Raw genomic sequence first — 487,837 nt, 5'->3', positions numbered from 1 at the left:
GTCTTATTCCTCCCAGACACATATTTGGTGCAATTTGCTCCACGTGAATCTTTTACAAACACATGAATTAGGGATGTTGGGATTTTTACTTTTGTTTGAAATTTATTCCAGAAACTGAGAGAATCTGTGACTATACTGAGGTCATACAGGTAACAGGGGTGTGAGGGGAGAGTACACAGGACAGCAGAAGGGGTGCAGATATGGGGAGAGGGAAAGTAACGTAGGAATACAGAGCACACAACAGGGGGTGTAACAGCTGTACAGGCCACTCCCTTGTATAATAGGACACCACGGCTGCTCCTCCTGTATAAGGCAACTCAGGCCTCTCCCCCTGTATAGAACAACAACATAGGATGTTCCCCCTGAATAGTAAAGAGAAACAGGCCATAATAGGCACCACAGGCTGCTCTCCCTGTACAGTAGGACTCCGCAGTCTGCTCCCACTGTATAGTAGGACACCACAGGCCACTTGTTCAGTATAGTAGGACACCACAGGACACTCCCCCTGTATAGTAGGACACTACAGGTCACTCCCCTGGTATATAAGGACACCACAGGCCGCTCTCCCTGTATAGGACACCGAAGGCTGCTCCTCCTGTATAGTAGGATACACTGCAGGCTGCTCTAACTGTATAATAGGACACCGCAGTCCGCTCCACATGTAAAGTAGGACACCGCAGGCCACTCCCAGTGTATAGTAGGACACCACAGGCCACTCGACCAGTATAGTAGGGCAACACAGGCCACTTCCCCTGTATAGTAGGACACCACAGGCCACTCCCCCTGTATAGAAGAGTGCAACAAGCTGATACCGCTGTATAGGAAGGCACGACAGGTTGCTCCCCCTATATGGTAGGACAACACAGGATGCTCCCCCTGTATAGTAGAGTGCAACAGGCCGCTTCCCCTGTATAGTAAGATACCACTGGATGCTCCCCCTGTATAGTAGGACACTACAGACTGCTCCCCCTGTATAATAAGACACCACAGGCTGCTGTCCCTGTATAGCAGGACACAACAGGCCGCTCTTCCTGTATAGTAGGACATCACAGGCCACTCCCCCTGTATAGTATTGGACAAATCATGCCAATCCCCCTGTGCAGTAGGACAATGCAGGCTGCTACCACTGTATAGAACACCACAGGCTGCTCTCCCTGTATAGTAGGACACCACCGGAAGCTCCACCTATATAGTGTAGGACACCACAGGCCACTCCCTCTGTACAGTAAGATGCCATTACCTTCTTCTGTTTGACAATGCAAGGTTGCATTTTTCGCGCTTGAGTTAAAAAACTGTTCCGTCAAGTCCTTTCTCCCTTATATAATAATACTACCACATATAAGTGTGTGGTGAGAGCTGTTTTTCCAAGCTGAAGTATCACTAAACAGTCCCCTCTTCTCTTTATATTATTACAACATATCAGTCTGTGGTAACAGCTGATTTAACCCCCCTTATATATCACTGTAGTCCCTTATCCTCTAAATATTAATAATATAGCGTTCTGGCTAGGCTGTTTTAGTGGGTGACCTGCCCGATTTCAAAGGGCAGAATGCACCCTGCCCCTTTGGCGGCGCCCTGTTGGCAAACCGCTAAAGCAACATGCCGGGTGGTGACCCCACCTGCGGACTGCAGTGCCCCTCGGGTGGGAAAAATTGCGGTGCAGCGCTCACCACTGGTGAATATTCACAGAGAAGGGAGAGCTTGGGGGCAGCCTAACTGGGTCCCCAAGAGTGATGAACAGGGGGCGAATCATGCGCCCTTTGCAGGCGAGCGCTCAAGTGCCATACCCCTTGCCGAACCTAGAATGAACACTAATAATACCACATATCAGTGAGTGCTGGAAGCTGTTATTCTCCCTCATATATCACTGTACAGACCCCTCTCCCCTATATTATAATAATACCACATATCAGTGTGTGCTGGGAGCTGTGTTATTCCCCCTCATATATCACTGTATAGTCCCCTCTCCCCTATATAATAATAATACCACATATCAGTGAGTGCTGGAAGCTGTTATTCTCCCTCATATATCACTGTACGCTCCCCTCTTCCCTATATAATAATAATACCACATATCAGTGTGTGCTGGGAGCTGTGTTATTCCCCCTCATATATCACTGTATGGTCCCCTCTCCCCTATATAATAATAATACCACATAGTGTGCTTGGAGCTGTGTTATTCCCCCTCATATATCACTGTACAGTCCCATCTCTATATAATAATACCACATATCAGTGTGTGCTGGGAGCTGTGTTATTCCTCCTCATATATCACTGTACGGTCCCCTCCCCCTATATAATAATAATACCACATAGTGTGTGCTGGAAGCTGTAATATTTCCCCTCATATATCACTCTACGGTCCCCTTTACCCTATATAATAATACCATATATCAGTGTATGCTGGGAGCGGTGTTATTCCCCCTCATATATCACTGCACGGTCCCCTCCCCCTTATATAATAATACCACATATCAGTGTGTGCTGGGAGCTGTGTTATTCCCCCTCATATATCACTGTACAGTCCCCTCTCCCCCTATATAATAAAACCACATATCAGTGTGTGCTGGGAGCTGTGTTATTCCTCCTCATATATCACTGTACGATCCCCTCCCCTTATATAATAATAATACCATATAGTGTGTGCTGGAAGCTGTAATATTCCCCCTCATATATCACTGTACGGTCCCCTCTCCCCCTATATAATAATAATACCACATATCAGTGTGTGCTGGGAGCTGTGTTATTCCCCCTCATATATCACTGTACGGTCCCCTCCCCCTATATAATACCACCACATATCAGTGTGTGCTGGGAGCTGTGTTATTCCCCCTCATATATCACTGTACGGTCCCCTCTCCCCTATATAATAATAATACCACATATCAGTGTGTGCTGGGAGCTGTAATATTTCCCCTCATATATCAGTGTACGGTCCCCTTTCCCCTATATAATAATACCACATATCATAGCGTTCCCGCTAGGCTGTTTTAGCGGGGCGCGGCGCCCTGCCCTCCTTCTGGAGGGCAAAAAGCACCCTGCCCTCCAGGAGGAGGGCAAAAAGCGCCCTGCCCTCACAGCCTGCGGGAGCCGTTCTCACCCGTGGGACGCAGTGTCCCGCGGGTGGAGAAACATGCGGTGACCCGGTCACCGCCGGAGAATAGACGCCGGGCGCATGCGCCCGGCATCTATTCTCCCTGTCTGCAGGGCTTGGGGGCTGCCCGGCGTGTCCGTAAGTGCCGGGCACGCCCCCAAGAGTGACGAAAAGGGGACGCGTCTTATAGACACGCCCCCTTTTCCGATGACCACGCCCCCTTCTCGGTCGCGCGCGTGCCCTCTCTAGCTCCGGCGCCCTGCCTCCCGCCGGAGCTAGAAGGAACACTATATCAGTGTGTGCTGGGAGCTGTGTTATTCCCCCTCATATATCACTGTACGATCCCCTCCCCTTATATAATAATAATACCACATATCAGTGTGTGCTGGGAGCTGTAATATTTCCCCTCATATATCACTGTACGGTCCCCTTTCCCCTATATAATATAATACCACAGATCAGTGTGTGCTGGGAGCTGATTCAAACCGCTCGCTAGAGGCGTTCGCATGCAGCCGCTCAGCTGCTAATATTTTCATAGGCTGTGAGCGCACGGTAAGACATTAGTACGCCCACTATGTCTTAGCGTGCGACGGCAGTGCTATCGCAAGACAGTTTAATGACGCCCCCCTTTCCTTTGTAGCACACGTCATCTCCAGGAAGTATATGTAAAATCAGTAACATCGAGTGCCATCGGAGCCGCTCGCATCACTTGTGGTTGACCCTACCCCGCCGCAAGCACTGCGAGTGCTTCAGTGTTTAAACAAGCCAGGTGACGTGTACAGTGACGCAGCCTTGTAATTATGGACACCAAAAAAAAGCCGCTTTGACGCTCAGACACAACTGAGTTCGCACCACCACTCCCCCGTTTTCCTGGATCTTCCCCTGTCACCACCCACAAACGGCACATTCTGTCACTCAGAATAGCGGGCCGTCTGTGTATTACAGTGATCGCGCTGAGTGAAAACAATTGTGGGTACCAGGGACCCCTCACTTTAAAAAATTGGGGTCCTACTTCACAGTTTCTGGGTCCCATCACATATTATGGGGAGTGAGGGCAGGCAACAGTTGGGACAGTGCTGCGGGCAGGTTGCAGTTGGTGTAGAGGGCCTTGAGGGCAAAAAGCAGTTGGGGTAGAGTTGGAGGTATAGGCAGGGAAAAGTTGGGGTAGAGCTGGGGGTAGAGCGAACTAAGGGCAGGCAGTGCCACGGGTAGGAAGGGGTAAGCGCACACAGCAGTTGTGACAGTGCTAGGGGGCAAGTGTAGAAAGAACCTTGTGTAGTACTGGTGGGCAAGGATGGAGTAAGGGTAGATAGCAGTTAGGGCGATATAGGGCATGTGTAGTACTGGTGGGCGAGGATGGAGTAAGGCTAGATAGCAGTTAGGGCGATATAGGGCGTGTGTAGTACTGGTGGGCAATGATGGAGTAAGGGTAGATAGCAGTTAGGGCGATATAGGGCGTGTGTAGTACTGGTGGGCAAGGATGGAGTAAGGGTAGATAGCAGTTAGGGCGATATAGGGCATGTGTAGTACTGGTGGGCGAGGATGGAGTAAGGGTAGATAGCAGTTAGGGCGATATAGGGCGTGTGTAGTACTGGTGGGCAAGGATGGAGTAAGGGTAGATAGCAGTTAGGGCGATATAGGGCGTGTGTAGTACTGGTGGGCGAGGATGGAGTAAGGGTAGATAGCAGTTAGGGCGATATAGGGCGTGTGTAGTACTGGTGGGCAATGATGGAGTAAGGGTAGATAGCAGTTAGGGCGATATAGGGCATGTGTAGTACTGGTGGGCAAGGATGGAGTAAGGGTAGATAGCAGTTAGGGCGATATAGGGCGTGTGTAGTACTGGTGGGCAAGGATGGAGTAAGGGTAGATAGCAGTTAGGGTGATATAGGGCGTGTGTAGTACTGGTGGGCAATGATGGAGTAAGGGTAGATCGCATTTAGGGCAGTATAGGGCGTGTTTTGCGACCACTGCTTATACTATGTAGTTACATTTTACTTTTTATTTTCACACTTCTGCCAAAGTTTACTTATATGGCAAATGATGAGGTATTATGATTTTAAACACCAACATATTCTAGCAGTGTACCATCAAGCCGCACTCTAAAAACATTTTACTCATGGAGCACTCTATACATAAACATTACACAGGCTACAAGCTGCTAGAACTACAACTCTTCCTGCAGATGCCTAAACACCAGGCTGATGATGTGTTTAATGAGAACAAAGTAAGACTGGCAGGACAAAGGGGTATAGCTAGGGGTCCTAGTGCCCCTGGCAAAGGAAGGGACTGGCGCCCCCCCATATTTTCCCCTACCACTTGTGCCCTGTGATTGGTGTGTGTGTGTTTTGCCAGCCCTAACCTCCCCCTAGTGCCTAAAACTAAGGGCCTGATTCAGAGCCACTCGCTGTTTGTGAGCGCACACTCTGAATCAGGGCGAGGAGTGTTTTATTTATTTTTTCCTGTCCACTCGCTAAGCAGTGGGTGCCCACCCACAGGTAGTGCGAGCGGGCAGGAGATGGTCGCGTTTATCGTGACCATCGGCATTGCGAGGAGACCCTAAGGTAGGGTCTCAGCACTCGCAATGCCGAGTGATGTCAGTAGGGCCGCCCACAGTAGGGCCGCCTTCGGGAACGCCTCCGTTTGTTCAGCCACCCCCACTACCTGCCTACAAAACGGGGCGAGCTGTCGATCAACATCGACAGCCGCCCCGTTTTGCTGCGAGCCCCGGAGTGAGTGAAGGTCTCACTCGCTACGGGGCTCGTGCGTGCGCACTGGGGCACCATCGACCCGCTTGCGAGCGGGTTTGAATCAGGCCCTAAGCCATAATCGTAATACTTACTATTGGGATTCCGGCGTCCCAACAGCTAGGATAATGACTATAACCCGTGAGGGGTGTGTAGAATTCAGACAGGATGGGAAAATGAGGGGAGAGCGGTGGATTTGGAGAAGAGGGGAATCTGGGATATCCTTGCTACAATTCACCCTCCACAGACCACATCGCACACACATACACTGGGAGCCTACACAACCTTGTGCACCCTGACACAGGAACTCACTTAAATGCTGTCATGCATGTACACACGTGCATGGACTTATGGGAGATACCAGCTTGGTACCAGAAGAGTATTCTGAGAATATACAGTATTCACCAAAGTGGGCTCACCTGTGATTTTTCACCTCCATTGCAGCCCAGTGTGCAAGGGCAGCAACTATGCTACTACAAACGTGGGCACTAGTTTTTCTCCAAGCAGCCAGCCCATCCTAATGAGATCATCAGCTGGGAGGAGCAGCAGGACTTTCTCAGCCAATAAGAAGCCTCCTGCTCCCAGCAAGTAGGTGCAGCTGCCGCATGGAGGAAGCGGATCAGCGCCCTGTCCTCTGTGGAGTGTTATTTTGCACATCCTGTGTATGTGGGACCGGTTCCGACTGTATCACCTATGTGGCGTCATGCGCGGCTCGGGAGGAGGAGCTTCACTGCAGCGCAGGGAGGGCTTGTAAAGCCTTCCACTGCACTGCTAGGCTTATTGAAATTATGCCCGAGACTTAACCGAGCGGGCAGGGGGGCAGCACATGGTGGTGGCCAGGCAGTGGGGGGTTAATGGGCGGAGCCTCAGACAGACTAATTAAAACTACTGTCTCCAGCCCAGGCTTGGTGACGGATACTTTCTGTGTGCTTGATGTGAGCCAGCTCAGACGCTAACCTTCCTCGGCTTTGCAAGCCGCGGAAGGTGGAAAGGAGGAGGAGGGGAGAGTCCGGCTGAGATTGGGGAGAGAGAGCTGAGCTCCCTGTAATCACCGCTCTGCGCTCTGCTCCCAGCTCTGCAATGAGTGACCGCGTGCAGACGTTACTCTGAGTCTGACCTGGGACAGGGGGAATGCAGGGTGGAGACGCTGCCTCACTGCTGCTGCTGCTCCCGGGTAGTGGGCGAGGCTTGACAGTCCCAGGTCGGAGCGTGGTGGGATGGCTGGTGTATGACTGACAGGTTAGACTTAACTGCTGTAGCCAGAGATTGGGAGAGGAGACGCCGCATGGTGGAGACTATTTAATGAGACGCCGACGGCTATTGGTTGAGAAGACGCCGACGGCGGTGATTGACTTCTGCACAGAGCACAGCCCCACACAGCGCCTCCTGCAGGACCCTCACAGTTTTTAAAATCGGGTACGCAACTTCCTGTAGTGCGTAAATACGCGCTATAGTGCATATTTTGTGAACACTGCCGATGCAGCAGGGGGGCTGATCATCAGTACACCGCACACGCTCCACTACGCTCTGCAAGTGGGGGAGTAATGCCCATGGGGGTGAAGTAGTAATATCCCCAATGGGAGTCTACATTTTTTTTTAAATAAAATATTATTATATATTATTTTAATACGTGCAAAGAGTTATATACTGGAACCGCACTGAAAAAATACTGCTGGATTATTTGAATTAATATCTCTTAAATATACCTGAGATAGACTTGATAAATACCACATGTGTCAATGTTCCTAATATGGATCATAAGACCACAGTCAAGACCTGTCACTAGGAAAGTCTATGGTGCTCCCCAGAGTCAATATCTAAACATATGAGCCAAAAAAAGAGAAAAAGGACTCTTGGTGGGGGCACACAATAGGTATAGAGATTAGCAATTAAAAATCAATTTTTATTAAACACAATATAAAAATTAGCAACTGAAAATAATTCAACAAACAAAAAGACATACAATACATGTATACATAATAGTGTTCACTCTAGCTCCGGCGGAAGGCAGGGCGCCGGAGCTAGAGAGGGCAACCTTATGCGCCCGAAAAGGGGGCGTGTCTATAATACGCGCCCCCTTTTCGTCATACTTGGGGGCGTGCCCGGCGCTTACGGACACGCCGGGCAGCCCCCAAGCGCTGCAGAAAGGGAGAATAGATGCCGGGCGCATGCGCCCGGCGTCTATTCTCCGGTGGTGACCGGGACACCGCATTTTTCTCCACCCGCAGGACACTGCGTCCCGCGGGTGAGAACGGCACCCGCAGGCTGTGAGGGCAGGGTGCTTTTTGCCCTCCTCCTGGAGGGCAGGGTGCTTTTTGCCCTCCGGGAGGAGGGCAGGGCGCCGCGCCCCGCTAAAACAGCCTAGCGGGAACGCTACATAAATGAAGGGAGATGCACTCTCCACTGTGGATTTGAGAAAAGCCAGGTGAGATGGTAATAGGATAGTATAGGTATATATATGCGCCTCTCCCCTATATAATAATACCACATATCAGTGTGTGCTGGGAGCTGTGTTATTCCCCCTCATATATCACTGTACAGTCCCCTCTCCCCTATATAATAATAATACCACATATCAGTGTGTGCTGGGAGCTGTGTTATTCTCCCTCATATATCACTGTACAGACCCCTCTCCCCTATATAATAATAATACCACATATCAGTGTGTGCTGGGAGCTGTGTAATTCCCCCTCATATATCACTGTACGGTCCCCTCTCCCCTATATAATAATAGTACCACATATCAGTGTGTGCTGGGAGCTGTGTTATTCCCCCTCATATATCACTGTACGGTCCCCTCTCCCCTATATAATAATAATAATACCACATATCAGTGTGTGCTGGGAGCTGTGTAATTCCCCCTCATATATCACTGTACAGTCCCCTCTCCCCTATATAATAATAATAATACCACATATCAGTGTGTGCTGGGAGCTGTGTTATTCCCCCTCATATATCACTGTACGGTCCCCTCTCCCCTATACAATAATAATACCACATATCAGTGTGTGCTGGGAGCTGTGTAATTCCCCCTCATATATCACTGTACAGTCCCCTCTCCCCTATATAATAATAATAATACCACATATCAGTGTGTGCTGGGAGCTGTGTTATTCCCCCTCATATATCACTGTACGGTCCCCTCTCCCCTATACAATAATAATACCACATATCAGTGTGTGCTGGGAGCTGTGTTATTCCCCCTCATATATCACTGTACGGTCCCCTCTCCCCTATATAATAATACCACATATCAGTGTGTGCTGGGAGCTGTTATTCTCCCTCATATATCACTGTACGGTCCTCTACCCCTATTTAATAATAATATAATATATACAGGACACGTTACCTGGCTCCGGCTGTCAGGAATGTCTATGACAAAATGGCAGCTAAATCACCTGTGGCCCCGCCCCCTCTGCTCTGTGACTGGAAGATTATAAGAAAATGGCCGCCGGTCACCGTACATGAGGACACCATTAGACTATACTGCTGTTACTCTAGTGATGAAGCTGGTTGCTAGTTACAGGACGTCTCTCCTACTATGTGGCGCCTGATTGGATACTCGCTGCTGCCAATCACCGCACAGAGGGGAATGAGAGGAGGGCGGTGACTATGATATGAGGGGCGGGGCAGGTAGTAGCCATAGCTACACGGGAGATAGAGAGGGGCGTGGTTATGTATTGGGGGCGTTTTTTCTATTACAGGAAGAGGCAGAGAGCGGCTGGGAGCAGGTAATTGTATTTATTATTATTATTATTATACAGGGGGAGCAGACTGTGGTGTCCTGTTATTATTATACAGGTGGAGCAGCCTGTGGTGTCCTGTTGTTATTATTATTATTATACAGGGGGAGCAGTCTGTGGTGTCCTGTTATTATTATACAGGAGGAGCAGCCTGTGGTGTCCTGTTATTATTATTATTATTATTATAATACAGGAGGAGCAGCCTGTGGTGTCCTGTTATTATTATTATACAGGAGGAGCAGCCTGTGGTGTCGTGTTATTATTATTATACAGGAGGAGCAGCCTGTGGTGTCGTGTTATTATCATTATACAGGAGGAGCAGACTGTGGTGTCCTGTTATTATTATACAAGAGGAGCAGCCTGTGGTGTCCTGTTATTATTAATTTCATACAGGAGGAGCAGCCTGTGGTGTCGTGTTATTATCATTATACAAGAGGAGCAGCCTGTGGTGTCCTGTTATTATTATACAGGAGGAGCAGCCTGTGGTGTCATGTTATCATTATACAAGAGGAGCAGCCTGTGGTGTCGTGTTATTATTATTATACAGGAGGAGCAGCCTGTGGTGTCGTGTTATTATCATTATAAAGGAGGAGCAGCCTGTGGTGTCCTGTTATTATTATTTTACAGGAGGAGCAGCCTGTGGTGTCATGTTATTATCATTATACAGGAGGAGCAGCCTGTGGTATCCTGTTATTACTATTATGCGGGAGGAGCAGCCTGTGGTGTCCTGTTATTATTATTATACAGGAGGAGCAGCCTCTGTTGTCATGTTATTATCATTATACAGGAGGAGCAGCCTGTGGTGTCCTGTTATTATTATTATAAAAGAGGAGCAGCCTGTGGTGTTGTTATTATCATTATACAGGAGGAGCAGACTGTGGTGTCCTGTTATTATTATTATACAAGAGGAGCAGCCTGTGGTGTCATGTTATTATCATTATACAGGAGGAGCAGCCTTTGGTGTCCTGTTATTATTATTATACAGGAGGAGCAGCATGTGGTGTCATGTTATTATCATTATACAGGAGGAGCAGCCTGTGGTGTCCTGTTATTATTATACAGGAGGAGCAGCCTGTGGTGTCCTGTTATTATTATTTTCATACAGGAGGAACAGCCTGTGGTGTTGTGTTATTATCATTATACAAGAGGAGCAGCCTGTGGTGTCCTGTTATTATTATACAGCAGGAGCAGCCTGTGGTGTCCTGTTATTATTATACAGGAGGAGCAGCCTGTGGTGTCATGTTATCATTATACAAGAGGAGCAGCCTGTGGTGTCGTGTTATTATTATTATACAGTAGGAGCAGCCTGTGGTGTCGTGTTATTATCATTATAAAGGAGGAGCAGCCTGTGGTGTCCTGTTATTACTATTTTACAGGAGGAGCAGCCTGTGGTGTCATGTTATTATCATTATACAGGAGGAGCAGCCTGTGGTATCCTGTTATTATTATTATACAGGAGGAGCAGCCTGTGGTGTCCTGTTATTATTATTATACAGGAGGAGCAGCCTCTGGTGTCATGTTATTATCATTATACAGGAGGAGCAGCCTGTGGTGTCCTGTTATTATTATTATAAAAGAGGAGCAGCCTGTGGTGTCGTGTTATTATCATTATACAGGAGGAGCAGACTGTGGTGTCCTGTTATTATTATTATACAAGAGGAGCAGCCTGTGGTGTCATGTTATTATCATTATACAGGAGGAGCAGCCTGTGGTGTCCTGTTATTATTATACAGGAGGAGCAGCCTGTGGTGTCCTGTTATTATTATTTTCATACAGGAGGAGCAGCCTGTGGTGTCTTGTTATTATCATTATACAAGAGGAACAGCCTGTGGTGTCGTGTTATTATCATTATACAAGAGGAGCAGCCTGTGGTGTCCTGTTATTATTATACAGGAGGAGCAGCCTGTGGTGTCATGTTATTATCATTATACAAGAGGAGCAGTCTGTGGTGTCGTGTTATTATTATTATACAGGAGGAGCAGCCTGTGGTGTCGTGTTATTATCATTATAAAGGAGGAGCAGCCTGTGGTGTCCTGTTATTATTATTTTACAGGAGGAGCAGCCTGTGGTGTCATGTTATTATCATTATACAGGAGGAGCAGCCTGTGGTATCCTGTTATTACTATTATTATGCGGGAGGAGCAGCCTGTGGTGTCCTGTTATTATTATTATACAGGAGGAGCAGCCTCTGGTGTCATGTTATTATCATTATACAGGAGGAGCAGCCTGTGGTGTCCTGTTATTATTATAAAAGAGGAGCAGCCTGTGGTGTTGTGTTATTATCATTATACAGGAGGAGCAGACTGTGGTGTCCTGTTATTATTATTATACAAGAGGAGCAGCCTGTGGTGTCATGTTATCATTATACAGGAGGAGCAGCCTTTGGTGTCCTGTTATTATTATTATACAGGAGGAGCAGCATGTGGTGTCATGTTATCATTATACAGGAGGAGCAGCCTGGATTGTAAGATGGCGGGGCTGGTGGTAACATGGTCACACATTAAGGTGCATAGTGTGATCAGATTTCTGTGTATAAAGGGCACATCAGCAGCTGTAATTCATCACCAGCTTATTGGGGTGTACGGTGACAATGTCATGGTAACAGGTTTGGGTTTGGTGATAATGGCAGGACATACATTCAAGATGAGAAGCCAAGAACATCCACTTAGCCAACCACACACGTGTGTTGTTACAGCGCTACCATTGGGAGGTACTGGACCATCCTCCCTACTGCCCTGACCTGGCACTAAGTCATTTCCATCTCTTTGGACCATGGAAGAAGGACCTGGGTGGAAGGCAATTCACAGCCAACTGTGGATAAACAATCTGTACCAAGGCCATACTATTTATTATACGTATATGTACAAGGTGAATACATTTACGCAATGAGAGGTCTTGTTACTTTATTTTTTGAACCACCCTCGTATATACCAGATGATACATAACAGGAGCTGGGGAAGGATGTGTGAGAAGGACACAGACAGGCCATGTAACAAAGGGCTGCACTCCCTCAGCTGAGACTGTCTGTCAGGGCGTCTTGTTATCCTGAGCAATAGAGACTCTCAGACAGCCAGTGGCTGTGACAGTCCGCAGAGCGTCACTGATTATCCCCCAGGACATGTCTCACCCCATCTTACGCTGCACACACACGACCGGCAGGCTGGTCACCAGGGATCGCAAAATACGCACTATATCATGTTTTTACGCGCTACAGGCACTGTGGGACTCAGTTTCTAAAAATGAGTGGGTCCCGCAGGACGTGCTGTCAGTCACTGGTCTGTGCTCACCGCAACAGCCAATGGCAATAACAGCCCTCAAAGTCTCCCCAACCAATCACAGGTGGCACAGTTTTCTTGTCCAATTGCCGCCCGAACCCTGCAGACATCCTCCCTCTGCCTCCTACCCTTCCCCCGGCAGTTGCTATGATGTTATCGCGGGCTCCCGCTTGTGACTGCAGGGACTGCTGTCTCCTCCCTGGTAAGCTAACTGGGGGGATTGCCTGTATGACCCGCGGGCCATGGCTGTATTGTAATTGGCCCTGCAGTGTCTTGTCATGCAGGGCCGGTTCGAGGGCTGTTCCAGTGTGCCTACACCTGGGCACATGATTTGTGATAACCCCCCAGCCGCCGGCAACAGTGCTGGGGTCTAGGGCAGGTGACACTGTCAGTGTGCCACTGGCCAGCCTACTCTGCCTCCAGTCTGCCCACCCCGGAAGCCGCTAGGATATTATTGCAGGCTGGTCCTTGGGATTGTTGGTACTGCTGCGCCTCTCCAGTAAGCCGGCTCCCTGATGGCACTGCCTATTTCATCTGCGGCTGCATCATAGTCGGCTCAGAATTTTCTGGTCACACAGGACAGCCACCACTGAGACCTTGACTTGTGCTGAACCTCAACTGTCAACAACAGTACGAGGGTCCAGGGCAGGTGACATTGTCAGTGCGCCACTGCCCAGCCCACTCTGCCTCCATCTGCCCTGCAGCTTCAAGTTCCTCTGTCTGGGCCTGGCTGCCGGCATTGCGCCCCTCCTGCCATTATGCGAAGACTCCCAGGCTACAGACTTATCAGCATTTCGGCCTCTCCCCACAGTCCATGGACAAAACTCAAAAGTAAGCAGTTAACCCCCTTCTTGCCTTCCACTACTGCCCCAGCTGCTATCTATCCTTACCCCTCATCCTAACCCCAGTACTGCCTGCCCTTATCCCCCCATTACCCCCAGTACTGCCCCAGCTGTTATCTATCTTTACCTCCTCCCTACTCCCTGCACTGCCTGTTGCTAACCCCCTCCTTGCCCCCAGTACTGCCCTAGCTGCTATCTACCCTTACCGCTCGCCCTAACCCCATTACCCCCAGCCTTTAACCTCCATTACCCCAGCTGCTATCTATCCTTACACCTCACCCTAACCCCAGTACTGCCTACCCTTATTCCCCCATTACCCCCAGCTGTTATCTATCCTTAACTCCTCCCTACTCCCTGCACTGCCTGCTGCTAACCCCATCCTTGCCACCAGTACTGCTACTGCCCCAGCTGCTATCTACCCTTATCCTACCCTTACACCTCACCCTAACCATAGTACTGCCTGCCTTTAACACCCCCTTACCCCCAGTACTGCCCCAGCTGCTATCTATACTTACTCCTCATCCTAACCCCAGTATTGCCTGCCCTTAAGCCCCCCTTACCCCCAGTACTGCCCCAGCTGTTATCTATCCTTACCTCCTCCCTACCCCCAGTAGTGCCTGCCGTTAATCCCCTGCTTGCCCCCATTACTGCCCTAGTAGCTAACCCTATCCCTCCCCCTAACTCCCAGAGCTGTCCCATCTGTTGTCTGCCCTCATCCCCATAATATGTGATGGGACCCAGAAACCATGGAGTAGGACCCCAATTTCTTAAAGTGAGGGGACCCTGGTACCCACAATTTTTTTGCGGTCAGCGTGATCACTGGTCACACATGACACCTACATCTGAGGTGCTGTAATTTGTGATTTTGTCATTTGTGCAGAGTGACTGATGGAATTCTGAATTGCTTAACCCTTTGTCTTCTGGGCTGCCTGCTCTCCTATTTCTGTTATTATCCTCTTCTGTTCCCTTCCCCATCCCCTGTGTTACTGCCACCTCTACAGCTGTTACACCCTCTGCTGTGTGCTGACATAACTGGGGAGATGAGGGGATCTGTATTCAGTGATATTTTGAGTCTCCCCCAATACACAGGATTACACAGTAGTGAAGAAGACATCCGGTGAGTGTGAGACAAAAAGCAGCCATCCCTGTGTGTCAGGAGGACTGAGCAGGACCCAGAGCCCCATCACGGTGCCTCCACCTCACTCACTGATACATGAGAGAGACAATGACCAGAAGATCCTGGATCTCACCAATGCGATCATTCAGCTGCTGACTGGGCAGGTGACAGCTGGAAATGGGACATTATACAGTAACACCAGTGGATGTGTCTGGGTGATGACTGGAGAGGTGACTGCTGGGAATGGGACATTATACAGTAACACCAGGGGATGTGTCTGGGTGGTGACTGGAGAGGTGACTGCTGGGAATGGGACATTATACAGTAACACCAGGGGATGTGTCTGGGTGATGACTGTATCATTGTGTGTGTCAGGTTCCTATAAGGTGTCAGTATGTCACTGTCTATGTCTCCATACAGGAGGGGGAGGATATAGAGGAACACAAGGGTCTGTACAAGAATATGATGATGGAGAATCACCAGCCTCTCACATCACTGGGTAAGAGAAGACTGACATTTAATATAGAGGGGAGAGCAGCTATGGGGGCCCTCCTATATACACACATCATCTGATAATCACATAGATCCAACATACTCAGTCACTGTGTGTCTCCTACAGATGGACCCAGTAACAGAAATACCCCAGAGAGATGTCCCCATCCTCTTTATTCACTGGATTGTATAGAGGAGAATCACAGGGTCCCACAGGAGCATCAGGTAGGTGGGATTTAGGGTCTCACCAGTATACCAAAGTGACAGTCACTATATGATGTGTAGAGATGCTGTGTGTGTTTTATCCACTGATATTGTACTGTTTATTCTCAATCAATGAAATCAAACATTTTTACAAGAACACAATTTCTGTTTAGGGTACAGCTCAGACTAATAAGGTAGAAGATATAGAGGGAGAAGAAGAGACGTATGTGACTGATATGAAGGTTGAAAATATAGAGGGAGCAGAAGAGACATATGTGACAGATATGAAGGCAGAAGATATAGAGGGAGAAGAAGAGATGTATGCAACTGATATAAAGGCAGAAGATATAGAGGAAGAAGAACAGACGTATGTGACTGATATGAAAGCAGAAGATATAGAGGGAGAAGAAGAGACGTATGTGACTGATATGAAGGCAGAAGATATAGAGGGAGAAAAAGAGACGTATGTGACTAATATGAAAGCAGAAGATACAGAGGGAGAAGAAGAGATGTATGTGACTGATAAGGCAGAAGATACAGAGGGAAAAGAAGAGACGTATGTGACTGATATGAAGGCAGAAGATATAGAGGGAGAAGAAGAGACATATGTGACTAATATGAAAGCAGAAGATACAGAGGGAGAAGAAGAGACGTATGTGACTGATATAAAGGCAGAAGATATAGAGGGAGAAGAGGAGACGCATGTGACTGATATGAAAGCAGAAGATACAGAGGGAGAAGAAGAGGCGTATGTGGCTGATATGAAGGTAGAAGATATAGAGGGAGAAGAAGAGACGTATGTGACTGATATGAAGGCAGAATATATAGAGGGAGAAGAAGAGACGTATGTGAGGTGTGATCAGCAGTGTAAGGAGGAGGAAATCCCTACAGATATCAGCACAGGTGAGTAATAAACACATTACAGAAAAAAATCACATATTCTCCTTTCTAAGTCACTTCAACAATCTCTTATCATACACCTTCCACTGTCAGTACAAACTAATGAGGAAAATGTATTTGTCCAGTTGGGGAGTTGGGAGCCATCAGCCCCTATTATACTCCTGCTCTCCCCCTCACATCATGTCACTGTGTTTTACCAGCCCAGAGATCTGACCAGTCTCCTCCCCACTCTCTCTGGTGTATCTCATACATCAGGAGCCATCAGCCCCTATTATACTCCTGCTCTCCCCCTCACATCATGTCACTGTGTGTTACCAGCCCAGAGATCTTACCAGTCTCCTCCCCACACTCTCTGGTGTATCTCATACATCAGGAACCATCAGCCCCTATTATACTCCTGCTCTCCCCCTCACATAATGTCACTGTGTTACCAGCCCAGAGATCTGACCAGTCTCCTCCCCACACTCTCTGGTGTATCTCATACATCAGGAGCCATCAGCCCCTATTATACTCCTGCTCTCCCCCTCACATCATGTCACTGTGTGTTACCAGCCCAGAGATCTGACCAGTCTCCTCCCCACACTCTCTGGTGTATCTCATACATCAGGAGCCATCAGCCCCTATTATACTCCTGCTCTCCCCCTCACATCATGTCACTGTGTTTTACCAGCCCAAAGATCTGACCAGTCTCCTCCCCACACTCTCTGGTGTATCTCACTTACTGAGATATAGATCACAGCAGGGTGCAGCTAGTATGACCTGTGTGTGATATAATGTATAGACCATGCCTGCACTCTGTTACACATACTGAGTTGGAGATCAGGAGAGTGTGAGGACACAGCAGGATGCAGCTAGTATGTCCTGTGTGTGATATAATGTATAGACCATGCCTGCACTCTGTTACGCATAGTGAGATGGAGATGCGGAGAGTGGGAGGACACAGCAGGATGCAGCTAGTATGACCTGTGTGTGTGATGTAATGTATAGACCATGCCTGCACTCTGTTACACATACTGAGATGGAGATACGGAGAGTGTGAGGACACAGCAGGGTGCAGCTAGTATGTCCTGTGTGTGATATAATGTATAGACCATGCCTGCACTCTGTTACACATACTGAGATGGAGATATGGAGAGTGTGAGGACACAGCAGGATGCAGCTAGTATGACCTGTGTGTGATGTATAGACCGTGCCTGCACTCTTTTACACATACTGAGATGGAGAACCGGAGAGTGTGAGGACACAGCAGGGTGCAGTTAGTATGTCCTGTGTGTGATATAATGTATAGACCATGCCTGCACTCTGTTACACATACTGAGATGGAGATATGGAGAGTGTGAGGACACAGCAGGATACAGCTAGTATGACCTGTGTGTGATATAATGTATAGACCATGCCTGCACTCTGTTACACATACTGAGATGGAGATCCGGAGAGTGTGAGGACACAGCAGGATACAGCTAGTATGACCTGTGTGTGATATAATGTATAGACCATGCCTGCACTCTGTTACACATACTGAGATGGAGATCCGGAGAGTGTGAGGACACAGCAGGATACAGCTAGTATGTCCTGTGTGTGATATAATGTATAGACCATGCCTGCACTCTGTTACACATACTGAGATGGAGATCCGGAGAGTGTGAGGACACAGCAGGATACAGCTAGTATGACCTGTGTGTGATATAATGTATAGACCATGCCTGCACTCTGTTACACATACTGAGATGGAGATCTTATCATTAGAGAGTATGTATATGTATGGGTACAGCCGGGCATGTCTTATAGCTACACAGTATGGAGATGTTGGGGTACAGCCGGGCACGTCTTATTATAGTTACACATCATGGAGATGTTGGGGTACAACTGGGCACATCTTATAGTTACACAGTATGAGATGTTGGGGTACAGCCGGGCACGTCTTATTATAGTTACACAGTATGGAGATGTTGGGGTACAGCCGGGCATGTCTTATTATAGTTACACAGTATGGTATAGCTCTGCAGGGAGGCTAATTCCCATATAATTATTCTGTTCCCAGCAGATGGACAAAGCAGCAGGAATAACTTGGGGAGACGTCTCATATTATTTCCAGATTGTGACCTAGATGATAACTTCTCTCAGGACTCTCCAGGAGAAAACCACATTACCCCCAGTATACATCCAGCATCTCACAGTGCAGATATGGCATCTGATCCCACTAACCATGATAAATGCTCCCCTGATAATCCCAGTAGTGTTACACACAGCTCAGAACACACAGGTGATAAACCATTGTCATGTTCTGAATGTGGGAAAGGATTTACCAAGCAGATCAGTCTTTCTATACATCAGAAGAGAGTTCACGCAGCTGAGAGGCCTTTTCTGTGTTCTGAGTGTGGGAAATGTTTTACACTTAAATCAGTTCTTGTTACACATCAGAGAAGTCACACAGGTGAGAAACTATTTCCATGCTCTGAGTGTGGGAAATGTTTTACACAGAAGTCATATCTTGTTAGACATCACAGAAGTCACACAGGTGAGAAACCATTTCCATGTTTTGAGTGTGGTAAATGTTTTACACAGAAATCAAGTCTTGTTTCACATCACAGACGTCACACAGGTGATAGGCCATTTTCATGTTCTGAGTGTGGGAAATGTTTTACATTTAAATCAGACCTTGTTAGACATCAGAGATGTCACACAGGTGAGAAACCATTTCCATGCTCTGAGTGTGGGAAATATTTTACACAGAAATCAGATCTAGTTACACATCAGAGACGTCACACAGGTGAGAAACCATTTCCATGTCCTGAGTGTGGGAAATGTTTTAAACGGAAATCAAATCTTGTTGAACATCAGAGAAGTCACACATGTGAGAAACAATTTTCATGTTCTGAGTGTGAGAAATGTTTTAAACATAAATCAGCTCTTGTTACACATCAGAGAAATCACACAGGTGAGAATATATTTCCATGTACTGAATGTGGGAAATGTTTTACATTTAAATCAGATCTTGTTACACATCAGAGACGTCACACAGGTGAGAAACCTTTTTCATGCTCTGAGTGTGGGAAATGTTTTACACAGAAATCAGCACTTGTTCGACATCAAAGACGTCACACAGGTGAGAAAGCATTTACATGTCATGAGTGTGGGAAATGTTTTGCACAGAAATCACATCTTGTTATACATCACAGACGTCACACAGGTGACAAACCATTTCCATGCTCTGAGTGTGGGAAATGTTTTACACAGAAATCAGAACTTGTTAAACATCAGAGATGTCACACAGGTGAGAAATCATTTCCATGCTCTGAGTGTGGGAAATATTTTACATGCTATTCAATACTTGCTTCTCATAAGAGAACTCACTCGCGTGAGAGGCCATTTTCATGTTTTGAGTGTGGGAAATGTTTTACATTTAAATCAGATCTTGCTACACATCAGAGAACTCACACAGGTGAGAAACCATTTCCATGTCCTGAGTGTGAGAAATGTTTTACACGTAAACAATATCTTGTTGTACATCAGAGATTTCACACAGGTGAGAAACCATTTCCATGTCCTGAGTGTGGGAAATGTTTTGCACAGAAATCACAGCTTGTTATACATCAGAGATGTCACACTGGTGAGAAACTATTTCCATGTCCTGAGTGTGGAAAATTGTTTACAAAGAAATCAGCTCTTGTTGCGCATCAGAGAAGTCACATAGGTGAGAAACCATTTTCATGTTCTCAGTGTGGGAAATATTTTACACAGAAATCATATCTAGTTACACATCAGAGATGTCACACAGGTGAGAAACCATTTCCATGTCCTGAGTGTGGGAAATGTTTTACACAGAAATCACATCTTGTTAGACATCAGAGAAGTCACACAGGTGAGAAACCATTTCCATGTTCTGAATGTGGGAAAAGTTTTACACGTAAACCATATCTTGTTGTACATCAGAGAAGTCACACAGGTGAGAAACCATTTCCATGTTCTGAATGTGGGAAATGTTTTACACTTAAATCAAATCTTGTTAGACATAAGAGACATCACATAGGTGAGAAACCATTTCCATGTTCTGAGTGTGGGAAATGTTTTATACTTAAATCAGTTCTTGTTACACATCAAAGAACTCACACAGGTGAGAAATCATTTCCATTCTCTGAGTGTGGGAAATGTTTTACAACGAAATCTGCTCTTTTTAGTCATCAGAAACTTCACACAGGAGAAAAACAATGTGTATGAGCCTATAGAAATATATAGAAATTGCAGCTGTATTTGCAGTACTGTAATATCATTGGGAATTATCAGAACAAGCATAAATACAGTTTTAGCCTAGATTGCTGTCCCTGCTTGTTGAAGGGTAAATTACATTTGCATTATCACACTTTGGGTCTGATTCAGCAGCGGAACCAAATGCAGCTGCAGTCTCTTACAGATCGCAGGTACTAATATATGCTAATGCCGAGGTACAACCACCATAACCACACCCACTGCTTCCTTCTCATTATCATCCAATGTCACCCTCCTGTGTAATCATCGGTACCATCTCCGCACATTAAGCAGTCACACAACATTTGCATCAGGTCTGACCAGCCGCAAACACTGCAGCTCTCCTGACATGCAGAGAGGTGCAGCTGCCATCGCTATGGCTAATTTATACATGCCCATGACATGGTGATCACACACACAGACACGCCTGCATGACATGGCGATCACACGGACAGACACGGCTGCAGTTTTCTGTCCACCCCCCTGCTACCGCCCTGAAACACTGTCACCCTGCCACTCTGTATATGATGAATTCCTCTGTGCGTCCGTAATAGCAATGTGATCGCTGTGTGTGCGCAGTGTGACTTATACGTAGGTGTGATGGGAGACAATCGCTCTATCTGCGTAACTATCATCATTGTGTCCTCTGCTGAATCAGCCCCTATATACTTTATATTACACTTTATTATATATCCACACAAATGTCACCAACATAGGGCTCCAACAGGTTCCTCATGTAATGGCTTTCAGCTTCCTTATTCTATAAGATTAGAGGTTCCCACACTCCGCTATTACAGGCCAGGTATTAAGGATAATCCATGCTTGAGCACAGGTTACTTAATTTAACCATTTGGACTGAAGCATGGATATCCTTAAGCTCTGGCCTGTAATGGGGGAGTTTGGGAAGTTCTGTATTAAATTATTATTGTGCTAGTGGCCTATTTGTGAAATAACAAGACCACATGATGTAATATAGGGACATAACTAATCTGTCACCATGACAATGTGTTGGGGATGTAATATGGAAAGTGGGAAACTATGACATCATGTGATGACTGGGCTGTATGTGACAGGGTGAGATGGGTGATATAATGAAATATGTAACCTCTGATTTTATCTCACTGGATCCAGTATTCTCTGGTTGGGTTTCCTGGTAAATGGATCTCTAATCTCCTTACAGCAGTCTGATGTCTAGGTTACAGAGGATCTAATTAGAATTAAGCAGTTACACTATTCCAAAGGATAAGAACATTAAAATCATGATCACTTATGTAATTTATACATTATTAGGTAATGTTGTTAGTGTAGGGACATGGGAAGCTGCTGGTCCTGGTATAAACCACTAACAGTAATGTCCATTAGGTGCATCAGGCTCCCGGTATCCCCAGCAGAATACAGATGTGAGCAGGGTACATAGTAATGGAGGAATAATACAGGGACATCACAGGTTAAGTAGGATCAGTACCGATTGTCCTCAGTATGTCCTGCACTGTTATAAACCTACAAAAATATGAGCTCAAAGAGTTTGGTAACAAGAAAACCAGACACCGCACGGACCTGTCTGACGTCCATTTTGGGTAACACAGCTGCGTGTGGCGCTTGTTTGTTAGTATTTACCACACTTTTTGACCTGAATGTTTTTGTACATTGTTAGTAAAGCTGAAATAGTGCCCAGTTGTCCTCTTGGTGGTGCACATGTTCTGTGATGGCCTAGGTGTAAGATCTAGTGATTTGCTGTAAGACGGGATTTAGTGGAAACACTGATGTTACCAGAGATGTCACAAGGAAGTATAGAGGTTTCTGCATGAGGGTGAGTTGTGTCTCATGGGCTGGTCACACTAGGCCACAGCTGGCAAAAGAAAATAACAGAGATAGGGACAGGGCAGTTAGCTATTGACCAGGGTACAAGCCAAGGTCAGGGCCACCGAAGAACAAATGTCAGGCATAAGCCGGGTCAGTATTGGTCAGTCAGACAATTACTATGGACCATACTCAATTAGGCTGCGAAAAGACATCATTTTTGCAGGTTTGACTTATCCCTGTATTCAATTTTCATGACTTTTCACCGGAGCGAAAAGGTGGCAAAATAAAGTGCAGAACTGGGGTTTTGGGGTACAAACTTAAAAAAAAAAAACACCCTACACCCCTTGGACAGTCCCCAAAAGATGTTCTGTGTTAAAGAAAAATGTAAAAGTACCACAGGAATCCACAAAAAAGGTACTTTCATTTTGGGGGCGAAAAAAAAAAAAGTTGGGGGACAAACTTCTACTAGCAAAATAGATTTCAGGGGGGGGGGGGGTCCCCAAGTATGCCCCAGGTGTTTTTTTTAATTGCAGGTGGTTGCATCAGGTGGATTTTTTAAAATTTTTAAAACTTCACATTAGCCACTTTAAAATATGCCAGTACTCATTTTCTTGTACCCCAAATTTGATGGGACACCTTATTTTCACCCCCAAAATACTGCTAAATGCTATTCTTCACCACTTGTGCAAAGACACTAAATATCACCTATTGAGACCATTTAAAGATCCCAAATACCTTTTAGCAGGGCTATTCGGGGGTACCCATAGTGAACCCCCATGTCAGAGCATCTTTTGGAGGGTGTCAGACTGATTTGGGCAAAAATGACATGACTTTTTGCTGATTTCGTTTTTTTGCCGGGTCCCGTTTTCAACTATTTGGAATGATTACGGGGATACGTGGGGACGAGCGCGATAAGTTTTCGACCCTGCAACCTGTGATGACGCGAAAAGTCCGGCAACTGACTTTTTGCTCCAAATTGAATATGGCCCTATGTCTCATTCTGAACTGGATATAAACTGACATAAAGCTGTATTACTCTGTCACTTTAGGTACCAGTGATTATAGGTATATATTGGGGGTGATTATAGGTATATATATTGGGGTGATTATAGGTATAGGGGTGATTATAGGTATATATTGGGGTGATTATAGGTATAGGGGTGATTATAGGTATATATTGGGGTGATTATAGCTATATATTGGGGTGATTATAGCTATATATTGGGGTTGCACCATCTCTCCGTATTCCTAGGTTCTTGTTATGCAGTTTTTTATTGTTTTGTGTTTTAGCTTTATCCTAACTTTGCTCTTAGTATCTTTATACTGTGACTGTCTTAGTATCCATTTCTCATACCCAAACAAGAAAGGTTTTGTCTTACACGTGTGCCCCTCTCTCCTGTCTCCTGTCACTGTGACACCGCTCTAGTGTTGGGGATTTGCTCTCTGATGGGCACCTGCATGGATACACTGGCCTGGCCTGTTATTACCTCCTATCATGGTATATATCAGCATTATGTTAGTACATATGAATTAGATAATATGTCATCTCTATTGTATGTGTGCCATGGAGGGAATGACAGCACTGTGCGAGTATCATATCCTGCAGCTTATAATACATGAGTAATACAGAAATGACACATTGTACACAAGCCATGAATAATAACAGGAATTGCTCTGTATGAGTAACTGGACGTTACAGGACTATTATGTGCAGGATGTTACTCTCATCATTAATGTAAGGACCATATTATACCAAAGAGAGAAAGCCAGGACAGCTATTCCTCATGGATGGCTCCTAATACGTACAGACCCCACCTGATGGAAAATGCCAGGATGCTGCACATCTCTGAGCGTTGGATGTATGATCTGTTATCTATATACAGGTGCACAGCACAGCGTCACTACACCAGTATGCCGGGAGCCTCACATCATTACTCTGTTCTGTTACCTAGCTGTATCCATGTCAGTCTTGTCTGATCATAGCTGTAATGGAGTTGAATGAGCTGACATACTCTGTGCTGCTGTTACCATTCTCTTTTTAGTTACAGATTTCCAGCACCACCCACATTATCTGCTGCTTGTGTGTCTGCCCCCAGGTTTGCAGGATACAGCAGCTGCTCATTTTATAATCTGCTTTTCTTGCATTCACACAATATTATAGTAATCTGTGGTATTATATATGCAATAAATAACATTCCAAGTGTTACTACAGGAGGAAACTATATTGTAATCTTGCAATAAAATGACTCTGATGTAGAAAATTCTGCCTCACTGCTGTGTTTAGTATAACTTGGGTGTAAAGGGGCCTATCCATTAGAAGATCTTTCTGATAGACAAAAGACAAAAGATTTACCATTTGAAAACTCCTGGGGCTGCTGTGACAGATATCTGACATGTACATGACAGATTTTTTGCAAACAACGAACGATATCGCATGACATCATTCTGGGAGTGGATTTTTTTTTTTTATGTTTCTATTCATTTACATTAAAAAATCTTTCGGCGTTTACCGCAACAGATATATCTAATATCTGTCAGCGATAAACGATAATTGACCAACATGTTGGAGAGACAAAAGACCAAATTTGTCGGCCGCGGGAGTGCGCAATTTTATCGTTCAGAGCCTACTATCCATTAGCAGATAAATTGAACGACTGAACGAAAAAAAGTTCATCTTTCAAATTTATCTGCTAATGGATAGGCCCCTTAAAGGAAAGGGCGAGGTGTGGGGGGAATGAGGGGGAGGGTGATATATAATAATATAATGGTCAGTAATCGGGAAATATAATTAATTGAAAAAAAAACTACAAATGTAAGTAAAGCCCATAATGTGGTGTAATGGGTACAAGGACCTGTGTATAATGTGGTGTAATGGGTACGAGGACCTGTGTATAATGTGGTGTAATGGGTACGAGGACCTGTGTATAATGTGGTGTAATGGGTACGAGGACCTGTGTATAATGTGGTGTAATGGGTACGAGGACCTGTGTATAATGTGGTGTAATGGGTATGAGGACCTGTGTATAATGTGGTGTAATGGGTACGAGGACCTGTGTATAATGTGGTGTAATGGGTACGAGGACCTGTGTATAGTGTGGTGTAATGGGTATGAGGACCTGTGTATAATGTGGTGTAATGGGTACGAGGACCTGTGTATAATGTGGTGTAATGGGTACGAGGACCTGTGTATAATGCGGTGTAATGGGTATGAGGACCTGTGTATAATGTGGTGTAATGGGTACGAGGACCTGTGTATAATGTGGTGTAATGGGTACGAGGACCTGTGTATAGTGTGGTGTAATGGGTATGAGGACCTGTGTATAATGTGGTGTAATGGGTACGAGGACCTGTGTATAATGTGGTGTAATGGGTACGAGGACCTGTGTATAATCTGGTGTAATGGGTACAAGGACCTGTGTATAATGTGGTGTAATGGGTACAAGGACCTGTGTATAATGTGGTGTAATGGGTACAAGGACCTGTGTATAATGTGGTGTAATGGGTACAAGGACCTGTGTGTAATGTGGTGTAATGGGTACTATGTGTATAATGTGGTGTAATGGGTACGAGGACCTGTGTATAATGTGGTGTAATGGGTACAAGGACCTGTGTGTAATGTGGTGTAATGGGTACTATGTGTATAATGTGGTATAATGGGTACGAGGACCTGCGTATAATGTGGTGTAATGGGTACGAGGACCTGCGTATAGTGTGGTGTAATGGGTACGAGGACCTGCGTATAGTGTGGTGTAATGGGTACGAGGACCTGCGTATAGTATGGTGTAATGGGTACGAGGACCTGTGTATAATGTGGTGAATTGGGTACGAGGACTTGTGTATAATGTGGTGTAATGGGTAAGGACCTGTGTATAGTGTGGTGTAATGGGTACGAGAACCCGTGTATGATGTGGTGTAATGGGTACGAGGACCTGTGTATAATGTGGTGTAATGGGTACGAGGACCTGTGTATAATGTGGTGTAATGGGTACGAGGACCTGTGTATAATGTGGTGTAATGGGTACAAGCACCTGTGTATAATGTGGTGTAATGGGTACGTGGACCTGCGTATAATTTGGTGTAATGGGTACGAGGACCTGTGTATGATGTGGTGTAATGGGTACGAGGACCTGTGTATAAGTTGGTGTAATGGGTACAAGGACCTGTGTATAATGTGGTGTAATGGGTACAAGGACCTGCGTATAATGTGGTGTAATTGGTACGAGGACCTGCGTATAATGTGGTGTAATTGGTACGAGGACCTGCGTATAATGTGGTGTAATGGCTACGAGGACCTGCGTATAATGTGGTGTAATGGGTACGAGGACCTGTGTATAGACCTGCGTATAATGTGGTGTAACGGATACGAGGACCTGCGTATAGTGTGGTGTAATGGGTACGAGGACCTGCGTATGATGTGGTGTAATGGGTACGAGGATCTGTGTATAAATGTGGTGTAATGGGTACGAGGACCTGTGTATAATGTGGTGTAATGGGTACGAGGACCTGTGTATAATGTGGTGTAATGGGTACGAGGACCTGTGTATAATGTGGTGTAATGGGTATGAGGACCTGTGTATAATGTGGTGTAATGGGTACGAGGACCTGTGTATAATGTGGTGTAATGGGTATGAGGACCTGTGTATAGTGTGGTGTAATGGGTACGAGGACCTGTGTATAATGTGGTGTAATGGGTACGAGGACCTGTGTATAATGTGGTGTAATGGGTACGAGGACCTGTGTATAATGCGGTGTAATGGGTACGAGGACCTGTGTATAATGTGGTGTAATGGGTACGAGGACCTGTGTATAATGTGGTGTAATGGGTACGAGGACCTGTGTATAGTGTGGTGTAATGGGTATGAGGACCTGTGTATAATGTGGTGTAATGGGTACGAGGACCTGTGTATAATGTGGTGTAATGGGTACGAGGACCTGTGTATAATCTGGTGTAATGGGTACAAGGACCTGTGTATAATGTGGTGTAATGGGTACAAGGACCTGTGTATAATGTGGTGTAATGGGTACAAGGACCTGTGTATAATGTGGTGTAATGGGTACAAGGACCTGTGTGTAATGTGGTGTAATGGGTACTATGTGTATAATGTGGTGTAATGGGTACGAGGACCTGTGTATAATGTGGTGTAATGGGTACAAGGACCTGTGTGTAATGTGGTGTAATGGGTACTATGTGTATAATGTGGTATAATGGGTACGAGGACCTGCGTATAATGTGGTGTAATGGGTACGAGGACCTGCGTATAGTGTGGTGTAATGGGTACGAGGACCTGCGTATAGTGTGGTGTAATGGGTACGAGGACCTGCGTATAGTATGGTGTAATGGGTACGAGGACCTGTGTATAATGTGGTGAATTGGGTACGAGGACTTGTGTATAATGTGGTGTAATGGGTAAGGACCTGTGTATAGTGTGGTGTAATGGGTACGAGAACCCGTGTATGATGTGGTGTAATGGGTACGAGGACCTGTGTATAATGTGGTGTAATGGGTACGAGGACCTGTGTATAATGTGGTGTAATGGGTACGAGGACCTGTGTATAATGTGGTGTAATGGGTACAAGCACCTGCGTATAATTTGGTGTAATGGGTACGAGGACCTGTGTATGATGTGGTGTAATGGGTACGAGGACCTGTGTATAAGTTGGTGTAATGGGTACAAGGACCTGTGTATAATGTGGTGTAATGGGTACAAGGACCTGCGTATAATGTGGTGTAATTGGTACGAGGACCTGCGTATAATGTGGTGTAATTGGTACGAGGACCTGCGTATAATGTGGTGTAATTGGTACGAGGACCTGCGTATAATGTGGTGTAATGGCTACGAGGACCTGCGTATAATGTGGTGTAATGGGTACGAGGACCTGTGTATAGACCTGCGTATAATGTGGTGTAACGGATACGAGGACCTGCGTATAGTGTGGTGTAATGGGTACGAGGACCTGCGTATGATGTGGTGTAATGGGTACGAGGATCTGTGTATAAATGTGGTGTAATGGGTACGAGGACCTGTGTATAATGTGGTGTAACGGGTACGAGGACCTGTGTATAATGTGGTGTAATGGGTACGAGGACCTGTGTATAATGTGGTGTAATGGGTACAAGGATCTGTGTATAATGTGGTGTAATGGGTACGAGGACCTGTGTATAATGTGGTGTAATGGGTACAAGGATCTGTGTATAATGTGGTGTAATGGGTATGAGGACCTGTGTATAATGTGGTGTAATGGGTACAAGGACCCGTGTATAATGTGGTGTAATGAGTACGAGGACCTGTGTATAATGTGGTGTAATGGGTACGAAGACCCGTGTATAATGTGGTGTAATGGGTACGAGGACCTGTGTATAATGTGGTGTAATGGGTACGAGGATCTGTGTATAATGTGGTGTAATGGGTACAAGGACCTGTGTATAATGTGGTGTAATGGGTACAAGGACCTGTGTATAATGTGGTGTAATGGGTATGAGGACCTGTGTATAATGTGGTGTAATGAGTACGAGGACCTGTGTATAATGTGGTGTAATGGGTACGAGGACCTGTGTATAATGTGGTGTAATGGGTACAAGGACCTGTGTATAATGTGGTGTAATGGGTACAAGGACCTGTGTATAATGTGGTGTAATGGGTACAAGGACCTGTGTATAATGTGGTGTAATGGGTACAAGGACCTGTGTGTAATGTGGTGTAATGGGTACTATGTGTATAATGTGGTGTAATGGGTACAAGGACCCGTGTATAATGTGGTGTAATGGGTACGAGGACCTGTGTATAATCTGGTGTAATGGGTACAAGGACCTGTGTATAATGTGGTGTAATGGGTACGAGGACCTGTGTATAATGTGGTGTAATGGGTACGAGGACCTGTGTATAATGTGGTGTAATGGGTACGAGGACCTGTGTATAATGTGGTGTAATGGGTACGAGGACCTGTGTATAATGTGGTGTAATGGGTACAAGGACCTGTGTATAATGTGGTGTAATGGGTACAAGGACCTGTGTATAATGTGGTGTAATGGGTACAAGGACCTGTGTATAATGTGGTGTAATGGGTACAAGGACCTGTGTGTAATGTGGTGTAATGGGTACTATGTGTATAATGTGGTGTAATGGGTACAAGGACCCGTGTATAATGTGGTGTAATGGGTACGAGGACCTGTGTATAATCTGGTGTAATGGGTACAAGGACCTGTGTATAATGTGGTGTAATGGGTACGAGGACCTGTGTATAATGTGGTGTAATGGGTACGAGGACCTGTGTATAATGTGGTGTAATGGGTACGAGGACCTGTGTATAATGTGGTGTAATGGGTACGAGGACCTGTGTATAATGTGGTGTAATGGGTACAAGGACCTGTGTATAATGTGGTGTAATGGGTACAAGGACCTGTGTATAATGTGGTGTAATGGGTACAAGGACCTGTGTATAATGTGGTGTAATGGGTACAAGGACCTGTGTGTAATGTGGTGTAATGGGTACTATGTGTATAATGTGGTGTAATGGGTACGAGGACCTGTGTATAATGTGGTGTAATGGGTACAAGGACCTGTGTGTAATGTGGTGTAATGGGTACTATGTGTATAATGTGGTATAATGGGTACGAGGACCTGCGTATAATGTGGTGTAATGGGTACGAGGACCTGCGTATAGTGTGGTGTAATGGGTACGAGGACCTGCGTAAAGTGTGGTGTAATGGGTACGAGGACCTGCGTATAGTATGGTGTAATGGGTACGAGGACCTGTGTATAATGTGGTGAATTGGGTACGAGGACTTGTGTATAATGTGGTGTAATGGGTAAGGACCTGTGTATAGTGTGGTGTAATGGGTACGAGAACCCGTGTATGATGTGGTGTAATGGGTACGAGGACCTGTGTATAATGTGGTGTAATGGGTACGAGGACCTGTGTATAATGTGGTGTAATGGGTACGAGGACCTGTGTATAATGTGGTGTAATGGGTACAAGCACCTGTGTATAATGTGGTGTAATGGGTACGTGGACCTGCGTATAATTTGGTGTAATGGGTACGAGGACCTGTGTATGATGTGGTGTAATGGGTACGAGGACCTGTGTATAAGTTGGTGTAATGGGTACAAGGACCTGTGTATAATGTGGTGTAATGGGTACAAGGACCTGCGTATAATGTGGTGTAATTGGTACGAGGACCTGCGTATAATGTGGTGTAATTGGTACGAGGACCTGCGTATAATGTGGTGTAATGGCTACGAGGACCTGCGTATAATGTGGTGTAATGGGTACGAGGACCTGTGTATAGACCTGCGTATAATGTGGTGTAACGGATACGAGGACCTGCGTATAGTGTGGTGTAATGGGTACGAGGACCTGCGTATGATGTGGTGTAATGGGTACGAGGATCTGTGTATAAATGTGGTGTAATGGGTACGAGGACCTGTGTATAATGTGGTGTAACGGGTACGAGGACCTGTGTATGATGTGGTGTAATGGGTACGAGGACCCGTGTATGATGTGGTGTAATGGGTACGAGGACCCGTGTATGATGTGGTGTAATGGGTACGAGGACCCGTGTATAATGTGGTGTAATGGGTGCAAGCACCTGTGTATAATGTGGTGTAATGGGTACGTGGACCTGCGTATAATTTGGTGTAATGGGTACAAGCACCTGTGTATAATGTGGTGTAATGGGTACGTGGACCTGCGTATAATTTGGTGTAATGGGTACGAGGACCTGTGTATGATGTGGTGTAATGGGTACGAGGACCTGTGTATAAGTTGGTGTAATGGGTACGAGGACCTGTGTATAATGTGGTGTAATGGGTACGAGGACCTGCGTATAATGTGGTGTAATTGGTACGAGGACCTGCGTATAATGTGGTGTAATGGGTACGAGGACCTGCGTATAGTGTGGTGTAATGGGTACGAGGACCTGTGTATAGACCTGCGTATAATGTGGTGTAACGGGTACGAGGACCTGCGTATAGTGTGGTGTAACGGGTACGAGGACCTGCCTATGATGTGGTGTAACGGGTACGAGGACCTGCGTATGATGTGGTGTAAAGGGTTCGAGGACCTGCGTATAGTGTGGTGTAACGGGTACGAGGACCTGCGTATGATGTGGTGTAACGGGTACGAGGACCTGCGTATAATGTGGTGTAACAGGTACGAGGACCTGCGTATAATGCAGTGTAACGGGTACGAGACCTGCGTATAGTGGGGTATAATGGGTACGAGGACCTGCATATGATGTGGTGTAATGGGTACGAGGACCTGCGTATGATGTGGTGTAATGGGTACGAGGACCTGCGTATGATGTGGTGTAATGGGTACGAGGACCTGTGTATGATGTGGTGTAATGGGTACGAGGACCTGTGTATGATGTGGTGTAATGGGTACGAGGACCTGTGTATGATGTGGTGTAATGGGTACGAGGACCTGTGTATCAGTTGGTGTAATGGGTATGAGGACCTGCGTATAATGTGGTGTAATGGGTACGAGGACCTGCGTATAATGTGGTGTAATTGGTACGAGGACCTGCGTATAATGTGGTGTAATGGGTACGAGGACCTGCGTATAATGTGGTGTAATGAGTACGAGGACCTGCGTATAGTGTGGTGTAATGGGTACGAGGACCTGCGTATAATGTGGTGTAATGAGTACGAGGACCTGCGTATAGTGTGGTGTAATGGGTACGAGGACCTGTGTATAGACCTGCGTATAATGTGGTGTAACGGGTATGAGGACCTGCGTATAGTGTGGTGTAATGGGTACGAGGACCTGCGTATGATGTGGTGTAATGGGTACGAGGACCCGCGTATAATGTGGTGTAATGGGTGCGAGGACCCGCGTATGATGTGGTGTAATGGGTACGAGGACCCGCGTATGATGTGGTGTAATGGGTACGAGGACCCGCGTATGATGTGGTGTAATGGGTACGAGGACCCGCGTATCATGTGGTGTAATGGGTACGAGGACCCGCGTATAATGTGGTGTAATGGGTACGAGGACCCGCGTATAGTGTGGTGTAATGGGTACGAGGACCCGCGTATAGTGTGGTGTAATGGGTACGAGGACCCGCGTATAGTGTGGTGTAATGGGTACGAGGACCTGCGTATAGTGTGGTGTAATGGGTACGAGGACCTGCGTATAGTGTGGTGTAATGGGTACGAGGACCTGCGTATAGTGTGGTGTAATGGGTACGAGCACCTGCGTATAATGTGGTGTAATGGGTACGAGGACCTGCGTCTAATTTGGTGTAATTGGTACGTGGACCTGCGTATAATGTGGTGTAATGGGTACGAGGACCTGCGTATAGTGTGGTGTAATGGGTACGAGGACCTGTGTATAGACCTGCGTATAATGTGGTGTAACGGGTACGAGGACCTGCGTATAGTGTGGTGTAATGGGTACGAGGACCTGCGTATGATGTGGTGTAATGGGTACGAGGACCTGCGTATAATGTGGTGTAATGGGTACGAGGACCTGCGTATAGTGTGGTGTAACGGGTACGAGGACCTGCGTATGATGTGGTGTAACGGGTACGAGGACCTGCGTATGATGTGTAACGGGTACGAGGACCTGCGTATAGTGGGGTGTAATGGTTACGAGGACCTGCGTATGATGTGGTGTAATGGGTACGAGGACCTGCGTATAATGTGGTGTAATGGGTACGAGGACCTGCGTATAATGTGGTGTAATGGGTACGAGGACCTGTGTATAATGTGGTGTAATGGGTACGAGGACCTGTGTATGATGTGGTGTAATGGGTACGAGGACCTGTGTATGATGTGGTGTAATGGGTACGAGGACCTGTGTATAATGTGGTGTAATGGGTACGAGGACCGTGTAATGGGTACAAGGACCCGTGTATAATGTGGTGTAATGGGTACGAGGACCTGTGTATAATGTGGTGTAATGGGTACGAGGACCTGCGTATAATGTGGTGTAATGGGTACAAGGACCTGTGTATAGTGTGTAATGGGTACGAGGACCTGCGTATAGTGTGGTGTAATGGGTATGAGGACCTGTGTATAATGTGGTGTAATGGGTACGAGGACCTGTGTATAATGTGGTGTAATGGGTACAAGCACCTGTGTATAATGTGGTGTAATGGGTACGTGGACCTGCGTATAATTTGGTGTAATGGGTACGAGGACCTGTGTATGATGTGGTGTAATGGGTACGAGGACCTGTGTATAATGTGGGGTAATGGGTACAAGGACCTGTGTATGAGCCTGTCTGGGTCACAGCGTCTCCCTATGTCAGTAATGTGTATCTGCTCTATGTCAGTCATACAGATATAATAGGACAATACCACCTTATACATGGACACATGTAGTTGCCCCTCTGCACATTCCCCACCTTTAGTTACAGGACTGGAGGAAGTTACATTATTGCTGGAACCATCTATGATAAATCTCCACATTTTCTCACATGACAGCATTAATAACTAGTGTTACAGATGTTTGTATTATAGTAGGGATTGGACATAAGGAGAACATAGTGTCAGTGTAATTAGCATTCATCACACATTGTTTAGTCCTAAGCACTGATCCCGGAACATCGATGGTTTCCGATGTTACCACACAAGACTCCTCGTCGTCTCCTCAGGGCTGGCTGAGCTGACTCCTCCTGTTACTAATAGTGGTGGACTGGCTGCTGCTGTGCTTCATGCTCTGCAGTGATCACACATTGCTCCACGACCCATGTGACTGCTCTGACAGACTGTGAGCTTAACCAGTCAGCCGGGCACTCAGTCATTGGCAGGCAGTGATACGCTGAGTGCCACCCTCCCGTCATAGACACAGTGACAGGCTCAGAGTGACTGCCGGCCACCCAAGATACCTGCTCCTGTGCTGCATGGCTGACTGATAATGCTCTGCATTAGGCGGGGAAAGGCCGCGGGAGCGAGTTACAGTGAGCCAACATTGGTACAACACTATTGTGAGGAAACATCGGAACCTCACCATCTTTGGATAAACCATTAACCACTAAAAACAAACCAATCAACTCCCATCATTACCTTATAGCTGACCATAGTGTTATAGCCACTCAGCTATATTTGGTGAGGTAAAGCCTATAGGTCCATTCATGGCTCATTTGGTTTCCATCATGTTTTTTTTTTTTTTTTTTATAAACCTTTTTTTATTGGTATCCAAAATACAATGCAAAGAAAAAAAAACATGGAGATTAGTCAACATAATGGGTAATATACATTAAAAAAAGAATATTTTTTTACTAGAAACACAGTAGTATAAACAAAATACACCAGTATATAATTAAAGTAATAACAATCATTGCAAATCATACAATATGGAGTATTAGTGGCATATGATGAAAATCGAAAGAAGGTTTAGTATTATCCTCTATCTCACACTCCATAGCAACCATAAAAATAAGGTGCAAATACCAATATTTCAACATTAAAAAAAGAGGGACAGGACTTCCGGTGGGCGGACCAAACGACCTGGCCGCACTTTTAATGGGCTCCCAAGCCGGCTCCATATAGCCGAGACATAGCGCCGCCGGAGAGACTCACTGCCTCACCTAAAGCCACCCTGAGGTCTCTGGGATAACGCGGGTAAGAGCGGCGCATGCCCCGGCCCCCCGCACTGCCCCACAACACCGGAGTACAGCCGCATTGGAAAAGCGGCACTGCCCGCGGCCGCCATCTTGGATCGCGGCCGGGCATAATTTCTCCCCTCCACACTTTCAGCAACAGCCACCGGAGCTATCATTGGACCCATAGGAACAAGCGGGACGCCTGGACACCGTTTCAGGGACGCCCCTCAGTTACAAGCTCCCCGCTGGCCACACATCACCCGCGGCCGCCATTTCTTGAGACCTGACTAAGCTACTGCAGCAAGCGCTTACCTCCTTTCACAATCCTCTCTGTTTGCTGCTCACACCAGGGAGCAGGGTGGTGTAGCTGGGTCCTCATACTGTGATCTTGTCCTGTCTGGTCCAAGGATAGTGCTCACAAGCCATACTATAAGTTTTAATTTACAGACCCAGTGTCATATATATCCTGAACACCTGGGGCTCCCCCTAGTGGCTCCTGATTAAATCGCACATCACATCCCTATACCATGGAGAAGTTTGTGGCCAGACCACAGCGTGCACCTAAAGGTCAAACTACTAAAGGGAAAGACAAAAATGTAGCTCCATCATCATCTCCTGACTCTCCTACTTCACCTCCAGCTGACAATATTCTGGACGGAACCTCTAAATTGACTCAATTTAGTACCGCCTCAATAGCTAAAGCCCAAGAAATATCTGAGCTTCTTTCTCCCTTGCTTGACAAAAAACTGTCCGGCCTCAAAGAAGCTATAGAATCAGCAGTTTCGCAACTTAAGGAACATGGTCGACGCTTTACGGAAGCAGAACAACGTATCTCCAATGTTGAAGATGAGCTAACAGAGGCACAAAGCGTAATACGTACACAGGAATCAGCGATCTCTGCTATGCAGGAAAAATTGGAAGACTTAGAGAATAGGAATCGCCGCAACAATTTAAGGTTAATAGGCCTACCGGAATCTGTTAAGCAAAGAGATCTCATGGATTTCGTCTCTAAATGGTTACCCTCTGAGCTCAATTGCTCGGCTTCTTCCAATACCCTCATCATAGAACGAGTTCACCGCATAGGCCCTGACCGTGCTTCTGACCAGAGAAGACCTAGGCCTGTCATAATGAAAATGTTGAACTACCTAGACAAAACTCGCATACTGGACGCCTACCGCAAATCAGAAGGCCTCACCTATCAGGGACACAAATTGTTGTTGTTTCAGGACTTCTCGTATCAAGTAGCAATGAAAAGAAGGGAATACTCCACTATTTGTAAAGCATTATTTGATCTGGGACTGAGATTTGCATTAATGTACCCTGCGAAGCTGAAAGTCCTACATAACGGCAAACAACACTTTTTCGATTCTCCATCGTCTGCAAAGACTTTCCTGGACTCTCTAACTGACCAAATCACTCCTCAAAATGATATCGTGACTTAAGAAGATACATTTAATTGTACAAATCCGTCTCCTATCGCAAACATGGAGAGTTTGTTATTGGAAATATATATCTTATGCTTGTTTTCAAGATTTCTGGTTATTTTAACAACTGCTAAACGTCAACGGCAGAATTGTCAAGATAATCTCTGGTTTGTTGTTTTCTCCCCTTCCTTTTACACATTTACCATTCCTCCTCTTTTATATCCCCTTTTTTATTTTCTTTTATTTCTTTTTTTCAATTATCGATACTTTTATACCTCACTGGGTTTAAATAGGCCCGTAGAGCCTTATTTTTTGGTTCTTAAAATTTTCAAAAATTGTAAGACTGCATTATGTTTGTTATATTCCATACATTATGGCAGGTCATGTTTTTGTTTTTGTTTTATGTGTATTTTTGTAATGGCACTTTCAAGGTTTTACTGCAGGCGCTCTCTGCATGCTGGGACTGAGAGCGTGATGGTCTATTTATGATGGTTCATTTTTTTGATCTACAGAACAGGTATAGGATAATACAATGTCTCACTCTATTGCTGATCTCACTAAAACACAAAAAAACATAAGATTTTTAACTTGGAACGTAGAGGGTTTAAACACCCCGATTAAACGGCGTAAAATACTACAACAACTTAAAAAATTTAAACCTGACATAGCAGTGCTACAGGAGACCCATTGGAGACAGGGTGACCCTAATACTCTTAGAGACTCATGGATAAAAGATTATACAGCTGCATCTTTCACATCTAAAAAAAGAGGGGTGCTGGTGATTTTCCATAAATCTTTAAAATACACAGTTGTAGACTCGATCCTGGACACCGAGGGCAGATTTCTTTTTCTTAAACTGAATTTAGAAGGTGAATTAATCACGCTTGTCACTTTGTACGCTCCCACAGGTCACAACAATGCATTCTTCTCCGATCTCTACGCCCGACTCCAGAATTGGGCAGAAGGCGCCCTCGTCATAGGAGGAGACTTCAACACTACTCTTTCTCCTAGTCTGGACAGAACGGGAGCATCCGGTGAGTGGCGGGGCAGCACATCTCCAACGCTACAACTACTAATTGAATCCCTCGCCCTAGTAGACCCATGGAGACACCTCCACCCCTTAGCACGTGATTACACGTTTTACTCCCACCCCCACCACTCCTCAGCTAGATTGGACTTCTGGCTGGTCTCAAGCTCATTAATTAATAGGATTCAAACATCTCATATAGAAAACATAGTCATCTCCGATCATGCGCCTACATGGTTCACGTTACAACTATCTACCCCCAAAACATCTTCCTTCAATTGGAGATTCCCCTCATACTTATTCACTTCTCCAGACTTCAAAAAATACTTAGAACAACAATTTCTTAATTATAATAATGATAATGCTTCTCATATTGGCGACATATCATTGTTCTGGGCCGCATCTAAACCAGTAGTGAGAGGGCATATTATGGGATATGTTTCCCATAAACGCCGTAAACTTAACACACGTTTCACGGAATTGAGTAACGCCCTATCACAATCGTATGCCATTATGCTGCAAAATAACAACACAGAGACACGGCGGAATTATTTGAATAACAAAAATTTATATGACACATTGTGCACTGAAAGAGCCCAATATTATCTAGATTTCCAGAAACATCGCTATTTCCGTTGGGGAAATAAAGCGGGCAAACTGCTAGCTAATATAGTGAGAAGTCAGAAAACATCCTCTCCCATTCTTTCTCTTAAAGGTCCCCTAGGATCATTACATACCAACGAGGACATTGCGGCCTCTTTCTTACAATATTACACAGACTTATACTCCGCACAGGATGATAACCCTGTTCTGGGGATGAACTTTTTGAAAGAGGCTAATCTACCTTCCCTCTCTGAAGAGGCCCGCGACTCCCTAACAACTCCTGTTTCGGAGTTGGAGGTTGCTCTAACTATCAAGTCCCTGGCCAACGGAAAGACACCCGGCCCAGATGGCCTTAGTGCCGAGTACTACAAAATATTAAATCCACTTGTAACCCCTCATTTAGTTTCCTTATTTAATTCAATATTGAAGGGAACCTCAACACCACCAGACTTTAACCAGGCCCGAATTATCCTTCTCTTGAAACCTGAGAAAGACCCTACGCTGACCCAATCATATAGGCCAATATCTCTGCTCAACCAGGACTTCAAAATCCTCACTGGTATTATCGCTCAACGTTTACAATTAGTATTGCCACATCTCATACACACCGCACAAACTGGGTTTATGAAAGGACGACACTCAGTGATCAACGTCCGACATTTGATTGCAGGATTAACTAAATCTCACCAAATGAGAAATAACCAAACGCTCCTTGTCAGCTGCGACGCTGACAAGGCCTTTGATAGGGTGTCGTGGAACCACCTACTGCGCATCTTCCAGCTACAAAATTTTGGTCCCGAATTTATTACATTATTCAAAACAATATACCACACCCCTATAGCATTCCTAACAGTTAACGGCCTGAATACTCCATCCCTTAGACTACATAGGGGAACCCGACAGGGTTGTCCCCTATCTCCTTTATTATTTAACCTGGCTATAGATCCTCTTATCCGCACCTTTTTGCTATGTCAACAATGGCAGGGAATAAATATCGGAAATAATACTTTGAAAGTCTCCGCGTATGCGGATGACTTATTACTGTATTTTGAGAACCCACATTCTGCCATACCTAAACTCCTTCATATCCTGAAAAACTTCCATATTATCTCTGGTTTTTTGATAAATTATAACAAAACAGAGGCCTTGGCCCTACACTCGGACGTCACAAAAAACTGGAAAAATTCTTTCCCATTTAAATGGGCCAAAACAACTCTAAAATACCTAGGCCTTAATATCCCGGCACATCCCTCCGCCCTATACTCAGTCAATTTCCCTGCTTTAATACAACGTACACTTTTAGATTTTAAAAAATGGAAACATCTCCCACTCTCATATCTCGGTAGATGTCAATTAATTAAAATGATATCTTTTCCTAGGATTTTATATCTTTTTCAGATGCTCCCCTTGCTTCCTTTAGAATCTGATTTAAAATTGATTAACAAAGCGATCAGCAAGTTCATTTGGGCGAACAAAAAACCCAGGATTTCATTATTCAAACTCAGACAACCACCTGCTTTAGGCGGAATTAATCTCCCTTGCTTAAAATCTTATGCTATTGCGTCAAATTACCGATACGCAATTGACTGGATTAGAGGAACAAATGGATTTGCTGACACGCTAATAGAGCAATCTTTTAGTGTTGAAATGCCATTAGCTAGTTTGCTACACACACGACCCTTGTCCTTTCCACCTCACGTAGTACAAAATCTACTACTACATACTACATGCTTGGCTTGGCGCCGAGCCAGAACTCAAATGAGAGTCCCTCCCAATGTCTCCTTGTTCCTTCCTATCGGCCATAACCCAGGGTTTGATGCTGGTTTTCTAACACAAACTTTCAAAACCTGGAACACACAGGGATTGCGTTACATATATCAATTATTGGATCTCTCCACAATGACTATTTACTCTCATAACCAAATACAGGAAAAATTTCCCTGTATCCAAATCCCTTTATTTATATATTTCCAAATACGTAGTTATGTCAATACTTTACTCCCTAAAATTCCCATTATACCTGGGAAAAATGGTTTGGATGATGTGCTGTCTCGCTGCCTCTCTATGTCATTTTCCACTTCTATGCTATACACCTATATACGCCGGGAAATAAATTTGGAAGTGGAGACGGTGGGATTTGCCAAGTGGCATTCCACATTCCCTAACATACCCCTATCCACCATTTTGAAATCTTTTGTTAGACTCAATAAGCAATTAATTTCGGCTTCATACGCGGAAATGCAATATAAATTATTGCATCGTGCCTATTTCACCCCCAAATTAAGACTCATCACAGGTACTTCCACAGACTCAAATTGTTTTAAATGTGGTCAACCTGATGCAGATCTAATGCATTGTATGTGGCACTGTGCGGAGGTACAGAGGTTCTGGTCCTTGGTACACACCTATATTTCCACCAAGTTGGGAATTGCCTTTGAACTAACACCCGAGTGGGCTATGTGGGATATTGTACCATCATCTGGATCATCCTGTGCCCCTGGAGGTGCCCGTCTATTACTAGCAAAGATTGCAGCAGCTGCAAAAAAAACAATATTATCTCAATGGATATCCACTGACACTTTAACACTCAGTCTTTTACAACCTAGAATTACGCACCTATTTAATATGGATTGGTTAGAACTATCCCTTAATAAAGACAAGGAAGCAGAGAAGTTCTTTAATATTTGGCTCCCATATGTTCACACATTAACACCTCAGGTTAAAGACACGCTTCGAGCTGCAGTTCAACTTACAGCCTGGTATAATGAAGAAACCTTGTCTTCAGGTGAACCACCATTTTAATTCCTGTATTGTTACGTTCCTCATGGATACATTGTATTGCACATCACTGTTGTGGTCTTGTTGATGTCTTGCCATTTTCTGATCAATATGTTATATTGTTTATTGCGGTTTTACAATAAAAATATGTTTAAAAAAAAAAAAAAGAGGGACAAATAAAAATAAGGGAAAAAATGAGAGAGAGAGAAATTGAAGAAACTTTATATTGTTACTTTACTATAGATACAAATGGCATAGAAAGAGATTATCATTTGGTTGTTAAGAAATATTCCATAGACAAAAAACTTACGGTTTCACATGTCCCATTAAACTTCAAAAAGCAATAAAATTACGATCATTAAGGCTGACGCCTTAATGGACGTGCTCCTTGCGTAATACAGATATGGTATGCCATCACACCATGTGGTTAACTGCAGATGCAGCACTCTCTTCCCTAGCCCTTCCCCATGAGGCCATGGCCTTTTTTCAGGTGCACTATCTAATGTCTCTATTTATAAAATGGTGGAGGGAGGGCACCAATGCTCTATCTGGCAAAGGGAACCAAGAAGTTTAGTTAAGGCTCTGGTGTATTCCAATGAGCACACAATTCTGTGAATTAGCAGCTCCACCATTTTGTGACTGACAGCAATCTCATTCTGTGAGAGTGCTGAATCTGCCATTAACCACAGGGTGTGTTATAACGTAATTAGCCCTTTGTACAATCCTTCCTATACCTTCTAAACCTTTATACGCTCCTGCCTATACCTTCTAAAATTGTCGCTATTTGCGTACGCAGTCATACAGTAAATTAATGCCTTCAGACTTTGAAATGTGTTTCCAACGCACAAAGGATATTATTCAACATAAAAACAGTAGTATACACGCTGTGATCTAAAGACAATTTAGCGCAAAGAAATTATACAGACCCAAGGTACAGCTATACATACGCACGCGCACTGGGACTAGTTACCGGCATCAACAAGAAACCTCCGTCAACAGCATCAGCATGAAGACTCTAGATTGGAGTCTGTATGCACATTTATACCCTTACAGGGATAAGCAATACAATAGGCAAGTTTGGCATGATTCCATTGCTTCTCCGTCACGGTGCTTCTGTTACAGGACATTTAACAGGTCGATTCAAATGGACACAGATCAGCCTCCGACAGCCTTTTGTCTCCTTTTTCCTGCCGCATGCAAATCTAAGCTGCTAACATTACAAAGTACATTTTAGTGCTTTAACTCTCTACAGTCCATAAGTTGAGAACGCATGTTGCAATCTTCTCCCCCAATGACACCTGATAGCTGTTGAGACAGAGTAGATCAGTACAACACCAAACATGGTTAGCTTATCATGTACTAAACCTTAGATCTAAAATAGTCTTTATTTCACAACATTAGTAATAAATGAATAAACCTTGAATATTTCACTTTGAAGCTATGGAACCTTTTATGTGAGTGTGCAGTGTGTAAGTATGGGGTTTGGGAAAAGACGCTAGTTAGATTTATGTAGTGAGGACTTTATACTTGGGGCAGATGTGTACGCATGAAGCTAATAAACAGCGTTCGCATACAGGATATTATGCATTCGCTAAAGTGCGTATTTTTAATGTGTGTATGGGGTATGGTGAAATATGTGATCGCTAATAATTGCATCGCCATTGTATTACGCAAGGAACACTTCCACTAATGCGTCAGCCTTAATGATCATAACTTCATTGCTTTTTAAAGTTTGAGTGGCAGAAATTCAATAGGTTTTGTGAAATTTCAGATCATGTCTAAGAAGCCCTAATGGGACATGTGAAACCGTAAGGTTTTCTTGTCTATGGAATTTCATTGCTTTTTTAAAATGTATTGGGACACCAATGTGTTTTCCACAAAGATACAATCAATAGTCACCAAATCAAATTGGACCTGATAGTTCCAAATGGCTGGATACCACTGATATAGCACTAGAAAGAGGTACCGCTGGATCTTCCTTCTTGTAACACCATAAACATGGAGAAATATAAGGAGAGAGTAGAATAATAGTGCAGTATGCCCTGAAAACGATGGTTTTAATAACAGATGTACACTTACAGGAAATATATGAATAAAGAGCATGTAACAAATCCAATGAGTGACTGCGCCCAGCGTCCACGTCAGTGTGTAGATATCAATCCCAGATGTAGCCAGGGAATAGTAAGTTCATCACTCCGGATGTGGCGATCCACTGTGATGAAATACACATAGACTGGTGACAGGTGCCGCAGTAAGTCCAAGAGGTGAGCCTCGGGGATACAACTTATTACTCAATACTTTAATAAAGGAACGATCATAATTTGTAGGGGCATAAATATCACATAAAGTGTAAAGAACACCAGAAAGCGTAATCTGAGGAATAACAAATCGGGCATTTAGGTCAGATATCTGCTTTTCAACTACAAATGGGAGCCCTTTCCGTATAAGAATAGCAACTCCACGCGCTTTAGAGGTATACGATGAACAAGCTACAACCCGTTGTCGCAACACAGATAATTTCACATGTTCCGAATCTGTCAGGTGTGTTTCCTGTAAAAAAGATATATCGGCTTTTTTCAAATTGAGATATGAAGTTATTTTGTGACATTTCACAGGGGAATTGGGGCCTGATTCAGACCCGCTTGCGAGCGCATAGCATAGCGCTCACAAGCGGGTCGATGGTGGCCCAGTGCACACGTGCGGTGCACAAGCCCCGTAGCGAGTGAGAACTTCACTCGCTACGGGGCTCGCAACAAAATGGGGCAGCTGTCGATGTTGATCGACAGCTCGCCCCATTTTGTGGGCGGGTCGGGGCTCGCCCCTACCCGCGGATAGGGAGGTAGGGACTCGCCCCATTTTGTAGGCGGGTAGTGGACTTCCTGCTCTATTACAGCAGGATTTCCACTCGGCATTGAGAGTGCTGAGACCCTACCTTAGGGTCTCCTCGCAATGCCGATGGTCGTGATAATCGCAACCATCTCCAGGCCGCTCTCACAAGCTGTGGGTGGGCACCCACAGCTTAGCGAGTGGGCAGGAGAAAAAAATAAATAAAAATCCCGCCCTGATTCAGAGCGAGCGCTAGCAAACAGCGAGCGCCTCTGAATAAGGCTCTTAATGCCTTGGACATTCCAAGAACACACTCTAATATTATTCAATATTTAGGGAGTTTAGAGAAAATAGCGCAGACATCCCACCCAAAAAAGCACGCCATCGCATTGCTATAGAACAAAAAACATCGATTTTATTAGTTGTAACATCTCCCCAATCTTGGAAAAAAGATGAAAACAGAAGAAAAAAAAGGAAAAGAAGGAACCAGAGAAAAAAAAAGGAAAAAATGTAAATAAAACAGAAATAATCCACGGTATGAATACAGTTAGAGACATACGAGAACACGGAAGAGCCGCGCCCCCCGTAATAATGTTGATAAAAATATATAGAGCAGTGGTGTCAAACTCGGGCCCTTCAGCTGCAATGGAACTAGACATCCCAGCATGCACTGTCAGAGTTTTGCTATTAGGACTTGCTAAAATTGTGGCAGGGCATGCTGGGATATGTAGTCCCACAGCAGCTGGAGGGCCCGAGTTTGACACCACTGATATAGAGTATCAGAAAGAAATCTATACATAGGCATATCAATATCAGATGTACAAATAATAATATGCCGGAATATTTCTAACATGAAAAGCACAAAAGTCTAAAGAGAAAAATCGGTTAGAATTACATCAATTTTAAATATGCTGCAAAGTTCCAACAATGATATCCCAGGGCAGCAACATAAAAGTGCAATAATATAGAAACACCATCATCGGAAAACACACAACAGAATCAAAGTATTAATTGTATTAGAGCAAAGCAGTATCTGAGAGTCCAGTACAAAAATCTGACAATAAGCAGAAAATGATACTTAGCAGGTATATAAAGGAAATCTATCAGTCAGGATTAGCCATGCGCTCTTCCTCCTCCTCTTCCATGTATGCTCGGGCATCGGCGGGCACAGTAAAGTCTTTAAAATCTTTACCTTGGAAGATTCTGAGCTTAGCGAGATAAAGAAGAGCGAATTTCCTCTGTGTCTGGACAAGCTTTGAGCAGATAGGGTTCATCTCCTTGCAGGCCCTAGTGACTTCGGCCGATTAGTCTAGAAAAATGAGCAGGCGATGGTTATTCCACATGATCCTGTCTTATGAGCAGCAGACCATAAAGTCATTTTATGAGCAGAGGGCCTGATTCAGAGCTGAACGCTCTGACCAGAGCACTCACTCTGAATCAGGGTCCTCCTCCATGAAAATGGAGCGGCCTCCTGGCCGCTCTCATAGCTGTGGGTGACCACCAACAGCATATGCGAGCGGCCAAAAAGATGGTCGCGATGGTCTTGACCATCATGACCATCGGACTTGCGATGGAGACCCTGTGGTAGGGTCTCCCTGCCACAAGCCCTGGAGTGATTTTGGCTCTATCAGAGCCAAAATCACTCCCACTGACATCACTAGTGATGTCAGTGGGGTCGGCTTCAGGCGGTAGGCGTTCCCATGGGAACGCCTCCATCTGGCAGGCACGCCCCCAGCACGCCCACCAAAGGGGGCGTGCTATCAATCAACATCGACAGCACGCCCCCTTTGGTGCGAGACCCGGAGCGATGGAAAGCCCGTCGCTCGTCGGGTCTCACGCATGCGCACGACGGAGCTCCCTCCGTCGTGCGCATGCGCAGTGGGGAACATTGACCCGCTTGCGAGCGTCCTGATGCTCGTGAGCGGGTCTGAATGACCCCCAGAGTTCAAGCAACAAAGTATCACTGTGCGTGGGTGTGAGGAATCGGAGAAAGATCCTAAACTGTGCGCCCTTTCAACAGTAAAGTCAGGTATAACATCAGCAACTCCCAAAATCTGTGGTAGATCAGAGGGTAGGAATTTGATGAGGTCAGGGCCCTCAGACTTTCTGGAAGGCCTACCTCACGCAAATTATTCTGGCGGCAATGATTTTCCAAGTCATCTACTTTGCCGATTAGCTGGTAGCTGAATTTTTGCAGGGACGCTGCCTGTTGTTTCAATTCAAAGATATCTTGTTCATGCTCACTAATCTTCTGTTCGTTAGATACCGGTGGAATCAAGTTGGGATTTTACCTCTTTCAGAGCTGCCGCAGACGTAGCAGACTGCTGTTGCAAAATTGGGGCCATTGTATCCTTAATTGCTCTCACCATATCTTCATAGACTAATGGAAATGCAGGGGAGCATCTGCTTGGGGCAGGGTGGAGTGTGGTAAGTTGGTGGTACTCATAGAGGACGTCTGAGAAGGCTGAGAGGACATCTTGACTAGCGATGAACGCTCTGCAGGGATAGCAATATCTCCACGTTTACCCAATTTGTTTCTGAGGGTTTTTCATGGGGTAGGGGCGATTAGGAATTTCTCCATGTCCCGTATTGATAATTAGGAATGTACTATATAAATTATGAGCACCACTAGTAGCAGATGAGGTGTAATAAAGCAAAACAATAGTAGTTCCGATAAATAGGCAAGATATAGATTGGGATGGATACCCTTGCGCACAGAGTAGGTGCTTGTGTAACTAAGGTAAGTGCTTCTGCCATGAGTGGGTAAACTAGAAATTGGGTTGTGTAGCGCTCAGACATATTGCTAAGTGGTATTGTATCAAATGATTGGGTGATGTGGAAAAGAATGGGCCCAAAATGTTGCAACATAAAGTTTACTGGTCTCAATAGACGGCAGCATTAAACAGAATATTGGTTATGTACAGAGAGATGTAGCAATCATAGATGTGGGTTGGTTGGTATGAACAAATATTGTAATGTGCACAATGATACAAGTGGGGCTATCTCGGACATGCAGGATGCAGCAAATCAAAAACAAATGCAAAACAAAACAAGTCAATGTGTCAATGTCCAGTATGCACTCATACTCCCTGAGGAAGGAAACATAAGTTAGGAACCAGAACCAGGCTGCAGGGCCAGTCTTGGTTTTAATTATAGGGGGAAAAAACTGCATAGGGGGTCCCCCTATAATTAAAACCAGCACCGGACCCTTTCTAGTGGGGGCTAATGTCACAGCCAGGGGAACCCTTTCACCGGGCCCCCCAGCCGCAGCATCAGTCCTGACCGCTAGTCAGCCCAGACCAGGGATCCCTGGGGAGTTGGGGACCCCCCCAATAATTTGTGAGACGTTATAAAGGTTATAGGAGGAGGTCATATCTGGCTAGCCGATCCGAAATAGGTCACATATAAACTGTAGAATGATTGATTATAATCGCAGCTAGCTACATATTGTGAGGCAATCGTGACATACAGTCAGATGCATAAATATTGGGACATTGACAGAATTGTCATATTTTGGCCTCTATTCACCACCACATTGGCTTTGAAACGAAACAAACAAGATGTGCTTTACCTGCAGACTTTCAGATTTAATTTGAGGGTAATTACATCCAAATCAGGTGAACGGTGTAGGAATTACAACGGCCTCTATATGTGCCTCCCACTTTTTAAGGGGCCAAAAGTAATGGGACTATCAACTCAAAAGCTATTTCATGGACAAGTGTGGGCTATTCTCATTATTTTATTATCACTTAGCAGGTAAAAGGTCTGGAGTTGATTCTAGGTGTGACATTTGCATTTGGAATCAGTTGCTATCGACTCTCAATATGAGATCCAAAGAGCTGTCACTATCAGTGAAGCAAGCCATCATTAGGCTGAAAAATCAAAACAAACCCATCAGAGAGATAGCAAAAACATTAGGTATAGCCAAATCAACTGTTTGGAACATTCTTAAAAAGAAAGAACGCACTGGAGAGCTCAGCAACACCAAAAGACATGGAAGACCACGGATAACAACTGTGGTGGATGATAGAAGAATTATTTCCCTGGTGAAGAAAAGCCCCTTCACAACAGTTGGCCAAATCAAGAACACTCTCCAGGAGGTAGGTGTATATGTGTCAAAGTCAACAATCAAGAGAAGACTTCACAAGAGTGAATATAGAGGGTTCACCACAAGATGTAAACCATTGGTGAGCCACAAAAACAGGAAGACCAGATTAGAGTTTGCCAAACAACATCTAAAAAAGCCATTACAGTTCTGGAACAACATCCTATGGACAGATGAGACAAAGATCAACTTGCGCCAGAGTGATGGGAAGAGAAGAGTATGGAGAAGGAAAGGAACTGCTCATGATCCAAAACATACCACCTCATCAGTGAAGCATGGTGGTGGTAGTGTCATGGCATGGGCATGTATGGCTGCCAATGGAACTGGTTCCCTTGTATTTATTAATGATGTGACTGCCGACAAAAGCAGCAGAATGAATTCTGAAGTGTTTAGGGCAATACTATATGCTCATATTCAGTCAAATGAATCAGAACTCATTGGACGGCGGTTCACAGTGCAGATGGACAATGACCCGAAGCATACTGCAAAAACAACCAAAGAGTTTTTTAAGGCTAAAAAGTGGAATGTTATGCAATGGCCAAGTCAATCCCCTGACCTGAATCCGATTGAGCATGCATTTCACTTGATGAAGACAAAACTGAAGGGAAAATGCCCCAAGAACAAGCAGGAACTGTAGACATTTGCAGTAGAGGCCTGGAAGAGCATCACCAGGGATGAAACCCAGCGTCTGGTGATGTCTATGCGTTCCAGACTTCAGGCTGTAATTGCCTGCAAAGGATTTGCAACAAGGTATTAAAAAGTGAAAGTTAGATTTAGGATTGTTTAGTTTGTCCCATTACTTTTGGCCCCTTAAAAAGTGGGAGGCACATATAGAAACCGTTGTAATTCCTACACCGTTCACGTGATTTGGATGTAATTACCCGCAAATTAAATCTGAAAGTCTGCAGTCAAAGCACATCTTGTTTGTTTCATTTCAAAGCCATTGTGGTGGTGAATAGAGGCCAAAATATGAGAATTCTGTCGATGTCCCAATATTTATACACCTGACTGTACATCATTCCTCTGCAGAGTTAGGAAAGAACTGAATAATCACATAAGTTTCAGCAATATCTGTAAGTGAAGTTACCTATAATATACCGCAAGAATCAGGACATAGGAACCTTAACATTTACATAAAGGAGACTATTAACAGTTTCCATATGACTAAGTTCAAACTTTAGTAACTACAATTAAAACCCGGGCACCTTTTACCATACTGCACAATCCAAAAATAACTACATGCAGTAGTCTAGAATAATTGTCTGTGCACAACTAGGGGCGTTGGGTTCAGGTGTTACTTTAGTACCTAATGTGTTGTAGGAAAAGTTGTGATGTGAAGATGCACTAACAATTTCCTCCACAGTCCGAGGCAAGTGCAAAGGTGATCTATTGTTCCAGATTAATAACATTACCCGGGACCTGCGTGTACTATTACTGTGTGAACCTTTATTGTAATGCTTTTACATAGATGTATTGTACTGGTTTTAATAGCTGTACTGCTATTACATGGTAGTAATTGACTCCTTAGGGAGATTGTACTGAATAAAATCCCTTTTGGTTGTTCAAATACAAGACAGTATACTTGTTTGCCTGCATCTTACTAAAACCAAGCCGAAATTCTGGTGGCTGTTGACTACGGTAAGAACACTCTGCACCACACCACAGGTTGGGTAAAGGGTGTTAAATTATCAGCTGCAGCACATTATCCCCTTCGGCACTGTGGAGGATCATTTTTACATCCAGAGTGTCAAGGACCTCAGGGTCCTGCTCTCACCTCCCATCCTCTAGGAGCCAGCTGCCGGGCTGCCAGTCTATGACCTCTGCTGTGATACAGGTGTAGATGACCAACCCCAGCTCTCCTCCCCTGCTCTCACCTCCCGTCCTCTAGGAGCCAGCTACTGGGCTGCCAGTCTGTGACCTCCGCTGTGATACAAGTGCAGATGACCATCCCCAGCTCTCCTCCCCTGCTCTCACCTCCCATCCTCTAGGAGCCAGCTGCCGGGCTGCCAGTCTATGACCTCTGCTGTGATACAGGTGTAGATGACCATCCCCAGCTCTCCTCCCCTGCTCTCACCTCCCGTCCTCTAGAAGCCAGCTGCTGGGCTGCCAGTCTATGACCTCTGCTGTGATACAAGTGCAGATGACCATTCCCAGCTCTCCTCCCCTGCTCTCACCTCCCGTCCTCTAGGAGCCAGCTGCCGGGCTGCCAGTCTATGACCTCTGCTGTGATACAGGTGTAGATGACCATCCCCAGCTCTCCTCCCCTGCTCTCACCTCCCGTCCTCTAGAAGCCAGCTGCTGGGCTGCCAGTCTATGACCTCTGCTGTGATACAAGTGCAGATGACCATTCCCAGCTCTCCTCCCCTGCTCTCACCTCCCGTCCTCTAGGAGCCAGCTGCTGGGCTGCCGGTCTATGACCTCTGCTGCGATACAAGTGCAGATGACCATCCCCAGCTCTCCTCCCCTACTCTCACCTCCCGTCCTCTAGGAGCCAGCTGCCGGGCTGCCAGTCTATGACCTCTGCTGTGATACAGGTGCAGATGACCATCCCCACCTCTCCTCCCCTACTCTCACCTCCCGTCCTCTAGGAGCCAGCTGCTGGGCTGCCAGTCTATGACCTCCGCTGTGATACAAGTGCAGACGACCATCCCCTGCTCTCACCTTCCATCCTCTAGGAGCCAGCTGCCGGGCTGCCAGTCTATGACCTCTGCTGTGATACAAGTGCAGACGACCATCCCCAGTTCTCACCTTCCATCCTCTAGGAGGCAGCTGCCGGGCTGCCAGTCTATGACCTCTGCTGTGATACAGGTGTAGATGACCATCCCCAGCTCTCCTCCCCTGCTCTCACCTTCCATCCTTATAGGAGCCAGCTGCCGGGCTGCCAGTCTATGACCTCTGCTGTGATACAGGTGCAGATGACCATCCCCAGCTCTCCTCCCCTGCTCTCACCTTCCATCCTCTAGGAGCCAGCTGCTGGGCTGCCAGTCTATGACCTCCGCTGTGATACAAGTGCAGATGACCATTCCCAGCTCTCCCCTGCTCTCACCTCCCATCCTCTAGGAGCCAGCTGCTGGGCTGCCAGTGTATGACCTCTGCTGTAATACAGGTGCAGATGACCATTCCCAGCTCTCCCCTACTCTCACCTCCCATCCTCTAGGAGCCAGCTGCCTGGCTGCCAGTCTATGACCTCCGCTGTGATACAAGTGCAGATGATCATTCCCAGCTCTCCCCTACTCTCACCTCCCATCCTCTAGGAGCCAGCTGCCAGTCTATGACCTCTGCTGTGATACAAGTGCAGATGACCATGCCCAGCTCTCCTCCCCTGCTCTCACCTCCCATCCTCTAGGAGCCAGATGCTGGGCTGCCAGTCTATGACCTCTGCTGTGATACAGGTGCAGATGACCATCCCTAGCTCTCTTCCCCTGCTCTCACCTCCTGTCCTCTAGGAGCCAGCTGCTGGGCTGCCAGTCTATGACCTCTGCTGTGATACAAGTGCAGATGACCATTCCCAGCTCTCCTCCCCTGCTCTCACCTCCCGTCCTCTAGGAGCCAGCTGCTGGGCTGCCAGTCTATGACCTTTGCTGTGATACAAGTGCAGATGACCATCCCCAGCTCTCCTCCCCTGCTCTCACCTCCCGTCCTCTAGGAGCCAGCTGCTGGGCTGCCAGTCTATGACTTCTGCTGTAATACAGGTGCAGATGACCATCCCCAGCTCTTCTCCTGCTCTCACCTCCTGTCCTCTAGGAGCCAGCTGCTGGGCTGCCAGTCTATGACCTCTGCTGTGATACAAGTGCAGATGACCATCCCCAGCTCTCCTCCCCTGCTGTCACCTCCCGTCCTCTGGGAGCCAGCTGCTGGACATTGTGAGTCTGTGACTTTTTTATGCAATTGTGTTACTGTATATGAATATATGTATACCTATTGACATGTGTGTATATGAGTCTCTGTATGTACCAACAATATGTATGTGTATCTTGTTTTTGTTTCTAGACATTTGCGTACTAGTGTGATGAATTGGGGGTGTTCCGCATGGAAACGCTCCTTCCCCGATCGGTTGCAGGGGGGGGGGCACAGCTAGGAACTTTTGCCCTGGGCTTCACAATGTCTACAACCCACATCTTTGATTGCTACATCTCTCTGTACAAGCACCAATATTCTGTGTACCGCTGCTGTCTACTGTGACCAGTAAACTATTATCATGCAACATTTTGGGTCCATTCTTCTTTTACACATCACCCAATCATTTATAACAATACCACTTAGTAATAGGTCTGAGCGCTACACAAACCAGTTCTCTAAGAAATAGATCAGAAAACTTTCTTCTGACTACAGGTCCTTGTATCCATTACACCACATTACACGCGGGTCCTCGTACTCGTTACACCACATTACACGCGGGTCCTCGTACCCGTTACACCACATTACACGCGGATCCTCGTACCCGTTACACCACATTACACGCGGGTCTTCGTACCCGATACACCACATTACACGCGGGTCCTCGTACCCGTTACACCACATTACACGCGGGTCCTCGTACCCGTTACACCACATTACACGCGGGTCCTCGTACCCGTTACACCACATTACACGCGGGTCCTCGTACCCGTTACACCACATTACACGCGGGTCTTCGTACCCGTTACACCACATTACACGCGGGTCCTCGTACCCGTTACACCACATTACACGCAGGTCCTCGTACCCGTTACACCACATTACACGCAGGTCCTCGTACCCGTTACACCACATTATACGCAGGTCCTCGTACCCATTACACCACATTATACGCAGGTCCTCGTACCCATTACACCACATTATACGCAGGTCCTCGTACCCATTACACCACATTATACACAGGTCCTCGTACCCATTACCCCAAATTAGGGGCTTTACTTACAATTGTAGTTTATTTTCCCATGGATTATATTTTATTACTGAACATTACTATCAAAATATACAAAATATAGTATCATTATATATCACCCTCTCCCTCATTCCCCCCACACCCCGCCTTTTCCTTTATACACAAGTTATTACTAAACACAGCAGTGCGGCAGAATTTTCTACATCAGTCATTTTATTGCAAGATTACAAGAATATAGTTTCCTCCTGTAGTAACACTTGGAATGTTATTTATTGAATATATAATACTACAGATTACTATAATATTGTGTGAATGCAGCATGAAGAGCAGATTATAAAATGAGCAGCTGCTGTATCCTGCAAACCTGGGGGCAGACACACAAGCAGCAGATAAGGTGGGTGGTGCTGGAAATCTGTAACTAAAGAAAACTGTAACTGCAGCACAGAGTATTTCAGCTCATACCACTATGATCAGACAAGACTGACATGGATACAGCTAGGTAACAGAACAGAGTAATGATGTGAGGCTCCCGGCATACTGGTGTAGTGACGCTGTGCTGTGCACCTGTATATAGATAACAGATCATACATCCAACGCTCAGAGATGTGCAGCATCCTGGCATTTTCCATCAGGTGGGGTCTGTACGTATTAGGAGCCATCCATGAGGAATAGCTGTCCTGGCTTTCTCTCTTTGGTATAATATGGTCCTTACATTAATGATGAGAGTAACATCCTGCACATAATAGTCCTGTAACGTCCAGTTACTCATACAGAGCAATTCCTGTTATTATTCATGGCTTGTGTACAATGTGTCATTTCTGTATTACTCATGTATTATAAGCTGCAGGATATGATACTCGCACAGTGCTGTCATTCCCTCCATGACACACATACAATAGAGATGACATATTATCTAATATATATGTACTAACAACATGCTGATATATACCATGATTGGAGGTAACAACAGGACAGGACAGTGCATCCATGCAGGTGCCCATCAGAGAGCAAATCCCCAACACCAGAGCGGTGTCACAGTGACAGGAGACAGGAGAGAGGGGCACACGTGTAAGACAAAACCTTTCTTGTTTGGGTATGAGAAATGGATACTAAGACAGTCACAGTATAAAGATACAAAAAGCAAAGTTAGGATAAAGCTAAAACACAAAATAAAAACTACATAACAAGAACCTGGGAATAGGAAGAGCTGGTACAACCCCAATATATACCTATAATCACCCCAATATATATACCTATAATCACCGGTACCTAAAGTGACAGAGTAATACAGCTTTATGTCAGTTTATATCCAGTTCTGAATGAGTCATAGTAAATGTCTGACTGACCAATACTGACCCGGCTTATGCCTGACGTTTGTTCTTCGGTGGCCCTGACCTCGGCTCATACCCTGGTCTATAGCTGACTGCCCAGTCCCTATCTCTGTTATTTTCTCCTGCCAGCTGTGGCCTAGTGTGACCAGCCCGTGAGACACAACTCACCCTCATGCAGAAACCTCTATACCTCCTTGTGACATCTCTGGTAACATCAGAGTTTCCACTAAATCCCGTCTTACAGCAAATCACTAGATCTTACACCTAGGCCATCACAGAACATGTGCACCACCGAGAGGACAACTGGAGTCTATTCCAGCTTTACTAACAATGTACAAAAACTTTCAGGTTAAAAAGTGTGGTAAATACTAACAAGCGCCACACGCAGCTGTGTTACCCCACATGGACGTCAGACAGGTCTGTGCAGCGTTCGTTTTTCTTACTTGTTACCAAACTCTTTATCTCATATATTTGTAGGTGTATAACAAAGCTTGTATGGTCCTTTCTGTGATTTCCTCACTACCAAATAATCTCCATCTCCTGACCCTGCACATTACTGGTGGTGCCACCACTGTGGGATGTGAGACAGTGCAGGACATACTGAGGAAAATCTGTACTGATCCTACTTATCCTGTGATGTCCCTGTATTATTCCCCCATTACTACGTACCCTGCTCACATCTGTATTCTGCTGTGGATATCGGGAGCTGGATGCACATTACTGGTGGTGTCACCACTGTGGGAGGGGAGACAGTGCAGGACATACTGAGGACAATCTGTACTGATCCTACTTATCCTGTGATGTCCCTGTATTATTCCCCCATTACTACGTACCCTGCTCACATCTGTATTCTGCTGGGGATATCGGGAGCTGGATGCACATTACTGGTGGTATCACCACTGTGGGAGGTGACAGTACAGGACATACTGAGGACAATCTGTACTGCTCCTACTTATCCTGTGATGTCCCTGTATTATTCCCCCATTACTACGTACCCTGCTCACATCTGTATTCTGCTGGGGATATCGGGAGCTGGATGCACATTACTGGTGGTGTCACCACTGTGGGATGTGAGACAGTGCAGGACATACTGAGGACAATCTGTACTGATCCTACTTATCCTGTGATGTCCCTGTATTATTCCCCCATTACTACGTACCCTGCTCACATCTGTATTCTGCTGTGGATATCGGGAGCTGGATGCACATTACTGGTGGTGTCACCACTGTGGGAGGGGAGACAGTGCAGGACATACTGAGGACAATCTGTACTGATCCTACTTATCCTGTGATGTCCCTGTATTATTCCTCCATTACTACGCACCCTGCTCACATCTGTATTCTGCTGGGGATATCGGGAGCTGGATGCACATTACTGGTGGTATCACCACTGTGGGAGGTGACAGTACAGGACATACTGAGGACAATCTGTACTGCTCCTACTTATCCTGTGATGTCCCTGTATTATTCCCCCATTACTACGTACCCTGCTCACATCTGTATTCTGCTGGGGATATCGGGAGCTGGATGCACATTACTGGTGGTGTCACCACTGTGAGAGGTGACAGTGCAGGACATACTGAGGACAATCTGTACTGCTCCTACTTATCCTGTGATGTCCCTGTATTATTCCCCCATTACTACGTACCCTGCTCACATCTGTATTCTGCTGGGGATATCGGGAGCTGGATGCACATTACTGGTGGTGTCACCACTGTGAGAGGTGACAGTGCAGGACATACTGAGGACAATCTGTACTGATCCTACTTATCCTGTGATGTCCCTGTATTATTCCCCCATTACTACGTACCCTGCTCACATCTGTATTCTGCTGTGGATATCGGGAGCTGGATGCACATTACTGGTGGTGTCACCACTGTGGGAGGGGAGACAGTGCAGGACATACTGAGGACAATCTGTACTGATCCTACTTATCCTGTGATGTCCCTGTATTATTCCCCCATTACTACGTACCCTGCTCACATCTGTATTCTGCTGGGGATATCGGGAGCTGGATGCACATTACTGGTGGTATCACCACTGTGGGAGGTGACAGTACAGGACATACTGAGGACAATCTGTACTGCTCCTACTTATCCTGTGATGTCCCTGTATTATTCCCCCATTACTACGTACCCTGCTCACATCTGTATTCTGCTGGGGATATCGGGAGCTGGATGCACATTACTGGTGGTGTCACCACTGTGGGATGTGAGACAGTGCAGGACATACTGAGGACAATCTGTACTGATCCTACTTATCCTGTGATGTCCCTGTATTATTCCCCCATTACTACGTACCCTGCTCACATCTGTATTCTGCTGTGGATATCGGGAGCTGGATGCACATTACTGGTGGTGTCACCACTGTGGGAGGGGAGACAGTGCAGGACATACTGAGGACAATCTGTACTGATCCTACTTATCCTGTGATGTCCCTGTATTATTCCTCCATTACTACGCACCCTGCTCACATCTGTATTCTGCTGGGGATATCGGGAGCTGGATGCACATTACTGGTGGTATCACCACTGTGGGAGGTGACAGTACAGGACATACTGAGGACAATCTGTACTGCTCCTACTTATCCTGTGATGTCCCTGTATTATTCCCCCATTACTACGTACCCTGCTCACATCTGTATTCTGCTGGGGATATCGGGAGCTGGATGCACATTACTGGTGGTGTCACCACTGTGAGAGGTGACAGTGCAGGACATACTGAGGACAATCTGTACTGCTCCTACTTATCCTGTGATGTCCCTGTATTATTCCCCCATTACTACGTACCCTGCTCACATCTGTATTCTGCTGGGGATATCGGGAGCTGGATGCACATTACTGGTGGTGTCACCACTGTGAGAGGTGACAGTGCAGGACATACTGAGGACAATCTGTACTGATCCTACTTATCCTGTGATGTCCCTGTATTATTCCCCCATTACTACGTACCCTGCTCACATCTGTATTCTGCTGGGGATATCGGGAGCTGGATGCACATTACTGGTGGTATCACCACTGTGGGAGGTGACAGTGCAGGACATACTGAGGACAATCTGTACTGATCCTACTTATCCTGTGATGTCCCTGTATTATTCCTCCATTACTACGTACCCTGCTCACATCTGTATTCTGCTGGGGATATCGGGAGCTGGATGCACATTACTGGTGGTGTCACCACTGTGGGAGGTGAGACAGTGCAGGACATACTGAGGACAATCTGTACTGATCCTACTTATCCTGTGATGGCCCTGCATTATTCCTCCATTACTACGTACCGTGCTCACATCTGTATTCTGCTGGGGATATCAGGAGCTGGATGCACATTACTGGTGGTGTCACCACTGTGGGAGGTGAGACAGTGCAGGACATACTGAGGACAATCTGTGCTGATCCTACTTATCCTGTGATGTCCCTGTATTATTTCTCCATTACTACGTACCCTGCTCACATCTGTATTCTGCTGGGGATATCGGGAGCTGGATGCACATTACTGGTGGTGTCACCCACTGTGGGAGGTGACAGTGCAGGACATACTGAGGACAATCTGTACTGATCCTACTTATCCTGTGATGTCCCTGTATTATTCCTCCATTACTACGTACCCTGCTCACATCTGTATTCTGCTGGGGATATCGGGAGCTGGATGCACATTACTGGTGGTGTCACCACTGTGGGAGGTGACAGTGCAGGACATACTGAGGACAATCTGTACTGATCCTACTTATCCTGTGATGTCCCTGTATTATTCCTCCATTACTACGTACCCTGCTCACATCTGTATTCTGCTGGGGATATCGGGAGCCTGATGCACATTACTGGTGGTGTCACCACTGTGGGAGGTCACAGTGCAGGACAAACTGAGGACAATTTGTACTGATCCTATTTATCCTGTGATGTCCCTGTATTATTCCCCCATTACTACGTACCGTGCTCACATCTGTATTCTGCTGGGGATATCAGGAGCTGGATGCACATTACTGGTGGTGTCACCACTGTGGGAGGTGAGACAGTGCAGGACATACTGAGGACAATCTGTACTGATCCTACTTATCCTGTGATGGCCCTGCATTATTCCTCCATTACTACGTACCCTGCTCACATCTGTATTCTGCTGGGGATATCAGGAGCTGGATGCACATTACTGGTGGTGTCACCACTGTGGGAGGTGAGACAGTGCAGGACATACTGAGGACAATCTGTGCTGATCCTACTTATCCTGTGATGTCCCTGTATTATTTCTCCATTACTACGTACCCTGCTCACATCTGTATTCTGCTGGGGATATCGGGAGCCTGATGCACATTACTGGTGGTGTCACCACTGTGGGAGGTGAGACAGTGCAGGACATACTGAGGACAATCTGTACTGATCCTACTTATCCTGTGATGGCCCTGCATTATTCCTCCATTACTACGTACCCTGCTCACATCTGTATTCTGCTGGGGATATCAGGAGCTGGATGCACATTACTGGTGGTGTCACCACTGTGGGAGGTGAGACAGTGCAGGACATACTGAGGACAATCTGTGCTGATCCTACTTATCCTGTGATGTCCCTGTATTATTTCTCCATTACTACGTACCCTGCTCACATCTGTATTCTGCTGGGGATATCGGGAGCTGGATGCACATTACTGGTGGTGTCACCACTGTGGGAGGTGAGAGTGCAGGACATACTGAGGACAATCTGTACTGATCCTACTTATCCTGTGATGTCCCTGTATTATTCCTCCATTACTACGTACCCTGCTCACATATGTATTCTGCTGGGGATATCGGGAGCTGGATGCACATTACTGGTGGTGTCACCACTGTGGGAGGTGAGACAGTGCAGGACATACTGAGGACAATCTGTGCTGATCCTACTTATCCTGTGATGTCCCTGTATTATTCCCCCATTACTACGTACCCTGCTCACATCTGTATTCTGCTGGGGATATCGGGAGCTGGATGCACATTACTGGTGGTGTCACCACTGTGGGAGGTGACAGTGCAGGACATACTGAGGACAATCTGTACTGATCCTACTTATCCTGTGATGTCCCTGTATTATTCCCCCATTACTACGTACCCTGCTCACATCTGTATTCTGCTGTGGATATTGGGAGCTGGATGCACATTACTGGTGGTGTCACCCACTGTGGGAGGTGACAGTGCAGGACATACTGAGGACAATCTGTACTGATCCTACTTATCCTGTGATGTCCCTGTATTATTCCTCCATTACTACATACCCTGCTCACATCTGTATTCTGCTGGGGATATCGGGAGCTGGATGCACATTACTGGTGGTGTCACCACTGTGGGAGGTCACAGTGCAGGACATACTGAGGACAATGTGTACTGATCCTACTTATCCTGTGATGTCCCTGTATTATTCCTCCATTACTACGTACCCTGCTCACATCTGTATTCTGCTGGGGATATCGGGAGCTGGATGCACATTACTGGTGGTGTCACCACTGTGGGAGGTGACAGTGCAGGACATACTGAGGACAATCTGTACTGATCCTACTTATCCTGTGATGTCCCTGTATTATTCCTCCATTACTACGTACCCTGCTCACATCTGTATTCTGCTGGGGATATCGGGAGCCTGATGCACATTACTGGTGGTGTCACCACTGTGGGAGGTCACAGTGCAGGACAAACTGAGGACAATTTGTACTGATCCTATTTATCCTGTGATGTCCCTGTATTATTCCCCCATTACTACGTACCGTGCTCACATCTGTATTCTGCTGGGGATATCAGGAGCTGGATGCACATTACTGGTGGTGTCACCACTGTGGGAGGTGAGACAGTGCAGGACATACTGAGGACAATCTGTACTGATCCTACTTATCCTGTGATGGCCCTGCATTATTCCTCCATTACTACGTACCCTGCTCACATCTGTATTCTGCTGGGGATATCAGGAGCTGGATGCACATTACTGGTGGTGTCACCACTGTGGGAGGTGAGACAGTGCAGGACATACTGAGGACAATCTGTGCTGATCCTACTTATCCTGTGATGTCCCTGTATTATTTCTCCATTACTACGTACCCTGCTCACATCTGTATTCTGCTGGGGATATCGGGAGCCTGATGCACATTACTGGTGGTGTCACCACTGTGGGAGGTGAGACAGTGCAGGACATACTGAGGACAATCTGTACTGATCCTACTTATCCTGTGATGGCCCTGCATTATTCCTCCATTACTACGTACCCTGCTCACATCTGTATTCTGCTGGGGATATCAGGAGCTGGATGCACATTACTGGTGGTGTCACCACTGTGGGAGGTGAGACAGTGCAGGACATACTGAGGACAATCTGTGCTGATCCTACTTATCCTGTGATGTCCCTGTATTATTTCTCCATTACTACGTACCCTGCTCACATCTGTATTCTGCTGGGGATATCGGGAGCTGGATGCACATTACTGGTGGTGTCACCACTGTGGGAGGTGAGAGTGCAGGACATACTGAGGACAATCTGTACTGATCCTACTTATCCTGTGATGTCCCTGTATTATTCCTCCATTACTACGTACCCTGCTCACATATGTATTCTGCTGGGGATATCGGGAGCTGGATGCACATTACTGGTGGTGTCACCACTGTGGGAGGTGAGACAGTGCAGGACATACTGAGGACAATCTGTGCTGATCCTACTTATCCTGTGATGTCCCTGTATTATTCCCCCATTACTACGTACCCTGCTCACATCTGTATTCTGCTGGGGATATCGGGAGCTGGATGCACATTACTGGTGGTGTCACCACTGTGGGAGGTGACAGTGCAGGACATACTGAGGACAATCTGTACTGATCCTACTTATCCTGTGATGTCCCTGTATTATTCCCCCATTACTACGTACCCTGCTCACATCTGTATTCTGCTGTGGATATTGGGAGCTGGATGCACATTACTGGTGGTGTCACCCACTGTGGGAGGTGACAGTGCAGGACATACTGAGGACAATCTGTACTGATCCTACTTATCCTGTGATGTCCCTGTATTATTCCTCCATTACTACATACCCTGCTCACATCTGTATTCTGCTGGGGATATCGGGAGCTGGATGCACATTACTGGTGGTGTCACCACTGTGGGAGGTCACAGTGCAGGACATACTGAGGACAATGTGTACTGATCCTACTTATCCTGTGATGTCCCTGTATTATTCCTCCATTACTACGTACCCTGCTCACATCTGTATTCTGCTGGGGATATCGGGAGCTGGATGCACATTACTGGTGGTGTCACCACTGTGGGAGGTGAGACAGTGCAGGACATACTGAGGACAATCTGTGCTGATCCTACTTATCCTGTGATGTCCCTGTATTATTCCTCCATTACTACGTACCCTGCTCACATCTGTATTCTGCTGGGGATATCAGGAGCTGGATGCACATTACTGGTGGTGTCACCACTGTGGGAGGTGACAGTGCAGGACATACTGAGGACAATCTGTACTGATCCTACTTATCCTGTGATGTCCCTGTATTATTCCCCCATTACTACGTACCCTGCTCACATCTGTATTCTGCTGGGGATATCGGGAGCTGGATGCACATTACTGGTGGTGTCACCACTGTGGGAGGTGACAGTGCAGGACATACTGAGGACAATCTGTACTGATCCTACTTATCCTGTGATGTCCCTGTATTATTCCTCCATTACTACGTACCCTGCTCACATCTGTATTCTGCTGGGGATATCGGGAGCCTGATGCACATTACTGGTGGTGTCACCACTGTGGGAGGTCACAGTGCAGGACAAACTGAGGACAATTTGTACTGATCCTATTTATCCTGTGATGTCCCTGTATTATTCCCCCATTACTACGTACCGTGCTCACATCTGTATTCTGCTGGGGATATCGGGAGCTGGATGCACATTACTGGTGGTGTCACCACTGTGGGAGGTGACAGTGCAGGGCATACTGAGGACAATCTGTACTGATCCTACTTATCCTGTGATGTCCCTGTATTATTCCTCCATTACTACGTACCCTGCTCACATCTGTATTCTGCTGGGGATATCGGGAGCCTGATGCACATTACTGGTGGTGTCACCACTGTGGGAGGTGACAGTGCAGGACATACTGAGGACAATCTGTACTGATCCTACTTATCCTGTGATGTCCCTGTATTATTCCTCCATTACTACGTACCCTGATCACATCTGTATTCTGCTGGGGATATCGGGAGCTGGAAACACATTACTGGTGGTGTCACCACTGTGGGAGGTGACAGTGCAGGACATACTGAGGACAATCTGTAAATAGTCATGATGACAGATTAGTTATGTTCCCATATTACATCATGTGGTCTTGTTATTGCACAAATAGGCCAATAGTACTATAATAATCTAATACAGAGAGTTTTCCAAATTCCGCCATTACAGGCCATGGTTTAAGGATATCCATGCTTGAATCCATATGGTTAAATCAAACTGACTGAGGCACTAATTGAGTAACCTGTGCTCAAGCATGAAATTCCTTTAAGTCTGGCCTGTAATAGTGGAGTTTGGGAACCTCTGATCTGATAGAATAAGGAAAGTGAAAGCCATTACATGAGGAACCTGTTGGAGCCCTATGTTGGTGACATCCGTGTGGATATATAATCAAGTGTAATATATTAGTATATAGGGGCTGATTCACCAGAGGACACAATGACGATAGTTACACAGATAGAGCGAATGTTTGCCATCACACCTGCGTATAAGTCACACAGCGATCACACTGCGATTACAGAAGCAAAGAGGAATACATCACATAGTGAGTGGCAGGGTGACCGTTTGGGGGAGGTAATGGGGGTGGACAGAATTCTACAGGTGTGTCTGTCCGTGTGATCGCCATGTCATGGGCGTGTGTCTGTGTGATCATCATGTCATGGGCGTGTTTGTCCGTGTGGTCGCCATGTCATGGGCGTGTATAAATTAGCCATAGAGATGGCAGCTGCAGCATGAGACCTCTCTGTGTGTCAGGAGAGCTGCAGTGTTTGTGGCTGGTCAGACCTGATGTAAATGTTGTGTGCCTGCTTGATGTGCGGCGATGGTACCGATGATTACACAGGAGGGTGACATTGGATAATAATGAGAATGCAGCAGTGGGCGTGGTTATGGCGGCTGTGCCTCGGCATTAGCATATATTATCACCTGCGATCTGTAAGAGACTGCAGCTGCATTTGCTTCCGCTGCTGAATCAGACCCATAGTGTGATAATGCAAATGTAATTTATTCTTCATCAAGCAGGGACAGCAATCTAGGCTAACATTGTATTTATGCTTGTTCTGATAATTCTCAATATTACAGTACTGTAAATACCGCTGCAATTTCTATATATTTCTAGACGCTCATACACATTGTTTTTCTCCTGTGTGACGTCGCTGATGTGTAACTAGATATGATTTCTGTGTAAAACATTTCCCACACTCAGGACATGAAAATGGTTTCTCACCTGTGTGACTTCTACGATGTACTACAAAATGTGATTTCTGTGTAAAACATTTCCCACACTCAGGACATGAATATGGTTTCTCACCTGTGTGACTTCTCTGATGTGTAACAAGAGTGAATTTCTTTGTGAAACATTTCCCACACTCAGGACATGGAAATGGCCTCTCACCTGTGTGACATCTCTGATGTATAACAAGATCTGATTTCTTTGTAAAACATTTCCCACACTCAGGACATGGAAATGGTTTCTCACCTGTGTGACTTTTCTGATGTGTAACAAAATGTGATTTGTCTGTAAAACATTTCCCGCACTCAGGACATGGAAATGGCCTCTCACCTGTGTGACGTCTCTGATGTATAACAAGATCTGATTTCTCTTTAAAGCATTTCCCACACTCAGGACATGAAAATGGTTTCTCACCTGTGTGACGTCTCTGATGTGAAACGAACTGATTTGTGTGTAAAACATTTTCCACATTCAGAACATGAAAATGGTGTCTCACCTGTGTGACTTCTCTGATGTTTAACAAGAACTGATTTCTGTGTAAAACATTTCCCACACTCAGAACATGGAAATGGCCTCTCACCTGTATGACTTCTCTCATGTACAGCAAGTGCTCCCTGCTGTTTAAAACATTTTCCACACTCAGAACATGCATATGGTCTCTCACCTGTGTGACGTCTCTGATGTATAACAAGAGATGATTTCTGTGTAAAACATTTCCCACACTCAGAACATGGAAATGGCCTCTCACCTGTGTGACTTCTCTGATGTACATCAAGTGCTCCCTGCTCTAGAAAACATTTCCCACACTCAGAACATGAATATGGTCTCTCACCTGTGTGAATCTTTGTATGTCTACTAAGATAACTTTTCAGAGTAAAACATTTCCCACACTCAGAACATAGAAAAGGCCTCTCAGCTGCGTGAACTTTCTTCTGATGTATAGAAAGACTGATCTGCTTGGTAAAACTTTTCCCACAATCAGAACATGAGAATGGATTATCACCTGTGTGATCTGAGCTGTGTGTAACACTACTGGGATTATCAGGAGAACATTCCTCATGGTTAGAGGGATCAGAGGATAGATAAGCACTGTGAGATGCTGGATGTATACTGGGGATAATGGGTTTTTCTCCTGGAGAGTCCTGTGAGAAGTTATTGTCTAGGTCACAATCTGTAGATAATATGAGACGTCTCCGCAAATTATTCCTGCTGCTGTGTCCATCTGCTGGGAACAGAATAATTATATGGGAATTACCATCACTGCAGAGCTATACCATACTGTGTAACTATAAGACGTGCCCGGCTGTACCCCAACATCTCCATACTGTGTAACTATAAGACGTGCCCGGCTGTACCCCAACATCTCCATACTGTGTAACTATAAGACGTGCCCGGCTGTACCCCAACATCTCCATACTGTGTAACTATAAGACGTGCCCGGCTGTACCCCAACATCTCCATACTGTGTAACTATAAGACGTGCCCGGCTGTACCCCAACATCTCCATACTGTGTAACTATAAGACGTGCCCGGCTGTACCCCAACATCTCCATACTGTGTAACTATAAGACGTGCCCGGCTGTACCCCTACATCTCATACTGTGTAACTATAAGACGTGCCCGGCTGTACCCCAACATCTCCATACTGTGTAACTATAAGACGTGCCAGGCTATACCCCAACATGTCGATACTGTGTAACTATAATAAGACGTGCCCAGCTGTACCCCAACATCTCCATACTGTGTAACTATAAGACTTGCCCGGCTGTACCCCAACATCTCCATACTGTGTAACTATAATAAGACGTGCCCGGCTGTACCCAACATCTCATACTGTGTAACTATAATAAGACGTGCCCGGCTGTACCCCAACATCTCCATACTGTGTAACTATAATAAGACGTGCCTGACTGTACCCCAACATCTCCATACTGTGTAACTATAATAAGACGTGCCTGACTGTACCCCAACATCTCCATACTGTGTAACTATAAGACGTGCCCGGCTGTACCCCAACATCTCCATACTGTGTAACTATAATAAGACATGTCCGGCTGTACACCAACATCTCCATACTGTGTAACTATAATAAGACGTGCTTGACTGTACCCCAACATCTCCATACTGTGTAACTATAATAAGACGTGCTTGACTGTACCCCAACATCTCCATACTGTGTAACTATAATACGTGCCCGGCTGTACTCCTACATCTCCATACTGTGTAACTATAATAAGACGTGCCCGGCTGTACCCCAACATCTCCATACTGTGTAACTATAAGACGTGCCCGGCTGTACCCCAACATCTCCTACTGTGTAACTATAAGACGTGCCCGGCTATACCCCAACATCTCCATACTGTGTAACTATAATAAGACGTGCCCGGCTGTACCCCAACATCTCCATACTGTGTAACTATAAGACGTGCCCGGCTGTACCCCAACATCTCCATACTGTGTAACTATAATAAGACGTGCCCGGCTGTACACCAACATCTCCATACTGTGTAACTATAATAAGACGTGCCCGGCTATACCCCAACATCTCCATACTGTGTAACTATAATAAGACGTGCCCGGCTGTACCCCAACATCTCCATACTGTGTAACTATAATAAGACGTGCCCGGCTGTACCCCAACATCTCCATACTGTGTAACTATAAATAAGACGTGCCCAGCTGTACCCCAACATCTCCATACTGTGTAACTATAAGACGTGCCCGGCTGTACACCAACATCTCCATACTGTGTAACTATAATAAGACGTGCCCGGCTATACCCCAACATCTCCATAGTGTGTAACTATAATAAGATGTGCCCGGCTGTACCCTAACATCTCCATACTGTGTAACTGTAATAAGACGTGCCCGGCTGTACCCCAACATCTCATACTGTGTAACTATAATAAGATGTGCCCGGCTGTACCCCAAAATCTCCATACTGTGTAACTATAATAAGACGTGCCTGACTGTACCCCTACATCTCATACTGTGTAACTATAAGACGTGCCCGGCTGTACCCCAACATCTCCATACTGTGTAACTATAAGACGTGCCCGGCTGTACCCCAACATCTCCATCCTGTGTAACTATAATAAGACGTGCCCAGCTGTACCCCAACATCTCCATACTGTGTAACTATAAGACGTGCCCGGCTGTACCCCAACATCTCTATCCTGTGTAACTATAATAAGACGTGCCCAGCTGTACCCCAACATCTCCATACTGTGTAACTATAAGACGTGTCCGGCTGTACCCCAACATCTCATACTGTGTAACTATAAGACGTGCCCGGCTGTACCCCAACATCTCCATACTGTGTACCTATAATAAGCCGTGCCCAGCTGTACCCCAACATCTCCATACTGTGTAACTATAATAAGACGTGCCCGGCTGTACCCCAATATCTCCATACTGTGTAACTATAATAAGACGTGCCCGGCTGTACCCAAACATCTCCATACTGTGTAACTATAATAAGATGTGCCCGGTTGTACCCCAACATCTCATACTGTGTAACTATAATAAGACGTGCCCGGCTGTACCCCAACATCTCCATTCTGTGTAACTATAATAAGATGTGCCCGGCTGTACACCCAACATCTCCATACTGTGTAACTATAATAAGACGTGCCCGGCTGTACCCCCAAAATCCCCATACTGTGTAACTATAACACATGCATGCTCTATACATTATATCACACACAGGACATACTAGCTGCATCCTGCTGTGTCCTCACACTCTCCTGATCTCCATCTCAGTATGTGTAACAGAGTGCAGGCATGGTCTATACATTATATCACACACAGGTCATACTAGCTGTATCCTGCTGTGTCCTCACACTCTCCATATATCCATCTCAGTATGTGTAACAGAGTGCAGGCATGGTCTATACATTATATCACACACAGGTCATACTAGCTGTATCCTGCTGTGTCCTCACACTCTCCATATCTCCATCTCAGTATGTGTAACAGAGTGCAGGCATGGTCTATACATTATATCACACACAGGTCATACGAGCTGCACCCTGCTGTGTCCTCACACTCTCCATATCTCCATCTCAGTATGTGTAACAGAGTGCAGGCATGGTCTATACATTATATCACACACAGGACATACTAGCTGCACCCTGCTGTGTCCTCACACTCTCCGTATCTCCATCTCAGTATGTGTAACAGAGTGCAGGCATGGTCTATACATTATATCACACACAGGTCATACGAGCTGCACCCTGCTGTGTCCTCACACTCTCCATATCTCCATCTCAGTATGTGTAACAGAGTGCAGGCATGGTCTATACATTATATCACACACAGGTCATACTAGCTGTATCCTGCTGTGTCCTCACACTCTCCATATCTCCATCTCAGTATGTGTAACAGAGTGCAGGCATGGTCTATACATTATATCACACACAGGACATACTAGCTGTATCCTGCTGTGTCCTCACACTCTCCATATCTCCATCTCAGTATGTGTAACAGAGTGCAGGCATGGTCTATACATTATATCACACACAGGTCATACTAGCTGCACCCTGCTGTGTCCTCACACTCTCCGTATCTCCATCTCAGTATGTGTAACAGAGTGCAGGCATGGCCTATACATTATATCACACACAGGACATACTAGCTGTATCCTGCTGTGTCCTCACACTCTCCATATCTCCATCTCAGTATGTGTAACAGAGTGCAGGCATGGTCTATACATTATATCACACACAGGTCATACTAGTTGCATCCTGCTGTGTCCTCACACTCTCCGTATCTCCATCTCAGTATGTGTAACAGAGTGCAGGCATGGTCTATACATTATATCACACACAGGACATACTAGCTGCACCCTGCTGTGTCCTCACACTCTCCATATCTCCATCTCAGTATGTGTAACAGAGTGCAGGCATGGTCTATACATTATATCACACACAGGACATACTAGCTGTATCCTGCTGTGTCCTCACACTCTCCGTATCTCCATCTCAGTATGTGTAACAGAGTGCAGGCATGGTCTATACATTATATCACACACAGGTCATACTAGCTGTACCCTGCTGTGTCCTCACACTCTCCATATCTCCATCTCAGTATGTGTAACAGAGTGCAGGCATGGTCTATACATTATATCACACACAGGTTATACTAGCTGCATCCTGCTGTGTCCTCACACTCTCCATATCTCCATCTCAGTATGTGTAACAGAGTGCAGGCATGGTCTATACATTATATCACACACAGGACATACTAGCTGTATCCTGCTGTGTCCTCACACTCTCCATATCTCCATCTCAGTAAGTGTAACAGAGTGCAGGCATGGTCTATACATTATATCACACACAGGACATACTAGCTGCACCCTGCTGTGTCCTCACACTCTCCATATCTCCATCTCAGTATGTGTAACAGAGTGCAGGCATGGTCTATACATTATATCACACACAGGTTATACTAGCTGTATCCTGCTGTGTCCTCACACTCTCCATATCTCCATCTCAGTATGTGTAACAGAGTGCAGGCATGGTCTATACTTTATATCACACACAGGACATACTAGCTGTACCCTGCTGTGACCTCACAATCTCTGTATCTCTATCTCAGTATGTGTAACAGAGTGCAGGCATGGTCTATACATTATATCACACACAGGACATACTAGCTGTGTCCTCACACTCTCTATATCTCCATCTCAGTATGTGTAACAGAGTGCAGGCATGGTCTATACATTATATCACACACAGGACATACTAGCTGTATCCTGCTGTGTCCTCACACTCTCCATATCTCCATCTCAGTATGTGTAACAGAGTGCAGGCATGGTCTATACATTATATCACACACAGGTCATACGAGCTGCACCCTGCTGTGTCCTCACACTCTCCATATCTCCATCTCAGTATGTGTAACAGAATGCAGGCATGGTCTATACATTATATCACACATAGGACATACTAGCTGCATCCTGCTGTGTCCTCACACTCTCCATATCTCCATCTCAGTATGTGTAACAGAGTGCAGGCATGGTCTATACATTATATCACACACAGGACATACTAGCTGTATCCTGCTGTGTCCTCACACTCTCCATATCTCCATCTCAGTATGTATAACAGAGTGCAGGCATGGTCTATACATTATATCACACACAGGACATACTAGCTGCACCCTGCTGTGTCCTCACACTCTCCATATCTCCATCTCAGTATGTGTAACAGAGTGCAGGCATGGTCTATACATTATATCACACACAGGACATACTAGCTGTATCCTGCTGTGTCCTCACACTCTCCATATCTCCATCTCAGTATGTGTAACAGAGTGCAGGCATGGTCTATACATTATATCACACACAGGAAATACTAGCTGCATCCTGCTGTATCCTCACACTCTCCATATCTCCATCTCAGTATGTGTAACAGAGTGCAGGCATGGTCTATACATTATATCACACACAGGACATACTAGCTGTATCCTGCTGTGTCCTCACACTCTCCATATCTCCATATCAGTATGTGTAACAGAGTGCAGGCATGGTCTATACATTATATCACACACAGGTCATACTAGCTGCACCCTGCTGTGTCCTCACACTCTCCGTATCTCCATCTCAGTATGTGTAACAGAGTGCAGGCATGGTCTATACATTATATCACACACAGGACATACTAGCTGTATCCTGCTGTGTCCTCACACTCTCCATATCTCCATCTCAGTATGTGTAACAGTGCAGGCATGGTCTACACATTATATCACACACAGGAAATACTAGCTGTATCCTGCTGTGTCCTCACACTCTCCATATCTCCATCTCAGTATGTGTAACAGAGTGCAGGCATGGTCTATACATTATATCACACACAGGTCATACTAGCTGCACCCTGCTGTGTCCTCACACTCTCCATATCTCCATCTCAGTATGTGTAACAGAGTGCAGGCATGGTCTATACATTATATCACACACAGGACATACTAGCTGCATCCTGCTGTGTCCTCACACTCTCCATATCTCCATCTCAGTATGTGTAACAGAGTGCAGGCATGGTCTATACATTATATCACACACAGGTCATACTAGCTGTATCCTGCTGTGTCCTCACACTCTCCATATCTCCATCTCAGTATGTGTAACAGAGTGCAGGCATGGTCTATACATTATATCACACACAGGTCATACTAGCTGTATCCTGCTGTGTCCTCACACTCTCCATATCTCCATCTCAGTATGTGTAACAGAGTGCAGGCATGGTCTATACATTATATCACACACAGGACATACTAGCTGCACCCTGCTGTGTCCTCACACTCTCCGTATCTCCATCTCAGTATGTGTAACAGAGTGCAGGCATGGCCTATACATTATATCACACACAGGAAATACTAGCTGTATCCTGCTGTGTCCTCACACTCTCTGGATCTCCATCTCAGTATGTGTAACAGAGTGCAGGCATGGCCTATACATTATATCACACATAGGACATACTAGCTGTATCCTGCTGTGTCCTCACACTCTCCGTATCTCTATCTCAGTATGTGTAACAGAGTGCAGGCATGGTCTATACATTATATCACACACAGGACATACTAGCTGTGTCCTCACACTCTCCATATCTCCATCTCAGTATGTGTAACAGAGAGCAGGCATGGTCTATACATTATATCACACACAGGACATACTAGCTGTATCCTGCTGTGACCTCACACTCTCCGTATCTCTATCTCAGTATGTGTAACAGAGTGCAGGCATGGTCTATACATTATATCACACACAGGACATACTAGCTGCACCCTGCTGTGTCCTCACACTCTCCATATCTCCATCTCAGTATGTGTAACAGAGTGCAGGCATGGTCTATACATTATATCACACACAGGTCATACTAGCTGTATCCTGCTGTGTCCTCACACTCTCCATATCTCCATCTCAGTATGTGTAACAGAGTGCAGGCATGGTCTATACATTATATCACACACAGGACATACTAGCTGTATCCTGCTGTGTCCTCACACTCTCCATATCTCCATCTCAGTATGTGTAACAGAGTGCAGGCATGGTCTATACATTATATCACACACAGGTCATACTAGCTGTATCCTGCTGTGTCCTCATACTCTCCATATCTCCATCTCAGTATGTGTAACAGAGTGCAGGCATGGTCTATACATTATATCACACACAGGACATACTAGCTGTATCCTGCTGTGTCCTCACACTCTCCGGATCTCCATCTCAGTATATGTAACAGAGTGCAGGCATGGTCTATACATTATATCACACACAGGACATACTAGCTGTATCCTGCTGTGTCCTCACACTCTCCATATCTCCATCTCAGTATGTGTAACAGAGTGCAGGCATGGTCTATACATAATATCACACACAGGACATACTAGCTGTATCCTGCTGTGTCCTCATACTCTCCATATCTCCATCTCAGTATGTGTAACAGAGTGCAGGCATGGTCTATACATTATATCACACACAGGACATACTAGCTGTATCCTGCTGTGTCCTCACACTCTCCGTATCTCCATCTCAGTATGTGTAACAGAGTGCAGGCATGGTCTATACATTATATCACACACAGGTCATACTAGCTGCATCCTGCTGTGTCCTCACACTCTCCGTATCTCCATCTCAGTATATGTAACAGAGTGCAGGCATGGTCTATACATTATATCACACACAGGATATACTAGCTGTATCCTGCTGTGTCCTCACACTCTCCATATCTCCATCTCAGTATGTGTAACAGAGTGCAGGCATGGTCTATACATTATATCACACACAGGTCATACTAGCTGTATCCTGCTGTGTCCTCACACTCTCCGTATCTCCATCTCAGTATGTGTAACAGAGTGCAGGCATGGTCTATACATTATATCACACACAGGTCATACTAGCTGTATCCTGCTGTGTCCTCATACTCTCCATATCTCCATCTCAGTATGTGTAACAGAGTGCAGGCATGGTCTATACATTATATCACACACAGGACATACTAGCTGTCTCCTGCTGTGTCCTCACACTCTCCATATCTCCATCTCAGTATGTGTAACAGAGTGCAGGCATGGTCTATACATTATATCACACACAGGTCATACTAGCTGTATCCTGCTGTGTCCTCACACTCTCCATATCTCTATCTCAGTAAATGTAAAATAACCAGTTTGTATCTCTCTAGGAATTAATATCTTCACTGGAGGTTAGATACGCTCTAACCTCTAAGGGGATCTACTGGAACATGCAAAAGAACCAGCTGGACTCAAATGAATCAGCAAAAACACAATGGAACAGAAAAATCCACATTTTAAACAATCGGGATCCACCATTACCCTCGCTGTGGACCTCCAGGCAGAAAATGTAATACTTTCCTAAAAGATAATTATACAGGTCTGGTTCATATCTCTGGTAAAACAGAATGAAACCAGTACAAGAAATCACATTCAAAGATGTTATTACCATCAGTGATCATTGATAATGTCAGGCAGTAGTGGTCAGGAAGGATCATGGGTAATATCCCATTGAAGGGCATGGGGAGGACCATCAACAAAGGTCATTTTTGAAGTGGACAGTAAAGAACATGAGTAGCTGGTAGAAGACAAAGATATGATGAGTGTGGGGAGGAGACTGGTCAGATCTCTGGGCTGGTAACACAGTGACATGATGTGAGGAGGAGAGCAGGAGTATAATAGGGGATGATGGCTCCTGATGTATGAGATACACCAGAGAGTGTGGGGAGGAGACTGGTCAGATCTCTGGGCTGGTAACACACAGTGACATGATGTGAGGGGGAAAGCAGGAGTATAATAGGGGATGATGGCTCCTGATGTATGAGATACACCAGAGAGTGTGGGGAGGAGACTGGTCAGATCTCTGGGCTGGTAACACACAGTGACATGATGTGAGGGGGGAGCAGGAGTATAATAGGGGCTGGTGGCTCCTGATGTATGAGATACACCAGAGAGTGTGGGGAGGAGACTGGTCAGATCTCTGGGCTGGTAACACACAGTGACATGATGTGAGGGGGAGAGCAGGAGTATAATAGAGGCTGATGGCTCCTGATGTATGACATACACCAGAGAGTGTGGGGAGGAGACTGGTCAGATCTCTGCGCTGGTAACACACAGTGACATGATGTGAGGGGGAAAGCAGAAGTATAATAGGGGCTGATAGCTCCTGATGTATGAGATACACCAGAGAGTGTGGGGAGGAGACTGGTCAGCTCTCTGGGCTGGTAACACACAGTGACATGATGTCAGGGGGAAAGCAGGAGTATAATAATAGCAAATGGCTCCTGAATCCCCCACTGTGCATATACATTTTATTCATTAGTTTGTACTGACAGAGGAGGGTGTAGGATAAGAGATTGCTGTAGTGACTGAACAGAGTATGTGACTCTTTTCTGCAATAAGTGTTTATTACTCACCTGTGCTGATATCTGTAGGGATTTCCTCCTCTTTACACTTCTGATCACCCCTCACATACGTCTCTTCTTCTCCCTCTATATCTTCTGCCTTTATATCAATCACATACGTCTCTTCTACCTCTATAACTTCTACCTTTATATCATTCACATACGTCTCTTCTTCTCCCTCTGTATCTTCTGTCTTCATATCAGTCACATACGTCTCTTTTTCTCCCTCTGTATCTTCTGCCTTCATATCAGTCACATACGTCTCTTCTCCCTTCATATCAGTCACATACGTCTCTTCTTCTCCCTCTGTATCTTCTGCCTTCATATCAGTCACATACGTCTCTTCTCCCTCTGTATCGTCTGCCTTTATATCAGTCACATACGTCTCTTCTTCTCCCACTGTATCTTCTGCCTTTATATCAGTCACATATGTCTCTTCTTCTCCCACTGTATCTTCTGCCTTTATATCAGTCACATATGTCTCTTCTTCTCCCTCTATATCTTCTGTCTTCATATCAACAAGATCTTCACTCTGAATGACACATAAAATAATCAAGTCTAATTTAATTGAGAATAAACAGTAAAATAATCAGTGTATAATACACACACAGATTCTCTATAGATCATATAGTCACAGTCACTTTGGTATACTGGTATCTACCTGATGCTCCTGTGGGGTCCTGCGACTCTCCTCTGTACAATCCTGTGAATAAAGATGATGGGGACATCTCTCTGTGGTATTTCTATTACTGGGTCCATCTATAGGAAACACAGTGACTGAGTACATTGTATATATGTGCTTATCAGGTAATGTGTGTATATAGGGCTCCCAAACCTGCTCTACCCTGTACAATAAATGACAGTCTCCTCTTACCCAGTGATGTGAGGTGCAGGTGATTCTCCATCATCGTGTCCTTGTACAGACCCATGTTCCTCTATATATTCCCTCTTCTGCATGGAGACATAGACAGTGACATCCTGACACCTTATAGGAACCTGACACACACAATGATATAGTCATCTCCCAGACACATCCCCTGGTTGTACTGTCATGTATTATTACTACAGATATAAGTGATGTTACAATGACACTCTCAGATCCCCTCACCTCCCCAGTCATGTCCCTGTATTATTACTATAGATAAAAGTGATGTCACTGTGACACTCCCCTGGATTTAGTCGTCGATCCAATTAGACATGACAGTCGCATCCACGAGTAAGTACAGCTATATGCCACACTTACGGTCCCACCACACACATATAAATATCCATGGTTGCGGGGCTAGATCGGGCCATGAGTGGAGCAGGTTGCAGGTTAGTTGGTGGCGATAACTCAACCCTTTGCGTCTACTTGAATCAAAGCCATAGTATTCCCAGTCATTTCACTCCTGTCTTTGTCTTTAATATAGCATATACACTAGATAAGCTCACTTAAAAAAACAGGGATCATATTTAAACGTGCACCACCGAAAGATGTAATTTGAAATCTGAGAGCTCTCATGGTAAAGGTTGTTTTAAATTACAAAAAAACCCTCTATTTACTCAGGTAGTTACTGTAAGAGGCAATATGTGTATGTGTGTGTGTAGGTGGTCGAGTGATAAGTGAGGGGTTATATTTTGCAACAAAGGTTAGTTTCTTTGTATCACTCTATATCAGCTCTAAGAAATATGATGATAGAGAATCAGCCCTTAGTCACATCTCCATCTAACACCACTAGTAATACATGTGTCCTGTTATTCCCTAATAACTACAGGGTTATTACATCTGATGCTCCATCTACCACTGATCTGTATTATTGTATTACTGAGAATCAGACCTTAGTCACATCTCCATCTAACACCACTAGTAATACATGTGTCCTGTTATTCCCTAATAACTACAGGGTTATTACAGCTGATGCTCCATCTACCACTGATCTGTATTATTGTATTACTGAGAATCAGCCCTTAGTCACATCTCCATCTAACAGCACTAGTAATACATGTGTCCTGTTATTCCCTAATAACTACAGGGATATTACATCTGATGCTCCATCTACCACTGATCTGTATTATTATATTACTGAGAATCAGCCCTTAGTCACATCTCCATCTAACAGCACTAGTAATACATGTGTCCTGTTATTCCCTAATAACTACAGGGTTATTACATCTGATGCTCCATCTACCACTGATCTGTATTATTGTATTACTGAGAATCAGCCCTTAGTCACATCTCCATATAACACCACTAGTAATACACGTGTCCTGTTATTCCCTAATAACTACAGGTTTATTACAGCTGATGCTCCATCTACCACTGATCTGTATTATTGTATTACTGAGAATCAGTCCTTAGTCACATCTCCATCTAACACCACTAGTAATACATGTGTCCTGTTATTCCCTAATAACTACAGGGTTATTACATCTGATGCTCCATCTACCACTGATCTGTATTATTGTATTACTGAGAATCAGACCATAGTCACATCCCCATCTAACAGCACTAGTAATACATGTGTCCTGTTATTCCCTAATAACTACAGGGTTATTACAGCTAGTGCTCCATCTACCACTGATCTGTATTATTGTATTACTGAGAATCAGACCATAGTCACATCTCCATCTAACACCACTAGTAATAAATGTGTCCTGTTATTCCCTAATAACTACAGGGATATTACATCTAATGCTCCATCTACCACTGATCTGTATTATTGTATTACTGAGAATCAGCCCTTAGTCACATCTCCATATAACACCACTAGTAATACATGTGTCCTGTTATTCCCTAATAACTACAGGGATATTACATCTAATGCTCCATCTACCACTGATCTGTATTATTGTATTACTGAGAATCAGCCCTTAGTCACATCTCCATATAACACCACTAGTAATACATGTGTCCTGTTATTCCCTAATAACTACAGGGATATTACATCTAATGCTCCATCTACCACTGATCTGTATTATTGTATTACTGAGGATGATATTAGTGGTATTTGCCAACCAAGAGGAAATTGTTACCTACATGTGCATCTAAATTGGCAAAAAAATGTATGGTATGTACTAAGGGTCACATCTGTGAGAGAACCTGGCAATCGGGTCCCTTGTTTCATCCTCGTCTACCCAGAGGCCAGACTTTGTGAGAGAGAAAAGATCCAGACTAATATATAGTAATGTTCTTTATTGTGTTATTTATTAATGTGTGACATCCTGTACAAGGAGACGGCTGGGAGACGGGAATAATAATAAATCACAGGATAGTGACAATCTTACCTGTGGAAGTGTTCTTATGTCCACTTCAAGTGTCTGCAATAATCAGAGGCTTGGGTAAAACCCCTGTATAAGAGGGAAGAAACTACATATGAGATAAATAGAAAATGTCAGATATCAATTACCTACATAACGCATAAACACAAACAGGACCTAAATAAAGCATAACCACAAATAGCACCTACATAGAGCATAACCACAAATAGCACCTACATAGAGCATAAACACAAACAGGACCTACATAGAGCATAACCACAAATAGCACCTACATAGAGCATAACTACAAATAGCACCTACATAGAGCATAACCACAAATAGCACCTACATAGAGCATAACCACAAATAGCACCTACATAGAGCATAACTACAAATAGCACCTACATAGAGCATAAACACAAATAGCACCTACATAGAGCATAACCACAAATAGCACCTACATAGAGCATAACCACAAATAGCACCTACATAGAGCATAAACACAAACAGGACCTACATAGAGCATAACCACAAATAGCACCTACATAGAGCATAACCACAAATAGCACCTACATAGAGCATAAACACAAATAGCACCTACATAGAGCATAACCACAAATAGCACCTACATAGAGCATAAACACAAATAGCACTACATAGAGCATAACCACAAATAGCACCTACATAGATCATAAACACAAATAGCACCTACATAGATCATAACCACAAATAGCACCTACATAGAGCATAACCACAAATAGGACCTACACAGAGCATAACCACAAATAGCACCTACATAGAGCATAAACACAAACAGGACCTACATAGAGCATAACCACAAATAGCACCTACATAGAACATAACCACAAATAGGACCTACACAGAGCATAACCACAAATAGGACCTACATAGAGCATAACCACAAATAGCACCTACATAGAGCATAACCACAAATAGGACCTAGCGTTCCCGCTAGGCTGTTTCAGCGGGCGCCTTGCTCTGCCCTATTTTTGAAGGGCAGAAAGCACCCTGCCCTCCAGCGCGGAGCCCTGCTGAAACAGCCTTCGGGTTCCGTCCTCCATCCACGGGCTGCAGTGTCCCGTGGGTGGGGAAAACGGCAGAGCGGAGGTCACCGCCGGTGAACGGATTCCATCACAGTGACCGCAGTGCTTGGGGGCTGCCCGGCTTGTCCGTAAGTACCGGACATGCCCCCAAGAGTGACGAAAAGGGGACGCGTCACTTTTCAGTGACCATGCCCTTACTCTAGGTCTGGTTCCCTGCCTGTCACCGGACCTAGAGTGAAAACTAAGGACCTACAGAGAGCATAACCACAAACAGAACCTACATAGAGCATAACCAGAAATAGGACCTACATAGAGCATAACCACAAACAGGACCTACATAGAGCATAACCAGAAACAGGACCTACATAGAGCATAACCAGAAATAGCACCTACATAGAGCATAACCAGAAGCAGGACCTACATAGAGCATAACCACATACAGGACCTACATAGAGTATAACCACATACAGGACCTACATAGAGCATAACCACATACAGGATCTACATAGATCATAACCAGAAATAGGACCTACATGTAATCAGAGCAGCGATATAATAAATCAAGAAGCATCACAAAAAACATGTAAAGGATGACAGATCATTAATGACCCGGTTGGACAAGAACTCCGGCAACTGCTGACTGACACTAAATGGACGCGTACGCGCAATGTAGCAAATTTCAGCAAATCTCTATTCAAAAACATGGTTGAGATTCAGGTGAGAGGGAATACTATATGGAGGTGTTGGAATGGGCATTTCAGTGCAACACAAAAGGTACTGCTGCCCATTCCTACCATCACTTTGGTGGCAGTCGCCTTGCACGTCCGCTCTTTCTGTACGCCAGTCACTAATCTGCTCAGGGTTAGTACTGCTCATGGGCAGGATGCGGGGGCCAGGTTAGAGGACAGAGCTGCAGACAGAACTGTAGTGATCAGCCTAGCACCCTGCTCCTGTCACAACCCATGCAGTTCCTTTTTCCTGTCTGGGGTGTCACTAACTGATCTGGTGGTTCTAGCACACTATGGTATGTATCTCAGCAGTTTGTTGCATTAGCAAGTAATATCACATATCAGTGTGTGCTGGGAGCTGTGTTATTCCCCCTCATATATCACTTACAGTGCCCTCTCTGTTATATAATAATAATAATACCACATATCAGTGTGTGCTGGGAGCTGTGTTATTCCCCTTTATATAGCACTGTACAGTTCCATCCCCCTATATAATAATAATACCACGCATCAATGCCCGCATCCCCCTATATAATAATAATACCACGCATCAATGCGTGCTGAGAGCTGTGATATTCATCCTCATATATTACTGTAAGGTCCCCTCTCCCCTATATAATAATAATACCACATATCAGTGTGTGCCGGGAGATGTGTTATTCCCCTTCATATATCACTGGGCCTGATTCAGCATTTATAGCAATAGCAACTGTATACGCAGATTCAGCAATAGTTACTGCGCATTCACCACACGTGTGCAGCGATAACACTGCCATTATGGACGCAGAGCAGAATCCATCGCAGAGTGAGTGACAGGCTGTAAGCGGTTTGGGGTGGTGACGGGCGAGCTTGTCCGTTTGAATGGGCATGCATAAATTAGCCACTGCGATGACATACACAGCTTGAGTACTCACGGCGTGACACAAGGCTTGAAGTTCTGCGTAGGGTCTGACGTGCCTTAATTGCGTGATGGGCCGATGTTCGTCAATGTTACCAATGTTTACACTAGATTGCAAGGTAAGACGGATGTGAGTAAACAGAAGTGGGCGTCTTAATGGCGGCTGAGCTTTTGCAATTACTAACATTGTCGCAGTTTCAATGCATGCGTATTTGCAGCTAAGAATGCAGTTGAGAGCCGTGCTGAATCAGACCCACTGTATGGTCTCCTCTCACATATATAAAAATACCACATATCAGTGTGTTCTGGGAGCTGTGTTATTCCTCCTCATATATCACTGTACGGTCCCCTCTCCCCTATATAATAACAATACCACATATCAGTGTGTGCTGGGAGCTGTGTTATTCCCCCTCATATATCACTGTACAGTCCTCTCTTCCCTATGTAATATTGACACCACATATCCGTGTGCGCTAGAAACTGTGTTATTCTCCCTAATATATCACTGCACGGTCTTCTCCCTAAATAATAATAATAATATCACATATAAGTCAGTGCTGGGAGCTGTGTTATTCCCCTCATATATTACTGTATAGTCCCCTCTCCCCTATATTATAATACCACATACCAGTGTGTGCCAGGAGATGTGTTATTCTCCCTCATATATCACTGTACAGTCCCCTCTCTCCCTATATAATAATAATACCAAATATCAGTCTGTGCTGGGAGCTGTGTTATTCCCCCTCATATATCACTGTATGGTCCCCTCTCCCCTATAGAATAAAACCACATATCAGTGTGTGCTGGGAACTGTGTTATTCCCCTCAAATATCACTGTACAGTCCCCTCTCCCCCTATATAATAATACCAAATATCAGTGTGTGCCGGGAGCTGTGTTATTCCCTCTCATATATCACTGTACAGTCCCCTCTTCCCTATATAATAATAATACCATATATCAGTGTGAGCTGGGAGCTGTTATTCCACCTCATATATCACTGTAGAGTTCCCACTTCCATATATAATAATACCACATATCAGTGGGAGCTGGGAGCTGTGTTATACCCCCTCATATATCACTGTACAGTCCCCTCCCCCCTATATAATAATAATACCACATATCAGTGTGAGCTGGGAGCTGTGTTATTACCCCCTCATATGTCCCTGCACAGTCCCCTCCCCCCTATATAATAATAATACCACACATCAATGCGTGCTGAGAGCTGTGATATTCATCCTCATATATTACTGTATGGTCCCCTCTCCCCTATATAATAATACCACATATCAGTGTGTGCCGGGAGATGTGTTATTCCCCTTCATATATCACTGGGCCTGATTCAGCATTTATAGCAATTGCAACTGTATACGCAGATTCAGCAATAGTTACTGCGCATTCACCACACGTGTGCAGCGATAACACTGCCATTATGGACGCAGAGCAGAATCCATCGCAGAGTGAGTGACAGGCTGTAAGCGGTTTGGGGTGGTGACGGGCGAGCTTGTCCGTTTGAATGGGCATGCATAAATTAGCCACTGCGATGGCATACACAGCTTGAGTACTCACTGCGTGAGACAAGGCTTGAAGTTCTGCGTAGGGTCTGACGTGCCTTAATTGCGTGATGGGCCGATGTTCGTCGATGTTACCAATGTTTACACTAGATTGCAAGGTAAGACGGATGTGAGTAAACAGAAGTGGGCGTCTTAATGGCGGCTGAGCTTTTTCAATCACTAACATTGTCGCAGTTTCAATGCATGCGTATTTGCAGCTAAGAATGCAGTTGAGAGCATTGCTGAATCAGACCCACTGTACAGTCCCCTCTCACCTATATAATAATACCACATATCAGTGTGTGCTGGGAGCTGTGCGATTCCCCCTCATATATCACTGTACGGTCCCCTTTCCTCTATATAATAATAATACCACATATCAGTGTGTGCTGGTAGCTGTGCTATTCCCCCTCATATATCACTGTACAGTCCCCTCTTCCCTATGTAATAATACCACATATCAGTGTGCGCTAGAAACTATGTTATTCTCCCTAATATATCACTGCATGGTCTTCCCCCTAAATAATAATAATACCACATATCAGTGTGTGCTGGGAGCTGTTATTCCCCCTCATATATCACTGTATAGACCCCTCTTCCCTATATTATAATACAACATACCAGTGTGTGCCAGGAGCTGTTATTCCCCCTCATATATCACCGTACAGTCCCCTCTCCCTCTATATAATAATAATATTATCACATATCAGTGTGTGCTGGGAGCTGTGTTATTCCCCCTCATATATCACTGTACGGTCCCCTCTCCCCTATATAATAAAACCACATATCAGTGTGTGCTGGGAACTGTGTTATTCCCCTCATATATCACCGTACAGTCCCCTCTCCCCCTATATAATAATAATAATACCACATATCAGTGTGTGCTGGGAGCTGTGTTATTCCCCCTCATATATCACTGTACACTCCCCTCTCCCCTATATAATAATACCACTTATCAGTGTGTGCTGGGAGCTGTTATTATGGGACCCCCAGTGCTGCTGTATGAGGAGACTGTGTGACAGTACAGGGTATATAGCCCAGGCCTCCCCCCACTGGTATATTCTATAGGTACAGGCCACTCCCCCTGTATAGTAGGACACCACAGGCCGCTCCCCCTGTATAGTAGGACACCACAGGCCGCTCCCCCTGTATAGTAGGACACCACAGGCAGCTCCCCCTGTATAGTAGGACACCACAGGCAGCTCCCCTGTAGGACACCACAGGCTGCTCCCCCTGTATAGCAGGACACCAAAGGCTGCTCCCCCTGTATAGTAGGGCACCACAGACCACTCCCTCTGTATAATAGGACACATTACCTGCTGCTGCTGGACACAGAGACGTCGCCTTCCCCGCGCTCTATGTAACTCCGCCCACTTCCTGTCGTCACTTGTTGTTAATCTGTATTAGGCTTTATCTCTGCTTTGTAATTTTAACAATCTGATTGGCTCCTCGAAACGTCACTCACCTCATTATCAGGGAGGAGTGGAAGACTGCAGCCATAGAGACGGCGGGTGGGCGGAGCCGTGTTAATCAGCCCGGTAATCCTCTCTAGAATGACAGTCTTCTCTATAATACATGTCCTCAGTGCGGGAGGGCGGCGGCCATTTTCCTGTATACAGTCCAGCTGCAATATCATGTTCCCTGGCCCTGAGGTTACATTAGGAGCGGCGGCCATTTTCTCCTGGTCTGAGGTCTCCCTCCTCCTATCATTCCCACAGGAAGCAGCAGGGACAGGGAGCAGCCAGTGTTGTGTCTGACAGCAGGTAATTATATTATTATTATTATTATTATTATTATTATTATTCTTCTGTTGGCTGAGCAGACATTGGTGACACTTTGCTGTACTACAGGGAGACCAGACACTGTTTCATTGCTGTAGTACAGCTGGAGCAGACTGTGGTGTTGCATTGTCACTGTGCAGGTAGGATACACTCTAGTGTCCTAATTTTCTAATGCAGGTGGCGCAGACCCTGCTGTTACTATAGCACAGGTGGTGCAGACTCCATTGTTACTATAACAGGTGGTGCAAACTCCATTGTTACTATAACACAGGTGGCGCAGACCCTGATGTTACTATAATGCAGGTGGTGCAGACTCAGTTGTTACTATAATACAGGTGGAGCAGACCCAGTTGTTACTATAATACAGGTGGCACGGTCTCCGTTGGTACTATAGACTCTGTTGTTACTATAATACAGGTGGTGCAGACTCTATTGTTACTATAATACAGGTTTAGCAGACTCGGTTGTTACTATAATACAGGTGGTGCAGACTCTTGTTACTATAATACAGGTGGTGCAAACTCCATTGTTACTATAATACAGGTGGAGTAGACCCTGCTGTTACTATAACAGGTTATGCAGACCCGGTTGTTGCTACAATACAGGTGGTGCAGACTCTGTTGTTAATATAATACAGGTGGAACAGCCCCAGTTGTTACTATAATACAGGTGGTGCAAACTCCATTGTTACTATAATACAGGTGGCGCAGACCTTGTTAATATAAAGAGAAGGAAATCGGGAGCGCTGATAATTTGTTTTAGTATCATACAAGACATCTAACAAAGATCACAAATCCAAATTCTAAGAGATTATTAACTCTGGATCTTTAATAAAATATTCTAAAATATTGACCAATAAAATTCTGCTTGTGTCACTAAGTAGTAGCATTTATCATATTAAATACAAACATAAAAACAATTTCAAAGTAAAAAAGAAACAATTGTTGCAGATCAAGGAAGAAGAAATCCTGTAACTCCTGGTGGAGGATAAATATATATGTTACACGTCCAGTTATTGTAACAGAAATCCGGATAATAAGTATGTTGGATAATGTTTCCCGGGATAATGGATGACCCGTATATTTGTATGCAGGATGAAAGGTTGAATAAACTTTATATAAAGCGGGTAATAAGTCTTATTTGTGGTTAGAGGTTCTTACCCGGTAACCTCCTGTGACTCCAATCCTGTAATAGTCAGGGGAAGGAGCACCCGCTGTCTGCTCCACAACTGATCCCGGCCGGTAACCTCCTGTGACTCCAATCCTGTAATAGTCAGGGGAAGGAGCACCCGCTGTCTGCTCCACAACTGATCCCGGCCGGGTAACCTCCTGTGACTCCAATCCTGTAATAGTCAGGGGAAGGAGCACCCGCTGTCTGCTCCACACCAGATCCCGGCCGGGTAACCTCCTGTGACTCCAATCCTGTAATAGTCAGGGGAAGGAGCACCCGCTGTCTGCTCCACAACTGATCCCGGCCGGGTAACCTCCTGTGACTCCAATTCTGTAATAGTCAGGGGAAGGAGCACCCGCTGTCTGCTCCACAACTGATCCCGGCTGGGTGACCTCCTGTGACTCCAATCCTGTAATAGTCAGGGGAAGGAGCACCCGCTGTCTGCTCCACAACTGATCCCGGCCGGGTGACCTCCTGTGACTCCAATCCTGTAATAGTCAGGGGAAGGAGCACCCGCTGTCTGCTCCACAACTGATCCCGGCCGGGTGACCTCCTGTGACTCCAAACCTGTAATAGTCAGGGGAAGGAGCACCCGCTGTCTGCTCCACAACTGATCCCGGCCGGGTGACCTCCTGTGACTCCAATCCTGTAATAGTCAGGGGAAGGAGCACCCGCTGTCTGCTCCACAACTGATCCCGGCCGGGTGACCTCCTGTGACTCCAATCCTGTAATAGTCAGGGGAAGGAGCACCCGCTGTCTGCTCCACAACTGATCCCGGCCGGGTAACCTCCTGTGACTCCAATCCTGTAATAGTCAGGGGAAGGAGCACCCGCTGTCTGCTCCACACCTGATCCCGGCAGGGTAACCTCCTGTGACTCCAATCCTGTAATAGTCAGGGGAAGGAGCACCCGCTGTCTGCTCCACAACTGATCCCGGCCGGGTAACCTCCTGTGACTCCAATCCTGTAATAGTCAGGGGAAGGAGCACCCGCTGTCTGCTCCACAACTGATCCCGGCCGGTAACCTCCTGTGACTCCAATCCTGTAATAGTCAGGGGAAGGAGCACCCGCTGTCTGCTCCACAACTGATCCCGGCCGGGTAACCTCCTGTGACTCCAATCCTGTAATAGTCAGGGGAAGGAGCACCCGCTGTCTGCTCCACACCAGATCCCGGCCGGGTAACCTCCTGTGACTCCAATCCTGTAATAGTCAGGGGAAGGAGCACCCGCTGTCTGCTCCACAACTGATCCCGGCCGGGTAACCTCCTGTGACTCCAATTCTGTAATAGTCAGGGGAAGGAGCACCCGCTGTCTGCTCCACAACTGATCCCGGCTGGGTGACCTCCTGTGACTCCAATCCTGTAATAGTCAGGGGAAGGAGCACCCGCTGTCTGCTCCACAACTGATCCCGGCCGGGTGACCTCCTGTGACTCCAATCCTGTAATAGTCAGGGGAAGGAGCACCCGCTGTCTGCTCCACAACTGATCCCGGCCGGGTGACCTCCTGTGACTCCAAACCTGTAATAGTCAGGGGAAGGAGCACCCGCTGTCTGCTCCACAACTGATCCCGGCCGGGTGACCTCCTGTGACTCCAATCCTGTAATAGTCAGGGGAAGGAGCACCCGCTGTCTGCTCCACAACTGATCCCGGCCGGGTGACCTCCTGTGACTCCAATCCTGTAATAGTCAGGGGAAGGAGCACCCGCTGTCTGCTCCACAACTGATCCCGGCCGGGTAACCTCCTGTGACTCCAATCCTGTAATAGTCAGGGGAAGGAGCACCCGCTGTCTGCTCCACACCTGATCCCGGCAGGGTAACCTCCTGTGACTCCAATCCTGTAATAGTCAGGGGAAGGAGCACCCGCTGTCTGCTCCACAACTGATCCCGGCCGGGTAACCTCCTGTGACTCCAATCCTGTAATAGTCAGGGGAAGGAGCACCCGCTGTCTGCTCCACAACTGATCCCGCCGGGTAACCTCCTGTGACTCCAATCCTGTAATAGGGGAAGGAGCACCCCCTGTCTGCTCCACAACTGATCCCGGCCGGGTGACCTCCTGTGACTCCAATCCTGTAATAGTCAGGGGAAGGAGCACCCGCTGTCTGCTCCACAACTGATCCCGGCCGGGTAACCTCCTGTGACTCCAATCCTGTAATAGTCAGGGGAAGGAGCACCCGCTGTCTGCTCCACACCTGATCCCGGCCGGGTAACCTCCTGTGACTCCAATCCTGTAATAGTCAGGGGAAGGAGCACCCGCTGTCTGGTCCACAACTGATCCCGGCCGGGTAACCTCCTGTGACTCCAATTCTGTAATAGTCAGGGGAAGGAGCACCCGCTGTCTGCTCCATAACTGATCCCGGCCGGGTAACCTCCTGTGACTCCAATCCTGTAATAGTCAGGGAAGGAGCACCCGCTGTCTGCTCCACAACTGATCCCGGCCGGGTGACCTCCTGTGACTCCAATCCTGTAATAGTCAGGGGAAGGAGCACCCGCTGTCTGCTCCACAACTGATCCCGGCCGGGTGACCTCCTGTGACTCCAATCCTGTAACAGTCAGGGGAAGGAGCACCCGCTGTCTGCTCCTCACCTGATCCCGGCCGGGTAACCTCCTGTGACTCCAATCCTGTAATAGTCAGGGGAAGGAGCACCCGCTGTCTGGTCCACAACTGATCCCGGCCGGGTAACCTCCTGTGACTCCAATTCTGTAATAGTCAGGGGAAGGAGCACCCGCTGTCTGCTCCATAACTGATCCCGGCCGGGTAACCTCCTGTGACTCCAATCCTGTAATAGTCAGGGAAGGAGCACCCGCTGTCTGCTCCACAACTGATCCCGGCCGGGTGACCTCCTGTGACTCCAATCCTGTAATAGTCAGGGGAAGGAGCACCCGCTGTCTGCTCCACAACTGATCCCGGCCGGGTAACCTCCTGTGACTCCAATCCTGTAACAGTCAGGGGAAGGAGCACCCGCTGTCTGCTCCACAACTGATCCAGGCCCGGTAACCTCCTGTGACTCCAATCCTGTAATAGTCAGGGGAAGGAGCACCCGATGTCTGCTCCACAACTGATCCCGGCCGGGTAAAGTGAATAGTATTGCAGGCTGTGACTCCGCTCTGTCCGGTGCTGTATGTGACAGTGGATATTAGTGATAGAAGATGCTAGAGAGCTGCTGGATTCGCCATGTAGCGCTGAAAGCACGGTTAAAAAAACGGTAATCCGGTGTCAAAAACAAGTATCCCAACAAGTAGAAATAGGTCGTGGTGAGAGTATCTAACGCGTTTCTCGGCCTTGTATAAACTGACCGTTATCTCACAAGCAATTAATCTCACTCTCAAGGACTTGTGAATTAATTGTATAATTCTGTGAACCTACAATGTATGACAAACGGATGGTTCATCCTGATAGAATCACTACATCAATGTGCTAAATGTATATAAACATAAAATATATACATACTGGCAGGAATGTAATGTATAACGGTGTCCTGCCAGTGTGACTAAGTGACGGTATAGTACACTAGTCATCTGTGTCATGTGCAGGAATGTAATATATAACGGTGTCCTGCCAGTGTGACTAAGTGACGGTATAGTACACTAGTCATCTGTGTCATGTGCAGGAATGTAATATATAACGGTGTCCTGCCAGTGTGACTAAGTGACGGTATAGTACACTAGTACATCTGTGTCATGTGCAGGAATGTAATGTATAACGGCGTCCTGCCAGTGTGACTAAGTGACGGTATAGTACACTAGTACATCTGTGCGATGTGCAGGAATGTAATGTATAACGGCGTCCAGCCAGTGTGACTAAGTGACGGTATAGTACACTAGTCATCTGTGTCATGTGCAGTAATGTAATATATAACGGTGTCCTGCCAGTGTGACTAAGTGACGGTATAGTACACTAGTACATCTGTGTCTTGTGCAGGAATGTAATGTATAACGTTGTCCTGCCAGTGTGACTAAGTGACGGTATAGTACACTAGTACATCTGTGTCATGTGCAGGAATGTAATGTATAACGGTGTCCTGCCAGTGTGACTAAGTGACGGTATAGTACACTAGTCATCTGTGTCATGTGCAGGAATGTAATATATAACGGTGTCCTGCCAGTGTGACTAAGTGACGGTATAGTACACTAGTCATCTGTGTCATGTGCAGGAATGTAATATATAACGGTGTCCTGCCAGTGTGACTAAGTGACGGTATAGTACACTAGTCATCTGTGTGATGTGCAGGAATGTAATGTATAACGGTGTCCTGCCAGTGTGACTAAGTGACGGTATAGTACACTAGTCATCTGTGTCATGTGCAGGAATGTAATGCATAACGGTGTCCTGCCAGTGTGACTAAGTGACGGTATAGTACACTAGTCATCTGTGTCATGTGCAGGAATGTAATATATAACGGTGTCCTGCCAGTGTGACTAAGTGACGGTATAGTACACTAGTCATCTGTGTGATGTGCAGGAATGTAATGTATAACGGTGTCCTGCCAGTGTGACTAAGTGACGGTATAGTACACTAGTCATCTGTGTGATGTGCAGGAATGTAATATATAACGGTGTCCTGCCAGTGTGACTAAGTGACGGTATAGTACACTAGTACATCTGTGTCATGTGCAGGAATGTAATGTATAATTGTGTCCTGCCAGTGTGACTAAGTGACGGTATAGTACACTAGTACATCTGTGTCATGTGCAGGAATGTAATGTATAACGTTGTCCTGCCAGTGTGACTAAGTGACGGTATAGTACACTAGTCATCTGTGTCATGTGCAGGAATGTAATGTATAACGTTGTCCTGCCAGTGTGACTAAGTGACGGTATAGTACACTAGTCATCTGTGTCATGTGCAGGAATGTAATATATAACGGTGTCCTGCCAGTGTGACTAAATGACGGTATAGTACACTAGTCATCTGTGTGATGTGCAGGAATGTAATGTATAACGGTGTCCTGCCAGTGTGACTAAGTGACGGTATAGTACACTAGTCATCTGTGTGATGTGCAGGAATGTAATGTATAACGGTGTCCTGCCAGTGTGACTAAGTGACGGTATAGTACACTAGTCATCTGTGCCATGTGCAGGAATGTAATGTATAACGGTGTCCTGCCAGTGTGACTAAGTGACGGTATAGTACACTAGTATATCTGTGTGATGTGCAGGAATGTAATGTATAACGGTGTCCTGCCAGTGTGACTAAGTGACGGTATAGTACACTAGTCCTCTGTGTCATGTGCAGGAATGTAATGTATAACGGTGTCCCGCCAGTGTGACTAAGTGACGGTATAGTACACTAGTACATCTGTGTGATGTGCAGGAATGTAATGTATAACGGTGTCCTGCCAGTGTGACTAAGTGACGGTTTAGTACACTAGTCATCTGTGTCATGTGCAGGAATGTAATATATAACGGTGTCCTGCCAGTGTGACTAAGTGACGGTATAGTACACTAGTATATCTGTGTGATGTGCAGGAATGTAATGTATAACGGTGTCCTGCCAGTGTGACTAAGTGACGGTATAGTACACTAGTCATCTGTGTGATGTGCAGGAATGTAATGTACAACGGTGTCCTGCCAGTATGACTAAGTGACGGTATAGTACACTAGTCATCTGTGTGATGTGCAGGAATGTAATGTATAACGGTGTCCTGCCAGTGTGACTAAGTGACGGTATAGTACACTAGTCATCTGTGTCATGTGCAGGAATGTAATATATAACGGTGTCCTGCCGGTGTGACTACGTGACGGTATAGTACACTAGTCATCTGTGCGATGTGCAGGAATGTAATGTATACGGTATCCTGCCAGTGTGACTAAGTGACGGTATAGTACACTAGTCATCTGTGTGATGTGCAGGAATGTAATGTATAACGGTGTCCTGCCAGTGTGACTAAGTGACGGTATAGTACACTAGTCATCTGTGTCATGTGCAGGAATGTAATGTATAATTGTGTCCTGCCAGTGTGACTAAGTGACGGTATAGTACACTAGTACATCTGTGTCATGTGCAGGAATGTAATGTATAACGTTGTCCTGCCAGTGTGACTAAGTGACGGTATAGTACACTAGTCATCTGTGTCATGTGCAGGAATGTAATGTATAACGTTGTCCTGCCAGTGTGACTAAGTGACGGTATAGTACACTAGTCATCTGTGTCATGTGCAGGAATGTAATATATAACGGTGTCCTGCCAGTGTGACTAAATGACGGTATAGTACACTAGTCATCTGTGTGATGTGCAGGAATGTAATGTATAACGGTGTCCTGCCAGTGTGACTAAGTGACGGTATAGTACACTAGTCATCTGTGTGATGTGCAGGAATGTAATGTATAACGGTGTCCTGCCAGTGTGACTAAGTGACGGTATAGTACACTAGTCATCTGTGCCATGTGCAGGAATGTAATGTATAACGGTGTCCTGCCAGTGTGACTAAGTGACGGTATAGTACACTAGTATATCTGTGTGATGTGCAGGAATGTAATGTATAACGGTGTCCTGCCAGTGTGACTAAGTGACGGTATAGTACACTAGTCATCTGTGTGATGTGCAGGAATGTAATGTACAACGGTGTCCTGCCAGTATGACTAAGTGACGGTATAGTACACTAGTCATCTGTGTGATGTGCAGGAATGTAATGTATAACGGTGTCCTGCCAGTGTGACTAAGTGACGGTATAGTACACTAGTCATCTGTGTCATGTGCAGGAATGTAATATATAACGGTGTCCTGCCGGTGTGACTACGTGACGGTATAGTACACTAGTCATCTGTGCGATGTGCAGGAATGTAATGTATACGGTATCCTGCCAGTGTGACTAAGTGACGGTATAGTACACTAGTCATCTGTGTGATGTGCAGGAATGTAATGTATAACGGTGTCCTGCCAGTGTGACTAAGTGACGGTATAGTACACTAGTCATCTGTGCGATGTGCAGGAATGTAATGTATACGGTATCCTGCCAGTGTGACTAAGTGACGGTATAGTACACTAGTACATCTGTGTCATGTGCAGGAATGTAATGTATAACGGTGTCCTGCCAGTGTGACTAAGTGACGGTATAGTACACTAGTCATCTGTATCATGTGCAGGAATGTAATATATAACGGTGTCCTGCCAGTGTGACTAAGTGACGGTATAGTACACTAGTCATCTGTGTGATGTGCAGGAATGTAATGTATAACGGTGTCCTGCCAGTGTGACTAAGTGACGGTATAGTACACTAGTCATCTGTGTCATGTGCAGGAATGTAATGTATAACGGTGTCCTGCCAGTGTGACTAAGTGACGGTATAGTACACTAGTACATCTGTGTCATGTGCAGGAGTGTAATGTATAACGGTGTCCCGCCAGGGTGACTAAGTGACGGTATAGTACACGAGTCATCTGTTTCTGAGTACACTAGCCTGCTATTCCAGGTGACGGTATGGAGCTACAGTACTTTTACCTGCTTTTCCGGGTGCTGGGATGGAGCTCTGAGTATATTAGCCATCTGTTCTGGGTGCTGGTATGGAGATAAAGTACGTTTGGGACTTGGTGCCAAAATACAGTTTTGAGTGCATTAGCATCCGTCCTAAGTGCCGGAATAGACCTCTGACCATCTTTACCAAATGTTACAGATGGCGGATGGAGCTCGGAGTACGTTAGCCAGCTTAGCTGAGTTCCAGAATGCAGCTCTGTGTACGTTAGCCATCTGTTTCAGGTTTCACTTTAGTATGTTAGCCAGCCATTCCTGGTGCCGGTAAAGAGCTCTGAGTGTGTAAGCTACCTGTTCGGGAGCCTAGATGGAGCAGTGAGTACTTCTGCTGTTCTTTGTGCCGGAATAGAGCTCTGATAACCTTAACCAACTGTGTCAGGTGGTAGATGGAGCTGTGCGTACGTTAGCCAGCTGTTTCAAGTGCCAGAATAGGGCTATGAGAACCATCTCTTCCAGCTGTCCCATTGGGTCTCCCAGTACCTTAGCCATCCATTCTGGGTGTCAAAATAGGGATCTAAATACTCACGCCCTTTATTGCAGCTGCTGGAATAGGTGTTGGAGTAGTAGCTATATCTATTTGCCAGAACAGGTGTTAGGTTACTAATTCCATCTCTTCCAGCTCCTGGAATAGATGTCTCAGTACCATAGGTGGACCTAGAACTTTGTCCCCACAGCAACATTTTGAAGGGACCCCTGCAGAACAAACCCACTCTGAGGGAGGGAATCTGCATACGAGGGGTCCACAATAACAAGTCACCCATTAGTCTGCCCCCAATACTGGAACACTGTTGATAACATCATCATAACTAGGGAGGGAGCTATTAACCCTCTCACCTAGGAAGGCTCAAGCCAACCATGGTTACCAAGTCACTAATAGAGGGAGGGCACCTGAGAAGCTGGGTCAGTGAACTTCTGAGAAACAATGACCAAGACTCTATGGCTCTGGGATTGAGGGGATTTAGTGGTCACTCAGTGTAATCTTATGTTTTTATGGACAACATGATAGCATAGTGGACAGCATTTCTACTCCGCACTGGGGTCATGGATTTAATTCCTGCCCAAGGTCCTGTCTGTCTGGATTTTGTATGTTCTACCCGTGTTTACATTGGTTTCTTACACTGGTAGGTTAGTTGGCTTCTGTCATAAATACATATTAAAGGGAAGGGAAATGGGAAATGTCACCGCACAGGTTTCAATTCACCGTATAATAAAGTAATTAATTATATGGGATAAAAATAATTGCTATTGTATCCACTCTATAATCAATTATTCCCCTCAGGGTATGTGTAGAATTGTGGAGGTGCTTCTCAGAGTAATTAGAACAATGTAAAATAAAATGTGGGAGGTCTGGGCCAGCCACAAAAGACTCTATAGAGAGAGCACGCAAAATAGCAAGTTATCACCCATTATTATCTGACTAAAGTTTAACCTTTAATTGGATTGTTAGAAACAAAGTAGAATTGAACTCACACTTGCATATAACAGATATAGACAAGTTGACAAAACTACAGTATATTGTAATCACTGTAGTTATTGGTCATTTAAAGGTGAAGTATTACAAAAATTACATAGATACATCACTAACATAAATGTTAAAAGGTCTTAATGTAAAAAACACCAGGTACAGAATAATAAAACAAAATTTGTTCCCTATGTAGGACATGAGGTGATCACCGTCAATGATAGATCTACAACAAAAACCCCTAAAGTAAAGAAATAAAAGTTGGGTGTATCTAGTTATGCAGCTAGGCTCTGCTGTTCCCCCTCATACAATGTAGAGGAGAGGGAATGAGATCAGAATCTTTATCCCAGACTTCTCTATACACCTTTGAGATTTGATTGTTTCAATACTTGTATTTCCCAGTGATTCTCATACCAACCTAAGAATCCTCTCATTGATTGTCCAATACTTGTGGCAAGACAACCAACAGCAGAGATTGGGGTTGATGAAGTGGATCACTGTTGACTTCTTTTCAAGGGGTGATTGCGCTAGCAGATCTCTCATTCCCTCTCCTCTACATTGTATGAGGGGGAACAGCAGAGCCCAGCTGCATAACTGGATACACCCAACTTTTATTTCTTTACTTTAGGGGTTTTTGTTGTAGATCTATCATTGATGGTGATCATCTCATGTCCTACATAGGGAGCAACTTTTTATTTATTATTCTGTACCTGGTGTTTTTTACATTAAGACCTTTTAACATTTATGTTAGTGATGTATCTATTTAATTTTTGTAATACTTCACCTTTAAATGACCAATAACTACAGTGATTACAATATACTGTAGTTTTGTCAACTTGTCTATATCTGTTATATGTAAGTGTGAGTTCAATTTTACTTTGTTTCTAACAATCCAATTAAAGGTTAAATTTTAGTCAGATAATAATGGGTGATAACTTGCTATTTTGAGTGCTCTCTTTATAGAGTCTCTTGTGGTTGGCCTAGACCTCACACCTTTTTTTTTACATTGTTCTTTCATAAATACCCCTAGTGTGTATGTGTGTGGGCTGTCCATGTGGTAGGAAATGTCGATTGTAAGCTCCACTGGGGCAGAGAGAGATGTCAGTGACTAAATATTCCCTGTAAAGCGCTGAGTAATATGTGCGCACTATATAAATAACTGGTAAGAAATAGCTTCTAATAATTATATTTATTTCTAGATTTCTGTACAGTGAGGAGTCAGATCCTTGTTACTAGACGTCACGTGAGTGTGAGACGTGTCCTCTATAAATCACTGATCACTGAGGATGGACATGAACAGGAATCACATGACTGAGAGGATACTAAATCTCACCCTGGAGATCATCTACCTGCTGATTGGGGAGGTGAGGGGATCTGGGAGTGTCACAGTGACATCACTTATATCTATAGTAATAATACAGGGACATGACTGGGGAGGTGAGGGGATCTGGGAGTGTCACAGTGACATCACTTATATCTATAGTAATAATACAGGGACATGACTGGGGAGGTGAGGGGATCTGGGAGTGTCACAGTGACATCACTTATATCTATAGTAATAATACAGGGACATGACTGGGGAGGTGAGGGGATCTGGGAGTGTCACAGTGACATCACTTATATCTATAGTAATAATACAGGGACATGACTGGGGAGGTGAGGGGATCTGGGAGTGTCACAGTGACATCACTTATATCTATAGTAATAATACAGGGACATGACTGGGGAGGTGAGAGGGTCAGGGAGTGTCACAGTGACATCACTTATAGCTACAGTAATAATACAGGGACATGAATTGGAAGGTGAGGATTATCTGGGAGTGTCACAGTGACTTTTTTTAAAAAACAAAGAGAAAAGTAGAGTCTTTTACTACGGTGCACCATTATGTCAGTCCACATTAATCATTCCTTAGTTAAAACATATTAATCTTTATTTATATTCAATTAAAATTATGACATTTAAGGGTTACCACAACTGACAGGGGTTGTCACAGTGACATCACTTATCTATAGTAATAATACATGGACATGACTGGGGTGGTGAAGAGGATCTGCACTCAAAGTATCTTTTTGAATACACAGGATTACATAGTAATGAAGAAGACATCTGATGACTGTGAGACGTCTGGCAGTCATCCCCGTGTGTCAGGAGAACAGAGCAGGGCCCAGAGCCCCATCACGGTGCCTCCACCTCTCTCACTGATACACAAGATAGACAATGACAAGAAGATCATCGAACTCACCAACAAGATCATTCAGCTGCTGACTAGAGAGGTGACTTCTGGGACATTATATAGTAACACCAGGGGATGTGTCTGGGTGATGACTGGAGAGGTGACTGCTGGGAATGGGACATTATACAGTAACACCAGGGGATGTGTCTGGGTGATGACTGGAGAGGTGACTGCTGGGAATGGGACATTATACAGTAACACCAGGGGATGTGTCTGGGTGATGACTGTATCATTGTGTGTGTCAGGTTCCCATAAGGTGTCAGAATGTCATTGTCTATGTCTTAATGCAGGAGGGGGAGTATATAGAGGGACACAAGGGTCTGTACAAGGACGTGATGATGGAGAATCGCCGGCCTTTCACATCACTGGGTAAGACGAGACTGTCATTTATTGTACAGGGGAGAGCAGGTATAGGGGCCCCCTAAATACACACATCATCTGATAAACACATATATATAATGAACTCAGTAATTTTGTGTCTCCTACAGATGGACCCAGTAACAAAAATGCCCCAGAGAGATGTCCCCGTCCTCTTTATTCCCAGGTTTGTACAGAGGAGGTTCACAGATTCCCACAGTTAGATGTGATTTATGGTCTCAATAATATACCAAAGTGACTGTTCATTGTATGATATGTAAAGTGGATGTATTTATGCCCGATATGTAATAAGACAATGCTTTTATTAGCTTTTTTAAATATTGGGCATAAACAGGATCAGAAGCTCTGGGTTTTGCAACCTATCACTTCATAAATAAACCTTTATAAGTCTAATGCACTGGAGTTTAGTCTCGAGTAATGACATCAGACAATATTAAAGTGTTATTTTATTGTTTTGTTAGGTTGACGATTTGGCTAATATTAAAATAGAAGAGACAGAGGAAGAAGAGACATATGTGACTGGCAAGGCAGAAGATATAGAGGGAGGAGAGACGTATGTGACTGATATGAAGGCAGAAGATATAGAGGGACAAGATGAGATGTATGTGACTGATATGAAGGCAGAAGATACAGAGGTAGAAGAACAGACGTATGTGACTGATATTATGGCAGAAGATAAAGCGGGAGAAGAGACGTATGTTACTGATATGAAGGCAGAAGATATAGAGGCAGAAGAAGATACATATGTGACTGATAATAGCACAGAAGATATAGAGGGAGAAGAAGAGACGTATGTGACTGATATGAAGGCAAAAGATACAGAGGGAGAAGAAGTGACATATGTCACTGATATGAAGGCAGAAGATATAGTGGGAGAAGAAGAGATGTATGTGACTGATAATAAGGCAGAAGATATAGAGGGAGAAGAAGTGACATATGTGACTGATATGAAGGCAGAAGATATAGAGGGAGAAGAAGAGACATATGTGACTGATAATAGCACAGAAGATATAGAGGGAGAAGAAGAGACATATGTGACTGATAAGGCAAAAGGTATAGAGGGAGAAGAAGAGACATATGTGACTGATATGAAGGCAGAAGATATAGTGGGAGAAGAAGAGATGTATGTGACTGATAATAGCACAGAAGACATACAGGGAGAAGAAGAGACATATGTGACTGAAAATAGCACAGAAGATCTAGAGGGAGAAGAAGAGACGTATGTGACTAATGATAAGGCAGAAGATTCAGAGGGAGAAGAAGTGACATATCTGACTGATATGAAGGCAGAAGATATAGAGGCAGAAGAAGATACATATGTGACTGAGAATAGCACAGAAGATATGGAGGCAGTAGAAGAGACTTGTGTGACTGATAATAAGACAGAAGATACAGAGGGAGAAGAAGAGACGTATGTGACTGATAATAAGACAGAAGAGAAAGACGGAGAAGAAGAAACGTATGTGACTGATATGAAGGCAGACGATATAGAGGCAGAAGAAGATACATATGTGAGGGGTGATGAGCAGTGTAGAGAGGAGGAAATCCGTACAGATATCAGCACAGGTGAGTAATAAACACTTATTACAGGAAAAAAGCCAGACATTCTCTTTGCTCAGGCACTTTATGGGGTGGTCACAGGATATAGAGCAGATGCCGGCATCTTGGATGAAAACAGATGTTTATTGAATCAAATCAAATGTCCTTAAAATGACAGTACTACCAGGTGAAGGTAATAGAATACACAGAGCATACAGATGCTTTCATAGTTTTAGCTGTAACTAATCCAGGCTACTACTCAAATTTTACTTGTGAATCAGTCGGGATGTTTGTACAGTAATCCCCCTGACTTACGCTGGCTGCCTAGCGCTTCTATAGAGCACTGTTTTTATTATATGGCATTTTTCTGTTTTGCCCTTGTAAAATAATTGGATTTTACACTGAGGCTGGACATGCATAATATTGTACTAGTGGAGCCGGGTTTAGTTTACACGTGAAGAGAGCTGGTAACATGATTGGAGACCGGTGTGGTATATAAGGTTGATATTCATTATGTGGAAACTGAGAAATGTTGACGTGATAGAATGTGAAATGTCCCTGGTTGTGACTTACCGGCTCCCGGCAGCAGCGGCGTATCCAGAGAAGTCTTCCGGGTCCGGGCAGTCATGTGACGAGTAGTTTCAGTGCAGACATCTGATGGAGTGGCTGTTCCGGGAGGTATTCTTCCCTAACCCTGAAGTGAGTATCTTGGAAGTTATGTTTTCTTTTAGTTCTATCATCAGGAGAAACTCTTCTAGATGATTATATAACTAAAAGTTACCCACTTCATGTCCACCTACTGCCAAGGGTGGTAACTGAAGCGCTGACAGCGCCAGCTTTATATTCCAAGGCTCTGGATGCATATATGGCGGCTGTATATGTTATACACCCTGCTAGAAAGTCTTTACTTTTGGAATCAGAGCCAACTTTCTCAAATTTATTTGTGGGAAAATGTACGTTAGATGAAAACTCCAAGGGACCACCATGGCATCTATTAGGAAGGCTGATTGATCCTTGACCTTGCAACAACACCTGGCCATTTTATTGTTGAATTGAGAAACCATTAGATCTATCTCTTGCTGACCCCCATATAGTTATCAGACTGTTAAAGGCTTCTGGATGCTGAGACCATTCCCCTGGAAGTATAAACTGGCCACTCTGAAAGTCCATCTTCCAACTCTCTATTCCTGAAATAATACTGCACATATCGCTGGAACATGAATCTCCGCTGAAGATAGGATCTGAAAGGATTCTCTCATTGCCAGGGACCTTTTTACAGCTCCCCTGATGATTTATGTATGCTACTGCTGTAATGTTGTACGACTTGGTTATTATAGGTTTTCTGTTGGCAAAAAGACCCTGGCTAGTTGGGTATTGAACACTTCAAAACTTTCCTGCGTTGACTGGGAAGCATCTTGGAATTTTGGTAGTTGGTAACCCAGACATGGAACTCTAGGACGTTTACTGTCCTTATCAGATCTACTTGAAGAGCCTCTATTGACTTTGCTTTGAAAAGCAAATCATCTAAATAGAAAACCAGGGTTCGCAAAATACGCGATATAGCGCGTTTTTACGCACTACAGCAAACTGGGGACCCAGATTTAAAAACTGATCAGGTCCTGTAGGACCCGCTGGCTCTGTTTGTGCTGTTGTAGCCAATGGCTGCGCTGCGACGTCTCCCCCAGTCAATGGCTGCGCTGCAGCGTCTCCCCCAGCCAATGGATGCATGGCGTCTCCCCCAGCCAATGGGCGCGCGGCGTTTCCCACAGCCAATGGGCGCGCGGCATCTCCCCCAGCCAATGGGCGCGCGGTGTCTCCCCCCAGCCTATATGCGCGGCATCTCCCCCCGCGGCGTCTCCCCCCAGCCTGTATGTGCGGCATCTCCCACCAGCTTGTATGCGCGGCATCTCCTTCCGCGGCGTCTCCCCCCAGCCTGTATGTGCGGTGTATCCCACCAGCTTGTATGCGCGGCATCTCCCCCTGCGGCGTCTCCCACCAGCTTGTATGCGCGGCATCTCCCCCCGCGGCGTCTCCCACCAGCTTGCATGCGCAGCGTCCATCGGGCAGCAGAATGTCAGTGGTACCGGGACCCTCCGGCAGCCTGCTCTCCTTCAGCAAGCTGAGCGCGCTGCACACAGGAGGCAGGGAAGGTGTACACTGCATGGGACAGGAGGAAGCTGTAACAGTGACCCGGCTGGGGGCTCCCAGCAAAAGCAATGAGGTAAACACTACCCCATGTGCAGTCTATCTTTACCCCCTCCATACCCTCAGTTCTGCCCCAGCTGCTATTCTAACTATTGCCTGCCCTTAACACCCTCCTTGCCCCCCAGTACTGCCCTAGTTATCTACCCTTACCACTCCCTACACCCAGTATTGCTTGCCCCTAACCTCTTCCTTGCCCCAGTACTGCCCTAGCTGCTAACAACTCTTTTCCCCTATATGCCTCCCATACTGCCCCTGCTACTATCTACACTTGCCCCCTCTCTACCCCCAGTGCTGCCCCAGCTGCTATCCTGACCCAGCTCTGCCCCTAACCCCCTCCTTGCCCCCCCCAGTACTGCCCTAGTTGCTATTTACCCTGGCCACTCTCTACACCCAACACTGCCTGTCCCTAACCTCCTTGCCTGCAGTACTGCCCCAGCTGCTATCTACACTCACCCCCTCCTTACTCCAAGTACTGCTTGCCACTAACCCCCACCGTACTCCCCAAGTACTGCGTCAGCTGCTATCTACCATTGCCCCTCACACAACCTGCCCCTAGTACCCTCCATGCCCCCCAGCACTGTCGCATCAACTGTCTGCACTTACCCCTCCCTACCCCCAGCCCTGCCTGCCCTTACTCCCCTATAGCTGCAGCTCTACCCCAACTTCTCCCTACCTTTACCCTCAGCTCTACCCCAACTGCTTTATACCCCCCAGCACAGTCCCAACTGGTGCCTGCCCTCAACTCCCATAATATGTAACGGGACCCTGAAAAAGTGGTGTAGGACCCCAATTTTTTAAAGTGAGGGGTCCCTGGGACCCACAATTTTTTCCACTCACCGCGATCACTGAAAACAATGGTTAATCCAACAGATGTTACCTAGGCTTACCATGCCTTTTGTAAAAATGTGAGGGGCTGTGGCTAATCCAAAAGGAAGAGCCCTGAATTGGAAATGTAATCCCTCAAGCAAAAATCGTAAAAATACATTGATGGCTTTCCCAAATAGGTATGAGGAAGTAGGCATCCTTGAAGTCTATACATGGCAAAAAGTAGTCTGTCGATTCTGTTTGACTGTTCTAACATATTCCATCCAGAATCTGTCTTGCTGTAGTTTAAGTCCTTTTAATTTAAAATTAGTTTGTAAACTCATATCTGGTTTTTGAACTAAAAACAGATTGGAATAAAATCTAATTTCTCTTTGACTTTTTGGTACTGAGACAACCACTCCTGAATCTAAAAGAACCGTTATTGATTGATCTAAGGCCAGACACTTCTGTTTGTCGTTTAGTATCCTTGTTGAAAAGTACCTTTTTGGTGGAGAAACTGAAAGGCTGAGGATGTAACCGCTTTTTATTATACCTGTCTCCTGTCTGAAGAGAATCTTCTAGTTCCTGAATGATAGAAGACTGGCACTCAAAACAGACACTTCACGGTGTATGCCCTTCCTGTCATGCTGACCTATCCTGGAGCCTAGGCACTAGTTTTCCTACCTGCTCGTCCTGACAATTGTGAAGATGAAGGAAACAACACTGATCTTTCCTTTAATATCTTGGTTCTAAATAAATCATCAGATGGTGTCTCCTGATTTTCAAGATCCAAAAAGTCAAAGACCTGACACACTGCTTTAACCAAGTCATCCACACCCTGAACACCTTCCTTTTTCTGTTAAGGATTCTTCCGAAGAATCATCAGACTCAGAAAACGCAGACAATATTATACGAAGTAATTACACATCGTACATACAGAGAAAACAGAATATTATACTGAGTAATTACACAGACTACATACAGAGGGAACACAATAAATATCTGGATAGAAATGATGAGACTTGTCAGATACTTATCTCAGACTTCCGTCCATGTGCGCAGTCCCTGAGAGGAGCTTTCCCAGCAATCATCACTTGACCTTCTTTCCAGGTATCAATAATTTATTGTCACATCCACATTACAAATGTATCCACGAAATTGTGAAGCAAGAAACTCACAGATAAAAATACCTAAAATACAATAAAAGTTAAGAATTTAAGATAAGAATCGCAGAAGGAAAAAAACTGTTCCAGAGTCTGCTAGTTCGACACCCAATACACCTAAATTGCTTACCAGAGGGCAATAAAGAGAACAGAGTATGACATGGGTGGCTAAAATCGGCAACAATCGCTTTTGGAACACACATTTTAGCATAAATTTCTTCTAATCTAGGCAGGGATTGGCTAATGGTTCTTTCAGCTGCTTTGACCACCCTAGCTAAAGAACCACGGTCCGTACATTTGGAGTTGCCATACCAATAGTAATGGAGTACGTTAGAAGACTCAATTATACAGCGATCAAAATGTACAAGTAATGGGCTTGATAAACCACTTGCTCTAAATTTCCTTAGGAAGAAAAGGCGTTGCAGAGCATTCCCAACTACTGATGAAATATGTGACGACCACAATAGGTCATCAGAAAAGTTGATTCCTAAAAACGTAATCCCACTAACCCTCTGAGCCATTTAAAAATAAGGCTCGGGGGGCACTTTTCCTACTTATTCTAAAATCTATCACTACCTCTTTGGTTTCTTTTATTATTCAGCAGCAAATTATTACCCTTAATGAGTTGATCCACTTCTGTCCTGTAGCTCTCCTCATCCCCATCACTGATTAAACCCACTATCGTGGTGTCTTCAGCAAATTTTATAATTACGACTGTGCCATGTGCTGCATCTCTTCTGGGCTGCCTGATGGTAAGCCTGACCTCAATGTGTTACCCATTTGGTCAAGGGTAGACCCTGGGTACATCTGCTGGCTAATCTAACCCTTTTAGAGAGAAGGCTGTTGCCGTGTATCCAGCCACCCCTCTTTCATTAGGCAGGGTGGCCTTTCCACATACTTCTGGCTGCCGGCTGACAATTTGTATTGGTCAACAGCTGACTTTACCATGTAGAGCGTGCCAGTATCTCCAGTGCTGGTCTCTTACTGTGATATGCCTGCTGTGCAGAGATTCCTTGGAAGTACTGCCTCAAAATGTCCCAGCTGCCTCTGTTAGGGTGGGTACACACCTAAATGACCGACACACACTTAAAAGATTTAATGAATGACGTGCAGCATAGCCAATCACACGATATCGCATGCAACCATGGGAAATCAGGCATACACACTGCACGATATGCGTGATTTGTCATCCCAATCTGCCCAAAATGGGACAATATTGTGCAGGTGTGTACCCAGCCTTAGAACTCTGTTTCCCCAAGCTTTTCATAGGCATCTCATTAGGATCCATCTGCTCAATACTCTATCTCCTTCTCTAACTAGGCCATGGTCACCCTGGCATCCACCTTAACTATGGCCTTCATGGCAACAATGTTGTCGTCTGTGGTGGCAGACACAGGTGGGCTGCAGCGCTTCTCGTCTTTCGGGACCATCTCCCATGCCGAAATTCTGCAAACCACTAAAACAGTGATCCAGGATGGTGCTTTCTCCCCAAAAGCAACTTGTAACCGGTCACAATTCTCCTGCTGTTGCAGACTACTCTTGTAGTTGTAGAAGATCATGGCTCTCCAGTGGCCTCTGCTGATCTCCATAAGGAATTTGTAATGGAAGTGAACAAGCTGACTACTTTGGTGTGCAGTGCTGCTTATATACAGTTCTGTGCTTTAACCAGAGATTACACTTCAGAACCAGTCAGATTTTGTCTATCTATGCTCTGCACATCCACAATCTTATTGCACACCCCCCACGTGCTTGATATTGAAAGCATCACAAATTATTAAAATATACAACATGTAAGTTATGCTATATGTATAACACACCTTAATGTCAGAAACTGAGTTATGAATTATATCTTCTAACATTTTGAATTTACCCATGTCAAGTACATTTGGAGATTTTTCAGCATAATCTTTATTGATCAAAGTAAACTTGTTATTTTATTCCCAGCAGATGGAGATAACAGCAGGAATATCTCGGAAGAATGTCACATTTTCTCAACAGCCTATACAATAGAAGATAACATCACACAGGATTCTCCAGGAGAAAAGCCTATTACCCCAATTATACATCCAGTACCTCACAGTGGGGATATGTCATCTGATCCCTCTGACCTTCAGCAATGTTCCCCTGATAACTCAGATACTGTTATACATAGTACAGCTTTTAGCATAGCTGCAATCTCTCCCTGTTCTATACATGGCAAAAGTTTTACACAGGACACAAAGCTTGTTACCCATCAGTCAGCTAAGGCCGTTGTGAAGCCATTTCCATGCTCTGAGTGTGGGATTTTTTTTACATATAAAACACATCTTGTTAGACATCAGAAAAGCCACACAGGTGAGAAACCATTTCCATGTTCTGAGTGTGGGAAATGTTTTAAATATAAAATAGATCTTGTCAGACATCAGAGATTTCACACAGGTAAAAATATGTTTTCCTGCGCATACTGTGGGAAATATTATGCACATAAATCAGAAGTTATTACACATCAGAGAAGTCACACAGGTGAGAAACCATTTCCTTGCTCTGAGTGTGGGAAATGTTTTACACAGAAATCATATCTTCTTGTACATCAGAGAAGCCACGCAGGTGAGAAGCCGTTTTCATGCTCTGAGTGTGGTAAATGTTTTACACGGAAGTTTTTTCTTGTAACACATCAGAGAAGTCACACAGATGAGAAAACATTTCAATGCTCTCAGTGTGGGAAATGTTTTACATATAAATCACATTTTGTTAGACATCAGAGAAGTCACACAGGTGAGAAACCATTTCAATGCTCTCAGTGTGGGAAATGTTTTACATATAAATCACATCTTGTTAGACATCAGAGAAGTCACACAGGTGAGAGGACATTTTCATGCTTTGAGTGTGGGAAATATTTTACAGAGAAATCAGATCTTGTTAGACATCAGAGAAGTCACACAGGTGAGAAACCATTTCCATGCTCTGAGTGTGGGAAATGGTTTACTTATAAATCACATCTTGTTAGACATCAGAGAAATCACACAGGTGAGAAACCATTTTCATGCTCTGAGTGTGGGAAATGTTTTACAGAAAAATCGGATTTTGTTAGACATCAGAGACGTCACACAGGTGAGAAGCCATTTCCATGCTCTGAGTGTGGGAAATGTTTTACACGGAAATCAGATCTTGTTAGACATAACGTACATCACACAGATTAGATATTCTCATGTTCTGATTGTTGGAAAAGACAGAAATCAGATCTTGGTAAACCATTCCTTATTTTCACTGAAGAAACTGTGTTAACAAGTGAAAATGTATTTAAAAAAAATATATAACTATTTAGTATATCTTCTGACCTGGGTACTTCAATGGCCTTTGACATTTCTGTTTCATGATCCAGAAAGTTCATAGCTTGTATTACTGTCCTCATAGTGCTTTTTTTGCTTTTATCTATTTTGTAAGATAATAAGGAGAGTTACCCTGCAGTGTGTATAGCAGTTTTTGGAATCTGATCACCTGAATGGTATAAAAGTTTGTAGGAAGACACAAAGAACAGTAGCCAAAGTGATAACAGTCCTGTCATCTAATAAGAGACCATAAGGTCTGAAACCTGACCGACAAGTTCCTGCCGCCCACCTCCTTCCCTCTATGTAATAACTATTATATGCTGCAGGGGGGCCAGGTGCCCACAGCAATGGGAGGATAGAAACAGTTACAGTATATCAGGGAAGTATTTGTTAGAAAAAGAAATAACATCAGGACACAACAACTGTGAGGACTGTCCTATGTGTGGGTGTCCCTGGTGCTGCTGGTGGTGTCCCAAATTTGTGTATATTTCTATGTATGTAAATAATTATTCTCTCTCATTTCTTCTCTTTTCTGAGCTTAGAGGATGAGGCTATAAAGATCTTTTTCAAACTTAATATTGTGCAGTATGTACTAATATATTTATACTTGCTACATTGTAATCTGTAGTTTTATTTCTCTGGGTTTCCACGTGAGAAATTCAGCCAATCATCTACCTCCAGTATTTGTATCCTAATGTCATGTACTAATTAACTAAGCCAAGTATCACTAATAAATGCTATTTTTTATTTACTATGTCTGTTTGATGTTTAATCTATAGACAGATATATGTAACACACACATTGTGTACCCAACCGGTGTTACACAACCAATTATTTTTTATTTACTGTTGATATTGTTTTATATATCGTACCTTAAAAATAATAAAAGGTCCACTTACATCATGTGTGGAACAATTAATGCCATGTAGCAATTGGATCACTTCCACTACAAAGCTTTCACAGATCAGCAATGACAGATAAAGTCTCTGGAGGTGAAATGCATCAGTCTTAACACTTAAGGTGGATGCTGAGTGTGCTCATAGGGAGCTGCTATGTGAGTGAGGTAACCTTCCTTACAAATGGTTAAAGTAAAGTAGAAGAACACTCAGCGCTCACCTTCCATGGTGTGTATGGGGTAACTGGTGTATAAAACACTCAGCGCTCACCTTCCGTGATGTGTATGGGGTAACTGGTGTATAAAACACTCGGCACTCACCTTCCATGGGGTATAAGGGGTAACTGGTGTATAAAACACTCAGCGCTCACCTTCCATGGTGTGTATGGGGTAACTGGTGTATAAACACTCGGCACTCACCTTCCATGGTGTGTATGGGGTAACTGGTGTATAAAACACTCAGCCCTCACCTTCCATGGTGTGTATGGGGTAACTGGTGTATAAAACACTCGGCACTCACCTTCCATGGGGTATAAGGGGTAACTGGTGTATAAAACACTCAGCGCTCACCTTCCATGGTGTGTATGGGGTAACTGGTGTATAAACACTCGGCACTCACCTTCCATGGTGTGTATGGGGTAACTGGTGTATAAAACACTCAGCCCTCACCTTCCATGGTGTGTATGGGGTAACTGGTGTATAAACACTCAGCGTTCACCTTCCATGGTGTGTATGGGGTAACTGGTGTATAAACACTCAGCGTTCACCTTCCGTGGTGTGTATGGGGTAACTGGTGTATAAACACTCAGCGTTCACCTTCCATGGTGTGTATGGGGTAACTGGTGTATAAACACTCAGCGTTCACCTTCCATGGTGTGTATGGGGTAACTGGTGTATAAACACTCAGCGTTCACCTTCCGTGGTGTGTATGGGGTAACTGGTGTATAAACACTCAGCGTTCACCTTCCGTGGTGTGTATGGGGTAACTGGTGTATAAACACTCAGCGTTCACCTTCCGTGGTGTGTATGGGGTAACTGGTGTATAAACACTCAGCGTTCACCTTCCATGGTGTGTATGGGGTAACTGGTGTATAAAACACTCAGCCCTCACCTTCCATGGTGTGTATGGGGTAACTGGTGTATAAAACACTCAGCACTCGCCTTCCATGGGGTAACTGGTGTATAAATACTCAGCGCTCACCTTCCATGGGATAACTGGTGTATAAAACACTCAGCCCTCACCTTCCATGGTGTGTATGGGGTAACTGGTGTATAAAACACTCAGCCCTCACCTTCCATGGTGTGTATGGGGTAACTGGTGTATAAACACTCAGCGTTCACCTTCCGTGGTGTGTATGGGGTAACTGGTGTATAAAACACTCAGCGTTCACCTTCCGTGGTGTGTATGGGGTAACTGGTGTATAAACACTCAGCGTTCACCTTCCATGGTGTGTATGGGGTAACTGGTGTATAAACACTCAGCGTTCACCTTCCATGGTGTGTATGGGGTAACTGGTGTATAAACACTCAGCGTTCACCTTCCGTGGTGTGTATGGGGTAACTGGTGTATAAACACTCAGCGTTCACCTTCCGTGGTGTGTATGGGGTAACTGGTGTATAAACACTCAGCCCTCACCTTCCATGGTGTGTATGGGGTAACTGGTGTATAAAACACTCAGCACTCGCCTTCCATGGGGTAACTGGTGTATAAATACTCAGCGCTCACCTTCCATGGGATAACTGGTGTATAAAACACTCAGCCCTCACCTTCCATGGTGTGTATGGGGTAACTGGTGTATAAACACTCAGCGTTCACCTTCCGTGGTGTGTATGGGGTAACTGGTGTATAAAACACTCAGCCCTCACCTTCCATGGTGTGTATGGGGTAACTGGTGTATAAACACTCAGCGTTCACCTTCCGTGGTGTGTATGGGGTAACTGGTGTATAAAACACTCAGCGTTCACCTTCCGTGGTGTGTATGGGGTAACTGGTGTATAAACACTCAGCGTTCACCTTCCATGGTGTGTATGGGGTAACTGGTGTATAAACACTCAGCGTTCACCTTCCATGGTGTGTATGGGGTAACTGGTGTATAAACACTCAGCGTTCACCTTCCGTGGTGTGTATGGGGTAACTGGTGTATAAACACTCAGCGTTCACCTTCCGTGGTGTGTATGGGGTAACTGGTGTATAAAACACTCAGCCCTCACCTTCCATGGTGTGTATGGGGTAACTGGTGTATAAACACTCAGCGTTCACCTTCCATGGTGTGTATGGGGTAACTGGTGTATAAAACACTCAGCCCTCACCTTCCGTGGTGTGTATGGGGTAACTGGTGTATAAACACTCAGCGTTCACCTTCCATGGTGTGTATGGGGTAACTGGTGTATAAAACACTCAGCCCTCACCTTCCATGGTGTGTATGGGGTAACTGGTGTATAAAACACTCAGCACTCGCCTTCCATGGGATAACTGGTGTATAAACACTCAGCCCTCACCTTCCATGGTGTGTATGGGGTAACTGGTGTATAAACACTCAGCGTTCACCTTCCGTGGTGTGTATGGGGTAACTGGTGTATAAAACACTCAGCGTTCACCTTCCGTGGTGTGTATGGGGTAACTGGTGTATAAAACACTCGGCACTCGCCTTCCATGGGGTAACTGGTGTATAAAACACTCAGCGTTCACCTTCCATGGTGTGTATGGGGTAACTGGTGTATAAAACACTCAGCGTTCACCTTCCGTGGTGTGTATGGGGTAACTGGTGTATAAAACACTCAGCGTTCACCTTCCGTGGTGTGTATGGGGTAACTGGTAAATAAACACTGATAGATTTAAAACAGACTCTTCAACTGTCTTATCACCGGGCAGAGCTCGTTATATGTGTCAAAACTCTCGGTGGGGATATCCCATTGTTACATCAGCTGATGTGGAGAAATAACACTCAAACCAAACAGATAAGTCAGTTTTCAGGTTCTCTGTATTAGATAAAGTACACAGGTTTTATAGGCGTTCTTACAGATAGGATAATCTCACAGTGTAACATATACAATTATCAGAAAGTGCAAACATTCATTAATTCTTGGCAGTTCATTACTGAGAGCCCATCAATTACCCCACAGTCATGATTATATCTTCTCTATTTAAGAAAGGGAGTCTAGTATAGAAAGGGAGTCTAGTATAGAATGGAGTCTAGTATAGAAAGGGAGTCTAGTATAGAAAGGGAGTCTAGTATAGAAAGGGAGTCTAGTATAGAAAGGGAGTCTAGTATAGAAAAGGAATCTAGTATAGAAAGGGAGTCTAGTATAGAAAGGGAGTCTAGTATAGAAAGGGAGTCTAGCATAGAAAGGGAGTCTAGCATAGAAGGGGAGTGTAGTATAGAAAAGGAGTGTAGAATACATGTTTGGGAGTCTAGTATAGAAAGGGAGTCTAGCATAGAAAGGGAGTCTAGCATAGAAGGGGAGTGTAGTATAGAAAAGGAGTCTAGAATACATGTTTGGGAGTGTGTTCATGGCACTATCTGCACATTTTAAACATCTGCACATTCCAATGCTCTGATTCTCTGAAGGTCAGCAAAAAAAACCTTCACAGTATTCTGTAATTTTCTCTTCTGAATACTTAAAGGCGTTTTACCCGGAGGCTTGTTCACAAAGGAATGGTAGAATGTGTCTGGGCATTCCTTTGTGAACAAGCCTCCGGGTGAAATGCGCGTCATTCACGGTCACGTGACCACCACTGTAAGATTCACCGCAGGCTACACTCTCCTGAGCCGGACCAGACGTCTTACTTGTGGGCTGCAGACACACAGCGTCTACCCAGGCACCTAACAGCTGATCACAGACACGTAACCGCCATTGCGCGATCCACTACAGGCACACACTCTTCTGAGCCAGACATTCAGGTTTTGCCTGTTGGATTACAGACACGCAGCATTCTTCAGCTGACAGGAACAGAGCACAGCGCAGAATTCCCTTCTCACAGTGCAGAATACACATGGTCAGACAGGTACCTTCTCTATCTCTCCTGGTAGTGGTAGTGGTTTGACTGCTCCTGGGCGCATTTAAGCCCTGCAATGCCCTAAATGGTAACTGGGCTCATCTAACACCTGGCAGAGCTTTAACAAACCCTATCATTGCTGTTGTTTCTATAGACACCAGTCTCCTCGCTCTCTCATCACATGGCTTGCACTACCCCCATGTGAAAGCAGAAGTGGAGAGATATTTAACAGTGTCTTACTTTAACTTTTTCTTATCTATGCTTTGATGAATCATAGGATAATGATCAATATATTAATCTCTCAGTATTCAACATGCATATAATTGACTTTTATTTCTATGTGACACTGCTCAAGAACTATTGACGCATTATAAAGGATACTGTGCCTTTTCTGAATAGTGATTGGATTCATGATATAAGGCTGTCTGCATAGCATTAGAGAAGATATAGGTTTCTAATGTCATATGCTAATGATCACTGTTATCCATCATCTTTCTGCACAAATAGAAGGTTTTATATTAGAGATAACTCAGAATACATTGTACTATCTGCCTGTGCTTGCAGGGATACACAAAATGTTATTCTTTTTCTCCCTCACATATGGGATAGAGGAATAGCTCTATGAATATTTTAGCCCCACTTTTTCTGTCGTAGAAAGAACTATCCCTCTCTCAAGCAGGATTTAGTATAGATTTGTCTATTTTTATATTTATATATATATATATATACTTTTCTGGTTGAACTACAACTATTATTTTCTCTTTGGTGTCTTGTGCACTATTATTTTAAGAGTATTATTACAATTTACGTTTTAATTTATCAACTTATCATATTCAATTAACTTTCATCATTTAAGAGAGCCCCACAAAATAGTCTTCTTGTCCTGTCTGTGCAGGAATTCTTTCTGCTTTATGAGGGTACTTAAGTCAGTCTTGTGGGTGGGATATACCACATAAGTGGGCTCACCCTGGGAGTAGTGACTTATGGCAGCAGCACGTGCGGCCTGGTCTACCAGTCTCTTGCCATCAGCTTCGGGTGTAGTGTCTCCTGTATGTGCTTTTATCTTTATCACTGAAAGCCTTTAGGGTAACTAGAACGCAGTAGACAGTGCTCTGATATGGATAACATATCCTGTGTGTGTAACTCCATCTACATTGTATCTGGAACCATCTACAAAGAGAGCAAGGTCGGCATCTACAATAGGAACATCTGAAATATTAGATAAGGACAGTGATTCCTGCTTCATTAGTTCAACACAATCATGATTGTATATTTTCAGTGTCCTCCTTGATGCTGTCACTATCACTGTCATTGTTATTTGTACTTCTATCTCTTGAAACCTGCGGGAGCAATGATGCAGGATTCAACACTAGACCTTTTAAGAGTGACATTACTTGTACAACAAAACTACCTCATATTGTGTAATCCTAGCAACAGACAAATGCTTTGTTCGAGCCCTACTGAGGATCTTTATAACCCCATGTGGTACTATAAGGGTTAAGTGTCCTAACACTATGTTAGCACTTTACAGGATCTAAGTGACGAGAGTTTTCATGTGATTGTGCAAGGACCCCCTGAGCATGTGAGTTAGACCCATGACAAAACAGTATAAAGGCTCACTATACTCAGGTACAGCTAATGCTAGTGCATTAATGATGTCTTGTTATACAACATAAAAACTTCAATTCATTCAAGTGTTTTAATTAAAGCGGACTCTGTTGTATAGGTCCCTCTAATGCATCATACAAAAGTTACCATTTATTTTCATAAGGTATCCCGCTTCTTTAGATACCCTACAACATTTACTGTGCAGAATATTCAGTAATGCTATTATTTCATACAAACAATCCTGCTCTGAGTCAACACATAAAAGTAAATTGTCCACATATTGTATAACGATTGTGATTGCACTGGCAGGAAGCCAATCTTTTAAAACCAATGACTGTCTTTGAGTATTCACTAGGGCTTGTAGCACCCCCTTGTGGCAGTCTAGTCTAAGCACATTGCTTTTCTTGCTGTGTAGAAGCAATAGTTGGATTTCTTTTGTTATTGGGATTGAAAAACAGTAAAACTGTGAGGTGGGTGATATGCCATTCAACACGGTGTGCGGATTAGGTACAGTCCATGTGCGGATTAGGTACAGTCCATGTATCAAGCTGTAACCTTTTATTAATCTTTCTTAAATCACGAATCATCCTAAAATAGGGAGATTCATCTGGAATTGGTGTCTTCCTTTTAATAGGAAAAAACTAGTTCCGACTGAAACGACATTCCCTAAGTACCCTACTTTCAGGTTATCTACCTGTTTGGTTACTGCAGCCACTTGATCTGGTCTTAAAGGGTATTGTTTAACTTGCACTTGTAGCTTTAAGTTTCTTTTCCATGGGCTGGATGGGCAGTAGCCTTACATCCATTTTACCCTTTGCCCATAACATATCAGGGACTTTAGCAAATATCTCATTTAATTACAAGTTTTCAGTGTTAACATTAATGAGATATGTTAGTACATTTCTTGTATCAAAGGTTATTTTTCCAAGAAGTCCTGGTTTGAAAGTTAAGTCACTTCCCCATCTTTGTATGTTATTGTGGCATTTAATGCTGACCATAGATCTGCCCCTAACAGATTAAGTGGACAGTCATCAGAGACTATTACACCATTATTTACAATAATCTGCAATGGATTTGTCTTCTGTAAATACTGTATTTGGCCATCCAGGCTAGTGGCCAGGAGTACACAGGAGAGCAAAAGTTCTGGCGAGATTAATTTGGACTGAATAAAACTTTTAGCGGCTACAGATGGATACAGTATATTGTGGGCCACTAAGACTGGTTACATTGGGAAGTATGTGACTCTGGGGGCTATCTTCCTATACTTGTCTATGTGTTCTGCACTGGATTCACTGAGACGAGGGCAGTGAAAACACAAACCATTCTACATATAAGTTTGGGATCTTTGACTACGTGTAACATTAGATAACATTGTAGCAACAGGGGACGCTGTTAGCCTCATTTTTTTTTTTGAACGTGCACCAATATTTTGCCCAAATGGCACTAACTGTTGTCACTTTCCTGATGATTGCACAACATAAATAGGCTGTGGTGCTCGCTTGTCCTGCCTGTCCTTTCTCATTATATTACAGACAGTACATTGTCTATTAGTCCAATAATGACACCCTCTACACTCACTTCTCCAGCATTTTGTAACATTGCTGTTAGTAATCAGTGACAGATTAATTACGTCCTTATAATACCACAATCAGAAAACTTTTATACATACTTATGTATTGTACTGAGACAAAAGCCAATAGCAAAAAAAATAATAATAATTTTGATTTGCAAATGTCACTAACACTAAGACAAGAACAATTATGTCGTACCTTCAAATATTTAATATCTCACATCACATTTAGATTTTATTGAACATACACATTAATTTATGTATCTTCCACGTTAACTACTTCTTGAACCTACTAATCCCCATTCATAGCTTCTTTTTACATTTAATATCATAAACAATTTATCTCTCTCCACAATTTAACTTGAGGACATTCACACTTCCATGTATTTTTCCTACAGGGATCTATATATTTCTTAACCCCATCCCAACTTCTGGTATCTTTTCTGGGTTCAGTATATGATACCTTCAGTCTACAAACTCTGCAATTTACAGCACCACAATGCTAAATCATCACATGCCTGACAATCTCTATTGGGCATAACTATTTCTTTTTAGCAATATCATTTTTCACTGAACAATTTGGACCTACTGTCCTTATAGGTGTCTCTTAAAAATAATCCTTAAAGGGCATACAATTAATCTCTTATTCCTTTCCTTGTGACTCTTTCTCTAACAAGATCTGTTCTGACACTTTTATTTAATTCCAAAGTTTGCCTTCAAGTTTGTTACTCTTTATGTAGGGGCCATATGACTTATGTATCCGTTGTAATTTAATTGGGTCAAGTGTGTGCCATTTCTGTGTATGCCAACCTTATTAAAGAGTTTGGACATCCCTTCTGTCACCCCAGGACTTAAAACTGTGCATATCTGTGGGGGTCTGACAGTTGGACAGGTGCTTACTGTCTGTATTACCCATATCTTTTGGTTTACAAAACCCTTCTCTGTGGGTTTACAAAACCCTGTTCTATTGTATGAGGTATCTCCTACTTAGGGGATGAATACCAGACAGTCTTATTTTTTCTGTTACTAAGGTGGGTATCCTTAGTAGATCTGGGCAAACTATAACCGTACCTTTGGGATATAGATTGACTGACTGGTAAATTAGTTATAAACAAATCCCAAAATTCTCCTACTCTGGTCTGGAGATAATCTCCGTCAATATGGTAATCTACCAAAAGGCACTTCTATGTTTGTTTATTCTATATCTGGAAGTAAAAAGATCACAAGGTGTATCAAGGGACAATATTCATACCAACCAAAGAAACCAATTATCAAACTGTTAAATAATAATAACACATTTGCATTTCTCGCATTCAAATCTATAAGGACTATAGTCTGTATACATTTTTAAAGGTTCATTAGACATGTAATTTCATAAAATAAAACCCAAAGCAAAAACAAGAGCCTGAGACACATAGATATCCGTTCCTGAATCCCTAAGCAGACACTGGAGCTCACAAAACAGTGGGGTCTAGCTTAAGTTATAAGAAATCCTTACTGTGCCATCTAAGTAATGCAGCAAAAGCGGTCATCCCAATTTTCTGGAATTCCTGTGACCCACCCACATGTAAAGATTGGTTCCAGATCATTGATTATTATTTATCAATGGAGGATCTTATACCTCTTCCCACCAATAGGCCACCTTCTTTTACCACTACTTGGCTGCCATGGTTGGAGTATAAATCCTCAGCGGAGTATAAAATGATATGTCTCCAACCGTATCTATCCCATAATATGTCTTGGCTTCCTTATTTTTTTATAGATTTACTCTTTTAATATAAGATGACCCTCCCCTACCACCCCCCATCTGATAGTTTTTCTGTACTTTTCTTTTTCTATATTTTATTTTGTTTATTTTCCACTATAGTTATTGTTCTTTATATAACTTTATATTGGTTTCCAATTGCTATACATTTTGATATGGATTTACTAGTCTTTGTATGATTATATATATCTGTATGTTTGCTTTTTGGAACCTTTACTAAAAACAGATTGCACAAAAAAGATATCCATCCATAATTTCAAAAGAGGTATGGTGAGTCTCAGGATAGGATATGTTCATCAATCTATAGGTATATTACCAGCCCAGATACGGTTTTCCCTATATAAGGTCTCAAGGGACAACATATACAGATACAGGGATATTATACTATGTAACAGGTTCCTGTTAATTGAGTTTAGGCTAAATATATAATTCAATATTGTCTATGATAACCCTCTGATCGAGGTAATGTTTAGAATTAGTGGAGTTAATTGGGGATTTCTATTTCATTGATATCACACAATTTCATATAATATCCCTTCACAGGGGAGTAATGTGCACACATATATGGATTCATATGGCAGATCTTAGCATAAATCTTCTCAATCAGCATAAACAGATGCATATGAAGGAAATACAGTGCTCTGTGCCATTCCCCTACCCTGTCCCGGTGCCTCCCCCGCTCTGTGCCCTGCACCATTCCCCTACCCTGTCCTGCTGCCTCCCCCACTCTATGCCCTGCTCCATTCCCCTACCCTGTCCTGCTGCCTCCCCCGCTCTGTGCCCTGCACCATTCCCCTACCCTGTCCTGCTGCCTCCCCCACTCTGTGCCCTGCTCCATTCCCCTACACTGTCCTGCTGCCTCCCCCACTCTGTGCCCTGCACCATTCCCCTACCCTGTCCTGCTGCCTCCCCTGCTCTGTGCCCTGCACCATTCCCCTACCCTGTCCTGCTGCCTCCCCCGCTCTGTGCCTTGCACCATTCTCCTACCCTGTCCTGCCTCCCCCACTCTGTGCCCTGCACCATTCCCCTACCCTGCTGCCTCCCCGCTCTGTGCCTTGCTCCATTCCCCTACCCTGTCCTGCCTCCCCCACTCTGTGCCCTGCTCCATTCCCCTACCTTGTCCTGCTGCCTCCCTCACTCTGTGCCCTGCTCCATTCCCCTACCCTGTCCTGCTGCCTCCCCTGCTCTGTGCCCTGCTCTGTTCCCCTACCCTGTCCTGCTGCCTCCCCCTCTGTGCCCTGCACCGTTCCCCTACCCTGTCCTGCTGCCTCCCCTGCTGTGCCCTGCACCATTCCCCTACCCTGTCCTGCTGCCTCCCCCACTCTGTGCCCTTCACCATTCCCCTACCCTGTCCTGCTGCCTTCCCCCACTCTGTGCCCTGTTCCATTCCCCTACACTGTCCTGCTGCCTCCCCCTCTGTGCCCTGCACCATTCCCCTACCCTGTCCTGCTGCCTCCCCCACTCTGAGCCCTGTTCCATTCCCCTACCCTGTCCTGCTGCCTCCCCTGCTCTGTGCCCTGCACTATTCCTCTACCCTGTCCTGCTGCCTCCCCCGCTCTGTGCCCTGCACCATTCCTCTACCCTGTCCTGCTGCCTCCCCCACTCTGTGCCCTGCACCATTCCCCTACCCTGTCCTGCTGCCTCCCCCGCTCTGTGCCCTGCACCATTCCCCTACCCTGTCCTGCTGCCTTCCCCCACTCTGTGCCCTGTTCCATTCCCCTGCCCTGTCCTGCTGCCTTCCCCCACTCTGTGCCCTGTTCCATTCCTCTACCCTGTCCTGCTGCCTCCCCATATAGAGGCTGTTTTTGCTACATATATAACCACCTGGAGAACTTTGTGTAGTGTGGACACAGTTGTTAGTAATTATCCTACAAGTTTCCCATGTGTATGTGTGAGGGAGGTCGATGGCTATTATGGTTCACCAATGTCACTGACTAATGAGGCTTCATGCACTATGATGATGGCTTTGGAACATTACCCAGCAAAGGGCCATATTCATTTCTTTTTACCTCTGCGACAAAGTTCCACCTACCGGACTTTTCACCGACATTGTGTGTTTTGGACGCGAAAACTTACCATGCGCGCCCCCACTTTTCGCCCTATTCAATTCCAAACCAGACAAAAACGGCAAGCGGCGAATTCAGAACAGGCGGAAAGTGCTGTCAGAAATGGGGAAATCAGCCTGAACCCCCCAAAAAGATGCTCTAACATTGGGATCAATGTAGAAGTGTTCCAATAGCCCTAATAAAACTATTTGGGGTACTGAAGTTGTTTAATATTCTTGTTATTAGCGTCCTTGTTAAAGTGGTGAAGAATGGCATTAAGCAGAATTTTTTTGTGAAAATAAGTAGTCCTGTCAAATTTGGAGTACTTGAAAATGGGTGCTAGCATATTTTAAAGTCTCTAAAGTGAAGTTTTCAAAAACTTTGCCAGTCCCCCCCACTAGCTGCCTCCCTGCAGCGGCAGACGAAAGCTGGAGCTCACTCCTAAGCTCTGACTTTCGGCTCCCGCAGACAGCACTGTGGGAGGGATGTCATGACGTCTCTCCCATAGATCCATGGAGACGCTGTCGGACTAGACGGCAGCGGGCACAAGAGCGGGGCTTAAGGTAAGTATTGTGTTTGTGTTTTAATTGTATTTTTTTCAGAAGCGCCAGAACTGGGGGCATGAGTATAGGTGGCATTACTACTGGGGGATTACTACAGGGGGCATTACTACTGGAGTCACTACTATAGGGGGCATTACTACTGGGGGGATTTACTACTGGGGGTACTACTATAGGGGGCATTACCACTGGGCACACTACTATTGGGAGCATTACCAATGAGTGCACTATTATAGGGGGCACTACTACTGGGGGCATCACTACTATAGGGGGCACTATTACTGGGTGGATTACTATAGGGGGCATTACTACTGGGGGCACTACTAATGGGGTTATTACCAATTGAGGCACTACTATAGGGGACATAACCAATGCGGGCACTACTACTGTGGGATTCCCACTGCAGGTACTACTAATGGGGGCACTGCATGGGGGGCACCACTACTGTGGCCATTGTGGAAGGGGCACCACTGCTGTGGGCATTGTATAAGGGGCACTACTACTGTGGGCCTTGTGTATAAGGGACACTAATTTGGGCATTGTGTAAAAGGGGCACCACTATGTGTCATAACATGAATAAGGGACTACTGTGTGGCCCAATTTGAATTGGGGATAATGTATTATAAAGGGAATTACTGTGTGTGGCACAATGTATTATACAGGGCATTACTGCGTGTAGCATGTATTATACAGGGCATTACTGCATGTGACATAATGTGTTATAAAGGCCATTACTATGTAAGGCATATTGTGTAAGGTGCTTTACTGCGCATGGCAATTATTCGCCATAAGGGGAGAGCTTGGGGGAAGCCAAGCACCTCCATAAGTGCTGGGCACACCCCACAGTGTGATGAATTGGGTGTCTTCCGCAAGGACATGCACCCTTTCCAGAAGCGCATGCAGAAGAATGCCATCTAAAAAAAGTTATTTCTTTATTTTGGGGGAAGGGGGGCGGTCGTAGGATGCAAGCGGTCGTTCTGAAACAGGGCGGCCGCTTGCATCCTGAACGGCCGCCTCCATGTCGGTCGTTAGGCTGTGGGTTAACACCATCACGACCATCGGGGCTTAAGGTAGGGTCTCGTCAAGCTTAAGCCCCAGGGAGCTTCCTGCTCTGATCGAGCAGGAAGCTCCCCACTGACATCACTGATGATGTCAGTGGGGCCGCCCCCAAACAGCAAGCGTTCCTACTGGAACGCCTTCGTTTGGCCAGGCACGCCCCCGGCCCGCCCAGAAAACGGGGCGAGCTGTCACTCAACATCGACAGCTCACCCCGTCTACGACGAGACCCCTAACGACGGATCACCCGTCGTTAGCCGGGTCTCGCGCATGCGCACAACGGAGCCGGCTAGCGCAGTGTAGGCTGGTCTCCTCTATCAGTTATTAATGTCATCCTGGTATTGTGTTACCTACACATATGGGGAATACGGGTAACAGACTCCGCACACAAGTCATGTAACCCCTATATGTACAGAAAGAGTTGCAGTTATGGCCCCATATACAGGTCCAGCTGACCAGGCTGACTACACCGACATCTAAGCACAGGACTCAATCTTTATCATGGGTGGCCAACCAGTCGGAGGCAAAGAGCCAAAAAATATATGTAGTCAACCGAAAGAGCTGATAGCATGCGCGTGTGTCTTAGCTGTCACAAGACCACGACCCATTTTTGTGTGCACGCCTTTGGTATGACATTTGCAGGAGCATGACCTTGTGTCACACCACCCTTTTTAGTCACGCTGGGGGCGAGCCCAGGACATTGAAAATACACATTTTACATAATCTTCTCAATATACATTTTTCACTGTTCAAGTGACAAAAAAAGCCAGAGCAATATAGAAAACATTGAAATAGCCACGTTCACATAATACACAGAAACAAGCCAGATCCACATAAAATACAAATCCACACAAAATACACAGAAACAAGGCAGATCCACAAAAAATACATATTGAAATCCAGAAAAACATAAAATACATTGAGAATGCCAGTGACCATTATGCTGTGCCCCCTGTAGTTGTGCCCCATATGCAGTGCCCCCTGTAGCTGTGCACATTATGCAATGCCCCCAGTAGTTGTGGCCATTAAGCAATGCCCCCAGTAGTTGTGGCCCTTATGCAATGCCCTCTGTAGCTTTGCCCATTATGCAATGCCCCCTGTAGCTGTGCCCATTATACAATGTCCCCTGTAGCTGTGCCCATTACACAATGCCCCCTGTAGCTGTGCCCTCTATGCAATGCCCTCTGTAGTTGTGCCCCTTCTGCAATGCCCCCTGTAGTTGTGTCCCTTAAGCAATGGCTCCTGTAGTTGTGACCCTTATGCAATGCCATCTGTAGTTGTGTCTCTTCTGAAATGCCCCTTGTAGCTGTGCCCATTATGCAATGCCCCCATTAGTTGTGGCCCTTATGCAGTGCCCCCAGTAGCTGTGCCCATTAAGCAATTGCCTCAGTAGTTGTGGCCTTTAAGCAATGCCCCTGTAGCTGTGCCCATTATGCAATGCACTCTGTAGTTGTACCACTTCTGCAATGCCCCCTTAGAGCTGTGCCCTTTAAGCAATGCCTCCAGCAGTTGTGCCCCTTCTGCATTGTCCGTTGTAGCTGTGCCCATTAAGCAATGCCTCCTCTAGCTGTGCCCCTCCTGCAATATCCCTGTAGTCGTGCCCCCAGCACTAGCGCTCCCCCTCCCAGTCCACACCCCTATGAAGAAACGTACCTTCACGCTGGCACCACTCCACGCCATCAGGGTTCCTGAGTCCCGCCGTCGCTGCTGCTTCTGCCGCCTGCTGGATCTAACTGGATCCAGCAGAAGTGCGGACTCCTCACATGGCGAGTGACATCAGGACACCACCCGTGCATTGCATTACTGGGAACACTGGCCTCTGAAGCGATCAGAGGCTTCTTTAGTCTCTGATGGCTTCAGAGACCAGTATTCTCAGTAAATATTGGGGGGTCTGCAGAGGCGCATTAGAAGCTCAAAAGAGCCTCATGCGGCTCGAGAGCCGCGGGTTGGCCACCCCTGATCTATAGTATCACTGAGCCCTTGTGGGAACAAGGTTTGTAATGTAAACATCCATAATGCCTCTTTAGCACATAAGTTCCTGAGCCTGTCTGCGCCCCTGCTTGTCCTCCACACATGCTGCACCCCTACATGTGACAGGTCTTCAGAAGCGCAGCTGTGATTGGTAGCAAAGTGCTGCGATACACTGTGCGGCTGGTGACCCTTTACTATGTTCATCTGTGTTCCCTGAATCTAGATTTCAGGGAGTGAATGGTACATCCAGCATACTGTATGACACAAAGGCTTTTATTATATTATTATATACATTAATGTACACAGCTTTTACAGTAGTTAGTATCGATGCAGTACCTAATATACATTAGTTGCATCAATCGGCCATAGTGTAAATAATCAGCGGCTATTTAATATCCAAAGCATATAAATGTGATATAGGTGAATAAAATGGTGAGAGCATAAACCACACTGTGGTCAGTCACCAGGAGCGTCTGCAGGTCACATATACAGAGCTGATAACACTGTAGCTGTATGTGATGGTAGCACAATAAACACCAATTGGTAGGAACTATTGGGGTCCCATGAGGATGTAGAAACTCCAACTAGGATGAGTCTCCCCAGATTAGTATTTATTGTGCACATTATTCAGATGCTATTCATTGTGTTTTCCCTCTACACACCTGGATTGTGCTCTGTGCAGCACTTTGGGTCCATGAATATCAGCTCATTGAAGTTGTATTTCTCCTGTGTCTAGTTCTCTGATGTCTATGAAGACCTGATTTCTGATTAAAACATTTCCCACACTCAGAGCATGGAAATGGTTTCTCCCCTGTGTGACGTCTCTGATGTTTAACAAGATCTGATTTCTGTGCAAAACACTTCCCACACTCAGAACATGGAAATGGTTTCTCACCTGTGTGACTTCTCTGATGACTATCAAGACCTGATTTCTGTGCAAAACATTTCCCACACTCAGAACATGGAAATGGTTTCTCACCTGTGTGACTTCTCTGATGTATAACAAGAGCTGCTTTATATGAAAAACATTTCCCACATTCAGAGCAAGTAAACGGCTTCTCACCAGTGTGTGTAATCTGATGTCTAACACAAAGAGATTTCTGGGTAAAGCATTTCCCACACACAGAGCATAGAAATGGCTTCTCACCTGTATGAGTTCTCTGATGTGTAACAAGATCAAATTTATGTGTAAAACATTTCCGACACTCAGAACATGAAAATGACTTCACACCTGTGTGAGTTCTCTGATGTGTAACAAAATCAGATTTTACTGTAAAACCTTTCCCACACTCAGAGCATGGAAATTGCTTCTCACCTCTGTGACGTCTCTGATGTGTAACAAGATGTGATATCAGTGTAAAACATTTTCCACACTCAGAACATAGAAATTGCTTCTCACCTGTGTGACATCTTTGATGTGCAACAAGATCAGATTTCTGTGTAAAACATTTTCCACACTCAGAGCATGGAAATGGCTTCTTACCTGTGTGAGTTTTCTGATGTCTAACAGAAACTGACCGACATATAGAACTTTTACCAGATTTAGAACAAGATAATATTCTATTACCTATATGAGCTGTACTGTGTGTAGCAAGTTCTGAATTATCAGGAGGAGAACGTTCCTCATGATTAGAGGGACCAAATGACATATCTGCACTGTGAAGTGCTGGATGTATATTTAGGGTAATTGGAGTTTCTCTTGAGGAATCCTGTCGGATGTTCTTATCTTCTATTTTAAAATCTGGTGACACGATGAGATCTCTCTGCGAGGTATTCCTGCTTGTGTGTCCATCTTCTGGAAACAAATGTATAAGAATAAACAACTTACATTGAGAGCAAATGTTCTTGGATATCACAGTGCTTTCTTAAGCTTAACATGTCTAACACTGAGCAGATTGTCTTCCCACCATCTGGCGTCCCCTCACCTCCATCGACAACCTCACCATCTCTTCTATCCCACAAGTCTGCTGTCTTGGAGATATCCTTAACTCCGCCCTCTGCTTCCATGCCCACATTCAGTCCCTCTCCCAGTCTTCCACTTCTACCTTCAAAATATCTCCAGGATCAGACCCTTTCTTACCCTAGAGGTAACCAAGACCCTCATCCACTCATTGTTCATCTCTACAAAGGGCTACTTCAGCCACCTCCTATGTGGCCTCCCCAACACCCATCTCTCTCCACTGCAATCTGTCCTCAACCCAGCTCATCTCCAAACTACAGCTTCTGCCTCCCCTCTACTACAGGTCCTACACTGGCTCCCCATCCCCTTCAGAATACTTTCAAGCTCCTTACAATCACCTATAAAGTCACCATATGTCTTCGCCCTTCATTTCTTTATAAATCCCTCCCTCCACACTCTCATCACCTACAGTACTTTGCTCTGCCAATGCCTGGCGTCTCGCCACCCAACTCATTATATCCTCCCACTCCTGCCTCCAAGACTTTGCCTGTGCTGCTCCTCACCTCTGGAACTCTCACTCTATCAGACTCACCACCTCTCTCCAAAGTGTCACACAGACAGTACTATTATAGTTTGAATCAATCATTGTAGACAAGCATTGGTGGAAGGACTGTGCAATAATAAGTGTGTGCTTATAGCTTTGTGTGTGTATACATGGAGTTTGTTGTGATGTGGGAGTATATGGTTTTAGAGTGCAGGGAGGAGACTGGTCAGATCTCTGGGCTGGTAACACACAGTGACATGATGTGAGGGGGGGGAGAGCAGGGGTATAATAGGGGCTGATGGCTCCTGATGTATGAGATACACCAGAAATTGAGGGGAGGAGACTGGCCAGATCACTGGGCTGGTAACACACAGTGATATGATGTGAGGGGGGAGAGCATGAGACTAATAGGGGTTGATGGCAGCTGACTACCCCACTTTGCAGATACAATTCCCTCATAAACTTTTACATTGATGTGGTGACTGAGTAAGTAAGGAGAATATGTGATGTGTTTATAACTCACCTGTGCTGATGTCTGTAGGGATTTGTTCCTCCTTACACTGCTTATCACTTCTCATATATATCTCTTCTTCTCCCTCTATATCTTCTGCCTTCATATCAGTCACATACGTCTCTTCTTCTCCCTCTATATCTTCTGCCTTCATATCAGTCACATACATCTCTTCTTCTCCCTCTATATCTTCTGCCTTCATATCAATCACATACGTCGCTTCTTCTCCCTCTATATCTTCTGCCATATTATCAGTCACATACATCTCTTCTCCATCTGTATCTTCTGCCTTAATATCAGCAAGATCTTCACTCTAAATGATCCATATAACAATAATGTCTGATTTAATTGAGACTAAACAGTATAATATCAGTGTATAAGACACACACAGCTTATCTATGCATCATGTAGTGATAGTCACTGTTGTATACTGGTGAGACCCTAAATCCCACCTACCTGATGCTCCTGTGGGATCCTGTGATTCTTCTCTGTACAATCCTGTGAATAAAGAGAACAGGGACATCTCTCTGGGGTATTTCTGTTACTGGGTCCATCTGTAGGAGACACACAGTGACTGAGTACATTGTATATATAGATGTGCCCTTACACATCTTTGCTGCAGTCGAGACAAAAAGCCCCTTACGGAACGCCAAGTTCCATGAGACACTGCTAGCGCCAGGTGACTTTTTTGCAACTTTTTTTGCTGAAAATCCATCTAAGTGACAATGCAAAGAAACCAGCAGATTAATTGACATGCAGCACTTGTATATCTGTGTGCGACTGAGTCTTTGAATCTGTATACGAAGTGCTACAATGTAGCGGCCGCAGCTTTTTTCATTCCAAGTTCCGCTGTGCTTCATATACAGACATAGGTGCAAACAGATATACAAGTGTCACATATCACATTAATCAGCACAGTCTGCTGGTGTGTCCTAGTAGCACAGGACCTGGTGGCTCACTCACACCAGGCAAGTCACACTGGGCCTGATTCAGACCCGCTCGCGAAAGCTGTGCGCTCACAAGCGGGTCGATGTTGGCCCAGTGCGCTTGCGCACGACGGAGCCGGCTCTGTTGTGCGCATGCGCGAGACCCGGATAGCGACGGGCAAGCCGTCGCTCCGGGTCTCGCTACAAAGGGGGCATGCTGTCGATGTTGAGTGACAGCACGCCCCCTTTGCTGGGTGGGCCAGGGGCGTGGCTACCCAGACGGAGGCGTTCCGTCTAGGGCCGGCCCCACTGACATCACAAGTGACATCACAATGAGACCCTACCGCAAGGGTCTCGTCGCAAGCCCGATGGTCGCGATGATCTTGACCATCGAGACCATCTTCCTGGCCGCTCGCTATAGCTGTGGGTGGTCACCCACAGCTATGTGAGCGACCAGGAGGCCGCTCTAAAATAAATCGAAGGACGGCCCTGATTCAGAGCGAGCGCTCTGTCAGAGTGTCCGGCTCTGAATCAGGGCCACTGTGTTCTGTTATTTAGGTTAGATTTGAGGACACATCTGTATGAAAGATGCTCAACTTTAGCAGAGTTGCATGGGACCAGAGTGAGCTGCCAGGCAAGTCACGCTGTGGCGTATTGAGGACAGATGTAAGACGACACATCTATAAGTGATTATCAGGTGATGTGTATATAGGGGGCCCCCATACCTGCTCTCCCCTGTACAATAAATGCCAGTCTCCTCTTACCCAGTGAGGTGAGGGGCTGGTGATTCTCCATCATCACGTCCTTGTACAGAGCCCTGTATTCCTCTATATACTCCCCCTCCTGCATGGAGACATAGACAGTGACATCCTGACACCTTATAGGAACCTGACACACACAATGATATAGTCATCACCCAGACACATCCCCGGGTGTTACTGTATAATGTCCCATTCCCAGCACTCACCTCTCCAGTCATCACCCAGACACATCCCCTGGTGTTACTGTATAATGTCCCATTCCCAGCAGTGACCTCTCCAGTCACCACCCAGACACAACCCCTGGTGTTACTGTATAATGTCCCATTCCCAGCAGTCACCTCTCCAGTCATCACCCAGACACATCCCCTGGTGTTACTGTATAATGTCCCATTCCCAGCAGTGACCTCTCCAGTCACCACCCAGACACAACCCCTGGTGTTACTGTATAATGTCCCATTCTAAGCAGTCACCTCTCCAGTCATCACCCAGACACATCCCCTGGTGTTACTGTATAGTGTCCCATTCCCAGCAGTCACCTCTGCAGTCACCACCCAGACACATCCCCTGGTGTTACTGTGTAATGTCCCATTCCCAGCAGTCACCTCTCCAGTCACCACCCAGACACATCCCCTGGTGTTACTGTATAATGTCCCATTCCCAGCAGTCACCTCTGCAGTCATCACCCAGACACATCCCCTGGTGTTACTGTATAATGTCCCATTCCCAGCAGTCACCTCTCCAGTCATCAACCAGACACATCCCCTGGTGTTACTGTATAATGTCCCATTCCCAGCATGCCCCTCTCCAGTCATCACCCAGACACATCCCCTGGTGTTACTGTGTAATGTCCCATTCCCAGCAGTCACCTCTCCAGTCACCACCCAGACACATCCCCTGGTGTTACTGTATAATGTCCCATTCCCAGCAGTCACCTCTCCAGTCATCAACCAGACACATCCCCTGGTGTTACTGTATAATGTCCCATTCCCAGCATGCCCCTCTCCAGTCATCACCCAGACACATCCCCTGGTGTTACTGTATAGTGTCCCATTCCCAGCAGTCACCTCTCCAGTCACCACCCAGACACATCCCCTGGTGTTACTGTGTAATGTCCCATTCCCAGCAGTCACCTCTCCAGTCACCACCCAGACACATCCCCTGGTGTTACTGTATAATGTCCCATTCCCAGCAGTCACCTCTCTAGTCATCAACCAGACACATCCCCTGGTGTTACTGTATAATGTCCCATTCCCAGCATGCCCCTCTCCAATCATCACCCAGACACATCCCCTGGTGTTACTGTACAATGTCCCATTCCCAGCAGTCCCCTCTCCAGTCATCACCCAGACACATCCCCTGGTGTTACTGTTTAATGTCCCATTCTCAGCAGTCACCTCTCCAGTCATCACCCAGACACATCCCCTGGTGTTACTGTATAATGTCCCATTCCCAGCAGTCACCTCTCCAGTCATCACCCAGACACATCCCCTGGTGTTACTGTATAATGTCCCATTCCCAGCAGTAACCTCTCCAGTCATGATCGAGACACATCCCCTGGTGTTACTGTATAATGTCCCATTCCCAGAAGTCACCACTCCAGTCAGCAGCTGAATGATCTTGTTGGTGAGCTCCAGGATCTTCTGGTCATTGTCTCTCTCTAGTATCAGTGAGTGAGGTGGAGGCACCATGATGGGGCTCTGGGTCCTGCTCAGTCCTCCTGACATACGGAGACGGCTGCTGGGTGTCTCACACTCACTGGATGTCTTCTTCACTACTGTGTAATCCTGTGTATTGGGAAAATATCAATGAGAAGGTCAATTAAACCACCTAAATGAGACGGTTTATTCAGGTGATCAAATTGCATAAAATTCAAGTAGACTATTTTACAAAAAAAACATCTTATAACAATCTCCCATATATATGAAAATGTGGAGTATATAGTATCTCTAGCAGCCCCAAAAACTTTTTTGTAAGTGACAGAGAAAGAACAACATACTGATAGCAATGTAATACATACCAACTACAGTGAGAACTGTGGGATTAATACTATATCCGAGAACGACTCCCTGCTGCTCGGATATTACTATAGATATAAGTGATGTCACAGTGACACTCCCAGAACCTTTCACCTCCCCAGTCATGTCCCTGTATTATTACTATAGATATAAGTGATGTCACTGTGACACTCCCAGATCCCCTCACCCCCCCCCAGTCATGTCCCTGTATTATTACTACAGATATAAGTGATGTCACTGTGACACTCCCAGATCCCCTCACCTCCCCAGTCATGTCCCTGTATTATTACTATAGATATAAGTGATGTCACTGTGACACTCCCAGAACCTTTCACCTTCCCAGTCATGTCACTGTATTATTACTATAGATATAAGTGATGTCACAGTGACACTCCCAGATCCCCTCACCTCCCCAGTCATTGTTCCTGTATTATTACTATAGATATAAGTGATGTCACTGTGACATTTCCAGATCCCCATTCATGTCCCTGTATTATTACTATAGATATAAGTGATGTCACTGTGACACTCCCAGATCCCCTCACCTCCCCCAGTCATGTCCCTGTATTATTACTATAGATATAAGTGATGTCACAGTAACACTCCCAGATCCCCTCACCTCCCCAGTCATTGTTCCTGTATTATTACTATAGATATGAGTGATATCACTGTGACACTACCAGATCCCCTCTCCTCCCCAGTCATGTACCTGTATTATTACTATAGATATAAGTGTTGTCACTGTGACACTCCCAGATTCCCTCACCTCCCCAGTCATGTCCCTGTATTATTACTATAGATATGAGTGATATCACTGTGACACCCCAGATCCCCTCACCTCCCCAGTCATGTCCCTGTATTATTACTATAGATATAAGTGATGTCACTGTGACACTCCCAGATCCCCTCACCTCCCCCAGTCATGTCACTGTATTATTACTATAGATATAAGTGATGTCACTGTGACACTCCCAGAACCTTTCACCTCCCCAGTCATGTCCCTGTATTATTACTATAGATATAAGTGATGTCACTGTGACACTCCCAGATCCCCTCACCTCCCCAGTCATTGTTCCTGTATTATTACTATAGATATAAGTGATGTCACTGTGACATTTCCAGATCCCCATTCATGTCCCTGTATTATTACTATAGATATAAGTAATGTCACTGTGACACTCCCAGATCCCCTCACCTCCCCCAGTCATGTCCCTGTATTATTACTATAGATATAAGTGATGTCACAGTAACACTCCCAGATCCCCTCACCTCCCCAGTCATTGTTCCTGTATTATTACTATAGATATGAGTGATATCACTGTGACACTACCAGATCCCCTCACCTCCCCAGTCATGTCCCTGTATTATTACTATAGATATAAGTGATGTCACTGTGACACTCCCAGATCCCCTCACCTCCCCAGTCATGTCCCTGTATTATTACTATAGATGAGTGATATCACTGTGACACTCCCAGACCCTCTCACCTCCCCAGTTATGTCCCTGTATTATTACTATAGATATAAGTGATGTCACTGTGACACTCCCAGATTCCCTCACCTCCCCAGTCATGTCCCTGTATTATTACTATAGATATGAGTGATATCACTGTGACACCCCAGATCCCCTCACCTCCCCAGTCATGTCCCTGTATTATTACTATAGATATAAGTGATGTCACTGTGACACTCCCAGATCCCCTCACCTCCCCCAGTCATGTCCCTGTATTATTACTATAGATATAAGTGATGTCACAGTAACACTCCCAGATCCCCTCACCTCCCCCAGTCATGTCCCTGTATTATTACTATAGATATGAGTGATATCACTGTGACACTACCAGATCCCCTCACCTCCCCAGTCATGTCCCTGTATTATTACTATAGATATGAGTGATATCACTGTGACACTACCAGATCCCCTCACCTCCCCAGTCATGTCCCTGTATTATTACTATAGATATAAGTGATGTCACTGTGACACTCCCAGATCCTCTCACCTCCCCAGTCATGTCCCTGTATTATTACTATAGATGAGTGATATCACTGTGACACTCCCAGACCCTCTCACCTCCCCAGTTATGTCCCTGTATTATTACTATAGATATAAGTGATGTCACTGTGACACTCCCAGATCCCCTTACCTCCCCAGTCATGTCCCTGTATAATTACTATAGATATGTGATGTCACTGTGACACTCCCAGATCCCCTCACCTCCCCAGTCATGTCCCTGTATAATTACTATAGATATAAGTGATGTCACTGTGACACTACCAGATCCCTCTCACCTCCCCAGCCATGTCCCTGTATTATTACTATAGATGAGTGATATCACTGTGACACTCCCAGACCCTCTCACCTCCCCAGTTATGTCCCTGTATTATTACTATAGATATAAGTGATGTCACTGTGACACTCCCAGATCCCCTCACCTCCCCAGTCATGTCCCTGTATTATTACTATAGATATAAGTGATGTCACTGTGACACTCCCAGATCCCCTCACCTCCCCAGTCATGTCCCTGTATAATTACTATAGATATGTGATGTCACTGTGACACTCCCAGATCCCCTCACCTCCCCAGTCATGTCCCTGTATAATTACTATAGATATAAGTAATGTCACTGTGACACTCCCAGACCCTCTCACCTCCCCAGTCATGTCCCTGTATTATTACTATAGATATAAGTGAAGTCACTCTGACATGCTCAGATTCGCTCACCTCCCCAGTCAGCAGGTAGATGATCTCCAGTGTGAGATTTAGTATCCTCGCAGTCATGTGACTCATCACTGCACAGAAATATAGGAATAAATATAATTATTAGATGCTATTTCTTACCAGTTATGTATGTTGTGTGCACATATTACACAGTGCTTTACAGGGAATATTTAATCACATCTGTCCCTGCCCCAGGGGAGTTTACAATCTACATTTCCTACCACATGGACAGCCTATACACACACACACACACCAGGGGTATTTATGAAAGAAGCCAACTAACCTACCAGTGTGGCTTTGGAGAATGGGAAGAAACCAGAGCACCTGGAAGAAATCAATGCAAACAAGGAAAAACCTACAGAATCCACACATAGAGGACCTTGGTTGGGAATTGAATTCACGACCACAGAGCAGAGTAGAAATGCTGTCCACTACGCTATCATGTTGCCTATATAAATGTAAGAGTACACTGAGTGACCACTAAGTCCCCTCATTCCCAGAGCCATAGAGTCTAGGTCAGTGTTTCTCAGAAGTTCCTCTGCCCCAGCTTCATAGGGCTGCTCACTGACCACCACACGGCATTGCTGGAGGTCACACCAAAGGTCCTCTCATGGCCAATAATCTTGATGCAGGGAAGCCACCTCGGTCCCGAAAGACCTACTATTTAATCTTTAATTTGTCCCTACTGTACCCTTCAATGAGTTTCAATGGGACATAGAGAAAAATACCCTACAGAGAAAACTTAAACTCAAAGAATTTTTTAAAGATCAAGTGATGGAAAACAAGGATCAAATTCCTTCTAAATTGAAAGCTGTGGGCCCCCGCTGCTCTTTTGAACCCCAATCAAACTCCAACATCAAAACATACGTCAGAATCTTGGACCATGAGTTAGCGAGCACTGAAATAAAAAAAGTTCCGATTCACCCTAACCGCTCTGTCTTGGAACGCCAAGCACTGTTTGCATTATCCAACAACAAAAATCTTATAATCCGCCCTGTGGACAAGGGCGGCGCTATAGTGCTGCAGGACCTTACTGATTATCGATTAGAAGCTGAATGCCAACTTTCTGATAGAGATGTGTATTCTAAGCTTCCTGGTGACCCTACAGCATCATGCAAGAAAAAAATAATGACTATTCTTCAACAGGCTATGGACTTGCAATTGATCACAGCAAAACTTATAGAGTCATTAATTCCAGCTTTTCCAATAGTAACCCCTGTTTTACTTGATTCCTAAGATCCACAAAGGCATTGATCCTCCGCCCGGATGCCCCATAGTCTCGGCTAGGGGCTCGCTATTACAGCCCTGTGCAATTATTTGGGATAATTTATTGCAGCCCCTTATTCAGAACAAACCTTCGTTCTTACTTGATACCACCAGCTTGCTGGAGAGAATTAAATCTATTGCTTGTGTACCTAAAACTTGTTGACTTATAGGAATTGATGTAGTCTCTTTATATAATTAGATTCCTCATGATTTCAGTTTGGTATTTGTAAAAAAATCACTGGAATTGCTACTAACAACTTCTTTATCTATGATAAAAGCTTTTTCCTACAGACAAAGGGCTGCGCTATGGGTTCTAGCGCAGCCCCGGTCTATGCGAATATCGTAATGTTTGAAGTATAGCGATACACAGGTTGTTTAAAAGATATTTTCCTACTCTTGTTTCATTGATGATCTGCTCAATTTTTGGAGTGGAGAAGGACATGAGTTCCAGCTATTCATGGAAAATCATAATAAAATCAATTAACCTATTAACATGAGTAGGCAAGAAATTCATTTTCTAGATGTCAAAATAATTATTGATAACAACTCTATAATTACAACATTATACACAAAACCCACAGATAGAAATTTGCTGCTACAAGTGCAAAACTGAGAGTCTGATCCGGGGGCTCCCCTACTCACAAATGATTGGGGTGAGGCGTATCAATAGTGATCCTTTGAGAGCCAGCAATCAACTAAATGAGCTTATTGAAAGGTTTTATGCCAGAAGATACTCACGAAAAGCCTTAGAGCAAACTAAAGCAAAAGTTATGGTGCTTAATAAGAGATCAACTTTTATCACGGAAAGAGAGGAAAAATTCTTCTATTCCAAAATTTCCTTGGGTCAACAGGTTTAACACAGCGTCCCAAGTGATTAACCAAGTTTCTAAGAAACATTGGCCTATCATCGAATCAGACAGCAATTTACATCTTACTGGTGCCCAGCTTATGCCAAGTTATTCACAAGGAAGCAATTTGCGTGATCGCTTGGTGAAGACCGATATTTCTAAGTTGAATGAAAATCCCTCAACTAGGTTCTTTACACATGCAAAAGTGGGTTGCATTAAATGCCCGTGTATCACATGTCAATATCTCATTGTAGGTAATTCGGTTTCGCACCCCCATAGTGGAAAAAAGATCTCCATCAAGTACTTATTGAACTGCAATACAAGTTATGTGGTTTATCAAGTCATCTGCCCATGCGGCCTCACCTACATTGGTAAGACCGAAAGGAAATTTAAGGAGCGTATGGCGGCACACCGCTCCGCCATTCGTCAAGCCCTAGAATCAGGCACTAGTGAACAGCCGGTAGCTCGGCACTTTGCCATATTTAAACATCCCTTGGCCAGCATACGCTACCATATGATTGACCACCTTCCCCCCCTTTGCGTGGAGGTGATCGAGCTTCAAAATTATTACAGTGTGAAGCACGTTGGATATCCCGTTTGGATGTGGTCCATCCTAGGGGCCTAAATGAAAGTATTTCATATGATAGTGTTTTGTAACTTTAATCTGTCCTCATGGAGCCTTAGGTACAAAGGCACTATAAATTCATTTAGTAGCCCAACTGTGAGTTCTCCAATATCGCACTGATGTGTCAGCTTTTCTGACTTTGTGCGTATAATGGTAACATAAAGTTTATGTATTAGCTTCTCTGTGGGCTTTTTTCTTGATATTGGTCCAAGATGTCAGCTGTTAGGGGTCTCTTTAGCTTGTAGCGACTAAACTTACCATTACTTAGCCCCCAGCTGAGAGCCATGTGATTGGTGCAATAGGCAGTCATGTATGTGTATTGTGTTTCTTTACATGTCTTTTTATATGTACTCATTTTTGTCCATTAGGAGTTACTTTAGTAACCATGGTGATGGTGTCATAGGTATGAGCGTCCACTGACAGCGTGATGACGTCATCCAACAGCACCGCCGGGCGGGTGCGCAGTCCCAGAGCCGGGGAAACGGCTTCACGTGTGATGAGATGCCTGTATATAAGGTATGTTTGTGTACAGCTTTGTTATCTTGAAAAAAGTCTTTATTGAACTAAAAGGTTGATATACCCCACCGCCTCTTGTCAGCTGTTGTTGTATGCTGTGAGTGCCGCACCTTCCGTTCTCTCTCTCTATATACACACACACAGCACTGGGCCATGATGTATTTGTCTGACCATAAATGATACAGATAATCACTATATACGTCTCCCATCACACAGCTGGTCAGTGCTGAGGGGTTATTGGCCCTGGTTAGACCAGGCTTTATATCCTCTTTATGTTACGTTCTGTGTATTTCCTGACTTATTGCGCTATACAGATAACACCTCGGTCATTTCTTACTGACACTATTACAGGTTACACTTTATTATTAGTAGGGTGAGTGCCCCAAAAAAGAGAGAACTTTCTGCTTTTGCTATTTGTATAATGATAATGCAGCACCAGAGCCTGCTCCACCTGTATTATACCAACACTGGGGTCTGCTCCACCTGTATAAAAATAATGCAGCAGTCTGCTCTAGCTGTACTATTATAACAAAAGGTTCTGCTCCACCTGTATTATACAAGCACTGGTTTCTGCTCCACCTGTATAAAGAGAATACAACACCAGAGTCTGCTCCAGCTGTATTATAGTAACAAAAGGTTCTGCTCCTCCTGTATCATACCAACACTGGGGTCTGCTACACCTGTATGATAATGCAGCACCAGAGTCTCCTCCAGCTGTATTAGAGTAACAAAAAGTTCTGGCATCTGCTCTACCTGTATACTCAAAGTGCAGCATTAAAGGCTGCTCCAGCTGTATTATAGTAACACCAGTGCACCAGTGTCTGTTACACGTGTATTATATAGAACACTGGTGTCTGATCTACCTGTATGATTATAATGAGGCACCACATTCTGCTCCCCCTGTATAATAACAATAAATACCATCACCTGCTGCTTATTCCTGCTGGGACCGTCACCCGGAAGTAGCAGTTATACAAGAAGACACGCCCCTCTATATAGCCACGCCCCTCTCTCCTCCGTGGGGCTAAGGCTACTGTCTGCCCCGCCCCTCCTATCATAGTGCCCGCCCTCCTCTCGTTCCTCTCAGTTCGGTGATTGGCAGCAGCGAGTAGCCAATCAGGCGGCACAAAGTAGGAAGGACGTCCTGTAACCAGAAGACCCCCTGCACCTGCCGCTCACAGCTTCATCACTAGAGTAACAGCTGTATAGTCTAATGATGTCCTCATGTACGGTGACCGGCGGCCATATTCTTATAGTCTCCCAGTCACAGAGCAGAGGGGGCGGGGCCACAGGGGCTTTAGCTGCCATTTTGTCATAGACATTCCTGACAGCCGGAGCCAGGTAACGTGTCCTGTATATATTATATTATAATATAGGGGAGAGGGGACTGTACAGTGATATATGAGGGGGAATAACACAGCTCCCAGCACACACTGATATGTGGTATTATTATTATATAGGGGAGAGGTGACTGTACAGTGATATATGAGGGGGAATAACCCAGCTCCCAGCACACACTGATATGTGGTATTATTATTATATAGGGGAGAGGTGACTGTACAGTGATATATGAGGGGGAATAACACAGCTCCCAGCACACACTGATATGTGGTATTATTATTATATAGGGAGAGGGGACCGTACAGTGATATATGAGGGGGAATAACACAGCTCCCAGCACACACTGATATGTGGTATTATTATTATTATATAGGGGAGAGGGGACCGTACAGTGATATATGAGGGGGAATAACACAGCTCCCAGCACACACTGATATGTAGTATTATTATTATATAGGGGGAGGGGACCATACAGTGATATATGAGGGAATAACACAGCTCCCAGCACACACTGATATGTGGTATTATTATTATATAGGGAGAGGGGACCGTACAGTGATATATGAGGGGGAATAACACAGCTCCCAGCACACACTGATATGTGGTATTATTATTATATAGGGAGAGGGGACCGTACAGTGATATATGAGGGGGAATAACACAGCTCCCAGCACACACTGATATGTGGTATTATTATTATATAGGGAGAGGGGACCGTACAGTGATATATGAGGGGGAATAACACAGCTCCCAGCACACACTGATATGTGGTATTATTATTATATAGGGGAGAGGGGTCTGTACAGTGATATATGAGGGGGAATAACACAGCTCCCAGCACACACTATGTGGTATTATTATTATTATTATTATTATATAGGGGGGAGGGGACTGTACAGTGATATATGAGGGGGAATAACACAGCTCCCAGTACACACTGATATGTGGTATTATTATTATATAGGGGAGAGGGGACCGTACAGTGATATATGTGGGGGAATAACACAGCTCCCAGCACACACATATGTGGTATTATTATTATATAGGTGAGAGGGGACTGGACAGTGATATATGAGGGGGAATAACACAGCTCCCAGCACAGAACGAGGCTGAAGTTATCTTAATTTTCGGACAGCTTCTTATTCACTTTGTGCTCCAGCAATTTATTCAATACGTTTTATTAATAAAATTAGATCTAGTTAGATCACTATGTTAAATTTGTATTAACAAAAAATTGTGTCTCTTACACAAATTGAAATTGTAATTGTCCTGGTACAACAAGGACTTGGGCATAAATAGGTTGGTTAAGTGGACACAGGCACCAGATTTTGTCATTTTGAATAAGATGCTGTAGTTGTGCAAGTGTTAAATCGCCTTGGTCAACAAATCCAGCATTGAGTGACAGGAAGTGCTGTTTGTGGGTGGTGATGGCGTTAAAGGGGCGTGCATAAATAAGCCCCTATGACGACATACGCAGTTTGAGCCCTAGATGCACAGAGGAAGTTTAGTAATTTCTGAGTGAGGTATGGTCAACCACTATTGTGCATATGTGTTCGATGATTCTCGATGTTTTCGCTGTCTTACAAGGCATTGTGTATGTTGCGATCACATTCATTTGCATAATTTGGCAGCGTCCGGATGCGTGCTTTTGCAGACTTGCAATCTGTGCTGATTCTGGCCCATTATACAGTAACACCAGGGGATGTGTCTGGGTGATGACCGGAGAGGTGACTGCTGGGAATGGGACATTATACAGTAACACCGGGGGATGTGTCTGGGTGATGACCGGAGAGGTGACTGCTGGGAATGGGACATTATACAGTAACACCGGGGGATGTGTCTGGGTGATGACTGGAGAGGTGACTGCTGGGAATGGGACATTATACAGTAACACCGGGGGATGTGTCTGGGTGATGACCGGAGAGGTGACTGCTGGGTATGGGACATTATACAGTAACACCAGGGGATGTGTCTGGGTGATGACCGGGGATGCGACTGCTGGGAATGGGACAGTATACAGTAACACCAGGGGATGTGTCTGGGTGATGACCGGGGATGCGACTGCTGGGAATGGGACAGTATACAGTAACACCAGGGGATGTGTCTGGGTGATGACCGGGGATGCGACTGCTGGGAATGGGACAGTATACAGTAACACCAGGGGATGTGTCTGGGTGATGACTGGGGATGCGACTGCTGGGAATGGGACATTATACAGTAACACCAGGGGATGTGCTGGGAATGGGACATTATACAGTAACACCAGGTGATGTGTGTGGGTGATGACTGGAGAGGTGACTGCTGGGAATGAGACATTATACAGTAACACCAGGGGATGTGTCTGGGTGATGACTGGAGAGGTGACTGCTGGGAATGGGACATTATACAGTAACACCAGGGGATGTGTCTGGGTGATGACTGGGGAGGTGACTGCTGGGAATGGGACATTATACAGTAACACCAGGGGATGTGTCTGGGTGATGACTGGAGAGGTGACTGCTGGGAATGGGACATTATACAGTAACACCAGGGGATGTGTCTGGGTGATGACTGGAGAGGTGACTGCTGGGTATGGGACATTATACAGTAACACCAGGGGATGTGTCTGGGTGATGACTGGAGAGGTGACTGCTGAGAATGGGACATTATACAGTAACACCAGGGGATGTGTCTGGGTGATGACTGGAGAGGTGACTGCTGGGAATGAGACATTATACAGTAACACCAGGGGATGTGTCTGGGTGATGCCTGGAGAGGTGACTGCTGGGAATGGGACATTATACAGTAACACCAGGGGATGTGTCTGGGTGATGACTGGAGAGGTGACTGCTGGGTATGGGACATTATACAGTAACACCAGGGGATGTGTCTGGGTGATGACTTTAGAGGTGACTGCTGGGAATGGGACATTATACAGTAACACCAGGGGATGTGTCTGGGTGATGACTGGAGAGGTGACTGCTGGGAATGGGACATTATACAGTAACACCAGGGGATGTGTCTGGGTGATGACTGGAGAGCTGACTGCTGGGAATGGGACATTATACAGTAACACCAGGGGATGTGTCTGGGTGATGACTGGAGAGGTGACTGCTGGGAATGAGACATTATACAGTAACACCAAGGGATGTGTCTGGGTGATGACTGGAGAGGTGACTGCTGGGAATGAGACATTGGGCCTGATTCAGCAAGGAACATAAGTACTAATTCGCATGCACCCGGCCGATTGTTGTGTTATGCACATGCATATGCATCGCATTGCACGAGCTAGCCACTGCGACCAGGGAAGCGATCACAGTTTATACACAGACCCAGCATTGAGTGACAGGAAGTGCTGTTTGTGGGTGGTGATGCCATTACAGGGGCATGCATAAATAAGCCCCTATGACGACATACGCAGTTTGAGCACTAGATGCACAGAGGAAGTTTAGCAATTTGTGAGTGTGGTCTGGTCAACCACTATTGTGCGTATGTGTCCGATGGTTCTCGATGTTACCAATGTTTTCGCTGTCTTACAAGGCATTGTGGATGTAAGTAAAGGTAATGGGGCGGCATTATGTACCGCTGGGCGTCTGCATTTTGTGCTGCGGTGGCATTGCGATCACACATTCATTTGCATAATTTGTCAGCGGCCGGGTGCGTGCGTTTGCAGACTTGCAATCTGTGCTGAATCTGGCCCATTATACAGTAACACCAGGGGATGTGTCTGGTTGATGCAGTGATCGCAAATACACGCTATAGCGCATATTTTACCCGGTATTAAGGCCTCGGGACTCACTTTTAAAAAAGAGCCGGGTCCCTGGGGACGCGCTGTGCCGCTGCCAATCCCTGTCAGGCTGTCAGAGATTGGCCGCAGCACAGCATGTCTCCGGTGACGCGGCCCAGCTACCCTGCATGCATTGCTAAAAGCACCACTGTCAATCAAATAGTCACCGTTCGTGAGCCAATTGGAGCTCACGGACCGGCAGCCAATCAGCAGCAGATAATCCTTGGCTGAGAAGATGTACTTGGGCCTTATTGAGCACTTGATCAGATAGATTGCTTATTATTTCTTTTTGTTCATCTCTTCAGTGGTGGCACATCTTCCTTCCACTATGTATCTTCTCTCCAGTATCTTCCTTCTACTATGTATCTTCTCTCCAGTATCTTCCTTCCACTATGTATCTTCTCTCCAGTATCTTCCTTCCACTATGTATCTTCTCTCCAGTATCTTCCTTCCACTATGTATCTTCTCTCCAGTATCTTCCTTCCACTATGTATCTTCTCTCCAGTATCTTCCTTCCACTATGTATCTTCTCTCCAGTATCTTCCTTCCACTATGTATCTTCTCTCCAGTATCTTCCTTCCACTATGTATCTTATCTCCAGTATCTTCCTTCCACTATGTATCTTCTCTCCAGTATCTTCCTTCCACTATGTATCTTCTCTCCAGTATCTCCCTTCCACTATGTATCTTCTCTCCAGTATCTTCCTTCCACTATGTATCTACTCTCCAGTTTCTTCCTTCCACTATATATCTTCTATCCAGTTTCTTCCTTCCACTATATATCTTCTATCCAGTATCTTCCTTCCACTATATATCTTCTCTACAGTATCTTCTCTCCACTATGTATCTTCTATCCAATATCTTCCTTCAACTATGCATCTTCTCTCCAGTATCTTCCTTCCACTATGTATCTTCTCTCCAGTATCTTCTTCCACTATGTATCTTCTCTCCAGGATCTTCCTTCCACTATGTATCTTCTCTCCAGTATCTTCCTTCCACTATGTATCTTCTCTCCATTATCTTCCTTCCACTATATATCCTCTCTACAGTATCTTCTCTCCACTATGTATCTTCTATCCAATATCTTCCTTCAACTATGCATCTTCTTTCCAGGATCTTCCTTCCACTAGGTATCTTCTCTCCAGTATCTTCCTTCCACTATGTATCTTCTCTCCAGTATCTTCCTTCCACTATGTATCTTCTCTCCAGTATCTTCCTTCCACTATCTATCTACTCTCCAGTTTCTTCCTTCCACTATATATCTTCTATCCAGTTTCTTCCTTCCACTATATATCTTCTATCCAGTATCTTCCTTCCACTATATATCTTCTCTACAGTATCTTCTCTCCACTATGTATCTTCTATCCAATATCTTCCTTCAACTATGCATCTTCTCTCCAGTATCTTCCTTCCACTATGTATCTTCTCTCCAGTATCTTCTTCCACTATGTATCTTCTCTCCAGGATCTTCCTTCCACTATGTATCTTCTCTCCAGGATCTTCCTTCCACTATGTATCTTCTCTCCAGTATCTTCCTTCCACTATGTATCTTCTCTCCAGTATCTTCCTTCCACTATATATCTTCTCTACAGTATCTTCTCTCCACTATGTATCTTCTATCCAATATCTTCCTTCAACTATGCATCTTCTTTCCAGGATCTTCCTTCTACTATGTATCTTCTCTCCAGTATCTTCCACTATGTATCTTCTATCCAGTATCTTCCTTCCACTATGTATCTTCTCTCCAGTATCTTCCTTCCACTATGTATCTTCTCTCCAGTATCTTCTTCCACTATGTATCTTCTCTCCAGTATCTTTTTCCACTATGTATCTTCTCTCCAGTTTCTTCCTTTCACTAGGTATCTTCACTCCAGTATCTTCCTTCCACTAGGTAGCTTCACTCCAGTATCTTCCTTCCACTTTGTATTTTCTATCCAATATCTTCCTTCCTATTTCTTTCCTTCGTTCTCTTTCTTCCAGTACCTATTTTCTTATTTTCTCTCCAGTATCATTCCTCGTCTCTTGGTGTGTCATGGGAGCGCTGTGGGCGTGTCATGGGAGTGTTGTGGGCATGTGACTGAGGGGTTTGCATACATAGATGTTCAATCGCTCAAATTGGAGATGATAATCTGCCCCACCATAGGTCTGGTGCAACCGATGGCGGCGTCTAAAGACACCCCAGGCAGTATTACAGCGCCTATGGATGGTCATACTGAGTGTCTCAGTCCTGGCTCATTCGGACGCACAGATATACACCAGGGAAGGGCTTTGTAGCACCATTTGGATATAGTCACACATGGGCGAGTACCGATAGACCAGCTGTGGGCTCTTCTTCGCCCAACTCTGAATCGGCCTCATTGTCTCTGTAGTGAAAAAATCATTATTGTCTCTCTGAGATCTCCAATTTATTCTTTCCAGATTAGTTTTTTTCAGAGTGGTCCATGTCCTGTCTGTTTTCCTCACAGCTGCTCTGAGCCATCCAGGTCCTGTCTGTGTTCCTCACAGCTGCTCTGAGCAATCCAGGTCCTGTCTGTGTTCCTCACAGCTGTTCTGAGCAATCCAGGTCCTGTCTGTGTTCATCACAGCTGCTCTGAGCGATCCAGGTCCTGTCTGTGTTCCTCACAGCTGCTCTGAGCGATCCAGGTCCCGTCTGTGTTCCTCACAGCTTCTTTGAGCGATCCAGGTCCTGTCTGTGTTCCTCACAGCTTCTTTGAGCGATCCAGGTCCTGTCTGTGTTCCTCACAGCTGCTCTGAGCGATCCAGGTCCTGTCTGTGTTCCTCGCAGCTGCTCTGAGCGATCCAGGTCCTATCTGGGTTACTCAAAGCTGCTCTGAACGATCCAGGTCCTGTCTGTGTTCCTCACAGCTGCTATAAAAAGATTCCAGACTCCTGATTTTTTTATGTATTTTGCTTATGATAACACGTAATGTATTTGTGGCATATAAAAGTGCAATAAGTAGCATATAGCTGTAAAGCTCAGCTACCGGGAGTCTTTATAATGGAGTAGTGTGTCATATATATGTGCGAGTAATAATAACATATTGGTGATATCCCAGGAGAGAGTTATGGGGGAGTTCCGGAATCATTCCCAGAGCTTGTGACAAAACCTTAGCAATGCCCCATTCTGATTATATATGTATTTATGCATGGATGTTATTTCTATGTATGTATGCATGTATGTAATATGTATATCTCTAGGAAATAGAGTGAATAGTGTCATTTGTGTAATTTATATTTTATGTGATTATAGGGTCTGACATTGTCTGTTTCTAGGGTGACATTAAAACAGAATCCAAATTATCTGGAAAGCCCCCGTTTCTGTCCCATTGTTATGTAACTGGATACCTGTAATGACAGCTGTGGAGTCAGGAGCATAGTGACATATAAATTGTTGATGAAACAAAACCATAGTGCAGGCAATGCAGAGAAGCCAGGAGTGATACATGAACCGGACGGGAACTGGGGGTAACAGAAACCTGGAGGTCTGCAAAGCTGGATACAAACAAGACCCATATGCTGCAGAGTGGGTGAGTCAGAGTCACATACAGTAATAGGAGGGACAGCTTGCAGAGACCCAGCTGGCTTTAGCTGCACATAGTATAGGCTGGAGATATACAGAGTGGGTACAAACAAGAACCATATACTGCAGAGTGGATGAGTCAGAGTCACATGCAGTAATAGGAGGGACAGCTTGCAGAGGCCCAGCTGGCTTTAGCTGCACATATTATAGGCTGGGGATATACAAGCTATATACAAGGAAAGGCAAAAAGCTGCAGAGTAGATTAGACAGACTCACAGACATCAGTGGAGCTGCATTTTGCAGAAGTCCAGTAGACAGGAGATCAGGTTCAGGCCATGGAGTACAATCCATTTAAAACAGTCAATAACCAGCAGGGTGCATAGTGAGGGGCAGGAATAAATAGTATCTGAGACAGGTGCAGGTGGTTAAACAGGGGAGTAATATTCCTGCATGTGAGGAGACAATGTCAGAATACATCAGCAGCACTTCTGGTGGCACAGAGGTGCTGCAGGCCAGATTCAAAATAAAGGACAGTGAGGGTCATTCAGAGTCGGTCGCGAGCGCTAAGCGCTCGCAACCGACTCGATGTTGCCCCACTGGGCATGCGCACGATGAAGCCGGCTCCGTCGTGCGCATGCGCGAGACCCGGCTAGCGACGGGCGCGCCGTCGCTAAGGGTCTCGCACCAGATGGGGCGAGCAGTCGATGGTGATTGACAGCTCTCCCCATTTGGTGGGCGGGCAGGGGGCGTGCCTGCCCAAACGGAGGCGTGATGTCAGTGGGGAGCTTCCTGCTCGATCAGAGCAGGAAGCTCCCTGGGGCTTACGAGTGCCCAGACCCAACCTTAGGGTCTGGTCGTAAGTTGCGATGGTCTTGACCATCGCGACCATCACCCATGTCGGTCGCTAGAGCTGTGGGTGTTAACCCACAGCTTAGCGATCGACAAGGAGGTGGTCGTTCAGTATGCAAACGGCCGCCCTAATTCAGGGCGACCGCTTGCATCTAACGACCGCCTCTGAATGAGGTCCTGTGTCCTAACACCAATGTAGCTTATTTCCAGTGGTGCAAAGAGCATCTGATTTTGTGTCTGGGAGGAATAAGACCTCCGGCCAGGAGAGGAGCATTGATGCAGTACAGTGTTGTATAACGGCCTCTGAGAAGTCTTATGGGGCTGGGTCACAGGGACCTCTGACAGACACTGACCAGGGCTCTATGGCTGAGGGGATAGGGGAGACTTACTGGTCACTCAGTGTTACATATCTGACTGTGTTACATGTGTTCTCTGTGATGTGTATTATATTCTATTTATTCCTAGACAGTCCTGCTGTGAGGAACCAGAGTCTTTATTACACATCACACGTTCTGTATTCTCACTGATTCACTGAGGATGGAAAAGGACGAGAGTCACAGGACTGAGAGGATCTTACATCTGACCCTGGAGATCATCTACGTACTAACTGGGGAGGTGAGAGGATATAGTAATAATACAGGGACATGACTGGGGAGGTGAGGGGATCTGGGAGTTATACAGTGACATCACTTATATCTATAGTAATAATACAGGGACATGACTGGGGAGGCGAGGGGATCTGGGAGTGTCACAGTGACATCACTTTTATCTATAGTAATAATACAGGGACATGACTGGGGAGGTGAGGGGATCTGGGAGTGTCACTGTGACATCACTTATATCTATAGTAATAATACAGGGACATGACTGGGGAGGTGAGGGGATCTGGGAGTGTCACAGTGACATCACTTATATCTATAATAATACAGGGACATGACTCGGGAGGTGAGGACATCTGGTGGTGTCACAGTGACATCACTTACATCTATATTAATGATACAGGTATGTGATTTGGGAGGTGACGAGATCTGGGAGGGTCACTGTGACATCACTCTGACCTAGATCGCTCAGAGCAGCTGTTCTCAGTCCTTGGTATCAGTCCTGACTGTAGTTGGGAGTTATTACATTTCACATATTATGTTATTTTCTTTCTGTCATTGACACAAAGATGTAGCAGCAGGAGATATTATATACTGTACATTTTCCTGTATATACTAGATTGTTGCAAGACATGTATTTGTAAAATTGTCTTCTTGTATATTATGCAAAGTGATCACTTGAATAAACAGTCCCATTTAGGTTTAATTTACCTTCTCATTGATGTCCTCCTCCAATACACAGGATTACACAGTAGTGAAGAAGACATCCGGTGACGGTGAGACACTCAGCAGCCGTCCCTGTTTATCAGGAGGACTGAGCAGGACCCAGAGCTCCATCACGGTGCCATCACCTCACTCACTGATACATGAGAGACACAATGACCAGAAGATACTGGAACTCACCAACAAGCTGCTGACTGGAGAGATGACTGCTGGGAATGGGATAGTATACAGTAACACAGAGGAGAATCACAAGATCCCACAGGAGCATCAGGTGGGTGAAATGTAGGGTCTAAAGCTGTGTGTGTTATACACTGATATCCTACTGTTTAATGTCTATTAATGAAATCTAAAATTAAAAACTATTTCTGTTTAGTGTATAGCGCTGACTAATATTATGATAGAAGATACAGAGGGAGAATATGAGACATATGTAACTGATATGAAGGCAGAAGATATAGAGGGGGAAGAAGAGACGTATGTGACTGATATGAAGGCAGAAGATATAGAGGGGGAAGAAGAGACGTATGTGACTGATATGAAGGCAGAAGGTATAGAGGGAGAAGAGACGTATGTGACTGATATGAATGCAGAAGATATAGAGGGAGAAGAAGAGACGTATGTGACTGATATGAAGGCAGAAGATATAAAGGGAGAAGAAGAGACGTATGTGACTGATATGAAGGCAGAAGGTATAGAGGGAGAAGAGACGTATGTGACTGATATGAAGGCAGAAGATATAGAGGGAGAAGAAGAGACGTATGTGACTGATATGAAGGCAGAAGATATAGAGGGGGAAGAAGAGACGTATGTGACTGATAATAAGGTAGAAGATATAGAAGAAAAGACGTATGTGACTCTTAATAAGGCAGAAGATATAGAAGAAGAAGAAGACATGTACGTGACTGCTTTGAAAGCAGAAAATACAGATGGAGAAGAAGAGACGTATGGGACTGATAATAAAACAGAAGATATAGAAGAAGAAGAGACTTATGTGACTGATAATAAAGCAGTAGATACAGAGGGAGAAGAAGAGACGTATGTGAGGGGTGATCAGCAGTATAAGGAGGAGGAAATACTTACAGATATCAGCACAGGTGAGTTATATTCACTTACTACAGAAAAAGTTGCGTATTTTTCTTGTTCAGTCACTACAGCAATCTCTAATCCTACACCCTTCTCTGTCAGTACAAACTAATGAGGAAAATGTATCTGCTCAGTGGGGGAGTCAGGAGCCATCAGTCCCTATTACTCCTACTCTCCCCCTCACATCATGTCACTGTGTGTTACCAGCCCAGAGATCTGACCAGTCTCCTCCCCACACTCTCTGGTGTATCTCATACATCAGGAGCCATCAGCCCCTATTATACGTCTGCTCTCCCCCTTACATCATGTCACTGTGTGTTACCAGCCCAGAGATCTGACCAGTCTCCTCCCCACACTCTCTGGTGTATCTCATACATCAGGAGCCATCAGCCCCCATTATACTCCTGCTCTCCCCCTCACATCATGTGTGTGTGTGTTACCAGCCCAGATATCTGACCAGTCTCCTCCCCACACTCTCTGGTGTATCTCATACATCAGGAGCCATCAGCTCCTATTATACTCCTGCTCTCCCCCTCACATCATGTCACTGTGTATTACCAGCCCAGAGATCTGACCAGTCTCCTCCCCACACTCTCTGGTTTATCTCATAGATCAGGAGCCATCAGCCCCTATTATACTCCTGCTCTCCCCCTCACATCATGTCACTGTGTGTTACCAGCCCAGAGATCTGACCAGTCTCCTCCCCACACTCTCTGGTGTATCTCATACATCAGGAGCCATCAGCCCCTATTATACTCCTGCTCTCCTCCTCACATAATGTCACTGTGTATTACCAGCCCAGAGATCTGATCAGTCTCCTCCCCACACACTCTGGTGTATCTCATACATCAGGAGCCATCAGCCCCTATTATACTCCTGCTCTCCTCCTCACATCATGTCACTGTGTGTTACCAGCCCAGAGATCTGACCAGTCTCCTCCCCACACTCTCTGGTGTATCTCATACATCAGGATACATCAGCCATTATTATACTCCTGCTCTCCCCCTCACATCATGTGTGTGTGTATTTGAAACACAGGATTATAATGATCCACGTCATAGAGAAATTATAATACAGTCAATAAAACAGGTCCAAAAACATGGCAATCACCATTCACAAGATCTGATTGGAAACTTCAAATGATGCATCTGAATGCCTAGATCCTTGGTCACTGTTGGTAATAGCTGTTTGTGCTTTGTTATTTGTATTTTACAGGGTGTCCTAGTGAGAACGTGTGTGTGTAGTTTTGGGTGAAACTCCATATACAATACTGTGCAAAAGTTTTAGGCAGGTATGGAAAAAAAATGCAGCAAAGTAAGCATGCTTTTAGAAATAGAAATGTTATTAGTTTATTTTTATTAATTAATAAAGTGCAAAGTGAATGAACAGTAATCTAAATCAAATCAATATTTAGTGTGACCACCCTTTGCCTTCAAAACAGCATCAGTTCTTCTAGGTACACTTGCACAAGGTCAGAGATTTTGTATGATTATAGTCAGGTGTATGATTAACCAATAATACCAACAGGTGATAATGATCATCTCTGAGAAATACAGGCAGGTACTTATCCATCATGCAATACCATCAGGGAGGCGTCTGATTGGCTCCAAATATATTCTGCAGCAGGACAGCGGCCCCAAACATACAGCCATTGTCATTAAGAACTATCTTCAGCGTAAAGAAGAACAGGGAGTCCTGGAAGTGATGATATGGCCCCCACAGAGCCCTGATCTCACCATCATCGAGTCTGTCTGGGATTACATGAGGAGACAGAAGGATCTGAGCAAGCTACATCCACAGATCTGTGGTTTGGTCTCCAAGATGTTTGGAACAACCTCCCTGCCGAGTTCCTTCAAATACTGTGTGCAAGTGTACCTAGAAGAATTGATGCAGTTTGAAGGCAAAGGGTGGTCACACCAAATATTGATTAGATTTAGATTCTGTTCATTCACTTTGCATTTTGTTAATTGATAAAAATAAACTAATACTTATATTTGTGAAATCATTCTTACTTTGCAGCATTTTTTCCACACCTGCCTAAAACTAGCATAGTGCTGTATATTCATCATATATCCTCTGAACTCATATAACCTCTGCAACCGCTCACACAGCCCCACCTTGTTCTGGCCTTTGCTAGGCTACCAGGACGCTGCATGATATCATCATGTCAGCCGCACTGCCTTCTGGTCCCGGCTGTTGTCTGGCTGTTTTCCCTTACAGTGGATTTACGCAGATTAGAGGGCTTGTCCCAGCGGGCATGCTGATTGGGTGTCTGTTTATGTAAGAGGCAGTGAGGACATAACCTCTCTGTTATAGCATCCTGTCCTTGGTGCTGACCTGCTCCCTGATACCTCCTGTCTGTTACTGGAATCCTGACTCCCCTTGCACCTGTTCCTGCCTTTGTGTGCCTCCTGCTTGTTCCTAAACATCCGGACCTTCCTGCACCCTGTCCCTGCTTCCTGTCCTGATTTCCTGATCTTCAAGCTCAGTACCGGTTTCATTCTTCTCCTGATTGCTGACCCTGATCTCAGCTATTGCCTCCTGGTTCTCAGCACCAGTCATCTGGCTCCGGTTTCATTGCACCCTGTTTCCCACTCCAGCTTACTCTCTGCTGCCACCTGGTTTCCATCATAAGCTCCTACTATCTTGAGTATAAGACCTGGAGACATCCAAGTATCTGTGAGAATATAAATATCTATGGGAAAGGCAGTTGCTATAGGTGACGACCTCTTTAGCCAGACTCTAGTTTATGTGGATCCCTGGGTGTGCCCTAACAAAAGGGACTTTCATTAGTACAAGATATTATATGTAATAAGTTATTAGTGCATTTATTTACAGAGGATGTAAAACCTTTACCTACAATAACACAATATAATGCAACATGTAAATATCAACATAATATCAATAAAATATGTCTCACTTTAACAGTCACTTAAATATATTTCTTCTTCAGGGTCCATAGGGGGTCCACAGGGTTAACCTTGGGGTGTAAGTTGGGAACCAAATCCGGGCACCACGCAGTTAAACCTTTCAGCTCCCAGGATGCTCTGGGTCTACTCTCCCTATAACCCCGCCCCCAAGGCAGAGGCACCTCAATTTTAGTTGGTGCCCTGCCGGAGTCGGGTCACCCTTAGCAGCTCCTAAGCTTATTTTATTTAAAAGAGTTTTAATTTATTTTATTTATTTTTCACTACTCTTCAGAGCGGTGGCATCTTGGACGTCCAATGGATAGTCTGATGCTGCCGCTCTGAAGAGTAGTGAAAAATAAATAAAATAAATTAAAACTCTTTTAAATAAAATAAGCCAGTACAGATCTGGGGATTGTGGCGGGACCCCAGAGTCTGTACTAGCCGGGCTCTGGGGACTCCCACGACTGCTGCCGGAGCAGCGGGGATCAGGTAAGACGCTGCCTCCGGTCTCTGAGGACCGACTGGAGGCGATAGCGGCAGCGGGCTCCCCCTCTGCAGAGGCATCCCCCGTGTGACCGCTAGACCACCAGGGAGTTATGCCGGCAGCGGGAAACGGTGTCCCAGGGGTTAATTGCTAGCCAGGGGAGGCAGTCTTCCCTGTCTAGCGGCTCCTCCCCTCAGCTCAGGGCGCCTTTCCATCGTAAGGTCTGGCGTCCCTGAGCTGCATTCCTCCGCGGGCCGCGCTTCCTCTGAGGTCTCCAGGTGGGCATTTTCTCTGTGGTGCAGCAGCAGAACTCCTAGGATAACAGTGAGCCCAGTCCCCCTGCGTACCTGGCCGTTTGGGTGCGTGTACACAGCGCTATAGCATTCCTAGACACTGAATCTGGGCAGTTGAATGTAGCGACATTTGTAGTATATTATATGTAATGTTTATGTATATATCAGTGTTCGCAAAATATGCGCTATAGCGCGTTTTTATGCGCTACAGGCAGAAAGGGACTCAGATTTAAAAAAGGAGCGGGTCCCGTCCGACGCGTTGTCCGTGTCACTTACATATACCCTACCAAACTTAGTGCTGGGCTGCCTTTGCTGCTCTTGCTACATGTGGTTGGCAGCCAACAGCATGGTCTTGGTCACCTCTGATTGGCTGAAACTCCCGTCCTGGCTTGTGATTGGCAGGGAGCTGCTGCCAGCCTGACGCGCCGCCTCTATAGTGTCCATGGAGCCTGCTGCCGCTGCCAGCTGTGAGTTAGTGACCTCTCCGGCAGTCAGCTCGGGATCAGGAGGGAGGTTGCTGGCGGGGTCTGGCCGAGCAGTGTTCAGGTCCCCCTCTCTCAGGAGGCCCCCCGACCAGCGACAGTGCCAGCCAGTCTGTGTGGGATCCGCGACGCTGCTTCATTGTCACTGGTATCTCTCCCGGCCGGCTCAATAAAGTTGTTGTTTTTTTGGCCGCAGTGCGAGTGACGTCACGACGTCCGCGCACTGCTTGGGAGAAGATCAGCAAGTGAGGAGCCTGTCGCCGCTGTCTGCAGGAGTAAGCAGAAGATGCAGCCCAGGTGAGTGTGGGGTTATGGAGAAATACGGGGAGGTTGTGGCTGCTCCTGCAGAGAGATGGGGGTGTGGGGGAGGTGCCCGGCATGCTGCTGGGAACATTTATTTGGGAAACTCTGACTTCTGCTGCAAAGACTCAGGTGGGCCAAGGCTTCTACAGGGACAAGGGGGTGCTATGGATTTTGCAGAGACAGGTGTGGGGGGGGGGGTTCAGCTGCTGGTTAGACACGTGGAGAGGGTGTCTGAGACATAGGTTGATCTGTGGCTATGGAGAGACGGGGATAGGGATCTGTGGCTATGGAGAGAAGGGGGATAGGGATCTGTGGCTATGGAGAGACGGGGATAGGGATCTGAGGCTGCTGGAGAGATGGGGAACTGAGGCTGCTGGAGAGACATAGTAGGATGAGACAGCTGAAAAAACAGGAGGGAAGAGGCTGTGGCACAATAATCTTCATTAAGACACCAATTTAAAAAAACAAAAAACATACAACCTGTGTTATATGATGATGACGACATTGGTAATATTCCTACTTAAACAGGCATCTTCTGGCCCATGCGATTGTCTACATAAATAGTGCATACCATCTGAAGCCATCATCTGACCAGGAAGGATCCATTTCTTTAGAGACCCCATTGCAGAGGTAGGAAAAGACTCAAGCCAACCAGCTTGTACCAAGTGGGGAGGGATGAGATGGGGACAAGAAAAATTAGTGTGATGTGCCCCAAAGTTTCTGTTGTCGGCCCTCGCTCCAACCCAGCTCTGCTGCTGCTGTCCAGGAACGATTCTTTTCTCCACCCTACAGAGCCAGCAGCAGCATGCCCAACTGTTACTGCTCTGCTGCTGGGGACAGAGGCTGGAGATGAGCAGCATTAGCGCTGCCCAAGAGAAGGCTCCGGAGTCTGCCCCCCCCTGCAGGAGTTCAGGTAGGACCTCATGGAGGTGTGGGAGGAGGCGGAACACACACAACTGGCACAGCCAGGGGGAAATCGCTCACAAGAGAGAGAGGCCCCCGTCTTAAGTGCCCCATGCCCTCCGAAGGCTTTATCTGGTCTTGGCCAGCTTTCATTGTGTTATATAGTGTGGCATCCCAACTTTCTCTCTACCGCCACATGGGCTATCCCCACAACCCTGCGTGCCACACAGCACAGGGCATCCCCACATCCCTGTGTGCCAGGCTATGTACTAAGGGGAACTCACAGGGACAGTGGTTGCGGTAACCGCTGTCCCTGCGAGTTATACACCTGACAAATTTTAGAAGTCTTTCACAGAAGTGAAAGACTTCCCCGGGAAAAGCTGACACTGCGCATGGACACAGTGTCAGCTACCAGAGCCGACCGGGGGCTGCGGGGGAGAGAGATTGAAAGATCTCTCTCCTGCATCTGGAGCCCTCATAGGCTTACAGTAGTTTACACCATGTGGAGATAGTGTAAACTACCGGGACTAAACTCCAAAAAGTTTTGCTTTTTGGAGTTTAGTACATAGAGGTCAGATCGTAGTCCTCATTGATAATAATGATGAAGTGCTAATTAGCACTTGCTGGAGATTTCTGTGAAAAACAGCTGTATACATGGAATCATTATGGTTCAAATCCTGACTGCAGCATCTTGACACAGGAGGAAATCCCGATCGTCAGAAGGTAAGTATTAAATAACCTATTCTACCCCCTAGCCCTAACCCTCCCTTAGGGATGACTAACCCTAACCTCCCCCCCAAGTGCTTAACCCTAATCCCCCCGCTAAGTGCCTAAACCTAACCCCCCCTTCCCCGCTGCCTAAACCTATGTCCCCCTCGGGGGTGCCTAACGCTAACCCTCCCTCGCCCTAGCCTAAACCTAAACTCCTGGGGGAGTGCCTAACCCTAAGTCCCCCCCCCGGGAGCCCTTAACCTAACCCTAAAACCCCACCAACGTCCCTTCGATCGGGATGCTGGGCGTCAGGCTCCCGGCGTAGGTCTAATGTCAGGCGTCGGGATAGCGACGCCTGTCATTTGACACTTGCCGGGACATGTCAGTCGGGAAGCCGGCTGTCGGTATAAGGTCCGCCGGCTTCCCGACTGCATACTGTATACATTAACCCCATATAGTCTGTGCTCATTTCATAAGTTTTATTGATTTGGGTGCTGTCATGGCCATGGGGGCTGGGGGGAGATGCCAATGATGACACTAATGGGATGGGGAAGATTAAGGGGTGTTTGGTGACTGACTTTCCATAGTGTACAGTATGTGTAGGGCATTTGGGGTTGTCTCATGGCATATGGGGAGCTCAAAACCATAATTTGTGATGGGACCCGGAAACTGTGGAGTAGGATCCAAATTTTTTAAAGTGAGGGGTCCTTGGGACCCACATTTTTTTTTGCTTAACCCGATCACTGTATATTTCTGCATTGTATGTGACTTATGCTAGCGCTGACTGTCTGTGCCTTATTCTCTCCACTGTCAGTATATATCTATCCCTTTTCTTTACAATCTGCCCTAATACAGGTGTACCTAGGGTGGTTCTGAGACCTCACATATATATACTTGTCAATATTTGTGAGGTTTGTCACATACTGTTGTGTGCTGCACATTGCCATATGTTAGATGGAACTGTGTGTTGCATACGGTGATAATGGGTCCCTGCAGCTAATCCTAGCGCCAGTCAGGACCAGTATAGCGCTGCTTGATATTTCCACAATGATGATTGTTTGACCAGAAAATGGAGCACGATATACTGCACCCATTTTTTGCTATCCTGCAAGTCATGTGCTGCAGCTGTGAGTACGGAGGATTTGAATCAGAAAGGGTTATATATTAGGTGCCATCAGGTGCCGGGCCCCTTAAAGGACCCCCTTAGGCAGGTTCTTCCTCAAGACCCTGGCCTCCATTGCAGATTGCCTGGCAGCCCCCATAGTTGTAACCCACTTGGGGTTAACTTAACATGCTACCCTTCCCTCTCAGGGTATCTAGCAGTTCTTGCACTTTACCTCTGTGACACAGACTCGCTTCATACCAGGGTTTTTCACAGTACATGCAATTCCCTCAGGTTCCACAACAGTCTGTCATTTCCCTGGCAGGGATTACCAAAACAGCCACCCTGGGTGGATGTTGTTTCTACGAAACACAAAATGGCGTAATAAACGCCCAGAGGTTACTTCCCAGTGTACACTGCTGGACTCCTATCCCTCTCACACGAGGGGGAGCCTAAATCCAGTATTAATATCCCTGCTTTGGTGCTGGTGGTCAAGTCCATTCTAGTTATAGAGTATGTCAATCCTGCACCTAAATCAAATCACCCTCAGTTTAAGCATTAAGTGTCTTCGGCTGTGATCCCCTTCTCTGACCAGCGGGTGGATCACATGGCGGTAGGCTGGCTATCGCCAGATAAGAGGTATCAGAAAGCGTTTGGCCTCATGTTTCCCATTCCCTGAGGGTCATTACAAATAATAGGAATCACCTCCTGGGGTGTATTTTCATGTTACTCGTCTGATTAAGAGCGCTACTACGCCTCCCTTCCCTGCCCGGACGGATTCTATGGATCTGTAGGTAGTAACTTTACCTGAAATCAATATACTCGCTTTCAGGGGCTGTTGCCCGTCCAACCATGGCTATCGCATGGGTGGCTAATGCTATTGAGTGCTGGGCTGATGCATTTGTAGAGCTTTTTCCCTCAAAAACTTCTGGGGATCAGATGTCTTTTGTTGCTCACATAAAAAATGCAGTTTCATATGTTGGAGTAACAACATTGGATGCCAGTGTCCTAACCTTCAGGGTTTTGGCTGCGACTATCTGCTGCCATACCCTATGGCTGCACTCATGGAAGGCAGAGGTGGACTCCAAGATAGGCCTTAAAAATGGATACTCTATATTGAGGAGATTTTGTTTGGTCCTGACCTTGACCAGATTGTAGCAACATTGGCAGTATCACTAACGGCAAATTTCCGCTTTCAACAACTCCCACTACAAGGCCTCGGACTAAATCTGTTAAGTCTTTTTGTCCTCAGGGACAACCTAAAGGCCAGTCTTTTCCTAGGCTGTCGGCCTCCACGAGGGCAGCCATACCCGGTACCGAGCAGACCTGGACATCCAGACGCCCTGCTTCTATACCTAAGGATAAACCTTCAGCCTGACAGGACAGGTTTTCATCTGGGGGATCCCAGAATGAGATACCGACTTTTTCAGTACGCCCAATGCTGGTGTCAAGTCACCACGGATGCTTGGGTAAGAGTTGAAGACTCTCACGGGTACGCCCTCTCATTGCTCAGGCGGCCTCCCCACATGTTTTGCTACACAGGCCCTTCTTCAGACCCGAACAAGGCCTTACAAATCCAGAAATCTATACAGTCCTTGCGGTAAGCAGGGATAATTATGCCAGCCCCACTATCTCAGCGAGGGACTGGTTATTCTATTTTCTTTCTGGTGCAGAGGCCGAATGGTCCTCATTGGTCTATCCTCTATCTCAAATCCCTAAGCCAATGCCTAAAGGTGCCTAGGTTCAGGAGGGAACCCCTACAATCCATCATCCGAGCTATGGAACCTGGGGACTTTTATGGTATCGCTGGATATTCAGGACGCGTACCTACAGGTACCTATAGAGCCCTCTCATCAGTGTTGGATAAGGTTTGCTGTGCCACAGCAACACTTCCAATTTTCAGGCTCTGCCCTTTGGACTGTCCACAGCCCCACAGGGATTTACCAGATTTATGGCTTTTATGACAGCCACCTGTTCACTGTATCCGACTACTCCAGTATCTGGATGGCCTGCTCTTAGCAGGATCACCAAGGTACTTTAAAGCCATTTCCAGTTAACCATTGCTTTCCTTCACAAGCACAAATGGTAATTCAACTGGTAAAAAGTCCTCCCTGAATCCCTCCCAGGGTATGATTCATCTGGGAGCCCTGCTGGATTCTCAGAATTGGAGAATCCTTCTGACGTCAGACAAGATCTCCACTCTTCAACTACGAGTGCGCGGAGGTCTCCACAGCCAAGTGTCATTATACTCTGTAATGCGGGTTCTGGAATCCAGGGTATCTACCTTCCGAATGGTGGAATATGCTCAGTTTCAGTCCAGGCCTTTGCAAAACTGATCCTCTCCAGATGGAACAGGTTTCTCCATCGGATCACTGTTCAGACGATGATGCTCTCTCCGGAGGTGTGTCTGTCTCTATCTGGGTGGCTATAGCCATCTCATCTAGGGTAATCCTTACAACAGATGCCAGTCTCTGGGGCACAGTGACTGGTGCACATTCCTTTTGGGACTGTTGGATGTCTGTCGATTCTGCCCAGCCAATCAACTTATTGGAACTTCAAGCTGTCTTGGGCCCTTGCTCTGGCCTAACACACACTTCACGGTAAACCTGTAAAGGTTCAGTCCGACAATGTCACAACAGTGGCTTACATCTAGGAGACACTCGTAGTTGGGCAGCAATGACAGGAATGTCATACATTCTGACATAGACCAAGGGTCTCCTCCCAGCCATCTCTGCAGTGTTCATTCCGGGAGTTCTCCATTGGGAAGGGGACTTCCTCAGCCATCACAACATGCATCCCGGGGAATGGTCTCTTCTCCAAGAGAGGTTTCAACTACTAGTGAGCAGAGGGGGCCTTCCAGAGGTGGTCCTCATGGCCTCCTGACTCTATCACACACTGCCGGTGTTAGGGTCCAGAACTAGAGGTACTGAAGCAACCTTTGGTGACGCGTTGTCAGTGAAGTGGACCTTCCAATTTGTGTTCTTGTTTCCTTCGGTCTCCCTTCCTCGAGTACTTTGGAGGTTCAATCGAGACAGAGATACTGTCCTGCTGGTGGCTCCAGATTGACCCAGACATCTCTGGTACTTTTCGGAGTCTCTCCATCGACACTGTTCCTGCTGCCTCAATATCCGGAACTGTTGTCTCAGGGTCCTTGCCTTTCCCTGGACCTGGATCGTTTGTATTTGACTGCATCCCTACTGTGGTCCTAAGTATTCTTTTGGCTCTGTCATCGGGATGTTTAGAGCATCTAGGCCAGCTTTTGCTGGGATCTACCACAGAATATGGCATACATAATTCTTATGGTATTGTACCTGTAGCTACGATCCTTAGGTGTTTAGGATTTCCAGAAGTTCTGGCATTCCTTCCAGCTGGCTTGGGTCAAGCCCTCCACCTGGCCTCCCTGAAAGTGCGGGTCTCTGCATTTTCAGTATGGTTCGGTTGTGGAATAGCCCAACTCTCGGGTATCCAGATCCTCCTTCACGGTGTTTTCTGGATTCTACCTCCCTTTATCCCCCCTAGGGGCTCCTGGAGATTTGCCGTTGGTTCTTCATGCCCTCCTGGGACCTCCATTTGAACCACTAGTTTTGATAGCCCTTACGTGGTTTATGGCTTAGACTCTTTCTTATGGCGTTTGCATCTGCCAGGAGAGTGTCGGAATTGGGAGCATTCTCATGTGGCTCCCTCTTCTGGATATTTCACCAAGACAGGGTTATGAGTCGCACTTGTCCTGTGTTTTTTCCTAAAGTGGTTTTTAAGTTCCATATTATTCAGGAACTTACTGTACCGACATTTCAGTCTCCAGTCCTATCAGCTGGGCTGGCCTCATTGACTGTGGTCCGGCCTCTCAGGATCTACGTGGTCCATTCAAGTTCCTTCAGGAAATCAGACTCCTTATTTGTCGTCTATGGATTTCACAGGAAAGGATGGCCGGCCAATAAACAAGCATTGGCTAGATGGCTTCGTATGGCTATCTCAGGGGCCTACACATAGGAAGGCCTTTCTGTTTCTGTTGATGCTTATTCTACTCGGGCTGTGGGCCCCTCGTGGGTGGCTCGCTGTGACGCCTCGGCTGTTCTGCCTTGCAAGGTGGCCACTTGGTCTTCTGTCCAAACCTTTCTAAGGTTCTATGCATTGGATTCCTTTGCCTCTCAGGATGCTTCCTTTGGGCGATGGATTCTCCAGGAGCATCCCCACCCTTATAAGGACTGCTTTGGGACATCCCCAAGGTCAACCCTATGGACCCTGAAGAAGAAAATGAGATATGGTAAGAACTTACCCTTGTTATCTCTCTTTCTTCGAAGTCCATAGGTTCCACAGGGCACCCACCCTGACGTACCTGGCTTCATATGAGCTGTGTTACTGGTCACTGGTTTCCCATCTCCTTCTCTGAGTATGGTTCTTCAGTGTTCCAGACTTCTCTTTCTTTCCTCCTCTGGCCTTTGGCTACTTGCAAACTGAGGTGCCTCTGGCTTGGGGGCGGGGTTATAGGGAGAGTGGATCCAGTGCATCCTGGGAGCTGAAAGCTTTAACTGCGTGGTGGCCGGATTTGGTTCCCAACCTATACCCCAAGGTCGACCCTGTGGACCCTATGGATTTTGAAGAAAGAGAGATAACAAGGGTAAGCTCTTACCATATCTCTCATTTTCTGTGACACTAATAAAACCAGAGCCCGGCTCTACAATCCTGTGAGTCTCATGCAGACCCAGAAAGAAAACTAATTCTGCTAGAAATGTGCAGAGAACATGCAGAGCCTTAATGTGACTATTACACAGGCGTGGTGATGTGACTATTACACAGGCGTGGTGATGTGACTGTTACACAGGCGTGGTAACGTATTACACAGGCGTGATGATGTGACTATTACACAGGCATGGTGACGTGACTATTACACAGGCGTGGTAACATATTACATAGGCGTGGTAATGTGACGATTACACAGCTGTGGTGATGTGACTATTACACAAGCGTGGTAATGTGACGGTTACACAGGTGTGGTAACGTATTACACAGGCGTGATGATGTGACTATTACACAGGCGTGATGATGTGACTATTACACAGGCATGGTGACGTGACTATTACACAGGCGTGGTAACGTATTACATAGGCGTGGTGATGTGACGATTACACAGGCGTGGTGATGTGACGATTACACAGGCGTGGTGATGTGTCGATTACACAGGCGTGGTGATGTGTCGATTACACAGGCGTGGTGATGTGACTATTACACAGGCGTGGTGATGTGACTATTACACAGGCGTGGTGATGTGACGATTACACAGGCGTGGTGAGGTGACTATTACTATTACACAAGCGTGGTCATGGGACTATTGCACAGGCGTGGTCATGGGACTATTGCACAGGCGTGATCATGGGACTATTGCACAGGCGTGGTCATGGGACTATTGCACAGGCGTGGTCATGGGACTATTGCACAGGCGTGATCATGGGACTATTGCACAAGCGTGGTCATGGGACTATTGCACAGGCGTGGTCATGGGACTATTGCACAGGCGTGATCATGGGACTATTGCACAGGCGTGGTCATGGGACTATAGCACAGGCGTGGTCATGGGACTATTGCACAGGCGTGGTAATGGGACATGGTAATGGGACTATTACACAGGCGTGGTCATGGGACTATTGCACAGGCGTGGTCATGGGACTATTGCACAGGCGTGATCATGGGACTAATGAACAGGCGTGGTCATGGGACTATTGCACAGGCGTGGTCATGGGACTATTGCACAGGCGTGATCATGGGACTATTGCACAGGCGTGGTCATGGGACTATTGCACAGGCGTGGTCATGGGACTATTGCACAGGCGTGGTCATGGGACTATTGCACAGGCGTGGTCATGGGACTATTGCACAGGCGTGGTCATGGGACTATTGCACAGGCGTGGTCATGGGACATGGTAATGGGACTATTACACAGGCGTGGTCATGGGACTATTGCACAGGCGTGGTCATGGGACTATTGCACAGGCGTGGTCATGGGACTATTGCACAGGCGTGATCATGGGACTATTGAACAGGCGTGGTCATGGGACTATTGCACAGGCGTGATCATGGGACTATTGAACAGGCGTGGTCATGGGACTATTGAACAGGCGTGGTCATGGGACTATTGCACAGGCGTGGTCATGGGACTATTGCACAGGCGTGGTCATGGGACTATTGCACAGGCGTGGTCATGGGACTATTGCACAGGCGTGGTCATGGGACATGGTAATAGGACTATTGCACTGGCGTGGTAATGGGACTATTACACAGGCGTGGTAATGGGACTATTGCACAGGCGTGGTAATGGGACTATTGCACTGGCGTGGTAATGGGACTATTACACAGGCGTGGTAAGCATTTGCAGTTACAGCTTTTCTTTCATTATAGCTCTTGGATATTTCGCACCTCTTCTGCCGTCCTGGAGGCAGCAGTATTTTATTTCACCTTTATATTATGCAAACAATTGTTTTATTATTTTAAACCATATTTCAGCTTAATCATATTCACATCCTCCTTTCACATTGCAAATTAAGCTCTTGCACAGGCACTTCAGCTATTAAAAATAAATATGTACCAAACAAACACATGTAGAGAGAGAGAGCACAGATTGAGAAATGTTAGTTACAAATTGTACCTTTTTAAACGTCTTAAATTCATCACTTAGAGGGTTTTTTTATATTAACCTTATTTTGTTAAAACATTAATATTACTGTACATTTATTATATTCCCAACAGGTGGAAGTAACAGATGGAATATATCGCAGGACCATCTAATTATATCTCCAGATTCTAAAATAAAAGATGACATCAGACGGGATTCTCCAGTTCTCCACAGTATAGATATGTCATCTCATTCTTCTCATGTGTCATGTTCTCCTGATAACTCAGATATCGGTATATCTATTACAACTCTCAGAGTAGATAATATTTTTCCCAATAATATAAATGCCACGTGTTCTACAAAGAAAACAAAGCGTATTACCCATCAACCTGCTAATATATATGTGAAGCCATTTTCATGTCCTGAGTGTGGGAAAGGTTTTCCATATAAATCAGTTCTTTATTCACATCAGAGAAGTCACACAGGTGAGAGGCCATTTCCATGCTCTGAGTGTGGGAAATGTTTTAGACATAAATCACATCTTGTTCAACATCAGAGAAGTCACACAGGTGAGAGGCCATTTCCATGCTCTGAGTGTGGGAAATGTTTTAGACATAAATCACATCTTGTTATACATGAGAGAAGTCACACAGGTGAGAAACCATTTCCATGCTCTGAGTGTGGAAAATGTTTTACACTGAAATCAGCCCTTGTTAGACATCTGAGAAGTCATACAGGTGAAAAACCGTTTCCATGCTCAGAGTGTGGGAAATGTTTTACACACAAATCAGATCTTGTTAGACATCAGAGAAGTCACACAGGTGAGAAGCCATTTCCATGCTCTGAGTGTGGGAAATGTTTTACCTATAAATTCAATCTTGTTACACATCAGAGAAGTCACACAGGTGAGAAACCATTTTAATGCAGTAAATGTGAGAAATATTTTACACTGAAACCAGATCTAGTTAAACATCATAGAACTCACACAGGTGAGAAACCATTTCCATGTTCTGTGTGTGGGAAATGTTTTAGACAGAAATCACATCTTGTTATACATGAGAAGTCACACAGGTGAGAGGCCACATGCTCTGATTGAGAGAAATTACATTAAAGTCAGATCTTGCGGATTATTATTCACACACATTTAAATGGGAAAGTCTGAGAGTGAAAATATTTTATCTAAAGAGCAAATCTCATGCCTAATTTGCTGAGATGGGCTCTTCAATCTCTCACAAGATAATATACACTCATTGTCACTATGCAGCGTGTATGGTCACTTTTGGAATTGTATCACCCAAAATAGCATAAGAGTGCACGAGAACATGGACCATGCTCCAGGGACTTGGGGTAAATTCATAGTGACTTGTAATGTGACATTGGGTCTAAATACCTGACAAACACGTTCCTGCTATAAGCCTCTTCCCCCACCTGCAATAACCTGTGATATACAAGGATGCCAGGTGCCCAGAGAAACATGATGTCATAAATGATCACTGTGATGTCATAGGTTTGTTTTCCAGAAATAAAGAGACCAACACAAATTGTTCTTCGGTTAGTGGCGCCATCACCAGGACACCACAAATGTGAGGGATAAGGACTGTCCTATATGTGGGTGTTCCTGGCGCTCTGGGTGGAGTCTGATTATATTTGTGTCTATAATAGGACCGCGCTCCCTCTCCTGAGCACAGAGGATGATGCTATATGTACTGGTAGACTAATAAATGTGGTTTAACATCTTGTAGTGTTATTGTTCTACCTTTTATATCACTTTATATTTTATGTTTGTTACATTAATGGGCTATAATCACTCGGGGCTAGATTTGTGATATAGTCTTGTTATAAAACTGTCCCTAGTGTCTATGGCAGCGCTAGTAAGGGGATGTGTGTGACATCACTGGCGGGGGTGTGATGTAATAACAGGCATGGCTGGTGCCAAGAGGAAACAATGGAGATCAGACATCAGCACCACTGACCTGCAATAATACTATATAAAATCTGCACTGCTATATCCATATAATATAGTGCAAATACCATGAAAAAAATTAATACAATTTATTAAAATAATCATAGGTTAAAGGACATTAAATGCATGGGTCCCAGCATCAAAAATATAAAATAGCATAAACAATACACAAATGTAGACAATAATTATGCAATAATTGTCACAAAAAGAACCCTTGTTAAAATCCACTCAATATGGTGAGGTATTAACGTGTAGATGTTCTTTATGTCCAAAAAGGCATCACCAGAGTTCCCAACAGTGGAAACTAATGTACAGTCAATTGAAGATGTTGATACATGTGACAAAGAGACACTTCTCTGTTAAATATTATCTTCACTGAATAGTAACAAAGTTCTAACATGTATTCCAATGTGTGTATGTGGAGATACAGAGGTAATGGATGTGTATTCCAGGTAGCTTACCCCAATAATTAGATGTGGTGATCACCCAATTCTCCATCTCCTAGTTGTTTTAAGGACTGGTGCTGTCTCTGGGATCCAAGTATAATGTGAGCGTCTCTGTCTACTCACTTGGATGAGACTGCCATCTCTACCCTATGAGAGCAGGTGACTGCCGAGTAATCACGTGGTCCACTGTCACGGCTGCCGACACTTGAGACTCCTGGAAGGAGTCGGGCCTACTGGGCACTATAAACTAAGGTGGTTTTAGGAATGACCTTTTCATAAAATCTCAGTAGCACGGAATAAAAGTAAATAGAATTTTTTCACAGGCAAAAATATATAGCAATGTTTCACATAAAGTCCCAACAACACAGGGGTTCAAATATGCAGTAATTAATATAGGAGCAAACCTGTATATGTAAATAAAGTCTTTGATGCACAAGAACTAATGTGGTAGGGAAACCCCGAGTCCAATATGAGGCTAAGACCTCAGGATGGCATAGAGGACCTTAACTAGGGTTGAGCCGTGTAGCGTGATAAAAATCCAGAGCAGGGTTGAGCCCTGCAGTGTAGTGAAGATCTGGAACAGGGTTGAGCCCTGCAATGTAGTGAAAGTCGGAGCAGGGTTGAGCCCTGTGATGTAGTGAAGATCTGGGACAGGGTTGAGCCCTGCAATGTAGTGAAGGTCGGAGCAGGGTTGAGCCCTGTGATATAGTGAAGATCCGGGACAGGGTTGAGCCCTGCAATGCACTGAGGGACCGGAGCAGGGTTGAGCCCTGCAGCGTGACAAGGATCCGGAGTGGGGTTGAGCCCCGCAATGTATTGAGGGTCCGGAGCAGGGTTGAGCCCTGTGGCGTGATGAGGATCCGGAGCGGGGTTGAGCCCCACGATGCACTAAGGGTCCGGCGACGATAACGGTGCAGTTGACAACTGTAGCAAAGTTAACTACAATGTCCACGGAAGTAGAAGACAACAGGCAGAGTAAATAATGCAGCAAGGAATGGAACCACAGCAATAGAGCAGAATAACAATACTTAGGCAATGGCGATGCTGAGCTCTGTAGTGCGGCTGGTAAACTATCAGAAGTTTAACCGGAACACGGGCAGAGATAGCAAAGTCCACAGCAAACCACAGGCACAGCGGGGATCTGGCAGGAGTCCAAGAAAGACCTGAAAGTAACGTTGCACAGACACTGAGACACAGTAACAGGCTTTATACTAGAGGTCTGTGATCCATAGGAAGTTCAGAACATGTGACCTAAATGGAATCAGGTTTCAAATAATAAGCAGTCTACGAGATATTGCAATTGATTTTGATGCTTACGTGAATCCAGAATCTTATCGATCTCAAACTCCACACCTTCAGAAGTTGTTATGGGAGGTACTTTAGGCAAGCTGTCATGAAATCGATTAAGAATCAATGGTCTAAGCAAGGAGACATGAAAGGAGTTAGGTACATGCATGGTTGGAGGTAACTGTAACTTACATGCTACTGGATTGATAATTTTTACAATATGAAAAGGCCAAATACCAGGGAGCAAACTTCATAGTAGGTACTTTAAGTCGAAGATTTCTAGTGGACAACCAGACATGATCCCCAACAGAATGTTTAGGAACAACCGAACGTTTTCTAGCAGCAAAAATGTTATAATTATGAGAGGCTTTCCTAAGACACTTATGTACCTGTCTCCACATTCCAGAAAAATGTTGGAGAGTAGCTTTAGCTGCTGGAATGTCCACTGTAGGAATTGATTGAAGCTCAGGGATGCCGACCATAGTTGGCGAAAAAAGGACTTACACCTATAGCAGATGAATAATGAAAGTTATGGGCAAACTCAGCCCAAGGCAAAAAATCCATCCAATCATCTTGAGAAGAGGAAATATACATTCTCAAGAAAGTTTCCAAATCCTGGTTTACTCTTTCGGTTTGTCCATTTGACTGAGGATGATATGCAGAAGAAAACTGTAATTTAATTAGCAATGTTGAACATAAGGCCCTCCAAAAACGAGCAAAAAACTGGACACACCGATCAGACACTATCTCAGAAGGAAATCCATGAAGACGGAATATCTCTTTAATAAATATTTGTGCTAATTTGGGGGCTGATGGAATTCGAGCCAAAGGACAAAAATGGGCCATCTTGGTAAAACAATCCACCACTACCCAAATAACCATACACCCCCTAGACTCAGGAAGATCTGTGATTAAATCCATGGAAAGATGGGTCCATGGTTGGGTAGGAATGGGTAGTGGATGGAGAGGACCTACAGGAGACTGACGGGAGGATTTATGTTGTACACACTTAGAACAAGAACGTATAAACTATTGGACATCTTTTTTCATGGAGGACCACCAATAAGAACGTTGCAAAAATGAGTACATTTTATGAATCTCTGGATGTCCAGAGAAATGAGAATTTTGAGCCCAAGAAAGAAGTTTACCTCGTAACTCAGGTGCCACAAATATCTTCCCAGGAGGAGGATCAGGAGAGATGGAGGTTGAAGAAAAGGCCAGAGGCTTTATTATAGGGTACCTTTGATCCTCATTTTGTTCTTTCTCTTCCAACATTGACCGAGAAAGTGCATCTTCCTTTTTATTCAATGAACCTGGACGATACCTGTGGGCAAAATCAAAACGAGAAAAGAAGAGTGCCCAACGAGCCTGTCGTGGGTTCAAACAATGGGCAGTCTTCAAATACAACAAATTCTTATGATCTGTAAAAATAGTAATGGAAAGCTTTGCGCCTTCTAATAAATATCTCCATTCCTCCAATGCTAACTTAATAGCTAACAATTCTTGGTCCCCAATGGAGTAATTACTCTCAGCGCTGGAAAACTTTCATGAAAAGAATCCACAAGATACTGTTCTCCCATCTGCAGCCACTTGTGACAAAATAGCCCCAACTCCTTAAGTGGAGGCATGCACTTCCAGCATAAATGGTTTCTCAACATCAGGTTGAACTAGACAAGGGACCACAGAAAATGCATCTTTAAGAGTCTGGAAGGCATCCAATGCCTCTGGGGACCACACTTTGGGATTAGCCCCTTTTGTTGTCATAGCAGTAATTGGAGCCACAATCGTTGAAAACGCTTTGATAAACTTTCTGTAATAATTGGCAAAGCCTAAAAATCTCTGAATAGACCTTAATGAAGTGGGCAAAACCAAATCTTAAATAGCCTTCAACTTCTCGGGGTCCATCTGAAGTTCGGAACCAGAGATAATATACCCCCAAAAAGGGTATAACCGGAACTTCAAAAACGCACTTGGAGATCTTACCATAAAACTTATTAGCTTGAAGACGACTTAATACCTCTTTGACATGGGAAAGATGATCAGAAAGATTCCTGGAAAAAAATCAAAATATCATCAAGATAAACAATAACAAACTGATAAAGTATATCTTGGAAAATTTAATTAATAAACTCCTGGAACACCGCGGGAGCATTACATAAGTCAGAAGGCATGACGAGGTTCTCATAATGGCCATCTTGCGTATTAAACGCAGTTTTCCACTCATCTCCTTCTATAACTCTGATCAAGTTGTAAGCTCCTCTTAAATCAAGTTTAGTAAACAGTCAAGACCCCTTAACTCCTTCAAACAACTCTGTAATGAGAGGCAAAGGATATTTGTTTTTTACCGTGATCTCATTTAGACCTCTAAAGTCGATACATGGACGAAGACCACCATCTTTTTTCTTTACAAAAAAGAAGCCCGCTCCAGCGGGAGATGAAGAAGGACTGATAAACCCCTTTCATAGGTTATCTTGCACATATTCTGACATGGCTTGAGTCTCAGGAACAGAGGACCTGATTCAGACCCGGTCACAAGCGCAGAGCGCTCGCTACCGGGTCGATGGTCACCCACTGCGCATGCGCACGATGGAGCCGGCTCCGGCATGCACATGCGTGAGACCCGGCTAGTGACGGGCACTCCGTTGCTCTGGGTCTCGCCCAAAGGGGCCGAGCTGTTGATGTTGAGCGACAGCTCGGCCCGTTTGGTGAGCGGGCCGGGGGGGTGGCTGCCCAAACGGAGGTGTTCCCATGAGAACACCTGCCGTTTGGGGGCGGCCCCACTGACATCACAAGTGATGTCAGTGGAGAGCTTCCAGCTCTGTTAGAGCCGAAAGCTCTCTGGGGCTTGCGATGGATGAGACCCTACCACAAGGGTCTTGTCGCAAGCCCGATGGTGTTGACCATCGCGACCATCATCCTGGCCACTCGTACTAGCTGTGGATGGACACCTACAGCTATGCGAGCGGCCAGGAGGCCGCTCAAAAAAAAAAAGACGGGTCTGATTCAGAGCAAGCGCTCTGTCAGAGCGAGCAGCTCTGAATCAGGCCCAGAGCGAGGGTACACTCGACCTTTGGGTGGCATTTTACCAGGAATAAGTTCAATAGGACAATCCCAGGGATGATGTGGTGGAAGTTCGTCTGCCGCCTGCTCAGAAAAGACATCAGCAAATTCATGATAAGGCTGTGGGAGAGAAGGTGGAACATCTACTTTCACTTCAGCCAATCGTACCACATGAATCAAACAATTTAATTTGCATTTAGGGCTCCAAGAAAGAATTTGAGAACAAGTCCAATCAATAGGAGGGTTATGAAGCGTTAACCATGGTAAACCAAGAACTATATCATACATAGAAATAGGTAATACCAAAAACTAAACTTTCTTCATGCAAAGCTCCAACCCTCAACTTCACAGACTTTGTTTGATATGTAACATATCCATTAGAAATTCTAGTCCCAGTTAATTTGACAACAGGAATTTGCAATTCTTGAACCAAAGACAATGAAATAAAATTGCCAGCTGCTCCAGAATCTAGCAATGCAGAAAACTCTTGACACGGAGAACCAAAATCTGGAATACCCACAGAGATTAAACAATCCTTTTTGGGGAAAACTTTTGAAAGCACCCCTAGTTTGACTTCCCCTCCATCAACTAGGGATGACCGTTTTCCCAGCCTTATTGGACATTTAGCCAAAAAATGTTCTGAGGATGCACAATACAAGCACAAATTAGAACACCTCCTACGTTGCTTCTCCACTTCAGACAACTTAGCTTTATTATTTTGCATAGGCTCATCAGATGTATCATGAAAGGAGCGAGACTGGGTAAGAGAATTCTTAGAACCCTCAGAGCGACTCCTCTGAACCCCTTGTTCTCGCATACGCAAATCAATTTTAATAGTGAATGAAATTAACTAATCAATTTCTCAGGAAGATCCTAAGTCACGAACTCATCTTTAAGTCTCTCAGAGAGACCATTCTAATATGCTGCTCTTAATGCCTCATTGTTCCACTTAAATTCTGCCGCTATAGTTTGAAAACAAACCACATACTGACCAACTGGAGATGTTCCCTGTTTTACTCGTAAAATGTCACAGATGCGGCCACTGATCTTCCAGGTTCATCAAATATCCTTTTAAAAGTAGAAACAAAAGCTTTGTAATTAGACATTAAAGCATAATTTCTCTCCCATAAAGGAGAGGCCCACTCGAGAGCAGCACCAGACAATAATGACATAATATAAGCCACTTTAACACGAGAGGTGGTAAAACTTTGGAGTAATAATTCAAAATGAATCTCACATTGGTTGAGAAATGCTCTACAGGTTTTTGGATTACCATAAGAGGTAGGAGTCGGTAAGCTTAGGTGAGGAGCAGAAACCCTTAATGTACTTGTAACAGGAATCTTAGGTTTATCAAGACGTGTGGAAAGATCCTGTAAACATTGCAAAACTTGAACTTTAGTATATTCCTGTACTTCCAGACGGGCGGTCAAACCCTGATGCACCTATACCCCAGTAGCCTGTTCCAGATCTGGATTCATTTTTAGGTCTGTGCAAACTGTCACGGCTGCCAACACTTGAGACTCCTGGAAGGAGTCAGGCTTACTGGGCACTATAAACTGGGGTGGTCTTTGGAATGACCTTTTCATGAAATCTCAGTAACACGGAATAAAAGTAAATAGAATTTATTCATAGGCAAAAATATATAGCAACATTTCACATAAAGTCTCAACAACACAGGAGTTCAAATATGCAGTAATTAATATAGGAGTAAACCCCTATATGTACATAAAGTCTTTGATGCACAAGAACTAATGTGGTAGGGAAATCCAGAGTCCAATATGAGGCTAAGACCTCAGGATGGCATAGAGGACCTTAACTAGTGTTGAGCCGTGTAGCGCGATAAAAATCCAGAGCAGGGTTGAGCCCTGCAGTGTAGTGAAGATCTGCAACAGGGTTGAGCCCTGAGACGTAGTGAAGATCCGGAACAGAGCTGAGCCCTGCAATGTAGTGAAGGTCAGAGCAGGGTTGAGGCCTGTGATGCAGTGAAGATCCGGGACAGGGTTGAGCCCTGCAATGTAGTGAAGGTCGGAACAGGGTTGAGCCCTGTGATATAGTGAAGATCCGGGACAGGGTTGAGCCCTGCGATGCACTGAGGAGCAGGTTTGAGCCCTGCAGCGTGACGGGGATCCAGAGCGGGGTTGAGCCCCACGATGTACTAAGGGTCCGGCGACGATAACTAACGTGCAGTTGACAACTGTAGTAAAGTTAACTACAATGTCCACGGAAGTAGAAGACAACAGGCAGAGTAAATAATGCAGCAAGGAATGGAACCACAGCAATAGAGCAGAATAACAATACTTAGGCAATGGCGATGCTGAGCTCTGTAGTGCGGCTGGTAAACTATCAGAAGTTTAACCGGAACACGGGCAGAGATAGCAAAGTCCACAGCAAACCACAGGCACAGCGGGGATCTGGCAGGAGTCCAAGAAAGACCTGAAAGTAACGTTGCACAGACACTGAGACACAGTAACAGGCTTTATACTAGAGGTCTGTGATCCATAGGAAGTTCAGAACATGTGACCCAAATGGAATCTGTTTTGAAATAATGAGCAATCTAGGAATCCCACAACCTGACAACACCTTGGAAACAGATGATCACTTTAACTCTCTATCCCCTGTATGTGGGGAACACCAGCAACCAGGATAGTTCCTCCAACGACCACAATGGAATTTTGGCAAATGTAGTTTATCTTTATGTACTGAAATAGTTGCAGTCCTGACACACTGTAGTTCCCGACTGTCACGGGACAGTATGTTAGACGGTTAGAAAATACCAGAGCCGCTTGTATGCGTCGTGGTGAATCCACTTGGTGCAGGCTTCCTTAATGGGTCTCCGCAATCTATAGCAATGTGGTACGATGTCACAATATTAAAGGGCTAGTGAGCTAGGTGTGCACAGTCTACCTTATGCGTTTCTTTACACCTGGTAATTTTGTGAGAGGAAACACTACTGAGGTTACTTATTGTCCCTACAGAGGGATACACCTGTGTGTATCACATACAATGATTAATAAGTTTGAACAATGTTGTTCACAGATGTATCGGGGGTACACACACGCCAACATGTTCACGATATATCGCCCAGTGTGTACACAGCTTTATTAGGGTGGAGGAAAGCCGACTGGTGCTCCTACATACCCTTGGGTGAAAGGGAGACAGAGACCGGGAGTCCCACTAACTATACCGGGTCTCCACAACTGGTGCCTTTACACCACACCCTCCGAATAGACAGAGACCGGGAGTCCCACTAACTATAGTCTCCACAACTGGTGCCTTTACACCACATACCCTCCGAATAGACACAGACCGGGAGTCCCACTAACTATAGTCTCCACAACTGGTGCCTTTACACCACATACCCTCCGAATAGACACAGACCGGGAGTCCCACTAACTATACCAGGTCTCCACAACTGGTGCCTTTACACCACATACCCTCCGAATAGACACAGACCGAGAGTCCCACTAACTATACCGGGTCTCCACAACTGGTGCCTTTACACCACATACCCTCCGAATAGACACAGACCGAGAGTCCCACTAACTATACCGGGTCTCCACAACTGGTGCCTTTACACCACATACCCTCCGAATAGACACAGACCGAGAGTCCCACTAACTATACCGGGTCTCCACAACTGGTGCCTTTACACCACATACCCTCTGAATAGACAGAGACCGGGAGTCCCATTAACTATACCGGGTCTCCACAACTGGTGCCTTTACACCACATACCCTCCGAATAGACAGAGACCGGGAGTCCCACTAACTATACCGGGTCTCCACAACTGGTGCCTTTACACCACATACCCTCCGAATAGACAGAGACCGGGAGTCCCAGTAACTATACCAGGTCTCTACAACTGGTGCCTTTACACCACATACCCTCCGAATAGACAGAGACCGGGAGTCCCACTAACTATACCAGGTCTCTACAACTGGTGCCTTTACACCACATACCCCCAGAATAGACAGAGACCGGGAGTCCCAGTAACTATACCGGGTCTCTACAACTGGTGCCTTTACACCACATACCCCCAGAATAGACAGAGACCGGGAGTCCCAGTAACTATACCAGGTCTCTACAACTGGTGCCTTTACACCACATACCCTCCGAATAGACAGAGACCGGGAGTCCCAGTAACTATACCAGGTCTCTACAACTGGTGCCTTTACACCACATACCCTCCGAATAGACAGAGACCGGGTCCCACTAACTATACCAGGTCTCTACAACTGGTGCCTTTACACCACATACCCTCCGAATAGACAGAGACCGGGTCCCACTAACTATACCAGGTCTCTACAACTGGTGCCTTTACACCACATACCCTCAGAATAGACAGAGACGGAGATTAGGAGGCACACGGAGTGCATAACCCAGGCGGCTCCCTTTGCACAGAGACGGAGGTAAAAACGACTAACTGCATCTATTATTTATATTAAATAACAGCTGCTACAGATCTGTTTGCTCAGCATTTTAAACCTTTTACAACTTGGCATTAAACACCAGCAGTGAGCATAACAAATAGTTTTTTCTCCAATTGCAAAAACTGGAACATTGTAACATTCTCAGCAGCAATTTTGTTCTTACGGCAACAGCTACATTTATATGGAACATTCAATTGTTCATTTCTCTTCTGTAAACGGAGACATTACACAGCTATAAAATCTGGTGTCTCCTATTTCACATCGTGGGACTAATTATCTCATCTGACATTGGCTATTGGAGCTGGAATTAAGCTCAATGTGTATATATTTATACTGAGGGATTCTTCTTTGGTGTTACAAATCCCCCCATATGAATACCCTTGTGGTTATCTCATATTCATTTTATCTATTTGTACATTCAATATTTTCCTGATGTATTGTATATTGAATATGTGTAGAATTGTATAAAGATTGTGTTCTTTTTTTTATAATAGTTTTTATTGAAAGTTTAATACAAAGAAATGGGGATACAGAAATAAAAAGAAGGGAAGTGTGGGAAGCCAGACATATTATATATCACAATATAAATCAATCTTGGTCAGTTTACATATAATTAATACATACACATTTTAAGAGAAGAAAAATGTTTTATAATATACTTCACAACAAGTATAAACGAGGTACTAAGTAGTCAGTGAATGGGACTACCCCGAATCTGAGTGAGGTGAACAGAGATCACCGAGATCAACCAGAGCACTATAAATGGTGGAATAGCCTTATTTTTCCCTATATTCTCCCCATATAAACCATTTCATATGGATGGAGTTGGCGGAGGAGGAGTATTTGGTATCTGTTGTTTCAAAAACAAAGTGCTTATGTATCTTGTGTTCTATGATTGTGATGTTGGGGAGAGAGGCTGTCTTCCACCCCTGAGCAATTGTAGCTTTCATAGCAATCAACTCATGACATAATATATCTCACCACGTGATAATTCCCTAGATAAAAGCAATTAGAGGTTCCGCTTGAATGGTAATGCCAGCTATTTTACTTCTTATAAAACACCGCATTCCACAGGGGGTGAAGCAGAGGACAGGACCAAAAGACATGAAAGATGTCTCCCACCAAACCACAACCTCTCCAGCAATATAGAGACACAGAGGGTCAGATCTTATGCTGCCTTTCAGGTGTAAAATATGAATCAGCAGCAGCGATGGAAAGGTGGGTTTTTTAAGTAGAGAAGGGAGGTGACTGTGCTACTAAGTCCTGCCTCATTAAACCAAATTGAGTTTGAAGAGACACAAAAGAAGCAAAATCTTCCTCTGTGAATACATCCCCCCATGAAGAGAGGCCATTCTCCGCCCATGAACCTAAGTGCATATCTGGGATCAAATTAGCTATTGATTGGAGAGATAGATTAGGAGAGGGCAGGGAGATTTCCTCATCTAAGGAAACAGGTATGCCAACACACTATTGTAGTCTGGATTGCTTTACAGAATCCCGGTCTGAAGGAGATTTCAGAAGAGGGCAGCCAGAATAGATCAGGAAGGGGAGAGGGACGCATAAGTTCCCTTTCAATAATTACCCAGGGTTTGGGAGAGTCTATTATGAACCAGTCCCTTGCCTGGCTAAGTACACACGCTGAATAGTATCCAAGTCTGGAAAGGCCACTCCTGTCACCTTAGAGAGGGAGAAAGTATTTCTCGCTATTCTGGGTCGATTCCCTTTCCAAATAAATTTAGTGAGTATTTGGTAAAATGTAAAACATATGGATTTAGATAGGGGTCTAGTAATGGTTCGATATAAATACATTAGTTTCGTGAGCAGCAGCATATTTGCAGCCGCAATCCTTCCTAGCCAGGACACCTCATGTAGCAGCCATTCCTTTGTTAAATTTTCATAAGCTTTCACGAGGGGTCCAAAATTACATTCAATAAGATCATGGTCTCTAGCTAAATGCACCCCCAGGTATTTGAGGGACCTAGATTTCCATGTATATTTATTATTCTCATGTAGCTTCCCCAAAAGTACATTTGGGATGTTAAGAGGGAGGGCTTCTGTCTTAGCTGTGTTAAGTTTGTAAAAAGACACTGCTGCGTATTGATCTAAGATGGCATGTAATGCTGGGAGAGACTTCTGGGTGGAGTAAGCATAATAAGATATCATCTGCAAATAAGTTTATCTTATGGGAGGAGCCTCCAAGCAAGGGACCATGTATAGTTTTGAGGGTTCTGATCATCTCAGCCAGAGGCTCAATGGCAAGCGCAAAGATGAGTGGTGAAAGTGGGCACCCCTGGCGTGTGCCGTTGGTTATGTCAAATTTGTCAGATAGACAACAGTTTACAAATACCTTCGCGGAAGGACAAGTATATAGGGCCGAAATGGAATCTAAAATTCCTCCCTGGAAACTGAAACTATGCAAAACCTTCATCAAATAACCCCAGTGCAGGCAGTCAAATGCCTTTTCGGCATCAAGCAATAGAATCAACAAAGGCTCCTTACGGTAGTCATAATATTCTACGATATTGATGACTCTACGTGTATTGTCTGGGGCTTGCCTATTCATCACAAATCCAACCTGATCCGGTTTAATGAGAGCTGGCAATAATTGAGATAAGCGACTAACAATCAACGCGGCATACAATTTGACATCTGTGTTCAGCAAAGCAATAGGTCGGTAATTAGCTACAGTGTTAGGGTCTTTGCCGGATTTTGGTATGGCAATTATTCGTGCCTCCAGCATTTCTTTAGGGAATTGCTTCGATTCCGTTGCTTCACTGAACACCAACAACAACTCCAGAGCCAGTTCTGTTTTAAAGTTATATAAAAATTGGCAGGATAGCCGTCCAGACCCGGAGCCTTATCTGATTGCATTTTACCAATGGCTACATCTATTTCCTCCAGGGTCCATAGGGTGCTAAGGGACAGACAGGCCTGAGAAGACAATTTTGGGAGAGAAAGCCCACTCAAGAACTGCTCAATGAGGGCTGATATTTGTTGGACAGTATTGGGGTCATCTTTGAGGTTATAAAGTTGCGCATAACAGGTAGCAAAAGCATTAGCTATCTCGACCTTAGCCCCATGATGATTATAGATTCTCTGTATCTGACCCCTAGCCCTTTGTCCGCGCAATTTGCAAGCCAACAGCCGACTTGCTCGGTTACCAAATACATAATTTTTTTTATTTAAACGGGCAATATTACGCTGTACCTCTCTAAGTGAGAAGACTCACCTTTTCTCGGGCATAAAGAAGTTGTTTATATAGCATTTTATTAGAGGGATCTGCTTTATGAGCTTCCTCTAATTGCGCTGCGTCAACTTCCGCTTTCTCATACCGCTGTTTCTATTCTCTCTTAAGCCGAGCCGCGACTTGAATTGCTGAACCTCTGATAACTGCCTTCAATGAGCACCAAAAGATAAAAATAGAAGTCTCTTCCGGCAATTTGGTTCTAAGGAAAAGAGAAAGAGCCTCCTGAACTGCTTTACGAGCCTCCGGCTGAGTCAACAGGTGGTTACCTAGTTTCCACGGGCCCGGGACTACTATCCTATTCCCTATGTCCCATTTCAAAAAAAGGGGGGAGTGGTCTGACCATGTCATGGGAAGGATATAATAATATGTTTAAATATGGGCAGACTAAATGGGCCAAGTGGTTCTTATCTGCCGTCAAATTCTATGTTTCAAATTCTATGAGAGAGTTACTCTCTCGCTCCGGTTCTTGCACACGTGCAGTGCGGCCGCTGCGCGTGCGTAGGGCCAAAACATTGAGTTGGTTGCGGGCGCTCAGCGCTCGCAACTGACTCTGAATGAGGGCCTAAGTCCCCCATTAATGTGCCGGCATTGGTTAGGGCAGTGCGGGCCATCCTTTACATAGAGGATTATGCACTGGCTCCTAGGTTGAAGTATCCCAATTTTAAAAAGGCTAAGGTAACTTCGAACATTTTTCCCGTCTGACAAATTGACGGATCATATGGCGGGGGCCTGGCAGTCGCCATTTTTAAACATATTATTACCTCAACTCTTATTGATCCTTACTTCTTCTGAAGGATATCCTTATGTCTATCCCATGCATGTTTAAATTGCTCTACTGTCTTAGCCACTACCACCTCTGATGGGAGGCTATTCCACTTGTCCACTTCCCTTTCTGTGAAGTAATTTTTCCTCGAATTTCCCCTAAACCTACCTCCCTCCAGTTTTAGAACATGTCCTCTTGTTCTAATACTTCTCTTTCTTTGAAGAATGTTGCATTCCTTTACCTTGTTAAAAGCCTTTATATATTTGAATGTTTCTATCAGGTCCCCCCTATCCCTTCTCTGCTGCAGACTATACATAAGATCTTTTAGTCTTTCCTGGTACGTTTTGTGGTGTAGACCTTGCACCATTTTAGTTGCCCTTCTTTGTACAGTCTCTAATGTATTAATATCCTTCTGGAGATAAGGCCTCCAGAACTGAACACAGTATTGGAGATGAGGACGTACCAATGACCTATACAGTGGTATTATCACTTCTTTCTGCTACTGATTCCTCTCCCTATGCAACCAAGCATCTGACTTGCCTTCCTCATTGCTTTGTTACAATGTTTGCTTGCCTTTAAGTCACCTGAAATAGTGACTCCTAGATCCCTTTCCTCTTCAGTAGTTTCCAGTATAGTGCCATTAATACTATATTTAGCCTTTGGATTTTTGAGACCCAAGTGCATGATCTTGCATTTTTTGGCATTAAACTGTAGTTGCCATGTTCTTGACCATTCCTCTAGTCTACCTAGATCATCAATCATTTGTTTTACCCCTCCTGGTGTGTCTACCCTGTTGCATACCTTTGTGTCATCTGCAAACAGGCATAGTTTCCCTTCAATACCATTTGCAATGTCACAAATAAAGTTATTAAAAAGCACTGGTCCTAGTACAGATCCCTGAGGTTCTCCACTGGTAACATTTCCCTCCTGAGACTGCACTCCGTTTACTAAAACTCTGTTTCCTATCCTGCAGCCATGATCTTATCCATTCAACTATCTTTGTATCTAATCCCATGCTTTCTAGTTTATTTAACAGTCTGCAATGTGGAACAGTGTCAAAAGCCTTACTAAAGTCTAGGTAAGCTATATCTATGGCCCCCCCTTTATCTATTTCCCTAGTCACCCAGTCAAAAAAGTCAATAAGATTTGTTTGACATGATCTCCCCCCAGTAAATCCATGCTGTTTGGGATCCTGCAAATTGTTGGATATGAGATAATCTACGACTCTTTCTTTTAAGAGTGTTTCCATCAATTTCCCAACTACTGATGTAAGGCTCACTGGTCGGTAGTCACTGGTCGGTAGTTACTTGCCTCTTCCTTGCTTCCACTTTTGTGCAGTGGGACGTTGCTCTTTTCCAGTCCTCTGGAATTACTCCAGTAGCTAGTGACTGGTTAAATAATTCTGTTAATGGTGTTACCAGCACCCCTTTAAGCTCTTTTATTATCCTTGGATGTATCCCATCTGGCCCCATTGATTTATCCACTTTCAGTTTTGAGAGTTCTGATAGGATCTTCTCCTCTGTTAATGTGCTTGTTCCTACCTCATTTTTCTGATTACACCTGTAACTTAGCTGTGGCCCCTTTCCCTCTCTCTCAGTAACTGTGGCCCCTTTCCCTCTCTCTCAGTAACTGTGGCCCCTTTCCCTCTCTCTCAGTAACTGGGCCCCTTTCCCTCTCTCAGTAACTGTGGCCCCTTTCCCTCTCTCTCAGTAACTGTGGCCCCTTTCCCTCTCTCAGTAACTGTGGCCCCTTTCCCTCTCTCTCAGTAGCTGTGGCCCCTTTCCCTCTTTATCAGTAACTGTGGCCCCTTTCCTTCTCTCTCAGTAACTGTGGCCCCTTTCCTTCTCTCTCAGTAACTGTGGCCCCTTTCCCTCTCTCTCAGTAACTGTGGCCCATTTCCCTCTCTCTCAGTAACTGTGGCCCCTTTCCCTCTCTCAGTAGTGAATACTGAACAAAAATAATTATTAAGATGATCAGCTATTACATTGTCTCCCTCAACAAGACTCCCTCTTTCTGTCTCTAGTCTTTTTATTCCACCTTTTGTCTTTCTCCTTTCGCTTATATACTTAAAAAAAGTTTTGCCCCCTTTACCCACTGACTGTGCCATCTTCTCCTCAGCTTTTGCCTTTGCACATCTGATTACTTTCTTAGCCTCCTTCTGCTTTACAAGCTACTCCTCTTTGTCTTCATTATTTTGCGTCAACTTGAATTTCCTAAAGGCCATCTTATTTGCCTTCACATACATGCTACATCTTTCCCAAACCACACTGGCTTCCTTTTCCTGGTGGTTTTCCTAACCTTTTTGATACAAAGGTCTGTTGCCTTTAATATTGCACTTTTTAAATTTTCCCACTCTGCCAAAGATTCGCTTAGACATCTTCCCATCCCTGCAAAATCAGCCTTCCTAAAATCTAACACCTTTGTTTTTGTATGGGGTGAGTCAGTATCGGTCTTTATTCTGAACCATACTGCTTGATGATCACTGGATCCCAGGTTTTCACCCACTTTTACATCAGATATTCTGTCTCCATTTGTAAGTATTAAATCTAATATTGCGTCTTTCCGAGTGGGCTCCCTCACCAATTGCTGGAGGGAGGCTCCCTGCAATGAATTCAGAATGTCCCTACTTCTAGTGAAACTTGCCACAGGCACCTCCCAGTTTATATCGGGTAGATTAAAATCTCCCATGATTATAACCTCTCCTTTTAATGCCGTTTTAGTGATGTCCTGCAGTAGTTTATTGTCCAGTTCCTCTTCCTGACCTGGTGGTCTGTAGATCACCCCAATACAAAGAATCACTTTCACCCTTGTTTCTATAGTCAGCCAAAGGGACTTGTTTTTTTCTTCAATACTATGTATTAACGTAGTATTTATGCTCTCCTTGATATACATTGCTACTCCTCTGCCTATTCTTCCCATTCTGTCCTTCCTAAATAAAGTATATCCTGGTATAGCTATGTCCCAGTCATGATTTTCATTGCACCATGACTCCGTAATAGCCACAATATCCAGATCATCCCTTGTCATTATTGCAATTAGTTCAGGGATTTTAGGGCCTGATTCAGAGCCGTACGCTATTTGCGGACGGTCGTTCTGAAAAAGGAGCTGGCTATTTAAATGAAGCGCTCGCTCTTTGCGGTCTGTTGACGCCTCGAAGTCTGAACGAGCGAACAAAACCTGCGGCAGCTATTTTGAGAAAAACGCCCCCTGGCTGCTCGCATCATACGTCATCTCCGGTATTTATTAATCGAGTACATCGAACGGCGTATGAACTGCTCGCTATTCTTGTGGTAGCATTTTCCTACCGCAATCATGCGAGCAGTTCTGGCTAAAAGACAACCAAGTGACATGGTCGATGACGCTGCTTTGTTAATTATGCACTCCCATTAAACGCCCGTTTTGACCGTTTGGCACGCCTGCGTTCGGATCTCCACTCCCCGTTTTCCAGCACCTTCCCGTTACCACCCACAAACTCCTCATCCTGTCACTCAAATTAGCAGGCATTCGCTATTTTGCGAGCACATGAATTTTGACCGCACTGACTGGTTCGTGCATGCGTATTACGACCCGTATGCATGCGCAGTTGTGCGAACATCGCTCGGAATGAACGAGCGGCTCTGAATCAGGCCCTTATTTCCTAGTTCAGGGATTTTATTTCCTACTGATCTACCCTTTTACCTTGCAAAGAGGTTACACAGTATGGCACATAATTTTTCCAAATAAAGTATTGTACACCTTTTTGTGGCACGGCAGCAACCACTTTGCCATTCATTTCTACCACATTTTCAAAGGCATTAACCAGATTTCCATCGTTCTGTTGGTCTCTGCCAAAGTCCTTTAAAGACACTTGCTCACCAACAGGGGACAAGTGGGCCTCAGTCTGTTTCCTCCTGTAGCTCACTGACTAAGGAAGCTTTCATGGTCGCTAAGCTCTGGTCACCCATGGTCCTTGGCTCCTGGCTCACCTCAGCTGCTGACCGTTTGCGATTGTCATGCCACGTAAGCACCTCCTGCAGCAGCATGAAATCCCATAAATCAACATAAACATATAAAATATCAAAACATAATCCACAGGATAGGGTAAAAAATAGCCGTGTACCGTGTTGTAGGGGTGTAGTCTCCTAGCACCCAAGCAAGCATGAGATGGTAAAACCCCACCAGTCTCCCGGGAATGACTCGTGGACTTGCTTCAGTCTTAGAGATGTCCCCCCACGGTACCAGTCACACACCAACGCATTTCGACTCACCAATGATAAGAGTCTTCCTCAGGGTATGTGTGTACTGCATGTCCCCTCCTTATATCCCCCTTATTGGTTTCCTATTGGTAGGACAATATCGTTTCAGCTATTCTCTAAATCCACTATGTCAAGCCAATTCTTTTCCTTTATCAACTAGATCTTTTATTAGTGAACCTATATATATTCATTTAAACATGATAAAACCCATCTTTAGATGTATAATCCGCAGTTATGCTTAATTGCGTTCCACAGACGGAACGCATAGCACTTCCTGTTTCCTAATTCCCGATCGTGTACGGACTTCCAGTCCGGAGGTCATGTGGGATCATAACGTGTAGTCACTTTCAGGTAACCCTAGTAGCGGCATCAACATCCTGACGTCGCCCCACCTCTTCTCCTATTTGACTATCGGGGATAGTAATCCATAGCGCTAATCGCGCCTTCCACGTGACGCTGGTCGCGCCCTTTCACCATGGTGATACAACCCGTCCAGCATCCCGGATGTGCTAGCTGTTGACCTCTACCCACTTCCTTGGAACGCAAATACAGATAATTGCGTTCCACCAAGGGAGTAGGTGATAGGATCCATGCACTTGTGAGCAGCCAAATGTACAAATCGCAGAATAAATACATAAAAATACAATTAAAAATATTAAAACCAATGCCATAGGATACCCAGCAGCTTGACCAAAAAAGGAGTATCCTTCACTAACAATACATAGTAGATCCACGTTTCATGTATATTAAAAACATATAAGTAGAAATAAAACACAAATAAAATCCCTACAGTGGAGTGAATCATGAAAAGGAAAAACAGTAAAATATACATATTAAAGGAACCATTTAAGCTCAAAGTCAGTATTTAGTCCATTGGGAGACAGGGTGCATAGGTCATAAATCCATTTAATTTCAACCTTGGCCAACTGGTCACCTATATCTTTCTTTCGCCAATGATTGGTGACCTGACCAATACCCATAACCAGTTTCAGACTTTTGGCTGAACATTCATGCAATTCTTTAAAGTGGTTGGAGACCGAGTGTTTCTCAAACCCTTTCTTTATATTTCTTAAATGTTCTGCCCAACGTTCTCTTAAAGGTCTTGAAGTGCAGCCCACATATTGGAGTCCGCACTGGCACTCCAGAAGATATACACAGTTCTTGCTGTTACATGTGATAAAATCTTTGATCTTATACCTGACTTTGGTCACATTAGAAATAAAGGTTTCAACTTTACTAGGTTGTACCCTATGGTTTTGTTCTAATTCTACCCTCTCTCTTAGGTGGCACCGCACTCTTAACCAACTTGTTTCTAATAGTGGGTGCCCTTCTATACACAAATTTAGGTTTCTCTGTTATAATAGTTCTTAACAGGACATCTTTCCCCAAAAGGTGCCAATGTCTCTTAATTATTTTCTCTACTTCCTTGTACTGACTATTAAATGTGGTGATAAATGGTAGATCACTGTTCTTTCCCGACTTTTTATCTCTCTCCCTAGTCGGTAATAAGTCCTCTCTATTGACCTCTATCATCTCATTGATAGGGCCTTCTATATATGTGCTGGAAGATGTTATCCCCCCTCATATCACTGTATGGTCCCCTCTCTTCTATATAATAATAATACCACATATCAGTGTGTGCTGGGAGCTGTGTTATTTCCCCTCATATATCACTGTACGGTCCCTTCACCCCTATATAATAATAATACCACATATCAGTGTGTGCTGGGAGCTGTTATTCCCCCTCATATATCACTGTATGGTCCCCTCTCACAATATAATAATACCACATATCAGTGTGCTGGGAGCTGTGTTATTCCCCCTCATATATCACTGTACGGTCCCCTCTCACTATATAATAATAATACCACATATCAGTGTGTGCTGGGAGCTGTGTTATTCCCTCTGATATATCACTATATGGTTCCCTCTCACTATATAATAATAATACCACATATCAGTGTGTGCTGGGAGCTGTGTTATTCCCCTCATATATCACAGTACAGTCCCCTCCCCCCTATATAATAATACCATATATCAGTGTGTGCCAGGAGCTGTGTTATTTCCCCTCATATATCACTGTATGGTCCCCTCTCCCCTATATAATATTAATACCACGTATCAGTGTGTGCTGGGAGCTGTGTTATTCCCCTCATGTATCACTGTACAGTCCCCTCTCCCCTATATAATACCACATATCAGTGTGCGCTGGAAGATGTTATCCCCCCTCATATCACTGTACGGTCCCCTCTTCTATATAATAATAATACCGCATATCAGTGTGTGCTGGGAGCTGTGTTATTCCCTCTCATATATCACTGTACGGTCCCCTCTCCCCTATATAATAATAATACCACATATCAGTGTGTGCTAGGAGCTGTGTCACATCATATCACTCATATCACTGTACAGTCCCCTCCCCCCTATATAATAAAAATAATACCACACATCAGTGGTATTAAATTCACTACCCCAGTATCGAAGTTGGGAATGACTTGTACACTAGACAAAAGGTAAATCTAAATTATTTTCTTTATATGTTTCTATATCAGGGAATTACAAGTCAGCAGTCATTAGTATATAGATATCACCGAGTCAGCAGCAGTGACATGTATGTCTGAGCTTCAATTCTGAAAGCTTATTATCTCATTACAACAGTCACTTTATATATAGCTCATTACAATATTCATAACTAACCAGTGCCAACATGTAATTGGTGTCCTCAATCTTCATCTTGGAGAATGTAATATGGCATTACCTAATTCCTATTGCTTGTATGCAAATGTCCTAGGCTGTAACTCAATGTCCAAAGTCCTCTTGGATCCCAGGAATGTCTCATACATCATACAGGGGATGGGCTCTCAGCTAACACCGTGCCAGTTTGGTTTGTCTTCTATCCACTATATCAGGAAATTAAGTCACATGGTCACACAGGGCTGGTTATCTCACACGCGGGATCTTACACAGCAGGATGGTCATTGTGATTGTGCTTAGTCATTGGTGTGACCCACCAGAGCAGCTCTTATCTATGGGCTCTCAGATGGTAACACAGGGCTGGTTATCTCACACTTGGGATTTTGTACAGCAGGGTGGTCATTGTGATTGTGCTTAGTCAATGATGTGACCCACCAGTACAGCTCTCATCTATGGGTTCTCAGCTAACACCGTGCCAGCTTGGTTTGGCTTCTCACCACAATATCAGGAAATGAAGTCACAGTCACATAGGCCTGGTTATCTCACACATGGGATCTTGTACAGCAGGGTGGTCATTGTGATTGTGCTTAGTCATTGGTGTGACCCACCAGGGCAGCTCATATCTATGGGCTCTCAGATGGTCACAGGTTTATATGAGTCTCAGATACATGATTTATATATCACTCTGCTTATTGGCATCTTGTCATCTTGGAAGTGTAAAATACATAAATTTCTACAATGTGTATCTTCTATATGTTACATTATATTAACATTAATTCTAGATCAGATATATATGGTAATATTGCCTATCAATATTTGTATCACTTATAATGATTTCAAAGTTATTTTAATAGCATAATTCACTTCATACAAATGCTTTTGATCATAAGGAAAATTATATTTTCTCCATGACAGCCGTCACAGAACATGTGCACCACCGAGAGGTCAACTGGTCACTATTCCAGCTTTACTAACAATGTACAAAAATGTTCAGGTCAATAAGTGTGGTAAATACTAACAAACAAGCGCCACACGCAGCTGTGTTACCCCACATGGACGTCAGACAGGTCCATGCGGCGTTTGGTTTTCTTACTTGTTACCAAACTCTTTATCTCATATATTTGTAGGTATATAACAAAGCTTGTATTGTCCTTTCTGTGATTTCCTCACTACCAAATAATCCTCATCTCCTGACCCTGCACATTACTGGTGGTGTCACCGCTGTGGGTGGTGAGACAGTGCAGGACATACTGAGGACAATCTGTACTTATCCTACTTATCCTGTGATGTCCCTGTATTATTCCTCCATTACTATGTACCCTGCTCATATCTGTATTCTGCTGGGGATATCGGGAGCCTGATGCACCTAATGGTCATTACTGTTAGTGGTTTATACCAGGACCAGCATCTTCCTGTGTCCCAACACTAATTACATTATCTAATAATGTATAAATTACATAAGTGATCATGATATTAATGTCCTTATCTTTTGGAATAGTATAAATAGTAGGTTACAGAGGATCTAATTAGAAGGAACCAGACATCAGACTGCTGTAAGGAGATTAGAGATCCATTTACCAGGAAACACAACCAGAGAATACTGGATCCAGGGAGATAAAATCAGAGGTTACAGATGTCATTATATCACCCATCTCACACCATCACTTACAGCCCAGTCATCACATGATGTCATAGTTTCCCACTTCCCATATTACATCCCCAGCACATTGTCATGATGACAAATTAGTTATGTCCCTATATTACATCATGTGGTCTTGTTACTGCACAAATAGGCCAATAACACAATACTATCTAATACAGAGCTTCCCAAACTCTGCCATTATAGTACAGGGTTTAAGGATATCCATGGTGGAGTCCAAATGGATATCCTTAATACCCGGCCTGTAATAGCGAAGTTTGGAAAATTGATTTGATAGAATAAGGAAACTGAAAGCCATTACAAGAGCCCTACGCTGGTGACATCCATGTGGGTTTATCTAAATTGTAATATATTAGTATATAGTGTGATAATTCAAATATCATTTACCCTTTGCTAAGCAGGGACAGCAATCTAGGCTAAGATTGAATTCATGTTTGTTTTTAACATTTTCAATAACAATACAGTACTGCAAATACCACTGCAATTTCTCTATTTTTCTAGATGCTCATACATTGTTTCTGTCCTGTGTGATGTTTCTGATGACTAATAAGAGCGGATTTCTTTATAAAACATTTCCCACACTCAGAGCATGGAAAACGAGAGTTATGGTAAAACTTACCTTTATTAACACTCATTCTTCGAAGTCCATAGAGAGACCTTGGGGTGTAGGTGATGGTTGAGGTCCAGGCACAAAAGTTAAAGCTTTGCTCCCAGGATTCAACGGGCCTTCCCCCTATACCCTGCCCCCCGAGCCACTTCAGTTCATAACAAGCCTAAGGCTGGAGGATAGGCGAAGGAAGACTGGTACACACAAGAATCACTCTCACACAGAAAGAGACTAGAAACATGTGACCAGGAAACAAAGCCCATAGAAGCCAGGTGCATCAGAGCGGGTGGTACCCTGTGGACTTCGAAGAAAGTCCACCTTTGTTAAGTTTTACCATAGCTCTTCTTTTCTTCTTCAGGGTCCATAGGGCTCCACAGGTAGACCTTGGGGATGTCCCAAAGCAGTTATTCAAGGGTGGGGACGCTCCTGAGTTGAGAGGAGAATCCGGCGTCCAAATGGAGACATCCTAGAGGCAAATGTATGGAAGACCTAGAACCTAAGAAAGATGTCGACAGAGAACCACGTGGCCACCTTAAAAAGCTGTTCAGCTGGGGCTCCACGTCGCGCTGCCGAGGGACTCAAAGCGAGTGGAATTAGTGACAGTAGCCGGTAAAGGAAGGCCTGCCTGCATGTAAGCCTGTGAGATAGTCATGCAAAGCCATCTGGCCAATGTGTTTATGGGCTGGCCATCTCTTCTTGTGAAATCCATAGAGCACAAATAGGGAGTATGTTTTCCTCATAGAACTCGTACGGTCCACGTCGATCCTGAGAGCACGGACCACAACAAAGGAGGCCTCACCTGCCGAGAGGTCTGGTTAATGAAAGGCCGGGACTAGGATTTCCTTATTAATATGGAAACGAGTAACCACCTTGGGTAGGAAGCCAGGTTGAGTTTGGAGAATTACCCTGTCCTGATGGAAGATTAGAAATGGGGAGCAGCGTGAGAGCACCCCTTAATCTGACACCCTTCGGGGGGACGCCATAGCCAGAAGTAAAAGAGTTTTCGCTGTGAGCCACTTGAGATCCGCAGATTCCAAAGGTTCAAACGGAGTGCCCTGTAGGGTCTGAAAAACCACTGACAAATTCCACAGCGCCACCGGAGGGACAAAGGGAGGTTGTATGCGGAAGACACCTTGAAGGAAGGTATGGACAACTGGCAGTAAAGCAAGTCTATGCTAGAACCAAAATGGACAGAGCAGAGAACTGCACCTTCAGCAAGGTGACGTGGAGTCCAAGGTCCAAGCCTGCTTGGAGGAAGGCCATGACTCTAGAATCCCAAAACACCTGATGGTCATAGTTTCTGGCATACACCATTGAAAGTATGTATGCCACACTCTATGGTAAATTCTGGCAGAGGATGGCTTACGCACTCAGCATAGTCTTGACCACAGAGCAAAAAAACCTTTAGACCTCAGGAGGGATGTCTCAAGAGTCACGCCATCAAAGACAGACAACCCAGGTGTGGGTGAAGACAAGGACCCTGAGACAACAGGTCTGGCTGCTGAGGTAGCAGGAACAAGGCATCTACGGAGGGGGTCCAAAGATCTGAGTGCCAATGTCATCTGGGCCAGGCTGAGGCCACCAACAGAACAGTGCCTCCATCTTGTTTGAACTTACAAAGAACTCGAGGAAGAAGGGAGACTGGAGGGAATAGATATGCCAGATGGAAGGTCCACTTCATGGAAATGCGTCTACCAAGGATGCCTCGGCATCCATTGTTCTGGACCCATACACTGGCAGTTTGTGATTTTGTCTGGAGGCCATGAGGTCCACCTCTGGTAGGCCCCACTTGTCCACTAGGAATTGAAAGACTTCTGTGTGGAGAGACCATTTCCCGGTTTGCACGTTGTGACAGCTGAGGAAGTCCGCTTCCCAATTTAGAACTCCTGGAATGAACACTGTGGACATGGCCGGGAGGTGACCTTCGGCCCATGCGAGAATGCGTACTCTGCCGATGTCCAACGTTCATGGAAGGAATGTTGACCGGTCACTGCGCCCCAGCCCAGGAGATTGGCATCCGTTGTAAGGAGTACCCATTCTGGGATCCAAAAGGGGTGACCTCTGGTTAAATGGGACGTCTGTAGTCACCAGACGAGCCTCTGGAGAAAGGACCATTGTCTGAGCTTTGATCTGATGGGGCAACCCGTTCCACCTGGATAGGATTAGCTGTTGCAGGGGCTTGTAGTGGAACTGAGTGTACTCCACCATGTCGAAGGTAGATACCAAGGATAGTAGAACTTGCATTGCTGAGTGGACTAACACTCGGCGACTGCATAGGAGTCTGCCCACACGTATTTGCAGTGTGGAGATCTTGTCTGCTGTCAGGAAAATTCTCTGACCCTGAGAATCTAAAAGAGCTTCCAGATGGACCATCCTCTGTGAAGGGTTCAAGGAGGACTTTTTCCAGTTAACTAGCTGTGCCTCTGCAGGAAGGCAATGGTTACCTGAAGGTGGCATTGAAGAACCTCTGGGGAGCTTGCCAAGAGCAAGAGGTCATCCAGGTATGGCAGGAGCCGGATTCCCTGAAAAACAGGTTGGTCACCATGACCGCCATCATTTGGTAAAGACCCATGGGGCTGTAGAAAGTCCATAGGGCAGAGCTTGAAATTGAAAATGTTGCTGTAGTACAGCAAACCGGAGATATCTCTGATGAGAGGGCACTGTATGTACGCATCCCGAATATCCAGAGATACCATAAAGTCCCCAGGCTCCACAGCCAGTACAATAGAGCACAGGGTTTCCATGTGAAATTTGGGCACCCTGATATGTTTAGGGATTTGAGGTTGAGGATAAGCCGATAAGACCCATTTTGTTTCTGCACCATAAACAGGGTACAATAACCATTCCCTCGCTGTGACAGGAGGAACTGGAACTATTACCTCCACTTGAATGGCTTTCTGCATGAGCAGGACCTTGTTCAGGTCTGATGGAGGGCCTGTGTAGAAAAATTGGAATGAGGGCATACCCGTGAGACTTCTCTTATCCACGCGTCTGTGGTTGTCTGATGCCATTCCTGGGCAAACTGAAGGAGTTCGCCTCCTACTCTGGGGCCCCCCAGGGGGAGGCACACCTAGTCAGGTTGAAGGCTTGTCCTCTGATTTTGAAGCAGGGCATCTGCTTGGTCCTAGGCTTTGTGGCCCTAGTGGCAGCTGATTGCTTAGGAAAGGACTGACTCTTAGGTTTGCCTTGGGGATGAATGGACCTAAAGGACGTTGTCCGAGGCCTTGCAGTAGTTGCTGATGGCAGAAAGGTGTTTTGTTGCTAATGTGGCCACAATATTATCCAAGTCAGGGCCAAACAAGATCTCCCCATTGTAAGGTAATGCTTCCAAGGCTCTCTTAGAATCTGCATCCGCCTTCCATGACCACAGCCACAGAATACGGCAGGCAGACACCACTGTGGCCGAAGCTCTAGAAGCTAGGAGACTGGCATCCAAGGACGCTTCTCCAATATATGAAGCTGCATCTCTTATGTGAGCTACATAAGACATCTGATCCCAAGAGGCATCTGAGGGAAAAGATTCTTCAAGGGCATCTGCCCAGCTGTAAATTGCTTTAGCCACCCATGCAGTAGCCATGGTCACGCAAGCAATGGCACCTGAGAGAACACAGATTTAAGGCCAGTTTCAATCTTTTCTATTCATAGGGTCCTTCAGTGAGGAAACTGTAGGGATAAGTAATGTATCGCTTTTAATCAAACGTGTAACATGGAAATCCACTGCTGGGGGAGTCTCCCATCTTGTACAATGAGCTGCAGGAAAAGGATAACAAGAGATCAGGCGTTTTTGGGGCTGAAACCTCTTACTAGGAATCTGCCAAGCTGCTGCCATGTGCTCAACTAGTTGATCCGAGAGAGGAAACTCTGCTGAAGCCACTTTTTATCGTTCAAATAGTGGATGCTTTGATGTGGGGGTGGGTTCATCTTCTATTTGTGAGATAGATCTAACAGCTCGCACCAAAGCAGGTATATTCATTTTAGAATATGCTTCTTCCCCTGAAGGGGACCCTGCAGTAGAGAGATCAGCATTTTCTGCCTCCTCAGATGACAGCTGCGTGGACTGTGAAGATAACACAGGACGCTTAGTAGACTAAAGCTCTATACACACTATACAGATATATCTGCAGATGATCGTTCATACACACTGAATGGCCATCTGCTTCTAGCCGTGGGTCCCAGCGGCCAAGGGGCGTGTCCCACCCCCCTCCTTGGTGGCTGCCGCTGTGTATGGGCAGTATGCAGACCGCCCGTACACACTTGCCGATGGACAGGTATGTCTGCAGACATATCTATCCATCAGCTGTGCAGCACAGCCAATGCGATATGTCTGAGAACTATGTGGTTCACAGACATATCACAGGTACACACTTGGCGATGGCCAGCAGATATTAGCCGACCAATTGATCGGCAAATATATCAGTCAGGGTGTACCTAGCCTCACTGGGTAGGGGCTTCCCACCTTGCAACATATTTTGAAAGGCTGTAGAGGTAGCCACCAGACTCTGTACTGAGTTAGAGAGTATATATACCCATGGAGGCATAGGAGGTACCTGTATTGCTTGTACCTGTTATGGCAACCCCATAGCGATGACCCGCCTTACCTGTCCCCTTAGAATCCAGTTTGCAGTCTGAGTCTGTCTGCGGAACTGGCTAGCAATGTCCCTGGGATGCCCACCGAGAGCACCATGCGGAGCTGACGTTGTGGTGCCCACAGGGGTGTTTGAGCGGCAGCACAGACGTCCCAGGGACAGTCTGCTGCTGCCCGCTCAGAAGCATAAAAAATAAAGAGAATTATAAAATAAAAGCTTTTGGGCTGCATGAAACCGCCCACTGTCAAAATGGTGACCAGACTCCGGCCAGGCACCGACGAAACTGAAGTGCCTCTGCTCGGAGGCAGGGTATAGGGGGAAGGTCCATTGCATACTGGGAGCAAAGCTTTAACTGACTGGTGCTCGGTGCTCAACTACCACCTACACCCCAAGGGCTCCCTGTGGGGCCCTATGGACCCTGAAGAAATGATTTCTCATCTGTGTGACGTCTCTGATGTGTAACAAGATGTGATTTCTGTGTAAAACATTTTCCACATTCAGAGCAAGGAAATGGTTTTTCACCTGTATGACTTCTCTGATGTCTAACTAGATGTGATTTATTTGAAAAACATTTCCCACACTCAGAGCATGGATAAAGCCTCTCACCTGTGTGACTGATCTGATGTGTGACAAGATGTGATTTCTTTGCAAAACATTTCCCACATTCAGAGCATGGAAATGGTTTCTCACCTGTGTGACTTCTCTGATGTGTAACAAGAGCTAATTTATATGTAAAACATTTCCCACACTCAGAACATGGAAATGGCCTCTCACCTGTGTGAATTCTCTGATGTGTATCAAGAGCTAATTTATAGTTAAAACATTTCCCACACTCAGAGCATGGAAATGGTTTCTCACCTGTGTGACTTCTCTGATGTATAACAAGACATGATTTGTGTGTAAAACATTTCCCACATTCAGAGCATGGAAATGGTTTCTCACCTGTGTGACTTCTCTGATGTATAACAAGATATGATTTCTGTGTAAAACATTTCCCACACTCAGAACATGAAAATGGTTTCTCACCTGTATGGACTCGATAATGTGTAACAAGAGCCGACTTCTCTATAAAACATTTCCCACATTCAGAACACGGAAATGGTCTCTCACCTGTGTGAGTTCTCTGATGGACATCAAGTTTTCTCTGCTGTGCAAAACATTTCCCACACTCAGAACATGCTAATGTTCTCTCACGTGTGTGAAGCTTTGTATGTCTAGTAAGAAATCTTTTCAGTGTAAAACATTTCCCACACTCAGAACATAGAAAAGGCCTTTCAGCTGCGTGAACTCTCTTCTGATGTATAGAAAGACTGATCTGCTTGGTAAAACTTTTCCCACATTCAGAACATGACAATGGCTTATCACCTATGTGATTTGAGCTGTGTGTAACACTACTGGGAGTATCAGGGGAGCATTCCCCATGGTTAGATGGATCAGATGATATATCTGCACTGTGAGATGCTGGATGTATACTGGGGATAATGGGGTTTTCTCCTGGAGAGTCCTGTGAGAAGTTATCGTCTAGGTCACAATTTGGAGATAATATGAGACGTCTCCCCGAGTTATTCCTGCTGCTGTGTCCATCTGCTGGGAACAGAATTATATGAGAATTAGGCTCTCTGCAGAATTATACAATACTGTGTAACTATAAGACGTGCCCGGCTGTAACCCAACATCTCATACTGTGTAACTATAATAAGACATGCCCGGCTGCACCCCAACATCTCATACTGTGTAACTATAAGACGTGCCCGGCTGTACCCCAACATCTTTATACTGTGTAACTATAATAAGACGTGCCCGGCTGTACCCCAACATCTCATACTGTGTAACTATAAGACGTGCCCGGCTGTACCCCAACATCTTTATACTGTGTAACTATAATATTAGGTATAATAAGACGTGCCCGGCTGTACCCCAACATCTCATACTGTGTAACTATAAGACATACCCGGCTGTACCCCAACATCTCCATACTGTGTAACTATAATAAGACGTTCCTGGCTGTATCCCAACATCTCCATACTGTGTAACTATAATAAGACGTGCCCGGCTGTACCCCAACATCTCCATACTGTGTAACTATAAGATGTGCCCGGCTGTACCCCAACATCTCAATACTGTGTAACTATAATAAGACGTTCCCGGCTGTATCCCAACATCTCCATACTGTGTAACTATAAGACGTGCCCGGCTGTACCCCAACATCTCCATACTGTGTAACTATAATAAGACGTTCCCGGCTGTATCCCAACATCTCCATACTGTGTAACTATAAGATGTGCCCGGCTGTACCCCAACATCTCTATACTGTGTAACTATAAGACGTGCCCGGCTGTACCCTAACATCTCTATACTGTGTAACTATAAGACGTGCCCGGCTGTACCCTAACATCTCATACAGTGTAACTATAATAAGACGTGCCCGGCTGTACCCCAACATCTCATACTGTGTAACTATAAGACGTGCCCAGCTGTACCCCAACATCTCCATGATGTGTAACTATAAGACGTGCCCGGCTGTACCCCAACATCTCCATACTGTGTAACTATAAGACGTGCCCGGCTGTAACCCAACATCTCATACTGTGTAACTATAATAAGACATGCCCGGCTGCACCCCAACATCTCATACTGTGTAACTATAAGACGTGCCCGGCTGTACCCCAACATCTTTATACTGTGTAACTATAATAAGACGTGCCCGGCTGTACCCCAACATCTCATACTGTGTAACTATAAGACGTGCCCGGCTGTACCCCAACATCTTTATACTGTGTAACTATAATAAGACGAGCCCGGCTGTACCCCAACATCTCATACTGTGTAACTATAAGACATACCTGGCTGTACCCCAACATCTCCATACTGTGTAACTATAATAAGACGTTCCTGGCTGTATCCCAACATCTCCATACTGTGTAACTATAATAAGACGTGCCCGGCTGTACCCCAACATCTCCATACTGTGTAACTATAAGATGTGCCCGGCTGTACCCCAACATCTCAATACTGTGTAACTATAATAAGACGTTCCCGGCTGTATCCCAACATCTCCATACTGTGTAACTATAAGACGTGCCCGGCTGTACCCCAACATCTCCATACTGTGTAACTATAAGACGTGCCCGGCTGTACCCTAACATCTCATACAGTGTAACTATAATAAGACGTGCCCGGCTGTACCCCAACATCTCATACTGTGTAACTATAAGACGTGCCCGGCTGTACCCCAACATCTCATACTGTGTAACTATAATAAGACGTGCCCGGCTGTACCCCAACATCTCATACTGTGTAACTATAAGACGTGCCCGGCTGTACCCCAACATCTCATACTGTGCAACTATAATAAGACGTGCCCGGCTGTACCCCAACATCTCATACTGTGTAACTATAATAAGACGTTTCCCGGCTGTATCCCAACATCTCCATACTGTGTAACTATAAGATGTGCCCAGCTGTACCCCAACATCTCTATACTGTGTAACTATAAGACGTGCCCGGCTGTACCCCAACATCTCATACTGTGTAACTATAGTAAGATGTGCCCGGCTGCACCCTAACATCTCATACTGTGTAACTATAATAAGACGTGCCCGGCTGTACCCCAACATCTCTATACTGTGTAACTATAAGACGTGCCCGGTTGTACCCTAACATCTCATACAGTCAGTGTCATTTCCAAATTTCAGTTGTGAATGTAGAAGCCAGATGGCAAATAGGTAATTGTGACCGGATAACCTTGCCTCCACCAATGGCCACAGATATTTTTTTTGATCCCACTGGATCTTAGGGGGATTTCCTCTTACCGTCCGTAACCACCTGTTACTGACTCTGGCTACTGTGCCATGGGCATTCAACTTTGCTGTCACCACCAAGATCTTGGAAGCACTTATTACCACACAAGTTCCTACACTGGCACCTGAAAGCACTTCTCTCAGGCTCCTACCTCAGCACCTGAATTGCCTCTGCTGCATATGCTTAGACTAGTTGCAGCCAGACTGATCCCTCGCAATGGACCAGGTCCAGCAGGGAAGCTGGCAGAGGGTTTGAGCTTGGAGACACCGGGCTCAATTTAAAAAAGTCGGAAAACGGAACAGCGCTTGATGCAATTCTGTTGTCGCAGGATACAGATGAAGTCATCTTAGAGTCAAGATGTTTACTGCTCAAATAGTTTTCAAAAAGACATTTCCCCTTGGGAGTATCACAGCATACAGATGATATGGCAGTTCATACCTTCTTGATGTTCAAAAAGATACACAAAACAGGCTCACATGCCTTCTGTTCTCTTACTCCAATACACAGTACCACAAGGGGTTAGTCCACCCTGAGAAACTATTTTTATTATTAATTTTTTATGTGGTTCCTGTGTTGAATTTACTAATCTGATTATCAGTGTAGGATAATCCTTTATGAGATGACTTCATGCCATGTCATTCTTTTAGCAACATTGTAGTTATTTGTGTTTATTTTCTAATCCTCAATAGAAGGGGTGAATCCAATTAGGTGCTAATTGCGAGTTAGTTTCATGAAACTCACAGACGTTGCACAAATGCGCGCTCCCGAGAATTCTCCAATCCAATGAAAAATGCCTATTCACGGTGCTCGCAGCGGAGGGGTGCGAACTGACTGCCAAATGCGACGTAAGAGAAGTGCATGAAAATTGGGGAGACCATCCTGGACCACCCAAAATTGATAATTTTGTTAGCAGGACCGTATAGGGCTGTTTGTGGGCATAAGGAAAGTACTGAAGGCCTTTAAATGGTGTGAAATGGCTGATTTGTTTTATTGTTTAAAAAGATGCAAAAAAATGATAAAAAAGCAAACTTTTTCGTTTAATCTCAAATTAATTAAATAAAAATTGCAAAAAAAAGTAGGAAACAAGGAGATTTTGGGCTACATTGTGGAAACTAAAAAATTGTAAAAAAAATGAAGTAAACAATTATTTTTCAATAAAAAAAAAACTAATTACATTTGGGGTTCCTAAACTAACGAAAAAGTTAATTTTGGGGTAATTTGAGGCCATTTTTTTACCCTCAAAAATGACATGTAATTATTGGACTAATTAAGCTAATTTGACATTTCGAAATGCCTGATTAGTCATTAGGGGGATGTCCAAGGGGTTCTTAAAATAAAGATTTTCCTTTCCATCTCTCATGCAAATGGAAAAATGCTAATTCACTCTGGTTCAGTGCAAGTTGCTAATTTGATTGCAAAATTAATTCTCTGCGCTAATTTGAAGAGAAAACAGCAAATCGCACCTCGCAATTAACAAATAATTAGAATAACCCCTAAGTATTTATTACAAATAAACTTAAGAATATATTTTACAATTGATAAGAGCCTCTGACTGATATGAAATGACCAGAGGAGTTTTGTTTTCATTTTCTGTTGCTTTTGTGGGGGTCACAATATAAATGACTGCAGTGCGTGATTTCCCCATTGGTCTGACTCGAGCGCTAGGATAATTTGTGTGTCTTTCCGGGAGGTGGGGTACGCCACAATTGAAAAGGAATGCTTGGAAATTGCTTGGACTGTGAAGAACCTCCAGGTCCATTTGTATGGCCGGCAATTTACTGTGGTGACTGATCACAACCCTTTACAGTGTCTACAACACACCACAGGGGACAATGGCAGACTGTTGCGGTGGAGCCTTGCAGGAGGCCGCTCTTAATTTCAGAGGGATGGCCCTGATTCAGAGCAAGCGCTCTGTGTGATAGTATGTGTAACAGAGTGCAGGCATGGTCTATACATTATATCACACACAGGTCATACTAGCTGTATCCTGCTGTGTCCTCACACTCTCCATATCTCCATCTCAGTATGTGTAACAGAGTGCAGGCATGGTCTATACATTATATCACACACAGGACATACTAGCTGCACCCTGCTGTGTCCTCACACTCTCCATATATCCATCTCAGTATGTGTAACATAGTGCAGGCATGGTCTATACATTATATCACACACAGGACATACTAGCTGCACCCTGCTGTGTCCTCACACTCTCCATATCTCCATCTCAGTATGTATAACAGAGTGCAGGCATGGTCTATACATTATATCACACACAGGACATACTAGCTGCACCCTGCTGTGTCCTCACACTCTCCATATCTCCATCTCAGTATGTGTAACAGAGTGCAGGCATGGTCTATACATTATATCACACACAGGACATACTAGCTGCACCCTGCTGTGTCCTCACACTCTCCATATCTCCATCTCAGTATGTGTAACAGAGTGCAGGCATGGTCTATACATTATATCACACACAGGTCATACTAGCTGTATCCTGCTGTGTCCTCACACTCTCCATATCTCCATCTCAGTATGTGTAACAGAGTGCAGGCATGGTCTATACATTATATCACACACAGGTCATACTAGCTGTATCCTGCTGTGTCCTCACACTCTCCATATCTCCATCTCAGTATGTGTAACAGAGTGCAGGCATGGTCTATACATTATATCACACACAGGTCATACTAGCTGCACCCTGCTGTGTCCTCACACTCTCCATATCTCCATCTCAGTATGTGTAACAGAGTGCAGGCATGGTCTATACATTATATCACACACAGGTCATACTAGCTGTATCCTGCTGTGTCCTCACACTCTCCATATCTCCATCTCAGTATGTATAACAGAGTGCAGGCATGGTCTATACATTATATCACACACAGGACATACTAGCTGCACCCTGCTGTGTCCTCACACTCTCCATATCTCCATCTCAGTATGTATAACAGAGTGCAGGCATGGTCTATACATTATATCACACACAGGACATACTAGCTGCACCCTGCTGTGTCCTCACACTCTCCATATCTCCATCTCAGTATGTGTAACAGAGTGCAGGCATGGTCTATACATTATATCACACACAGGACATACTAGCTGCACCCTGCTGTGTCCTCACACTCTCCATATCTCCATCTCAGTATGTGTAACAGAGTGCAGGCATGGTCTATACATTATATCACACACAGGTCATACTAGCTGTATCCTGCTGTGTCCTCACACTCTCCATATCTCCATCTCAGTATGTGTAACAGAGTGCAGGCATGGTCTATACATTATATCACACACAGGTCATACTAGCTGTATCCTGCTGTGTCCTCACACTCTCCATATCTCCATCTCAGTATGTGTAACAGAGTGCAGGCATGGTCTATACATTATATCACACACAGGTCATACTAGCTGCACCCTGCTGTGTCCTCACACTCTCCATATCTCCATCTCAGTATGTGTAACAGAGTGCAGGCATGGTCTATACATTATATCACACACAGGTCATACTAGCTGTATCCTGCTGTGTCCTCACACTCTCCATATATCCATCTCAGTATGTGTAACAGAGTGCAGGCATGGTCTATACATTATATCACACACAGGACATACTAGCTGCACCCTGCTGTGTCCTCACACTCTCCATATATCCATCTCAGTATGTGTAACATAGTGCAGGCATGGTCTATACATTATATCACACACAGGACATACTAGCTGCACCCTGCTGTGTCCTCACACTCTCCATATCTCCATCTCAGTATGTATAACAGAGTGCAGGCATGGTCTATACATTATATCACACACAGGACATACTAGCTGCACCCTGCTGTGTCCTCACACTCTCCATATCTCCATCTCAGTATGTGTAACAGAGTGCAGGCATGGTCTATACATTATATCACACACAGGACATACTAGCTGCACCCTGCTGTGTCCTCACACTCTCCATATCTCCATCTCAGTATGTGTAACAGAGTGCAGGCATGGTCTATACATTATATCACACACAGGTCATACTAGCTGTATCCTGCTGTGTCCTCACACTCTCCATATCTCCATCTCAGTATGTGTAACAGAGTGCAGGCATGGTCTATACATTATATCACACACAGGTCATACTAGCTGTATCCTGCTGTGTCCTCACACTCTCCATATCTCCATCTCAGTATGTGTAACAGAGTGCAGGCATGGTCTATACATTATATCACACACAGGTCATACTAGCTGCACCCTGCTGTGTCCTCACACTCTCCATATCTCCATCTCAGTATGTGTAACAGAGTGCAGGCATGGTCTATACATTATATCACACACAGGTCATACTAGCTGTATCCTGCTGTGTCCTCACACTCTCCATATCTCCATCTCAGTAAGTGTAACAGAGTGCAGGCATGGTCTATACACTATATCACCCACAGGACATACTAGCTGTATCCTGCTGTGTCCTCACACTCTCCATATCTCCATCTCAGTATGTGTAACAGAGTGCAGGCATGGTCTATACACTATATCACCCACAGGACATACTAGCTGTATCCTGCTGTGTCCTCACACTCTCCATATCTCCATCTCAGTATGTGTAACAGAGTGCAGGCATGGTCTATACATTATATCACACACAGGACATACTAGCTGCACCCTGCTGTGTCCTCACACTCTCCATATCTCCATCTCAGTATGTGTAACAGAGTGCAGGCATGGTCTATACATTATATCACACACAGGACATACTAGCTGCACCCTGCTGTGTCCTCACACTCTCCATATCTCCATCTCAGTATGTGTAACAGAGTGCAGGCATGGTCTATACATTATATCACACACAGGACATACTAGCTGCACCCTGCTGTGTCCTCACACTCTCCATATCTCCATCTCAGTATGTGTAACAGAGTGCAGGCATGGTCTATACATTATATCACACACAGGTCATACTAGCTGTATCCTGCTGTGTCCTCACACTCTCCATATCTCCATCTCAGTATGTGTAACAGAGTGCAGGCATGGTCTATACATTATATCACACACAGGTCATACTAGCTGTATCCTGCTGTGTCCTCACACTCTCCATATCTCCATCTCAGTATGTGTAACAGAGTGCAGGCATGGTCTATACATTATATCACACACAGGTCATACTAGCTGCACCCTGCTGTGTCCTCACACTCTCCATATCTCCATCTCAGTATGTGTAACAGAGTGCAGGCATGGTCTATACATTATATCACACACAGGTCATACTAGCTGTATCCTGCTGTGTCCTCACACTCTCCATATATCCATCTCAGTATGTGTAACAGAGTGCAGGCATGGTCTATACATTATATCACCCACAGGACATACTAGCTGTATCCTGTTGTGTCCTCACACTCTCCATATCTCCATCTCAGTAAGTGTAACAGAGTGCAGGCATGGTCTATACACTATATCACCCACAGGACATACTAGCTGTATCCTGCTGTGTCCTCACACTCTCCATATCTCCATCTCAGTATGTGTAACAGAGTGCAGGCATGGTCTATACACTATATCACCCACAGGACATACTAGCTGTATCCTGCTGTGTCCTCACACTCTCCATATCTCCATCTCAGTAAGTGTAACAGAGTGCAGGCATGGTCTATACATTATATCACACACAGGACATACTAGCTGTATCCTGCTGTGTCCTCACACTCTCCATATCTCCATCTCAGTATGTGTAACAGAGTGCAGGCATGGTCTATACATTATATCACACACAGGACATACTAGCTGTATCCTGCTGTATCCTCACACTCTCCATATCTCCATCTCAGTATGTGTAACAGAGTGCAGGCATGGTCTATACATTATATCACACACAGGTCATACTAGCTGTATCCTGCTGTCCTCACACTCTCCATATCTCCATCTCAGTATGTGTAACAGAGTGCAGGCATGGGCTATACATTATATCACACACAGGACATACTAGCTGTATCCTGCTGTGTCCTCACACTCTCCATATCTCCATCTCAGTATGTGTAACAGAGTGCAGGCATGGTCTATACATTATATCACACACAGGACATACTAGCTGTATCCTGCTGTGTCCTCACACTCTCCTGATCTCCATCTCAGTATGTGTAACAGAGTGCAGGCATGGTCTATACATTATATCACACACAGGACATACTAGCTGTATCCTGCTGTGTCCTCACACTCTCCTGATCTCCATCTCAGTATGTGTAACAGAGTGCAGGCATGGTCTATAAATTATATCACACACAGGACATACTAGCTGTATCCTGCTGTGCCCTCACACTCTCCATATCTCCATCTCAGTAAGTGTAACAGAGTGCAGGCATGGTCTATACATTATATCACACACAGGACATACTAGCTGTATCCTGCTGTGTCCTCACACTCTCCTGATCTCCATCTCAGTATGTGTAACAGAGTGCAGGCATGGTCTATACATTATATCACACACAGGACATACTAGCTGTATCCTGCTGTCCTCACACTCTCCTGTTCTCCATCTCAGTATGTGTAACAGAGTGCAGGCATGGTCTATACATTATATCACACACAGGTCACTGCATCCTGCTGTGTCCTCACACTCTCCGGATCTCCATCTCAGTATGTGTAACAGAGTGCAGGCATGGTCTATACATTATATCACACACAGGTCATACTAGCTGTATCCTGCTGTGTCCTCACACTCTCCATATCTCCATCTCAGTATGTGTAACAGAGTGCAGGCATGGTCTATACATTATATAACACACAGGACATACTAGCTGTATCCTGCTGTGTCCTCACACTCTCCATATCTCCATCTCAGTATGTGTAACAGAGTGCAGGCATGGTCTATACATTATATCACACACAGGTCATACTAGCTGTATCCTGCTGTGTCCTCACACTCTCCATATCTCCATCTCAGTATGTGTAACAGAGTGCAGGCATTGTCTATACATTATATCACACACAGGACATACTAGCTGTATCCTGCTGTGTCCTCACACTCTCCATATCTCCATCTCAGTATGTGTAACAGAGTGCAGGCATGGTCTATACATTATATCACACACAGGTCATACTAGCTGTATCCTGCTGTGTCCTCACACTCTCCATATCTCCATCTCAGTATGTGTAACAGAGTGCAGGCATGGTCTATACATTATATCACACACAGGTCATACTAGTTGCATCCTGCTGTGTCCTCACACTCTCCGGATCTCTATCTCAGTAAATGTAAAATAACCAGTTTGTATCTCTCTAGGAATTAATATCTTCACTGGAGGTTAGATACGCTCTAACCTCTAAGGGGATCTACTGGAACATGCAAAAGAACCAGCTGGACTCAAATGAATCAGCAAAAACACAATGGAACAGAAAAATCCACATTTTAAACAATCGGGATCCACCATTACCCTCGCTGTGGACCTCCAGGCAGAAAATGTTATACTTTCCTAAAAGATATTTATACAGGTCTGGTTCATATCTCTGGTAAAACAGAATGAAACCAGTACAAGAAATCACATTCAAAGATGTTATTACCATCAGTGATCATTGATAATGTCAGGCAGTAGTGGTCAGGAAGGATCATGGGTAATATCCCATTGAAGGGCATGGGGAGGACCATCAACAAAGGTCATTTTTGAAGTGGACAGTAAAGAACATGAGTAGCTGGTAGAAGACAAAGATATGATGAGTGTGGGGAGAAGACTGGTCAGATTTCTGGGCTGGTAACACAGTGACATGATGTGAGGGGGAGAGCAGGAGTATAATAGGGGCTGATGGCTCCTGATGTATGAGATACACCAGAGAGTGTGGGGAGGAGACTGGTCAGATCTCTGGGCTGGTAACACACAGTGACATGATGTGAGGGGGAAAGCAGGAGTATAATAATAGCAAATGGCTCCTGAATCCCCCACTGTGCATATACATTTTATTCATTAGTTTGTACTGACAGAGGAGGGTGTAGGATAAGAGATTGCTGTAGTGACTGAACAGAGTATGTGACTCTTTTCTGCAATAAGTTTTTATTACTCACCTGTGCTGATATCTGTAGGGATTTCCTCCTCTTTACACTTCTGATCACCCCTCACATACGTCTCTTCTTCTCCCTCTATATCTTCTGCCTTTATATCAGTCACATATGTCTCTTCTTCTCCCTTTATATATTCTGTCTTCATATCAGTCACATACGTCTCTTCTACCTCTATAACTTCTACCTTTATATCATTCACATACGTCTCTTCTTCTCCCTCTGTATCTTCTGTCTTCATATCAGTCACATACGTCTCTTCTTCTCCCTCTGTATCTTCTGCCTTCATATCAGTCACATACGTCTCTTCTCCCTTCATATCAGTCACATACGTCTCTTCTTCTCCCTCTGCATCTTCTGCCTTCATATCAGTCACATACGTCTCTTCTCCCTCTGTATCGTCTGCCTTTATATCAGTCACATACGTCTCTTCTTCTCCCACTGTATCTTCTGCCTTTATATCAGTCACATATGTCTCTTCTTCTCCCTCTATATCTTCTGTCTTCATATCAACAAGATCTTCACTCTAAATGACACATAAAATAATCAAGTCTAATTTAATTGAGAATAAGCAGTAAAATAATCAGTGTATAATACGCACACAGATTCTCTATAGATCATAGAGTCACAGTCACTTTGGTATACTGGTATCTACCTGAAGCTCCTGTGGAGTCCTGTGACTCTCCTCTGTACAATCCTGTGAATAAAGATGATGGGGACATCTCTCTGTGGTATTTCTATTACTGGGTCCATCTATAGGAAACACAGTGACTGAGTACATTGTATATATGTGCTTATCAGGTAATGTGTGTATATAGGGCTCCCAAACCTGCTCTACCCTGTACAATAAATGACAGTCTCCTCTTACCCAGTGATGTGAGGGGCAGGTGATTCTCCATCATCGTGTCCTTGTACAGACCTGTGTTCCTCTATATATTCCCTCTTCTGCATGGAGACATAGACAGTGACATCCTGACACCTTATAGGAACCTGACACACACAATGATATAGTCATCTCCCAGACACATCCCCTGGTTGTACTGTCATGTATTATTACTACAGATATAAGTGATGTTACAATGACACTCTCAGATCCCCTCACCTCCCCAGTCATGTCCCTGTATTATTACTATAGATATAAGTGACGTTACAATGACACTCTCAGATCCCCTCACCTCCCCAGTCATGTCCCTGTATTATTACTATAGATAAAAGTGATGTCACTGTGACACTCCCCTGGATTTAGGGGTTGATCCAATTAGACATGACAGTCGCATCCACGAGTAAGTACAGCTATATGCCACACTTACGGTGCCACCACACACATATAAATATCCATGGTTGCGGGGCTAGATCGGGCCATGAGTGGAGCAGGTTGCAGGTTAGTTGGTGGCGATAACTCACCCCTTTGCGTCTACTTGAATCAAAGCCATAGTATTCCCAGTCATTTCACTCCTGTCTTTGTCTTTAATATAGCATATACACTAGATAAGCTCACTTAAAAAAACAGGGATCATATTTAAACATGCACCACCGAAAGATGTAGTTTGAAATCTGAGAGCTCTCATGGTAAAGGTTGTTTTAAATTACAAAAAAACCCTCTATTTACTCAGGTAGTTACTGTAAGAGGCAATAGGTGTATGTGTGTGTGTAGGTGGTCGAGTGATAAGTGAGGGGTTATATTTTGCAACAAAGGTTAGTTTCTTTTTATCACTCTATATCAGCTCTAAGAAATATGGTGATAGAGAATCAGCCCTTAGACACATCCCCATCTAACACCACTAGTAATACATGTGTCCTGTTATTCCCTAATAACTACAGGGTTATTACAGCTGATGCTCCATCTACCACTGATCTGTATTATTGTATTACTGAGAATCAGCCCTTAGTCACATCTCCATCTAACACCACTAGTAATACATGTGCCCTGTTAGTCCCTAATAACTACTGGGTTATTACATCTGATGCTCCATCTACCACTGATCTGTATTATTGTATTACTGAGAATCAGCCCTTAGTCACATCTCCATCTAACACCACTAGTAATACATGTGTCCTGTTATTCCCTAATAACTACAGGGTTATTACATCTGATGCTCCATCTACCACTGATCTGTATTATTGTATTACTGAGAATCAGTCCTTAGTCACATCTCCATCTAACACCACTAGTAATACATGTGTCCTGTTATTCCTAATAACTACAGAGTTATTACATCTGATGCTCCATCTACCACTGATCTGTATTATTGTATTACTGAGAATCAGTCCTTAGTCACATCTCCATCTAACACCACTAGTAATACATGTGTCCTGTTATTCCCTAATAACTACAGGGTTATTACAGCTGATGCTCCATCTACCACTGATCTGTATTATTGTATTACTGAGAATCAGCCCTTAGTCACATCTCCATCTAACACCACTAGTAATACATGTGCCTGTTATTCCCTAATAACTACAGGGTTATTACAGCTGATGCTCCATCTACCACTGATCTGTATTATTGTATTACTGAGAATCAGACCTTAGTCACATCTCCATCTAACACCACTAGTAATACATGTGTCCTGTTATTCCCTAATAACTATAGGGTTATTACAGCTGATGCTCCATCTACCACTGATCTGTATTATTGTATTACTGAGAATCAGCCCTTAGACACATCCCCATATAACACCAAAAGTAATACGTGTCCTGTTATTTCCTAATAACTACAGGGTTATTACATCTGATGCTCCATCTACCACTGATCTGTATTATTGTATTACTGAGAATCAGCCCTTAGTCACATCTCCATCTAACACCACTAGTAATACATGTGTCCTGTTATTCCTAATAACTACAGGGTTATTACATCTGATGCTCCATCTACCACTGATCTGTATTATTGTATTACTGAGAATCAGTCCTTAGTCACATCTCCATCTAACACCACTAGTAATACATGTGCCCTGTTAGTCCCTAATAACTACTGGGTTATTACATCTGATGCTCCATCTACCACTGATCTGTATTATTGTATTACTGAGAATCAGCCCTTAGTCACATCTCCATCTAACACCACTAGTAATACATGTGTCCTGTTATTCCCTAATAACTACAGGGTTATTACAGCTGATGCTCCATCTACCACTGATCTGTATTATTGTATTACTGAGAATCAGTCCTTAGTCACATCTCCATCTAACACCACTAGTAATACATGTGTCCTGTTATTCCTAATAACTACAGAGTTATTACATCTGATGCTCCATCTACCACTGATCTGTATTATTGTATTACTGAGAATCAGTCCTTAGTCACATCTCCATCTAACACCACTAGTAATACATGTGTCCTGTTATTCCATATTAACTACAGGGATATTACAGCTGATGCTCCATCTACCACTGATCTGTATTATTGTATTACTGAGAATCAGCCCTTAGTCACATCTCCATATAACACCACTAGTAATACATGTGTCCTGTTATTCCTAATAACTACAGGGATATTACAGCTGATGCTCCATCTACCACTGATCTGTATTATTGTATTACTGAGAATCAGTCCTTAGTCACATCTCCATCTAACACCACTAGTAATACATGTGCCCTGTTATTCCCTAATAACTACAGGGATATTACAGCTGATGCTCCATCTACCACTGATCTGTATTATTGTATTACTGTTAATCAGCCCTTAGTCACATCTCCATATAACACAACTAGTAATACATGTGTCCTGTTATTCCCTAATAACTACAGGGATATTACATCTGATGCTCCATCTACCACTGAACTGTATTATTGTATTACTGAGAATCAGCCCTTAGTCACATCTCCATCTAACACCACTAGTAATACATGTGTCCTGTTATTCCTAATAACTACAGGGATATTACAGCTGATGCTCCATCTACCACTGATCTGTATTATTTTATTACTGAGAATCAGTCCTTAGTCACATCTCCATCTAACACCACTAGTAATACATGTGCCCTGTTATTCCCTAATAACTACAGGGATATTACAGCTGATGCTCCATCTACCACTGATCTGTATTATTGTATTACTGTTAATCAGCCCTTAGTCACATCTCCATATAACACCACTAGTAAAACATGTGTCCTGTTATTCCCTAATAACTACAGGGATATTACATCTGATGCTCCATCTACCACTGATCTGTATTATTGTATTACTGAGAATCAGCCCTTAGTCACATCTCCATCTAACACCACTAGTAATACATGTGTCCTGTTATTCCCTAATAACTACAGGGATATTACATCTGATGCTCCATCTACCACTGATCTGTATTATTGTATTACTGAGAATCAGCCCTTAGTCACATCTCCATCTAACACCACTAGTAATACACGTGTCCTGTTATTCCCTACTAACTACAGGGTTATTACATCTGATGCTCCATCTACCACTGATCTGTATTATTGTATTACTGAGAATCAGACCATAGTCACATCTCCATCTAACACCACTAGTAATACATGTGTCCTGTTATTCCCTACTAACTACAGGGTTATTACATCTGATGCTCCATCTACCACTGATCTGTATTATTGTATTACTGAGAATCAGTCCTTAGTCACATCTCCATCTAACACCACTAGTAATACATGTGCCCTGTTATTCCCTAATAACTAATGGGTTATTACATCTGATGCTCCATCTACCACTGATCTGTATTATTGTATTACTGAGAATCAGCCCTTAGTCACATCTCCATCTAACACCACTAGTAATACATGTGTCCTGTTATTCCCTAATAACTACAGGGTTATTACAGCTGATGCTCCATCTACCACTGATCTGTATTATTGTATTACTGAGAATCAGTCCTTAGTCACATCTCCATCTAACACCACTAGTAATACATGTGTCCTGTTATTCCTAATAACTACAGAGTTATTACATCTGATGCTCCATCTACCACTGATCTGTATTATTGTATTACTGAGAATCAGTCCTTAGTCACATCTCCATCTAACACCACTAGTAATACATGTGTCCTGTTATTCCATAATAACTACAGGGATATTACAGCTGATGCTCCATCTACCACTGATCTGTATTATTGTATTACTGAGAATCAGCCCTTAGTCACATCTCCATATAACACCACTAGTAATACATGTGTCCTGTTATTCCTAATAACTACAGGGATATTACAGCTGATGCTCCATCTACCACTGATCTGTATTATTGTATTACTGAGAATCAGTCCTTAGTCACATCTCCATCTAACACCACTAGTAATACATGTGTCCTGTTATTCCCTAATAACTACAGGGTTATTACAGCTGATGCTCCATCTACCACTGATCTGTATTATTGTATTACTGAGAATCAGTCCTTAGTCACATCTCCATCTAACACCACTAGTAATACATGTGTCCTGTTATTCCTAATAACTACAGAGTTATTACATCTGATGCTCCATCTACCACTGATCTGTATTATTGTATTACTGAGAATCAGTCCTTAGTCACATCTCCATCTAACACCACTAGTAATACATGTGTCCTGTTATTCCATATTAACTACAGGGATATTACAGCTGATGCTCCATCTACCACTGATCTGTATTATTGTATTACTGAGAATCAGCCCTTAGTCACATCTCCATATAACACCACTAGTAATACATGTGTCCTGTTATTCCTAATAACTACAGGGATATTACAGCTGATGCTCCATCTACCACTGATCTGTATTATTGTATTACTGAGAATCAGTCCTTAGTCACATCTCCATCTAACACCACTAGTAATACATGTGCCCTGTTATTCCCTAATAACTACAGGGATATTACAGCTGATGCTCCATCTACCACTGATCTGTATTATTGTATTACTGTTAATCAGCCCTTAGTCACATCTCCATATAACACAACTAGTAATACATGTGTCCTGTTATTCCCTAATAACTACAGGGATATTACATCTGATGCTCCATCTACCACTGAACTGTATTATTGTATTACTGAGAATCAGCCCTTAGTCACATCTCCATCTAACACCACTAGTAATACATGTGTCCTGTTATTCCTAATAACTACAGGGATATTACAGCTGATGCTCCATCTACCACTGATCTGTATTATTTTATTACTGAGAATCAGTCCTTAGTCACATCTCCATCTAACACCACTAGTAATACATGTGCCCTGTTATTCCCTAATAACTACAGGGATATTACAGCTGATGCTCCATCTACCACTGATCTGTATTATTGTATTACTGTTAATCAGCCCTTAGTCACATCTCCATATAACACCACTAGTAAAACATGTGTCCTGTTATTCCCTAATAACTACAGGGATATTACATCTGATGCTCCATCTACCACTGATCTGTATTATTGTATTACTGAGAATCAGCCCTTAGTCACATCTCCATCTAACACCACTAGTAATACATGTGTCCTGTTATTCCCTAATAACTACAGGGATATTACATCTGATGCTCCATCTACCACTGATCTGTATTATTGTATTACTGAGAATCAGCCCTTAGTCACATCTCCATCTAACACCACTAGTAATACATGTGTCCTGTTATTCCCTACTAACTACAGGGTTATTACATCTGATGCTCCATCTACCACTGATCTGTATTATTGTATTACTGAGAATCAGACCATAGTCACATCTCCATCTAACACCACTAGTAATACATGTGTCCTGTTATTCCCTACTAACTACAGGGTTATTACATCTGATGCTCCATCTACCACTGATCTGTATTATTGTATTACTGAGAATCAGTCCTTAGTCACATCTCCATCTAACACCACTAGTAATACATGTGCCCTGTTATTCCCTAATAACTACTGGGTTATTACATCTGATGCTCCATCTACCACTGATCTGTATTATTGTATTACTGAGAATCAGCCCTTAGTCACATCTCCATCTAACACCACTAGTAATACATGTGTCCTGTTATTCCCTAATAACTACAGGGTTATTACAGCTGATGCTCCATCTACCACTGATCTGTATTATTGTATTACTGAGAATCAGTCCTTAGTCACATCTCCATCTAACACCACTAGTAATACATGTGTCCTGTTATTCCTAATAACTACAGAGTTATTACATCTGATGCTCCATCTACCACTGATCTGTATTATTGTATTACTGAGAATCAGTCCTTAGTCACATCTCCATCTAACACCACTAGTAATACATGTGTCCTGTTATTCCATAATAACTACAGGGATATTACAGCTGATGCTCCATCTACCACTGATCTGTATTATTGTATTACTGAGAATCAGCCCTTAGTCACATCTCCATATAACACCACTAGTAATACATGTGTCCTGTTATTCCTAATAACTACAGGGATATTACAGCTGATGCTCCATCTACCACTGATCTGTATTATTGTATTACTGAGAATCAGTCCTTAGTCACATCTCCATCTAACACCACTAGTAATACATGTGCCCTGTTATTCCCTAATAACTACAGGGATATTACAGCTGATGCTCCATCTACCACTGATCTGTATTATTGTATTACTGTTAATCAGCCCTTAGTCACATCTCCATATAACACAACTAGTAATACATGTGTCCTGTTATTCCCTAATAACTACAGGGATATTACATCTGATGCTCCATCTACCACTGATCTGTATTATTGTATTACTGAGAATCAGCCCTTAGTCACATCTCCATCTAACACCACTAGTAATACATGTGTCCTGTTATTCCTAATAACTACAGGGATATTACAGCTGATGCTCCATCTACCACTGATCTGTATTATTGTATTACTGAGAATCAGTCCTTAGTCACATCTCCATCTAACACCACTAGTAATACATGTGCCCTGTTATTCCCTAATAACTACAGGGATATTACAGCTGATGCTCCATCTACCACTGATCTGTATTATTGTATTACTGTTAATCAGCCCTTAGTCACATCTCCATATAACACAACTAGTAATACATGTGTCCTGTTATTCCCTAATAACTACAGGGATATTACATCTGATGCTCCATCTACCACTGATCTGTATTATTGTATTACTGAGAATCAGCCCTTAGTCACATCTCCATCTAACACCACTAGTAATACATGTGTCCTGTTATTCCTAATAACTACAGGGATATTACAGCTGATGCTCCATCTACCACTGATCTGTATTATTGTATTACTGAGAATCAGCCCTTAGTCACATCTCCATCTAACACCACTAGTAATACATGTGTCCTGTTATTCCCTACTAACTACAGGGTTATTACATCTGATGCTCCATCTACCACTGATCTGTATTATTGTATTACTGAGAATCAGACCTTAGTCACATCTCCATCTAACACCACTAGTAATACATGTGTCCTGTTATTCCCTACTAACTACAGGGTTATTACATCTGATGCTCCATCTACCACTGATCTGTATTATTGTATTACTGAGAATCAGACCTTAGTCACATCCCCAACTAACACCACTAGTAATACATGTGTCCTGTTATTCCCTAATAACTACAGGGGTATTACAGCTGATGCTCCATCTACCACTGATCTGTATTATTGTACTACTGAGAATCAGCCCTTAGTCACATCTCCATCTACCACCACTAGTAATACATGTGTCCTGTTATTCCCTAATAACTACAGGGTTATTACAGCTGATGCTCCATCTACCACTGATCTGTATTATTGTATTACTGAGAATCAGCCCTTAGTCACATCTGCATATAACACCACTAGTAATACATGTGTCCTGTTATTCCCTAATAACTACAGGGTTATTACAGCTGATGCTCCATCTACCACTGATCTGTATTATTGTATTACTGAGAATCAGCCCTTAGTCACATCTCCATATAACACCACTAGTAATACACGTGTCCTGTTATTCCCTAATAACTACAGGTTTATTACAGCTGATGCTCCATCTACCACTGATCTGTATTATTGTATTACTGAGAATCAGACCTTAGTCACATCTCCATCTATCACCACTAGTAATACATGTGTCCTGTTATTCCCTACTAACTACAGGGTTATTACATCTGATGCTCCATCTACCACTGATCTGTATTATTGTATTACTGAGAATCAGACCATAGTCACATCTCCATCTAACACCACTAGTAATACATGTGTCCTGTTATTCCCTACTAACTACAGGGTTATTACATCTGATGCTCCATCTACCACTGATCTGTATTATTGTATTACTGAGAATCAGACCATAGTCACATCTCCATCTAACACCACTAGTAATACATGTGTCCTGTTATTCCCTAATAACTACAGGGTTATTACATCTGATGCTCCATCTACCACTGATCTGTATTATTGTATTACTGAGAATCAGACCTTAGTCACATCCCCAACTAACACCACTAGTAATACATGTGTCCTGTTATTCCCTAATAACTACAGGGGTATTACAGCTGATGCTCCATCTACCACTGATCTGTATTATTGTATTACTGAGAATCAGCCCTTAGTCACATCTCCATCTACCACCACTAGTAATACATGTGTCCTGTTATTCCCTAATAACTACAGGGTTATTACAGCTGATGCTCCATCTACCACTGATCTGTATTATTGTATTACTGAGAATCAACCCTTAGTCACATCTCCATCTAACACCACTAGTAATACATGTGTCCTGTTATTCCCTAATAACTACAGGGTTATTACATCTGATGCTCCATCTACCACTGATCTGTATTATTGTATTACTGAGAATCAGCCCTTAGTCACATCTCCATCTAACACCACTAGTAATACATGTGTCCTGTTATTCCCTAATAACTACAGGGATATTACATCTGATGCTCCATCTACCACTGATCTGTATTATTGTATTACTGAGAATCAGCCCTTAGTCACATCTCCATATAACACCACTAGTAATACACGTGTCCTGTTATTCCCTAATAACTACAGGTTTATTACAGCTGATGCTCCATCTACCACTGATCTGTATTATTGTATTACTGAGAATCAGCCCTTAGTCACATCTCCATCTAACACCACTAGTAATACATTTGTCCTGTTATTCCTAATAACTACAGGGATATTACAGCTGATGCTCCATCTACCACTGATCTGTATTATTGTATTACTGAGAATCAGACCTTAGTCACATCTCCATCTAACACCACTAGTAATACATGTGTGCTGTTATTCCCTACTAACTACAGGGTTATTACATCTGATGCTCCATCTACCACTGATCTGTATTATTGTATTACTGAGAATCAGACCATAGTCACATCTCCATCTAACACCACTAGTAATACATGTGTCCTGTTATTCCCTAATAACTACAGGGTTATTATATCTGATGCTCCATCTATCACTGATCTGTATTATTGTATTACTGAGAATCAGCCCTTAGTCACATCTCCATATAACACCACTAGTAATACATGTGTCCTGTTATTCCCTAATAACTACAGGGTTATTACATCTGATGCTCCATCTTCCACTGATCTGTATTATTGTATTACTGTATGCTGTTGCCAAGCAAGAGGACATTGTTACCTACATGTGCATCTAAATTGGCTAAAGATGTATGGGATGTACTAAGGGCCACATCTGTGAGGGAACCTGGCAATCGGATCCCTTGTTTCATCCTCGTCTACCGTATAACCAGAGGCCAGACTTTGTGAGGGAGAAAAGATCCAGACTAATAACGTAATGTTCTTTATTGCGTTATTTATTAATGTGTGATATCCTGTACAAGTAGACGGCTGGAAGACGGGAATAATAATAAATCACATATAGTGACAATCTTACCTGTGGGAATGTTCTTATGTCCACTTCTGGTGTCTGCAATCATCAGAGGCTGGGTGGGGACAGAAGGAGAGAAATAGGTAAATGATTATTAACACAAGTTGTAACCATTGTATCGGAGCCCCTAGCACAAAAAAAACTGAAAGAGGTGGAGACAGATTCTCCTGATTATGTCTCATAGAAGCCGTCTGGATACATAAAATTTATACCTTGAAACCAGAGGGTCTCAATGAGACAGTGGATGTAGATTTCTAATTAATTTCCTCCATAGATCATTCTTTGTGGGGTGCTGCAGGCTCGTCCTGGTGGTTCCCCTGCACTCATGGACCCTTGAGGCAGCCAAATTTACCGGGCTAGTCTGTAATCCCCTAATTATGGTTTATTACTTTTGACCACTTACTGCTAGTAATCCACTATTTTTCACCTATCTAGTGTTCACTCTAGCTCTGGCGGCAGGCAGGGCGCCAGAGACAGAGAGGGGAACTTTGTGCGCCCGAAAGGGGGGCGTGGCCATGAAAAGGGGGCGTGTATATAAGACGCGTCCCCTTTTCGTCATACTTGGGGGCATGCCCAGCACTTACGGACACGCCGGGCAGCCCCCAAGCGCTGCAGATAGGGAGAATAGATGCCGGGCGCATGCGCCCGGCGTCTATTCTCCGGCGGTGACCGGGTCACCGCACATTTCTCCACCCGCGGGACACTGCGTCCCGCGGGTGAAGACGGCACCCGCAGGCTGTGAGGGCAGGGTGCTTTTTGCCCTCCTTCTGGAGGGCAGGGCGCCGCGCCCCGCTAAAACAGCCTAGCGGGGACGCTACATATCACACGAATCATTGACCCAAAGGATTTCTGACCCTCGTATCTAGCTTATATCAGATCCCAGTTTTCTGCCCCCCCCCCTCCCATCCTCCCTCCCTACCCCTTTTTCTCCCCTTTTCTGTTTTTTAGAATGAGATCGGTTTATCCATTCATATTTAACCTTCATTGGGGAATCATTACTCAAAGATGATAGTATATAAATTTATTAAATCACCTTATATACAAGGTTGTTATACTACATCTAAACCCAGGTCGATTTACACTATTTGCCAAATATGGTTTCATATTAATTAATAAATGGTATAGTGTTTATTTTTATGTTTTATATGTTTTTCTTATATTGCATACCTCCTTCGTCTATATATCTGTAGTCCACTGCCTTGAAGTATTTATTTTATTACAAAATATGATTAGAAGCATGTTATGAGTACAAATAATTTTAGAAATATAAATATATATGTAGTTACATATGTGCTTTTGTACTAGACACTGTCGAATGATCATTATTGTTAAATACAAATTTTTATGATTTATAGAATTTATTTTTTGCCAACAAGTCTAATGCTGGTCATCATTATATTATATTATTTAAAATTATCATTATAATTATATCATTATATTGTTTAAATAAATGATGTTATTATTATAATAATATTCAAAAATTAGAGGATTGTCAGTATCAGTGGTTCTTAGGAACTTTCTAAACAACATATCACAAATGATGGATCCATAACACCTGTCCTGATTGCATGGAGACCTCCCTCTGTCTCTATTTAATAAACAACAGGAAGGAATCTAGCATATGCTCCTGATGAAGGTGCCAGGTGCACTGAAACGCATTGAGCTACTTCTTATGTCACCGGCTTGACTCCATCAGCTAGAGAGAACTCTTTCACTATAAGGCATCAGCGTTCAAGGTCCTTACCAGAATTAGCACCTTAGCCACAAGCGGACACCACAAACCTGAGATCAGTACTGAGACCGCTACAGCCGGCCGGCACTACCTTCCAAACCATCTGCGGCTCAGAGATCAGCGTCCCTGCGGCTCACATACTATATGAAATAGCCACACCTCCAGGACATCATACATACCTGGCTCCATCTAGTCTGCCGAGTCTCACGGAGTAGTCTGCCACAATCCGGTGCATGTGGCATACAGACTACGTCCCTGCAGCTTGTCCAGCATATGAGACAAATCACTGTTCAGAACGGCGCTATTATCTGGCTCCGACATAAATTACGGTCTCACCGGGAAGCTTGTTATTCAATACGGTGTCTATAACATTATTGAGTATACCAGATTTCTGTACTGTGGAGTGAACTGCTCATTTCTGCTGCCAAACAGCAGCAACGTGTTTTCGGCTTACCATGGTTTGAGACCTTGCAATATAAGCTTAAATATTTTGACTGCATATTGGTACACGTTGCTCAATTATTAGAAACAGAATAATCACTCTTCATATGTTTCAATTAACGCTGCTACACAAGATTAGCTACATTGTTCTCCACCAATGGAATGCTGGTGACAAGGTTTAGTTGTATATCATATCTTTATTTTTAATAATATCTAATTTTTTAACTATTTATCACAATTGATTTATTTTGTGTTTCCTGGAAAACTTCATTGCACAAAAATATTACATGTTTGTGTTTATATAAAATGTTATAGGTTTCTTTATATTATTTATGTTTTATTAAAACATGTTTTTATATATTTAAAAGACTTGTTGGCTCTGAATAGTCTTTGAGTGCGCAGTCAATATTTCTCTTTATAGTTTCACAACTTGGGAGGAGAATAAACCTCTCTTATTAGACAGCAGCACCATACATATTCACATCACAGAGACACGCGCACTAGCGCATCCACATTTTCACTATTAAACTTCCCTTAACACTAAACACTAGTTGATTACAATATATATTATATATATATATATATATATATATATATATATAAATAAATAATAAAAGTTGTTGATGTCCGCACTCAATGCAAAAAGTTTGACCAACAATGTGGTGCTCCTCAAAGATCCAAATAGGTATCCAAAGTACAAAACCAGCAGAGTAGGAGGGCACTCACTGGGTATTGTAGTAGTAAATAAAGTCACATCTTTATTACTTATCTGTTAAGACATAAAAAGTTGACGTTTCAATCCACATTGGGACCGTCTTCAGGACATGTACACATAGGTCTCTCCACAACCACTGATCACTGATGTGTGGGAGCCACCTTACATAGCAAACAGTCTACCTCTGACCCTTCCCTCTATACCATAACAGTCTACCTCTGACCCTTCCCTCTATACCATAACAGTCTACCTCTGACCCTTCCCTCTATACCATAACAGTATACCTCTGACCCTTCCCTCTATACCATAACAGTATACCTCTGACCCTTCCCTCTATACCATAACAGTCTACCTCTGACCCTTCCCTCTATACCATAACAGTCTACCTCTGACCCTTCCCTCTATACCATAACAGTCTACCTCTGACCCTTCCCTCTATACCATAACAGTATACCTCTGACCCTTCCCTCTATACCATAACAGTCTACCTCTGACCCTTCCCTCTATACCATAACAGTCTACCTCTGACCCTTCCCTCTATACCATAACAGTCTACCTCTGACCCTTCGCTCTATACCATAACAGTATACCTCTGACCCTTCCCTCTATACCATAACAGTCTACCTCTGACCCTTCCCTCTATACCATAACAGTCTACCTCTGACCCTTCCCTCTATACCATAACAGTCTACCTCTGACCCTTCCCTCTATACCATAACAGTCTACCTCTGACCCTTCCCTCTATACCATAACAGTATACCTCTGACCCTTCCCTCTATACCATAAGTCTACCTCTGACCCTTCCCTCTATACCATAACAGTATACCTCTGACCCTTCCCTCTATACCATAACAGTATACCTCTGACCCTTCCCTCTATACCATAACAGTCTACCTCTGACCCTTCCCCCTTAATTAGCTCAGACAGGAACTAGCACTGTAATCACATATGTGTTAAAATTAATCAAAAAATCTTATAACAGACAAGTGCAGACAGCAGCGCTTAGACACATCCTTAAAGGGCAATGTTATAGCATCTGCAAATAAAGAGAAAAATCGGCATAGTTAACTTTACCATGCCACATCCAAGATGGCGCTCAACACTCTGCGCTCCACAGAGAGCACCACATTCGTGTCAACTTAGGTACACTCCCCCACCAGAGCGCACACCAATCAAACTGGTGGGAGGCGCCAGGGTGGAAAACATAAACATAACGGTGACCCTCCAATGTCAGCGAAGCTCCTGTCACTTAGCGCACCTCCCTCAGAGATCGTTTCACAACTCACACATATGGAGATGAATGTCACACATGTAGTAATATCTCACTGAGTTACCATCAGCTCATGCGCCCCTCCACAGGCACAGCATAGATAAATTAGCAGCTGCAGACCAATGTCATACATATACATGGCTCTCGTATTAAGGACTCAATCATAGTCAGAGCTGCACATTGCTGTATGAACAGATGTATCATTCAGAGTTAAGTGATCAAGGACTGCCATTATAGATACATCTGTCTCAGTAAAAATGGGCCATCGATAGGTCCTAACACGGGGTGCGCTGGCCCGAGACAATCAGACTAATATCAGTCTGACTGGGGAAGATCCAGGTGGCCATTAAACCAAATCAGTGAACACGACCGTATGCACCATAAGCAATCTGTGATAACTGAGAAAACAAACAAAAAATTTACATCATAGCTGGCCAATCAGAAACTAAATAACAACAGCAATCATATATATGGTAATGACATTAATCATCATCATAGCTCATGGTAATAAATGAGCTAAACAGTATACTGAAGTCATTGCAAGTGGACTATTACCCACCACACTTACATATTACCCACCACACTTACATATGCAAATATAGAATACAAAAAAGAAAAAAATTCAATAAAAAATAAAAATACTGAGAAACGAAAAAACACTAAAACATAAAAATACAGAAAAACTCCAATGACACTGTATCATGAATAGTGTGTCCATGATAATATTATGATACTGAAACCATTTAGCGCAAGAAGATATTGTATGGGTTGGATTTGTTTAATAGTGCTCACTCTAGGTCTGGCAGCAGGCAGGGCACCGGACCAACAGTTAGGGCACTTCTATGCGCGCCGAAGGTGTGGCCAAAGTAAACGGGATGTGTTTTTATGACGCATCCCCTTTTCGTCACTCCTGGGGCGTGCCCGGCACTTACGGACATGGCGGGCAGCCCCCAAGCGCTACAGTCACAGTGAATGGATGCTGGGCGCATGCACCCGACGTCCGTTCACCGGCGATGACCACTGCGCCGCCGGATTCACCACCCGTGGGACACTGTGACCCACGGGTGGAGACAGAACCCGCTGGCTGTATCAGCGGGGCGCCGCGCTGGAGGGCAGGGTGCTTTCTGCCCTTGAGAAATAGGGCAGGGCGCGGCACCCTGCTGAAACATAGCCTAACGGGAACGCTATTTAAACCCCGTGGGGACACTGTGTCCAGTTAAAAAAAAAATCTATCTAACCTCACGTTGGCGTAATGTCTTGGCACGGTCATAACCACGAGGAAGAATAGGAACATAATCTATTAGCATGCACTTAAGACTTGATACAGAGTCTCTCTTTGGCAAAATGTCGGGCTACCGGTTTATCTGAATCATTATTCAACAGTGCAGTCCGAATAGAGGAGCGATGGTTGGCCATACGTTCTCTAAAATTACGTGTGGTCATCCCCACATAGTGTTGGCCACAAGTGGAAATAATCAGATAAATCACATGATCTGAAGTACAATGCAACTTGTGCTGGATTTTTTTTTTTCTACCACTATGTAGATATACATACATACAGAATATATATATATATATATATATATATATATATATATATATATACACACACACACACACACACACACAGTCAGGTGCATAAATATTGGGACATTGACAGAATTTTCATATTTTGGCCTCTATTCACAATTGCTTTGAAAGTAAACAAACAAGATGTGCTTTAACTGCAGACTTTCAGATTTAATTTGAGGGTAATTACATCCAAATCAGGTGAACGGTGTAGGAATTACAACGGTCTCTATATGTGCGTCCCACTTTTTAAGGGGCCAAAAGTAATGGGACAAACTAAAACAATCCTAAATCTAACTTTCACTTTTTAATACTTTGTTGCAAATCCTTTGCAGGCAATTACAGCCTGAAGTCTGGAACGCATAGACATCACCAGACGCTGGGTTTCATCCCTGGTGATGCTCTGCCAGGCCTCTACTGCATATGTCTTCAGTTCCTGCTTGTTCTTGGGGCATTTTCCCTTCAGTTTTGTCTTCATCAAGTGAAATGCATGCTCAATCGGATTCAGGTCAGGGGATTGACTTGGCCATTGCATAACATTCCACTTTTTAGTCTTAAAAAAACTCTTTGGTTGCTTTTGCAGTATGCTTCGGGTCATTGTCCATCTGAGTTCTGAAGCATTTGACTGAATATGAGCATATAATATTGCCCGAAACACTTCAGAATTCATTCTCCTGCTTTTGTCAGCAGACACATCATCAATAAATACAAGGGAACCAGTTCCATTGGCAGCCATACATGCCCACACCATGACACTACCATCACCATGCTTCACTGATGAGGTGGTATGTTTTGGATCATGAGCAGTTCCTTTCCTTCTCCATACTCTTCTCTTCCCATCACTCTGGTACAAGTTGATCTTTGTCTCATCTGTCCATAGGATGTTATTCCAGAACTGTAATGGCTTTTTTAAATGTTGTATGGCAAACTCTAATCTGGTCTTCCTGTTTTTGAGGCTCACCAATGGTTTACATCTTGTGGTGAACCCTCTATATTCACTCTTGTGAAGTCTTCTCTTGATTGTTGACTTTGACACATATACACCTACCTCCTAGAGAGTGTTCTTGATTTGGCCAACTGTTGTGAAGGGGTTTTCTTCACCAGGAAAATAATTCTTTTGTCATCCACCACAGTTGTTTTCCGTGGTCTTCCGGGTCTTTTGGTGTTGCTGAGCCCTCCGGTGCGTTCTTTCTTTTTAAGAATGTTCCAAACAGTTGATTTGGCCACACCTAATGTTTTTGCTATCTCTCTGATGGGTTTGCTTTGAGTTTTCAGCCTAATGATGGCTTGCTTCACTGATAGTGACAGCTCTTTGGATCTCATATTGAGAGTTGACAGCAACTGATTCCAAATGCAAATGTCACACATAGAATCAACTCCAGACCTTTTACCTGCTTAATTGATAATGAAATAATGAGGGAATAGCCCACAACTGTCCATGAAATAGCTTTTGAGTTGATAGTCCCATTACTTTTGGCCCCTTAAAAAGTGTGAAGCACATATAGAAACCGTTGTAATTCCTACACCGTTCACCTGATTTTGATGTACTTACCCTCAAATGAAATCTGAAAGTCTGCAGTTAAAGCACATCTTGTTTGTTTAATTTCAAAGCCATTGTGGTGGTGAATAGAGGCCAAAATCTGAAAATTCTGTCAATGTCCCAATATTTATGCACCTGACTGTATATAGTTCAACAAGGAAACCGCACTCACAAGCCTCCAATTTCCTCAGCTGCTGGGGTGCCACATCTCAGGGAAGTCCATCTCACAGAGACACCCAGATATATTGAGAGTATATTTGGAGAGCACTCACCAGACTAAAAGATTTTTATGCAAAAGGTAAAAAGTTTTTAATCCATATAAAGTCGGTCGTCGACGTTTCGGCTCACAACAAGCCTTTGTCAAGACATAAATCCACCAACACTAACGAACAGCAACTATTCGTTAGTGTTGGTGGATTTCTTATTGATGTCTTGACAAAGGCTTGTTGTGAGCCGAAACGCCGACGACTGACTCTATATGGATTAAAAACTTTTTACCTTTTCCATAAAAATCTTTAAGTAGTCCAGTGAGTTCGTTTTCTCTCTCTCTCTTCTCCCCCCCCCCCTCCCAAGGGTGGGAGCACTGCTGCTTATAGCTGTTTATTACTGTGATTAAAAACTCCCAGACACAAATAGGTTACACTATAATACACAAAATATAAAAAAGGCCAAAGGTTCTATATGGCACCTAAAATCAAATGCGCAGACGCTTTAAGTGGTTACTGACGCTTTATTATACAGATTTATTAGACCATAAGTGATACAGATAATCACTATATACGTCTCCCATCACACAGCTGGTCAATGCTGAGGGGTTATTGGCCCTGGTTAGACGTTCTGTGTATTTCCTGACTTATTGCGCTATACGTATAACACCTCGGTCATTTCTTACTGACACTATTACAGGTTACATTATATTATTAGTAGGGAGAGTGCCCCAAAATATAGAGAGAACTTCCTGCTTCTATAGTTGCTACATGTGTAATGATAATGCAGCACCAGAGTCTGCTCCAGCTGTATTATAGTAACAAAAGGATCTGCTCCACCCGTATTATGCCAATACTGAGGCCTACTCCACCTGTATTAGACCAACTCTGGGGTCTGCTCCACCTGTATAATGGTGATGCAGCACCAGGGTCTGCTCCAGCTGTATATTAGTAACAAAAGCATCTGCTCCACCTGTATAATACCAACACTGGGGAATGTTCCACCTTTATAATGATAATGCAGCACTAAAGTCTGCTCCAGCTCTTTATTAGTAACAAAAAGTTCTGCTCCACCTGCAGTATACAAACATTGGGGTATGCTCCACCTGTACTATGATAATGCAGCACCAGAGTTTGCTCCAGCTGTATGTTAGTAACATAAGTTAGTTTCACCTGTATCTAACCAACACTGGCGTCTGCTCCACCTGATACATCATAATGCAGCACCAGAGTCTGCTCCAGCTTTATTACAGTAACAAAAGGTTCTGCTCCACCTGTATTACATCAACACTGGGGTCTGCTCCACTTATATAAAGATAATGCAGAGTCTGCTCCAGCTGTATATTAGTAACAAAAGGTTCTGCTCCACCTGTATCATACCATCACTGGCACCTGCACTACCTGTGCATATATATAATGCAGCACTAGAGGTTGCTCCAGCCGTATCAACGTAAAACCAGGGTTTGGCACACCTGTATCATATAGAACACTGGTGTCTGCTCTACCTGTATGATAATAATGAGGCACCGCAGTCTGCTCCCCTGTATAATAATAATAATAAATACCATCACCTGCTGCTTATTCCTCCTGCTGGAACAGTCACCCGGAAGTTGAAGTAAATAAAAGAAACGCCCCCTCTACATAGCCCCGCCCCCTCATCTCCATGTAGTTATGGCTACTATCTACCCCGCCCCCGTATCATAGTGACCGCCCTCCTCTCATTCCCCTCAGTGCGGTGATTGGCAGCAGCGAGTAGCCAATCAGACGGCACAAAGTAGGAAGGACGTCCTGTAACTAGAAGCCACCGGCAACTGCCGCTCACAGCTTCATCACTAGAGTAACATGAGTATAGTCTAATGGTGTCCTCATGTACGGTGACCGGCGGCCATATTGTTATAGTCTCCCAGTCACAGAGCAGAGGGGGCGGGGCCACAGGGGCTTTAGCTGCCATTTTGTTATAGACATTCCTGACAGCCAGAGCCAGGTAACGTCTCCTGTATATATTAATTATATTATTATTATATAGGGGAGAGGGGACTGTACAGTGATATATGAGGGGGAATAACACAGCTCCCACCACACACTGATATGTGGTATTATTATTATATAGGGGGAGAGGGGACTGTACAGTGATATATGAGGGGGGATAACACAGCTCCCAGCACACACTGATATGTGGTATTATTATTATTATATAGGGGGGAGGGGACTGTACAGTGATATATGAGGGGGAATAACACAGCTCCCAGCACACACTGATATGTGGTATTATTATTATTATATAGGGGAGAGGGGACCGTACAGTGATATATGAGGGGGAATAACACAGCTCCCAGCACACACTATGTGGTATTATTATATAGGGGGTAGGGGACCGTACAGTGATATATGAGGGGGAATAACACAGCTCCCAGCACACACTGATATGTGGTATTATTATTATATAGGGGGGAGGGGACTGTACAGTGATATATGAGGGGGAATAACACAGCTCCCAGCACACACTGATATGTGATATTATTATTATATAGGGGGAGGGGACTGTACAGTGATATATGAGGGGCAATAACACAGCTCCCAGCACACACTGATATGTGGTATTATTATTAATATATAATGGAGAGGGGACTGTACAGTGATATATGAGGGGGAATAACACAGCTCCCAGCACACACTGATATGTGGTATTATTATTATATAGGGGAGAAGGGACTGTACAGTGATATATGAGGGGGAATAACACAGCTCCCAGCACACACTGATATGTGGTATTATTATTATATAGGGGAGAGAGGGATCCGTAGAGTGATATATTAGGGGGAATAACACAGCTCCCAGCACACACTGATATGTGGTATTATTATTATATAGGGGGAGGGGACTGTACAGTGATATATGATGGGGAATAACACAGCTCCGAGCACACAGTGATATGTGGTATTATTATTATATAGGGGGAGAGGGGACTGTACAGTGATATATGAGGGGGGATAACACAGCTCCCAGCACACACTGATATGTGGTATTATTATTATATAGGAGATAGGGGAATGTACAGTGATATATGAGGGGGAATAACACAGCTCCCAGCACACACTGATATGTGGTATTATTATATAGGGGAGAGGGGACCGTACAGTGATATATGAGGGGGAATAACACAGCTCCCAGCACACACTGATATGTGGTATTATTATTATATAGGGGAGAGGGGACTGTACAGTGATATATGAGGATGAATAACACAGCTCCCAGCACACACTGATATGTGGTTTTATCATTATATAGGGGAGAGGGGACTGTACAGTGATATATGAGGGGGAATAACACAGCTTCCAGCACACACTGATATGTGGTATTATTATATAAGGGAGAGGGGACCGTACAGTGGTATATGAGGGGGAATAACACAGATCCCAGCACACACTGATATGTGGTATTATTATTATATAGGGGAGAGGGGACTGTACAGTGATATGTGAGGGGCAATAACACAGATCCCAGCACACACTGATATGTGATATTATTATTATATAGGGGGAGGGGACTGTATAGTGATATATGAAGGAGAATAACACAGCTCCCAGCACACACTGATATGTGGTATTCTTATATAAGGGAGAGGGGACTGTACAGTGATATATGAGGGGGAATAGCACAGCTCCCAGCACACACTGATTTGTGATATTATTATTATATAGGGGGAGGGGACCGTACAGTGGTATATGAGGGGGAATAACACAGATCCCAGCACACACTGATATGTGATATTATTATTATATAGGGGGAGGGGACTGTACAGTGATATATGAGGGGGAATAACACAGCTCCCAGCACACACTGATATGTGGTATTATTATTATATAGGGGAGAGAGGGAACCGTACAGTGATATATGAGGGAGAATAACACAGCTCCCAGCACACACTGATATGTGGTATTATTATGTAAGGGAGAGGGGACTGTTCGGTGATAAATGAGGGGGAATAAAACAGCACACAGTTATATATGTGGTATTATTATATAGGGGGTAGAGGACTACAGTGTTGTATGAGGGGGAATTAAACAGCTGCTGGCACTCACTGATATGCTGTATTTTTATTATTTAGGGGAGAGGGGTTCATAAAGGGTCATTCCATATCAGTTCCCCCAAAACAAATTAATTGTCCGCCACTCTTCTCAGATTAAAAAAAAAAAAAAATGTCATCAGAGCGGATGTAATCGTTAATTTCCAAAACATTGATTTTTCAATTTATTAAACTATTACTAATCGCGACTTATTTATTCAGTTTATTTCAAGTATCATGGCTGTTTATTAAGGAATCTCCATGAAATTTGGAGGCTTAAGGTAACCAAATTACTTTATCTGCCTTACTTTTCGAATTGCAACAAAATTTCAAGATTTTGGAACAGAATTAAAAATGCAAGGTTAAATCAACATTAGATATACCCATTTTTTGGGAATTACTGGAAGACAATATACACTGTCTGCTGACACGTGACCATTACAACAGGTTCCAAACAAGGGGAAAATAATGTTATTGTTGACTCAGCTTCAGTTATGTTTACGTTTTTACATTTCTAGGTTTCTTATGTTAATTATGGATGCTGTACAACAGTAATCAAATGTCAATTTCATACTTTTTTTCTCTCCACTATAAAACAGAGTACCATGCTGATTTTTTTTTTGTGGTAGTAATGTTAACCTTTCTTAAGCACCTAAATAAAATTGAGATATCTAATGTTGCTTTAACCTTGTGTTTTTAATTCTGTTCCAAAATCTTTAATCTGTCCTGTAACTCGAAACGTAAGACAGATAAAGTAATTTAGTTTGGCTTTTTAGATTCTGAGAAAAAGTTACCTTAGAGGTCCAAATTTCATGGTGATTCCTTAATAAACACCTGTGATACTTCAAATAAAGTGAATAAATAAATAGACATTAGTAAATAGTTTAATAAATTGAAAAATCTATATTTTGGAAAAGTCAGACAGTTGAGATATTTGGCAGAAATAGTTTTTTTTTTTACATTATCTGTCAACTAAAAATTTTTATGGAAATTCTGAGTTGGGTGGTGGACACACCAGGTTAAACTGGTGTGGAATGACGCTTCTTCAAATCATTAATATCGGACTCATATCAATTAAGTTCTTCGAATTCTTCGACATCGGTCCAAAATCGATCAAGTTCATCAACATCGGATTCAAATCTATCAAGTTCTTCAATTCATCAACATCAGTCTCAAAACAATCCAGCTCTCAATCAGCATCATCGGTCCCAATCCGAGTCTGCCCATTCCTTCAGTATTTTATGTCCAGTTCCATTGCAACCTCGTGTTCAATAAAGACTTTCTATTCCTGTTCTCACCTTCGGGCCCATCATCCACTGCCGTATCTCTACCTCCTCACATCTATACTTGAGGAAGTTGTGGCTCAAGCCACATAAGTTCATCCACATCTCTTAAATCTCTTCTTTAACCTCCCACACCTGTTCCAACCCAAACCAACCCTCCGGTGTGACAAATGTTATGTAACTGGATACTTATAATGACAGGTGTGTAGTCAGGAGCATAGTGAAATATAAAATGTTATTGAAACAAAAACATAATCCAGGCAAATTACAAAAACAATGGTGCACTCTGTAATCGATGAGGCAGATTAACATGCAGCAATAGGAGGGACAGCTTGCAGAGGCCCAGCTGGCTTTAGCTGCACAGATTATGGGCTGGAGGTATACAGAATGGATACAAGCAAAGGTATAAAGCTGCAGAGTAGATGAGACAGACTCATGGACAGCAGTGGAGCTGCAGTTTGCTGAAGTCCAATAGACTGGATATCAAGTTCAGGCCGTGGAATACAATCCAGGGAAAACAATCAATGACCAGCAGGGGGCATGGTCAGGGGCAGGAATAAATAGTCTGTGAGGCAGGTGATAAAAAGTGGAGTAATATTAACTCCTGTATGTGAGGAGACAATGTCAGATACAAAATAAGGGCCAGTGTCCTAACACCGATGTAACTTATTTCTAGTGGCGCAAAGAGATTTTGATATATGTCTCTTGGAGGAATAAGGCCCCCAGCCAGGAGAGGAGCATTGGTGTAACCTTATGCAGTACAGCATTGTATGACAGCCCCTGAAGAGTCTTATGGAGCTGGTACACAGGAACCTCTGACAGACACTGACCAGGGCTCTATGACTGGGGGGGAAGGGGAGACTTACTGATCACTCAATGTTACATGTCTGACTGTGTTACATGTGTTCTCTGTGATGTCTGTTATATTTATTCTATTTCTTTCTAGAAAGTCCTTCTCTGAGGAACCAGAGTTTTATTACACATCACACGTTCTGTATTCTCACTGATTCACTGAGGATGGACAAGAACGGCAGTCACCGTACTGAAAGGCTCTTACAGCTCACCCTGGAGATCATCTACGTGCTAACTGGGGAGGTGAGAGGGCCTGGGGCTATCACACAGACGTCACTTCTATCTATAGTAATAATACAGGAACATGACTGGGGAGGTGAGGGGATCTGGGAGTGTCACAGTGACATGACATATCTACAGTAATATTACAGGGACATGACTGGGGAGGTGAAAGGATCTGGGAGTGTCACAGTGACATGACATATCTACAGTAATATTACAGGGACATGACTGGGGAGGTGAGGGGATCTGGGAGTGTCACAGTGACATCACTTATATCTATAGTAATAATACAGGGACATGACTGGGGAGGTGAGAGGATCTGGGGGTGTCACAGTGACATCACTTCTATCTATAGTAATAATACTGGAACATGACTGGGGAGGTGAGGGGATCTGGGAGTGTCACAGTGACATGACATATCTACAGTAATATTACAGGGACATGACTGGGGAGGTGAGAGGATCTGGGAGAGTCACAGTGACGTCATTTATATCTATAGTAATATTACAGGGACATGACTGGGGAGGTGAGGGGATCTGGGAGTGTCACAGTGACATCACTTATATCTGTAGTAATAATACAGGGACATGACTGGGGAGGTGAGGGGATCTGGGAGTGTCACAGTGACATGACATATCTACAGTAATATTGCAGTGACATGACTGGGGAGGTGAAAGGATCTTTGAGTGTCACAGTGACATGACATATCTACAGTAATATTACAGGGACATGACTGGGGAGGTGAGGGGATCTGGGAGTGTCACAGTGACATCATTTATATCTATAGTAATAATACAGGGACATGACTGGGGAGGTAAGGGGATTTGGGAGTGTCACAGTGACATCACTTATATCTATAGTAATAATATAGGGACATGACTGGGGAGGTGAGGGGATCTGGGAGTGTCACAGTGACATCACTTATATCTATAGTAATAATACAGGGACTTGACTGTGGAGGTGAGGGGATCTGGGAGTGTCACAGTCACATCACTTCTATCTATAGTAATAATACTGGAACATGACTGGGGAGGTGAGGGGATCTGGGAGTGTCACAGTGACATGACATATCTACAGTAATATTACAGGGACATGACTGGGGAGGTGAGAGGATCTGGGAGAGTCACAGTGACGTCATTTATATCTATAGTAATATTACAGGGACATGACTGGGGAGGTGAGGGGATCTGGGAGTGTCACAGTGACATCACTTATATCTGTAGTAATAATACAGGGACATGACTGGGGAGGTGAGGGGATCTGGGAGTGTCACAGTGACATGACATATCTACAGTAATATTGCAGTGACATGACTGGGGAGGTGAAAGGATCTTTGAGTGTCACAGTGACATGACATATCTACAGTAATATTACAGGGACATGACTGGGGAGGTGAGGGGATCTGGGAGTGTCACAGTGACATCATTTATATCTATAGTAATAATACAGGGACATGACTGGGGAGGTAAGGGGATTTGGGAGTGTCACAGTGACATCACTTATATCTATAGTAATAATATAGGGACATGACTGGGGAGGTGAGGGGATCTGGGAGTGTCACAGTGACATCACTTATATCTATAGTAATAATACAGGGACTTGACTGTGGAGGTGAGGGGATCTGGGAGTGTCACAGTCACATCACTTATATCTATAGTAATAATACAGGGACATAACTGGGAAGGTGAGGGGTTTTGGGAGTGTCACCGTGACATCACTTATACCTATAGTAATAATACAGGGACATTACTCTGGAGGTAACAGGGATCTGGGAGTGTCACAGTAACATCACATATATCTATAGTAATACCCTAGCAGCAGTTAGCCACTCTCAGATATTAGTATCAGTCCCACAATCCTCCCTGGAGTTGGGATTTAGCACATTGCTCGCAGTATGTTATTTAATTTTTTTCACTGACACACAGATGTCAAAGCTACAGGAGATACTATATATTCTACATTTTCCTATATATAGGAGACTGTTACAAGACTTTTTATTGTGAAATAGTCTTCTTGTATATTATGCAAAGTTATCACCTGAATAAACACCCCCATTTAAGTGGAGCTTAATTGACCATCTCATTGTTGTCTCCCCCAATAAACAGGATTACACAGTAGTGAAGAAGACATCTGGTGAGTGTGAGATACCCAGCAGCCATCCCCCTGTGTCAGGAGGACTCAGCAAGACCCAGACCCCCATCATGGTGCCTCCACCTCACTCACTGACACATGAGAGACACAATGACCAGAAGATCCTGGAACTCACCAACAAGAACATGCAGCTGCTAACTGGAGAGGTGACTGCTGGAATGGGACATTATACAGTAACACCGGGGGATGTGTTTGGGTGATGACTGGGAGAGGTGACTGCTGGGAATGGGACACTATACAGTAACACCAGGGGATGTGTCTGGGTGATGAATGTAACATTGTGTGTGTCAGGTTCCTATAAGGTGTCAGGATTTCACCGTCTATGTTTCCATGCAGGAGGAGTATATAGAGGAACACAATGATCTATACAAGGACGTGATGATGGAGAAGCACCAGCCCCTCACATTACTGGGTAAGAGGAGACTGTCATTTATTGTACAGGGGAGAGCAGGTATGGGGGCCTCTTATATATATATACATCATCTGATAATCACATATATACAATGTACTCAGTCACTGTTTGTCCCCTACAGATGGACCCAGTAACAGAAATACCCCAGAGAGATGTCCCCATCCTCTTTATTTTCAGGATTGTACAGAGAAGAATCACAAGATTCCACCTGAGCATCAGGTAGCTGAGATTTTTGGTCTCACCAATATACTATAGAGACTGTCACTATATGATCTGTAGAGCAGCTGTGTGTGTTTTATTCACCGATATTATACTGTATACTCTCAAATAATGACATCAGACTTTATGCAATTTTTTATTATCTGATTTAGGGTGAAGATCTGATTAATATTAAGATAAATTATATAGATGGAGAAGAAAAGACATATGTGACTGATAATAAGGCAGAAGATATAGAGGGAGAATCAGAGACGTATGTGACTGATATTATGGCAGAAGATACAGAGGGAGAAGAAGAGACGTATGTGACTGATATGAAGGCGGAAGATATAGAGGGAGAAGAAGAGACGTATGTGACTGATAATAAGGCAGAAGATAGAGAGGGAGAATCAGAGACGTATGTGACTGATATTATGGCAGAAGATACAGAGGGAGAAGAAGAGACGTATGTGACTGATATGAAGGCGGAAGATATAGAGGGAGAAGAAGAGACGTATGTGACTGATATGAAGGCAGAAGATATAGAGGGAGAAGAAGAGACGTATGTGACTGATATTAAGGCAGAGGATATAGAGGTGGAAGAAGAAAAGTATATTATGGGTGATCAGCAGTTTACAGAGGAGGAAATACCTACAGATATCAGCACACGTGAGTAATAAACACATTACAGAAAATAGTCACATACTGTATTCTACTTTCTCAGTCACTGCTACATTCTCCTCTGTCAGTACAAACTAATGAGAGGAATGTATCTTCCCAGTGTGAAGTCAGGAGCCGTCAGTCCCTATTATACTGCTCTCCCCCTCACATCATGTCACTGTGTGTTACTAGCCCAGAGATCTGACCAGTCTACTCTCCACACTCTCTGGTGTATCTCATACATCAGGAGACATCAGCCCCTATTATACTCCTGCTTTCCCCCTCACATCATGTCATTGTGTGTTACCAGCCCAGATATCTGACCAGTCTCATCCCCATACTCTCTGGTGTATGTCATACATCAGGAGCCATCAGCCCCTATTATACTCATGATCTCTCGCTCACATCATGTCACTGTGTGTTACCATCCCAGAGAGCTGACCAGTCTCCTCCACACACTGTCTGGTGTATCTCATACATCATGAGCCATTAGCCCCTATTATGCTCCTGCTCTCCCCCTCACATCATGTCACTGTGTGTTACCAGCCCAGAGATCTGACCAGTCTCCTTCCCACACTCTCTAGTGTATCTCATACATCAGGAGCCATCAGCCCCTATTATACTCCTGCTCTCCCCCTCACATCATGTCACTGTGTGTTACCATCTCAGAGAGCTGACCAGTCTCCTCCACACACTGTCTGGTGTATCTCATACATCAGGAGCCATCAGCCCCTAATATACTCCTGCTCTCCCCCTCACATCATGTCACTGTGTGTTACCAGCCCAGAGATCTGACCAGTCTCCTCCCCACACTCTCTGGTGTATATCATACATCAGGAGCCATCAGCCCCTATTATACTCCTGCTCTCCCCCTCACATCATGTCACTGTGTGTTACCAGCCCAGAGATCTGACCAGTCTCCTCTCCACACTCTCTGGTGTATCTCATACATCAGGAGCCATCAGCCCAAATTATACTCCTGCTCTCCCCTTCCATCATGTCACTGTGTGTTACCAGCCCAAAGGGTATGCAGTCGGGAAGCCGGCAGACCTAGTCCCGACAGCCGGGTTCCCGACTGCTTAATCCCATCGAGGGTTAAATGACAGGAGTCTAAATCTAGACGCCTGTCATTTTACCGACGCCAGATGACCGGCGCCCGGCCTTCCCGAACGAAGGGATGCCGGGCACCACTGCGGATAGCCGCTGGGGGGAGGGTTAGGTTTAGGGCTCCCGGGGGTGACTTAGGGTTAGGCACCCCCCCAGGAGGTTAGGGTTAAGCTAGGGGGAGGGAGGGTTAGGCACCCCCAGGGGAGGTTAGAGTTAGGCGAACCCCCGGGGGACTTAATTTTAGGCAACAGGGTAGGTGGGGTTAGGTTTAGGCACTTAGAGGGGGGATAAGGGTTAGGCATTTGGGGGGGTTAGGGTTAGGCACCCTAAAGGAGGGTTAGGGGGTAGAATATGTTAGTACTTACCTGGGGACGATCGGGATTTTCATCCTGTTCGGGCAGCCGCTGTCGGAATTTGAACTGCCAGCCAGGAGTCAGCGGTAAATCATACTGACTCCCCCCAGAAATCTGACCAGTCTCCTCCCCACACTCTCTGGTGTATCTCATACATCAGGAGCCATCAGCCCCTATTATACTCCTGCTCTCCCCCTCACATCATGTCACTGTGTGTTACCGGCATAGAGATCTGACCAGTCTCCTCCCCACACTCTGTGGTTTATCTTATACATCAGGATCCATCAGCCCTTATTATACTCCTGCTCTCCCCCTTACATCATATTACTGTGTGTTACCAGCCCAAATATGCTCTATATTAGACAACGCAAACGTCACACGAACTTGACCTCACACACACAGAGCTATAACGACACTCCGGTCATTCAACAATGGCTTCCTCCAGTCTCTGCGCTTGGATGATCTGTACTTTTGCGCTTTATCTGCTGACCAGTCTCTGTATCCAGCTCTGTCCTTCTGCCTACTTCCTCCTCCTGCTGTTGCCCATCTGTGCCCTGCGACATTCCCCTACCCTATCCTGCTGCCTCCCCTGCTCTGTGCTACCATCATTCTATGTAGCTCTGTCCTATCGCTATCCTTCCCTCTCAGCGGTTATATACAGTGACTCATTACCCTAATTTAGTAGCATGAGTCTGTTGGGGCTACTCTCCCTGAGAATGACCAGAGGACCATATAGAAACTGCTTTTGCTACATATATATCCACCTGGAGAACTTTGTGTAGTGTGGACGCATTTGTTGGGAAACTTGTGGGCTAATTACCATGTGCATCTGTGAGGGCGGTCTAGATGGATTTTGTGGCTCACCAACGTCACTGGCTAATGAGGCTTCCTGCTCTGTGATAATGGCTAGGGAATGTTGCCCAGCAAAGTCTGCATTTGGGGGGAGATATACATTGGTGATATGCCATCTGCCTGTCCCTGGGGCTGGATCTATTAATTTAAACCAATATGGAATGTTTGGAGTTTGTATGTGTTTCCTCCAACCCTCCAAAATTATAGTGGTAGGTTGATTAGCTTCTGATACAAATTAACACTAGTGTGTGTGTATATGTGTACATATGGTAGGGAATATAGTTTGTAAGCTCCACTAGGGCATGGCCCCATGTGAATTACTAAATATTCTCTGTAAAGTGCTTCTCAGTATTTCTGCGCTGTATAAAGAGGTGTGAGTAATAATAATACAGTTATTGTATTTCCAGCAGATGGACACACAAGCAGGAATGACTTGGAGGAAGATCTCGTCTTGTCTACAGATATTAAAACAGAATATAACATCACACAGGAATCTCCAGGAGATAATCCTGTTACACTAAATATACATCCAGTACATCACAGTGCAGATATATCATCTGATCCCTCTAATTGCAAGGACTGTTATCCTGATACCTCAGTGTTTGTTACATATAGTGCAGCTAATACACTTGATAAAATATTTCCATGCCCAGAGTGCTGGAAATGTTTTACACATAGGTCAGACCTTGTTAGACATCAGAGAAGTCACACAGGTGAAAAACCATTTCCATGTTCTGAGTGTGGAATTTTTTTTACACGAAAATCAAATCTTGTTACACATCAGAGAAGTCACACAGGGGAGAATCCATTTCCATGCTCTGAGTGTGGGAAATGTTTTACACAGAAATCACATCTTGTTACACATCAGAGAAGTCACACAGGTGAGAAAACATTTCCATGTTCTGAGTGTGGAAAATGTTATACACATAAGTCAGACCTTGTTAGACATCAGAGAAGTCACACAGGTGAGAAACCATTTCCATGTTCTGAGTGTGGGAAATGTTTTACACGGAAAACAGGTCTTGTTATACATCAGAGACAACACACAGGTGAGAGGCCATTTCCATGCTCTGAGTGTGGGAAATGTTTTTCACATAAATCTGCTCTTGTTAGACATCAGCAGTCACACAAGAGAAAAGCTTTTCTATGAGCTGATACAAAACAAGGTTGTAGCAACACTGCAGATAATTGGGATGTATCATTAATATAAAAAGAGAAGGGATGTACACTACTAGGGAAACCTAAACAACAATACATAATTTAAATAGGGCTTGATATAGATGCAATAAAAATGTATAGTACTTAATATGAAGACTCCTAGGGGCAGTGACAGATTTTGCCATCTGTGCCGTCAGGAGGTGATCTGGATGTTCTAACTGAATTTGCTCCACCCAGATGGTTTAAACTAAAAAAAACAAACTCCTCACTATCACCTGATACATCTGTGGTCTTTTAGACTAGATAGACAAGAGTCCCTTCACTTGGTCCTACCGACCACCTAGATATTTGTTATGCTCCTCCGTATGACTTCACATATGTAATTTTCTACCTTTTTATTTAACTATATGTGTGTGTAAGTGTATATGTATATGTGTATATTATATATACATATATATATATCCTTATTAGTATATTTAGGCATGTGGGTGTGATCATATAGTGAACAATATTGCAAGATTTTGCAATCATCAACATTAGAACTATACAATATGGGATTATTATGTCGTATGTATAACGTGACCTAGATCCCAGTGACGTGCATATCTTCACCATGTCAACTCTTACTCATTTGTTACTGATGTAACTAGTCATGTGATTGTGGGTTACCATGCAACTGGGTGGAACAAATCATCTAAGCATCTTACTGTTTTTTTCCACAGAGATTTCCATGATTGGTGCATTCCAGTCATGTGTGCATGCTTATATTACATGACCAGGTGGATGTGATTACCCAGACTCCCTATCTAGTTCATTCTGGCACCCTGCAGTGATTGACATGATTGGTCCATTCCGATCATGTGCGGTTTGATAACGCGAGGTGGTTTGGATATTGTTTTTAAACCTTACTTATTATAAGAAGAAATGGAATAATTCACACCAATACCAACTTTAAAATAAATGACAATGTTTTACTTGAAAAGCAAATTAATTATACATGTATTATGGTATTATTGTCAAAGCAGACTTACAACATGAAAATCATTAGTTCAGCAGCAGTAACAAAATGATTATTGGCAATGCCGAGCATAGACTCCCAAGGTGACAGTCAGCCATGTTTATACTTACAGCCCAGCGCCCCGCGACTCTTACGACCTACGATCTCTCCTGCTCAGCCCGACTGACCCACCCCTCCCCTTTTTGATAAATCTTTTATACTTTTTCCTCTCTGCTACTAACATATTCTAAAATGACGAATATGAATTAATTAATTCAATATTCATGCGCACTAAACATTTCACTAATTATATATTTTAATCATAACAAAACCCACAATCTCCTTTCTATGTTCTCAAAATACTGGTGACCGCATATAGGCCAAGGCTATCCTGATTAGCTCCCTCCTTGTTTAGCCAGATCTGAGACCTACTGTCTCCTAGTCTGTTCATACTCAACTAACCCATTATTCTGTCTTGCTAGAGAAGAAATGGTTTTGATCAGTTCTAATTTATACCTATTTCTGTAATAACATTTATACCTTTAGATTATACAATATTAAACAATAATAACTGTTGCTTCAGACACACATCTGCCTACTTTAGAGAGAAGGTAGACCTCATCTCTAGGCCTGAGGCCATTCCACACATGTCGGTCCTCCGCAACTTACAACTAATATATATTCTGAATCATTTCTATGTACTCTTAATTGCAATGAAAATAATGAAAGACATAAGCATGCATATATTCGTGAATTGCTGAAGGAATATGTACGGTCACATATTCCGGCGTTATCAGTTCCATCCTCATGAAATTTGAGGGGTCATAACTCCGAAAAAAGTTCATATCTCTCATAGGTGGCATCGTCTGATTTCTTCTTAATGCATTGGAAAATCTTCTTGAAGCCTTTCACTAATATATAGAAAATTAACAACATTATCATGACAAAAAATATTTATCTTCCCATTGCGTGTATAATGCCGCCGAACCAATTTTCAACCCATGCGAACCACGTGCTGGGGTTCAACCAGGTGAACCAACTGTCAGGAATCGTACCATCATGTTTATTCAGCAAATTCATTTTAACCTGAGTAATTTCATTTAACCTTATTTTATTTATTCTGCATCAGAAGAATTTGTGATGTATGTACAACACTTTAACTCATATACTGCTTGTAATGTGACACAATATCCAAAGTTACGGCTGTAAGGTAGTGTGTGCTGCATTTTAATTCAGTGTTTTATTGCTTGAAACTCTCTTACCACAATGTCTGCGATATTGTTTATTAATTCCCTATGTACCAAATGTTATTATGTCACCAAATCCTAAACCAACCTTATAACTTTGGGAGAGTGTAAAGAGGTGCTTGTACTTTTCCATATACCATTTGTATTTCTATTTACCATTCTTACACAGTAATTATTTCATATGTTTCTTTTAGATTTTCTGTTGTGTTACCTTTGCATCAGGTAGTAATGTTCTTATAAGACCCTTTTCAAAATAATTCACCGGTAACCATCAATAAGCCTTATGCCCACACATATAATATAACCCCCGTGGTAGTGTCATGGTTTATTAGACAATGTGTTAGAAAAGCATTATAAGGAACATTACAACGGGCACCTTTTCATCCACGCTTTCTTCTTGCTTGTTCCATTCTGCGATATGATGACTGTATGTTTTATTGTACCCCAACATTCCTTCTGTTATTACACAGTTTATTAATGCACTCACATATAATTTTTTATTAGGTTTTTTGTGTATTTAATAATTTCTAAAAGATCCCCAAACAAGTTTGATTCAGTAAGATCCTCCTTGTAAGATTGTGTTACAAACACAGGTTCCCAAATAAATACATTCAGCTCCTGTACCATTTTGTTAATAGACATGATGTTGTCCTGATCATACCTTGGATACCTTGTTAATTTTAAACGTAGGGAACCTGTGACATTATAAGGTTCAAGTGTGAGAGTTCCACATAGTGAGTGAAGTGCTGTTGGATTTGAGTGCAATGAAATAGACATTAGCACAACATTCCCTGAATGACATTGTGACTACATACCCAACAATCAACTTTATTGTTCTTTCTATAAGCTCATGATAAGTGTTCAGGGAAGAAGTGTCAGTTTGTATAGAGGTGCTTTCTTTGCACCATTGTATACCCCTTTTCTGAATTTAAACCACAGTATTTACATATATACCTTGGAATTGTGAGACAACCCTTCACACCTTTGTCTTACAGTAATGGCTCTTTTTTCCAATACTTCATCAGATGTATCTTGCACCTAGTACCAGTATGAGACCTTATTTATCTATAATGTATTTTCTTTTTCAAACAGTTTAAGAATTTTTTTCCCTTGGTCTTTTGACCATCCTCTGATGCGTACCTATACCTGGGAGTATCAGTAGTAAAATGAGTGTGTGCGTCTTTTATGACTCTTAATGTGATTAAAACCATATCCCTTATGATCATGAGTTTTAAAATAGGAGTGGAGTCTACCAATATGACCCCGGCAGTACCCCTAGGATAACATTCCACACCGTCCTCATCAGTCACCAGTCCTTCTCAGCTCCTATTTACTATAAAAAAATAAAAAATTTAAAAATGTGAAAAAAAAATAACTTTCCCAATCAATGGATACACAGAGACTTGATCACCAATAGCCATCTTTCCTTTTCTTTGTTCACAACCCGCAGAACACTACTAATAATGTCCCCGATTCTGTGAACCTTATCTTGGCCTGAACTGTGACTTTGATCAGGCCCATCATCAAATAAGTTTATTAAATTTAAATCACAGTCAATGTCTTTATCTGCATCTTCTTTGGCTTTAACTGACCTCACCGCCAGGTCGGCAACCTTCTTGCAGTGAGATTTTGTGAATCCAATTGTCCTTTTCAGCCACATCGAGGTTGTTAGCAGAACCTGGAACGGGCCTTGCCATCAATCTATGAGACAACCAGAACATAAGAAATTTCTCACCATTACATAGTCTCCAGACTGGACTCCATGACAAGGTTCTTCTGGGAGTCTCTTCATAAGCTTTCCTTGCTTTTCTTCAGATGCTGTGAGAATTGTATAACATAGTCCGTAGTTAAATCATATAACAGTGACAAGTCTGTTGCTGGACTTACAATAAGGATAGGCAGTTTTCCAAAAAAAAAAATAGCTCATAAGGCACTGGTTAAGTGATCGCTTTGGAGTGGTGTGGATGCTATACAAAACTAGAGGTAAAAGCCCCCAGTCAACTCATGGTAGTCTCCATACCCACCTTATCTAACTTGTACTCAATGTTAGCGTTTACACATTCAATTTTGTTTTTTTATAAACCCATATATTGACATATTGCTTGTAATACCTTCCCTGTAAAATAAGTACCTCTGTCACCTTCAACAACACATAGGATACTATAGTATATCTGGAAACATAAATAACTGCACAATTTCTTAGCTGTGAATGATGCTGCACATGATGTAGGATTTCTGTGACAACATCTGGGAACTGTGAAGTCCTCACAAACAATAAATGGTTAGATAAATATAAGGTATCCAGGACACACTGAACCTGCTAATGATAGTGAGATTAGTTGCAGGAAGGACACGGACATCAGTAATAATCATCAATTGTATCAGCTGAATCAGATCTAACAGTTCACTTCTGGGGAATAGTCATAAACAAATTGTTGATTAGAATAAACAGGCATAACTATAACAGTAAGCTTAGACATTTAAGTTAGCTTCAGAGACAATAGTCTATGAGATACAAATCTTGGTATTATTGATTAAAATAAGCAAGCATAGAGAAAGCAATAAGCTTAAGCGTTACATCAACATTGTCATCACCAGAGACAGGATCCTCTGGGGTTCAAATCTTGAAAAAAAATCAGCATTGTCATCACCAGAGACAGGAGTCTCTGGGGTTCAAATCTTGGAAAAAACAAAATAAAAAAATGGGGGGTCAGCTGGGCCAGCTGTGAGAGCCGGGGGCGCTGTTGGCTGACTGCCACCTTGTTCCACCTCCCATTGCCATATTGCCAGACATTGCAAATACCTAACCCTATTCTTCACCAACCTAGTCAAAATAATTGCTGCTTTCAAAGCTTCCAGAACAGATTGGTTAAATGTGCCAGCCATGGGGAAACGACCAGAGGTCCATTCAGTCATCCCACTCCACCCTGCAACAAACCTCACACTCTCATCTCCGTACTTGTCTTTCATAACTGCATACATACTGGTCATTCCTAATCACATATATATATTTTTTTTAAATGACTACCCTCTTAACTCTTGGCAACTCACTCGATGCCATATTAAAAAAAATTTCTTTCTCTCGCTCTGCTGCAAAAATAAAACTGCATTTTTTTTCCTCAAGCAGCCAATCTCTATGACCTTGAAACGGGAACACTCTTCCAGCTCCTCAAATAAGCTTTTACACTTGCAATGAGAAACTTAATTCTTTCTTAAGTACAAGTTTTGTTAGTGGGATACCTTTACAATTTCATGGTAAACTACCCTGGAACAATTTTCCGTTTCACCAAACCAATTCCTTCTCACCTTCATTCAAACAACCATTACCATCCAGGTGCATCACGCGCCATTCTCCCCATACTCTGTAGCTTATCAAGCTACAATCCACCTCTTCACCCTCAAATCACTTACTCTTACCCTCTTATAACGTACAAGAACCAACTCCAGTCCCATACATGTACTAGACAATGTTGCCTTTTAAAAATCAAATGAGATTAACTGTTTCTTTCACTTTAAAATTGTGACAAATCTGTCAAAATGAAAACCCAAAAAACTCTACCCTCGTGTTACCTGTCTTTCGTTATCAGGTCAACACCTCTCATGTACAATCTGACCTCGTTAACAGATTTGTACCTCAGTTACCCGGTGCCTCCCCTGTCCTCGTTATCAGTGTTCCGCGCCCCTGTTACACATGTGACTATACGTATACCTTGTGCACCTGCCCTCGTTATTCCATTTAGCACTTTTACATCAATATTATCTTGTTCTTAAATATCTGCAGATCAATTTTACACTATCTAGCCATGTGGACTTCTCTTCTTTGTTTATAATATTACCCCGCAATTAACATAACCAGATTTATGCCTCTCTACTCCACTTCTATGCAAGGCATACTACAGGGGAAAATGGGAAAAGCCAGCTCACCAAATGCCTCTCGTCCCAACCCCCCGCTGACACTTAATTTTTATAACCACAAAACCAACCATCAAAAAAACTCAACAATACTGCCCCTAATTTCTGGGAAAAATGACTCAAATACAATTTAAAATTTCTGGAAAACAAATCCTACCAAAACAAAACAAATGCAAAACAATCAATACAGCGCAATTAACTTAACCATCATATCAATGTCTGAAGGAGAGGGAAAAACGAAAACTGCACGTTTTAAAAATAAAAATTATCTAATGAGCAAAATAACTCACTGCCGTGCACTCTCTCTCAATCACCGATACAGCGGGCGTTAACCTGTGTAATCTCACTGGGGCCTCCATGATTGATAACGCGAGGTGTTTTGGATATTATTTTTAAACCTTACTTATTATAAGAAGAAATGGAATAATTCACACCAATACCAACTTTAAAATAAATGACAATGTTTTACTTAAAAAGCAAATTAATTCTACATGTATTATGGTATTATTGTCAAAGCAGACTTACAACATGAAAATCATTAGTTCAGCAACAGTAACAAAATGATTATTGGCAATGCCCAGCATAGACTCCCAAGGTGACAGTCAGCCCTGTTTATACTTACAGCCCAGCGCCCCGCGACTCTCACGACCTACGATCTCTCCTGCTCAGCCCGACTGACCCACCCCTCCCCTTTTTGATCAATCTTTTATACTTTTTCCTCTCTGCTACTAACATATTCTAAAATGACGAATATTAATTAATTAATTCAATATTCATGCGCACTAAACATTTCACTGATAATATGTTTTAATCATAACAAAACCCACAATCTCCTTTCTATGTTCTCAAAATACTGGTGACTGCATATAGGCCAAGGCTATCCTGATTAGTTCCCTCCTTCTTTATACGGATCTGAGACCTACTGTCTCCTAGTCTGTTCATACTCAACTAACCCATTATTCTGTCTTGCTAGAGAAGAAATGGTTTTGATCAGTTCTAATTATACCTATTTCTGTAATAACATTTATACCTTTAGATCATACAATATTAAACAATAATAACTGTTGCTTCAGACACACACCTGCCTACTTTAGAGAGAAGGTAGACCTCATCTCTAGGCCTGAGGCCATTCGACACGTCGGTCCTCTGCAACTTACAACTAATATATATTCTGAGTCATGTCTATGTACTCTTAATTGCAATGAAAATAATGAAAGACATAAGCATGCATATATTCGTGAATTGCTGAAGGAATATGTACGGTCATATATTCCGGCGTTATCAAGGTGGAGCAGGCTCTGGTGTTTCATTATCATTATACAGTTAACAGCAACTAATAATAAAGTGTAACCTGTAATAGTGTCAGTAAGAAATGACCGAGGTGTTATCCGTATAGCGCAATAAGTCAGGAAATACACATAACGTAACAGAAAGAGGATATAAAGCCTGGTCTAACCAGGGCCAATAACCCCTCAGCACTGACCAGCTGTGTGATGGGAGATGTATATAGTGATTTTCTGTATCATTTGTGGTCAGACAAATACATCATGGCACAGTGCTGTGTGTGTGTATAGAGAGAGAGAACGGAAGGTGCGGCACTCACAGCATACAACAACAGCTGAGAAGAGGCGGTGGGGTATATCAACGTTTTAGTTCAATAAAGACTTTTCAAGATAACAAAGCTGTACACAAACATACCTTATATACAGGCATCTCATCACACGTGAAGCCGTTCCCTTCGCCTCTGGGACTGCGTACCCACCCGGCGGCACTGTTGGATGACGTCATCACGCTGTCAGTGAGAAAGGACGCTCATACCTGTGACACCATCACCATGGTTACTAAAGTAACTCCTAATGGTCAAAAATGAGTACATATAAAAAGACATATAAAGAAACACAATACACATACATGACTGCCTATTGCACCAATCACATGGCTCTCAGCTGGGGGCTAAGTAATGGTAACTGTAGTCGCTACAAGCTAAAGAGACCCCTAACAGCTGACATCTTGGACCAATATCAAGAAAACAGCCCACAGAGAAGCTAATACATAAACTTTATGTTACCATTATACGCACAAAGTCACAAAAGCTGACACATCAGTGCGATATTGGAGAACTCACAGTTGGGCTACTAAATGAATTTATAGTGCCTTTGTACCTAAGGCTCCATGAGGACAGATTAAAGTTACAAAACACTAGCATATGAAATACTTTAATTTAGGCCCCTAGGATGGACCACATCCAAACGGGATATCCAACGTGCTTCACACTGTAATAAATTTGAAGCTCGATCAACTCCTCGCAAATGGGGGGGAACATGGTCAATCATATGGTAGCGTATGCTGGCCAAGGGATGTTTAAACATGGCAAAGTGCCGAGCTACCGGCTGTTCACTAGTGCCTGATTCTAGGGCTTGACGTATGGCGGAACGGTGCCCCGCCATACGCTCCTTAAATTTCCTTTCGGTCTTACCAATGTAGGTGAGGCCGCATGGGCAGATGAATCGATAAACCACATAACTTGTATTGCAGCTCAATAAGTACTTGATGGAGATCTGGATGCAAAAACGAATCACCTACAATGATATTGACATGTGATACACGAGCATTTAATGCAACCCACTTTTGCATGTGTACAGAACCTAGTTGAGGTATTTTCATTCAACTTAGAAATATCGGTCTTTACCAAGAGGTCACGCAAATTGCATCCTTGTGAATAACTTGTAATAAGCTGGCCACCAGTAAGATGTTAATTGCTGTCTGATTCGATGATAGGCCAATGTTTCTTAGAAACTTGGTTAATCACTTGGGACGCTGTGTTAAACCTGTTGACCCAAGGAAATTTTGGAATAGAAGAATCTTTCTTCTCTTTCCTAGATAAAAGTTGATCTCTTATTAAGCGCCATAACTTTTTCTTTAGTTTGCTCTAAGGCTTTTCATGAGTAGCCTCTGGCATAAAAGCTTTCAATAAGCTCATTTAGTTGAGTGCTGGCTCTCAAAGGATCACTATTGATACGCCTCACCCCAATCATTTGTGAGTAGGGGAGCCCCCGGATCAGACTTCTGGGGTGGCAGCTTTGCGCTTGTAGCAGCAAATTTCTATCTGTGGGTTTTGTGTATAATGTTGTAATTATAGAGTTGTTATCAATAATTATTTTTACATCTAGAAAATTTATTTCATGCCTACTCATGTTAATAGGTTAATTGATTTTATTATGTTTTTCCATGAATAGCTGGAACTCATGTCCTTCCCCACTCCAAAAAAGGAGCAGATCATCAATGAAACAAGAGTAAGAAAATATCTTTTCAACAACCTGTGTATCGCTATACTTCAAACATTACGATATTCGCATAGACCGGGGCTGCGCTAGAACCCATAGCGCAGCCCTTTGTCTGTAGGAAAAAGCTTTTATCATAGATAAAGAAGTTGTTAGTAGCAATTCCAGTAATTTTTTTACAAATACCAAACTGAAATCATGAGGAATCTAATTATATAAAGAGACTACAGCAATTCCTTTAAGCCAACAAGTTTTCGGTACACAAGCAATAGATTTAATTCTCTCCAGCAAGCTGGTGGTATCAAGTAAGAACGAAGGTTCGTTCTGAATAAGGGGCTGCAATAAATGATCCAAATAATTGCACAGGGCTGTAATAGCGAGCCCCTAGCCGAGACTATGGGGCATCTGGGCGGAGGATCAATGCCTTTGTGGATCTTAGGGATCCATTAAAACAGGGGTTACTATTGGAAAAGCTGGAATTAATGACTCTATAAGTTTTGCTGTGATCAATTGCAAGTCCATAGCCTGTTGAAGAATAGTCATTATTTTTTTCTTGCATGATGCTCTAGGGTCATCAGGAAGCTTAGAATACACATCTCTATCAGAAAGTTGGCGTTCAGCTTCTAATCAATAATCAGTAAGGACCTACAGCACTATAGCACCGCCCTTGTCCACAGGGCGGATTATAAAAATTTTTTGTTTTACAATGCAAACAGTGCTTGGCGTTCCAAGACAGAGAGGTTAGGGTGAATCGGAACTTTTTTGATTTCAGTGCTCGCTAACTCATGGTCCAAGATTCTGACGTATGTTTTGATGCTGGAGTTTGATTGGGGTTCAAAAGAGCAGCGGGGGCCCACAGCTTTCAATTTAGAAGGAATTTGATCCTTGTTTTCCATCACAATCTTTAAAAAATTCTTTGAGTTTAAGTTTTCTCTGTAGGGTATTTTTCTCTATGTCCCATTGAAACTCATTGAAGGGTACAGTAGGGACAAATGAAAGATTAAATAGTAGGTCTTCCGGGACCGAGGTGGCTTCCCTGCATTAAGATTATTGGCCATGAGAGGACCATTGGTGTGACCTCCAGCAATGCCGTGTGGTGGTCAGTGAGCAGCCCTATGAAGCTGGGGCAGAGGAACTTCTGAGAAACACTGACCTAGACTCTATGGCTCTGGGAATGAGGGGACTTAGTGGTCACTCAGTGTACTCTTACATTTATATAGGCAACATGATAGCGTAGCGGACAGCATTTCTACTCTGCTCTGTGGTCGTGAATTCAATTCCCAACCAAGGTCTTGTATGTGTGGATTCTGTAGTGTTTCCGTGTTTGCATTGATTTCTTCCAGGTGCTCTGGTTTCTTCCCATTCTCCAAAGCCACACTGGTAGGTTAGTTGGCTTCTTTCATAAATACCCCTGGTGTGTGTGTGTATGGGCTGTCCATGTGGTAGGAAATGTAGATTGTAAACTCCCATGGGGAAGGGACAGATGTGATTAAATATTCCCTGTAAAGCACTGTGTAATATGTGCACACAACATACATAGCTTCTAATAATTATATTTATTCCTATATTTCTGTGCAGTGATGAGTCACATGACTGAGAGGATACTAAATCTCACCCTGGAGATCATCTACCTGCTGACTGGGGAGGTGAGCGAATCTGAGCATGTCAGAGTGACTTCACTTATATCTATAGTAATAATACAGGGACATGACTGGGGAGGTGAGGGGATCTGGGAGTGTCACAGTGATATCACTCATCTATAGTAATAATACAGGGACATGACTGGGGAGGTGAGGGGATCTGGGAGTGTCACTGTGACATCACTTCTATCTATAGTAATAATACAGGGACATAACTGGGGAAGTGACAGGGTCTGGGAGTGTCACAGTGACATCACTTATATCTATAGTAATAATACAGGGACATGACTGGGGAGGTGAGGGGATCTGGGAGTGTCACAGTGACATCACTTATATCTATAGTAATAATACAGGGACATGACTGGGGAGGTGAGGGGATCTGGGAGTGTCACAGTGATATCACTCATATCTATAGTAATAATACAGGAACAATGACTGGGGAGGTGAGGGGATCTGGGAGTGTCACAGTGACATCACTTATATCTATAGTAATAATACAATGACATGACTGGGGAGGTGAGGGGATCTGGGAGTGTCACAGTAACATCACTTATATCTATAGTAATAATACAGGGACATGACTGGGGAGGTGAGGGGATCTGGTAGTGTCACAGTGATATCACTCATATCTATAGTAATAATACAGGAACAATGACTGGGGAGGTGAGGGGATCTGGGAGTGTTACTGTGACATCACTTATATCTATAGTAATAATACAGGGACATGACTGGGGAGGTGAGGGGATCTGGGAGTGTCACAGTGACATCACTTATATCTATAGTAATAATACAGGGACATGAATGGGAATCTGGAAATGTCACAGTGACCACTTATATCTATAGTAATAATACAGGAACAATGACTGGGGAGGTGAGGGGATCTGGGAGTGTCACAGTGACATCACTTATATCTATAGCAATAATACAGTGGCATGACTGGGGAGGTGAAAGGTTCTGGGAGTGTCACAGTGACATCACTTATATCTATAGTAATAATACAGGGACATGACTGGGGGGGTGAGGGAATCTGGGAGTGTCACAGTGACATCACTTATATCTATAGTAATAATACAGGAACATGACAGGGGAGGTGAAAGGTTCTGGGAGTGTCACTGTGACATCACTTATATCTATAGTAATATCCGAGCAGCAGGGAGTCGTTCTCGGATATAGTATTAATCCCACAGTTCTCACTGGAGTTGGTATGTATTACATTGTTATCAGTATGTTGTTCTTTCTCTGTCACTTACAAAAAAGTTTTTGGGGCTGCAAGAGATACTATATACTCCACATTTTCATATATATGGGAGATTGTTATAACATGTTTTTTTTGTAAAATAGTCTACTTGAATACTATGCAATTTGATCACCTGAATAAACCGTCTCATTTAGGTGGAGTTTAATTGACCTTCTCATTGATATTTTCCAAATACACAGGATTACACAGTAGTGAAGAAGACATCCGGTGAGTGTGAGATACCCAGCAGCCATCTCCGTATGTCAGGAGGACTGAGCAGGACCCAGAGCCCCATCATGGTGCCTCAACGTCACTCACTGATACTAGAGAGAGACAATGACCAGAAGATCCTGGAACTCACCAACAAGATCATTCAGCTGCTGACTGGAGAGGTGACTGCTGGGAAAGGGACGTTATACAGTAACACCAGGGGATGTGTCTGGGTGATGACTGGAGAGGTGACTGCTGGGAATGGGACATTATACAGTAACACCAGTGGATGTGTCTGGGTGATGACTGGAGAGGTGACTGCTGGGAATGGGACATTATACAGTAACACCAGGGGATGTGTCTGGGTGATGACTGGAGAGGTGACTGCTGGGAATGGGACATTATACGGTAACACCAGGGGATGTGTCTGGGTGATGACTGGAGAGGTGACTGCTGGGAATGGGACATTGTACAGTAACACCAGGGGATGTGTCTGGGTGATGACTGGAGAGGTGACTGCTGGGAATGTGACATTATACAGTAACACCAGGGGATGTGTCTGGGTGATGACTGGAGAGGTGACTGCTGGGAATGGGACATTGTACAGTAACACCAGGGGATGTGTCTGAGTGATGACTGGAGAGGTGACTGCTGGGAATGGGACATTATACAGTAACACCAGGGGATGTGTCTGGGTGATGACTGGAGAGGTGACTGCTGGGAATGGGACATTATACAGTAACACCAGGGGATGTGTCTGGGTGATGACTGTATCATTGTGTGTGTCAGGTTTCTATAAGGTGTCAGGATGTCACTATGTCTCCATGCAGGAGGGGGAGTATATAGAGGAATACAGGGGTCTGTACAAGGACGTGATGATGGAGAATCACCAGTCCCTCATATCACTGGGTAAGAGGAGACTGGCATTTATTGTACAGGGGAGAGCAGGTATGGGGGCCCCCTATATATACACATCACCTGATAATCACTTATAGATGTGTCGTCTTACATCTGTCCTCAATACGCCACAGCGTGGCTTGCCTGGCAGCTCACTCTGGTCCCATGCAACTCTGCTAAAGTTGTCCATCTTTCATACAGATGTGTCCTCAAATCTAACCTAAATAACAGCACACAGTGGCCCTGATTCAGAGCCGGACACTCTGACAGAGCGCTCGCTCTGAATCAGGGCCGTCCTTCTCTTTATTTTAGAGCGGCCTCCTGGTCACTCACATAGCTGTGGGTGACCACCCACAGCTATAGCGAGCGGCCAGGAAGATGGTCTCGATGGTCAAGACCATCGGGTTTGCGACGAGACCCTTGCAGTAGGGTCTCGTTGCCGCAAGCCCAAGAGTGCTTTTGGCTCTGACAGAGCCAAAAGCACTCCCACTGACATCACTTGTGATGTCAGTGGGGCCGGCCCTAGACGGTAGGCGTTCCCATGGGAACAACTGGGCCAACATCGACCCGCTTGCGAGCGCATAGCTTTCGCAAGCGGGTCTGAATCAGGCCCAGTGTGACTTGCCTGGCGTGAGTGAGCCACCAGGTCCTGTGCTACTAGTACACACCAGCAGACTGTGCTGATTAATGTGATATGTGACACTTGTATATCTGTTTCCATCTATGTCTGTATATGAAGCACAGCGGAACTTGGAATGAAAAAAGCTGCGGCCACCACATTGTAGCACTTCGTATACAGATTCAAAGACTCAGTCGCACACAGATATACAAGTGTTGCATGTCAATTAATCTGCTTTTTACATCGCATTGTGAGTTAAATGCATTTTCAGCAAAAAAAGTTGCAAAAAAGTCACATGGCGCTAGCAGTGTCTCATGGGACTTTGCGCTCCGTAAGGGGATTTTTGTCTCGACTGCAGCAAAGATGTGTAAGGGCACATCTATATATACTATGTACTCAGTCACTGTGTGTCTCCTACAGATGGACCCAGTAACAGAAATACCCCAGAGAGATGTCCCTATCCTCTTTATTCACAGGACTCTACAGAGGAGAATCACAGGACCCCACAGGAGCATCAGGTAGGTGGGATTTAGGGTCTCACCAATATACCAAAGTGACTGTCACTATATGATCTGCAGAGAAGCTGTGTGTGTCTTATACACTGATATTATACTGTTTAGTCTCAATTAAATCAGACATTATTGTTATATGGATCATTTAGAGTGAAGATCTTGCTGATATTAAGGCAGAAGATACAGATGGAGAAGAGACGTATGTGACCGATAATAAGGCAGATATAGAGGGAGAAGACCTGTATGTGACTGATAATATGGCAGAAGATATAGAGGGAGAAGAAGAGACGTATGTGACTGATATGAAGGCAGAAGATACAGAGGGAGAAGAAGAGACGTATGTCACTGATATGAAGGCTGAAGATATAGAGGGAGAAGAAGAGACATATGTGACTGATATGAAGGCAGAAGATATAGAGGGAGAAGAAGAGACGTATGTGACTGATATGAAGGCAGAAGATATAGAGGGAGAAGAAGAGATGTATATGAGGAGTGATAAGCAGTGTAAGGAGGAACAAATCCCTACAGACATCAGCACAGGTGAGTTATAAACACATCACATATTCTCCTTACTAAGTCACCACATCAATGTACAAGCTTATGAGGGAATTGTATCTGCAAACTGGGGGAGTCAGCTGCCATCAACCCCTATTAGTCTCATGCTCTCCCCCCTCACATCATGTCACTGTGTGTTACCAGCCCAGTGATCTGGCCAGTCTCCTCCCCACACTCTCTGGTGTATCTCATACATCAGGAGCCATCAGCCCCTATTATACTCCTGCTCTCCCTCTCACATCATGTTACTGTGTGTTACCAGCCCAGAGATCTGACCAGTCTCCTCCCCACACTCTCTGGTGTATCTCAAACATCAGGAGCCATCAGCCCCTATTATACCCCTGCTCTCCCCCCTTTCAAATCATGTCACTGTGTGTTACCAGCCCAGAGATCTGACCAGTCTCCTCCCTGCACTCTAAAACCATATACTCCCACATCACAACAAACTCCATGTATGCACACACACAAGCTATAAGCACACACTTATTATTGCACAGTCCTTCCACCAATGCTTGTCTACAATGATTGATTCAAACTATAATAGTACTGTCTGTGTGACACTTTGGAGAGAGGTGGTGAGTCTGATAGAGTAAGAGTTCCAGAGGTGAGGAGCAGCACAGGCAAAGTCTTGGAGGCAGGAGTAGGAGGATATAATCAGTTGGGTGGCGAGACGCCAGGCATTGGCAGAGTAAAGTACTGTAGGTGATGAGAGTGTGGAGGGAGGGATTTATAAAGAAATGAAGGGCGGAGACATATGGTGGCTTTATAGGCGATTGTAAGGAGCTTGAAAGTATTCTGAAGGGGATGGGGAGCCAGTGTAGGACCTGTAGTAGAGGGGAGGCAGAAGCTGTAGTTTGGAGATGAGCTGGGCCACAGCATTGAGGACAGATTGCAGTAGAGAGAGATGGGTGTTGGGGAGGCCACATAGGAGGTGGCTGAAGTAGCCCTTTGTAGAGATGAACAGTGAGTGGATGAGGGTCGGTTACCTCTAGGGTAAGAAAGGGTCTGATCCTGTAGATATTTTGAAGGTAGAAGTGGAAGACTGAGAGAAGAACTGAATGTGGGTATGGAAGCAGAGGGCAGAGTTAAGGATATCTCCAAGACAGCAGACTTGTGGGATAGAAGAGATGGTGAGGTTGTCGATGGAGGTGAGGGGACGCCAGATGGTGGGAAGACAATCTGCTCAGTGTTAGACATGTTAAGCTTAAGAAAGCACTGTGATATCCAAGAACATTTGCTCTCAATGTAAATTGTTTATTCTTCTACATTTGTTTCCAGAAGATGGACAAACAAGCAGGAATACCTCGCAGAGAGATCTCATCGTGTCACCAGATTTTAAAATAGAAGATAGGAACATCCGACAGGATTCCTCAAGAGAAACTCCAATTACCCTAAATATACATCCAGCACTTCACAGTGCGGATATGTCATTTGGTCCCTCTAATCATGAGGAACGTTCTCCTCCTGATAATTCAGAACTTGCTACACACAGTACAGCTCATATAGGTAATAGAATATTATCTTGTTCTAAATCTGGTAAAAGTTCTATATGTCGGTCAGTTTCTGTTAGACATCTGAAAACTCACACATTTAAGAAGCCATTTCCATGCTCTGAGTGTGGAAAATGTTTTACACAGAAATCTGATCTTGTTGCACATCAAAGATGTCACACAGGTGAGAAGCCATTTCTATGTTATGAGTGTGGAAAATGTTTTACACTGATATCACATCTTGTTACACATCAGAGACGTCACACAGGTGAGAAGCAATTTCCATGCTCTGAGTGTGGGAAAGGTTTTACAGTAAAATCTGATTTTGTTACACATCAGAGAACTCACACAGGTGTGAAGTCATTTTCATGTCCTGAGTGTAGGAAATGTTTTACACATAAATTTGATCTTGTTACACATCAGAGAACTCATACAGGTGAGAAGCCATTTCTATGCTCTGTGTGTGGGAAATGCTTTACCCAGAAATCTCTTTGTGTTAGACATCGGATTACACACACTGGTGAGAAGCCGTTTACTTGCTCTGAATGTGGGAAATGTTTTTCATATAAAGCAGCTCTAGTTATACATCAGAGAAGTCACACAGGGGAGAAACCATTTCCATGTTCTGAGTGTGGGAAATGTTTTGCACAGAAATCAGGTCTTGATAGTCATCAGAGAAGTCACACAGGTGAGAAACCATTTCCATGTTCTGAGTGTGGGAAGTGTTTTGCACAGAAATCAGATCTTGTTAAACATCAGAGACGTCACACAGGGGAGAAACCATTTCCATGCTCTGAGTGTGGGAAATGTTTTAATCAGAAATCAGATCTTCATAGACATCAGGGAACTAGACACAGGAGAAATACAATTTCAATGAGCTGATATTCATGGACCCAAAGTGCTGCACAGAGCACAATCCAGGTGTGTAGAGGGAAAACACAATGAATAGCATCTGAATAATGAGCACAATAAATACTAATCTGGGGAGACTCATCCTAGTTGGAGTTTCTACATCCTCATGGGACCCCAATAGTTCCTACCAATTGGTGTTTATTGTGCTACCATCACATACAGTTACAGTGTTATCAGCTCTGTATATGTGACCTGCAGACACTCCTGGTGACTGATCGCAGTGTGGTCTATGCTCTCACCATTTTATTCACCTATATCACATTTATATGCTTTGGATATTAAATAGCTGCTGATTATTTACACTATGGCCGATTGATGCAACTAATGTATATTAGGTACTGCATCGATACTAACTACTGTAAAAGCTGTGTACATTAATGTATATAATAATATAATAAAAGCCTTTGTGGCATACAGTACACTGGATGTACCATTCACTCCCTGAAATCTAGATTCAGGGAACACAGATGAACATAGTAAAGGGTCACCAGCCGCACAGTGTGTCGCAGCACTTTGCTACCAATCACAGCTGCGCTCCTGAAGACCTGTCACATATAGGGGTGCAGCATGTGAGGAGGACAAGCAGGGGCGCAGACAGGCTCAGGAACTTATGTGCTAAAGAGGCATTATGGGTATTTACATTACAAACCTTGTTCCCACAAGGGCTCAGTGATACTATAGATCAGGGGTGGCCAACCCGCGGCTCTCGAGCTGCATGAGGCTCTTTTGAGCTTCTAATACGGCTCAGCAGACCCCCATTATTACTGAGAATACTGGTCTCTGAAGCCATCAGAGACTAAAGAAGCCTCTCATCGCTTCAGAGGCCAGTGTTCCCAGTAATGCAATGCACGGGTGGTGTCCTGATGTCACTCGCCATGTGAGGAGTCCGCGCTTCCGCTGGATCCAGTTAAATCCAGCAGGCAGCAGCAGCGATGGCAGGACTCAGGAGCCCTGATGGCGTGGAGCGGTGCCAGCATCAAGGTATATTTCTTCATAGGGGTGTGGGCTGGGAGGGGGAGCGTTAGTGCTGGGGGCACTTCCTTAGGGGGCACGACTACAGGGTTATTGCAGGAGGGGCACAGCTAGAGGAGGCATTGCTTAATGGGCACAGCTACAACGGACAATGCAGAAGGGGCACGACTGCTGGAGGCATTGCTTAAAGGGCACAGCTCTAAGGGGGCATTGGAGAAGTGGTACAACTACAGAGTGCATTGTATAATGAGCACAGCTACAGGGGCATTGCTTAAAGGCCACAACTACTGAGGCAATTGCTTGATGGGCACAGCTACTGGGGGCACTGCATAAAGGCCATAACTAATGGGGGCATTGCATAATGGGCACAGCTACAGGGGGCATTTCAGAAGGGACACAACTACAGATGGCATTGCATAAGGGTCACAACTACAAGAGCCATTGCTTAAGGGACACAACTACAGGGGGCATTGCAGAAGGGGTACAACTACAGAGGGCATTGCATAGTGGGCACAGCTACAGGGGGCATTGCATAAGGGCCACAACTACTGGGGGCATTGCTTAATGGCCACAACTACTTGGGGCATTGCATAATGTGCACAGCTACAGGGGGCACAACTACAGGGGGCACAGCATAATGGTCACTGGCATTCTCAATGTATTTTATGTTTTTCTGGATTTCAATATGTATTTTATGTGGATCTGCCTTGTTTCTGTGTATTTTGTGTGGATGTGTATTTTATGTGTATCTGGCTTGTTTCTGTGTATTATGTGTGGATGTGTATTTTATGTGGATCTGGCTTGTTTCTGTGTATTTTGTGTGGATGTGTATTTTATGTGGATGTGGCTTGTTTCTGTGTATTTTGTGTGGATGTGTATTTTATGTGGATCTGGCTTGTTTTTGTGTATTATGTGTGGATGTGTATTTTATGTGGATCTGGCTTGTTTCTGTGTATTTTGTGTGGATGTGTATTTTATGTGGATCTGGCTTGTTTCTGTGTATTTTGTGTGGATGTGTATTTTATGTGGATCTGCCTTGTTTATGTGTATTATGTGAACGTAGCTATTTCAATGTTTTCTATATTGCTCTGGCTTTTTTTTCACTTGAACAGTGAAAAATGTATATTGGGAAGATTATGTAAAATGTGTATATTCAATGTCCTGGGCTCGCTCCCAGCGTGACTAAAAAGGGTGGTGTGACACAAGGTCATGCTCCTGCAAATGTCATACCAAAGGCGTGGGCACAAAAATGGGTCGTGGCTTTGTGACAGCTAGGACACGCACACATGCTATCAGCTCTTTCGGTTGCCTACATATATTTTTTGGCTCTTTGCCTCCGACTGGTTGGCCCCCCATGCTAAAGATTGAGTCCTGTGCTTAGATGTGGGTGTAGTCAGCCTGGTCAGCTGGACCTGTATATGGGGCCATAACTGCAACTCTTTCTGTACAAATAGGGGTTACATGACGTGTGCGGAGTCTGTTACCCGTATTCCCCACATGTGTAGGTAACACAATACCAGGATGACATGAATAACTTATAGAGGAGACCAGCCTACAATGATGGGATGTGCAGGATAGGACATGTAATTCTCTCTGTATTTAGGTCTGTTACCCGTATTCCTCCCATGTGTAGGTAACACAATACCAGGATGACATGAATAACTGATGGAGGAGACCAGCCTACAATGATGGAATGTACAGGATAAGATGTAATTCTCTCTGTATTTATGTCTGTTACCTGTATTCCCCACATGTGTAGGTAACACAATACCAGGATGACATGAATATCTGATAGAGGAGACCAGCCTATAATGATGGGATGTGCAGGATAAGACATGTAATTCTCTCTATATTTAGGTCTGTTACCCGTATTCCCCACATGTGTAGGTAACACAATACCAGGATGACATGAATAACTAATAGAGGAGACCAGCCTACAATGATGGGAAGTGCAGGATAAGACATGTAATTCTCTCTGTATTTAGGTCTGTTACCTGTATTCCCCACATGTGTAGGTAACACAATACCAGGATGACATGAATAACTGATGGAGGAGACCAGCCTACAATGATGGAATGTACAGGATAAGATGTTATTCTCTCTGTATTTATGTCTGTTATCCGTATTCCCCACATGTGTAGGTAACACAATACCAGGATGACATGAATATCTGATGAGACCAGCCTACAATGATGGAATGTGCAGGATAAGACATGTAATTCTCTCTGTATTTAGGTCTGTTACCCGTATTCCCCACATGTGTAGGTAACACAATACCAGGATGACATGAATAACTGATGAGACCAGCCTACAATGATGGAATGTGCAGGATAAGACATGTAATTCTCTCTGTATTTAGGTCTGTTCAGCATTAATAGATGCACCACTAAGACACATCGCGGTTAGAGTGGTGTAACTAGTGGTATATTTCCTTTACTAGGTAAAGAAGATACATGTATTTCATGGTGTTTGTTGGGTGTAGAGCAGTGGTTAAATCTTATGTCTACTACAGAAGAGGTAATAGGTTCGAGGCCAAGTAAAAACATGGGGGGGAACAAATATGTATTTTGTGGTTCAATACAATAGAAATTCTTATATATTATAGTCACATGATGTAATTATATACATGGCTAACGACTAGTTAATCTTTTCTCAATTATAAACCTTTTCTCATATTTACTCTTTCATTTTGTTTGTATACTAGTGAGCTTAAGCGCCCACTGATAACGTGTAATATGCGGATTTAATAACATGGGATAAAATGGGACTATATTGTATAAAAGTATATAAATATGACAAGTATATTGTTGACTATTAAATGATTGAAAAATAAATTGGAATACAGTTTATGAGCAAGATATATGGAAGTGGCTTTGATGATAGGGATAATAGAATACATGAACATAATAGAAATAGGTGTAATATGAGCCCAGCTCCATCACTAGCAGGTGGAGAGATAGAGAAAAGGTTTAGGAAGGTGAAAAGTTCTTGTCCTGGGAAGGAAAATTAGATTTTATTTTTTTTTAAATAAATGTGTTCTGGTTTATTATCATTTAATTTATTTTTATTTTTTACTCTGTATAATTATATTTACTGCTGTGGATGCTGTATCTGTTTTTTATCATTTCAAATTATAGTAACCATGATGTTTATGTAATGTGTAGATTCAATAGAATCTACACATTACTTAGAATCTACCTATCCCCTGGCGGCGGGGATAGGCAGCGGTCGAAAAGTCGCCTCAGGCCTCCCGGCGTCGATCCCCGCCCCCCAGGGCATCCACCGGGGGGCGCCGCGCGGCGGGGCGGGCCTGCACCTTGCACACTTTCTATGACTGTGCCCCAGTGCAAAAAAGCAAGGACTATAAAGACATGGTTTGATGAGTTTGCTGTGGAAGAATTTGACTGTCTCACACTGAGCCCTGACCTCAACCCCATCGAGCACCTTTGGTTGAACTGGATTGGAGATTGCGAGCCAGGCGTTCTCGTCCAACATCAGTGTCTGACCTCATAAATGCTCTACAGAATGAATGTGCTCAAATTCCCACAGAAACCCTCCAAACACTTGCAGAAAGCCTTCTAAGAAGAGTGGAAGCTGTTATAAGTGGCCTATCTTCTGCATTAAAGTGAGTCGGGGTATGCAATATAATTTGCACCTTGGGGGGTGGTACACGTCACCTGTACAATATCCCAAATGAACGACTGAGCTTACTGTGTTCAGCATACAACACTACACATTGTTGGATCCTCTTATATATTACATGTATCTGTGATGAGCACACGCTGATCAGTATAATCCATCCATGGGAGAGAGATGGGGAATAATGACCTCGGGATGAGTAATATATATAAGGAACGTACAGTTACAGTCATTATCTGTAACACCATAATATACATCACATAGTCTATGTACCCTCACCAGTGACCACCTTGGCAGCGCCGCTCTTCAGCACTATACACATATCACATAGTCTATGTACCCTCACCAGTGACCACCTTGGCAGCGCTGCTCTTCAGCGCTATACACATATCACATAGTCTATGAAGGTCTGCGGGATGGATCTTGTAGTGTTATTAGGAGACAGCAGCCAGATCACTGAGGACTTTATTCCCGGCCCTTGTAGTGTAGATTTGTGGTGGTGACAATAATTGTCTCTCTGCTTTGTATTATTTATGCAGAACACACATTTAGTACCTTGTTGTTTTTTTTCAAGAAAATACCATTAATTTTCCTAAACAGGCCAAAAATAATCTCAAAATAGGCAAAAACATTTTTCATTGAATTGCAAGAAAGTGAAAAAAAAAATTAAAGTTTTTAATTTATTTTCTAACCACCACCATGAAATACTTTGTGGTTCGTGTGTCACCATAAATCCACCAAAGCAGCAAATAGCTGGATTCTACCCAGGGCCGGTTTTAGACATTGTGGAGTTCCCAGTTGTGCCCCCCTTCTCCCAAAATAAAGAAATAACTTTTTGTAGATGGCGTTCTTCTGCGTGCGCTTCTGGAAAGGGGGCATGTCCTTGCAGAAGACCCCTAATTCATCGCACTGTGGGGTGTGCCCAGCACTTATGGAGGTACTGGGCTTCCCCCAAGCTCTCCCCTCATGGCGAATAATTGCCATACGCAGTAAAGCGCCTTACACAATATGCCTTACATAATAATGGCCTTTATAACACATTATGCCACATGCAGTAATGCCCTGTATAATACATGCTACACGCAGTATTGCCCTGTATAATACATTGTGCCACACACAGTAATTCCCTTTATAATACATTATCCCCAAATCAAATTACGCCACACAGTAGTCCCTTATTCATGTTATGATACATAGTGGTGCCCCTTTTACACAATGCCCAAATTAGTGCCCCTTATACACAAGCCCACAGTAGTAGTGCCCCTTATACAATGCCCAAAGCAGTGGTGCCCTTCCACAATGGCCACAGTAGTGGTGCCCCCATTAGTAGTACCTGCAGTGGTAATGCCCACAGTAGTAGTGCCCCCATTGGTAATGTCCCCTATAATAGTGCCCCAATTGGTAATGACTCCATTAGTAGTGCCCCCTATAGTAATCCACCCAGTAATAGTGCCCCCTATAGTAGTGATGCCCCCAGTAGTAGTGCCCCCTATAATAGTGCACCCATTGGTAATGCTCCCAATAGTGTGCCCAGTGGTAATGTCCCCTATAGTAGTGCCCCCCGTAGTAATTCCCCCCAGTAGTAATGCCCCCTATAGTAGTGACTCCAGTAGTAATGCCCCCAATAGTAATGCCCCCAATAGTAGTGACTCCAGTAGTAATCCCCCAGTAGTAATGCCCCCTATACTTGTGCCCCCAGTTCTGGCACTTCTGAAAAAAATACAATTAAAATACAAACACAATACTTACCTTAAGCCCCGCTCTTGTGCCTGCTGCCGTCCGGTCCGACTGCGGCTCCATGGATCTATGGGAGAGACGTCATGACATCCCTCCCATAGTGCTCTCTGAGGGAGCCGGAAGTCAGAGCTTAGGAGTGAGCTCCAGCTTTCGTCTGCCACTGCAGGGAGGCAGCTAGTGGGGGGGACTGGCAAAGTTTTTGAAAACTTCACTTTAGAGACTTTAAAATATGCTAGCACCCATTTTGAAGTACCCCAAATTTGACAGGACTACTTATTTTCACATAAAAAATACTGCTTAATACTATTCTTCACCACTTTAACAAGGACGCTAATAACAAGAATATTAAACAACTTCAGTACCCCAAATAGTTTAATTAGGGCTATTGGAACACTTCTACATTGATCCCCAATGTTAGAGCATCTTTTTTGGGGGTTCAGGCTGATTTCCCCATTTCTGACAGCACTTTCCGCCTGTTCTGAATTCGCCGCCTGCCGTTTTTGTCTGGTTTGGAATTGAATAGGGCGAAAAGTGGGGGTGCGCATGGTAAGTTTTCGCATCCAAAACACGATGTCGGTGAAAAGTCTGGTAGGTGGAACTTTGTCGCAGAGGTAAAAAGAAATGAATATGGCCCTTTGCTTGGTAATGTTCCAAAGCCATCATCATAGTGCAGGAAGCCTCATTAGTCAGTGACATTGGTGAACCACAATAGCCATCTAGACCTCCCTCACACATACACATGGGAAACTTGTGGGATAATTACTAACGACTGCGTCCACACTACACAAAGTTCTCCAGGTGGCTATATATGTAGCAAAAGCAGCTTCTATATGGGAAGGCAGCAGGACAGGGTAGGGGAATGGTGCATACCCTGGTATCTGCGGGCAATGCTTTCAGCTCATTATCAAATCTGTCCTGAAGGCATCACCTGTTGTCTACCAGTGGGAGTAAGACCGGGGCAGACAGGACCTCATGGTGCGGAGGTGCAGTGGAGGCTTCCACTTCAGTGGGGACCCTGACTGTTGCTGACGCTGGTGCGTGACTTTGGCTGTGGAGAATTACCCCCTGCGCCCCCCATTGGCTTACCTGCCTTGACCGCATTGTCCCCAGTATACACGGTGCCTGTGGTACCGATGGACCCCCCTGGTGTATATATCTCGATTGAGATCACTGCTACTGATGCTCTACCCGATCCGAACACAGTAGACCTACCGGATCCTGGGTGCCGCTGGCCCCCCTCGGCGACTGACACTGCGACTGGCATCCTGGTCCTCCCATCTGATCTGTGCGGTGGTGCTGAGCGGGACAGAAGCAGATGAGATATCGCAGAGCGGCTGTGCAGTGGAGGCTTCCATTCAGTGGGGATCCAGACTGCTGCTGACATCGGTATGTGAATCCGGCTGTGGAGAGTTACCCCCCACGCCCCCTGCTGGCTCGCCGGCCTTGTCTCTGGTCTGCGCAGTTACTGAAGTATCGGTGGGGCCCCTTGGTATAAGAATTTCAGCTGATATCACATCTGCGGATGCCCTACACGACTTCAACTTAGAAGACCTACCGGATCCTGAGTGCCGCTGTCCTTCTCCGCAGCTGATACTGCGACTGTCATCCTGGCCCTTCCATTGGATCCTGTTATAGGCGGCTCCGCTCGTGTGGCTGACGGCTGGTTCCCTGTCTGGAGCTCAGAGGCAGGCACCCCCAGTTCCGGCTCTGACCTGCTGTCGCGACACGCCGGCTGCCTACTTTAAATGTTATCTGCCTGTAGGCTGACTGCCGGTGGACCTGCTGCTTCTGCCCTGCTGGTGGAAAACTGACTACAGCTAAAATGCTGCGCGGTCTGGTGTCCCAGGTGGCTCATCCGTTCCTTCCCTGCGGTGCAGTTGCCCAGAGATACCCATTTTATCCCCTTTATCCTTCACTCGGCGCTGTCTCCGGCCGAACAGATCATGGGGATTACGGCTGGTCCTGGCTGTTCAAAGTGAGGTACCTTCTGTGGAGTCTCAGTTTTCACATTGCTTGGTATTGGGGACTAAAAATTTGTTGACTCTCTCTGTCCCTGAAAAATCCTGCCATTTAAAGTATAATCTGTGTTATTTTTTTACACAACACTCCCACCTAGTGGTGATTCAGGATAAATTTGATTCCTGTAAGAAACTCCTTATTTGTATTATTTGCTATTAAGTACAGATAGGGAAATTATATTTTCATTTGCAAGTATTTCAGGATTATTGTTGAATAGGTTTTCAATAACAATACCCAGGAGTAATTTGAATAAATTTTTGTCCTTAATGCTGACAGATTGATCAAAATGTAATGTTATGCTGTTTATGAAAGGGGTATTGTAAAAACTTTAACTTGTAATCCAAATATTTTGTATATGTCACATTTCTAAATCTGGTGTATAGTAGGTGACCTCATTGTCTAACTTGGTATTATTCTCTGTGCTGGCCAACAGGGCATGGAAAAATATGTTCCCAAAGCCTCCTCATCCTCAGACACATCTCATACAGTTACCATGGGAAAGTCAAACAAGTCTACAAATAAAAATACCCCCTCCCCATCCCCCCTTGAGTCGCAGGATGTCGTGGGTCCCCCTGACCTCTCTGACTCTGGCACCATTCCCGTCTCCTCTTTACCCATGCTCGAAATGGCTGAGGCCATTGCCAAAGTACTAATGCCCCAGTTTGATAAAAGATTGGAGAGCACTGAAATGAAGATAGAGGCGGCTCTAACTAGAACTGATGCACATGCTGCTCGTCTAACCACATTAGAGACGAAAGTTAGTGACACTGAAGATAGAGTTCAAACAATTCAAGATGACACATCTCCCCATTCCTCCACTATTCAATCTCTGAAGGAGAAAATAGACGATTTGGAAAATCGTCACCGTAGAAATAATTTACGGTTTATTGGAATCCCAGAATCTTACAATGGTCCACAGCTTCTTGATTTCATTGCTAAAGATTTACCTTTAGCCTTAGACATAGCAGATACACTGGGTACCCCCCAAATCAAGAGAGCACATCGTATAGGCCCTGAACGACAGGAAGACAATCATAGATCCCGTCCGGTTATAGCAAAATTTCTGGACTATCAAGCTAAGGAACACATTTTAATTGCCTATCGCAAGTCTAACTCTTTAATGGCACACTCCCACAAAATATTGATTTTTCAGGATTTTTCTGTGCTGGTAGCCCAAAAACGCAAAGCTTTTTCTGAGATTTGTAATTATCTGCACTCCCACAATCGTAGATTTGCCCTGCTATACCCGGCAAAATTAAGAGTATTTGAAGAGGGCCGTCCATTATTTTTTGAGGATCCCGCACAGGCGAAACGCCATCTTCTCCCACCTCACTCACCTTCTCGGTCACCCCCACCACCTTGATTATGGCCGGACTTATTAACTGGGCTCCGATTCACAAATTAATAAAACGTGATGTTTAAATCTGACCTGAAATGAGATAATATTGTTTCTAGTTATTTCTGATCTAGAGGCTGAACAAATACTGGAGTACGTACTCCTTATTAATACATTTGTTCAAGTAGATATACTCCACATAGGTCACCTCAATTTAGATTCATGTTTTCTCAGTGGTTGAACTGGGTTACAATATTATATCTTAGTTATACTCATGATACCCCTATTTCCTTTTTTTTTTTTTTTTTTTTAGGGTAATTAAATGTTATTATATTTGTTTTGTATTTGGACATGTGCAGCCTATCCCAGGCGACACCTATCCTATTTACTTGTTGGAAGGAAAATTGAAAATTGGAGTTTTGTGAGGCAGTGCACTATGCATCATTGTTATTGTACCATTTTACTGTTTCATTTTTTTTCTTCTCTCACTTTGAATCATATACAAATATTTGTTTTGTTACGTGTCTGACCCTCATCCACAGGCTTAGAGCTCATCCATTTTTTTTGAATGGCATTAAGAGATAGTACAGTCGCATCAGTGATAAATCCGTCTTCATCCCGTAGCCCAATTAGGTTAAATTTGGTCTCGTGGCACGTCGGGGGTCTAAACTCGCCCATAAAATGCAGATGGGTGACCACTCATCTCAAGGGGTTACATCCTGATATAATGTTTTTGCAGGAGACTCATTGGCGTACAGGGGACGAGGCCACTCTTCGTGCCCCTTGGCTAATTCATGCATTGCAGCCTCATTCCGCACTAAATCTAGGGGTGTTGCCATTCTCTTAAAGCGGGGTCTACAATTCACTGTTTTAAATCAGATCGTGGATAGATATGGTAGATTTCTTTTTCTGGATGTTGAAATCTTACATTCTCGCTTTACATTGGTTAATATTTACGCGCCCAACACGGACTCCTCATCTTTTTTCCATCAATTAACTAAACTATTACAACAAAGAGAAAATTACCCTTTAATTGTAGGGGGAGACCTTAACACAGTATTAGATCCCCAAATTGATAAAGCTCCCCCACCAGCTAGACCAGCCTCTAGCACATGGCAGGTACTCCCATCTTTATTAACCGCATTACATCTTTCATATCCCTGGTGTCTATTAAACCCGACTGACCGCTCCTACATACATCTTTCGGCAGCTCACGGCTCTTTGACGCACATTGACTATTTTCTTTTATCCGATATTTTAATGTCCCATCTCCATAGTGCTCGAATACATGATATCACAATCTCCGACCACGCGCCTCTTACAGTGTCACTTACATTTCCATCGGAACCTTACCGTAATAATATATGGCGATTTCCTGCACATCTGGCCTCTTCAACTGATTTTCGATCTTTTCTTAAGTCAAAATGGTCGGATTTTGTTGACGATAATCTGGTTTAATGTGGGAAACCTCAAAGGTAGTATTACGAGGCCATATCATTAGCTACATGGCACAGCTTAAACGCAAAATGTCAGCTACTTGTTCCTCATTACGAGCGACAGTTACACAAACATTCATGGCCTATACCATGGACCCTTCATCTGATAAACTGCACCAATATAAATTAGCCCGCCAATTATTAGATTTCCTTCTTTCACAGGCGAAACATAGTCTAGAAATCTCTAAACACAAATATTATCACTGGGGCAACAAGACAGGCCGCCTTTTAGCAAATATAGCCAAATCTCGGAAGCCCAGGAATCATATTTCAGCAGTACACCACCCCACCACTAGATCTACAATTACCGATTCAAAGGATATCTGGTCACTTTTCACAAATTATTACTCTACTCTATATTCTCCCCAGTCAATTGACGTGGAACAACAATGGTTACTATTGGATGAGGCCCGTCTCCCTACACTCACTCAAGACCAATGCGACATCCTAGACTCCGATATCACTGATCAAGAACTTCGAGACACTATAAGAGCCCTACCTGCTCATAAAGCACCCGGTCCTGATGGTTATTCCGGTGACTATTATAAAATCCTCCAAGAGGACACCTCTCCACTACTCTTGGATTTATTTAGACATATTCATCGCCATTCCCCTTCACTTCCCTATTTTAACTCTTCACACACGATCCTTCTGCCCAAACCAGAGAAAGATCCCCTTTTATTAGGTTCATATCACCCTATAACGCTGTTAAACTTGGACTTTAAACTTCTCGCCAAAATCATGGCTACGCGCCTGCAACAAATCTTACCGTCCCTTTTAACAGACCATCAGTTAGGGTTTGTATCTGATAGGCATTCGGTTAAGGGTATTCGCACCGCTTTGGCTGCTATAATCGCCTCTAATGGAAACTCTCAAGCTCAGAACATGCTTCTTAGTCTAGATACACATAAAGCGTTCGATACGATACTCTGGCCTCATTTATTTGAAACTCTGACTCGCAGGGGATTTGCCCCATATTTTGTTAAATTACTGCGCTTCTTCTACCATTCCCCTTCCACGTCATTGCTGATGAATGGGCTGCATGGTACACCCATAGAACTAAGATGGGGAACACGCCAGGGATGTCCTCTTTCCCCCTTCTTTTCAACCTTGCCATAGATCCCTTACTTCGCATTTTACAACAATGGTTTGAATTCCGAGGAGTCCGGGTTGGTACACATAGCGTTAAATTGACTGTATATGCAGACGACATCCTTTTATATATCACAGACCCTCAACACACTCTACCCCTGATTATGTGCAAGTTTGAGCTGTTTGGTGACATTTCTGGCTTGAAGATTAATGAGGATAAATCACGTGCAATGTTTCTTCATCTCACTATCTCCACTCCTTCGTTGGGCTCGTCTTTTTCCTTCTCCTGGGCCTCCTCACATTTAGAGTACCTGGGCATTATTTAGCCTAAGAACCCTGCTCAACTGTACGATAAAAATTTAACACGACTGATTCACAGCATTACTGAGGAGCTCAGGGGTTGGAAACATTTGACCCTCTTGTACTTAGGTAGAGCTGCTCTCATTAAAATGATGACTTTTCCTCGTCTTTTATATATGTTACAGACATTACCCATTCCACTTACCACAAAAGATATCCAATTAATTAACAAGCTCTTCAGGTCATTCATATGGCAGGGTGGTAGGGCCCGCATTAGTCTTCGTAAATTATGTCAACCTAAATCTAACGGTGGAATATACTTTCGCAATATCTTGATATATAATCACTCCTCCTTGATGAGGTTTTTGGCTGATTGGCTAAACGATCAGGAAGTGTATGCCAACACATCCCTAGAATCACAATTCCTTCCCACAATGGCCTTAAAATATTTTTTACACATTCACGACCAAGAAGTTCCACCAGAAGTTCGTGATAACCCCCTGCTAATGACTACTAGATGCCTCTGGCATATACTGCGACATAAGCTCAATTTAAATGCTTATAAATCAATCCACCTCCCATTGCAGCGTAATTTAGAGTTTCAGGAGGGAGCAGCTTCTTATCCTTTCACGATTTGGAGAGTGGGAGGGGTTCACACTATACGTCATCTAGTAGACTTGGAATTGAGGAGACCCCTGGTGTTCTGTGAGGCAACTGACAAATTTGAGACCCTGCGAGCTTATCCTTTAGCTTACTTCCAAGCACAACACTATATAGCCTCCGTGATACGGACATTTTCAACAGCTGACTGGCAAAACCCGCTAGATCAATGTTTTTCGAGTTTGACACCTATCCATAAGGCCATATCCATCTATTACAAACTTCTCAGTGAAGATTTAGATCATAATCTGATTAGCCAAGGACTGCGCCAATGGCTGGCGCGATTCCCATCACTCACTATTACAGATTTAATACGTGGATTGACGAGGTCACAATCATTACTGACTGCTAGTGCATATAATGAACTTTTTCTAAATGTGTATCATAGGACCTATTTGTCCCCGCACAGGCGATATAAAATGGGTCTGATTCTCACGTCTGCCCTAGATGTGCGGGCGATGAGGCAGATCTCTATCATTGCCTTTGGGAATGCCCAGTAGTTCAGGGCTTCTGGAGATGAGTAAAATATGATGCAGAGACTCATTTAGTGAATTATGTGCCTTTTACCCATGAATGGGCTGTCTTGGGCATATTTCCAAGGGGACAAAGACTAACCCAGGGCAGCAGGAAATTATTACTCGCAATAATCGAAGCCGCAAAAAAGGCCATATTGCAAGAGTGGATACACCCAACTCCAATCAATTTTCCTTTATACAAGGAAAAACTAAATTTAATTTTTCGGATGGATTGGGTGGAAACTATGGGCCTGATTCAGACCCACTTGCAAGCGGCTGTCCGCTCGCAAGTGGGTCGATGGTGCGCATGCGCCAGACGCGACGAGCGAAGGACTTTCCTTCGCTCGTTGTGTCTGATCAAAGGGGGCGTGCTGTTGATGTTGATTGACAGCATGCCCCCTTTGGTGGGCGTGCCGGGGGCGTGCCTCCCAGACGGAGGCGTTCCCAAGGGAACGCCTAACGTCTGAAGCCGGCCCCACTGACATCACTAGTGATGTCAGTGGGAGTGATTTTGGCTCTGATAGAGCCAAAATCACTCCAGGGCTTGTGGTCAAAAACCCTGACCACAGGCTTCTGGTCGCACTGGCGATGGTTGCGATGGTCAAGACCAACGCGATCATCATCCTGCACGCTCGTATGAGCTGTGGGTGGTGACCCACAGCTATACGAACGTCCAGGAGGACGCTCCATTTTTATGGAGGACGGCCCTCATTCAGAGTGAGCGCTCTGCTCAGAGTGTCCAGCTCTGAATGAGGGCCCATGTTCGATAAGGAAAAGAAAGCTGCGTCTTTTTTCGACACATGGGAGTCTCATAGCTACCCTGCCAATTTTCTTCACAATACCAGATCCATCATAGTATGCGACTGACACAGTGGTATGAGACTCGGGTCCTCTCGGGAGACCCTCTTATAAGGTTGTCTAGCGGGTGAGCGTCAGACAGTATTTTACTATTATTATGTTTTATATAATAATTTGTTTGTTTTTTTTAAAGTCTAATGTACTGAATACTTGTATGTAAGTCAATTGCTACGACAATGATTTGTACTGATTGATGTTACAAATTTTGTGTATGGTGTTACTTGCTTCCACAAATAAAGAAAAGTTTAAAAAAAAATTAAAATAATAATCAATGATCTGGAACCAATCTTTACATGTGGGTGGGTCACAGGAATTCCAGAGAATTGGGATGACCGCTTTTGCTGCATTACTTAGATGGCACAGTAAGGATTTCTTATAACTTAAGATAGACCCCCCTGTTTTGTGAGCTCCAGTGTCTGCCTAGGGATTCAGGAACAGATATCTATGTGTCTCAGGCTCTTGTTTTTGCTTTGGGTTCTATTTTATGAAATTACATGTCTAATGAACCTTTAAAAATGTATACAGACTATAGTCCTTATAGATTTGAATGTGAGAAATGTAAATGTGTTATTATTATTTAACAGTTTGATAATTGGTTTCTTTGGTTGGTATGAATATTGTCCCTTGATACACCTTGTGATCTTTTTACTTCCAGATACAGAATAAACAAACATAGAAGTGCCTTTTGTCTTTTGGCAGATTACCATATTGCTGGAGATTATCTCCAGACCAGAGTAGGAGAATTTTGGGATTTGTTTATAACTAATTTACCAGTCAGTCAATCTATATCCCAAAAGGTATGGTTACGGTTATAGTGTGCCCAGATCTACTAAGGATACCCACCTTAGTAACAGAAAAAATAGACTGTCTGGTATTCATTCCCTAAGTAGGAGATACCTCATACAATAGAACAGGGTTTTGTAAATCCACAGAGAAGGGTTTTGTAACCCACAGAGGAGGGTTTTGTAAACCCACAGAGAAGGGTTTTGTAAACCCACATATATGGGTAATACAGACAGTAAGCACCTGTCCGACTGTCAGACCCCCCACAGATATGCGCACAGTTTTAAGTCCTGGGGTGACAGAAGCGATGTCCAAACTCTTTAAAAAGGTTGGCATACACAGAAATGGCACACACTTAACCCAATTCAATTACGACAGATACATAAGTCATATGGCCCCTACATAAAGAGTAACAAATTTGAAGGCAAACTTTGGAATTAAATAAAAGTGTCAGAACAGATCTTGTTAGAGATAGAGTCACAAGAAAAGGAATAAGAGATTAATTGTATGCCCTTTAAGGATTATTTTTAAGAGACACCTGTAAGGACAGTAGGTCCAAATTGTTCAGTGAAAAATGATATTGCTAAAAAGAAATAGTTATGCCCAATAGAGATTGTCAGGCATGTGATGATTTAGCATTGTGGTGCTGTAAATTGCAGAGTTTGTAGACTGAAGGTATCATATACTGAACCCAGAACAGATACCAGAAGTTGGGATGGGGATAAGAAATACATAGATCCCTGTAGGAAAAATACATGGAAGTGTGAATGTCCTCAAGTTAAATTGTGGAGAGAGATAAATTGTTTATGATATTAAATGTAAAAAGAAGCTATGAATGGGGATTAGTAGGTTTAAGAAGTAGATAACGTGGAAGATACATAAATTAATGTGTATGTTCAATAAAATCTAAATGTGATGTGAGATATTAAATATTTGAAGGTACGACATCATTGTTCTGGTCTTAGCCTTTATATGCCTAATTTACATGAGGCTCAGTGACAATCATTTTAAATGCTAAACAAGTTTTTTTTCTGAGACTTTGATCTGCTGTGTAAGTTAGTGACATCTGCAAATCAAAATTATTATTGTTTTTTGCTATTGGCTTTTGTCTCAGTACAATACATAAGTATGTATAAAAGTTCTCTGATTGTGGTATTATAAGGACGTAATTAATCTGTCACTGATTACTAACAGCAATGTTACAAAATGCTGGAGAAGTGAGTGTAAAGGGTGTTATTATAAGACTGATAGACAATGTACTGTCTGTAATATAATGAGAAAGGACAAGCGAGCACCACAGCCTATTTATGTTGTGCAATCATCAGGAAAGTGACAACAGTTAGCGCCATTTGGGCAAAATATTGGTGCACGTTTAATAAAAAAATAGGCTAAAAGCGTCACCTGTTGCTACAATGTTATCTAATGTTACACGTAGTCAAAGATCCCAAACTTATATGTAGAATGGTTTGTGTTTCCACTGCCCTCGTCTCAGTGAATCCAGTGCAGAACACATAGACAAGTATAGGAAAATAGCCCCCAGAGTCACATACTTCCCAATGTAACCAGTCTTAGTGGCCCACAATATACTGTATCCATCTGTGGCTGCTAAAAGTGTTATTCACTCCAAATTAATCTCACCAGAACTTTTGCTCTCCTCTGTAGTCCCGTTTCACTAGCCTGGATAGTGAAATACAGTATTTACAGAAGACAAATCCATTGCAGATTATTGTAAATAATGGTGTAATAGTCTCTGATGACTGCCCACTTAATCTGTTAGGGGCAGATCTATGGTCAGCATTAAATGCCACAATAACATACAAAGATGGGGAAGTGACTTAACTTCCAAACCAGGACTTCTTGGGAAAATAACCTTTGATACAGAAATGTACTAACATATCTCATTAATGTTGTTAACACTGAAAACTTATAATTAACTGAGATATTTGCTAAAGTCCCTGATATGTTATGGGCAAAGGGTAAAATGGATGTAAGGCTACTGCCCATCCAGCCCATGGAAAAGAAACTTAAAGCTACATGTGCAAGTTAAACAATACCCTTTAAGACCAGATCAAGTGGCTGCAGTAACCAAACAGGTAGATAACCTGAAAGCAGGGTACTTAGGGAATGTCGTTTCAGTCGGAACTAGTTTTTTCCTATTAAAAGGAAGACACCAATTCCAGATGAATTTCCCTATTTTAGGATGATTCGTGATTTAAGAAAGATTAATAAAAGGTTACAGCTTGATACATGGACTGTACCTAATCCACACATGGACTGTACCTAATCCGCACACCGTGTTGAATGGCATATCACCCACCTCACAGTTTTACTGTTTTTCAATCCCAATAACAAAAGAAATCCAACTATTGCTTCTACACACCAAGAAAAGCAATGTGCTTGGACTAGACTGCCACAAGGGGGTGCTACAAGCCCTAGTGAATACTCAGAGACAAGGTCATTGGTTTTAAAAGATTGGCTTCCTGCCAGTGCAATCACAATCGTTATACAATATGTGGACAATTTACTTTTATGTGTTGACTCAGAGCAGGATTGTTTGCATGAAATAATAGCATTACTGAATATTCTGCACAGTAAATGTTGTAGGGTATCTAAAGAAGCGGGATACCTTCTGAAAATAAATGGTAACTTTTGTATGATGCATTAGAGGGACCTATACAACAGAGTCCGCTTTAATTAACACTTGAATGAATTGAAGTTTTTATGTTGTAGAACAAGACATCATTAATGCACTAGCATTAGCTGTACCTGAGTATAGTGAGCCTTTATACTGTTTTGCCATGGGTCTAACTCACATGCTCAGGGGGTCCTTGCACAATCACATGAAAACTCTCGTCACTTAGACCCTGTAAAGTGCTAACATAGTGTTAGGACACATAACCCTTATAGTACCACATGGGGTTATAAAGATCCTCAGTAGGGCTCAAACAAAGCATTTGTCTGTTGCTAGGATTACACAATATGAGGTAGTTTTGTTGTACAAGTAATGTCACTCTTAAAAGGTCTAGTGTTGAATCCTGCATCATTGCTCCCGCAGGTTTCAAGAGATACAAGTACAAATAACAATGACAGTGATAGTGACAGCATCAAGGAGGACACTGAAAATATACAATCATGATTGTGTTGAACTAATGAAGCAGGAATCATTGTCCTTATCTAATATTTCAGATGTTCCTATTGTAGATGCCGACCTTGCTCTCTTTGTAGATGGTTCCAGATACAATGTAGATGGAGTTACACACACAGGATGTGTTATCCATATCAGAGCACTGTCTACTGCGTTCTAGTTACCCTAAAGGCTTTCAGTGATAAAGATAAAAGCACATACAGGAGACACTACACCCGAAGCTGATGGCAAGAGACTGGTAGACCAGGCCGCACGTGCTGCTGCCATAAGTCACTACTCCCAGGGTGAGCCCACTTATGTGGTATATCCCACCCACAAGACTGACTTAAGTACCCTCATAAAGCAGAAAGAATTCCTGCACAGACAGGACAAGAAGACTATTTTGTGGGGCTCTCTTAAATGATGAAAGTTAATTGAATATGATAAGTTGATAAATTAAAACGTAAATTGTAATAATACTCTTAAAATAATAGTGCACAAGACACCAAAGAGAAAATAATAGTTGTAGTTCAACCAGAAAAGTATATATATATATATATAAATATAAAAATAGACAAATCTATACTAAATCCTGCTTGAGAGAGGGATAGTTCTTTCTACGACAGAAAAAGTGGGGCTAAAATATTCATAGAGCTATTCCTCTATCCCATATGTGAGGGAGAAAAAGAATAACATTTTGTGTATTCCAGCAAGTACAGGCAGATAGTACAATGTATTCTGAGTTATCTCTAATATAAAACCTTCTATATGTGCAGAAAGATGATGGATAACAGTGATCATTAGCATATGACATTAGAAACCTATATCTTCTCTAATGCTATGCAGACAGCCTTATATCATGAATCCAATCACTATACAGAAAAGGCACAGTATCCTTTATAATGCGTCAATAGTTCTTGAGCAGTGTCACATAGAAATAAAAGTCAATTATATGCATGTTGAATACTGAGAGATTAATATATTGATCATTATCCTATGATTCATCAAAGCATAGATAAGAAAAAGTTAAAGTAAGACTGATAAATATCTCTCCACTTCTGCTTTCACATGGGGGTAGTGCAAGCCATGTGATGAGAGAGCGAGGAGACTGGTGTCTATAGAAACAACAGCAATGATAGGGTTTGTTAAAGCTCTGCCAGGTGTTAGATGAGCCCAGTTACCATTTAGGGCATTGCAGGGCTTAAATGCGCCCAGGAGCAGTCAAACCACTACCACTACCAGGAGAGATAGAGAAGGTACCTGTCTGACCATGTGTATTCTGCACTATGAGAAGGGAATTCTGCGCTGTGCTCTGTTCCTGTCAGCTGAAGAATGCTGCGTGTCTGTAATCCAACAGGCAAAACCTGAACATCTGGCTCAGAAGAGTGTGTGCCTGAGGTGGATCGCGCAATGGCGGTTACGTGTCTGTGATCAGCTGTTAGGTGCCTGGGTAGACGCTGTGTGTCTGCAGCCCACAAGTAAGACGTCTGGTCCGGCTCAGGAGAGTGTAGCCTGCGGTGAATCTTACAGTGGTGGTCACGTGACCGTGAATGATGCGCATTTCACCCGGAGGCTTGTTCACAAAGGAATGCCCAGACACATTCTACCATTCCTTTGTGAACAAGCCTCCGGGTGAAACGCCTTTAAGTATTCAGAAGAGAAAATTACAGAATACTGTGAAGGTTTTTTTGCTGACCTTCAGAGAATCAGAGCATTGGAATGTGCAGATGTTTAAAATGTGCAGATAGTGCCATGAACACACTCCCAAACATGTATTCTAGACTCCTTTTCTATACTACACTCCCCTTCTATGCTAGACTCCCTTTCTATACTAGACTCCCTTTCTATGCTAGACTCCCTTTCTATACTAGACTCCCAAACATGTATTCTAGATTCCTTTTCTATACTAGACTCCCTTTCTATACTAGACTCTCTTTCTATACTAGACTCCATTTCTATGCTAGACTCCATTTCTATACTAGACTCTTTCTATACTAGACTCCCTTTCTATACTAGATTCCATTCTATACTAGATTCCATTCTATACTAGACTCCCTTTCTATACTAGAGTCTTTCTATACTAGACTCCCTTTCTATATTAGACTCCCTCTCTTAAATAGAGAAGATATAATGATGACTGTGGGGTGATTGATGGGCTCTCAGTAATGAACTGCCAAGAATTAATGAATGTTTGCACTTTCTGATAATTGTATATGTTACACTGTGAGATTATCCTATCTGTAAGAACGCCTATAAAACCTGTGTACTTTTTCTAATACAGAGAACCTGAAAACTGACTTATCTGTTTGGTTTGAGTGTTATTTCTCCACATCAGCTGATGTAACAATGGGATATCCCCACCGAGAGTTTTGACACATATAACGAGCTCTGCCCGGTGATAAGACAGTTGAAGAGTCTGTTTTAAATCTATCAGTGTTTATTTACCAGTTACCCCATACACACCATGGAAGGTGAACGCTGAGTGTTTTATACACCAGTTACCCCATACACACCACGGAAGGTGAACGCTGAGTGTTTATACACGTTACCCCTTATACCCCATGGAAGGTGAACGCTGAGTGTTTTATACACCAGTTACCCCATACACACCATGGAAGGTGAACGCTGAGTGTTTATACACGTTACCCCTTATACCCCATGGAAGATGAGCGCTGAGTGTTTTATACACCAGTTAACCCATACACACCACGGAAGGTGAACGCTGAGTGTTTATACACCAGTTATCCCTTATACCCCATGGAAGGTGAACGCTGAGTGTTTATACACCAGTTACCCCATGGAAGATGAGCGCTGAGCGTTTTATACACCAGTTACCCCATACACACCACGGAAGGTGAGCGCTGAGTGTTCTTCTACTTTACTTTAACCATTTGTAAGGAAGGTTACCTCACTCACATAGCAGCTCCCTATGAGCACACCCAGCATCCACCTTAAGTGTTAAGACTGATGCATTTCACCTCCAGAGACTTTATCTGTCATTGCTGATCTGTGAAAGCTTTGTAGTGGAAGTGATCCAATTGCTACATGGCATTAATTGTTCCACACATGATGTAAGTGGACCTTTTATTTTTTTTTAAGGTACTATATATAAAACAATATCAACAGTAAATAAAAAATAATTGGTTGTGTAACACCGGTTGGGTACACAATGTGTGTGTTACATATATCTGTCTATAGATTAAACATCAAACAGACATAGTAAATAAAAAATAGCATTTATTAGTGATACTTGGCTTAGTTAATTAGTACATGACATTAGGATACAAATACTGGAGGTAGATGATTGGCTGAATTTCTCACGTGGAAACCCAGAGAAATAAAACTACAGATTACAATGTAGCAAGTATAAATATATTAGTACATACTGCACAATATTAAGTTTGAAAAAGATCTTTATAGCCTCATCCTCTAAGCTCAGAAAAGAGAAGAAATGAGAGAGAATAATTATTTACATACATAGAAATATACACAAATTTGGGACACCACCAGCAGCACCAGGGACACCCACACATAGGACAGTCCTCACAGTTGTTGTGTCCTGATGTTATTTCTTTTTCTAACAAATACTTCCCTGATACACTGTAACTGTTTCTATCCTCCCATTGCTGTGGGCACCTGGCCCCCCTGCAGCATATAATAGTTATTACATAGAGGGAAGGAGGTGGGTGGCAGGAACTTGTCGGTCAGGTTTCAGACCTTATGGTCTCTTATTAGATGACAGGACTGTTATCACTTTGGCTACTGTTCTTTGTGTCTTCCTACAAACTTTTATACCATTCAGGTGATCAGATTCCAAAAACTGCTATACACACTGCAGGGTAACTCTCCTCATTATCTTACAAAATAGATAAAGCAAGAAAAGCACAATGAGGACAGTAATACAAGCTATAAACTTTCTGGATCATGAAACAGAAATGTCAAAGGCCATTGAAGTACCCAGGTCAGAAGATATACTAAATAGTTATATATTTTTTTTTAAATACATTTTCACTTGTTAACACAGTTTCTTCAGTGTAAATAAGGATTGGTTTACCAAGATCTGATTTCTGTCTTTTCCAACAATCAGAACATGAGAATATCTAATCTGTGTGATGTATGTTATGTCTAACAAGATCTGATTTCCGTGTAAAACATTTCCCACACTCAGAGCATGGAAATGGCTTCTCACCTGTGTGACATCTCTGATGTCTAACAAAATCCGATTTTTCTGTAAAACACTTCCCACACTCAGAGCATGAAAATGGTTTCTCACCTGTGTGATTTCTCTGATGTCTAACAAGATGTGATTTATAAGTAAACCATTTCCCACACTCAGAGCATGGAAATGGTTTCTCACCTGTGTGACTTCTCTGATGTCTAACAAGATCTGATTTCTCTGTAAAATATTTCCCACACTCAAAGCATGAAAATGTCCTCTCACCTGTGTGACTTCTCTGATGTCTAACAAGATGTGATTTATATGTAAAACATTTCCCACACTGAGAGCATTGAAATGGTTTCTCACCTGTGTGACTTCTCTGATGTCTAACAAAATGTGATTTATATGTAAAACATTTCCCACACAGAGCATTGAAATGGTTTCTCATCTGTGTGACTTCTCTGATGTGTTACAAGAAAAAACTTCTGTGTAAAACATTTACCACACTCAGAGCATGAAAATGGCTTCTCACCTGTGTGGCTTCTCTGATGTACAAGAAGATATGATTTCTGTGTAAAACATTTCCCACACTCAGAGCAAGGAAATGGTTTCTCACCTGTGTGACTTCTCTGATGTGTAATAACTTCTGATTTATGTGCATATTTCCCACAGTATGTGCAGGAAAACATATTTTTACCTGTGTGAAATCTCTGATGTCTGACAAGATCTATTTTATATTTAAAACATTTCCCACACTCAGAACATGGAAATGGTTTCTCACCTGTGTGGCTTTTCTGATGTCTAACAAGATGTGTTTTATATGTAAAAAAAATCCCACTCAGAGCATGGAAATGGCTTCACAACGGCCTTAGCTGACTGATGGGTAACAAGCTTTGTATCCTGTGTAAAACTTTTGCCATGTATAGAACAGGGAGAGATTGCGGCTATGCTAAAAGCTGTACTATGTATAACAGTATCTGAGTTATCAGGGGAACATTGCTGACGGTCAGAGGGATCAGATGACATATCCCCACTGTGAGGTACTGGATGTATAATTGGGGTAATAGGCTTTTCTCCTGGAGAATCCTGTGTGATGTTATCTTCTATTGTATAGGCTGTTGAGAAAATGTGACATTCTTCCGAGATATTCCTGCTGTTATCTCCATCTGCTGGGAATAAAATAACAAGTTTACTTTGATCAATAAAGATTATGCTGAAAAATCTCCAAATGTACTTGACATGGGTAAATTCAAAATGTTAGAAGATATAATTCATAACTCAGTATCTGACATTAAGGTGTGTTATACATATAGCATAACCTTACATGTTGTACATTTTAATAATTTGTGTTGCTTTCAATATCAAGCATGTGGGGGGTGTGCAATAAGATTGTGGATGTGCAGAGCATAGATAGACAAAATCTGACTGTTTGGTTCTGAAGTGTAATCTCTGGTTAAAGCACAGAACTGTATATAAGCAGCACTGCACACCAAAGTAGTCAGCTTGTTCACTTCCATTACAAATTCCTTATGGAGATCAGCAGAGGCCACTGGAGAGCCATGATCTTCTACAACTACAAGAGTAGTCTGCAACAGCAGGAGAATTGTGACCGGTTACAAGTTGCTTTTGGGGAGAAAGCACCATCCTGGATCACTGTTTTAGTTGTTTGCAGAATTTCGGCATGGGAGATGGTCCCGAAAGACGAGAAGCACTGCAGCCCACCTGTGTCTGCCACCACAGACGACAACATTGCTGCCATGAAGGCCATAGTTAAGGTGGACGCCAGGGTGACCATGGCCTAGTTAGAGAAGGAGATAGGCATCTCATTAGGATCCATCTGCTCAATACTCTATGAAAAGCTTGGTGAAACAGAGTTCTAAGGCTGGGTACACACCTGCACAATATTGTCCCATTTTGGGCAGATTGGGATGACAAATCACGCATATCATGCAGTGTGTATGCCTGATTTCCCATGGTTGCATGCGATATCGTGTGATTGGCTATGCTGCACGTCATTCATTAAATCTTTTAAGTGTGTGTCGGTCATTTAGGTGTGTACCCACCCTAACAGAGGCAGCTGGGATATTTAGAGGCAGTACTTTCAAGGAAGCCCTGCACAGCAGGCATATCACAGTGAGAGACCAGCACTGGAGATACTGGCACGCTCTATATGGTAAAGTCAGCTGTTGACCAATACAGATTGTCAGCCGGCAGCCAGAAGTATGTGGAAAGGCCACCCTGCCTAATGAAAGAGGGGTGGCTGGATACACGGCAACAGCCTTCTCTCTAAAAGGGTTAGATTAGCCAGCAGATGTACCCAGGGTCTACCCTTGACCAAATGGGTAACACATTGAGGTCAGGCTGACCATCAGGCAGCCCAGAAGAGATGCAGCACATGGCACAGTCGTAATTATAACATTTGCTGAAGACACCACGATAGTGGGTTTAATCAGTGATGGGGATGAGGAGAGTTACAGGACAGAAGTGGATCAACTCATTAAGGGTAATAATTTGCTGCTGAATAATAAAAGAAACCAAAGAGGTAGTGATAGATTTTAGAATAAGTAGGAAAAGTGCCCCCCGAGCCTTATTTTTAAATGGCTCAGAGGGTTAGTGGGATTACGTTTTTAGGAATCAACTTTTCTGATGACCTATTGTGGTTGTCACATATTTCATCAGTAGTTGGGAATGCTCTGCAACGCCTTTTCTTCCTAAGGAAATTGGTGGGAGATGCCGCACATACAGGATGGGGGGAGACGCCGTGGGGGGAGATGCCGCGCAAACAAGCTGGTGGGAGATGCCGCGCATACAAGCTGGTGGGAGACGTTGCACATACAGGCTGGTGGCAGACGCCGCACATACAGGCTGGGGGGAGAAGCCGCGGGGGGCGATGCCACGCATATAGGCTGGGGGGAGACACCGCGCGCCCATTGGCTGGGGGAGATGCCACGCGCCCATTGGCTGGGGGAAACGCTGCGCGCCCATTGGCTGGGGGAGACGCTGCAGCGCAGCCATTGACTGGGGGAGACGTCGCAGCGCTGCCATTAGCTACAACAGCACAAACAGAGCCAGCGGGTCCTACAGTACCTGATCAGTTTTTAAATCTGGGTCCCCAGTTTGCTGTAGCGCGTCAAAACGCGCTATATCGCGTATTTTGCGAACCCTAGTTTTCTATTTAGATGATTTGCTTTTCAAAGCAAAGTCAATAGAGGCTCTTCAAGCAGATCTGATAAGGACAGTGAACGTCCTAGAGTTCCATGTCTGGGTTACCAACTACCAAAATTCCAAGATGCTTCTCAGTCAACGCAGGAAAGTTTTGAAGTGTTCAATACCCAACTAGCCAGGGTCTTTTTGCCAACAGAAAACCTATAATAACCAAGTCGTACAACATTACAGCAGTAGCATACATAAATCATCAGGGGAGCTGTAAAAAGTTCCCTGGCAATGAGAGAATCCTTTCAGATCCTATCTTCAGCGGAGATTCATGTTCCAGCGATATGTGCAGTATTATTTCAGGAATAGAGAGTTGGAAGATGGACTTTCAGAGTGGCCAGTTTATACTTCCAAGGGAATGGTCTCAGCATCCAGAAGCCTTTAACAGTCTGATAACTATATGGGGGTCAGCAAGAGATAGATCTAATGGTTTCTCAATTCAACAATAAAATGGCCAGGTGTTGTTGCAAGGTCAAGGATCAATCAGCCTTCCTAATAGATGCCATGGTGGTCCCTTGGAGATTTCATCTAACGTACATTTTCTAACATATAAATTTGAGAAAGTTGGCTCTGATTCCAAAAGTAAAGACTTTCTAGCAGGGTGTATAACATATACAGCCGCCATATATGCATCCAGAGCCTTGGGATATAAAGCTGGCGCTGTCAGCACTTCAGTTACCACCCTTCGCAGTAGGTGGACATGAAGTGGGTAACTTTTAGTTATATAATCAGCTAGAAGAGTTTCTCCTGATGATAGAACTAAAAGAAAACATAACTTCCAAGATACTCACTTCAGGGTTAGAGAAGAATACCTCCCGGAACAGCCACTCCATCAGATGTCTGCACTGAAACTACTCATCACATGACTGCCCGGACCCGGAAGACTTCTCTGGATACGCCGCTGCTGCCGGGAGCCGGTAAGTCACAACCAGGGACGGTTCACATTCTATCACGTCAACATTTCTCAGTTTCCACATAATGAATATCAACCTTATATACCACACCGGTCTCCAATCATGTTACCAGCTCTCTTCACGTGTAAACTAAACCCGGCTCCACTAGTACAATATTATGCACGTCCAGCCTCAGTGTAAAATCCAATTATTTTACAAGGGCAAAACAGAAAAATGCCATATAATAGAAACAGTGCTCTATAGAAGCGCTAGGCAGCCAGCGTAAGTCAGGGGGATTACTGTACAAACATCCCGACTGATTCACAAGTAAAATTTGAGTAGTAGCCTGGATTAGTTACAGCTAAAACTATGAAAGCATCTGTATGCTCTGTGTATTCTATTACCTTCACCTGGTAGTACTGTCATTTTTAGGACATTTGATTTGATTCAATAAACATCTGTTTTCATCCAAGATGCCGGCATCTGCTCTATATCCTGTGACCACCCCATAAAGTGCCTGAGCAAAGAGAATGTCTGGCTTTTTTCCTGTAATAAGTGTTTATTACTCACCTGTGCTATCTGTACGGATTTCCTCCTCTCTACACTGCTCATCACCCCTCACATATGTATCTTCTTCTGCCTCTATATCGTCTGCCTTCATATCAGTCACATACGTTTCTTCTTCTCCGTCTTTCTCTTCTGTCTTATTATCAGTCACATACGTCTCTTCTTCTCCCTCTGTATCTTCTGTCTTATTATCAGTCACACAAGTCTCTTCTACTGCCTCCATATCTTCTGTGCTATTCTCAGTCACATATGTATCTTCTTCTGCCTCTATATCTTCTGCCTTCATATCAGTCACATGTCACTTCTTCTCCCTCTGAATCTTCTGCCTTATCATTAGTCACATACGTCTCTTCTTCTCCCTCTAGATCTTCTGTGCTATTTTCAGTCACATATGTCTCTTCTTCTCCCTGTATATCTTCTGTGCTATTATCAGTCACATACATCTCTTCTTCTCCCACTATATCTTCTGCCTTCATATCAGTCACATATGTCTCTTCTTCTCCCTCTATACCTTTTGCCTTATCAGTCACATATGTCTCTTCTTCTCCCTCTATATCTTCTGTGCTATTATCAGTCACACATGTCTCTTCTTCTCCCTCTATATCTTCTGCCTTCATATCAGTCACATATGTCACTTCTTCTCCCTCTATATCTTCTGCCTTATTATCAGTCACATACATCTCTTCTTCTCCCACTATATCTTCTGCCTTCATATCAGTGACATATGTCACTTCTTCTCCCTCTGTATCTTTTGCCTTCATATCAGTCACATACGTCTCTTCTTCTCCCTCTATATCTTCTGTGCTATTATCAGTCACATATGTATCTTCTTCTGCCTCTATATCTTCTGCCTTCATATCAGTAACATACGTCTCTTCTCCCGCTTTATCTTCTGCCATAATATCAGTCACATACGTCTGTTCTTCTACCTCTGTATCTTCTGCCTTCATATCAGTCACATACATCTCATCTTGTCCCTCTATATCTTCTGCCTTCATATCAGTCACATACGTCTCTCCTCCCTCTATATCTTCTGCCTTGTCAGTCACATATGTCTCTTCTTCCTCTGTCTCTTCTATTTTAATATTAGCCAAATCGTCAACCTAACAAAACAATAAAATAACACTTTAATATTGTCTGATGTCATTACTCGAGACTAAACTCCAGTGCATTAGACTTATAAAGGTTTATTTATGAAGTGATAGGTTGTAAAACCCAGAGCTTCTGATCCTGTTTATGCCCAATATTTAAAAAAGCTAATAAAAGCATTGTCTTATTACATATCGGGCATAAATACATCCACTTTACATATCATACAATGAACAGTCACTTTGGTATATTATTGAGACCATAAATCCCATCTAACTGTGGGAATCTGTGAACCTCCTCTGTACAAACCTGGGAATAAAGAGGACGGGGACATCTCTCTGGGGCATTTTTATTACTGGGTCCATCTGTAGGAGACACAAAATTACTGAGTTCATTATATATATGTGTTTATCAGATGATGTGTGTATTTAGGGGGCCCCTATACCTGCTCTCCCCTGTACAATAAATGACAGTCTCGTCTTACCCAGTGATGTGAAAGGCCGGCGATTCTCCATCATCACGTCCTTGTACAGACCCTTGTGTCCCTCTATATACTCCCCCTCCTGCATTAAGACATAGACAATGACATTCTGACACCTTATGGGAACCTGACACACACAATGATACAGTCATCACCCAGACACATCCCCTGGTGTTACTGTATAATGTCCCATTCCCAGCAGTCACCTCTCCAGTCATCACCCAGACACATCCCCTGGTGTTACTGTATAATGTCCCATTCCCAGCAGTCACCTCTCCAGTCATCACCCAGACACATCCCCTGGTGTTACTATATAATGTCCCAGAAGTCACCTCTCTAGTCAGCAGCTGAATGATCTTGTTGGTGAGTTCGATGATCTTCTTGTCATTGTCTATCTTGTGTATCAGTGAGAGAGGTGGAGGCACCGTGATGGGGCTCTGGGCCCTGCTCTGTTCTCCTGACACACAGGGATGACTGCCAGACGTCTCACAGTCATCAGATGTCTTCATTACTATGTAATCCTGTGTATTCAAAAAGATACTTTGAGTGCAGATCCTCTTCACCACCCCAGTCATGTCCATGTATTATTACTATAGAAAAGTGATGTCACTGTGACAACCCCTGTCAGTTGTGGTAACCCTTAAATGTCATAATTTTAATTGAATATAAATAAAGATTAATATGTTTTAACTAAGGAATGATTAATGTGGACTGACATAATGGTGCACCGTAGTAAAAGACTCTACTTTTCTCTTTGTTTTTGAAAAAAAGTCACTGTGACACTCCCAGATCCCCTCACCTCCCCAGTCATGTCCCTGTATTATTACTATAGATATAAGTGATGTCACTGTGACTCTCCCAGATAATCCTCACCTTCCAATTCATGTCCCTGTATTATTACTGTAGCTATAAGTGATGTCACTGTGACACTCCCTGACCCTCTCACCTCCCCAGTCATGTCCCTGTATTATTACTATAAATATAAGTGATGTCACTGTGACACTCCCAGATCCCCTCACCTCCCCATTCATGTCCCTGTATTATTACTATAGCTATAAATTATGTCACTGTGACACTACCAGATCCCCTCACCTCCCCAGTCATGTCCCTGTATTATTATTTAAGATATAAATGATGTCACTGTGACACACCCAGGCCCTCTCACCTCCAGAATCATGTCCCTGTATTAATACTATAGATATAAGTTACATCACTGTGACACTGCCAGATCCCCTCACCTCCCCAGTCATGTCATTGTATTATTACTATAGATATAAGTGATGTCACTGTGACACTCCCAGATCCCCTCACCTCCCCAGTCATGTCCCTGTATTATTACTATAGATATAAATTATGTCACTGTGACACTCCCAGATCCTCTCACCTCCCCAATCAGCAGGTAGATGATCTCCAGGGTGAGATTTAGTATCCTCTCAGTCATGCGATTCCTGTCCATGTCCATCCTCAGTGATCAGTGATTTATAGAGGACACGTCTCACACTCACGTGACGTCTAGTAACAAGGATCTGACTCCTCACTGTACAGAAATCTAGAAATAAATATAATTATTAGAAGCTATTTCTTACCAGTTACTTAAATAGTGCGCACATATTACTCAGCGCTTTACAGGGAATATTTAGTCACTGACATCTCTCTCTGCCCCAGTGGAGCTTACAATCGACATTTCCTACCACATGGACAGCCCACACACATACACACTAGGGGTATTTATGAAAGAACAATGTAAAAGAAAAGGTGTGAGGTCTAGGCCAACCACAAGAGACTCTATAAAGAGAGCACTCAAAATAGCAAGTTATCACCCATTATTATCTGACTAAAATTTAACCTTTAATTGGATTGTTAGAAACAAAGTAAAATTGAACTCACACTTACATATAACAGATATAGACAAGTTGACAAAACTACAGTATATTGTAATCACTGTAGTTATTGGTCATTTAAAGGTGAAGTATTACAAAAATTACATAGATACATCACTAACATAAATGTTAAAAGGTCTTAATGTAAAAAACACCAGGTACAGAATAATAAATCAAAAGTTGCTCCCTATGTAGGACATGAGATGATCACCATCAATGATAGATCTACAACAAAAACCCCTACAGAAATAAAAGTTGGGTGTATCCAGTTATGCAGCTAGGCTCTGCTGTTCCCCCTCATACAATGTAGAGGAGAGGGAATGAGAGATCTGCTAGCGCAATCACCCTTTGAAAAGAAGTCAACAGTGATCCACTTCATCAACCCCAATCTCTGCTGTTGGTTGTCTTGCCACAAGTACTGGACAAACAATGAGAGGATTCTTAGGTTGGTATGACAATCACTGGGAAATACAAGTATTGAAACAATCAAATCTCAAAGGGGGGTGTATAGAGAAGTCTGGGATAAAGATTCTGATCTAATTCCCTCTCCTCTACATTGTATGAGGGGGAACAGCAGAGCCTAGCTGCATAACTGGATACACCCAACTTTTATTTCTTTACTTTAGGGGTTTTTGTTGTAGATCTATCATTGATGGTGATCATCTCATGTCCTACATAGGGAACAAATTTTGTTTTATTATTCTGTACCTGGTGTTTTTTACATTAAGACCTTTTAACATTTATGTTAGTGATGTATCTATGTAATTTTTGTAATACTTCACCTTTAAATGACCAATAACTACAGTGATTACAATATACTGTAGTTTTGTCAACTTGTCTATATCGGTTATATGTAAGTGTGAGTTCAATTTTACTTTGTTTCTAACAATCCAATTAAAGGTTAAACTTTAGTCAGATAATAATGGGTGATAACTTGCTATTTTGCGTGCTCTCTCTATAGAGTCTTTTGTGGCTGGCCCAGACCTCCCACATTTTATTTTACATTGTTCTAATTACTCTGAGAAGCACCTCCACAATTCTACACATACCCTGAGGGGAATAATTGATTATAGAGTGGATACAATAGCAATTATTTTTATCCCATATAATTAATTACTTTATTATACGGTGAATTGAAACCTGTGCGGTGACATTTCCCATTTCCCTTCCCTTTAATATGTATTTATGACAGAAGCCAACTAACCTACCAGTGTAAGAAACCAATGTAAACACGGGTAGAACATACAAAATCCAGACAGACAGGACCTTAGGCAGGAATTAAATCCATGACCCCAGTGCGGAGTAGAAATGCTGTCCACTATGCTATCATGTTGTCCATAAAAACATAAGATTACACTGAGTGACCACTAAATCCCCTCAATCCCAGAGCCATAGAGTCTTGGTCATTGTTTCTCAGAAGTTCACTGACCCAGCTTCTCAGGTGCCCTCCCTCTATTAGTGACTTGGTAACCATGGTTGGCTTGAGCCTTCCTAGGTGAGAGGGTTAATAGCTCCCTCCCTAGTTATGATGATGTTATCAACAGTGTTCCAGTATTGGGGGCAGACTAATGGGTGACTTGTTATTGTGGACCCCTCGTATGCAGATTCCCTCCCTCAGAGTGTGTTTGTTCTGCAGGGGTCCCTTCAAAATGTTGCTGTGGGGACAAAGTTCTAGGTCCACCTATGGTACTGAGACATCTATTCCAGGAGCTGGAAGAGATGGAATTAGTAACCTAACACCTGTTCTGGCAAATAGATATAGCTACTACTCCAACACCTATTCCAGCAGCTGCAATAAAGGGCGTGAGTATTTAGATCCCTATTTTGACACCCAGAATGGATGGCTAAGGTATTGGGAGACCCAATGGGACAGCTGGAAGAGATGGTTCTCATAGCCCTATTCTGGCACTTGAAACAGCTGGCTAACGTACGCACAGCTCCATCTACCACCTGACACAGTTGGTTAAGGTTATCAGAGCTCTATTCCGGCACAAAGAACAGCAGAAGTACTCACTGCTCCATCTAGGCTCCCGAACAGGTAGCTTACACACTCAGAGCTCTTTACCGGCACCAGGAATGGCTGGCTAACATACTAAAGTGAAACCTGAAACAGATGGCTAACGTACACAGAGCTGCATTCTGGAACTCAGCTAAGCTGGCTAACGTACTCCGAGCTCCATCCGCCATCTGTAACATTTGGTAAAGATGGTCAGAGGTCTATTCCGGCACTTAGGACGGATGCTAATGCACTCAAAACTGTATTTTGGCACCAAGTCCCAAACGTACTTTATCTCCATACCAGCACCCAGAACAGATGGCTAATATACTCAGAGCTCCATCCCAGCACCCGGAAAAGCAGGTAAAAGTACTGTAGCTCCATACCGTCACCTGGAATAGCAGGCTAGTGTACTCAGAAACAGATGACTCGTGTACTATACAGTCACTTAGTCACCCTGGCGGGACACCGTTATACATTACACTCCTGCACATGACACAGATGTACTAGTGTACTATACCGTCACTTAGTCACACTGGCAGGACACCGTTATACATTACATTCCTGAACATGACACAGATGACTAGTGTACTATACCGTCACTTAGTCACACTGGCAGGACACCGTTATACATTACATTCCTGCACATCACACAGATGACTAGTGTACTATACCGTCACTTAGTCACACTGGCAGGACACCGTTATATATTACATTCCTGCACATGATACAGATGACTAGTGTACTATACCGTCACTTAGTCACACTGGCAGGACACCGTTATACATTACATTCCTGCACATGACACAGATGTACTAGTGTACTATACCGTCACTTAGTCACACTGGCAGGATACCGTATACATTACATTCCTGCACATCGCACAGATGACTAGTGTACTATACCGTCACTTAGTCACACTGGCAGGACACCGTTATACATTACATTCCTGCACATCACACAGATGACTAGTGTACTATACCGTCACTTAGTCACACTGGCAGGATACCGTATACATTACATTCCTGCACATCGCACAGATGACTAGTGTACTATACCGTCACGTAGTCACACCGGCAGGACACCATTATATATTACATTCCTGCACATGACACAGATGACTAGTGTACTATACCGTCACTTAGTCACACTGGCAGGACACCGTTATACATTACATTCCTGCACATCACACAGATGACTAGTGTACTATACCGTCACTTAGTCACACTGGCAGGACACCGTTATACATTACATTCCTGCACATCACACAGATATACTAGTGTACTATACCGTCACTTAGTCACACTGGCAGGACACCGTTATATATTACATTCCTGCACATCACACAGATGTACTAGTGTACTATACCGTCACTTAGTCACACTGGCAGGACACCGTTATACATTACATTCCTGCACATCACACAGATGTACTAGTGTACTATACCGTCACTTAGTCACACTGGCGGGACACCGTTATACATTACATTCCTGCACATGACACAGATGACTAGTGTACTATACCGTCACTTAGTCACACTGGCAGGACACCGTTATACATTACATTCCTGCACATCACACAGATATACTAGTGTACTATACCGTCACTTAGTCACACTGGCAGGACACCGTTATACATTACATTCCTGCACATGGCACACATGACTAGTGTACTATACCGTCACTTAGTCACACTGGCAGGACACCGTTATACATTACATTCCTGCACATCACACAGATATACTAGTGTACTATACCGTCACTTAGTCACACTGGCAGGACACCGTTATACATTACATTCCTGCACATGACACAGATGACTAGTGTACTATACCGTCACTTAGTCACACTGGCAGGACACCGTTATACATTACATTCCTGCACATGACACAGATGACTAGTGTACTATACAGTCACTTAGTCACACTGGCAGGACACCGTTATACATTACATTCCTGCACATCACACAGATATACTAGTGTACTATACCGTCACTTAGTCACACTGGCAGGACACCGTTATACATTACATTCCTGCACATGACACAGATGACTAGTGTACTATACCGTCACTTAGTCACACTGGCAGGACACCGTTATATATTACATTACTGCACATGACACAGATGACTAGTGTACTATACCGTCACTTAGTCACACTGGCAGGACACAATTATACATTACATTCCTGCACATGACACAGATGACTAGTGTACTATACCGTCACTTAGTCACACTGGCAGGACACCGTTATACATTACATTCCTGCACATGACTAGTGTACTATAACGTCACTTAGTCACACTGGCAGGACACCGTTATATATTACATTACTGCACATGACACAGATGACTAGTGTACTATACCGTCACTTAGTCACACTGGCAGGACACAATTATACATTACATTCCTGCACATGACACAGATGACTAGTGTACTATACCGTCACTTAGTCACACTGGCAGGACACCGTTATACATTACATTCCTGCACATGACTAGTGTACTATAACGTCACTTAGTCACACTGGCAGGACACCGTTATACATTACATTCCTGCACATGACTAGTGTACTATACCGTCACTTAGTCACACTGGCAGGACACCGTTATACATTACATTCCTGCACATGACTAGTGTACTATACCGTCACTTAGTCACACTGGCGGGACACCGTTATACATTACATTCCTGCACATCACACAGTTGACTAGTGTACTATACCGTCACTTAGTCACACTGGCAGGACACCGTTATATATTACATTCCTGCACATGACACAGATGACTAGTGTACTATACCGTCACTTAGTCACACTGGCAGGACACCGTTATATATTACATTCCTGCACATGACACAGATGACTAGTGTACTATACCGTCACTTAGTCACACTGGCAGGACACCGTTATATATTACATTCCTGCACATGACACAGATGACTAGTGTACTATACCGTCACTTAGTCACACTGGCAGGACAACGTTATACATTACATTCCTGCACATGACACAGATGTACTAGTGTACTATACCGTCACTTAGTCACACTGGCAGGACACAATTATACATTACATTCCTGCACATGACACAGATGTACTAGTGTACTATACCGTCACTTAGTCACACTGGCAGGACACCGTTATACATTACATTCCTGCACATCACACAGATATACTAGTGTACTATACTGTCACTTAGTCACACTGGCAGGACACCGTTATACATTACATTCCTGCACATGACACAGATGACTAGTGTACTATACCGTCACTTAGTCACACTGGCAGGACACCGTTATATATAACATTCCTGCACATGACACAGATGACTAGTGTACTATACCGTCACTTAGTCACACTGGCAGGACACCGTTAACACATCACACAGATGTACTAGTGTACTATACCGTCACTTAGTCACACTGGCAGGACACCGTTATACATTACATTCCTGCACATGACACAGATGACTAGTGTACTATACCGTCACTTAGTCACACTGGCAGGACACCGTTATACATTACATTCCTGCACATCACACAGATATACTAGTGTACTATACCGTCACTTAGTCACACTGGCAGGACACAGTTATACATTACATTCCTGCACATGACACAGATGACTAGTGTACTATACCGTCACTTAGTCACACTGGCAGGACACCGTTATACATTACATTCCTGCACATGACACAGATGACTAGTGTACTATACCGTCACTTAGTCACACTGGCAGGACGCCGTTATACATTACATTCCTGCACATGACACAGATGACTAGTGTACTATACCGTCACTTAGTCACACTGGCAGGACACCGTTATACATTACATTCCTGCACATGACACAGATGTACTAGTGTACTATACCGTCACTTAGTCACACTGGCAGGACAACGTTATACATTACATTCCTGCACATGACACAGATGTACTAGTGTACTATACCGTCACTTAGTCACACTGGCAGGACGCCGTTATACATTACATTCCTGCACATGACACAGATGACTAGTGTACTATACCGTCACTTAGTCACACTGGCAGGACGCCGTTATACATTACATTCCTGCACATGACACAGATGACTAGTGTACTATACCGTCACTTAGTCATACTGGCAGGACACCGTTATACATTACATTCCTGCACATCACACAGATGATTAGTGTACTATACCGTCACTTAGTCACACTGGCAGGACACCGTTATACATTACATTCCTGCACATCACACAGATGATTAGTGTACTATACCGTCACTTAGTCACACTGGCAGGACGCCGTTATACATTACATTCCTGCACATCGCACAGATGTACTAGTGTACTATACCGTCACTTAGTCACACTGGCAGGACACCGTTATACATTACATTCCTGCACATGACACAGATGACTAGTGTACTATACCGTCACTTAGTCACACTGGCAGGACGCCGTTATACATTACATTCCTGCACATGACACAGATGACTAGTGTACTATACCGTCACTTAGTCACACTGGCAGGACACCGTTATACATTACATTCCTGCACATCACACAGATGTACTAGTGTACTATACCGTCACTTAGTCACACTGGCAGGACGCCGTTATACATTACATTCCTGCACATGACACAGATGTACTAGTGTACTATGCCGTCACTTAGTCACACTGGCAGGACACCGTTATATATTACATTCCTGCACATTACACAGATGTACTAGTGTACTATACCGTCACTTAGTCACACTGGCAGGACACCGTTATACATTACATTCCTGCACATCACACAGATGACTAGTGTACTATACCGTCACTTAGTCACACTGGCAGGACACCGTTATACATTACATTCCTGCACATGACACAGATGTACTAGTGTACTATACCGTCACTTAGTCACACTGGCAGGACACCGTTATACATTACATTCCTGCCAGTATGTATATATTTTATGTTTATATACATTTAGCACATTGATGTAGTGATTCTATCAGGATGAACCATCCGTTTGTCATACATTGTAGGTTCACAGAATTATACAATTAATTCACAAGTCCTTGAGAGTGAGATTAATTGCTTGTGAGATAACGGTCAGTTTATACAAGGCCGAGAAACGCGTTAGATACTCTCACCACGACCTATTTCTACTTGTTGGGATACTTGTTTTTGACACCGGATTACCGTTTTTTTAACCGTGCTTTCAGCGCTACATGGCGAATCCAGCAGCTCTCTAGCATCTTCTATCACTAATATCCACTGTCACATACAGCACCGGACAGAGCGGAGTCACAGCCTGCAATACTATTCACTTTACCCGGCCGGGATCAGTTGTGGAGCAGACATCGGGTGCTCCTTCCCCTGACTATTACAGGATTGGAGTCACAGGAGGTTACCGGGCCTGGATCAGTTGTGGAGCAGACAGCGGGTGCTCCTTCCCCTGACTGTTACAGGATTGGAGTCACAGGAGGTTACCCGGCCGGGATCAGTTGTGGAGCAGACAGCGGGTGCTCCATCCCCTGACTATTACAGGATTGGAGTCACAGGAGGTCACCCGGCCAGGATCAGTTGTGGAGCAGACAGCGGGTGCTCCTTCCCTGACTATTACAGGATTGGAGTCACAGGAGGTTACCCGGCCGGGATCAGTTATGGAGCAGACAGCGGGTGCTCCTTCCCCTGACTATTACAGAATTGGAGTCACAGGAGGTTACCCGGCCGGGATCAGTTGTGGACCAGACAGCGGGTGCTCCTTCCCCTGACTATTACAGGATTGGAGTCACAGGAGGTTACCCGGCCGGGATCAGGTGTGGAGCAGACAGCGGGTGCTCCTTCCCCTGACTGTTACAGGATTGGAGTCACAGGAGGTTACCCGGCCGGGATCAGTTGTGGAGCAGACAGCGGGTGCTCCATCCCCTGACTATTACAGGATTGGAGTCACAGGAGGTCACCCGGCCGGGATCAGTTGTGGAGCAGACAGCGGGTGCTCCTTCCCTGACTATTACAGGATTGGAGTCACAGGAGGTTACCCGGCCGGGATCAGTTATGGAGCAGACAGCGGGTGCTCCTTCCCCTGACTATTACAGGATTGGAGTCACAGGAGGTTACCCGGCCGGGATCAGGTGTGGAGCAGACAGCGGGTGCTCCTTCCCCTGACTATTACAGGATTGGAGTCACAGGAGGTTACCCGGCCGGGATCAGTTGTGGAGCAGACAGCGGGTGCTCCTTCCCCTGACTATTACAGGATTGGAGTCACAGGAGGTCACCCGGCCGGGATCAGTTGTGGAGCAGACAGCGGGTGCTCCTTCCCCTATTACAGGATTGGAGTCACAGGAGGTTACCCGGCCGGGATCAGTTGTGGAGCAGACAGCGGGTGCTCCTTCCCCTGACTATTACAGGATTGGAGTCACAGGAGGTTACCCTGCCGGGATCAGGTGTGGAGCAGACAGCGGGTGCTCCTTCCCCTGACTATTACAGGATTGGAGTCACAGGAGGTTACCCGGCCGGGATCAGTTGTGGAGCAGACAGCGGGTGCTCCTTCCCCTGACTATTACAGGATTGGAGTCACAGGAGGTCACCCGGCCGGGATCAGTTGTGGAGCAGACAGCGGGTGCTCCTTCCCCTGACTATTACAGGATTGGAGTCACAGGAGGTCACCCGGCCGGGATCAGTTGTGGAGCAGACAGCGGGTGCTCCTTCCCCTGACTATTACAGGATTGGAGTCACAGGAGGTCACCCGGCCGGGATCAGTTGTGGAGCAGACAGCGGGTGCTCCTTCCCCTGACTATTACAGGATTGGAGTCACAGGAGGTCACCCGGCCGGGATCAGTTGTGGAGCAGACAGCGGGTGCTCCTTCCCCTGACTATTACAGGATTGGAGTCACAGGAGGTCACCCGGCTGGGATCAGTTGTGGAGCAGACAGCGGGTGCTCTTTCCCCTGACTATTACAGAATTGGAGTCACAGGAGTTTACCCGGCCGGGATCAGTTGTGGAGCAGACAGCGGGTGCTCCTTCCCCTGACTATTACAGGATTGGAGTCACAGGAGGTTACCCGGCCGGGATCTGGTGTGGAGCAGACAGCGGGTGCTCCTTCCCCTGACTATTACAGGATTGGAGTCACAGGAGGTTACCCGGCCGGGATCAGTTGTGGAGCAGACAGCGGGTGCTCCTTCCCCTGACTATTACAGGATTGGAGTCACAGGAGGTTACCGGCCGGGATCAGTTGTGGAGCAGACAGCGGGTGCTCCTTCCCCTGACTATTACAGGATTGGAGTCACAGGAGGTTACCGGGTAAGAACCTCTAACCACAAATAAGACTTATTACCCGCTTTATATAAAGTTTATTCAACCTTTCATCCTGCATACAAATATACGGGTCATCCATTATCCCGGGAAACATTATCCAACATACTTATTATCCGGATTTCTGTTACAATAACTGGACGTGTAACATATATATTTATCCTCCACCAGGAGTTACAGGATTTCTTCTTCCTTGATCTGCAACAATTGTTTCTTTTTTACTTTGAAATTGTTTTTATGTTTGTATTTAATATGATAAATGCTACTACTTAGTGACACAACCAGAATTTTATTGGTCAATATTTTAGAATATTTTATTAAAGATCCAGAGTTAATAATCTCTTAGAATTTGGATTTGTGATCTTTGTTAGATGTCTTGTATGATACTAAAACAAATTATCAGCGCTCCCGATTTCCTTCTCTTTATATTAACAAGGTCTGCGCCACCAGTATTATAGTAACAACTGGGGCTGTTCCACCTGTATTATATTAACAACAGAGTCTGCACCACCTGTATTGTAGCAACAACTGGGTCTGCATAACCTGTTATAGTAACAGCAGGGTCTACTCCACCTGTATTATAGTAACAATGGAGTTTGCACCACCTGTATTATAGTAACAAGAGTCTGCACCACCTGTATTATAGTAACAACTGAGTCTGCTAAACCTGTATTATAGTAACAATAGAGTCTGCACCACCTGTATTATAGTAACAACAGAGTCTATAGTACCAACGGAGACCGTGCCACCTGTATTATAGTAACAACTGAGTCTGCACCACCTGTATTATAGTAACAACAGAGTCTATAGTACCAACGGAGACCGTGCCACCTGTATTATAGTAACAACTGAGTCTGCACCACCTGTATTATAGTAACATCAGGGTCTGCGCCACCTGTGTTATAGTAACAATGGAGTCTGCACCACCTGTGCTATAGTAACAGCAGGGTCTGCGCCACCTGCATTAGAAAATTAGGACACTAGAGTGTATCCTACCTGCACAGTGACAATGCAACACCACAGTCTGCTCCAGCTGTACTACAGCAATGAAACAGTGTCTGGTCTCCCTGTAGTACAGCAAAGTGTCACCAATGTCTGCTCAGCCTACAGAAGAAGAATAATAATAATAATAATAATAATAATAATAATAATAATATAATTACCTGCTGTCAGACACAACACTGGCTGCTCCCTGTCCCTGCTGCTTCCTGTGGGAATGATAGGAGGAGGGAGACCTCAGACCAGGAGAAAATGGCCGCCGCTCCTAATGTAACCTCAGGGCCAGGGAACATGATATTGCAGCTGGACTGTATACAGGAAAATGGCCGCCGCCCTCCCGCACTGAGGACATGTATTATAGACAAAACTGTCATTATAGAGAGGATTACCGGGCTGACTAACACGGCTCCGCCCACCCGCCGTCTCTATGGCTGCAGTCTTCCACTCCTCCCTGATAATGAGGTGAGTGACGTTTCGAGGAGCCAATCAGATTGTTAAAATTACAAAGCAGAGATAAAGCCTAATACAGATTAACAACAAGTGACGACAGGAAGTGGGCGGAGTTACATAGAGCGCGGGGAAGGCGACGTCTCTGTGTCCAGCAGCAGCAGGTAATGTGTCCTATTATACAGAGGGAGTGGTCTGTGGTGCCCTACTATACAGGGGGAGCAGCCTTTGGTGTCCTGCTATACAGGGGGAGCAGCCTGTGGTGTCCTACAGGGGAGCTGCCTGTGGTGTCCTACTATACAGGGGGAGCTGCCTGTGGTGTCCTACTATACAGGGGGAGCGGCCTGTGGTGTCCTACTATACAGGGGGAGTGGCCTGTGGTGTCCTACCATTCAGGGGGAGTGGCCTGTACCTATAGAATATACCAGTGGGGGGAGGCCTGGGCTATATACCCTGTACTGTCACACAGTCTCCTCATACAGCAGCACTGGGGGTCTCTGTACCTATAGTATATACCAGTGAGGGGAGGCCTGGGCTATATACCCTGTACTGTCACACAGTCTCCTCATACAGCAGCACTGGGGGTCCCATAATAACAGCTCCCAGCACACACTGATATGTGGTATTATTATTATATAGGGAGAGGGGACTGTACAGTGATATATGAGGGGGAATAACACAGCTCCCAGCACACACTGATATGTGGTATTATTATTATATAGGGGAGAGGGGACCGTACAGTGATATGAGGCGAATAACACAGCTCCCAGCACACACTGATATGTGGTATTATTATTATATAGGGGGGAGGGGACACTACAGTGATATATGAGGGGGAATAACACAGCTCCCAGCACACACTGATATGTGGTATTATTATTATTATATAGGGGAGAGGGGACTGTACAGTGATATATGAGGGGGAATAACACAGCTCCCAGCACACACTGATATGTGGTATTATTATTATATAGGGGAGAGGGGACCGTACAGTGATATGAGGCGAATAACACAGCTCCCAGCACACACTGATATGTGGTATTATTATTATATAGGGGGGATGGGACACTACAGTGATATATGAGGGGGAATAACACAGCTCCCAGCACACACTGATATGTGGTATTATTATTATTATATAGGGGAGAGGGGACTGTACAGTGATATATGAGGGGGAATAACACAGCTCCCAGCACACACTGATATGTGGTATTATTATTATTATATAGGGGGAGAGGGGACTGTACAGTGATATATGAGGGGAATAACACAGTTCCCAGCACACACTGATATGTGGTTTTATTATATAGGGGAGAGGGGACCGTACAGTGATATATGAGGGGGAATAACACAGCTCCCAGCACACACTGATATGTGATAATATTATTATTATATAGAGGGAGAGGGGACTGTACGGTGATATATGAGGGGGAATAACAGCTCCTGGCACACACTGGTATGTTGTATTATAATATAGGGAAGAGGGGTCTATACAGTGATATATGAGGGGGAATAACAGCTCCCAGCACACACTGATATGTGGTATTATTATTATTTAGGGGGAAGACCATGCAGTGATATATTAGGGAGAATAACATAGTTTCTAGCGCACACTGATATGTGGTATTATTACATAGGGAAGAGGGGACTGTACAGTGATATATGAGGGGGAATAGCACAGCTACCAGCACACACTGATATGTGGTATTATTATTATATAGAGGAGAGGGGACCGTACAGTGATATATGAGGGGGAATAGCACAGCTCCCAGCACACACTGATATGTGGTATTATTATATAGGTGAGAGGGGACTGTACAGTGGGTCTGATTCAGCAATGCTCTCAACTGCATTCTTAGCTGCAAATACGCATGCATTGAAACTGCGACAATGTTAGTGATTGAAAAAGCTCAGCCGCCATTAAGACGCCCACTTCTGTTTACTCACATCCGTCTTACCTTGCAATCTAGTGTAAACATTGGTAACATCGACGAACATCGGCCCATCACGCAATTAAGGCACGTCAGACCCTACGCAGAACTTCAAGCCTTGTCTCACGCAGTGAGTACTCAAGCTGTGTATGCCATCGCAGTGGCTAATTTATGCATGCCCATTCAAACGGACAAGCTCGCCCGTCACCACCCCAAACCGCTTACAGCCTGTCACTCACTCTGCGATGGATTCTGCTCTGCGTCCATAATGGCAGTGTTATCGCTGCACACGTGTGGTGAATGCGCAGTAACTATTGCTGAATCTGCGTATACAGTTGCAATTGCTATAAATGCTGAATCAGGCCCAGTGATATATGAAGGGGAATAACACATCTCCCGGCACACACTGATATGTGGTATTATATAGGGGAGAGGGGACCATACAGTAATATATGAGGATGAATATCACAGCTCTCAGCACGCATTGATGTGTGGTATTATCATTATATAGGGGGGAGGGGACTGTGCAGTGACATATGAGGGGGTAATAACACAGCTCCCAGCTCACACTGATATGTGGTATTATTATATATGGAAGTGGGAACTCTACAGTGATATATGAGGTGGAATAACAGCTCCCAGCTCACACTGATATATGGTATTATTATTATATAGGGAAGAGGGGACTGTACAGTGATATATGAGAGGGAATAACACAGCTCCCGGCACACACTGATATTTGGTATTATTATATAGGGGGAGAGGGGACTGTACAGTGATATTTGAGGGGAATAACACAGTTCCCAGCACACACTGATATGTGGTTTTATTCTATAGGGGAGAGGGGACCATACAGTGATATATGAGGGGGAATAACACAGCTCCCAGCACAGACTGATATTTGGTATTATTATTATATAGGGAGAGAGGGGACTGTACAGTGATATATGAGGGAGAATAACACATCTCCTGGCACACACTGGTATGTGGTATTATAATATAGGGGAGAGGGGACTATACAGTAATATATGAGGGGAATAACACAGCTCCCAGCACTGACTTATATGTGATATTATTATTATTATTTAGGGAGAAGACCGTGCAGTGATATATTAGGGAGAATAACACAGTTTCTAGCGCACACGGATATGTGGTGTCAATATTACATAGGGAAGAGAGGACTGTACAGTGATATATGAGGGGGAATAACACAGCTCCCAGCACACACTGATATGTGGTATTGTTATTATATAGGGGAGAGGGGACCGTACAGTGATATATGAGGAGGAATAACACAGCTCCCAGAACACACTGATATGTGGTATTTTTATATAGGTGAGAGGGGACTGTACAGTGATATGAGAGGGAATAACACAGCTCCCAGCGCACACTGATAGGTGATATTATTATATAGGGGGAGAGGAGACCGTACAGTGATATATGAGGAGGAATAGCACAGCTCCCAGAACACACTATGTGGTATTTTTATATATGTGAGAGGGGACTGTACAGTGGGTCTGATTCAGCACGGCTCTCAACTGCATTCTTAGCTGCAAATACGCATGCATTGAAACTGCGACAATGTTAGTAATTGCAAAAGCTCAGCCGCCATTAAGACGCCCACTTCTGTTTACTCACATCCGTCTTACCTTGCAATCTAGTGTAAACATTGGTAACATTGACGAACATCGGCCCATCACGCAATTAAGGCACGTCAGACCCTACGCAGAACTTCAAGCCTTGTGTCACGCCGTGAGTACTCAAGCTGTGTATGTCATCGCAGTGGCTAATTTATGCATGCCCATTCAAACGGACAAGCTCGCCCGTCACCACCCCAAACCGTTTACAGCCTGTCACTCACTCTGCGATGGATTCTGCTCTGCGTCCATAATGGCAGTGTGATCGCAGCACACGTGTGGTGAATGCGCAGTGACTATTGCTGAATCTGCGTATACAGTTGCTATTGCTATAAATGCTGAATCAGGCCCAGTGATATATGAAGGGGAATAACACATCTCCCGGCACACACTGATATGTGGTATTATTATTATATAGGGGAGAGGGGACCTTACAGTAATATATGAGGATGAATATCACAGCTCTCAGCACGCATTGATGCGTGGTATTATTATTATATAGGGGGATGCGGGCATTGATGCGTGGTATTATTATTATATAGGGGGATGGAACTGTACAGTGCTATATAAAGGGGAATAACACAGCTCCCAGCACACACTGATATGTGGTATTATTATTATTATTATATAACAGAGAGGGCACTGTAGGTGATATATGAGGGGGAATAACACAGCTCCCAGCACACACTGATATGTGATATTACTTGCTAATGCAACAAACTGCTGAGATACATACCATAGTGTGCTAGAACCACCAGATCAGTTAGTGACACCCCAGACAGGAAAAAGGAACTGCATGGGTTGTGACAGGAGCAGGGTGCTAGGCTGATCACTACAGTTCTGTCTGCAGCTCTGTCCTCTAACCTGGCCCCCGCATCCTGCCCATGAGCAGTACTAACCCTGAGCAGATTAGTGACTGGCGTACAGAAAGAGCGGACGTGCAAGGCGACTGCCACCAAAGTGATGGTAGGAATGGGCAGCAGTACCTTTTGTGTTGCACTGAAATGCCCATTCCAACACCTCCATATAGTATTCCCTCTCACCTGAATCTCAACCATGTTTTTGAATAGAGATTTGCTGAAATTTGCTACATTGCGCGTACGCGTCAATTTAGTGTCAGTCAGCAGTTGCCGGAGTTCTTGTCCAACCGGGTCATTAATGATCTGTCATCCTTTACATGTTTTTTGTGATGCTTCTTGATTTATTATATCGCTGCTCTGATTACATGTAGGTCCTATTTCTGGTTATGATCTATGTAGATCCTGTATGTGGTTATGCTCTATGTAGGTCCTGTATGTGGTTATACTCTATGTAGGTCCTGTATGTGGTTATGCTCTATGTAGGTCCTGCTTCTGGTTATGCTCTATGTAGGTGCTATTTCTGGTTATGCTCTATGTAGGTCCTGTTTCTGGTTATGCTCTATGTAGGTCCTGTTTGTGGTTATGCTCTATGTAGGTCCTATTTCTGGTTATGCTCTATGTAGGTTCTGTTTGTGGTTATGCTCTCTGTAGGTCCTTAGTTTTCACTCTAGGTCCGGTGACAGGCAGGGAACCAGATCTAGAGTAAGGGCACTTCTGCGTGCGTCGAAGGCGCATGCGCCCGAAAAGGGGGCATGGTCACTGAAAAGTGACGCGTCCCCTTTTCGTCACTCTTGGGGGCATGCCCGGTACTTACGGACAAGCCGGGCAGCCCCCAAGCACTGCGGTCACTGTGATGGAATCCGTTCACCGGCGGTGACCTCCGCTCTGCCGTTTTCCCCACCCACGGGACACTGCAGCCCGCGGATGGAGGACGGAACCCGAAGGCTGTTTCAGCAGGGCTCCGCGCTGGAGGGCAGGGTGCTTTCTGCCCTTCAGAAATAGGGCAGAGCAAGGCGCCCGCTGAAACAGCCTAGCGGGAACGCTAGGTCCTATTTGTGGTTATGCTCTATGTAGGTGCTATTTGTGGTTATGCTCTATGTAGGTCCTATTTGTGGTTATGCTCTGTGTAGGTCCTATTTGTGGTTATGCTCTATGTAGGTGCTATTTGTGGTTATGATCTATGTAGGTGCTATTTGTGTTTATGATCTATGTAGGTGCTATTTGTGGTTATGCTCTATGTAGTGCTATTTGTGTTTATGCTCTATGTAGGTGCTATTTGTGGTTATGCTCTATGTAGGTGCTATTTGTGTTTATGCTCTATGTAGGTGCTATTTGTGGTTATGCTCTATGTAGGTCCTGTTTGTGTTTATGCGCTATGTAGGTGCTATTTGTGGTTATGCTCTATGTAGGTGCTATTTGTGGTTATGCTCTATGTAGGTGCTATTTGTAGTTATGCTCTATGTAGGTGCTATTTGTGGTTATGCTCTATGTAGGTGCTATTTGTAGTTATGCTCTATGTAGGTGCTATTTGTGGTTATGCTCTATGTAGGTCCTGTTTGTGTTTATGCTCTATGTAGGTGCTATTTGTGGTTATGCTCTATGTAGGTGCTATTTGTGGTTATGCTCTATGTAGGTGCTATTTGTGGTTATGCTTTATTTAGGTCCTGTTTGTGTTTATGCGTTATGTAGGTAATTGATATCTGACATTTTCTATTTATCTCATATGTAGTTTCTTCCCTCTTATACAGGGGTTTTACCCAAGCCTCTGATTATTGCAGACACTTGAAGTGGACATAAGAACACTTCCACAGGTAAGATTGTCACTATCCTGTGATTTATTATTATTCCCGTCTCCCAGCCGTCTCCTTGTACAGGATGTCACACATTAATAAATAACACAATAAAGAACATTACTATATATTAGTCTGGATCTTTTCTCTCTCACAAAGTCTGGCCTCTGGGTAGACGAGGATGAAACAAGGGACCCGATTGCCAGGTTCTCTCACAGATGTGACCCTTAGTACATACCATACATTTTTTTGCCAATTTAGATGCACATGTAGGTAACAATTTCCTCTTGGTTGGCAAAAACCACTAATATCATCCTCAGTAATACAATAATACAGATCAGTGGTAGATGGAGCATTAGATGTAATATCCCTGTAGTTATTAGGGAATAACAGGACACATGTATTACTAGTGGTGTTAGGTGGAGATGTGACTAAGGGCTGATTCTCAGTAATACAATAATACAGATCAGTGGTAGATGGAGCATCAGCTGTAATAACCCTGTAGTTATTAGGGAATAACAGGACACATTTATTACTAGTGGTGTTAGATGGAGATGTGACTAAGTCTGATTCTCAGTAATACAATAATACAGATCAGTGGTAGATGGAGCATCAGATGTAATAACCCTGTAGTTATTAGGGAATAACAGGACACATGTATTACTAGTGGTGTTAGATGGAGATGTGACTAAGGTCTGATTCTCAGTAATACAATAATACAGATCAGTGGTAGACGGAGCATCAGCTGTAATATCCTGTAGTTATTAGGGAATAACAGGACACATGTATTACTAGTGGTGTTAGATGGAGATGTGACTAAGGTCTGATTCTCAGTAATACAATAATACAGATCAGTGGTAGATGGAGCATCAGATGTAATAACCCTGTAGTTATTAGGGAATAACAGGACACATGTATTACTAGTGCTGTTAGATGGAGATGTGACTAAAGGCTGATTCTCTATCACCATATTTCTTAGAGCTGATATAGAGTGATAAAAAGAAACTAACCTTTGTTGCAAAATATAACCCCTCACTTATCACCCGACCACATACACACACACATACACATATTGCCTCTCACAGTAACTACCTGAGTAAATAGAGCTTTTTTTGTAATTTAAAACAACCTTTACCATGAGAGCTCTCAGATTTCAAACTACATCTTTCGGTGGTGCACGTTTAAGTATGATCCCTGTTTTTTTAAGTGAGCTTATCTAGTGTATATGCTATATTAAAGACAAAGACAGGAGTGAAATGACTGGGAATACTATGGCTTTGATTCAAGTAGACGCAAAGGGGTGAGTTATCGCCACCAACTAACCTGCAACCTGCTCCACTCATGGCCCGATCTAGCCCCGCAACCATGGATATTTATATGTGTGTGGTGGCACTGTAAGTGTGGCATATAGCTGTACTTACTCGTGGATGCGACTGTCATGTCTAATTGGATCGACGCCTAAATACAGGGGAGTGTCATAGTGACATCACTTATATCTATAGTAATAATACAGGGACATGACTGGGGAGGTGAGGGGATCTGGGAGTGTCACAGTGACATCACTTATATCTATAGTAATAATACAGGGACATGACTGGGGAGGTGAGGGGATCTGGGAGTATCACAGTGACATCACTTATATCTATATTAATAATACAGGGACATGACTGGGGAGGTGAGGGGATCTGAGAGTGTCACTGTAACATCACTTATATCTGTAGTAATAATACATGACAGTACAACCAGGGGATGTGTCTGGGAGATGACTATATCATTGTGTGTCAGGTTCCTATAAGGTGTCAGGATGTCACTGTCTATGTCTCCATGCAGAAGAGGGAATATATAGAGGAACATGGGTCTGTACAAGGACGCGATGATGGAGAATCACCGGCCCCTCACATCACTGGGTAAGAGGAGAATGTCATTTATTGTATAGGGTAGAGCAGGTTTGGGAGCCCTATATACACACATTACCTGATAAGCACATATATACAATGTACTCAGTCACTGTGTTTCCTATAGATGGACCCAGTAATAGAAATACCACAGAGAGATGTCCCCATCGTCTTTATTCACAGGATTGTACAGAGGAGAGTCACAGAACCCTACAGGAGCATCAGGTAGATACCAGTATACCAAAGTGACTGTGACTATATGATCTATAGAGAATCTGTGTGTGTATTATACACTGATTATTTTACTGTTTATTCTCAATTAAATTAGACTTGATTATTTTATGGGTCATTTAGAGTGAAGATCTTGTTGATATGAAGGTAGAAGATACAGAGGGAGAAGAAGAGACGTATGTGACTGATATAAAGGTAGAAGTTATAGAGGGAGAAGAGACGTATGTGACTGATATGAAGGCAGAAGTTATAGAGGGAGAAGAAGAGACGTATGTGACTGATATGAAGGCAAAAGATACAGAGGGAGAAGAAGAGACGTATTTGACTGATATGAAGACAGAAGATATAGAGGGAGAAGAAGAGACATATGTGACTGATATAAAGGAAGAAGATACAGAGGGAGAAGAAGAGATGGATGTGACTGATATAAAGGCAGACGATACAGAGGGAGAAGAAGAGACGTATGTGAGGGGTGATCAGAAGTGTAAAGAGGAGGAAATCCCTACAGATATCAGCACAGGTGAGTAATAAACACTTATTGCAGAAAAGAGTCACATACTCTGTTCAATCACTACAGCAATCTCTTATCCTACACCCTCCTCTGTCAGTACAAACTAATGAATAAAATGTATATGCACAGTGGGGGAGTCAGGAGCCATCAGCCCCTATTATACTCCTGCTCTCCCCCTCCCATGTCACTGTGTGTTACCAGCCCAGAGATCTGACCAGTCTCCTCCCCACACTCTCTGGTGTATCTCATACATCAGGAGCCATCAGCCATGCCTGCACTCTGTTACACATACTGAGATGGAGATTCAGAGAGTGTGAGGACACAGCAGGGTACAGCTAGTATGTCCTGTGTGTGATATAATGTATAGACCATGTCTGCACTCTGTTACACATACTGAGATGGAGATATGGAGAGTGTGAGGACACAGCAGGGTGCAGCTAGTATGTCCTGTGTGTGATATAATGTATAGACCATGCCTGCACTCTTACACATACTGAAATGGAGATAAGGAGAGTGTGAGTACACAGCAGGATACAGCTAGTATGTCCTGTGTGTGATATAATGTATAGACCATGCCTGCACTCTGTTACACATACTGAGATGGAGATCCGGAGAGTGTGAGGACACAGCAGGGTGCAGATAGTATGACCTGTGTGTGATATAATGTATAGACCATGCCTGCACTCTGTTACACATACTGAGATGGAGATATGGAGAGTGTGAGGATACAGCTAGTATGTCCTGTGTGTGATATAATGTATAGACCATGCCTGCACTCTGTTACACATACTGAGATGGAGATCCGGAGAGTGTGAGGACACAGCAGGGTGCAGCTAGTATGACCTGTGTGTGATATAATGTATAGACCATGCCTGCACTCTGTTACACATACTGAGATAGAGATATGGAGAGTGTGAGGACACAGCAGGATGCAGCTAGTATGACCTGTGTGTGATATAATGTATAGACCATGCCTGCACTCTGTTACACATACTGAGATGGAGATATGGAGAGTGTGAGGACACAGCAGGGTGCAGCTAGTAGGACCTGTGTGTGATATAATGTATAGACCATGCCTGCACTCTGTTACACATACTGAAATGGAGATACGGAGAGTGTGAGGACACAGCAGGGTGCAGCTAGTATGACCTGTGTGTGATATAATGTATAGACCATGCCTGCACTCTGTTACACATACTGAGATGGAGATATGGAGAGTGTGAGGACACAGCAGGGTGCAGCTAGTATGACCTGTGTGTGATATAATGTATAGACCATGCCTGCACTCTGTTACACATACTGAGATGGAGATATGGAGAGTGTGAGGACACCGCAGGATATAGCTAGTATGACCTGTGTGTGATATAATGTATAGACCATGCCTGCACTCTGTTACACATACTGAGATGGAGATATGGAGAGTGTGAGGACACAGCAGGATACAGCTAGTATGACCTGTGTGTGATATAATGTATAGACCATGCCTGCACTCTGTTACACATACTGAGATGGAGATATGGAGAGTGTGAGGACACAGCAGGATACAGCTAGTATGACCTGTGTGTGATATAATGCATAGACCATGCCTGCACTCTGTTACACATACTGAGATGGAGATATGGAGAGTGTGAGGACACAGTAGGGTGCAGCTAGTATGACCTGTGTGTGATATAATGTATAGACCATGCCTGCACTCTGTTACACATACTGAGATGGAGATATGGAGAGTGTGAGGACACAGCAGGATACAGCTAGTATGACCTGTGTGTGATATAATGCATAGACCATGCCTGCACTCTGTTACACATACTGAGATGGAGATATGGAGAGTGTGAGGACACAGCAGGATACAGCTAGTATGTCCTGTGTGTGATATAATGTATAGACCATGCCTGCACTCTGTTACACATACTTAGATAGAGATATGGAGAGTGTGAGGACACAGCAGGATACAGCTAGTATGACCTGGGTGTGATATAATGTATAGACCATGCCTGCACTCTGTTACACATACTGAGATGGAGATACGGAGAGTGTGAGGACACAGCAGGATACAGCTAGTATGACCTGTGTGTGATATAATGTATAGGCCATGCCTGCACTCTGTTACACATACTGAGATGGAGATATGGAGAGTGTGAGGACACAGCAGGATACAGCTAGTATGTCCTGTGTATGATATAATGTATAGACCATGCCTGCACTCTGTTACACATACTGAGATGGAGATATGGAGAGTGTGAGGACACAGCAGGATACAGCTAGTATGACCTGTGTGTGATATAATGTATAGACCATGCCTGCACTCTGTTACACATACTGAGATGGAGATACGGAGAGTGTGAGGACACAGCAGGATACAGCTAGTATGTCCTGTGTGTGATATAATGTATAGACCATGCCTGCACTCTGTTACACATACTGAGATGGAGATACGGAGAGTGTGAGGACACAGCAGGATACAGCTAGTATGTCCTGTGTGTGATATAATGTATAGACCATGCCTGCACTCTGTTACACATACTGAGATGGAGATACGGAGAGTGTGAGGACACAGCAGGGTGCAGCTAGTATGTCCTGTGTGTGATATAATGTATAGACCATGCCTGCACTCTGTTACACATACTGAGATGGAGATATGGAGAGTGTGAGGACACAGCAGGGTGCAGCTAGTATGACCTGTGTGTGATATAATGTATAGACCATGCCTGCACTCTATTAGTAGTGACTGTTTTAGCTCCGTGTAACAACCATTACAGTGTAGCATATAGGTAAGGTCTGAATTCAGTGCATCCCAGGTTTAAGCCCAGATGTTGCACCCATAGTACATAACATGTCATAAGAGAAAGAATCTGGGGGAAGTGTATGACGCCTTAGAGAGAGATACAGAGGAGAAATTGCCCACAGCAGCCAATCGGCTTCTAGCTATCATTATCAAGTACAGTCAGTGAAATGACAGAAGCTGATTGGTTGCTAAGGGCAACTTCTCCACAAACCTTCTGTAAGGTTTGGTACATCTCCCCCTTTGTAATTTTTAGTGATTACTCCCCGGCCAGTGTTACTGCTGCACCCTAATCCTCCTCATGAGAAACATCGCCAAATATATGATGAAGTCATTGGGCGCCATTCAATATTGGTCGATGTTTCTGAGGGTGCGAGGAGAAATCCAATGGAATCTCCGGCCACGCGGCTGTTTGACGACTTACCCCGGCACTAACCGCTTCGCAGCCTTCACTTTAGTCGGAGAATGACGGTTCTCATGACTAAATACCCAGGTTAAGTTGTGAGAACTGGCATTCTCCGACTTAGCACCACGCTGAATTTAATTGCTCCAGGAGCTCACACAATCGCGGCCACTGACTGTATGGAGATGTTGGGGTACAGCCGGGCACGTCTTCTAGTTACACAGTATGGAGATGTTGGGGTACAGCCGGGCACATCTTATAGTTACACAGTATGGAGATGTTGGGGTACAGCCGGGCACGTCTTATTATAGTTACACAGTATGGAGATGTTGGGGTACAGCCGGGCATGTCTTATTATAGTTACACAGTATGAGATGTAGGGGTACAGCCGGGCACATCTTATTATAGTTACACAGTATGGAGATGTTGGGGTACAGCCGGGCACGTTTTATTATAGTTACACAGTATGGGGATGTTGGGGTACAGCCGGGCACGTCTTATTATAGTTACACAGTATGGAGATGTTGGGGTACAGCCGGGCACGTCTTATTATAGTTACACAGTAGGAGATGTTGGGGTACAGCCGGGCACGTCTTATTATAGGGACACAGTATGGAGATGTTGGGGTACAGCCGGGCACGTCTTATTATAGGGACACAGTATGAGATGTTGGGGTAAAGCCGGGCACGTCTTATTATAGTTACACAGTATGGAGATGTTGGGGTACAGCCGGGCACGTCTTATTATAGTTACACAGTATGGAGATGTTGGGGTACAGCCGGGCATGTCTTATTATAGTTACACAGTATGAGATGTAGGGGTACAGCCGGGCACATCTTATTATAGTTACACAGTATGGAGATGTTGGGTACAGCCGGGCACTTATTATAGTTACACAGTATGGAGATGTTGGGGTACAGCCGGGCACGTCTTATTATAGTTACACAGTATGGAGATGTTGGGGTACAGCCGGGCACATCTTATTATAGTTACACAGTATGGAGATGTTGGGGTACAGCCGGGCACGTCTTATTATAGTTACACAGTATGGAGATGTTGGGGTACAGTCAGGCACGTCTTATTATAGTTACACAGTATGGAGATGTTGGGGTACAGCCGGGCACGTCTTATTATAGTTACACAGTATGAGATGTTGGGGTACAGCCGGGCACGTCTTATTATAGTTACACAGTAACTAATTTCCATATAATCTTTCTTCTTCAGGGTCCATAGGCTCCACAGGAAGACCTTAGGGTATAGCTGGATCCTGGGCACCACACAGTTAAAAGCTTTTCTCCCAGGATGCACTGGACCATCCTCCTCTGTACCCCGAGCCAGGGGCACCTCAGTTCTAGTTGTGCCCGGCCATAGTCGGGTCACTGTTTGCGCAGGGGGGCTGATTAGCAGCCCCAAAGATATTTTATTTTTATGAGTTGATAGTTTTTTTCTTTTCACTCTTCAGAGCGGCAGCGTCGGACTGTCCATAGGCAGTCTGCGCTGCCGCTTCTTCACCCCGCCGACGCTGCGATGCCAGTACAGATCTGGGGATCTCAGCGGGACTTCGGAGCATGTGCTAGCCAGACTCCGCGAGACTCCCTGGACTGCTGCCGGGTCTACGGGGACAGGTAAGAGCGGATCACCATTTGCGGAGATCTGCGTGTTAAGCAGTCTTTACCTCCAGTCTCTGGGGACAGACCGGAGGTGCTGCCAGTGGCCGCAGGCCCCTCATACCCTGCGTGTCCACTAGACCACCAGGGATTTGAAACTGGTAGCGGGAACCAGCATCCCAGGGGTTTATTGCCGGCCAGGGGATACAGCCTTCCCTGTTTATCGGCTTCTCAGCACAGCGCGCCTTTCCGCTAAGGTCTGGCAATGCTGAGCTGTTCTCCTCCTATGGCCACGCCCCCTCTGAGGTCTCCGGCGGCCATTTTCTCTGGTGCATCGCAGATCTGTCTGGACAAGCGTGCGGACCAGTCCCCCTGTATACCTTTCCCCTGGGGTCAGTGTATACAGCAGACACTGAATCTGGGCAGCTGATTGTAGTGCCAAGTTGCAGTAGGTATTTTCTATCTGCATTGTATGTCACTTATGCCAGCGCTGACTTTTTTTTTTCCTCAATTCTGTTAGTCTGTATCTATCCTTTTCCTTTTCCTACAGCCCTGACCGGTGTGTGGGGGGAGGTTTCCTTGATTATATATCTCTATATATCAATTATTTGTGAGTCTGTCACATGTGTGCTGCACGGTGCCGTATTGTTGGACCAGTGTTTTGCATCCCTTGTGGGTACTCAGTTTTGCGCTTCCTGATTTTCCGTATATATATATTATAAGGGCACAGTCGGCCTTTTGGGGTTCAGGTAATTGAGAAAGTTACAGTTTTAAAACTATTACCTCAGTAACCCGCCATTATACAGATAGAAAGTTTCAATTTGTTGCGCAGCCTCAATAGGAGCCTCCAGCAGGTGTACGCACTGTGGCTTCACTCCGGTGCACCAAGATGGCTGTCATCTGCGGGCGGTAGCGGCGATGAGCTATGGGGAATTATACTGGCGTTAGCTGTGGCCGGGACCTGGGGGGTAGTGGGCGTTCGCTCCAGCCGGGACACGGGGACGGTAGAGGGCATTAGCGGCAGTGGTGCAGACATTAGGACCCAGGGGAGGTAGCAGCACACAGATGCTCCGATCTGAAAGATCTGTGATACCTGCATCTGTGTTTAAATAAACAGACTCAGAAGGAAATACAGGATCAGTGAGATCCGTCTGTGCCTCTGTGTTTAATTTAAAAAAAAAAAAATGCCTGTTTAAAATAAAAAAAAATGGCGTGGCCTCCCCCCCCAAAAACAACAACCAGCTCCGGGCTATGGAGACCCAGTACTGGTTTTGCTAAATACAGGGGACAAAAAACGTGGGGCTCACCCGTATCAGGCTTTTCATAACCAGTCCTGGTTGACAAAATACGGGGGACAAATGACGTAGGGTGGTCCCCCGTATTCAGCACAACCAGCACTGGGCTCTGAGCCATCCCTGGTTCTGGAAATACAAGGCAAAAAAGGGTAGGGTCCCCCTGGATTTACCAGAACAAGCACCGGTCCGGTTCTAGCTGGGGGGGGGTGATGCCACAGCCAGGGAAGCCCTTTCACCGAGCCCCCCAGTGAAAGCATCAAGCCAGATATCCCTGGAGAGCTGGGGACCCCCCCAATAAAGGGGACCCCCTCTCCAGGGCATCCCAGGCTGATAGCCCGGGGCTATCCACGGCACCCCTGTCTGGTGGGTGCCGGGTTGATTATGTAAAGTGTGGTGCAATTAAAGTTAAAATATTGGCTTTTGCTGCGGAACTACAGTACCCAGCAAGCCTCCCCTGCATGCTGGTACTTGGAGAACCATAGCAAAAGCAATATTAAAAGACCACAGAACACAAAGTAAAATTTTATTAAAACTAACATGCGCACACACGTACTCACTATCTCACATACTCACCTATGTATCCCTGTAGCCAATATGTCCTCTACTCCAGTAGATAATCCTATGGAGCACCTGTAATAAAAAGTCCATACTCTCCTCCTCCTATACGTGGATCTGTCTTCTTCGTTCCAAAGTAGGCAATCCAGGGTCTTGGCAAAAAAAAAACACAACAACACGAACATTAGTAGTGTCCTCTAAGGACACTACACATTCAATTTTTAACATAAATGCATAGGGCCATATTCAGAGGCAGAAAGTCCGTGGTCAGACTGTTCACCATCATCGCCGTTTTTCAATGGGATAAAGTATCGGGCGTGTGCCCACTTATCCCCGTATTCAATTAGGAATCGGCGAAAACGGGATTCAGCGGAAAGGTAAGTATCAAAGTCCTGTCACTTTTGGGGAAATCTTCCTGTCACCCACCAAAAGATGGTCTGACATGGGGGATCACTATGGGTACCCCCGATTTGGCATGCTGAAGGTAATAGGGGTTTTTAAACAGCCGTTGAAGGTGCATTAATGCGTCTTTGAAGAAGTGGTGAAGAATAGCATTTAGCTTTCTTTTTTTGTAAAAATAACTAGTCCCATCAAATTTGGGGTACATGTAAATGGGTGCAAGCATATTTTAAAAAATATGCTTGCACCCATTTACATGCACCCCAAAAATTCTTAAAAAATCCACCTGCTGCAACCACCCGCATTCTAGAAAACACCTGCCGCATACTTAGGGACCCCCCCTGAGTCAATTTCGCTAGTTTTTAAGTTTGTCCCTCAAGTTTTTTTCTTTTCCGCCCCCAAAATGAAACATTTTTTTTTGGGCTGTCCTACGCTTGTTTTTTTAAAAATTTTTTTACACAGATTACTTTAAGGGAACATTCCAAAGACTGCAGGGTACTTTTTTTAATTCTATACCCCAATTCTGCAATTTTTTTTGCCACCTAAGCAGTGGTGAAAACTTATCCCCGTTTTTTTACATAGACTTTTCACACCTGCGAAAAGACTTTAAATTTGAATATGGGGATAAGTGAAAATGGCGAAAATGACATCGGCGATGACTTTTCGCTCCAAATTGAATGGCCCATAGATGGATCTCACTGATGCGCCCGTGCATTTGTGACTTACTGATTTTATTTTCTCAGGTGCATGCCCAGTACCGGTGAACCCTCTGTCGCCCACTGCTGCCCCTCCGCACCCACGTTGCTGTCGCTACCCCGCACACATACAGCCCACCCCTGCAGCCGACTCTCGCCTCCTGTGTGCCGGCCCCTCTTCCACCTGCGCTAGTGTACCATTTTGTTGCTCTTCTCCCCTGCAGGTGACCCAGTTTGCTCCTCCAAACCCTGATAGTTAATACATTTTAAAAAAGCATTGAAATTCCATAGACAAAAAACCTTAAGGTTTCACATGTCCCATTAGGGCTTCTTAGACATGATCTGAAATTTCACAAAACCTACTTAATTTCTGCCACTCAAACTCTAAAAAGTAATCAAATTACGATCATTAAGGCTGACACCTTAATTTATGTGTTCCTTGCATAATACAGATATGGAATGCCATGACACAATGTGGTTAACTGCAGATTCAGCACTCTCACAGAATGAGATTGCTGTCACTCACAAAATGGTGGAGCTGCTAATTTACAGAATTGTGTGCTCATTGGAATACCAAACAGCCATCCTTCTCTCTCTGGGTATCCCGCAAATATTGCAGTCTACTCCTGGGCCTCAAACTGTTGCTCCCTATCGGGGATTACCGCTCTACATGCAATCCCCTCTTGTACCACAACAACCTGTCATTTGCTTCCAGGGACTTACGCAAGCTGTCCAACCCCCCTGGTGGATGTTTTCTCTAGTTCATTTCAGAGTTTGGCAGCTTCATCTACCATGGCCTGTCAGACCATGTTGCGGAATGAAAGACCTCAGAATGCATCTAAAGGTGTCCTGTATTGTCATCCCAGTCTACGCAACTCTCAGACACGGACTTGTCATCAGATGATGGGGAAATGGCTGGGGTGTCTGATTCGGATTCCCCTGCACTGGAGGTGGAGCCCAAATCCGCTATTAATGTTCCAGCATTGGTAAGGGTGGTCCGATCCATACTAGATATAGAGGATGACGTTCCTGCCCCTAAATCCAAATACCCTGAGTTTAAACAGGTTACGGTGACTTCGGCAGTTTTCCCTCTTTCTGACCAGCTGGCAAACCACATGGCGGAGGCCTAGCAATCGGCTGGTAAGAGGTATCAACCGCAAAAGTATTTGGTCTCATGTTATCTGTTCCCTGAGGGTCATTGCAAGAAGTGGAAATCACCTGCAGTGGATTCTCATGTTACTCACCTGATTAAGAGCGCTACTCTGCTGTGCCTTCCATTTCTTCTCTGAAGGATTCTACAGACAGAAAGGTGGAGACATACCTGAAATCAATTTACTCTCTCTGGAGCTGTGGCCCATCTGTCCATGGCTATCTCTTGGGTGGCTAAGGCCATTGAGAACTGGGCAAATGTTCTGGAGGACACCTTCCCCAAGGAGGCCTTTGAGGCTCAAAGGTCTCTTGTGGGCCACATGATGGTCGCAGCCGACTATATTGGTAAGGCTGCTTTGGATACCAGCTTACTGACCTCCAGAGTCTCGGCCGCAGCCGTGTCTGCTCGCTGCTCTTTGTGGTTACACTCCTGGATGGCGGATGCTGATTCCAAAATGGGCCTGGAAGCCTTGCCCTTCAGCTTTTCTGCCATTTGCATCAAAGGCATTTTGCCATTTGCTCCTTCAAAGGCTAGAACCTCTTCCTTTTGGTCCTTTCGTTCTCAAGGAAAGCCCAAAGGACAGTCTTTCCCTAGACAATCAGCGGCCAAGTCGACCTCTAAGCCTTAAGCTGCATACACACACAACGATTTTGTTACCAACGATTTTCTGAACGATTTTCTGTTAGATTATCTGTCAGATTTTTTAAAGTGTAATGAACGATTTTTTTGAACTACAAACGATTTTTGCATATTCCCTTAATGAAAATCGTTGAGTTGACAAGTCTGACTGAACTACAAACGTGAACGCTCATGAACGATGATCGTTCATCGTTTGACTCAGAAAGTGAACGATATTTCAAACGATTATCGTCAAACAATATCGTTTAACGATAATCGTTCAAAAAATCGTTGTGTATGCAGCTTTAGAAACAGGCCTGGGGTGCCAGACAGAGGATAAGTCCTCAGCCTGATGGGACGGGCCTCCCTCTGGGGGATCCCAGGGAGGGAGGCCGATTTCTTCAGTTTGCCCAGTACTGGTGTCACCCAACCAAGGATGCATGGGTAAAAGTAGTGGTCTCTCATTTTCATCAAAGACCTCCCCAACAGTTTTTCTGCAGGAGCCCTCTTCTAGACAAGATCAAGGCCTTACAGATTCAGGAAGCCATAGAATCCTTGCTGAAAGCAGGGGTTATTGTTACAGTTCCACTATCTCAGTGCGGGACTGGTTACTACTGTACTCTGTTTCTGGTTCAAAAGCCGAATGGGCCGGCCTATCCTCAACCTCATATCTCTGAACAAGTTCCTCCGGGTGCCCAGGTTCAGGATATAAACTTTACGATCCATCATACTGGCTATGGAACCTGAGGATTACATGGTATCACTGGACATTCAGGATGCATATCTACATGTCCCCATAATGCCTTCCCACCAGCATTATCTGTGGTTTACTATACTGCAACAACACTTTCTGTTTCGGGCGCTGCCCTTTGGCCTTTCCACGGCTCCAAGGGTATTTACCAAAATTATGGCGGTCATGGCAGCCCACCTACGGAGTCAGGGTATACAACTCCTGCCGTACCTAGACGACCACCTGTAGTTGGCGGGCTCTCCAGAGGTACTTCAGCAACAGTTGCACCTGACGATCGCTTGTCTACAAGCACACGGGTGGCTGATCAATTGGAAAAAGTCCTCATTCCCTCACAGAGAATGGTTAATTTGGGAGCCTTTCTGGATTCTCATCAGCAGAGGATTTTTCTAACTACGGAAAAGATCTCTCTGCAACTGTGGGTGCGCAATTGCCTGCTCTTTCGCCTGGTGTAGGTACACTCGGCAATGCAGGTTCTAGGATCCATGGTGTCCACATCCGATGTGGTGGAATACGCCCAGTTCCATTCAAGGCCCCTGCAGGGACTGATACTATCCAAGTGGAATGGAATACCCCACCAAATCAGGACTCAGACGCTGGTGCGCCTGTCTCTGCCTTGGTGGCTACAGACAAATCATCTCACCAAGGGTTGCCCCTTTTGGATCCCGGACTGGGTACTTCTCACAACGGATGCCAGTCTCCGAGGATGGGGCACGGTGAATGGCCCGCACTTGTTTCAGAGCCATTGGACAGCAGATGAAGCTTTCCTTCCAATCAACATATTGGAACTTCGGGCTGTGTACAGGGCCCTCAGGATGACAAGACACATATTTGACGGAAAAGCTGTGCAGGTTCAGTCCGACAATGCCACCACGGTGGCTTATTTCAACCATCCAGGAGGCACTCGAAGTTGGGCAGCAATGACAGAAGTGTCACGCATCCTGACTTGGGCAGAGAGTCACTTCCTGGCCATCTCGGCAGTGTTCATTCCGGGAGTCCTCATTGGGAAGCGGACTTCCTCAGTCGTCACAACCGTGCATAGAAGGGGAATGATCTCTTCACCAAGAGGTGTTTCAACTCCTAGTGGACAAATGGGACCTCCCAGAGGTGGACCTCATGGCCTCCCGTCACAATCACAAGTTGCCAGTGTACGGGTCCAAGACAAGAGATGCCGAGGCAAGCTTAGTGGACGCTCTGTCAGTGAAGTGGACCTTCCAGTTTGCGTACCTGTTTCCTCCAGTATCCCTGGTTCCTAGGGTTCTTTGGAATTTCAAGCAAGACGGAGGCATGGTCCTGCTGGTGGCTCCAGCTTTGACCAGACGTCATTGGTAATCAGATCTTCGGAGTCTCTCCATCGACACTCCGTTCCTGCTGCCTCAACGCCCGGACCTGTTGTCTCGGGGTCCTTGTCTTTACCCAGACCTGGATCATCTGTCCTTGGCGGTGTGGATCTTGAGATATCCATTTTAAGGTCTGAGGGATTCTCTAGCTCGGTCATCAGCATGATGCTTCGAGCACTTAAGCCAGGATCTACCACAGAGTGTGGCATACATATTCTTAGTGGTATCGCACAAGGCATTCGACCCTCAAGTGTTTCGTATTTCCATAATATTAGCATTCCTTCAATCTGGTTTGTACCTCCGCCCTGGCCTCGTTGAAAGTGCATGTCTCTGCACTATCTGTGTGGTTCCAACGAAGGATAGCTCTGCTCCTGGATATCCACACCTTTTGCCAGGGTGTTCTCCAGATTCAACCTCCCTTTGTCCCTCCAGTGGCTCCTTGGGATTTGGCGATAGTTCTTCAGGCCCTCCATTTGAACCACTAGATTCGGTGGAAATTAAGTGGTTAACGGCTAATACTCTTTTTCTTCTGGCAAATGCATCTGCCAGGAGGGTGTCGGAATTGTGGGTTCTCTCCTGTTGTTCTCCATTTCTGATATTTCACCAGGATAAGGCTGTGCTTCGCACTCGCCCTGAGTTTCTCCCTAAAGTGGTTTCTAATTTCCACATTAATCAGGAAATTATAGGACCGGCCTCTCTGTCACCTGACCCCTCAGTGGGTGAGACTTCCTTGGATGTGGTCCGTGCTCTCAAAATTTATGTGGACCAGACCAGTTCCCTTCGTAAATTGGAATTCTTATTTATGCTCTTTGGATTTCACAAAAAGGGATGGGCAGCCAACAAACAAACATTGGCTAGATGGCTTCGTATAACTGTCTCCAGAGGCTTACACAAAGGCAAGCCTGCCTGTTCTGGCTTCTGTTAAATCTCATTCTATTAGGTCTGTGGGCCCCTCGTGGGCAGTCCCCCTGTAGAGCCTTTGGATCCTGAAGAAGAAAATGAGAGTTATGGTAAGAACAAACTTTGGTTAACTCTTTCTTTGAAGTCCATAGCGTCCACAGGGCACCCGCCATGACGCACCTGGCTTCATGTGGGTTCTCATGTTGGTCACCTGTTTTCCCTTCTCTGTGAGTGTGATTTTCGAGTGTTCCAGTCTTCCTTCTCTCTTTTTCCTCCTCCTGCCCTTGGCTACTTACCAACTGAGGTGCCTCGGGGGCGGGGTATAGAGGAGGATGGTCAAGTGCATCCTGGGAGCAAAGCTTTTAACTGCGTGGTGCCTGGGATTCAGATCCAGCTATACCCCAAGGTCTCCCTCTAGACCCTATGGACTTCGAAACCAAGCGTTAACCAAGGTAAGTTCTTACCATAACTCTCATTGTTCCCAACAGATGGACACAGCAACAGGAATAACTCGGGGAGACGTCTCATATCTCCAGATGGCGACGTAGATGATAACTTCTCAAAGGACTCTCCAGGAGAAAACCCCATTATCCCCAGTATACATCCAGCATCTCACAGTACAGATATATCATCTGATCCCTCTAACCATGAAGAATGTTCCCCTGATAATCCCAGTAGTGTTACACACAGCTCATATCACACAGGTGATAAACTATTGTCATGTTCTGAATGTGGGAAAGGTTTTACCAAGCAGATCAGTCTTTCTATACATCAGAAGAGAGTTCACGCAGCTGAGAGGCCTTTTCTGTGTTCTGAGTGTGGGAAATGTTTTACGCTGAAAGGAACTCTTACTAGACATACAAAGATTCACACAGGTGAGAGACCATTTACATGTTCTGAATGTGGGAAATATTTTTTGCATCAGGGAACACTTGATGTACATCAGAGAAGTCACACAGGTGAGAAACCATTTCCATGCTCTGATTGTGGGAAATGTTTTACACAGAAATCAAACCTTGTTAAACATCAGAGACGTCACACAGATGAGAAACCATTTTCATGTTCTGAGTGTGGGAAATGTTTTACAGAGAAATCAAACCTTGTTATACATCAGAGATGTCACACAGGTGAGAAACCATTTCCATGCTCTGATTGTGGGAAATGTTTTACACAGAAATCAAACCTTGTTATACATCAGAGACGTCACACAGATGAGAAACCATTTTCATGTTCTGAGTGTGGGAAATGTTTTACAGAGAAATCAGATCTTGTTATACATCAGAGAATTCACACAGGTGAGAAACCATTTTCATGTTCTGAGTGTGGGAAATGTTTTACAGAGAAATCACATCTTGTTATACATCAGAGAATTCACACAGGTGAGAAACCATTTTCATGTTCTGAGTGTGGGAAATGTTTTATAGAGAAATCAGTTCTTGTTATACATCAGAGAAGTCACACAGGTGAGAAACCATTTTCATGTTCTGAGTGTGGGAAATGTTTTACACGGAAACCATATCTTGTTACACATGAGAGAAGTCACACAGGTGAGAAACCATTTTCATGTTCTGAGTGTGGGAAATGTTTTACAGAGAAATCATATCTTGTTAGACATCAGAGAAGTCACACAGGTGAGAAACCATTTACATGCTCAGAGTGTGGGAAATGTTTTAGAAATAAATCCACTCTTTTTAGTCATCAGAAACGTCACACAGGAGAAAAACGATGTGTATGAGCGTCTAGAAGTATATAGAAATTGCAGCAATATTTGCAGTATTGTAATATAATTGGAAATTATCAGAAGAAGCATAAATACAATGTTAGCCTAGATTGCTGCCCCTGCTTAGTGAAGGATAAATGACATTTGCATTATCCCACTATGGGCCTGATTCAGCAGCGGAAGCAAATGCAGCTACCGTCTCTTACAGATCGCCGGTGCTAATATATGCTAATGCCGAGGCACAGCCGCCATAACCACGCCCACTGCTGCCTTCTCGTTATAATCCAATGTCACCTTCCTGTGCAATCATCGGTACCATCGCGGCACATCAATCAGTCACACAGCATTTACATCAGGTCTGACCAGCGCGCAAACACTGCTGCTCTCCTGACACGCAGAGAGGTCTCATGCTGCAGCTGCCATAGCTATGGCTAATTTATACACACACATGACATGGCAATCACACGGACAGACATGCCTGCAGGACATGGCGATACCATGGACAGACCCATGACATGGCGATCACACGGACACACGCCTGCAGGACATGGCGATAACATGGACAGACACACCCATGACATGGCGATCACACGGACAGACACGCCTGCAGTTTTCTGTCCACCCCCCCGTTATTTCCCCCCAAACGCTGTCACCCTGCAACTCACTTTGCGATGTATTCCTCTGTGCGTCCGTAATCACAATGTGATCGCTGTGTGTTAACAGTGTGACTTAGACGCAGGTGTGATGGGAAACATTCGCTCATTCTGTGTAACTATCGTCATTGTGTCCGCTGGTGAATCAGCCCCTATACACTAATATATTACATTATATTATATATCCATACGGATGTCACCAACATAGGGCTCCAACAGGTTCCTCATGTAATGGCTTTCAGTTTCCTTATTCTATCAGATCAGAGTTTTCCAAACTCCACTATTACAGGCCAAGTATTAAGGATATTCATGCTTGAGCACAGGTCACTTAATTAGTGCCTCATTCAGTTTGAATTAACAATGTGGATTAAAACATGGATATCCTTAAAACTTGGATTGTAATGGCAGTGTTTGGGAAGCTCTGTATTAGAATATTATTGTGCTATTGGCCTATTTGTACAGTAACAAGACCACATGATGTAATATAGGGACATAACTAATCTGTCATCATGACAATGTCCTGGGGATGTAATATGGGAAGTGGGAAACTATGACATCATTTGATGACTGGGCTGTAAGTGACGGGGTGAGATGGGTGATATAATGACATCTATAACCTCTGATTTTATCTCACTGGATCCAGTATTCTCTGGTTGGGTTTCCTGGTAAATGGATCTCTAATCTCCTTACAGCAGTCTGATGTCTGGTTCCTTCTAATTAGATCCTCTGTAACCTACTATTTACACTATTCCAAAAGATAAGGACATTACAATGATTATCACTTATGTAATTTATACATTATTAGATAATGTAATTAGTGTTGGGACACAGGAAGCTGCTGGTCCTGGTATAAACCACTAACAGTAATGTCCATTAAGTGCATCAGGCTCTCGATATCCCCATCAGAATACAGATGTGAGCAGGGTACGTAGTAATTGGGGAATAATACAGGGACATCACAGGATAAGTACAGGTTGTCCTCAGTATGTCCTGTCTCACCTCCCACAGTGGTGACACCACCAGTAATGTGCAGGGTCAGGAGATGAAGATTATTTGGTAGTGAGGAAATCACAGAAAGGACAATACAAGCTTTGTTATAAACCTACAAAAATAGTTCAAAGAGTTTGGTAACAAGTAAGAAAATCAAACACTGCATGGACCTGTCTGACGTCCATGTGGGGTAACACAGCTGCGTGTCGCGCTTGTTAGTATTTTCCACACTTTTTGACCTGCAAGTTTTTGTACATTGTTAGTAAAGCTGGAATAGTGACCAGTTGTCCTTTTGGTGGTGCACATGTTCTGTGATGGCCTAGATGTAAGATCTTTGTTTTGTTTTTTAGAGTTATCCTAACTTTGCTTTTAGTATCTTTATACTGTGACTGTCTTAGTATCCATTTCTCATACCCAAACAAGAAAGGTTTTGTCTTACACGTGTGCCCCTCTTTCCTGTCTCCTGTCACTGTGACACCGCTCTGGTGTTGGGGATTTGCTCTCTGATGGCAACCTGCATGGATACACTGGCCTGTCCTGTTATTACCTCCTATCATGGTATATATCAGTATATTGTTAGTACATATGTATTAGATAATATGTCATCTCTATTGTATGTGTGTCATGGAGGGAATGACAGCACTGTGCGAGTATCATATCCTGCAGCTTATAATACATGAGTAATACAGAAATGACACATTGTACACAAGCCATGAATAATAACAGGAATTGCTCTGTATGAGTAACTGGACTTTACAGGACTATTATGTGCAGGATGTTACTCTCATCTTTAATGTAAGGACCATATTATACCAAAGAGAGAAAGCCAGAACAGCTATTCCTCATGGATGGCTCCTAATACGTACAGACCCCACCTGATGGAAAATGCCAGGATGCTGCACATCTCTGAGCAGTGGATGTATGATCTGTTATCTATATACAGGTGCACAGCACAGCATCACTACACCAGTATGCCGGGAGCCTCACATCATTACTCTGTTCTGTTACCTAGCTGTATCCATGTCAGTCTTGTCTGATCATAGTTGTAATGGAGTTATATGAGCTGACATACTTTGTGCTGCTGTTACCATTCTCTTTGTAGTTAAAGATTTCCAGCTCCACCCACCTTATCTGCTGCTTGTGTGTCTGCCCCCAGGTTTGCAGGATACAGCAGCTGCTCATTTTATAATCTGCTTTTCTTGCACTATTCTAGCAGCAAAACATTCACACAATATTATAGTAATCTGTAGTATTAAATATTCAATAAATAACATTCCAAGTGTTACTACAGAAGGAAACTATATTCTTGTAACCTTGCAATAAAATGACTCTGATGTAGAAAATTCTGCCTCACTGCTGTGTTTAGTGATAACTTGTGTATAAAGGAAAATCGAGGTGTGGGGGGAATGAGGGATATACCTGTAACCATTTTTATATTGGGATGTAGTCGGCAGCTTTGCGGTAAAATACTGGCGATCAGAATCCCAGCACCAGAATCACCGCTGACATCCTGATGGTAAGTATTAGGTTAGGTACAAGGAGGAGGCTGAGGGGGGATTAGGGTACTTACCTCCAGGCATCAGGATTCTGACTGTATGCTCCTGTTGGTATTCTGACGGCCAACATCCCATCCCCAACTTATTATATTAATACCAGGGTTCCCGTGTAGTGTATAGTATAGTAATATTGGGGTTCCCGTGTAGTGTATAGTAACACCGGGGTTCCCATGTAGTGTATAGTATAGTAATACCGGGGTTCCCATGTAGTGTATAGTATAGTAATACCAGGGTTCCCGTGTAGTGTATAGTAATACCGGGGTTCCCGTGTAGTGTATAGTAATACCAGGGTTCCCGTGTAGTGTATAGTAATACCGGGGTTCCCGTGTAGAGTATAGTATAGTAATACCGGGGTTCCCGTGTAGTGTATAGTATAATAATACCGGGGTTCCCGTGTAATGTATACTATAGTAATACCGGGGTTCAGGTGTAGAGTATATTATAGTAATACTGGGGTTCCCATGTAGTGTATAGTATAGTAAAATCGGGGTTCAGGTGTAGTGTATAGTAATACTGGGGTTCCCCTGTAGTGTATAGAATAGTAATACCGGGGTTCCCATGTAGTGTATAGTATAGTAATACCGGGGTTCCCGTGTAGAGTATAGTATAGTAATACCGGGGTTCCCGTGTAGAGTATAGTATAGTAATACCGGGGTTCCCGTGTAGTGTATAGTATAATAATACCGGGGTTCCCGTGTAATGTATACTATAGTAATACCGGGGTTCAGGTGTAGAGTATATTATAGTAATACTGGGGTTCCCATGTAGTGTATAGTATAGTAATACCGGGGTTCAGGTATAGTGTATAGTAATACTGGGGTTCCCCTGTAGTGTATAGAATAGTAATACCGGGGTTCCCGTGTAGTGTATATTATAGTAATACCGGGGTTCCCGTGTAGTGTATAGTATAGTAATACCGGGGTTCAGGTGTAGTGTATAGTATAGTAATACCGGGGTTCCCGTGTAGTGTACAGTATAGTAATACCGAGGTTCCCGTGTAGTGTATAGTATATGGTATTGATCAGCAATGAAGAATTGTATTACATGGGAGAATCCACCACATGTGATCCATAACAGCCCATATGTGGGATCATGTAATGGGTACAAGGACCTGTGTATGAGCCTATCTGATGGGTCACAGCATCTCCCTATGTCAGTAATGTGTCTGCTCTATGTTAGTCATACAGATATAATAGGACAGTTCCCCCTTATACATGGACTAATGTACCTGCCCCTCTGCACATTCCCAGCTTTGGTCTGAGGACTGGAGGAGGATGCTGGGAATTGTCACTGGAACCTTCTCTGGTAAATCATCTCCACATTTTCTCTGATGACAACTTAGATAATATTACTGATGTATGTATTACAGTAAGAATTGGACATGAAGAAACCATTGATAGAGCCGATGTATTTAGCTTTGGTCACAAAATATTTAATGTTAAACATTGGTTATGAAATATCAGTGTGTTCTGATGTCTCTACACAAGACTTCTCGTGGTTACAGCAGGACTGGCTGAGCTGACCCACCACCTCCTAATAATGGTAGGCTGGCTGTTACTATGCTTCATTCTCAGTAGTGATCACACACTGCTCTGCCTCCTGTGACACCCATGTGACTGCCCTGATGGACTCTGAGCTTAGCCAATCAGTAGTGATCACACACTGCTCTGCCTCCTGTGACACCCATGTGACTGTCCTGATGGACTCTGAGATTAGCCAATCAGCAGTGCACTTTGTCATTGCCAGGCAGAGCTGCTCTGTTGTGACATAATGAGTGTTACCATCACGTCAGACAACTGGCCGCTGCAGTTGCATGTCTGGTTGAAGATTCTCTGAAGTTAGTGTGAGAAGGGCGGCCGCGGGAGTCAGTCACAATGAGCTAACATTGGAACTGAATTGTCAATGATAAGTAAACATTGGAACCTCAGCCTTTTTGGGTAAGCCACTTAACATTGGAACCAAGCCATCGATGGTGTGATCTGGCAACATTTATAATGCTGCAATGAGAATGTAAATATTAACCATGTTGAATGTCACCATATTCTCCCTGGTGGCCCAGCAGCTACCTACCTGCTCCTGATGACTGCAGCAGCTTCCGTGTCCCAGCTGTCATGTAACTTCACACCTGTGATCCTTCAACATTCCAGTAAGTATCCTGCTAATCCTCCATAAGGTGCCTAACCCTATCCCCCACAGCCTAACCCTATCCCCTCACAGCCTAACTCGAACTATCCCCCACAGCTAAACCCTAACCACCACAGCCTAACACTACCCCCTGACAGCTTAACCCTACCCCGACAGCCCAACTTTATCCCCTACAGTTTAACCATAAGTCCCAGACTTACACTGACCCCCACAGATTAACCCTAACCCTGCACAGTCTAAACCTTATGCCCACAGCCTAACCACCCCACAGCCTAACCATAACCCCCCCAAAGCCTAAGCCTTCCACCTGCAGCCTAACCATAACCCCCCACAGATTAACACTAACCCCCCCACAGCCTAAGCCTTCCACCCACAGCCTAACTATCCCCCACAGCTTCACTGTAACCCCCCAAAGTCTAAGTATCTCACCCACAACCTAACCTCAGTTATTAGTTTCCTGTATAGACAATGAAATAAATTCTAGGCATTGTCCTCAGTAGCATATGAATAACAATAATATTGCCCTATACTTTTATTCTACGCAATCCCAATACCAAATTCTTACCCCAATAGTAGTGCAAATTTTATTCATAGCAAATTTTTTATAAAAATTAAAGCTATTATATCTTCAATGTCTAAATATACTAATATACTGCTGTTACACTGACAAATATTCATTACCCATTATCATTAAGGATAAAATGATCACAGAAAGTATGTGTGTGTATGTATGTGCTGTAATAGGATTGGGGTAGGAGGTCCCTCTCCTAGGGTAGATGTGCACCTCAAAACACACCTGCCAGGAAACAACACAGCAGTCCAGGATTTTCATGCAAGCTAGCCACAGCTAGTTTTTATTGTGCAGTATAACAATGTAAAACAAAAATAAATCTTTGTCTGGGCACTAACTAGATAATAAATTCCCTCTCTCAAAGTGATAGGGCCTACTGCCTTAACCACCAACATAGGCATATGCACAGTATTACAAGTTGTACATCACAGTGTGTCTGCTGCCTGTCTCCCAGGTATGAGACACTGAGCCAAACCCTGACACAGCCTTTATCAGCCTCTCACAGCTGGAGTCACTAATTAGCCTGCTCTCAGGCTGAAGGCCCCAACACATAAACCAGCCTTGTAAATGGAGCCCTCCATTCTCTCACATCCACACCCCAGGACCCATTATCCGGCTTTTACTTAAAGCCCAAACTCTAATCAAGCAGACACATACATTTCCTGGGGGTTTAAAATACATAGGTCAAAAACCTTAGATACATATATGTGATTTAGCACTTTACCAGTGCTTCTGTCACATATCCCCCCCCTTTGTTTTGACCTGTGGGGCGGAACAACTGCAGCCACCATATAAAACACATGAGACAAAGCGTCTGCATTGGCCAGCTGGCTTCCTGGCCTGTGCTCTACTGAAAATGTAACATTTTGCAGTACCAAGAACCACCTAGTTATTCTCCCATTGCTCTCTTTATTCTCTGACCATTTTAAAGGGGAATGACCAGTAATCAACCTGAATTTCTTCAGATTTAGGTATCGTCAGAACTGGTTGGGTGCACAATGCTACTGTTAACTCTTGAAAAGCCTTTTCTGCTTCAGGACTCCATTTAACCATAACTGTTTCTTTGCCTTTGGTAAGGTCTGTCAGTGGGACTGCAATGGTGGCAAAATTGGGTATAAACTCCTACCCCGTGATTCCCAAGAATGTTCTCACCTGCTTTTTATTTAGGGGTCGTGGCCAATATTCTAGTGCCTTGATTTTATTAAGTTGGGGCTTCATCAAACCCCTGCCAATGGTCTATGTAAAACACTTTACTTCTTCCATCCCTAGACAACACTTTTTGGCTGTCAATCCAGCTTTATAGATGTAGACCAACACTGCTTGTACTCTGGGTAAGTGAGACTGCTAAATTAGCAGCATACTGTCTATGGGGCCTTAGAATTTTATCCATCATCCTTTGAAAGGTAGCAGGTGCCCCATGTAAGCCAAATGGCAACATCTTGTATTGGAACAACCCTTCTGGTGCACAAATCCACCCTAGGCATTGGATAGGCATCGAACTTTGACACATTATTCAATTTACAGAAATCATTACAGAAGTACAAACTCCTGTCAGGCTTTGGAATTAGCACAATGGGACTTGACCACTCACTATGTGATTCTTCAATTACATCCAACTCCAACTTTTTTTTATTTCTTTGGACACTGATTCACGTTGGGCTTCTGGTAATCTATAGAGCTTTAGGTTAATCTTAACGCCTGAATCAGTGATTATGTTATGTTTAATAACCATGGTTTTACCCGGTATGTCTGAAAACAAAACCCTATTTCTTATAAGAAAATCTTTAGTCTCCTGCTGTTGAACAGTTGATAGGGTTTAGCAATTGTTACATTGGGAACAAAAGGACCTGGGTTTACTGGAGGGGATGGGACAGCTGCTGTATCCTTCCAAGGTTTTATAAGATTTACATGGTATATCTGTTCTGGCTTTTCCCAGGCTGGTAAACTGTATAATTAATCTCCCCCACTTTTTCTAGGATTTCAAAGGGTCTTTGCCATTTAGCCAAAAGTTTACTTTCTACTGTGGGAACCAAAACAACACTCTGTCCCCAGGAGCAAAGACGCATAACTGGGCATTGCAGTTGTACACCCGCTGCTGTGCCTGTTGGGCCTGTTCCAAGTGCTCTCTCACTATCGGCACCACTGCAGCAATTCTTTCCTGCATTTAAGAAACATGTTAAATAACAGTTTTATATGGACTGGACTGCCCCTCTCATTTCTCTTCGGCAATATCCAGTAATCCCCTTGGGTGTCTCCCTTACAACAAATCAAAATGTGAAAACCCTGTGGAGGATTGGGGGAACCGCTCTTATGGCCAGCAATAAATAAGGTAATCCAATCTCTTTCATATTTATCCACTGCTTTCTTTAACATATTTTTTAAAGTTTTGTTAAACCTCTCCACTAACCCATCAGTCTGGAGGTGATACACAGAGGTTCTTAATAGAGTAATTTTAAACATGTGCATAACTCTCAGGATTTTTGAGATAAAGGGGGTACCTTGGTTAATCAGGATTTTCTTAGGTATTCTCAACCTGCTAAAGACATGGACTAAGGGCCTGATTCAGACCCATTCGCTAAATGCGCTCGCTCGCTCCCAGCATATGGAAATTCGGCTAAGTGACATCAAGGCAGCCGCTCGCAAGACAAGTCATAAGCATGCCCACTATGTCTGGGCGAGCGATCACCTTGTGTTTATAGACGCCCACCAGCCTGTCTTAAGACTCCCACTTGTGTACGTCATCTCCTGGAAGTGTATAAAACCATTGGTACATCGACCACCATCGGAAACGATTGCAACGTTTGAGGTTGACTATACCCTGCCGCAAGCACTGCCAGCACTTCAGTATCGAAATCAACCAAGTGACATGTCCTATGAAGCTGCCTGTTAATTATGCAAGCCTATGAAATGGCGTTCGGATTCTCAGGCACGCCTGCATCCGCACCTCCACTCCCCCGTTTCTAGTGGCCTGCCCTTGTTACCACACACAAACGGCTTGACCTGTCACTCATTGCCCATCGCTCGTACCAGTTCGCACACATGTAATACAAAGCGTACACATACACAGATTGAAAAACATTGGTAGCATACGAGTGAGCGGCCGCTTGCGAAAGGGTCTCAATCAGGCCCTAAGTCTCTCTCTTTGTTGATGTATTGTGCAATGGTATCACTTCTGTGTACCTGGTTGCATAATCCATTATCATCAAATATATTGTTAGCCTCGGGCAGATTTCATTAGAGGTCCAACCAAATCCATCCATCTATTCTTTAAAACGGAACCTCAATAATGGGCAATGGGACAAGTGGAGTATGAAAATATAGCCTTGGAGCATGATACTGACATTCAGGGCAGGATGCACAATATTCAGATACCTCTTTATGAACCCCGGGCCAGGAAAACCTCTATAAAATTCGCTCAGTGGTTTTTCTTACCCCTAGGTGACCTGCAGTTATGTGACCATGAGCCAGGTCTAACACCGTTCCTCTATGTATGTTATCTTTGGGTGTAGGTTTAAAGCAGAATCTGGCTTTACCTAAGCATCTGCCAATGCCATCACCATGGATTTTTACAAGATACAAGTTGATGTCCAAAATAACAGATTGGTATATGTCATTTTACATTTCAAACGTAAACTTTTTCTATTGCTGCAGTTTTCAGAGTGTTTGCCCACATTCTCCACCACTTGTAATATGATCGGGGTAAGAGGTCCCTCTCCTGGGGTAGATGGACACCTCTAAAACACAGCAGTCAGGAGTGTTGTAAGAAAGGGAAATGTCCAGTCACACAGAACAGCATGCCCGCCATTAGAGTAAGCAAGAAAACATAGACAATTATACACTCTGATGCCAAAATAGGCAGGGATCAAATAAATACAGTATATATACACACTTATATTGGCTATACAAAGGAGCCATTAATCATTCACTACAATAAATCAAAAGTATAAAAGAAAGGAGGGATAACAATAGAAAAACGCATGAGGAATAGAGGAGGGGGGGGAGATTTGTGCCCATTCCATATATGGTGTATTTAATAGAAGAAAAAAAACACTACAGAATTAGCAATCACATAAACAACATGCTATTCTTACTCCATGGAATGGTGTGCTATGTCTATACGAAAAATATGTGATGTTCCAGAATGCATATATATATATATATATCATATGCAGTCTTGCCGGCACTCCTCTGTAAAAGATGGAAAACTGCGCCCGGTGACGCCTGTTCCAGTACTATATATATATATATATATATACACACACACACACACAATACTGTCAGTAATGCACAGGAAGTCCACAGTCAAATTTCCAGAGCTATGTCATATAGATGTAGTGCAGCTACTTCCCGGCTCTTAGCCAAAAATCTGAAAATGTAATGAACACAGAGAGCGCATTCATGAGAAGTATAAAAACGACAAGTTTTACTTGTAAATCAGCTCGCATACATCAAGGTTTAAAACAGCAAGCTTAGCTTCCCAGGGATCATGCGGTTCCTGATACACAGTCAGGGCAGCCATAAGAAATTAACTCCAAGAGCCCGCGCCGTGTCCAGAGGCAGCGGATGACGTCACTATATCCACATCTTTAAGCCACTCCCAATGCATTTCATCATAGGAGACTTCATCAGGGGGTGTGTACATATATATATATGTCCTACAGGACACTGAACTGTAATTCTGGAAATAAAAGAACTCAATGAGTATGATGTGAGTCTGCCGAGAGCTGCCTATATAGGTACCAATCTGTGGTCTCAGAGTATGATGTGAGTCTGCCAAGAGCTGCCTATATAGGTACCAATTTGTGGTCTCAGAGTATGATGTGAGTCTGCCGAGAGCTGCCTATATAGGTACCAATCTGGTCTCAGAGTATAATGTGGGTCTGTCGAGAGCTGCCTATATAGGTATCAATCTGGTCTCAGAGTATAATGTGGGTCTACCGAGAGATGCCTATATAGGTACCAATCTGTGGTCTCAGAGTATGATGTGAGTCTCCCGAGAGCTGCCTATATAGGTACCAATCTGTGGTCTCAGAGTATAATGTGGGTCTGCTGAGAGCTGCCTATATAGGTACCAATCTGTGGTCTCAGAGTATGATGTGAGTCTGCTGAGAGCTGCCTATATAAAAGAAAAGAGGAAAAAGTAACTCCTTTGTTTGGGGCACACTGTGTCACATAAATATTACAAATTAACTTTTATTTGAATTCATTAAGACGAAGTGAGACAAAAATACATCATATAATCATCATATATAATTTAAACAACATGGAATAATAATCAGTAATCACACCTGGTCAAAATAATAGAAAGGTGTATTGGTAACCAAATTAGCAGCAAAAAATACCAAAGTGCTAGTGCAGTTCAAAGTGTCCTTAAGAGGATATCAAATTGAATTTCAACAGGGCAGGTAACTATACCAGATCTATACATCTATAATACCGTATACAGAAAACTTTCTGATCCCGAGCTTTTAGCCACTACCCCTATAGTACAGAAGCAGGGGGGGAATATCATAGCGAGTATACCGAACCATATATTTAATAGGAAATAGTGACATAAAACAAGAAGAGAAATCAGATGTGTATAATAAACGATATATAAATACCCTATTCAGAAAAATAGATTGGCATGACTGAGCTCTTAAGCAAAGCAGGAAATATGGATTGTGCATGTAAGCCCATGGAGCAGAAACTGGGTGGGAGATATCTGCACTTCATTATTGAGCTTTCTCATGTAAATATACTTGTGTGTCGTCTGGGCAGGTGAAGTCTTAGAAGGAATCCTCTTGGAACAAGCGGAGTCTAGCAGGGTATATCAGTGTGAATTTCTTGCATTCCCGGATGAGTTCCGAGAAATAGGTGAGGAAGCTTTTCGGGCATGTGTGAGATCTACAGAAAAATCTTGGATGATATAATTTATGACCCTTCCAGGAGATATTCCTATTCTTCTGCAAAACACTCCAAAATGCCACCTTGTGGAGATAATTTCAGCATTTAAATAATATGACCCTAGTTCTGGTACCTGTGGGTCTAGGAGAAGGACCCACTCTGAGATCCCGCTCTATCACCAGATCTTTGCATTCTTCTGTAATGCTTAAAAGTGATGGTAGCGTGGATGGAACAAACTCTGCCAGCGCCTGTCCCTTCACAGACTCAGGTGACCCCACCAGCCTGATGTTTCTTCCAGATCTATTTTCAAGGTCATCAAGTTTGTTTTTCAATTGAAAATTCTCCTTTTCCAATTTTGGAGTATTGAACATCCGCCATATGGCTATAGAGGGAAACTACTCTATGATCTGTGTTAGACTCTGTGGGACAATTGCTATAGCTGGGTCAAAATGTCACTAACAGCTTGATATAAAAGGGGACCCATAGTGGATTTAATTGCCTCTACTACTGCACTGTAGGAGGCAGATCTGCATTATACCAGCGTCAGAGGCTGCAGTTTTATTGTGCGCTGGTGTGAGTGCCTCCACGATAGCTTCAGCTCGGCGTTTTCCTTGTCTAGGTTGTAGCGGCAGAGGATGCAGGAGAGAATTTCTCCATAAAGCACCGGAGAATGTAATAGTAATGGGAATCCCTTTTGGAGACTGTTTAATCAGCTTTAAAAGTTAAATTCACTGGGTTCATGGCGGAGCACCAGGAGGGAGACGCTCACTCCATGCAGTCAGAACCAGAAGTCAGCTATCGCCAATTGTTAATATCTGTGTGTGGTTATATAAGAAATAGTTTTGGTTGTACTTTCACCTCAAATGTTGGATTCTTCATACAGATTCATTTTGGTGAAGTTCAAATACATTTATATATGTAGTTCTAATCCCTTACAATAGGATATATATATGATACCTGAGGCAAATATTGTGCCATATAAATACAGGATCATTGAGATTTTATAAAAAAAATCTGTAAAACCACCCAAATAATATATATGTAACAAATATATGTACAAATATAAGGTCAGGAATATTATTGTAATCACTCATAAATCACTTCAAAAATACACGGGACACTGACAATTTCTTACACATCCAACTTTATTGATAACATATTTGATGGACATCGTTAGAAAATGTGAATAAAATACACTTTATCTTTATCTGTCTGTTTTTATTTTGCTAGTTTTAAAACTTGATTTTAGAATGAAACATACAAAGTTATATTTTATTATATGTTTCTGTGAGTGCACCATAGCTGACAAAGCTTCGCTTTCCCCATTGTTTCATTGATAATTTGTGTCTATGGTAGCACCCCCCATTCAGGAGAAATACTAGTTTTAATGTTGAATCTGGGGGTTTGTCATCCTTTAAGATAGAATACCCTGATTTAAATGACATTTTCTCACCTATATTGATCCACCTCCCTTCCCAGGACTCAAACTCATCACCTTGTGCTTCCTAAACCTTTTCACTACCACTGCTCTATCTCTCCACCTGCTACTGATCGAGCTGAGCTCAGATTATACCTATTCCTATTAAGTTAATATATTCTATTATCCCTATTATCAAAGCCACTGTCATATGACTTGCTCATAAGGTATACTCCAATTTATTTTTCAATCATTTAATAGAGTCAACAATATACTCTTCATATTTATGTACTTTTATACAATCTAGCCCCATTTTCTCCCGTTATTAAATCCTCATATAACACATTATCAGTGGGCGCTAAAGTTCACTCGTATACAAACGAATTAAAGAGTAAAATATGAGAAAAGGTTTATATTTGAGAATAAATTAGCTAGTTGTTATCCATGTATATAATTACACCATGTGACTATAAAGTATAAGGATTTGTATTGTACTGAACCACAAAGTATATATTTGTCCCCAAGTTCTTACTTGGCCTCAAACCTATTACCTCTTGCTGTAGTAGACAAATTTGAAAGATTACTCTACACCCACAAACACTACCACATGTATCTTCTTTATCTATCACAGGAAATATACTACTAGTTACATCCCTCTAACCACAATGTGTCTTAGTGGTGCATCTATTACTGCTGAACAGACCGTACAGAGAGAATTACAGGTCCTATCCTGTACATTCCATCATTATAGGATGGTCTCCTCTATCAGTTATTCATGTCATCCTGGTATTGTGTTACCTACATGTGGGGAATACGGGTAACAGACTACACACACAAGTCATGTAACCCCTATATGTAGAGAAAGAGTTGCAGTTATGGCCCCATATACGGGTCCAGCTGACCAGGCTGACTACACCGACATCTAAGCCCAGGACTCATAATCTATAGTATCACTGAGCCCTTGTGAGAACAAGGTATGTAATGTAACCACCCATAATGCCCCATTAGCACATAAGTTCCTGAGCCTGCCTGCGCCCCTGCTTGTCCTCACATGCTGCACCCCTACATGTGACAGGTCTTCAGGAGCACAGCTGTGATTGGTAGCAAAGTGCTGCGACACACTGTGCGGCTGGTGACCCTTTACTATGTTCACTCTGTGTTCCCTGAATCTAGATTATCAGGGAGTGAATAGTACATCCTCCAACATACTGTAGGCCACAAAGGCTTTTATTATATACATTAATGTACACAGCTATTACAGTATTTAGTACTGATGCACCATAAGTAGTACCTAAATAATATACATTAATTTCATCAATCAGCCATAGTGTAAATATTCAGCAGCTATTTCATATCTCAAGCATATAAATGTGATATAGGTGAATAAAATGATGAGAGCATAAACCACACTGCGATCAGTCACCAGGAGCGTCTGCAGGTCACATATACAGAGATAATAACACTGTAACTGTATATGATGGTACAGAGCTAATAACACTGTGACTGTATATGATGGTACAGAGATAATAACACTGACTGTATATGATGGTACAGAGATAATAACACTGTGACTGTATATGATGGTACAGAGATAATAACACTGACTGTATATGATGGTACAGAGATAATAACACTAACTGTATATGATGGTACAGAGATAATAACACTGACTGTATATGATGGTACAGAGATAATAACACTGTGACTGTATATGATGGTACAGAGATAATAACACTGACTGTATATGATGGTACAGAGATAATAACACTGTAACTGTATATGATGGTACAGAGATAATAACACTAACTGTATATGATGGTACAGAGATAATACCACTGTGACTGTATATGATGGTACAGAGATAATAACACTAACTGTATATGATGGTACAGAGATAATAACACTGTGACTGTATATGATGGTACAGAGATAATAACACTAACTGTATATGATGGTACAGAGATAATAACACTAACTGTATATGATGGTACAGAGCTAATAACACTGTAACTGTATATGATGGTACAGAGATAATAACACAGTAACTGTATATGATGGTACAGAGCTAATAACACTGACTGTATATGATGGTACAGAGATAATAACACTGACTGTATATGATGGTACAGAGATAACACTAACTGTATATGATGGTACAGAGATAATAACACTGACTGTATATGATGGTACATAGATAATAACACTGACTGTATATGATGGTACAGAGATAATAACACTGTAACTGTATATGATGGTACAGAGCTAATAACACTGTAACTGTATATGATGGTACAGAGATAATAACACTGTGACTGTATATGATGGTACAGAGATAATAACACTAACTGTATATGATGGTACAGAGATAATAACACTGTAACTGTATATGATGGTACAGAGATAATAACACTAACTGTATATGATGGTACAGAGATAATAACACTGTGACTGTATATGATGGTACAGAGATAATAACACTAACTGTATATGATGGTACAGAGATAATAACACTGTGACTGTATATGATGGTACAGAGATAATAACACTAACTGTATATGATGGTACAGAGATAATAACACTAACTGTATATGATGGTACAGAGCTAATAACACTGACTGTATATGATGGTACAGAGATAATAACACTGTAACTGTATATGATGGTACAGAGATAACACTAACTGTATATGATGGTACAGAGATAATAACACTAACTGTATATGATGGTACAGAGATAATAACACTGTGACTGTATATGATGGTACAGAGATAATAACACAGTAACTGTATATGATGGTACAGAGCTAATAACACTGTAACTGTATATGATGGTACAGAGATAATAACACTGTAACTGTATATGATGGTACAGAGCTAATAACACTATAACTGTATATGATGGTACAGAGATAATAACACTAACTGTATATGATGGTACAGAGCTAATAACACTGACTGTATATGATGGTACAGAGATAATAACACTGTAACTATATGATGGTACAGAGATAACACTAACTGTATATGATGGTACAGAGATAATAACACTGTGACTGTATATGATGGTACAGAGATAATAACACTGTGACTGTATATGATGGTACAGAGATAATAACACAGTAACTGTATATGATGGTACAGAGCTAATAACACTGTAACTGTATATGATGGTACAGAGATAATAACACTGTAACTGTATATGATGGTACAGAGATAATAACACTGTAACTGTATATGATGGTACAGAGCTAATAACACTATAACTGTATATGATGGTACAGAGATAATAACACTAACTGTATATGATGGTACAGAGATAATAACACTGTAACTGTATATGATGGTACAGAGATAATAACACTAACTGTATATGATGGTACAGAGATAATAACACTAACTGTATATGATGGTACAGAGATAATAACACTGTAACTGTATATGATGGTACAGAGATAATAACACTAACTGTATATGATGGTACAGAGCTAATAACACTAACTGTATATGATGGTACAGAGATAATAACACTGTAACTGTATAGGATGGTACAGAGATAACAACACTAACTGTATAGGATGGTACAGAGATAACACTGTAACTGTATAGGATGGTACAGAGATAATAACACTGACTGTATAGGATGGTACAGAGATAATAACACTGACTGTATAGGATGGTACAGAGATAATAACACTGACTGTATATGATGGTAGAGATAATAACACTGACTGTATATGATGGTACAGAGATAATAACACTGTAACTGTATATGATGGTAGAGATAATAACACTGTAACTGTATATGATGGTACAGAGATAATAACACTGTAACTGTATATGATGGTACAGAGATAATAACACTGTAACTGTATATGATGGTACAGAGATAATAACACTGTAACTGTATAGGATGGTACAGAGATAATAACACTGACTGTATAGGATGGTACAGAGATAATAACACTGACTGTATAGGATGGTACAGAGATAATAACACTGACTGTATAGGATGGTACAGAGATAATAACACTGACTGTATAGGATGGTACAGAGATAATAACACTGACTGTATAGGATGGTACAGAGATAATAACACTGTATCTGTATATGATGGTACAGAGATAATAACACTGTAACTGTATATGATGGTACAGAGATAATAACACTGTAACTGTATAGGATGGTACAGAGCTAATAACACTGTAACTGTATAGGATGGTACAGAGATAATAACACTGTATCTGTATAGGATGGTACAGAGATAATAACACTGTAACTGTATATGATGGTACAGAGATAATAACTGTAACTGTATAGGATGGTACAGAGCTAATAACACTGTAACTGTATAGGATGGTACAGAGATAATAACACTATAACTGTATATGATGGTACAGAGATAATAACACTGTAACTGTATAGGATGGTACAGAGCTAATAACACTGTAACTGTATAGGATGGTACAGAGATAATAACACTGTAACTGTATAGGATGGTACAGAGATAATAACACTGTAACTGTATAGGATGGTACAGAGATAATAACACTGTAACTGTATAGGATGGAACAGAGATAATAACACTAACTGTATATGATGGTACAGAGCTAATAACACTGTAACTGTATATGATGGTACAGAGCTAATAACACTATAACTGTATATGATGGTACAGAGCTAATAACACTATAACTGTATATGATGGTACAGAGATAATAACACTGTGACTGTATATGATGGTACAGAGATAATAACACTAACTGTATATGATGGTACAGAGATAATAACACTGACTGTATATGATGGTACAGAGCTAATAACACTGTGACTGTATATGATGGTACAGAGATAATAACACTGTGACTGTATATGATGGTACAGAGATAATAACACTAACTGTATATGATGGTACAGAGATAATAACACTAACTGTATATGACGGTACAGAGATAATAACACTGTAACTGTATATGACGGTACAGAGATAATAACACTGTAACTGTATATGATGGTACAGAGATAATAACACTGTAACTGTATATGATGGTACAGAGATAATAACACTGTAACTGTATATGATGGTACAGAGATAATAACACTGTAACTGTATATGATGGTACAGAGATAATAACACTAACTGTATATGATGGTACAGAGATAATAACACTAACTGTATATGATGGTACAGAGCTAATAACACTGTGACTGTATATGATGGTACAGAGATAATAACACTGTATCTGTATATGATGGTACAGAGCTAATAACACTGTAACTGTATATGATGGTACAGAGCTAATAACACTAACTGTATATGATGGTACAGAGCTAATAACACTAACTGTATATGATGGTACAGAGATAATAACACTGTAACTGTATATGATGGTACAGAGATAATAACACTAACTGTATATGATGGTACAGAGATAATAACACTAACTGTATATGATGGTACAGAGCTAATAACACTGACTGTATATGATGGTACAGAGCTAATAACACTTTAACTGTATATGATGGTACATAGATAATAACACTGTAACTGTATATGATGGTACAGAGATAATAACACTAACTGTATATGATGGTACAGAGATAACACTAACTGTATATGATGGTACAGAGATAATAACACTAACTGTATATGATGGTACAGAGCTAATAACTGACTGTATATGATGGTACAGAGATAATAACACTGTGACTGTATATGATGGTACAGAGATAATAACACTAACTGTATATGATGGTACAGAGCTAATAACACTGTAACTGTATATGATGGTACATAGATAATAACACAGTGACTGTATATGATGGTACAGAGATAATAACACTGTGACTGTATATGATGGTACAGAGATAATAACACAGTAACTGTATATGATGGTACAGAGATAACACTGTGACTGTATATGATGGTACAGAGATAAAAACACTGTGACTGTATATGATGGTACAGAGCTAATAACACTGTAACTGTATATGATGGTACAGAGATAATAACACTGACTGTATATGATGGTACAGAGATAATAACACTGTAACTGTATATGATGGTACATAGATAATAACACTGACTGTATATGATGGTACAGAGATAATAACACTGTAACTGAATATGATGGTACAGAGATAATAACACTAACTGTATATGATGGTACATAGATAATAACACAGTAACTGTATATGATGGTACAGAGATAATAACACTGACTGTATATGATGGTACAGAGATAATAACACTGTAACTGTATATGATGGTACAGAGATAATAACACTGTGACTGTATATGATGGTACAGAGCTAATAACACTGTAACTGTATATGATGGTACAGAGATAATAACACTAGCTGTATATGATGGTACAGAGATAATAACACTGACTGTATATGATGGTACAGAGATAATAATACTGACTGTGTATGATGGTACAGAGATAATAACACTGTAACTGTATATGATGGTACATAGATAATAACACTGACTGTATATGATGGTACAGAGATAATAACACTGTAACTGAATATGATGGTACAGAGATAATAACACTGACTGTATATGATGGTACAGAGATAATAACACTGTAACTGTATATGATGGTACAGAGATAATAACACTAACTGTATATGATGGTACAGAGATAACACTAACTGTATATGATGGTACAGAGATAATAACACTAACTGTATATGATGGTATAGAGATAATAACACTAACTGTATATGATGGTACAGAGATAATAACACTGACTGAATATGATGGTACAGAGCTAATAACACTGACTCTTTATGATGGTACAGAGCTAATAACACTGTAACTGTATATGATGGTAGTGTAATAACAAGCAATCTGGGGAGCTTCATCCTAGTTGGAGTTTCTACATCATGGTGAGGCCCCAATAGTTCCTACCAATTGGTTTTTATTGCGCTACCATCATATACAGTTACTGTGTTATTAGCTCTATATGTGACGTGCAGACGCTCCTGGTGACTGATCACAGTGTGGTTTATGCTCTCACCATTTTATTCACCTATATCACATTTATATGCTTGAGATATTAAACATCTGCTGAATATTTACACTATGGGCGAATGATGAAATTAATGTATATTATTTAGGTACTACTTAGGGTGCATCAATACTAAATACTGTAAAAGCTGTGTACATTAATGCAAATAGTAAGAGCCTTTGTTGCCTACAGTACATTGGACGTACCATTTATTCCCTATAAATTAGATTCAGGGAACACAGATTGAACATAGTAAAGGGTCACCAGCCGCACAGTGTGTCGCAGCACTTTGCTACCAATCACAGCTGTGCTCCTGAAGACCTGTCACATGTAGGGGTGCAGCATGTGAGGAGGACAAGCAGGGGTGCAGACAGGAACTTATGTGCTAATGGGGCATTATGGGTATTTACATTACATACCTTGTTCCCACAGGGGCTCAGTGATACTATAGATTATGAGTCCTGTGCTTAGATGTCGGTGTAGTCAGCCTGGTCAGCTGGACCCGTATATGGGGCCATAACTGCAACTCTTTCTGTACAAATAGGGGTTACACGACTTGTGTGTGGAGTCTGTTACCCGTATTCCCCACATGTGTAGGTAACACAATACCAGGATGACATGAATAACTGATGGAGGAGACCAGCCTATAATGATGGGATGTGCAGGATAAGACATGTAATTCTCTCTGTATTTAGGTCTGTTACCCGTATTCCCCACATGTGTAGGTAACACAATACCAGGATGATATGAATAACTGATAGAGGAGACCAGCCTACAATGATGGGATGTACAGGATAAGACATGTAATTCTCTCTGTATTTAGGTCTGTTACCTGTATTCCCCACATGTGTAGGTAACACAATACCAGGATGATATGAATAACTGATAGAGGAGACCAGCCTATAATGATGGGATGTACAGGATAAGACATGTAATTCTCTGTATTTAGGTCTGTTACCTGTATTCCCCATATGTGTAGGTAACACAATACCAGGATGACAGGAATAACTGATGGAGGAGACCAGCCTACAATGATGGGATGTGCAGGATAAGACATGTAATTCTCTCTGTATTTAGGTCTGTTACCCGTATTCCCCACATGTGTAGGTAACACAATACCAGGATGACATGAATAACTGATAGAGGAGACCAGCCTACAATGATGGGATGTGCAGGATAAGACATGTAGTTCTCTGTATTTAGGTCTGTTACCTGTATTCCCCACATGTGTAGGTAACACAATACCAGGATGACATGAATAACTGATGGAGGAGACCAGCCTATAATGATGGGATGTGCAGGATAAGACATGTAATTCTCTCTGTATTTAGGTCTATTACCCATATGCCCCACATGTGTAGATAACACAATACCAGGATGACATGAATAACTGATAGAGGAGACCAGCCTACAATGATGGGATGTACAGGATAAGACATGTAATTCTCTCTGTATTTAGGTCTATTACCCATATGCCCCACATGTGTAGGTAACACAATACCAGGATGATATGAATAACTGATAGAGGAGACCAGCCTACAATGATGGGATGTACAGGATAAGACATGTAATTCTCTCTGTATTTAGGTCTATTACCCATATGCCCCACATGTGTAGGTAACACAATACCAGGATGACATGTATAACTGATAGAGGAGACCACCCTACAATGATGGAATGTGCAGGATAAGACATGTAATTCTCTCTGTATTTAGGTCTGTTACCCGTATTCCCCACATGTGTAGGTAACACAATACCAGGATGACATGAATAACTGATAGAGGAGACCAGCCTACAATGATGGAATGTGCAGGATAAGACATGTAATTCTCTCTATATTTAGGTCTGTTCAGCACTAATAGATGCACCACTAAGACACATTGCGGTTAGAGTGGTGTAACTAGTGGTATATTTCCCGTAATAGGTAAAGAAGATACATGTGGCAATGTTTGTGGGTGTAGAGCACTGGCTAAATCTTATGTCTACTACAGAAGAGGTAATAGGTTTGAGGCCAAGTAAAAATTTGGGGGGGACAAATATGTATTTTGTGGTTCAATACAATAGAAATCCTTATAGTCACATGTTGCAATTATATACATGGCTAACAACTAGTTAATCTATTCTCAATTATAAACCTTTTCTCATATTTCTTTACTCTTTCATTTTGTTTGTATAGTAGTGAACTTTAGCGCCCACTGATAATGTATAATATGCAGATTTAATAACATGGGATAAAATGGGACTATATTGTATAAAAGTTATAAATATGATGAGTATATTGTTGACTTTATTAAATGATTGAAAAATAAATTGGAATACACTTTATGAGCAAGATATATGGAAGTGGCTTTGATGATAGGGATAATAGAATATATGAACATAATAGAAATAGGTGTAATATGAGCCCAGCTCCATCACTAGCAGGTGGAGATAGAGCAGTGATAGAGAAAAGGTTTAGGAAGCACAAGGTGACGAGTTCCAGTCCTGGGAAGGAAAGTAAATTTTTTCTTTTTTTTTTTAATGTGTTCAGGTTTATTATCATTTCATTTATTTTTACTCTGTATAATTATATTTACTGCTGTGGATGCTGTATCTGTTTTTTATCTTTTCAAACGATAGTAACCATGATGTTTATCTGGCTCTACACTTAAATCCTTTACACAATTACAGGAGGAGTTTTCCATACCTAGAGCACATTTTTACAGATTTCTGCAACTGAGGCATGCCTCAGTGTTCAGTTTAGGGCTAAGCCCCCCTGACATTCAGTCATTTTCCATTAAGACAGTACTTATCTCATTGGGTACCCTTGTCCTTTATTTATTCATACCTTTCGTCCTTTCACCACAAATCCAGGTTACTTGATCTTAAAGAAAAATGGGAGGCAGATGTGGGCTTAATAGATGATAGCGAATGGGATATGGCTCTGAATATTCCCCGCACCTCCACTGCCTCTGTGAGATTTCACCAAATCCAGCTATATATTTTGCATAGAGTTTATTTGACCCCAATTAGGCTGGTGAAAATTGGTGGCCTTGCTTCTAGTGTTTGCCCAAGGTGTCGGATGGCGGTTGATACTTTCTGGCACTTACTCTGGGATTGCCCCACAGTTCAGACATTTTGGTGCAAGGTTATACAAGCTCTTTCCAATACTGGGATTCAAGACCCTTTTCTCACCCCAAAAGTATGCTGCTTGGGTATCCTGGAGGATACCATTCTAGATAATTATGATAGGCAGTTTGTTGTTAATATGTGTACCTTGGCCAAGGTTAATATTGCTTGCACCTGGATGGCCTCTCAGGGTCCAGACTTTTGTGCATGGCTTGCGCTGGTTCGTACCACTGTCAGGCAAGAGAAATACATTATATAACTCAAAAGGCAGAGTTTAAATTTGATTGCACTTGGAGTAGATGGTGTAGGTCCAGATATGCTCTCCCTGATGTGTAATGTCTAACCGATGTTTAATTGATTGTATGTTATAAGTGCAGGCGTGGGAGAAGCTCCTCTTCTCTCTTTCATTTTATTTCCCCTTTTTTGAAATTTTTTTTTTTCCGTTTTTTTTTTATAAATATAATATACTGTTATCTAATAGTAAAAAGAGTTTCTGTTTATTATGATGGAATAGATGTCCTAATTGGGATATATTATTTGAATGTTTCTGTGTTTAGGACTGAATTGTACCACATAGATATGTTTGTAATATGTGCAACATCTCTACACATTCGGGATGACACTCATAATTTCAGGATAGTTTAAAGATATTTAATTATTGGTTAAATCTGTACCTCATTATTCTGTAAGTTTCCCCTTATTTGTCACGATGATTCGTATGTTCTGTATTGTAATATGCTATTATTATTGTTAATGTTTCTATTGAGTGTTGGTATTTTGTAAATTCCAATAAAATATACTCAATTTAAAAAAACAAACACCATGATGTTTAATGTGTAGATTCAATAGAAACTTAAAAATAATTTTTTAACCACCTGTATGTAATGTGACGTAAGGAGGTGGATCAATATAGGTGAGAAAATTGAATTTAAATCCGTCACACAGGATATTTTATCTTAAGGATGACAAACCCCCAGATTTAACATTAAAAATATTATTTATCCTGATTGAGAGGATCTACCATAGACACAAATTATCAATGACACAATGGGGAAAAAGAAAGCTTGGTCAGCTATGGTGCACGTACAAAAAACTATAATAAATTATAACTTTTAATGTTTCATTCACACAAAAACAAAGGGGGGATAGGGGATACAGGTCATCTACAGGCATCAGCAAACAAATAAACCAGAAATAACAAAGGGCCTGATTCAGAGCTGAACGCTCTGACCAGAGCGCTCGCTCTGAATCAGGGCCCTCCTACCTTTTTTGGAGCATCCTCATGGACGTTCGCATAGCTGTGGGTTACCACCCACAGCTATAGCAAGCGTCCATGATGATGGTCGCGATGGTCGTGACCATCGGGCTTGCGACGGAGACCCTGTGGTAGGGTCTCGCTACCGCAAGCCCTGGAGTGATTTTGGCTCTATCAGAGCCAAAATCACTCCCACTGACATCACTAGTGATGTCAGTGGGGCCGTCTGGCAGGCACGCCCACCAAAGGGGGCGTGCTGTCAACATCGACAGCACGCCCCCTTTGGTGCGAGACCCGGAGCGATGGTGAGCCCGTCGCTCACCGGGTCTCGCGCATGCACACGACGCAGCTCCCGTCGTGCACATGCGCAGTGGGGAACATCGACCTGCTTGCGAGCGTCCTGCCGCTCGCGAGTGAGTCTGAATGACCCCCAAAGTGCATTGATCAATCGCCTCAATCTACCATCAGAGTTTCATTTAAATTAAATAAGGGGGAGGGGCTCCGAGGAGCAGCATGTGCAGGGGGCACCCTTACCCTCTGTAACATATATGTGCCATGGAAGCCACTACATTATAGGAGAAGGAATTGTAGAATAAGGAACCTCTTAAGTCTTCATTTCAAAATGAAATTGAGTCTTAAGCTGCATACACACACAACGATTTTGTTACCAACGATTTTATGAACGATTTTCTGTCAGATTATCTGTCAGATTTTTTAAAGTGTAAGGAACGATTTTTTTGAACTACGATTTTTGTATATTCCCTTAATGAAAATCGTTGAGTTGACAAGTCTGACTGAACTACAAACTACAATTGTGAACGCGCATGAACGATTATCGTTCATTTGACTCAGAAAGTGAACGATTTTTTCAAATGATTATCGTTAAACGATAATCGTTTAACGATAATCGTTCAAAAAATCATTGTGTGTATATGCAGCTTTAGAAATAACTTTCGCAAATGGAGGAAGACGAGGGGATTTCCAATGCTGGGCTCTGGTGGCCCTGGCAGATACTATAATGTGACCAAGGATATAGCGGGCACATTTAGGAACAGTGGAAGGATACCAATGTAGGAGGGCTATGGAGGGGTCTGGGGTTAAGGTGAGGCCTGATACATCATATATAAGGGTAAACACTTCTGTCCAAAAAGGGCGTAATATAGGACATTCCCAAAAAACATGGAAAATAGAACCATCAGAATTGCAGAGACGCCAGCACAATGTTGAAGTCACAGGCCATATCTTATGGAGTTTAGAGGGACTGAAGTACAATCTATTTAAGAGCTGGACCTGCATTTCAGTATGATTGGTGCATTTAGAAAGGGAGAAGGAATAAGGTGAATAGATTCCCACTGTTTAAGGGTGAAAAGTACGTTGGAGATCAGTCTCCCATTTAGGCTGAACTAGGGACTTAGCCGTCAAATCTGGAGGGACAAAAAAACAATACCAGTAAGATATGGCTCCACGGGAAGGTCTAGTCAACCTACCTAGAACTCAATCCAGTTGTAATTGAAACACATTGGGATCTGTATACATACTATAAACCCAGTGTTTAAGTTGAAGGTAATAGAACCAGGCTGAGGGACTTAAATTCAATTTAACAGAAAGGTCAGAAAATGGTTAAGATGGAAGATGGGGAAAGGAAATCTGTCAGAGACTCAATACCTAGGCACATCCAATGAAAGATATGCAGATGGGACAGAGATCTATTTAACGTCTGTAGGAAAACATTTCTTGTGGGAAGGGTAAACTCAAAATGGGTCTTGTGCTTAAGATCCCAAACTCTTAGGACGTTGAGGGCAGCTGCAGGGAACAGTGGAGGTTGTGGATGGAGCTGACGGGGAAGCCAAAGGTCAGGGAGAGGGAAACATTTAACGAGAGCACATTCCAAATCCATCCAGGGCTTAGAATGAGGGGGCAGAAACCAGTCACACAATTGGGAGAGTAGGGCAGCCTCATGATATCTAATAAGTTCAGGAAGGGTAAGACCCCCCCCCCCTGCGGTTTTGAGTGAATAGTAAGATTATAAGCCATATTGGGGGGTTTACGTTTCCACACATTAAGAAAACCTAAATCGTCTCATCTGTTGTAGTAATGTACGGGGAATTGCATAGGGAATGGCACGAAATAGGTACATCAGTTTTGGTAACATCATTTTAAATGTCGCAAGACGTCCTAACCAGGAGAACTCGTGACACATCCACTTCAACTGGGTCAATAAGGGGATGTAATAAACCTTGTGAACATTTTTAATGCTAGAGGGGATGGGGAAGTTTGGGGAAGACCCTTTCTATTCCAACATGACTGTGCTCCAGTGCAAAAAAGCCAGGACTATAAAGACATGTGGGGTCTTTCAGACCCGCTCGCGAGCGGCAAGACGCTCGCAAGCGGGTCGATGTTCCCCACTGCGCATGCGCACGACGGAGGGAGCTCCGTCGTGCGCATGCACGAGACCCAGCGAGCGACGGGCTCACCATCGCTCCGGGTCTCGCACCAAAGGGGACGTGCTGTCGATGTTGATTGACAGCACGCCCCCTTTGGTGGGCGTGCCTGCCAGACGGAGGCGTTCCCATGGGAATGCCTACCGTCTCAAGCCGGCCCCACTGACATCACTAGTGATGTCAGTGGGAGTGATTTTGGCTCTAATAGAGCCAAAATCACTCCAGGGCTTGCAGCAGCGAGACCCTATTGCAGGGTCTCCGTCGCAAGCCCGATGGTCAAGACCATCGCGACCATCATCATGGACACTCGCTATAGCTGTGGGTGGTAACCCTCAGCTATGCGAGCGTCCATGAGGACGCTCCAAAAAGGTAGGAGGGCCCTGATTCAGAGCGAGCGCTCTGGTAAGAGCGTTCAGCTCTGAATCAGGCCCATGGTTTGATGAGTTTGATGTGGAAAAACTTGACTGGCCAGCACTGAGCCCTGACCACTTTATTGAGCACCTTTGGGTTAAACTGGAACGGAGATTGCGAGCCAGATGTTCTCGTCCAACATCAGTGCCTCACCTCATACATACGCTACAGAATGAATGGGCACAAATTCCCACAGAAACCCTCCAAACACTTGAAGAAAGCCTTCTGTATATAAAAATAAAGTGTGTGTGTGATTAAATGGGATTATTGACACCTATTTAGGAAGTGAAGGTAAGGTGAAAATGATTTTACAAAAACCTAATTGCGTAAAACAATTGTCAGAATCAACATTGTAATTTACAAATCTGATAAATCTTATAAATAAGTATATTACTGATATATTACTGTAATTCTCTTAACTGTAATAGGGAGAGGTGTCTGCCATAAATGTATCTATCCCTATCTTCATTTTCCAATCTGATTTCAGTGTCAATTTTCTTAATATCTTATGTCATAATAAGGATAAAAATAGTCCCAATATTTCACCAAAATAAGACAAATTTAAGTAATTGTTCCTAATATTTAATTGGAATGGGACAGATATAAGTGATTGTTCCTAAGAAGATGTGGGGGGGGGGGCTTCCACTAATAGGATTGTTTGTGAAATATATTTTAGTTGTTTTAGAAATAATTATATTAGATCCCCAGGATTACATGAGAAATGTCGTATAATTGTTCTCCTCATTTAGGCCCACTGGTCTTGTTTCCTGTCATAATAGTTCACCATCAATGTCCCCCTCTAATGTCCATGTTATTTTCCTCATGCCAAATGCTGTTAGTACATTAGGGTGACATTTGTGGTATAGTATAAGATGTCTATCCCCTGGTGTTAGTACATTAGGGTGACATTTGTGGTATAGTATAAGATGTCTATCCCCTGGTGTTAGTGGCCCCATCAGTTGTTGGTCACGTTTGGCATTGTGTATGTTCCCCAGGTGTTACAAAGTCCTCTTTTTCAGTGGTCTTCTCATTTTTCCATTATCATTTTTCTTACATGGACATTGTACATTATAGATAACTGCTGCTGTGTTATAGGTAATATATTCATTTATGTACCATGTTTGGTTGTACCTATCACATTATTATTAGTAGGTACCATCACTGGGCACACCTTACATGAACCACATTACATGGATCCTTTTCTAGATAATAAAGTATTTGAGTTGTGTCAAAAATCCTGTATTTTTATTCCAAATGTTTAAACGTATAAATGTCTAGCCTATTTTATTATGGGAGATACTTCAGTTGTCTCTCAGAACTAATATCAACATGATCCTTAAAAGAAATGACCCATTAAGCTACATTAACCAAGATCCCTGGAGAACAATTAACACCAATTCCTCTCCACCGGATGATGTCACTTCCATCTGAGTTGCTGTAAAACACAAAGCTTCCTAAAGATGGCGGCTGGACCCAATACTCAGGCACAAGAGAAAACTACATATCACACAATTCCCTGAAGATGCCTCTGACATCAGACCTATTCATTTCCGGGATCCTGGTGACATCACTTCCGCCATCCCACTCAGGGTTTTTATTACCTTGATTGTTTTCTTTATCAGGAGACCGGCACTATGATACCGGCCACTACTGCCCCACACCCCTGAAGATGCTTATTTTATACATGAAGACGGACCTCCACTTCCAGTCTGCAGCACAGGAACCGGAAATGACACTATTTTAAAAAGACAACTTACTATAGAAGTGAGCACTTTGGAAGTTACCCTCCATGCCATGATAAAGAGATATGGGGCCTTACTTATCAATGAGTTTTATCATTCACAACGAGTGACTGCGTATGATTAATGGTGCTCCAGCCAATCAGCTCCCAACTGTCAGTTTTCAAACAGCTGATTGGCTGTAGCACCGTTATCATACGCAGTCACTCATTGTGAATGATAAAACTTGTTGATAAATGGGGCCCATAATATCTGGAAACGTGTTGGCAGTAGGAGGTAGTGCCCGGTAGAGCTGTATACCGATACCCCAGAAGGAGGTAACACCCATGTTTGCACCATCTAGTTTCTTGAAACTGATATTAGTGAATCCTAACAGCATCACTGGTCACTTCGCTTGAAGTATGAAACCCCCTGGGTAATACATTTGGTATTTGTTTATATATAAGTCAGGCACAATCCCATTCACTATAATATTCTTTTTATTACCTTTTAATAAAAAAGTTTTTAAACAAAGAGGGAATCTATTGGTTCTACAAAAAGATTCCTTTATATTAGAGGCAGAGTGTGCATAGTGGTGAGTATGGTACACATGTGATTTCCATCTCCCATTTGCATAGACACACATACATGTTTGGTATCACAACTGTCAGTGTAAGTGAGGTACACCATCATCACTGACTGCTAATACCAGTAACATTACTTATACCAGCTAATGATACCTGTATATGAGGCAGAGTATGCATAGTGGTGAGTACAGTACACATGTGATTACCATCTCCCGTTTGCATAGACACACATACATGTTTGGTGTCACTACTGTCAGTGTAAGTGAGGTACACCATCATCACTGACTGCTAATACCAGTCACATTACTTATACCAGCTAATGATACCTGTATATGAGAGGCAGAGTGTGCATAGTGGTGAGTATGGTACACATAATAATTTGCACCTTGGGAGTGATACACGTCACCTGTACAATACCCCAAATGAAGAACTGAGCTTACTGTGATCAGCATAAAACACTACACATTGGGCCTGATTCAGAGCCGGATGCTATTTGCGGTCGTTCGTCCATAAAATAGGGGTGGCTATTCAAATGAACCGTTCGCTCTTTGCGGTCTGTTCACGCCTCTATGTCTAACGAGCGAACAAAACTTGCAGTCGTTTTTTGAAAAAATACGCACCGTGGCCACTCGCATCCTACGTCATGTCCGCTATTTATTAGATTAATCGAGTACATCGACCAGCGTATGAACTGCTCGCTATTCTTGTGGTTGGTTTTTGCTACCACAATCTTGCGAGCAGTTCTGGCTATAAAATAACCCAGTGACGTGGTCAATGACGCTGCTGTATTAATTTTGCACATCCATAAAACGCCCGTTTGGACCTTTAAGCACGCCTGCGTTCTGATCTCCACTCCCCGTTTTCAAGCACCTTCCCCTGTTACCACCCACATACACCTCATTATGTCACTCAAAATAGCAGGCATTCGCTATTTAGCGAACAAACGATTTTCGGCCTCACTGACTGGTTCGCACATGTGTTTTACGATCCGTACGCATGCGCAGTTGGGCAAACATCGCTCGGAGCGAACGAGCGGCCGCTTACGAGCGGCTCTGAATCAGGCCCTTAGTTCGATCCTCTTATATATTACATGTATCTGTGAGGAGCAGACGCTGATCAGTATAATCCATCCATGGAAGAGAAATGGGGAATAATGACCTCGGGATGAGTAATATATATAAGGAAGGTACAGTTACAGTCATTATCTGTAACACCATAATATACATCACATAGTCTATGTACCATCACCAGTGACCACCTTGGCAGCGCCGCTCTTCAGCACTATACACATTATATCACATAGTCTATGTACCCTCACCAGTGACCACCTTGGCAGCGCCGCTCTTCAGCGCTATACACATTATATCACATAGTCTATGTACCCTCACCAGTGACCACCTTGGCAGCGCCGCTCTTCAGCGCTATACACATTATATCACAAAGTCTATGTACCCTCACCAGTGACCACCTTGGCAGCGCCGCTCTTCAGCGCTATACACATTATATCACATAGTCTATGTACCCTCACCAGTGACCACCTTGGCAGCGCCGCTCTTCAGCGCTATACACATTATATCACATAGTCTATGTACCCTCACCAGTGACCACCTTGGCAACGCCGATCTTCAGCGCTATACACATTATATCACATAGTCTATGTACCCTCACCAGTGACCACCTTGGCAGCGCCGCTCTTCAGCGCTATACACATTATATCACATAGTCTATGTACCCTCACCAGTGACCACCTTGGCAGCGCCGCTCTTCAGCGCTATACACATTATATCACATAGTCTATGTACCCTCACCAGTGACCACCTTGGCAGTGCCGCTCTTCAGCGCTATACACATTATATCACATAGTCTATGTACCCTCACCAGTGACCACCTTGGCAGCGCCGCTCTTCAGCGCTATACACATTATATCACATAGTCTATGTACCCTCACCAGTGACCACCTTGGCAGCGCCGCTCTTCAGCACTATACACATTATATCACATAGTCTATGAAGGTCTGCGGGATGGATCTTGTAGTGTTGTTAGGAGACAGCAGCCAGATCACTGAGGACTTTATTCCCGGCCCTTGTAGTGTAGATTTGTGGTGGTGACAATAATTGTCTCTCTGCTTTGTATTATTTATGCAGAACACACACAATTATTATCTTGTTTTTTCAAGAAATTACCTAAAAAGGCCAAAATAATCTCCCCAAAACAAGCAAAAACATTTTTCATTGAATTCCAAGAAATTGAAAAGAAACCTAATGTTTTTCTTATATTTTTGTTCTCACCATCACCATGAAATACTTTGTGGTTTGTGCATCACCATAAATCCACCATTCCAAAGTAGCAAACAGCTGAATTCTACCCATAAGTTTCCATAATAAAATCTGTTTTCAAAAATAATAATGTATTTTATCTTCTCTGTGTATGACTGATATACATAAAATGTATCCTCTATATAACAATGACGTGGTCTGTTATTACTGCAGAGAGTGGTGCTGATATCTAATAGAATAATAATGTATTTATCTTCTCTGTGTATGACTGATATACATAAAATATATCCCCTATATAACAATGATGTGATCTGTTATTACTGTGGAGAGTGGTGCCGATATCTAATAGAATAAAGACAATACTACAAAGGTACGTACACAATGGGCGATTAAAATGGACGACTGAACAATAACGATATCGTTCAGTCATCCACTTTATCATCCATTTTTAACACAAAAATGATTAACGATAACGGCGATGCGCATTCCCGTCGTTCGTTCGTCATTATCGTTCATCGGGTTAACATGCAGGCCAACCTGCTGCATGTTATGGAATGGTGGAGAGAGCCCGGCGCTGAACGATATCTTTCAGCGGGTGTGCTCAATTTCATGAACGACATTGAGCACAGCCTGCCGGGGACACACTAGACGACATCGCTCAGGGAGCATATCGTCTAGTGTGTACGCTCCTTAAGTGTCAGCCGAGTGATCTATCCCAGTTTTATATTACTGACACATGGAGGATTAGGAAAGATTAGATCTGATAGGTGATGTATGAGGAGTTATATAGCAGCTATACACAGATGGGGGTCATCCTCCAATAAGATATAACACATTATACAAAGAGGAGGGTTGTACAGCGCTAGGAAATCTAAAAACAATAATTAATTCACATGTGGCTTAATAAAGATGCATTATAAATGAAATGTACAGTATTTAATATGAAAAAAATCAATGATAGAAATTACAAACATTATACATATAAATCATATAAAACACAGGTCACTGATATTCAGGCTAATTCTGATTACAAATAAGTGGGCACCAATAATAGTAAATAGAGAACCAGATGTAAATGGTGACGTCACAAGCTAATAGGTGATGGAAAGAAGTTTGGTGCATCCGGGTAATGGCCAGTTGGCAGATAGTTATATTACCAGGTTGCTGTGACAGAAGTCCGTCCAGTCTTTAGCAGGAAAGCTCGCAGTGGGTGATGGCTGGCGGGTGTAATCGCTGGATGTCCCAACATTCCTGCTTTCAGTCCTGGTCCAGATAAGGAAGGACAAGTGGCCCAACCGTGACCAGTGTAGAAAGTGACTAACGCGTTTCGTCTTGGAATTAGACCCACAACCTCTTCAGTAGCGTGTATCATACAGTATAATATGGCTGCCTTATATACCCAAGGAGCAGATCAAACAAGCATCAGGAGGGAACCATAATTAGCCATGCCATATGTAAGAATAATAAGTATATTACATAGAAAGCAATCATTACCTAATGTATAATCAGCAAATGAGTTTGTAAAAACAATATAAACCCTAAGAATAAAAAGTTCCATTTACCAATTAATGCAGCCGATCCTGAGTCTGTGTCACATGATGTATACAGTGGCACGTGATCAAAATGGACCAATCGTGTCAGTCTCTGCAGAATGAACTAGAGAGGGAGTCTGGATAATCAGATCCACCCGGTCATGTGATATAAGCACACACATGACCAGAATGGACCAATCATGGAGATCTATGTAAAAAAAACCAGTAAGAGAAATGGATGATTTGTTCCACCCGGTCACATGGTAAACCGCAGTCACGTGACCGGTTACACCAGTAACAATGAGCAAGAGTTGTCATGGTGACAATATACAAATACAAGTCTCCGGGCACATAGCATGTGAATAATGTCACGTGATAGAGCTGACCAATCCCAATCACTAAATGTTATATATATATATATATCATAGCGATTCCCCTAAGTTATAACACAATAAGGTATAAATAACATACATGATATAGTAAGATAACATATTAGTGATCTGTATAGCGGCAGCGTCACTGGGACCTAGGTCACATGTTATACATATATAACAAGAGATATGGTAAGAACTTACCTTTGTTATCTCTGTTTCTACGAAGTCCATAGGGTCCACAGGGTTGACCTTGGGGTTATAGCTGGATCAGGATCCAGGGGCACCACACAGTTAAGCTTTTAGCTCCCAGGATGCACTTGGGTCCTCCCCTATACCCCGCCCCCGAGCCACAGGCACCTCAGTTGGTAAGCAGCCTAGGCCGGAGGAGAATATGGAACAGAGAGAAGGAAGACTGGAACACACAAAAAACCATACTCACAGAAATGGGAGACGGAAAACCGGTGACCAGCCACACAGCCCATTTGAAGCCAGGTGCGTCAGGGCGGCCGCCCTGTAGACCCTATGGACTTCGTAGAAACAGAGATAACAAAGGTAAGTTCTTACCATATCTCTTGTTTTCTACTTCAGGGTCCATAGGGGGTCCACAGAGTTGACCTTGGGGATGTCCCAAAGCAGTTCAACTAAGGGCGGGGACGCTCCTGAGCAGAAAGGAGAATCCTGTGCCCGAAGGATGCATCCTGAGAGGCGAAGGTGTCAAACGCATAGAACCTCAAAAACGTTTGAATTGAAGACCAAGTGGCCGCCTTACACAGCTGAACAGCAGAAGCGCCACGTCTAGCAGCCCAAGAAGGACCCACAGAACGAGTGGAATGAGCCTTAACAGAGACTGGCACAGGTAAACCCTCCTGTGCATAAGCCTCACAAATAACAGAACGAAGCCAACGGGCTAACATTTGTTTGTTGGCAGGCCAACCCCTCTTGTGAAAACCAAAGAGGATAAACAAGGTATCAGACCTCCTAACCGAAGCCGTCCGGTCCACATAGATTCTAAGCGCCCGGACAACATCTAAGGAAGTCTCACCAGCTGAAAGATCAGGGGACTGAAAAGCTGGCACAACAAGTTCCTGATTAATGTGGAACTTCGAGATCACTTAGGGCAAAAACTCAGGACGAGTGCGGAGCACCGCTCTGTCCTGGTGAAAAATCAAAAAAGGAGGGCGACAGGAAAGCGCCCCCAATTCAGACACCCTCCTGGCCGAAGCAATTGCCAGGAGAAAAAATGTCAGCCACTTGAGCTCCACCGACTCAAGAGGCTCAAACGGAGGACCCTGCAGGACCCGTAGAACCACCGCCAAGTCCCAAGGAGCCACGGGAGGCACAAAGGGAGGCTGGATCCTGAGAACACCTTGGAAAAAGGTGTGAACATCCGGTAGTATTGCAATCCGCCGTTGAAACCACACGGACAAGGCGGACACTTGAACCTTCAGAGATGCAAGGCGTAAGCCGAGGTCCAATCCTGATTGAAGAAATTCCAAGATCCTAGAAACTCGGAACACCTGAGGATCATAATGTCTGGACTCACACCACTGAAAGTAAGTGTGCCACACCCTGTGATAAATCCGTGCTGAAGCAGGCTTGCATGCCCTGAGCATGGTACCAATAACCGAACTGGAGAAGCCCCGAGACCTCAAGACGGCTGTCTCAAGAGCCACGCCGTCAAAGACAGCCGACCCAGATCCAGGTAAAGGCAGGGCCCTTGAGACAACAGGTCCCGACACTGAGGAAGAAGGTACGGCGCGTCGATGGAGAGGTTCCTGAGATCGGAGTACCAAGGCCGCCTGGGCCACGCCGGAGCTACCAGCATGAGCGTGCCGCCGTCCTGCTTGAATTTCCGCAGAACCCGAGGAAGTAGGGATATCGGAGGAAACATACGCCAGGTGAAAGGTCCATTTCACCGACAGCGCGTCCACCAGACTTGCGCCTGCGTCTCTTGTCCTTGACCCGTAAACAGGCAACTTGTGATTGTGACGGGAAGCCATCAAGTCCAGCTCCGGCAGTCCCCACCTGTCCACGAGTAGCTGAAATACCTCTGGGTGAAGCGACCATTCCCCGGGATGCACGTCATGACGGCTGAGGAAGTCCACTTCCCAATTGGGGACTCCGGGGATGAAGACCGCCGAGATCGCTGGAATGTGACAGTGACACTCCGCCCAAGTCAGGATGCGAGACACCTCCGACATCGCTGCCCGACTGCGAGTTCCTCCTTGGTGGTTGATATACGCCACCGTGGTGGCGTTGTCGGACTGCACCTGTACCGCCCTTCCGTGAAGAGCGGGACTGGACAACTGCAGGGCCCTGTATACTGCCCGCAGTTCCAGGATGTTGATGGGGAGAAGTGCTTCTTCCGCAGACCAACGACCCTGGAGAGACAATGAACCAGTCACTGCCCCCCAACCCAGGAGACTGGCATCTGTTGTGAGCAGCACCCAGTCCGGGATCCAAAAGGGGCGACCCTCGACCAGATGAGCTGTCTGAAGCCACCAAGCCAAAGATTGCCGAACCTCCGGAGACAACACCAGCACCTGAGAGCGGATCCGGTGAGGTAACCCGTTCCATTCCGATAGAATCAACCCCTGCAGGGGCCGGGAATGGAACTGGGCAAATTCCACCATGTCGAATGTCGACACCATGGACCCCAGAACTCTCATAGCCGAATGGACCGACAGGCGGCGACTGCTCAGGCAACTGCGTATCCGCAGCTGTAGGGAGGCGACCTTCTCCTGAGTCAGAAAAATCCTTTGCTGACGCGAATCCAGCAGGGCTCCCAAATGAACCATCCGCTGTGATGGAATCAGGGAGGACTTTTTCCAATTTATCAACCACCCGTGTGCTTGCAGGCAAGCGATCGTCAGGTGGAGATGTTGAAGCAGTACCTCTGGGGAGCTCGCTAGCAACAGGAGGTCGTCCAGATATGGCCGTACATTCTGGTTCCGAAGATGTGCGGCCATGACCGAACTGATAGTGGTGTTGAAGGATAGCGAACCTCAGATACCGCTGGTGGGAAGGTGCTATCGGAACATGGAGGTAGGCGCCCTGGATATCCAGGGACACCATGTAATCCCCCGGTTCCATCGTCAGAATGATGGAACGTAACGTTTCCATCCTGAACTTGGGAACTCTGAGGAATTTGTTCAGAGACTTCAAGTTGAGGATAGGGCGATGAGAACCATTGGGTTTCTGCACCAGAAACAGAGACGTATAATACCCCGTCCCTCGTTGTGATTGAGGAACGGGAACAACGACCCCTGCTTTCAGCAAGGACTTTATAGCCTCCTGAGTCTGTAACGCCTTGGTCTTGTCCTGAGAAGGACTGGTGCAGAAAAACTGGTGGGGTGGTCTGTGCCGAAAAGACAGGGCGTACCCCTGGAAGACCGCTTCTCGAACCCAGGCATCCGTGGTGGTATTGTGCCAGCACTGGGTAAATAGAAGAAGTCGGCCTCCCACTCTGAGGTGCCCCAGAGGGAGGCCCGTCCCATCAGGCCGCAGGTTTATCTTCCTGCTTGGAAGAAGGGCGCCGAGCACTCCAGGCTTGCTTCTTGGGTTTAGAGGCAGTCTTACTCGCAGACTGTCTCGGGAAGGACTGACCTTTTGCCTTACCCTGAACCCAAAAGGAACGAAAAGCCGAACTCCGAACCTTAGCAGGCAGTGCCGCCGAAGGGAGGAAGGCCGACTTGGATTTAGCCAGGGTATCCACTATTTTGTCCAAGTCCGGACCAAATAGTAATTCCCCATTGAAAGGTAAGGCCTCCAGGCCTTTCTTTGAATCAGAGTCCGCTCTCCAGGACCGCAACCATAAGGATCGGCGGGCAGACACCGCTGCAGCCGATACCCTCGAAGTCAGCAGACTAGCATCTAAAGAAGCTTCCCCAATGTAAGAAGCAGCATCCCTCATCTGTCCCAACAACGCCCTCTGGACATCCGGAGCGTCGTCCTGGAAGGTATCTTCCAATGCATTGGCCCACCCCTCAATGGCCTTGGCCACCCAGGAGATGGCCATGGACGGTCGGGCCACCGCCCCGGAGAGGGAGTAAATAGACTTTAAGCAAGTTTCAACTTTCCTGTCCGTGGGGTCCTTCAGCGAGGATATCGACGGTAATGGTAAGGTAACGCCCCGAGTTAAACGGGTGACATGGGAATCCACCGCCGGTGGAGTTTCCCATTTTTTACAATGTGCTTCAGGGAAGAGATAATTAGAAGTCAACCGCTTCTGAGGAAGGAACCTCTTACTGGGCGCCTGCCAAGCTATCGCCATATGATCCGCCAACTGATCGGACAGGGGAAACACCGCAGAAGCCACCTTAGTTTTTTTTAAACTAGGAAACTTCGACTTAGGAACCGGTGCCTCATCCTCTATAAGAAGAATATCTCGCACCGCCCTAACCAGTGCTCGCACATTAATGGACGACTTGGTATCCATTTCCTGGCCTGAGGCGTCCGAGTCAGTGTCATCAGGGACCTCCCCATCATCTGAGGATCCCTCTGAGTCCGAAACCTGAGCCGCCCGCACCATGAGTGGGCATTTTGAAACCCTGGAAGGCATGTCAGTCTGCAACATTGACTGAAAAGCCGAGGATGCGGCCGCCAAATTTTGCACGGAGTTGGAGAGCACATCCACCCAGGGTGGAGGAGTCGCCATAGGGGCCTGCAAAGGTACCACAGGCTGCTGCGGTACAGGGGAAGCCTGTATATACATAGGCAACCCCGCATAGGGACCCACAGACTGAGACCCAGGAGGACTCCACAATAACTGCGGGACACCCGGGGAAAGGGGGATGGTCAGCTGGGGTAACGCCCTAGTAGGGAGAGCAGTCGGGACCGACAGACGATCCGCAATAAACACCAGCACTTGAGAAAACATCGCCCACGGTGGTTCCTGCGTCACAGAAGGTCTGGATGGGCCAGGAGCCACCTGGCACAGACTACACAGGCCATCCTGTGACAAATCCTCCCTATTCACTCCTGCAGAACAGCGTCCGCAGGAGGCCAACGCCGGAGCCACTGAGCGCTCAACCTCCTAGTCTGACATGGCAGAATATATTATATATCTGGCAACAGGGCAGAAGTAAACGCACTCACCGGTGTGTTGAACAACAGCCCACAATATGGCACTGTCGCACACAACTGTATGTGACGAACCTCACAAATACGTGATCTATATAAGTGAGGTCAGTAGAAACACCCTTCCCCCACACACCTGTAGGGCTCGTAGGAGAAGTAAAGGGACAGGTATAAGCTGACAGTAAGCGGAAAATAAGCACAGACAGGCAGCACTAGCAAAAGTCACATACCATGCAGAGAAGTTATACTCACTGCACCTTTCCACTACAATCAACCTCCCAGATTCAGTGTCTGGGAGGGCTATAGTGCTGTGTACGGTGTCCTTAAATCAGGGGAGAGGTACACAGGGGGACCGGTCCGCGTGCTCCCTGAGATCTGTGTTGCCACTGTGAGAAAATGGCCCCCAGAGACCTCAGAGGAGTGGCCGTGTAACTGCAGCTCAGCGACGCCAGACTGCGTGCTGAAAGGCGCGCTGAGCTGAGGGGAGGAGCCGCTGAATAGGGAAGGCTTCCTCCCCTGGCTGGCCATGACCCCAGGGATGCTGGTTTCCCACTTGCCTGTTATCCCTGGTGGTCTAGTGGTCCCACGGGTTATGGGGGGGGCCCGCCGCCACTGCCAGCAGCCTCCGGTCTGTCCCCAGGACCGGAGGCTAAAGGACTGCATTTTAAGGCATTCCGCGCGCCGCCGCTAGCCAGCGACGCGCGGCTTACCTGAATCCCCGGCGACTCCGGCAGCAGTCCTGGGAGGTAGACAGAGTCCGGCTAGTACGGACTCTGTCCTCCCGCCGCGATCCCCAGATCAGTACTTGCGTCGCGGCGCCAGTCGGGGATCAGAGCGGCAGCGTGGGCGTCTGTATAGACAGCCCTTCGCTGCCGTCTGTAGTAAAAAGAGATTAAAATAAATAAAATCTAACTTAAAATAAAAAGCTTCTGGGGGCTGCTCCTGCAGCCCCCCTGCGCGGTGACCGACTCCGGCCGGGCACCAACTTACACTGAGGTGCCTGTGGCTCGGGGGCGGGGTATAGGGGAGGACCCAAGTGCATCCTGTGAGCTAAAAGCTTAACTGTGTGGTGCCCATGGATCCTGATCCAGCTATAACCCCAAGGTCAACCCTGTGGACCCCCTATGGACCCTGAAGTAGAAATATATATATATATATATCATAGCGATTCTCCTAAGTTATATAACACAAAAAGGTATAAATAACATATATTATATAGTAAGATAATGGATTAGTGATCTGTATAGCGGCAGTGTTACTGGGATCTAGGTCACATTATAAACACATTATTACCATATATTGTATAGTTATAACGTTGATAATATTAGTAATAACGTGCGATAGTGTCCACTAGTGAGTCACATGATTTAATCGCGCCCAATTATACTAATAAGGGCAGATATAATATATACATATCTAAGCAAATTATTCATCCTAAATCCCTATTGTAGGCTTATTCTGCAAATATATAGAATAAGAAGAGCTTAGATTTAGGTATAATGAGAATCACATGTAACATATTACGGTATATTTGGAAACTGGGGATATATATATATATATATATATATATATATATATATCCCCTGGGTGTATTCATAGTAGATATTATATATTTTAATGCATCGTTACCAAGCCCTATATTATTTATTGTTGCTGAGATATCTCTAGCGTTGTACATCCCCCCTCTCTTTATATTGATGACACACATCCCAATTATCTGCGGATGTAGAACTTAAAATACTGTGTGACTGGAGTGTTACTAAAACCCTGTTTTGTATCAGCTCATTGAAATACTTTTCTCATGTGTGACATCTGATGTCTAACAAGATTCGTTTTTCGTGTAAAACATTTCCCACACTCAGTACATGGAAATGGTTTCTTTCCTGTGTGACATCTCTGATGTGTAACAAGATCAGATTTCTTTGTAAAACATTTCCCACACTGAGAACATGGATATGGTTTCTCACCTGTGTGACTTCTCTGAAGTCTAACAAGGTTCGTTTTTCGTGTAAAACATTTCCCACACTCAGAGCATGGAAATGGTTTCCTTCCTGTGTGACATCTCTGATGTGTAACAAGATCAGAGTTCTGCGTAAAACATTTCCAACACTGAGGACATGGAAATGGTTTCTCACCTGTGTGACGTCTCTGATGTATAACAAGAGCTGCTTTATATGAAAAACATTTCCCACACTCAGAGCAACTAAACGGCTTCTCACCAGTGTGTATCATCTGATGTCTATTACAAACAGATTTCTGGGTAAAGCATTTTCCACACTCAGAGCATAGAAATGGCTTCTCACCTGTATGAGTTCTCTCATGGGCAACAAGATTAAATTTATATGTAAAACATTTTCCACACTCAGAACATGAAAATGACTTCACACCTGTGTGAGTTCTCTGATGTGTAACAAGATCAGTTTTGACTGTAAAACATTTCCCACACTCAGTACATGGAAATGGCTTCTCACCTGCGTGACGTCTCTGATGTGTAACAAGATGTGATTTCAGTATAAAACATTTCCCACACTCAGAACATGGAAATGGCCTCTCACCTGTGTGAGTTTTCTGATGTCTAACAGAAACTGACCGACGTATAGAACTTTTACCAGATTTAGATAACATTCTATTACCTATATGAGCTGTACTGTGTGTAGCAAGATCTGAATTATCAGGAGAACGTTCCTCATGAGTAGAGGGACCAGATGATATATCTGCACTGTGAAGTGCTGGTTGTATATTTAGGGTAATTGGAGTTTCTCCTAGACAATCTTGTCTGATGTTCTTATCTTCTATTTTAAAATCTGGTGACATGATGAGTTCTCCCTGCGAGGTATTCCTGCTTGTGCGTCCATCTACTGGAAACAAATGTATAAGAATGAACAATTTACACTGAGAGCAAATGTTCTTGGATGTCTCTGCGCTCTCTTAAACTTAACATGTATAAGACTGAGCTGATCGTCTTCCCACCATCTGGAGTCCCCTCAGCTCCCTCAATTTTATTATCCATCGACAACCTCACCATCTCTTCTATCCCACAAGTCCAATGTTTTCGAGATATCCGCCCTCTGCTTCATTATCCACATTCAGTCCCTCTCCCAGTCTTGCCGCTTCCACCTTCAAAATATCTCCAGGATCAGACCCTTTCTCACCTTCTAGGTAACTTATGGTGCTAACACTCGGTACGATAAAAATGCACAATATGAACGATATCGTTCATATCGTGCATTTTTTGGGGCCTTCTAACCCCCAAACGACTAGTGATGCGCGGGCACGTATGGACGATAACGATATTGTCCATACTTGCTGGCAACCTGGTCGATATCGACAAGGTCACATAAGGACCCACGATCATTGATCGCAGATTGCTGGCCTGTCGTTGGTGGGTTGGTGGTGTGCTGGATGAACAATAACGATCATTTAGCACATCGGGAAGGTGCAGGACGATCAGCCAGCGATATCATTATCGTTGACTGTTCGTACCATGTGTACGCACCATAACACCCTCATCCACTCACTGTTCATCTCTAAACAGGGCTAATGTAACCTCCTCCTATGTGGCCTCCTCAATACTCATTTCTCTCCACTGAAATCTGTACTCAATGCTTCTGCCTGGCACATCTCCAAATTACTACTTCTGCCTTCCCTCTACTACAGGTCCTACACTGGCTCCCCATCCCCATCAGAAAACATTCAAACTCCTCACAATCTCCTATGAAGCCACCATACATATCCCCCCTTTCATCTCTTTCTACATCTCCCTCCTCACTCTCATCACCTACTTTGCTCTGCCAATACCTGGCGCCTCTCCGCCCAAATCATTATATCCTCCCAGTCCTGCCTCTAAGACTTTGCCTGAGCTGCTCCCCATCGCTGGAACTCTGGAACACTCTCTCAGACTCAGCACCTCTCTCCAAAGCGTCACACAGACAGTACTAATATAGGTTGAATCATTCATTGTAGACAAGCATTGGTGGAAGGACTGTGCAATAATTAGTGTGTACTTGCACATAGCTTGTGTATGTGTGTGTACATGGAGTTTGTTGTGATGTGGGAGTATATGGTTTTATAGTGCAGGGAGGAGAATGATCAGATCTCTGGGCTGGTAACACACAGTAACATGATGTGAGGGGGGAGAGCAGGAGTAAAATAGGGGCTGATGGCTCCTGATGTATGAGATACACCAGAGAGTGTGGGGAGAAGACTGGTCAGATCTCTGGGCTGGTAACACACAGTGACATGATGTGAGGAGGAGATCAGGAGTATAATAGAGGCTGATGGCTTCTGATGTATGAGATACACCAGAGAGTGTGGGGAGAAGACTGGTCAGATGTCTGGGCTGGTAACACACAGTGACATGATGTGAGGGGGGAGAGCAGGAGTAAAATAGGGGCTGATGGCTCCTGATGTATGAGATACACCAGAGAGTGTGGGGAGAAGACTGGTAAGATCTCTGGGCTGGTAACACACAGTGACATGATGTGAGGAGGAGAGCAGGAGTATAATAGAGGCTGATGGCTTCTGATGTATGAGATACACCAGAGACTGCAGGGAGGAGACTGGTCAGATCTCTGGGCTGGTAACACACAGTGACATGATGTGATGGGGAGAGCAGGAGTATAATAGGGGCTGATGGTTCCTGATGTATGAGAAACACCAGAGAGTGTGGGGAGGAGACTGGTCAGATCTCTGGGCTGGTAACACACAGTGACATGATGTGATGGGGAGAGCAGGAGTATAATAGGGGCTGATGGTTCCTGATGTATGAGATACACCAGAGAGTGTGGGGAGGAGACTGGTCAGATCTCTGGGCTGGTAACACACAGTGACATGATGTGAGGGGGAGAGCAGGAGTATAATAGGGGCTGATGGCTTCTGATGTATGAGATACACCAGAGACTGCAGGGAGGAGACTGGTCAGATCTCTGGGCTGGTAACACACAGTGACATGATGTGAGGGGGAGAGCAGAAGTATAATAGGGGCTGATGGCTCCTGATGTATGATATACACCAGAGATTGTGGGGAGGAGACTGGTCAGATCTCTGGGCTGGTAACACACAGTGACATGATGTGAGGGGGAGAGCAGGAGTATAATAGGGGCTGATGGCTTCTGATGTATGAGATACACCAGAGACTGCAGGGAGGAGACTGGTCAGATCTCTGGGCTGGTAACACACAGTGACATGATGTGAGGGGGAGAGCAGAAGTATAATAGGGGCTGATGGCTCCTGATGTATGATATACACCAGAGATTGTGGGGAGGAGACTGGTCAGATCTCTGGGCTGGTAACACACAGTGACATGATGTGAGGGGGAGAGCAGGAGTATAATAGGGGCTCATGGCTTCTGATGTATGAGATACACCAGAGACTGCAGGGAGGAGACTGGTCAGATCTCTGGGCTGGTAACACACAGTGATATGTGAGGGGGGAGAGCATGAGAAAAATAGGGGCTGATGGCACCTGACTGCCCCACTGTGCAGATACAATTCCCTCATAAGCTTGTACATTGATGTAGTGACTGAGCAAGGAGAATATGTTATAAGTGTTTATAACTCACCTGTGCTGATATCTGTAGGGAATTCTTCCTCCTTACACTGCTCATCACTCCTCACATACATCTCTTCTTCTCCAGCTATATCTTCTGCCTTCATATCAGTCACATACATCTCTTCTTCTCCATCAATATCTTCTGCCTTCATATCAGTCACATACGTCTCTTCTTCTCCCTCTATATCTCCTGCATTCATATCAGTCACATACGTCTCTTCTTCACCCTCTATATCTTCTGCCTTCATATCAGTCACATATGTCTCTTCTTCTCCCTCTGTATCTTCTGCCTTCATATCAGTCACATACGTCTCTTCTTCTCCCTCTGTATCTTCTGCCTTCATATCAGTCAAACATGTCTCTTGTTCTCCCTCTATATCTTCTGCCTTAATATCAGCAACATTTTCACTCTAAATGATCCATATAACAATAATGTCTGATTTAATTGAGACTAAACAGTATATCAGTGTTTAAGACAGACACAGCTTCTCTGCAGATTATATAGTGACAGTCACTTATATTAAGGTATATTGGTGAGACCCTAAATCCCACCTAACTGATGCCCCTGTGGGGTCCTGTGATTCTCCTCTGTACAATCCTGTGAATAAAGAGGACGGGGACATCTCTCTGGGGTATTTCTGATACTGGGTCCATCTGTAGGAGATACACAGTGACTGAGTACATTGTATATATAGATGTGCCCTTACACATCTTTGCTGCAGTCGAGACAAAAATCCCTTTACGGAGCGCCAAGTCCCATGAGACACTGCTAGCGCCATGTGACTTTATTGCATCTTTTTTTTGCTGAAAATGCATCTAAGTCACAATGCGATGTAATCAGCAGATTAATTTACATGCAACACTTGTATATCTGTGTGCGACTGAGTCTCTGAAACTGTATATGAAGTGCTACAATGTAGCGGCCGCAGCTTTTTTTCATGCCAAGTTCCGCTGTGCTTCATACACAGACATAGATGCAAACAGATATACAAGTGTCACATATCACGTTAATCAGCACAGTCTGCTGGTGTGTCCTAGTAGCACAGGACCTGGTGGCTCACTCACACCAGACAAGTCACACTGTGTGCTGTTATTTAGGTTAGATTTGAGGACACATCTCTATGAAAGACGCCCAACGTTAGCAGAGTAGCATGGGACCCGAGTGAGCCACCAGGCAAGTCACACTGTGTGGCGTAGTGAGGACAGATGTAAGACGACACATCTATAAGTGATTATCAGGTGATGTGTGTATATAGGGGCCCCCATACCTGCTCTCCCCTGTACAATAAATGTCAGTCTCCTCTTACCCAGTGATGTGAGGGGCAGGTGATTCTCCATCATCACGTCCTTGTACAGACCATTGTGTTCCACTACATACACCCCCTCCTGTATGGAGACACAGACAGTGACATCCTGACACCTTATAGGAACCTGACACACACAATGATACAGTCATCACCCAGACACATCCCCTGGTGTTACTGTATAATGTCCCATTCCCAGCAGTCACCTCTCCAGTCATCACCCAGACACATCCCCTTGTGTTACTGTATAATAGCCCATTCCCAGCAGTCACCTCTCCAGTCATCACCCAGACACATCCCCTGGTGTTACTGTATAATGTTCCATTCCCAGCAGTCACCTTTCCAGTCAGCAGCTGGGAGGCACCGTGATGGAGTTCTGGGTACTGCTCAGTCCTGCTGACACACGGGGATGGCTGCTGGGTGTCTCACACTCGCTGGATGTCTTCTTCACTACTGTGTAATCCTGAGTATTGGGGAGACAACAATGAAAACGTCAATTAAACTTCACCTATATGGGGTTGTTTATTCACGTGTTATCTTTGCGTAATATACAAGAGGACTATTTCACAATATCAAGTCTTGTAACAATCTCCTATATATAGGAAATTGTAGAGTATATTGTATGCAGATCTGACATATTTGTGTCAGTGACAAAAAGAAAAGAAAATACAGCAAACAATGTACTAAATCCCAACTCCAGTGAGGACTGTGGGACTTATACTATATCTGAGACCGGCTACTTGCTGGTCGCTTATTACTATAGACAAAAAATGTCACTGTGATACTCCCAGATCCCCTCACCTCCCCAGTCATGTCCCTGTATTTTGACTAAAGATATAAGTGATGTCACTGTGACACTCCCAGATGCTTTCACCTCCCCAGTTATGTCCCTGTATTATTACTGTAGATATAAGTGATATCACTGTGACACTCCCAGATCCCCTCACCTCCCCAGTCATGTCCCTGTATTATTACTATAGATATAAGTGAGGTTACTGTGACACTCCCAGATCCCCTCACCTCCCCAGTCATGTCCCTGTATTATTACTATAGATATAAGTGATGTCACTGTGACACTCCCAGATCCCCTCACCTCCCCAGTCATGTCCCTGTATTTTGACTAAAGATATAAGTGATGTCACTGTGACACTCCCAGATCCTTTCACCTCCCCAGTTATGTCCCTGTATTATTGCTATAGATATAAGTGATGTCACTGTGATGCTCCCAGATCCCCCCACCTCCCCAGTCATGTCCCTGTATTATTACTATAGATATAAGTGATGTCACTGTGACACTCCCAGATCACCTCACCTCCCGTCATGTCCCTGTATTAGTACTATAGACATCAGTGATGTTACTGTGACACTCCCAGATCCTCTCACCTCCCCAATCATGTCCCTGTATTATTACTGTAGATATAAGTGATATCACTGTGACACTCCCAGATCCCCACACCTCCCCAGTCATGTCTTTGTATTATTACTATAGATATAAGTAATGTCACTGTGACACTCCCAGATCCCCTCATCTCCCAGTCATGTCCCTGTATTATTACTATAGATATAAGTGATGTCACTGTGACACTCCCAGATCCCCTCACCTCACTAGTCATGTCCCTGTATTATTACTATAGATATAAGTGATGTCACTGTGACACTCCCAGATCCCCTCACTTCCCCAGTCATGTCCCTGTATTATTACTATAGATATAAGTGATGTCACTGTGACACTCCCAGATCCCCTCATCTCCCCAGTCATGTCCCTGTATTATTACTATAGATATAAGTGATGTCACTGTGACACTCCCAGATCCCCTCACCTCACTAGTCATGTCCCTGTATTATTACTATAGATATAAGTGATGTCACTGTGACACTCCCAGATCCCCTCACCTCCCCAGTCATGTCCCTGTATTTTGACTAAAGATATAAGTGATGTCACTGTGACACTCCCAGATCCTTTCACCTCCCCAGTTATGTCCCTGTATTATTGCTATAGATATAAGTGATGTCACTGTGATGCTCCCAGATCCCCTCACCTCCCCAGTCATGTCCCTGTATTATTACTATAGATATAAGTGATGTCACTGTGACACTCCCAGATCACCTCACCTCCCGTCATGTCCCTGTATTAGTACTATAGACATCAGTGATGTTACTGTGACACTCCCAGATCCTCTCACCTCCCCAATCATGTCCCTGTATTATTACTGTAGATATAAGTGATGTCACTGTGACACTGCCAGATCCCCTCACCTCCCCAATCATGTCCCTGTATTATTACTGTAGATATAAGTGATATCACTGTGACACTCCCAGATCCCCTCACCTCCCCAGTCATGTCTTTGTATTATTACTATAGATATAAGTAATGTCACTGTGACACTCCCAGATCCCCTCATCTCCCAGTCATGTCCCTGTATTATTACTATAGATATAAGTGATGTCACTGTGACACTCTCAGATCCCCTCACCTCACTAGTCATGTCCCTGTATTATTACTATAGATATAAGTGATGTCACTGTGACACTCCCAGATCCCCTCACTTCCCCAGTCATGTCCCTGTATTATTACTATAGATATAAGTGATGTCACTGTGACACTCCCAGATCCCCTCATCTCCCCAGTCATGTCCCTGTATTATTACTATAGATATTAGTGATGTCACTGTGACACTCCCAGATCCCCTCACCTCACTAGTCATGTCCCTGTATTATTACTATGTATATAAGTGATGTCACTGTGACACTCCCAGATCCCCTCACCTCCCCAGTCATGTGCTGCACATAATAACGTGTCACAGTGACTGGCTTATTACATATCAGCCTGCTGCACATAATAACGTGTCACAGTGACTGGCTTATTACATATCAGCCTGCTGCATATAACGTGTCACAGTGACTGGGTTATTACATATCAGCCTGCTGCACATAACGTGTCACAGTGATTGGCTTATTACATATCAGCCTGCCACTCATGATAACGTGTCCCAGTGACTGGCTTATTACATATCAGCCTGCTGCTCATAATTACGTGTCACAGTGACTGGCTTATTACATATCGGCCTGCTGCACATAATAACGTGTCACAGTGACTGGCTTATTACAGATCAGCCTGCTGCACATAATAACGTGTCACAGTGACTGGCTTATTACATAGCCTGCTGCTCATAATAACGTGTCACAATGACTGGCTTATTACATATCAGCCTGCTGCACATAACGTGTCACAGTGACTGGCTTATTACACATCAGCCTGCTGCACATAATAACGTGTCACAGTGACTGGCTTATTACACATCAGCCTGCTGCACATAATAACGTGTCACAGTGACTGGCTTATTACACATCAGCCTGCTGCACATAATAACGTGTCACAGTGACTGGCTTATTACATATCAGCCTGCCGCACATAATAACATATCACAGTGACTGGCTTATTACATATCAGCCTGCTGCACATAATAACGTGTCACAGTGACTGGCTTATTACGTATCAGCCTGCTGCACATAATAACGTGTCACAGTGACTGGCTTATTACATATCAGCCTGCTGCACATAATAACGTGTCACAGTGACTGGCTTATTACATATCAGCCTGCTGCACATAATAACGTGTCACAGTGACTGGCTTATTACACATCAGCCTGCTACACATAATAACGTGTCACAGTGACTGGCTTATTACATATCAGCCTGCCGCACATAATAACATATCACAGTGACTGGCTTATTACATATCAGCCTGCTGCACATAATAACGTGTCACAGTGACTGGCTTATTACATATCAGCCTGCTGCACATAATAACGTGTCACAGTGACTGGCTTATTACATATCAGCCTGCTGCATATAACGTATCACAGTGACTGGGTTATTACATATCAGCCTGCTGCACATAACGTGTCACAGTGATTGTCTTATTACATATCAGCCTGCCACTCATGATAACGTGTCCCAGTGACTGGCTTATTACATATCAGCCTGCTGCTCATAATTACGTGTCACAGTGACTGGCTTATTACATATCGGCCTGCTGCACATAATAACGTGTCACAGTGACTGGCTTATTACATATCAGCCTGCTGCACATAATAACGTGTCACAGTGACTGGCTTATTACATAGCCTGCTGCTCATAATAACGTGTCACAGTGACTGGCTTATTACATATCAGCCTGCTGCACATAATAACGTGTCACAGTGACTGGCTTATTACATAGCCTGCTGCTCATAATAACGTGTCACAGTGACTGGCTTATTACATATCAGCCTGCTGCACATATCGTGTCACAGTGACTGGCTTATTACATATCAGCCTGCTGCACATAATAACGTGTCACAGTGACTGGCTTATTACATATCAGCCTGCTGCACATAATAACGTGTCACAGTGACTGGCTTATTACATATCAGCCTGCCGCACATAATAACATATCACAGTGACTGGCTTATTACATATCAGCCTGCTGCACATAATAACGTGTCACAGTGACTAGCTTATTACTTATCAGCCTGCTGCACATAATAACGTGTCACAGTGACTGGCTTATTACATATCAACCTGCTGCATATAACGTGTCACAGTGACTGGGTTATTACATATCAGCCTGCTGCACATAACGTGTCACAGTGATTGGCTTATTACATATCAGCCTGCCACTCATGATAACGTGTCCCAGTGACTGGCTTATTACATATCAGCCTGCTGCTCATAATTACGTGTCACAGTGACTGGCTTATTACATATCGGCCTGCTGCACATAATAACGTGTCACAGTGACTGGCTTATTACAGATCAGCCTGCTGCACATAATAACGTGTCACAGTGACTGGCTTATTACATAGCCTGCTGCTCATAATAACGTGTCACAGTGACTGGCTTATTACATATCAGCCTGCTGCACATAATAACGTGTCACAGTGACTGGCTTATTACATAGCCTGCTGCTCATAATAACGTGTCACAGTGACTGGCTTATTACATATCAGCCTGCTGCACATATCGTGTCACAGTGACTGGCTTATTACATATCAGCCTGCTGCACATAATAACGTGTCACAGTGACTGGCTTATTACATATCAGCCTGCTGCACATAATAACGTGTCACAGTGACTGGCTTATTACATATCAGCCTGCCGCACATAATAACATATCACAGTGACTGGCTTATTACATATCAGCCTGCTGCACATAATAACGTGTCACAGTGACTGGCTTATTACATATCAGCCTGCTGCACATAATAACGTGTCACAGTGACTGGCTTATTACATATCAGCATGCTGCATATAATGTGTCACAGTGACTGGGTTATTACATATCAGCCTGCTGCACATAACGTGTCACAGTGATTGGCTTATTACATATCAGCCTGCCACTCATGATAACGTGTCCCAGTGACTGGCTTATTACATATCAGCCTGCTGCTCATAATTACGTGTCACAGTGACTGGCTTACTACATATCGGCCTGCTGCACATAATAACGTGTCACAGTGACTGGCTTATTACAGATCAGCCTGCTGCACATAATAACGTGTCACAGTGACTGGCTTATTACATAGCCTGCTGCTCATAATAACGTGTCACAGTGACTGGCTTATTACATATCAGCCTGCTGCACATAACGTGTCACAGTGACTGGCTTAATACATATCAGCCTGCTGCACATAATAACGTGTCACAGTGACTGGCTTATTACATATCAGCCTGCTGCACATAATGACGTGTCACAGTGACTGGCTTATTACATATCGGCCTGCTGCACATAATAACGTGTCACAGTGACTGGCTTATTACATATCGGCCTGCTGCACATAATAACGTGTCACAGTGACTGGCTTATTACACATCAGCCTGCTGCACATAATAACGTGTCACAGTGACTGGCTTATTACATATCAGCCTGCTGCACATAATAACGTGTCACAGTGACTGGCTTATTACACATCAGCCTGCTGCACATAATAACGTGTCACAGTGACTGGCTTATTACATATCAGCCTGCCGCACATAATATCATATCACAGTGACTGGCTTATTACATATCAGCCTGCTGCACATAATAACGTGTCACAGTGACTGGCTTATTACATATCAGCCTGCTGCACATAATAACGTGTCACAGTGACTGGCTTATTACATATCAGCCTGCTGCATATAACGTGTCACAGTGACTCGGTTATTACATATCAGCCTGCTGCACATAACGTGTCACAGTGATTGGCTTATTACATATCAGCCTGCCACTCATGATAACGTGTCCCAGTGACTGGCTTATTACATATCAGCCTGCTGCTCATAATTACGTGTCATAGTGACTGGCTTATTACATATCGGCCTGCTGCACATAATAACGTGTCACAGTGACTGGCTTATTACAGATCAGCCTGCTGCACATAATAACGTGTCACAGTGACTGGCTTATTACATAGCTTGCTGCTCATAATAACGTGTCACAGTGACTGGCTTATTACATATCAGCCTGCTGCACATATCGTGTCACAGTGACTGGCTTATTACATATCAGCCTGCTGCACATAATAACGTGTCACAGTGACTGGCTTATTACATATCAGCCTGCTGCACATAATAACGTGTCACAGTGACTGGCTTATTACATATCAGCCTGCCGAACATAACATATCACAGTGACTGGCTTATTACATATCAGCCTGCTGCACATAATAACGTGTCACAGTGACTGGCTTATTACATATCAGCCTGCTGCACATAATAACGTGTCACAGTGACTGGCTTATTACATATCAGCCTGCTGCATATAACGTGTCACAGTGACTGGGTTATTACATATCAGCCTGCTGCACATAACGTGTCACAGTGATTGGCTTTTTTCATATCAGCCTGCCACTCATGATAACGTGTCCCAGTGACTGGCTTATTACATATCAGCCTGCTGCTCATAATTACGTGTCACAGTGACTGGCTTATTACATATCGGCCTGCTGCACATAATAACGTGTCACAGTGACTGGCTTATTACAGATCAGCCTGCTGCACATAATAACGTGTCACAGTGACTGGCTTATTACATAGCCTGCTGCTCATAATAACGTGTCACAGTGACTGGCTTATTACATATCAGCCTGCTGCACATAACGTGTCACAGTGACTGGCTTATTACATATCAGCCTGCTGCACATAATAACGTGTCACAGTGACTGGCTTATTACATATCAGCCTGCTGCACATAATAACGTGTCACAGTGACTGGCTTATTATATATCGGCCTGCTGCACATAATAACGTGTCACAGTGACTGGCTTATTACACATCAGCCTGCTGCACATAATAACGTGTCACAGTGACTGGCTTATTACACATCAGCCTGCTGCACATAATAACGTGTCACAGTGACTGGCTTATTACATATCAGCCTGCCGCACATAATAACGTGTCACAGTGACTGGCTTATTACATATCAGCCTGCCGCACATAATAACGTGTCACAGTGACTGGTTTATTACGTATCAGCCTGCCGCACATAATAACGTGTCACAGTGACTGGCTTATTACATATCAGCCTGCTGCACATAATAACGTGTCACAGTGACTGGCTTATTACATATCAGCCTGCTGCACATAATAACGTGTCACAGTGACTGGCTTATTACACATCAGCCTGCCGCACATAATAACATATCACAGTGACTGGCTTATTACATATCAGCCTGCCGCACATAATAACATATCACAGTGACTGGCTTATTACATATCAGCCTGCCGCACATAATAACGTGTCACAGTGACTGGCTTATTACATATCAGCCTCCTGCACATAATAACGTGTCACAGTGACTGGCTTATTACATATCGACCTGCTGCACATAATAACGTGTCACAGTGACTGGCTTATTACATATCAGCCTGCTGCACATAATAATGTGTCACAGTGACTGGCTTATTACATATCAGCCTGCTGCACATAATAACATGTCACAGTGACTGGCTTATTACATATCGACCTGCTGCACATAATAACGTGTCACAGTGACTGGCTTATTACATATCAGCCTGCCGCACATAATAACGTGTCACAGTGACTGGCTTATTACATATCAGCCTGCTGCCAATAATAATGTGTATTACCTAGCGTGAATAGTTCAACCAAAATAACTACATTTATTGAGAATGTTACACGTTCATATTAATTATCGCAAGTGGTAAACGATATTTTAGAGCTTTAACATAACGGCAATGTTTGATCACTAATTACTAACCCAACTTTTCCACAAATTATTTTATTTTAGCTGTTTTTATGTCTCTGCATTAGTAGGACAAATGGATTAAATAATGATTTCCAAAATACATATATTATGCTATGTGGGAACATGTTCTGAATTCATTTTAATGCAAGTACCAATACAATGTAAATGTGGTAAAGTAAAATATATGTTCTATAGTGCATCACTCAGCAAAGCTCCCCTTGTCTCCTTTCTTCTCCTGTATTATATTTATTAGTGTGAGCGGTACCAGCCCAAAGTGTTCTGCATTAGGTTGTACGAAGCAAAAACCTATGGGAATAGGGGTGAGATAAATATTGATTAGTGATGCCTTTGTTGTGGTATTCTTGGTTAACTATTTTATTTCTACTAGATGGACACAATACAAGGAATACTTTGGAGGAGCATCTCGTGTGGTCTCCTCATATGAAATTAGAAGATAGGAACATCACACGGTCTCCAGAAGAAAACCACGTTACCCTAAATATACATCCAGCACTTCACAGTGCAGATATACCATCTGATCCCTCTATTCTTGAGGAATGTTCTTCTGGTAACTCTCATATTGCTTCACAAAGTACAGATCATGGCAGTGATGCAATAATTTCCTCTTCTGAATTTCAGAATTGTTTTACAGATAACCTAGTTGAGACTAGTCACAGAGGTGAGAGGCCATTTCCATGCTCTAACTGTGGGAAATGTTTTACTGTGAAATCATATCTTGTTGCACATCAGAGACGTCACACAGGTGAGAGGCCATTTCCATGTTCTGAGTGTGGGAAATGTTTTACTCTGAAATTATATCTTCTTAGACATGAGAAACGTCACAAAGGTGAGAGGCCATTTCCATGCTCTGAATGTGGGAAAAGTTTTTCACTAAAATCATATCTTGTTAGACATAAAAGAAGTCACACAGGTGAGAAACCATATCCATGCTCTGAGTGTGGGAAATGTTTTGCACACAAACAAGGTCTTATTATTCATGAGAGAAGTCACACAGGTGAGCTGCCATTTCCATGTTCTGAGTGTGGGAAAAGTTTCCCACGAAAATCAGATCTTGTTATACATGAAAGAAGTCACACAGGTGAGAATCCATTTTCATGCTCTGAGTGTGAGAAATGCTTTGCACAGAAATCATATCTTGTTATACATCAGAGAACACACACAGGTGAGAAACCATTTCCATGTTCTGAGTGTGGGAGATGTTTTACACAGAGCTCACAACTTGTTAGGCACAAGAAAAGTCACACAGGTGAGAAACCATTTCCATGTTCTGAGTGTGGGAAATGTTTTATCAGCAAATCAGCTCTTGCTATACATGAAAGAGTCCACACAGGTGAAAAACCATACCCATGCTCTGAGTGTGGAAAATGTTTTAATGAGAAATCACATCTTAATATACATCAGAGAAGTCACACAGGTGAGAAACCATTCCATTGCTCTGAGTGTGGGAAACGTTTCACAAATAAATCCGCTCTTGTTGCACATCAGAGAAGTTACACAGATGAGAAACAATTTCCATGTTTTGAGAATTTGAAAAGTTTTGCACAGGTTACACATCAAAGAAGTCACACAGGTATAAAACCATTTCCATGTTCTGAGTGTGGGAAAAGTTTTACACAGGAATCCCAGTTGATTATACATCAGAGAAGTCACACGGGTGAGAAACCATTTCCATGCTGTGAGTGTGGAAAATGTTTTACAAACCAGTCTTCTCTTGCTGGACATAAGAAAAGAAGTCACACAGGTGAGAGGCCATTTCCATGCTCTGAGTGTGGGAAAAGTTTTACACAAAAATCACAGCTTATTATACATGAGAGAAATCACACAGGTGAGAAACCATATTCATGTTCCGAATGTGAGAAATGTTTTAAACTTAAATCTCATCTTGTTGAGCATCAGAGAAGTCACACAGGTGAGATGCCACTTCTATGCTCTGAGTGTGGAAAATGCTTTTCACATAAATCACATCTTGTTCAACATCAGAGAAGTCACAAAGGTGAGAAACCATTTCCATGCTCTGAGTGTGGAAAATGTTATACACATAAATCAGCTCTTGTTGTACATGAGAGAAGTCACACAGGTGAGAAGCCATTTCAGTGTTCTGAGTGTGGAAAATGTTATACACATAAATCACCTCTTGTTATACATGAGAGAAGCCACATGGGTGAGAAGCCATTTCAATGTTCTGAGTGTGGGAAATGTTTTATACAGAGATCAGATTGTGTTAGACATCAGAAAACACACACAGGCGACAAGCCATTTCCATGTTCTGAGTGTGGGAAATGTTTTATACAGAAATCAGATCTTGTTAAACATCAGAGAACTCACACAGGGGAGAAGCCATTTCCATGTTCTAAGTGTGGGAAATATTTTTCACAATCATCTGATCTTATTAGACATCAGAAAAGTCACACACCAGCTGTTGTAACGCATCAGAAAGTCACAGTTTAATTTCCTTAATTGGTAGACATGAAACAGGCATGTATTAAAATGTTACATTTAAGATAAACTAATGACATTATTTGTGTATATAGCACCTTTCTCCCAATAGGATTTAAAACACTGCATATTTGTATAAGGCAAGACAGCCATCTTGGATGTGCACAGTTGCTATTCTGAGTAATCAGTCATTGAGAGAACATATATACTCCACACAAATCGGCTTTAGGAATAGTACCTGACACCCCAGCACCATGAGGCAACAATTCTATCCACTATGCCACCATGCATAGTAAAAATACTTTTGTTTTTAAATGTAAATGGAATAAAAACAAAGAATGTACAGATTCTACTCACACAGGGTAATTACAACACTGAGTTATGGAAGGCAATTCAAAGTTACCATCACACAGTATATTAACATGGTATACAATGACTATTCACATATATAAATGACGTGTTATCAACCACACTGGAACAGATGACGCATGTGTGGAATGTATTGTAGTTCCCTTACTCTGTTATATACCCGTAGCAGAAACCTGTAGGTCCTGCTCTCTGTGGGATTACAGCTGTCATAGGATGATGCATTGACACCACAAGCTCTGTAGTACGGTGTAGATAGGCATTGTCTGCACTAACCCCTCCAGCCATAATCTGTTGGCTATGGAGCCTTGTGATGGCTTGTTGTGCTGGAAGAGCCCGTTTCCATCTGAATGTATGACCTGAATGGGTGTAAGTGATCTGCAAGGATAGTTAAGTAGCGCCTGCCAGTCAGATCCACTCGCGAGCGCTATGTGCTCGCAAGCGGGTCGATGGCCGGGCAGTGCGCATGCGTGAGCCCCGCAGTGAGCGAGATATCACTCGCTCCGGGGCTCGCAACAAAATGGGGCGGCTGTCAATGTTGGTGGGGAGGGGGGGTGGCTGACCAAATGGAGGTGCTCCTGAAGGAACGCCTGCCATTTGGGCGGCCCTACTGACATCACTTGTGATGTCATTAGTGAGCTTCGTGCTCTATTAGAGCAGGAAGCTCACTGGGGCTTGTGGGAACAAGAACCTACCACAAGGGTCTTGTCGCAAACCCTATGGTTGCGACCATCACCTGGCCGCCCGCTAAAGCTGTGGGTGGTCACCCACAGCTTAGCAAGCGGCCTGGGGGCCGCCCAATAAAACAAGAGGTATATATACACTGAGAGATCTGTATGTATACACAGATCTGTATATATACACCAAGATCTGTATGTATACACTGAGATCTATATACACACCGAGAGATCTGTATGTATACACTGAGATCTGTATATATACACAGAGAGATCTGTATATATACACTACCTGTCACAATATTTAAAACACCTTTATTTTCTAGTTTTTATTGAAATGTAAGTTCAGGGAATAACCTGGAATGGTACCAAGGGCTGGGCAGCGCCAGCTACTGAGGGCTGGAAGGTCTTATGGACCAAAGGATAAAATTATGTCTATTAAACTGGCATCTTGTGAGATACTGGTGAGTTGTCTTGAAAATGATCCGTAAGGGACCTAAACATTGACAATTGGGATGTGATACCAATCGCCTGTCAGAATACTGTCTGGTGGTAATAAACTAACTTTTTATTGCTTTAACTTAAGCGAGTGCTTTTCCTAAATTAAAATATCTAACCTTGAACATGGCAGAATATACAGTATGATATATATCTACAGCCGTGGCCCAAAGTTTTCAGAATGACACAAGTATTGGTTTTCACAAAGTTTTCTGCTTCAGTATTTCTAGACCTTTTTGTCAGATGTTACTATGGTATACTGTCAGATGTTACTATGGTATACTGAAGTAACATTACAGCATTACATAAGTGCCAAAGGCTTTTATTGACAAAATCATTAAGTTTTGCAAAGAGTCAATATTTGCAGTGTTGACCCTTCTTTTTCAAGACCTGCAATTCGCCCTGGCATGCTGTCACTCAACTTCTGGGCCACGTACTGACTGATGGCCGCACATACTTGCCTAATCAATGCTTGGAGTTTGTCAGAATTTGTGGGTTTATGTTTGTCCACCCACCTTTTGAGAATTGACCACAAGTTCTCAATGGGATTAAGGTCTGGGGAGTTTTCTAGCCATGGACCCAAAATTTTGATGTTCCCCGAGCCACTTATTTATCACTTTTGCCTTATGGCAAGGTGCTCCATCATGCTGGAAAAGGTATTGTTCCTCACCAAACTGTTCTTGGATGGATGGGAGAAGTTGCTTTTGGAGGATGTTTGGTAACATTCTTTATTCATGGCTGTGTTCTTAGGCAAAATTGTGAGTGATCCCACTCCCTTGGCTGAGAAGAAACCCCACACATGAATGGTCTCAGGATGCTTTACTGTTGGCATGACACAGGACTGATGGTAGCGCTCACCTGTATGTACATGTAACAGTCTCACTCACAACACCACTTCTGGTAATCTCTACTAACGCATTTTCACCGTGGTATGCACACATGCCTCCTCACCTCTGGGTGTTCCTCTGGTAACAATCTCACTCCCAACACCACTTCTGGTAATCTCTAATGCACCTCACCCTGGTATGCGCACCCATGCCTCCTCACCTCTGGGTGTTCCTCTAGTAACAATCTCACTCCCAACACCACTTCTGGTAATCTCTAATGCACCTCACCCTGGTATGTACACATGCCTCCTCACCTCTGGGTGTTCCTCTAGTAACAATCTCACTCCCAACACCACTTCTGGTAATCTCTAATGTGCCTCACCTGGTATGCACACATGCCTCCTTACCTCCTGGTGTTCCTCTAGTAACAATCTCACTCCCAACTCCACTTCTGGTAATCTCTGCTAATACACCTCACCCTGGTATGCACACATGCCTCCTTACCTCCAGGTGTTCCTCTAGTAACAATCTCATTACCAACACCACTTCCAATAATCTCTCTAATGTGCCTCACCTGATATGCCCACATGCCTCCTTACCTCTAGGTGTTCCTCTAGTAACAGTCTCACTCCCAAAACCACTTCTGGTAATCTCTGCTAATGTGCCTCACCCTGGTATGCGCACATGCCTCCTCACCTCTGGGTGTTCCTCTAGTAGCATTCAGTGCTCATACAAAGTAGCACAAATGTCACTTCTAGGTTAATGAGCCTATCTCAGTGCTACTTTACCCATGAGTTTATGCACACATTTCACAATAAAATGCATAAACAATCAAACCCCCAGGCAGTAATAACAAATATACTTACTAAAAACATGTCTTAACACTTACATAAAGTGTAAAGGATAATTAAAGACAAACACAATGCACATAAACAAGCTATAATACAAAATACTTATAAACAAATGACATAAGCATCTATCACTAAGTTCTCCCAAAAAAATATAATAAGCATAAATCACATCATCAAATTATCTCACTACATAGAAAAAAAAGTAAAATGAATTAAAAAGTACACTGATATGAGATAGATATTAGATATATATGAGATGAATAGATATTAGATAGATTTGAGAAAAATAGATGATATGAATAGATATTAGATAGATATGAGATTAATAGAATCATATTCATTATAAAGGGCTCAGCATCTTGTAAACTAAAAATTATTATCGAGATCCTTTCTGCCCAGCTACAGTTTAGGGTAAGTGTGATTGTATAGTTGTAGTATTGTCTGATATTGTGTTACAATGTAGAGTGAGGAAAGCAAGACTATTACTTTATACATAACCATATTGTATTGATTCTGTGTACTAGTTATTCGGGGGATTGTTATTGTACTACTGTTTAGCTTATTTTCATCTTTGTAAACCCTGCAATTGTGTACATGTTATTTATATTGTAATAAATGAATTAAATATAGAATAATTTTTATTTGTAACATGAGTATCTAAGTTGATGATATTACCTCCAAATACAGTACGCACTTAGTATTTCTATCATTTGTTATATATGGTGCTGGGTAATATACAGAATAATCCCGACAATGGGCTGCAGATTTCAGATTCCAATCACAATTCATGACTTTTTTAAAAAAAAGTTGCATTTCTGCGACCTATCCAGACTCAGCCATTATCACAGATCCCACTCATGTTCCTGCCTCAGATGCGGCTGCGTGCCGCTGGAGGCGGGGTTTCACTGTGAGCACTGACATTGCTAAATATTGCAGCATACAAGGGAAATATACTGCAGGTAATGGATGGACAGTAGGAAATAAGCACCCAAGTGGCTTGAAGCTACATTCACCCTTAGGATCCTACCCAAAATGATAAATTATTGCACATATCCTGTGATCAGTAGAAAAACCACATCAGACGTGGGTATAGAACTTTGCAAATCTACTGTCATGATCCAGTGTAAGGAATTCCTCCATGGAGGGCAGGGAGCCGGAGGGATAGGATGGCTAGGAGGCAGCTAGAGAAGTGACAGTACTAGTTCCCTCAATAAAGGTCAGTCCCAGGTGTTGCCTAGACCTAACCAGAGGTGCGGAGTCTAACCCACTTGGTGGTCTTCAACAGTGACCCCTCCTCTTGGGATTTGGGTTTTGATGCTTTGACGCACTGAGTGAGCAGGTCACGGCCCTCTGGTTAGGTACCTGGGAGTGATGAGACTAGGGACTGACACTAGTATAATGAGTGTATTATGCACTGGTATGCTCTATGAAATGTTGCAGGATTCAGAGGCAGGTTACACCAGGAAATGACACAGGAGATCCAAGCACAGAATAGTAGAGGGTGACGAGGGATAATGAAAGGTCAGATACTGGATGCTTTGGGTTACTTGGAAGATCTGGATGCAGGGTAGTGTAAAGACACTAGATCCAGTCACGGAATGGAGATTACTGTTCAGATAACTCAGATGCAGGTTAGTGCATAGACACTTTGTAGATTCAGTCACAGAATACAAGTAAGTGTACAGGGAACACAGATGCGGGTGAGTAAATTGGATACACTGTAGTTCCAGTCATGGACTACAAGTAACTGTACAGGGAACACAGAGGCAGGAGAATGAACTTGATACACTGTAGATAGTCACAGATTACAAGTAACTATAGGGAACACAGAGGCAGGAGAATGAACTTTATACACTGTAGATCCAGTCATGGGGATAACAGAAGGTGCTTTGTGAATCCAGACACAGGGAACTGAAACTAGTGCTTGTGTATGGTACAGGAGTAGACACGGGAAACTGGTAAATGCTGGGAAAACACAAGAGGGTTAACTGAAGCAAAAGTTGAGGTTAAATTGGAGTTTCAGCATAGAGCCAGATGCTGACATATACAGGAGAATTAGATGCTGATTAGTGCTGAAATAGTTAAACTGGTGTCAACACAGAGACATGTGCTGACATATACACATGAGAATTAGACAGTGATTAGTGTTGGAATTTCAGCACAGAGACAAGTACTGTAGAAATCACTGGAGGAGTCTGATCCCGGAAAGAGTTACTAGTAATAAACAGAATAAAGCTAGGAGCAAATCCAGATGCTAGGATATAACACTGGTAGGAAAGATCGTGGAACTTGGAAAGTTGCAACAGCTGGTACACACAGTCACTGGAAAAGCAAAGTTGAACAGCAACTTCCTGTTCCTGGAGTCAGGTTAAATACCATTAGGTAGTTGGCGATTGGATCAGAGGATCAGCTTAGTAACTGCAGGACTACCATTGAGAGAGACTAGTCAGGTGATATGGACCAACATGGCTGAGCCCATGCCCGCCACCACGGGAACCAGGATGCACGCACGGAATCTTAGCAGACCCCAGGGAGAATACTAAGCCACCACTCCCAGTGACTGAACACCTAAGTCAAGGACGCCGGCATGGAGGTGAGTAGCGGCCGATCCCAGGCCGCATCCTGACAGCTATGTATAAATGTCTAGCCTATTTTATTGTAGGAGATACTTCAGTTGTCTCTCAGATCTAATTTCAGTATGATAACAAAAGAAATGGCTCATTGAACTACATTTCCCATGATCCCTGGAGGACAAGTAACACCACTTCCTGACCAGTGGATGCTGACACTTCCTTCCAGGTTTCTTTCTAGCACAAAGCACCCTAAAGATGGCGGGACCTAATTCTCATGCACAAGAGAAAACTACATATCACACAATTCCATGAAGATGCCTCCGATATCAGACCTATTCATTTCCGGTATCGTGGTGACATCACTTCCGCCAATCCAATCAGGGTGTTTTATTACATTGGAGATCCCCAGATCACTTTTCTATCAGGAGACTGGCACTATGATACCAGCCACTACTGTCCCACTCCCCTGAAGATGCTTATTTTACACATTAAGATGGACCTCCACTTCCAGTCTGCAAACCCGGTACTGCAAGTGACATCATTACACAAAGGAAAACTGTAACTATAAAAATGAGCACTTTGGAAGTTACTCTCCATGCCTTGATAATGAGATAATATCTGGGAATGTGTTGGCTGTAGGAGGGACTGCCTGGTGGAGCTGCATACTGATACCCTGGAAGGAGGGAAGACCATTTGTTTGCACCATCTAGTTTATAGATACCAGAGTTGTATCTGATATTAGTGATTCCTAACAGCATCACTGGTCACCTCACTCCAGGGGGAGCATGAGACCTAGTGGGAAACACATTTTGTTTATATATATATATATATATATATATATAATGTGTCAGGCATCACTTTAATATTACTTTTGGTTTAAAAAAATTAGCATAGACACCCATACATGTTCGGTGTCACTACTGTCAGTATAAGTGAGGTACGCCATCATCACTGACTGCTAATACCAGTAACATTACTTATACCAGCTAATGATACCTGTATATGAGAGGCAGAGTATACATAGTGGTGAGTACTGTACACATGTGATTTCCATCTTCCATTTGCATAGACACACATACATGTTCGGTGTCACTACTGTCAGTGTAAGTGAGGTACGCCATCATCACTGACTGCTAATACCAGTAACATTACTTATACCAGCTAATGATACCTGTATATGAGAGGCAGAGTATGCATAGTGGTGAGTACAGTACACATGTGATTTCCATCTCCCATTTGCATAGACACCCATACATGTTCGGTGTCACTACTGTCAGTGTAAGTGAGGTACGCCATCATCACTGACTGCTAATACCAGTAACATTTCTTATACCAGCTAATGATACCTGTATATGAGAGGCAGAGTATGCATAGTGGTGAGTATGGTACACATGTGATTTCCATCTCCCATTTGCATAGACACACATACATGTTTGGTATCACTACTGTCAGTGTAAGTGAGGTACGCCATCATCACTGACTGCTAATACCAGTAACATTACTTATACCAGCTAATGATACCTGTATATGAGAGGCAGAGTATACATAGTGGTGAGTACAGTACACATGTGATTTCCATCTCCCATTTGCATAGACACACATACATGTTTGGTGTCACTACTGTCAGTATAAGTGAGGTACGCCATCATCACTGACTGCTAATACCAGTAACATTACTTATACCAACTAATGGTACCTGTATATGAGAGGCAGAGTATGCATAGTGGTGAGTACAGTACACATGTGATTACCATCTCCCATTTGCATAGACACACATACATGTTTGGTATCACTACTGTCAGTGTAAGTGAGGTACGCCATCATCACTGACTGCCAATACCAGTAACATTACTTATACCAGCTAATGATACCTGTATATGAGAGGCAGAGTATGCATAGTGGTGAGTACAGTACACATGTGATTTCCATCTCCCATTTGCATAGACACACATACATGTTTGGTGTCACTACTGTCAGTGTAAGTGAGGTACGCCATCATCACTGACTGCTAATACCAGTAACATTTCTTATACCAGCTAATGATACCTGTATATGAGAGGCAGAGTATGCATAGTGGTGAGTATGGTACACATGTGATTTCCATCTCCCATTTGCATAGACACCCATACATGTTTGGTGTCACTACTGTCAGTGTAAGTGAGGTACGTCATCATCACTGACTGCTAATACCAGTAACATTACTTATACCAGCTAATGGTACCTGTATATGAGAGGCAGAGTATGCATAGTGGTGAGTACAGTACACATGTGATTTCCATCTTCCATTTGCATAGACACCCATACATGTTTGGTGTCACTACTGTCAGTGTAAGTGAGGTACGTCATCATCACTGACTGCTAATACCACTCACATTTCTTATACCGGGTGTGATACTATTTGCTGACAAAGCTAATACCGTCATTAAACCTGGCCACAGTGGAATCCCAATTGTGTTAAAATACCGAACACCGTAACGAAGACACTCAACATAGACCTACAATCATTATACCAAAATGTAAAATCCAGACAGTATCAGTATACCAATATATTGTTATCCCCAACGTCAAGACAGATGGGTTATAAACTCGATATGAATGAAATAACGACAATTCATTATGCTCACAAAGTTGAAATACCAAAATTGCAATAAATCCAACAACCCAAAAGACCGAAAACCACAATGTAAGTAGGTTAAAATACCTACAAATATAATATCGACATTAACATTCCTTGATAGAAAACCGACAACTGAATTACCGACAAATTAATTTACCAACAGAACTCCGACATACCCCGACTTTTAAAATGACAATAATTTGTTTATAAAATATTGGCAACTGAAATACCAACAAAAATAATATCGACACACCTAAAACTGTTATTATACCAATATTTACAATACCGACAATAAATAACATCCATTCATTATCATAATAATCAGAAACCAAAATATCGGCAGATGAAATAACGACAAACCTAATCTCAACACATCCATAACTATGACAATACATATCCTCATAATACCGATAAGTAAACAACCAACAAGTGACATCAGTTAGAAGAGTCACTAAGTCCCGTATTAACTGTCCAGATCTGCCATGTAAGAGACGGCAATGTAGATGGCTAACCCTAGGCTAATGCGAGAGTCCGCCTTCATACCCCATCTAAAATTGAAAATAGCCGTCCCTTATTAGATGGAAAGTTAGATGCCCAAACTGTTTAATCCCTGCAAAGTACTAATGACAGACGTCGAAATCCCGATGCCTGTTATTAGACCTATGCCGGGAGCCAGCCACCCAGCATACCAAATGAAGGTAAACCGGGTGCCGGTCGCAGACATCCACAGGGGGGGTTAGGTGTCAGGGCTCCTGGGGAGACTTAGGGTGAGGCACCCTCCCAGGAGGGTTAGAGATTGGCTAGGTGAAGGGAGGGTTAGGGTGTAGAATAGGGTTAGTATACTTACCTTATTCAGCAATCGGGATCTTCACCTCCGCTGGGCTTCCATTGTCAGGATTTGTACCTATTACACACATACTGTATATGTGGGATACGTATCCTAATCCTTGAAGAGGGGTTGCCTATCTAACCTCTCCACCCCATGCAGCTAACTTATTTTACTTTTGTTAAGGATGCCGTTAATCTGGATTTTGGCATCTAGCTAAATATAGATGTCGGGATTTATACCCATAACTTAATTCCAGTTTTGTGTTTTAGGCATCAGGATATAGACCAGCAGAATCTTTTCCGCCGGTGTATTAGTTACATCCCACTAGGAGTATATCTATATGTATAACTTTATTGTTTAATATTCATTAACCAATTGAAATAAAAAAGTATAGACTTTTTAATATTTTTAAATAATGACCTTAAATGGGATGGTGGCGTAGCAGTATTAGGTGAAGGGTTAGACAATAGGTGGATTTTTTTAAATTATTATTTTATGCATGGCATGGATGTAGCTAATATACCGCCCAAAAGATCCTGTCCAGCCATCTACTGGTTTTGCGATATTTACCCAGAGGGAGGGACTTTAATTAAATCCAATAGAATTTAAATTCTAGAGCATGTGATTATGAATAATTTGGTCAGTTACAGCCTACCTATAAATACCACGCCTTCCACCACAAATAGTCCAAACTAGAACATTTTGCTTTGGAGTTGGTCATGGATTTTAACAACCTAAAAATGGAACAACAACAGCAACCCTCCTGCAAGCTTGTTCCATCACAAAAGGGAGGTATATTTTATACATACATGGATATTTGTTGCTAAAAACAAGACGAGAGGTGACATTTCTTATTGGAATTGTGTGGAGAAAGAAGTGGCTACTGTTCGTCATATGCCAGTACCATTGATTTTGGATAACCCGCAGTGCGTTCACATGGAGAGCACAATCATCCTCCTCATGCCATTCAGACATGTAGTAATCGCCAGAGCTGCTCTGAAACAAAGGGCAAGATGTACAACAGAATCTCCTGCACAAATAATTCAGAATGTCACCACAGAAATGTCAACTATCAGTGCTATTGCCATGCCTGATCCAGATGCTTTGAGGCAAGTTATAAAAAGGGCCAGAAGAGAGGATTTACCTACAGAAGCCCAGTCTTTGACAGATATAAATGTGCCCCAAAATTTAAGAGAAATTGATGGTGCTGTTTTCCTGGCTAAAGATACAAGCTTTTCTGGTAACAGAATATTTTTGTTTTGTACAGTAGAGAACTTAATTAAACTTCAAGAGGCGCCATACTGGATTATGGACAGGACTTTTAATACCTGCCCCACTCTTTTCCATCAATTATACACTATTCATGCCATGGTTGGGACAGATGAGTCCTCCCAAAGATTCCTACCTTTGGTGTATGGTTTACTCTCCAGCACATCCCTGGAATGCTACAAGCAATTTTTGGGGGATTTGCAGGATTTTGCAGATGAAAATGAAATCCAACTGGAGCCACAATATATCATGACTGACTTGGAATTGGGTACCATTCATGCAGCTAAGAATGAGTTTGGAAGCAGTGTACACAAATGCTGTCTTTTCCACTTATCCCAAAATATTTGGAAAAACATACAGAACAATATGGGTCAGACCATGAATTTTCATTAAAAATTAGACATTTACAAGCACTTGCTTTCTTGACAGAAAGTGAAATCCCATCTGCCTTCATTGAATGAAAAACTCAGATGCCTGCTAATGCTCAACCAGTACTTCAATACTCTGAGGAAAATTATGTACTTGGCAAAACACGAACAGGAACGAGGAGCAACTCAGCCAGAATCCCTCCAACTTGTCCCCCATCAATTTGGTCGGTAGCAGTATAATAATGATCTGGGTATAACCAGAACACAAAATAAATGAGAAGGTTGGCATCACTGCTGGAACAATATTCTAGGACACAAAAATTTGGGAATTTATAATCTGATTACACATCTAATCAAGGAACAGCGCAATACAATAATTCAGTGCGAAAGAGTTGTAGCCAATGTGTTTAAAACCCCTCCACGTAAAGAAAATGTCACTAAAGAGCATTGCAGAATTGCATCCACACTAGAGATACAGTGGACACAATGACATTTCTAAGAGGCATTGCACACAATTTGAAACCTTAAATATTTATTTTAATGCTAAAATATAGCATAAATCTGCCGCACTTTTCTGCATATGTTAAGTAAAAGTTTACCTGTGTTATTCTTGAGTTCTTAGATTGTTTATTTTCTTTCATAATGTGATTATAACTTAATTTCTTCACTTTAAAATCTACATATTAAGGAAGTTACACTTTACAGAATATTGCCAAAGGTATCAATACTAAATAAATGACTTTTGATTTTACTACTGCTTTGGCTTGTTTTTTTTTAAATGTACACTTAGTTTAAAATATATATTTATATTTTAATACTTATTTATTATGATTATATTTAAAATGTCAATCATACTCCAATTTTTTTGTTTGTTTGTTTGTTTAAAAAAAGCAGCATTATATTTTATTACCGTAGCCACCATCTTTTTCTAGGATTAAATAAGTAATGCAAGGTATGTGGACAAAGTATAGGTGAATCAGTATAATTTTTATAATTTGGTTGTGTTTAATTACAAAACACCTGACATATGTTACCTGTTTTGCACCTACAGTACACACAAGTCTGTGTATGTGTGGAATGTAGATAATAAACCTGTGCCCATGATGCCATCGGGGTCTATATTCCAACACCTAAATCCCCATTGTGGACTTCAGATAGGCATCTAAATATATATATCCAACATGTTGTAGACGGCTAACGATATCCGTCATCTTCCAGTCTCTAAACCGCTAAACCATGCATATCCTTCGTATTCTAGATGGATAATCCAGGCAGCTGTACATACAGGGTTAGTCACAATGATTTTGATCCTAACCCCTCCCCCGTTTTCCTAAACCTTGTTCGTCCCACTAAGGCCAACGGCTGTGAAGATGACGGTTCAAATCCCGACAAGAGATCCCAATGCCGGCTGTTACGTACCCTAACCCTCCACCCCCCTAACTCTAACCATCCCTTAGGGTGCCTAACCTTAAAACTCCAGGGGTGGTGTCTGACCCAAAGTCCCCCCCTACCGGGGTTGAATAACAATAATTCACCCCAGGACTGCCTAAATCTAACATGCCCCTCCCACCCACAGATACAGAAGTATGCCAGACTGACTTCATTCGATCTGGCCTCTTTTTCGCATTCTAATGTCGGAGACAGAGTGAAAAATGATAAGAAAGTGATAAGGTGCCAGCCAATCAGCTCCCAACTATCATTTTTCAAACACAGCCTGTGAAATGGCAGTTAGGAGCTGATTGGCTTGCACCTTATCACTTTTCACTCTGTCTCCTAACAATGCTTAGTAAATAGACCCCATAATTAGCTATACCTATGGATCATTTAAAATGTGTCAATTTAATGAACACAGATGTGCACCTGATGTGTGAGATAGAAAATGTGTATTATGTGGTGACCCAGTTTTATAATCAATGGTCTATATAATATCTAAATTAATATTCTTTGTTCCTATTGTTGCTGGGATTATTGATTAGTGTGTGTGTTTATAGATAATCTAATGCATGTATCCAAAAATATGGTATTGAGAAAACAATTTATTTTTATTTTTTAAAATTATAAAAGTTTAAAAATAAATTTAGATTTTGGTACAACAATAATCTTAATACACCTTTAGCACTTGCAAAACGTGTACTGCACAGATGCATGCCTGGTAACATGGGAGAGATATACATTTATAATTGGATGAATGTATATATTTGAAATGCAATGTAGTTGTAATACTGAAGGCCAGGGTGCCGTCTGTTTAAAAGAAGCCCTCAATCCTCAAGCCAATCTAACAGTCCTAGTTTAAAGAAAATACATAATGAAGAATTTGATAATGCTTAACTTAGACAGGTAGTGAAACCATGGATATCCTTAAAACATGACCTGTATAAAATGCATTAAGTAATTAGTGTAGTAAACAACGTTATAAGTTCAACATTTTAAATTTTGAAAACATTTATAATAATAAGTTTAGTTTGTTACATATATTTAATGTTTGATATTGCATTATTTTTTCATCACTTTTAAGGGATATAAATATATTTATTTTTAACAGGATGTAATTTTGTATCAGGATCACATCATACCAACGCTCACCATTATGGAGCCTGAATGTTGCCGCCAGTATAACTGCGGCTACAATCCAGTTATGTCAAATTAAACTGTTAACTTTTGTGGGGTAGGGTTAATCACAAGGGTGAAGTGAAGGGTTACGTATTGATGTAAGGTTATTAAAGGTTAGTGGAAGGGGATTTGTTAAATAACTTTAGACGTGTAGGATGCCACTGAGTATTCCTGGTCTGTGATCCAGAGCACTTGCCTTGTTTTCCGTGATCCAGTACACAACCTGATTTACCTTGTTTAAGGCCTTTATACTTTATAAACGTGTATGTGTAATTTTGAAATTGCTTGACTAGTAATTTCATTTTTTTTGTTTGAGTAAGTCTTTAAATAATTATATATAGCTATTTAAACCATGTCCGAGGAGGTGAGGACACAAGAAGAATGAGCATGACCAGAGGAGGATCGGTCCAGAAGAAGCAAACCAAGACACCTCAACAATCGAGACTGTCAATGTTTCACATGATGAAGATGAGTCCGAAGATGAAGGATCAAGGCAGAGAGCCCCGAATTTCAGCACAAGGCAAACAGAGACCCTCATCGACCAGGTAATTCTTCACACCTCTCTGCTTTTTGGTTCACAGGCAAAAAACATGCACCACAAATTCAAAGATTCAACATGGGAAAAGACTTTGCAAGCCGTTTCTTCAGTCGGTAAAACAGAACGCACACCGTAAAAATGCAAGAAGAGGCTTCGTGACTGTAAAAGGGCAACTAATACCAAAATCCAAGATGGAAATGACCTGGAGAAAGAATGGGAAAAGAAGATACAGACACAGTTCGATATGGTCAGGGAGGAAGAAGTTCCAGGCAATAGCTCACAAGGTATGTATTTACGTATGTATGTAATTTAAAATGATTATTTGGTTATTTTTTTCTGTTTTTATAAGTAGTGAGGTTTAAGACTTGTAATTGTCAGAACTAAATGTCCAATTTTTATTGTGGTTATTGTATAGGAACGCCAAAGAAGAGCAGTAAAAAAAACAGACCAACAAAGAAGGAAACAATTACAATAAAAGAAACATGCAATGTACACCATCAAAAATGGAAGTAAATAATATAGTTATTTACTTTGCTTTAAAAAATTTTGAACGTTATACATAAAATTATTATTAAATGATTTAAAAATAAATATATATATATATACATATATATATATATATACCTACAGTAGTGATCCGGCACTCAAAAGGTTAATAAGGGAAATGCTCTGGTGCCTTCCTGAGAACAGAGAACAAGTCCCCACCATATAAACGGCACAGCAAGCAGCACTCGGAGACTTTGTAGACAAATTGATGACACATTAAATTTGTCTACAAAGTCTTCGAGTGCCGCTTGCTGTGCTGTATATATATATATATATATATATTAGGGATGTGCAGGCTCGGTTCTACTCGGTTCCGTTCGGTTCTTTTTACCGAATCTTATTGGCTATCCAAAACTCGTGACAGCTGAAACCCAATAAGATCCGGTAAAAAGAACCGAATGGAACCGAGTAGAACCGAGCCTGCACATCCCTAATATATATATATATATATATATATATATATATATACACAGGAGAAGAGATAAAAAGAAGAGTTTCTTTTGTTGAGGAAGAACATGACAGCAAAAGTGAACCAAGGACAGAGGACGCGGCAATAACCATGTTGGACACAGGTATGCATGTTTAACCAAAATGTACAATGTATTTACTTAGTAGAGACATTGAATAATTATTGATTATAATTACTTTTTAAGCTATAAAATTTAAAGCAGTGTTTTGTCCATTATGGTTGTGATTGAAATAGTTAGTCAGAATTACAATGCAAACATTACTACACATTTTGGTCAATATTATATGCCTCACCCTCTCATTACTCTAACCCTCATTTTTTAGTGTTAGAGCCTAAAATCTCACCTAGTAAGTACAGTTAACCTAACACTCACCATACCCTATACCTAACTCTGGGCCTGATTCAGAGGTGCTTTACTATTTGTGAGAGCTCGCTCTGAATCAGGATGGATTTAAAAAAAAAAAAAATCTGCCTCTAGGCCACCCGCTTAGCTGTGAGTGACCACCCACAGATTTTCCGAGTGGCCTGGCGATGGTCGTGATCATCAGGCTTGCGACGAGATCCTTGTGGTAGGGTCTCGTCTACCGTAAGCCCGAGTGGACTTCCTCCTCTAATAGAGCAGGAAGTCCACTACTAACATCACTTGTGATGTCAGTAGGGCCGCCCACAAATGGCAGGCGTTCCTTAAGGAACACCTGTTTGTCCAGCCACCCCCCCTACAAAACAGATCGAGCTGTTGATCAACATCGACAGCCATCTCGTTTTGTAGCGAGCCCCAGAATGAGTGAATTCTCACTCGCTCCGGGGCTCGTGCACGCGCATGCCATGCTTGCGCAATGGCCAACCATCGACCCAGTTCCGAGCGCTATGTGCTCGCGAGCGGGTCTAAATCAGGCCCTCTGTCCCTTAGTGCCTAAATCCAACCCTACCCCAACTACATTAGTTAATTGGAGTGGGGAGCATTTATTTTTAGAAAGTTCGTTCACGAGTTAAAGAAAACTGCACTCTGGGTATATGTATAAATTGGACATAAATATGTAAAAACTGAATGATATGGTTAACTTTTCATCTTCATAGTGGTTAGTTCATCCAAAATTAGACAGATGTTCTATTCCCATAAAAGTATCTTTCATTGCTAAGACAATTTTATCATTTAAAGACTTGTGGATAAAATGTAACTGTGAAACGGGGAAGCTGTGCACTCGAACACTTTGCTCCAAATGTACTAAGCTCTGGAAAGTGATTAGCTGGACAGTGATAAACTACCAGCCAATAAGCTCCTAACTATCATTTTTCTAAAACAGCCTGAAACATGACAGTTAGCAGCTGAGTTGTTGGCTGTTTATCACTTTCCAGTGTATAACTTTTCACAGCTTAGTACATCTGTCCCTCAGGGACAAGCGCAGTGAGAATAGTAATCTTGTTTACTATGAAATGATTGCAGCATGATGCAAGATTATATAATATACTGGACTTCAACTAAGGTACAGGAATATAATGTTTTCTTATTCTCAGTAGATTGTAAAAGTGTATGAGAACTCCTGTTATCTGTTGTGCTTACACCCAGCAGTATGTTGTTAATGAACATTTATAATTAACTCTGGTGAATATCCACAATATTTTTGGGTGAAATCACAAAGCTGTCTCATCAATGAAAAAGACTTATGGAAATAGAACATCTAGACTATACGTGAGTACAGTACACATTTGTTTAAATTAAACTTAAAATACCTGAGAACACCTATTGCATAGTGAGTGGAGTACACAACTTTTTTATTCATCCAATCTTCACTGTGGGATTCTGCAAGAATTGAAGATTACATAAAGGGAATCTGATTTAGTACATATACCACACACTCCACTAGTGATTTTTCTTGGGCTATCAATACTCATAACAGAATATAATTTTATGACATTGGTAAAACATTAATATGTTGGAAGCTTAAAGGAAAAAACACAGGTATATCTGTTTCTAAACTAATCAAAGACTAAGTTTCTTTCATTGTACTGTTCTACATCAACATTATCACTACATACCGTTGTTATAATGTAATGTTATTAAATTTTAATATTTTAAAATTGTTTATTTTTTCTATTAATCAACATAAAAAAATTTGTTTTTTTACATTAAAATATATATATATATATATCTATATAATTGTTTTTTATAATTGCAGGAGAATAAAGTACAATAGAGAGTAACATAGATACTGCATCTGGAGGACCATCCTCACCAAACTTGCAATCAAATGAAGAAAATGCACCTCAAAGAGAGATTATTCGTAAGGACCCAAAAAATATTATACATAAAAAAATTTCAAAAGTTTTAATTTTTTAATATCTTTATTTTTATTTACAAAATTTTAACTTTGTTATATTAATAATGCAATAATAGAGCATCGTGAATGGATGGAACAGAAAACATGAGAACACGAATGGTTTGAACAAAGGAGAAGATCGGGAACGGTTTGAACAAAGGAGAAGAGAAGATCGGGATTGGATAGAAGAACAAAGGACAGAAGATCGGGAAAGGATGGGACGACATTTTAACAGCCTAGCGCAGAGCATGAACCAAATTTCAAATATACAGCTAAATCACTCATGCAGTTGGGAAACGGTAGGCCAGTACTTCGTCAAATGACTACGATTGATGTGCTTTTTAGTCGTCTCCAACAGATGGACAGCCACTTTAACCATATGGTAATGTGGCAGCATCAAGGCAACACAAACACAAGATTGATTGAAAAAAACCAACTGTAGCTGTTGACGGACAATATAAAAATAAGACCCTCTGAAGTAGATCCACATCTATTGTATTGTATTGTATTTATTGTTGTCATCAGCAAAACAAGTTTGACAGACGAAATTACATTGCACTTTTTAAAAAAAAAACAGTGAATAGCAATCCATGGTAAAGGTTATCACAAACAATTTCACGAAAATAATAAAATTAAATTAACTAAAGAGATACATTCATAGCATTCAGCATGCGCACAGCAGATGGAAGAAAACTAACCCTCAAGCGACTCCTACGTGCCCGAAGTACTCTGAACCGTTTTAAAGATGGGAGCTTATCAAAAAATTCATGAAATGGATGGCTTGGATCCGATATGATACCTTTGGTTCTCTTTAGAACCCTAAGCCCATAAACATCATGAATAGTTGGCAACTGCACGCCAATGATTTTGCTGGCGGTCCTAACAACCCGTTCCAGTGCACTTCTTTCACTCGCTGTGCAGTTGCCATACCAGATAATGATACCAAACGTCAGAATGCTCTCAATTGAGCATCTGTAAAAGTTTAGCATAGTTACTTTGCTAACTCCCGAGGCCCTCAAACGTCTTAGGAAAAACAAACGCTGTTGCGCCTTTTTAATTAGGGACAGTGTATTTAAAGACCATGTCAAATCTGCCGCAACCTGGATACCCAGAAATTTAAAAGACTCGACTGTATCAACATCCTGGTTGTTAATAGACACTGGCAATTTCTGCTCTAAACATCTCCTACGAAAATCAATTACCAGTTCTTTTGTCTTGTCGCCATTTAGGAGTAAGTGATTATCACCACTCCAAGAAACCAAATTTTTGATCTCTTTCCTATAATGGGACTCATCGTTCCCGCTAATTAACCCAACGACTGCAATATCATCAGCAAATTTGATGATTTTCACAGAATCAGAAGTCGACACGCAGTCGTGGGTAAATAGCGAGTATAATAGGGGGCTGAGAACACAACCCTGAGGAACACCAGTCTTAATCAACACTTCCCCCGACACAGCACCTCCAATTCTAACTACTTGTGGTCTATCAGTTAAAAAGTTTAAAACCCAGTTACAAATAGACCCACTTAACCCCAAGTCAAACAACTTAGATGTTAGTGAGACGGGAATGACCGTATTAAAAGCAGAACTAAAATCAACAAAGAGTATCCGAACATAAGAATCCCTCACTTCCAAATGAGCTAAAATAGAGTGAAGTGCTGCAAGTACCGCATCATCAGTGCAACGATTTTTCCTATATGCAAACTGAAAAGGATCAAAATCTGCTGGGAAAAAAGATTGAATATGTCCTAATACCAGCCTTTCAAAGCATTTCATTATCAATGAAGTTAGTGCAATTGGGCGATAATCATTAAGGCATTTTACTACCCCCTTTTTTGGAACTGGAACAATATTTGCCTTCTTAAAACATCTCGGCACTACACAATTAAAAAGGGACAAATTAAATAAGACCGTTAATATCCAACTTAACTGGTCTGCACACCCCTTGAGGACTTTACCGCTAATCCCATCCGGGCCGGCTGATTTACACAAATCAACCCGACGTAGACATTTAATCACATCATACTCCTCCAACATAAGAGGAGACTCCCCCACCCGGGGAATTTGGGGCGTAACAGAAAAACTATTCTCTTGATCAAACCTAGAGTAGAACAGGTTCAAATCTTCAGCTAATAGATTATTGTCATTGCTAATCACCTCCTTTTTTATTTTACAACCAGTAATATCCTGGATCATCTGCCACAGGCTTCTCGGATTCCTGTTATCATGACTTCTAGCTTCAATCTTTGCGGAGTAACTAATTTTAGCCCTCCTAATACCTTTCCGCAATTCACACCTGGAAGATTTCAACATTTCTAAATCACCAGATTTAAACGCTCTATCACGAGCCTTGAGTAGAGATCGAACTTCCCCGTTCAACCAAGGCTTCACGTTGGGAAATATTTTAATACTCTTTGTTACTGTAACACTATCTGTACAGCAACCGATGTAACCTAATACCAATGATGCTAGAGAGTCAATATCTATATCGCCATTTACCCTACTCTCATCAATAAACAAATCCCAGTTTGTGAATTCCAACATATCCTGTAATCTAATCAGTGCATCCTCCCGCCATATAGTTACCAGACGTCTGACCGGTCGCACTCTCCTAACTAATGACCTGTAAACAGGCATGAGAAACAGGGACATGTGATCGGATCTGCCAATATGGGGGCAAACAACAGTTTCATAAGCTGACTTGAGGTTTGTATACACCTGGTCCAAGGTACGCATGCCCCTAGTTGGAGCCGATACATTTTTATATAATTTAGGCAATACTTTCCTCAGGTCAGGTTGAAATCACCTGCTATAATAAAAACTGCCTCAACATACACAGATTGTAATTTCGCAATTTTCTCATAAAGAATTCCCAGGGCAATTGTCACATTAGCCTGAGGGGGAATATAAACGGCAATGATAATTGCCACCGAAACTTCTCTGGGCAAATTAAAAGGGTCTACATTTGACAGACAGATATTCAATATCCACTGAGCAATGATTACCAATACAGATAGCATCAATACACCAGGTACGCAGGACATACAAACACAGCCCCCCACCCCTACTTTTCCCTGATGAAGAAGTTCTGTCTGCTCTGAACAGAATCCTGTTTCCAAAAGAGACCGCAGTATCCAGAACTAAGTCATTTAGCCAAGTCTCGGTAAAAATTAATACAGAGCAGGACTCCAGATGCTTCATGTATGAAAGAACTACATGTAATTCGTCCAGTTTACTAGTCAGGGACTGAACATTTGCTAGAAATAAGCTAGGCAAAGGGGGTTTGATAAAACATAAATTGAGCCTGGCTCTAGTACCAGCTCGTTTACCCCTTTTTTGCCTCCTCTCCCTCCTCCGATGCCTCTTCCAAACCTGCCTGCATCTCCAGGGATAACCGAGTCTCCAGAAATGCCCCCCTCCAGAGCGCTGCCCACCCCCATAATCTCTACTTCCATTGCCGTGCACATGGCTCTTCTCACAACTCCAGTCTCCAGACCAGCCACCACTCACCACCCCAGCTGTGACAGACCCATCCAGGGCCGCCACGCTTGCAGGCACAGTAACTCCAGGGGCAGCAGACACACAGGCTCCAGAAGCGGCAGCAATCCCAGCCACCCCCGCTCCACCCACAATGCCTGTGGCTGAGGGGTTACCCGGGGCTGTCCCTCCCTCAGAAACCTGCACAGCCTCTGCGCCGGACCCAGCAGCTCCCGCAAGCGGCTCCACTCCACCAGCTCCGGAACCTGCCACTCCACTCCAAACTCCAGTCAGGCGGAGACCAAGGAGCACCTCGCGGGGGTATGTGATCCCACACCGGCCGCCGTCACCACACAGGACTCCGACAAGCAGGAACAGGAACAACCACACCACATCCGGAGCGTGCAACACACGGACACCCGGACCATAGGAATCGCCATCACCGGCACCAACGGTAAGTGCAGCCGCCGCGTATACACGCGCCGCCATTGCCATTGTATCCATTGTATATATATATACACACACATATATGCATATGTATACAAACTGATCAGGTTGCAATGCCATCAACATACAGTGTAGTCCAGCAAATGCATGAAGAAAATAGAGAGCTTCAGATGAGGATGGAAATGGAACAGATGCAATTCTCAAGCCAGGAAGAACAGGACCCGGAACCAAGAACTGATGAACCATGATTTTTAAAGGTAAAATAGATATTTGATTGTAACCCTATAAATGTATTGATTTATTTTTTGCCGGGGGCTGAGGATGTGTTTTGTTACACTCCTTTTATTTTTGGGGGGTAAAAGATGTTTTTTTGGGCGGTATATTTTTTTGGAGTTAGACTGGGCATAAGGGGTCTGTGTCCTACTTTGGTGCGCAGGACCCTGTGATGACAGCATGAGGATATCGGGCTGAGAGTAGGACTTGGGGACCAGGTGCTGGTTGTTTTTTCTTTTGGGAAAAGATTGAAGCTTCATGCCATGTTTGTTTTCCTCCACCTTTCAGTGTCCAGGAGAAGTGGGGCGGCATGAAGGGACCAGCCTGTCACTAGACAGGGAGGAACCAACGAGGCTGGCATAGAGCTGAAAAGGCGGTGGGCAGACGGTAAGCGCAATATATTCTCTGGGGCTCCCCCCACAACATTTTGTTTTAAGATAAAGTAATACATGAATAAAAAAGGGATAGTCATCATCCCAGCTTAAGGGATGCTCACTGTAATTACCATTACTAGAATACAAACAGTGGCCCTAATTCTACAAGTAACACAAGTGCAACTCTGCAGTCAGATGATTCTTTCATTCTTCGTATATACATCTTAGTTACAGTGTGTGTGCAAACTAGTCACTAAAATAGGGAATGTGATTGCAATGTATACACAGACCCACCTGGAAGTGATTGACACGAAGTATCATTGGTGGGTGGTGTGGGAGTGTGGTCAAGCAAGTGCAGGCGTGTCAGTGTATATGAATAAAGTTGCAGGGGTGTGTATAATTTATCCATTGCAAACCTATATGCAGCCTGAGCAATCACTGTGTCAAGGGGGAGGATTTATGTTGTGCTGCGTCTCTAAGTATTGAGCTGCGAGTGTATTGTGATGGCATTCATTTAAAGAACTTTTCAGCGTGTGCAGGATTGCTATCCGTGCTGAATCAAGCCCAGTGTCAGCTTCCCAGCTACAGAATGCAAAACGTAGGCATGCAGAAGGTAAGTTTCAGAGGTTAAGGGAGTGTTAGGTCTAGGCACAACCGGTGCGTTAGGGCTAAGTTGCGGGAGGGGGATTTTAGGTTGAGGCACCACCAAGAGGGACTTGGGGTTAGGCACCCACGACAAGGGGTTAGGCACCACAGTGGGGGAGTTAGGTACCATAGGGGGGAGGTTAGGCACCACTAAGGGAGGGTTCCAGTTAGGAGTTGGGGGAGAAGGGGAGGGTTAGTGTACTTTCCATGCCCAGTCAGGATCTTCAGAGTTTGTGATTGCAACGTCAGTATTTAGTGAGATACTTACCAGCCGTCAGAATTTCATACACAAAGCTATAGAAAATAGTTGGCTAAATATTTATCATACGAAAGAAGAACTGTTTCAATAATTTAGGACTGTGTGTTATTGTTTTAAATAACATATTGGAGTATAGTTAGATTTTAATCTTATTTTTTTTTCATAGCTAATAGAGGAATTTGAACTAGTGAAAATGGATTTAAAAAATACAAGTCAATAAATAAAAAACATTTATACAAATACAATAACAAAATTATACAAAGAAAAACATGTAATGTATTGTTTAATTTGTCTTAAGCAAAGTATTTATTTTTTATTTGCGTCAATAAGAAATAATGTATATTTCATATATTTTAGCTTGTAAATGTTAAACTAAAATGTTATGTTGATTTGCTAAATTTATGTTGATTTGCTTTGTGAATAAAACATGGCTTGCATTATTTTTTTAACTTTAAATAAAAAATAATAAACATAAGTCTTTATTGTATTTTTATCAAGATATGTAATATAGACTTGCCATATAAAATTAAACATGCGTGTGTTTGTGTATACAAACACAAATGCAGGTCCGTTTATAGGGGCAGGCGACCCGTGCAATTGCATAGGGCGCTCCGCTCCTACCCCTGCTGACAGGAACGCTGGCCTCTGAAGCTACTGGAGGCTAAAGAAGCATTTACTTCAGAGACAAGCAGCATTCCCAGTAGTGCACTGCAAGGGTGAAATCATTGTTACCCATGCGGTGCAGAGCCTACCCTGCACACCCGATGGATAAAGTTAGATCAAGACAGTGGCGCAAGGCAGTAGCCGCCTACGGAGGCTGGAGAAGACAAAGTGGTCAGGTAAGTAATACTAAGTAGGCTGGGGGCGTGGCATACGGGGCATTACTATATGTAAAAAATAACAACAGGGGACAATGCATAAGTGGCACTGAAAAAGGGTCAAATCTACAGGAAGCACCGCATAAGGGCCACAAATACAGGAGGCACTGCATAAGGGCCACAAATACAGGAGGTACTGCATAAGGGCCACAAATATAGGAGGCACTGCATAAGGGCCACAAATACAGGAGGCACTGCATAAGGGCCACAAATACAGGGGGTACTATTGCCTGAGAGCCAGTGGGGGTGCAGCCTGTGAGCTGAAGGGTTGGAATGGCAAGGAAGGGGGCTGGAGTGACACATGGAGGAGCTGAAGTGGTTCCGGATTTCAAAACGTTTCATTTAACTGCTGTTAAATTTTTTTGGCTGTGTTGGCTTCCACAATTGCAATATTGGACTCCGCCAGGGATATTTAAGGAAGGCACTGAGACACGCTATCAATGGTTAATGGAGTGCACCCTTATCTGTGTGTGTGTGTATATATATATATATATATATATATATATTAAAAATGCCCACAGCAGAAAAGCAGGCCTACTACATATTTGCTTCTAAAGCTAGAGGCAGGATTAAAGACAGACGTCTGTATTCAAAGGTCTGTCTAGATCTAGATGCCAGAACCCCGACGGATGGCTTCCAGAACGAAGGAAAAACTATAGTAGCTGTTAGCTATGGGGGGAGGGTTAGTTTTAGGCCCCCCATGAGGTTTAAGATTAGGCTAGGGGAAGGGGGGGATGATGTTTAGACATCCCCCTTGCAGGATTAGGATACGTATCCTGTATATACAGTATGTGATTACAGGAAGCGTGTTTATAAACTGATTAAAAAAAAAAAACAAATAAAAAAGGATATAGTTAGGTATGAAAATGGGATTTTGTTAGCATTCTCTATTTGGTTTCTCGGTATATTATCTATCTAACTTGCCCTCTAATAAGGGACAGGTATGGCCGTTGTAAACGGGATGCCCGGCTATTTTTAGATGGTGTATGAAGGCAGAACTCGCGCATTAGCCTGGGGTTAGCCATCTACATTGCCGTCTGTTACATGGCGGATATAGACAATTACGGGACTTAGTGAGACTCCTCTGACTGATGTGACTTCTTGTTTGGCTTTTGTCAGTATTGTGACAGTGAAGGGAGATTGTTTACTTGTCGGTATTGTGATCGGTATTGTCATAGTTATGGATGTTTATATGGAAATGGGCTTCAGACTGCACACCTTGAACATATATATATATATATTTATATATATATATATATAATTAGAGATACTACCTGTGGAGACCATTGATATATGCACAAAAAAAGAAGTACAGGTGCTCAACTCCAAATTAACTGATTGTATATAAATAAATACATTTTTGCAATGAAAAGAGATTTTTGGCATAATCTTGGCCAAGGTTATGGGCCTACCCACCGGGTCCCTAACATACTAGGATTCAAATCCAGAGCGCAGGACACCCCCAAACTGGCCCAGCCAAGCCACCCCAGGGCACCGCGATAGTAAGAAAAGTGCAGTGTGAAAGAGATAGTTAAGAGCAGCCTAGGCTGCATATAAAGAATGAAAATAAAAAGTGAAGTACATATTTAATAAACAGTGAAGGGTTAAAATGTGTTAGAAAGGAAAAATGTGTTATAACCATTATACACCATTGTTGACCATGAGGCAGAAGTTAAGGGTGTAGATATGCATTGAGAAAGAATCCTCTTTTTAATGATAAAAAGATAAATTTGATTAAAAAAGACGTTTTATTCATTTTACAAAACAACTATTTCTGGTTTGATGGACAGTTCTATTTACAACTTAGGGGGACTGCTATGAGCATACATTTTGCACCATCTTATGCCAATTTATTTATGGGATGGTGGGAGGAGTCAACAATATGGGAAAATATAGATTTTTTTCACAATATAGTTTTATGGGTTAGATATATCGTTTATATATTCTTTATCTGGAACGGGACAGAGAACAACCTTCTTTTATTTTGTGACATTTTAAACAAAAACTCTCTTAATATTAATTTAGTTTTTAACAAGAATAAATGAGATACATTTTTTAGATTTATTTAATTTATAAAAGGAGATAAATTAAACACCAAAAATTACAGTTAACAAACTGACAGTAACGCCTACATATACACCACCAGTAATCATCACCCATGGTGGCTAAAAAATGTCCCAAAGGGCCAGATGCAGAGAATATGAAGAAATTGTACCTACGAAAATGTATTCCAAGCAGAAGAACTCAAAAAGAAGTTCATTGTGAAAGGATATGATACAAAATCAATTGAAGAAAATATTGAAAAGTTTGAAGAAAATTCCCCAGAGAAATTTGCTGGAATACAGAAAACCACAATCGCAGAATAATCATCCAAGACTCCCTTTCGTGTCCCCTTTCAACAATCAGTATCGTTCAGTAGAACAGATTTTTAAAAGACATTGGCATATTTTAACTAGTGACCCCTTTTAAAAAATATTATTCCCCTCGTACCCGCTTTCACATAGAAAAGCGCAAAATATAAAAAATAAAATTGTGAATAGCGCAATCCCAGAAAAAAGGAGCAATAGAATAAAATCCACTGGATTCCATCGATGTGGAGTGTGCAACCCATCGACATCAAAAAAGTAAGATGGAGACCTATTCATCAACAACCACAGGACAAGTTTTTAAAATACGGGATTTCATTACCTGTGAAAGCACTAATTGTATATACACATTATAGAATGCACTTGTAATCTCTAATATATTGGAAAAACAAAAAGGAATTTAAAAGATTCTTGGAGGGAACATCTGAGGAATATTAAGAGGGTACGAAAATCACACACTATCTAAACATTTTAAATTAAAACATGTATGTTCTACGTCAGGTATCAAACATTTAATAGGTATTAAAAAAGTTGAGGAAAACTGGAGAATAAAAAAATCAGATATCATTTTAGCCAAAACGGAATTAAACCATATATGAGCTAAGGACCCTGGAACCTTTAGGGTTAAACAGCGATTTTGAGCTTAAATGGTTTTTATAAATTCATGAATTGTTTATCTTATTGGCTTGTTTTTTTAAAAATATTTTTTACTCATATTTATTAGTATTTATGTAATCTTATGTAATTCTAGATGATTGTTCTTTATAGTAGATATGGAATTCACTAAGCAAAATGTTTTCTCCTTTTATATATCGTTTAAATATTTATTTTTAAATTGATGTTATTTAGTGTTTTTAAACTGCTAAGCCATGGTGATATGTCATTTCAACGTGGGAGGTTTTTATTATCTATCCCACTTCTTATAGAAAAGTGTAGTCTCTTAAGTACATCACATATCCTGTCTAAATCGATGGAAGGTCTTCCGCCCATACTGCCCAAGTGACTTGATGGCCGTGACGCCACACACATGCATGATACATTCCAGGCTTGTAGACATTACGAGCAGAACGATCCACGTGTTCACAACATGCTCGATGCCGATGATGCACTTCAGATTATGTATTTCCAGTGCGCCACCACGTGGTTGATGTGTTCCAACTGTTGGAATGCACTCAGCGGTAAGGATTCAATCGAGAATCACAGCCACTATTAGTTTCTCCTCCATTTATAGGAATGGAGAACGGGAGCTTTAGCACTTATTCCTTTCATGCCAAATTGGTGAATACTTGATTAGAATAAGGAGTTAGCTCCTCAATTCAAGAAATTTGGAGACCCGCACAACTATATAAAGGTTTGCTAGGGAACCACCACCTCACACCTTGATAAAGACCATACCGGTCAAAATGTATTACTAGAGGGGATTCATCCACTATAGGGAGGAGAGGAGAGTACCCGGGCTCACCATCTTTTATCTCAAAGTGTGCCTTTCCCAAAGGCCCAATCTGGTACGGGGGAACCCCATTTGGTGGTTTCTTTTCATTTTATTTGTATTGTACTATTGTTTCACTTTATTAAAATTAATTGGATTTTACACTATGTGGAACTCTTTCCCATTTTTTTGTGGTACCACATTGTTGAAGGTAAGCAATTGAAGTGATATATGAACAGGATAATAATTATCCAGATCACTACATCTCACACATACGGACGATGAACAATCACTTGCTCTATTTCTGATGTCGGACTGACACAAATGTTTTCTCTATTTTTATTGTTGGACTAACATTGTTGATAATATTGTATTTATTATCCTAACAAGTAGGACTGCAGATCACTCACTGTTGTATTGTTGCCTAGCTATTTAAGCCAGGGGTGGGGAAACTTTTCTGCCGAGGGCTATTTTGATATATATAACATTATTTGTGAGCCTGGTGCAGGCCACGCCGTTTGTGTGATGTCACACAGGGACGGGGTCAGAATTGCTGGTGATTACAGCAATGCCCAGAGCATCCTGAGGTAGCTACGGGGAGTGTAAGGGCAGCAGTGTGACCATCTGAAGCATCCTAAGGACACTCCAGGCAGCACTGCTGCATAGATTCTGGCTGCAGGGCGCCATTCTAGGCACCATGCTAGCCAGATTAGGCTAGCAGTAAAAAGCTCTGAGGGCCAGACCAATGACTCAGAGGGCCTTATACAGCCACTGGGCCTGAGGTTCCTCATCCCTGATTTAAGCGGTCGGTGTTTCTCCACTCAGTTATCTGCTGCACCCCATTGTTTAGGAGTGGGACCTTTACACACATACCACTTTTGAGGTATTATGGATGTTAGTAAAGTGAAGTGGGCAGCTATATGTAGTTATGGGCATCTGGTTATTGTACTGCGGTTACATTTTGTATGGGTTCATTACCATATTTCTGCAGTGGCTGGGTGCGTGAGCAAGCTTGCGTTGCTTGCTGAACCAGGCCCTATAACCACACTAGCTACTAGGGTAACAATTCCCACACTCGAGCATGTAACTGGTTTCTCACCACTATAAGTCCTCCGATGTGTAACAAGTGTTGGTTTCTGTATAAAAAATGCTTCCTAAACTAGGGATGGATATCAGAAACCGATGGTTACCAACCATCAATGTTCCTGATTCGATTGAAGTACTCTATCAAAGAGAGGGGTTTGAAGTGGTTGCCAGCTATCTGTTGCTGACTCCGATGAACACGCGATGGGTGTATGAATTAAGCGGTGGAGTCTGCAGCTCAGCATCGGTGCCCATTGCAGTGCATGGTTATGATGCGATAACTAGTAGCTATCGTATCACATGATTTGATGTCAGAACCCTGGCAATTATTCGACAGCAAGCTTCCGATGTCCATCCCTATTCAGAACATGGAAATGGTTTCTCACCTGTGTGACTTCTCTGATGTGTAACAAGACTTGATTTCTGTGTAAAACATTTTCCACACTCAGAACATGGAAATGGTTTCTCACCTGTGTGACTTCTCTGATGTGCAACAAGACTTGATTTCTGTGTAAAACATTTCCCACACTCAGAACATGGAAATGGCCTCTCACCTGTGTGACTTCTCACATGTATAACAAGATTTGATTTCTGTGTAAAACATTTCCCACACTCAGAACATGGAAATTGTTTCTCACTTGTGTGACTTCTCACATGTGTGACAAGAGCTGATTTGTCTGTAAAACATTTCCCACACTCAGAACATGGAAATGGTTTTTCACCTGTGTGACTTCTATGATGTCTAACAAGATCTGATTTCCGTGTAAAACATTTCCCACACTCAGAACATGAAAATGGTTTTGCACCTGTGTGACTTCTCTGATGTGTAATTAGATGTGATTTCTTTGTAAACCATTTCCCACACTCAGAACATGGAAATGGTTTCTCACCTGTGTGACTTCTCTGATGTGAAATAAGATTTGATTTCCTTGTCAAACATTTCCCACATTCAGAACATGAAAATGGTTTCTCACCTGTGTGACTTCTCTGATGTTTAACAAGATTTGATTTCTTTGTAAAACAATTCCCACACTCAGAACATAGAAATAGTTTCTCACCTGTGTGACTTCTCTGATGTGAAATAAGATTTGATTTCCTTGTAAAACATTTCCCACACTCAGAACATGGAAATCGTTTCTCACCTGTGTGAGTTCTCTCATGTACAACAAGATGTGATTTTGTTGTAAAACATTTCCCACATTCAGAACATGGAAATGGTTTCTCACCTGTGTGACTTCTCTCATGTATAACAAGATATGATTTATCTGTAAAACATTTCTCACACTCAGGACATGTTAAAAGATTCTCACCTGTGTGACTTCTCTGATGTGTAACTAGCTTTGTTTTCTGTGTAAAACATTTCCCACACTCAGAGCATGGAAATGGTTTCTCACCTGTGTGACTTCTCTCATGTCTAACAAGATGTGATTTCCGTGTAAAACATTTCCCACACTCAGAACACGGAAATAGTTTCTCACCTGTATAACTTATCTGATGTTTAACAAGAGCTGATTTGGGCGTAAAACATTTTCCACAATCAGAAGTGACTGTATCATTGCTATGATATGTACTATGTGCAACAATATGTGAGTTACCAGAAGTACATTCCTCAAGAATAGAGGGATCAGATGGTATATCTGCACTAAGAAGTGGTGGATGAATATTTAGGGTTATGTAATTCTCTTCCGGAGATCCGTGTGTGGGGTTATCTTCTAATTTAAAATCTGGAGACAAAACGAGATGTCCCTCCGAGGTCTTCCTTGTATTCTCTCCACCTGGTAGAAATAAATAGTTATCCAAGTATCCCACAGCAAAGGCATCATTAATTAATATTATTCTCACCCCTATTCCCATAGGTTTGTGCTTAGTACAACATCATGCGGAATACTTTGGGCTTCTACCGATCACACTCATAATATAGAAGAAACAAACCTTATTAAATGGAGCAGACCCCTAGGACTCTAGGTTCTTTTTAATATCCCAGGAGCCGGCCAGCCCTAGATAATGCCCAATGGGGAACTTTCACTCGGTTCCCAAGTTCTAGGCAAAGGGTGATAGATCTATCCCTCACTGAGGCTGTCATTTCTTTTGACACAAAAGAAAAGGCAGAAAAAATTCCTTGGTGGTAATAAAAAACATGTACAAAATACTAATACAGTAAGGATGTAATATATCCTATATATAAATTGAATAGAAAATTATATATTAGTGTATAGGGAAAAAAGTAGCGGCTAGTTCCAATGAGGAGTAGTGATAGTCCTACAAAAAGTGAAAACAAAAGAAAAAAACTGTGCTAATAAAGATAAATATACGAACTCTGCGAGGCCAGCCCTCTGTGTGGTTTCAATCTTGCTGTGGTGCCCTCCTAGAGTGTCTGCCCACTCAATATACAGATTCAGAGGTATCGGCGGCACTCATCCAGACTTGTAATAAGTATAAAGTATGTCCTTTATTTCCAACATTTCGGAGGAAGTAACTCCGTCTTCAAGATGGATGTACTCCTTCCAAAACATTGGAAATAAAGGACGTATTCTATACTTATTACAAGTCTGGATGAGTGCCGCCTATACCTCCGAATCTGTATATATAAATATATATATATCTAACTTTATCTGTCTAGTTATATAGCTCTACCTATTGTAATTAGATTGGGGTAGGAGGTCCCACTCCTGGGGTAGTTGCAACCTCCAAACACACAGCAGTTATGAAACAGCACACAAGTACAGGGTTTTCCTGCAAGCTAGCCTTAGCTAGTTTTTATTGTGCAGTATAAAATGGAAAATATATAAATCCTAGCACTAAACAGAATCCCTCTCCCAAAGTGGTAGGGCCTACTTCCCTCACCACAAGCATAGGCACAGTATTTAAAAGTAGTACAAGAGCCAAACCCTGACACAGCTTATATGAGCCTTTCACAGCTGCAGGCACTAATTAGCCTGTTCTCAAGTTGAAGGTCAGAAAAACCCAAAACTCTCATCAAGCATAAACAGACATTTCCTGAGGGTTTAAAATACATAAGTCAGAAACCTTGGAGAAATATATTTGCCATTTAGCACTTTACCAGTGCTTCTATCACACTATATATACAGTATATCTATTTTACAAGTCGTCCTGAGTGCTGCCGTAGATGCTATATATTTATTCCTCTCCTGACTGGGAAAGGTAATTGGAGGGCACGGGGCGCAGTACTGGAGGCAAGCGTGGGTGTGCCGGCATTACCGAGTATCATACATATGGTAGGGCAGTGAGAAATCAGGAAGCACCCATTTTGTTTGCAAATGAATAATATCAATGTAATAAGAAAATACAAAGATAGAAAATATATATGAAAAAAAAATTATTCAAGACTATAAGAACTTCTAGCTCATATAAGCCCCATGAAATACAATAAAAAGCATAGATGCTGGTATCATTGCATCATCTACATAGATAAAATTGTGAATAGGTATAGTATATAGACAATCTGTTTTTCATCTGGAATGGGTCCTGCGACCGGATGGCCGCAGCCTCCACTCCCAAACACAGATTACTGGACCTTAAGGTATCAGGGATCCCCACTTACCATCAGTGACCACTTGTCACTGACTCCAACCACTGCGCAGTGGGCGGGTATATAGCTGCCACCTCCGAACTCCCACCATCGTCGTTTGGAACAGCTTTTCCTTATGTACACTCAGCCTCCTATCTCCGGCACCTGGAACCACTTCTGCTGTGTATGCGTTAGCTAGTTGCGGCCACACCCCCTGATTGGTGTCGGCTGATTCCTCCTCATCCCTCACAAAGGACCAGGCTCTGCACGGTAGCTGGCAAAGGGCTTGAGCTTTGGAGACGCTTGGCTCAATCCAGAACAGCTGAAGAACAGAATAGCGCTTTTTGCAATTCTGTTGGTCGCAAGATTCAGATGCAGTTGTACGGCAAATATGTTTATTGCTCACAGACTTGAAAAAGATCTTCCCTTTAGCTTTACGGGGGTACAGTATACATAAATGATACAGAAGTCTTGATATTACAAAGATATACAAGGTTGGACATTTTTACCAGGTACGCAGTCTTCTTTTATGCCACTCCAATACACATTACCACAGGGGTTAAGTCCGGCCTGTGGTTTCCAACCAATCACCTTAAGTGCATGTCCTGTGCATGTGCTGGCCACATGCACATTTAACATTGTCCCCTATGGACAAGGGGGAGCCTACCTGGTGTTTTAGTCACCACCCAGGAGTTGGCTCGTCTAGGGCCGGGGGAGGTTTCCCTCCAAAACCGACTTACAGGAATCTGCTAAGGGACCAAGCCTGCCACCCCTGCCTGAATCTGAGCTCCAGAGGTGGACAAGCAGGGTCCCTAGGCATGGTTTCCTGGCCATGGAGGGGAAGCTCTTTTGGAGCTCGCTGAGAACAATTATCTGGCTGCATTACCCAGCTTCCTACGCACATCCTCATACCACTTCCAGGCATGAGGCTGTATAGGTGGAACGTTTATTGCTCTGGAAGGGGCTGGAGGATCCAGCAGCCCACTGAGAACTCTGGAATCCCTGGCCATCCAGGGAAATCAAAGGTAAGTGCAATTTTCCTTAAATAATACATTTAAAATCATACATTAAATATATACCATTAAAATAAGTGTTTACATTGTACACACATGCACGCTGTGCCTGTGCCCCCCATCAGGCTCTACTCACTGCAGCCCTGCAGCTTGGGTTCTGTGAGCTCAGCTCAGTGCTGCACACACACTTTAAAGACATTTTGATTAAAACCCATGTATTTTTGTATACTCTGGGCTAAGCGCTGGGCTTTCCTAGCCCGGCACACTTGCAGACTGAGCTCAGGGCTGGGGCTCTCCCAGCACCGGGGGTTACCAGAAGCTTGCTTGCCTGGTCCCCCAGCGCTACCACCGCCACTGCTTAGTCGCAGCCTGTGGAGCTCCCGGGGCTGGTAGCACTGCTGACTCCTGGGAGAGCGCACCGGTTTCCAGTAGCTGGCACAGTGCCCCCCTCTGCCACGCTGCGCTGGGAGCTGGCTTCTCCGTACTGGGGTATCGGAAGCTAGTGCTCCTGACCCCCAGCGCACAGCTGCCGCAGTCCTCCCCTTTGTGCGGCACAACGAGGGTTAACTGCCATCCACGCTGTGCTGTGGAGCTAGGGCGCCGGGAGTAGGCCTCCGGCCCCCAGCATCAGCACACAGTGCCCCCTGGTACCGTGCACCAGTGGTTAACCAGCTCCATGGAGGGAGCCGGCTAGCCTGGTCCCCCCTGCATGTGGTGCTTAGCCCTGCAGTCTGGGACACTAGTCCCGGCTGCAGCGGCTTCCTGCTGCCCTGGAGCATGGAACACTCAATGGCTCCTTACAACCTGAATGCTGTGCACCGAGGGGTTAACACTGCCGCGGCTGTCAGAGGAGGTCCAGGCAGTGGAAGACTATATAAATACATTTTAATACATACCCGGCACTTAGCGCCATTAATACATTTAAATACAGAGTGCCTAGCACCTATTGTAACATTTAAAAATGGCGCCACAGCACAGGGGTTTAACCCCTTCAGTGCCACGGCCACCTTGGGAAGAAAACCAGGATCAGTTCAAAGGATGGCCCTCTCCTGATAAAAGATCAGAAATGGGGAACGACAGGCAGGTGCCCCCAAATCCGATACCTAAGTGCCCCCAAATCTGATATTGCGGGCAGATGTGATAGCCAAAAGAGTATTCACAGTGAGCCATTTGATGTCTACTGATTCCAGGGATTCAAATGGAGACCCCTGAAGTGCGAAAACCACTGATAAATCCCACGGAGCCACTGGAGGGTTAAAGGGAGGATAAATATGGAGGACACCCTGAAGGAAGATGTGAACATCCGGCAGTGGAGCAATTCTGTGCAGTAACCAGATGGACAAAGCAGAGACATGCACTTTCAGAGAGGCCAGGCGGAGTCCAAGATCTAGTCCACCTTGAAGGAAGCTAGAAGCCCGAAAAACCTCAGGGTCATAGCTTCTGGTAGCATACCACTGGAAGTATGTATGCCACACCCGGTGGAAGCAGTCTTACATGCTCAGAGCATGGCCTGAACCACAGATCTAGAAAACCCTTTAGACCTCATGAGAGATGACTCAAGAGATACGCCGTCAAAGACAGATGAGCCAGGTCTGGATGCAGACAGGGACCCAGAGACAACAGATCCAGGTGTAGAGGAAGTGGCAATGGAGCGTCTATGGAGAGACTCCAAAGGTCAGAGTACCAGTGAGATCTGGGCCAAGCGGGAGATACCAGCAGAACCGTTCCCCCATCCTTCTTGATTTTTCGAAGGACCCGAGGAAGGAGGGAGACTGGAGGGAAGAGGTACGCCAGGTAGATGACTGACAAGGTGTCTACAAAAGCTGCTTCGGGGTCTCTTGGCCTGGACCCGTACACCTGAGTTTTGTAATTGTGTCATGAGGCCCACCTCTGGTAGGCCCCATTTCGTGTCATGTCGTGACAGCTGAAAAAATCTGCTTACCAATTTAGGATCCCCAGTATGAAGACCAGAGAAATAGCCGGGAGGTGACGTTTGGCCCATGTGAGGATGCATGTCACTACTGTCATTGCCGACCGACTACGAGTGCCTCCCTGGTGATTGAGGTAGGTCGCCACTGTGGCGTTGTTGCACTATACTTGTACTGGCCTGTCCCGGAGAATGTCTTGAGCCAAAGTGAAGGCTCTGTAGATGGCACAGAGTTCCAGGATGTTGATTGGGAGGACCCTCTCTGTGGGAGTCCAATGTCCCTGGAAAGACAGCTGGTCTGTCACTGCCCCCCTCCCGCGGAGACTTGCATCCATGGTGAGGAGCACACAATCTGGGATCCGGAATGGATGGCCCCTGTTCAAGTGGGACATCTGTAACCACCAGGAGAGGGACAGGCGAACCTCCGGAGAGAACCATGGTCTGGGATCTGATCAGATGAGGCAGTCCATTCCACCTGAATAGGATCAGGTGTTGTAGGTGCCTGGAGTGGAACTGCGCGAACTCCACCATGTCGAAGGTGGATACCATGGATCCCAAGGTCTGCATTGTTGAGTAAATTGACACTTCGTGACTGTGGAGTAACCTGCGCACTCGGTGCTGCAGACCGGAGATTTTGTCTGCTGTCAGGAAGATTCTCTGACCCTGAGAAGCTAAGAAGGCTGCCAGATGTACCATACTTTGAGAAGGGGTCAGGGAAGACTTTTCCCAGTTGATCAGCCAGCCGTGCATTTGTGGAAAGGCAATGGTTACCTGAGGTTGGCGGTAAAGGACCTCTGGAGAGCTTGCTGATAGCAAGAGATCGTCTAAGTATGGGAACAGCCTTGGTAGTCACAATCTTGTCCAATTCTGGGCCAAACAGGATCTCCCTAGGGTAGGGCAAAGACTCCAAAGCATTTTCAGAGTCCAAGTCTGTCTTGCATGACCAAAGCCAAATGATACGGCGGGCTACCACCAAAGTGGCAGATGCCTTAAAAGCTAGGAGACCAGTATTCAAAGCCGCTTCTCCTAAATAGGAGGATGCATCCCTAATGTGCAAGATGTGTGACAGCTGTTACCGAGAAGCATCAGTAGAAAATGTGTCTTCTAGGGCCTCAGCCCAGCTCTCAATGGCTTTTGCAACCCAGGACATAGATATGGCAGAACGAGTAATAACTCCTGTAAGAGAGTATACAGACGTCAAGCAAGCTTCAATCCTTCTGTCGTCTCCTTCAAGGAGGTTGCTGTATGGATAGGTAAGGTAACGTTCATAACCAAGTGTTTCACGTAGGAACTACAGCTAGGGGAACTTTCCATTTAGCGCATTCAGTAGCTGGAATAGAGTAAAATGAAATCAAGCGTTTAGGCAGCTGAAACTTTTTATTTGGCGTATTCCATGCTTCACTCATTAGATGAGAAAGCTGATCAGAGTGAGGAGACTCCAGCATAACCACCTTCTGTCGCTTAAATATTTTGCCTTAGGAGTGGGCTCTGGATCTTCTATTTAAATAATTGATTTTATAGCTCTCACTAATGCAGGTTATTCAATTTATACGTAGGCCCCTCCTCCCCCGAGGGGGAGTCAGAGTGAGAGAGGTCTGCATCTGCTGCCTACCCAGATGGTAACTCAGAATCTGATAGCTGGGTGGACTGGGAAGATAGCACAGCATGCTTTGTAGCTTTACTGGCTAAGCGCCTCTCCTTTTGCATGTGTTGAAAAGCCGCCAAACTCTGCACTGAGGTAGAAAGTCTACCCAAGGAGTTGCAGGGAGTACCTGATGAGGCAATCCCCTAGGGGGAGCAACCACAGGGACCGCTAGGCGATCCGCAATCTTTGCCAACACCTGTGAAAAGGAAGCCCAGGGGGGTTCCGTATAACAAGATGCACAAAGACCATCTTCAAGTGAATCCTCTGGGGATAAACCTACCAAACAGGACTTACAGGAAGCCAGGGTAGGAGCTGTAGCCTGCTTATTACTCTTGCCTTTGCTAGACATAGCTGCAAGGATAGTATAGCACACAATATGGCACAGTGCAGTGAGCAACACAGATATATGCACAATGTGAAGCACAGCGTATTCCATGGTTGTTGTGAAAGAAAAAGGGAAAGGTATAAGCTGACAGTAGAAAGCCAGACAACAGAGCTAGCATAAGTTACATACAATGCAGAAAATACATCTCACTGCTAGGAGCATAAATGTAACTGCAGTGGGCACTAAAATCAACTACGCAGACCACAGTGGCTGGCAGAGACTGGATCCAGCGTTCCCAGAGACCTGTGGCTGGCTTTCAGTAGAAAATGGATGCTGGAGGTCTATTGGAGTACCGGACGGACCTGTGTCCGTATCGGCGCCTCCAGTCTGTCTCCAGAGACCGGAGGTGAGACTGTCAGTATTACCTTTCCCCTTGCATCCCAGCTGCAGTCTGGGGACTAAGGAGCCACACTAGCCAGGTCCCCCCTTATGCCCCACCAAGTTGCGGTGCCGCAGAGGGGTGATGGAGCAGCACAGATGTCCAGAAGACTGTCTAATGCTGCTTGCTCTCTTACAGTAAAGTAAAATAAAATAAAATCATAAAAATAAAGCTTGGGCTGCTTATAGCAACCCCACTGCATAGCGGTGATGGATCCAGCTTCTGCCGGACACCGTCGAAACTGAGTTGCCTTCAGGCTTTGGGCGGGGCATAGGGGGAAGGACCGGAGCATCCTGTTATAGAAAAAAACTTTGCTGTTGGTGTCCGGTCCTTCAAGTACCACCTACACCCCATTGTCGCCCTGTGGAGCCATATGGAAGAAATAACTTTTAATGATGGTAAATGAAAAAATTTTTTTTAAGCGAAACGCATGTCGCTACACATGGGGTGATCCCAGCAGTGAGCAGTGGGACCTCCAACCAGCCCCTACACATGGGGTGATCCCAACAGTGAGCGGTGGGACCTCCAACCGGCTCCATGGGTTGCAGCATATATAGCACAACCCGATCAGGTACTTTGAGCCTGATCGCAGATTCCCAAGGGTCGAGAATATACGCATGCGCCAGACCCATGCTGCGAATGTGCAGTACATGTCTGTTGGACAGAGTTTGGCAGTAGACTGTCAATGATTAACAGTCTGCTGGCATTTATGGGGCAGCGACGGTCTCTGTTTTCCCGATACTAAGGAGTGTCACTACGGTTGGGGGAGGATTGGAGAGGCCAGGTCTCTTTTGTGCATCTGCGCTGAGCGGTTTGCCTGACCCAATGGTCAGCAAGGCCAGCGAATCTGATCACAGATGATCCAATGCTATGTCCTTGGACGCAGCTTGGATCAGTAATGCATGCAGGAGAAATGGACGCCTCCTACTGCATTAACATAATAATACTATCGCAGCTGCTACCATGTTAGCAGCTGCAATAGCAACTACTTCCGCAGCTGAATCAGGCCCTTTGTCTTTCCCTCCATGCTCCTGGATATCGGTGATCACAGCTACACTCGCCCTGCACCAGAAGTGACTTCTTTCCTCCTCCTGTGATTTCCATCCTATGATCTGTTCTCTCCTCCTCCCGTTCACTGCTTACACATGGTAGGACAGCAGAAGCGGGACATAGGTATTGGAACTACACCTTTCATCTCCTACTTCAGGACAGCAGCTCTCCTATCATCACGGCTGAGATTACATAATACACATCGTCAATTATCAGCTACAAACTTAAAAATGTATGGGCTGCAGATACTTCATGTGTTTAAATATTTTTTTTGCCAAGCCTTGAGCAGATCCAGCTGTTCAATTGTGTTTTATACTAAGTCTGGGAGTAAATTAGATCTTTCATTTGTGTCTATCTGTCAAACTTTCACATGCTGCTCTAATCTTAATATATTCTGGTATTTTCCATATATTAAAAAAAAATAAATAAAAAAGAGAAACCAGATGCACCATGCAACCATTAATAATTATACATAATATGCGAGGTTTTTGGCATAAATTTGGCCAAATATATGAGCTTACCCACTGTCGTCAACGTAAACCTCATCGGGTAAGTCCCTAACACTATGGGGGTTCATGTCTGGGGCGTGGGGCACCCCCAAACCACAACAGCATGGGTTAGGGTGCATCTGGTTTCTCTTTTTTCTGTGTTGTAATAAGTCTCAAATAGGTAGCATATCCCATTAGAAAGAGCTAGGGTGTGCAGGTCAGGCCCAAAACTTTCCATATATTCTATGCATCTAAAAATTCTCTACCAGCCTCTTTATTATTCTATAACCATTGACTTTTATAGGTATTTACCCATTTTCATATATATTCGTTAAATATTTTCGCCATTTCTCAGGTTGTGGCAAGTATTGATACCCCTTACATAATATACTACATTTAATACTTATTTTAAATCGGACATTTTTTTTATCTTTTTATGGAGATAATATTGCCTATAATTTATATGTATTAGCCCTTTTATATTTTTTTCTGCAATCATTAAAACAGTGTGCCCGCAAAAAGGATCCTTTCTTCTGTCTCTCCTGGCGGGAAATATCCCAATGACATGGGTTTTATTTTGTTAACCCTGTTTGTATGGTCTTGTGGTCTGCTATAACAAAATAACAGAAAAAGATCTTTCTGGATTCAGGAAACCCATGTCCTCATCCAGAATAAGAGGACCCTCCAGCATGTGCACTATTCCTTACGCGTTTCATTGTATAATACAACATCCTCCGGGCTATAGAGAATCAAGCTTTACTCTTCCAAGATAATTAATAAGCGCCTTCTTACTCCATCTGCAGTTGTCTTGCGATGTCCCAAAAAGACAAAGCCTCACATACATTACTATATGTGTGTGTGTCTCTATATATTTGTGCAATATTGTCCAGATAAAATCACCAATACATCCAGAGAAAAATGTGTCATAACCACGTGGTACCGTCCCAAAAATAAACATGTCACATGATCTCACAAAAATGGTGAAAATATCCATTCTAGTGCACCCAATATAACTGGAAAAACAAGATAAATCCACACGTACTATGATTAAAATATATGAGCTCGATTCAATTCAACGTGAATTGAATAGCACCGGAAATTAGCTCCCGAAGCTATTCAATTCAGCGCACTGTAAAGCCCGGATAAGGATTTCTTCTCTCATCCCTCCTGGGATGCAAGCAGAAATCCGACAAAAGTCTAGGCACGATGCTGTTTTCTGCCCTTAGTGCAGGGAAAACAGCATTTTGCCGGGAAGTTTAGTCGGAGAATGCCCGTTCTCGCTACTAAACACCCTATTTAAGGCACAAGGGGCGGGAGAATGGGCATTCCCCGACCTAACCGCGCAGAATTGAATAGCACCGGGAGCTCCCTCCTGGCACTATTTACTTTGCGATCAATTGAATCGAGCCCTATGAATCACTTATCTGAAAAATCTTTCTAAAAAGACTGAAGATAATAGACACTGACACAAGCCTCCATCAGTCTTCACAACGCGTTTCATCCTGACCACCAGTGTGGTCTGTATGACTTCCTTCCCAGGGTTATATACAATAATAACAAGCCTAAGTTCTTGTACACTGTGACCATCATCTAAAATTAGATACCAGTGTAAATACTTTGTAATAAAACGTATATCTGGAGTCCAAAGACCTCCATCTCTAGAAGACGACACCTCTATTAAGGTGGAGTCATAGGATATCCGCTTGCGCCCATATTGACCTTATTGCTGATGTTTTACACTAGTCTCTAATATTAGATGATGGTCACGGTATATAAGCGGGGGCACAATTCTGGCAGCCCTCTAATACAGTGGAGGGTTGGTGCACATTTTGTAAAAACATCACAAAATGTGCACTAACTCTGCTACACAAGAATGCAATATAAAGTCACGCCTCTTAAACTGGCCACACATCTAATGATTATCTGTCCAACCAGCCAACTAGTTGATTGGTTGGAATGAAAATCTGGCAAGGTATGAAAGCAAATGACAATCAGCAATTTGCTCACAAACGCTGGAAAATGGACAAAAACTGTTGTTTGAACAAATTGTTTAGATCAATCATTTAACAAACTTGTCTGACGTCATTTTCATCTGTTTTCTGGCATTTAGGAGCAAATTGATGATCATCAGTTACTCCCATATGTTACCAGATTTTCATTCCAACCAATCAACTAGTTGGCTGGTTGGACAGATAATCTTTAGATGTGTAGTAAGTTTTATTGAGCTTTAGTATTGCAGTGTTAGTATACACATATAAAGAATGAACTAGTAAGGTATCATTATTCAAGAGGATAATCTCACATGTGGTAGAACACAGGTATGGGGGCAGAGGGGTAGGACCGGGTACTAGTCACCCAGACCCAGGCTTGCTGGAGGGGCCCGGCGCCGTCCCCATCCCTCCCTCTTACCTCACACCAGCCCAGCACACGCTGAGCAGCAGCAGCCTCTTGCCTGTGGGGAAGGGGGGGGGGGGTGGTCACACTGATCGCGTCTCCACCAAGCTTTTCGGAGAGCAGAGGGGCTCACAGTGCACCACTGTAAAAATATTTTTTTTCCTGTTTAAATCCTAAGGGGTCATGGCCACACCTCCAGTGATTAACCAATGCCCCCCACAGGGATTCAGCACAGCCCTTTACGGCCCTGAACACAGGTAGGATCATGCTGATATCCCTTCAACTGATGTATGAGATACACCAGAGAGTGTGGGAATGAGACTGGTCAGATCTCTGGGCTGGTAAAACACAGTGACATGATGTGAGGGGAGAGCAGGAGTATAATATAGGCTGATGGCTCCTATGTATGAGATACACCAGAGAGTGTGGGGAGGAGACTGGTCAGATCTCTGGGCTGGTAACACACAGTGACATGATGTGGGGGGGAGAGCAGGAGTATAATAGGGGCTGATAGCTCCTGATGTATGAGATACACCAGAAAATGTGGGGAGGAGACTGGTGAGATCTCTGGGCTGGTAACACAGTGACATGATGTGATAAGGAGTGCAGGAGTATAATAGGGGCTGATGGCTCCTGATGTATGAGATACACCAGAGTGTGCGGGGAGGAGACTGGTCAGATCTCTGGGCTGGTAACACACAGTGACATGATGTGAGGGGGAGAGCAGGAGTATAATAGGGGATGATGGCTCCTGATGTATGAGATACACCAGAGAGTGTGGGCAGGAGACTGGTCAGATCTCTGGGCTGGTAACACACAGTGACATGATGTGAGGGGGAGAGAAGGAGTATAATAGGGGCTGATGGTTCCTGATGTATGATATACACCACAGAGTGTGGGGAGGAGACTGGTCAGATCTCTGGGCTGGTAACACACAGTGACATGATGTGAGGGGGAGAGCAGGAGTATAATAGGGGCTGATGGCTCCTGATGTATGAGATACACCAGAGAGTGTGGGGAGGAGACTGGTGAGATCTCTGGGCTGGTAACACACAGTGACACAATATGAGGGGGAGAGCAGGAGTATAATAGAGGCTGATGGCTCCTGACTCCTCACTGTCCAGATACTTTTCCCTCTTTAGTTGGTACTGGAAGAGGATGGTGTTGAAGAGATTGCTGTAGTGGCAGAGCAAAGCCAATATGTGAAATTTTTCAGCAAAAATATAAGTGCTGATTACCTGTGTTGATATCTGTAGGGATTTCCTCCTCCTTGCACTGCTGATCACCTCTTGCATACATCTCTTCTCCCTCTGTATGTTCTGCTTTATTATCATCAGTCACATACATTTCTTCCTCCCCCTCTGTAGCTTCTGTCTTAAAATCAGTCACATACATCTCTTCTTCTCCCTCTATATCTTCTGCCTTCATATCAGTCACATACATCTCTTCTTCTCCATCTATATCTTCTGCCTTCATATCAGTCACATACGTCTCTTCTTCTCCCTCTATATCGTCTGCCTGCATATCAGTCCCATACGTCTCTTCTTCTCCCTCTATATTTTCTGCCTTCATATCAGTCACATAAGTCTCTTCTTCTCCCTCTATATATTCTGCCTTCATATAAGTCCCATGCGTCTCTTCTTCTCCCTCTATATCTTCTGCCTTCATATCAGTCACATACATATTTTCTTCTTCCTCTATAGCTTTAATATAAGTCACATGCGTTTCTTCTTCTCCGTCTACATCGTCTACCTTCATTTCTGTCATATACGTCTTTTCTTTTCTCTCTAGATCTTCTGCCTTAATATCAGTCAGATCCTCATTCTAAATTTCACAGAAAACAATAAAATAACACCTTAATAATGTCTGAGTACATTATTTTAGAATAAATAGTATAATATCAGCATGTTAAAAAATCGATTAGATGAAGAATAATTAATAAATACAGGTCAATTAATGAAAAGTCACTTTGGTTTTTGTGGTCATTGGGAAGAGCCTATATTACCTGATGCTCCTGTGGGATCCTGTGATTCTCCTCTGTATAATCCTGTGAATATAGAGGACATCTCTCTGGGGTATTTCTGAAACTGGGATCATCTGTAGGAGACACACAGTGACTGAGTACATTGTATATATTTGATTATCACATGATGTGTGTATATTGGGGCCTCCACACCTGCTCTCCCCTGTACAATAAATTACATTCTCCGCTTACCCAGTGATGTGAGGGGCCAGTGATTCTCCATCATCACGTCCTTGTACAAACCCTTGTGTTCCTCTATATACTCCCCCTCCTGCATGTAGACATAGACAGTGACATCATGACACCTTATAGGAACTTGACACACACAATGATACAGTCATCACCCAGACACATCCCCTGGTGTTACTGTATAATGTCCCATTCCCAGCAGTCACCTCTCCAGTCATCACCCAGACACATCCCCTGGTGTTACTGTATAATGTCCCATTCCCAGCAGTCACCTCTCCGGTCATCACCCGGACACATCCCCTGGTGTTACTGTATAATGTCCCATTCCCAGCAGTCACCTCTCCGGTCATCACCCGGACACATCCCCTGGTGTTACTGTATAATGTCCCATTCCCAGCAGTCACCTCTCCAGTCATCACCCGGACACATCCCCTGGTGTTACTGTATAATGTCCCATTCCCAGCAGTCACCTCTCCAGTCATCACCCGGACACATCCCCTGGTGTTACTGTATAATGTCCAATGCCCAGCAGTCACCTCTCCAGTCATCACCCGGACACATCCCCTGGTGTTACTGTATAATGTCCCATGCCCAGCAGTCACCTCTCCAGTCATCACCCGGACACATCCCCTGGTGTTACTGTATAATGTCCCATTCCCAGCATTCACCTCTCCAGTCATCACCCGGACACATCCCCTGGTGTTACTGTATAATGTCCCATTCCCAGCATTCACCTCTCCAGTCATCACCCGGACACATCCCCTGGTGTTACTGTATAATGTCCCATTCCCAGCAGTCACCTCTCCAGTCACCACCCGGACACATCCCCTGGTGTTACTGTATAATGTCCCATGCCCAGCAGTCACCTCTCCAGTCATCACCCGGACAATCCCCTGGTGTTACTGTATAATGTCCCATGCCCGGCAGTCACCTCTCCAGTCATCACCCGGACACATCCCCTGGGGTTACTGTATAATGTCCCATTCCAGCAGTCATCTCTTCTGACTACTGTGTAGTCCTGTTTAATGAGAGACATCAATAAAATGTAAATTAGAAGTCTACTTTAGGAAAATCGTGGCCAGGGCTATATATTTGTGCCGGAACGTCGTTTCGGAAGTTCATGTAAAAAAAATTGCGTCATCTGGAGCGGCGGTCCAGAACCGCATAATAAGTTTTTTTTAAAGTATGCTAGCAGTGCACCATGCGCTGGGGATCTCCTACCTTTTGCTCGCCAGCAGGACATCTTGTCTCTGACTGCTGTGCTACTGACTGGGTCGGCGGCCATCATGCAGAACCCGGCTGGCTGCTTATGGTCCTGCCAACGGCCCCCCTTGGCCAGCACAATTTTACTGATTCAGGGCCATCCGCAGCCGCTTTATGCCTGCCAATGACTGACTGAGGAAGGCAGAGGATGCTCCCTGGCCGCTCTGTCACAATGCGAGCAGCTGCAGCCAGACAGCAGTCTCTGCTTCCTCCCAGCAGTCAGCCATGTCCATGTCTACAGCTGCACATAGTGTGTGGGCCAGTGGTGCCACCCATCTGGGACATCGGCTGGGGCTGGCTTTCTTTGCTCTGTCCCACCTCTTTCCCCTCCTCCTATTCTTTGTGCTGACTCCTTTCCGGGCCCCAGCACCCATGATCTGTCCCCCCTCCTTGTCTCAGTGCCACCTCCTCTTCAAGAACAAGAGGTAATCAGGGGCAATTGGGGTAACAAAGAGCAGTCGTCAGGGAGAGAGCACTATCGAGCTGACAAGGAGAGATCACCTAGAGGAGATGTTAGTGCAGATGGCGTCAGGAAGCGGGCACAGTATGGGGGAGACAGGGGACAAAAGCAGCGAACAAGGACCTTAGTTAGGAAAAGTGGAGGAAAGAGGTTGAGGTTATTAGGAGTGGGGACAGGGTGGGGCAAATGGTGAAAGAAGAGAAAAGGGACACGGAGAAGGGGTAATAAGGGCAGAGGAAAGGATAAGTCAGAATAGGAGATTATGTCATCAGGGACATATGGGAGGAGACAGTGAGAGTTATAATAACACCGCCACAGCCCAGACTCTCATGTTTAAAAAAGAAAAATTGTTTATGCACCAATAGATGCCCCACCCCGCTGTAGCTCCACCCACATTATTCACAGCTCCGCCCATCTATGTCTCCCCCCCTCCCAGGAGTTCCTGAACCTATTTTTCTAATATAGGATGAGTTTTATCATTCACAACAAGTGAGAGAACTCGCTGCGTATGATAAATAGTGCTCCGGCCAATCAGCTCCCAACTGTCATCTTACAAACAGATAACAGTAAGGAGCTGGTTGGTTGGAGCAACATTATCATAGGAAACGAGTTTTATCCCTCGTTGTGAATTATAAAACTCATTTATAAATAAGGCCCAAAGTACTTTATATAGCACAAATGCCGGCATCGGAATCCTGACAGTGATAATGAGGGCAATTTTCAGTAAGTATTCTAAGGCTAAACCTAACCCATACTCCCGCAGCCTAACCCTAACCACCCCCCCTCCACCCGCAGCCTTAGCTTAACCATCTCCTTTGGCACCAGTTCCCTCCCCTCGCAGCCTAACCCTAACCACACACCCCCTCCACGGCCTACCTCATTTCAGCAGCCTTACCATAACCCCCCCTTTGGTACCCTAACCCTCCACTCTCGCATCCTAACCCTAAAATTCACCATTTGAAGTTGTCGGCATTTTGACCCGTCCAGATCCTGCAGACGTTATAGGGCGCATCAGGATTCTGACTGTCGGGATACAGACTACTTCCCATACATACATGTTATACCTATTATGTGTTATTCCTTTCTCTGACAGCTCATTAGTGTTATTATTACTCTGCATCTGCTGCTATATAATAACCGGACACCACAGGCTCCTCCTCCTGTATGAAAATAATAATAACAGGACGCCACAGGCTGCTCCTCCTGTATAATAATAACAGGACACCACAGGCTGCTCCTCCTGTATAATAATAACAGGACACCACAGGCTGCTCCATCTGTATAATAATAACAGGACACCACAGTCTGCTCCCCCTGTATAATAATAACAGGACACCACAGTCTGCTCCCCCTGTATAATAATAACAACAGGACACCACAGGCTGCTCCCCCTGTATAATAATAATAATAATAATAATAATAATAATAATAAATACAATTACCTGCTCCCAGCCGCTCTCTGCCTCTTCCTGTAATAGAAAAAACGCCCCCAATACATAACCACGCCCCTCTCTATCTCCCGTGTAGCTATGGCTACTACCTGCCCCGCCCCTCATATCATAGTCACCGCCCTCCTCTCAATCCCATCAGTGCGGTGATTGGCAGCAGCGAGTAGCCAATCAGGCGCCACAAAGTAGGAGAGACGTCCTGTAACTAGCAATCAGCTTCATCACTAGAGTAACAGATGTATAGTGTAATGGTGTCCTCATGTACGGTGACCGGCGGCCATATTCTTGTAGTCTCCCAGTCACAGAGCACAGGGGGCGGGGCCACAGGGGCTTTAGCTGCCATTTTGTCATAGATATTCCTGACAGCCGGACCCAGGTAACCTGTCCTGTATATATTATATTATTATTATTATATAGGGGAGGGGAGGAGAGGAGACTGTAGAGTAATATATGAGGGGAATAACACAGCTCACAGCACATACTGATATGTGCTATTATTATTATATAAGGGAGAGGGGACTGTACAGTGATATATGAGGGGTAATAACACAGCCCCCAGCACACGCTGATATGTGGTATTATTATATAGGGGGAGAGGGGACCGTACAGTGATATATGAGGGGAAATAACACAGCTCCCAGCACACACTGATATGTGGTATTATTATTATATAGGGAAGTGTTGGCTAACCTTGACACTCCAGCTGTTGTGGAACTATATATCCCAGCATGCCCTGCCACAGTTTTAGCATGACCTAATAGCAAAACTGTAGCAGTGCATGCTGGGTTATGTATTTCCATAACAGCTGGAGTGTCAAGGTTAGCCAACACTGATGTAGGGGGTGGGGACCGTACAGTGATGTATGAGGGGGAATAACACAGCTCCCAGCACACACTGATATGTGGTATTATTATATAGGGGAGATGGGACTGTACAGTGATATATGAGGGGGAATAACACAGCACCCAGCACACACTGATATGTGATATTATTATATAGGGGACGGGACTGTACAGTGATATATGAGGGGAAAATAACACAGCCCCCAGCACACACTGATATGTGGTATTATTATATAGGGGGAGAGGGGACTGTACAGTGATATATGAGGGGGAATAACACAGCTCCCAGCATACACTGATATGTGGTATTATTATATAGGGGAGAGGGGACTGTACAGTGATATATGAGGGGGAATAACAAGCCCCCGGGACATATGTGATATTATTATTTTATATTATAATATTTTATTTAATAAAAAAAATATGCCCAATCGGTGACTCTTCCTTGTCCATAGGCCCCCATTGAAAAATTACTTACCATCTCCCGTTGACAATAGACCCCCCCCTCCGTCCCTGTTTTCCTTTTACAACCCCCCTCCTCCTTTATGACCAATGCATTTTATTTTTTACTGTTTTACCCACCCCTTTTACCTTCTTTCCCTTCTTCCCTTTTATATATTGTCCCTGCTTTACTAGCCTCTGCTGCCACCTTGTGTCTGTGTATAGTTATTGGTAGGGTTCCTCATAGCCTCTTACATCGTGGAGATTGTCCCTACTCTGATTGCCTCTGCTGCCACCTTATGTCCGTGTATAGTTATTGCTAGGGTTTCTCATAGCTGCTTACATCATAGAGGTCTCTCTTGCTGCTTCCCTATTATACATTGTTCCTGCTCTGATGGCCTCTGCTGCCACCTTGTGCCTTGGTAGAGTTATTGGTAAAGTTTCTCATAGCCGCTTACATCATAGAGGTCTGTCTCGCTTCTTCCCTATTATACATTGTTACTGCTCTGATGGCCTCTGCTGCCACCTTGTGTCTGTGTATAGTTATTGGTAGGGTTCCTCATAGCCACTTACATCATAGGGGTCTGTCTCGTTTCTTCCCTATTATACATTGTCCCTGCTCTGATGGCCTCTGCTGCCACCTTGTGCCGGTGTATATTTATTGGTAGGGTTCCTCATAGCCGCGAACATCATAGAGGTCTCTCTCGCTGTTTCCCTATTGCACATTGTTGTTGGCCATAGTACCGCTTTCCCAGCCTTCCTGGATGTCTTCATGATAATATTTTTCCATCCTTGTATTTCTCTCACGGCCGAAGTTTCTTCCCTTTGTTAGATCTTAGATGTTCAGCTCTTCCTCCATGTTGTGGCTGTAGTGAGTCCAGTTCTTGGAGATAACATCCATGATAACAGCGGCCGGTGGACAGATGGTAAAATCTGGATTCAATTTGGATTTTTTTTTTTTTTTCTCTGTAGCTTAAATTGGTTTCCACACTAGGTCGTTGTTTCCATCACTAATTCTACTGTGGATCACGCCTGGTCATTGCTTGGGTCCTTGCTGTTAGATTTGTGCTGTGTTCTCTATTAGAATAAAACTGGTGTAATAATGGTTTTCTTGCAAACATCTGTTTATTGACCTTCCCATTGGATACGTCCCATTGTATATGTAACAGTGTTCTCCCCAGAATTGTTTTCCAGCTGGGTGGCATCAAGAAGTAGCCGGGTGGGGTCCTTCGCTATAATAAAATGTTTTAAATCCTGACCTTATAATGATTTAAACTTGAAATAACAATTTATATATTAATTCTCCTCCTCTTCTTCGTAGAGGCCCAGTTGTCTGCAGCTTTATCATAATCAAAGTCTGTAGGATCTGGTCCCTCTAGTGAAATCAGCGTCACGGTATTTAGTGCTGGCACCAAAAAACAATATTTTTGATACAGCCCTCAGATACTGGCCCCTATTGCAGGCTACACAGAATGTAGTTTTTATACAGCAGCTCCACAGATACTGTCCCCTAATGCAGGCTCCAAAATACTGTCCCCATAGATTTATTTTTTCCAGCTCCAACACAGAGAGTGGACGCAGGTCTACTCTTTTTAAACAGTTTAGGCAACTGTTTCCGCCTGAACAGTGCGCCTGTGCTTTTATAGTGTTCCCTCTAGCTCCGGCGGCAGGCAGGGCGCCGGAGCTAGAGAGGGCAATGTTGTGCGCACGCCTTCGGTCGCGCGTGCGTCCGAAAAGGGGCATGGTTACGAAAAGGGGGCGTGTCTATAAGACGCGTCCCCCTTTTCGTCATACTTGGGGGCGTGCCCGGCGCTTACGGACATGCCGGGCAGCCCCCAAGCGCTGCAGAAAGGGAGAATAGACGCCGGGCGCATGCGCCCGGCGTCTATTCCCCGGCGGTGACCGGGTCACCGCATGTTTGTCCACCCGCGGGACACTGCGTCCCGCGGGTGAGAACGGCTCCCGCAGGCTGTTAGGGCAGGGCGCTTTTTGCCCTCCTCCTGGAGGGCAGGGTGCTTTTTGCCCTCCAGAAGGAGGGCAGGGCGCCGCGCCCCGCTAAAACAGCCTAGCGGGAACACTACTTTTATACAGGGGGAGGGATCTTTGCCCTGCAGTCTGACGCTGCCCCTGCACTGTGTTGGACAACATCCCCCCCGCCCTATTGCAGTATCCACTGCCCGGCACTCTCACCCACCCCAATGCCACATCCCCTGCCCAACACCTCCCCCGTTGCATAGCCGCATCCACTGCTCGGCACTCTCACCCGCCCCAATGCCACGTCCCCTGCCCGGCACCTCTCCCATTGCATAGCCGCATCCCCTGCCCGGCACCTCCGCCGGTCCCATTGCAGCGTCTCCCGACAACTCCCCCCGCTCCAATGCGCTGCGTCCCGGAACCCTCATGAACATGTAACGTTGGCATGTCTGGCACCCGTGTCCGTGGCAACAAGGACACATTAAGGGTGACCGGGCGGTAGGAGACGTGCATGCGCATTGTGGGGGGAGTGCGAAGTGCTGGGCGGTTTCTTGCTGGGCGATGCGCCCGGAACATAGAGCCTGGGGAGAACACTGTGTAAGAATAAAGGATATCCCTGGCTGAGGAGATGAATTTGGGCCTTATTGAGAACTTGATCGGAAACATTGCTTATTATTTCTTTCTGTTCATTTTCTCTCCAGTATCTTCCTTCTAGTATCCCCTCCAGTCTCTTCTCTGTCTCGGTTCCTAGGATTTTTTCTCTCTTTATATTCCCATTGGTCCCGTTTGTATTCCTCACAGCTCCTCTGAGTGATCTAGGTCCCGTCTGTGTTCCTCCCAGATGCCCTTAGCGATCCAGGTCGCGTCTGTGTTCCTCACATCTGCTCTGAGCGAACCAGGTCCAGCCTGTGTTCCTCACAGCTGCTTTAAGCAATCCAGGTCCTGTGTGTATTCCTCACAGCTGCTCTGAGTGGCCCAGGTCCTGTCTGTGTTCCTCACAGCTGCTCTTAGCAATCCAAGGGCCTGATTCAGACCCGGCCACTAAGCCACGATTGCACGCTATGGCCGATAGTTGACCGTCTGCACGTGCGTATGCATCGCAGTGAGCGAGCCAGTCACTGCAATCATGAATCATGCGCTCGTAGCTCAAAGAATGAGCGCTACTTTGAGTGACAGTGCCGTTTGTGGGTGGTAACAGGGGAAGGTCCTGGAAAACGGGGGAGTGGATGTGCGAACGCAGGTGTGTCTGAGTGTCAAAACGGCGTTCTATGGGCGTGCATAAATAACTGTCATTAGACATACGCCAGGAGCCCGACGCCCGGCATCCTGATCGAAGGGATGCCACGCAGATAGCCGCGGGGTGGGGGGAAGGTTAGGTTAGGGGCTCACCGGGGGACTTAGGGTTAGGCACCCCCCGGGGACTTAGGTTTAGGCGGCGGGGAAGGGGGGGTTAGGTTTAGGCACTGGGGGGAAGGTTAGGGTTAGGCACCCCTAAGGGAGGGTTAGGGGGTAGAAATAGGTTAGTAGATACTTACCTTTGACTATCAAGATTTCTTCCTCTGCCGGGATGCCGCTGTTGGGATTCCAACCGCCGGGCATGGGTCCGGTGGTAAATCATACCGACGGCTGCGAAAGTGCGCTGCGTTGCGTCCAGGTCTGACCTGCCCCCCAGGTCCCATCTGTGTTCCTCACTACTGCTCTGAGCGATCCAAGTCCCGTCTGTATTCCTAACAGCTGCTCTGAGCAATGTAGGTCATGTCTCTGTTCCTCACTGCTGCTCTGAGCGATCCAGGTCCTTTCTGTGTTCCTCACAGCTGCTCTGAGCGATCCAGGTCCCGTTTGTGTTCCTCACAGTTTCTCTGAGTGATCCAGGTCCCGTCTGTGTTCCTCACGAATGCTCTGAGTGAACCAGTTCCCGTCTGTGTTCCTCACAGCTGCTCTGAGCGATCCAGGTCCCGTCTGTGTTCCTCACAGCTGCTCTGAGCGATCCAGGTCCCGTCTGTGTTCCTCACAGCTGCTCTGAGTGATCCAGGTCCCGTCTGTGTTCCTCACAGCTGCTCTGAGTGATCCAGGTCACGTCTGTGTTCCTCACAGCTGCTCTGAGCGATCCAGGTCCCGTTTGTGTTCCTCACAGTTTCTCTGAGTGATCCAGGTCCCGTCTGTGTTCCTCACGGCTGCTCTGAGTGAACCAGTTCCCGTCTGTGTTCCTCACAGCTGCTCTGAGCGATCCAGGTCCCGTCTGTGTTCCTCACAGCTGCTCTGAGCGATCCAGGTCCCGTCTGTGTTCCTCACAGCTGCTGTGAAAAGGGTCCTGAATTTCTTATGTTTTTTGCTTGGGTACCAGATCATTTATTAGTGGCATGCACAGGCGCAATAAGGAGTATATAGCTATAATGCTCAGCTACAGGGAGTCTTTATAATGGAACAATGTATCATATATATGTGCGGGGAATAATCTATTGGCCATTTCCCAGGAGAGACTTATGGGGGATTTCAGGAATCACTCTCAGAGCTTGTGAAAAAGCTCTTTCAATATCTCCGCAAATCCCCATTACAATTTTGTATGTATTTATGCATGGATTTTCTTTCTATGTATGTATGTATGCATGTATGTAATACGTCTCTAGGAAATAGAGTGAATAGTGTCATTTGTGTAATTATGAGGTCTGACATCATCCTTTTCTAGGGTGAAATTAAAACAGAAACCAAATCACCTGGAAAGCCCCGTTTCTGTTCTGTTGTTATGTAACTGGATACTTGTAATGACAGCTGAGTCAGGAGCATAGTGAAATATAAATTGTTGATTGAAACAAAACCATAGTGCAGGCAATGCAGAGAAGCCAGGAGTGATATATGAACCGACTAGAACTGGTGATAAACAGAAACTTGAAAGGCTGCAAAACTGGATGCAAACAAGAACCATATGCTGCAGAGTGGGTGAGTCAGAGTCACATACAGTAATAGGAGGGACAGCTTGCAGAGGCCCAGCTGGCTTTAGCTGCACATATTATAGGCTGGGGATATACAGACTGGGTACAAACAAGAACCATATACTGCAGAGTGGGTGAGTCAGAGTCACATGCAGTAATAGGAGGGACAGCTTGCAGAGGCCCAGCTGGCTTTAGCTGCACATATGATGAGCTGGAGTATTACAGACTAGATACAGGCAAAGGCAAAAAGCTGCAGAGTAGATGAGACAGACTCACAGACAGCACTAGAGTTGCAGTTTGCAGAGTCCAGTAGACAGGAGATCAGGTTCAGGCCGTGGAATACAATCCAGGGAAAACAATGACCAGCAGGGGGCATGGTGAGGGACAATAATAAATAGTCTGTGAGGCAGGTGCATGTGGTAAAACAGGGGAGTGATATTAACTCCTGCATGTGAGGAGACAATATCAGAATGCATCAGCAGCACCTCTGGTGGCACAGAGGTACTGCAGGCCAGATACAATATAAAGGACAGTGTCCTATCACTGATGTAAATTTCCAGTGGTGCAAAGAGGATTTGATATGTGTCTGGAAGGAATAAGACCCCCGGCTAGGAGAGGAATATTGGTGTAACCTTATGCAAAACAGCGTAGTGTGACGGCAGCTGGGTCACAGGAACCTCTGAGAGACACTGACTGGGGCTCTATGGCTGGGGGCAAAGGGGAGGCTTACTGGTCACTTAGTGTTATATGTCTGTGTTATATGTGTTCTCTGTGATTTATTCCTAGAAAGTCCTGCTGGGAGGAACCAGTCTTAATTACACGTTCTGTATTCTCACTGATTCACTGAGGATGGACAAGGACGGAAGTCACAGGACTGAGAGGATCTTACATCATATCCTGGAGATCATCTGTCTGCTGACTGGAGAGGTGAGAGGGTCTGGGAGTGTCACAGTGATATCACTTATATCTATAGTAATAAAACATGGACATGACTGGAGTTGACAGGGATCTGGGAGTGTCACAGTGACATCATATATCTATATAAATAATACAGGGACATGACTGTGGAGGTGAGGGAATCTGGGAGTGTCAAAGTGACATCATATATCTATAGCAATTAATACAGTGACTGGGGAAGTGAGGTGGTCTGGGAGTGTCACAGTGACATCACTTATATCTATAGTAATAATACAGGGACATGACTGGGGAGGTCAGGGGATCTAGGAGTGTCACAGTGATATCACTTATATCTATAGTAATAATAATAATTGTGTGTGGTAACAGGGGAAGGTCCTGGAAAACGGGGGAGTGGATGTGCGAACACAGGTATGCCTGAGTGTCAAAGCGGCGTTCTTTGGGCGTGCATAAATAACTGTCATTAGACATACGCCGGGAGCCCAACACCCAGCATCCTGATCGAAGGGATGCCACGCGGACTGGGGAGGTGAGAGGATCTGGGAGTGTCACAGTGACATCACTTATATCTATAGTAATAATACAGGGACATGACTGGGGAGGTGAGGGGATCTGGGAGTGTCACAGTGACATCACTTATATCTATAGTAATAATACAGGGACATGACTGGGGAGGTGAGGGGATCTGGGAGTGTCACAGTAACATCACTTATATCTATAGTAATAATACAGGGACATGACTGGGGAGGTGAGGGGATCTGGGAGTGTCACAGTGACATCACTTATATCTATAGTAATAATACAGGGACATGACTGGGGAGGTGAGGGGCTCTGGGAGTGTCATAGTGACATCACTTATATCTATAGTAATAATACAGGGACATGACTGGGGAGGTGAGGGGATCTGGGAGTGTCACAGTGACATCACTTATATCTATAGTAATTAGACAGGGACATGACTGGGGAGGTGAGAGGATCTGGGAGTGTCACAATGACATAACTGATATCTATAGTAATAATACAGGGACATGACAGGGAGGTAAGGAGTTCTCAGAGTGTAAGTACTGATATTTGGTGTCTCCCCCAATACACAGGATTACACAGTAGTGAAGAAGACATCCAGTGATTTTGAGACACCCAGCAGCCATCCCTGTATGTCAGGAGGGCTCAGCAAGACCCAGAGCCCTATCACGGTGCCTCCACCTCACTCACTGATACATGAGAGACATAATGACCAGAAGATCCTGGAACTCACCAATAAGATCATTCAGCTGCTGACTGGAGAGGTGACCACTGGGAATGGGACATTATACAGTAACACCAGGAGATGTGTCTGGGTGAAGACTGGAGAGATGACTGCTGGGAATGGGACATTATACAGTAACCCCAGGGGATGTGTCTGGGTGATGACTGGAGAGGTGACTGCTTGGAATGGAACATTATACAGTAACACCAGGGGATGTCTCTGGGTGATGACTGTATCATTGTGTGTGTCAGGTTCCTATAAGGTGTCAGTATGTCACTGTCTATGTCTCCATGCAGGAGGAGGAGTATATAGAGGAACACAAGTGTCTGTACAAGGACTTGATGGAGAATCACCGGCCCCTCACATCACAAGGTAAGAGGAGACTGTCATTTATTGTACAGGGGAGAGCAGGTATGGGGGCCCCCTATATACTCACATAACCTGATTTATACAATGTATTCAGTCACTGTGTGTCTCCTACAGATGAACCCAGTAATAGAAATACCCCGGAGAGATGTCCCCATGCTCTTTATTCACAGGAGAATCACAGGACCCCAAAGGAGCATCAGGTAGGTGGGATTTTGGGTCTCCCCAATAGATCAAATTGACTGTCACTAGATGATCTGTACAGAATCTGTGTGTCTGTTACGCTGATATTATATTGTGTAATTTTAAGTAATGACATCAGACATTATGCAATTTTTTATTCTCTGATTTAATTAGGGTGAATATCTGATTAATATTAAGATGAATGATATAGAGGGAGAAGAAGAGACGTATGTGACTGTTGTGAAGGTAGAAGATACAGAGGGAGAAGAAGAGACGTATGTGACTGATGTGAAGGTAGAAGATACAGAGGGAGAGGAAGAGACGTATGTGACTGGTATGAAGGTAGAAGATATAGAGGGAGAAGAAGAGACGTATGTGACTGATATGAAGGCAGAAGATATAGAGGGAGAAGAAGAGACGTATGTGACTGATATGAAGGTAGATAATACAGAGGGAGAAGAAGAGACGTATGTGACTGATATGAAGGTAGAAGATACAGAGGGAGAAGAAGAGACGTATGCGAGGGGTGATCAGCAGTGTAAGAAGGAGGAAATCCCTACTGATATCAGCACAGGTGAGTAATGAACATTAATTACAGAAAAGAGTCACATATTCTCATTGCTCAGTCACTACAACATTCTCATATCCTACACTCTCCTCTGTAACTAGAAACTAATGAGGAAAATGTGTCTGCCCAGTGGGGTAGTAAGGAGCCATCAGCCCCTATTATACTCCTATTCACCCCCTCTCATCATGTCACTGTGTGTTACGAGCCCAGAGATCTGACCAGTCTCCTCCCCACACTCTCTGGTGTATCTCATACATCAGGAACCATCAGCCCCTATTATACTCCTGCTCTCCCCCTCACATCATGTCACTGTGTGTTACCAGCCCAGAGATCTGACCAGTCTCCTCCTCACACTCTCTGGTGTATCTCATACATCAGGAGCCATCAGCCCCTATTATACTCCTGCTTTCCCCTCACATCATGTCACTGTGTGTTACCAGCCCAGAGATCTGACCAGTCTCCTCCCCACACTCTCTGGTGTATCTCATACATCAGGAACCATCAGCCCCTATTATACTCCTGCTCTCCCCCTCACATCATGTCACTGTGTGTTACCAGCCCAGACATCTGACCAGTCTCCTCCCCACACTCTCTGGTGTATCTCATACATCAGGAACCATCAGCCCCTATTATACTCCTGCTCTCCTCCTCACATCATGTCACTGTGTGTTACCAGCCCAGAGATCTGACCAGTCTCCTCCGCACACTCTCTGGTGTATCTCATACATCAGGAGCCATCAGCCCCTATTATACTGCTTGTCTCTCCATCAGATTATGTCACTGTGTGTTACCAACCCAAATATGCTGTATAGTACACACCACAACGCACACGTCACACACACTTCACCTACTCACACACAACCACACATTCGTCATTGCACAATGTCCCAGTCTCTGTGCTTGGATGTCTGTACTGTTGTGCTTTAATTGCTGACCTGTCTCTGTTTTCTGCTCTACCCTACAGCTGTCTTCTTTTTTTGCTTTTTCCCATCTGTCCTACACCATTCCCCTACCCTGTCCTGCTGCCTCCCCCGCTCTGTCCCTGCACCATTCCCCTACCCTGTCCTGCTGCCTCTCCCGCTCTGTCCCTGCACCATTCCCCTACCCTGTCCTGCTGCCTCCCCGCTCTGTGCCCTGCACCATTCCCTAGCTCCGTTCTTCTTCCCCGCTCTGTGCCCTGTGCCATTCCCCTGCCCTGTCCTTCTGCCTCCCACGCTCTGTGCTTTGCACCATTCCCTTACCCTGTCCTGCTGCCCCCCCCCGCTCTGTGTCCTTCACCATTCCTCCACCCTGTCCTGTTGCCTCCCCCGCTCTGTGCCCTGCACCATTCCCTTACTCTGTTCTGCTGCCTCTCCTCTCTGTGCCCGGCACCATTCCCCTACCCTGTCCTGCTGCCTCCCCCGCTCTTTGCCCTGCACCATTCCTTTCCTATCGCTCTCCTTCCCTCTCAGCGGTTATATACAGTGACTCATTACCCTAATTTAATAACATGACTCTGGTGGGGCTACTCTCCCTGAGGATGACCAGAGGACCATATAGAAGCTGCTTGTGCTACATATATATCCACCTGGAGAACTTTGTGTAGTGTGGACGCAGTTGTTGGTAATTAGCCCACAAGTCTCCTGTGTGTATGTGTGAGGGCGGTCTAGATGGATATTGTGGTTCACCAACGTCACTGGCTAATTAAGAGCTTCCTGCTCTGTGATGCTGACTAGGGAACGTTACCCAGGAAAGTCTGCATTTGGGGGAGATATACATTGGTGATGTGCTATCTGCCTGTCCCTGGGTCTATGACATGTGCTGATAACGTGCTTGTGCCATTTTATGCCAATATTTTATCTGTTCATCAAGAGTCTTATTTGTAGTTTGTACCTGAATATTAAACCTATTCATTCATAATAGTTACAAGGTGGTGTAGTGGTTAGCATTGCTATCTTTTCACACTAAAGTCATGAGTATGATTCCAAACCAAGGTGCTATATGTGTGGAGTTTGTATGTGTTTCCGCCAACCCTCCAAAAATCATAGTGGTTGATTTTCTTCTGACACAAATTAACCCTAGTGTGTGTATATGTGTGTCCATGTGGTAGGGAATATAGATTGTAAGCTCCACTGGGGCAGGGACAGATGTGAGTGACTAAATATTCTCCGTAAAGTGCTTCTCAGTATATCTGTGCTATATAAAGTGCTTCTGAGTGTGTCTGTGCTATATAAAGTGCTTCTCAGTATGTCTGTGCTATATAAAGTGCTTCTCAGTATGTCTGTGCTATATAAAGTGCTTCTCAGTATGTCTGTGCTATATAAAGTGCTTCTCAGTATGTCTGTGCTATATAAAGAGCTTCTCAGTATGTCTGTGCTATATAAAGTGCTTCTCAGTATGTCTGTGCTATATAAAGTGCTTCTCAGTATATCTGTGCTATATAAAGTGCTTCTGAGTGTGTCTGTGCTATATAAAGTGCTTCTCAGTATGTCTGTGCTATATAAAGTGCTTCTCAGTGTGTCTGTGCTATATAACATGCTTCTCAGTATGTCTATGCTATATAAAGTGCTTCTCAGTATGTCTGTGCTATATAAAGTGCTTCTCAGTATGTCTATGCTATATAAAGAGCTGTGAGTAATAATAATAATACAGTTATTGTATTTCCAGCAGATGGACGCACAAGCAAGAATGACTTGGAGGGAGATCTCATCTTGTCTACAGATATTAAAATAGAAGATAACATCACACAGGAATCTCCAGGAGATAATCCCGTTATGCTAAATATACATCCAGTACCTCACAGTGTGGATATATTATCTGACCCCTCTAATTCTGAGCAATGTTCTCCTGATACCCCAATTTTTGTTACACATAGTGCAGCTCATACACCTATTAAACTATTTCCCTGTTCTGAGTGTGGGAAATGTTTTACTCAGAAATCAGCTCTTGTTATACATAAGAGAAGTCACACAGGTGAGAAACCATTTCCATGTTCTGAGTGTGGGAAATGTTTTAGAACCAAATCGAGTCTTCATGTACACAAGAGAACTCACACAGGTGAGAGGCCATTTCCATGCTCTGAGTGTGGGAAATGTTTTACATACAAATCACATCTTGTTACACATCAGAGACTTCACACAGGTGAGAAACCATTTACATGTTCTGAGTGTGGGAAATGTTTTACACAAAAATCAGCTCTGGTTACACATCAGAGAAGTCACACAGGTGAGAAACCATTTCCATGTTCTGAGTGTGGGAAATGTTTTACATATAAATCAGATCTTGGTAGACATCAGCTGTCACACAGGTGAAAAGCATTTCTATGAGCTGATACAAAACTAAGTTGTAGCAACACTGCAGTCACACAGTATTTTAACATTTTAAATTATCCATCTTGGATGTACAGCGCTAGTGACATCTAAACAACAATAAATAACTAATATAAGGCTTTATAAAGATTAATTAAAATTTTGTATAGTATTTAATATGAAGACTCGGGCGGTGACAGATTTTGTCTATGCCATCAGGAAGAGATCTGGATGTTCTAAATGAATTTGCTCCACCCAGATGGTTTAATTTAATCAGTCAAACTCATCACTATTACCTGACATCTCTGTCCAGATAGACAAGAGCCCCTTCACATAGTCCTACCTACCACCTAGATATTTGTTATACTCCTCTGTATGACTCCACTTACCTAATATTCTACCTTTCTTCAAGGTCCATAGGCTCTACCGGGAGACCTTCGGGTTTTGATGATGGGAACCAATCCGGGCACCACGCAGTTAAAGCTTTCAGCTCCCAGGTTGCCTTGGGTCCACTCTCCCTATACATCGAGCCAGAGGCTCCTCAGTTTCGTTGGTGCCCGGCCGGAGTCGGGTCACCATTTTGTAGGGGGGGGCTGGTCATCAGCCCCTAACGCTTATTTCTTGATTTTATTTTACAAAGACTAGAGCGCACAGCAACAGACTGTCTGTGTGACGTCTGCACTGCAACTCTGTCAATCCTCCGGTACTGCGACGCCAGTACTGATCTGGGAATCTCGGCGGGCATCTAGGGGTCAGCGCTAGCCAGGGCCCCCGGAGAGGACCTAGACTGCACCCAGACATCAAGGGACAGGTAAGGCGGATCACCGTTCGCGGTGACCCATGTGTAATGGCAGTCGACACCTCCAGTCTAGGGAGGTGCTGGGTGTGGACGCAGGCTCCGGCCATCGCATTTAACTTGACCACCAGGGGACATGTTGGTGCAGGAAACCAGCGTCCCAGGACTTAATAACCGTCCAGGGGAGACAGCTTCCCTGTTTAAGCGGCTCCTCAGCTCAGCGCGCCATTCCACTGCGGTCTGGCTTCTCTGAGCTGCTCTCCTCCTCCGGACACGCCTCTGAGGTCTCTGGCGGCCATTTTCTAAGGTGCAGTCGCAGTTCTCCCAGGACAGTGCGTGGTCTGGTCTCCCTGTATACCTCTCGCCAGGGTCAGCGTATGTAGCGCTATTTCCTACCAGACACTGCGTCTGTGTAGTTGAGTATAGTGCCGCTTTGCAGCGTCTTTCCTGCATTGTATGTGACTAGTGCTATCTGTGTCTTTTTTTTCTATCTGTCAGCTTTTGGCTACACTCTTTCTCTCATTCTGCCCTAATACAGGTGTTGTTAGGGTGGTTCATATCTGACCTCATATATATATATATATAGAAGAGTGGTCCGGCACTCTCACTTTTGTGTATATTAATTGCTGGGGTGTTTTCCAGGGTAGCTTTGATAGTTACCCACAAATATATTTACACTATCATCGTGTGATGAAAGGAAGACACTCTCCAGACTTGGCTTTGAGTTTGCAATATTAATCAGTTTAATAGGACATACCAAATTAATTTGCCAACGTTTCGGTTCATTAAGAACCTTTGTCACGGCATCTCAGTATTTCTTAACATCAGCAAGTTTTAACTAAAATTGGGGTACATAATAACAACATCAGCATATGGTCTAACAGGCCCTATATTATTTACCCAATATGAGTTTTACTGGGGAAAGAATGTAATAAAGCCTCCTTGTGGGCGCTATTTAAACTGAGACGCAGTGCTGGCAAGGATGCTCAGAGAAAAGACATACCTCACCTGACCTATGGACCAACAGGTAAGACGCTACCAGTTAATGGTAGCAATACACTGGCACATACATACACCACTGTCAGTCTGTTAAGCTACAATCTACCAGCAACTAGTTTATAGCAGCCATGCATTGGCAGATGCATATACTGCCTTCAGGCAGTCAAGCTCTAATATAAGTACTACAATTGTATGTTATATGTAGCACCACCATTCCCTCACAGGCTAATGTTATCTCACCTAGCAACTTGGTACTAGTGGTGTTAAGCACATGATGAGTATATACTCTGGCAGCAATAGTCTAAATACATGTATATAGTATCCTTCTGTCACTATGGAGACGTGCATGTCTATTCATATGTATATATCTGTGTATGTATAGATTTGTGTACCAGTCATTGCATGTATAGGCTTTATTACATTCTTTCCCCAGTAAAACTCATATTGGGTAAATAATATAGGGCCTGTTAGACCATATGCTGATGTTGTTATTATGTACCCCAATTTTAGTTAAAACTTGCTGATGTTAAGAAATACTGAGATGCCGTGACAAAGGTTCTTAATGAACCGAAACGTTGGCAAATTAATTTGGTATGTCCTATTAAACTGATTAATATTGCAAACTCAAAGCCAAGTCTGGAGAGTGTCTTCCTTTCATCACACGATGATAGTGTAAATATATATATATATATATATATATACGCAATACAATATTTGTGAGATCTGTCACATACTGTTGTGTACTGCACTGTGCCATATTTAGGCAACAGGTTCCTGCATCTTACCTTAGCATAAGACAGGACCAGTATATTTCTGCCTGTTAGTATTTATACATACTTGTGGTTGCTTTATACTCGGGGCCTGATTCATCGCTCTGAATCAGGATGTGTTGGGTTTTTTTTTAAAACCAGGCCGCTCGCAAAGCTGTGGGTGACCACCCACAGCTTGTGCGAGTGGGCTGGAGCCCGTCGCGATTATCGCGACCATCGGGCTTGCGACGAGACCCTGGGGTAGGGTCTCGACTGCCGCAAGCCTGAGTGGACTTCCTGCTCTAATAGAGTTCCTAAGGGAACGCCTGCATTTGTGCGGCAACCCTCCCTACCTGCCTACAAAACGGGGCGAGCTGTCACTCACCATCGACAGCCACTTGTAGCGAGCCCCGGAGCGACTGAACTTCAGTCGCTCGCCGGGGCTCGCGCACGCCGGACGCAGCGTGTGCGCAGAACATAAACATCGGGCCACTTGTGAGCGGCCCTGAATCAGGCCCCAGTACCATATTGTGTGTCATTTTACCCTGTAGAAATGGCTGACACGGGCAATGCACACATTCCTGTACCCATGCCGCAATCTTGTAGATATGTACTGCAGTTTTCAGTGAGGAGGATGTGGTTCGGGATGGATTATGTGTGAGGTTTTATAACCCTCCAGGTTCCTTGAACTCCCCAACATCAGTACGGGAGCCACCTTGGGCGACTTTTTCGCATATGTTGGCCTGTATTGTGGACCGCCTGGCGGTCCCGGCTGTGTTTTCCCCTATGGGGGTACCACAGCAGCTCATCCCTCCCTCACAGGGACTGCCACTGGTTATGCAGACCCCTCCTGTACCACAGCAGGTGGTCATTCCTTCTATGGGATTACCACAGGGTGGATCTCCACCATCAGTGGATGTTTTCTCTATCTCAGTACAGTGTCTTGCAGCAACCTCTCCTCTTCAGACCATGTTGCAGAGTGAGAAACCTGTTAGACCAGCTAAGCGTCCTGTGTTGTCATCTCAATCCACACAGCTGTCAGATGTCATCTGATGACGGAGATGTTGCTCATGCCTCTAACCCCAACTCCCCTCGTCATGAGGCGGAGCCTAAGTCAAGGATTATATTCCTGCCCTGGTGCGTGCGGTCAGATCCGCATTGGTTATAGAGGAGATGAACCAGCCCCTTTTAAACAGATAGAGGAAATACTGCCGAAGACACTTATCAGATCAGCTGGTGGATCTCATGGCTGATACCTGGCAATCGCCTGGTACAAGGTATCAACCTCAGAAACGTTTGACCTCATGTTACCCATTTCCTGAGGTTCATTGTAAGAAGTGGGAATTACCACCTCCGGTGGATTAACCCGTTACACGGTTAATTAAAAGTGCAACGTTACCTATGCCTTCCATTTCTTCCTTAAAGGATCCTATGGATAGGAAGGTGGAAACTTGCCTAAATTCTATATACTCTCTTTTAGGAGCTGTTGCCCAGCCGTTCATGGCTATCTCCTCGGTAGCTAAGGCTATAGAGAGTTTGGCTGATACACTTGAGGACCTTGGAAGTTCCAGAGAATCAGGTGCAGTGATCAGCCATATTAGGGATGCGGCTGCATATATCGGTGAGGCCACTCTGGATGCTAGTCTACTTACATCTAGGGTCTCGGCTGCGGCCATGTCTGCTCACCATTCCCTGTGGCTATGATATTGGAGCGTGGATGCTGATCTAAGAAAGGCCTGGAGGCCTTACCCTATAATGGAGAGATTTTGTTTGGTCCAGACCTAGACAAGATTGTTGACACGTTGGCCAAATCTGCATTTCTGCCCTTAGCATCTGCTCCTGCAAAGTCTCGAAGCTCCTCCTTTCGGTCCTTTCATACCCAAGGAAAATCCAAAGGACAGTCCTTCCCTAGGCAGTCCGCTGCCAAGAAGACTGCCAAGCCTAAGAAACAGGCCTGGAGCACTAGACGCCCGGCCTCCAAACCGGAGGATAAGCCTGCAGCCTAACGGGACGGGGCTCCCTCTAGGGGACCCCAGAGTGGGAGGCCAACTTCAGTTCGCCCAGTTCTGGTGGCAAACCACCAAGGATGCTTAGGTATGAGAAGTGGTTTCAGGGGTAAGTCCTCTCATTCCTTTGAAGGCCTCCCCGCCAATTTCTCTGCACAGGCCCTCCTTCGTATAAGAACAAGGCCTTGCAGATCCAGAAAGCCATACAGTCCTTGCTGCAGGCAGGTGTAATTGTACCAGTTCTGCCATCTCAACGAGGGACTGGATATTCTCTCTTTCTGGATCAGAAAACGAATGGGTCTCATTGGCCTATTCTCAACCTCAAATTTCAACAAGTTCCTCAGGGTGCCAAGGTTCCAGATGGAAACCTTACGATTCATCATACTGGCTATGGAACCTGGGGATTACATGGTATCACTGGACATTCAGGATGCTTACCAAAATTATGGCTGTCATGGAAGCCCACCTGCGGAGTCAGGGTATCCAGCTCCTACCATATTTGGACGACCTCCTCTTGTTAGCAAGTTCTCCAGAACTACTTCATTACTACCTCCAACTGACAGTTGCTTGTCTACAAGCACACGGGTGGTTAATCAATTGGAAAAAGTCCACCCTACTTCTCTCACAGAGAATGGTTCATTTGGGAGCCCTTATGGACTCTCACAAGCAGAGAAAAGATCTCCATGCTGCAGCTGTGAGTACGCAGATGTCTCCGCAGTCGCCAGATGTCAGTCCACTCGGCTATGCAGGTTCTGGGATCCATGGTGTCCACATTCGACATGGTGGAATATGCTCGGTTCCATTCCAGGCCCCTGCAGGGGCTGATCCTCCAGGTGGAACAGATTACCCCACCGGATCAGAGCTCAGACGATAGTACTTTCTCCGGAGGTGCGTCTGTCCCTTTCCTGGTGGCTACAGACATCTCGTCTAATCAAGGGTCGCCCTTTTTGGATCCCGGACTGGATACTCCTAACAACGGATGCCAGTCTCCGGGGATGGGGCGCAGTGACCGGTCCACACTCCTTTCAGGGCCAGTGGACAATGGTAGAAGCATCCCTGCCCATCAACATATTGGAATGTCAGGCTATGTACAGGGCCCTCATGCTGGCAAAGCACATTCTTCAGGGAAAGCAACCATCAACCATCAAGGAGGACTCATAGTCGGGCAGCAATGTCAGAAGTGTCACGCATTCTGACGTGGGCAGAATCTCATCTCCCGCCCATTTCGGCAGTGTTCATTACGGGAGTTCTCAATTGGGAAGTGGACTTCCTCAACCGTCATGACGTGCATCCAGGGGATTGGTCTTTTCACCAAGAGGTGTTTCAACTCCTAGTGGACAAATGGGGTCTCCCAGAGGTGGATCTCATGGCCTCCCGAGACAATCACAAGTTACCATTGTACAGGTCAAGAATAAGAGATGCCGAAGCAAGCCTGGTAGATGCTGGTAAATTCCTCCAGTCTCCCTGCTTCTTCGGGTCCTTCGGAAGTTCAAGTAAAATGAAGGCACAGTCCTGCTGTTGGCTCCAGCTTAGCCCAGACGTCATTGGTACTCAGATCTTCGGAGTCTCTCCATTGACACTCCATTCCTGCTGCCTCAATGTCCGGACCTGTTGTCTCAGGGTCCTTGCCTTTACCTGGATTGTCTGTCTTTGATGGCATGGCTCTTGAGACATCACTCCTAAGGTCCAAGGGATTCTCTAGCTCTGTCATCAACACGATGTTTAGAGCGCGTAAACCTGCCTCCACCAGGATCTACTACACGGCGTGGCACACATATTTGCAGTGGTGTCGTACAAGAGATTACGACCCTCAGGTGTTTTGAATTAACAGAATACTGGCATTCCTTCAAGCTGGATTTGACCTTGGCCTACAACTGGCCTCATTGCATATCTCTGCACTGTCAGTACGGTTCCAACGTAGAATTGCTCTGCTTCCGCATATCCACACCTTCCTCCAGGGTGTCCTCTGGATTCAACCTCCCTTTGTCCCCCTAGAGGCTCCTTGGGTTTTGGCAGTAGTTCTTCGGGCCCTTCAGGGTCCTCCATTTGAACCACTTGATTCAGTGGAACTTAAGTGGTTAACAGCTCAGACTCCTTTTCTTCTGGCTATTGCATCTGCCAGAAGAGTCTCAGAATTAGGAGCGCTCTCCTGTTGGTCTCCTTTTCTGATATTTCACCAGTACAGGGCTGTACTTCGTACTCGCCATGAGTTCCCTCCTAAGGTTGTTTTTAGATCCATATTAATCAGGAAATTATAGTACCGGCCTTTCTATCACCATACCTCTCAGCAGATGAGGCCTCATTGGATGTGGTCCGCACCCTCAGGATTTATGTGGACCGTACCAGTTCTCTTCGGAAATCAGACTCCTTGTTTCTACTCTATGGATTTCACAAGAAAGGATGGCCAGCCAATAAGCAAACTAACTGAGAAGTTTACAAGCAAGCAGGACTGACTGTTTCAACTTCTGTTAAGGCTCATTCTACTCAGTCCGTGGGTTCCTCGTGGGCAGCTTGCCGTGGGGCCTCGGCTGTTCAGCTTTGTAAGGCAACCATGTGGTCTTCTGTCCAGACCTTTTTAAGGTTCTATGCATTTGATACCTTCGCCTCTCAGGGTGCCTTCTTTGGGCGCTGGATTCTCCTCTCAGCGCAGGAGCGTCCCCAGGACTGCTTTGGGACATCTCCAAGGTCTCCCTGTGGAGCCTATGGACCCTGAAGAAGAAAATGAGAGTTATGGTAAGGACTTTGTTAACTCTATTTCTTTGAAGTCCATAGGGTCGACAGGGCACGCGCCCTGACGCACCTGGCTTCATATGGGATGTTTCTGGTCACCGGTTTCCCATCTCCTTTTGTGTGAGAATGTGATTCTTGAGTGTCTTCCTTCTCTCTTATCCTCCTTCGGCCTTTGGCTTGTTACCACCTGAGGGGCCTCTGACTTGGGGGCAGGGTGGACCCAAGGCATTTTGTGAGATGAAATCTTTAACTGCGTGGTGCCCGGATTGGTTCCCATTAACTGCACCCCAAGGTCTCCCTGTGGACTCTATGGACTTTGAAGAAAGAGAGCTAACAAAGGTACATTTTTACCATAATTAATTTTTTGTTTATCCATATGTATGTGTGTATAATATATATATATATATATATATAACACTTCCCAACTGGCGGCACTCACAGGACTTGAAGCAATCACATTACATCAGGAGACCAGACCCCATTTACTAACGTTTCAGGGGCAGGTCGATCCTCAATGATGTCACTGGTCAGTGACGCGCGCCCCCTGGTGCTTCCTGTTTCCCGGTAGGTTGCCTGGCAACAGAACTTAAACAGAAGAATAATCACCCCATGTGTATATAAATAATAGAATGGAACAGGTTGTATATGCTGGAAATAATGCATAGAAATAACCAATTGTTCTTTAAGCCATCTACTTATGAAGCATAAAACCGCATACATATAATATATTCATGAAAAAAGGGAAGAGCCAATGTAGACATCATATATCTCTATTTGTACTTAGTGTCCACATATAATCAGAATTACTTTTAAATGTACTCACTATCTGTATAGCAGCACAGAAGATCCCATATCAGTTCGAAATTCTATTCATCTATTAGAAACAAGGTTAAAATTCTGGTTTAGGTCCCTGGGTGCTATGGCATTTAGGTGATGTATCCACCTCGCCTCCATTCTAAGCAAATCCTTTGCTCTATCCCCCTTTTTAAGGGTTTTGGTGCCTGATCGATAATTTTATACCTTAATGTGGACAAGTTGTGTTTGAATTCTTTAAAATGGCGGCTACAGGTTGTTCCTATTCACGACCATTAAGCGCCAATCAGACCGATGACCGATGTAAGGCCATGCATCCTCTAAACTGCCTTGTGGTCTTCCCTATGTAGAAAGGACCACAAGGACAGTGTAGGTAATAAATTACATGGGTGCTCAAACATGTAAAAAGCTGTTTGATAGGGATCTGTTTGCCAGTTTTTGGGTGCAGGTCGTGTAACCTGTGCACTCTGGTTTACGAGCTAAGAAATTATCAGCTGTTGAAGCTCTTTGTGAGGTTACATCATTATGGACTAAAGTCTCTCTTATCAGTGCCCAGAGCACTAGGTGTATGAAAGTTTGAAACTCCGTCTCTCAGTGATGAGCTGCAGCTGGGCCTGTGCACCTGTGAAAACCTGGAGTTCCACACCTCCACTGCTACTGCAGAATGCACAGGCTTCACTCTAGCCTCCCTTGGAGGGAGCTGATCCCACAGGAATGTGGGCAATTCATGTCAGAGACAACCTGTCTTACCACAATATATATATATTGTGACATGGTCAGTATAATTCCACATAAAGTAAATGTGGAATATCCAGATCTCCCAGGTTTGGCAGAGCAAAAGCATTAGGAATGTGAAAAGTCCAGTTCAGGTATTGCCTCAATCAGAGTCTGGAAAGGCAGCTGTGTGAGGCTGGTGTAAGAGCTACAGAGACACTGGGGAAACTGATCCTGATGGCGAGATAGTCACCCAGGTTATAGGCACGGGAGTGACTAGTGTTACGGGTCTAGTGACTAGTGTTACGGGTCTAGTGACTAGTGTTACGGGACCTGCGACTCTTCTGAAGAAATATTCTGTATATTGCTGTTTGGAAGACTTTGTGTAACATCTTGCATGTGAAACTGCCATATCCTGTATACCTGCCCGTGGTGAGAAATAAAGCTGCTGATGGATTTCACCCAGTCTATGGGATTCTTGTCACATATATATATAAATGTAGTGAAATAATGAAAATATTTATTCTTTTTTTTTTCCAATATTAAATTTTTATTTTCAGAAAAATACAGAGAAAAACATAAATGGGGAATAATGCAATATAAAACATAAATGGGGAATAACGCAATATAAAACATAAATGGGGAATAAAGAAAAATTAAATAACTGGTAGAGGTACATACATTGCAAACATATCTTTAGGTCAGAATAGACCATAGGTCCATAAATAGAGAACAACACCATATACAAATACATAATCGATCACATATGCAGGCTATTTAACCACTTGCCTGGCATGGTCGTATCAGATATGACCATACCAGACTGGGCTTTCCCTGACATGGTTGTATCTGATACGACCAGTCAGGAAATCTCTGTGGGCGGCTGCTGGAAAATAAGTTTCTAGCCCTCCCTGTGGGCCAGCCGATCACTTCTAGCAGTGATCGGACAGCCCAGCGCCAGCACACCCACCCTCGACAGCAGCCCGGCGGCTGATGGCAGAGCAGAGCAGCCGCCGGGCAGAGAAGGACAGCGCTATCAGCGCTGTCCTCTCTCTCCCTCCACCCCCGCTAGCAGCAGCCAGGTGGCTGCAAACTAGACAGAGCAGCTGCCGGGCAAATAGAAGGTAGCGCTTTCAGCGCTGACCTTTTCTCTGCCCCGTCCCTGTCCCAACGCCCTGTTAGCGGCTCCAAACAGTAGAGGGAGCAGCCGCTGGCCAAAGAGCCAACCCCTCCTCTCCTCCCCATTTTTGCAAGCCCCACCCCATGTATAAACAGCAAACCCCTATATGTGTATATTTTATATATATATATATATATATATATATACACACACACACATACATACTATATATATATATATATATATATATACATACACTATATATGTGTATGTATATATATATATATGTGTATATATATATATATAAAACGTGTGATCTATACACATGGATATATACATATACTGTGCATATACTGTGTACTCGAGTATAAGCCGAGTTTTTCAGCACATTTTTTGTGCTGAAAAAGCACCCCCTCGGCTTATACTCGAGTCATGCCCGCATGGTACGCTGCTGAGTAGCGTACCATGCGGGCCGCGGTGCAGACTGTGTCACTGTGACACAGCCTGCACCGCGTGTGTAGCGCTGACAGGACGGAGTTCGGTCAGCACTACACACTGCTATACACACAGCCGCCGGAGCCGGCAGCTATGTGTTTGGTGTAATCAGCAGCCGCTGAGACTCTGTCAGACTCTCAGCGGCTACTGCTGCTCCCACTGCGGGAGCCATCTTCCGGCTCCCGCAGTGGGTAATGGGAGAGACGTCGTCATGACGACGTCTCTCCCATTATGCAAAGCGGCGGAGGAGCCTGTAGCAGCGTCGGGACCAGGAGCGGGGTTACAGGTAAGTGTTTTTTTTTTTTACATTTCTTTCTACTGGGGGGCTACTACCGGGGGGGACTACCAGGGGGGGATATCGCTACTGGGGGCACTACCAGAGGGGGGGGATTAATAATGGGGGAACTACCAGGGGGGAGATGTTGCTACTGGGGGCACTACCAGGGAGGGGGGGAATACTGGGGGCACTACCAGGGGGGATGTTGCTACTGGGGGCACTACCAGGCGGGGTTAATACTGGGGGCAGTACCAGGGGGGGATATTGCTACTGGGGGCACTACCAGGGGGGGGATTAATACTGGGGGCACTACCAGGGGGGGATGTTGCTACTGGGGGCACTACCAGGGGGGGTTAATACTGGGGGCACTACCAGGGGGGGATATTGCTACTGGGGGCACTACCAGGGGGGGGATTAATATTGGGGGCACTACCAGGGGGGATGTTGCTACTGGGGGCACTACCAGGGGGGATTAATACTGGGGGCACTACCAGGGGGGGATATTGCTACTGGGGGCACTACCAGGGGGGGATATTACTACTGGGGGCACTACCAGGGGGGGATTACTACTGGGGACAGTACCAGAGGGGGGATTACTACCAGTAGCTGCTGCATTTCCCACCCTAGGCTTATACTCGAGTCAATAAGTTTTCCCAGTTTTTTGTGGTAAAATTAGGTACCTCGGCTTATATTCGGGTCGACTTATACTCGAGTATATACGGTATGTGTATGTGCGCATATATATATATATATAGTGTGTGTGGAGCCCCCCAACTGATGTCAAGCAATCGATTGTTTCTCTCGATGGCTTAACCAATCGGCCGTCGATGGTACAGCTGTCAATGACCAGAACTACAGTATACCATAAAAACGTTAATTTTTATGGTATTTAAAAAAACAAATTGAGTTGAAATAGTTTTAAAAAGATGTTCTTGACCTAATTCTATCATAAAAAAAACGACAATTTCGGAGCGGCTTTTGGAAAAAAATTGTCAGTTAAGTGGTTGAGAATACATCATAAATTGAAAAAATATTCAGTTGTAAAGTAATAACATTACTGTGAATTGTGGCCAATAAAGCTTTGGATATATTGCATTATTTTATTTAGTTCAGTTACCCAAGGAACGTTTGTGACTCCAATATTCATTCCAACCGAACCAACGAATCGGGGTTGGACACTGAAGATGAAAAGGGGACCCCAGCTGTCTCCAATTCATAATGAGCTTGTACTTTACTTTCAATAGCCTGTATATTAGGGATAGCCTGTATATTAGGGATAACATTTGATTTCCATTGTTGAGCAATTAGCAGTTTAGTTGTAATAAGTATGTGCCCCATTATGTAATGGTCTTTATTAGTAAGGTTTCCATGATATATATGAAAGATAGCTACTATAGGATCTGGGTTAATAGAGATCTTCAGAACCTGCTCAATAAGTTTGAATACTAGTGTCCATAATGGGAGCAACATGGTTCACGACCAGAACATGTGTGGCAGAGTAATCACTTGATCACAGTGTCGCCAGCACAAATTGAAAATCGTTGGCCAAATCATATGTAGCTTCTCTGGGGTGAGATACCATCTATGGAGGAGTTTATAGAATTGTTCCACATGTGAGACACATTTAGAAAGCCCAAAACAGGTGTTAAAGATTGACTGCCAGTCTTCAGTTACTGAGCATGACAAATCTGACTCCCACTTCACTAAGGATGGAAATCTGGAGGGCTTTGGAGAACTAATTATAAGGGTATACCACCAAGTTATGCCTCTCTTGTAAGAAACTGTAGTAACTCTTATCGTGCAAATATTTAGGGACCGTACACATATGATGGGGAGTTTGTGTTGCACTAAACAGCCAATGACGTAGTTGCAGAAATTTATAAAAGTCTTTTACTGGTATAGAGAATTTCTCTCATATCTGAGCGAAAGAGTTCAAAATGCCGTCTGTGGTGACATCATGTAAAGACATCACTCCCTTATTTGTCTAGTTATCAAATCTTAAGTTCAAAATAAAAGAGGCAATTCCTTTAAGGGAAAGATTAGTAGTAGGCAGAGTAATGTCATCTAACTTAGAAACCACTTCAAGCCAAGCCTTATGGGGAAAAAAAACTATTGCTAAGCAACAGGTTCGATGAGGGGTACTGGTTTGAGGTAACCAAAGTAAGTCTGTCACTGGTAATGGGGAAGCTATGTCTCTTTCCAAACTAACCCACGTCTTTGGGTTATCTTGTATGAACCATTCTCCCATTTGACTCAGTAAACATGCCAATTGGTATGTTTGTAAGTTCGGGAATACTAATCCCCCCTCCATTTTTGGTAAAGACAAAATTCTCCTAACAACTCTTGGCTTTTTATTTTTCCAAACATATTTAATAAATATTGCATGGAACTTATCTAATAAGTATTTTGGAACCAACAGCGGTATTGTTCTAAAAAGGTAAAGAAGTTTAGGAAGAAGCATCATTTTCAAGGCGGCTATACATCCCAACCATGAGACCTCTTGCATCATCCAGTCTGTTAACATTAAAGATAGCGAGCTCAAAAAGGGAAGGTAATTACACGTAATTATTCAGATATTTTCGGGGTGATCTGGATTCCGAGGTATTTAAGACTTCTAGATTTCCAGACATATGAATAAGAAGCTTTAAGAGTGGTAAGCAAATTGGGTGGGACATTAATCGGGAGAGCTTCAGATTTTGATGTATTCAGCTTGTAGCATTACACATGAGAATAATTCTCTTGTACCACGTGTAAGCATGATAAACTAGAAATGGGGTGTGTAAGAGTCAACAGTACATCATCTGCGAATAAGCAGATCGCATGATGTACTCCCACAAAGGCAAGGCCTTGAATCATTGCTGTAGACCGAATAGTCTCAGCATTCAATGGCTAATGTGATTATTAATGGTGACAGTGGGCAACCCTGGCGGGTACCATTAGGTATGTCCAACCCATTGGAGAGCAAACCATTAGTGAACACGTTAGCTGAAGGATTGGAATATAGCGCCAATATACAAGATAAGGCTCTGTTACGTATTCCAAAATGTTGTAGCACCGCTGTTAAATGCCCCAATGGAGTCTATCGAAAGTCTTCTCTGCATCCAGGGAAAGCACCAACAATGGTTCACCCAAAACAGAGAAGGCCTCTATCAAGTCAATTACACATCGGGTGTTGTCCGTGGCTTGGTGGCCTAAGACAAAACCTACTTGGTCTTGGTGTATTAGGGATGGAAGGAGCAGGCTTAGCATATATTCTATAAATTTGTCATAGATTTTATAGTCTGAATTTAACAATGTTATCGGTCGATAATTGGTGATTAGAGTAGGGCTCTTCCCTGGTTTGGGAAACACTACCAATCTAGCTTCTAGCATCTCTTTGGGTAAAGAGCCATGGTCAGATACTTCATTAAAAAGATTAACTAAAATTGGAGGAAAGTTGGGATACTTGGGGATCATCTTGTAGGTTATAAAGTTTAGAATAGTAATCAGTGAAAGCATTCACTATATCACAGGTTCTCAAACTCAGTCCTTAGGACCCCACACGGTGCATGTTTTCCAGGTCTCCTCACAGAATCAAAAGTGAAATAATTATAATTACCTGTGGATCTTTTAAAGTGTGTCAGTGAGTAATGAGTACACCTGTGCACCTGCTGGGTGACTTGGAAAACGTGACCTGTGTGGGGTCCTCAGAACCAAGTTTGAGAACCACCGCGCTATATCATTAGGATCAGTGACCTTAGCTCCCTTGAATTAAAGATCGCCCAAATCTGTTCCCTAGCCATTTTGCCTCTTAACTTCCGAGCTAGCATTCTTCCCGCTCTCCATGAACATAACATCTCTGTTTCAATTTAAATATAGTCCTATGAACCTCCCCCAAAGCCAACACATTCCACTCTTCCTTAGCTTTAAGAAGTTCTCGATAGATTTTATCGTTAAGGGGGGAATTTTTATGTCTAGCATCTAGATCAGCTAGTTTTACTTCTTAGTCTGCCTGGGTTTTAATAGCTGCTTCCCTAAGTCTTGCCACCGATTTGATTGCTGTAACTCTCACCACCGCCTTTAGAGTGCACCAATGGATAAATAATGAGGTGTCCTCTGGTATATTGGTGTCCAAATATGTTGTAAGAGAATTAAGAATATTTTGTCTAGCCTCTGAATTAGTCAACAAATGGTCAACTAGATGCAACGTTCTAGGGGGTGGTCTTGTGAGAATCCACATCCCAGTGTAAAACTGGAGCCGAGTGGACTGACCACGCTACTGGTATAATAGTAGCCTTTCTAATTTCCCGTAAAGTCCATTTATCTGACAGTGCTAAGTCTATCCTCGAATAGGAGTGATGTACATGTGAGTAAAATGTATAATCCCTGGCCGTAGGATTCTTCACCCTCCAAACATCATATTCTAATAATATTCTATTAAACACTTTAGAATGATCCTTGACCTGTTGGGAGTGTAATTTACTAGTGGGTGTAGATTTATCTAGTGTCGGGTCTAGCAACATGTTAAAGTCCCCGACCAGTATAACTGGACCCTTGCAGCATTTTTGGAGGATGGAGCAGAATTTCCTATAGAATAAACTTTGTTTAGCATTTGGGGCATATACCGTAGCTATTGTAACCACTCAATTTTCTAATTTCCCTATTAAAATAAAGTACAGGCCATTTGGGTCTGTAATTTGTTCATCTAACGTAATTTGACAGGAGCGTGATAATAGTATGGCCACTCCAGCTTTTTTTTTGAGGACCATTTGACATATAAGATTGGGGATAATAAGAATTAAAGAATTTTGGAGGGGCTGAACTAATGAAGTGGGTTTCCTGAACTTCCACTATGTGTGCCTTATGGTTCTGGAAGAAGTAAAGGGCCAGTCGCCTCTTGTTGGGCGAGTTTAGCCCTTTAACATTTAAGGAGGGTAACTGAACCATTGTGTCATGTTGAAATAACGATGTAGTGACCCATAGACTACAGTAAGTTGTACTAGATCTGCATATTTTGTATAATTTTTCTTTAAAAAAAGATGCAAAACAGGGAACACAGATGTATAATAATAGCAGGAGAAAAAAGAAACACAAACAAAAAAGAAAAAAAAACATACGGGGAAAAAACAGAATAGCACCATATAGGAGCTAGAAAGGACCACCTCCTAAGGAGGTACATATGAGAAAAGTAGGGGGTAGTGGCCACCCCCCACCACTCCAAATTACAACAAAGTTAAACTATGTCAACATATAATTACCAATTATGGAATAGAAAAAAGATAAAAGAGGAAATTTACCAACTGATCCGGCATTGTCTTAATTTACTAAATAGGTATTGGAATCAGATTAACTAGAACTGTGTTGCTTACAAGATGAGCAACAATTGAATCGTACAAACACTTTGTATAATGTCCACTTAGCTTATTATAGCAAGAGCCGGCATTATGTGCTCTGAAAACTGCGTCTTTGTTTAAGACCAATCACGTTCAATCCGCGGGCTTTTGGATAATGTTGCTGAAATGTCCTCCAGATTTTAAGAAACCAGAAGTTGGATACCATCATCTGGTGACGAAACGACTGTGGTGGAACCGTTTTGACTAATCAGCAGTTTAGTAGGAAAGTCTCACTGATATTCTCCTTCTGAAGAGCCCTTGTAACAGGATAGAATGATCTGCGTTTGGCTAGTGTAGAAGCAGATAGATCTCCATAGGGTTGAAGATTACCCAGAATAGACACGGAAGTTTCCAAGGGTCTAGCAGCTCGCAGGACAGCTTATTTTATGTGATAGAAATGCATTCGCATAAGAGTGTCTCTCGGTGAGGACTTCTTAGGTATGTGGTGGATGCAGTCTATCAGAAAATCAGTAATGGACACTGTAGGAAGTAGTTTAATAAACAGATTTGTGACATATTCCTTGACATCTGTATATGATACTGACTCGGGAATACCTCGTATTTTGAAATTGTTACGTAGGGATCTATCTTCCAAATCCCCGACTTTATCTCTCAGAGTGGTGACCTCTGTTTGGCGCTGCTTATGTAACGTTATAAGATTATTGTGTATCTGTCTGATCTCCTAAAATGTCCACTGACTGTTGACAGGACTGCAGTGCTGATTTAAATTCTGAGGAAATGTCCTATTTGAAGGAAGCCAGGAAAAGCTTCATGGAGCCCACCGTTAAGGGCGCATCGTCACCCAATGAATCCCCTGAATTAGACGTTGGTGAGATAGGTTTAGGCACCACTTCAGCGGTGGAAGCATCTGCCAGAGTCCCTCTATTCATTATTTTCGACTACCCCATTTCACTGCATAGAGGTATAGGGAGAAGTGAAGCGGAGCTAATAGCCCCTCTGGTACTCACAGTGACTCACAATGATCCTCTGGGTATTGGAGCAGCCACTCTGACTGGATCTCCTCTGCTCATGACAGCGTTACTAGACGCAGCTATGTGCCTCTCAAATTTAGTCCCCGGCTCCCTGCTGGTAGCTAGGCTGCAATCCGCAGGATCGACTAAACGACCCCTGATTCCACGGTCTTCTGTAGTCGCTGCCGCTGGGTATGTGTGGGGACCTCTGGGGAAAAGGATCAGGTGTTTCACTGGTCTCCGTCTGGCGTTAATAGCCAGTTATCTCCGTGGCTGCCTGTTACAAGTCCAGTCCAGGACTTGTCTCCTGCCAGTATTCCTCCTGCTCCTGACCATGTTTCTTGGGTGCCGGTTGCTAGGAGATAAAGATGTCAGAGGACTTCACATGTTTCCTCCTAGTGCTGTCTGATTGGCAGCTGATCCTATTTGAACTTCCTGGACTGTCACCGCCCTGTCGGCTAAAGAGTTTTCATGTGGAACTTTTGGTTATGCTACTTGCTTTCTGTGCATCCAGACTTCCAGTTATAATCAGTACATGCTGCGTGTACTCTGCTCACCGGCCTCTAGGTGACCGACGTTCCTCGGCGTCAGCCGCATTGCTGTCTACTAGGCCCTGCAGGCCATCCAGAAATCCGTTTCAATACCTGTTTCAAGCATCACTGTCTACTAGGCCCTCCAGGCCATATAGCAATCCTTAGAGGTTTTTAGTATAATCATGGCCAAGGTTATGGGCCTACCCACCATATCCAGGTAACCTCTTTAGGGTAGGTCCCTAACATTCTATTGTTCAAATCCAGAACAGCACAGGACACCCCTAAATCGGCGCAGCCGAGGCACCCCTGGGCATCGCCATAATGAGAAAAGTGAAATGTGAAGTAAGAAAGGTAAGAGCAGCTATGGCTGCATGGAAAGGTGACAATACAAATTCCTCCTAGTGTTGAATGATTGGCAGCTGATCCTATTTGAACTTCCTGGACTGTCGCCGCCCTGTCGGCTATAGAGTTTTCATGTGGAACTTTTGGTTATGCAACTTGCTTTCTGTGCATCCAGACTTCCAGTTATAATCAGTACATGCAGCATGTACTCTGCTCACCGGCTTCTAAGTGACCAAAGTACCCCGAGTTCAAGCATCACTGTCTATAGGGCCCTCCAGGCCATACAGCTTTCCTGCTTCTATACCACGTTCCAAGCATCGCTGTCTACTAGGCCCTCCAGGCCATACAGCAATCCTGCCTCTACACCACGTTTCAAGCATCGCTGTCTACTAGGCCCTCCAGGCCATACAGCAATCCTGCTTCTATACCAACATTCCAAGCATCACTGTCGACTAGGCCTCCTGGCCATACAGCAATCCTGCTTCTATACCACGTTCCAAGCATCGCTTTCTACTAGGCCTCCTGGCCATACAGCAATCATGCTTCTACACCACGTTTCAAGCATCGCTGTCTACTAGGCCCTCCAGGCCATACAGCAATCATGCTACTATACCACATTTCAAGCATCGCTGTCTACTAGGCCCTCCAGGCCATACAGCAATCCTGCTACTATACCATGTTTCAAGCATCGCTGTCTACTAGGCCCTCCAGCAATCCTGCTTCAACACTACGTTTCAAGCATCGCTTTCTACTAGGCCTCCTGGCCATACAGCAATCCTGCCTCTACACCACGTTTCAAGCATCGCTTTCTACTAGGCCTCCTGGCCATACAGCAATCCTGCTTCTATACCACGTTCCAAGCATCGCTTTCTACTAGGCCCTCCAGCAATCCTGCTTCAACACTACGTTTCAAGCATCACTGTCTACTAGGCCCTCCAGCTTCTACACCACGTTTCATGCATCGCTTCCTACTAGGCCCTCCAGAAATCCTGCTTCAACACGTTTCAAGCATCGCTGTCTACTAGGCCATCCAGCAATCTTGCTTCTATACCACGTTTCAAGCATTACTGTCTACTAGGCCCTCCAGCAATCCTGCTTCTACACGTTTCAAGCATCGCTGTCTACTAAGCCCTCCAGCAATCCTGCTTCTATATCACGTTTCAAGCATCACTGGCAACTAGGCCTCCTGGCCATTCAACAACTTTAGTTTGGACTGTAAACCTACAGTATATTCTATTGACTGTCCTATGGTATCAGCTCCTTACTACACCATTGACATGTTGTGTTTGTACTGGCCCTCCAGGTCCACCATATCATTTATAAAGTAAACTGCCATGATTTTAATATTCTGCTTGTGACTGTTCTTGGATGTGCCTCGTACCTCCAATACCTCCATCTCGGTCCTAGCAATTGCTAGAGCATCGTAACAGTATTAGAATATCAATATTTGGCAACTGCCTTGAGTGATATATTACTGTATAATCTCTCTGATGGCTTAGATATTACTATCCTTACCCACTGTCCCTGTAGGACCATAGACATAAATCTTTTATCCCTCTATAGAGTCACCACTTATACACGACTCACTCCGTACACTATCTGGATTTTTCAGTATATATATTTTTTTCTCATATTAAGGGTATACACTATTCATTGTCACAACACCATAGGCATCATACTTAGGTTTATATATGAGTATGTACAGTTATATGGATATGTACATACATATATATATATATATATATATATATATACACACACACACATTATAACATTGGGCCTGATTCAGACCCACTCGCGAGCGGCTGTCCGCTCGCAAGTGGGTCGATGTTCTGCACTGAGCATGCGCACGACGGAGGGAGCTCCGTCGTGCGCATGCGCCAGACGCGACGAGCGAAGGACTTTCCTTCGCTCGTTGTGTCTGATCAAAGGGGGCGTGCTGTCGATGTTGATTGACAGCACGCCCCCTTTGGTGGGCGTGCCGGGGGCGTGCCTCCCTGACGGGGGCGTTCCCAAGGGAACGCCTACCGTCAGAAGCCGGCCCACTGACATCACTAGTGATGTCAGTGGGAGTGATTTTGGCTCTGATAGAGCCAAAATCACTCCGGGCCTTGCGGTTGAAAACCTCAACCGCAGGCTCCGGCTCGCAGTTTCGATGGTCACGACCATCGCGGCCATCAAACTGCACGCTCGTATAGGCTGTGGGTGGTGACCCACAGCTATACGAGCGTCCAGGAGGACGCTCCATAGTTATGGAGGACGGCCCTCATTCAGAGCGTGCGCTCTGCTCAGAGCGTACGGCTCTGAATGAGGGCCATTGTTCCTACATTTTCACACATACATCGTATTTACAGATGTAATTATTGTACATAATAATGTTACACTTACACAACAACTTTATTATGATATGAGATTGTCACACGCACTTATCCACCTGAGGGTGTGCAGACAACACTTTCCTCCTTTTTATTTGTCACTTATGGTCGATCTTTTCCCAGTAATCTCACCATTCACCAGTGTGTCTCACCATTCTAGGTGCGTCTCACCATTCACCAGTGCGTCTCACCATTCATCAGTGCGTCTCACCATTCACCAGTGTGTCTCACCATTCACCAGTGTGTCTCACCATTCACCAGTGTGTCTCACCATTCACGTGTGTCTCACCATTCATCAGTGTGTCTCACCCAGTCATCAGTGTGTCTCACCCAGTCATCAGTGTGTCTCACCCAGTCATCAGTGTGTCTCACCATTCACCAGTGTGTCTCACCATTCACCAGTGTGTCTCACCATTCACCAGTGTGTCTCACCATTCACCAGTGTGTCTCACCATTCACCAGTGTGTCTCACCATTCACCAGTGTGTCTCACCCAGTCATCAGTGTGTCTCACCCAGTCATCAGTATGTCTCACCCAGTCATCAGTGTGTCTCACCATTCATCAGTGTGTCTCACCATTCATCAATGTGTCTCACGAGTCATCAAATCATTGTTCCAACATTTATTCCTTTTTACCACTGATTTTCATGGAATATTGTGATAGAGATTTACAGATACTTGTTATGTCCTCCTGACTAGACCAATCCTCTGTATAAATGCATGTCACACAGAGAGCAGCAGCTGCCTCCATGATATGTCTGTAATTGGGGTAGCGTGATTTATAAAAAAAAAAAAAAAAAATTAAAACATTTTGTTTGGCGACACCTCTACACACTACCATATTTTTGGCAGAAGCTATTTTTCTTTATATATAGCCAATATTTTTTTTGTATAGCAACCAACATAACTATTATCTGATATGTTGATACATTAGGCCAAGCTTTCTACATAGTTGTCAGTACCATCTATTGATCTGCTCTAATTGGTACATAAATTGTCTTTGTGGCTATAGACTGATATTGTTTAGCAGACATACCTATTACCTGTACTACTAACATATACCACAGTATATTCAGCGGAACCATTTATTTGCAGTGATTTATTGCCGGTATTTATGGGCGGTAATACATATTGTACCATTGGTGGATGCTATATGTAGTTATATGTTGGAGATAAGTAGTGAGTGCTAAAGAGACTACATATTGCTCTATATTAGTAGACTATACCAGGTAACTCTATGTAAGCAATTACCAGGTATTATATATGGTTTTACTACGGATTATATACAGAGTTGCCCATTTACTTGAACATGACTGCTGCCAATACTACTGAGTATTAACACTCAGTAATATCATATTATTATTATTCATATTTTCACTGTATCATCATTTGATACTTTGTGTTGTACGTTGTTTGTTTAACATATATAATAAAAGTTATATTTTAATATATTATCAAAGAGTGCCCCCAGCAAGGATGAGAGATACTTTTCTTCTTTTGTCTTCTTAACATTATGACATGGGAGAGACCGGACTCCAGACACTACGTGTAATGATTTCCTAGCACCCGTGGTAACGTGTGAGGGGTGATACATTGTATATTAGTACACACGATATTAGCAGATCCATTTGTTTGTTGTTTTAGTTAAGTACATGACATATAAAACAATATAACCAGTACATAGAATGGCCATGTGATACCGGTTGGGTGCACAATGTATGTGTTAGGTATATCGGTCTATTCATTAACTCAGAGATATTGAGATAAAAAATAAAATGTGATTAATGTTACTTCACTTAGTTACTTAGCACATGAGAAACATTCAGTCCCTGGAATCCCAGCACTGGGAAGTAGATGCTCGTCTGGCACCTTGTACATGGAAAACCAGATAAATAAATACACACAATATTACAATGTATCAGGTATAATATTGTGCAGTATGTACTAATATATTTATATTTTCGAAAAATACCTTTATAGCCTCATACTCTAAGCTCAGGAAAGAGAAGTACAGAGACAAAAGTGTAATTACATACACAGATATATACACATAGTGAGGACACCACCCCGAGCACCAGGGACACCCTTATATTATTTATATTATTACCAGTTATTTATATAGCGCACACATATTACACAGCGCTTTACAGAGAGTATCTGCCCATTCACCTTAGTCCCTGCCCCAGTGGAGCTTACACTCTATATTCCCTGCTACATGGACACTACAGCAAATGTTTAACCAGAACAGCCGGAGGAAACCCACCCAAGCACAGGGAGAATATACAAACTCCACACAGTTAGGGCTGTGGAGGGAATCAAACCCACAACCTCAGTGCTGTGAGGCAGTAATGCTAACCATTACACCAACCGTCCTGCCCACAGGAGTCCTCACTCCTCACTGCTGTTGTGTCCTGATGGTGTGTGACAGCTTCTAGCAAATCATTCTCTGATATAACAGTGTATATATCCTCCCATTACTCTGCCTCCCTGCAGCATATAATAGGTATAACATAGAGGGGAGGAGGTGGGTGTCAGGAACCTCTATTATTAGATGCTACCACTCTGCTACCACCTTACTGCCCACTGTTCCTTGTGTCTTCCTTACACACTATTATACCATTCATGTGATCCAATTCCAAATACCGCTATACACACTGCAGGGTCACTCTCCATATATATACCGCTATACACACTGCAGGGTAACTCTCCCTACAATATACCGCTATACACGCTGCAGGGTCACTCTCCCTACATATACCGCTATACACGCTGCAGGGTCACTCTCCCTACATATACCTCTATACACGCTGCAGGGTAACTCTCCCTACATATACCGCTATACACGCTGCAGGGTAACTCTCCCTACATATACCGCTATATACGCTGCAGGGTCACTCTCCCTACATATACCGCTATACACACTGCAGGGTAACTCTCCCTACATATACCGCTATACACGCTGCAGGGTAACTCTCCCTACATATACTGCTATACACACTGCAGGGTAACTCTCCATACATATACCGCTATACACACTGCAGGGTCACTCTCCCTACATATATCGCTATACACACTGCAGGGTCACTCTCCATACATATACTGCTATACACACTGCAGGGTCACTCTCCATACATATACCGCTATACACACTGCAGGGTAACTCTCCCTACATATACCGCTATACACGCTGCAGGGTCACTCTCCATACATATACTGCTATACACACTGCAGGGTCACTCTCCATACATATACCGCTAGATGGGAAGACAATGAGGCCAGGCTTCTATCATTGTGGTAGATGCCAACAATATAAACATCAGGGTTATCGAAGCACCATTCCTACGGAGAGTATCATTAGCAATCAGACCCATCAGGAATATAAAATACGGCACACATAAAGCTGCGACAGCAAGAATGTGATCTACTTGCTAGAATGTCCATGTTATCTGCAATACGTAGGTCGTACAACTAGGGATTTGAAAACCAGAATAGGAGAGCGTATCCGCAATATGACCAGCACAGGGTGTCAGAACATCAGAGCAATCCCAGGGGATGGAAGTTCCTGGCAATAGATCAGGTCACTCCCAATTGGAGGGGAGGAGACCACAGTAGCAGGATAGATAGAATCGAAAGCAGGTGGATATTCAATCTACATACGTTAATCCCAGAAGGTTTGAATATAGATCCGTAGGTTTACGGGAACAATTCTTTAATAAAACGTTGAATACTTAAATTAATATGACACCCTACAAGAAAATCTTAGGACAAGAGATCGACCATGCAGGTTACATATAGGACCTAAATAGGTTCTGTAAGATGGGGGCAGATAAAATACATAAATAAATACATACATAACATAAAAACAACACAATGTCATTGATGTTTAACATTTACTATTATACTAAAGGTAGAAATATAACCACCATAACCTTTTGATTAATAGTCAGACCCCTTGTAGAGAAATGAGTACAGTATGGCTCAATACAAATATTTGAGTCATAATGATTAAATATGCAATAGTTAGGAAGGTTCAATATGACTAGTGTGAGGATACAAGTGAAATCCGTGTAGAACATATAACCAATACAATGGTCGCTCACCACTGGGAGACATATTTCTACTATATTCTGTACCATGATTACACTGAATAACCAATAAAATGGCCGCCGTATAGTATTGTACATTATAAAACCCTTACCAAAATGGCCGCTGGGACGACGCATGAGTACAACAAGTTCAGAAGACATCAATGCACACTCTAGTGCATATGATAGGATTCAGGACAACAGGGATGACGCACACACGAACCCGGAAGTGCGGGTAACGCCGAGCACAGCGGCGAGGACATCAGCAATCAGTCTATATAAGAAAGTGAAGTATAGACGGGCGGGCACCTTGAAAAAGTCCGCTAACCTGGATGAAACGCGTTGGGCCACGCCCCCTTTTTTTCAACACAGAACCCATGTCTGAGTACATTTGTGCAAGGCACTTGTGAACACTCTTCTTTTATTACCAGTAGTTTGGAACTGGTTGTGTGAGACTCTTGTGAGTCACATTTGTAACCATAAATAGTGTTGTATGAGACCAGGGTCCTGAGTTTTGCATAGTGCATAGCCTCATACCATCACCTCCATATTATCACATCCGCACCATCCCTTATCATCATCTCTGCCAACACTGGAACTATGGGGACCAGCAGGAATCAATCACGGATTTGGTAAGTACACACCTTACTTACCTATCCTGCATTATTGTGTTTCCAAGTTCCTGATACCGTGCCTATGTATTGTATTTGAGGTGGAGAGGAGGAAGAAGAGGCATAGCACTGTTATCAGAACACCCTTCCTACAGACATCATAAGTTACTATTCTGGGATTATCCACAAACTATATATTTGTTTTTCCCTAAAGAGTGTTTGGATTTTGGGACACAATCAGTGACACTTTCCCGGTCATGGATAGGATTACTTTGGACATTTAATCTATTTTTATAAAGAACACCCTACCCACAGATTGATTTTCTGGACTTATGTACACACATCTTTTACTAGCAAACATTAAGATACACATTATTTATCGGGAAGATCCCTGAGCGCATCACATTTTTTTTGGGCAATTTATGTTCTTTAAGAGATTGGGATAACTCTTTAAGTGGAGCAGCTGGAGAGATTCTAACCTAAAGATTTAGAGCGCTGTAATTCCTATCTGTAGTATATAACGCTATACACGCTGCAGGGTCACTCTCCATACATATGCTGCTATACACACTGCAGAGTAACACTCTATACAAAATAGATTAAATATTAGAAACAATGAGGACAGTAATACAATACATTATTATTCATTGTTCTGGTTTACACAACAGAAGAGGCCAATGAAGCAGCCGGGTCAGTAGAAATACTATCCTTAAGGATATTTTGTTTTTTAGTATAAATAATTTCCACTTGTAAACATGCAAAGTTTCAACAGGCTAAATAAAGGATGGCTTAATGAGATCAAATTTCTGTAATTTCTGACAATCTGAAAATATAAATATAAGAATATGAGAATAGCTAATCTGTGTGATTTTTCCGATGTCTAACAAGAGCTGTTTTCCATGAAAAACATTTCCCACACTCAGAACATGGAAATGGCCTCACCTGTGTGACTTCTCTGATGTATAACAAGATATGATTTCTTTATGAAACATTTACCACAGTCAGAGCATGGAAATGGCCTCTCACCTGTGTGATGTCTCTGATGTGTAACAAGATTTGATTTCTGTTTAAAACATTTCCCACACTCAGAGCATGGAAATGGTTTCTCCCCTGTGTGACATCTCTGATGTGTAACAAGATTTGATTTACACGTAAAACATTTCCCACACTCAGAACATAGAAATGGTTTCTCACCTGTGTGACGTCTCTGATGTCTAACAAGAACTGATTTCTGTGCAAAATATTTTCCACACTCAGAACATGGAAATAGTTTCTCACCTGTGTGACATCTCTGATGTGTAACAAGATTTGCTTTCCACGTAAAACATTTCCCACACTCAGAACATGGAAATGGTTTCTCACCTGTGTGACTCATCTGATGTGAAACAAGATATGATTTCTGCTTAAAACATTTCCCACACTCAGAACATGGAAATGGTCTCTCACCTGCCTTAGCTGGCTGATGGAGAATGAGTTTTGTGTTCTGTGTAAGACATTTGGCTTCTATAGGAGAGGTAAATATGTTATCTACTCTAAGAGCTGTGATAGATGTACCAGGAGAACATTCCACATTATTAGCAGGATCACTTTGAGGTACTGGATGTATAATTGGGGTAATGGGGTTTTCTCTTGGATAATTCTCTTTGATGTCATTATCTTCTATTTCACAATCTGCAGACAAAATTAGATTTTCCTTTGAGATATTCCTGCTGTTACCTCCATCTGCTGGGAATAAAATAAATATATGATTGATGCCACATAAATTTAATTTTTCAATAAAGACTGTTATCAAAGTTCCTTTTATCACCATCAAATGGATAAACTCACAATGATGTACAATGTAACACTCATCACCTGACATTTTATGTTCCGTTATACATAGGGCAGGGATTACAGCTTTATTATAGTCATTTGTGCTGGGAATTACTCTGTAACATGACAGCAACGTGTGGTGATAATACAGCTATTACATGTGCTGGGAATTACTCTGTAACATGACAGCAACATGTGGCGATAATACAGCTATAACATGTGCTGGGAATTACTCTGTAACATGACAGCAACATGTGGCGATAATACAGCTATAACATGTGCTGGGAATTACTCTGTAACATGACAGCAACATGTGGCGATAATACAGCTATTACATGTGCTGGGAATTACTCTGTAACATGACAGCAACGTGTGGCGATAATACAGCTATAACATGTGCTGGGAATTACTCTGTAACATGACAGCAACATGTGGCGATAATACAGCTATTACATGTGCTGGGAATTACTCTGTAACATGACAGCAACATGTGGCGATAATACAGCTATTACATGTGCTGGGAATTACTCTGTAACATGACAGCAACGTGTGGCGATAATACAGCTATAATGTGCTGTAATATATTAGAACGGTGTTTGTATAAAATTACAGCTGAAACGCGTGAGGATAATACGGCTGCCTCCAGGCTTGTAGGTAAGATGCACAATATCCAGGAACACTGTAACTGCAGCAATGCAGAGGTGTCACCATGTATATGTAATAGTTACACTTCTTATGTGCGCTCCTCTCATCCATAGCATCAATGAAGGAACATGACATAAAGATAGAGGTAACAGGATCGGACATATGTCAGCAGATTCTAAGTGACCTTAATCCTTGCTGGATCCAACACTTCCACACTGTTCATTATGGGTCTGTCCCCCATTAGAAGATATAACAAACTATAGGCCTGCCGGTGACGTTGTAATTAAGGAGATGTCTCAGTATGAAGTTGTATTACTGTGATTAGCTATACCGCAATAAGGTCGGGTCCTTCTTTGTTGGAAATTCCACAATGGATGCCGGTCAGTGTAATGATGAGTATTTATGGCAAGAAAACAGTCAGATACAGGATAAACTGCATAAAGTGTTGAAAAAATGTTCTAGACCGTTCTCACAATTAGGACCTTTAAAATGTTTGTGTGAGGAACATAACGATAATAACAAGATTGGTCATCCTTAGGTCCAGGCGCACACTATGCGTAATGTACTGTCCCTGGTCCGCATGGAGAGAAATGTGCAAAGACTGTACAAAGCGTACAGAAGGAATGAGAGAATTTATTACATAAATTAGGAACATCTACACACTACACAGGAGAGGTCTCCAACGGTTACTCGGAGTTACTTTCCTCCAGCTCAAGTTAATGACCTTTCTGCCTTACCACAACCAGAGAAGGTGACACAAAGAGGACTCCACTGAAGCATTTGAAGATATCTAAAAAGCCCTCACTGAGGTCCGGCCATGGGGCCTCCCAATTTATAGTAACAAACTTTCCACCTACACAAGGCCCAAGGTAATGCAGCTGGCATCCTTACCCAGTTATATGGCGATAAGCTCCATCCTCCGGGCTATTTCAGCAACATGTTGGTCACCCATTGCCCAAGATATTAATCCATGTGACAGGGGAAGCCATTGCCGTCTGCGTGGAAGATAAAACCAGTGGAGTAGTACAAGGACATTCTGGTCATGTACATGTCCCATAAGCCATCAAACAAACTATGGCCTGCTCACAGATACAACATGTGACCGCCAATAGATGGACAAAAGTGTGAGCACTCACTGGCTGCTTAGACATTTGCTATAGCCCAGGGAAACAGACTGGCTGATGAGACTGCTGAGCAAGCAGACACTCTCCCTCCAAAGGATGGCGCACACATGCACTCACTTTCTGTACCACTTGTTACCCGTCACTGACATGGACAGGATCACTGCAATGCAACAATCGGTGCCAGCTGTGACAGCTCACTGTGCGAAAACAATTGGTGCAGTCACCTGCCTCCAGCACTCTGGGTAGTCTATTATGGTAATCCCATAGCGCCAAGGCTTGTCTTCTGCCTACACCACTCTGGGTAATCTATTATGGTAAGCCCATAGCACCAAGGATCGTTTTCTGCCTCCAGCACTCTGGGTAGTCTATTATGGTAACCCCATAGCACCAAGGCTCGTCTTCTGCCTCCAGCACCCTGGGTAGTCTATTAAGGTAAGCCCATAGCACCAAGGCTTGTCTTCTGTCTACTGCACTCTGGGTAGTCTGTTATGGTAAGCTCATAGCGCCAAGGCTCGTCTTCTGCCTCCAGCACTCTGGGTAGTCTATTGTGGTAACCCCATAGCACCTTCAGCACTCTGGGTAGTCTGTTATGGTAAGCCCATAGCGCCAAGGCTCGTCTTCTGCTTCCAGCACTCTGGGTAGTCTGTTATGGTAAGCCCATAGCGCCAAGGCTCGTCTTCTGCCTCCAGCACTCTGGGTAGTCTATTATGGTAAGCCCATAGTGCCAAGGCTCGTCTTCTGCCTCCAGGACTCTGGGTAGTCTATTATGGTAAGCCCATAGCGAAAAGGCTCGTCTTCTGCATCTTGCCACATTAGCCCCCTGAAAGTAAGTATACAACGACACGTTCACTAATACTGGTACTGAGCTTTAAGGACAGAACGCGTCTCTTGGACACCATCCTGAAATGCGTTGTATTTTTTCTAAATTCCAACAGGACACCAGGAATATCTGATTTAGTGGAGTGTGGCAATTGGTCCTCCATCCTCCTAATCTCTACCCGAAGCAGCACCTACAAAAGGGTAAGGTTTTTTTTCTGGAAAACTAAAGGTTTGGGTGGGTGGTGAGGGTTTAAAGAATAAACAATGTGGTGGAATCCAGATTTCTTACCCTTAGGCATGGAGGTAACCAGGGAGGCACAGCTAAGGAGATTGTACTGTTAATAGGCTCCTATCGATGGCATCATACACTCAGACAGGGACTCACAGGACATGACCTACAGTGGTATTATAAGGGCATTGATTAGAAGATACATCACGACCCTGGAAGCTACACGTAGCACAGGACAACACAAAGAGAAATAATCAGATGGGTGGGTGGGAGCAGCGTTACAGGGAAGTCTTGTCAGCTGACACTAAGGCAACAAACCAGTGAGTGAGGTGGATAGAGCACAGTCTGAATAGTAGCCACAAATGTTGGTGGGGAAATCCTTATAATATAAGCTGTTGATCATTCAGTTGGCCACCAGGAAACAGCAATGTGGCACAGATAGCTTGTAATAGCTGAAGACTGTGTTTGGCCTCCTTATAGAGACATTACCACCTTTAATGAAGTGGAAAGGACAAAGGTACATTGTGGTCAGTAGATAAAGCTGTGCTGTCAGGTCACTGATGAATGGATAAAAAGGGTCTAAAGCTGGGCTTCTGGGTTCTTTGTTCTTGGGTCCTGACCGGCGAGGCAGGACTGATGTTGAGTGGCTGAGGCACCTCCAGACCCAGCCAGGATTGCAGAGCCTACCGACTTCCAGCAACGGACTTCATCAAAGGGAGACCTGGGACAGATACGCAGCCAAAACTTACTGTTCTATCCGGAGCTGTCTCAGGTGCGCGGTTAGTGTGCCAGCAGGAGCTGGGTAACTTTTGCAGCGTGCCCTACTCTCGCCAGTAGCGGAATCCCTTCGGGCCAAGCGTCTGCGACCAGCAAGTCATTCAGCAGTACCTCTCGCAACAGCACCGTGCCCACCGGAGTCTCACAGCTGTGCAGCGGTCCGTGCTCACATAGTCCCCCAGGGGATTATTGACTGTCTAGGTGGGAAGGGTTCCTTTGTGTGAATTTTGTAATAGTCATAGTCTTTAAATGTGGTTGATGTTAGTGCTACCTGTATATACTGTACATAGTGTGGTTACGGTTTACATGTATAATTAGAGTGTATGAAATAAAGGTGCTCTTGCACCTTGCTATTGCGTGCTTACTGTGTGATCCCTGAACCCATAAAAGACCCGGGGTACCGTGCGGAAGCTATGTACCGTTGCCTTTCTCAAGGCGATGAGGGCCAGTAGGAGAGAATAATGCACACATAAACTCGGTGTCTTCACACCCATCATTCTACCTGTATCCCCTAGTAGAGAAAGAAAGAGTCCAAGCATTCCAGACACAAAGATTTAAGAAACCCTCACACCCTAATATTGTACTACCAGTGTTGACTTATAAAATGTTTAAATGCTGGAGAGCAGGAGCTGATGGCTCCTGATGTATGAGACACACCAGAGAGTGTGGGGAGGAGACTGGCCAGATCTCTGGGCTGGTAACACACAGTGACATGATGTGAGGGGGAGAGCAGGAGTATAATAGGGGCTGATGGCTCCTGATGTATGAGATACACCAGAGAGTGTGAGGAGGAGACTGGTCAGATCTCTGGGCTGGTAACACACAGTGACATGATGTGAGGGGGAGAGCAGGAGTATAATAGGGGCTGATGGCTCCTGATGTATGAGATACACCAGAGAGTGTGTGGAGGAGACTGGTCAGATCTCTCGGCTGGTAACACACAGTGACATGATGTGAGGGGGATAGCAGGAATATAATAGGGACTGATGGCTCCTGATGTATGAGATACACCAGAGAGTGTGTGGAGGAGACTGGTCAGATCTCTGGGCTGGTAACACACAGTGATATGATGTGAGGGGGAGAGTAGGAGTATAATAGTGACTGATGGCTCCTGATGTAGGAGATACACCAGAGAGTGTGAGGAGGAGACTGGTCAGATCTCTGGGATGGTAACACACAGTGACATGATATGAGGGGGAAGAGCAGGAGTATAATAGGGGCTGATTGCTCCTGACTCAGGCCACAGGGCAGACACATTGTCCTCATTAGTTTGTAGTGACAGAGGAGGGTGGAAGAAAAGAGATTTTTTGTAGTGATTGAGCAAGGAGAATATGTGACTCTTTACTGTAATGTAAATGTTTATTACTCACCTGTGTTAATATCTGTAGGAATTTCCTCCTCCTTACATTGCTGATGCCTCATCACATACGTCTCTTCTTCTAGCTCTATATCTTCTGTCTTCATTTCAGTCACATACATCTCTTCTCTCTCTATATATTCTGCCTTTATATCAGTCACATACGTCTCTTCTTCTCCCTCTATATCTTCTGCCTTAATATCAGTCACATGCATCTCTTCTTCTCCCTTTGTATCTTCTGCCTTCATATCAGTCACATAAGTCTCTTCTTCTCTCTCTATATCTTCAGCCTTCATTTCAGTCACATACGTCCCTTCTCCCTCTATATCTTCTGCTTTATTATCAGTCACATACGTCTCTTCTTCTCTCTCTATATCTTGAGCCTTCATTTCATTCACATACGTCTCTTCTCCCTCTATATCTTCTGCCTTCATATCAGTCACATACGTCTCTTCTTCTCTCTCTATATCTTCAGCCTTCATTTCAGTCACATACGTCTCTTCTCCCTCTATATCTTCTGCCTTAATATCAGTCAAATGCATCTCTTCTTCTCCCTTTGTATCTTCTGCCTTATTATCAGTCACATACGTCTCTTCTTCTCCATGTATATCTTCTGCCTTTATATCAGCCAGACTTCCACCCTATGCACCCACAAAACAATAAAATATAATGTCAAGTTTCATTAGATCACATTAAGTATAAGAATTCTGGTTGATAAGACACATACAGCTTCTCCACAGATCATATAAAGTCACTTTGCTACATCGGTGAAACCCTAAATCCCATCTACCTGATGCTTCTGTGGGATCCTTTGATTCTCCTCTGTACAATTCTGTGAATAAAGAGGACGGGGGCATCTCCCTGGAATATTTCTGTTACTGGGTCCATCTGTAGGAGACACACAGTGACTGAGTACATTGTATATATGTGATTATCAGATGATGTGTTTATAGGGGCCCCCATACCTGCTCTCCCCTGTACAATAAATGACAGTCTCCTCTTACCCAGTGATGTGAGGGGCCGGTGATTTTCCATCATCACATCCTTGTACAGACCTCTGTGTTCTTCTATATACTCCCCAACCTGCATGGAGACAGACAGTGACATCCTGACACCTTATAGGAACCTGACACACACAATGATACAGTCATCACCCAGACACATCCCCTGGTGTTACTGTATAATGTCCCATTCCCAGCAGTTACCTCTCCAGTCATCACCCAGACACATCCCCTGGTGTTATTGTATAATGTCCCATTCCCAGCAGTCACCTCTCCAGTCATCACCCAGACACATCCCCTGGTGTTACTGTATAATGTCCTATTCCCAGCAGTCACCTCTCCAGTCAGCAGCTGAATGATCTTGTTGGTAAGGTCCAGGATCTTCTGGTCATTGTGTCTCTCATGTATCAGTGAGTGAGGTGGAGGCACCGTGATGGGGCTCTGGGTACTGCTCAGTACTCCTGACACACGGAGATGGCTGCTGGATGTCTCACACTCACCAGTTGTCTTCTTCACTACTGTGTAATCCTGTGTATTGGGGAAGATATCAATGAAAAGGTCAATTAAACTTCACCGAAATGGGGCTGTTTACTCAGGTGATAACTTTGTAACAAGTACTGTAACAATCTCTTTTATATAGAAAAAAGCAGGGTATATAGAATCTCTTGCAGCTCTGACATATTTGTGTCAGTGACAAAAAGAAAAGAACATACTGCGAGCAATGTACTAAATCTCAATTCCAGTGAGAACTGTGGGACTTATACTATATCCGAGACCGGCTCCCTTCTGCTCGGTTATTACTTAAGATATAAGTGATGTCACTGTGATACTCCCAGATCCTCTCACCTCCCCAGTGATGTCCCTGTATTATTACTATAGATATAAGTGATGTCACTGTGACACTCCCAGATCCCCTCACCTCCCCAGTCATGTCCCTGTATTATTACTATAGATATAAGTGATGTCACTGTGACACTCCCAGATCCCCTCACCTCCCCAGTCATGTCCCTGTATTATTACTATAGATAACTGAGGTCACTGTGACACTCCCAGATTCTCTCACCTCCCCAGTCATGTCCCTGTATTATTACTATAGATATAAGTGATGTCACTGTGACACTCCCAGATCCCCTCACCTCCCCAGTCATGTCCCTGTATTATTACTATAGATATAAGTTACATCACTGTGACACTCCCAGATCCCCTCACCTCCCCAGTGATGTCCCTGTATTATTACTATAGATATAAGTGATATCACCATGACACTCCCAGATCCCCTCACCTCCCCAGTCATGTCCCTGTATTATTACTATAGATATAAGTTACATCACTGTGACACTCCCAGATCCCCTCACCTCCCCAGTGATGTCCCTGTATTATTACTATAGATATAAGTAATGTCACTGTGACACCCCCAGACCCTCTCACCTCCCCAGTCAGCAGGTAGATGATCTCCAGGGTGAGGTTTAGTATCCTCTCAGTCATGTGACTCCTGTCCTTGTCCATCCTCAGTGATTTATACAGGACACGTCTCACCCTCACGTGACTTCTAGTAACAAGGATCTGAGGCCTCACTGCACAGAAATCTAGGAATGAATATAATTATTAGAAGCTATTTATTACCAGTTATTTATGTAGTGTGCACATATTACACAGCGCTTTATAGGGAATATTTAGTCACATCTGTCCCTGCCCAGGGGAGCTTACAATCTACATTCCTACCACATAGACAGCCCATACACACACGCTCTAGAAGTAGTTTTGAAAGAAGCGAGCTAACCTACCAGTGTGGCTATGGAGAGTGGGAGGAAACCAGAGCACCTGGAAGAAACCAATGCAAACTCAAAGAGAACATACAAAATCCACACAGACAGAGCCTTGTTCAGTAATTTAATTCATGACCCCTTGTGCTGTGAATTACTAATGCTGTCCACTATGCTATCACGTTGCCCATAAAAATACATGAGTGACCACTAAGGAGCCGATTCAGACCCAGACGCTGAAGGTGCCCACACACATACCGATGTCCTGACGATACGATTTTATGGTCAATTTCCTCATGAACTTTCACGGGAGCTCCCTTGTCGTCGTGATCACGATTTGGAGTTAAAAATGTGCAATCTGACTAAAGATCTATCTTGCAGCCAATGCATTGTATCCCAGATTGGCTGATCTGCCCTACAGCACGGCAGATCAGAAGATGCGATATACGACGAGTGGGGACGCGCATCGGTATCGTGCTTGTGAGTATAAACTCACGATTTGTACTTTTTTTACCCGTTTCGTCGTCACGATTCGTCGAAATCGGCCAAATCGTGTAAAATGACGCTATGTGTGTGGGCACCTTAAGCCTCATTCACTCGCTATGGGCGATTGTCGCCCATCAGCACATGCATGTGTGGCAAAATACACATGCGCAAACTAGTCTGTGCGATGGGGAAGTGCTCGCTCGAAGAACACAGACAGGCCGCTCCTTTCAGTGACAGAGAGTGCCGTTTGTGGGTGGTAACATGGGATGATCTGGGAAAAAGGGTATGCAGTCAAGAAGCCGGTGGCTTCCCGACTGTCATATCCCGTCGAGAGTTAAACGACCGGCATCTACATCTAGACACCTGTCATTTCACACACGCCGGGAGACTGACGCCCGGCAACCCGATCAAAGTGATGCCGGACACCTCTGCGTACATCCGCGCGCGGGGGGGTTAGGTTTAGGGCTCCCGAGTGGGACTTAGGGTTAGGCTAGGGGGAGGGAGGGTTAGTTTTAGGCACCCCCGGGGGGGACTTAGGTTTAGGCAGCGGGGAAGGGGGGGTTAGGTTTAGGCACTTAGAGGGGGATTATGGTTAGGTACAGGGGGGAAAGGTTAGGGTTAGGGGGTTAGAAATAGGTTAGTCTATACTTACCTTCGACGATCGGGATTTCCTCCTCTGCCGGCCTCCTGGTGTCGGGATTCCAACCACCGGGCAGGGGTCCGGCGGTAAATAATACCGATTACGGAAAAAGGGGGAGTGGATGTGCGAACGCAGGCGTGTCCGAGCGTCAAAACAGCGTTCTTTGGGCGTGCATAATTAGCATGTCAGCGTCATTGTACACTTCACCTAGTTTTATTTCAGCCTGCAGTGATCGCAGTGCTTGCGGTGGGGTAGGGTCTACCTTAAGGGCTGTGAGCAGCTCTGATGGCTCTTGATGTTATAGATTAATCACACACTTCCTGGAGATGACGTGTGCTAAGAAAGAAAAGTGCGCGTCCTTACTCCTGCGAGTGTTCACACTGCCGTCGCTCTCTAAGACATAGAGGGCATCCTTTAGCCTGGCTGTGCGATCGCGAAATTTGCATATCCGCCCCCTGATGGCTGCGAGAGAGCGCAGCTTAGCGTCCGGGTCTGAATGAGCTTCTAAGTCCCATCATTCCCAGAGCCATAGAGTCTAAGTCAGTGTTTCTCAGATGTTCCTCTGACCCAGCTTCATAGGGCTGCTCAGTGACCACCACACGGCATTGCTGGAGGTTACACCAATGTCTCTCCCTCAAGGCCAAGAGTCCTGGACCTCCAAGACACATACTTGATACAATTTGCCTGAGGAAGCGGACCTGATCCATGTAAAGGAGGTTACACCGACACTCCCAGGTGCCTCACTCTATTAGTGACTTGGTAACCATGGATGGCCTGAGCCTTCCTGGGTGAGAGGGTTATTAGTCCCCTCCCTAGATATGATGTTGTCCCCAGTGTTGGGGTAAAAGTGAAGGATGACTTGAAATTGTGGCCCTTTGTATGCAGATGCTCTCCCTCTGGGTGTGTGTTTTGCAGGGGCCCCTTCAAAATGTTGCTGTAGGGCCAAATGCTCTATTTACATCCATGGTACTGAGACACCTATTCTCGGAGCTGGAAGAGATGGAATTGGTAACCTAACATCTGTTCTGACAACTCAAACAGATAGAACTACTGCTCCAGCACATATTCCAGCAGCTGGAATGAAGGGATCAGGTAATTACAGCCCTAGTCTTGAACCCAGAATGGATGGCTAAGGCACTGGTAGAACCAATTGGGGCAGCTATAAGGAATGGCCAAGGTTCTCGTAGCCCTATAGCAGCACCTAGAATTGCTGGCTATTGTACACAGAGCTACATTCTGGCTCCCAGAACAGATAGGTAAAATACTCAGGGCTCCATTGCGGTAGCCCAAACACCTGCCTATCATACTCAGAGCTCACCCCAACACCAAAAACGGTTGGTTAAGGTTATCAGAGCTATAATCCAGCACCAGGAACAGATTGCTAATGTACTCAAAACTCCATTCTGGCAACCAGAATAGATGGCAAACATACTCTAGCTCTGTTTGAGCACCCAGAATGGCAGGCTAACATACTGTAGCTCCATACTGGCACCTCTTCCTGTTTATCGATGCCAGCTGCATACTATCACACTATCACTGAGTCACACTTCCAGGCAACCAATGTAAAATGGTCCAAGGGGGCTCTAAAGCATAAAAAAGGGGTGTGAGGAGGCTCTGAGGCATATAAAGGTGCATGTGGGGGCTCTGGGCTGGCATATACTGGCATAAGGAGCTCTGAGGCATATGAAGGGGCTTTGAGGCTTACGAAGGGACACAAGGGGACAAGAGTCATATAAAAGGGCATGAGCGGCCTTTATAGCATATACAGTGCTGTTTTTGGCAACGTCTCAGGAACCTGTAAAATGAAAAGGTGGTAACCCTACCCTCAGATCTGGTCACAGTGATGGAGAAGGCACGGTAGTGGTGAGGGGGCATGTTTCCCCACTGTGTATGCAGATAGTGCTGAGGAGCAGAGCTGGCTACTTCCAGGGATTCTGGGCTGCACCCTGTCCTGAGCAGCAGCAGCTTCCTACGAGGAGTCTGTATTTTCTTCCTTTCTGTCAACCACCCCCAAATGAGGTCGTGTACTGATAGCTCCACAGAGGCAGGGGGCGCTGCAGTGAGCTGAGCCGTTCAGGAGGATTCCATGTGGTAGTGGATAGATCCCCATCCATAGATGTACCAACATCATCAGTTACTGTCCAATGCCATTCCCTACTATCCACGTGGACATAGATGGAGAATATAAACCTGTGGGAAGCGAAGCGAGCCCCCGTGCCCGAAGTGTGGCGAGCAAAGAGATCCTGCGAGGGGACAATTTCTTCTGTTGGTGGCCTTTATGTGCATGGAATCACTCTTCTGCACTCACTCCACGTCACTTCCAGGTACAACTAGTGAAGGGGATCAATAAGGTACAACTAGTGAAGGGGATCTATACACTACCGTTATACAGTTGAGTCACATTATTATGACCACCTCCTGCATTTGACATCGTCAGCGCGTATGCCCATGAAGTACGTCACGTGGCGTGCGCTGGCTTGGTGGGTATATAAGGTGTGCGATAGGCCGTCTGCACACATATCACTCATTGCTGTCATGGGTAAAAGGGGCGATTTATCCGAGTTGCAGAAAGGGTTGATTATTGGCTCTCTGGCCAAGGGTGGCAGTATTTCTGATACAGCGCAGCTTGTGAACTTGTGTGCTGCTGTGGTGAAGGTGTATCGTGACTGGACAAATGGCACCATCGGGTATAACCGACTTGGAAACTGCGGAGCACAACGTGCGATTGATGTGAGAGGTAAACGTCGGCTACGAAGGTGCGCGAGGGCCAACCGACATACTACAGTGGAAGAGCTCACCGTCAAAATGAACCTGGGGGGGCACCAGACGTGTGTCCAAAAATGACAATTCAACAAATCCTGCTGCGTATGGGGCTCCGAAGCAAACGGATGGTCACTGCACCTATACTAACGAAGGTGCATCGCCGGAAAATGCCTCAATTTTCACACCTGTATCGGAATTGGATCTGTGCTAATTGGTGAAGGGTTGTCTTCTCTGATGAGTCACATTTTCTGCTTCATCGAACGGATGGACGCTGGCGTGTCAGGCGAGAAACATCGGAGAATAAACACCCTGCAACCATTGTTGTGTTCGCTCTATGGATACCCTCCAGCAGCTGTGGGATGCACTGCAGTCAGCATGGCTCCATATACCTGTGCCCACCTACCAGCACCCTCTAGCTGCTGTCTGTGCTGCACACGGTGGTTACTCTGGCTATTAGCTGGTGCTCATAATAATGTGACTCCACTGTGTATATTTACCAGATATTGCTGACTAATTGTATGCTACCAAGACACCAGAAAGCAGTCTCTTACCAAGCAAGGTCTGCGCCACCTGTATTATAGTAATAATGGAGACTGCACCACCTGTATTATAGTAACAATGGAGACTGCACCACCTGTATTATAGTAACAATGGAGACTGCACCACCTGTATTATAGTAACAATGGAGACTGCACCACCTGTATTATAGTAATAATGGAGACTGCGCCACCTGTATTATAGTAACAACGGAGACTGCACCACCTGTATTATAGTAATAACAGGGTCTGCGCCACCTGTATTATAGTAACAATGGAGACTGCACCACCTGTATTATAGTAACAATGGAGACTGCACCACCTGTATTATAGTAACAATGGAGACTGCACCACCTGTATTATAGTAATAATGGAGACTGCGCCACCTGTATTATAGTAACAACTGAGTCTGCACCACCTGTATTATAGTAATAACAGGGTCTGCGCCACCTGTATTATAGTAACAACTGAGTCTGCGCCACCTGTATTATACTGCACCACCTGTATTATAGTAACAACTGAGTCTGCATCACCTGTATTATAGTAACAACGGGGTCTGCGCCACCTGTATTATAGTAACAACTGAGTCTGCGCCACCTGTATTATAGTAACAACTGAGTCTGCACCACCTGTATTATAGTAACAACTGAGTCTGCATCACCTGTATTATAGTAACAACGGGGTCTGCGCCACCTGTATTATAGTAACAACTGAGTCTGCGCCACCTGTATTATAGTAACAACTGAGTCTGCGCCATCTGTATTATAGTAACAACTGGGTCTGCGCCATCTGTATTATAGTAACAACTGAGTCTGCATCACCTGTATTATAGTAACAACGGGGTCTGCGCCACCTGTATTATAGTAACAACTGAGTCTGCGCCACCTGTATTATAGTAACAACTGGGTCTGCGCCACCTGTATTATAGTAACAACTGAGTCTGCGCCACCTGTATTATAGTAACAACTGAGTCTGCGCCACCTGTATTTTAGTAACAATGGGGTCTGCGCCACCTGTATTATAGTAATAACAGAGTCTGCACCACCTGTATTATAGTAACAACTGGGTCTGCGCCACCTGTATTATAGTAATAACAGAGTCTGCGCCACCTGTATTATAGTAACAACTGGGTCTGCGCCACCTGTATTATAGTAACAACTGAGTCTGCGCCACCTGTATTATAGTAACAACTGAGTCTGCGCCACCTGTATTATTGTAACAACTGAGTCTGCGCCACCTGTATTATAGTAACAACTGAGTCTGCACCACCTGTATTATAGTAACAACGGAGTCTGCACCACCTGTATTATAGTAACAACGGAGACTGCACCACCTGTATTATAGTAACAATGGAGACTGCACCACCTGTATTATAGTAATAATGGAGACTGCGCCACCTGTATTATAGTAACAACGGAGACTGCACCACCTGTATTATAGTAATAACAGGGTCTGCGCCACCTGTATTATAGTAACAATGGAGACTGCACCACCTGTATTATAGTAACAATGGAGACTGCACCACCTGTATTATAGTAACAATGGAGACTGCACCACCTGTATTATAGTAATAATGGAGACTGCGCCACCTGTATTATAGTAACAACTGAGTCTGCGCCACCTGTATTATACTGCACCACCTGTATTATTGTAACAACTGAGTCTGCATCACCTGTATTATAGTAACAACGGGGTCTGCGCCACCTGTATTATAGTAACAACTGAGTCTGCGCCACCTGTATTATAGTAACAACTGAGTCTGCACCACCTGTATTATAGTAACAACTGAGTCTGCATCACCTGTATTATAGTAACAACGGGGTCTGCGCCACCTGTATTATAGTAACAACGGGGTCTGCGCCACCTGTATTATAGTAACAACTGAGTCTGCGCCACCTGTATTATAGTAACAACTGAGTCTGCGCCATCTGTATTATAGTAACAACTGGGTCTGCATCACCTGTATTATAGTAACAACGGGGTCTGCGCCACCTGTATTATAGTAACAACTGAGTCTGCGCCACCTGTATTATAGTAACAACTGAGTCTGCGCCACCTGTATTATAGTAACAACTGGGTCTGCACCACCTGTATTATAGTAACAACTGAGTCTGCGCCACCTGTATTATAGTAACAACTGAGTCTGCGCCACCTGTATTTTAGTAACAATGGGGTCTGCACCACCTGTATTATAGTAATAACAGAGTCTGCACCACCTGTATTATAGTAACAACTGGGTCTGCGCCACCTGTATTATAGTAATAACAGAGTCTGCGCCACCTGTATTATAGTAACAACTGGGTCTGCGCCACCTGTATTATAGTAACAACTGAGTCTGCATCACCTGTATTATAGTAACAACTGAGTCTGCGCCACCTGTATTATTGTAACAACTGAGTCTGCGCCACCTGTATTATAGTAACAACTGGGTCTACACCACCTGTATTATAGTAACAACTGAGTCTGCGCCACCTGTATTATAGTAACAACTGGGTCTACGCCACCTGTATTATAGTAACAACTGAGTCTGCACCACCTGTATTATAGTAACAACTGAGTCTGCACCACCTGTATTATAGTAACAACGGAGTCTGCGCCACCTGTATTATAGTAACAACTGGGTCTGCGCCACCTGTATTATAGTAACAACTGGGTCTGCGCCACCTGTATTATAGTAATAACAGAGTCTGCGCCACCTGTATTATAGTAACAACTGGGTCTGCGCCACCTGTATTATAGTAACAACTGAGTCTGCACCACCTGTATTATAGTAACAACTGAGTCTGCACCACCTGTATTATAGTAACAACTGAGTCTGCGCCACCTGTATTATTGTAACAACTGAGTCTGCACCACCTGTATTATAGTAACAACGGGATCTGCACCACCTGTATTATAGTAACAACGGAGTCTGCACCACCTGTATTATAGTAACAACGGGGTCTGCACCACCTGTATTATAGTAACAACTGAGTCTGCACCACCTGTATTATAGTAACAACTGAGTCTGCATCACCTGTATTATAGTAACAACGGGGTCTGCGCCACCTGTATTATAGTAATAACAGAGTCTGCGCCACCTGTATTATAGTAACAACGGGGTCTGCGCCACCTGTATTATAGTAACAACGGGGTCTGCGCCACCTGTATTATAGTAACAACTGAGTCTGCGCCACCTGTATTATAGTAACAACAGGGTCTGCGCCACCTGTATTATAGTAACAACGGGGTCTGCGCCACCTGTATTATAGTAACAACGGGGTCTGCGCCACCTGTATTATAGTAACAACTGAGTCTGCGCAACCTGTATTATAGTAACAACAGGGTCTGCGCCACCTGTATTATAGTAACAACTGAGTCTGCGCCACCTGTATTATAGTAACAACAGGGTCTGCGCCACCTGTATTATAGTAACAACTGGGTCTGCACCATCTGTATTATAGTAACAACTGAGTCTGCATCACCTGTATTATAGTAACAACGGGGTCTGCGCCACCTGTATTATAGTAATAACAGAGTCTGCGCCACCTGTATTATAGTAACAACGGGGTCTGCGCCACCTGTATTATAGTAACAACGGGGTCTGCGCCACCTGTATTATAGTAACAACTGAGTCTGCGCCACCTGTATTATAGTAACAACAGGGTCTGCGCCACCTGTATTATAGTAACAACGGGGTCTGCGCCACCTGTATTATAGTAACAACGGGGTCTGCGCCACCTGTATTATAGTAACAACTGAGTCTGCGCCACCTGTATTATAGTAACAACAGGGTCTGCGCCACCTGTATTATAGTAACAACTGAGTCTGCGCCACCTGTATTATAGTAACAACAGGGTCTGCGCCACCTGTATTATAGTAACAACTGGGTCTGCACCATCTGTATTATAGTAACAACAGGGTCTGCGCCACCTGTATTATTGTAACAACGGGGTCTGCGCCACCTGTATTATAGTAACAACAATGTCTGAATCACCTGTATTATAAAAATAGCACACTATATGCACTAAAGTGTAACCTACCGGCACAATAACAATGCAGCACAAGAGTCTGCACCACCTGTATTATAGTAACAACGGGGTCTGCACCACCTGTATTATAGTAACAACTGAGTCTGCACCACCTGTATTATAGTAACAACTGAGTCTGCATCACCTGTATTATAGTAACAACGGGGTCTGCGCCACCTGTATTATAGTAATAACAGAGTCTGCGCCACCTGTATTATAGTAACAACGGGGTCTGCGCCACCTGTATTATAGTAACAACGGGGTCTGCGCCACCTGTATTATAGTAACAACTGAGTCTGCGCCACCTGTATTATAGTAACAACAGGGTCTGCGCCACCTGTATTATAGTAACAACGGGGTCTGCGCCACCTGTATTATAGTAACAACGGGGTCTGCGCCACCTGTATTATAGTAACAACTGAGTCTGCGCCACCTGTATTATAGTAACAACAGGGTCTGCGCCACCTGTGTTATAGTAACAACTGAGTCTGCGCCACCTGTATTATAGTAACAACAGGGTCTGCGCCACCTGTATTATAGTAACAACTGGGTCTGCACCATCTGTATTATAGTAACAACTGAGTCTGCATCACCTGTATTATAGTAACAACGGGGTCTGCGCCACCTGTATTATAGTAATAACAGAGTCTGCGCCACCTGTATTATAGTAACAACGGGGTCTGCGCCACCTGTATTATAGTAACAACGGGGTCTGCGCCACCTGTATTATAGTAACAACTGAGTCTGCGCCACCTGTATTATAGTAACAACAGGGTCTGCGCCACCTGTATTATAGTAACAACTGAGTCTGCGCCACCTGTATTATAGTAACAACAGGGTCTGCGCCACCTGTATTATAGTAACAACTGGGTCTGCACCATCTGTATTATAGTAACAACAGGGTCTGCGCCATCTGTATTATTGTAACAACGGGGTCTGCGCCACCTGTATTATAGTAACAACAATGTCTGAATCACCTGTATTATAAAAATAGCACACTATATGCACTAAAGTGTAACCTACCGGCACAATAACAATGCAGCACAAGAGTCTGCTCCAGCTGTACTCCGAATGTAGACAAGCAAGGTGACACTAGAGTCTGCTCTGCCTACATACTAATAATAATAATAATAATAATAGTAATGATATTACCTGGCTGCTGTCAGAGTCAGACAGAACAATACAATGGCTGCTCTCTCCGTCTCTCCTGTTCCTGTGCTGGGAATAGATCAGAGGAGACAGAGCTCAGACCAGGGGAAAATGGCCGCCGCTCCCATAATAACTGTTATTACTGTATGCTGCCTGACTGGTATACAAGAAAATGGCCGCCGACTCCCAACACTGAGGACATGTATGGTCACCATTATTGGAGGAGAGATTACCAGGAGGCAGGGCTGAATAAAGCGGCTCCGCCCACCCGCCGTCTCTATGGCTGCAGCCATCGCCTCCTCCCTGATGATGAGGTGAGTGACGTTTCGAGGAGCCAATCAGATTGTTAAAAAAAATTAAAGCCGAGCGTAGACCTCCTAAAGGTAAACACGTGACGCTGGCTGGGGAGCTGAGGCCTGGCAGTGACAGGGTTACATAGAGCGCACAGAAGGCGCCGTCTCCGTGTCCGGCATCAGCAGGTAATGGTGTCCTACTATACAGGTGGAGCAGCCTGTGCTGTCCTACTATACCGGGGGAGCGGCCTGTGGTGTCCTCCTATACAGCAGGAGCAGCCTGTGGTGTCCTCCTATACAGGGGGAGCAGCCTGTGGTGTCCTACTATACAGGGGGAGCAGCCTGTGGTGTCCTACTATACAGGGGGAGCTGCCTGTGGTGTCCTACTATACAGGAGGAGAGGCCTGCGGTGTTCTACCATACAGAGTGAGCGGCCTGTGGTGTCCTACTATACAGGGTGAGCTGCCTGTGGTGTCCTACTATACAGGAGGAGAGGCCTGCGGTGTTCTACCATACAGAGTGAGCAGCCTGTGGGGAGCTGCCAGCGGTGTCCATACTATACAGGGGGAGCGGCCTGCGGTGTCCATACTATACAAGGGAGCAGACTGTTGTGCCCTATTATACAGGAGGAGCAGCCTGCTGTGTCCTACTATACGGGGGGAAAAGCCTGTAGTCTCTGTCCCTATAGTATATACCAGTGAGGGGAGGCCTGGGCTATATACCCTGTACTGTCACACAGTCTCCTCATACAGCAGCACTGGGGGTCTGTGTAACCTATAGTATATACTAGTGAGGGGAGGCCTGGGCTATAAACTCTGTACTGTCACACAGTCTCCTCATACAGCAGCACTGGGGGTCTCTGTACCTATAGTATATACCAGTGAGGGGAGGTCTGGGATATATACCCTGTACTGTCACACAGTCTCCTCATACAGCAGCACTGGGGGGTCTCTGTACCTATAGTATATACCAGTGAGGGGAGGCCTGGGCTATATACCCTGTACTGTCACAGTCTCCTCATACAGCAGCACTGGGGGGTCTCTGTACCTATAGTGTATACCAGCGAGGGGAGGCCTGGGATATATACCCTGTACTGTCACACAGTCTCCTCATACAGCAACACTGGGGGTCTCTGTACCTATAGTATATACCAGTGAGGAGAGGCCTGGGCTATATACCCTGTACTGTCACACAGTCTCCTCATACAGCAGCACTGGGGGTCTCTGTACCTATAGTATATACCAGTGAGGGGAGGCCTGGGCTATATACCCTGTACTGTCACACAGTCTCCTCATACAGCAGCACTGGGGGTCTCTGTACCTATAGTATATACCAGTGAGGGGAGGCCTGGGCTATATACCCTGTACTGTCACACAGTCTCCTCATACAGCAACACTGGGGGTCTCTGTACCTATAGTATATACCAGTGAGGAGAGGCCTGGGCTATATACCCTGTACTGTCACACAGTTTCCTCATACAGCAGCACTGGGGGTCTCTGTACCTATAGTATATACCAGTGAGGGGAGGCCTGGGCTATATACCCTGTACTGTCACACGGTCTCCTCATACAGCAGCACTGGGGGTCTCTGTACCTATAGTATATACCAGTGAGGGGAGGCCTGGGCTATATATACCCTGTACTGTCACACGGTCTCCTCATACAGCAGCACTGGGGGTCTCTGTAGCTATAGTATATACCAGTGAGGGGAGGCCTGGGCTATATACCCTGTACTGTCACACGGTCTCATACAGCAACACTGTGGTCTCTGTACCTATAGTATATACCAGTGAGGGGAGGCCTGGGCTATATACCCTGTACTGTCACACAGTCTCCTCATACAGCAGTACTGGGGGTCTCTGTACCTATAGTATATACCAGTGAGGGGAGGCCTGGGCTATATACCCTGTACTGTCACACAGTCTCCTCATACAGCAGCACTGGGGGTCTCTGTACCTATAGTATATACCAGTGAGGGGAGGCCTGGGCTATATACCCTGTACTGTCACACAGTCTCCTCATACAGCAGCACTGGGGGTCTCTGTACCTATAGTATATACCAGTGAGGGGAGGCCTGGGCTATAAACTCTGTCCTGTCTTATGGTCTCATACAGCAGCACTGGGGGGTCTCTGTACCTATAGTATATACAAGTGAGGGATATATTACCTGAATGGGACATTATACAGTAACACCAGTGGATGTGTCTAGGTGATGACTGGAGAGGTGACTGCTGGGAATGGGACATTATACAGTAACACCAGGGATGTGCCTGGGTGATGACTGGAGAGGTGACTGCTGGGAATGGGACATTATACAGTAACACCAGGGGATGTGTCTGGGTGATGACTGGAGAGGTGACTGCTGGGAATGGGACATTATACAGTAACACCAGTGGATGTGTCTGTGTGATGACGGGAGAGGTGACTGCTGGGAATGGGACGTTATACAGTAACACCAGGGGATGTGTCTGGGTGATGACTGGAGAGGTGACTGCCGGAATATGGGACATTATACAGTAACACCAGGGGATGTGTCTGGGTGATGACTGGAGAGGTGACTGCTGGGAATGGGACATTATACAGTAACACCAGGGGATGTGTCTGGGTGATGACTGGAGAGGTGACTGCTGGGAATGGGACATTATACAGTAACACCAGGGGATGTGTCTGGGTGGTGACTGGAGAGGTGACTGCTGGGAATGGGACATTATACAGTAACACCAGGGGATATGTCTGGGCGGTGACTGGAGAGGTGACTGCCGGGAAAGAGACATTATACAGTAACATCGGGAGATGTGTCTGGGTGATGACTGGAGAGGTGACTGCTGGGAATGGGACATTATACAGTAACACCAGGGGATGTGTCTGGGTGATGACTGTATCATTGTGTGTGTCAGGTTCCTATAAGGTGCCAGGATGTCACTGTCTATGTCTCCATGCAGGAGGGGGAGTATACAGATAAGAAGACGATCCGTGGCCCTACCACTTTGTCCCAACCTATCACAGCTGCATAGAACGGGGTGGCTGTTGAGGGCGCTATCTTGAGACTCAAAGGCATCCCCGAATCTGTTATCCCCACTGTGCTTCGTGCCAGAAAACCAGTTACGGTTGCGCATTACCACCGCATTTGGCGGTTTTATGTGGCATGGTGTGGCAGTCGGGGCCATCCGTCTAGGACTTTTCATTTATCCTGGTTATTGCTTTTTCTTCAGATGGGGCTAGATGTTGGTCTACGTTTTTCATGATGATAGGGCAGAGCTCTGGACACAAGCCACTTTCTTCCTTAGGTTGTGTTGGCTTTTCACATAAATCAACCTATCATGGTGCCTTCTTTAGTTGAGGACTCCGGAGTATCCTCGACTCTGGATGTGGTTCGAGCACCTCGTGTCTATGTGGCTCGAGCGGCGTCTTTCCGTAAGACTGATTCGCTCTTTGTCCTGTATGATGCTGTTGGGAAGGGTTGGACGGCATCTAAACAGATGCTGGCAAGATGGATTCAGCTGACTATACGACAGGCTTATATTCGCAGCAATAGGCTACCTCATCCGTCTATTTCAGCGCATTCCACGCGCTCTGTATGTACATCATGAGTGGCACGTCAGGGTGCCTCCACCATACAATTGTGCACGGTGGCTACTTGGTCCTCGGAACACACCTTTGTGGTTTTATCAGTTTGACACATTTGCTGCTTCAGGCTCCTCAGAGTGCTCTCGCCCGTGGGGAAACGTTTGGGACATCACCAGTGTAACCAAGTCTCCAGTGTCCCCTACCAGTAAATCCTTTTCTCTGATTCCACAGAGAACACTGGACGCCCATCTCAGCGCTTTTCGCCTGTCTGTTTGATTGGTACTGTGTGTTTGTTTGGTTTTGTTTGTTGTGTAATTTTCGCTTCTCTTTGCTTCTCTTGTTCTCCATCTCCTCTTGGCCTTTTTTCTAAACTAAGGGGCTGGTGGGGCATAGAGGGGGAGGAGCTGCACACTTCTGAATTATTTAAAGTGCCAGCTCAACTATCCACGCCTCTGTACACCAGTGTACTTAGTCTCCAGTATCCCCTGTGGTAAGTACCGAAATCCCATTATCTATAGTAATAATACACTGACATCACTTATATCTATAGTAATAATACAGGGACATGACTGGGGAGGTGAGAGGATCTGGGAGTGTCACAGTGACATCAAATATCTATAGTAGTAATACAGGGACATGACTGGGGAGGTGAGGGGATACGGGAGTGACACAGTGATATCAGTTATGCACAATTAACTCTTAAAAACTATTCCATATAGGTGAATTATAATTTCAACCTTTTATTGATGGCTTCTCCAATACACAGGGTTACACAGTAGTGAAGAAGACATCCAGTGAGTGTCAGACACCCAGCAGCCGTCCCTGTGTGCGCCTCCATCTCACTAACACATAAGAGAGAAAATAACCAGAAGATCCTGGAACTCGCCAACAAGATCATCCAGCTGCTGGCTGGAGAGGTGACTGCTGGGAATGGGACATTATACAGTAACACCAGGGGATGTTTCTGGATGATGACTGGAGAGGTGACTGCTGGGAATGGGACATTATACAGTAACACCAGGGGATGTGTCTGGGTGATAACTGGAGAGGAGACTGCTGGGAATGGGACATTATACAGTAACACCAGGGGATGTTTCTGGATGATGACTGGAGAGGTGACTGCTGGGAATGGGACATTATACAGTAACACCAGGGGATGTGTCTGGGTGATGGCTGTTCCATTGTATGTGTCAGGTTCTTATAAGGTGTTAGGATGTCACTATGTCTCCATGCAGGAGGGGGAATATATATAGAGGAATACAGGGATCTGTACAAGGACGTGATGATGGAGAATTATTGGCCCCTCACATCACTGGGTAAGATGAGACAATTTTTTTGTATTGGGGAGAGCAGGTATGGGGGCTCCCTATATACACACATCATCTATTAATCATATATATATATTTATATTATAGTACACAGTTACTGTGTGTCTCCTACAGATGGACCTGGTGGCAGAAATACCCCAGAGAGATGTCCCCATCCTCTGTATTCACAGGATTGTACAGAGGAGAATCGCAGGATCCCACAGGAGAATCAAGTAGGTGGGATTTAGGGTCTCACCAATATGCCACAGTCACTGTATGATCTGTAGAGAAGCTGTGTTTGTCTTATACTCTGATATTCTTTTGTTTTATTTCATCAGACTTTCTTAAATAATTTTTTGTTGTGGGTTATATAGGATGAAGGTCTGGCATTTATAAAGGTTGAACATATAGAAGAAGAAGATACGTATGTGAGTGATATAAAGGCAGAGGATATAGAGGGAGAAGAAGAGACGAATGTGACTGATATGAAGGCAGAAGATATAGAGGGAGAAGAAGAGACGTATGTGACTGATATGGAGGCAGAAGATACAGAGGGAGAAGAAGAGACGTATGTGACTGATATGAAGGGAGAAGAAGAGACGTATGTGACTGATATAAAGGCAGAAGATAAAGAGGGAGAAGAAGAGACGTATGTGACTGATATAAAGGCAGAAGATAAAGAGGGAGAAGAAGAGACGTATGTGACTGATATGAAGGCAGAAGATATAGAGGGAGAAGAAGAGACGTATATGACTGATATGAAGGCAGAAGATATAGAGCAAGAAGAAAAGACATATGTGACTGATATCAAAGCAGAAGATATAGAGGGAGAAGAAGAGACATATGTGACTGATAATAAGGCAGAAGTTACAGAGGGAAAAGTAAAGACGTATGTGACCTATATGAAGGCAGAAGATACTGGGGAAAAAGAAGAGACGTATATGACTTCTATGAAGGCAGAACATACAGAGGGAGAAGAAGAGACGTATGTGAGGGGTGATCAGCAGTGTAAGGAGGAGGAAATACCTACAGATATCGACGCAGGTGAGTAATAAACACTTATTACAGAAAAAAGTCACAAATTCTCCTCACTCGGTCACTACAACAATCTCTTATCCTACACCACCTTCTTTCAGTACAAAGTAAGGCATTGAATGTGTCTGCCAAGTGGGTAAGTCAGGACCCACCAGCCCCTATTATACTCCTGCCCTCCCCCTCACATCATGTCACTGTGTATTACCATCCCAGAGATCTGACCAGTTTCCTCCCCACACTCTCTGGTGTATCTCATACATCAGGAGCCATTAGCACCTATTATACTCCTGCTCTCCCCTCACATCATGTCACTGTGTGTTGCCAGCCCAGAGATCTGACCAGTCTCCTCCCCACACTCTCTGGTGTATCTTCTATATCAGTACAAGGGATGTAGCTATACTAAATAAATCACTGGTCAGTGTGATGAAACCCCATATAACAGCCATGATTCTGGCTTGTGCACTACCACATGTGACAATACCCACTATTTTTTAATATTATGTGATTGTCAATATACTGTGTACTACCCATCACACACAGACACACAACCACACACCCGTAATTGCACAATTGCATCTCCACTTTCTGTGCTTAGATGCTCTGTACTGTTACACTTTATCTGCTGACCTGTCTCTGTATCCTGCTCTGCCCTCCTGCTGTCTTCCTCTTTCTGCTGTTACTTATCTGTGTCCTGCACCATTCCCCTACCCTGTCCTGCTGCCTCCCCCACTCTGTGCCCTGCACCATTCCCCTAACCTGTACTGCTTCCTCCCCCGCTCTGTGCCCTGCTCCATTCCCCTACTGCCTCTATGCCATGCTGTATTCCCTTACCCTATTTTTCTGCCTCCCCTGCTCTGTGCCGTTTCCATACCCTGTACTGCTGCCTCCACCGCTTTGCGCCATTCCCCTGTCCTGCTGCCTCCCCCACACTGTGCCATTCCCTTCTCCTGCTGCCTCCTCTGCACCTTTCCCCAACTGTGTCCTGCTACCTCCCCCGCTCTGCGCCATTCCCCTACCCTGTACTGTTGCCTCCCACGCTCTGTGCCGTTCCCCTACCCTGTCCTGCTGCCTACCCTACTCTGTGCCCTGCACCATTCCCCTAGCCTGTCCTGCTGCCTCTGTGCCCTGCTCTATTCCCCTACTGTGTCTTGCTGCCTCCCCCGCTCTGCCCTTGGACATTGCCTACCCTGTCCTCTTGCCTCCACCGCTCTGCGCCATTCCCCTCCCCTGTCCTGCTGCCTTCCCCGCTTTACCCTTGGACATCCCCTCCCCTGTCCTGCTCCCCCCCCCGCTCTGTGCTATTCCCCTCTCCTGCCGCCTCCTGCTCTGTGCCTTTCCCCTACCCTGTCCTGCTCCCCCCCCCTGCTCTGTGCTATTGCCGCCTCCTGCTCTGTGCCTTTCCCCTACCCTGTCCTGCTCCCCCCCCCCCTGCTCAACCTTTGGACATTCCCCATCCAGTCTTGCTGCCTCCCCCGCTCTGTGTCCTGCACCATTCCCCTACTCTATCCAGCTGCCTCCCCCGCTCTGTGCCGCCATCATTCTGTGTTGCTCTGTCCTATCGCTCTCCTTCCCTCTCAGCGGTTATATACAGTGACTCATTACCCTAAGTTAGTAACATGACTCTGGTGGGACTACTCTCCCTGAGGATGACCAGAGGACCATATAGAGGCTGATTTTACTACATATATATCCACCTGGAGAACTTTGTGTAGTGTGGACGCAGTTGTTGCTAATTAGCTCACGAGTTTCCCGTGTTTATGTGTGAGGGAGGTCTAGATGGGTATTGTGGTTCACCAACATCACTGGTTGAGATTGTTCTTGTGGCTGGATCTATGACTTGTGCAGATAATGTGCTTGTGTCATTTTATCTGTTCAATGAGAGTCTTGTTTCTTGTTGGTTCATTTGTTAATGTAATAATGTGGTCATCGTTTGTACCTGCAAATTAAACAGCTAAACCTCTTCATTTATAAGAATATGGTGGTGTAGTGGGGTTAGGATTGCTGACTCACAGCACTAAGTTCATGAGTTTCATTTTCGACCAAAATGATGTGTGGAGTTTGTATGTGTTTCCTGCAAAAATCATACTGGCAGGTTAATTTGTTTCTGACCCAAATTAAGCATATTTTGTGTACTAGTAGATATGGTTATGAATATAGATTGTAAGCCAATTGGCCAAATATTCTCTGTAAAGTGCTATGAAATGTGTGAGCTTTATGAAGAACTCTGAATAATAATAATACAGTTATTGTATTTCCAGCAGATGGACGCACAAGCAGGAATGACTTGGAGGGAGATCTCATCTTGTCTACAGATATTCAAATAGAAGATAACATCACACAGGAATCTCAAGGAGATAATCCCGTTACTCTAAATATACATCCAGTACCTCACAGTGCAGCTATATCATCTGATCCCTCTAATTGTGACCAATGTTCTCCTGATACCTCAGTTTTTGTTACACATAGTGCAGCTCATACACCTGATAAACCATTTACATGTTCTGAGTGTGGGAAATGTTTTACGCTGAAATCAAATCTTGTAACACATCAGAGAAGTCACACAGAGGAGAGGCCATTTTCATGTTCTGAGTGTGGGAAATGGTTTCTTTATATATCAAAGCTGGTTACACATCAGAGCCGTCACACAGGTGAGAAGCCATTTTCATGTTCTGAGTGTGAGAAATGTTTTACACAGAAATCAGCTCTTGTAACACATCAGAGAAGTCACACAGGTGAGAGGCCATTTTCATGTTCTGAGTGTGAGAAATATTTTACACAGAAATCAGCTCTTGTTACACATCAGAGACGTCACACAGGTGAGAAACTATTTACATGCCCTGAGTGTGGGAAATGTTTTACACGTAAATCAGAGCTTGTTAAACATCAGAGAAGTCACACAGGTGAGCAACCATTTACATGCCCTGAGTGTGGGAAATGTTTTATACACAAATCATCTCTTGTTACACATCAGAGAAGTCACACAGGTGAGAAACCATTTCATCTACATGAGAGAAGTCACAGAGATGAGCGGCCATTTACATGCTCTGAGTGTGGGAAATGTTTTACATATAAATTGGCTTTAGATATACATCAGAGAAGCCATTTCCATGCTCAGAGTGTGGGAAAATGTTATCCACAGAAAGATCATCTTGTTACATATCAGAGATCACAAAGGTAAGAAACCATTTCCATGCTCAGAGTGTGGGAAAATGTTATCCACAGAAAGATCATCTTGTTACATAGCAGAGATCACAAAGGTAAGAAACCATTTCCATGCTCTGAGTGTGGGAAATGTTTTATACAGAAGTCACATCTTGGTAGATATCAGCTGTCACACAGGAGAAAATCATGTCTATGAGCTGATACAAAACAGGGCTGTAGCAACACTCCAGTCACACAGCATTTTAAAATTTGAAGTGATCTATCTGCATATAATTGGGATGTGTCATTACTATAAAAAGAGGAGGGATGTACAGCGCTAGGGAAATCTAAACAATAATAATTAATTAATATAGGGCTTGATATAGATGCAATTAATAATTTATACTATTTAATTTGAACTCTCCCAGGGGCACCATCTATGCTATCAGGGGGTTATCTGGATGTTCTAACTGAATTTGATCCACCCAGATGGTTTGAATGAATCAGTAGAAGTGACCACTATTTCCTGATATCTCATATATCGCTATCCAAACTATTTCAGTGGTGTAAACAGTTAAACCTTGTATCATGTAATTGTGATTCTGGAGGAAGGAATGCAATAAAAGAAGTTACTGCAGCCTGGCATCTATACAAAAGGTTTTTAATTTATTAGATAAAGTTGATCTCTAATAATTATAAGAATAGTTGATGTGCAAAAAGGGTCAAGTCAATCATATAAGCTGAATACAAATTGATTCAGTATCATGGAAAAACAGATGAAATATATATTAATATTATATAAGGCCGGTTGGAGGTGTAAAGGGGCATATCCACTAGGCAATATATGCAGGCGATTACACAATAACGATGTATTTATCATGCAATTGCTTGCAAATCGCACATGAATCAGGCAGGTTTAGGTCGGAAATAACCAGTGATGCACGTGCCCGCTGGTTGTTTCTGATATCGATCATCGCCCGTACATGCTGGTCAACCTGATGATCGCGTCAGGTTCAGCATGTACGGGGATGATGGATGTGCCTGGACTGAACGAGTGAATGTTCAGTCTAGGTACATCACTAGACATACAAACGAGAGCACGATTGCAGTGTCGTAATTGTGCTCTCATTTGTATAGCTATAAGTGGATACGCACCTTAAGCCTATAACACCCCAAAGAGCAAAAACAAACAACCAGAAAACAAACAGTAGAGATTACCGTACATAGTTGTGCACTGTAGGAGAGCAGGCTGGGGTAGGAAGGGAAATTATGGCCAAAATAAGGTGCTAGCATAGAGACCTTGTGGGTTAAGTCAATGGCTGATGCTGCAGGGTATCAATGGTGAACTCCTGAGTATCCTTGGTGATTATAGGTGGTATGTAGCTGCCGGCGGAATCTGTATGACATACTGCCAGACCTAAGCTCGGCGGATGAAATACCAATACCGGAAATCCAGCAGATGAAGATTTCGACTGTGCCTGGTAAGTATCCTAACCCTCTCCCCTCCTAACCCTCCCTTAGGGGTGCCTAACCCTAACTCCTGGGAGGGTGCCTAACCTCCCCTGGGTGTGCCTGACCCTAACCCACCCTTCCCCTAGCCTAATCCTATCCCTCCCAGGAGGTGCCTAACCCTAAGTCCCCCCGGGAGTCCCTAACCCTCCCGTGTGGTTCCAAAGCACAAAAAGTTGTTTATGTAAAGAAAAAGTAACACTATTAAAGATTTAGCACTTAGAGTAAAAAGCAATAAAATAGTACAAGCCGATACATACGCATGCGCACTGATCCCGTATACAGTCATCAATCCAGACATCTGTGATCATCAAAGAGAATGAGTGTACACTGAGATCGGGACACAGCCTATATACATTACAAGTTTCAGAGTTAACAAAGGGACAAATTGACAGGTTCTCATTGGTTCTTGCTTCTGGTCATTGGTCAGTTCATACGGTGTCAGGGGTATAGCTCAGCTCTCCAACAGTCCCTTTGTGTATCTTTTCTGCTGAAGAACTGGTTAAAACTGGCTACAACACTACATACAAGAAATAACATTCTATTCAATAACTGCCTATCCATAATTAGCGGACTCATGATGCGATTTCCTTTCCGATAGAAACGGATGTCTGCAAATAAACAGGGATTTAGTATGATACCAAACATGACATGTCCACTGTATTCCATACTTTAGATCTCGTTAAAGTACATATTAAATCATAATTATTACATAATACCTTTAATAACTCTGGTTATCAACTATAGTGTGTGGGAACCATTTTATACATATGCGTTTGCTTATGTGCGTCTGCATTGAAATAGCAAATGTGCGTATGTATGTATGTATGTGAATACGCATATGAGCGTCTATATGTACGTATGTGGATACACATACGAGCGTCTATATGTATGCATATATGTATATGTGTGTGCGTTATGTGCATCAGTATATGTGTGTGGTGGATGCGCAATTATGCGCATCGGATTGCGCCGATGCAGAGTAGTTTTCAATTTACTCGCCATCAGACTATAGATGACTAGATCATCAGATAATAATTGCAAACGATCATCCAATTATTTGACTTTGACAGTCCACCTTTTGATAGCAAATATAAAACAATCACATTCTATTCTTAACCTTTATAGCGATGCATAATAAATCATTCAATCTTCTGAATGGTGTGACACAAATTGGTCATTGAACCGTCAATAATGCATTTCAGAAAGGGTAAAACAACCCTTATACGCACTCAGCAGATCTATAGGGGATCATTGGTAGAATGTGGGACCTCATCAAACCTATAAAGGAAGTTTGGGGGAATTGAGACTACATTATGATGTTTAAAAGAACACTTACAATAATTATTATTATACATGACTTAGCGTATTCACATATTATTATCCGATGGTACACTCAATTTCAGGATTGTAATGCAGTTCTTTATCAACCTTAGTACCTACACCACCACTATTCACCATCATCATGATTTCATTTTTACTGTTTACCTTAGTGGTACTTTTTCCACACTTCAACACAGCTAGAACACATCTGGCACATAAACCAATTACTAAAATAACAATCAGTATAAGAATAAGGAGCTTACCTATACTAGCAACCATTTCCTGTACCCACTCTCCCAGACCGGTGAACCATTTTACAGGGTTTAACCATGAGAACCATTTCTCTACCCTTTACCTCTGACTCATACAACAAAGTATTATGGTCCTTCCGAAACTCCCACTTCAGTTGTAGGATTTCATCCATTTTCCGGTCAATCACCTCTTTGGGGTCACTAGTATTATTGGTAATGTACGTGCAACACTTGACACCAAATTGGGTGGCCAAAGTCACACAATATCCACCAGTAATAGATGTTAAGTAGTTTAAAACTAGCCTATGTTGTACCAACTCCTTTTTATAAGTCTGTAGCTCCTTACCAGTATACCTGGAAGTGTCATTATACATCTCTGTGATGTTGTCTATTAATTTAGCCAAGTCTTGGATATATCTAAAAATTAAAGTTCCCCGAGTTATCCTGGTGGGATCTAATGCTACCAAAATTTGGAAGCCAGTTGTTTCACAAATCAATTGTGTGGCTATATGTTCTTCACCAGGTATATTTCTTTTGTCACGATGTTCATATTGCGTGTGTATGTATGGAGGGGGTGTGGTTTTATGGATACCAATCATTTCATCATGTGTAAGAGTCATGATTTCTGGTAGCACCCTTCCAAGATAACATAAACCTTCAGAGCTCGGAGAGAGCCACTTGTATGCTTTTCTTCCACATATAAAATACACATCATCTGGGAGTACGTAAGGAACAGAATGCATCATTATCATTGAACCCATTATTCTGGCAAAAAATCCTGCCCCTCTTTCCCCCATTTGACTGGTACACATTTCTGGTTGTATAATATTATGAATACCTAATAACCTTTATACCCAAATATCACTATTTAGCTTTGCAAGTTGCGCAAGAAATAATTGCTTTCCAGACTTTGAGTGTGGTTCCAAAGCACAAAAAGTTATTACAATAAAAGAGTATTACGCACTTTGATCTAAACTATGAGCACAAAGAATTATTAAATACATAAGGTACAGTCGATACATACGCAAGAGCACCGGTCCCAGTTACAGTCATCAATCCTGAGGTCTGGTCATCCAAGAGAATGGCTACTGACTGGGACTGGGACACAGGCTATATACCTTAACAGATCATGATAACAACAATGTAGACAGACAAACATAATTCCATTGGTTCTTGGTCTTTGTAGTACACTGTAGTTCATAGGACAGTTCACTAGGGGTATGTCCCAATTCTCCAAATTACATTGTCTTTAATTGATTTAAACTAGATAGAGACACTACAGTTTATACAGTCTAACCAATAATTTCCTATATTCCATAACCATCGAACGCAAGATGTGACTCCCTCGCTGATAGATTCGGATATCTGGAAATAAACAGTGTTAGTTTAGTACCAAACATGCCATGTCTATCATGTTGTATACCATTAATATCAAATACATTTTACATCATAACTTTAATATAAACCATAATGTGCAGGAACCTTTTTATGAGTGCATGTATATTTATGGTTATATGTAAGTATGCATTGTGTGTCTACATGCAGCGTAAAAGGTGCATTGTATGCAGGGGTTGTGTACAGCGCAAAACATGCACTGTGTGTGTTTATTTACAATGGAAACTATGTGTACACACATTGTGGATACACATGCGATTGTGTGTGTGTATGTATATATATATATATATATATATATAGCTTTAAACAGTAACTGGTTATTACTTCTGTCTGAACTAGAAAATGACAGACAATGGAGTTTCTCCCATTCACAGGTGGAGCAAGCCTTGGAAAGATGTCTGATAATTTTAACAAATACAATCTAGAATACAATTGTTAGTTCTGCTTAACCACATCAGCATTGGACACAAGGCTTACAATTGCTAACGATAGCTAAACGTCTGACAATTGTTTCCAAATCTATATTCAGAACACTCCCTCTGAGCATATCAGTGTCTGTGTTATACTTCAATCGCCACAGGCATACTGTGTATGCAGAGCAAACACTTACAGTATCTGTGTATTCTTAATTATTTGTCACAGACATGTCCTCAAGACTTGTCTGTCATCACTGAATATATGAAGTCTTTAAAGATATATATATGTGTATTTGTGCACATTTATTATATAAAGACTTTAACAGTGTGCAGTAACACA

At 43.9% G+C, this 487,837-nt stretch overlaps 10 protein-coding genes and 1 pseudogene across 14 annotated transcripts; 5 read left to right on the top strand and 6 right to left on the bottom strand.

The window, feature by feature from the left end:
- Positions 1-5,210: 5,210 nt before the first annotated feature.
- On the top strand, positions 5,211-46,045 carry LOC148442673 (uncharacterized). Its single transcript, XM_088463619.1, has 11 exons — positions 5,211-5,318; positions 14,788-14,979; positions 15,236-15,350; positions 15,432-15,536; positions 15,728-15,945; positions 16,087-16,230; positions 16,279-16,414; positions 18,453-18,649; positions 18,725-20,021; positions 20,106-20,494; positions 45,929-46,045. Exons 1-11 carry the CDS (start codon positions 5,211-5,213, stop codon positions 46,043-46,045), a joined length of 3,018 nt encoding a protein of 1,005 aa, XP_088319745.1.
- Positions 46,046-62,100: 16,055 nt separating this feature from the next.
- Positions 62,101-82,736, bottom strand: LOC148442672 (uncharacterized). Its single transcript, XM_088463646.1, has 7 exons — positions 82,631-82,736; positions 77,101-77,163; positions 74,711-74,832; positions 74,498-74,595; positions 73,849-74,368; positions 63,921-64,649; positions 62,101-63,838 (listed from the first exon to the last, which is right to left on the bottom strand). Exons 3-7 carry the CDS (start codon positions 74,763-74,765, stop codon positions 63,315-63,317), a joined length of 1,926 nt encoding a protein of 641 aa, XP_088319772.1. The 5' UTR covers positions 74,766-74,832; positions 77,101-77,163; positions 82,631-82,736; the 3' UTR covers positions 62,101-63,314.
- Positions 82,737-82,937: 201 nt separating this feature from the next.
- Positions 82,938-104,785, top strand: LOC148442671 (uncharacterized). The gene is made up of 7 exons (XM_088463626.1): positions 82,938-83,077; positions 94,389-94,553; positions 95,271-95,462; positions 95,713-95,791; positions 95,911-95,966; positions 96,262-97,366; positions 103,456-104,785. The coding sequence occupies exons 2-7, from the start codon at positions 94,476-94,478 to the stop codon at positions 104,688-104,690; spliced, it is 2,745 nt and encodes a 914-aa protein (XP_088319752.1). The 5' UTR covers positions 82,938-83,077; positions 94,389-94,475; the 3' UTR covers positions 104,691-104,785.
- Positions 104,786-120,555: 15,770 nt separating this feature from the next.
- On the bottom strand, positions 120,556-210,387 carry LOC148442669 (uncharacterized). Its single transcript, XM_088463662.1, has 6 exons — positions 210,174-210,387; positions 200,256-200,377; positions 200,043-200,140; positions 199,394-199,913; positions 188,092-189,153; positions 120,556-122,078 (listed from the first exon to the last, which is right to left on the bottom strand). Exons 2-6 carry the CDS (start codon positions 200,287-200,289, stop codon positions 120,988-120,990), a joined length of 2,805 nt encoding a protein of 934 aa, XP_088319788.1. The 5' UTR covers positions 200,290-200,377; positions 210,174-210,387; the 3' UTR covers positions 120,556-120,987.
- LOC148442670 (uncharacterized) lies at positions 134,168-160,328 on the top strand (annotated as a pseudogene).
- Positions 210,388-219,590: 9,203 nt separating the features above from the next.
- LOC148442665 (uncharacterized) lies at positions 219,591-429,968 on the top strand. Its single transcript, XM_088463621.1, has 14 exons — positions 219,591-219,624; positions 223,936-224,084; positions 226,169-226,360; positions 226,506-226,626; positions 226,748-226,845; positions 226,998-227,420; positions 245,782-245,958; positions 298,497-298,869; positions 304,504-304,506; positions 311,841-312,056; positions 312,312-312,983; positions 368,356-368,666; positions 368,739-369,597; positions 428,736-429,968. Exons 2-14 carry the CDS (start codon positions 224,007-224,009, stop codon positions 429,164-429,166), a joined length of 3,954 nt encoding a protein of 1,317 aa, XP_088319747.1. The 5' UTR covers positions 219,591-219,624; positions 223,936-224,006; the 3' UTR covers positions 429,167-429,968.
- On the bottom strand, positions 270,873-358,992 carry LOC148442666 (uncharacterized). The gene is made up of 7 exons (XM_088463659.1): positions 358,944-358,992; positions 358,189-358,290; positions 357,647-357,808; positions 354,222-354,941; positions 353,897-354,137; positions 271,686-271,780; positions 270,873-271,519 (listed from the first exon to the last, which is right to left on the bottom strand). The coding sequence occupies exons 1-7, from the start codon at positions 358,975-358,977 to the stop codon at positions 271,095-271,097; spliced, it is 1,779 nt and encodes a 592-aa protein (XP_088319785.1). The 5' UTR covers positions 358,978-358,992; the 3' UTR covers positions 270,873-271,094.
- LOC148442668 (uncharacterized) lies at positions 271,884-276,112 on the bottom strand. Its single transcript, XM_088463660.1, has 2 exons — positions 275,830-276,112; positions 271,884-272,319 (listed from the first exon to the last, which is right to left on the bottom strand). Exons 1-2 carry the CDS (start codon positions 276,110-276,112, stop codon positions 271,970-271,972), a joined length of 633 nt encoding a protein of 210 aa, XP_088319786.1. The 3' UTR covers positions 271,884-271,969.
- Positions 276,114-289,828, bottom strand: LOC148442667 (uncharacterized). The gene is made up of 6 exons (XM_088463658.1): positions 289,723-289,828; positions 278,781-278,945; positions 277,729-277,917; positions 277,400-277,478; positions 277,225-277,280; positions 276,114-276,929 (listed from the first exon to the last, which is right to left on the bottom strand). The coding sequence occupies exons 2-6, from the start codon at positions 278,856-278,858 to the stop codon at positions 276,114-276,116; spliced, it is 1,218 nt and encodes a 405-aa protein (XP_088319784.1). The 5' UTR covers positions 278,859-278,945; positions 289,723-289,828.
- LOC148442664 (uncharacterized) lies at positions 396,423-473,396 on the bottom strand. Of its 3 annotated transcripts, XM_088463622.1 has the most exons (8): positions 473,265-473,396; positions 463,343-463,500; positions 462,251-462,442; positions 461,918-461,996; positions 461,704-461,801; positions 460,927-461,554; positions 455,093-455,875; positions 396,423-399,696 (listed from the first exon to the last, which is right to left on the bottom strand). In XM_088463622.1, exons 2-8 carry the CDS (start codon positions 463,418-463,420, stop codon positions 398,576-398,578), a joined length of 2,979 nt encoding a protein of 992 aa, XP_088319748.1. In that variant the 5' UTR covers positions 463,421-463,500; positions 473,265-473,396; the 3' UTR covers positions 396,423-398,575. The 3 variants fall into 3 exon arrangements, with proteins under 3 accessions (XP_088319748.1, XP_088319749.1, XP_088319750.1); XM_088463623.1 differs by lacking the exons at positions 462,251-462,442; positions 463,343-463,500; positions 473,265-473,396 and having other exon boundaries at positions 396,423-399,444; positions 461,918-462,002; XM_088463624.1 differs by lacking the exons at positions 455,093-455,875; positions 460,927-461,554; positions 461,704-461,801; ... (2 more) ...; positions 463,343-463,500; positions 473,265-473,396 and adding exons at positions 412,267-412,852; positions 413,034-413,125; positions 413,244-413,340 and having other exon boundaries at positions 396,423-399,993.
- A 215-nt stretch (positions 473,397-473,611) lies between these two features.
- LOC148442663 (uncharacterized) lies at positions 473,612-483,240 on the top strand. 3 transcript variants are annotated; one of them, XM_088463649.1, is made up of 6 exons: positions 473,612-473,740; positions 477,887-478,037; positions 478,356-478,436; positions 478,563-478,660; positions 478,802-479,471; positions 481,724-483,240. In XM_088463649.1, exons 3-6 carry the CDS (start codon positions 478,403-478,405, stop codon positions 482,638-482,640), a joined length of 1,719 nt encoding a protein of 572 aa, XP_088319775.1. In that variant the 5' UTR covers positions 473,612-473,740; positions 477,887-478,037; positions 478,356-478,402; the 3' UTR covers positions 482,641-483,240. The 3 variants fall into 3 exon arrangements, with proteins under 3 accessions (XP_088319775.1, XP_088319773.1, XP_088319774.1); XM_088463647.1 differs by having other exon boundaries at positions 481,721-483,240; XM_088463648.1 differs by lacking the exon at positions 473,612-473,740 and adding an exon at positions 473,753-474,011 and having other exon boundaries at positions 481,721-483,240.
- The last annotated feature ends 4,597 nt before the right edge of the window (positions 483,241-487,837 follow it).

The sequence above is a fragment of the Taudactylus pleione genome, unplaced genomic scaffold, assembly GCF_031769625.1.
Source record: "Taudactylus pleione unplaced genomic scaffold, aTauple2 ptg001421l, whole genome shotgun sequence".
NCBI classification, from domain to species: Eukaryota; Metazoa; Chordata; class Amphibia; order Anura; family Myobatrachidae; genus Taudactylus; species Taudactylus pleione.
This window is presented reverse-complemented; position numbering and strand designations above follow the sequence as displayed.

Excerpts from the sequence above, each read along its gene's own strand:
- LOC148442673 (XM_088463619.1), top strand. The coding sequence starts at position 5,211 with ATGGAGCACTCTATACATAAACATTACACAGGCTACAAGCTGCTAGAA. Across the intron at positions 5,319-14,787 it reads ATGTGTTTAATGAGAACAAA|GATTACACAGTAGTGAAGAA; the intron begins GTAAGACTGGCA and ends CCCAATACACAG. Across the intron at positions 14,980-15,235 it reads TTCAGCTGCTGACTGGGCAG|GAGGGGGAGGATATAGAGGA; the intron begins GTGACAGCTGGA and ends GTCTCCATACAG.
- LOC148442672 (XM_088463646.1), bottom strand. The coding sequence starts at position 74,765 with ATGGGTCTGTACAAGGACACGATGATGGAGAATCACCTGCACCTCACA. Across the intron at positions 74,596-74,710 it reads CCTGCACCTCACATCACTGG|ATGGACCCAGTAATAGAAAT; the intron begins GTAAGAGGAGAC and ends TGTTTCCTATAG. Across the intron at positions 64,650-73,848 it reads CCCTACAGATATCAGCACAG|CAGATGGACACAGCAGCAGG; the intron begins GTGAGTAATAAA and ends TTCTGTTCCCAG.
- LOC148442671 (XM_088463626.1), top strand. The coding sequence starts at position 94,476 with ATGGACATGAACAGGAATCACATGACTGAGAGGATACTAAATCTCACC. Across the intron at positions 95,792-95,910 it reads CCGGCCTTTCACATCACTGG|ATGGACCCAGTAACAAAAAT; the intron begins GTAAGACGAGAC and ends TGTCTCCTACAG. Across the intron at positions 97,367-103,455 it reads CCGTACAGATATCAGCACAG|CAGATGGAGATAACAGCAGG; the intron begins GTGAGTAATAAA and ends TTTTATTCCCAG.
- LOC148442669 (XM_088463662.1), bottom strand. The coding sequence starts at position 200,289 with ATGATGGAGAATCACCTGCCCCTCACATCACTGG. Across the intron at positions 189,154-199,393 it reads CCCTACAGATATCAGCACAG|ATGGACACAGCAGCAGGAAT; the intron begins GTGAGTAATAAA and ends TGTTCCCAGCAG. Across the intron at positions 122,079-188,091 it reads ACATCAGAGAAGTCATACAG|ATGGACACACAAGCAGGAAT; the intron begins GTGAAAAACCAT and ends TGTTTCCAGAAG.
- LOC148442665 (XM_088463621.1), top strand. The coding sequence starts at position 224,007 with ATGGACAAGAACGGCAGTCACCGTACTGAAAGGCTCTTACAGCTCACC. Across the intron at positions 226,627-226,747 it reads CCAGCCCCTCACATTACTGG|ATGGACCCAGTAACAGAAAT; the intron begins GTAAGAGGAGAC and ends TGTCCCCTACAG. Across the intron at positions 312,057-312,311 it reads ACACAGCTCATATCACACAG|GTGAGAAACCATTTCCATGC; the intron begins GTGATAAACTAT and ends GAAGTCACACAG.
- LOC148442668 (XM_088463660.1), bottom strand. The coding sequence starts at position 276,112 with ATGAAGGCAGAAGATATAGAGGCAGAAGAAGATACATATGTGACTGAG. Across the intron at positions 272,320-275,829 it reads AATCCGTACAGATAGCACAG|ATGGAGATAACAGCAGGAAT; the intron begins GTGAGTAATAAA and ends TATTCCCAGCAG.
- LOC148442667 (XM_088463658.1), bottom strand. The coding sequence starts at position 278,858 with ATGGACATGGACAGGAATCGCATGACTGAGAGGATACTAAATCTCACC. Across the intron at positions 277,479-277,728 it reads TTCAGCTGCTGACTAGAGAG|GAGGGGGAGTATATAGAGGG; the intron begins GTGACTTCTGGG and ends GTCTTAATGCAG. Across the intron at positions 277,281-277,399 it reads CCGGCCTTTCACATCACTGG|ATGGACCCAGTAATAAAAAT; the intron begins GTAAGACGAGAC and ends TGTCTCCTACAG.
- LOC148442666 (XM_088463659.1), bottom strand. The coding sequence starts at position 358,977 with ATGATGGAGAATCACCTGCCCCTCACATCACTGG. Across the intron at positions 358,291-358,943 it reads CCTGCCCCTCACATCACTGG|ATGGACCCAGTATCAGAAAT; the intron begins GTAAGAGGAGAC and ends TATCTCCTACAG. Across the intron at positions 271,520-271,685 it reads ACATCAGAGAAGCCACACAG|GTGAGAAACCATTTCAATGC; the intron begins GTGAGAAGCCAT and ends GAAGTCACACAG.
- LOC148442664 (XM_088463622.1), bottom strand. The coding sequence starts at position 463,420 with ATGGACAAGGACAGGAGTCACATGACTGAGAGGATACTAAACCTCACC. Across the intron at positions 461,997-462,250 it reads TTCAGCTGCTGACTGGAGAG|GTTGGGGAGTATATAGAAGA; the intron begins GTGACTGCTGGG and ends GTCTCCATGCAG. Across the intron at positions 399,697-455,092 it reads ACATCAGAGAAGTCACACAG|GTGAGAAACTATTTCCGTGT; the intron begins GTGAGGCCATTT and ends TAAGTTATACAG.
- LOC148442663 (XM_088463647.1), top strand. The coding sequence starts at position 478,403 with ATGATGGAGAATTATTGGCCCCTCACATCACTGG. Across the intron at positions 478,437-478,562 it reads TTGGCCCCTCACATCACTGG|ATGGACCTGGTGGCAGAAAT; the intron begins GTAAGATGAGAC and ends TGTCTCCTACAG. Across the intron at positions 479,472-481,720 it reads ACCTACAGATATCGACGCAG|CAGATGGACGCACAAGCAGG; the intron begins GTGAGTAATAAA and ends TTGTATTTCCAG.